The following is a 576,716-nucleotide window of genomic DNA, read 5'->3' as shown; positions in this document are numbered from 1 at the left end:
TGAGTGTGAATTCATACCTAAGTCTCCCTAGCATTCAACACAGTGCCTTAAACATAATAGGTGCATAATAAATATTTGTCCAACTAATGAAATAACTTTAGACTTGCATTGTACCAAACATGCATGATGATTCACAGAATACAAAACATAACATTTGCCCTCAACTACTTCCATTTTGGGGTGAAGATACAGGAAAGCATAGCTGGCAATGTAAAACAGTACCTAATGAGTAGCAGATGTATAACTCAGATAATAACTACTACAAAAGATTTCTGATGAGTGTGAATTCCCTTAGAATTCAGGTAAGCAGAGAATGCCTCCCAAAAGTGAAAATTTAAATATACCTGAAAGGATGAAGATATCTTTTGTGAGCTAGTAAAAGCGAGGAGGCCATTCCATGGTGGTAGGCGGTGGGTGTGAAAAACAGAGCTTGAACAAAACTGGTCTTTGCAAAAGCATTTTGCCAAAGAGAACTATGGCCTTTGAAAGCACATTCTTGCGCTCCTCTTTCACACTCCTTCTCATACAGTATTCTGAGGAGGTGGGGACTTTACAGAAAAGCAGTGGTAGAGGCCTAGGCACTATCATCTCCAAAACAGAACCTCGGGTCTAAGTCTATTTCTTAGAGATAGACTTCACTAGTGCAGTGGACTCTATAGTGTGCTGCCCAGGCTCCCAACTGCCAGGCATATTGGATAGTGATGACTCACTAAAGAGAGCCACCCCACCAGAGCTAACACCCCCTGAGTACAGCTTGCATCCAATGACTGTCAAATGGAGAAGGATATAAAAGCCTGGCCCCCTTGTCTCAAGGCAGGACAACTTTGAAGATTCGTCAAAGCTCTAAAGCTTCCTAACCCATGACCATTTCAACTCCTCCCTCTCTCTGTCCTACTTCTATCCTTCCTCTGTAGATGTTGAGAGCACTCCCCAATAAATTATTTGCATGAAAATCTCTATTTCAGAATTTGTTTCCCGGAGAACCCAACTAACACTACAAGAGAGGAAAAGAACCAACAACAGCAGTGGTGGCAATGAGAAAGGATGGGTCCAGCAGATTTTAACAGTGTCCTTCTTGGGCAATCAGCAGTTAGGCCACTGTAAGCAGGTAAGGAATAACTGGTCAATCACCTTGCTCACCCTGAAGTATTTCATTCCCACTACTGAGTTGGTACCCCACATCCCTGGGAATTTTTCCCACCTACCTTCAAACAAGACCTGCTTTCAAAGCCTCATCTGCATTGGAGCTTAAGTGACTGATAGTATTTTAAAGTCTCACCTAACAGAAATCAATGTTTCCATTCAACCTGGATGCAAGCTAAATCAAGGAATCAGCTTGCCATAGGAGAGTGGTTGGGGAACATCAGGGCTCTTGATGGTAGCTTTGGAATCATAGCAGGTCGACCTGTATGGTGGCAGAGACAAGGCCACGAACTCATCAAACTCCATTTTCTTATCCACCTAGGCTCCATGTTATAGATTTCCCAGCATCCTCTGTGATGCCATCGGGTTGTATGAATAAATCTCGGCCCACACAGTGTGAGTGGAAGTGATGGATGCCCACTGTGAGGCCAGGTCCTTAACTAACCACCACCACCCCCCCCCAAAAGAAAAAAACAGTTCTCCATGCATCCTTTCTTCCTTTTCCTACCACATGGTTGTAAATAATCTAGTCAAATTCTGAGGACAGTAGAGTCATAAAGTGTATGGAACCTGGACTCCTGAATGGCTGAATGTAATATAGCCTTCCACCGCACCATACCAACTGTGCTTGGGTTATGCCACGGAGATTTACGGGTCACCTGTCACTACAGATAGTGTTGCTTACCTTAACACATTAATTCCAGCTCTATTTGAATGCAGCCCTAAGAGCTAGGTTTGTGAGAAGGTTCCTCGATATTTGAGGAAACTTGTCTCAGAACAGTCCCACATATAAAAATGTCCTAGAAAATTCAGGAAAAAGCAAAGACTTCTATGCTGTTATAGGCATAGCTAGTGGAGATAATTTAATCAAAGGCATAACCACTTACACACCAACAAACAATTGGCATCCTGTATTTAGCTATGGAAGATATAAATGGATCGTGTAATTGCATTCACTCATACATATTATACACATCATTGATTGTGTGTTAATGTGTTTAAATTTTGTTTCCAAAACAAAGTACCCTGCCGGCATGCTCTGGGTAAACAGACTCTTAGAGAAAATGATGAACCATGTCCGGGAAAAGAGAAGGAAAATGGACTAAGATTTTCACTTTTAAGTGAAAACTTGGATAAAATGTAAGGCTGGTTGGGTAAATATAGAAATTATACAAGCCAGAAATTTAAGAAATGTGTATTTTAAAAGCCAAGATAAACAAAACATGATGAATATTAACTCACTGTTAACCTGCTTTCTAGATTCCCATATTCCATATTTGGAAGAAAAAATAACCAAGTGAAACAGGATGACTTGCTTTTCTCTTTTAAGTGAATTTTCTGTGTTGAGGGATTTGGCTATGCTTCAGGTCTCTGGAAGGACTATTTTAAAAAAAACCCACTTAGATTGTTATCTTTGAAACCATCTTCACAAAGGGCTCAAATTTGAAGTAGTAAGAAACTTTGGTTTCAAACCTAGAAACGCATCTGATTTCATTTTATTTTAAATTTTATCCTTAAGGAGCACATTACGTATTTTAAGTCACTCTGGAAGGGGGCTTTCAAAAATCTTTCAGTTCACAAGAGTATTCACTAGACTGCAACATTTTCATCCACTTACTAATGTCTGAATACCTCTAACACTCACTGCTGATTCAATACGCTGTGTTTGCGTGCGCGCGTGCACGGGTCATTTTGCTGCATCAGGGGCAGTTTTATGTTTCTTTAAATGTGGGATCACACACTGCTTCAGGGAAAAAATGTATTAGATAAGCTAAAATGAATGGATCTTCAAGCAGCTATACAGACTCAACCTGAACAAATTTGAGGAAACAATTTTATGCTTCTGGTAGTAGAGGTTTGTGCTCGATCAACATGGCGTTTTGATACATTGTATTTCTCTTGATTTCAATCACAAATGCAAAAAATATGACATTTATAATTGTGTTTGCAGCATTGAGTATATTTCTGACTGGAGAGGATTTCTAGTTTAATTAGGTATCAACAAGAACTAAATCCAATGCATATAATTTTACACATCTGTTGATTAGCAACAATGTCCACAGACTGATTTCTGGCTTCATACATTTCAAACTTTATTGTTTTTCCCCACTATCTACATATTTTTGTGCCACATCCCACGGGGCACACTCATACCCCAATACAACCTGTGGTCCTGTGCTTCAAGTCATAACACAGAGTGAATCAGCAGAGTGGACAGAAGGAGACTTCCTGGAAGCCACTGCTACACTAGCACAACTAGTGGTAATATACACAGAAGAGACATAAGAAATATATTCCACCAATAATTATGGGGATGTCAAAGTACATGTCACAGCTGGGAATTTTATACCTGTATTTTTCATTCATGAGTAAGCATGCCGAAAGTCAGCTATGCGTATCCCCAACTCAACTTTCCCTTAGCTAGATCCCCCAAAATTTTGCCCACAGCCTCGCAAACACCATGAAGAGAAGTAAAATGGAGCGGATTTTGGAATGGGAAGAGAAGGCAGTTTTTTAGCCCACTGTAGTTAAATTACATTACTTTTGCAAATTTTACAAAGACATAGAACATGTGAAAAGAGGGGCTCCTCCCAGCATTCTAGAAAGGACCCATCCAGTGGTGGGTCCTCAGGCTTAAGCTTTATCAGCTTCAGGATGTTTCTACTTCTATATATTTCTTTTTTTCCCCTTTGTAAAAACTTTGTATATGGAAACTTTCAAACCTATACAGAAGTCAGGAGAACATATAATAACTCACCATGTGCTCATCACTCAGTTTTAGGAACTATCAACTGAGGACCTTTCTGATTTTCCTCCATACCCTTACCCACTTTTCCCTCTCCTCCTCACCCTGGGTTATTACCCACCTACAATTATTTCTGTGTATACATATATGTTTAAGCTTATATTTCTCGTGAGATTTTATGCCAACTTTATCAATGGCTATAATTAAAGAAATATTTTTGACTTCTGCAAGGAGAATTACCTTTATTTCTACTATTTTTGTAACATGGACTGAGTCTGTTCAACACTACTCATTTTTAACATTTGCAATAAAGACAAGATTTCATTCGACCTTAAACTTACACACTGTTATATGTCAATTATATTGCAATAAACCTAGGAAAAAAAGATTGCATTTGAACTGACAATGACCTTTCCTTAACAACAGAGCTGTGAATGAACTTCTGCTCCAAGAACTCCCACATGTTCCATCTTTCTTATCATTAATAATAGTCATTAATCAATCATCATATATGAATACATACAAATACACACAGAAAGACACATGTAATTTTTCTTTCTATATCACATTCTTGTAGCCTAAACCAAACCAGATTTTTTTGGTCATGCGGAAAAAAAAATCTATAAATAAGGTGTTAAAGGAAAAAATAAGAAAAACACATGAAAAGTCATCTAACATGTTAACAGAGTTAAGGAAATCAATGCCACACCCCATTCCACACATTCCATGGGCAGATTTTCCTATCACATTTTATGCCACAGTTATATATAACTTCACATTAATATATCATAAAGCATACCTAAAATAAAAATACTTCAAAATCTCATTACTAGCATTTTAGTCAAAGTCAAAAGAAGGAATTTAAGTTGGTACCTTTAGTTTCAGAAAAAATGTATAAGATTTTACTATTCTCATTATTTAAAATAAAGGCTGTTGGGATACACCACACCTTGGGGAATTTTCCTTTAGAGCCATAAATGTTCCAGCATGAGACAAATAGTGTATTAGTATATTAGCACATTAAAGAGTGTTGGTACATGCCTTGGCTCTAAACTGGTCTAATATTAAAGAGTTATGATAAATTCCTTCATAATTTGAGAGTTCACCCTGGGCTGGAAGCCAAGGGTTCTGGGATGAACAAGACAAGCACAGTTCCTACCCTCACAGAACTTATGATCTACTGAAAAATACAACTACCTGAGGAGTCACAATCAAGTGTGACACTTGTTATGACAGAGGAATTACAAGGGGCTTCAGGAGGGCAGAGTAAGGGAGGTAAACCCAGGAATGCCCTGGGGAAGTGATGTGTAAGCTGAGACCTGCAGCATCCTTCTTGGTGCAGTTTTATTAAAAGTTTGCGTCTATGCAGAGTGGAACAGAGATTGGAGAAGACAACACGGGGGCAGAGAGAACAGGTAGAAGACCATTGACATCGACATGAACAAGAGAAGACGGCATCCTGAACCAGGGCAATGGCAAGGAAAATGGGCAGAAGTAGACAGATTCATGAGCTACTTCAGAGCTAATATCCATGGAGTTTCGTGATGAGTGAGTATGAGTGGTAAGAAAACAGGGAGAACTGAGTATGTACCTGAGAATGGAAGCTGATGGTTTTTGTTTTGTGAAGTTGGACAAGGAGTTGAGCTCTTTGGCCTCAAGATTTCTATTTCAGTTGATTCTCCAGAGACAGACACAAACATCTCAAATTAGAGCTTGGCCTTGTGATTCATGAAATTTTTAAGAATGTGCATGCGTGGTGTAATTACTGCTATAATTTAACGGGGCTGCTTTGTGCCCTAAAACTGAGAAGCAAGCATACCTTTGTGTGTTCAGAATGTTAATTGAATTACCTCCGACTTTAGTTTATGTTCGTTAAGTACAAACTCTTAAGTCAGGCAAAAGGGATCACAGTTATGTAGTACCATACTTAACTATCCTTTTTATAAGCAAGGATTTTTATACCGAAAATAAACAGAGGCATACAGACATAAACCCATAAATTATGTGGGCAAGTACTTTAAAGGAACATGTATTTGCACAAGGACCAAGAGAGCTTTCCTAAAAGGGACTAGGTCCTGGGAATTCTCTCTAAAAGTGATTTATTTCTGTCAACATTCTTCTTCAATTTAAACATACGCATTCACATATATTTAAATTTCTCCAGACATCTGACTTTAAAGCTTTACTTGTGATGTTCTGAATAAATACCTTTAGCAAAGAGGCAATAAAGTAAGTTAAGGCAGCTTTTCTTTTTGAATCTACCTTTCTTGTACAAATCTTCCTCTAAACACCTAAAGATTATTTGATAATATTTCTTTAGAGATGTTTCTGTATATATATATGTGTGTATAACATATACATAATACATACCATACACACGTATATTACTATTGAAATGTTTCTTATTGCTTTGAATTTTTTTCTTACAGAAGAGTTTTCAGCTTTCTGGCAGCGTAGATTTCAAACTTTATAAATATATTTATATAAGCACTTTCAACAAGCATTTATTAAACATCTACTCTATATAGGTGGATGTGCTGGTGTGGGTCAATGCATGTTATTACCATAAGTCAATTGTCAAAAAAAAAACAACAAATAAGTAATAATGTTTAAAAACATTCACAGCCACAGATAAAAACAGACTTACGCAACAATTTTCTACCTTTCTAGTTTATTAGGGGGCAAGTGAGAATAAAACAAGCTTCTATACAGCTTGGTCCCTGGTGTATTGTAACAGGAATTGTCCACTGTCCGGCCTTGATAGCCCATTCCACATAGAATCCTCACGATCACCTTCAACAAAAGGATACTGCACATGGCCAATGGCACACGTCAAGTTACTTCAATTTCTATTTCCAGTAAAATAATCTTTAGTTCCCAGAAGGAGGTCATTTTGCATTAAATGATGAAACTGCACTTTGGGTTCTGTATCCTCTTAGTGTGTATCATATTAGTACATTCTCCCTAATACAAAAATCTCATCTGTTAGTTTAATGCAAAGCTTTACTTTCCCCTCACTTATAACTTACAGAAAGACATGTTGAACAAGTTAGTTATGTCAATACATGTCTGTTAAGCCCATGAGCTGAATTCCAAAAGGACTGGAGGAATTTTTTTAAATGCTCTGCTTACACTGCTGTTATGTTAACATCGCTGACCCAATTAGAAACATACACGGACAGTTCTGTATTTGCAACAGTCTATATGATTTAAATGACAAGGTACCTTAAAAGGGAGCCAAAATATGTGTTTTGATGTTCCAGAAGTGATTCTCTCTGGCAGACGGAGTGTGATTCTTCAGCTAATCAGAGAGTGATCTCTCTTTAAATCTGGAGTTGGAGGTCCTCAGCATAAGAAAGAGAATGAGCGCAAAAGTTGTCCAGAACACAGTGAATTTCTGTGTCATTCCTTGGGGTACCAAAGAATTCAGCTGGTGTGAAGACGGGTACATCCAAAGAAAAATCACTCCAAGGAGTTGTTGACTTGACCTGGTGACCTTCAGCCGGGTAGCCCACCACACACCCAACAGCTGCCCCCAAGATGACCCTCTGCTAGGTAATGAAACATCATGCACAGACTCTCTTACCTGGTTCCAAGGTTTGTTCCTCAGTTCCTGCTCCATCACTGCCTTTACTGAGCTCCAAACCTTTTGGCTCTACTTCCTGCCTCTCGCTACCTGTCCCATACTTGATCTTTGGACAGATTTAGACGCATGGATATTTGGCACCTTGTCTTAATATGGTTTGAACTCAGTCTCTGGCACCCAGGCCTCTGGCTACCCCTCCATCCAAAGTCTCGTGTCCAGGAGTTCTCTGGTTGGCCAGTGCATCCACTAGACTCAATCCTGCCTAACAAGAGCAAAGCAAACAGTCTGAACCATGTCCTAAAAGTACTGCATCAGTCAACTGGGATAGGCTTAGTGACGCTTATGCAACAAACAGCTCCAAATTCTCCATTGTCTAGAGCAGAGGTTTATATTTGGCTTATTCTACACGTCCATCATGGCCTGGCTATGACTCAGGTCTGAAATACCTTCACTCAGAGGCTCCTCCACTTGGAACATACCTGGTCTCCATGGCTAGAGGAAGAAAGCATGATGCATTGCAAGTGAGCTCTTAAAGACTTGTCCAGAAGCAATACATTCCCAGCCACATTTCATTGGCCAAAGCGAGTCATATAGCCCTGCCTCATGTCAAGGGGGCACAAAGGTACAATCCCATCCAAAGGCAGGAGAACCAAAGATATTGCCGACTAATATTAACTATTACCAAAGGCACCAATTTTGAAGCCACACTTTTCTGATCTCTTTGTTCATGGAATTGGAATATTCACTACAGTGTTGGCTGGTTCTATCTGTTAACTCTTAGTAATCCCTAGAGAAAGTTTGATTTAGGTTTAATTAAGATATAAAAGGGATTTGCTGAGAAGAAGTAAGTCCTAGATAAAAAAAAACTTCCAATGCAAAACTACGAACTGTCATTACTCCCAATATATTAATATCAACAACAGCCAGGGTTTCATTTATCAGGCATTTGCTATATGCCTCTAAGCTCTTTACATATATTAATTCGTTTAATCCTCCAGCAACACCATGATGCAAGTACTCTTTTTATTCCCATTTTATAGACAAGGAAACTTGACACAGTGATGTTTAGTAACATGCTCAAGGTCAACAGCTATCTTAGTTTACTGGATGCTAGTTCAATCTTTAAAATATTAACATAGGGACTTCCCTGGTGGCGCAGTGGTTAGGAATCTGCCTGCCAATACAGGGGACATGGGTTTGATCCCTGGTCCTGGAGGATCCCACATGCCATGAAGCAACTAAGCCCGTGTGCCACAACTGCTGGGCCTGTGCTCTAAAGCCCGCAAACCACAACTACTGAGCCCACGTGCCACAACTACTGAACCCTGCACACTCTAGGGCCTGTGTGCGGCAACTACTGCAGCCCACACGCCTAAAGCCTGAGCTCAGAAACAAGAGAAGCCACCACATTGAGAAGCCCGCGACCACAATGAAGAGTAGCCCCCGCTCGCCACAACTAGAGAAAGCCCGCGCACAGCAACGAAGACCCAACGCAGCCGAAAAAAAAGTATATTAACATAAAAGTGTAATATAGTTTGGCTCTTCTATTGTACTAACTCAAGGGTTTCCACACTGGGTTGCTGTAAGCCTCCTGGCTCATGATTTCTAAAGCAATGTCACTCTTTAGGCTTTAATCCAGAGCCTGGCCAATTTCTGGCACATCACAGGAAAGAATGGAGTAGGGGGGAAAGTGCAGGACTTCTGATTCTGGCTAGAATATACAAAGCCCTAAGAGAGCATCATTCTTACCCCAACCACCAAAATAAGCCTGATAAGCTACGAAATCCAAGTGTTATAAATTCCATCTGAGAGGGTGGTATGCAAAGAACCCGAAATGAACAAACTTCCAGGAAACAATGAGCCCGTCCCAGGTGAGAAGAGAGCCTTTACTGTTCTCACTCAGAGCAGAATGATGAGTGGAGAAGAAATTCATATGGAAAGGATACGGAGAAAGTAGCCAAGATTGCAGTGAAACTTCAATGGTCACATGTGGTCTGGCAGGACAGAGGACAACACCACGGGTTCGTCACAGAGCGAGTCTCTATTGACCCATCAAAGCATCCCCACAGCTTGGCCCCAAGTTTGCAGGGGTATCATGCCAAAGGCTGGGACAGGACAGAAGATGGATTTCCGCATGAGAGGAATAGGGCCTTTCCCAAGTGCAAGGCAGTCATCTCCCATCTCCAAAAGCAGAACTGAGAAAAGTATATCTGCGGCCCTCTGGACTCTGAGGTACCAAAGGCATGGGGCTTGTCAGTTGAGAGAAATCCACCTATGACACCCCTACACGTCAGTAATAAGAAAACAGTAAAAATGGACAAGTTACCAAGGAAATGCAAATTAAACCCAAATTTAAGAGACTGACATCAAATATTGGTGAGGATATAGAGCAACTAGAATCCTCATACATTTCTGGTCAGAGTTTAAAATAGTACAACCACTTTTGAGGATTGTTTGGCAGTTTCTAATGGTTAAACACACATCTGTCCTAAGAACCAGCATTCCACTCCTGGGTAATTACCTAAGATTAATAAAATAATGCACGTCCAAAAAAAGATTTGTTTACCAATGACCAAAGCAGTCTTACTGATGAGCTCAAAACTGGAGACTCCCTACGTGTTCATCAACATGTAAGTAGATAAAAGTTTGTATCTTCACACAATACAATACTACTTGGCAGTCAACAAGATGAATTACTGATACAATCAAAAACATGGATGACTCTCAGAAATATTATGCCGAGTGAAAGAAGCCAAGCACGAGAGTACATGTGTATGCATCCATTCATATGAAGTTCTAGAACAGGCAAAATAATGTCTGGTGATGAAACCCAAGAGAGTAGTTGAATTTACTAGAAAGGGGCACAAGAGAGCTCCTGGGATAATAGAAATGTTCTATTTTTTGGCTTTGGGTGGTTAATACATGCAGTTGTCAAAATTTAATTGAAATGAATTTTTGTGTAATTTACTGTAGCTTAATTATACCTCGTTTTTAAAATGTACAAGGTTAAATATCATCCTTTCAGAATACTAGAATGAGTCAGCTCCAAACTGAGTCCATGATACAAGTGGTAAAAGCCAGGTCCTGTAGGCCACCCAAGGTCCATATAAAACAATCACAGCACTTGTCTTATTCAGAGAATTTAACAGTCGGGTGCGGACACGACGGGACTTGCTACAAAAAAGGCAGAAACCCACAGCTCATGAGAGATCCTGTCCTTTCATCTGTTTCTATCCAGTGTTATCTCATGCTGATTCACCCAAAACCTGCTGGTATGTCACTGCCATAATCTCTCGGTGTCAGCCCTTACAGCACGGGGGATTCCCACTCCAATCACACAGAGTTTATCAACGCACAGCTTGCTAGAGCTCGACCATTAACTGTTTGACTATTTCGTTATTACCATTTCTGATCTTAACTTCTTCAAACAAGCCTGTGCAAACACTTTCCCGTGAGGCTCCTTTGACATGCTCAGAAACAACTACTCCTACAGCGACGGAAAGTGGTATTATGCAGTAGGGTGACTGTAGGTGAGAACACACACATCTTGTCTAAACACTGCCCCACATGGCACTTCTCACACTTTAATGTGCATAGGAATCACCGAGGAATATTGTGAAAATGACGATTCTGATTCAGCGGGTCTGGAGTGAAGCCCAAGATTCTGCATTTCTAACAAGCTCCCAGGTTATGGGGTGTTGCTGGTCCACAGACCCCACTTTGAGTTGTAAGGACCAAGTTTTCTTTTCTCTAGGGTTAAGTTCTCTGTTTCTGGAAGGTGCCTCTCACCCTGTGTGAATTCTCGGTCCAGGCTTCAACATTTGACTGCTTCACGTTCAAACATGCAAGCTAGGCTCCCAGCAGTGGACCAAGGATAGCTTTTGGAATGCAAAATAAACATTCTGGAAATGCATTTTAATTTTCATGTATCAACTCAAAATGAATATCAATACATCTCCTCTGGTGTATTCCCATCATTCATCTGTAGGACTCCCAGTGACCAGCAGCTTCCACAGAGCAGGCAGACCTTCCAGAATTATTTGGGACTAGATAATGGGTCATATGCACAAGCTACACCAACACTTCAGCTCACACTGGTGAGCAGGAGCAGATGCATGACAGCCAAGGAGGCAAGGAGCGATACAGGGCAGTAAGTCCCCCTCTGGGATGCGTCAGGGTCTGCTTCCATAACCAAGTGGGGAAAACAGCTTCTTCCCCAATGACTCTGCTGGGTACACTGTTGCTCCTCAGAGGGATACAAAGGAAAACAGATTGTGCCCCCAAGTGACCTTTTGGTAACAGCATTATAAGAGATGGTAAGATTATAATGACAGTATGATACTTGGCATCCAAGTCTTAAATCTTTCAAAAAATGTTTAAGATGTTATCTCTACCCAAGAATTGGGTCATTGAATCTAAATAATTCAGAATATTCATAAATTCTCCAACCATTTTATTTAAGTATTTGATTTATCATTCAGAACAAAACTTTCTACGTAAAACAAAATACCACTGCTTAATGTAGAATGAGATACAAGAATTACTGCAAATGCTCAGGTTTAATTGGATTAGCGGCATTCGTTCTTGAGTACATGAATACTTTGTCAAAGAAACATAACTAAAATACAAGTGCACACAAAATATGGCAGCAAAAGAAGTCTTCAATCTGCCCACAGTTTTGCTAGCTTAAGAAGATGAGCCTATCATATGTGATGAAAGTTTAGGAGTTCTAAATTTTGCAAAACAAGCTTAAAAATGTATATAAAAAAAAAACCTCTAAATGGAAGCAGCCAGTTAAGTGCTGCCTCTAAGGTTCAGTAATCCACCTATATCCAGAAATCTGTGGATTTATTAAGAAACAAATATTGGAGGAGTTCAGCTAGGATTCCTGGTACTCAGCAAGACAACTACATAAGCATGTACCAACAGTCAACTATTTTATTTTCATTGCTTGCCTTCCCTTCTAAAAGCCTTCCTCTGCCATCCTAGGACATTTTATGGTTCATAAAAGGGTTCAAGGTTGTGGGAGTCTTTATTCCTAAAAGGTAATTCCGCATAACTCAACATTGCAATACTAAAGTACTCACCTAGCACTGGCCCAATATTTTGGTAGCAATTATAAAATGTATATCATCAGTCAAGCCTAGTTTTCCTAAAATGGCTTTAGCTGAAGCATCCGGATTTCTCTCTACACTCAAAATGAGGAGTGATAAAATCTGCCGGTAATCAGATATCTGAGGATAATCAGAGCTAAACTGAATTATTATAGAAAAGCCCTGGGTTCTTCTGCAACATAGTATCATCACCCCCCCACCACCACCCGCACTGCAATCACCACTGTCACCCTCATCACTCCATCATCACAATCCTCATCAGCACTACTGCCACCATCATACACTAGTGATAATAAACTGCAGAAGCCTTATTGGAAATAATTTTAGCAGTAACTATTAAATCTTAAAAATTCATATCCCACTTGAATCCTATAAAAATACATATGCAAAAAAAGCATGGAAAAACTTATAAAAATGTCAGTTCTCATCAATAAAATTCCAAAGTCCCAACAGGATTATTTTTAGGCAAATTGACAGTCTCTAAAATTTACATAGAGACATTGTTTGAAAAAAGGAAAAATTACAAATGCCCTAAGTAATTTCAGAGACAAGTTTATTTAACAAATGTTTATCAAGTGGCTAGTATGTGCCAGGTACTGTTTTAGCCAAAGGGATGACTAAATAAAAACTTGGTATGTTCCTACTACAGAACACTGGGTTCACGTAATAAGAATAAAAGACACCTAATCAACTAATGTGAAAAAATCTACAAGACACATAGTGAAGTTAAAAAAATTATGGTACAATATATGCGGTGTAATGCTATTTGTTTCCTAAAAATCATTTCGATCTGAGCATGTAAAAATATAGTTGCATAGAAAATAATTTAGGAAGATATCTTACAAGGGATGGATGATCACTTCTGGAGAGGAAGGTGGGAATGAGTCGTGGACAATTTGGGCTTTGTGTAGTATTTGAATTTTTACAAGAAGAATGTGTTTATTCCATGCATACCTAAAATTTACCAGGCTACCTGAAAAATACTGATGAAGTATTACTTGTCACAATCTAGTCTAGAATAAACTGTACTTAATAGAATGTTTTCAAATACCCTTGTTGTTGGTCATTTTTCTAGGAATTTGAATTCTGTAGGCTAATGGTAGACAAAGTTTATTTTGTTTCAAGAAAAGGCAGGAAGGCAGGTGGTAAGAGAACATATCAGGATGGTGCTAACCATCCGTTAAACATGGATTCTAATTCCTATTCTAGTACCTGATAAACACATATGTTCTCAGAATGTATACTTTCAGTAACAAGTAACATGATATCTAACAAAAAGTGACTTAAACAATAGGGATTTGTTCACTTACACAACCAGAAATCCAGAAACAGAACACTGCCAAGGAGGACAACTTCAGTAGTTCTCCCTTGGCTTTTACCTCATAGTTGCAACATGGCTGCTGCAGCTCCAACAAAACACCACATCCTTACAAGACAGAAGTCTAATGTAAGAAGGAACGAGGTCTTTTAAATATGCAGGTCTCTATTAGGGAGGATAGGTTTTCACAGCAGTCCCCACAATTTCCCCTTACATTTAAATGGCCAGAACCAGGTCACGTGACTACCTTCAAAAGAACCATTGGGAAAGAGAATGATGTTTGACTTAAGCCCAAACATATTTCATATCCTGAGACTGAGTCCTCCTTCCCTGAGCACATAACTACCCACAGTAATTCTGGGTTCCTCCGTTAACAAAAGAATAAAATAGAAATCACCACTGATTTGTTCACCTGTAAATGGAGCCAAATGACCTATTCTCATAATTGTTTGGTACACTAAATGAGACGGCATACGGTGAGCACTTGGCTTATACTAGCTGCCTGATAAAGGTCAGTTTTCTTCCTTATGCCCCTCCTATCAGTAGTTACAGCATTATTTCCATATGGAGCCTTTTAAAAGATAGACATCAAGAAAACTAGAAGGTGAAGTATCTAGATACAGTTCTCCATTCCTTGCATTTAGGTAGTTGTATGTACATAATATATTTATATTCTGCAACCAGAAATGTCACTACCTGTCTGAGGACTGTTACCTAAAATGCCAAATTAGTTTGTGCAAAGAGACCTGTAGCAGCACAACTAAGGGATAGAAGTCATTAGAGGAGGTATACCATCAGGGAAAGACTTTTTCAATATTAATTTCAAGTTTATCTCTTGAAGAAAAAAGGGATCCATATAGGTGCTAATTGGACTCTATAACCTCATGTGGCAAAAGGCAAGAGGAAGCTACGTCTCTGGGGCCTCCGTTATAAGGGCACTGACCCCAGACTCCCATTCCCCTCTTCACAACTAAGGATGATACATTTACTTTTTCATGAAAAACATTTCCCTGCAAACTTCAAAACTATAACACCCAACATCCTTTACACATGATGATGATTTAGAATTATTCCATTATAGGGCTTCCCTGGTGGCACGGTGGTGAAGAACCCACCTGCCAGTGTAGGGGACAAGGGTTCGAGCCCTGGTCCGGGAAGATCCCACATGCCGCGGAGCAGCTAAGCCCGTGAGCCACAACTACTGAGCCTGTGCTCTTGAGCCCTCGTGCCACAACTACTGAGCCCACACGCTGCAACTACAGAAGCCCATGTGCTCTAGGGCCTGTGCTCTTCAACAAGAGAAGCCACCGTGATGAGAAGCCTGCGCACCGCAATGAAGAGTAGCCCCTGCTTGCTGCAACTAGAGAAAACCTGCGTGCAGCAATGAAGACCCAAGGCGCCCCAAAATAAATATTTCTTTTTTTAAAGTTTCCCTTTCTGTGCACACAACTTTTTTTTTTCTTTTTTTGGCTGTGTCCCATCTTAGTTGCGGCACGCAGGATCTTTGTTGAGGCATGTGGGATATTTTCCTTGTAGCACGCAGCCTTCTCTCTAGTTGTGGCGTGCAGGTCTTCCTTCCTTCCTTCCTTCCTTCCTTCCTTCCTTCCTTCCTTCCTCCCTCCCTCCCTCCCTCCCTTCCTTCCTTCCTTCCTTCCTTCCTTCCTTCCATTGGCTGTGTTGGGTCTTTTTTGCTGTGCGCAGGCTTTCTTTTTAGTTGCAGTGAGTGGGGGTTACTCTCCGTTGTGGTGCGCGGGCTCCTCATTGCTGTGGCTTCTCGTTGCGGAGCACAGGCTCTAGGGGCATGGGCTTCAGTAGTTGCAGCACATGGGCTCAATAGTTGTGGCTCAGGGGCTCTAAAGCACAGGCTCAGTAGTTGTGGCACACGGGCTTAGTTGCTCTGCAGCATGTGGGATCTTCCTGGAGCAGGGATTGAACCTGTGTCCCCTGCATTGGCAGGCAGATTCTCAACCACTGTGCCACCTAGGAAGCCCCAAAATAAATATTTTTAATAAATAAAATTATTCCACTATAAAAATTTGATGACAAATTTGGCATTTTGATTTTAGCCACAGCAGGGAGGGGAAGAGTAAAAGAGCTCAGAGCTGGGCTTCTCTACATCCAAGTAGACAGATTTACCTTTGAGCAGTGGTTCTCAAATTTGAGAGTGTATCTGAATCACCTGGAGGACTAGTTAAATCACAGATTCCTAGGTCCCACCCCCAGTAGGTCTAAGGTGGGCTGCAAGAATCTATTAATCTAACAAGATCCTAAGCGATGCTGATGATACTGTTCAGGACCACTCTTGGAGAGCCACTGCCCCCGAATGATGCAGGCGCCATGAGCATAAGGGATGGTATCAGTCTCTCCCTGAGTCCCCACCTGTGAACTCAGGCTCAACCCCAGACAAACAATGGAGAGCAGAGCTGTGAAATGCATGACATTTTTGAATGATTTCAAATTATTTCCAGGCCGCAGAACTTGAGACTGGAAGACTTCATTTTGGGGTAGAACCCCTTCAAGTAAGCTTTAAAGGAGAAGAAAAAGGCCACCTATCAAAATAAGCCAGCTTCTTACTAACTCACCTGCCAACTTTCCAACAAAGGGAGAACAAAGTGACACTGAAAATCTAAATGCTTTTAAGAGTCTGCAAGTATTTCAAGTAAATTATCTTTCCTTTCTTTGAGGACCTCAAGAATTTAGGGCTTTTTGCATCTTTGCCATCACAGAAATCCAAGATTGGCTTGGGCTGCATCACAAAATCCAAGAGCGTGGCCCAGACACACTGGCTAGATGAGCCTGCTGTCAACTGCGTGGCCAACAAAGACTGAAGAACGGGATTAGAAAAAATTTTTTCTGTCATTTGAGGCAACAGATTTTTCCAAACAATATTTTAATTTGCATACCAAGCCAAATTCCCTCTCGGAGGAGGGATGGAGCACATTCCATTGTGTAAGACAATACTCATTCCCACACGGTGATGTCAGGGCTCAGCGAGCCACACTCTTTGAGATCCTTTTCCTTGCCATTAAGGCTCCTATTATAAAATTTTAACCACTTCAGAATCGAGCAAGATGTGGCAACTCTTTCTGTTAGTGTTTCTGCAAAAGCAAAAGAGACAAGGCTGTCACCAACTGCCTCATGCACAATTATTTAATGACTTTTCCCTCATGGTATGAATAGGATTTCTGAAATCTATCTTCACCTCCCAGAACTTTCTTCTCACAGGAATACTGATTTGGGTAGTTTATTTCTGCCAGCTTTTGACGTTCGGGGAGCAGTCTGATTGTTTGCTAAAATGATAGGAGGCATTTCAGGGCTCTAAGACTAAATCCTGGTAGAAATTTCGAGGTTAATGGGAAACACACCGGGCATTTTGCTAGTTAGGGGAATACTAGGGCACAGAGAAGATTAAGGACAAAATGCTCTCTAACACATAAATGATATAAAATGGCATGAAGAAGTATAGCACAGCAGGGAGATTTTGGCAAGAGCTTGTTCTTATGATTACTTGAAAAAACACCAAGTTAAAAAAAATGCAATATTTTATCTACTAACTATGTATCTTTTTTATCTATCTGTATACATATCCCACAATTTTAAGATTAAAGAAAAAATTGGATTTCCATTTGAACTCTAACCGGGTGCTACTTTTTAACTGTGAAAAGCTTGAAAAACATAGAACTGTGAAGAAAATACAGTATCAACCTGCCTGAAATAACAGTTGTTCACTTTTAGTCAATTTAACAGAGCAAATTTTAAAATGAAAAAAAGGAGTATAGAAAAAATTGAAATCCTCTGGACTTTTTTCCTTGTCCTATTTGCCTCTCACTGTTGAATTTGTCGGGAGCCCTTCCAGTACATTGTTTTGTACTTATATTTTATACACATATATTCCAAAACAATGCTGACTGTAGTCTTGTGTGTTTTCTATTATCTACATAAATGCTATCAATACAGTATGTATGATGCTGAAATTTGATTTTTTTTCAGTTTTATACTTCTGAGTCTATCTATACATATAGATTGAGGTCATTTTTTAACGGTAGCATCGCATTCTTTTCTATAAATACACTACAATTTGTCTTTTAGCCAGCTGATAAAAGCTTCGGATGTTGTCCATTTTTGACAATTACCAACGATGCTGCAAAGAAGAGTCTTCTCTGTGTTTCCAGAGGCTATAATGGAAGAGCTTTGCTTGCAACTTCATCAAGGACAGAGTGTTGGAATGTCTGCACACTTTCAGCCATGCTAGATACCATCAAAATACTCTCCCAAGAGGTGATAGCAATTAGTGTTCCAATCAGAAGCACTGACAGTTTCTGTTTTCCCTCATTCTGGCCAAAACCCCAACTATGTCATTCTTAAGTTATTCCGTTCACCCAAGGATCCCTGATCCACAAGCAAGATGAGTTTTCTGCCCACAGCTGGAATGAGAAGACAGTGGACACCTCTTACCTCTGCCCACCAGCACCCCCTATTTCTAGAAACAGAGCCTCTTTTTTCTACAGAGAACTGCCCTCCCTCCCGGTGGGTTGTTAGTCACAGTCACGAAGGAGCTTCTCCCTAGGTAGAATGATATATCCAGGGGTGGAGACCAGAATATGAACTAGAATTTCTCTTTAGGGGTTAATACAGGCAATGAGAGAATATCTCAAGTTTACTTGAGACTTTAAGTAACTTAAGGAGTAAGGAATAAGCTGTCTTTGTCTGCCTGAGAATAAAGGATCAAAGAGGAAAGAGGAATCAAGATTAGATAGATAGAAATTCCACTCCTAGGTATAGACCCAAAAGAACTGAAAACAGGGACTCGAACAGGTATTTCTACACCAATGTTTGTTTTAGCATTATTCACAATAGCTAAAAGATGGAAATGTATGACCATCAATAGATGAATGGATAAACAAAATATGGTATATCAAACAAGGAATGTTATTCAGCCATAAAAAGAAATAAAGTACTGATACCTGCTATAACCTGGATGAAGCTTGAAAATATGCTATGTAAAATAAGCCAGACACAAAAGGACAAATGTTGTATGGTTTCACACAATATGAAATATCCAGAATAGGTAAAGGCAGAAAGTAGATTAGAGGTTACCAGGGGCAGTGGGGAGAGAGGAATGGGGAGTTACTGCTTCATGATTACAGAGATTGTTTAGGGTACAGAAAAGATTTGAAAACCAGTCGTGTTGATCTTTGTACAACATTGTTAAGGTAGTTAATGCCATTCGATTACACACTTTAAAATGCTTAAGATGGCATATTGTATGTTACATATATTTCATCACAAAAAATTTTTTAAAAACTACAAGACGATTGAGAATGAAAAAAAAAAAGATTAGACATACAGACAGAAAGACACTCCCCAGATCCTGCCATGCCTGAAATCAGGACTATTTTATCTCTTAGTTACATAAATCCATATATTCTATTTTTTTTTCCTTTGTCTAGTTTGAATTGGTTTTCTGTCACTAGGAACTGAAATAATCCTAGACCAGGCATAACAGTATATGGTCAGAAAGGAAAAAAGTATGACCTTCAAATCCACCTAGGTTCTAAACATTTGATTTAAACCTCTGCTATTTGCAGGCAATCATTCCAGTCTTATTATAATTGAGGTTTTTTGTTTGTTTGTTTTGGGGTTTTGTTTTGTTTTTTTGCAGGCTATTAGGGGAGCTGGTAATAGCCTGAATAAACATGACAATTCCATAACTTCACTTCACTGTTTGACACAAGGTCTATCTGAACCCAATTTTTTCCAGATACATTTCTCCTCTGGTTTATGTGCTAAGGAGAAATGAATGACATACTGAAGAGGATGAAAAGGAAAAAAGAGTCACAACAACGAGAAGATGGACATTAAAAAATGATTCTTTACTGCCAAAAAAGAAAAAAGAAATGATGCAAGATCCTAAGACAAAAATAATTCTCACATTGTAAGCAAATCATATTGACCTGGAGGGTGGGCGCTCCCTTTCAGTCACCATCCGTTCTTGGAGGAAGCAGGAGTTCCCTCCTTTTTTGTAAAGGCAGCTAAGGATTCCCGCCTTGATTTCACCTGCTCTTCAGTAAGGAAACTGACAAATCCTCAGTGGCAAAGAAGAATGGGGGAAGGAAAAAGAGAACTCCTTCCTCTTGGTCTATCTCTTCGTTTAATTTGATATTTCTAGCTACAAATAAATTTAGCAACAGACAACATAAATATAGCAAGATAAAAATAATGGAAGATGCACAAAACTAGATACGTAATTTTAGACCTTAATACACTCATGGGAATGATTATACTTTGAATCCAACAGTTTCTCCTTTCTCAGAAATTATACATACAGCAAACCTGGCTAACTTTCCTGTAATCCTGCTCCTAATATGATTTTAAATGAAGCAAAAAAAAAATCCATTTGCAAAGAGATAAGCTATAAGATTAAAAGTATTATTTATTGTAGAATTTCTTAAGGACTTAAATATGAGAGGTGGGCAACAAAATTGTCTAAGATTCTAAAATAAGTAATAAGTGTGATAAAAATCCTAGAAATGCAACAGTCTTCAGAACGAACAAGAAAGGGAGAAGAGGTTTGCTTATGCGGAGTAGGGGAAGGGAAAGCACATCAACAGTAAACTGGCAGGCCCTAGAGACTGCAATAGGCAAAATCCAAGTACCAGTAACAGATCAGATTGCTTTTGTAAGTGTTTTCACCGTGGCCAAGCACTAAAAATGCAAATTCAAAAGAAAATTAGGCAACGTATATGTAGTATCTGCTCAACATGAAAAGAAAACCACAAAGACAGGAAAGGAATACTGCAACGTTATGGAAGGTTTTTCCTTCCATGTTTTGTTTGTTTGTTTGTTTTGCTCTGAAATAGCTCCGTAAGGAAGGAGGGGAGAGTAACCGAACCAGGGAAACTCCTTTAGGAAAACAAACAGGGTTTCCCAACTTCATTTATGCTTCTCTTCATCCAGTTTAGTCTGTTTCTTTCTCCTCTAAACGCTGACGTGGGTGCTTTTTCTGCCTGGTATTCATAAGCAAGACATTTTTGAAATATGTAGCTTCATACCAGCAATGGGGTGGGGTGGGACACCACACAAAGGAGCCTGCCTTCCAAATATCAGCACAAAGAACTGCTTCTTGAAATATGTAACATTTCCAGCTCTGGGAAGGCACTGCTGGCTAAGGAAGCAACACAAACGGACTACAATGTATAGTCCATATCTCATTATAACACAATCAAAAATATGAGCTGCTATTTCCACTTCTGACTCCGTGTGAGTTTTCAGTTGGCTTCACATTCATGGAGGTTCATTTGAATGAATAATGCCACAGTTAGAGGGAAAAAATTTTTTGGCAGAAAGGAGGGCCAAGGAGGGGAGAGGAGGAGTAACTGACATGGCAAGTCATTTGATATCCCCAGTTAAGCTCCAGAATTGGGGTTTTGAGGATACTTCCAAACAAAATCCCAGACATTGGTTTGGAAACTGTTTCTCTAATCTGTTGTCTACTTTTGTGCCATTCCAATGAATGATATCCTCAAATTTTAAGTGTTTTCTTCAAACCAAATTTCCTGTGAATTGGCAACAATTAATTTAATTGGATTGAAGCAATATGATTAATGTTGAGAAGGACGTATTTTCTCTGAATCTTTTTAGAGGAAAATCTATTCTGTTTTGGCCAAAGTATGAACCATAGTTATAAACAATTCATTATCCAGTTCTATGATAAATTTGAGAGCTTACTTAAATACTGACATTTTGTTTGTAATATTAGGCTATAATAATTAAATATACTATAGGGAGTTGGATTCTTTATTAAAAATCCATTTTACTAGCGGTTACCAGTAGAGGGGCAATATAGGGATGGGGACGTGGGACATACAAACTATCGAGTGTAAGATACACTACAAAGATGTATTGTACAACACAGCCAATATAGCCAGTATTTTGCAATGACTGTAAATGGAGTATAACCTTTAAAAATTGTATAAAAATTAACTAAATTAAAAATCCATTTTAATTCAAGGCCAAAGTCTTCATTTCCTTCCTGCAGTTTATCTTCTCATTTGTGCAAATATTTCCTTGCAACCATTCACTGGTTCACTTTTTAGAAGCTGAGAGCTGTAAGAGTGTCGCATACATATATTAATTTATTAAACAGTAACTAGTAACTTTATGTTATCTAATTTAATCCTTGAGACAATGTTTTCATCTCCATTTAATAGATGAGAAAGCAAGTCCCTGAGGTGTTGGATAACTTCACCAAGGCTGCATTTAAACGCAGACCTAACGCCAAAGCCTGTGCAGTTTTCACAATGCTCTGCTAACTCCAACTGAAAGGAGATGGCAATACAGCCATAAAGGGGACTATGTTAACATACCAACTAAATGTTTATAGAGAATAAATAGAGCAAGATATCAGACAAAAGCCTTTTTCCAAAATATTAGTTACAAGAGCTTTAAAAAAGTTCTAGAACTACATCCCCTTAATCCTAAATCATTAGTATTACTCCATTATTTACATTTATATTACTGGAAATTTAATGTTTTTTAAACGATCTTAGTCAACTGCTTGATAGTATTTTCATTACTACAGCATTTACTGTTTAATAAAAATTCAAACTATACACAAACTCAAATTTCTCAATAAAATACTTATATTGGGCTTGAAAACTATTTCCTTCAAGAAACTGGCCACATTCTCATCATCCTTGTGCCTATCTTCCTCTGTACCGCAGAGAGACTTGACAATCTATCACCAGACAAAACTAAGAAAAAGAAGTAACATTCAACCTGAGAATAAATTATCACACCCCTGCCACCACTGTCCAGCAGCCCTACTGCCATCGAGGGGGAGTTACAGGGAGTATTTTAGTCAAGTTATCTAATGTGGCTACATTGTACCACCAACTCATAAAAGCTGAATTAGTTACCTCACCTGTCTTCCCAGTATTTCACAGAGGTGAAAAGTGAAAATGAGATGGACTACACCTGGGAGAGAAGGGAAGGACTTGTATACCAACTTAAGAATCTGGCAAACATCTATTTTTGTTAAATAGGAAGATATGAAAATATGTATAAAGAAACATTTTCTCATGTGATTGAAACATTAACTGTCACTGGAATACAATGGGGTGTCTTTTTACCAAATAACACATATTTGAAACAAGGTTTTCCAATGTTATGGTGATTTACATAATTCTAAGAATGAAGGTCTGTTATGAGTTCCACCACACATACTTCCCCTCACAATAGTCCCAAAGATAATTTGTAGCAACACATAGAATTCACAATAGACAAAATGGAATAAAGTCCAGACACCTTTTCTATGTAGGTCCGAATCCATCCCTCTGTACTTCTGTGTGTATGATTTACACTATCTTAATAGACCTTAAGACTATAAAGTAAAATGATTTCCTATAATGATCATCTAATACCAAGTCATATATATAGAAAATATTCTAACTCTTTCCAAATCCCACAGTTTTGTTAGCAGTTTGCTATGTATCTTTCTTAGGCTCACTGTAATACGTACTTACTTCCTTTTAATTTTCTTCCAAAAATAGGATTATATTACTTCACAATTTGATTTTTCTCATTTGCAATAATCAATGTCCTCCTGCTTAATACATGAAAACACACATTCTATTTTAATAGTTGCATAATGCCTCATAGTATGAATATATAGTAATTTATTCAACTGTTCCTATTTTTTAAATTATTTGTTTTTTGGCCACATCCTGCAGCATGTGGGATCTTAATTCCCCGACTAGGGATTGAACCCGTGCCCCCTGCATTAGAAGTGCAGAGTCTTAACCACTGGACTGCCAGGGAAGTCCCAACTATTCCCATTTTTAAAGGCACCTTGGCTATTTCTAGTTATTTGCTTCTACAAGTGATGCTATAATAAACATCCCTCTGCGTATGTTTATCTATTGCTGGCTTTATTTCTGTAGAACCAAGTCTCCAAACTGGGAGTACTGGGTAAGAGTAGATGTCCATTTTAAAATTAAATAGATATTGCCAAAAATCAATAGCTTTTTATGTTTAGCTTAATGTAGGAACAGATATTCACATACAGAAATATTTATAGATATGTTTGTAAATTAAGCTATGTGAATGCACAGATTTCCTTGCTCTGTCAACTGAGAGGGCCTACTAGCAACAAGTCCACTTAGCACCCAGATCTCGGTTTTTAATACCATTCTCCAGTAAAAGGAACCAGGGAGCCTTGTAGAAATGGCCAAGTCTAGGGCTAGGGCAAGCAATATACAAAATGAGCCTGGAACAATTTGAACAACAAAATGAATAAAGTAGTTTCGGATTATAACCCTAAACAAAAGTAATTATCCCTAAGTCCAAACTGGTAGAAATAAATAATTGAATAAATGAGGGAGACCAGATATATATCTTCCATGCAGAAGAATTCCAAATAATTCGTATAGATCATCTGCCCCCAAGGAGATAGAGGATAATTCCTCATTCTTTAAATATGATCTGGTTATAGTGACTTGTTTCCTAAGAATGTAGTACAGAAAGGGGCAAAAAAAAAAACCCATTAATTTTACAGTGTAGAAACTTAACAAACACTATCTCAGTCAGGTAAGCAAGCTCGGTATCAACAGCGATAAGACATGTTGGCAGTATATACTGTTGATTTGATGAGAATGGAACTTTACCTCTGTGGTCTTCCTCTCAAGAATCCACAAACCCAGTCTAATTTTAAGAAAAACAAATTCCAATAGTGGGGTATCCTACAATATACCAGACCAGGACTCCTCAAAACTGTCAGGGTCATCGAAAACAAGGAAAGTCTGAAGTCTCAGAAACTGTCACATCCAAAGGATGTTAAAGAGACATGACGACTATATGTAGTTAAATGACTAAAACAGTTTCTTTGATAAGATCATGGGACAGAATAAAGACATCAGGTAAAAACTAAGGAAATCTAAATCAACAATGAACTTTCAATCATGTTTCAATACTGGTTCATTGGTTTTGACAAAGGTACCATACTAATGTAAGATGTTAGTAGGGGAAACCAGGTGTGCAATATATGGGACCTCTGTACTATCTCTGCAACGTCTTTGTAAATGAAAAGCTATTCTAAGATAATAGTTTTATTATTTAAAAAAATAGCTCTTAAAATACCAATTAAACTGGAAAGTGAAAGAAAATCATAATAGCAAGAAATACAAAATACTTCAAAACACATTTTTAAGAAAAGATATAGAACCTCCATGAAGAAAACCACAAAATTATATTAAAGTTATTAAAACAAGATCTTCTAAAGGTAGAGAAGTACCAGGGTCCTTTTCTGGAAGACTCAATAAAAAGGACAGTCTATTTGTTTAATACTATTTCCACAAGAATCCAAGGGAACTTTATTTGGATTGTGGGACTTTCTTGGGCAGGGGTGGGCAGGGAGGTGAAGAATCAGATGAAAATGGTTATAAAATTTTATGAAAATAAGAAAATTTTGAAATGTAATAAGGAAGAAAGATTTGCTCAATGTTTTAAAACATATAATAAAGTTACTATGATAAAAGGGTATGGCATGAACATGAGACAAGACAAAGATTCAAATATAAGAATTTAATGTCTGTTAAAGTGATTGTTTCAATTACAGAGGGAAAAATATATGACACATTTGGAAGGGAGAGAAGGAAGGAGAGGAATGGAGCACTGAAAGCAAAACTAAAAAACAGAAGTGCATATGGCATGTTGAAAGGATTCAATGAATTCAAGCAGGAATACAAGGGAGCAGCTGGGGATTAGGGAGAGCAGACAGGAGGTTTGGAGAAGGCCAAAATGCCAGGCTGTCTCTAGGCTTTATCCAACAGTTACAAGATTGCAAAGAAAAAGTTTGAATGAGACAGAGAGTTGGTGGCACAGGGGTGGAAGACTAATATTTATTAAGTACTGACTGTTGTCCAAGGTGTTATTCTCAGAATTGACATAGATCATTAAATCCTCATTGCAACTCTATGAATTTGATATTTTTCAATGAGTTGTTTGCTGTCCTGGTTACCATTCATCCTGTTGTTTTATATTTTGTAGTGATATCTGTAATGTTATTTTGAATTTTTTCTTGCAGTATAAAGCAAAGTACTAAGCATACTATTAGTATTACAAAAAGATTTTCCATATAAGAGAACAAAGTCATGATTATAAAATTAAAGTAGAAAACTAGTGTTGTTAATTTGAGTTGGAAATATGTATTATTATGATGAACTCATAAGTTTTAAAAATATGTAATTTCTGGTTCTGACAAGTAAAATGACCAGTAAAATAAATACCCAAGCCCTTAGATTTTGGCCTCTAATTCCATTCCCCTGTGAAAGGTATCAGAGTTTCTTGGAGAAACGGCCAATTCAAGATCTGGTTCAGTGGCAGGGAAGATACAAGATGAACCTGAGATATTCTGTAGTGCCAGAAATCAAGGAAGATTTCAAGGACAAACAGAATCATTTCAGAAGGACACTGGACCCAGCTTAAAGAGGCTCCGACTAGTCAAAACTATGAAAATCACAGTAACAGCAGTTGAGTATCCACATTTTATAAGTAGTAACTGTAGAAACTCAGGCTGGGGGAAGTGAAATACTTTTTCCAAGAATATCCAGCCAGTAAGAAGTAGAGTCAATGCTGACTGTGAGTTTTCAGGACTCCAAAGTGTTGTTTCTACCATACACCATGCTCCTTGACCAAAGCAATCCTTAACTGAAGAGACAAGTGCAGAAGTAAGGAGAAAAAGAGGAGACAGCCAGGAAGAGGCAGGTAAGGAAACCTGAACTAAATTTTCATTGGAGAGGATTTTCTACTAAGTAGCTCCATGCAACATTATAAAAGGATGACTACGGATACCCAAGTAGTGGCTGGATAAGACGGCATATTAGAGAAACCACTCAAGTCCTTCCAATACTGGTGTCCAAATGTGCCAAGTGCTCCTGCCTCATGGTGACACTTCCCTTTCATGTCCCTGTAATAGTGGTCAAATCTTCACTCATGACACAGAATGTGTTTGAGTCCAGGTATCTGATATGTAGACACCTAAAGACGTGTTGACTATTCCTTCAGTTCACCCTGGTGCCCTTGGGGGCTACAGCCAGTCCTGGAATTCAGTGCCTGCCAGTCTCCTAGCCTTTCGCAGTAGGTTAGAGCAACTCTTCTCACAGCTTTGCCCCCAACAGGGACCTTATCCCTCCTTTAATTTCACAAAGCACTGCTAAGACCAGGCTCTAGAATTTAATCAATTTTTACTGACCACATGAGGCTAACAGGAAAAAAACTGTAATGCAGAAGAGAACATTTAAAGCTAGATGTGAAATAGTGCAGCTCCTGGTACCCAACATGTTACAGAGTAGAGCCCACCTCCCGTCACCCACTCATCCTGGGAGGGTTTTTGACCGTTGTCTCCCCCACACCCAAACTCTCCTGGGATGTAGAGAGAGGAAACGCTAATTAATCCTTGATTATCAGGCTCAGGTTCCCCTCCTGTGAGGGTCCAACTCTGGCCTGCAATGAGGAATTATTATGCACATAGCTTAGAGTTACAGCTTCCCTTTGGCATAACCAAAAAGTTTACTGTGGGCATTTTTCTTCCCACAACTGAAGAGCAATCATCCTCACAGCAGAATCAAGCATCCATCTCTAGCAACAAAATAAACCACAGAAACTTCAACACTAAGATGTCTTGTTCTCCCAAGGCTCAAATATCCGAGGACTAATTTCTTCAATTAAGGTCCAGGGATAAAATTCTGGGACTTTCTTTCATTTAGATTCAGAAGTCTCAGTGAAAGAAAAGCCGTCCCCAAGCACGTGACCTAGGATGAAAAGAGCAGCCTTGATGTGGGGGAGGGGGAGATGAGCAAGGGGAGTAACAAAACAGGGTACCCATTTCCTTCCCAGAGCAAACCCCAAGGAGGAGGTTACTCCCTCACCTCCTTCTACCCATTTTATGATTCAAACAGACCCAAGAGTTTCACTTCATCCTGTATCTCAACTAAGAAGTTGTACTGATGTATTGTGACCTCAGGGTGGTATAGCGTAGAGACATTCAAGGTGGTCAAAGCTTTCACTTGAAAACATCCTCCTCACCTCTCCCCCCAGCCATCATCGGCTGCAGTCCAGCTGCCTGATGCTTGGGAAGGGTAGGAAATGGCCCTCCCATCATCCCTCAATCCCTCTCTTCCCTTCTCCTCTTCTCCCTTCCCCCTCTCTTTCCCCAATTTCATCTGCCAACTGACATCTGAAGCTTTGGACCCCATACAGGACCCAATGGGAGAAGGGAAGATTTGCATACTCCACTCCTGTCACCTGGCTCTGTATCCCTGGGGGCTGACCTCTACAGACTACATGAATCAGCACCCCAGCGGGGAGTCCTACCATAATAGCAGAGAAAGCCAGAAGATTGAGTCTGAAGTAAGAATTCCCCCAGCGCCCTAGCTACTGGGCTCTGTTGGTTGGCCGAAGGTCACAGCCTAGGCAACTGGCCCCGTGACTGAGCTCTCCTTGTCTCTGGGTCCCGGAAACTGCTCTCTCCCCTCCACTCTGCTGGCTGAGGATGTAAACACCATCAACTCTTACTAGCCCCCGGGCACTGTACCCTCCCCTTGAGGCTTCCACACCTTTGTAACTAGACCCTTTAATAAAATCTCTGCAAATGACTCAACATGAATGTGCCATCAGTTTCCTGCTCATACCATGACTCATCCAAGTGGTCAGGAAAGTTGTACCTTAACTCATCCCATTGTGAGGTGGATTTATGTTCTCTGAGATGGCTGCCTTCTTGAGGAACGTACCTACATTCTCGAGAAACCCCTGACTGCAATCCCTGTGACATGACATGGCCTTTCCTCTGACACACTGTTTCCAGTCCCCTCTGAGCTTCTGCCCCCAGCAGCACACACACTTGTCTTGTAATGCTGAGCTACCCTGGCTTGGTATCCATGGCCGCTGAGATGTGCTATCCAGATTCCCATTCAAGGAAAGGCTTGTTGCCCCAGCTGCTGAGAATGCCATGGGCCAAAACTTCAGCTGGCAACTTAGCAGCAGAGGGCTGCCAAAGTCAAGGTCACGTCCTTCCCAGGGTGGCATACACCTGATAACCATCAGTCAAAGCAAAGGTATAAAATCCCTGCCATTTGGTCTAAAGCAGGACCGCTACAATGGGCGATTTTATAGCAGAGTTCCCCGTGGGGATGGCCAAGGCTGACTAGGCCTGCATGGCAGCTCAACTTTACCCTCTGCCCAATCTTGCTTCCTTCCTCGCCCTTTCCCAGGTGTTGAACCCAAGGGCATCCCTATTAGACATGCGCACACTGAACTCCCTTTCATGGTGTGCTCCCTGAAGAAACCAACTCAGAACACTCGGCTACAAGATCCCTGCTCAAACAACCCTCGGCCAATAGTTCCATCACAGACTCCACAGATGGTTTCCAGAATCCATGCAACCTACAGGGAGGGCAGTTTCCTTCCAGATGGAGCCCCTGCCCTCTGTCATAAGCCATCTGGGCTTCCTCAGATGAGTCAGGCACCAGCCCCAGCCCTCTGGGGTCCTTGGACGCAAAGAACAGATCTCATGTGTCTCAGCACAAGTCCCATAGGTGCTCTCCTCACTGTGACAGGGGTTAGGAATAGAAGTTCCCTGCCCTCACTCTTGGGGTAGGGAATGGTGGGACTCTCAGTGCTCCTTCCTCCAAGGAAACCCCCTCACAAATGCATCTTTCTTCTCTATCCTCCTGACTCTCATCTTCCATGCCAGTGAGTCCTCTGTTCAACAGGTTTTCCATACCCTACTTAGAATGACTGTCCTGGCAGTCTCTTGGAACGTGGTGTCCCTTGTCTTCATTCCTCGGCCAAAAATGACCCTGGAAGAGCCCCATTTTAACAACATGGGGCATTATGGAAATGCTTAAATATGGTAAGATTACCTTTTCAAAGAATTCCAGTGGTGGTCTTCCCTGAGGAGGGAAGTGGATGGGCAAAGAAGAAGGACAGAACTGAGACATACTTTTCATTCTCTTGTTTTGGAGGATTTTTGTACCATGTACATGCATGTTAAACCTATTAGACTGAACCTAATGAAACTACCAATATTCGAGAAGTTTTGATCTATAATTTTCTCTTTCTCTTGTTTGTCCGCAACAGTCAACTGCAGGAAACCAGAGGTGAATTACTTGATGTTTCCCCCACCATCCAATTATGGAAACTGCGAAGTGGCCTAAGCTGTCCCTTATCTCTTGCTCTCAAACCTTGACCCTGCTATATAATTTTCCTACTTTTATCTTCTACTCTCTAAGTTTTCTTCTGGAAGCAGAATAGGAATAGAATGCAACCTAAGGAAGACAGTAACATTTCCACTCTGTTCCTACCCTATGTCCAATACTGTTCCCAAGGCCCCAGACAAACAACCCTCTTCCAAGACTCTGCTAAGACACCACCTTCTCCCTCTAGTCTTTTTTGAATTTCTTCTTGTTGCCTATAGCCCAATGAAGAGAGATTGGCCATTCCATGGTGCAGACGCCTACCTAAGGATTTATCACAGTATCAGCCTCACGTGTAGACATATCTGTCTCCTCCATTACACTATTCATTTTTTTAAGAAAAAAGTTCAGGTCTTTATCCCCCAAATGAGAGCAGCGCCAGGATCAGAACAGCAGGTACTCGATAAACGATTACTAAATGAACGAATGACCTCATTATGAAAGCTGGCATGATTTCATAGCATAAATGAACTCAGCAAATACTTTATGCTGTACACTTCTTATTCTGGTTTCAGTGCAATAGTCTGTCTCAATGTGCAACGGGATACAACTGTGAATCATTAGCGTATGCAGACTCAATTACTCAATGGTCCATGTATGATAGATGTCTTGGATACACAGTCCTAGCACACAGAAACACTCTCTTTCTGAAAACATCCCTTGACAAAGAAGGGTAGCCAGTAAGACCCTGGCTCCTACAGACGATAATTCCGTTATGCTTCAGAGCCTCCAAATTTCTATCTTGCTTCTAAGTGATGAGGAATTTCAAGTCTCCAAGGAGGACAAATAACAGGAGAAAACTTTGTCAGGAAACTACAGGCCCCCAGGGTCAGCGTTTAGAAAACACTTATGCAGGTGAGGCTGCTTTCTAGAAGTTTCGACTATATAAATTCCTCTTTGTCAGACTTACCATGGATTAGTCTAAGACAGTTATTATATTTTCTTATTATAAGCATGCACTGTGTCTTGCACCTGGAGCACTTGCCAAATTGTAGATTTATTCCTCTTTCTATACATCTGTGAAAAGAATGTGTGTTCTGTTTCATCAGGGAGTTACTTGAAGTCACAGGTTGCTAATTCCAAATGAATAGAAACAGTGATTAATCTGGGAGATATGAGCTCGCCACTATTCATGTAACAGATGTCCATTATGATGAGTTACACATTTGTTCCATGTTTACACTAAAATACAAAAAGAAGATTCAACTATTTTGTTCAAAAAAAAAAAACAAAAGAAAGAAAGCAAAGAATGAATGGGGGATTGGGGAGGGTAGGGAATTAGAACATACTGGAAAATGTTTATTCAGGTGCCAGGTTACATGCGATCGACGTGTAGTACGTCCACAGGGTGGCAGGTAAAGAGGCAGGGTGAGGAGAGCGAGGGAGAAGCTGGGGTAAATGTTCCTGGCTTTGTGTCAGGGTGTGGATATTAACTCAGTTCATCTCGCTTGGCTGACAGAAGCACTAATGCCAAAACCGGCAATTTCATCAGCATCAGCTACACAGAAGATGGGATTTCAGAGGGAGGCATGAGAAAAGGGAGACTGATGTATGTAATTTTATTCAAATAATTAAAAACAAAGTTGGCAGTCTATCTTCCTGTCAAGAAGAATAAACATCAGACTATGGAGTTGGAAGGCCAAGTGCAAGAGGCTTCCTGCTGCTCCATCTTAACTTTGGTCCAATACAAACTTTAGAGTTGACTCTTCACAAAAAAAATCCACTCAAAGTGATCCTCCTATGTGCTTTTGCAGTTACTCTGTGAGCAGAGCTAACAGAGCAGGAGGACACAAGCCAGGAATAAGTGCGGAGGAGGCGGCCAGACGGAGCCACGCTAGAGCTGTTGGTCTCACAGCCACGAACATGGGCTTTGTGCAACTGAGCTAGTTCTCCAAAATAGGATGAGCCCAAGAGGTTTCCAGAACTTTCCTTTCTCTGATTACTTGCCTCCTGTCCTCACAAGTCCAAGAACTAAAGCAAAGCTTGGCATATAGTAGGAACTAAGTACACACACACACACACACACACTTTTTAAAATGAGCTAACTGAGCATGGGCTGAACTTAATGAATGACATGTACAAATGGATTATATTTATCAATAGATTAATTATCTTACAGATTTGCAGGCTCACTGGATTATAGCAGAGGCCAGTATCACAACCAAAGTTAAATAATCCTCTCTGAATGTTGTAACGTGGCTGTAGTGTGTCCTAAACTCTCTCTCTCCAAAGTTTCTTTTCAATAGCAACACTTCTTAGAGGAGAGGGCAAGCTCCATTTTGTTACTTAATAAAGAGAAAAGATTAGCATGGCCAGTTGGTAGAAAACGAATACTTCCAACAGACTCACTGAGGGTTTTGCTTCTAAAGCATTTTAATCACGATTCCTCTCTATTTCCAGTCACGCAGCAGATCTCTCTTTAATTGCTCCTCACATGTTGAGTTTTAAGATGCGAAATGCTCCACTTTTACATCTCAACCCTTTTATTATTTGAAGATTATGATAGAAGGGAGCAATCCGCCTCGCATGTGTGACACAATTTCAGTTAGAGAGCAGAGGTATCCTTCAGGAAAGTCCTTGTGCTGATGAGACTCCTGGGAACCATGTAAGGCAGCAAGAGCCTATCTGTCTCCCTTGAGCGATACAGGGAGGGACACACTGCAAAGGTAGCCAAGACCATTAAGGAGGAATTCAGCTCAATAAAAAATGACATGTTGCAATGCTAAGTTCGAAGTATTGGTAAGCAGGTACTTGCAGCCACCTAAAAGGTTCTTTCAGGCATCCTCAATCTCTTTGCCAAAAAAAATTAATATTTTTACTTAGTCCAATCCCACCAAGTGAGCTAAGTTGATGAGGACAGGGAAAGAAAGCTTCCATTTTTGAAGGTAGTAGGAGTTAAAAGAATATAGGGGTTGGCAACTTTCTGTACAGAAGGGCCAAAGAGCAAATGTTTTTGGCTTTGTGTGCCACAGGATCTCTGCTGCAGATCCTCAACTCTGCCATCATGGTGAAAGCAATCAGAGTCAAAAAAAAAAAAAAAGGCAGAGCTGTGTTCCAATAAAATTTTTTTAATAAATTTATTTACTTATTTACTGGCTGTGTTGGGTGTTTGTTGCTTCATGTGGGCTTTATCTAGTTGTGGAGAGTGGGGGCTACTCTTCATTGTGAGGCACGGGCTTCTCAGTGAGGTGGCTTCTCTTGTTGTGGAGCACAGGCTCTAGGCATGCAGGCTACAGTAGCTGCAGCACGTGGGCTCAGTGGTTGTGGCTCACAGGCTCTAGAGCGCAGGCTCAGCAGTTGTGGCACATGGGCTTAGTTGCTCTGCAGCATGTGGGATCTTCCCAGACCAGGGATTGAACCCATGCCCCCTGCATTGGCAGGCGGATTCTCAACCACAGCGCTATCAGAAAAGTCCTCCAATAAAACTTTATAAAGGAAGGTGACAGGCTGGATTTAGCTCACAGGCCATAGTTTGCTGACCCCTGGGATAAAACATAGACGTCTCTCCAAAACAGACCTAAGATGCCAATCTTTAGGTCCAATTGAAAATTACAGTTTTTTCATTCCCTGTATTTTTATAACGTGTTCGGCACTACCTATGCTTCTTGTGTGCAACTTCACGATGTTCCAATAGCATGTTCCTTAAATCAGTCATTGAGATGCACTTCTTCTCAAACTATCCACATAAGTTTAGATTTGACCAACAAAATAAAGTCATTCTAAACATCCCAGGAATAAAGAAGTCAATACACGAATTAGGGTTTCTATCAGGGTGGGAATATCTGGGTGAGTGGGGTCAAGCAAGTCAAATTCAAAATGAAAAAAAAAAGAAAAGAAAAAAGAAAAAAACAAGTTACTGCCAAAGAGCATGGAAGCAGACAATGAATCCATCAGCACATCAGAGTAATGTGGGTGGTTATCAAAAACTCTACAGAAATCTGCTCCAATTTGCAAGAATCTATGAGAAACCTCTTAGCAACTGTCTTCATCTGCACCAGCAAAGTGTCTTGGTTCCCCATCACTCCCTAAAAAGCCACTCTGAGTCTCCTGCCTGCCCAACATCCAGCTGCAACCACCCCTGAACATAATAGCTTCTATTTCTTTCAACTGAAAAAAGCATATGTTATTCTCTTTGGCAAACTCTAACTCAAGACCATGGAGGGAAGGGGACTGGAAGGGATGTCATGCCTACCTGGCTTTTCTGTGATGTAGAAGAGATCTTAGAAGGGGAGGAGGTGATACCTACTGTACTTGACAATGGCTGAGCCACCACGTTCCACCCCTTGGTCAATACAGCATCCATACAGTCTCCCTTTTTTTTAACTTCCAAATAAAGTAAACAATGTAACACTTCTGTTCTACTTGATGCACTGATTCCCTACTCACCCCAAACTCACTCAAGCTTTCCCCCAAAGTGAAGCCACCAAGTCCTGTTTATTTTATCCATAAATGTTTGAGGCCTGTCTTTCAGTTCAGTCACAAGAACTCTTTCCTACTGTGCAATTTAAAAATTGAAATATAGGTTTCACTCAGTCCTTATATCATATAACAAAGGAAAGGACACATTTTATTGATATGTACAGATATCAAAACAGGAAGAAAAGGCCTTAATACAATCCTTATTTCTACAACTAGTGACATGACTGCTATTAGTTCTTATACCTGTCTTCTTTTATTACTCACAGGGATCACATACCCCAGAACACTCCAGTGCGCTCATCATGCATTCTCAACACCAAGCTGGGATCTGCCACCCGCCGGTCATCATCAGGTGACCCCTCTCTGAAGCAGTCCAGCCTAGGTCTCTCCAGTTCCTGCGGCCCCCAACAGAGCTCAAGGTCCCACCCACTCTAGTGACCCACTTCTTGGCCACTGCCTGGATCAAGGGAGGTAAACAGATCAGAGTTGGGTGTGCCAAGGAAAGGACCAGAGCCCAGCCATGCTGCCATGTTCCCATATCCGCATACTCCTCCCATCTCTTACCCCCATGTTTTAACCTTTAAACCTGGTCCCTGTTCTTCTCGATGGGTACAAAATTTAACTTCGTCTTCAATTAATATCATCTCTTTCTTTCTCTCTTCCTCTCTCCCCCTCTCCCTTCTCTTTCTCTAAAATCTACTAGATTTTAGACAGAATATCTTCATTCAAATTACACCTAAAAGGCATGTATTAACTCTCTTTGATCTAAGCTGGGTAGCTGAGTTGATTACAGACTGGGGTTCATGGATTTAGATTCTGCATGAACACATTTTGCTTTGTACCAAGAAAAAGCCTATTTCAGGACTTCAAAGTCTAACCTCCCCCAGCCAGCCAGTTCTCAAATGTGTGCTGGTGGTCAAGGGCAAGGAAAATCTGTGTGATGGTTCAGTGCAACCCTACCCCTATCACTAAGAAGCCAATAGAGAAGCTTTCTCCTTAATGACAGGTGTTTCAATGGGCAAAGGATAATGAGGTTTTTCTTTTTTTTAAAAAAAAGGGGAAAATGGTCAAAATGTTAATATCATCTGAATAAGCTTTGCCAATAAAAACCCCTAAAATATCCAGTTAGAATACCATTTTCCAAATCCTCTCTCAATGTCTCTCCCTCCCTCCCCACATGTGTATACACCCACACACACCCACACGCAGGCGCGCATATACACACACACAAAATAAAGAAATATATAAGACAGGTCAAAATGGATTTCAACTAGCATAAGGGTTGGTTAAAGGGTCAGAAGGACCTGGGTTCCAGTTTTGCTCTGCCCTTACCAAGATTCCCTTATCGTGTTATTTAACATCTCTAAGCATCAATTTCTTCATTGGTAAAATGTGGATAATTATAATTTTGTGAAGAAGAGTATCCCCAACTTTGAATGAAATGAAATGGGCTATAGCATGACCTTTTAAAATCCTACTAGGGCACTAACCTGCCTACTGAAGAGTTACTTATCCAGGGAATATACTTGTGTTTGACTTTCTTTTATTTGATTAGAATTCAGATGCTCTGAAGTCACATGTTAACTCACAGATTTTTGTCCAGTGGTAAAGATAACCTCAAAGGTTGTGATTTTATTGCCCTGTAGGGTGTTAACCAGTTTTGAATCTATCCTAGCAATATAATTCCAACACACATTTTTCCCCTCAAAATGTTTATAAATGCCAAATTCTTCAAACTGGTCTTGGCATCATCTTAACCCTCTTCGGGTTCCCATCATTAACAAGTTGAGTAAACTCTTGACATGCATTCATTCCCTATTTGTGTAAGACTCCTGTTTTTAGCTCTTTAAAAATCACACTTTGACAGTACCTATGTCATGAAGTTGTTATGAGAATTAAATAAAATAATGCAAAGTAATTAAGGCCCTGACATTTTAAGCAGTTAATGAATACCAGCTACTATTATTAGCTATAATTAAATGCAGTTCAATGCACAGGAAATAAAAGATGTCGCATACTCCTAACTTCACCCAGAGATACCCATGCAGTTAAAACAAAAATAAAGAGAATATTCATTTAATATTCAGCACCACCTTGATTTCCCTTGGGACTTCTGGACTCCTCTTGAATCTAGCCCAGTGAATTAAGCTTTTGAATTAATAGCCATTTTCATGGATGATGCCAGACTTCGTAATTATTGGGATCTATAACTGTTGGGATCTGTAAGTGTATACAGAATAAAGAATCTACCCCATAAAGAAAACGAATTTCCCCACTTCACATGGCCAATAGTAGATAATACAATTAAAATTGGGATTAAAGTAACAGTTTTTTTCTTCTCCATCCTGCTTTGATAGACCCAATTATTATTCCTCATTTTATTTCCCTCAATTTTAATAGGTTATTCTCTGGCTTCTTCCTCAGAAGTTTTTTATAGCTACGGCCTTCCTATCTTCCTTTGTCTGATTTCAGTAATTGCTGAAAATTACAGTGTTTTCCCACAAAGAAAACTTGTATCCCCAAAAGAAACTAAAGGACAATAAAAGGAGAAGCATGACCAATTCCTCAAACTTCACTATGATTTTGGTTGCCATTTATACTCAAATAATTTTCTCAGATTATAAATCCTCAAAAAGAGAACTCAATCTTAGTTTTTGTTTTCTGGATTTTTTTCTTTTTTTTTTTTTTTTTGGTTATCTGTTTTTTGGAAACTGGCATAGAATTTAAATCAGCCTTGGCTCAAATCAGCTTTGGCTCAAAGGAACCAAATCAATTCAATAATTAAATAAATGTTGAAACAACACTTCAAAAGTAATACGTAACCTTTCCATACAGATGTCTAGAGAAGAATAATAAAGCATCTATAGAAATAAACACAAGTACTGCAGCACACAATTGCCACATAGAAGTACAAGGCAAACAAATGGAACTGGGATTTACTCTGCACTGTACACAAAACCACAAAGAGCCTCGGTCATCAAATACATTTTAAATACCTTCAAACACTGAAAAACAATGCAGAAACCTACTGCACTCATTTAAAAAAACAAACAAAGGAATATAGGGACTTAAATCAAGATTAAACATTCAGCTGTTGTTCAGTTCCAGTGAACCAAAGAAGAGCAAGTTGAATGTGAAAGAAAGCGAAGCAGACAAACAACACGTGTAGTACTCAAGTGCTCTTTCTCTTTGCGGAGCTTACTCATGTGTCTAGGCATGATCAGACAGCATACACACACACACACACGCCTATGTATACTTCAGATACATACTCATGTGTATATGTGTGCCTGTTTCATATATATTCATATTCACACCAATACACATTTCTTAGCCTTTGAAATGAGAGAATATCACTAAGCAAGTGGTTCCTGAGTCACAACCTAGATTTTAACCAGATTGCCCAGTGATTTGTACGTACAAATTCAAGTTTGAGAAGCGCTGCCCTAGATCTGTGCTACCCACTGCGAAAGCTATTAGCCACTTGTCTATTCAACTGACATGTTGTTACTGAATCCAAGCTCGCTATGCTTGCTGCACGACAGGCCGATGAATCGGCAACAAGGTGTTGAGGCAAGGAATACGACTTTATTCAGAAAGCTGGCAGACTGAGAAGATGGCAGACTCATGTCTGTCAAAAAACCATCTTCCCTGGGTTAGAATTCAGGCTTCTTTTATACTAAAAAGGGAAGGGGGTGTTGCTGGTTATTGCAGACTTTCTGGTGCCAGAATCCTTTGTTCTTGCAGCTGTCCACGTAGATCAGATCATGATATTCCTGTAAACCTCCAACAAGGCAAATGTTATTCTCTGTTCTGCAACTTTAATGAATGGAAAAGTGTTATACCTTTAAAGGTCAGAGGTTCAAGAATGGGCTATCCTGTATATTTTAGGCTATAAAGCAACATTCTAAAATTGTAGCAAAAGCAATTGAATACAAAGGTTAATGTAAACCAAACTGATCTAACATGGAGTCCAATTTAGCTCTTCCCTGTAATAATGTGATGAGTGAGACTAACTGCCTTTAATTATTTTTTTGAGGTACACCAAAGTGAATCAGCTGTATTTATACATATATCTCCATATCCCCTCCCTCCCGCGACTCCCTCCCATCCTCCCTATCCTGGCCCTCTAAGTCATCATCCATCATTGAGCTGATCTCCCTGTATTATGCAGCAACTTCCCACTAGCTATCTATTTTACAGTTGGTGGTGTATATATGTCAATGCTACTCTCTCACTTCATCCCAGCTTTCCCTTTGCCCCCACCACCCCATGCCCTCAACTCCATTTTCTACATCTGCATCTTTATTCTTGCCCTGTCACTGGGTTCATTAGTACCATTTCTTCAGATTCCATATATATGAGTTAGCATATGGTATTTTTCTTTTTCTGGATTACTTTGCTTTGTATGACAGACTCTAGGTCTATCCACCTCATTACAAAAAACTCAATTTCTTTCTTTTTTATGGCTGAGTAATATTCCATTGTATATATGTGCCACATTTTCTTTATCCATTCATCTGCTGATGGGCATTTAGGTTGCTTCCACGTCCTGGCTATTGTAAATAGTGCTGCAATGAACATTACAGTATGTGTTTCTTTTTGGATTAGGGTTTTCTCTGGGTATATGCCCAGGAGTGGGATTACTGGATCATATGGGAGTTCTATTTGTAGTTTTTTAAGGAACCTCCAAACTGTTTTCCATAGTAGCTGTACCAACTTACATTCCCACCAACAGTGCAGGAGAGTTCCCTTTTCTCCACACCCTCTCCAACATTTATTGTTTCTAGATGTTTTGATGATGGCCATTCTGACTGCTGTGAGGTGATATCTCATTGTGGCTTTGACTTGCATTTCTCTAATTATTAGTAATGTTGAGCATCTTTTCATGTGTTTGTTAGCCATCTGCCTGTCTTCTTTGGAGAAATGTCTATTTAGATCTTCTGCCCATTTGTGGATTGGGTTATTTGCTTTTTTGGTATTAAGCTGCATGAGCTGCTTATATATTTTGGAGATTAATCCTTTGTCAGTTGCTTCATTGGCAAAGATTTTCTCCCATTCTGAGGGTTGTCTTCTTGTCTTATTTATGTTTCTTTTGCTGTGCAAAAGCTTTTAAGTTTCATCAGGTCCCATTTGTTTATTTTTCATTTTATTTCCATTATTCGAGGAGGTGGGTCAAAAAGGATCTTGTTTTGGTTTATGTCATAGAGTGTTCTGCCTATGTTTCGCTCTAAGAGTTTTATCATGTTTGGCCTTACATTTAGGCCTTTAATCCATTTGGAGTTTATTTTTGTGTATGGTGTTAGGAAGTGTCCTAATTTCATTCTTTTACATGTAACTGTCCAATTTTCCCAGCACCACTTATTGAAGAGGTTGTCTTTTTTCCATTGTATATTCTTGCCTCCTTTGTCAAAGTTAAGGTGCCCATATGTGCCTGGGTTTATCTCTGGGCTCTCTATTGTGTTCCATTGATCTATATTTCTGTTTCTGTGCCAGTACCATACTGTCTTGATCACTGTAGCCTTGTAGTATAGTTTGAAGTCAGGAAGCCTGATTCCACCAACTCCATCTTTCCTTCTCAAGGTTGCTTTGGCTATTTGGGGTCTTTTGCATTTCCATACAAATCGTAAGATTTCTTGTTCTAGTTCTGTGAAAAATGCCGTTGGTAATTAGATAGGGATTGCATTGAATCTAAATTGCTTTGGGTAGTACAGTCATTTTCATAATGTTGATTCTTCCAATCCAAGAACATGGTATGTCTCTCCATTTGTTTGTATCATCTTTGATTTCTTTCATCAGTGTCTTATAGTTTCTGCATACAGGTCTTTTGCCTCCTCAGGCAGGTTTATTCCTAGGTATTTTATCCTTTTTGTTGCAATGGTGAATGGGATTGTTTCCTTAATTTCTCTTTCTGCTCTTTCATAGTTAGTGTATAAGAATGCAAGAGCTTTCTGTGCATTAATTTTGTATCCTGCTACTTAACTAAATTCATTGATTAGTGCTAGCAGTTTTCTGGTAGCATCTTTAGGATTTTCTATGTATAATATCATGTCATCTGCAAAGAGTGATAATTTTACTTCTTTTCCAATTTAGATTCCTTTTACTTCATTTTCTTCTCTGATTGCTGTGGCTAAAACTTCCAAAACTATGTTGAATAACAGTGGTGAAAGTGGGCACCCTTGTCTTGTTTCTGTCCTTGGAAGGAATACTTTCAGTTTTTCCCCATTTAGAATGATGTTGGCTGTTGGTTTCTCATATATGGATTTTATTATGTTGAGGTAACTTCCTTCTATGCCTACTTTCTGGAGAGTTTTTTTTTATCAAAAATGGATGTTGAACTTTGTCAAAAGCTTTTTCTGCATCTATTGAGATGATCATGTGGTTTTTATCCTACAATTTGTTAATATGATGTATCACATTGACTGATTTGTGTATATTGAAGAATCCTTGCATTCCAGGGATAAACCCCACTTGATCATGGTATGTGATCTTTTTAATGTGCTGTTGGACACTGTTTGCTAGTATTTTGTTGAGGATTTTTGCATCTATATTCATCAGTGATATTGGCCTGTAATTTCCTTTTTTGTGTGACATCTCTGTCTGGTTTTGGTATCAGCGTGATGGTGGCCTTGTAGAATGAGTTTGGGAGTGTTCCTCCTTCTGCTATATTTTGGGAGAGTTTGAGAAGGATGGGTGTTAGCTCTTCTCCAAATGTTTGATAGAATTTGCCTGTGAATCCATCTGGCCCTGGGCTTCTGTTTGTTGGGAGATTTTTAATCACAGTCTCAATTTCAGTGCTTGTGACTGATCTGTTCATATTTTCTATTTCTTCCTGGTTCAGTCTTGGAGGATTGTACTTTTCTAAGAATTTATCCATTTCTTCCAGGTTATCCAATTTATTGGCATACAGTTGCTTGTAGTAGTCTCTCATGATCTTTTCTATTTCTGCAGTCAGTTGTTACTCCTCCTTTTTCATTTCTAATTCTGTTGATTTGCATCTTCTCCCTTTTTTTCCTGATGAGTCTGGCTAATGGTTTATCAATTTTGTTTATCTTCTCAAAGAACCAGCTTTTAGTTTCATTGATCTTTGCTAGTGTTTCTTTCATTTCTTTCTCATTTATTTCTGATTTGATTTTTATGATTTCTTTCCTTCTGCTCACTTTGGGGTTTTTTTGTTCTTCTTTCTCTAATTGTTTTAGGTGTAAGGTTAGGTTGTTTATTCGATATTTTTCTTGTTTCTTGAGGTAGGATTGTATCACTATAAACATCCCTCTTAGAACTGCTTTTGACGTGTCACATAGGTTTTGGGTCACCGTGTTTTCATTGTCATTTATTTCTAGGTGTTTTTTCATTTCCTCTTTGATTTCTACAGTGACTTCTTGGTTGTTTAATAGCATATTGTTTAGCCTCCATATGTTTGTATTTTTTGCAGTTTTTTTCCCTGTAATTGATATCTAGTCTCATGGCGTTGTGGTCAGAGAAGATGCTTGATATGATTTCAATTTTCTGGAATTTACTGAAGCTTGATTGGTGACCCAAGATGTGATCTATCCTGGAGAATGTTCCATGTGCACTTGAGAAGAAAATGTATTCTGTAGTTTTTGGATAGAATGTCCTATAAATACCAATTAAGTCAAGATGGTCTAATTTCTCATTTAAAGCTTGTTTCCTTATTTACTTTTTGTTTGGATGATCTGTCCATTGATGTAAGTGGGGTGTTCAAGTCTCCCACTATTATTGCGTTAATGTCGATTTCCCCTTTAATGGCTGTTAGCATTTGCCTTATGTATTGAGGTGCTCCTATGTTGGCTGCATAGATAGTTACAATTGTTATATGTTCTTCTTGGATGGATCCCTTGATCATTATGTAGTGTCCCTCCTTGTCTCTTGTTTTTACTTTAAGGTCTAATTTGTCTGATATGAGTATTGCTACTCCAGCTTTCTTTTGACTTCCATTTGCATGGAATATCTTTTTCCATACCCTTCCTTTCAGTCTGTATGAGTCCCTAGGTCTGAAGTGGATTTCTTGTAGACAGCATATATAAGGGTCTTGTTTTTGTATCCATTCAGCCAGTCTGTGTCTTTTGGTTGGAGCATTTAATCCATTTACATTTAAGGTGATTATTGACATGTGTGTTCCAGTTACCATTTTCTTCATTGTTTTGGGTTTGTATTTGTAGGTGTTTTGCTTTTCTTGTGTTTCCTACTTAGAGAAGTTCCTTTAGCACTTGTTGTAAGGCTGGTTTGGTGGTGCTGAATTCTCTTAACTTTTGCTTGTCTGGAAAGCTTTTGATTTCTCCATTGAATCTGAATGAGATTCTTGCTGGGTAAAGTATTCTTGGCTGTAAGTTGTTCTCTTTCAAGACTTTAATTATCTCCTGCCACTCCCTTCTGGCCTGCAGAGTTTCTGCAGAGAGATCAGCTGTTATCCTTAAGGGTTTTCCCTTATATGTTATTTGTTGCTTTTCTCTTGCTGCTTTTAATATTTTTTCTTTGTGTTTGATTTTCATTAGTTTGATTAATATGTGCCTCATTGTGTTTCTCTTCGGGTTTTTTCTATATGGGACTCTCTGCACCTCTTGGACTTGGTTTACTATTTCCCTTCCCATGTGGGGGAAGTTTTCCACCATAATCTCCTCAGATGTTTTCTCAGACCCTTTCTTTTTTTCTTCTTCTTCTGGGATGCCTATGATTTGAATGTTGGTGTGCTTAATGTTGTCACCAAGGTCTCTGAGGCTGTATTCCATTCTTTTTATTCTTTTTCTTTTTCTTGCTCTGTGGCAGTTATTTCCCCCATTCTATCTTCCAACTCACTTACTCATTCTTCTGCCTCAGTTATTCTGCTGTTTATACCATCTAGAGTATTTTTAGTTTCAGTTATTTTGTTCTTCATTACAGTTTGTTTGCTCTTTAGTTCTTCTAGGTCCTTATTACATGTTTCTTGTGCTTTATTTTGTTTGAGATTTTGGATCATCTTTACTATCATTACTCTGAATTCTTTTCCAGGCAATTTGCCAATTTCTTCATTTATTTGGTCTTGTAGGTTTTTATCTTGCTCCTTTGCCTGCAAGGTGTTTCTTTGTTTTCTCATTTTGCCTAATTTATAGTATTTGCTGTCTCCTTTACCTATTCTGCTTAGTAGAAATTCCTCTTATCTCTGTTCTGTTTGGCTTGAGGTGTCAAGCACTGGAGCTTGCTGGCCTTTGGTTGGATTTGGAGCTTGGTGTTGAGAATGAGAATTCTGGGGGAGCACTTGCTGATTAATATTCCATGGGGTCAGGAGTTCTCTGGTGGTCCAATGTCCTGGACTCCGCTCTGCTGTCTCAGAGGTCCAGGTTTGACCCCCATCCAGGGCACCAAGACCCTGGAAGTAGCATGGCATGGATAAAAAGGAGGTAGAAGGAGAGCAAAGAAAAAAAGGAAGAAAAAAGGGAAGAAGGGGAAAGGACTGATAGATCCCCAAGACTGGTGGTGAAAGCAACTCTAATCAGTCAAAATCACACAAGGATATGTGCACACTTGCACTTTCAAAAACAGAAGAAGAAAAGAAACCAAAGAGAAAGAGAGCAAAGAAAAGAAAGAAGAGAGTACTCATACCAATTACAAGCAAATCCACATGCAAATATATAGAGTAAAGATTTAACTAACAAATACCTAAAATCAGAAATGACAAACATACCAAGAAGTCCTCCAAAACTTCTAGGCAGGGCTCTGCACTTGCTGTGGAGAGGAGTGTGGAGAGCTCAGACTGTGATCTGGTATTAGTTCTGTGCGTATTTGTCCCCACAGTCCCCAGTTGCCCCCATGTCTATAGTCTCTATTGTAGAAACACTTGTCTATTCAGGTGATCCACAGATGCAGGGTCTATCAAGCCTATTGTGGGCATTAAATCTGTTCCTCCTGTGGCTGTTTCTCCTTCTTTGGTCCTTAAGTCCTCTGGAATCAGCTTTGGTTTTGGTCCCTACTTTGCATGTGTGTTGCTCTCAGGAGTCAGTTCCCCACCCAGGCAAGAGGGGGCGAAAGAGGGTGATTGGGGCTCACTTGCAACTTCAGGTTGGGGGGTAGGGAGGGATATGGCAGTCTAACTGAAATCTGTGGGAGTGCTTGTAGCAGCAGAGGTCAGCATGAGCATGAGCTGTGCTGTGCATTCTTCCAGGGAAGTTGGTGCTGATCGGGGACCCTTGGTGTTGGTGGGCTTCACCTGCTGCCAGGAGGGTATGGCCAATGACTTGCCTTACACACAGGACCCTTGGCAGCGGCAGGTGGGCAAGCAGCAGGGCCCAGCGGCATGTGGCGGGGGAGGGGAGCAGAGTAGTGGGCAGGTGGGCGGGCAGTAGCCTGGGCCCGGTGGTGCACAGCAGGGTGGGGCGTGCGGCCTGGCGGGTGGGCTTTTCAATCCAGCAGCCACGGGTCATGCAGCTTCGCAGCCTGTGAGTTCACGGAGAGGGAAGTTGCTCCCAAGCACTCCGAAGCAAAGGCCCCCTGCCTCTCCGTCTGGCCCAGGATTTTCCCCAAACTCCCTCCTACCTTGCTGGCGCACCTGCCCCCCAGGCTGTCCTTATGCAGTCAGTCCCAGCTCTCTCCCTGGTGTCTGTTCTCCGAAGCCCAAGCCTTGGCGCCCAGCCCCCCCTGCCACGGGTGAGCAGATTAGCTTCTCTGGCTGGGAAGTCCTGCCTGACTCCTCCATGCAGGGATCTCTCCACTCTGCCCTTAACACACCTGCCGCTGCTCTCTCTTCTGGGGGCTTCGAGGCTCCCCCAGTCCTTCCCGGCCAGTGAGGGGGCTCCCCAGTGTGTGGGAGCCTTCCCCCCCTCACAGCTCCCTCCCAGAAGGGCCGGTCTCCTCAGGATTCTTTGTCTCTCTTTTTCCCTTCTTTCCTTTGTGTTACCCAATTACGTGGAAATTCTCTTGCCTTTTTGGCAGTCTGAGGTCTCCTGCTGGCATTTGGAAGGTGTTCTCCAGGAGCCACTCCCCAGGTAGAAGTATTTTTGATGCATTTGTGGGGAGGAAGGTGATCTCCACATCGTACTCCTCTGCCATCTTTTTCGAGGTCTCTATTTTATTTATTCAAATGTAAATTTAAAAGCTAATACTTGATTCCATTACTGGAATACTTCTAAATGTGCTGGGAACAACTCAGATATATGAATTTAAATAGAGATTGAGTATTTCTGATGAAAATTTACTCTCAATTGAGAAAGTGCTCTAAGTGTAAAATACACACCAGACTTCAAAGACTTAGCATGAAAAAATGTATACAATATATGTCACTGATAATTTTTTAGAATGATTACAGGTTAAAATTTAAGATATGCTGAGTAAAATTTATTATATTCTTAAAGTTCATGTGCTTCTCTTTTACTTTTTAAAATATGACTACTAGAAAATAACACCTCATGTATTATTTCTACTGGACAGCACTGCTTTATATCCGTGGTTCTCAAACTATAAAATTACTGGTACCTGGTTTCCAACCCCAGAGATTCTGGTGAAATTGGTCTGGGGTGAACCTAGGCATTGGGATTTTTCAACTCTCCCTGGTGATTCTATTGAGCTGCGAAGGTTAAGAACCACCGCCGCAGGTTAATATAGATGCATTAATGCCAACTGATAAATAAGCACTTCCTAAGGACCTTACATCTTTTAAGAGCTCCCATCATTCCTCAGCTCAAAGGTGGAACTGGAGAAGTAGTGCATATTTCTTACCTAAAGGGCAAAAGCGTCCCCACTGATGTTATCAGGGCTGGAGGCTGGGTAATATTATTCTCCTTCAACTTCAGGCATCAAACATACCAAAACAGGTGAAAATCGAGGTTCTCAGTATCTCCAGAAACCCGTCCCCAGCAATTTCAGCAATTCATTTCCATATCCGACACAGTGGATCTCCAAATTCTGTATGTTTAGAATAACCCCTTGCATAGTTTGTTTAAAAGCAGAATTGCTGGGCTCGAGCAAGTCCCAGGAGCTCTGCAGTAGAGTGACAAACCATCCTGGATTGCCCAGACTGTCCGGGTTTGGGTTTTAGCACCACATCCTGGGAACGGGTCAGTTCTGGGCAAACCAGGCCCACGTGATCATCCTACCCCGGCGAAGTGCGTGCTTACCGAGCAGTCCAGGTGACCACCATGGATGCCAAGTGAGCACAGTTTGAGAACCACACCTAGAAACACAGGTTCTCGAATACTTTCTAGTGATGTTCTTTCTGGATTAACCAACCCTCCCTGAGAAAGTGGCCACTGAAGTGACACAAATAGTTCAGCAAATAACTGACTGGAGAAATGTTCTAAGTGAATTAAACATACCAGTAAATTGTTTAAAACTATATGCAAGAACAGCTACAAAAGGGATCACCCTGGTAACCTTGCAGGGAACTATTTCAACATCAAGAATTCAGCAGACAGGAGCTCAGGAGGCAAAGTAAGTGTGTGGCATCAGGTCATATCAACCTTGAGTTTAATCACTGCTTCTGTCGTTTGCTAGCTGTGTGACTTTGGGGAAGTTCCTTGACCTCTCTGTGCCTCAATATCATCTGTAATAATGAAATGACTAATTTATACCAACACTCAAGCTTAGCCATGAGAGTAAAAAAATAATGCACTGCATCAGACAGATCCCAGTTGAGGACCATTCTACAACATACCTGACCAGTCCTCCTTCAAACTGTCAAGGTCTTGAAAAACAAGGAAAGCCTGAGAAAGCCCAAGAGAAGCCCAAGGAGACGGGATGATCCACTGTAATATGGCATCCTGGAAGGGATCCTGGAATAGAAAAAGGACAGTAGGTAAAAACTAACAAAATTCAAATCAAGAATGAAAGTTAGTTAATATTAATGTATCAAAATTGGTTTATTGCTTGTGGCAAATGTACCGTACTCACATAAGATGTTAATCATAGGGCAAACCAAGTGTATGGCAACTCTCTGTATGCCTTTGCAGCTTTTCTGTAGATCTACAATTACTCTAATTTAAAAAGTTTATTACAAAAAATGCCTAGCATAGTAGTGTCCAGGTCAGAAGTACACAGTTAACAATAGTTATTACTATTATTGTGAACTGTATACTACAGATGATACCAAAGAAAAGAACAGCATCTTGATTCAACATTTTCAGCTGAAACTAGGAGCTTGAAAACCTTAGAGATGAGGGTTGAGAGAAGAAAATAGTAGAGGGAAGACGAAGAGGCCAGAAAGACTATTTCGTCTACAGCCAGCCGCAGGCCTGTAACTTCTGTCACGTGACCCTGTTGGGTTTCTCCCTGATGCTGTTCAGAGTCTGTAATTATTTTCCTCACTCTGTTGTCCTCAGTTCTGAGCCCAATCTCCCCTACCTCTCCGCCTGTGCTCACACACACCCTGCTAGCACGTAGGCAGCAAAGGGTGAAGGAAAAACACTATGGACTAGAACCAGAATCCTTTTCATACGTGTTTTCTCCTCCTAGCCTCCTTACCTCTCAAATAATAAAAACACACAGGCGAATAAACACAAACACCAATCCACTGACCAAGTAACCTCGCTTGGTGGGGGTGGGGAAGGCCTCAACATTTGAGTCCAGATTTGCTAGGTTACATTTGCAAATATAGGTGATTGAGCTTAAACAGAAATACTTTAGTATTCGCTTGTACTATATTGTACCTTGTGTTTTCGATTTAATTTAAGCTTCAGAAAAATTTTGTTAGATAAGCAGGGCACATGTTTTTACCTCCATTTGAGTGATGTAAAAAATTTTAAAAGGAAGAAAGGCAGGCAGGGAGGGAAGGAAGAAGGAAGGAGAGACAGAGAGAAGAAAGAAATTTAAGTGACAGCAAGATTCATACAGTTAATTTGTGCATCACTGTTTTAATCTACTGGGGCTGCCCTCACAAAAATATCACAGACGGGGGGCTTAAACAACAGAAATTGACTTTCTTACAGTTCTGGAGGCTGCAAGTCCCAAATCAAGGGGCCATCAGGGTTGGTTTCTGGCAAAAGCTCTCTTCCTGGTGTGCAGATGGCCGCCTTGCTGTGTTCTCACATGGTGGAGGGGGAGAGCTCTGGCGTGTCTTCCCCTTCTGATAAGGACACCAGTCCTATCGAATTAGCACCCCTCTCATATGACCTCACTTAACTTTAGTTACCTCCTTTTCAAAAAACCCTTCTCCAAATACAGTCACACCTGAAGCTAGAGCTTCAGCATAGGAATCTGGGGCGGGGGGAGGTGGAACCCAATTCAGTCCATAAGAGGATGTTCTCTGAGCAGGTGCAGCAGAGTTAAGAGGAGGACAGGGAGGAGCTAACACTCCGAGAACAGGGAAGAACTACCAATTAGACTAGAGGTCAGCTAACTGTGGCCTTTGGGCCACATTCAAAGGCCACCTGTTTCGTCAAAATGTTTTTATTGGTGGGCAGCCACGCCCATTCATCCGCATACTGCCCGCAGCTGCCTTCTGCTACCATGGCCAGTTGAGTCGTTTCTAGACAGAGACTAGGGCTCACAAAGCCCCAAATGCTAACTCTCCTGCCCTTTACAGAAAAAGCGTGCCAACTCCTGCGTTAGACCAATATATGATAGTTTGTTCCATCCACAAGGTGACACCATAGGTTGGCATTCTTGGCCACTCCACTGGGAGCAGAGCCAGTGGGAAGTTGTTGTATAACAAAGGGAGTTCAACTCGAGGATGGAAGATGCCTTAGAGGACTGGGGCGGGGAGGGTGGGGGGGGAGTCAAGGGAGGGAGGGAATATGGGGATATGTGTATAAAAACAGATGATTGAACTTGGTGTACCCCCAAAAAATAATAAATAAATAAATAAAATTTAAAAAAAAAAAAAAAGAAGTGACTTCCAGATTCAGAGCCCGCAGGGAGGGAGCTCGAGAGAAGAACTTGAACATGGGAATAGAACGTTCAGAAGGGTGTCCTTTCCAGGCCACCCCACCGCAGGGCCCAGGGCTTTTCTCTTAGACCTTGGAACTGTGTGTGGATGTCAGCCCGCAGCACAATGGCTTCCGACAACCCTCTCAGTCTTGCAGACTCTTGTCACTCAGGCCCAAATGCCCCGCTGTCTCCAACCATACCCTATCAGTGTTTGCTGCGAGCTATTTTAGGCACTCAGTTTCTTGAAATTTTATTTTGTTTCAGTTTATGTTTTGTGCCGGGGCATGTGTTTTGTATGATTAGGATTTACATAGAAAGCAGATCACTTGAATTAAGGGAGCCTTGCAAATAATTATGGAGACCTTAAGGGGTTTCCAGGGATAATTTCAGCACTGTTAGTCCCAAATGCAATTGTTGGTGCTTTTCATTATTAGACAGTATGTTCCCTTTTCTTTTCAGCATCCGATATTGAACTCATGGTGCTTTCCTTATTGTATTGATTACAACTCGGGTTCCTTTTTATAGAGGCATTTGTCAATAGAAAACAGTTCTTAGATCCTCTTTGAATTAGTGGAGACATTCCCCAAATTATTTACTCAAGAATCCAGAGCCTTTTCATTAGGCCTATGGTAGAATTTAAGGAAGCGAAACTACAACGGGGATTAATTTTACTGTCGGCTAACTGATCTCATTATTATTTGACTTATTTTTTTTTTTGGGGGGTACACCAGGTTCAATCAACTGTTTTTATACACATATCCCCATATTCCCTCCCTTCCTTGACGCCCCCCCCTCGAGTCCCCCCCACCCTCCCTGCCCCAGTCTTCTAAGGCATCTTCCATCCTCGAGTTGGACTCCCTTTGTTATACAACAACTTCCCACTGACTATTTTACAGTTGGTAGTATATATATGTCTGTGCTACTCTCTCGCTTCTTCTCAGTTTCCCCTTCACCCCCCGCCCCCTCCCATGACTTATTGATCTTCCCGTCCATACAGACAAATTATTTGCATGTAGATTCCTGCTGCTTTAGTCTGTCCAGCATCAGTTCCTCTGAGGAACATCCTCTCTCCCATTTCATGTGGTCTTAGGTGGGCTATCAATTATAACACTCTGGGCCCCCACAAATCATATTACCCTGTTCTACCCCTTGACATAGTCATTGATCCAAAAGAAAGTATGTGACCTGATAGGAGCTAATTACCCAGGATGTTAAAGAAGTTGTGACAGAGGCTGTCATACAGAAGGACACAGGGCTCAGAGGGAGAGGCAGAGCCCCCAGATCCAGCCTTTCCTGAAGCTGTACCCACCCCTGGACTTCCTAGGGATGTGAATCAATAGATTCTGTTTTCTGCTTGACTAATTCAAGTTGGGCTTCTCACTCAAAACCGCAGATGTCCTCACTGCTATAACATGCTTCCAGATAGATTTCTGAGTGTCCTCAGAAACATGCATCAGCAACTTCCAGAGGGCACAGGGCGCTGAGCACTGGGATCCATGGGTCCTCATCCAAGCTGTAAACTTGGAACTCCCAGGCCATCCCTCTGCCAGGTTTGAGGGCTTTAGAAACAGAGAACCTATGGGACTCGGGGTGCAACAGTTTCTTGGATATATTTTTGCCTTCTCTTATGCACCAAAGTACAATCTGGACTTGTTTTCTTAAGTTCCACTTCTCCCTGTCCTTTGGCCCTTCTTGGAGTGGAAGTAGAACAAAAATCCTTGTGCTGGTGACACTGATGGTATCAATCTTGAGAAAGAAGAGAAAACCAAGTAGGATCAATGGCTGGACCCCCAACAATGATAATGCTTGATGGAGTAGGATGACCAAAGTCTGGGGCCAAGGTTGGACCCCAATCCGACCAGCGGTCCCAAGCACTGCAGAGGTAACCAGGAAGGAGAAATAAAACCCACAGTCCACCAGCAAGTCATTGCATAATTATCCCTTCAGTGAAGACACGTTTTTCTCCTTTGTTTTCCAGAAGATACCTTTCTAAACCCATCTAAACTCTGCCTCACCAGATCCTTAACTGTCACCTGAATTGTTAGCTATGACTCAGAGCTTCCTGAGATAAGCTCTACAACCTCCCTCTTCCCCCAGGAAAGTTCCTGACTGAGGCCCACCCACATCAGCCAAAACTCTGATCCAAGTGGCAGGGAGATACCTTAATGCCGTTTAAACTATGCACTTACATGTGTTTGCAGGTCATGATAAATAAGCACCCTTCTTTGTTGTCTCATTTCTTTGCAGTTTAACTTGGCTTCCTCTGTTTCAGACTGATAGGAACTAAAGTCAGTTTTTAAGAGGCACAAGGAAGGAAAGCTCTTTGTGTTAAAGGCGGTCGGCCAAGGTGCTAATTCCATCTTTGGTAGGTTTTTCCCAGGACTGTGTTCCTCATCCAGGAATTTCCCTGAGCTTGGTGGTTCGCTAGTCCAAATTCCAGCTTTGAATAAATAAACCAGCTGAAGTGCTCAGTTGCCTCGGGGACTAGCAGAGCAGTTTCTGAACTTCCATCGCCCCCCAGTGGCAATTTCTTAAGTCCTTTTGTTAGTTACTCAGATTTTGGTTATGATTCTTCCCTCTAAAGCTGTTTAAAATTTTTTGTAAAAAATTCTCACACTGAAGATCATGAAATGTGTGTGTGGAGCTGTGTTAGTAATATCGAGTTTATAGTTGCTGGGTCACAGGGTCGTAGATTCATGCAATTGACAAGAATCATGCAATTGACAGATCTCACCAATCAGGACCCCCTTTGGAAAAAAATTCCTACCTGTCATATCTGTAGAGTCCAATATTAAAGTGATTACCCCAAATGAGTTTTTTCTTTAAATTTAGAGGATCTAGCTCTGGGTTTCCATTTTTCTGATTCAACTAAATCACTGTCATTAACTATAACTTTTAAACTCATGTTATCCCTTTATAAACTTTTCCACCATAAAATATTTTGTAACATTGTCTGAGAAGGTGAGAAAATATTTAAAGCCAAAAAATATGAAGGTTTATAAACCATACAGATAACTTTGTAAAAGTCAACATCAAGCCCACACAAATAACTAGAAATTATCACTGTTAGGTTGTCAAAACCTGCAGCAGATTAATACACGAAGTGGCAGAATCAAATAAATAAAAGTTTTAGTGATTTCACACTTTAACCAGATGAAACTCAGAAACAGGCAATAGAGTTGCCCTGGGTCATCAGCTAGAGGTAGTTGAATGATACTGCATAGTCTCCCTGGTCAGTAGGAACTGATGTACAACATTTAATTCATCCCCTTGTCCATTCGCCTCCCCACCCATCAGTCCATCCTCCCACCCATCCATTTAGACAGGTTTAGGAAGACATCCTGTGAAAAACAAAAGGGAAAAAAGTGTTTCTTCACTGCAACAATAATTTTGCAGCCACTTGGTAATGTGCTGTGGGCTTTATTTCTCCTTCCTGATTACCTCCATCCATCCGTCTACACATTAGGTATGTGCCAGACGTTGTGTGAGGTACCAAGGAGAGAAGATGGATAAGATGTAGTACCTGCTTTCATGGTTCTCAAAGCAAAAGAGACTTTTAAGATTTTTTTCAATATGGTCTTTATTCTAAGGCTTCGTTCTTGGAGAAGATAGAAATAACCAGTACCAGATCACTAAATTCAGAAAAGACTCTCAGCGGGTAGCAGCAAGATGGCCTAGAGACCTAGCTGGCCTTGATCGAATGGGGGTAGAGATGAGACCTCATTCAACCACAGCTATTGAATGTTTTCTCTGAAAAACAAAATGTAGGCTATTTGGGATTCCAAAAACACAAATGATTTTGAGGGACAGAGCAGGTATACATATGAAACAACCAAGGGAACACTTTTATAGCATAATAAGCTCACAGCCTCACGTTAAATATAGTCAGTGCTTTTTGGTGGCTGGTATTAAGTATTTCACTTCGTTTTTGAGAAAAGGAGGGAGTGGAATTTAGGAAACTAAGTCCAGACTGAAGAGGCTTATTTTCAACTCAAAAAAGGGAAGGTTCTTGCCTACCGACCCACAATGGAGTTATTACTTCAGCTTATTTTTCAGATAACAGTAAATACTTTTGGTTCACCACCTGCTAGACCCCACACCCACACCCCTTTTAAATTAGAGGCCAGGCTTATAGTCCTTTAAATAATACTGACCTAGTGCTGACCTCCTACCCACCAAGCATTCCTGCCACTCCTAAATCCAGAGTGGAAGTGTGTGTCCTTCAGCTTCCTTCACTCAGATCTTGGCTCCTTTCCGGCCAGAATATTCTCCTCCTCTGACCACCGCTCTCCCCTCACCTTTGGAGGACAAACTTCATCAAATCTCTTTTGCTCAAGTATCCTAAATCCTGGTGGTCTGGGGGCCTCATTATTAGTGTCAAAGATAATCTTTTCTCTCTTTTTTCGTGTCTAGCGTAGTATCTTGCACATAGTAGATGCTCAACAACTTGTTAAAATCAAGGAAAGGGGGAAGAGCACATAGAGAAGGATGGAAGGAAGGAGGAAGGACAGAAGGAAGGGAGTGAGGGAGAAAAGAGAAAAATAAAGAGAGAAAGGAAAGGTAGAGAAAAGAATTCTCTTACAAGGACCTGCTACCTCTCTAATAAACACCATCCACCAATTAAATACCTACTTGTCCTTAATGAATGTCCTAAGCACACTTTTGCACTTTGTTTTTAGTGATGTGACTCTAAACAAATGTAATCTATTGGAGTCAATAGCATAAAGTGATAGTTTTCACAGTGTTTTCCTGTGGTACTTCAGGGACCAGACTGAGCTGTTCTCTGTTAAAATAAAATAATATCCCCCCACCCCGCCCCACACACAATTTTCAGGAAACCTTTAAATTAACAGATATAACATTCTTCAATTTAGCCCTTTTTCTACCACACAATTCCCACCTATATCGTCAAGGGTTCGCAGAGAGCAAAGCATATGAATACACAACAACACAAAATCCAAGGAAGTTCCCGGAAGTGGAATTTCTTTTAAGTATTTAACCACTAGTATAATATGTAACCAATTGTTTCTAGTTCACATGATACAATAAAATATATATTTCATGCTGTTTCTCAAGGAGTAGTAGGCGGTTTTCTTTCTAGCAGTTACTTTTCGGTGTTAGAATTTCCAGCACCTTAGCAGACTCACCTGAGGATAAATACATCTGGACAGGGGAGCCCTTGTAGGGGATCCTCAAACCACATCAGTGCCGCACAATCCTTCCTCACCTCCGGGGGCTCAGTGCTCAGCGCTACAACCCTGCAAAAAACAATGGAATCAAGTTAGAGGCCACCGTGAGCAATTATAAAGGAATTTTAAAAAATAAATCGTGTATTTTCATTGATAATTATTATTGAAATGATCTAGATAAAGCTAGGGGTTAATTATGTTATGATTGTAAATAGTAGAATAGTCACACTCATCTCTTCTACTCACTAAATATATCATAAAGCTGAATTAATTTGGGGTAACTGAAAACTTTAGAAAAATGCTCCTGCTTCCACATGAGAGAAGAGAGATAATCAATTCTCCCTCACGAGGAGGTAGTTTATAGTAATGCTTCTTGAACTATCCTTAGCGAAGGACTAGTTTTTCCTTTTGTTTTGTTTTGTTTTAATTTCTAATCAATTGTCAACTGATATTTTGGTAAAAGCAAAAACCAAAAAATTACTAATGGAATGAGATATAAAGCAAACATACAAAATGTATGCCAAATTTCTTTATTATCAGATTCATGAAACATAGAGTTAGTCTCTTAAACTGCTACAAAAGTTTCTAAATGCTTACTCTCAATCTCTGTACTTCTTTCTGAGATAGGGTACTCGAAAGCCTTGCCATCCAAAGTGTGCTCCTTGGACCAGAAGCACTGGCATCACCAGGGTGCTTGTGACAAATACAAATGCAGACCCTCATACACCATCCAGACCAAGCGAATCAGAATCTGCATTTTAACAGGATCCCTGAGGGATGTGTACACCCAAGAAAGTGTGAGAATCATTGGTCTAAACTAGAAAAATCAAAAGCAATTATACAGATACACAGACATACACATAACTTCAAGACCATAGAATGTTTTATTATCAACTCACCACATTTTGTACAATATTTATTTAATAGATTCACCCTTAAACAAAGTGTAAGCTTTTGTCAGCTTGGCCTGACCTTCCTACCCGCTGGGGCTCAAGATCTGATTCACTTGAGTCTTCAGGTCCTCGGAAGATCAAGTTTCCCTAAGTTATATGGTGCTCCTCAGGAATCTATGTTCCCCTGGTCACCTCTGTCTCTGGACTCCTCTTTCTATCTGTGCTGGCTCAGTTCACATTGACCCAGATGAAAAAATCCACCCCTCTATCATCTTCTATGGAAGCCCATTCACCGAAGCATTTGGTGATTTTGTTAAAACTCAGAATAAAAGAGAAATAGATGGATATTTCATGAACATGATAAAAAAAACTATATTCCAATCTAAAATGTTAACACAATGCTTAAGGGATAAATAACACGACACATTTCCACAAAATTTAGGCATGTCCACAACCACTTCTATTAGTTAATATTTTGCTGAAAAGTCCCAACCCATGCAATTAGCAGGAAAAAAAAAGAAATTATAGGCATTAGAGTTAGAAATGAGGAAGTAAAATTATTATTAGTTGGGATTATATGAAAGAATCCCTGGAAAAACCAAGATAAATAAACAAAAGATAAGACTAATGACCATACATGAATTCAAAACATTGCAAAACATAAGGTGAATGTAGTCAACAGCTTTCATAAATATACCAATAAGTTTGAAGACATAAAAAAGGAAAAGATTTCACTTACATTGCAAAAACAAAGTTTAAATACCAAGGAATAAACTCAAAACTTTAAAATGATTTTAAGAAACACTTTAAAATCATACTGGGGAACACAAAAGAAGACGAACATTTGGGAGGACACTGCATATTCATGTATAGGATGACACATTTTTCTAAAGAATTCTAGGTTTTCTAAATTAATATATAAATTTAACATAATCCCAGTAAAATTACCATCCAGATTAAAAAAAAACTTGACCAGCCAACTCCAAATTTCATTCAGAAATATAAACAAGTAAAAATAGCAAGAAAAACTCTGAGGAAGAAGAATAACGAGAGGAGAAAGATTTGCCAGATGGTTCCAATACTTAAACTAACGTGGTATTGGTGTGTTCATGGACATAATAATGGCTCAGAGTAAAAAGACCAAAAAACAGATCTGAGTGCACATGGGAATTTGTGTGTGTCTTCATAACATGATATCTCAAATCTCTGTATGTGTGTATGGGATATGGGGGAATAGTTTATTGGAAAAACAGTCCCGAGACAATTAAGTAACTGAAAAAAGATTGAGGGGAGATTTGAGCTATACTTTATTCCTTACACCACAATAAATTTCAAATATATCAATGGTTTAAAGTTAAAAGGTGAATTTTTTTTTAATTTGAAAAAAAAACTTAGAAAAATTCATTTAGGACTTAAAAGAAAGTGAGTCTAACCATGCCCCAACGCCCAGAAACCATAAAAGAAAAGTATGTGAAATTAAGGTGCATAAAAATTACTCAAAGCAAAATTCACCACAAACAAAAACAAAAGAAAAATGACAAACTGAGAAAATATTTCTAACTCATTGTTAAGGACTGAATTGTGTGCTTCCCCTCCAAATTCATATGTAGAAGCCCTAACCCCAAATATGACTATATTTGGGGAAAGGATCTTCAGGGAGGTATTAAAGTTAAATGAAGTCATAAGGGCATGGCCCTAATCTGACAGAACTAGTGTCCTCGCAGGAAGAGACACCAGAGAGCTCCCTCTCTGCACATGTGCAAAGAAGAGGCCAAGAAAGCAGCTGTCTACAAGCCAGGAAGACACGCTTCACCAGAAACCAACCCTCACGGCACCTTGATCTTGAACCTCTAGGCTTAAGAACAAAATAAATTCCCCTTGTTTAAGCCCCTCAGTCTGTATTATACTGTTACGGCAGGCCAGGCAGACAAATACACTCGCACTTTAGAAAAAGAGTTAATTTCCTTACTATGTAAATAGTTCCTACAAAATCAGCAATACAAAAAGAGCAATACACTATACTAATGAAGGTGTGAGGAAACAGCCTCTTTCATACATTCCAAGAGGGAAGGGTCAGTTGGTACAACCACCTATTGAGGGTAATTTGGAAATGCCTACCAAAGGTAAAAGCTAATTCCTCTTGACTCAGTCATTTTAATTCCAGGTGTTTATTCCACAGATCTGCTCGCATGTGAGAAATAGCATAAGTACAATATTACTCATTGCAGCATTTTCATAATAGGAAAGTATTAGAAACAATTAAATTTTGTTCACTATTAAGAGACCAGTTACATAAATTATATTAATCTATTCAATGGAACAGTGCACAACTGTTAAATAGAAACAAAAGGGAACACTTTATGTATCGATATGGAAAACCTCCGAGATATTTTAACTGAAAAAAAAACCAAACAAACCAAGGGTGAAAACACTATGTGAAGTATGCTACCATTTGGGGGGAAAACATGAAGGCAGGGAGAGAATAGGTGTTATATTGCATCTAATAGTGTCTGATACACTGGAATAACCCCTGTTTAGCCTTTAAAGGGCAATTCATGGTGATGTTTGCACAACATCGTCAATGTTCTTAATGCCACTAGAATTGTACACTTAAAAACAGTTAAAATGGTTTTTTAAAAAGTCAATTCAGAGGTCAGCTCCTCCAGAGTAAAGACCATGGCTAAATACGTTTTCTTTCTACTCCCACAGTAAGTTTATAACGTTACAAAATGAATGAAACTATCTGAAGATGTGTCTGCCTCACTACCTAGAGTATTGCTGAGGCAGCAGATTGGTGTCCCACCCATCCCATGGCCTCTGAGACTGGCTCCACATCCAACACATGGTAGAAGCTCAGGAAATGTTTTCCCTACAGATTTCAGGCTCAAGACTGCAATGTCAACTTCTGCTAAGTTTCCAGCCTGCTGGCCTGCCCTGCAAACTTAAGACCTGGCAGTCCTCACAATTGTGTGAACCAATTCCTTAAAATAAATGTCTTGATATGTAGCTAGCTAGCTTAGATCCCTTATTGGTTCTGTTTCTTTGGAGAACCCTGATTTGGAGCAAAGAAGCACTCCTCAGATAACCTCATGCATTAGGCTTCCTACTAACATGGCTGCCTCTGCTTCTGATGCAACATCGAGGAAAGTGCAACTGCAGAGGAACTTTGAGCAAATTAGTAGAGAACCCCCAGAGCAGAGGGGCAAGAGTAACATATTTTAGCATTTATGTTAACAATTTATTTCATGCTTTATAATTCACAGTATATTTCTTTGGTTATAAAGCCTTATGTTGCCATTGCTGGAGAGACAGACAGACAGACTGACTGAGAGATACACAGAGATAGAGAGAGAGTGAGAGAGAGAAGAAAAATCCAAACCTTTGCTACATTCCGATTATATCTTTTAAATATTTGTACCAATAGCTCCGCATTTAGAGCCTGTATATCTTTGGTTTTTACTGCCTAAGGAGACTGTGCAATAAAATAATATCACAAACATCTGTACCTAGGATTCAAGAGTTAAAATATGAATTTTAATATACCCCAAAGCATATTTCTTGGAAAACTGTGTCTGATGTGGTGGTGGTAGAGAATGGTTTGTCAGCTTGTCTTTTGTGGCTTTAATTCTTCAATCTCACTTTAGAGTGAATCCAAACCACTTAAGAGAGCCTTCCCCTTCTTCCCCTCCTTCCCCTACAGCCACTCATAACTTACCTTCCCGATTTTTCTTCCATTTTTACTTTTCTTCTCTCCGATTTATTAATTCACAGTGTTTACAATAACAAACAAAACTGCCAAAGAGGCAGAAATATATTCAGGTGGGCTTAGTCAAGCATTCCCTTCTGAGTAGGGAAACCCAACTAGTCCTAAGACTCTTTGGTAAATATGGAATGATAGCAGAGAAAAACAAAAGCCTTGAAGGCTATCACCATCCATGCTTGTGGTTTTACCATCCAGCCACACCAGATGACTTATGTGTCTTTACTTGCAACCAGCTCTCACCTCCCTGAGTTTCAGTTCTGTGCTCTGAACTGCTTCTTGGACTGCACTGCTGCTGGCCATGGTCATCACAACTGCAGTGTATCCAACACGAAACTCATCCTGCCCCTAAACCTACATATTTTGCAAAATCAGCAGCCATTTCTCTTACCCCCTCTCTTCTTACCTTCTTCATCTTAATTTTCTCTTTATACAGAAAGTTGGTACTTTCAGACATAGCCTGCCATGTTGTTGTTCCCCTTTCAAAAGAAAAATTATGTTGGACAGTCCTTGGCTATAGTTTACACTTAAAAGTGAAAGGCAAATCCAATGCCTGCATTGTATTAACATTAACATAACACTATTATTGCTCCACTTCTCTTTGACTTTGGTAATCATAGCAAACCAGATCTATTACCCATTATTTCCACAGAGAGAAAGAATGAAACCTCTCACTCCTCCAGGCAAGACTATCCTGATGTTTCCTGCCTGCGTGGGCGGTAACTCACGGTGCTCTGCACGTGCCTCTCCAGGGCGACACACATGGCACCTGTGGTGACCAGTGGTACCCCCAGCACTCTCAGTCCACCATGTTAAATCTGCCCACCCATAATGGCCCACTTGTGGCAAAAACAGGCCTAATAATCACAATAACATAATAACAATAATAATAGCAACAGTTTACTATTAAACACTAGCTTCCCCCCCCCCTTCAGCTTCAGAATAACTGGGGTGAAAATAGATAACCAACAAAGACCTACTGTATAGCACAGGGAACCATACTCAATGTCTTCTAATAATCCATAAGGGAAAAAATCTCAAAAAGAACAGTTATAGATGGATAGATAGATGAATCACTTTTCTATACACCTGAAACTAACACAACACTGTAAATCAAATATACTTCAATAAAAAAATTTTAATTAAAAAAAAGAATAGGGTGCAAAGAAGGAGAATGAAGTTAAATTGTCCCAATGTAGTTACTTAGTAACTACACACACATACACACTCGTACATGGACAAGTACGTGTATTATCTACACTGTATACTGCCCAAGCTGAGGAGGGAGGAGCCCATGCTCTAGCTGCCAGGCATCAAGGACAACAAGTTTCTGGCCTCTGCTGTGCCTAGAACAGGGTCTCTCAACCTTGGCACTATTGGCATTTGGGCTGGATAATTCTTTGTTGTGAACGCTGTCCTGTATATTTCAAGATGTTTAGCAGCATTCCTGTCTTTGATTCACTAGATGCCAATAGCAATCCCTACCTCCAGTGTGACAACCAAAAATGGCCCCAGACATTGCCAAATGCCTCCTGGATGGGATGGGGGTAACAAAATCCCACCCCGCCCCCACCTGAAAACCAGCGCTAGAGAGGGAAGCAAGGCCCTGCCTCCTGTTAAACCTCATCCATGATGGATTCCCAAACAGAGCAAGAGGCTGGCCATCTCCCTGTCAGCATTCATCAGAGGACAACCGTCAGTTTTCTGAACTGGTCTCAGAGCAGGCCTGTCAGTGCCCTCCAGACCCACTTGGCAGGTATCAAGGAGAGTCAGTCTCAAATAAGTTCAGCTATAAATTAGAGAAAGTTTTTCAAACAGTGATGCCCTGTGTACATCTGGAGATATAGAACTAGGGTTTAGATAAGTTGAGAGTGAACCACAATAAAAGGTAGTTATCTACCATCAGTGAATTAAAATTAATTCAGTTTTTAGAGGTTTATGTTAAGAGACCCTGCTCTCATCAAAAAATAAAACACACACACACACACACACACACACACACACACAAGCTTGGACCTGTTGGCAATAATCTATTCTCTGAAGTTATTACAATAGTATTAAAATATTAAACAGAATGATAACCTCCGGAAATTTAATGTTACTGGCAACAAATCCCTTTGAAGAACAGTGACATTTACTGTATTTCAAAGAGTGAGAGGCATCCCTGGCCCGTGAGATAGACATGATATAGACATGGTCCCTCTGAGTACAGATGTGGTGAGTCCTGGTGAATACGTGCAGACCCCGTGGAACACTGAGCTATAAGGACGCCCACCAGCTATGTCTTAGGAACTTACCTTCACGCATTCAGGCCTTAGCAAACACTGTGAAGGTCATGGGCAGTACTGGCAGGGAGCCAAGTGAAGGTCTCCAGGCATAACTGGAGAGTGGTGAAGAGTAAAGTTGAGAAAAGTACATTTTCCCTGTTGTCAGGTCAATAATTCTTCTTTTTAAAACCCTCCTATTCAAAAAAGAAAAAAGAAAAAAAAACCCTCCTATGGCTTCACATCTCACTTAGAAGAAAATGCAAACTCCACTCCCTGGTGTATGAAACCTAGCATGCTCCAGCCACCACATCCTCTCCTATGTTCTGCCCTCACTCACCCCATGCAGGCCCCTCTGGCCTTCCCCTGTTCATTCCAATCACAGGACACTCTCCTTTGCTGTTCCCATCGTCTGAACCACTCTCTGTCCTGATCTTTACATGGCTGTGTCCTTCTCATCATTCAGGTCTCAGCTAAAATGTTCCCCCTCCCCCTTAGAGAGGTCTTCCTGACAACCACATCTGAGGTTGTATCCAGGGCTCTCAATCTGTACCCTGCACATGGATCTCCTGCAGAGCCTGTTACAGTGCAGACTTGGACACAGTGGTGGGGGGATGGTGTTGAAGCTGTGATTCTGCATTTCTAACAAGCTCCCAGGAGATACAAATCTGCTGCTTCACGCACCACACTTTGAGAAGCAGCATCACCCTTCAATCTCTGTCACACTACTTGTTTTATTTTCTTCATGATGCTTCTCACGCTTTGAAATTATTTGTTTGTGTACTGGATTGTTCATTGGTTGGTTGATCTATGTGTTTACTTAGAAGCTAAATCCCCTAAGAGCATGGACTTTGTCCAGTGTGTTCACCTTTGTGTTTTCAGCACTTAACACAAGACCTGGCACATCACAGATGATCCATACATACTGTTGAATGAATGATGTTGTTCAAAATTCATTAATTCTTTTACCCTTTCAGTGCCTGCTTACTGACTGCTTCAGTGACTGCCCATTGATAAACCAGCAACTAGGCTGTAAGTAACACGACAGTTCTAGTTACTCAAATGCCAGCCCAGGAACACTAGTTTCAGGTCCAAGCTGAGATACAAAGTTTTTACTAGAATATAAATCTGCTGTCACTAAGCACAACTTTAGTTGGGATGATGTATTTTTCATAGCAAGATTTTCTTGATGAAGAAAACAATGCCTTCCTGTCCCTCTGGTCCAAGCTCATCTCATGGCATGCTGGTAATGGTGTGTGAACTAGACTTACTGGGGTGACACATTTTGAGTAGCACTAATATAAGGGATAGAAAGCTTAAAAATGTTTTTTTCTGACTGCAAATAACCATAGGTAAGATAATTTACTTTTAAATACACAATTACAATATTTTTTTCATGTACTACAATAAAGTATTGTATGAGAGACGAGGAATTGACCCCCGTTCCTCCCCATTAGCTATGCCCTCCAAGGCCACCTGCACTCCATCATAACCATGAATTCCCCCACTTTTGCTCTGACAGAGTCATTCCCCTGCTACTTCCACCACACCCTTGCATGTTTCCATGCCCAAGCTCCTTCTCACATGGCCATGCCTCTGCTCTCTCCCTGGCCATACACAGCTCCTCTGGGTCACACTCCTCCTGCCACACCCCTGTTTTCCTTCTTGGCCACACCTCTATCCCATGCAAAGCTAGCTATTCTCTCCTGCTGAGACCCTACCTTCTGGGCCACATCCCCATTCCCGGGCCACACTCTCTTCCCACACTCTGGCCATGCCAGTCCTGAATGGGCCAAACTTTCTGTGTGCCCTCCATCCAGGGGCCTGGAATTCTGGGATAGAACAGAGATTTGTGGGAGATGTTAAGAATTATGGGAAAACAAGGAATTGTGGGAAAGATAGAGAATTGTGGGACAGAGTAGACAATTGCGGAAAATAAGGAAATTCAGGGAATGCAGAGAATTGTGAAAGTAATGGGAACTGTGGAAGGCACTGGGACCTCAAGAGAGAAAAGGAAATTATGAAAAGGGAAAAGTAAACAATTGTGAGAGAGAATAAATAATTGTGGGAGAGAACAGAGTATTAAAGTAGAAGAAACAATTATGATAAATGTAATAAGGAGAGAAGAAAAACTGTGGGAGAAATGGAGAATTGTGGGAAAGAACAGAGACTGTGGGAGATGGGGAATTCAGGAAAAAACAGAGAATTGTGGGAAAACAGAATTATGGGAGACGTGGAATTGTAGGAATGACAGGGAATTGTGGGAGAGAATAAAGGATTGTGGGAGGCCTTTTGGAATTGTGGGGGAAACCTGAGGATTGTGGGAGACAAAGGGAATTGTGGGAAAAAAGGAATTGTGGGAGTGACAGGGAACTGTGGGAGAGAACAGAGCATTGTGGGAGACACAGGGAACTGTGGGAGTGACAGGGCATTGTGGGAGACACATGGAACTGTGGGAGAGAACAGAGAATTGTGGGAGACACATGGAACTGTGGGAGTGACAGGGAACTGTGGGAGAGAACAGAGGATTGTGGGAGACACATGGAACTGTGGGAGTGACAGGGAACTGTGGGAGAGCAGAGAATTGTGGGAGACACATGGAACTGTGGGAGAGAACAGAGAATTGTGGGAGACACATGGAACTGTGGGAGTTACAGGAACTGTCCAAAAGAACAGAGAACTGTGGTAAAGAACAGAGAATTATGGGAGACGTGCAATTGTGGGAAAAAAGAGAATTTTGTGTGAGACAGGGAATTGTGGGAATCATTTCCATTTCTATAAACTAATAATGAACTAGCATCAAGAGAAATTAAGACAATATTCCCATTTACAATTGTAACATAAAGAATAAAATACCTATGTATACATTCACCAGGAAGTTGAAAGACCAGGACATTGAAAACTGGTTGGCCAAAAAGTTCATTCGGATTTTAAAGACATAAAAGAAAACACAAATAAATGGAAGGATAGTCTGTACTCAATGATTGGAAGGATTACTATTGTTAAAATGACCATATTAACCCAAAGCAATCTACACATTCAATACAATCCCGATCAAAATTCCAAAGGCATTTTGGACTTCCCTGGTGGTCCAGTGGTTAAGACTCCACAATTCCACTGCAGGGAGCTCGGGTTTGATCCCTAGTGGAGGAAGTTCTGCATGCCACACAGTATGGCAAAAAAGTAAGAAAAAAATTCCAATGGCATTTTTTCACAGAAATAGAACAAACAATCCTAAAATTTGTGGAACCACTAAAGACCCCAAATAGTGAAAGCAGTCTTGAGGAAAAAAGAACAAAGCTGGAGTTCTTCACACAGTCTGATTTCAAACTATATTACAAAGCTACCAAAATCAAAACAGTATGGTATTGGCATAAAAACAGACAGATAAATCAATGGAACACAATAGTGTCCAGAAATAAATCCATGCATATACCGCCAAATAACCTACAACAAAGCAGCCAAGAATATACAATGGGAAAAGGACAGTCTGTTCAATAAATGGTGTTGGCAAACTGCACCGCTACGTGAAAAAGAATCAAACTGGACCACTATCGTACACTATATGCAAATATTAACTCAAAATGGATTAAAGACTTGAACATAAGACCTGAAACCATAAAACTCCTACTCTAGAAAATTCCTACAAGTTTACAAGGCAGTAAGCTCCTTGACATTAGTCTTAGAGAAGATTTTTTGGATTTGGCAACAAAAGTAAAAACAAACAAGTAAGACTACATCAAACTAAAAAGCTTTTGCACAGCGAAGGAAACTATCAACAAAATGAAAAGGAAACCTACCAAATGGGAGAAAATATTTGTAAATCATATGCCTGATAAGGCATTAATACCCAAAAATATAAAGAACTTATATACCTAACATCCAAAATATATAAAGAACTCACACACCTCAATAGCAAAAAAACAAACAATCCAACTAAAAAAATGGGAAGAGACACTGAATAGATATTTTTCCAAAGAAGACATATAGATAGCCAACAGGTACACAAAAATGTGCTCAAAATCTCTAATCATCAGGGAAATACAAACAAACCCAGATGAGGTATCACTTCACACCTGTTAGAATGACAACTATCAAAACGACAAGAAATAAGGATGAACATTTGGAGACAAGGAAACTCTTGTGCACTGATGGTGGAAATGTAAACTGATGCAGCCACTATAGAAAAAAACATGACAGTTCCTCAAAAAATTAAAAATAGAACTACCATACGATCGAGCAATTCCACTTGTGGTTATTTATCCAAAGGAAATGAAAACGTTAACTTGAAAAGATATATACACCCCCATGTTCATTAAAACATTATTTACAATAGCCAAAACATGGAAGCAAACTAAGTGCCCATCACGGATGAATGAATAAAGAAGATGTGGCATTTGTATACAATGGAATATTATTCAGCATTAAAAAGAATGAAATCCTGCCATCTGTGACAACATGGAAAGACCTTGAGAGCACCATACTGAGTGAAATAAGTCAGACAGAGAAAGACAAATACCATGTGATCTCACTTATAGTGGAATCTAAAAAAAATGAACTCATAGATACAGAGAACGAATTGGTGGTGCCAGAGGCTGGGGATTGAGGGTGGGGTGAAATACGTGAAGGTGATCAAAAGATACAAACTTCCAGTTATAAAATAAATAAGACCTCAGGATATAATATACAGCATGGCAACTATAGTTATAGTACTGTATTGTGTATTTGAAAGTTGCTAATTGAGTAGATCTTAAAAGTTCTCATCACAAGAAAAAATTTTGTAACTAAGTGTGTGATGGATGTTAACTAGACTTACTGTGGTGATCATTTCTCAGTATGTACATATATCAAGTCATTATGTTGTACACCTGAAACTAATATAACATACATCAACTATATATCTCAATTAAGAAACAATTAAAACAACCCCTCCACCACAAAAATTGTGGGAAAGGAATTATGGGAGAAGAAGAGAATTGTGGGAAAAAAACAGAATTGAGAGTGAGACAGGGAATTGAGGAAAGAATAAAGAACTGTAGAAGGCATGGTTCCCCATGGGAAAAAACACAGAAATGTGGGAGACACAGGGAATTATGGGGAAAAAACAGAATTGTGGGGGGAGGGAAATGGGGAAGAAATGGGGGAATTGTGAAAGAGATAAGAATATTATGAGAGAACAGATAATTGTGAGAGAGAATGGAGAATTGTGGAAGAGATGGGGAATTATAGGAGAAATAGAATTATGGGAAAGAAAGGAGAATCGTGCAAGAGAAGAGGAATTGTGAGAGCTCTGAGAACAAAAGCAACACTTTGTAAACATAAGTAATTGCAGGTTTGGGAAGGAGACTCACTTTACCAGGACTAGTCATAAATTCTCTTTGTATCTCTAAAAGAGATTCAATTTTTCCTCTCTGCTAAACCCTGGGTCTGACAGCAGCAGTTCACATCACATTACTATGGACTGGCAAACCCCTATACACTGCCTTGCATATGTGCATGTACACATACTCACACACGCACATACTCACACACACATATACACTCACACACATACACACACACAAATGCACACATGCATATACACGTATACATACAAATAACTACACGTCTTGGAAATTTCATACACGAGCAGGAATAAACCTAATAAAATGGTTGGGAACTTTTTAAAATCTCCTAAAAAATAAAACCAAACAAAAAAATGATAGAAAATGAGAGTAAATATAAGAAAACTAGACTGCCAGCCTAGGAATCCCACATATGAGTAATAGAAGTTCCTTAAAAGAGAAAATGAATAAAGAGGAGGGGAGCACGTTATTAAGAAAATTAATAATATAATACCCCTAACAAGAAGGATATGAGTATCCAGAATGAATGGTCCCTTCAGGTGCCCAGCCAGTGAAAACAAAGAGGTCTATATCAAGGGACATCTTTTCAGGCCACTGGAAGAAAGAAGTTAAAAATATCAAGGAAGAAAAAAAAGAAAGGACATCTGATTTTTCAAAATCAACAATGGAAACTAGAAGACAATGAGGCAATCACTTAACAATTCTGAAAGAAATGTCTCTAAACCTAGAATTATATACCCAAGCTACCAGTCAAGTGGAAGGGTAAAACACAGACATTTTTTTTTTTGATTTTCAAGACCTCACAAACTGATGTGCTCCCAAAACAATGCAAAGAAGAATACACGGTATCCAAGAACCCAAGATCCAACACAGGACAAGAAAATGTTAACAGCCAGTCCCAGGAAGACAATGGGCAGTGGCAAAGGTGATGTGTTTATCCAAAGGGCAGTGGCAAAGGTGAGGACTCAAGGGGAGAAAAAAAGGAAACATATAGAGTAGTTGATATATTTGAATGCATTGAGAGGAGATTTACAGTGCTGACAAGTAATCATTTAAAACTAGACAAAGGGGAAAAGCAAGGCAAGTATTAAATTCTAGCTGAAAAGCTGTACAAGAAAAAATTTTCATCATCGGTCATTACGAATATTTTTAGAGTCATAATAATGTAACTACTAAACCGTGATTCATCCAAAATTGTTTCTAACTATTGGCAGGCGGGGGGATGAGTGTGTTTGTGCGTGCATGTTTGTGTTAGCCTGTTACTTGGAATGTGGAGGGACAACCAAGAAGAAACAATTCAGAGAGCGGAAACTGGGGTCCAAGGTGTCCTGCCACAGTGTTCTCACCCACCTACCACTCTTCCTGTGACACCCAGCGTTAGTAGCTCCTTCTCTATAAAGCACTATTGTCACTTACTCTTTCCTTTCTACCTACTTCCTGCACATCAGCCTCACAATAGTCACATCTTCCTTTTTGGCCAGGAATAGTCTGCACATGCATATATTCAGATGTGAATATGGTTACTTGTTTGCATGCCTGTCTCTTCAATTACCAAAGGTTTTTGCCCTTTTTGTGTCATGTGCCTCTGGAATCTGGTGAAGTCTGTATCTTCTCAGAATAATATTTTTACATGCATAAAACAAAATACAAGAAATTACAAAAGAAACCAATTACAGTCGCTCCTCAGTATCTGCGGGGGCCTGGTTCCAGAACCCACCACGGATCCCCCAATTCAAAGAAGCTCAAGTCCCATAGTCAGCACTCCATATCCGAGGTTCAACCAATCCCAGATTGTGTAGTACTGTAGTATTTATTGGAAAAAAAATCCTGCATATAAGTGGACACATGCAGTTCAAGTCCGTGTTGTTCAAGGGTCTACTATATATTGAAATAGTTATCAACATATTTTTAAAAACAGATTGTGATAGTTAAAGGCCAGGTTCCCCAGGAAATATACACAGATGTAATATAGTTTTTTAAAATTCTGTCTTGATCCAGTTTTGAGGCTCTGGCTAGAGGCTGGTCGGTTCCCCGACTTGAGCATGTAAGCTCACACCCGCAATCACCTCCCTTATTGGGATCTCATACTCTGGGCCACTATACCTGCCCTAATTACCCCAGGGCCAGGTACCAGACAACTGGGGACAGCCCCTATGCTCCAGAGCCTGCTGAAGTTATTCAAATTAGCCAATCCTAAACCTGCTTGCCCTGCCTTGCCCATTCCTTCTCATGGAAGGCATAACAAAGGCTCATGCCCACAGTCCCCCCCTCCCCCTGCCTGGTGATCAACCCCAGTGCCTCCACGTGTGGTGCCCCACAGTGGGATGTGCACTCCGTCTCTTGGGATCTGTGTGTATAATAAACTCTCTCTTTAATGGCAGTCGTTTCCCGATCTGTTGGCCTCACCAAACCTAAATAACAATTACACTGATTAAAAAGGCTGAGACTCCACAAAATTTGTGCATACAAATGTTCTCCTGAACAGCTTCCGGAGAGTGATGGAAAGATGGGCAAAGGGAGAAATTGAACTGTGATGCAGTCACAGTGGAAGCCTCAGCTGATCCTAGGAGCAGCTCTGAAGCTGGGGTGGGCCTTCTGAGTTGTGCCCCCGAGGCTAGGGGCCTGGGCTTAGGTACCCTTGCAGAGACACTCAGAGGCTGCAGCCGGTCCACAGAGAGGGAATGTAATTTTGCCTTAAGCAGTTCTCTTAGGCAGAGGGCAATTCCTGGAAAGAGAATTCACAGATCCACTACGGTGATACAGAAAGACATATGCTTCTTATTAACACTTTAAATAACAAGATAAACTTACTTTAATTTCAAAGTAGTGATGAATGGTATTTTGAGACAGAAATGACCATCATATATGACATTTTTCTCTGTGATTGCTATCAGTGCCACATGTAGCTAATACTACTAGGATTTGTCGCCTGCCTTCCTGGTGGAAAAAAATGCTAAATTTCTGTTAGAGGCAAGTGAAAATACAGACCTTCAAATCCACACACCCAGTTAAGAAGACTTGGGTAGCCGGGACCTTGTTTTGTTCATTGGCTCTCCAGAGTTGGACACAGCTCTGCACACCTACTGATGTTTCTTGAGTCATTACTATAATTAAAACTGACGGGATACAATTTAAAAGCAGAAATTTTAAAACTAACTCTTCCAAAGCAACGCCTCTGCACCTTAAAGCACCTATAGTAAAGAGCCTCGCTCTACCGCGAGGCTCTGACCCAGCCGAAAGTTCTCTCTGCCCGCGCTGGCCAGGAGGGGAGGAGCCAAGGAGGGACCCTCGCACTTATAGGCCGAGGAGGGAGGGGGCGGGGCCTGCTCCTTCATGACTGACGGAAACCCTTCCCTTTCAGCCCGCGCGCCCTCCTCCCACGCGTCCGGAAGTCCCGCCTTCGGAAGAGGAAGTAGCGGCGCGCGCGAGAGCCGGCGGTGACCCGGACAACAGAAGTGACCGAGCGAGGGGAAGGTGGTGGCGGCGGGTCGCTGCCACTCCGCGCCAGAGTTGGCGGTTAGAGGCGGGGGCCGGCAGCCCGGGACCGGAGTCAGGTGCGGAGGGGCGGGCTGGCTGAGGCCGGGGGAGGTCTGAGATCCCGGGACTCGACGGTGGCACGCGCCGGGACCGTACGAGGAAGACTCTGACCGTGCCTTGCCCTCTTCTGTCCTTTCCTTCCTCCAGTCTCTTTTGCTACGCCATACCCTTCCCAGACCCCCAGCCGCTCGCCAAGCCCCGGGGCCGGGGGTCTAGTCTGGATTCAGTGGGCTTCCTCTTTCCCATCGGATCACCACCTAGAACCCCCTTCACCCCCAACCTCGGGCCTACACCCTCTCCCTGTGACACGGTTTCTCAGAGACCTCCTCACCTACCCCCAAAATCCGCACACCCTTAGAAACGCGTCCCCAAAGGTGGCGTAGATTTCACACTAGTATTTCCCAAAGGAGGCGATATGTTAAAGCTCTGTCACGAAGTGGAGGGAGAAGTGGAGTTCCTGCCCAGTACAGTTCCATAAGGATGACAAGGAGGGAAAACTAGGGTTGGCCACATTAAGAATACTAAGGGAGTAGTTGGAGCCCAGACGTCAGCATTAATCTGTCTCTTTGCTTTGGCACGTGTGAATTTAGAATTGCTTGGATTCAACACTGCGATTCCAACCATGGGTTTGTCTGCATCTACCCCTGCTGTTGCAGTTCAGACCTCAAATGCCTCGGATCATCAGACAGCAGCCCCGCCTTCAGGATGCCCAATGCATGAAGGGAAAATGAAAGGTAATCTACCATTGGTCTAGAAAATAAAAACAAAAGAGAATTCTCAAAAGAATTCTGAGCAGGCAGTATAGCATGCTAGTGAGGCTTCTAGGCCTGGGAGTGAGGCGACCTGGGTTCGGTCCTTATGTTGTTACTTACAAGGTATGTGACTGTAGACAGGTTGCTTCTCTAAGTCTCAACCCGTCATCTGTATGATAATGGAGCTAATGCACGAGAGTGTAGGGGTTGTTCCCTACATCAGCCCCCACCCCCAAAGTTTGCTGTTGTCTACTTCAGCGGTTCTTAACCTGGGGAGGCAAGCCCCCTCACCCCGGAGGACACTTGGCAATGCCTGGAGGCATTTTCGCTTGCCATAACTGACAGGAGATGGTGCATCTAATGAGTAGAAGCCAGGAGTTCTGCTAAACATCCTACAGCGCACAGTGCAGCCCCTACAGCAGAGAATCATCTGGCCCCAAATGTCAAGAGTGCCCAGGCCGAGAAACCCTGTCTAGATCTCGCTGTCTTTCTTTATCAAGACAATTTACTCTTCCATCCGTTGGAGTACACTCTATGGAAAAACAAGTCATTGCCTGATGGACTTGCTGTTCATTTTTTAAGTGCAAAGGTGAGAATGGAAGTGCTTCCAATTTTAATTGGTCCACCTTCCGCTTTAGATTGTCTGTGTAAAAGTATGGCCTGAATCCACCTGATGTGTGACTTCTTGTTTCAAGACATGAGGGCAGGAAGCAGTGTAGTGTGCTTATTGAGTGCTGACTCCCTTACATTGTAGCTCTTCATTCCCTTGGTCGGTCAGTCAGCAAGGATTTGCTCCCTGCCCACTCTGTGCCAGGCACTGATGGGTTTTGTGTGTTTGTTTTTGCACTGAGAGAACAGGAGTGTCTAAACCAGACAAAAATCCTTTGCCTAGTGGAGTTTACAGTCTCATCCTCATAATCCTGCACTGTAGGTTTTCCCCCAATTTTATAGTTAAGGAAACTTACAAGTCATATAGCTAGTAAGTGGCAAAGCCACCGAAAATTCTGGGACCTTGGATAAGGACCAGTCTGGTACTCTTCCAGGGTCTCTCCATACAGGAAGAATGGAGGCAGACTTGGATGAAGCAGGTGTGTGCCTGCTCTGAGCATCCCCAGGAAATCACAGAGCCCTGTGTATGGTTTGATTTCATTTGCTGTGTATCCAGGAGAGCTGTCAGATGAGGATGCGTTAGGAAAGAACGTGGGTATCTGTAGGAGATCGAAGGGGCTAGTGGTTATATAATACGAAACGTAAACAGGATTTTCGTCCAACACCCAGCTAGGATCAGTGACCCAGAAAAGATTGGCGCTTGAAATGGTGGTGAGGAGAGGAGGTATAACAAGTCTCCCTCCACCCCTCAGTAGACAGCTGTACAGAGTCCTAGGGAATGAGGGTCTGGGAGGAGAAGCAGAGGAAAGGAAGTGAAAGGAAACTTGTCTTTTTCGTGTAGGGCGCCCAGCATTCAGTGTATTCCTGGCATTAACTGCTGCTGCCAAAGATAAGGGTTCCTTTATGCAAGCAGCTGTCTTCCTGGGCCATAACTCTCCCAATGCCTGCCTCCTCTCCCGAGTCTATACCACCTTCTCGGTCTGCACACTTGCTTCCATCAGCACCCAGGATCCTTGGGCACTGACTACCCTGCCCACCGCTGTTCTCGCAGGTGCAGATCTTTCCTCTTAAGTGGTATCTGCATCCTACGTGGATTATGGAATGTCTTCTTTAATGTGTGCCCTTGCTTGATAAACTTGCTACCTACTGACAGGGAAGAGAACCTCAGCCAAGTGGTAATTTTCTGTGCCTTGTTTTAGTCCTGGAGCAAAGCACAGGCAGAGTGGCATTCTGACTTTGCTCCAGTAGCCTTTTTGAAGGCTCCTCTGCTCATTTTGTATCCCCTGTCCCCAGCCCCTGAGAGAAGGCATCAGTCATGAAAGCCTGGCCTCCTGTGTCCTGCTTGGAATTGGATCTTGCCTGGAATTTGGGAATAGAAAGTCAGGGAGGCCCAGTCACATGTGACCTCGCCCCCACGGAGGTTCCTCTGTAGCAGCTCACAGCAGCTACTTTCCACTTCTTACTAAAAGCCTGGTGTGGACAGTACCTTCTCTTGCAAATCCTGAGACTTTGGGGGTTTATTTTACTAGGGGAAATGACACAATAATTGAGAATGGGTACCTATTTCTCTTTCAAGGGGAAAGTAAATTTATCGAACCTTTTCCTGGCCTTCAGGATGTTCACTAGCGTAACTCCTGGCAGCTGTGAACAGTAGACACCTGGCTTTGCCTGTGCTGGTGATTGCTGGTCAAACATTCAGCTCTTCATGGCCCAGGCTGAGAGACCCAGATGTCCTGCCCTTGTGGTGACACAGTTTTTACCCTTCATCTGTTTTAGGCTGTCCAGTGAGTGCAGAGCCATCGGACCCAACCTGTGGGAGCAAAACGAACTCTGTGCCTATGCACCAAGAACGTGCGTACGAGTACGTGCAGTGTCCTGTCACCGGCGCAATGGCTGAGAATAAGGAGAACCTAGATCCTTCTAACCTGGTAATCCGGGTCTGGCCCCTCTTCCTAAAGTTTTTATGCAGAGATGCTTTTACAGACCCCCAAGACAAACTGCTAGGATCGATTCTTCTGTCCTTTTAAAACAAAGAAGTCTGATATTCCGTCCACGATGAAAATCTAGAACGTGTCACTAAGTGTAGTTTCAGAGAGCGTCTGAGAAAGCAAAGGGCCATCCCGAAGCCCCAGAGCAGACTGGCTGGGAATAAGCTGCGCCAGAGGACACTGCCTTTTGGGATAGAGTTATTGGGTAGGCAAGGAATTCAGTTAGGAGCGCAGCTAGAATTTGGAAAGGTGTTTCTGGTCTGGGGAAACTTTGTAAGCATGCTGCAAGATTGCGGCACCTCTTAAGGCACAACTGGGTGCCAGCCTACACAACAGTGACTGGGGTGGTACAGGGTCATGTGGCAGCCAGCAATGGCATGCCATCGAGAAAGCAGTGGTATTCTGCTGTCTATCTATACACACATACACACACGTATATATATATAGCCCCACCTTCTCTTTCCCAGAAATTTGTAGCAGTGCCCGCCCATCATGGTGTTCGTTTTTATTTTTTAACCCTTGAGGAGAAAGAGACCAAATTTGTAACTACAGTGTGCATTTACCATTTATGACAACTCAGACAACAAGGAAAAACAGCTTCAACGCTCTGACTCTTCAAAACAGCCAAATGACCTGAGAGGTCTGAAACTTTCATGTCGCTGGTTTAATAGGGAACCTGTGCTGTGTTTGTGATGCCTTGCTTTCTAGGAAGCAGTTAATTATATTGCTTGTTTCAACTCTGTATCTTTTAAAAACCCACTTGTTTTATTTAGATGCCGCCACCTAATCAGACACCGGCCCCCGACCAGCCGTTTGCACTATCTACTGTGAGAGAGGAGTCATCTATTCCGAGGGCAGATTCAGACAAAAAGTGGGTTTATCCTTCTGAACAGATGTTCTGGAATGCGATGTTAAGGAAAGGGTGAGTGAGTGAGCATATTACTGAAGATATAAATTTGCTCATGAATCTAACCTCTTTCACATTTAATTCTTAGATGAATCTAGTCTAAGAATTAAATGTGAAAGGGGTTTTTATCCCCCAGGTGTTCAGTAAAGGTTTATAATAATCAACTGATTTTTCAGACTTATCAGAATATAAGTGCAAGGCCAATGTATTAGGATTCTCCAGAGACACAGGACTAACAGGGTGTGTATGTCTTTCTATACGTATAGAGACATTTATGATAAGGAATTGACTCACAGTTATGAAGGCTGAAGAGTCCCACAATCTGCTCGGCAGGCTAGAGACACAGGAGAGCCGACATTTCAGTTCAAGTCCAAAGGCAGAATAAAAACCGATGTCCCTGTTGGAAAGCAGGCAGGCAGGAGGAGTTCCCTCTTACTTGCATGGGCTCAGCCTTTTTGTTCTGTTTCAGCCTTCAGCTATTAGATCTGGGCATTCTCTGCCCATTTAAATGTTAATCTCACCCAGAATAATGTTTGGCCAAATATCTGGGGACTCAGTGGCCCAGTCAAGTTGACATTTAAAATTAACCCATCACGGCCAGTAATAGTTTAAAAAAAAAATGTAACACTACTATATAAAATCCTTAGAAAAAGATAGGGAATCTGTGATACTAATTGAAAAAATGTCACCTTAAAAGTGGATGGATCCTTGATATTTGGGTAAATCTGATTTTTGATGACTCAGTGAAATGAATTCATGGCATTCTCAGTAATATTTGTCAAGTTTTACCAAATGTTCTTTCCTAGGTGGAAATGGAAGGATGAGGATATTAGTCAGAAAGACATGTATAATATCATTAGAATTCACAACCAGAATAATGAGCAGGCTTGGAAGGAGATTTTGAAGTGGGAAGCCCTTCATGCTGCGTAAGTATGTTTGAGATCTTAACAAAACATCCTTTCAGCATCTTCCTAATTTCATAGCCACTTTGTATGAGAAGAAATATAGAAGCATTTTATTCAAACAATGTGCTCTTCTAATAAAACATCTTAGGTAGCAGCCCTGTTCCAGTGACTTGTGTGACAGACCACCCCACTCAGGTGTGTAACATGGTAACTATTTAGTTATGCTCCTGGGTTCGGTGAGTCCCAAGTACAGAAAGGACAGAGCAGAGATGGCTTGTCTCTGCTCCCTGATGCATGGGGCCTCAGCCACCAAGACTCAGTGGTTAGGGCTGGCTTGAGAGCCATGGGCTGGAATCCTTTGAAGGTCCCATTTACTCCTCTGGTAAGTGATGGCAGCGGTCGGCCAGGACACCTGCCCACAGCCTCTAAATGTGGCTGCTTTAGCTACTTCACACCATGGTGGCTAGGTTCCCAGAGCTAGAGTTCCAGAAAGCTCCAGGGAAGCTGCATCTCCTTTGATGACCGCCTGCCCAGATTCAAGGGTGGGGCCGTAGACCCTACCTCTCAACAGGAGGAGAGGCACAGTCCACTGCAAGCAGAGCAAGGGGGATGGGATGTTCTCAAATGCTCTCTGCCCCAAGGGAGCTAGGCAAAACAGTTTTGTTCACTCAGCAGCATTTGTGGAATCCCCATGAGGAGTAAACATCGAGAGGCATCTTCCAGGGAGACTGGCTAAATGCAGTTGCTAGTTAGTGGTGATGGGCCATCAGTCTGTTTAGAGCCCTGGTCCTCATGCTTGGGCTGCATCAGCATCACCTGAGCGCCTGGCCCCACCCTCAGGGTTTCTGATTCACTCCGTCTAGGGTGAGGCCCAAACTTAGCATTTCCAGAATGCTGCCAGTTTGAGGGCTCCACCTGGAGAAGGATAGTGGGCGGGGCATGTCTCCAGAGAGCCAGATTTTATCATGGTTGGTGCCTAATATTTTTAATTCATGGCAAAATGTGATTGATGAATTTCTTGGATAAAATCCACTTAATGATTTTTAAGGTGCTCTGTTTGTTTTTTTCACATTTGGGCTCTGAAGTTCTTTAGTCACTCCCTGGGTGTTGCTGGCTGGGCACGGGGCCTGGGGCGGGCAGATGATGTTACAGCCACGTCTCCCCCCCCAGTTCCCTGGGACGGGCAGGAGGCATCCTCCTGGCTGGCTCGTGACGGGGCCACGAGCATCTGCAGCGACTTGTGCTGAAAGTGTGCTGCTGTTAAAGCCCAATACGTCACACTTCTCTTCCTGAAAGTACGCCTGTATCCCTGCCCCACGTGCAAAGGCCCTGCTGCCTGACTCCTGCCAAGAGCAGTGCAGATATGTGGAGGGAAGGGGAGAGAATGGAAAATTCTTGATCCAGAAGTAAAATAACAGCATTTTGAACGAATAGGGATATTTCTTTGAGTTTTTTCAAAGTTACCTTTCTCTGTAAATGTGATATTATATAAAATGCATACAGAAAAATGTATATTATTGAGAAACTGCAACATCCTATTTTTCAAGGGAAAGCAAATATTTTAATAGACTTCTTCTTTGGGGATTTCTAGAGAGTGTCCTTGTGGTCCATCACTGGTCCGTTTTGGAGGGAAAGCGAAAGAGTATTCACCAAGGGCAAGAATTCGTTCCTGGATGGGGTGAGTGTTGGTGCAGAATGTTCTTTTCTGTTCCTCCGGTCAGGGTCTGCTTTCTCTTGGCACCAAAACCAAAGAGTGGAAGAACTGCAGTGCCGTGTTCCAGGACGTCATCAGCGTTCAACTGTAGACCTGCACTCCCTGAAGGCGGCCGCTGGCGGGCAGATTGCTTAGGGTGACGCAGGTTGCTTCCTCTCTGATCCTCATAGATTGAACTGAATCGTCTTCTGGGTTCTTGCATCTGTCCCCTCTCTCCTCCCACGCTCCATCTCTGTCCACCTGTGCACTTAGCGCTCCCTGTTGTAGTCGGATTCACAGCTCAGACCCACATTTTTATCAGACCTCAGCTGACCTCCTGGGCCGGGGCGTCTTTTCCCACCTTTGACCTTATTCCCTTGTAGCAGATGAGCTGGCCTCTGATCGGGGCTCCTCCAGCTTTCCAACCCCACCTTCCTTCAGCACTGTGGACTGTTCTGATCTCCGAGTCTCACCTCCCATTAGACTTGGCCTCCCCACGCGCTGCCTTTTTGGCTTTCTCACCACCTAAACCTGAGCTGAACCCCTGCCAGCATTATAACCCCCTCCGGCATGTTTCATTCCAGGTATGAGCTGCCTTTTGACAGGCACGACTGGGTTGTCAACCGTTGCGGGACAGAAGTCAGGTACGTCATCGACTACTATGACGGTGGTGAGGTCAACCAGGACTACCAGTTCACCATCCTGGACGTCCGGCCTGCTTTGGATTCACTCTCGGCTGTGTGGGACCGGATGAAGGTCGCCTGGTGGCGCTGGACTTCCTAACCACTGCTTTGTCAGAGATGGGAAAATATAAACTATTTTTTTTCCCGAGCAATACATTAAACTGTTTTCCGCAAACTGAATTGCACTCCTGATGTAACGGGAATGTCAAGGGGGTCATCACATTTTATGTCACTTAGCAAAGGGTACTCTGCACGTGCTCTTCTGAATTCTGTTTTCACCTTGCAGTTGGTAGATGAAGATTTAAAGTTTTCTTCCCATTTAGAGAAGTGGGAAGCATTCCCTTAGTTTTTCCTTTAACTGCAGTATTGCCTGTGCACTTAATCTAGAAAAGTCTGAACAACCTCTGAGAAAGGCCTTTGCTGAAAATATGAAGAGAGCTGCTTTTTTCCCTCCCTGTTTTCTCTTGAATACTGACATGCAGATCTGAAAACCCATGGGATGCTCAGGGCTTTGAGCTGGTCCAGAGTTTTAATTGGAAGTGTTCTGTTATGCATTTTAAAGATACCAGCATTTCTGAAGTCCCTACAATATAGTAGTGAGCCCTGAAGAAAATGCAGTCACACACTGGAAATGCACTCAGCCAAACTGAGGTGTGTCTTAGCTCTCCAAATTCTTGCTTATGTGAATTTTTCAGTCTGCACCTTGATCTAGAATAATTTTAACTCCCCCACGACTTGATGCACGTGCATTGGAGTATGTGTTTTAACTTCTTAAATATTTTCATTTTAATTCCCATTGTTCTGATATGTAACTGCTTCCTGCAAGCAGGCCTTACTGTTCCTGCTATTTGACAACTTAATCCCACTCTTGAGTCCCATTCCTTCCCCTGCCTGAAGCCTTTCTCTACTCAGGACAGTCCCACTCTAAAACACCATTATACTTTGTCCATTGTTAGAATTCACAAGCAGAATATTTTTCCCAGATGTAGAATGGTTGCATCAACTCACTGTCTCCGTTTACGTTTGTTTTTTAAGGGAGTGCTGGTTGCCATTGAAATTCTTGTACCAGCAATCCATACACTGGTTGTTTAATTTATAGCAGCATGTTACAGATGACTGTTGGTTTTTTTTTTTAAGTGTTAATAATATTAACTCCTTTCATTTATCCTGAATATTGTAGTGTTAAATGAGTAGATGGACTTAGCAGTCTGGAGTGATTCATTTGGTATGAATTTCTATGTTGTGTCTGTTTTGTGTGGAGTTTTAAAAATCCAACAACCTTAAACTCTTCTACATTTTAAAATACTTGTGTATTTTCAAAGAAAATAAAGCCACAGGTAAACAGGTTTTGAAAATCTTTTAAGAGTAACTTTACACTTATTTCATCAGATAGAAATAATCTTTACAGGAGTAATGACTATAGTCTTCCTGCTGGGAGTAGCCATCTTCTCATTGTTAATCACATATTTCTAATCCAGTGAGGAAAATGATTACTGTTGGCATGTTTTTTGGTCCTAAGTGCCATTGAGTAAGTATAGGTTAAGGCATTATAAGAAACCAACTGTTGTAGCTGGAAACTGAAAATTGGGCCACAGGCAGGGAATCATCCCTTTTATACAGTTCTAGTACTGATATTTCTTGAGAAAAATCACCTCTAAAGTAAACTGTCAGGTGAACCTGATGACAAGATCACGTTTATACTCCCTTCCTCCACTCGGGGAGAAGACTAGAATCCTGGATATGAGAGCTGCTTGGTGTCTAAATAATACTTGATCGTACCCAAGGATCAGTACTTCTCTGCTCTGATAGGAGATTTCATTTATAACTTGAAAATCATTTTGGATATTCTCTGGGGTTTTAAACTAAGTCTTTTGTCAAAGACTATTCAGAATCAGAGCAAACTACTGCACCTGAGGCGAAGGATGAGCAAACTAGGTGGGGGTTCAAACTGGGATTGCAGGTTAAAATGTAGTAACATTCCTAGTAGTTCCCTAGCTCACGTCCACTCATGAAATGTTCTTAGGTACGCTCTGCATCATATTGGGAATCCAAAAATGCAGAAGGTTCAGCCCCTACCTGCAGGGGACTCATAGCCTTAGGGAGGACAGTCTATAAATGAAATGCTAATTTAAAGACAGCCTTGTGTTGATTCAAGGGTTAAGTACAAGTTCACTTTAATATTTAATACATATTGAATATATAGTTAGCAATTTTTTAATGCGTCACCAGTATGGTTTATCCTCCGCAACTGGAGTGAAGAGATGCACATTTCATGCCTCACCTCTGCAACAGCTAGGGCACTTGCAGTGTGGATCATTTGTGTCACCATAGGCTTGAGGCCGTGTGTGGTGATCAAAAATGCTTTCCTCGAAAAGATACATGCACCCCCCACCATGTTTACTGCAGCATTATTTACAATAACCCAGACAGGGAAACAACCTAAGTGCCCACTGACGGAGGAGTGGATAAAGAAAACGTGACATACTGATATATATGGCTTATTCAGCCATAATAAAGAATAACATCTTGCCATTTGCAACAACGTGGCAGGACCTTTAGAGCGTCATGCTAAGTGGAAGAAGTCAGACACATAAAGACAAATACTGTATGAACTCACGTACATGTGGAATCTGAAAGCCACCACAACCACCCAAAACCCAAGCTCACAGATGGACTAGCGAGATCGGCAGTTGCCAGAGTATGAGTGCTGGGGTGGGCGAAATTTGCGAAGGGGGTCAAAAGGTTCAAATCTCCAGTTATAAAGCAAATTAGTACAAATGTACAGCATGGTGACTATGGTTAATAAAACTGTATTGCATGTTTGAAAGCTGCTAAGAGTAGATATTAAAAGTCACCATCACAAGAAAGGAAAAAAATTTGTATGGTGACCGGTGTTAACTAGCCCTCCTGTGGTGATCATTTTACAACATATACAAATATCGAAACATGTTGTACACCTAAAACTAACATACCGCAATTATACCTCAATTAAAAAAAAGAAAAGAAAAGAAGAATGAGTGTCCTGGAGGCAGAGGGCTGGCTTAGAGCCATGACTCAGCCCTTCCTTCATCTTAGCATCTCTGGGCCTCAGCTTTCTTGGCCATAAAAAGAGTAATAGAACTGACTATTTCTGTTTGTTCACATTGCTATTACAAAACCATCAACTGGGTGGCTTATAAACAGTAGAAATTCATTTCTCACCATTCTGGAGGCCGGAAAGTCCAAGATCAAGACACTGGCAGATTCGGTATCGGGCAGGGAGGGCCGGCTTCCTGGTTCAGAGATGGCGTCTTCTTGTTTTGTTCACGTGAGGGAAGGGCGAGAGAGCTCGCTGGGATCTCTTTTATAGGGCACTTATCCCATTCCTGAGGGCTCTGCCCTCATGACCCAATCACCTCCCAAATCACCTGAAAGCACTCTGAACAGAGCCCGCAGTGGGGAAAGGCTTAATGAATGTCAGCAATCGCCGCCTCATCACCATGGAGGAAAAGGCATGGACAGGAATAAAAGAAGTGCTGAGAGATTATACCCACCCTCTGACTTACTTCTCCCAAGAGGAATCTGTCTAGAGGGGAACAGCAGGGTCTCTTGATTTTTGTTAACTCTAAGGATTAGCAGGCTCTCGGGTGCTTGCTCTAAGTGAGCTCATGTTATTTAAAATCACAAAAAGACAGGTAGCAATCTTTGACCTTTTAAAAAACATGAACACGACACGGTAACATCTGGTTTACTTAATATGCCAGATGCACTTGACAAAAATAAAGATTGTAGTTAGGCTGTTGTGCTTCCTAATCTGAAATGTAGTTCATTGTGCCCTCAGGATCACAAAGGTATCCCCTCCGTGAAAACAATATGCGTCCAGATTCAAAATGGATATTACAAAGTTATGTTTACTGCAAGCAAAACGCACCAAAAATCATTTCAAAAGCAATGTGTTCCTCCTTACTTAAGGTAAAATTTTTAAAATCACATAATTTCTTAGATAGTGTATTAAAGAAACAAGTCTCAGTTATCCATCCCCCGTAACTGAAATAATGCATTTTGTTGCTGCAGTGGAGGGGAAGCCATTGTACCTTAAATAAAATTCCCTGCCATTTGTATGTGGTAAATATCTATTTCATGCTTCTGTGCTCAACCTCTCTTGCTTTGAAGAGAAAGCTGACAGCACTTTCTGCCAAGTATTTAACCTGGATTCACACATCACATAGCAAGTATTCCAATGTTTTTGTGAAATGAGAGCGGGTGCTGGAGTGGACATGAAAGTTTCTAGGTCAAGTGTCTTCTTGGGGAGCCTATACCTATCTGGGGGATGAGCCATGGACATGTGGGGCTGTCTTACATTTATAATTAGCTTTTACTTAATGCTTTAACATATACGTTGTCACGTGTGATGGGGGCCGCAGAAACTACTGAAATTGTGAGGAGACGATTTCACTAACAGTGGAGTTGAGTCCTGATGGATGATTACAGGTTATTATTTTGGAGCTCTGTGCAGCAGCATCCTTTAAACATGTTGCTATTCCATCTACATTTAGGATAAGTTAACATGATGAGTTCCGTGGCCCTTCAATGGCTGGGTATGGAATCTTATCAGGATGTTTTTGGCTGCAAGGAACAGAATCCCTGCTGGGACTCACCACCGTAAGTACAAGACTGGGCATGTGCCTGGTCGATCGCACCTCTCCCGATGACTTTTCCTTCCATACTCAATTTCAACTTCATCTTTAGAGGCGGGTTCCTTTCATCCTCATCAGGTGGCTTCTAGCTGCTGTCTGAGCTTTATGATCCTTGCTTATGGCCAGCAGAGACGAGGCAGGGTGGGAGGGGGAAGTCTCCCACAGCCAACGGAAAATAAGGTTTCTCGTTAATCAGTTTGGGCCAATTTGGCCTTAGGCCTGTGTCCTCACACCCCTCCCCTTTTACATTCCCAGGAGAGTGCCTCGTGCTTAGATTAACCCAGAGGAATCATTTGGAGAAAACTGCAGTGCCCGCGAGAGAATTACATCAATAATTAACTTTAAAATCCCATCCTTAGTACTTTTCCTTTACTCTCTTAGGTCGGCATTTCAAATTTGGAGATGGTGGCTAGTGTAACGGAAGAAGACAGGACTGGGGATCTTCATTATTGTACCGATTCTCTGCATTGGCTACGGGATTTGAACACTCACTTTCGGTCTAGAAGCCTCACTTTTCATAGATTCTCTTAAAGGTTCCTTTCTGACCAGAACTCTAGGTTTTATGTGGCCTATTTCTCTCACGCTCGATGGACTGGGTTATGCCACGTTTCATGCTGAAAGTTTTTAAGCAAAGGGAAAATGATGTGGTTTGAAAACCTACTTCAAACTAGTTTTTACATAAAGTATTGATACATCAGTGGATGCACTCTTAAAAGACTACATTTCGGATGATTCCTGGTTAACCAGTGCTTTCCTTTTCCTCTATAAAATGGTCTGGCTTAGAAACAACCCCAAAGTCCAGCAACTGATGAATGAATAAACATAGTGTCGTCCATCCATACCATGGAATCTTAGCCATAATAAGGAATGAAGTACTGATACCGGCTACCACATGGATGAATCTTGAAAACATTATGCTAAGCAATACGAAGGGCCAAATATTGTATGACTCTCCTTATAGAAATGCTCAGCATAGGTAAATCTATAGCGGCAGAAAGTAGATTAGTGGTTGCCATGGTTGGGGTGAGGAAGAAATGAGGAATGACTGCTAACGGCTGTAGGGTTTTCTTTCAGGGGTGATGAAAATGTTCCAAAATCGATGGTTGTGCCACTCTGTGACTATACTGGAAACCACTGAATTGTACACTTTAAATGCGTGACGTGTCTGGTATATAATTATAGCTCAATAAATCTATTTGAACAAAAGGAAAAAAAATGTGCTGGCTGATCCTTTCAGCTAACAGATCCCCCTCTGCTCCTATTAACTGAGTGGTCAGTCTACCAAGAGTCAGTAACTTAATTATTTTAAATTAAGCAAAAAAAAAATAACAAAAAGAGACGTGATATAAATGCATAAACCAAGTCTGTACCTACTAAGCAATGATTAAGAGGGGTTGAAAGGAGAATCACTGAAAATACTGCCATGAAACTGGAAAGCATTGGGGAAAATTGTAAAAATCCAGAATAATTATTTGCTCACTGTTTCACAGTGGTTTCTTCAATTTGCTGCAAAGAAACTGGAAGAGGGATGTTAGACGGTGGCTGTGGAAGAGCAAAGAAGGGGGACGTGGGCTGCTGATCCTCCCACACCCAGAGAAAGAAACGGCCTCAGCTCCACGTTGGAAGCTTAGCAAACGGTGTCCTTTTATGTGCTTTCAGTTAAGACATAAGGCAAAATCGTTTTATGATTTCCTGTTTCATCTGACTTAAAGTATGATTCCATACTGTTCAGGTAAAGTACTGCATTAGAGCAGCATTTTGGATCTTGCTGTGTTTCCCCACTCCACCTCTCCCCCTTCTGTGGTTTCCCCAGCTAGATGCTCCTCAGAATTTTGTGTCGATCAGAATTCCCCGGGGGCTTGTTAAAATGCAGATTGCTACCTCTAGGGGTCCTGATCCAGTAGGTCCAGCGAGAATTGGCATTCCTAATGCGAGAGGAGATGCTGTTGCTGCTGATCCCAGGACCAGGCTTTGAGCCTCTCATTCCTCCCGCATCCTTCAGACCCTCTGCACTTCCACGCGCCCCATCTTTGCGATGCATTTACAATTGCCACGTATTTACACAGCCGTGAGTCAAAGTTCCAAGCAGGAAATGTGAAAGCGAATGTTACATGGAAATGCCGTTTGTCCTAGGTTGCTTATTTCCAAGTCTTCCTTGAAGTCCTCCTGCTGCCTTCAGTTCTGAATGTTGTAGAATTCCACCCTTGTTTTGTTTTAATAATGAAAACTTTTCCTTTGAAAGTTCATCTTCTCACATCACTTGGGTAGGCGATGGGGTGAAGCTGTGTTCACCCTATTCGTTCGCAAAGGTGCAACAAAGTGCCCCAAACAGAGTGGTTTAAATACCAGAAATGTATTCTCTCCCAGTTCTGGAAGCTACAAGTAAGATCAAAGTGGTGACAGAGCTGTGCCCCCTTTGAAGGTGCTAGAAGGTCAGTTCCAGTCCTCTCTCCCAGGTTCTGGCAGTTCTTGGCTTGCGGCAGCAAAACTCCAGTCTTCACAAGGTTTTCTCCCTGGATACGTGTCTGTCTCTGCGTCCAAACTTCCCCTTTTTATTAGGACATCAGTTCTACTGGATTAGGGCCCACCCTAATGACCTCATCTTAACTTGATCGCCTGCAAAGACCCTCTTTCCAAATAAGGCCACACTCACAGGTACTAGAGCTTAGGACTTCAGCATCTTTTCAGTGGTGGACACAATTCAACCCATGACATTCACGTTTGCAGAATGGCCGTGAAAAACCTCACCAGCTTGTCCCTTTGGCATCTGAGCTCTGCCGTTGCTGAATTGCTTCTTTGCACACTTTGCTCAGCAGTACATTGCAAACCAGCATTGCCTTGCTCCCTAGCAAGTCTTTGCCCTTCTGCCAAGCTCAGCTGTGCTCGTGCCCACAACGGCATCCACCCGTCCAGATGGTAAAAGCGGCTGATGGAAGTCTCTTGGTGGGAGGCCAGGGGGCGGGCAAGGCAACCAGCTTGCCTCCTACAAAGCAGCAGGAAGGAAAAGAGCCAGGCCACTCATCTGCCCTCAGCCTCCCCTCATGACTGACTTTCCCAAGCAGGTTCTGGACCCAGATCCTTGGTCTTTGACCAAGTAAAGTGATTTGAGGACTCTGAACACTAACTTGCCATGTTTGTTTCCTGCACGAATAAGCATGTTTCTAACTCCGTCTCTGATTCATTTTACCCTGTGGAGAAGACCCACTCAGAATCCCAGACTTGGCATAAAGCTGGTTTTAAGCTGAAGACATTTGAGATTCAACAGATGCGGAAAAAAGCCTTCTCGAGCTTCCCTTATCTGACTAAAAGCAACTTCTGGGAAATGAGGCTACCATAAATCCCCTCTCTGGGGGAGTTTTATGGTCCTGATGGAGACAGAGAGACTGATCATACCTGTATAGACAACCATTATTACAAACTTTCTTATCTCCTGTCTGGTCTCCTAAAAACCCCATTTGTTTTTCTTAAATAAACCTATTTGTTTTTCCCTTAGAAGCTGTTTCTCCCCACTCCCTTTTCCCTACTAGGTTATGTCTGTCAACCTTCAACTTTAACCATTTAAGAAGCCAGATACTTCTGTTGGTTCCTGTATGCATATGAAATAAACCCTTTTCTCCTGTTAAAGTGTCTTTTGTTTAACAGGTGATTAAGAGGGTAGGGGCAAAGTTTTGTTTTATTTTTTCTTTCCCTTTCCTACACCTTCTAAGCAAACGTGGGCATCTTGTTCGCATGGAAACAAGAAACAGCTTTGCTCCCCCTGGTGGACAGCAGAAGGTTCAGTCCAAACAGCAGGTCGGCACACTTGGATGGCCCGCCCCTAAATCCTGGTTCTGTCACCTTCGAGCTACGCGACCTTGGGCAACCCATTTGATGTCACTCTGAGTCTTTGTGCCCCCTGGAAAAGGAGGATAGTCATGGGTCCTGTCTACCGCTTGTGTGGGATGAAATAAGTTAATGTGAGAGAAACACTTAGACCCGAGCAGGTGTCGTTAATAAATGTTAGCTTCTCATACCTGCATCTGGCAGCAGAGGGTCCCAGTTTATTTTTTCTAAAGTGATCTCACATGGGACACCAATTACACTGCCAGCTGTTGAATATTTGTCGTATGGCTGCCACAACTCTAGGTATTTTCTCACTTACCCCTCAGAAAAATCCTACAAGTTGGGTGTTATGCTCCGACCACTCTGAGAGAATGGAGAATTAGCGAGTTACAGTAACTGGAACCCAGCTAATGAATGATAAAGCCGGTAGTCAAGCCGTGTTCTCTCTGACCCCGAAGCCCATACTTTGAAACGTCACTGTTTTTTCAGTCATTACATATTTGAGTACCAACCAGGAAGCATGGAAATACACGTTTGCTTCCCACGTTTACTAATAAAGTTTCAATCCTAGGAATGAAAAAGTGATACATTACAAGCCATCTGCCCACTCTCTTTGTCCCCTACAGGTCAGAGCTGCGGCCACGTGTCTTTGTAGGGCATGGTTGGTTAGGAGACAGTGTCTCTGTGCTTGCCATCAGCTTCACCCTAGACCGCCTCTTGCTTTCTTTAAAATCCTTTTTGTTTGGAAAATAAAGTCCTACCTTTGTACTTGCCAGAAGGTTAACGGCCTTGTATTTTTTCTCCACTGCGTGGTAAAGTGCTGGATCATATTTATATGCATACGTCCAGCCAACATTTATCAAGCACCAACTATACGTCCGGTCTCTGCCCAGTCCTCAGGACACAGTCCCCAGCGCCAGGGACAGAGTGGGAATGACCTCCAGCTCAAAGGCCGTAGTCATAATGCACAGCAACGCTTGTTACCATGGTCACGTGCACCAAATGCCGGAATAAGTCGTGATTCAGCGTGCTTGCGGGAGGGGAGGAGCCAAGCTAATTTTACAAGAAAATTAGCATTTGACTGAATAGGAAAAACAAGGAAGAGCCTTCGAAGCCCTTGGAACAGAGGCAGGAAAGCGTATCCTATACGTGGGAATGGGGAGTTCTCTGCACATGGCCGGAGTATGGGGAGAAATGAGATGCAGACGGCAGATCGAGACCAGATTGTGGAGCGTTTTGATGTTATCATGAAGGATGTGGACTTTGTCCTGTAGGCCAGAGGGAAAAGATGGCACCAATGTTTTTTAAGCAGGGATATGCCTACAACAAAACGTGTATTTCTGAGCTATAAAGGCGGTGGTGTGGAGGAAGCGCGCGGGTGGAGATGCAAGGCTGTTGCGGTAACCCAAGGCGGGGCTGAGGGTCCGAACTCAGATGGTGAGGACAAACTGGAGACACGTGTGAGAGTCAACAAGCCTGGGATCCCAGGGAGGCTGCCGGTGAGACTCCCTGGACCGAGAGGTAGGTGGGGGCTGGAGACCACATGGAAGTCGAGGCTGCCGCTGGTTGTTCAGGGCTGCTGAGGCACCGTGGGGCCTACAGTGCAAATGTCAAGCAGGCTATTGGGGACCTAGTGGATATCAAAGCTGCAGATCAGGGTGGCCAGACTCACCAAATAGACGCTCAGTTCAATTAGGATGTCAGATCAACAACGAATCTTTTTTTAATATGTGTGTGTCCCATGCAATACCTGGGGCAACGAATCTTTCGTAAGTATGAGTCTATCCCAGATAGTGCATGGGCTATACTTATAGTACATTAAGACTGGTCATTTAGCTGACATTCCCATTGAACTGGGCTTCCTATAGCTTATCTGCCAATCCTACCTGAGAGGTGCCAAGGTGGAGCACCCTGGATCCCAGGATGTGGTGGGGCTTTTATAACTAAACCTGGGAAGAGCTGGTCACTCAAGGCTGAACAGATGTTGGTCAAATTGAATTGCAAGAATCTTCTGACCCTTCTGTGACTTCCGGGGCCCCTCATTAGGGACTGGTGCTGTGTGTACCGTGGGGAACTGCAGGCCATGCCAGGCCGGGGGTCCACACCCCAGAGACCACTGTCTGCAGCTCCACATCTTCACGACACCATCTGCTGCCTTGACCGTGCCGAAGAATTCCAGCCTTTATCGGAATTTTCCTTTGGTTTGGATTTTTTTCTCGAGAAGAACATTTGCTGCTGATTTAGGCTTGTTTTAAAATTCTGTCCTGTCGAGATGTTGTCCTGTTTTCATCTCTGTGTGACTCTTCCTCAGTCATTTCCTTTCTTCTCAGTTCACTTGGGTCCACCTCCTGCAGTTTGCTTATCAGAGCAACGTACACCACAGGCCTGGACTTGGTCCTGACATCTCCTTAGATTTCATCCCAATGCTGTTTTTCTGCCAAGCAGATGTGTATTAAAATGTGCATAAGAAAAGAAGCAAGCTGGGCTTATTTAGACATTTCTTCAACTTGCCCAAACTCCATTGGTAGAAGAGATTTTTTTTTCTATCAAAACCCACAACAAACGTATGTTAATAGCTACTTAGATCAAGACAAATCCCTATTTGGCCATTTCTGCCCCATTGCCAGAGACACAAAATGGGTGATTGAGTATTCAAAGATGCAGAGGCATCTGCGGCACATCAGAGCTTTTTTCTTGATTGTAGGATCTCTTGGCTCCCAAGAATGAGTGACTTCAACAGCCTGTTAAATGGTTTTGTCCAACTTGAAAGAGTTTGCTTTTTTTCTTGTCAGGTATTATATCATTTACAAGGTGTTAGAAATGACTCCAGTTTTGACTCAGGTCTTTGGGACTTTGTGTGTGTGTGTGTGTGTTTTAAAACAGCTTATTTTCAGACGTAGAGAACAAACGTATGGACACCAAGGGGGAAAAGGGGAGTGTGGGATGAATTGGGAGATTGGGATTGACATATATACATTATTGATACTATGTACAAAATAGATAACTAACGAGAACCTACTGTATAGCTCAGGGAACTATACTCAATGCTCTGTGATGACCTAAATGGGAAGGAAATCCAAAAAAAGAGGGAATAAATGTATACATATAGCTGATTCGCTTTTCTGTACAGTAGAAACTGACACATTATAGGGCAACGATACTCCAATAAAAATTAATTTTAAAAAAACAGCTTATTTTCAATGTGATAAAGGCATCTGAGAAAGAAGCTTTCACTCACTAAGCTAAAGATACAGCCACTGGATTTAAACTATCCAAAGAGAGGGCATACTCAGGCACAGCACACACACACGCACACACAAAACACACACTTTAATTACAGAAAAATATTCTGAGCCATGTTTTCTGGACTATTCCAGACCTGACTATTAATAGGTAGACATACTTTTCATTACCTTTTGTGACACAGACATCAACCTCAGGGCCATTTGATCTGAAAGTTTTAAAAATAGGATTATTAGGGCAAGAACCTGGTGTGTGTGTGTGTAGAGGGGAGGGGGTTCCCATATCAGGCAGTTGAGTCCAGAAAGGAGAGAGAGAACTGGCCAGAGTGGGGTCAAATTCAAAGCCAAGAAAACACAGAGTCAGCGAGAGAAGGGAGAGAAGAGGTGGCACAGGAAAGCAACCTGTGATCCACAGTCAGGCAGCGTTTGCTCTGGTCTTGTTTGCAGCTGTGGGCTGTGTGTGGGCAGCCAGGAAGAGCCAGAGGCTGGCAGATGCATCCTTCCCGAGTCCCCGCCAGTGGCAGTGTCTGAAGATATCCCCATCACTGCCCGATAAGAAACGTCAGAAAGCATTTCTGGACTTCATTATTATTGCTGCCCTGAAGCCAAAAGAGCACCTAAGGCCTACAGTGCAGATGTAATTTACAAGGATCGTGTTGGGCAACACCTGTCCAGCAGGTGGCAAACCTGAGCTCCCATCCTGGAGCAAACCACTTCATCGCCAATTGTTTCAAATGAGTGACAATCAGCCTTCACTTGCCACAAACATCAGTTTCTAACTGCTTCAGTGTCACTGGGTTGTGTTCCCAAGCCACCTGGTATTTTTTACTAGCCCTTTAGCTGTATATGTGTAGTACTGCCATTATTAATTACACTGGGACTTGGGGATAAGGAAGTGTATGTCTGGAATGGGGTGTGAGTTCATTCATTAGATTTAATGCCAGGGAACGAAGCCTTTGCTGAACTTTTTATTCATTATGGCACAAGTAAGAACTTTAAGAAACACCACTGAAAATGTCATCGCCAATATGAAAATTAAGAGTAGCATGTTTTATAAAAAAAATTATTTTTCTATAATACACATTCCCTTATGAAGTGGACAAAAAAAAAACCTCATAAAATACTGAAGCGAATTGCCACCTGCTGGTCAAAAATTGTTTTGCAGTTGAAAAACTTCAAATTTACTACTGAAGAATGGTAGGAACATTTTACATTACACATCAAATTACCAAAGAAAACATTTCCTCAGCCTTTGGCACAATGTAAATACAGAGCTTAATTTTTTTCCAAATATGATTTACTTTACAAAGCACTGCATATATTTTGGTTAATACTGATAATGGGGCAAAAGGAAAAACCATGTTCTGTAATTTGAATACTCTCTTTTGATTCTTAAACACTTTATAGTTGGATTCCAGTTTGTAGTTTTGAAAAATACATAAAAACCGTACATTATAAATATATATTATATATGGTCTATATAAAATTGAATTTGACTTAAAATGGGAAGGACAACTTCTTAATTATTCTTTCTTTGTCAGGCACGGCCTTTCTCTTGTTTCATTAACTGAATTCTTTCTAAACAGATTCTAAAAATATACTCCATAATGTATCAAATTTAATATTTTCCTTAAAACATATTCAATATGAAAAAGCATTCAGTGACTATATGTTTTGTATCTCACTACTATATAAAAATATGGCTTCTCATATTCTGTTTTACTTTGTTTTGTTAGTGTTTTTCTTAGGCATTGAAGGAAGGGCTGCCCCCAGTTAAAAAGCTATGGCAAAAGCACAGAAACCCGCTTGTGCATATTCTAGAACATTCTATAGAATCTCATTACTTAGAATAAGTGATTACAAAAATGTGTTCCTTCTGTTTTCAGTGATTATAACATATAGGATTATCATACATAATCTGTTACAGAATATACAAGAGTCAAAACTGAAGACACATAAATACAATTAAGCTATACCAAAGCGAGAGTTTTATCTTATACAGAGCCAATGTGAATAGCTTTTAGATTGGATATGAGCCTCCTTTTTTGTTCTTGTTTTTTCTGAAGGCTGGCTATGCAATAGAATCTTATTATAAATGGCCAGGGTCCTAGTGCTCTATATCTTTAAGTGAACTGACTTTTCTCTTGTGTTGTTTTTTTAAAAGTGTAAAAGAAGAAAAACAAGTAAGTGCCCAATTGTCCAACACCCACTATTTCCCCTACTGAGTGGAAGAAGGCTGTTTGGGACGTGAGGGCTGAGCACGGGGGACTCATCTCATACCAGCGTTTCCGGGAGGGCATCGGGGTTGTCGGTGGATAAGAGCTCCCAGATCTGCCACCGCTCCCTCTGCCAGTCGAGCCAGCTGGGTTCCCCCAAGGTCTTACTGTTCTGATCGCTGGCGGGACTGGGGTAGGCGCTGCTCACTTTTTGCTGGGCAGCCTGATGCTCTCGCTCGGCTGTTTGGCTTCCCTCTTCCAAAGCTGTTCTGGAGCCTTCTTCGGGCCTCTGAGGCCTCCACAGCGGCGGCTCCGCGGGCTGGTGGGCCGATGCCAAAGCTGGCTTCCCTGGACCAGGATAAGGAGGAGGAGGCCTCTTGTCCTGCCTGGTAGCCTCTGCGGGTCTCTGGTGCAGAGGCTTGGCTCTCCTCTGCAGCCAGGCCGCCTCCGGCTCGCTCTCGGCGAGGTCTTCGGCGCTGCTCAGCGTCCAGCACGGCTCCGGCCTTGGCCTTGGCCTTGGCGCGGGCTGCTCGGGCCTGCCGCCCCCGCCGGCCTGGATGTGGGGCGTGCTGCACACGCGGGCCACGGGGGCGTGCGCCCCGCACTCGGCGATGGTGCTCGTGGTCTGAGTCCTCCGAATGACCTGCGCACTGCTGTCCAGTTCCGTGGGGCTCCCCTGCCACCGGGGCCAGTTTGGGGACAGGTTCCCTTGAGAAAGGGAGCACGGCCCCGGTCGGAGGGAGCTGCTTTCAAAAATGTCTCCGTAGGAACCTGGGAGCCGGAGAGAAGGACGAGAAATGGAATTGGTTTGTAGAATCCCTGTCGGGATGCCCTGTTCTTTCTTTCCTACTGCCAATTTCAAAAGCTGAAAAGACGCAGGACACGCTCAGTGGCTGCTGCCTCAAGTAAAAGTCTTCCTAGCAAGAGACATGACCAAGCAAGGCGTTCCGATTATTGGCACCGGTTCATGTAGCAGCTCCAAAGACACATGCCTGGACTCTGACAGGTTAGGGGTCAAATGCGACTAAATAGTCCTCAGCCCTAATTTATGGTTTAGGAACCCCCCACCCCTGCGTGGTTATGAAAACTTTTCTGAACCTAGAAGGTGAAAGGAACGTTCCCTTCCTGTTCGTGAAACTTGAATCCAGAGGAGACACATTAGAATGTTTCTATTGTGTCAATTAAAGCTGTAGGAATAGATGAATTGAATCCAAAATGCTGCATTTGGTGCTAGAAGATAACGAAGACAGCAGCGCTGTGCATACTTCACACTGCCCCTGTGGGGGAGGCTGGCTCACTGTTCACCAAATCGTCCCCTGTCCTTCCTGGATGACACTTCCCAGCCTCCCTTGCAGTTAGGAGGGCCACATAAATGAGGCCTGGCTAACACATGTGCAGAGATGTGCTGTGAGCCATTTCTGGGCCTGGTCTAATAGAAAAAAAAATGCACTCCTAGTCTTTCCTGCTCACTCCCTTCCTTCAAATTCTAGCCCAGGATGGAGAAATCAGAGACGACTCCGAGGCGTTTGAGGATGGGGGAACCACTGGCTAGGTGGAACTTGAGCCCTCCCACCCCTCATCGCCCTGCACAATCCACACTGGACTGGGCGGTGAGGCAGAAATCAACCTGTGAGAGGTTAAGCCACTGACATTTAGGGGGTGTTTCTTATAGCAGGTAGCCTTCCCTAACGGATACAGCTTTCTTCAGGAAATTGAAAAGAGAGCAAAACAGTGCATTTCACAAGCAAATGAGGAGTTCCTGGGGCCTATGTCCCCAGGCTGCCTTTTTCCAGTGGATTTGCCCTGTCCTCTCATTTCTTTTTAGTAGGCAGGGAAAGAGAACAAGGTCATTTTGGGGAGAGAGGGGCATATAAGCATTTACATAGGGACAGATCAGAGTGGAAACAGCAGAAGGAAAACAGAGCAGAATATCGTGGAATAGTTTATCCGTGGGGGGAAAAGGCAGTAAAGCACTTCATGGGATACAATGAGATGCAGTTAGATAATGGATCAGTACTCATGTACTTAAACTGGATTAGAGGCCATTAAATTAAAAATGTACCATGCCTTAAAAAGGTAATATGGGAGGTATTACAAAACAATGAGAAAGGGAACACATACCTACACACACACACATACTTGGGGGAAACAATAAAACAAAACAATTTATACACTTCATGCTATATATTAACATATATTCCAGATGGATTAAAGAATTAAGGGTTAAAATAATGAAATGCTATGAAAGAGAAAAGTGTATAGATGACTGACTCTCCGATGCTTAAGTAAATGTAAAGATTAATTTTGTGAAATAATTCACGAGAGAGTGATAGACTTACTTATGTAAAACATTAAAGAAATTTCCAGATATCAAAAAAAGGGGGAAAAATGCAAGGGATAATATCAGTGGCAAACAATGTGGACAAAGGGTTAACGTCTTTATTATAGGAAGAGTTGGTAAGAATCAATTTTAAAAACGCTAGCATACATAAATAGCCAATGACATAACCGATAATTAGTGGGGGAAGTTCAGCTGATTAATAGAAACATGAAAAAATACTGGCGAGAAAGAAACGCAAATGAAAATAATAAATACAATTTTGTGTTTCAAAGAAGCCAAAATGCAAACCCAGTGATTTGCAATCCCAGTGAGATTAAAGGCACGCGGACATTACAGTGAAATGGCGCTGCCACCTATGGCTGATGGAGCACAAGCCAGTGCATCTTCTATGGAATGTGAAGTGACTGTACTGCTGAATTCTTGGAAAGGTTCATAATTTTTGACGCGCTTTCGTATTCTTTTATTTTTTTTATTTTTTAATTTTCTTTTTGCTGTGCCACGCGGCTTGCAGGATCTTAGTTCCCCGACCAGGGGTTGAACCCAAGCCCCCAGCAGTGGAAGCTCGGAGTCCTAACCACTGGACCATCAGGAAAATCCACCATGTCACTATTCTGGATTTATAACTGGTTTTCTGAAATTCTGTGAATTTGTTAATAACATACAAAAAAAGTACATAAAAGAGGTCCCTGACATCATAACTTATTACAACATCAATAAAAAAATGGAAACAACTCAGCTGTCCCAGCACTGGGCTATAAACTATGAATATGCATCTGGAATACTACATGGCTCTTAACAACAATAATGGAAAATAACTGGAGAATGGAAGGTAAACAAATCATAGAAAGGTGCTCAGACAGAATGATTGTAACTATCTTCAAAAACGCTTGCAAATGAAATGAAATAAAGTCAAAGATTGATGTACTTTGGTGGAAAGGATAAGTATAGCATTATCCCCTTTTTCTCTGTTTCTAGCATTTTCCAAATAACATTTGACAAACACGTAATATGATGATAGTAAGGCAAAAATTAAAGAAAATTAACTTAAAAAGTAAATGAAATACCAGTTTTAAAAAAATTATCCTTCACCTGTCATTCCTGGGTCTTTGGAGCCACTTTTTAATGTTGAATGCCAAGTTCCCCAGATATTGAAAGCCTCCTCCGCCATATCTAGGGAGAAGTGTATAAAAAAGGTATGTAACTCACAATGAAAGCTGAACAGCAAACAACCAATAAACAAATATTTTTAAAACATCTCTTTTGCTCAAAGTACTGTATTCGAGATTGTGATGGATGCAAGACGGAATACGAGGCAGACCTGCCTTGTACGAGGCTTATTCCATTTGGGATTTACAAGAAGACTCTTTCTCTATGATGGCTGTGGTAGACAGAATAAGGAACCCCCCTCCCCAAAGATGTCTGTGTCATGATCTCCAGAGCCTGTAAAGATGTTATGTATCAAAAGGGACTTTGCAGGTGTGATTAAGTTATGGATTCTGAGATGAGGAGATGATCCTGGGTTATCTGGGTGAGTCTGAGGTAATCACAAGGGTCTTTATAAGACGGAGGCAAGACAGAAGATGCTACGTTGCTGTCTTTAAAGATGGAGGAAGGGGCCAGGAACCAAAGAATGCAGGCAGCCTCTGGAAGCTGGAAAAGGCAAGGAAACAGATTGTTCCCTAGAGTCTCCAGAAGGAGCCCAGCCCTGTGGACCCATGTTAGACTTCTGATGTCCAGAACTGTACGATAATAAATTTGTGTGTTGTTTTAAACCACTAACTTTGGAGTCATTTGTTACAGTAGCAATAGGAAACAAGTAAATTGTAATGGGTGGCAACAGCTCTGACCGCATTAACATAGAGATAGAGGAACAATGGTTATAGCTCCTTTAGCTAGTACTAGCCTCAGGAATATGCCTCTACTGGCATCAACAGTCATTCCTGCAGTAGTTGTTCATACATCCCCTTAGTCTGTCTGTAAATATTTACAGCCTAAGGCGCTATCTTAGGTGTTCCCACCATCCCATTTAATCCTCACTACAATCCTGCGACATGAGGATGATGAGTATTTCTAGAAGCAAATGTCTCCTGGGTGCTTCCTTGTGTCTGCTGTTTGTATGCATGTTCTTATTTAATCCTGAAGAGATGCCTCTAAGTCCATTTTACAGATGAGGCAAGTACTTTCACAGTTTAGAAATAACTTTTATGCCTGATGGGAACATGGGTTACTGTTTTCACTGTAAGTTAAAAAAAAAATTGACACGAACATTTGTAAAATAAAAATAAAGACACTATGATTAAAAACACCAAAAAAAAAAAAGAGCCCTTTCAAATTAAAATATAAATTTGAGATAAAGTAGCAAGAATTTGTACTGTGTCTTCCAGTTATTACTTTAAAAGTGTCCTGCTGAGTCCTGACCCTGAGGAATTACTCTGCAGAGGGAGAGAACAGAACTAAACATTCAGTGGTCAAGTAAATTTGGGAAAAGCTGCAAACCATACCCTCTCTCCTATTGTGGAAATTCAAGGTTCCCACTAGCACTTAAAAGAGTTTGAGAACTTGTACAGTAGAGAGACCGTTAGCTTGGTCAACCCAGCATTTCCCAAATGTATTTGATCACGGAAACCTTATTTTGCCTAAAAATTGCCATCTCTCAATGGAGACCTATTTGGAACGTTTTCTTTATAAAAGTAACAGTGGTGGTTGGGTGACATCTTAGACTAACAAATATGCACCCAGACCCACAGGCCAGGACACGTAAGGTTCCTCACATGCTAGAGGGAAAATGTCAGCTGGGAATATCAGGGGCTGTCCGAGGTTGAGACTGCTTCCCAGCTAGCTGGGTCTGCAGGGACTCAGGTCCAGGGTCGGTGTTTGGCAGGTCCTCAGTCAATGCTCATTGAATTAGAGAAACATGAAATGAGGGAGGGATGGAGAGAAGGTCCAAAGCACTCACACCAGGCCACATGCAATCAGAGTCACTGGTGGAGTTACCTTTCCCAAGCCTTGGTCCAGGAGAACTCTCCCTCGACTTTGAAGATGGCAAGTGGCCCACCCGCACATACTGCTCAGGCCCTTTGTAAAGCTTCTCCGAGCCCCCCGGGGCCACGTCCTCTTGCATAGCCAGCAGGGAGCGCTCAGACAGCACTGGGGAGTTGTTGTCATAAGGGGAGAGGTCTCCGCTGGAGGCCTTGTTGGAATCGGTGGACGAGTGCCTTCCTCCCACGGAAAAGGAAACTTCCGACCTCAGCATGTCAGGGCTTCTGGCACAAGGAGACAATTACAGGTGCGTGAGTATGTTAACAATGAGTGGCCAGCTTCAATCCGACAGTTTCACACAGGACAGGAGGAGAATGCAGGGACACAGGGGCTGAAATAAAAAGAGCTTCTGAGCAAGGTTCCAAAACTCCTGTGTCAATAACGTGAAAGCGTTTCTATGAAATGGCCAGCAGGTGGCAGTAAAACCCAACAGATGTTACAGGAAACGGCAAGGCGAAGTGGAGCGGAGGAGGATGAAACACATGGATCCCTGTCTTCTCCAAGGTGCATCGCTGAAATGCCTGTTGGATCAATCCCTGTTTTCATTTAAGAATTAAAAGCTGATGCTCACTATCTGTTAAGTAGGGAAAACTGTAGATAGCTCTTTTACTTTCCTCAATATCCTGAATTAAAAATAATTCAGATAAAACTATGAAACTTTACATGCAGTTCATTATGGCTTTATGAACACCTTTTCTCCCCTCACCCAAATACTTAGAGTAAGTAAATCCATCCTTCCTGACGACGATGACAACGATGATGATGCTGATGCTGATGCTGGTGGGAATAAATGTTTCATGTATAAAATGGTGGCTAAAAAGATAAATACATGACCATCACCAGAGTCCACTGTACTTAAATACACCTAAAAGGATTCTACAAGGCACTAGCGCTTTTACTAATTGATAGAAAACATACTAATTAGCATATCCATTAAGTTTCAGATGTGCATGAGTTGTCACAGCAACAGAAAGACCAGTGAAAATGTGAGTGGAACAGGAAGATGAGAACATCAGGAACATGACAAGAGTGTTGGAAGTCTTACCTGGGAACATCTGTATTTTCTACCTTCCTCAAAACAGTGGCCCTGACAACATCGTAAAGGGAAATGATCACAGATTGATTAAAAGTTCCCAAAGCTCCTTCTGTTCCCCCGTCCCCCGCCTCCCCCCACTTCACTTCTCTTTACTTGTCTTTGCTTTCTTTTGGTTTAATTTTTCAAAACAAATCCTTTGTGATCTTAAAGAAGGTAAACCCACGCCTGAGCAAGCCTTTCCTAACCAAAGGGTTCTGTACATTCAACACAGAGGAAGGACTCTCTCAGGGGATCTAGCTTCACGAGGGTCTCCAGCTGCTGTGACCTGCTTTCCCTGTCACCAAGGTAGCCAGGGGCCCAAGCACTTTTTGCTGAGGGAATTTCTTACCCACATGGAATAAACAGTCCTTTCCTTGCCTCCTCTTTAAACCGATGACTGATAACCTTATGGGAAAGAGCCAGAGGACAACCACGAGGATGGTTTTCCAGAAACTTTAAGCCTCCAATGAAGGAAGGAAAAATAAAAGGAACTTGCTACTTCTGCTGGAAACTGGGGGAAAAAAAACAAAAATGATTTAACCCCCATGATTTAATTAAAGGGGAAACGCTAAGTCTAATGGAGGGAACATAAAACAAAACAACGGACTCTCGCTGAGGACACTTTACTGAGAAAATGAGAAAATATGAATGTGTTGAACTGGTAGCAACACAGAGCTCAGCTCAGAAGCGGGGTCCTACATTCTGACCAGGGCTCAAAATCAAACTGCTGGGCTAATTTCAGTTGTTTTCCCTGTTTAGTTGACGTTTTTCCATTCATTAGTGAAAATGTTTTATGTCTACTCGGCAAGAATAAGTCATAGTGTTATATCGATAAGAGTGGGCACATAGAGCCTTATTTTATGGCCTGTTTTTAAAGAGAGTCAAGTCAATTCATTTGCCAAAACAAACAAACAAAAAAACTCTTAGGGCTTCGAATGCTTTTTGGCCCCCTTACAATAGGAGGAAAGTTTTGGAAAGGTTGTATTGTAGCTCATAGAGACCACAATAGTGCAGTCTCATATCTTGCTCTTCTGTCTTACAAAACATATAGAAGAGAATATATCGAGCAAAATATTATAAGTTGCAGATTCAGCCAACAGTTACGTGCATAAAGAAAAACACCTCATGAGAGAAATTTCTTGAACATCTCAGTACTAGGACATATGGGTTTCTCCCAAGCAAGCAGGTTATTTTTACCTATTTGGAGGTAAACATTATTTTTCCACGTGGAACCATGGGTCATGTAATAAAGAACATATCTCTCTCTGCAACGACCACGAAAAAGCTCTGAGGAATGGGGGCTCCACTCGAGTTGGTGTATTGGAGCTTGTGTGATACTGGAGCTTGTGTGAAGCCTTTGTGTGTTTCACACCCCAACTTCATCTTACCTTATCACTCTTTCCATTGCTTTCCTTTCCCTGGTCTTTCAAATTACTTACTACGATATTGTTCCACTTAACATATTTCTGCAAGCTGCTTCAATACATTATTTTTAGACTGATGTACAGACAGGGAAATCACGCCCATGTTGCTGGGGTATTGAAAAGGCAGCATGCTTCATGAGAGCATTTAGTTTGGTTAAAACAAAACAAAGGACAATAATACCAATAACAAAAATAACTGAAGCTGTCACACTGTTTTTTCCTCCACATTCATGGCTATGATCGGATCTGACCCAGCAGAGGTGAGAGAGGAGGAGGTGGAGAGCCACTGTCCCTTTCCTCTGTTCTTTGGGCTGACTCTGCAAAACCTCACTCAGCGGTTCTGACGCAGCTGCATCCACGTCACCTGGGAAATACATCACTTGTAGGAAGTGCAAATTCTCAGCCTCCACTGTGGACCTCCTGACAGGACTGGCCATCATATGCGGGGCCCAGGGCAAAATGAACATGCAGGGCTCCAAGATGAAAAATTATTAGAATTTCAAGATGGTGACAGCAGATCATTAAGCCAAATGGGTGCTGCTTCTGCATACAGGGCACAGCCCATGAAACTGGCTTGGCTGATTGAAAGGGCAGGGTTTTAAAAGCCCTCCAGGTAATTTTGATGCTTGGGGAAGTTTGAGAACCTCAGATACCAAACCTACCTGCCCTCCCACACCCCAGAGCTATGACCGTGGGTTGTGGATCTACTACGAGTCAAATCAGGAGGGAAACCACCGAGAGTGGCCAAAATCTCAGCCTTGGCTGGCAGTGGTGTAAATGTGGTGGTTCTGACCTTGAGGAGGCTGGGGCCACGGCTGAGTAGAGGAGAGAGGGTGTGCCCATTCCAGCCAGCTCTGGTCTGCAGGATCCACATAACTGAATGTCCTTTGGTCATGGATCAGAACGTGCTACGGGCAAAGGGAGGCAGGAGGGGCCAACCTGCCTTTCTCTGCTCTTCTGTGTCATTCTCCTAAGTCAGGCCACCAAAGTCACCACAGCCGCAGCCCCGATCAGGGGAGAAACTGGAGGAGGTGGCTAGAGCTAATCCCTGGAGGTAGAGGTGAATGAGGCAGACACAGGCCACAAACCTCCTCAGGGTGGCTGGGGTCACAGCCAGGGACAGGAGCAGATGGAGCCACCTAATGAGAGGTGATACCTCTTTTCCCAGCCAGCGTACTTGGCCATGGAAGTGGATACAGATTGAGTGCACATGGCAAACAGCTTGTGATATATACACTTATGTGAAGTAACCCCTTGGCCTGTGAGACACGCAAAAGTTGATATTTCTACAGAGTCCATTAGGTGGCAGAAATTGTACAAAGCTGCTGCTAACAACTCTCCTTGTTCCTGATCACAAGTCTACAGAGGAGTGAAAGAAATGAGGAGATGACGAAATTACGTCTTTCTAGCAGTACCAGCAGTAGGGGTCGACGCTCCTAAAAAGTATTTGAGAAATACTATTCAAAATTATTAAAAATCAATAGTAAAATGCTTTGTTTTAGGCTTAGAGTTGGTGGCCCTTTTATATGTTTAAAATATTTCCCATTTATCATTTTATTTTCTCAGCAGAGGTCAGTAAGATGGTGGCGCAATTTGCCTAAGGACCCATGCCCAAGAATTGTCTTTTCATATGAGAGCCCACCAATTTAATAAACAAAATAAAACTATCGTATTCACTTCTTAGAACTCTCACTGTAACACTGGCAGCTCAGAGTTATAAAAAATTTTAGTGTCATTCCATTGCTTTATCATTAAATCAATTGGAAACAAATCCAGGACCCTCCCTCTGGAAAATGAGAGCAAGCAGCCAGCACTGTCTTCACTAAGATTTGCCTCTAAGATGATCCAACTCTAGGAAGACTATTTGAAGTCCAGCACTCCAAGTAAAGGCAATAAAATATTCACGTATTTATTTATATAAAATATTTACTCGAATCAGTGATTCATGAGATGAGAAATTGCTTAGAAGCACATAGTGTTCTCTCTTTCTATGTCTTGGAATTTCATGGGTTGAGGCTGGGAATGCTGAGTGGATACACTGCCAGTTGACATGGGTTTGCCTCCATGAATGGAGAGTTTTCCCACGAGACCTGAGAGCCCCGGGCCCATCCACAGCATGCATGGCCAGTCTCAGCCAACCAAACAAGCATGAGATGGACGCGGAGAGCGAATCGCTTTCTCACCCTTAGCTGGTCCCTCCAGGTCAGGGTGTAAACACGCTGGCAGGGTACTGTGGGCAGGCCTGCACTGCAGCCGGAAGCACAGAACTTGTTCTGTGGATAAACGGAAAACTCCGGTTCAATCGCCGGAAGTGGCCAGCCCAGCCCCTCACTGAGCGACCCCAGTGAGAAACATCCTTGGGGATTTCAAACTGGCGTTGGCCTCATGCTTGGCTCAGCCGTGAACGGATAAACCTCAGTCTGTTGGAACTTGAAGCACATAACCATCTTCGACACGATTCATGGTACCGGGAAAGGAATGCACTGCCCCAGTAGCTCTGGATTTATGTGACAAAGGCACCCCGCTCCAAAGAGACATGGATCAGAACTCCCACCAGGAGATAAAGCCAGCACCCTGGACGCTGGAGCTTGCCCAAGGCTTTTCAAATGTTTTGATATTTTCTGCATCCTAGATTTTTGGTGTTAACTTTGATTTTTAAAAAATACTACACTTCAATGTTGTTCATTTTGATGACTGTTTTAGCATACCCTGAAAATCTGCACTTCACTCCCCTCACCCTAGGCCCAGCCCCGCCAGGATACTTCTGTTCTGTTGCAAATGCCTACATTTAACATACCTTGTCCTTTTTGATTCCCTTGGCAGCCCCTATTTCCTTACATCCCTAAATCAAGGAGGGGGGGCATTTTAAGTACCTTTGAAGAAAAGAGCATATAATTCTAATAAATATACCACACGAGCAACTAAAAAACTGAAAGCCTTTCATTGTTAGTAATATAAATCTCTTCTAATCTTCTCTTGACACTCCATTTTGGTTGAAGCCAAAAATGTAAGCAGAAAAGCACAAGAAAAAAATAATGAATCCTCCTGTCACTCCCCCAATTCTGTTGTCACATATAAAGAAGGGAAAAAAACTCAAATCAAAACATTAAATTCCCAAATATCACTAAATGTTTCATCTTTCAAAACAGAAATTATGACGAATATGTTCTTGTTCTTGGTTTGACACTTTTGAAAATTTACTTGTCCACTCCAAATAAAATCTTGTGCAGTTTCCACATGGGGCACAGAAATCTAAAACCTTATTTTAGTATGGGAACTGATGGCAAAGAACAGAAGCTTCAGGAAATAAATCAAAGGGTCGGAAGAGAATAATGAGGGAGCTCGTGCATATCGCTGCACTTATGGTATTCATTTTAGAAGCTACTGTTTGCATATAGTATTTATTTATTTATTTGGCTGTTTTGGGTCTTCATTGCTGCACGCGGGCTTTCTCTAGTTGTGACAAGCAGGGGCTACACTTTGTTTTGGTGCACAGGCTTCTTGTTGCTGTGGCTTCTCTTGTTGCAGAGCACGGGCTCTAGAGTGCAGGCTCAGTAGTTGTGGCGCACAGGCTTAGTTGCTCTGCGGCATGTGGGATCTTCCCGGAGCAGGGCTCAAACCCACATCCCCTGCACTGGCAGGCGAATTCTTAACCACTGGAAGTCCTAGAAGCTACTGTTGCTTCCCACTCTGGTCTTCCTTCAAATCCTTTCCATTCTTACCTTTTATAGCCCTTGTAGCTGAGTTTCCACTAAATAAAGTCTTTGGAACAAGAATTCCATCCATTCCCATTGCACCACAGTTCATCCAGGTTCTCGACCTCATGACCTACAAATGTAATTGGTTCCAGTCCCTTTCGAAATCTACCTGGTCTGGTACAACCTGGTCGTCCCCCCAACTTCAGTGCCTTTCACCCTCACCCCTCTGTCTGTTCCAGAACTATGCCATCATCCTGATGCCAGTTAGATCAGGTGAGCTTAGCCTTTCAAGACAGTGCCACAACTTAACTTGGTGGGTTCTCTCACGCCATATTGCCTTCATAGGTTGCTATCTCATGGATGGCAAGGTAGAATCTAGTGACGCCTAAGTTTTTGGTAAGCAGTTGTAAATGAACAGAATGGTGAAATTCCAAGTAATGTGATAGTAATCACTAACAAATACTAAGCATTTATTTAAAAACCAGATTCTATTCTAATAGCAAAACAGCTCTATAAAGTTAGTTTGACTTTTTATCTCTAGTTCACAGATGAGGAAACTGCGACAGAGAGAGATGAATTTATTTACTCAAGACCACACAGCTAAGGGCAGTGGAACTGGAATTTGTACTCAGGCAATCTGTCTCTGAATCCAAAGCTCATAACCAGCACATTATATCATGTAAGGGTATGTGCTATTGATGGATAATTGACATGCCTGTGGGGCCAGCACTGTCTGGCATTTGGGGTACTGTAATTTGTCACCACTGTAATCTATCATTACCATGGTCTATCATCACTGTAATTCTTCGCTGCTGCTTCTTGATTTAAGCACCACCACTAAGCCTGCCATTTAAGGGCTTCTGCCCTCAGTGCTGGCCAACCTCTTTAGCGTGTCCCCAGCCAGCTGACATATTTACTTTTATGACCAGGCCCTGATTCAAGCTCCCCAAACATCCAGGCCTATTGACAACCTCTCCAGCCTACAAAGTTCTCTGCAAATCCTTGCTCTTCTCAGAAGCTATCCATGAGACTGCAGGAAACATTTCTTTCTATTCTCCAAGCTCCACGTGGATTTATGGTCTGTAGCACTGGTTCCCTTCTTTGTCAACACAGAGACCCCTTTGGAATGTAACAAATCACCCACCTCAAGTCCCCGGGTGACAGTAAATATGTAGTATCTAATGGGGCAGCTCTCAGCTGGCAGTTCTTAGCCTGGCTGCTCGTAAGAATCACATGGGAGCTTTCAAAAACCCCAGTGTCCAGACTGCCCCCCAGAATAAATGAATCCAAATACCTAGGCGGGCCCTCAGGTGACTTGAATGGGCGGCAAGGCTGAGACCCTGGGGTCCGGCACATATCATTTTCACTCTTTAGCAAGTCTGCAAGCTCTTAAAGATGTGAGCTTTTATACATAGGATGGATCAACAACAAGGTCCTACTGTAGAGCACGAGGAACTATATTCACTAGCCTGGGATAAACCATAGTGGGAAAGAATATACATGTATAACTGAGTCACTTTGCTGTACAGCAGACATTAACAAAACATTGTAAATCAACTACACTTCAATTAAGAAAAATACTGAAAAAGAAAAAAGACTATGCCCTGAGATGTTAAGCTTTTGCTACTCAAAGTGCGGATCATGGCCCAGCAGCATCATGGCATCATCTGAGGGCTTGTTGGAAATGAAGTTTCTCAGACTCCCTCCCCTAGACCTACTGACTCAGAAAGAACATTTTAACAAGATCTGGTGATCCAGATGCACAGTGAAGTTTGAGAAGCATGCCTTTACAGCAGGAAGAGACTACTTAGAGCATGAGGGTTAGGGCTTGCAAGCCTCAAAAGGCCATTAAAAATAAATATTTATTTATTAATGTATGTATTTTCACTTCATGGTATAGCATTATCAACCTTCTGGGTTGCTGCTTGACCTGTACCTAGAGGAAAAAACCTAACACTGCCTTCTCCTCCTTACTGAGCAATTCTTTTCCAAGTGTTTTCTGTTCAATAATGCTAGTCTCTGATATCTTCAGCGCTCCTGTGAGCTCACCTTCCTTTCCTTGAAGCCCTGACACTCACCTAAGATCTTGGTGTAGGGTCAGCTTGCCTAGGCCTTACAATCCTTATTCCTACAAGGACAGGGAACAGAAGAGGCTGCACCATTGTATGGTTTGGGATGGGCTCAATATGTACACTTACTGCTTTTCCTAAGAGCAGAGAAAGAAAGTCTCATTTCTTGGCATCTATATGCAAAGAGCATACTTGAAAACCCCATAAAAATAACTTCTATCATCTATTCTTCAAAGTATAATATTCATATATTTTAAAATGCCATATAAAAGCAGAAATTCGGCAAGTCAAAAATCAGTGGTTTTTTTAGGTGTGTGTTTTCTAGCTTTCCCACAGAGAAGTGTTTCAAAGGCAGTTTAATGGGGGATTCACAAACAGAAAGGCCACCATGTCTGTTTTCTTGCACAGGGGAGGGAAATAAGTGAGTTCCTTTAAATTCTGGTGACACAAGATCTACTGTGAAGAAAAGCTCTTTGTTAGTTTAAAGTAGAATCTACACCTTGATGATAGTTAGGAATCTAGGAAATTTTTCAGTGAGCCCAATTCTCTGATATGAAAAGCAAGACCGTGCAATGGCAGCCCATGTATACAATTTGAATACATTTTTATGCCCTCCTGGCTCTTAGGGCTTGAATCCAGGCAGAATGTCTTACTTGAAGCAGAATTTATCTTGATAATGATTGGCACAGAAATGGGTTTTTAAAAGTGCTCTTGAAAGGACGCTCCACTTAAAAATTTTTCCCTGCTCTAAAGGACATGGAGTGAAGCTGAGCTTAGCAGGGTGGTTAACGAAATGACCCAGGAAAGAAGGAGGCCTGAACAATGTGCAATTTCTTTCCACCCAATTTCTCTAAAGAATATGATTTTTAAATATCTGAAAGAGTTTTAAATGATAATTAGTACATCAGATTCGACATCAATATAAAAGAACAATTTAACACGTGTCCATGTTTCTGAGATACCATTGAATAAGACATACCATTACAGTATTTTATGAAGGACTAAGAAAAAAATGCCATGAATTAATTTGACATGTCATTGATTATAAGATTAATCTCTATTTCAGAGATGATAAAACATGGGGGGAAATGTGTCTTAGAATTGTTGAAATTCTGTAGATTAAAAAGCACAGCATAAATGATACTTTCACGAAGGATAACAACGTCTCCTGTGACAAAGTTAAGGTTTGGTGTCATGGTGGCAACATTGCTCCTGGTTCATGATGCAGTATTATCCCCTTACCAGGCTTTGTTAAACGTTCAGCACCCCCATACACTCCACCTCTATAGCAAATGGTTGAGAGAAATCATAAAATATGACTCCTGGGAAAATTCAGTGCTTCTCCTTTCAGGGAAAAAGGATCGCAAACCATAGCCTACAGCAAGGCTTGCATTTTCCTCATTGCAAACATGGGTGCTTGTGGAGACCAGCGTGCATTTTTATCAAAAGGGTGCCAGCTATAAAGAGTGGGAGAGTAAAGAGGGTGAACATCTCTAATTTCAAATTGGTACCTTGGCCTTGGCTGAGGCCTGTCTTGCGGTTTGGTAATGCGTCTGTCCCGCTGGTAAATTACACGTGTAAGATGCATCCAGGCACAGACTTAGGGGCCCCTAAGCACAGTTTCACAGATTCTAGAAGTGAAATCACTGATGCACATCACTGTTAGTTCCTGAGCTTCCTGTCAGTGTGATTTAGTGGGGTTTCTTTTTCCCCAGTAAACACAGTCAAAAGGATCTCAAGGGGCTAGAAAAAGATAAAAATGAAGCAGAAAAATTCCATAAGGCAGTTTCTAATTTCATAAATGGATTGGTAAGACAATTATTTTCTGTTTCAAGGGACTGATCAGATTTGCCAGGAAGTCATCAAAATTCCACTCAAGTCACCCTGTGTGGAGTTATGTAAACTTTTCTAATTCTTTGGAAATGAAAACAGAAATCCACAAGATGGCTTCAGAAGATGGAGAAACTGGCATACTCACGAAGATTGGGAGGCCTTCCTTCTGAGTAAATAGTCCACCACATCGGGATCGGTCTCTAACAGGCTGATCAGCACTTCATTCTGGAGATCCGGGGGAACCTGCAGGGGCCAAATGTTGAGGCGTAACTAAAACCACCCCAGAAACAGGTGGACTATGGGCCTTGGCAACTTGACAATAGCACATAAAAGGGTGCCTTAAAAGTTGTAAGAAAACAGAGTGATCTGTCAGTGAAGACCAAACTTATACCAACCCCTACAGCCAGTTTCATTCTTAGGACAAACTGGATGGTTATCAAATAGTCATCTGCAATAGTCAACTCAATTCCAGTGGGGTGAATTTTCACCCTACTTGCTAATGGAGATAGAGCCTAACCATTTGGATACCTCTGTTGCTCAGATTTGATTTTCTGGGCTTTGAATAAGCAAAATCGGGTGGTTATGAGCAATGGTGTTCATAATTTATTGTCCAAATGGGGACACTTTCTCGAGTTCATATTGAGAACGATGCCAAGACACCAGGCATAAATTAGGGTTGTCTTGGGCAGTTCTGGAACATACTATCAGTTTATTGAGGACAGGCCCTGGAGCCAGAGACTGCTTGCGTTTGAGTCCCAGTTCCACTCGCTGGGTGTGGGACCTTTGGCAAGGTATATAACCTTTCCAGGCCTCAGTGCCCTCAACTGTAAACTACAGATGATAAGAGCACTCACCACAGAGGGCTGCTGTGGTGAGTAAAGGACTTATTACATGCTGAGAACTTGGAACAGCACCTGGCAGATAGTAAACACTCAAAAAAATGCTGACTAGTACGTTTGCACACGTCACTTTGTCATTCAGTGCCTGCCTTCACTCCTTTCTTGCATCCTAGCCTATCAACAATTAAGAGTTTCTCGCTTCATAATTTGATGAGGCATTCACCAGAGTTTTATAGATGAGCTTCATGTGTTTCTCTAAGCCTAATCCTCAGTGCATTAGAAGATGACCTTACAATCCTAAATCACTCATGCAGAACTTTTCTAGGAAGAAAGATTGAACTCGGCTCCAGCAGTTTTCTACTCTGTAGATGTTGGTAGCTCAACCAAAGGAAATTCAAACTGTTGAGGGAAAATACATTTTCAGACTGATTCTCTCACATGTGGGCTCAGAGACAAGACTCTTAAATACTGTGGGGATAAGTCTTCTGAAAACAAGTGGTTGGTGGAAGAATTTGCCTCCTGCCTCTTGCAGAACTCAATTCTTCTTGAGCTCTAAGAAGCTGGAAACAATTTTATGAATAAAAACAGGGATGAGAAAGCAACAAAATGCTTTCCTCCTCTCATAAATCTGTTCTTCCTACTTCATTCTGAATCTTCATTAATGACATTGCCAAACTCTAGTCACACCAGCTCAAAATCTGGGTTGCATTCAAGATTCTCTGAGTCCTTTCCCCTCCATGTTCAGAGCTGAGAGATCTACTTGATTTCATCTCCATGATGCCTGTTACTTCTTCCCTCTCGTTTCCATTCCAACTGCAATGATCCAAGTTTGAGTCTTCATTACGCCTTTGGAGTGATCATCTGGTGGCCATTACAAGCCTTCATTTCCCTCTTCTTATAACAGTCATACCCCAAGTTCCCTCTGGAGAACTAACTGCTCCCCGACCTCGAGGGTGAGGTGTAACTTAGCCTAAGTCAACGATCATTCCACTCCCAGATTACCGTGGTTGCCTGAGTGATGAGGATGTGACTTCATTAGAAGCAATGAAAACCCATGAGAATTTCCCAGAGACTTCGGAGAGACAGAATACCGGGACTGAGGATTGTGCTGACAATTGAAGAAACAATTCCAAGAAATGGAGAGTAAGTAAAGGGGTCTCTTGACATCACTCGAGTCCTAGGTAAAGCTATGCCTGAAGCTGCATTTACTCTTGGATTGTTCAGCTGTGTGAGCCTCCAAATCTCTTAAGCTAGTTTGAACTCTTAGTTGAAAAGAAAGATATGTCCCTGATGAGCCTTTGATACAACAGCTTGCTAACTTGTATACTATCTATTTCCTTCAACACGTACATCAAATTTCTTGTCTGCATGGTTGTCAGAATGTTCTCATCAAGACACTTGATCAAAACCCTTTTTGATCAAAGCCCTCCACTTGCTTGCTTGCCTCAATCTGTATTTCCCATCTTCTCCCCTAGCAGTCATGCTCACACACCCTCGGCTGCAGTACCACTGCACTTCTCACTCTGACCTTTTCCCACCTCATTCCTTTAATTCATTACGTAAATATTTGGTGAATGCTTACTGAGCGCCAGGCACTGGATGCTGGGATTCAGCAAGAAACCAAACAGACAAGGATCCATGGCTCCTTGAAGCAGACAGTGAATATGGGGAGACTGGCATGAAACAAATAAACAGAAAACATAGCATGGATCACACGGGGACAGACAAAGCAGAGAAGGGCAATGAAGGATCCTGGGTGGGGGCATGCTATGTAAATGGGATTGTCCGAGAAACTGACATGGTAGCAGAGAGCTGAAGAGAAAGGAGGAGTTGGAGACAATTATTCCAAGCAGAAGGAAGAAAGAATTAGCAAGATGTTGAGTCAGGAGCAGTGAGAAGGCCAGTGAAGTTGGAACAGAGTGAGAGGAAGAAGGTGAGTGGCAGGAGGTAGGTCAGGTAACCAAGGCCAGATGCTGTGGAGTTTCACTCCATGATAATGACTTCTGTTCTCAATCTAAGAGGGCGGGGAGCCACTGGAAGTTTTGAGCACATGGCTAACATGACTTGTCATCACTCTGGCTGCTGAGTTGCTAGGAGATTGCAGGGAAGCAAGGTGAAGCCGGGAGTGCAGATAGGGGCTATCGATAGATCCAGAAGAGAGATGATGGAGGGCTGACCTCCAGCGTGGTGAGTGGATGAGAACTATTTGGATCCTGGAGACAGTGAAGACAGAGAGGATAGCATTAGCTAACTGACTGGATGGAGAGAGAGAGAGAAGGAAGAGGGAGAAGGAGAGGAAGAAGACGAGAGGATGACTTCAATGGTTGACGCCGAGGCACCAGAAAGGATGGGGTTGCTGTTAACTGATGCAGAGAAGCTACAGGATGAGGAGGAGGCTGGGAGTCAAGATTAGGAGGACTGTAGCTTTGGTACAGGAGCGAGAGGCCTAAGAGACATCCAAATGAAGGAAAGATCTAGCAGGTGATCGGGAAGAAGGATCTGGGGTTCAGGGGGAGTCCTGGGCTGAACATAGAAATGTGGGGGACACATATAGATGGTATTTAAAGCTCTGTGACCAAATGCAATGGCCTGCGAATGAGAATGGAAGAAGAGAAGGGGCAGGACTTTTAGGTCCAGGCTGAGAGCTTCTGTTCTCTTACTTTATTGAATACATTAAATAAATAAAAAGACTGATCTCTTTTACAAACAGCATGACCCAACAGATATGCATGATTACATCAGTTTTTCCAAAAGTAATATTCAAATGGTGCAAATGAGAAGAGATAGAGAACACACTAAAAAAAAATGAACAGCAAAAACTACTATAGGCCAAAAATGTATACAATGAATTTCTTTTAAAAAAAGAAACTTTCATGAGCAAATTAGGAAAACTATTTGTATTTTTGCCCAGGTAGTTTAATTTAAAATTTCCTATGCTTGGACATATAATAAAAATTTTTGCTCCAAGCACCAATCCATTCCCAGTAAGAATAAACACTGGAGGGCATGGCCTTCAGAGTGGTACAAACATCACAGTATTAGTTCTCTGAGAGTATATGGTGTGTCTAATGATAAATTATCAGCTAGGATACATTATTAGAATAGGTTACAGGAAGGATCATTATTTGAAAATAACCTGCCATCAATTTTTGCAGAAATTTTGTAATTTCTGCAATTCAGAGTTTTTACTCATTCAGCCAGGCTTTCTTCCCAACCAATCATAATTACTGAGGTTTATTTTCTGTAGCATATGTGATCTTTACTTGGCAACAAATGCAAATAGAAAGGGTCAGTTTCTTTTTAAAAGACTAGTGATACCCTTTTGGGTTGGAGACACTATTTACAAATAAGTGAAAAAATATGGCTTAAAAATGTGTATCCATGTATTGCAGGAAGGGTATATAATATTTTCTATGTATTATGCAAGACTGACTACAGCATACATAATCCATTATTTCAATTAACTTGTTTACAGCCCATCTTGTTACAAAATGATTTAAGGCAGCTTCCAAAATTCATAGGATAAAAGCACATTTAAAAAAAAAAATAAAGGAATAGTTCAGAAAATTGAAGCCAGTGTGAAAATGAAGGTAGAGAATTTGAAACAATGCCTGGAACTGACTTTTAATATTCATACAACAGTATCCAGTGCTGTTTTCCCAATAATTCCTCTCATCTTTGTCCACATTTGCACATTTCATTTCCTATTATTTAATAACAATTTCAAACTACTGGCTCAGTTCAATTGGATGAGCATTCATTTTCTATTAATTTAGATACTTAATAGAGAAACCAAAGTCAAGGGAATGAGCTGAAGAGAAACAGCAGCTTACAGTAAGTAAGAAGAAATATCCAGGCAGACCACTCACATATGCATTCCTTTTCCATAATTAGGATGCTGTCGAAAGACTATCTGACCAGGAATGATAGCTCCTGAGGTCCAGTTTTGGTTCTGCTGCTTTAATTAATATAAACTTGGACAAAACAACCATCTTCTTTAGGATTCTGTTCCTACCTCTGAAAATCCAGGCATATCCTATCTGTCCTCTTTGCCTTTATGGAGATGTTATGGGGATCAAAAGGGCTAACAAATTTGAAAGTACCCGACCAGTTGCAAAGAACTTTAGAATACAAGATTTTATTGGAAACAGACAAAATAATAAGTTAAACACTTAAAAGAAAAAAATAAAAGCAGATAACTTGGAGATGGTCAATATTTGCTCTGAGATTTCTTTCTTGACAAACAGCCATCAATTTCCACCTCCTATCCTGTGTGCTTGCAAAGAAATATCACTCTCCTCTTTTGCCTAACACTTCTGGTGGGTAACTAAGTTATGCGATTTCCTCTTGATATGTCTCCATTCTTAACTGCCCCTTGATTTCTAGAGTTACAGTATATGACCTCTTGGCCCCTCAATTGCAATGGTCTTGAATCCAGACTCAGCATAGCTTCTCCCTTTTGGCTTTTTCTCCTCTGCCAGCCTTCAGCCTGGTCACATCATCAGAAGACAGGGATTATCTGACTTGACCACCTGGACCTCATAGAGGGTCCTAAGATTGCAGTTCCCTGTCAGCTGGCCTCCTTCATAGCTATGCCAAGATCATATGCACCAATCCTGTCCAAGGTACCCCGAGGGGCATCTTGTAGAAGCTTCTGGAAAAGGTTCTCCTCCATGTTGATAAGAGATGCAGGAGAGAATACCTCTCTCTTTGCGACTGGATGTGATAATGGCTGCAAGAGGTGCTAGAAATGACTGTGGTCTCTTGCAGCTAAAGATGGCGGACCAGAGAGAGCATAAGTGTGAGTGAGCTGATAAAATTGTGCCCCTAGACTTTTTATTATGTGAGATAATAAATCCTGATGTTTGCCACCCCCTTTAGTTGATTGTTCTCCACCTTGCAGTCGAAACTCCTACCTGTGTATCCACAACCTTTCACCCACTCACTGACTCACTCACTCAATTTTAAACTCTTCCAGAACACAGGCTACAGTGGTGCTTTCTATGTAATGGATGCTGAATAAATGTTGTTGGAATGATAATAATAAAAAATAACCCAGGATTATTGGTCTTCATGGTGCACACTGGTTATATTGCCTTTCTCTAGATGCTTCTCTCTACTTAATTTCCTTGCTACTCATTTCTAGAGTTGGAAAATAAATTTCCTTTCCCAACTGAGGATCACCAGAATTTTTCTAACAAGTTCTTAAACTACTGTTCCCATCAATACAGAAACTCTAAAAATGAAAAGTATGACTCAATAATCAAAACTTTTTTCTTTTGGGATTTTGTATATATAGCGAAATGGAAACTAAGGAGTAGGATCGTGAAAAATGCATTACTTTTTTAAATCAACCAATTCTGGACGTTTACATGAAGGAACTAAAGCCATCCCAAAGGGCTTCTTCCCTTACAATCTATTGTTTCAAATCAAAATCTCAACTGGGTTTTAGTCAACTATTTAGTAACTGTAGATATTCTCTAAGGGCACCATTTATGGTTGGGTTTATCTGGAGACTCAACTCCTTAGATTTTCACATGTTCCTTCAAAGGATAATGCTATTTCAAAAATCAAAAGAACTTTGGACTCTCCTGCTTTAGAGAAAAAAATGTAAACACTGCACATATGAAGGAATAAAACTGTCACAATTAAAATCCACCCTATCAAATTAAAAATAAAACTTTGAATGACTGCCTGGCTATAACTGCTATGATGTAGTTTATTCCATAAACCACAGAGAGGGAAAAATGGTTTGAGTTTTCTACATTTACTAAGTCACCGTAACAAACCATTAAGGGCATCTAAAAGAGCCATTCCCAGGACCCAATCCTACCGTACTATACTTGCTGCTAGGTGTTTCACACCAATCCACCACTTGGCACTGAACCAAGAAGGATGCTTTGCATTTAAAACTCTAACACTCCCCAGGAGAAGTAAATGTCACTGGCAGTGATGGTGACATTTTTTTTCTAAGCTAACAAACACTGAAAGAAATCACTTTGGCTGTTTATGAGCAAAAGTTCAAACATGGGCAGACTCAGCCTAGAACTTTTGTGTAGCTCTGGTGTGTAGGATGGCTTAGTATTATGTAAGGAGGTCTCGGTGCATTTAAAGAGTCAGAATGCATTAAGTTCAAGAAATTTTTCTCATGTGTCTGACACGTGCCAGGCAGCATTTTTGGCAATTGGGTCACAGTAGTGAACAAATACAGTTGGAGAGCCCAGGACTCACAGAGCTGTGATAGGGGATGAGTTGAGGAAGATGAAGAGCAAGGAGCACAGTCTTTGCTCCATGGCAACAAGTTAAAGGAAGTGGAAACAGCTCAGGTGTCATACACTTCTGCTGCTCTCCACCTGAGTGTGTCACCAACAGTACATGCACTCTGTCACTGCAGACAGGGACAAGGTGAGCAGCCCCCGGCAGGAACACACACTGGCTCTTGCAGCCATCTGCTGGCCTGGACATCGAGTGGGCTGGTGTTATGATCAGTCCAGAGGGATTAATGCTGTTGAAGATCCTCTTTCCTTCCCATTTTTCAAACTGGCTAAAATATTCTCCCCTGCCCACCCCCGGCCAAATGCATTCCTTATCTGAGACGTCACAGTAAAGCACCTCATCTTTTGTGTGGGGAGGCATCACGCTGTAGAAATTATTCACCAAGTTGCTGCATCACTTGGGCAAACGATCTTGCCTTGCTCCTCATGAAATGGTGGTGCAATTTAGAACACGCCGATGATGTACATAATGACTAGCCTGACCCTTGGCACACAAACAGTGGTTATTTTAAAAACAGTGGTTATGTAAAAAGGGAAATGGAAATCACATATAATTATCTGCATGTGTTGATAGGGGGGTGGTCTCTTGTTTGATGACCTGGATTATTGCTTGACTCCTTTTGACTTGGCATGCGAAAAAAGTTTTAAGAAGATGTAATTTGTGCCGGGAAAGAAGAGAACACAGAGCAAAGCTTGGCTTCTGAGCTTGGAATCCTCTTCACAGCCTCTGACCCTTGCTCCCAGAAGTTCTCATTTGAAATTTCCCACGTGCGCTATGCTGATCCCCAGCTCAGGCTGACCAATCAGCAGGGTGGGAACGCGCTGGAGTTCCCACGTCTCCACTGCGCTCGGCACTTTCCATCAGCCCACAAGGGCGGTGCCTTCTCCTCTTTCCCTCTCTCCAAAAAAGAAGCCCTCATAGTATCAGCCCTGAGACTGAGCTGACTCTTTTCTCCACTCTGCTCTGAAGCTCTTATTAGTTCCAAGAGCCACGATGAATTTTCTCTGGCATTCCTGACATCAATTACAGAAGCCACAACTTTCAGAACAATTAATGTGTTCATGATTGAGTCGGTGAATGCTTTCTGCCTCAGAGATAACACTGAACATTTCTAGATACGCATGATTCTTCTATTTCCAGCGTTCCCAGAGAGAGCATCATTTTATGTTTTCCAATTTCTAGATGGTTATTGATATCAGAAATCGAGGGTTATGATTTGAAGGTTGGGGAATCTAAGGAGTATTGGCACTGAACCAAAAACAAACAAACAACAAAAATGCACTTCTTTCTAGCAATACATTATTGCAGTGTTTTTTTAACAAATAATTACTGAGCACTCATTTTCTGCCAAGTACTTTCTAGGTGCTATAGATATCAGTGAATAAAACAAACAAAAATCCCTGCCTTCATAAAATTCGTATTCTATTAGGTTTCAACAAGCATAATAAATAAATATACAGTGAGTTGAAGGTGATAAGTGCTATAGCTAAACGAAAGGACTAGGAGTATATAAATGTGGGAGCAGGTCACAGTGTTGCACAGCATGGTGGGGGTGGACTTCACTGCAAAGGTGACACCTGGAGGTGCTCTGATAGGGCAGGCACTTGATCAATTTCATATAATAATAGCAGTGATCTCTCTCTCTTTTTTTGAGTGCCTAGCATACAGGAATGGTCTTGTCCTAAGTACCTTAAGATGTCATTTCTAATTCTCAAAATAATCCTGTAAAGCTTCATCTCGTTTGTTTGTTTGTTTGTTTTTTCCAACAAAAAAATGAAGACTTAGGGAAGGTAAGCATAGGACCAAGATCACATAGCAAATACATGGGCTGAGCAGAGATTTGAATTCTGGGAGCAGATTCCAAAGCTCACTGTCTTCCCACCATCTTGGGAGTTTCCCAAGATGTGGTTTTCCCAAGGTGTGGTTAGGAAACTATCAGAATGCCCTGGAGGTGCTCATTAGAAAGTGCACAATTCTGGGCCCCATCTCAGTGCTACTCAGTTTGTTTGATTCTCTGGAGTGCAGCCCAGGAATCTGAATGTCTGACAAAGTTTTCTTGTGACTGCTGCATGTTCAAGCTGGAGAACCATGACGACAATCTCCTGCCTTGGCCTTTTGCTAGAGTGGTCATGATGGCTGTTATTATGACCTCTTTCCAGCTCCAGGATTTCTAACTCAGTGCCTGAAAAGCAAACAACCGGTAAAAAGATTGTCCTAGCCACACTCTCGAACTGTGCGTCAGCCTCTAAATCTGGGTGTCTCTTCTGTATTATGGGACAAAGCCAGGTTCTTTTCTGCCCTTCCCCATTAACTCAGATACTGGCCACTTGGGAGAGGCAGTCTCAACATGAGGAAATGAAGGACACTGTAATGCTCAGAACAAGCTTTGGGTCCCTGCCAGGTCTCTGTGGGTTTTTATATCCCTTCCATCAGTTCTTCTGTGGAATTGCTGCCTCCAGGGTGTATTCTGCCTTCAAGGATAAACTCACAGCCACCTTTTCTAACAGGTCTTCCTTTCTGATGCCAATGGGAAGCGATGCCTTCCTCTCTGAGCTCGTAAACCCTTCCCAGGACTGTGAAACAGCACAATTGCTAACCACCTTTAACCATCAGGTCCTGTCTAGCTTCATTCTTCCTTGTTTGGAATTATTGCGCTAATTCTGAAAGCTTCTTAAAACAAAACAAAACAAAATGAAACCGCTATATACATGATTAAATTTTTGTCCATCCACACAGACCAGCTTTGCCAACCAGCCACCAGCTTTGGTATAACAAGCTAGATACTGAAATGCCAATGTGCCAAAAGAATCTACAAAGTGATGAGATTAATTTTAAAAAGAGGTGAGGGAATATGGGGATATGTGTATAAATACAGCTGATTGACTTTGGTGTACCCCAAAAACTGGTACAAGAGTGTAAAGCAATTATATTCCAATAAACAGCTTTAAAAAATAAAAAATAAATAAAAAATAAAAATAAAAAAGAGGTGAAGCTAGGGCTACAGCACAGAACCATGCAGATTTTAGAACAAGAAGGGATCTTGGTTATTATTTATTCTAACCTAGTCCTTTGATAACTAAAGAAATGGAAATCTAAGAAGATGAGATGGTATAGCTAATGTAGAGTAAAGATAGGACAGTTTTCTGGTTCCAGAGCCAGTGTTCTTTTTACCAATGCAGGCTTGGGATCTTTGTCCTACCTCTCCTCCTACTTCATTGTCCCTTTTCTCAATATATAATTCTCATAATCTGTCTAAGGAGATCACGAATGCTTATGTCAATGGTTAACTTACTCTGAGAAAGGTATCCTTGATTCCTCCATGCCCAAACCTTTTCATAAGTATCAGCAGTAAGGATTAGTAACATGGAAATCATACATCACAGAGCTACCATTGAGTCATTCACTAACTCAATCAATATTTCTTGTGTTTCTACCATGTACCAGGCATAGGGGTACTACGGTAAAGAAAGTAGCTGGAAATGAGCAAAAATTCATCCTGTCAGGGAGGTTACATTCTAATGGGGAAACACAAGCAAAAGAAATTAGTAAGACCCTTATTGGTAATGGTAAGTGCTAAGAAGAAAAGGCAGGGAAAGGGAATAGGAGGTGAGGATGTGTGTGCACGGTGGTGGGGGGAGGGTGCATTTTAGGCAAAGTGGCCAGGGAAGGCCTCGTTGAGAAGTAGAGATCACAACTGGGGAACATAAACATGAGGTACTACCCAAGAGAATCTCGATATCAGTCTCTACAGGGAATGGCAAACAAAGAGCAGACTTGGAAAACGTTGGAAAAGATGGAATATTGATGTTCTTCTGCTATTCTTAATAATCCAGGCCGCAGGAAACGGAAGGAGAGGAAAGGCACAACTAAAATGGCGGCAACTGGACTTTCAAGGGGGCCAGGAAGAGATTTGTTAGTATCTGAAGTGAAAAGAAATGCCCGATGGTTTGGTTTCATATAAAGAACTTTGCTTACAATACAGAATTTAGAGAATGGAATTAAGATTGACAAGAGGTGTTATTTTGTTTTTTAAAAAAATCTAGACAGCATGAAGTAATGCCAAGACTACTTGGCAAGATGATACATGACTTAAACCTTGATGAAAATGTTGAAAAATTCAGACATCTGATTCACCCAAATATGTAATTAATTATGAGGATTTTGGCTGAAGGGTAAAATTCATATAGAGTTCATGAAAATTTCCACTTTTTTTTTTGAGAGCTTACTGCATGCAACACATGGGCAGTGCCTCAGAAACTCAAAGAGGAGCAAGACACCATTCTACCTCAGTGAACTTTTCACTGTGCTAAATCCATTTTCACTTCCTCCTGGGCATTCAGCGGGAATACATTTCTCCACTTCCCTTGCAGTTAAGTATGGCTTATGGCTGAGTTCTGGCCAATGGGATTGGAATGGGCATGATGGATGTCCCTTCTAGGTTTGGCCATAAAATCCTAGGGGATTGAAGAGTCTCAAGATGCAAGGAGCTGGGGTCCCTAAATCACCACCTGGAATGCTGTCCGCTAAACATCTGGTTAAACATTATGTGAATAAGGTATTTATGTTGTGCTGAAGTACTGAGATTTGAGCCAACTTGCATTGCCGAACTAATGCAATCATTAATTAACACTTGCATAGGATTTTACAGTTTGCAGAATGCTGAAAATGATTCTGGGAACCACCCCAGAATAGGTCATATTTTAATTTTTTCCCATTTCACAAAAGCTGAAATTGATGCTTATTGAATAATGAATTACTTGGTCATGATCACAAAGGTGACATAGAGAGGGCAAATATTTGAAACTGCTGGCTCTCAAATGCACAAAAATAACTGATATAAGACAAGGATGGAAATCAATCTAATGCAAGACATTTGATAAATATAGACAAAATATTACGGAAATTCAAAAGAGGGAACTAGCACACTTGGTTGAAGAAGCCACAAAAGGCCTTAGTGGAATAGGTAAGATCTATGGTGAGCGTTTGCAAATTCAAAAGAGAAATGGGAAAAGAACCATGGAGAAAGTTCCTGTAAGTTTTGACATGCAATACGAGCGGTGAATAGACGCAGAAGAGAGTTGGCATTTGTTCTAATGATCCAAGGGAAGTTGGAGCAAGCAGTGCAGTTTTTTGAAGGAAAACAGGAACTGGTAATTCAATACAAATCCAAAAAGTATTTACTGAGTGCCGGCCAGATGGAGGGCCTTCCAAAAGTGTACAAAGAGACGAGATAAGAAGGGCACAGCCTGTGTTTTAAATGCGTCTGTAATCTACTAGGGGAAATAGTCATAAATGACTTCACCACAATGTCGAATAACGTAAACATCAATAGGAACAATAATAGGGTTCAAGGCACAGAGAAATGAAATGGCAAAGTGACACAAGAAGGACACAGGAGAGATAGGTAAGGCTTCATGCAGGGCACAAAATGTCCAGATTGACCTTGAAGGAGGTGCCATTGCTAAGGATGGTTATAAATACAGGAATTCACGAGGGCCACGTATAATTCCAAAAAGAAGAGTTTTATCAATTTTAGGGGCAAGGACCCTGCTACATAAATAATTAAATGATTCCAAAACATGACCTTTATTTAGGGGACAACAAAATGAAATTTATAATTTGGATATGTTTGTTTAAACGTGGAATCACAAACTTACAGTGACATCATAGGTATGTAAATTTTTATTCTTACTGAAACCACCTGGCTTCTAAAAAATGCAGTTAATGACCAGCACTATGGACCAGAAGGTGGTGTGCCTAAGTTTCATTATGCTGTCAAGAGGCAATCAAAAGGCAGTTGACTGAGATGTTCTGCCAAAGAAGGGCCACTTACCATGAACAGGGCTTCATAATTTTCAATCATCTTCTGCACCACAGCAATGATGGCTGTGCTCTCTTCAGCCCGGGCCGAGCTCTGGACCGAGAATTCTTTGTCTGACGACTTCTGTTTGTGCAGCAGGTTGGGTCCAAATATGGTGGCCAAGTTTAGAGATGTCATTTTGTTCCCAGTGACCTATAGAAGCAGAGAATACAAGGAATGTTGTGATTTTTGCTTCTCAAAATGCTGGTGGTTCAATAATCAATAGAATCTTTTTACTTCCTCTTTTTTTCTGCAAGTACTACATCATCTCTGTCAGAATCCGTGAAGAGTGTCACCATTTTCCTTTTGCTTCACATCTTGAATTGAAGCTCAGAGCTCAGTGGTCATCTCAACAGCATACTAAGTAAAATTTTATACCTCTGTTATTTTTGGGAAACTGGTACTATATAAGATTTCTATCCTATCTTGTCTTAAAAAATAGTGATGTCCATCCATCCAATTGACCATCTATCCACCCCTCTGTCTATCCCTTCATCCATCAATCCATCATCTCTCTATTAATGCATCCACTCAGTACCTACCATAGGCTAGGTGTTTTTCATGGATTCTAATTATTCTAAAGTTTTTCCAACAATGATCACAAACCAGTCCTTATGATAAAGGGTTCACATTCTAGAGGAGAAAGAAACATCAATTACAAGCATTGAGTACAAAGTATGAAACTATCAACTCTGGAGGCCCCAGGGATACTCCAAAGAGGTGGCAATATTTGTACAAAACCTTGAAGGAGCATAGAGTTTGCTGGGCTGAAAAGCAGAGGAGCTGGCGCAGGGGGCACCTTCACAGTGGTGACAATACCATATGTGAAGACAGAAACATGTAAAATACATCAAGCGCCCTCAGGAAGCTCAGGGTGGCAGAGGGTCCTGCAGGAAAGGCCAGAAAGGGCCAGGTGAAAGTCATTGCTACCTGTCCCCTGTGGGGCAAAATTGCTCCTGGTTGAGAATCAATGGTCAAGGCCAATTTTTATTTCTCTTTTTGAAATCAGTTGAAAACCTACAAGTGCCCAGAAAAGTATGGGGACCGTGGCTGCTTGGTGAGGATCCTTTGCCTGGAAAGATCTTCACAGCCTTCGAGAGGCAGCTGGATGCACAGCATACAATTCAAACACAGAATCAATTCCTGACTCACAGCTGAAACGAAACCTCCTGAGTCCCGACCTTGTCCTGCGGAGCCATGAGCTGGTGGCTGCCCAGCCCTGCGAAACCTGCACGGCACATGGGGTGCGTTATTTTTAGAAGGTGAGGCTGTTTTCGGGTTTGCTGCCAAGTGAAATGATTTCACGTGGTAAACACTGGGAATTTTCAAGAAAGTGCCCTTTATGTATGACAGTTCAATTACGGTTTTTGTTTCATTTCATTGATATAAAACTTGACAAGTTTTCATCTTATTTTTCTTTTCTCTTCCTGGAAGTTCATGGCTGAGGATAAAATCAAACATGTGCCATTTTCGAATTCACCCCTTTAGAACTCAGAGGCATTTGGAGTGCTTCCCCTTCCCCTCTTAAATGAATATCAGGGTTTTCTCATTTTTTAAAAAAACATGATCAAATGGAAGATTTTGTTTTCTTTGAAAAGAATGTTTAGTACAAGGACAATCCAGAACTGTTTCCGTTCTCCTTCTCCTGTTGCTATTCTGGGAATGCAATACAACCCCTCTGTAAAACTGCACAGAGTCCAGCTGCAGACCACGCTGCTGTGCTCTGTTAACACTTTTTTGTTTTGTTTTGTTTTTACTGTTTTTCTTTTAATTATTTTTTTAAACTGGAAAGGAGACTTGCTCACAGACGGCTACCACCCTTGCCCCCATGTTTCAGCATATCTATCTATCTATCTAACCATCTCACCTATCTAACTCATCTATCTAACCATCTCACCTATCTAACTCCTCTATCTGTCCCTCTCTCTCTCTCTCTCTCTCTCTCATCTATCTCTAAGACTGGGTAATACAATGTGCACTTGGGCTTGGTTCATTATTTGTCAACCAATGTTATGCTTCCAAATGTTATCAGGAAAACATTTCTCTCTACTAAGTAAGCATCCTAGATCATTTCAAAGCCGAATATGAATAGCTCATATTTATTGATATTAAAAGTTTAGCATGTAGGTGGCAGAGAGATAGAGTGGGAGTTTGGGACTAGCAGATGCAAACTATCATATAGAGAACAGATAAACAGCAAAGTCCTACTGTATAACACGAGGAACTATATTCAATATCCTGTGATAAATCATAATGGAAAAGAATATGAAAAAGAATTCATATATATATATATACATATATAACTGAATCACTTTGCTGTACAGCAGAAAGTAACACAACACTGTAAATCAGCTATACTTCGATAAAATTAAACATTTTTAAAAGTTTCACATGTCGAGTCACTGGGCTAGGGGCTTTCCACAGGCTGTTTCAATTGCCTCTCACTATATGCTTATGAAGCTGCTGCTGCTGTCATCCTTATTTTACAGACGAGGGAAGTGGTGCCCAGAGGCGGGCCCCAGGCAGCCCCCAGTCACTCACTCTTGCTGGCAGAGCCGGCATAGCAGGGATGTGGGAAACTGTCTCCAAAGCTGTGTCTGGACCAGGGTGAGGAGAGCAAAGCACTGGTCCTGCTACAGTTCCAAAGCCAAACTCCCACTTCCTAGAGGCATGTACCTCATCAAAGGCCAGTAACCCCAGTCCTGTGTTGGTGGTTCGTAACTTTTTTGCCTCATAGACTCTTTGAAGAACTGGAGGCTAACAATGAGGTATCACCTCACACCAGTCAGAATGGCCATCATCAAAACATCTAGAAACAATAAATGCTGGAGAGGGTGTGGAGAAAAGGGAGCCCTCCTGCACTGTTGGTGGGAATGTAAGATGGTACAGCCACTATGGAAAACAGTTTGGAGGTTCCTTAAAAAACTAAAAATGGAACTACCATATGACCCAGCAATCCCACTACTGGGCATATACCCAGACAAAACCATAATCTAAAAAGAAACATGTACCGTAATGTTCATTGCAGCACTATTTACAATAGCCAGGACATGGAAGCAACCTAAATGCCCATCAAGAGAGGAATGGATAAAGAAGATGTGGCACATATATACAATGGAATATTACTCAGCCATAAAGGAACAAAACTGAACTATAAGTAATGAGGTGGATAGACCTAGAGTCTGTCATACAGAGCGAAGTAAGCCAGAAAGAGAAAAACAAATACCATATGCTAACTCATATATATGGAATCTAAAAAAATGGTACTGATGAACCCACTGACAGGGCAAAAATAAAGATGCAGATGTAGAGAATGGACTTGAGGACACAGGACTGGGCAGGGGGGCAGGAGGGGGTGAAGGGGAGTCTGGGACAAAGTGAAAGAGTAGCACTGACATAGATACACTACCAAATGTAAAATAGATAGCTAGTGGGCAGTTGCTGTATAACAAAGGGAGATCAACTCGATGATGGGTGATGCTTTAGAGGGCCAGGACAGGGAGGGTGGCAGGGAGTCACGGGAGGGAGGAGATACGGGGATATGTGTATAAATATAGCTGATTCACTTTGGTGTACCTCAAAAACTGGTACAAGAGTGTAAAGCAATTATATTCCAATAAAGAGCTTAAAAAAAAAAAACTGGAGGCTAGCTATGGACTCTCGCACCAAAAAAAAAAAAAAAAAAAAAAAAGAGGATACATCCACACCACATATTCCATGCCATGCAGGGGGGTTCTTAGACAACCTGAAAAACCACTGCTCGAGAGGTTTCAATGATGTTCCTGCAATGTTCTTTCTAGAGGAAATGAAATCTTTCTTACATTTGGGAAATTTGCTTTTCCCCAAGGAGCAAAGCAAATAGCAAACTAAAAAAGTGAACCAAAACAAAACAAACACAAGATAGCAAAAACATTCAATAAAATACCACTATTTCCCCCCCAAAGGCACTCACTGACTTGTCAATAATTTTTCTCATGCCCTTCTTTTAGACATCTTTAAGATCCCATTAGTTAGTGATGCACTGAAGTTTAAGCACCTATTAGTAAAGAAATACTACATTCATTTCATAGAGGAGGAAGCTCACACCTTCCCCTACCCCAATTCTGTTTTCCTTCCTCTTCCTCTATTTTATAAAAACAAGGTCACGTAGCAAGGTGCTGGCAGAGCCTGGGTGAGCCTCCAAGCTCCTTGACACTCTGGTTCAGTTTTTTTCCTGTGGCAACCCATAATAATTACCCAACAGATAGGTAACACATCTATAACAAACTAACAAATAGGTAAGAGAAAGTTGAAAAATGCTTTGTTTCTTGACTATATTTTACAATTGGATTTTTGTCTCACTCCAATCTGCCCATTCTGAATTCTCTACCTGCTCATACTAAACCAACTTAAAAAATCATGAACAAAGAGCCTCTCTCTCTTTCCTCTCCCTCCCCTCTTGACTTCTACCAGAAGGGGTTTTCTGCTAATTCCCATCCCTATGCCATGCTTATGTGGTCTGCTTACTCAGTCCCTACATACCCTTTGATATACAGTTTAAATTCAATCTCCTTCGTAAAGCCATTCCTAAATTCTCTGCTCCCTGTTCATCATTTCTTCTCTGAAGTTCCGCAGTGACTCTGCATTGCGTTCTCTAATTCTGTATTTGCCTTGTGTTTTTACTCCCTCTACCTCCTTGATGCCACAGCCTCCCGGAAACAGTAATTAGAAAATTCCTGAACAATGCTCACTGGTTTAGAGGAACACAGAGTAGGTGCTCAGAACATACATGATTCAAATACCAAGGTCATTCTTACATGGAAACGTGTATACTGTGAATTGCTGTTTTCCATATTGCTATGCCTACAAAACCATCCTAACTCATTCTCTTCCTGTCTCTAACCAATCTAAAACACGGATTACATCACCTTCGTCGAATCCTTCCAAAGATTCATCGCTTAAAAGAATCAACCACCTACCCCTGACAAAGGCATTCAGTACTCTGGGAACATAGCCCAATTTCCCCTCAGACCTCATCAGTACTTTCCCACACTTCAGCCTTAACTCTAGTCCAAGATGGCTGTGTGGGCTACTTGTTTTCCTGTAACTTCTAACCATTTCACGGAAGCCATGCTCTCCTCTTATTTCCTCTGTTGCTTTGATTTTTGGTCACTAGTCCTTCATTTTGATTCAAGGTTTAGGTCAAGAGTGTCTAGAAACCCTTGTCATCTCTTGCTTCCCATACAACTTTGCTGTTACCACAATATTTTTATATTCCTTGTGATAAACTAGATTTCTCAATGACTGTGTAGTACCAGTTGAAGAAATTTTATCTCCAAAGTTCAGGTAAGGAAACCCAGGTTTAGGAAGGTTACTAGATTTGTTCAATAACACATGATCAATCAGTTACGAAGCTACCAAGTGTTCCCAACCAGGGGTGATTTTGAGCTCCCCCTCCTTCCTGGGGCAACCTGGCCATGTTTAGAGACACTTCAGCTGTCACAACTGGGCCAGCATCATGGGTGGGGAGAGCTGCTACTGGCGTCAAGTGAGTAGAGGCTAGGGATGCTGCTAAGCATCCCACAATGCACAGGGCAGCCCCCACAACACAGAATTACCTGGTCCCCAGGGTCAATCATATGGAGGCTGGGAAACTGTGAGCTAGATCCCCAGCAGAGTTTTTTTTCTTCTGCTTGCTCTTCTATATTTCTGTTCTCCATAAGTTAGACTGGTTTGGGTTTGAGGCACAGCTGGAACTTTCCTAGTCAAGGGACTGAACTGACCACTAGCCAATATGACATCTCTGTGTTAATTAGAAAAAGGACCCCTTCCTCAAGATATTTTACTGCCACCTGCTTAGGGTATTGTCCTAATATCTCTGCAAATCTGCAATGATTATGGGGGACATGGCGTGTTGCCCAGAGTCATGAATGCACAAATGCACACCTTGGACAACCGGAAGTGAGGCTCCCTGGGGAACACTGGTAAGTTACTTAACCCTCCAGCCCTCAGTTTCCACCTCTGAAACACAGAGACAATGCTCTCTCTCTTGCTCAATGGAGGATTAGCTCTAATATATGTATACAGCTCCGAGCACACAGCCAGCACATGGTAGGAGATACATAAATGGCAGCTAGCATTCCAGCATGCTAAGTTCCACTGGTACCTATCCAAGAACAGTGTCTTCTCTCTGCCATAGGCAATGCGGTCTTGTTCAGCATTTGGATTGAAAGAATGTTCACAGATGATTTTAAAAAGGCATGAGTGAGTTCAACTGGACATTTTGCTTTCTTCAATGCCTTCTTAATCACCTAAGACCCAACTTTCTTCTCACATGGTACTTAAGAAACGTCAGAGAGGCAATTGACATACCTAGGAACCCAGACAGGGCTCTGCCCTAACCCAATGATTAGGCAGATGATTCTACAGCTTCTCTTATATCTATAGTCAATAAAGGCTGACACCCAGACAGGTAATATGACTACTTAACAATTATGAGAATTACGGTAAATCCACTGAAGAGCTGTGTCTGCTGAAATCAGGTGGCAGTGCCACATGATGAAACCTGAAGCCAGCAGAGGTTTCACGAATAGCTGCTATAGAGATAAATGGATAACTCAGGAAAGTTCCATTCTCACACTGGTAGGGAGGATGAGGATAAGAAAGGCAAAATTGCCTTCCTGAAAAACAAATACATATGACCATGGCCTTTGGGAAAGAAATTTGACAAACACAAAAATGAATCCACAACACAGCTGCGTTCTGCTTAACAAGATTTAAAATGAAAGCTCCTGGGCTAAGTAAGTTTGGAATGCATTTGGCTCCTTCTTGTTGATTTACAATGCATGTTAACATATTAAAGGGTCTGAGGTCTCCTGGGGAATCTAAGGTCAAGGAGAAGCATGACTGCATGGTTTCAAAAAAGGAAAACAGGTCTCTTGTTAAGGTGAAGATTAAATAGGTTGCTTGCTAATAGGTCACTTAAAATTGAGGCCAGCATCTCCTTTGTCCAAGGGAGAAACTGGAAAACATCTTGAAGTACATAAGTATGACCAAAGAGAAGCAGAGCCCAAGACCTCAGATGGGGGCCCAAGTCCAACAAGAACATCCCAAAAGGGTGCAGAGGACTGTGCAAAACGTGTCTTTGGCAGTTGACACCATGTGACATTGAGATGCATGGCAATGGTCACTAGATCTGACTTTTTAGTTCTCTCTCCACCCTCCACTGCATTGAGCCAGTCCCTATTTGGGGGGAAGGGTTGAAGGAGTGAAAGGACCCCTAAAAAGGAAGATCCTAGACTTCTAGCCATAGGGCACATGGGTGCTCCAGAATGAATTGGAAGAATGAAGAGGTGACATCCTATTTGGGCTTCAGGTTAAAGAAGCAGATCAAATGAGTTACAAAGACAGCCGTCTCCCCCCACCTCCGTTACTCCATTGTTTTCATGCTTGTAAGCACCTCTGTAGCTCATTGTTCGTCTCCTCTACACAAATGGAAATTCAGGCTCTTGAGTAAAGCATCATTGTGGAAAATGACAGCCTCATTTGGAAGCATCCTTGAAACATACAAGGAGGTTAATGGCCTATGCACTCTTAGGAACTATGCCTCTAGAGGAAAAAAAACCCCAAACCCTGCATTAGTTCTCTGCCTATGTAGACACACAGGCCAGGAAAGGGAGACTTCATTTTCTCCAGGTGAAACATCTGACCAAATTGGTAACTCTCTGCCTCCCCCCACCCCGCCTTTTTTTTTTTAAAAAAGAAATGAAGTATAGTTCATTTACAATATTGTGTTAGTTTCAGCTGTATAGCATAGTGATTCAGTATTTTTACAGATTATACTCCATTATAGGTTATCACAAGATAATGGGTATAATTCCCTGTGCTATATGCTATATCCTTGTTACTTACCTACTTTACATATAGTAGTCTGTATCTGTTAATCCCAGTATCCTAATTCATCCCTCCCCCCTGCCCTCTCCCCTTAGTGAACCACACGTTTGCTCTCCATGTCTGTGAGCCTGTTTCTGTTTTGCAGATATGTCCATTTGTATGATGTTTTAGCTCTCCCTTTTAAAACAGGAAAAAGGAAGCAGCAAAGCATCTGTCGCAGCGGGGGGTGGGGGGAGGGTCGCACCTCTTGCCCGTCTTTGCTGACGTTGTCCTCTGCATGCCTGGCCACGGTGGAGAGGAACTGCAGCAGGCGGTGGAGCGTGTCGCAGTTGCAGGGAGGTAGAAGGTAGATGAGGAGCTGCAAGGTGCCCAGCTGTTCCTCCGGCTCCAACACTAAGCAAGGCAAAAAGAGGCGTTCTAAGTAAGTCAAAGAGGGAAGTCACGCCCTTCAGGCTCAACTGTCTTCAGAAAGGGATTAACAAGGCAAGTTCTTCCTTCATCCACTCTCCCATTGGTTTAGCAATTTAACAGTAAGGCTCTATGAGCGACAGAAAGATAAATTCGACCTGGGGAAATGTAACATCCAGAGAAATCCTTATAATCCAGGTTAGAAAGGTAACTTCCTTTCCCTTACTTTCGTCTCCCTCCTTCCCCAGGTGTAAATCATCACATACTTTATGGGTCAAAGTCTTTCGTGGTTGGTAACTATGTGCTAACAATAACTGAGAATCTGTGAATCTTCTTAAATGTGAGTTTATAACACATTTGAGGCCCTTGTCTGTTGAGCAGTATATAAGAGGTAGACTTTTTGTTGGCAATAACCAAGACACGGCACAATGTCAGTGTCTTCTCTCTCTTTGGTGATGCTATCTCAGCTGCCGCATGGGGGAAGAAGTACATGGAGGCTGACACAGTGCTGGCCTGTTCCTCCTCCCCCTCGCTGTCCCTTTCTCCTCTGCAGGGTCTGTGTCTCTAGCCCGGAAACAGCCACATTTCAAGTCCCGGCACTGGGCAATGCCATCCTGCTTTCCCTAGAATGTTTCCTGCCCCCCTTTCTCACTCTGGGTTCCAGAAACGCAAACTCATTTTTAGGCACAGACTCAATGTGAACTCTATTACTCCAAAGCATCAGTTTATAGCACTTTCTACCATCCAACAGTCGTTCGAAGGCATCCCAAATTTTTCTTGGCTACTTCCATTTGTTTTATTGCAACTTTCTTCTTGATAATTCTCCCCAGGGCAAATCTCAGAAAATTCCCCAAATAGCCCTTTCATTAGAGACCCATAAATAAAGGCAAAAACAAAACAAAACACGCTATTGGGAAACACATGCATAAGGTTTTGATGAGTGAGTGGGGCACCCAGTAACCCAGGAACACAGTCCTGCAAAGGGCTGGATTACGCACACAGAGTATTGATGAAAGCTGTGTACAGCTCCCTGGTAAGAAGGGGGTCCGGCATGTCCCTCAGGAACTCCTTCAACAAGGCAGCCACATCGTGAACACTGTGCTCCTCCTCCAGGGACACATCAACCCCACGGTCAAATTCCTCACGTAACTGGAAAAACAATGGTTCAAGTGGCAGTCTCAGAACACCATACCTCAACGTTCAGTGCCCAGAAAAAGAAGTGCTGTGACACACAGCATCTGGTATTAAGTTTACCCAGACCCCAAGAAGGAGAAGCAAACAACATGTCACCTTGATCTACAGAGTCTATGCAAACCCAGCCATGAATATATATGTATTTGAAATGCATTATTAAATAAAAGTATCTGTAGGTTTACTGTTAATGATGCAAGCAGAAGCGCTTGATAACGACATCCAGAAGGTGGAGAGGAAGAGCTAAGGGGTTAGGTCAACTCTGACTGTGGGAGGGAGGAATTTATCTATTATACAGCAGTTTTGCATGTCAGCAAATTTACCATGTTGGAATTTTGACATTTTCCGGAAGTACTCGACAAGAAAGCAAAGAGATCTTTCTGCAAACAATGAAATTAAAAACCCTGATAGACGATTTGCGACTAAGCCTTGAAAGATGACAGAGTAAATAAAATCTGCCTTAGATTCATCAAAGTAGGCTTATTAACATTTTCCAGGCAGATTCCCTGCCTTCATCATTAAACTCAGTCCTTCAGCGTTTATAACAGTAGGAAAACACAATAGCAAGAAGGGAGTTATAACTCTACACCCTACTTTCATCTCGGACAGCTCAACTTCCCTTAGGTATTGTTCTCTGCTGTTAAAATAATTTTGTGAGTTCATGAATCTGCTCTAGGCAATAAACTTCGGTAAGCGTTCATTTGCTCTGTCACTCATTCATTCATTCATCCAACAAAGATGTACTGCACACTGCCTGTGTAGCCGGCCTTGTTATAGGGCCTCAAAATAGGGTCATGAGTAAAGAACGTGATAAACTGGTAATCCCACCAATGATTAATCAGCTCCTAATACTGTGACAACTGTTCTCCAGAAAAAGTATAGGATGCTAATAAGTGATATAACAAGATCAAATGGTGAGTTAGAGCATATTTAAAACTTAAAATCTAACCACTAATTATATATATATATATATATATATATATATATATATATATATTCTCAAATGTGAGAATCCTTAAGTAAATCTCCATGCAAAGTTTTTCCCTTTGGTGGATCCAAACATAACTGAGGAATAATTTCTGTCACTAGCCACTTCACCACCTGATGAGAATACCCATTACTGTCCCAAATCGCTCATCAATTTCAGGCAACTCATCCTGAGTGTGCATCGGGCAGCCAGGACGAAGAAGCCTTCCATCGGCATCACTCCTAATCGTGATCATCCAAACACACCATGTTTTTTTTTCTGAGTGCGTACATAACACACACACACACTCAGAAAGAATGGATCATGGAAAGAGCTTGGTCTAAACTGTGTGATCCTGAATTAAATTTCTTAATCTCTCTAAGCCTCAGAAGAAGTGGGTGTAAGGGGCTTGTCTCCCAGATGGTGGGTGGACTCAATGAGATAACACTGATGAAAATATTCTGCAATTCTGCACAGGTGAGAAGCCCAAGAAATGCTATTATTATGCTATCTCTCTTCCTGCTAGTCCTATTGTGAAATGTTAAATGTTGTTCAATAGTCTCTTTTGTGACTATTACAAAGAAAACCAACCAACCAACCAAACAGAAAACATACTTCTTTTGAAAACCCCTTTTGTCTTGACAAAAAAAAGACATATGAGGAGGCATTTATTTTAGTTTCAATAATATGAACAAATATCGTTTCTTCAGCTTCATCCAGCTAAAAATTATTTTCATTTGGCTTCATTTTTGAATTGCTGGGTTCCTTACTTCTTTCTGTTGGAACCAACAGAGGGAAAATAACATTTTAATTTTCTTTTAGCCAACAAATGAATTCTTTTCTCAAAGGATGGTTTGCCTTTTATGAGGCTGTCATGAACACAGATACCTGCCTGATTATAGGAATCTATTCCCGAAGCTCTAATATCAAACTTCTTTTGCAAGAACGCTGCAAAGTACAGAAGGAAACTGAGAGGTACAGTCCCCACATGGAAAACAAATTGGGGAATCAATGGTTCCCTGGAAAAGTAATACAAATTATTCATTTCTGAGAAAGCTATAAACAGAGCATTTTAAAAGAAGAGATATTAATAGCATTACTCATATTGCATTTTAGTAAAAACAGGCGCTATATAATTGTTTTCTATTTATTATCACTTACTAATCAGGTACTCTCTGAATCGCCTACATTTACAGTGTCAATAAGATGTTTATAAATTAGTTTTGTTTGGCTGTACATGCTGTGGGCACGTCCAGATGTTTTGCTTTCAGTTGTGCGATCCTAACTCTTTCACAACTTTTCTGAGCTTCAGAGCTGTTGCCTTTTACTTCTTGGGATTCAATTATACTATAATCGGTAGGAGGATACAGAAAAGATATTCAGAAATGAATTTGCATAAGCCTGAACTTTACACGAGGTAATTCAACTAAAAGTCAAGTGAAACGTACAGTATAATCTTCACTTTTCACTTACTTGTCTCACTCTTTTTTTTGAGCTTCCAACTCGGAATATCCCCACTGTCTGGAGGCCTGCAAATAAGCAAACAAAATCATCAGTCCTGTTTTATGGCTTGAAACTGGAGGAAATCAAGATAGATATAAAACAGAATGCCAGCACCACGCTGCAACATGCAGTGCAACAGTAACTTGGCAGTGTGCACTAATGCTTATTTATCCTGCACGAGATTCACCAGGTACCTAGAGGTTAGCCCTGAAAGCACCAGGATCATTTTACGTTAAACGTTTCTGATGAAAAAAATTTCTTGTGGTATTGTGTATTTCCACACTTTCTCCATGTGAAAAAAAATAATGTAACATTTTCTTCATTATTCCAAATAAACATGAATTTTCCATGAATTGCCAGCCCTTTATCAATTTTAAAATAGACATTTCTTGTTTTACTGATCATAATTAAAACATGTACTTATTAAAGAAAATCTATAAGGTGCAGAAAAATGTAAAAAATAATATACTTTTAAAAATACCTGATGCAGAAGTAATGACTTAATATTTTGGTTTATTTCTATTCAGCCTTTTCTCCATGAAAAAGGAAAAAAAATATATGTATATATGGGCGGGGGATGCTGCTGTTTTCACTCAATATTATGCCACAAGAATTTTTATGCCAGTAAAAATTCTGTGTAAATGTCATTTAAAATGGATGCAAAATACTCTGTTGCATGAATGTGCCACAATTCACTTCATAGTCTCCTCTGAATGACAATACAGTTCCCCCCAACACCTATACACTTGTTTGCTACCATAACTAGCCCTATTAGGAACAACTCTGTACCTAGGTCTCAGTTTACATTTCTGATTCTCTTAAGGTCATGTCCTAGAAGTGGGATTATAGGGCCAATGCATAAAAAAGAGTTATCTAGCCTCGAATGTCGTGGTGCCAAGGTTAGGAAACCTTGTTCTAAAAAATTAGGTCTCTTGGACTTCCTAGGTGGCGCAGTGGTAAAGAATCCACCTGCCAATGCAGGGGACACGGGTTCGAGCCCTGCCCTGGGAAGATTCCATATGCCACGGAGCAACTAAGCCCGTGTGCCACACACACACACACACACACACACACAAAATAAAATAAATAAATAAAATTAAAAAAAATAAAAAATAAAAAATTAGGTCTCAAAAGAAACGAATAATCTATCGCAAATTAGAAATTTCAACAATAGTTCCTTAATATTATTAAATATGCAGTCAACCTTCACATAAGGTTCACAAACTGTGATAGGTTGGTGTGCCTTGTAGTCTCTTAATGTGTGTGTTTCTGCCTCTCTGTTTATATGTTTTCCTCGTAATTGGTTTGAAGAAATAACATTGATTTCCCACTGTAGATTTCCCCACTGTCTGGATGTAGATACTCTGTGGTGTCATCTGTATGTTCCTTTCTCCCTTTTTTTTCCTCTAAAGAGACAGAGCCAGAGTTTTCTCTGATTCGGGTTTGAATTTTGGGGCAAGAATACTTGACAAGAGGTATTATGCACTTCTTTTAAGTGGGCACAGAATGTCTGAATGGCTCTCCCTTTCCTATGCAAGCCATTAATCACTGCCACTGATGACCATCGTCTACACTTATGGTTTCATTGGTGGCTCATTTTCTCTTCATTTGGGATAATCAGTTATAAGGGTAATGTCAGATTGTAGCTGCCAATAGCTGTTTTGTAGCCACATGAAGAGAGCTGTTGTGAGAGTCAACAGACCATGAAACATAGTAAAGAGACCAGCAAACACACTCATGCTCTCATGGCATCATTTGCATCCTGAGTCCACCTGTTCCTGAATCTAGATATAATATTCAGATTTCCAGTATGTAAATTTGGGGTATGTGCTTTGCTTAATCTAGTTTTATCTGTGTCCTTCTCTCTGGCCACTGAAAGAGTTCTGACTAGTCCAATATATAATTAAATTGGAAAGAATTTAAATCTTTATAACATTATTTCTTTCCATCCAGAAACAAAGTGGGCATTTTAATTTGTTTCTTAATTCCTTAATATCTCTTGGTAAAGCTTTGCAGTTTTCTCCACAGAAGTTTCTTACTTCTTATTACAGGTATTCTAGGTATACTGTACTTTTGATATTAATATAAATGAATTATTTTATTGGTATAGTACATAACCTATTATTGCTCTTATATAACACATGGATATCTTTTTGTATATTTATTTTATGGTCTTGCCACATTGTGTATTAAGTATAAGACTTTTAAAATTCGTTTTCTAGAGTTTTTCAGTTAGAAAAGAAAATATCCATAAATGTCCCATTTATAACTTTTATCTCTTAAAAGTGTTATCCTGAATTTCCAGAATAATTTGCGAGACTCATGCTGAGAGGCTAGCTATTGCTGATTTGCATAAGCACATCTTGGTGCTTTGCTCTTGGGTGGAATCTTGCTTCAATTCTCAAAAGATTTCTGTTCCTTCCTTGTTTCTGCCATCAATTTGTCTGCCTTATACCTGAGTCCAAGCCCCAGCCTAATTTATTGTTTCTACCTCTCTGGGAGCTTGAACACAGGATAATCAAGGTATTAGAATCAAATACAGAATCACATTTCTTCATCTACAAAATGAGCATAATAAGTATTCACCTCAAAAGTTGTTCAATGATTCAATTAATTAATGCATATAAAGTACTTAGAATTGTATCTGACATCTACTAGTATATAGAGAGATATAGGCCCTGCCGGAACTAAATGAGGCTTTTTGTGCAAAACAGGAAATTTTAATATAATAGTAGGTCTGAGTAATTTTAATTTTGGCTGCATTTATTTTCCTATTGGTCCGATGGTTTCCAAATAGCTGAAATTTCTACATGAGAGAGATATCACATAAGGGTACCTTCTTCCCACGTGGGATTATTCCTTTGCCTGAATTCCTCCAGTCTGTTCAGAAATGCCCATTTCTATGTCATTATTTCCTCAATTATAGTACTTTTCCACTCAGTAAAAGTGACTGTGATTTCAAAAATAACTAGCTAGTGATTGATTGCTATGATTTCCATGTATCAATTGATTATAATCTGTTTTTAATTAATCAACTAATTAACTAATTAATTTAAAATTTTAATTAGCTAACTAATTAACTAATTAATTTTAGGTAGGGCAGATGACAGCCTTCAGACAGCCAATGCCATTCTCTGACATAAGCCTTAGAGTCATTTTCCTCAAAGAAAAGATATAGTCTAGGCATTCAGTAACCTTGACTTGAGACAGTCACTGATAAAAACAGGTGTCCATCAAAAAAGGCATAGATCAGGCAAAGAAATGTGACTTTGCTGTACCCTGTGCCAGAAATGAATGTGATCACCTTTCTCTCCTTTCCATTAGAAGCTGAAATGGAAACTAGACCCAGGGCACCTGAATCTCAGGCTTAGGGAGTTCAAGTAATGAGGGCAGGCATGATAAGCAGGAGGCCCCACCCTAAAATCAGCCTAAATCCTAGAAATAGAAGAGAGTTTGACTCTTTGTTATATTGTCTGTTTTGTATTTGTTTTTGTTTGAAATGTATGCTTCAGGGAAATTAAGGATGCTTAAGGAATTTTGGCCTAAATTAGAGAAAGCATTTGGGTGAAGTAAAAGTGTGGAAGGGTGGTGTACACGAATATATAGATGGAGTTAAGATAACTGTCCAAGACCAATTTTTTTTGTTTTTTTCTCTCTCTCCTCTCTCTCTCCCCTTCTCTCTCTCTCTCTCTCTCTTTGGTTTGGTTTGGTTTGGTTTGTGTGTGTGTGTGTGTGTGTGTGTCCAAGACTAATTTGGGAGAGAATGAAAAGATCTTTCACAAATGTCTATAAAGCTGAAGTGAATCAAACGCTCTGCTACCCATTTCAAAAAGTGGCAAATAAAGTCTTACAGAAGAATTGTTTCTGAAATTTGCTCTTTTTTCATTGGTTTAAAGTGACCAAGATTAGAGTTTGAATTTGAACCTGTCTCTTATTTTTCCAGAGCCATTTGGTCTAAACATCATGGAAACTGAACAGAATCAGGGCCTTGAAAGATCATGTAGGTTTATCTTCTTTCTTTAGGCCCTAAACTGCATTGTAACTATTCCCCTCACCCCCCAAAAAAAGTGAATTGCCCTGTTTTTTAGTAATCTTAAAGGAAATGCTATTTTACAAACTATAATTCACAAAAATTTATTTTCAAAAAGAAAATATAAAGACATGCCAAGTTTTCCTTCAGAAAAGCAGTTACTCAACCTGGCACTGCATTTTTGCACGATTAGAGTAGAATTTTCTCATTTAGAATTCTTTAAAGTGCTTACAGTTCATTCTCTACATTCTTTATAGGGAAAAATTATAATTATAAAAGTATGAGTTGCTTTTTCTACCTCATAGTAAAGTTTAGGCTGAATTTACATATTCATAGTACTGAACTCTTTAGTTGCTGAGCTATTTTGAAAAATAATTCTGTTCAAATAATACTGATTGAACATTTACATTGTGTTATCATGATACTAAATTTTGGGGATTCAAAATGTCTAAGATATTTTTATTGATGTCCAGTTTACCTTCCAAGGAGGAGACAGATAAACACACGAATGTAGACACATACACATACATATACATATTAAAATTTTGTATAAACAAAGTTTCAATACCTTTTAATTATATTAAGTCACCCATATATTATCTAGTGATTCCCATATATAATGAATTGATTAAGAGATCTGGACATATCCTTACTAATTTTTTATAAAGTCCCACTTTTATTAGAAAGAAATAGATGAGAATGTTAACAGTAGTTATGTCTATATGATAGCCTCAGGATTTGCTTTTCTGTTTCTTTTTTTCTTTATTATGATGAGTATATTATTTTTATAGTAAAAATGCAATTACAGTGATGTATGTCAATTATTATAAAATGAATGCTAACATTATAGCAAATTCAGATTGTAGACATGGCAGTTTGATAAGCCAAAAGTCTAAAGTTCAGCAAAAATTTTAAAGAACTATACTTTGTTTTAAAGTCAGCATATTAAGTGGAACTGAGTTGCCTAAAGGGTCACTATGAAGAAATTTTAAGTGGACATCTTTCCACAAAACTGCAAAGAGCAATATAGAAACCTATTGTCCAAAACTATGTATTTTCTGTTCACTTAAGGAATGGTTTTCTAATCTTTTTTTTTTAAGAAGCTGGACTGTTATTTTTTTAAAGGAAGCCTTGAGTAACCTCAATGTATAAAAAAGATAGAAGTGGTCTGCTTTGTTTGAAGGGGTTCCTGAGGATAGACCCAGCCCAACAGACCTTGCCTTCCCCTCAATTCCTTGATCTCCAGAGTCACTTCTGAGGACTGTCTGGGGCTGAATACCATCAGGTTGATTCTTCCCACCCCAAGTCTTGTTTAGCCTGACTGGGGTTAAGCAAACACTCAAATTTGTAAACTTTCTTCGCAAAGGAAATTTCAGCCTAGAGCCTGATCAAATGAACATAGAATTGAAATTGGCTGCTTAAATGAATGATGCTCGAATACATGACTGACTACTGACAGACAAGTCTGCTTACCATGTTTTTCCAGATGTTGACAGCAGCTGTCCACCAGCCTGGGGACCTGTCTGTAAATAGGATTCAGACTGAGTTTCTTATCTCTGGCTTTTTCTTTTTTATTTTGAGCCTCGGCAGGCAAGGAGAGTTGTAATGCTTCTAGCAGTCGAGACTGATTGTCATCAAGATCGGTGATAGAATCCACTGACATTGCACCCTGCAAATTATACACAGACATGAACACAGAGTGCAGATGGAGAAAATAAAAACTGCTTCTTCCCCCAATGCTATCCGATAAATACTTTTGCCCATGACCACCACACACTTTAAATAATACCGTTTAATTGTGATATTTGTATTTTAAAAGAAAAAAACCAAACACCTTTTGAAAAAGTTAGGAAACCTCCACAACATAGGGTAAGGTAATGACAGTTACAATTTCAACAATAAACAACTTTTTCCAAATGGAAGACAAGAGATGGCAAACATACAATTAAAATATTTTGACCCAACCACTTCATTCCTTGAAACAAGAAAAAAAATCACATACTTGATGAATGAGGTAAAGTCAGAGAACTCTTGTGAATAAAAAAAATAATTCAACTATGACTCTAGAAAGTAGTTTTAAAATAGGAGGATTCCATAAATAGTCTTAGTTCAGTTTCCCCCAGAAGTGGCACAATGTACTTTGTTAGGGGAATAGTCTAATTATTATAGGGGAGTGGGGAAATGAGAAAGAGAAGTGAAGGCAGTCAATGAAGGGAGCGCCACCAAGCCTATGACAAGCCTGTGTGCAGCTGGAGCCCAACTGCCCTGGGGACCTGGAAGACCGTGTGGAACATGCACCTCAGAGCTAAGGAATAGCTAAGGAGTGAGGGAGCTGGGGTATTTATACCACAGGTCTCAAGAGTCATTGATTAAGGACAACTTCTGGTAGGGGTAGGGAGATGACATTAATGCCTTGCTACTTGCAGCCTGCCATCTGTATGGGTGGGTGCCTCTGGCCATCAGAGAAAGCCCCCAGCCAAGAGATGAGGTCATGGCAGGTGGAAGGAAGGCTGGCACGCTAGGAATGGTAAAGGCTGAAGGTAAGTGCCCAGAGCACCACTGATGTCTATATGGCCACCCACCCTTTGAGGAAGCATAAAGGAAGAAGTTGGCTGCTGGTGTCCTAGCAAGGCCTGGACAGAGGGGAGGGCATTTGCAAGGCCCATTGCCTAGGCTCTAGATTCTCAGAAAGCTCATATGTGGAATTTTGGTGTCATTGCCATGTAGGCTTATACACACAGTCTGAGAGACTATGCCAGAATTGGAAGAACAATTTCATCATGCAAGTTCAAATATTCCATAATGTTGTCATTTCTTTGGTTTTAAACACAGTGAAGCCCTGAAAACAGTGGTGGGTGGCTCAGGTGCCCCTGAGTCTTGGAGAGGTTCTAAATGTTGCAGGCTGATTGAGAACTACGGATTTTAACTGGGAAGCGTCTGGGGGTTTAACTAGGCCAGTGGTCAATGGCTGGATTTGGGCCTTCAGGTGAGATGAAAAGGAGAAGATCTTCCAGAGACTTAGGAAGTTTCAGAGATGCTTATCACCTGACTCAGCTAATCACCAGCCAATGCGCCTGGAAACTCAGCTTTCCTGGATTGAAATATGAAAATTGAAATGCCAAATAACAGCACAGAGGCTGAAACATAGTACTCACTCAATGAATGGTATCATATTATTACAGTATTGATTTGAAAGAGGACGTGTGTATGCGTGTGCATGCATGTGTTTCTACAGTTATGTTTTGAGGAAAAAAACCAGGTTCCATTGGTAAGAAAAAAATCTCATTGTTTATGAAGACCAGCAGCAAATTCACTTGGCCAGGCATAGTTCTTGGATGAGATGAAGAGATTAACAAAAACACCTGGCCCTGGCCTCAACCCTCACAGTCTCATGGGAGATTCTGGCAACACAAAAGACGATTACACTAGAGCAGGATCAGTGGTGATGTTGTAGAATGTTCCGGATATCACGGGTAACCAAGGAGAGGCACCCAACATCTTTGAAAGGGGTCAGGGAAAGGCTGTGAGGGTGTGTCAGGTGCCTCGGGGCCAGTGCAAATTCTCCCTGAATGGGGTTGTTGACAGATACCTGGACACAAATTGCATTTCCAGTTTTCACATGAGCCAAGACTCAGAGAATAACCTTAGAACCCTTCCGTTGTCCTAACGTTGGTGTCAGAGAGAACACTGGCCAACTCACCCTCCTCCTGGCCCGAGGAGCTGGCTCCGGGGTATTGGGGGATGTTGATTCATTTGGTGTTTCCGAGGTGGAGCTGAGAGATGAGTTACTGCTTGAGAGTTCTTTGTTTTGTCTTTTATTTCCAAATGGGAGGAGGGAAGCCACAAAATCGGATGCGTCCTTCTGCTCGTCCCTCTGCGAGTCCTGCTTGAGTTTATAGGCCCGGTCGTTCGCGATGACTTGGGATAAGGGCATTCCAAATGCTTGTGGGATGAACTCTAGAATCAAAAAACAAACATTTACTTTCAGAGAAAGACTGGACCAGGGAAGACTCTCAGTCATGTTGCAGACCGAAAGGCAGACATTTTCAAATGACTGTTTTGTGAAGAATTGATTCATCCATGAAAATATGGAGATGACTCTTGAGTCTGTCAGAGTGGCCGAAGTTTCTATCTCAATAAAGAAAGCTAGCATGAATAAAGAACATGGATTTCAGAAATCTAAGCCTCAAGTTTTCCTCCACGTATCTCAAGTATGTTTAAAGGAAATAACTTTACAGAGAAAGGTGACATTTTGGGATAGGATGAACATAATACTTCATCCTCATGAGTACACGGTTTTACAACCTGTGAGTCTTTGATTGACATCTCAAGAGCCCCTGAAGCTTACAAGGCCTGAGAAGACTCTGCGTGTATACATTCATTCAACAGGCACTTACTGAATACATACTATGTGCCGTGTCAAGCTATGCAGTGGGGAGTACAAAGCTTACAGAAGGTCCAGTCCTTGCCCTTGAAGGGTTCGGAGTCTGGGGTGGGGTGGGGGAGTGGAGAATCTGATATTTAAATAATTGTAATCGTGTCTATCAGGTGCTATAAGAGAGAGATGCAGAAAGACTGAAATCCAGGTAAGTGGCTACACTTTGAGGTTCCCAGTCGAAGAGCCAGCACGTGAAATGATGACCCAAGAGGCAGAGGAGCAGCTTGGGAAGAAGTCTGTTCTGTTTTCCTTTGTGTTCCTTGTCTCCAATGCTGCCTCCAGTTGCTGGGTTGAGGCTGTCACCCTCAAGATCCATCCTCAAGCCATTCTGCTGGCCACAAGCAGAAGTGGATGCTCACCACCAAATATCTGGTGAAGGGCCCAGGGTATAATCTGTTAAATCCTCTAGGAAGGACAGTTTTGGGGAAGGAGCATAATGCAGAAATCTATGGGTTTATTTGGAGATGTAAACACAGTTGCATTCTGGATCTCTATAGTAAATCCACTTGTATGCACATACACTGTAAGCATGCTGATCCTCAGGGCCAGACATTTCATTGGTAATATTTTAAATTCATGCCAAAAAGCATTAATAATTAAATTAAATGCATTATTTCTTTGAGACTCAAAATTACATCTCCCAGCAGCAGAAAACTGGAGTCTAGCCTCTCCCTTGTTTTTATAACCCTTATGAATAAAACCAGAATAATCAAGGGAAAACAATTCTAAGGTTGAAAAAGCTAACATTAAATCAGGTGGAAAGAGGCTCCAAAAGGTTTTCCTCTTTGATCCACGGCAACATTTTGAACATCACTGGGCTAATAGTCAAGTCTGTATTAAAAGCAGAAATGGCTCTTGAAAAGCCTGAACCTTTGTTCTATCAAAATGTGCAATTCATTTCGAAGTGAAAAATCAAAAGTTCAGCATTTGGGGATTTTCAGAAGATGCTTATCATCCTCTATCAACAAACTAGTCAGCATATGATAATACAAAAAATAATTTAGGCCTTTGTTTTGAGGGATCAATGTGGACAGTGTAGCAAGATCCAATACTCACTACTGATAAAAGGTCATTTCCACTACTCGCAAAATTAGAAACCAAAGGGGACACCTCAGGATTTATTGTGTAAATCAGTGCTATCTTGTCTATGGGAAGAATCAAATAGTCTTCCTTCAAAAACGCTGGGGCAAGTCTAGGAATATGTGTATGACAAGGCTGATAGCTACTTGGAATATATAAAAACTGTTAGTGGATAATGATAGCAGAAAGGACACTGATAAATGTATCAAGTGACCTGTGTCTACTCAAGCAGGCGTACTCACAGCAGGGATTTAATATGATATGAGGACTATTGATTCCTCTCCTTGACATTTTTTCCACATAAAGGAAACCAACCAGACTCGGTTAGAGAATTCTAATATCTTTGGAAAAAAGAAGAAAGATGGTTTCCTTTGGTATCCGCCATTTTTAATACCTACAAGTCTGCTGCTCTACTTGTAAATTGGAATAATGGAATACAAATTAAACAGATGGAATACATGAAGTCATTCTCCCCAAATGACTCTTTTATTTCTTTTCTTTCCATTCAAGAGATGTAGCCACCTATAACAAATTTTTATTTTTCTCTAATAGGCTTTCTTTGCTGGCTGAGTTTATTTATTCTTTCAGTGGTAGTGTTTTGATCAAAACATTTTAGTTTCTCATTGCTTTCTCCCAAGAACTCTCACAAGCTTCAAAAAGGAGACAGATCTCTATGCTCTTAACTTGTGTTGCAGTGTCTAGTCTCTGGAAAATTCTAGGCAGGGTTCCTTGAAAATGATTGCTTCTCAAAATGTGGGTATTGTGAAATTGAGGACTCAGCCCAAGCCTGTTGAGCAAAACTCTCCTTTCTATGTAAATAAAGTGTTGGGCACACATGCATATCTATGGGTTCAAAGCTCTTCTGTCGGGGTGGGGGGGAAAGGGAACCTACAGACTCCGTATTGATAGCGGCTAATAAACTTGATAATGGGTTTTGAAAACCATAAAAATATTACCCAAGACTCAGTGTTCTGGGCCCAGGGACAGTGTGTATCACGTTCTAACCTATAGTATGTGTTTCCTAAGGACACCGCATCCCCTGCTGTCCTCACTGGTGGAGACGGTCTCCACTCCCTCCCCATGACCCTCGGGGCCAGGAGGCCGTATGCTGGTCCATCTGCTCCCTGCTGCAACTTTCAGGTCCTTCCCCTCCTGCTGTGTGGCAGAAACCTGGTACTGCAAGCTCCCCCCGCCCCCGCCGGCCTCACTGCTATATTCTGTCATCACAGTCACAACCCCCGTCTACCATCATCCTGGGTGACGTGGATGTCTACCTAAATGACCCATCTGATTCTCTGTCCTCACATCTCCTTGACTTTCTCCTCTCTTACTTTTTCCTGCATGCCACCTTTTTCACCGACTCCCTCAGTCCCATCCTGGACCGTATCCTCACCAGAAGTGATTTGGCCTCTGGAATCAGACTTCCGTCCTCCACTGTGGTCTCACCCTTCGCCCCAAGTTCATGCTTTACACTGCAGTGTGGCAATCCATTAAAGACATCATTAAGCCACCCCCTCCTTAATTCACTTTGATGGCATCTCAATGTTCTTAGCATGCAGACCAGAAGTTGTGCTGCAGCTCACATAGTCCTGTGTGAGGTGGCCCCTCCTACCCTTCCCTGGAATCACACTCCCCTAGTTTCTCTCATCTCAAGTAACAGCACTCAATACATTTTCTTTGAGAATTTCTATAGAGTGATAACTGATCCTTGATGTGTCTACTGTTATTTAACATGACACAAAATAAAGTTGTATCAACTATTCCTATATAGTGCTACTTCACAACTCACATATATTAACACATTTAGACAGTGAGGAACAATAAAACAAGGCATGAAATAATTTCAGCATAAAGAAAGGTGCTAGACCTGAACGATCAACAGAGTTTATGTTGACAAACATGGTATCATCTGAAAATATCCTGTAGAGATGGAACCTGGCTCCCAGACTTAGGCCACAATAAAACCTATTTCCTTTGTGCTCTGATTAGGAATCACATTAATTGGCACAAAGTAGCTATTTTTAAACCTTTCCCCAGGGCTTCCCTGGTGGTGCAGTGGTTAAGAATCCGCCTGCCAATGCAGGCGACACAGGCTCACTCCCTGGTCTGGGAAGATCCCACATGCCACGGAGCAACTAAGCCCGTGCACCACAACTACTGAGCCTGTGCTCTAGAGCCCATGAGCCACAACTAATGAGCCCACGTGCCACAACTACTGAAGCCTGGGCACCTAGAGCCTGTGCTCCTCAACAAGAGAAGCCACCGCAATGAGAAGCCCACGCACCGCAACGAAGAGTAGCCCGCGCTGGCCAGGACTAAAGCAAGCCCACACATAGCAATGAAGACCCAATGCAGCCAAAAAATAAAAATTAATTAATTAAAAAAAAAAAACTTTCCCCAAAAGTGATTCTTTTTGACACAAGAAAGAAATTTTCTGAAGTTCTGAAAGTTTAAAAAATACTTTTTGGATGCCAAGTAATTTAAGAGAAATGAAGGACTTGGAACTGTTCTGTATGAAAATATGTTTTCTGAACCAGCATCAATCCTGAATTAGTTTCCGTATGGAAATCAAAAGTCATATGGGCACTGCTTAAGTGGCAGGAGGGACACAGAAGTGTCACACGATCTGCTGTATATTATGTTAAGGCAATTAAATAAAACACAGGACATGATTCATTCTGATTGAATCAATTAATATAGCAGCATATCAAACATTTAATGAATCATTCTATTGGCAGAGAAATTCAATTCTAAAAAGCTGCTCCTATTTATTTTTAGATGACCTAACCCAAGAGGTCATTTAGAATTTCCTGTTTTCCTTCTTTTACTCTTGGATTCAAATGATTGTCATTTTTCACATGTGCAGCTGTTATGAACCCCAATGCTAATATTCAAATGGAAGAAAACAGTATGAACTAATCACAATTGTGCGAGACCTGCACGCATCACACCCTGGTTCCCAAGACATCCATGTAATGGATGTGTGGACACACACAGGACTTTATGTTCAGAAAAGATGCCACGTAATTAAGCTTCACTTAAGCCTAGGACATCATCTTTTTAACTATCAAAGCTACACACAAAAAAAAACCTCTTTTGCCATAAATCCTGATATTTCTCTCCTTAGTTGGATGGGTGATTTGTCTTTTCTTTGGAACCACCAGGACCTGCCTTCCTTCTCCCAGCCAGCACCCCTGCGCAACCTTATAGAACACTGCCAAGTTTTCACTGAGCCTATATAATATATAAAAATGATTTGGCCTGAAAAATGTATAATAGTCCAGTGCATATTGGTTGATTACTTCCCCTGGCCCCTCCTGCCCTACCCTTACTTCCTGCTGTTTTCTTATATAAGCAAGCACACATACATCTCCCTCTGTTGAGGGAATTCAAACATCTTCTGCAAAAAATGCTCATTCTGCTTAGTTTAGCCTGAATGGGCACTTCTGAAGAATCACCTCAAGTCTACATTATGAGTGTTCAGATTCTAGTACGGATATCTTCATCCTAGAATAGACAACTTTAAAGATAACACATTACTAATATCAGTCTGAATGATCCCTTAAATAATTCTGTAAACACTGAGAATTTCTCTCATCTAATGAGATAAAGATGGTCCATGGCAGGAATAGAATGAGTAAATACTCTAGTTTAAAAAAGCTACGCTGACCCAGAGAAAACCATAATTTAAAAAACACACATGCACCCCAATGTTCATTGCAGCACTATTTATAGTAGCCAGGTCATGGAAGCAACCGAAATGTCCATCAACAGACGAATGGATAAAGAAGATGTGGTGCATATATACAATGGAATATTAGCCATAAAAAGGAATGAAATTTGGTCATTTGTAGAGACATGCATGGACCTAGAGACTGTCATACAGAGTGAAGTGAGTCAGAAAGAGAAAAATAGCGTATATTAACACATATGCGAAATCTAGAAAAATGGTATAGGTCAACCAGTTTGCAAGGCAGAAACAGAGACACAGATGTAGAGAACAAACATATGGACACCAAGGGGAGGAAGTGAGGAGGGGGTGGTGGGGGGGGGAATGAATTGGGAGATTGAGATTGCCATATATACATGACTAATAAGAAAAAAAATCAAATTGTACACTTTAAATATATGCAGTTTCTTGTATGTAAAAAACAAACAAAAAACAAAGCAACCCCCCAAATTTAGTGCACTTTGAAAGAATTTAATAAATGTTACCAAATTTTTAGCATTTCTTTTGTTTTATTCACATGTAAATTTTTTTTCTAAAATGAACATATGCTACTTGCATCATTCGAAAATAAAAAGCACCTAGTTATTTTCAAAAGCAGGGTATAAAATTGTACATACTATGAAACTATGTAAAAGTATGTAGAGAAAAAACAATAAAAGGAAATATACTTACAAAAATAAAAATAAAAATAGAAAAGCTATGCTGGCTACTAATAGTCATTTAAAAAATAAGGGCAAGAACATATGAACCAATTAAACACAATACAATTTATCAGACAATGATAGGTAGCTGGGCAAGAGTTAATGTCCTTTGCATTCATGATGCCAGCAGTAGATTCTGCTGTGGTAGAATATGCCCTGGTGGGTATACTGGTTAGTATGGACCACAGTTCTCATCTTACAAGGTGCACATTAGTAGTTTATAAGATTACTCATGCTCAGTACCCCTACAGACCAATGGGATCAGATTTTCTGGGGTGGGGGTCTGGGCACTGGAATTTTTAAAGGTTTCACAAATTATTCTACTATGTAGTCAGAGGTAGGGATCACTGACATTTTCATGTCCTTTTCTCCAGTTTGAGGTAAACATTTGAAATGTCTGGAAATATCTTGGTCGGGGGCAGTGCTACTGGCATCTAGTGGTAGAGACCAGGGATGCTATTAAACATCTCAGACAATGTACAGGACAGCCCCCACAACAAAGAATTATCCAATCAAATGTCAATAGTCCCAAAGTTGAGAAATCATGCTCTAAGGGAAGTAAAACATTGGCTTGCCATTCTTTAGAATTCATCTCTTTCTAGTCCAAGAACCAGAGGTCATGACTCTTCAGGCACAGTTCAAGATACGGGTGTAGAGTCTGGGATCGACAATATGTCTAGGTTTTGTCTAATACTTATCACAATGTATCTATTTTTATACCTTGGGTTTCATTGCCTTTCATTCCTTTTCAAGCAGAAATTCGATCATTATACAGAAGAACTCCAAGGTGAGACATATGGCTTTCCTTACTCTACACTCATTCGCTATGTCACATAAAATGGAAATATACTCATGTGACCACACCATTCAGCAGTCATTTCATATGAAACCATAGAAACAAGCCACAAAAAGATGTACTGGGCTAATGGGGCCCAGGTGCCCATTATGCAGGCTCAATGAATATCATTTAAAAATGACCACAGATACCTCTGAAAGAGCAGCTAAACTATCAGTTTCCTAAACAGACATAGAAGGGGACAGTATGAAGAGAGTCAACAATTTCCAAAACACACAGGGCAAAAAAATAAGCATGCTGTGATCTAACATTACAACGCTGAGAATGGCCCATCTTCAGTAACCATGAGGATGAGACTGTTTCTTTCCAGTAGTCATGGTAGGCGAACCCAAACTCTTTCTCATTCAACTAGCCCTGCCTAACTGTCTGGATTTGCCAGACAGCTGGTTAGTGTTAGAGATGCTATCCATGGCTACCCAACCCAGGTTTTCCTTATGCACTGCTGAGTGGCCAGAATCATAATTGGAACCATAAACTTGGCAGAAATCACACTTTACTCAAACCAGTTGAACTCATCAATTCAGTACAGGGCCACTTGAACACAAAAGAGTAGACCCAAACAGCCTATAATGACATTCCATCGTAGAAATTCAGTTTACATAATACAGTTGAACCACGTAAATCAATGCAATTCAAACACCCCACCAAATTCAACCATTATGCTCCATGGAACATGCATTTGCTTTAGTTCATTCTGTCCTTTACCTCTGTCTTTGTTTTTCTCCTTCCCTAGTGAATCCAGTTTCTTTCTCAAAGATTTCTTTCTCTTTTGTCCATCTGTAAATATTAAGAGAATGAAAAGTTGTAAAAACAAGCATATAAGTGACATTTTACATTATCAATAACTACATTTGAGCAAAAGCATGACTTCTCACTTTACTTATAACTTGGCATTTTAAACAGAGTAATGGCCCTGAAAATACATGAAAATCCTTGACTTGGATTGGACACATAACCAGAATCATGGTGTATGCTCTTAAATTTTGTTTCAATCATGGAAAGTACAGGAAACTACCTCCTTCAGAAGTCATTTAGTTTTGACACTTAGATATATTTGCTTTTACTATTACAGGAGCCTCTTCCTATTCTTCATGTTTACGCAAACCAATATCATCTCGAATTAAATCATGAGAGGGGAGCCAACGGTATATATGGCTTTGACATTCATGAGCTAGTAGAGTGTAACTGGATATGGAAATGAATTGGGGTCCATAGAACTCAAACCTAATTATTGCTGCACCATTCACTAATTATGTGACTTTGAACAAGTCTCAGTGTCCTCATCTATAAAATGGGAATCCCGTGGAGTTGTGAGAATTAAATAAAATGATGCATATAAAGTGCTTCATAGGGAGCCTGACACATTCCATAAATTCCGATCTACTTTCTTTTGGGGGGTTTCATAGTATTCCATAGTATGGCTACACCATAATTTAATTAACCATCCCCCCTGCTGATGGATATTTGGGTTGTTTCTAATTTTTTACTAGAATAAGTAAGGCACTTATCCTTTTAGCATCTTGTACTTGCAACAAATGTACTTAACTGGTTAACTCACCAAATAATATAGATACCTCTCATATCAGTAGGCAGCTGCAAATGAATTCCTAGGATGTCATCATAAAATATTGGCAGTCATCATTGCAAGAATGTGTTTTGGAATAATGCAGCTGTCAACTTAATGTGTGGGAAGTGCAAATCGGGAATCCACACCGCTACCAATCAGGAGAAATGCAGCCCATGCTGCACGGAGACTTATGTTTAAAAGAGGGATTAAGAATCTTTTTTTCACAAGATATTCTTAAAAGTGTAGTAAAGAAAGAGATTCAGCCCAATAAAACTTAAAGGCAAGACTCTGATATCAGGGAAAGACAGACTAAGTATTCTTAAACAGAAATCAGTGTTCCTGGGATCCTCATGGGGCTGCAGATGTTCCCAACGCCTCCTCTCTGAATTTTTGGAGGCAAAAGACATCACAATATAATCAACAGACACACTCAACCCCCTCTTCCTTTCAAAAAGCAAAGAAACATTTTTAAAGTGATTCTCCTCCCACAAAATGGAAATAGTTCACAAGAGTCTTCACTCTTGCAGTTGTGAGATTTGTATAGGGGAAAACTATGTAAATCAGTTGTGAGGTGGCAAAGAGCCGTCAATCTCTTTCATCATGTGTATGTTCTTATCTTCAGTGTCTAAAAGATGATCTCACCATAGGGCCTTATATGACTTGCTACATACATACAGACATTAAACATACTAACTGCACAAGATTCTAATCTGTTCTTCAAATAGGACTGACAGGTCTTTTACTTTGTAATACTTTGTTCATCACTAGTTCATATCATCAAATACATTTGACTATAACAACAGCATATTTCTTTAAAAAATTCTATCATCCCTTCATTTTAATAGTTGACCCAGAAGGATAATTAAACCATATATTAAAGCTTAAGGGATTTATTTTTTATAGCTAGTGGACAGATCCTAAATTTCAAACAAGTTGTCAAAGAACCAGAATACATATAGGATAGGAGATGTTTTCTTTTAAGACACAGAACAATTTTTTTAACTTTTTTTAAAATTAGAGCATGTATGATATATGTAGATGTGTATAAATATAAATGTACAGGGTAAGTAATAATAAGGGAGTCAGCTCTCACATAACCAATGGTCAAGTTCAGATGTAGACTATTGCTAGTACCCAAGGAGCCCCTGTATGCCTCCCTCCCTGTCACCCCAGGTAATCACTGGACTGACTTTTGCCGTATCAATTATCTGCTTTCCTTTATAGTTTGACCATCTATCTATGCATTTATAAAGAATACAGTTCTGTTTTTATCACTTTCAAATTCATAGAGATGGAATCATACTGTAGGTCTTCTTTCTTGCTTTATTTATTGCCTTCATTAACACTTCCTAAAATTCAGCCTGTTGAGGCAGGTAGCTGCAGGTGATCGCTATGCGGTGTTTTCTTGAATGAATCTACCACAGTTAATTTACCTACTAAACCACTGATAGAAATTTGAGTTGTTTCTAGCTTGCGACTAGTAGGAACAATGTTTCTGAAAAATTTTGTTTGTCTTCTTATATACAAAAATCTAAGAGAGTGGTTCTTAAAGTGTGGTTGTAGCACCAGTAGCATCAGTATTACATAGGAACTTGTTAGAGACAAATTCTATGGTCCCACCCCAGATCTACTGAATCAGGAACTCTGGGGTGGGGCCTAGCAAGCCCTCCAGGGGGTTACAGTTCACACTAAAGTCTGAGAACCACTGTTCTAGGGTATAAGTGTAATAGAAGCCACACAGCCAGGTCAGTGTGTATGTAATCGTAGGCTTTGGGGAGGTAACGAACTGTTTCCCAAGTAGTTTTGCTAATTTATATCCCCACCAGTATGAGAGTTTACATAGTCCCACAAGGATAATATATATTTCAAACTCTAAAACTCCAAACAATATCTTGAAGCCTCCTTATAGGAAAAATATGATCTTTGTGAATATTGCCCTAGCATAAAAAGTGCTTAGCTATTTATCACAAATACTATACTTTTCACTTAATTAGACAGAGGCAAATGTTATTAATAGACAACTAGACAGAATGATGGATCATGTGCAATAATGTGTAAGGAGGCATTGTTTCAGCCATTTTCTCATTTAAAATCCTCAGGAAAATGACCAGAGCTGTGCAATAAAACTGCTCACTCCTTCTCTTCTCCCTTGTGATCAACCAGTGGCTTGCTGATTGAATCTCCAGTTTTTGAAGAATGTCTTTCCTTCCCATAGAGCATAGGGAATCAATTCAAGAGACTGCCATACTGTGTGCTTACAACCGTACAGAATAGTTTATGTTCAACCAATTCCTCAGATGCCAGTAAGTATGATAAGAGCCATTCTATCTTTTAAAGAAATTCAAGCTTCCTAACTATCCATACTGCACAGCAATGTTTTTATAATGCAAATAGGGATGAGTGTACGCTTCCTAACTGCTCCAGAGCGGGCACTGTCTTACAGGCTACAGTGACCTGGAGAGAAAACTGAGGTCACACGTCCTGATCAAAGGTGTCTTTGAACAAGCACTTGAGGACTGCCCTCCATGTGCCCGCGGGAGACCACATCCTAGATGGGAGAGCCCACAGACACATGACACAATAGCAGACGGCAAGCCAGCAAGCCCTCCACATCGGAGTGACCACAAAGCAAAGGAATCATCGGTATGAAGTGTGTGGTTAATCTGGTCGTCTTGGGGGAGGCCAGTACCAAACATGGTCTCTAGGAGAGTTAAGAACAAGAAAACATGAGCTAGCTCTTCTAGGTCAGGCCTTTCATGGCCTCACTTGCTGTCAGCTAGTGTTCCAGTGTAAGGCTTGTTGGTTTCTCTTGCTAGACGAGAAGCTCTCTGAGGGTAGAACCAGGTCTCCTAGGCTTTTGTCTCCCTCCAAGTAAAGAGCACAGGGCGGGGCAGGCCATGAGGACTTGTCAGCACTGTCCATGGCCAGAAGTCACATGGAGGTTTTGGGTTGGTTCCAAAGAGAACCCAGGACCACTGAAATATTATACTCAACTCCTAATTTTAATCAGGTCAGATCAGATGCAGAGAGTACAGGTTATTAAACAGTATTTTCCATATCAAGTTGATTCTAGAGATAATAGTGATACAAAAATACTGTCCAAGGAAAGACTCATTTTGGGTGATAGATGGAAGAGTAAGGGTTTCTTTTGGGGGAATGGCTATTGCCTGTAAGGGGGCATGAAGGAGCCTCCTGGAGTGCTGGGAATGTTCCCTATCTTGATCTGGTTGTCGGTTACATGATCCATGCATATTAAAAACCCACTGAGTTGTATGGTGGACATTCATATTTATGTACATTACTTTATATATATGTTATTCCTCAATAAAAATAACAAAAGACTTTGTCATTTTTATAGAATGGCACCAACATAAAAATTACATTAACTGAATGGGGCTGAAAACTCAGCAAGAAAGTCCTGCACAAGAAAGTTCTCTCGTGTCTAACTTTGCTAAATATCTGAATGCCCATGATCTCATCCAGCCGCCATGACCTCCCTGTGACACAGGCGTACAGGAGTGATGAAGAGCTAGTGTTTTTTGAGTATGTCCCAGAAGCTTAGTATCCATGACCTTATTACATCCTCACAGCAGTTCTAGAAAGCCCACACCATTGTATTTTGCTATTTTATAGATGAGGTTAGGAGAAGTTAAATAACTTGTTCAAGCTCGGAAGTTGCTAAGTGGTAAGTTCAGAACTTGCACCTAGGACTAGCCAACATCAAACTGGTGCTCTTAACCTCTATCTGTGCTGCAGGGAGGAAAACGTGGTGTCTACTTGAAGAAAGTGACATTAAAGACCAGACATAGGGACCAAGATGCCCAACGTAATACAGAGTTAGAGAGGAATGAGAAACTAACAAATTTGAACTCTAAATGTTCACCAGGATTTGGCATGAGTCATTTTTGCAGATATGATATTATCTAATATACACCAACATACAATCCATTGAGGCAGCCTTTTGATTTATTCATTTTACTGTTGAAAAAATTAAAATCAGAGAACTAAAGCAAATTGTCCCCAAATCACAGGACTGGTAGGTGGTAGAGCCAGAATTCAAACCCAAATTGCAGCTCTTTCCAAAATGCCTAGCTCTGTCTTGAGAGGGGTGGCTAGAAGGAGAGCACAGATAGTTGTGATGAGAAGCTGAAAATCCTTTGTTTAAGGTCACTTTGCCTCTGCATCACGAGAGATGCTTCTGGAGGTGTCTGTAAAATAGTGGATGTTCATTTGTGAGGGTCATTTAGACTCTGCCCTCCCAGAAGCCTGAGCAACGGACAAGAACATGCTAAGGCTTGTTCCTTAGCAAAGCAGTCTCAGGGAATGGGTGTAGACAGCCGAAATTTACAGGTGCACCTGGATATGGGACAGGGCATCAACATTTACGGCCTTTTAAATTCCTTCACTTGCAGAGTTCTGTAAAGATCACATTACTGAAAAGGAGAAGAAATTGCCTGCGCCAAACCACAAAATGAAGTCAAACAGAACTTACTAAGTGCAATTCTGGGGACAAAACCCTCTTCTGATGCTGCCACAGAGCTAGTCCAGTGGGTATGACATGACCATATCCAGCCCCCCACTATTCAGGTGCTGTTAAGCCCACACAGAGATTGACTGATTTAACTGATTGATTTAATTGACGTATAGTTGATTTATAATGTTGTGTAATTTCAAGTGTATAGCAAAGTGATTCAGTTACACGTGTGTGTGTGTGTGTGTGTGTGTACATATGTATAAGTATATTCTTTTTCAGATTCTTTTCTCTTATAGGTTATTACAAAATATTGACTATAGTTCCCTGTGCTCTACAGTAGAACCTTGTTGATTATTTTATATATAGTAGTGTGTATATGTTAATCCCAAGCTCCTAATTTATATCTCCCCCGCTTTCCCCTTTGGTAACCATAAGTTTGTTTTCTATGTCTGTGGGTCTATTTCTGTTTTGTAAATAAGTTCATTTGTATCATTTTTTTAGACTCCACAACAAGTGATATCATATATTTGTCTTTCTCTGTCTGGCTTATTTCACTTACTATGATAATCTCTAAGCCACACAGTGATTTATAAAAAATTGAGCTCTAATGTGAAAACTTGGTAAGTTCACATACATATCTGGATTTCTAACCTCTTGAGAAAGGTGGAAGAGCTGGTAGCACTGGGTCTCACATTCCTCACATTCACCCCAGGCCAGCATAGACACCTAACCCTGGGTCACTGCACACCTAGCAAGCTGTGGAGTCTGCAACTCCATCCTAGCCTAAAAGGAAGGTTCTAGTTTGTTTCAAATCTTCAAAAAAAAAAATTCCTGCTGAGAAAAGTTTGAAGGAATGCTTTCTGGCACCACCTCTCTTGCTTTTCCCAACCACAGCTGCCTCGCTATTTACTTGGACCAGAAAAACAGACTCTCAGAGAACGCAAACCAAAGGAATTCATAGGCAGTGAGGGGAGCTCCGTTACAAAGTGAGGAAAAAATGATATAAAAGAGACATTTGTGTGGCAGAATGGGAAGTGGCCCTTTAGAAACTGCATATAATTTATGCCACAGTTTCTCAGCCTTGGCACTAGTGACATTTGGGGCTGGATAACCCTTTGCTGTGAGGGGCTGTCCTGTGCATGGTGGGATATTTAGCAGCATCCCTGGCTTTAATTTAATAGATGCCAGAGCATCCACCCATTCCCTGTTGTGACAACCAATAATGCCTCTGGACATTGCCAAATGTCCCTCAGGGACAAAATCACTCTGGGTTGAGAGCCACTGGTCTGTGCATCACTCTACCTAGAGAACACCTATGGGCTCAAACCATGTGACATCCAAACTATAAAACATTCACATCTTCCCACCTGTCACAATACTCAATTTATACCCAATCTCAGGTTCTGTTTTGAAGAGAACAATATAAAAATGCTTCTGAATTGTTGAGCCTTTATATACAATGTTGAATTTTGGACACTACAATTCTCTTCAATTTATAAAGAAATATGAGTCTGCCTATAGCTATCTTTATACCAAATTCCTAATTACAAGGAGGGGAATACAGCAAGGAGGGGAAGGGGCGACAACAGATCAAGTCTGTGGCATCTGATGGTGAACAGTTCTGTGAGTGCAGTGTCTTTAGCATTCAGGGAAGACGCAGGAGACTTTTTTTTTTTTTTGAAGAGGACTAATCAGGGTGGGTGAAGAGACCTACTGGCCAGCCCTCCAATGTCTAGAACAAGGATACAGGAGGGAACTGTAGGAAGATAGTTTTGTCAGCAAATGGAACTGTTCAGCAATGGAATGAGCTGCCTCACAAAAAAAGCACTGTGGCTTCTATCTTGGATGCTCTCTGTCTTGCATCCCTCACTCTGGTGGAAACCATGGCATAAGAAACCCTTTGCAAGGGGCCATGTGGTGAGGAACTGGAGTCTCCAGCCAGCAGCCATGTGAGTGAGCTTGGGCACTGATCCTCTGGCCCCATCATTTCTTCAGATGACTGCAGCCCTAGCTCAGGTTGATGGCAACCTCATGAACCAGAACCTGAACCGGAACAACCAGGATAAGATATTCCCAGAAACTGTGTGAGATAAGAAATGTCTGTTATTTTTTAAACAAAGAAAAAAGAAAAAAAAAAGATGCTCAGCTAAATGTATGTAGTATGCTGGATGGGATCCTGGAACAGAAAAAGGATATTAGTGGGGAAACTGGTGAACTCTAAACAAAGTCTGTAGTTTGGTTGAGACTAACATACCAATGTTGGTTTCTTAGTTGTGATAAGTGTACCAAGGTTATAAAAGACGTTATCGTTAGGGGAAACTGGGTGAGGGGCATAAGGGAACTCTATATTATGTTGATAGCTTTTCTGTAAGAGTTTTTGGTAAAATGATTCCAAAATACAAAATTTCTTTGAAAAAAAGCCCTTTCTCCCAGGCACTGGATGTATTCAAGCAAAAGGTGAAGGCTCATTTGTCAGGCATGTGAGAAAGTGGAGGCTTGCACTGCTCACTGAAGTACTTCTGAAACACACAGACTTGGGAGCTGAACTTTATGGCAAGAAGGTGACTCACATGCCAGAGTTTCTGACCTGGCTGAAACTATTGAAATAATCTTCCTTTTCACATCGCCCTGAACTGAAAGAAAACATGTATCTAGGCCAATATAAAGCATCCATTATATCTGCCATTCTGTGTAGCACGTTTTCTGGAAAGGGAGTGGACAGTTGAGAGCTTTGACCAGATTTATTTTTATGGCTCTGGTGATGTTTTCATACGTGGCTGATTAGATTATCTTGAGATACGTCCTATTTCTTGGGTTCTTTAAGTCCCGTTTCTGCTTAAGTTATCCAGACTTTGTACCCATTATTTGCATCCAAGAACACTGCTTAGTACAGAAATCTGTGTATTTTTCATGTTCCGATGCCTGTCCTGATAAACCAAAATATAGTTTTTAAATTATATATATGAAAGTGAGTTACACAATTTGTGGATGTCTTATAAAAGTGTTTACCAAAACTATATTTAATCCTTTACTAAAACTAAAATTTATCCTTTAGTATCATCTACATCCCCTTTTGATGGCTCTCAAGCCATAGATCTCCCCAGAGTAAGGCAAGTAAAAGCCTAAACCCGATATTTTATTTCCAGTTTGGAGCAGATTTGTCAAAGAAGTAATAATATTACTTATGATCCCTGGCACTTGAGGACCTTTCATTGGGCCCACATCCAAATCTACTGTTTTCTAGTAATTAATGTCATCAATGTAAGGTAATTTGGCCAAATAAATCAACATTGGAAAACAGGCCTGAAGAGAGTTGGGTAACCAAAACCCCAGTCAAAATCCTATCCCAGGAAAAGTCAGGCTGGACATTGGAGCCAGTTAATGCCATACTCATGCTCAGTGGAGTGAATTCAAAAGTGCCCCTGCTGCTCGGAGTGGCCTACTCCATATTCAAAGCTCATCCCAAGAAAAGGAAAGGAGAGCAGCCCTGACAGGATGGAGTAGTAGTTGCCAGGAAAGTGGCCACTTCTGCTTCTTGGCAGGAAATGTGGCAACAATCCCAGGATAGGGGAACCTATAGGACCAGTGCATTATGCTGGCCTAAGAGTTAAACTGGGACTAACCCCAGAGATTTAGGACAGGAGCCAAAGCAGGGCTCTCTCTTCCATTCTAAAATAAGTAATCTCTATTGAGGGATGAGCCACGGAACGTGATGAATTCCTTGGCCTGGGAATATTATTTATACTACAGAGGTTATCCATTTAAATGGCATCCTCCCCCATCCTCCATCCACTGCTCCATCTATGCCTCCATCCAACATTGATTAAGGATGTGTTGTAGGTGAGACAGAGCTACGTGTTACGAACCCAGATGAACAAGCCCTATCTCTGCTTTTGAGAAACTCGAAGTTTAATGCTAAAGACAGATACATGGAAACCTCATTAAAACAAAATGAAGAAATGCTTCAGTGGAGACGGTTACTAGGTGGTAGATCAGAAGCAAGAAGGCTGTCCTCAGCTCTTCTTGGGAAGGCTAATGTTCAAGTTCAGTTTTAAAGCATGAAGCTACCCTTCTCAGGGGCCTTTGAATTTTGTTCGAGATTTCTCCCGATAAATCACATGGTGACTGCTTAGTCTAGGAAATCCTTTCTTATCCTAAGCCTCTTAATGTCTTATTCCTAGTAATCCAAACTTTTATCAAGCAAGCATTCTACTGGTGAAAAAAGATGAGAAAATCACAAATTCAGGAGTGGACTGGTAGTTTCTTTAGTGGGAACTAGGGCTCAAGAGAGTGAAAAATAAGAATTCTGGAAGAAAACAATCTATATGGAAAAAGTGGAAAACAATGTATTCAAGCCCAAACTGGCCCTGCCTCTCAGTCAACTTTGAATCTATATATATATATATATTCATATTCATGCTATTTTCAAGAAATCATCCATGCTATAGACTGTTGGTTATTTAATCAGATCTATAGGTCAAAGTTTCCATTTATATATCACCTTATCCTTAGCAGTTTTTCCATTAACCTTGATTGAAATAGAAAGCAGGTAGAAACAGGGTGACTGAGTCATTCTTCTTGGTTTAAATCCCAATGAATCAAACAATGTTTCTTCATCCTTCTAGCACCTTGTGGATTAGATTTTTCAAAATCTGTTTCCAAAGTGTCTATGTTTCTTGGGGAGGGAAATATTTATGGTATTCTTAAGCAACGCAGATGCCTCCCCATAGAGCCTAGGCTCCCCAAAGTACTTGAGAAATGTAGTAATCCCCACAGTTTATATGTTGAAGTGGTGGTGAAATTATCAAAGCTGTGGTCAGAAAATAAGAACATTCTGTGAGTCTCTCACTGTTGTAAAGAGAGTCAGCTCTTGGAGGTCACCATGCTTCCAGCTAAATTAAACACTAAGAAACCTTTCCCATTTTGTGTAAATTATTTGGTAAGGTAATTAGTTCTGAAATTTTTTCTCAAGAGGATAAAAAAAGAACTTGTAGATTCTTGAACCTCAAAACAAGTGTGTTTCTATTACAGAAAATCATTGAGATATTTGATTTGTTGAGCATGCCTCATTCTATCAAAATGTGAGGTAGGGAAGCTGTCTGCATGACTTGGATGCCATGGGTTTAAAGGCTCAACTATGGTTCTTCCTTAGCCAGGCATTCTTTGTAATCACTGCTTACTGTAATAACTGGTCGTGAACAAATTATGCCCTAGAAGGATCTTTTCCTTGCTGTCATTTTTTCCACTTTCAAGTGCTATGAGTTTAAAAAAAAAAAAGGAAAAAAAAAAGCTATAACCTCGTGATCCAAAGGAGCAGCCCTGCTGTTACCTTTTCCCAAACTAGCAGCTAGTCTGTCCTCCCAGGCTCTTGAATTTGCATTTCTTATTGCACATACCTTAAGTTGAAAACAGTATTTTTAACATAGTCTATGGAGGTATTGTATTTGCAGAGACAGAAGTTTCCAAATATCAGAGCAAGAAAAATGGCTTTTGGCAAGTCATTTCCTTAGGTTATATTTATTTCCTGGTGTGTAAAGGAAAGAAAGCAGGTCGGAGAACAAACAGACAGAAAGCACTCATCCCAAAGAAATACCCTGCACTGTTAACTCAAGGAAATTAAATTGCAAGTTAGAGGAGTTTCATCATTACTCATTTTAAAGCCAAAGCTTGCAGGTCAAGTTGAAAAGGTAGAGTCAGACAAGGGCATTGACACATGGCGTGATTTTTGACCTAAGGGGCTAATGTTACCTACCTTCTTTTGACAGATATCATTTCACAATGAATGATTAAGAAGGGAATCAATTATCTTTAAGTCATAGACTTTAAGGCTTGGGAACTCCTCAAAATTTCTGCCAGTTGCTGCCATGAAAACAGCTCTCATAGATTCAGTAACTGGACAGATGGGGCAATTAGATGAAAACTATCTAGAGCCTCATCCTTCCTTTCCCATTCTTGTGTTTGATTATTCTTTGAGCCATTTGAAACAATTCTTTATGATATAGAAATACCATATAAATAAACGTGCTATGGTTGAATTTCTAATCCTTTCCATTTAATTTCTTAACTATTTCCTGAGCAACAAAAGCAAAGCGCTCTGTTAGACACTAATGCAAATCAACATACTAATAGTTTCCTCCCTATTGCTTGTTCGCAATGGCAGAAGATGACATTGCTGTTATATACACCAATAGTTTCTAATCTAAATCCATTATTATCCTACCCCTCCCCCCAAGTTTTTCTTTCCTTATTTTGTTAGGTGCTCACTCTCCACGTGGTCATGCACCCTGGGATGAGTCCTCACCCCAGGCTCAGGAAAGGAAACTTAAGTTAATTCTGGTGGTTTCTTTCTGCTTGCCTTATTGATTTGAGCACTGGCAAGTGTTGCAATTATAGGGATTGAGAAGGGAGGGAAGTCGGCTAGGAGGCAGCAGTGAAAATCCTTCTCTCCTATTAAAAAGATACTTGCTGAAGAGTCACTGCTCTTCTCTGCCTCTTCATGCTGCCATAGAAGCAGTGATGCCGGTGGCTGCTGCAGTCATTTTGTGACAATGAGGGAAGCCAGCCTGAGTCCTGGAACTAGCCTATCTGTTGGCTCTTAGCAAAGTAATATAATCAATTTCTTTGTAATATAAGTCACTTTTGGTTTGGTTTCTGTAATTTGCAGCCAAAGCATCTTAAAGATGGATAATCCAAAACTCCGTTGTGGGATGTGATTTTCCTACTTATGTTTGCACCAGTCTTGTCATGTAATGAACGCTAGGTAGCCCTAAGAAAGACATCCCTAGAAGATTTGAATCTGTGTGTGTTGGGTGGCATCTAAGATAAGATGGAGGTAAGAGGAGGAAGATTAGATTATGAAGAACCATAAATCTGTAAATAAGTAAAGTCCTTAAAGATAAAGACAGCTAAATTCAGTTATCAAACCAGAGAGTAATAAAGCTAATAATCAACCCATATTGGAGGCTGACTTATTATTAAAGTCACCCGTTGGATGCATAACTTATATTCCTATAACCTGCATGATGGCATCAGTTGTTTAAGCAACTCATTAAAATATTGACACTTCTTTCTTGTTTAGCTTCACCAAAGGAATCTATTATTCACTTTGAAAAAAAATATTTGATCACATATAATATAAACACTAAAACATCTGAGAGTTATTAAAAAACACTCAATTATGGAAAAGTAAAACTAAGATAGTGAAGAAACTGAAATGAATAGGATGGTATATGTGATCAACTACATGGATAATTACTGTAAATTACTATATCAAATTAATATTAATCTCTTAAATCAGAGGTCAGCAAGCTTTTTTGGTAAAGGTCAGATAGCAAATATTTTTGGCTTTGTGGGCCATATGGTCTCTGTCAAAACTACTCCACCCTGCTGCTGCAGCACTAAAGTAGCCTTAGACAATACAGAGACAAATGAGTGTGTCTGTGTTCTAATAAAACTTTATTTACAAAAACAGGCAGTGGGCTGGATTTGGCCTTTGAGCTGTAGTTTGCCCTCTCCTATCTTAAGTGAAGATCACCTTAAACTATTTTTCCAGGCCTTTCCACGTATAAAAAACTTTATAAACATCCACTAACTGAATTTTTAAATAATCTTGAGGGCTCAATTTCAAGTTGTCCAGAAAGCTTGATTGGTTTAATTTCAATTATTACTTATTTGCCTTTGTTTTGCCCATGAGGAAACAAAGGAAAAAGCAAAAATGGAAGCTTCTATTCATATTTCAAGGATGGGACATTCTTTGTAATTATCAAGTTTACTTTTGGGCCATGATCCCAACAGAGAGAAAAGTGTAGTCTTGAAATCTTTGAAAGGTGCCAGAATATTTCAGAAACTGCAGTGACAAAAGTTTTGTTCAAGATGCCAGAGCCTTGTGCAATAATAGCTGCTACTACAACAAAGATATATCAATATGTGTAAATGTGACCAGTAGGGACAAGACTTCAGAACGAAAACTATATTGTTTAAGAACATAAAGGAAGCCATTCGTGAATGTGAAGGCATAAAACATATGGCTTAAATAACCACAGACTATTGTACTGGCTTGCCTGCTTGGCACCAGAACAGAATCATACAGCAGCACACACTTGAGAACTTGACGTGGTAAAAGCCCCAGGGTACAGAGGAGAGCATCCAAGAAGAAAATTTCAAAAAAAAAAAAAAAAAAAAAACCAACACCAAAAAACCAAAACAAACCTGCAGGGAAACCTCTCTGTCATTCATAAGTTTTACTGGAATAGGTAGATGAGGCAGCTTCTATCTGTAAGGGTCACCAAAGGTCACTGGGACAGGATGATATCCACTGCTCTATGTTTTAATACAATTGATGTATCTGTGCTTTCTCTATCGATGGACTAAGGACTCCTTGAGGATGTGGACTGCTTTTGACATGACACTGTAACTTTCATCAGAGGCTTCAACCTCTTTAGAACCTAATACTCCACATATCTACCTCCTCCAGGCTGTCTGCCCAGCTTGGTATTATGAGAGAGAGCAGTGAAGTAGCATGGGCCCCTGGATGGCACGCCACTGTTGGGCTCTAAATGGAGAAGGTACTAGATGCTTAGGCCAATTTCCATGCTCCATTTTTGTTCTTTTCTTCTTGATCGCCTCTTCTCCTTTCCATCCGCCTTCCAAGATTGTGTTATTCAAATTGCAGGTCATGACTTATTAATGAATCATGAAAATTTAGTGTGTCATGACAAGTGTATTTTAGAAAATGATATAGAATCAAATAGAAGACAATAGGAGAGAACATTATAGAGAATATCAAAGTGTATCTCAGATAGCAATAAGCACAATTTGGTTCATGTGTTTGCTGAGCTGAGATGTAAAATGTATTTCTCACTATAGATTGTAGGCAAAAAGTTTGAAACCTACTACTCTAAGACAAGTAAGTGTAAATCTGTGGTGCATTCTCAGGCTACGAACCAAAGGGATTACTTCTTTTATATGGAATAGTATTGTAAATGGCTTTGATAGTGACATCAATAGGCAAGAGGGGCCTTGGGAATTTGTTAGGCTTTTTTTCCAACAAAGGAGTAGATTCTGTGGTTGAAGATTACTCTGCTGTTTTTAGGTGCTGTGGGCAGAATCGGACAGAAGCCTTGAGTTGAGGAAAGCGGCGGGGGTGGGGAGGAGTCCTATGGCTACAGTTAAAGTGAGACATAATGATGGAGTGACCTAGGATTGAGGGCAGATACAAGACAAAGTGATGCAGTGATGATGATATGCTGATGATGATGGATGCTTTTTATTGAGAGTATAAAACGCCAGGAGATGTTTTAAGCTCTTCATGGTTATTACTTCGCTCAAACATCTTATCAACCCTGTGAGACCATCAATCAAAGTTGGAAACTGGGCATGGGGTGAAGCAGTAGGGAAGCACTGATGCTTCAAAAGCATTACTAAGGATACTAGGGAAGATAAGAGAAAGGTGACTGATGGTCTTTACAGAAAGAAGAGTGAAGAAAGGAGCTTACTGTTAAAGGTGGCTATGCACATATGCATACATGCATTCACTCATTTCTCAAATTTTGCTGAGGATCACTGGAGTATTGGGCAGTATACCCAGTGTTCCAGATTCAAAGACAAATAAGAAATAGCTGTACCCATGGGAAATCACAATCCTCTGGGAGATCACAGAAATGGTGACTGTGGACACATAAAAGACACAACTAGCTCTACAGCTCACACACTAGAGACGTTTGTTGAGGGCCTCTGAGCCCAGTGGGCTAACATTATTCTTTGGTCATCCTATTTGATGATGTTTGTTTCCTATCAGCATTTCTACCTACACTGAAGTTTGTGGATTTTACCCCAGGTTTCAACTTCATTTTCACTTACACAAAAAGCTTTGATAAACAGGTCTAGCGCTTCATCTCTTCAAATGGACAATGTCAGCAGGGATAACATAGAAATTGGACAGTTGTAGTTGTTGTCCAGGGTTGTTACATATATATACTACCAACTGTAAAACAGAGAGTCAGTGGGAAGTTGTTGTATAACAAAGGGAGTCCAACTCGAGGATGGAAGATGCCTTAGAGGACTGGGGCGGGGAGGGTGGGGGGGACTCGAGGGGGGGGGGAGTCAAGGAAGGCAGGGAATACAGGGATATGTGTATAAAAACAGTTGATTGAACTTGGTGTACCCCCCCAAAAATAATAAATAAATAAAATTTAAAAAAAAATCCAAGCTCAATTTTCTTGTGCACCAGGTTGCCCTTATTTTTTTAAATCAACATTCAAATCACAAACCAAATACAGCTGCAGTGTTAGCCAACCAAGAATATCATTTTTTGATTTCACTGAGTTGTTCCCTTGGGTTTTACACAGCCTGAGGGACAATGGTGAGGGACCACTTTATAAGGACGCCATATAACCGAGCAATTTCGAGGTGTCAGAGTAATCTTTTATTAGATTATTGTCCACATTTTCTTAAACCATCAGCTATTCCTCATTCCATGATACTGCTTTTATTTTTTTTATTTTATTTTTTTATAAATTTCTTTCTTTACTTATTCTATTGGCTGTGTTGGGTCTCCTTTTGCTGCGCGTGGGCTTTCTTTAGTTGCGGCGAGTGGGGTCTACTCTTCGTTATGGTGCACGGGCTCCTCATTGCTGTGGCTTCTCTTGTTGTGGAGCACGGGCTCTAGTTGCGTGGGCTTCAGTAGTTGCAGCACATGGGCTCAATAGTTGTGGCTCACAGGCTCTAAAGCGCAGTCTCAGTAGTTGTGGCACATGGGCTTAGTTGCTCTGTGGCATGTGGGATCTTCCTGGAGCAGGGATCGAACCCGTGTCCCCTGCCTTGGCAGGTGGATTCTTAACCACTGCGCCACCTAGGAAGCCCGATACTGCTTTTAAAACACATAAACAAAGCCTTTCTCAATTGTGATATCAGAAACTAAATGAAGGAAAAAAAAGAGCACTAAAGGAAACTCGAATATGCATTTCTCTCTTATGAAACCACTTAGTTTCCATTGTAGTGAGAGAAAGCCTACATTAACCTGCTTTACAGATTGGGCATAGATCAGTCACTTCCTTTTATTTTACCTTAGACCAGAGGTCAGCAATTTTTTTCATGTAAAGGGCTAGATAGGAAATGTTTTTTTTTTTAAAGATTTATTTTATTATCATTTATTTTATTTTATTTTTGGCTGCATTGAGCCTTCGTTGCTGTGCACGGGCTTTCTCTAGTTGCGGAGAGTGGGCGCTTCTTCATTGTGGTGCACCGGTTTCTCATTGCGGTGGCTTCTCTTGTTGCAGAGCACGGGCTCTAGGTGAGTGGGCTTCAGTAGTTGCAGCATATGGGCTCAGCAGTTGTGTCTTGAGGGCTCTAGAGCACAGGCTCAGTAGTTGTGGTGCACGGGCTTAGTTGCTCCGTGGCATGTGGGATCTTCCCAGCTCAGGGATCGAACCCATGTCCCCTGCATTGGCAGGCGGATTCTTAACCACAGCGCCACCAGGGAAGCCCCAGGAAATATTTGAGACTCCATGAGGCGTACAGACTGTCACAACTATTTAACCCTGCCACTGTTGCTCAAAAGCAGCCACAGACAATATGTAAATGAATAAGCATAGCTGAGTTGCAATCAGATTCTGTTTACAAAAACTGACGGTGAGCTGGGTTTGGCCAGTGGGCCAGTTCACTAACCCCTGCCTTAGAGCATTTGTATTAAAATGCTATCAAAATAATATTAATTGAACCTGATACATAAACAATACTCAGTTGATGTGTTCTGAATAAATGAAAAGTTCATGAAGGCCATTAGGTGTTGCTTAATTTCTCGACCATGGTCTCTGCATTTGTTTCCTGGGTCTGCTGTTAAAGACTGAGCCATTTACAAACTAGAAAGTCTGATCCAAGAGCCTATGCCAAGAGCAGCCCTTGACCAGGTAGACACATTCCATAATTACCTCCATGGGGCAATCTTAAGCTCACAGGGAAAACTCTATTGATATGATCCCTCCCACTGAAAGGCCTCCTGATTTCTACGACTAGGTTCTCTATAGCACCTTCAAAACTCCCTTTTTGAAATAGCTTAAGTTTAGAAGGGGTAACAAATTAAGCACATCAGTTATCGCATAAGGTTTATGTTAATCTTACTAGTTTTTATTTTGTGTGTCTCCTGATTGAATAGATATAGAGGAGGGAGGAGCCACAAGATTGGAGAAACCTAGGTTCCTGCATATCTGTGTGGAGCAGAGTCCACTCTCCCAATCCTCATGGCCAACCTGCATTGGATGGTGCCTGAGTAAGAAAGAAATTTTTTTTTTTTACTAGAAACTCTTTTATTCTTAACAAGTTCAAAGAAATACAAATCATTCTCATCAATATCATCATAACCTTATATCCTCTCAGTTGATGGTCCTTCAAGGGCTGACACCAGGACTCACACACAACAGAGAAAGAGAACTGGCCCAAAAGAAGCCAAAGTTCCCTACAAACCACTCTTTATTGCACCAGCCACACAATCCTGAATTCAATCATTTAACCATTTGCAATGTCCCTTTTGTCAGGCTCTGTGAAAAGAGCTCAGGTAACATCAGCCATTCACAAATATCTTCTCACATGTTCACCTGTGCTACAAAAAATGTGTTTCCTTACAGTGGCCATGTGATAGAATCCTGACCAATGACATGAAGAGAGCCATTCAGGGGAGGATGCTGTTCCTCAAATCAAAAAGAAGCGCTTCATATCAAAACCCCTATGTCCTATGAGATACACAAATTTTCCTTCTTGCTACATGGAACATGGTTTGATGCTTGACTGAGGTTATGAGAGAACAAAACAGTGCAAAATGCCTGCATGTAGACAATGCGAGAAAGAGGAATTGAAAAAAGAAAAGGTACCTTATAAGTTTTCTCAGCCATTTTATCAGCTATGAGCCTCTACCTATGCACTGTGTACATACACCTAATACACATCTTTCCTATGCATATGCATCAGTCTGTTCTTGGTATAACTGAAAACAAACCACTAGCTACAGAAAAAGGCACATTATCATATTTCACTTATACCAATGTTAAAAGTGGGCATAGACTGCTACCCAAATCCACTGTATCAATTACCACAATTGGAAAAAAAAAAAACTCTTTCCATTCCAGGCAAGGTTGGCAAAAAGACAGCATGGGCTACGAAAAAAGTTGGGAACTTCTAGCCTAAGAACTAAATAAACTGTTTGAAAAAGAAATGCTCACTGCCTCTGCCTGATGAATTTCTCCCCCCAACTAACTGATGCTGGTGTCCTTATAAGAAGAGAAGAGAGACACACACTGAGAGTAGAAAGCCACATAGAAACACAGACACAAAGAAGGAAGACAGCCATGCATGCAGAGGCTGAGATTGGAGGGATGCAGCTGCAAGCCAAGGAATGCCAAGGACGGCTGGCAACACCAGAAGCCAGAAGAGGCAAAGGAGGATTCTCCCCTACAGGTTTCAGAGAGAAACTGGACACCCTGATTTCAGATTTCAGGCCTCAGAGCCGTGAGACAATATAGGTCTGGTGTTGCAAGCCACCCACTTTGTAGTACTTTGTTACAGTAGCCCTAGGAAATTAATAGGTGATTTTTTTTAACATTTACTGTTTTTTATCCTAAGTGCAAAAATAGTCACCTATAATCCCTCCATCAAAGGATAGCTACTGTTGACACTGAGTGTCCACCCAGACCATGTGTGTGTGCATGTGTGTAATTTTAAAACTGGGAATATGCCTTGTTCGCATTATTTTATATTCAGATAGTCTTTATTTACCAGATTGACTATCCCATAGATGTCCCATAACTTAATTTCCTACTGATGGACATCTTTAGTGTCTAAGGCATCTACTTAGAAATATGTTCAAGCCATTAACCTATGAGCCAAAAGAAAATAGTAATAGATTTGCTATCCACATTTCCTCATTCAACTTCCCCTTAAGAATATGGATATATATATATGCATGCATGTATGTACAATGGTTTGATACATTTAGATATTTTATGTAGATTCTTTATCATGGGCACCCAGCCTAGGGCAACATGAGGACAGAAAGTTGGAGTGTCCTGGCCAAAGTCACAGGGAGAACCTCCCGGACAGGAATGCAGTCTCGTTTCCAATACTGTTATGCTCAATGCGCTGCTTTTAAGGCACAGGAACTACTTTTAGGATCTTTAATTGATCCACATAAGATGTTTGCTTTTTAAAAATAAGACTGAAGTGCAAGCCATTATCTTATAATAATTTATAATGGAGTATAGCCTGCAAAAATACTGCATCACTATGATGTGGACCTTTACCAGAAATTTATTTATGTTACTAATTTTTTTAACTGAGTATTTTCAATCAAATTTCTACTAGAATATTACTTAGCCATAAAAAGAAACAAAATTGGGACATTTGTAGAGACATGGATGGACCTAGAGACTGTCATACAGAGTGAAGTGAGTCAGAAAGAGAAAAACAAACATCATATACTAACACATATATACAGAATATAGAAAAATGGTACAAATCAACCAGTTTGCAAGGCAGAAATAGAGACACAGATGTAGAGAACAAACATATGGACACCAAGTGGGGAAAGCAGGGAGGGGGGCGGGATTGGGGTGGGATGAATTGGGAGATTGGGATTGCCATATATACATTACTAATAAGAAAAAAAAATCAAATATATGCAGTTTATTGTATGTCAATTGTATCTCAATAAAAGTTCTTAAAAAAAAAAATTCTACCACTAGCAGTTTCACTGCTGGTGAAACTACTTGCCTTCAGATAATTAGTTGTCTTCAGGAAACATGTGTTATCTATCCTTAACGAGACTGATCCATTCTCAGACATCTTAAGAGCAAATACATATTAAATTACACGTATAGGCATTATTCAGCTACTGATGAGTAATCTTGGCAGACTTCACGGAAGTTTGCCAGGTTCTTCAAATCTCCGTAATTGTAAAATATAAAAGTTGTACGTTGTATTCTGTCACTGACATAATAAAAAGCTGTCTTTTAGAAGGGAGGGTTGTATAATTTTTAAAAATAGCATATATTATATATATTCTTTAATTGACCCAAATAAGATGTTTGCTTTTTAAAAATAAGACTGAAGTGCAAGCCATTATTTTATAATAATTTATAATGGAGTATAACCTGCAAAAATACTGCATCACTATGCTGTACACCTGAAACTAATATAATATTGTAAATCAACTATACTTCAACTTAAAAAAATTTTTTAAAGATGGATGCTGCCACAGGTTCATCTTTTGGTTCACTCCTCTCTGACACATTGGCAGCTTTGGGACACGCAGACTGGCTTTTCTCACTTGAGACAGATCTATAATTCTTATTGTGAACACAGATCACTTTAAAATGAGGTGAGCGTCTGTCCCATAGTATCCTGATACAGGAAAATGGGGAGTCACATTAGGTTATAAAGGAAAAAAAGCTATAAAAATGAAGACACTTTAAAAAAAAGATTATGAACTACTTTCATAATAAAAAATAAAATTTCATTTTGTGTCCTTTGACATAAAGCATAATGAGGCAGGCACTAACAGTTCACAGTGATCTAAAAATCACTAAGAATAGTTTTCTACTAGAAATTTTGTTTTTAAGAAGGAAATTTTTATAGTGTTAAGGTAGTAAGTGGTTAGCCTATCTCCACTAATACAAGTATATATCTGTGAAATACATTCCTAGAAGTAGCATTATTGGGCCATTTAAAAGTTAGATGTTGCCAAATTGCCTTGTAAGTTGCTGCAGCAATTTTATTCCTATCAACAGCATGCTTGAGTGTCTGTTTTCCTAGAAAAGTATACTATCTACCTTTTGGAGCCATTCCAATCTAAGAGAAAAAAAAAATCTCCTGTTGTTGAGCTTGCATTTCTTGAATGAATATGAGGGTGAGAGCATTTTTACAAATATTTATAAATCATTTGAATTTCTTTTTCTGTGAGCTGCCTATAATTTGTCTACACTTTAATTATTGTCTCTCATATTAATTTGTAATAAAGTTTTGTATCATAGAGAAGTTAGCCTTTAGTTTGTCAAATGTGTTGTAAATTTCTACTTTATTTATTTACTTATTTACTTGTTTATTTGCCATATAGATGATTCTATTTTTTTTAATGTAGTGAAACAGGTCACTTGTTTTACATTTTCTGTGTAGTACCTTCCTATATGTAAAAATATATTAATATCTTGCTATGCTTTGTTTTGGTGCATTTATAGTTTTCATTTTTTTAAATCTTCAAATCTTTCTTCCACATCAATTTATTTTGATGTAAGGAGTAAGGTCAGAATCCCAATATTTCTCCTCAATGGTTGTCTTATTGTCACAAATACAACAATAATAATGCATCATTTCTCCCTGACAAGAAATGCAATATTTATGTCATAAGTCCTCATTTATTTTAGCTTAATTCTGAACTCTATAGTCTCAGATTGATCTGTCTATTGTGAAGCAGAAAAAAATATTCTTTTAATTGCTTCAGTTTTATGACATTCTAATACATGGATAGGGATAATTCCCATTTGACCACTTTTTCAGATTTTCCCCTGCCTACTAACTCTCATATAATTATTCGCCAAGATGATGTTTAAATCAATTTAGTGATATTACAAGAACAAATACTGTCACTATGTTTTTTGGAATCACATTCAGTTTATAGATAATTTATGACATAATTCACATCTTTATGTTATTGATTCTTTTTATTCGAGAAAAATATTAAGCCTTTTATATTTATTTCTAACTTTTCTTATTCAACTTAGATTCCATGGTCTGAGATTATAATCATTCCCTTGGATACTGTTAGCTTCTTATGGCTGCTGTAACAAATGACCACAAACTTAGTGGTTTAAACAACTCAAATTCATTATCTGACATTTCTGCAGACCAGAAGTCTGAAATGGGTTTCACTAGGCTAAAATCAAGGAGTCAGCAGGGTTGCATTCCTTTCTAGAGGCTCTAGGGAGAATCTGTTTCCTTGCCTCTTTTAGTTCCTAGAGGCCTCCTGCGTTCCTTGGCTCATGGCCCCTTCCTCCATCATCAAAGCCAGCAGCACTGCATCTCTCTGACCATTCCTCTCAAGTCATATCTCTCTCTGACTACAGATGGGAAATTTTCTCTGCTTTTTAGTACGCATGTGATTAGTTTGGACCCTCCCAGAAAATCCAGGATAATCTTGCTGTCTCAAGGACCTCAGTTGATCGATTACATCTACAAAGCTCGCTTTGGCATGTGAGGTAAATATTCAAAGGTTCCAGGCCATCTTTGAGGGGTGCAGTATTCTTCCTACCACAGATATACTCTCAACTGCCATGTCCCTCTCTACCATTATTGAACTCACCTAGAAAATCCTAACTCTACTGAGAGGAGATTTGGATGAACCAGGGCTGGGAAACTCAAAGTAAAAAATGGTGTTTGCTTTAGCAGTGTTTAGCTGCCCAGATGTTTACTTTGCAATTTAAATTCCCAGCTACTAACCTGAGATAGACCTTTTGGGCTGCCCTGCAATCCTGCAACATTCCTGGTCCAACAGCTTCCCTCTTTTCCAGTCCTCCCCTCTTTCCTCAAACCTCCAGGATCTCCTTCCCATCCCCACTCCTAGGAGATGAAATCATTTCCTATTTTGCTGTGAGTGAAGAGGCAATCTGGAGTGAAATTCCACATGCTCTCCCAGCATCTTCTAATCTACCTGTATCTATACCCATGTACCCAATGTCTACCTACGACTAAGGCTCAGAAGGAGGTTAAACTCTCTACCTGTGCTTTAGATCCCACCGCTGCAGTCTGGTCTAGGAAATGACCCCAGTAATTTCCCAACCTGCCAATCTCGAATTCTTCCCTCTCTATGGTGAATCCCAGCAGCTGCTTAATATGTTATATTATTATTCACCTGAGCCCTGGAAGTATCAGTCTCATAGAGGAAGAGGGTCCTCCAAACAGATACCCATAAATAAATTCCTACAGTCATCCTAAAGGGACAAAGAACAAAAATAGAGTATGCTTCCATTTTCACTGTACGCACTAATCTCATTAGGCTTTGTATCATTTCTTTAGGTTCTAGGCCCTGGCAACTATTTATTTTCCTGAGTAAATTATTCATACAGTGAATCTGACCCTGTTTAGAGCCTCCACTTAGGGGTTTACATGGAACCAAGCGGCCACCCTCGGACCAAAGCTGCCATCATAGCACTCAGCACCAGCCATGCATTTGAAGGATCTTGGTAAATATCCAATGTCTATAATCATCTGACCAAAACAATAGTTTCAGAACTCCTTGGTGATGTCTGTTTATTTCCACCCAGCCACACAATTCCTTCTCTCCTTCGTAAGAAATTATTTGTAAATCATTAGCTCCCATTTTGATAGAAAATATCAAAATAATTCCTGTAACCCAAACATCTTCGAACATCTTGATAAAACAAATCTTTCCCTGAATGTGCTAGGACCCACATAATCTCATAAATAAGCAATGGAGACAGAGCTTCTAGCAGATAAGGTTTATAAAATTCTCTGTTTGGTGAAGTTTATTTATTTAGTGTACTCTTTAAAAAGCAAGAACAAAGAGAAACATTAAATTAACTGGATTTAAAAAGAAAGCTACAAAGAATATTTGTTCCTTGATATCTCATCTGATGTGCATCCAATCTGGATAACATAACTTTTTAGAGTCATCATTTCCTTCACTATAAACTGAGTTTGCCAAAAACTTTTCTATTAAAAATTTTTCTTAGGAACTGAAAGAACATCTGTTCTTGTAAAAGGGATACAGGACTCTTGGTCCCCACCTGGGCCACCTTGTGAGTTAATGGGGAGGCGAGGGCAGATCTCATCTCCACCCTAAAGCCAAACCAAGACAAGATGAGGTAGAATGAGACTGTCCTAGGGGGAAGCAGCAACCTGGCCTGATGGTGATTAGCACTAATTTTTCACCAATTGCCAAAGGGATTTTTCTTCTTCCTTGAGCTGAGCGTCTCTGTGTTATATTAGTATGAGAAAATATAACAGAGGTAGGAATTTCTTCCTGTGGTTGTGGTGTCAAGTAGAGTATGATGAGAAAGCCAAAGGAGCCAGGCATCAGTCAGTGAAATGTGCCTGTCCACCAGCCCCTTGGCCTAATCTACCTCTCCCTTCTCTTGAACTCTTTCATGACCTCCAGCAGAGTCCGAGATTCCAGCTTAATGAATAAAAGTGGCACCTCTTGTCACTTCTATCTAACATAGTATTGGAAGTCCTAGCCACAGCCATCACACAAGGGAAAGAAATAAAAGGCATTCAAATTGGAAGGGAAGAGGTAAAACTGTCACTATTTGCAGAGGACATGATACTTTATATAGAAAACCCTAACGTCGCCACAAAAATACTATTAAAACTAATAAACGAATTCAGTAAAGGTGCAAGATACAAGATTAATATACAGAAATCTGTTGCTCTTCTATATGGTAATAACAAACTATCTGAAAGAGAAAGTAAAAACCAATCCCATTTAAAGTCATATTAAAAATTAAACAATACTTAGGAATAAACTTAACCAAGGAGATGAAAGACCTATACTCTGAAAACTGTAAAACACTGATGAAGAAAATCAAAGATGATACAAAGAAATGGAAAAATATCCCATGCTCTTGGATTGGAAGCATTAATATTGCTAAAATGGCCATACTACCCAAAGTAATCTACAGATTTAATGCAATACCCATGACATTTTTCACAGAACTAGAACAAATAATCTTAAAATTTATATGGAACCACAAAAGACCTGGAAATGCCAAAGCAATCTTGAGAGAAAAGAACAAAGTTGGGGTTTCACTCTCCCAGTCTTCAGAATATACTACAAAACTATAGTAATCAAAACAGAGTGGTATTGACACAAAACAAGACACATAGAGAGACGCAAGAAATAAACCCACATACCTCTGGCCAGTTTATCTACAACAAAGGAGGCAAGAATATACAATGAAGAAAAGACAGTCTCTTCAATAAGTGGTGCTGGGAAAACTCAACAGCTACACGGAAAAGAACAAGATTAGAACATTTCCTCACACCATATACAAAAATAAACTCAAAATGAATTAAAGACCTAACTATAAGACCTAAAATCATAAAGTTCATACGCAGAACACTCTTTGACATAAATCATAGTGATATTTTCTTGGATCTGTCTCCTAAGGCAAAAGAAATAAAAGTAAAATAAACAAATGGGGCCTAATTAAACAATTTTTTTGGCACTGTAAAGGAAACCATTGACAAAATGAAAAGACAACCTATGGAACAGGAGAAAAATTTTGCAAATTATATGACCAATAAGTGGTTAATATCCAATATATAAAAACAGCTCATACAACTCAACATCAAAAAACCCAAACAACCCAATTAAAAAATGGGCAGAAGACCTGAACAGACATTTTTCCAAAGAGGAAATGCAGATGGCCAAGAGGCACATGAAAAGATGCTCAACATCACTAATCATCAGGGAAATGCACATGAAATCACAATTAGATATCATCTCATACCTGTAAAATAGTTATCATCAAAAAGTCTACAAATAACAAATGTTGGCAAGGATATGGAGAAAAGGGAACCATCCTACACTGTCAGTGGGAATGTAAATTGGTACAGCCCTGTGGAAAATAGTATGGAGGTTCCTCAGAAAACTAAAAATAGAGGTACCATTTGATCCAGCCATTCCACTTGAGTATATACCTGGAAAAACAAAAACACTAATTCAAATAGGTACATGAACCCCAATGTTCATAGCAGAATTATTTACAATTGTCCAGATATGGAGGCAGCTGAAGTATTCACAACAGATGAGTGGATAAAGAAGATATATATATTTATATATATATAAAGAAGATCTTGTATCCCATTGTATATATACACATATGTATACAATGGAATACTACTCAGCCATAAAAAAAGAATGAAATTCTGCCATTTGAAGCAATGTGGATAGACTTAGAGAACACTAAGTTTAGTGAAATGAGTCAGACAAAGACAAATACTGTATGATATCACTTATATGTAGAATCTAAAAAATAAAACGAATGTATATAACAAAACAGAAACAGACTCACATATATAGAAAACAAACTAGTGGTTACCAGTGTGGATCGGGAAGGGAGAGGGGCAAGATTGGGGTAGGCGATTAAGAGATACAAAGTACTATGTATAAAATAGACAAGCAACAAGGATACATTGTACAGCACAGGGAATTATAGCCATTATCTTGTAATAACTTTTAATGGAGTGTAACCTGTAAAAATACTGCATCACTATGATGTTCACTTGAAACTAATAGAATATTGTAAATCAACTATCCTTCAATTTTTTTTATAAAAAGTGGCCCGAAGAGTCATCATCCAATGAAAATTTCTGTGTTGTCAGTGTTTTTGTGCTACTCTTTCTAGTTAACAAAACTGAGCCTCCTACTACAGAGGTGAATTGCTCAAGTTCACATGTGGGGGTGGGGGTGACCAGACAAGTCCTCATATTCTGGTCTTCAGACTCCCAAGCCAGTGTCCTTTCCATTAGCCACAGCTGAGCCGAGAAAACAGCCCCACCAGGACTGTTGTTGATGGAATGTGAGCACGAGTTCATGTGTATCTTAAGGTTGCTCAACCTCCACACTTGAGCCCTTGGGGCCCGACCATGCTTGCTGTGGGGGACTGTCCAGCGTACTGTAGGATGTTTAACAGCATCCCTGTCTTCTACCCACTAGATGTCAGCTACATCCTTCCTCCAAGCTGTAAAACTGAAAGTGGAGCCAGACATCGCTAAACTTTACCTGGGGATGGGGGAAAACCATCCCTGGTTGAGAACCACATATCTACATGTATGTGTGTATATATGAAACGAGTTATTTTATGAATATTCATGAATATCAACCCCTCAGCTCCCTAATAAAAGAAAACAAAGGAGAAGTTTTGCAGATGCTGAAATCTTCCTAGGCAATCTTCTAGCTTTCAGATGCTTGCTATCGCTCTCCTACTTTCCTTTAAGTTTTAGGCACAGCAGCCAATGTTGCTTTTTATGGCAGGTTTACTCTATTTGTATAACATCACAGCTTTTCACTTTACCTCAAATTACCTTTCTGTTACCCACTAATACACATTAAAAAGTACCTTTATACGGGCGGGGGGTGAAGGGGAAGCTGAGACAAAGCGAGAGAGTAGCACAGACATATATATACTACCAACTGTAAAACAGATAGTCAGTGGGAAGTTGTTGTATAACAAAGGGAGTCCAACTCGAGGATGGAAGATGCCTTAGAGGACTGGGATGGGGAGGGTGGGGGGGACTCGAGGGGGGGGAGTCAAGGAAGGGAGGGAATATGGGGATATGTGTATAAAAACAGATGATTGAACTTGGTGTACCCCCAAAAAATAATTAATAAATAAATAAAATTTAAAAAAAAAAGTACCTTTATAGAAGATGGTAAACATTCAGAAACAGGCTTTACAGATCAAAGAATTTCAAATACATACTTCTCATCTTTACCAGAATCAGGATTTGTGTTTGTAGAAACATCAGACAACCAGGCCTGCATTGGCTCCAGTGTCATAGTGGTGAACCCCAACAGAGACACGTGAGGTGAAAGACTGGATAAAAATGAGTTAACATTGGTATAATCACTGATTCTGGGTTTGCATAAGGTCAAATGACAAGTTTAACAGATTGTTAAAACATTCTTTTCAACTGGTTATTTTGAAATCATATTGAGATGGACATGGTTTTTCTCCTAATCCTTTAAGTTGACCTTCCTGAAACTTCTTTTTAATTGGTTGTGCTGAAGCCACGTAGACCGTTGAGATACACATGGCTTTCTCCTTTAATGCCCCAAGTCGATCTTCCCTTTAAATAAACATATTAGTTGACATGTAAACTGTCCCACTTGAACGCATCTTTCAAAATGGACGCCAATGCCAGCCAGTGACCCAAAAGCTGTAGCTAACTTCCTGTGTTAATGGTGGGGCTGAGGGGAGTCTGCAGCTTGTGGCTCTGGCAGAGCAGATGTTTGCCTTGCAGCATCCCCCATGTAATGGCAAATTGGGCCTTACCTTTGGGAATGGTGATCTGACAGCTCAGGTCACAGTCCTGCTGTAGCTGATAAAAAGCCACTTCCTGTAGCCGGGCTCGTTCCAGCTCTGAGAGGCTCTGGATGGGGACTGACCTCAGCCGCACGCTGCGGCCCGACATACTGTTCCAGGTGAAATCACCCTGCAGACCAAGGGGAAAAACATCAAGGGTCACACAGTAATCTATGACTCACAAACCTCAGCCTCTCTCTCGGTTGGTCATAAAGTCAAGCAAACTTCATTTTTGTGTTCCAAAATTGGCTCTCAATCCTTAAAATCAACACCACTCTTACTTAACTGTGGATTTTCTCAGTCAATTGCAAACATCAAAATCTGGAGTATCTGCTAGGTCACCTGATCCCATAAAATGATGCAAAGAAAACTATGTGGAAAGATGCTTCAAGGGTCCTGCTTCCTCTCTTTTATAGGAACACATGGGAACTTTTTGGTTTTTATTTCTCAGTAACAGGAAAATCTACTGCTAATTGCCATCGTGCACACTAGACATGGAAGGGTAAACGTATATTGATAGCCTACTGTGTATCAGCGACTGTGCCAAGGGCTTTTTAGTTACTTCTTCCAACAACCTTATGAGGCAGTTAGCATTTCTGACCTTATCTTAAATAATAATAAAATAACATTATATAACAATACAATCTAGTATATTTATTACATATGACACAATATATTATTATTTATAATATATACTTATGATACATTATTGTAATATATACTTAGGATACATTATGTTGATATTATAGTAATATATAGTATTTATAAATATAATATAACATAATATAGATGAAATTGAGGCTTAGGGAGGTTAAGTAATTTTTCTCAAACTATAAAACTTACAAGATTTGAAACCAACCAGGACTTGAGCTAAAAACACTTCGGCTTTTAAATTCTATGCTAAATTGTAACCACTGAGTTTCAATTTATAGCAGTCTAATGAGCTATTCTGATCACAGTAAGTATAGAGATATGATCAATAAAAACTACATATATTTATAGAGACATTTGATGCTAGAATATTCCACATCAAAGAATCAAGGCAAAGATTCCCACACACACACCTCTGATTAGACTGAGAATGAATATCTCTGCCCTTGATGCAGACAGTGAGAAAGTGATGACCTAAGAAACAATACCTCACAATCCTCTGAAACCCAATGTCCCCTCACTGAGGAGGAATTCCTGTGAATCACAGATATCAGCCAGGACACAACAGCTTTGAAGAGGTATCTGCAGTTTCCTCAACAATCAAGAAAAGTTCTGGGAGAAGGAATAGTACTGGGCCCCACAGACACTGCCAGGGATTTGTTGTGGATGTGCAGAACATTTAAGGAATCCCAGAAGACTTCACCATCCTCATTATCCACCTTAAAGAAGAGAGACAGAAAGACTGGCCCCACCTTTGTTCCCTACTGGTAGCACATTCCTGCCTAGAAGGTTCACTCCAAAGAGTGAATGGCACTATGTTAGTTCTTTGATATTGTTTTCCTCTTTATCTGGGATTTCATCTATTTATTTATTCATTCATTTAACAAATGGAGATACCATACTCTAGTAGGGGCAGAAAATAAACAAGGGTAAGTAAAGGATATAGTGTGTTAAGTAATGATAACTGCTAAGGAGGGAACAAAAAGCAGGGAAGGGGCCAGCAGTGTGAGTAGAGGACAGGGATTTACAGTATGAGATGGAAGGGCCAGGAAAGACCACACAGGGATGGCCATGTTTGAGCAGGAGTTAAAGGAAATGAGCAATTTTTCTTTGTTAGTCTTCACACATATGAATCTGCATCCAGTGGATAATGATGAGGACGACCAGGGACCCAGGAGGGGCTCAGGGAGCAGGATGTGGGAATGGGTCAGGGTCGAGGAGTGAGTAAATCTAGGCAAAGGGGGTAGGCGGTAGTCACATTTGGTGAACTGAAGAACATTCTTCCAGGCCCAGTGTATTTTGAATTTTTTTTCTTCTTTGTTTGCTATAGCCGGGCTAACCACAAGTTTAGCCAGGAATTGGGGACTTAAATCTTGGGTGTACCCCTCACTCACACCCTTTAAGCCTAAGGCACCACAAGGTACAATATCAGTGAATTCCTTTCCCCTCACCCCAAATGGGAAGTTCCAGATGAGTTGGTGATTTTTAAATATGAAGTTTAGGTATCTAAGGGACCCCACTGCTACTTGAAGTGTCAAAATGGAATTACATATCTATTCTTTAAAAGCATTTAAAAACATGGCCTCTGATGTCTCTAGTATCCGTAGCAGGGGTTGGCTATCTTTTTCTGTAAAAGGCCAGATAAATATTGCAGGACTTGTGGGCCAGGTGGTATCTGTCAAAACTACTCAGATCTGCCTTTGTGGCATGAGAGCAGCCATAGACAGTTCATAAATGAAGAGGTGTGGCTGTGTGCCAATCAAACTTCATTTACAAAAATAAGTGGAAGGCTGGATTTGGACAGTGGGCTGTAGTTTGCCAACTTTTGAACAATAGCTTATGACTGAAATACAATAAATCAATCCCTAGAAGATACATTTTATTTTTATTTACTATGCCCTCCTGCATAATTAATTCAAACAAAACTTAATGAGCACCTTTTACATGCTAAAAACAGTACAGAGGCTCGGGACTATCAAAATGACAACACAGTCCTTGTTTTCAAGGAGTTAAATTTTGGTAGGAAGAACACACTCAATCCATGAAATACAGAGATTATGATACTAGAAGTAAGTACTGAATGCAATGGGATGCCTAAGAGAAAAGGCTTTAACATCTATCTGAGGATCAAGGAAAGCTTTCTAAGAAGGCAGTGTTTCACAGGAGGTGTGAAAGTTGAATAAGAGGGGTAAGGGTTTGCTCTATAGAAATGCAACACTGGAAAAAACAGTGGGTGCCAAGGCAAATGAATTTGAGAGAACAGCCTTGTTTGGGGGAAATCACAAGGCTAGAAGGAAGGAAATGCCAGGAGGTGAAGCCATGCAGAAATCAGGGCCATATCCTGGAGGGCTTTCTCGGCAGCGTTGCAGTTGCAAAGTAGATTGGATTTTATTCAGCAGATGATGGTTAGTCATTAAGAAACCTTGAGTAAGAGAGGAACATGATCTGATTCGCATATGGGAAAGATGACTGGAAACACATTTCTAAAGGAATTGAGGGAGGGCACAAGCCAAAGATGCAGAGATCAGAAGAGATGCTGGGCTAGGTTTGATTCAAATTTGAACAGTCAGGTAGATACTGAGAACCACAAAGATGTTTGGGGACAAATTGCATGTAGTAGAGGGTGGGGAAGAAGTAATCTAGGATGACTTAAACATTTCTGGTTTGAGCAACTGGGAGAATGGTACACTAAATCACCAAGATGAGGAAGAGCAGAAGGGAATTAGGTTTGGTGGGGGGGAGAAGAAAGACGACCAAATTTTGACATTTTAAAACTGATATTTTATCTCAAATAAATAAATAAATAAAACACATTCCCAAATCTAGCAAAATAGAATCAGGCCAGTTCACATCTTTCTTCAGCCTTCATTTTCTTCTCCCAACTAAAACAGTTCCAACGCAATCAAGTAATACATTGTTTTGGAAACTGTTCACAAATGACACTTAGCATAATAAAAAAGTGAAGTGTGATCCTTTAAATTTCTTAGAGACCATTATATATCATAGTCCATGACTCTTAACTTCATAGACTTTTTAACTTCTTTGGTAAATTTGGAATTATTGGCCAAATGAGAGAAAAGATTTGGTCTATTTGTAATGACTTGTATTTATGTAGTTGTTTTCTCCTAAGACTTTAGTTCTTATAGCAGCTGATGGCTCAAGAGAAGGCTACAGCCAAATCCCAGGTAGAGAAAAGAGTGTGGTGCTTTCTTGAAAGCAGGGCAGCTGCATTGATCAGGCTTTGGAAGAATCATTTCACAAAGGAGGTAATACTGTCCCCAGAGCCAATTGGTTCTTAATCCCATCCTTAGCAGAGGGCTGAAAAAACAGTTTTCTTAGGGGAGAAAGGTTATCAAATAATTAACAAAGAGGGACTTCAAAGATATTTCCAAAGCTACCTATTATCACATGTGTGGCATTTAAAAAAATATCATTCATTACATTTTTGATTATGGGTAATGGATCAAGTTGTTTCATAATCCATTTGGCACCACAAACTTGAATAACTGAAGCCTAAAGCGTTCATACAGACCTGGAAAAGTCTGTATGGGCCACTCCAGTTCATTACCCTCCATCCCCTCACCCCTCCACCCTCCACTATCTCATTGTCTTTTCCTACCTGCCAATGAGCAGTCATGAATACATCAAATAATCTGCATCTTCCCCTATGTCCCAATATTCTCATCACTCCCAATCTATATTTCCACCATTGTGAATTTTAATGATTTTTTTTCAGATTAAGTACATGCAATTTCAACATTTTTTTTAAAGTTGGAAATATGTGAGGTCCATTTTTGGTAAATTATAAAATTAACACAATTAACTCACAGGGTAAAATCATATTCATTCACAGTATCTTGGGATAAAGTCAGGAGGTATCAGTGACTGCTCTAAATCACACAGAACAGTGTTCTTCATTTTAATTTTTATCGTTAATGCAATATGGACATGTTGATAATCAAGAGGCCTAATTTCGGAGCCAAGCACACATACAGTCAAGGAAATGTCACAACACAATGGCGGGGAAACTCTGCAAACATGTCTTAAAACTACAGTTGTATTGCTTTCTAAGGCATGATCATTTAGTGTTGGCTCACAATGAGTTATTTGGTCGAATGCATCCACCTTCCTAATTTCAATCCACATCATCTTTTAAAGTTAATTTGTTTAAAGAGCCCTTTCTCAAAACATTCATCCAAGGTTTATCCAAATTATCCCAAGGTTCAAATCAGAGTATTCACAATGAAGTACCTAGAAGTCTAAAATTTAACATTGTAACAGGGAAGAGCCAATTTTGACTGCATGTTGGATCTGTTTCTTTGACTTTAGCTTTTGCTTTTTGTTGCTTTTGTTATTTATAATCATACATAATGGCCTGCCTCAGGAAACCCTGCCCACCTGTGAATGACTGCAAGAAAGAAGGTATTAACACATCCCCTTCCGGAGGCTGGCCTTTCCAGATGTTTGCCCTTTTTACTTTACTTCCTCCCCGCCTCTCCCTCTCTATTTTGCCTTTTTACTTTACTTCCCTCTCTGATTCTATAAAAGAAACTGGTATCCAGACCCAGATAAGATGGTTTTTTGGGGGACCCCTAGTCCACCATCTTCTCAGTCTGCCGGCTTTCCAAATAAAGTCATATTCTTTGCCTCAACACCTTGTCTCCCAATTTATTGGCCTGTTGTGCGGCAAGCAGAGCGAGTTTGGACTCAGTAACAAAATCAGCCTGTTTCTCTCCCACCTCCTCAGCTCTCCATTCAGGTTGCTACAGCTGAGGACGGAGTCCCCAGATGTGGCGCCCATGGGAACCACACAGACCAGTGTTGCAGGGAGTCACTGAGCAAATCCATGAGGTTTCCACATCTCGCCAGTTGCCTCTTTCTAGAATTCCCAGGGGTCACAGTGTTTATGTGCGTAAAATATATTTACCTTGATATTATGAAAACTGTCAAATATGAGCAAAGAAAGAGATTAGACTAATGATCTCACAGAGGTTCTAAGGCAGGTGTCTGCTTTGCAGTCAAGCACCCATATTTGTTTTGGTTTCCTGATTGACTGACCCATGCAGCCAGGAATGAGAATCACTGTGCTCAAGGGTTGATCAGATTCGGGATAGGTTGTGGTTCGTCTGCTGTTCCTAGGAAGTTCAAGAAGTTCACCACCACCAAAGAAAGATGCAAATTTACCAAAAGATGCTACTTTTTGAAACAAAATGTGAGCTTTAAGATACGCAGGAGTAAGCCTGTCCTGCTTTCTTTCATGGAACAGATAGAGTGATGCCACATCCTTAGTCATTCACTCAGCGGCAACAACGAATGACATGAACCTGACACTCAGAGTCTAAAGCCTAGACCCTCGGCCACTTTAACATCCTGGCTGGTGGATACAAAGCTTGAGAGATGCCCTTCAGCCTGCATTTTGTTCTGCAGAGGTAGAGAGAAGTATAGTATGGAGTTACCGGATAGAAGGTGTGGCAGACAGAATAATAAGATGGCCACGTCTTAATTCCTAGAACGTGCAAATATGTTACCTTAACCTGGCAAAAGGAACTTCGTAGATGTGATTAAGTTAAAGGATCCTGAGATAGGGAGGTTAGTCTGGATTATCCAGATGAATCCAACCTAATCACAAGAGTCCTTACCACAGGGAGGCAGAGGCGGCTGTGTGTGTGTGTGTGTGTGTGTGTGTGTGTGTGTGTGTGTGTGTGTGTGTGTATGTGTGTGAGAGAGAGAGAGAGAGAGAGAGAGAGAGAGGTGCAGGGGAGATTGATTTGAAGATACTAGGCTGACAGCCTCCATTTAAAGATGGAAGAAGGAGCCATAAGCCAAGAAATGCAGGCAGCTTCTAAAAGCTGGAAAAGGCACTGCGCAGATTCTCCACTCCCACTGCCCCCCCCCACCCCCCGCCCCGCCCCGCCCCGCCCCGCCCCGAGGCGCCAGAAGGAATGCAGCCTTTGATTTTAGCTGAGTGAGAATGACCACTGGAACTGTAAGACGTTAAATTTCTGATTTTTACGTTTATGGTAATTTGTTACATCAACAATAGGAAACTAACAGAGAAGCAGTAGGAGGGAGCATTAGAAAAGAAGGTTGGTGAGGTCAAGGGGATTGCATTCAGATGAGGATAAGCTCCCAGACACAGAAGAAAATAGGTCCTGACATCCCATCAGATTTTTACTTCCCTCTTTGCTGGTGCTAAACTGCTGCTTCGTACTACAGGTACCACCACCAACGATTTGAGCTGGAGAGGCTCCAAGACTGGAATTCTGAAAGCACTTTCCCCACTAAATAGAATTTTAGAAAGTTATACATAGTAAATATTTCAGGCTTGTGGTTCATATAGTCTTTGTCACAACTACTCAGCTCTGCCAGTGTAGCACAAAGGCAGCCATACACCACATGTAAACAAATGTTTCAATAAAATTTTACTCATAGACACTAAAATTCTAATCTCATATAATTTTCAAGTCACAAAATATTATTCTTTTGATTTTTTTTCAACCATTTAAAAATGTAAAAACTATTCTAGGCATGTAGGTCATACAAAAACAGGCAGCAGGCTGGACTTGCTGTAGTTTGCCAACCCCTGATATAAAGAGACTGGGGTCATTTAGGACCCTACACATACTTATTTAGCATCTACTATGATGTGGCAGAGACCCAGTCCCTAGCACTCTCATGAGGGCAAGAACCTTGTCGGTTTACTGACCCTGGTGTTCCCAGTATCCAAGATAGTACCTGGCAATTAATTCTCACTGAAGAATAAATAATTCACAAATAATAAATATTTGTCAGTCTAGGGACTACATGAATCAGGTACATCATGAGTTCAATAAGAAATTGGAAACTAACCAACTCATGTAATATTGTATCTATGAGGGAGAAGGTCTTCTAGATTTGAATAAGCTGCTAAGAAACAGTCTTTTGAAACAGAGCCTGTTGATGAGCCCCAAAATGCCAGTTTATAAGGGCAGAAAATAAGCATAAAAATATCAGAGCTGAGGAATAATGCATCTATGACACTCACATTCATCCATCTTATGAGCAGGAAGACCCTGTGCCCCTCACCACGTGAGTCACAAAATAATAAACAAGCACCCAGAAGCGTGCCAAAGCCCATCAGCACAGCCTAGGATGTGTTTCTGGCTGTTCCTCAATTCTCAAATGCACACTCCAGGCCAGCATTTTTCTTTGGTGACTGTTTATCTCATAAATGGATGACTCATTTTAAGGCTCTCTGGATCCAGTTTTTGAGTAGTTGTCATAGGACTTTTTCTTTTTTTTTTTTAGATTGAAAGTGGACGATTTCTAATTTGTTTCAATTTCATAAATGTGAGGTTGAAAGTGACCCAATGTTTCTCGATAGACAAAAGACCTTGACGGTTATAAAAATATCCTTTTATTCTGGGGTACTATGGGACAGCATTAATTAAAGGTAACAATATGATACAAAACAATGGTTCCTGGGGGTGATTTTGCCCCCTCAGGGGACACTTGGCGATGTCTGGAAACGTGTTTGGCTATCATGACTCTAGAGTGGGGTTTCCAACTGGCAACCAGTGAGTAGAGGTCAGGGATCTGCTCAACATCCTACAATACACAGGACAGCCCCCGTGCCCACAATAAAGAACTACTTGGCTCCAAATGTGCACAGTGCAGAGACTGAGAAAACCTGCTCTTAGGCCCAAATTAAACACAATCTCCTTAAAATGATGGTGTCAGAAGATAAACAAAACTCATACATGAGTATGAGTATCATCAAAGGCATGCACTACATACTCTCACGCGTGCTCTGCATATGTATATTATACATGTATTATTCCGTATATTATGTAAATAAATAAGCAGAATCATAGAGGTTATTTAGAACTAGCATTAAGAAGCACAAACACCACAAACCAATTTAAAAGAGGCAAACAAAAAAGCCTCAATACAATAGAATCTTGATTAACTGGAGAACAACTCACCAAAAGCATTACCTAAAGAGATTTCCTTCCCACCAGAAGTATATGTCTCCACATTTAGATGAAAGAAACAAAAGGCAAACTGAAAAACCAACCACCTGATGTCTGTGATTGATTCAGAAAGGTTATTCTTTTGAGCTAAATTGCATCTTTACCAACAGACTTGATTTTCCCATGAAATAAAATTGATTGAAATAATTTTGGTTTTGGGCTATAGCACATTGTTTTATTATGTCCTTGAGGCTAGTCTCTAATTGCAGCATCTCTTTAACCTCATCCAACTGTAAACTTTCCAAGGCCCAGTGAGCCAACAAGAAGCGATGCAAGGCTGCTCAAAATATGGCCCGCAGACCTGGGGCAGTGGAATTACCTGGGCAGATAATTCTTGTGAACATGCAGGTTTCTGGGCTCTAAGGCAGATTTAGAGAACTAGGGTCACAAGGAATGGGACCCAAGTACCTTCATCATAAACCAGCATCCTCAGGTGCTTCTTACCTTTGTACAATAAAGATTGAGGCTCACTGGTATGGTAGTAAAGACTTGGATTCAAATAGATATGAGCTCTTTGGCAAGATTCAGAACTTCTCCAAGCCTCAGTTTTCTCATTAATAAGATGGAGCAAAGAACAAGACTTAACTCCCAGGTTTATAGTGATGGTCTGAGACAATGCAAGCGAATTTCTTGCCGAGTGCTTACTAGCGCCCAGCGAGCCCTGGATATGCGGTAATTACAGTTAGAATTAATTTTATTCATCATCCCTCTAAATGTGCGTCCCTTTTTTAAACCTGGCAGTTTTGGTGACACCAAAACCTTTTTTAAAAATGTGTATTGAATTCATGAATAAATGGTCCCACTATGTGTAAGATGCCTTTTCTAGGTGTTTATAAGCCAGCCAGCTGGATCGTGGTTCCACATAGGTAAGAAGTGGAAGAAAAAACCAGATCAGTAAGTTAAAGTCTGAAAATTGGCATGCCATTTAGATAAACCATGCCAGGATCTGACTTTCTTTTGTTTCCTACTGTGGCCAGCTGTCATTTATTAATAATTAATAATCGCTGAAGCATGGCATAAGTTTAAATACCAGGCTCACAACCAACATTTCTGAAAAGGGCTGCCTAGTTCTTCATAATTCCAAAATAAACACATCTCCAATGACAAGGAACTCCCTTCCTCATTAGCTTCCGGGCAAAGCTGAGGGTATTTGCATAGCTGTCACACCCCTGTTTGGACTCTTTAAAAAGATTATTCCTTTATGAACTCAACAAAATAAAATTTGCTAATTCTTCTCTTGATTCTTCGAGCACTCCTTCTCCACAGGTCTTTAGGAAGATTTAATACTTCTATATCGTACATAATTTCTGTTTTACTTACCTATTCTGGTCCTTTTTTAAAGCAGAAATTTTAGAGAATTCTGAACATTTGGTTGGTATAGCAGTCCCTTTTTACCTTTTGCCATAGTATATTCGCTATTGATTGCTACATAAGGGGTGCCAAAATATGTTAGAGTAGCATGAGGGAAAAATGCACCTCACTCATTCAACAAATATTTAATGAGCACCTTCTATAGGCCAGGCACTGTTCTAGGCACTGTGGATTCAAATATCAAATAGTGATATTTGAACTAACTCTTATGGAGGTGAGGTAATGGGCCAGGCAGATTTCAGGAGATGAGCGTCCCAGGCAGGGGTGAGTTGACACGGGGGCAGCTTGGGGCAGTGGCTAAAAACAAAGGTTGGCAAGCTAGGCTGCCTGGGCTTGAATCCCAGTTCTGCCACTTCCCAGCCATGTGGCTTTTAGCAAGCTTATTTTCTCTCCCCATGCTTTGTTTTCCTAATCTATGAAATGGGGATGATGACAAGCCAGGGCTGGCAAACTACTGCGTGTGAGCCAAATCCCGTCTCCTGATTGTTTTTGTAAATAAAGTTTTATTGGCACACAGCCACAACCACTTCTTTAGGTATTGTCTATGACTACATTGTTTTACACTACAATGGCGGAGTTGAGGGGTTGTAACAGAGACTGTCTGGTCTGCAAAGGTGAACATATTTACTCTCTGGCTCTATAGAAAAAGTGTGCTGACCCCTGTACTAGACTAAAAGTAAAGGCACATCAATGATTAGGATTTGTCTTTGGAATCAACATTTTCCTCCTTTCCTAAGATTTTGCTTCTCTGGGCAACATCCCAAAGAACCTGTAAGGAGATCACACAACACAGTAAGACGTGGGGATATTGTAAAGTACGTAAAAGCTAGGGTGAAATAAAAGCGGTTATCTGCAAATGGCCTATTTATCTGGATTATTGATAAACCAAAGTAGAAATGAACATTGTCAAACCCAGTGCTGTGCTACCACCACTCAAAAAAGCAAAAAACAAACTAAAAAACACCAAATGTCACTCGTCACGTACATCTTGCTTCCAGTGGAAAGAACCTTTCAAATGGTTGGCATAGAGAAGATACAGCCACATATTCGAAGTTCCCAAAGGCAAAAACGTCAGACTAAAAGGCCAATTTCATTTCTGTGTATCTCTAGCTGAATTGTGGACTTGTCTACCAGCCACCAATTTAATTTTGAGTTTTAATCTTCACTTGACTCTCGGATGGGGAAGAGGTAAAAGAGCCTGCACAGATCCCAAGAGTGTGGAAAATGGAAATACTTGCAAGAATTAGAAACTTCTCAATGACAGCTCTAGCAGTTGATAGTTTTGCTTGCCTTTCTATAATTAAATTTAGTTCACTGAAATTAGAATGACAGACCTCCAGAGATGACTGGCCCTTGGAGATATGACTAACTACAGTGCTAGCTACTGTTCTAAGTCCTTTATTTATATTAACTCATGTAATTCTTACAACAACTCCAGGGACATCATCATCGCCATATTTTAGATGAGAAAACCTTAAGTAACTTGTCAGGATCACACACCTAGTAAATGGCAGAATTAGAATTTGAAGCCTGGCTGCAGGTTCCAGAATCTAGACCCTAACTACCATATGTATTTTACCACTTCTCCTGATAAATCAATCCAACCCCTACCTTTACAAAGGAGCAAAGCAACGTCCAAAGAAGGTAGGTGACTCCTGCAGTAGCAGAGGGGGTTCTGGGTGGTAAGGGTCACATTCTGCCTTTTTCCACCACTGAGTCTTTTCATTCTGAGACATACCCTTAAAATAGGGTAAACCAGACTATTTAAAAAATCCAGAAGTTTTTTTCCTCTTTTATAAAGCAGAGCACATTCGATTTATAATTAGCCTTATCTAATATCTGAGCTGTTCTCCAAAGCCCATATTTATCATAGCCACAGCAAGTAAAATGTTGCCCCAAGTTCAAGAAGTCTAGAAGGGAAGATAAGCCACTTTACACTTTCAGACCTGAATAACAGCCTGTGATGAATCTTTGGAGAAATCAGCCCAGTTCCGTTTCATCACGGCACGCTCTTTCCTGGTCCAGTTTGCTGATTTCAAGCTGCTCCGACATTATCAATCAATCTAAAAATAATGTTCTCATAAATCTCTATTGGCATAGACAGTACTCAGCTGTCACACATATCAGACGCTGATCAATAGACTTTTCTTCCCAAATCACAAGACAAATGTGGAAGAATCACAACATATTATCACAGTAATCTGGAAAAGAAACAGAAGTATAGATATTTATATTGCTTACCCATGAATTATATTCAGCTGTCTCTTTGCTGTCCTCTCTAATTTCACTGAACTAAGCTTGGAGTAGGAACTTGAGTCTGCTTAAAAAAAATTATTTTTTTGGTGAAAAACGCATCCTGAAATGGCAGATTGCAGCGAGTGTCTGAGAAATGGCCCAGCTGGCATAGCTGTGACTTCCACGATACCTTTTGTTGCCAGAGACCTCCGCTACCATGAGTCTTGGGACCAAAAAAATGCAATCTTTTCATCGGACCATTGAGAAGTTCCTGTCCCTTCAGAACGGAGGCAGGCTGTGTCGCTGAGTGAGTGTGTGAGAGAGTGTGTGTGTGTGTACGTGTGTGTGTGTGTGTGTGTGTGTGTGTGAAAGGCAGTGTTAAGGGGGAGGGACAAAAAGAATGCAGAGAAATTGAAACTGGATTTCCTGCTTTTTATTTTAATAAGACTATTTTGAAGAGAGATTCTGGAGTTAGAAAAGGATCCCTCTAAGAAAAAATTCCCTTTTCCATAGCGATCTACAAATGGTAATTGGATTGTAACTGTGCAAACTGTCCTTATTAGGAATCAACCAAAGAATGACAGAAGCCTGGGGTAAAACCCCTGAGAGCATGATAAAGCACATAGGGTGCTTTCTTTGTTTAGGAGAAATTCTCACTTCTTAAATCCTTAAATTACATTTTTAAAACACTGCCTTCTTTATTTATCTAACACTAGAAAACACCATTAAAAAACAAAAAGGTTTCATTCTCCCTTATACTGAAGCACAACACATGCTCTGAATTTTACGCTCTTTGTGGAACAATAGACCTTGAGAAGTTGTTCATTTCCTGAACAGGGGGTGTGGAGGTCAGAGTGGGTGTAACCACGTGGCCATGTTTAAGAGGGTGCAGGTTGGGGGTGGGAGGTGGCGGGGAGGTAGCCATGAGGAGCAGAGAGAAAAGGAAAGATTTAAAACATATCCTGATCACTAATTACCTTGATCTCCATGTATCCCACATGGCACTGAACCAAAAAATAATTCAAAAAGACATCTTTGTTTTCCAGTCAATGCGAAGTTATAGTTCTCTTGTGGTCTCAAGTGAATTCCAACAAAAGAATCACTGTGATTATAATTGACAAACTGAGAAATGACTTCATGGAAGACCTTACTGACTCAAAATTTAGGGACTCGGTACATTTTTTACTAGAATTCTGTGAGGTTAATCATCGCTTGATGTAAGCCACACACAGCTTCTGTTGCTGCTGGTATTTATTTAGTAAGAGGAAAGAATTTAAAAACAATAAAATACGTCAGATGGTTTTCTTTCCTAGAACAATTACACTTAAAGAGAAATTCAGAGCAAAAATTTACCTGTTAGGGTATATACCTTCACCTCCACTACCCTCAAAAATCAGATGTTGAAAAGAGTCATCATTCCAGCAGATAATGAATATGGTTCATGTAATCTGGACACTCATTTATGGAATTTAGACCCTCAATTACAGTTACTTAATGTAATATTTCACATGAAATTGATATTCATTTGTCATTGTTAGGCAAGTAATCTTTGAGTTTATGAATAAATGAAAGCAACATGCACTTCCCACTGAGTCCTTATTAAGTGTCAGACATTGTTCTAAGCATTTTATGGGCATTGACTCATTTAACCAATAAAATAATTATAAAAAGTAGGTTACGTTTTTATCTCCATATGACAGATGAAAAAACAGAAGCTCAAGAGGTTAAGTAACTTGCCCCCAAATTCACAGCTCATAAGTAATGCAGCTGTGATCCCAACCATTTTGAGGCTTTACTATGAAATTAACTGGAAGCCAAAGCCAGAGTCCACAAGCACCAGTAGCTGGAACCATGTCATAGTGTCCAATAAGAAATAGACACAGGGGACTTCCTAGGTGGCGCAGTGGTTAAGAATCCGCCTGCCAATGCAGGGGACACGGGTTTGAGCCCTGCCCTGGGAAGATTCCACATGCCATGGAACAACTAAGCCCGCACACCACAACTATTGAGCCTGTGCTCTAGAGCCCATGAGCCACAACTATTGAGCCCATGTGCCACAACTATTGAAGCCCACACACCTAGAGCTCATGCTCCACAACAAGGGAAGCCACTATAGTGAGGAGCCCACACACCACAATGAAGAGTAGCCCCCACTCACAGCAACTAGAGAAAGCCCGTGTGCAGCAACGAAGACCCAACACAGCCAATAAATAAATAAAATAAATAAATTTATGAAAAAAAAAAGAAATAGACACAGGAATTTAATAAGTACAATTACCTAAGACTGGAATGGCCTGTGCATTTGATGGAGACATACACTGTCAGGTCAATGAATATTTCATGAGAAAGTGAGAGCTTCTTTAAGTGAATAATCTCAAATAATCTCAAGAGACAATGTCTTGTGAAATTCCTAGTTTGTTTTAAGAGTGGAACCAAGACAGAGGAAATGCAGAAATAATGAAGAAGCTGTGTATCTTTGGCATTCTTTGGGAAAATGTATTCAAGCCAGAAAAACAAAGGGTGACAATAAGGAATCTTCTTTAAGATTCAAATACTCTTTTAAGTTGAACCAGTAAGAGGCCCAAAAGTCATCCAAACGGCCTTTGAAATAAGTATCAGGAAGCAATTAAAGGGTCCAATCCGTGGAAGAGTTTTGCTAACCAGAAAAAATGCCAGGATCACGGTGATCTTTTACCCATTTAACTCTTGATTAGCCAAGGATACCAAGCAACAATTTACAGCCTTAGAATCTATGCCATGAAGCATTCACTCTACCTTCTGATTATTATTGCTTATATCACTGGGGACATTTTGCACATTCAGGGCAAAATATTATAGAACTACTGTGTCAAACTTTTGAGGTGAACACATTTCTGATGATATCACGCTTTTGCTTAAAACCTTTTGATGTCTCCTCTTTAGCTCCTGGACAAAGTCCAAATTCCTTAGCATGGCATCCACTGCCATGTGTGCTGATTTAAACAGGATAAAATCAAATGGTCACTGCAAAACACCAAATAATAATAATAATAATAATAATAATAATAATAATAATAATAATAATAGAAAATACTGAACATGTGTTAGGTGATATGCACTGTACATATGGTACACATTCACTCCCTTCCACAATTCCATTTTACAGAGGTGGTGATGGAGGCATAGAAACAGAGGAAAAGACTGACTGGCTGCACACAGACTGTCTTCTTCATGGGCTCTCAGCGAGACTATGCTTCCCAGTCTCCTCTGCAGGGAGTAGACGTCATATGGTTAAACTCTAAGCATCGGCCTGTGGTAGGAAGTGACAGGCTTCATTTCTAGCCCTGGTCCGTAAAAACCTGGAGACAACACCTCTTAAAGCCACATGTGGCAGTCCCAGGCATGGACCACACCTCTCAATATTTATGCCCTAGTGTCCCCTGCTCTTCAATCCTGACTGGCTCTGTGATCTGCTTTACCCAATCAAATGTGGCAGAAATGATGGTGAGATAATTTTGGACCTAAGACTTAAGAAGGCCTGGCAATTCTCACTTTTGCATTCTCAGGACCCTTGAACCACCACCTCATACCTGTGGCTACTGTACTGGAGAGACCACGTGGAGAGGCCACATGGAGAGTGAGAAGAGCTTAGCCGTCCCAGTGTCTCAGCTAAATCCAGCTCCCAGACAACCTCCCAATTGAATGAAGCCTTATGAGTGACCACTGTCAAGGCCAGCAGAAGTGTCCAGCTGAACCCAGGTCAGATTGCAGAACTATCAGCAAATAAAACAGTGGTTGTTTTAAGCCATCGAGGTTGGGGTGGTTTGTTATGAGGCAGCGAGTAACCAAATCAACATCTTCTTGTGTTGATGATAGTGGAGCCACAGGAAAAAACAGCCTGCGTCCTTGAATCCTTGTTCGGAACACAGCTGTCCCACCAGACAGAGACACTATGACAATATGAGTAACAAACTGTTTGGTGAGATTTGGGGATGTATGTGATATAGCAGCCAGTCTCACCTTCCTTAACTTCTTTTGTACACACAGATCACAATTCTAAACAGTTTCAGTCTGGAGTCCTACCCCTGGAACCTCTTGTGTACTTTTCCCCACTGAACCACACGGTAGGTCATTCCTTCACTTTCTACATTTTCACGTGGAAAGAGAGTAGCTGATCAACTGGATGATAAAATAAAAACTATTCTTTATAAGTAATTTTGCAGAACATGTAGAAAGTCTTTTATGAACAAGAGGATAAATATACGTTTAATGACATCCTCCAGGTTTTAAATAATATACAGTCAATATTTAGAAATAGATGATGCTTTTATCTTTCAGAATTATGACTTAATCTGATAAAATGGCATAGTGAAATTTCATCAAGATCACATTTATTACTGATAAACCTTTTGTTGGTCCAGTTATCCTCTTTTGACTGGTACCAAAGAATTGGTACTTGAGGTGTTAATTTTTTTCTGATTGTACATAAAAAATGTGAAAAAATTGTTAAGGACATTCCAATCCTTCTATTACCATACAGAGTACAGTGAAAATCTGATCTTTTAGTTTAATTATCAGACTCTACTTCTGAATTGTTCAGAACTTTCAGAGGTGAGGTGACAAGTAAAAGCATAGAAGGACGATTCTGTATTCTCTTGTGGCTGTCATTTGCTTCCCTAACCATAGCTATCTGTCTTCTCCCCACCCCCAGCACTTGACCTTGGTCTAATTTCTAGTACCCTCCTGCTACTACTATAACCCACTTGCAGAGAGAGGAACTTTTAGATCCTACAGATATAAATATCTACCATCAAAGCCAAGTATTAGAGAATATCTAATATTTAGTTGATGCCTACTGAATACTTGCTATACTCTAGGAGGCAGGTACTAGGACTGTTCTCATTTTGCAGACAAGAAAATAACTTGCCTGAATTCATACAACCAGGGAGTAAGAAGTTCAAACCCAGTCAGACTGTTTCCAAATACAACGGGTTTACCCCTTAGGCTATATCACAGTATGCCAGTGACATTTTCTTCAGTGAGTCCCTTGGAAGACATGTGTGTAAAGTAAGTATGACACAGAGCACCCACCAAGGACTGGAAGGCCTCTCTGTAACTGGGAGAAATCTGGTAAAGGCACGGAGGGTGGCTGAGTGCCCAAAGCCTTTATGAAACAGAGGCACAGAAATGTGCACAAATGGAGAGGCAGGGCAGCAGGAGGAAACAAACAGAAAGCTGATAGGGCAATTACCTCCGGGAGTAAGGCAGGGGGGACTGGTTTTTGTTTGAAAGAAAGAGAATAGGCATTTTAGAAAACCTCCCAAGTGTCATATCCTTTACAAGTAGGAATACGCATGCTAGGTTTTTGGGTAGAGGTGTGACACAATGAAAGGGGTGCTTTAGGAAAGATGAATGACGCAGAGTGGTGCAGAACAGACGGGAAGGGGAGAGGAAGTAAACATTGAGGTCTACAGCGTGAGTGGTAAAGGGAGGTTCCGTGCATGGCATCAGCAGACAAAAAGGGACTTCAGGCAGCAATAAAGCAAGCAGTGCATAGGGATGCTTTCTTTACGAGAGCCCCTCAGTTTGTCCAATAAATCTGGATCCCCAAAGAGTCAGATTCAATATTATACTTGGAGAAATACCTTCAGGGGAATAGTGAGATGTTCGCATCTCATTTTATGTGTTGGGGAGGGTAGACCTAGAGAAGATCATTCTCTCCTGGTTCTCATACAGATATATGGGTGTGACGTCACTGGTTTCAGTATGATGCAGAGGATGGCCCTCTTGTGTAGACTGCTCCTTCTACCCACATCGCCAGGAAAGCTGAGTTATAAGGATGGATGCTGCAGGTTTCACCCAACAAGGACACTCAGATGAGAGGACACTCATTATGGGTAAGATGACATGTAAACTCTCTGAAGATCAGGTAATTTATTCAGACATGAGCAGATTCACTGCTCATTAAACAAGAAATGGATTTTAGAACAAGATTATCTAAAAGATACAGGGATGCTGAAGAAATGTTACCCCAAACTAGAGAACTCAATCCCAAATTAGATATTTACAAATAAGCAGGAAGTAAAGCAAACCTTAAGGAAAGATGAATATCATATTTAGAAGATGGAAAAACCTACACTCAAAACTCTTAGGCAAAACAAAATAGGTGACAGTAACAAAAAACACCAAAGTGAATTCCTTTCCACTTTCTCATTTCAACGCTACATTTGACAACATTTTGTTTCATCCATTGCATTTAACAATTTGCAAAAGTCTCCTCTCAGTGAGGTTCCTCTCTAATAGGAAAGGAAAACAACTTCCTAAAACTTACATTAGACTCAATCCACTTATTATCTTAATGGATTAATTTTGAGTATCACCAAATACATAAACATCAATCACCTCTAATCTACTGCCCAAGATGTGAGCTGTTGATGATAAACCTTTCCACGTCAGTTTAAGACAGTTTATCTTGTTAAACTCCTTCAATAGGTAGTTCAAAATCAGCATGAATTGTTGTAATACTTTGACCTAAGTGGGAAAAAGCAACTTACACATTTTCAGTTGAAGGTTGGTAGTTAATTCACCTAATTCTTTACTCGTATAGCAAATGAGCAAGCAAGCTGTTTTAAATAAAAGTATATGCCTCTACATTACTAGACTGCAGAAAAAAGTCTAGTTTTAATAACATTCGTGGAATATTTGCTTCCAAAGCAAAATCAGTTCAGATGCAGGTGGTGATAAATTTTAGAACAAATTCTGCAAGGACCAGCTGTTCTTTAACCTGGCTGCACATTAGAATTACTTGGTGCATACCTCAATTTAAAAAAAGATCCAAAATATAAAAGCAGCTCATGCAGCTTAATACCAAAAAAGCAAATAACCCAATCCACAAATGGGCGCAAGACCTAAATAGACATTTCTCCAAAGAAGACATACAGATGGCCAACAAATACATGAAAAGATGCTCAACATCACTCATCATTAGAGAAATGTAAGTCAAAGCCACAATGAGGTATCACCTCACACCAGTCAGAATGGCCATCATCAAAAAATCCAGAAACAATAAATGTTGGAGAGGGTGTGGAGAAAAGGGAACTCTCCTGTGCTGTTGGTGGGAATGTAAGTTGGTACAGCCACTATGGAAAACAGTTTGGGGGTTCCTTAAAAAACTAAAAATAGAACTACCATATGATCCAGTAATCCCACTCCTGGGCATATACCCAGAGAAAACCATAATCCAAAAAGAAACATGTACCAGAATGTTCATTTCAGCACTATTTACAATAGCCAGGACATGGAAGCAACCTAAATGCCCATCAACAAATGAATGGATAAAGATGATGTGGCACATATATACAATGGAATATTACTCAGCTATAAAAAAGAATGAAATGGAGCTATACATAATGAGGTGGATAGACCTAGAGTCTGTCATACAGAGCGAAGTAAGCCAGAAAGAGAAAAACAAATATTGTATGCTAACTCATATATATATGGAATCTTAAAAAAAAAATGGTACTGATGAACCCAGTGACAGGACAAGAATAAGGATGCAGATGCAGAGAATGGACTGGAGGACACGGGGTTGGGGGGGTGGGGGGTGAAGGGGTAGCTGGGACGAAGTGAGAGAGTAGCATAGACATATATATACTACCAACTGTAAACTAGATAGCTAGTGGGAAGTTGCTGTATAACAAAGGGAGATCAACTCGATGACGTTTGATGCCTTAGAGGGGTGGAATAGGGAGGGTGGGGGGGAGTCTCAGGAGGGAGGGGATATGGGGATATGTGTATAAATACAGCTTATTCCCTTTGGTGTACCTCATAAGCTGGTACAAGAGTATAAAGCAATTATATTCCAATAAAGAGCTTAAAAAAAAAAAAAGAAAAGAATTACTTGTTCAGTTTTCCAAAATATTTATGCCCATGACCCTCTCCAGACCAGAGAGGTCCAGTACACCTTTCTGTGATTATGGAAATTTTTGTACAGTCTGATATGCTGGCCACTGGCCACCCATGCTACTGAGCACTTAGATGGGGCTAGCGAAACAGAGTCATTGAATTTTTAATTGTATTTAATCTTTATTGATTTAAATGTAAGCAGCCACTGTGGCCAGTGGTTATTGTATTGGACAGTGCAGGTATAGATCAAACCATTGACTCTTTAGGGTTAGGGCTTAGGCACTGGTAGGTTTACAAAGCTCTCCAGGGGATTCTAATGTGCAGTCCAGGATGAGAACCATTGTCACGGCCTGGGATTAAGGAAATCATCAGGAGTCGCAAATTCCTTGCACTTTTTCCATAAGGCATTACTTTTCTCCCAATTCCACTAAGCATGCGCCATGCACCTTCGCCTCTCTTGCTCCTGTCTCCACTCCTCCCTTCTCACAGCTCACCACCCACCCACGTGAAAGGTGCACTGGCTATCTATTTCTTTATTTACTGACCCTGCCAGATTTCTCTGGCACCAAGGGTAGATTCTGATCCTTTTCCCTTCTCTTTTAGGGGCAGCAGATATAAAACCTAATAATGCTATCGACTCAGAATTAAATCCTCCAATTTGTACACCCATAATTTAAATTGTTTTTCACTTGCACAGGCTTGATCCAGATACCACTTTCTACAATTTCTGCCATGGACGTGATGGGGAATATTTCTAACGGTAGCGCAGTTAAGCGACCAGTCTTTGGGACGGTGTGATAAGCAGGTCTCATCTGCTCATTTGTAGCTGTTTCCTTCAGATGGGATGTAATGTTATAACACAGTGGCTGCAGTGCGGGTTCTGTGGTCCTACCACCTGGCTTTGAATTCCAGCTCAGCCCACAACTAGCCATGTGAGTATCTAACCATTCTAAGCCTCAGTTACCTGCTCTGTAAAGTGGAGATAAAAAGAGTCCTGTGGGAGATCTAGAGAACAAACTAGCAGTTACTAGTGTGGAGAGGGGATGGGGGAGGGGCAAAACAGGGGTAGGGGAGTAAGCGGTACAAACTATTAGGTATAAAATAAGCTACAAGGATATATTATACAACACGAGGAATACAGCCAATATTTTATAATAACTATAGATGGAGTATAACTTTCAAAATTGTGAATCACTATATTGTACACCTGTAACTTATATAATATTGTACAGCAACTATACTTTAATTAAAAAAAAAAAGTCCTGTGGGGAGCATGGAGCAATGTGTGTAATATGGATGATGAATGAGACGTGCTATACATACACTCTCTTAGACCCACATTTTGACCCACACCCCCAACACACACAATTTTGTGGTGAGTAAAGCAAATAGCAGGATAAACTTTTGGGAGGAAGTCATGGAATTCATAAAAGGGTGTTCCAAGCAATGATTAATTAATGTGGCAATATGAAGACAATTTGGAAAATGGTTACAAGGAAAATAATATGATACTGTGATTCTTAGAAAATACTGAACTTATTTATTCTAATGAGCCTTCATTTTGATTGATTTCCATACCACCAGTTAATATTAATGGGGCAAGGAAGTGTGTGCTAATAAACATAGATAAACACTTTATTCATAAAAATGGTAAGACTCAGAATTCCAGAGTTTGGTGATAGCCCAAAAATCATACTGTACAATCTCCAGGCACAGGATCACTCTGTCCGCCTTTTGGTAATCTCAACTGTTGTAGCGTAACAACATGTTCCAATATTATTTTCAATTCTAGACACTACTGATTTATTTTCTACACTGAGTTTCTACACTGCCTTCTTCCTTGTTAAATATCCTTTTATGGGTAGAAAAAAATTTTAATGTAAGAAAATCTAAAAATACAATCCATTAGCACCATGAGAGTTTGTAGTCAACACAACTATCAGTGGTAAGGATTGCTTGTCAGTGACTCAGAGCACTGATAAGAGAAGCTGGGAGCTAGGCTCCATCCCCAGGGGATTCAGATAGGTGAGAATAACTAACACTTCTTGTGGATGTCAATATGTACCTATCATTATTCCTAGCCAAAATTATCTACTCCCTGCTTTAATCTTTAAACAATTTGACAAGGTAAGGTATATTAATATGCACTCATTTCACAGATAAAGAAAGAAATCAAGCACTAGGAGATTAACTTGTCCAAGGAAACAGATTGTAAGTGTCAGAGCTAGGATTCAAAGGCATGGGCCTTAACCCCAGAGTTTGGGGTCTTAAGCACCACCCCACACTACTTCCCTGTGAGTACCAAACCTTTCTCTCAAGGTATGGCATGGTATGACTCAAAAAGTGCATCAGAATGACTGTGTAAGGTGACTCTAGGCTCATCTCAAATCCTCTCTCATTTAGTTTTCTTACAGAATAAAATTTCGAAGTTTCTAAATTATCCGCTATCAATAATAAATTACTTCTAACATCGACTGATGCATGACTTGACCTTGAGGTGGCAGCTATTGATCTAGAGCACAGGTGGATAGACTACAGCCCTGGACATATCCAGCCCCTGCTAGTTTTTGTAAACTAGATCCCAGCCAAGGCCCACTCGTTTTCACCTTGTCTATGGCCGTGTCCTGATACAATGGCAGAGTTGAGTGGTTGCACCGATGCCTATGATATTTACGACCTGGCCCTTCACAGAAGAAGTTCATTGATCCCATTCTGGACCCACCGAAAAGAAATCATCAGACATGTAGCACAGGAAATGCCAGAGTTTCAAAGGAACCACATCTTTTTACAACTACCATTGCAACATGTACGTATGTATGAGCAGATGAGTCTATAGAGATTGCTGAATAGCATATTTTTCCTTTATGTTTCTTTGGAGGGGTCAAACAACCTAGATGCTTGAGATATGTAGGGAATAACTTGTGATGTCTCACTGCGTAGGGAAGAGGAAGATTGCAAATGTTTAAAAGTCAGATATTTCCCCAGAAAACTCTAACGTCATAGGATACCTCCCTCTTTTGTAACCATCACACTCAGCACCCTACCCTTCACATTTCAGCTATTTGTTTTGACTTATTTAAACACTGGAAATCTATTTGATTCTTTATATTTGAGCCTTTTCACTCTCGCTAGATTGTACATAGACACAGCACTTAGAAGAAATAGCACTGACATTTTGTGCTTTTGCATACTTGTTGGTTGAAAGAAAGCTTTGGGGAAAGTACACTTCCAAGTCTACACTGAAAACCACTTGTGCCCATTAGCGTGAAAACATCAAGACCAGCAGGTAATATTTATATTTAGGACATTTGTTCCAAAGTAGCTAAAATCACTTCCAGTAAAAATGAAAAACATTTCACTTCCTGGCTTTTACTATTAAGTGTCAAAACATGTAAAAGGGGCAACCGAACAGACAGAAGCTAATTTGCAGGATGACACAAAATGCCAGGTATGACATAAAAACAAACCATCTGCACTTATTGGCACAGAGCTGATTTTTTAGTTGCCATTTTTCAGACTTTGTTTTTCCCCAGAAATGTTTTTTCTTTAAAATACTATGTTTAAAATGATAAATTAAAAAGCATTTCACAGACCTGGCTAAATACTTTTGCTGTGATATAAGGAAAATAATGCTTCCTTTGAGCAATGAAACATACAGAAAATGAAGCTTAAAAAAATAAATTATAGCAAAATATCACTGGGGCTTGGAGAATTATAACTAATGGGTACATTTTTAATAGACTTGATTTCTTAGAGCAGTTTCAGTTTCCCAGCAAACTTGAGTAGAAGGTTCAGGGATCTCCCGTGTACCTCCTGCCCCTACTCATGCATAGCCTCTTCCATGACGCACACCCCCACCAGAGTGGCACATTTGTTATAATGGATAAACCTACACTGATAGATCATAATCTTCTGAAGTCCATAGTTTACATTAGAGTTCACACTTGGTGTTGTATGTTCTACTGGTCTGGACAAATGTGTAACGACATGTATTCACAATTACAGTATCACACAAAGTAGTTTCACAGCCCTAAAAATCCTCCGTGTTCTACCTATTTATCTCTCTCTTCTCCCAACCCCTGGCAACCAATGATCTTTTCATTGTCTCCATAGTTTTGTCTTTTCCAGAATGTCATCTAGTTGGAACCATGCAGTACATGGTCTTTCCAGGTTAGCTTCTTTAATATGCATTGAAGTTTCCTTCATGTCTCTTCACAGCTTGATAGACCATTTCTCTTTAGCGCTAATAATCTATTGTCTGGATGTACCAGAGTTTATTTATTCATTCACTGGCTGAAGGACATCTTGGTTGCTTCCAAGGCTTGGCGATTATGAAGAAACATTCTTGTGCAGGCTTCCATGTGGCTAGAAGTTTTCAACTCCTTTGGGTAAGTACCAAGGAGGGTGATTGCTGGATTGTATAGTAAGAGTACAATTAGTTTTACAGAAACTGCCAAACTGTCTTCCAAAGTGGCTGTACTATTTTGTATTCTCACCAACAATGTATGAGAGTTCTTATTGCTCCACATCCTTACCAGCGCTTGGTGCTGTCAGTATTATAGTAGGTGTGTAGTGGTATCTCTTTGTTGTTTTAACTTCTGTATCCCTGATCACATATTATGTGGAGCATCTTTTCATGTGCTTATTCGCCATCTGTATATCTTCTTTGGTAGAGTGTCTGTTACGGTCTTTGGCTATTTTTAATAGGGTTGTTTGTTTTCTTACTGTTGAGTCTTAAGAGATGTTTGTATATTTTAAACATCAATCTTTTATCAAATGTGTCTTTTGCAAATATTTTCTCCCAGTCTGTGACTTGCTTTCTCATTCTCTTGACATTGTCTTTCACTGAGCAGAAAATTTTAATTTTAATGAAGTCCAGCTTATCAATTATTTATTTCATGGATCATGCTTCTGGTGCTATATCGCCATACCCAAGGTCATATGCGTTTTCTCCTGTGTTACCTTCTAGGAGATTTATAGTTTTGCATTTTACATTTAGGTCTGTGATCCACCTTGAGTTAATTTTTGTGAAGAGTGTAAGGTCTGTGTCTAGAGTCAATTTTTTGTTTGCGGATGTCCAGTTGTTCCAGCACCATTTGTTGAAGAGACTACCTTTGCTCCATTGTATGGCCTTTGCTCTTGTGGCAAAGATCAGTTGACTGTATTTTTGTAGGTCTATTTCTGGGCTCTCTATTCTGTTCCATTGATCTATTTGTCTGTTCTCTTGCCAATACCACACTGTCTTGATGACTGTCATTTTATACTAAGTCTTGAAGTCAGGTAGTGTCAGTCCTCCAACTTTGTTCTTCTGGCTCTTTTGCCTCCTCATATAAACTTTAGAATTAGTTTGCCAATGTCCACAAAAACCTTGCTGGGATTTTGATTGGGATTCCCTTGAATCTATAGATAAAGTTGAGAAGAACTGACATCTTTACACTACTGAGTCTTCCTATCCATGAACATGTGCTATCTCTCCATTTATTTAGTTCTTTCTTGTTTTTATTCATCAAAGTTTTGAAGTTTCCCTCAGATAGATGGTATACAAATTTGGTTACATTCACACCTAAGTATTTCATTTTTGGGGGTGCTAACATAAATGGTATTGTGGTATTAGTTTCAAATTCTACTTGTGTACTGCTAGTATATAGGAAAGCAATTTTGTATAACCTTGTGTCCTACAACCCTGCTATAATTACTTATTAGTTCCAGGTTTTTTGTTGATTATTTTAGATCTTCTACATAGATGATCACATCACCTGTGAACCTGGTAGAGATTTAGGAGGTAAAACTTACAAAAGTGTGTGGGCCTCCTGATGACTGGGTTTCCCTGGGGTTTTTAACTCTCAGAGTTGTCTGCACTGAGTCTCCAGCAATTCATCAATTACAGTTCTGGTCTCCCCACCCCAGCACTGGTTCCCTTGGAGACTGCTGCTCCAATAAGTTGTGATTCTCTGTATTCACCTGTTGGTCTCTCCAATTTTTGGAGGCATCAGTGTGCTCTGTGACCTCCCTTCTCTAATGGATCTACACAGAGTTGTTATTTTTTCAGTTTCTTCAGACTTGTACTTGTTAGGTGGACTGGTGTCTTCCATGCTTCTTACATGCCAGGCCAGATATCCAAAGTTCTGATGAAATTTTTTAAAGATAAAATTTATACACCACAGAACTTACCATTTTATAGTATATGATTCAGTGTTCTTTTTAGTATGTTCACAGATATATGCAACCTTTACCATTATCTAATTCCAGAATATTTTAATCACCCCCAGAGGAAACTCTATATCCATTAACAGTCACTCTCCATTCCCCTCTCACCTCCGGCCCTGACCACCACTAATCTACTTTATGTCTCTATAGATTTGCCTATCTTTGACTTTTCATATAAGTGGAATTATACAAAATGTGGCCTTCTGTTTCTGGTTTCTTTCTCTAAAGCATGTTTTCTGGGTTCATCCATATTGTAGCACACATTTGTACTTCATTCCTTCTTATGGTTGAATAACATTCACTGTATGCATATACTAAGTTTTGTTTAACCATTCATCAATTGATGGATATTCGGGTTGTTTCTACTTTTTGGCCATTTTGAATAGAGCTGCTGTGAATTTTCATGTATAAGTTTTCATGTGAACATGTTTTCAGTCCTCTTGAGTATATGCCTAGGAGTGGAACTACCGGGTCATATGATAACACTACAAATAGCCAAACAAAGGCAACAACAAAAACTTAAACAACATGAGTTCAAACACCAAGATTTTAAAATATTTTTAGTGCAAAACTAATTTTCTACTTCATTCCTTTCATAAGAGATAAAATATCAAGTACAAGCAAACCTAGACAATGCTTCCACTTCATAAAGATTGGTTTTGGAGCTTTTACCAAGCAGTGAGAAGGAATACAATTCTTCAGTTTCTTTTCTCTTCACATGATCATGAGCAGCTTGAAAAATTTAAACATTTGGAGTGTTCATTTTTTTTTAGAAACTGAGCCAGGTAATGGCTCTACCAAAAAGAGCAAGTAAACTCTTTTAATCCCTTTATGTTCATATTTTAATTCCAGTGACTAAATGTTGATATCTAGCCTGGCAATTTTACATGTTAAAATAAAGTACAGTTCAGAGCCTAGTTCCTTTCAAGGAGATATTCTTGTCTATATAAGGAGAGAAGCTAAAAACAAAATGCTGCACAGAACAGTTCAGTAGCCTCGTTTTAACTACTCTTGTGTTCTTTGATTTTACCGCTCTTTAGGTGAGGAAAAGCCAGAAGAGCTTAATACCTCTTGCAAGATAGTCATTCCACACTGCAACACTTAATAGGGTCAGAAGCAAATAAACGAGAAAGATAATCACCCGAGCGTCTTTCTGGCTCTACAGAACAGTCCCTCACAGCCTCCACTGTTGAAAAATGGAGAAGCCACTGAGACAGATAATGTGGTTGGCAGAATAATGGCCCCCTCAAAGATGTTCACACCCACATCCTCGAAACCTGGGAATACAGTTGACCCTTGAACAACACGAGTTTGAACTGCATGGGTCCACTTATATGCAGATTTTTTTCCCCAACGGTAAATATTACAGTATTATGCGTTCTGAGGTTGGCTGAATTTGCAGACATGGAAGCGTATATGCAGAGGAACCCCATTTACTAAGGGCCACTGTAAGTTACATGCTAAATTTCAACTGTGCTGATGGGGGAGGGTATTGACTCCTCTAATGACACCCCCTCTTTCATTGTTCAAGGTTCAACTATATGTTGCCTTACATGGCAAAAGGGACTTTGCTGATGTAATTAAATTAATGAGTTTGAGATGTGGAGAGTCCCCTGGATTACCCATGTGGGCCCAAATATATATGGGCCCTTGAAATAGGAGCACCTTTTCCAGCAAAGTTCCGAGTGAGAGGGAGATATGACTATGGAAAATTGGTCAGAGAGATGCAACATTTCTGGCTTTGAAGTTGGAGACAGGGTGCCATGAGCCTAGGAATGTGGGTGGCTCCTAAAAGCTAGAAAAGGCAAAGAAATGGATTCTTTCCTAGAGCCCTCAGAAGGAATGCAGCCTTGCTGACACTTTGATTTTGGTCCAGTGAGACCTGTGTCAGGTTTCTAACCTACAGAGCTCTAAGATAACGTGTATTGTTTTAAGCCATTGAGTTTGTGGTAATTTGACACAGCAGCAATAGAAAATGAACACAGAGGGAATCAGAAAATTTTTATGCCTACAAGGGACTCATAAACTATTTAATGCAGGATTTCCCAAACTGTTCCATGATCAAGTAAGTATGAGAAAGCTGCTCATGTGAGCCCCACCTTAAAGAGTCACAATAACTATAAGGAAGATTTGAGAAGTCCTGCGGAGAGAACATTGTAACTCAGAATATCTTCTGAATACGTTTGCTATAACCTCACCTCCTTTTCTTTTTTTCTTTTCAGAACATGTCTTCACACCCCTCGGATTCCTCAGAACATAGCTGGAAAAGCCCACCTCTCAGTTGAGAACCTGAGGTCCAAAGGGAAGAAATGACTCGCCAAGATGGCACTTTGGCAACACAAAGTCACAGTCCTGGCCTCACACTCCTCATCTAGAACCCTGCCCAGAGTGCCACTCTGTCTCACTGACAAGAAGATAATGTTTCCCAGCACCCAAGTTTATCTAAGTTAGACCTCTAGTGGGAGAAGAGACTATGAGGCGAGAATCACCCCCCAAAAGCCCACAACTGATAAAATTCTCTACTCAATAACATCAAAAACAATACAGCTGCTTTAGCACTGAACTGATTTCATTGTTTAAAATAAGTGTTCAACAAACTACTGAAAACTTACTAATTTCATATTAATAAGAAGAATGTGATAAAATATATATTTCCCCATGGTGATTGAGCATGTTCCTAAAAACACTTAATTCTGCTGCCGAAGTCCATTTTCCACAAATTCTGTTTTCCATAAATGCTAATTTGAGAAGGAACAGAGGTACCGCTGCTGTTTTCCTTCGTAGCACTTGATGCTTTCTCCACATTTCCCATTGCCTGTTCCAAGAGCACTGTCCTTTGATGTTTTTCAGATACACATTATCCACATCCTTTTCCAGAAAGTGAATACTTTTTTCCACCACCTCGGTTTTTAAATAATAATAATAGTAATAATAATAAAGATTACAATTAACAAAGCTAACAACTTGGAATACTTATTTTGTGCCAAAGACTGCGCTACATACTTCACATGAAGAATCTCATTTAATCTTTACAACAACCGATGAAGGTTAAGTATTACTGTTAATATCTCTATGTTACAGATGAGCCAACGGAGGCACAGAGAATTTGGGTACTCTGCCCAAGGCCACACAACAGCAAGTGGTGAAGCCAGAATCTGAGCATAATCTGATTTAGAGCCAGGGTCCTCTGTAAGCAGTAGCCCAGTGGTCCTCAACTAGGGGGTAATTCTACCTTCCAGGGGACATGCGGCAATACTTGGAGGCATTTTTGGTTGTCACAGCTGAGGGGTGGAGTGCTACTTGCATCTAGTGGGCAGAGGCCAGGGATGCTGCTAAACATCCTACAGTGCCCAGGATGGCCCCCAAACAAAGAATGATCCCACTCTAGGTGTCAAGAGCTCCAAAGTTAGGAAACACTCCCCAAGTCAAATGCCTCTCAAGGAGAGGGCATTTTGAATGGACCAATTGTTGGTAAGATATGTGCTTCTCATTTCCAGGTTAGAATCTCTATCTGGGAAATGAAGTTATCTCAACCGGGGGTGGAGAGCTCTTAGAGCCATGGGGTCCGTTTGGTGCATCTGCTCATAGCATCTGTTTACTCAATAGTTTCAGCTGGTACTTTCACACTATGCCCTGACATCCTGGAACTCTAGGTCATTTTAATTTTTGTCCTTCAGTGGACACATGGGAGAGGCAGTAGCCCACTAGGGAGTGTCTGAGAAGGCCCCCAAACAAGATTTTGGTTTTCATTAGCTTTGCCTATAAGACAGAGGACACCACAGCAGTGTCTGTGTCACAGATAATGGCAACAGCAAAGGAACACAGACACAGTTGGTTGTTTGGGATGTAGTTAAAATATTTTTAGAGAGAAGTTCTGCACATCTACTCAGAATATAACTGTGCCTACCATTTGACCTAGCAATTCTATTTCTAAGAATGTATTTTATAGAAATACAGAATGTGCAAGAGATATTCACAAAGATATTCACCTCAATGCCACCTCTGATAGCAAAAAAAAAAATCAACATAAAAATAATCGAAACGCATGTCTATGTTTACCAAAACACGTGTGCAAGAATGGTCAAAGTGGCATTATTTGCAACAGCCAAAGACTGCAAACTATGCAAATGTTCATCAAGGTAGAACGGGGAAACTGTGGTATATCCGCACAATGGAGTATTGCGTGGCAATGAGAATGGATAAACCAACTCCAACCACCTACGACACTATGGATGCATTTCACAGACTTCATGTTGCACGAAAGGAGTCTGACAAAAAAGAGAACGTATGGTATGAAACCATTAATGCAAAGTATAAAAATAGACAAGTCCGTGCTGTGAAAAGGCAAGTTAGGAGTTACCGTCGGGGAGAAGTGACTGGGAGGGAGTTCAAGGGGGGCCCAGGGTGCTGGTCATGTTGTTTCCTCACCTGGCATAGGTGTGTTCACTTTCTGGGAATGTTAAATTGTAAGCTTATGTATGATAGGTGCACTTTTCTATGTGTGCATTCTATTCTATACACACACACACACATACATATATAAACACCAACAACCTATGTATCCATCAGTGGGTGACTAGCTACATAAGCTACAAAGTGTGATGTCTACTCAATGGAATTCTATGCAGCCATTAAGAAAAAAGAAGTAGCTCTCTCTGTTTAAACTTGGAAAGATGTCCACTGTATATAATGGTAAGCAAGGAAGTTGCAGAACAGCATGATGTCTATTATAATTTTTACAGGAAGTATATGTGAGCGTAAGCACAGAAAAGCAGAAACAATATCCTCAAATGGTTAATAGCAACTATTTCTTGAGGAGGGGATTTTAACATTCTGCCTAATGCATTTCAATATTGTTTGAGTTTATTTACCAACATGTATTATTTTTGTACTCAGAGAAAAAGGACATAGAGAAAATTAAGATGAACAAAATATGCTTTACATTTGAGATCATTATTATTTCATCACTCAGGAAGATGCAGGGTTTTGCTAGATGAAGGAAGTGATAATGGAATAAACCTAGAGTCTTGCCTGCAGGGTTGCTAATTGAACCCAGTGAGGGTGGTCATGTTGGTTTGTTACTGGCAATCATAACAACTGATTCAAATTAACACTTGTTTGCTGGGCTGCTCCACATTCAAATCTAGTTGTGGTGTGGCCACCGCAAACAGAATTCTTGGCCACACAAAGAATGTGTCTACAAAATGGCAAAACAATTGGATTTGTTTGCGTAAATAAAGAAAACCATATATTCAGAGGAAGGAAAAATCAAAACAGCTACACCCAAAGTGACCTACTCAGATGGGTGGTTCATGAAATGCACTCATTCATTGAATCAACATTTTAGCAGCCTCCTGTGGACTCTGTGAGAGATTCTGTTTGAAATTAAATACTCGTGGGTAAACCAAGAAACCACAAACAACACTTTTTTTTGCCCATCATCAGCAAATGTTTTCAAGTGCTCGCCGTGGGTCTGCCATCATGCTACAACTCATTGGGTCCGATACTGCTATTTTATAATCAATTGCAAACGCCACTGTGTTGAGTGTACTTAATTCCACCAATGGCACTGAATGGAACTTTACTTAAAAGAAAAAACCCACTGATTTGGGCAAAGTTGATAGAACTACAACTTTTCATAAACTGTAAATGTCTAAGAGACACGTATAGCAGTTCATAAAGTGGAATAGATTGTGTCCCATGGAATTCAACCCTGGTTGCACATTATATTCAACTGAAACAGAATTTCTAGAGGTTGCACCTGGTCATCAATATTTGTAAAAGCTCCCCAGTCGATTCAAAAATACAATGAATTAGAGCCATTGCTGAGACCAATTAAATCAGAAGCTAGGTGGAACAGGACCCAGACATGAGTCTTATTTAAAAGCTACCCAAGTGGCTCTAAAGTGTACTCTGCATTGAGATCAATTTCTTCTAAATTTATATTATAAAAGAAGTCAGCGGTGGCCCTTCAAGAAGCATTTTGTAAAGGGACTGGATATTACTTAGTTTCAGCTTGTGCAGTTTTATGAGAAAATTGATCATAAGGTGATATTCTACCATGTTATGGTTTCAGATGTTTCAGCTACTATGTATATATTAGCTTCCAGTTGGTTAAGTGCTTACTAGGCTTAAACACTACTCCATGTGCTTGATTTAGATCATCTCATTTAATCCCCATAACAATTCTATAAAGAACTGTGTAGGAACAGAGCTTTCCAGATGAACCACCACACAGACAGTTGGGGTTTTTTTTTTTTTCTGCAGAAGTTTTGCTTTTACTCAATTTAATAGCTGATCTGTTAGACCCAGATTCTTTCAGATTCTCTACCTATTCTACTTCTTAATGGATGGGGTGGGAGAATAAGTCAAGGAAAATTCTTATAAACATGTGCACTTAAAATTTTGAAGATATCTTTGGATTTTTTTTAATAAATTTTAAAATAATTTTAAGTCAGCATGAGTTTAAGGCATTCTGTAATATCCCTGATATAAACAAGAGTTAAAAGCAACATTCTGGACTTGCTATAGTCCATGGGAAATAAGAAAATTCTCGTCTTGTACTCACAGAGAAGCCGCTGTGCAACAGCAACCTACTTGTAAACACAATTCGAGTTTACTAACTTTAGTCTGATAGCACTGCCAATACACAGGGCATCAAATCCTAGACAGTCAAGTTTACACAGGCTAAGGCAGTTTGCGAAAACACTTCCTTAAAATTGAGAGCAGGAAATGGGCCAGTTACTACCTCCATAATTTTAAGATTCCCACTCTGAGCAAGGCAGATCTTGAGAACAAGAACAAACGACAGACACGATTTCCTTCAGCCCATGCATTTGTAAACGGGTTACCAGGGAGGAAGAGGGCCTCCTCCACTCGCACATTTATGAACAGAAAAGAGGTCACCCTTCTAAACTGACTTTCTGAAATGTCCATATTTCGGAAGCCTGCGTGCTTCCTCCCATTCCTTAGACTAAGTTAGATTCATAGGATATGATTAAACTGTGATTGCCCGCTTGTTTCCATTAGCCACAGTATAAATCAAATCTCATGCTTCTTTTTGCTGCTCCAGGGGTGCTTATAGTCTGCAGTATAATTTTAAAGCTGGGTGAAGCAAAACTCACTGAGAACCATTAATACCCTTTTACGGTTGTAGCAGAGAACATGTCAAATCCAAATGGATATACTTTTTGAATGACTGGCACCATGGTTCCAATCCTTCATAATGAAGGTGAAGATCACTGGCACATACCATTTGATTTTATTTTTTAAATAACAATTTCAACTTTTTTTAATACACCGAAAAGTGGGTCGTTTTTCCCACCAGATGTTTTTGGAACAATAATTTTATCTAAGTAACTAATGTGCTCCTTTCCCCTATTTATCTCTTCACTATTTTCTAAAAGGAATCATAGAATTTTAGAACTCAGGGTTCATCATTCAGATCTTCAAGGACCCCGAAACAGTGGTTTTCCCACCACAGATGCTGGGTCCAGGCACCCAGCCTACTTCCTACACTTCTACACCCAGCTCAATTCTTAGGTAAGTGTAGATTTGCGGTTCTCAACTGGGGGCAATATTGCTCCCCCTCTCCCCCAGGGAACATACGGCCATGTCTAGAGACATTTTTGGTTGTCACAACTGGGGGAGGAGGTGTCACTGGCATCTAGAAGGTAGAGGCCAGGGATGCTGCAAACGTCCTAAAGTGCACAGGACAGCACACATAACAAAGAATTATCTGGTCCAAATGCTAAGGATGCTGACACTGGGAAACCCTGCTTAGAGGTTCTCAGAGACCTATTTTCCAACCACATATTGTATGATTCCATTTATATGAAATGTCCAGAATAGACAAACCCATAGAGACAGAAAGAAGATCGATGGGTATCTAGGGCTTGGGCAAAGGGAAACAGGGAGCAGCTGCTAGTGAGAATGGGATTTCTTCGCAGGTGATGAAAATGTTCTGGAACTAGATTGTGATGATGGTTACAAACTTTGTAAAGATACGAAAAAAATATACTAAAGCCCACTCAATTGTACACTCTAAACGGGTGAACTTTATGATATGTAAATGAAGAGCAATAAGGTTATTAAAATTCTCTTTATAGACCTTTCATTAAGTAGTTTTTATTTTTAAGCAAGAGCATTTTCGAATAGCTCTAGGTTTGGTTGGAGGGTATTCTGTGGCAACACTTTTTAAATGCAACCCTATATTTTATAGGAAAGGCATTCAATATTTTTATTTTTTAAATTAATCTACGTCCAGCTGTTCCCATAATGTTATTATTTTCTTCCATAATGTTATTATTTAGCCTGGAGCCCTGAGATTCATTGCATTCATCTGTGAGCTAACAGGTCATGAGTGCCTGGGATAGGGCAAGGACCCAGGGTCTGGCCTCTGCTCTGGCTCTCACTGTGATGTAAAGATGGCCAAGTCATCTGGCCACTTGCTGCTTCAACTTCCTCATCCCTGAAGTTTCTTGTTAGAAACCCAAGAAAGCAAGGAAGGTGACAGCAAATGCTCAGTGCTTCACCACTGCTGGAATGTACACAATGCACATTTCTTGCCCTGATATCCAGAGTCTTTCTCATCCCACCAGCTACCTGTATCGCTATTTTTCTATCTAAAACCTCTGCTCCTGCCCAGCTGGTCTCTTTCTGAATATCCAAACACGCTCTGCATTTTTCCATTTCTGTTCTTTCCAATGACAAAGCCCTATGATGGAATAGCCTCTACATCTATCCAAATCCTTTGCATCCCCAAAGCCCAGACATCATTCTACCTTTTCCCAAAGCCTCTGGTTCATGGTGAACAATAGCAGTTATTTTAGGTAAGGAATTGTACATTTAATTGCTAAGAGCATGGAAGCACTATAAGATGTCACCTCTGGGACCTCATCTCGTACTACAGCCGGCAGCACTGGCTTCTCCCTCATTCCGAGCATGCCTCCTTGTTGGTGCCTTTGTGCTGGTCCTTACCCTAGAGATGCTCAGGTTTTGTTTAAAACTGACCACCCTATTGAAACTTGCAATTCAGCACCTCTAATGCCCCTTAGCCAGCTCTATCTTTTCCTTTTCCTTAGCCCTTCTCACCTTTTAACTTATCATGTATTTACCATATCTAGTGTGCATAGTTGCTCTCTGAGAGATTGTGAACAGGGATCTCTTTTACTCAGTGATACACTCCATGAATGTAGAACATGCCCAGCATGTGGAAAGCAATCAATAATTATTTAAACATGTAAAATGCTAGAACATCGGATGGCACTTAATAAGCTTTAGTTTCATCATCATAGCTGTCCTCATCATGAGCTGTATCATCATGGGGCAACTCTGGTACTATTACTCCATACCACTACACTGTGTCCAACTTTTCCTGTTTCTATATTTTATATAATGTATAAAGATGGTAAGCTTCTTGAGGGTAGAGACCAACGACATGTATATATTTTTGGTACGTCTTTTTTAGATTGAGATATAATTCACCTGCCATAAAATTCACCTCTAAAATTTCCAGTTGAGTGGCTTTTAGTATAGTCACACGGTTGTGCAACTATCACCACTAATCTAATTCCAGAACATTTCCATCATCCCCTGCAAAAAATCCCAAGCCCATTAGCAGTCACTCCCTATTTCTCTCTGCCCCACCTCCTAGCAACCATGAATTTCATTTCTGTCTCTATGGATTTGCCTATTCTAGGCATTTCTGAAACGGAATCATACGATAGATGGTCTTTTGTGTCTTAGCATAATGTTCTCAAGGTTCATCCATGCTGTAGGGTGTGCCAGTACTTCATTCCTTTTTATGGCTGAATAATATTGCATTGTATGGATATCATGCCATATATTTATATATGTGTGCTATGCTTTGAATATGACTGATACTCAACAAATATTTTATCCCAATGATTTAAAAATTCTGGAGATGTATGGAATGCTACTGAGAAGAGACTTGGCACATGACTACGCTTCTCCTAAGAGCACAATGATGATGGAAATGATGCACTAGGTAATATTTAAAACAGGAGATTTTATGATTCTCAAGCTACACTGAAAATGTCATCTACAATTAGAACAAACTTGCCCTCACTCCATAGAATTCTGTGACAGGTGACTGCATCTCTTTAATTTCATTTCAAGTAAAAATTCCTATGATAAAGTGGGTGTGAGCAGAATTAAATTAACTTCCAGTATTCCTGCTAATTTATTTATTTCCTCAGAGTTATATCAACTTCAGATCTAGTTAACACTCCAGACAGACTGTTCATGATGTGACTTTTTAAATAGAGGTTTGGAAATAGTTCTCAGCTACTACCACTGAATTTTATATAATTTAGGGATGTGACGGAGAAAATGCCAGCTGAAAAGCTGCTCAGGGCACTGTCCATGTTCAAAGGGCCATGAGCTAAAACAATAACTGCAATGAATACCAGGAACGACAACACAGCCAGAACTGGGGACATCGCCTCTACTTATGTCTTACCATATATTTCTTGTTCCCTGTAGAATTAGTAAATCATATTAAAATAGTATTCAGACATTTTACACTTATGCCCCTGTGGGTAATTCCTTAAGAGATGAAGATGAAAGGCATGCGACTAAACTGTAACAATATAAGAGTTTTTTGTACAGAACAACAGAAGAAATTCTGCATATCAAATATGTGAGAATGATCATTTCCAACCTTTTGGGTGGTGAACTATTTCTTTTGTTTCTTTAAATTTGCTCTCTTTCCTCCTTGAGCAATTACTAAAATTGTCACTCTTAATATTGGAAATCATGCTTAGGAAAAGTGAAAAGTATGCTGAAGACATTACTAGCTTCCCCTTAATGGTGTTTCCCCATTTTCCAGGCAGTAAGGTAAGTGTGCAAGAGTCAAGAACATTTGCTCGGGGTTCAAGAGCCCAACCACGATTCTGACCTATGCTGTCCTTTGCCAATGACAAGTTCTCTCCACCACAGCATATTGCTTCTGTTTGAAAACTACCAATCTGTGTATGTGTACATTGAATCCCATTAGGAAAGGGCAACTTACTTTGGTGTATTATATTTTGCTCAAGAAGCAGAAATAAAAAACGCTTGTTCTTACATTATTGTGTTACCTCTGTTAACACAGACGTAACATTTTCACTCCCGACAGTTACCAGTTAATTATAACCCAAACAACATACTATCCATCTGCATATAATTTCCCTTATTGAAAATTGCTCCACCACATACTTAGCAAATGCTTACAGACCTTTCAAATTACAAGCTGTATGAACTCTCTCTGTGCATGTTTATATTATTCAGATATTTTTTACTAGTGATTTAAAAGGGATCCTATCACTTTTTAAAAATCATTTGATTTTTGTGTTCAGCTTTTTTTCCCCCTGAGAATGAACATTAAATAAACCTAAGGCCTATGGAAGATCCAGCACTATCACTCATCACTTTCGCTGAACATGACTGAGAAATATTACATCCTAAACTTCTTGTATCTCCCTTGCATTTGTTCCATTCACCAATTATGTAAAAGAAATAAAGTCTTGGTTTCCCAGAGGCTTTCAGGAATGAGTCCCTTAGATAACTGCTGTTAATATTTTGGTGAATATATCCACAAATGGAGAAAGGGAGAGAGAGGGAGGGAGGGAGGGAAACAGAAAAGAGAAGGAGGGGAAGGAGAAGGAGAAAGAGGAGGAGGAGGAGGAGAATCGTTTTAGAGCAAGAGGACTGTAAAAATCTATTTTTTCCATTTAACTGTGTATCACAAGCATCTTTCTATGTCAACAAATACAGATTGATACTCTTTATATGTGCCATAGTTGATTTGAACCCGTCCCCTATTGGTAGACATTTTGTTTTAGATGTCAGTTCATAACACTTCTATCTACTTTATACCGTCCTTGGAAACAGCAGGCACTGCCTATAATCTAATCTTTCCCTGATGACTCAGTGTGTATGTATCCGTTAATATACAATTACTGCAGAAGCAGAAAGTACAGGACATCAGGCTGAAAGACTGAAGTGGTCCTATACACAATTAACATGCCGCTTCCCAATCCAGCCAAAGAACTATTGGAATACTCTAGAGGGCCCGCCTTTCCGATAGGGCCCAAGTCTTTTGGTGTCACTACTCTCCCTCTCCTCCCTCCTTACCCCTTTCCCCTTCACAAACACAGGCAGAGGCCGAGCATGTTAGTCTCCTGAAGCTGAGAAGAATGCTTTGTTCCAACACCCACTCGGGGCATTCTCCACCTCAACTCAGAGTGAAGAATTCTTCTAGAATCTGTGAGCAGTTTGAGAATTGGGTCACTGTCCTATTCATCTTTGTATTGCAGTGCCAATGACTGTGCCAGGCATGTACTAAGTGCTCCATAATGGCTGCTGAAGCTGTCATGGTTTTAGCCTTTGAGGGATGTGTTCAGAGCTTATGACTGTAGGACCATCTCCCTTTACTGCATAGCTGTTTTATTTCCTATTGCCTCAGTGTTTCCTTTTTTCTTTTCGGGACTCTTGTGGCTTGCTGAGCCTGTTACCACCTTTGATCACCACCTTGAACACCATCACAGTGCATTTCCCTCTTCTTATATGTGCCTCTCTTCTTTCTGGTTCCTTACCTCTGCTACTACTTTTCTTATGCTTTTTATTCCAATTCTACTCACTTATTATTTTTTAAGCTCTTTATTGGAATATAATTGCTTAACACTCTTGTACCAGCTACTCACTTATTAAATGTTGTTAGCCAGTAGAAGAGTCCTCTCTTTTCCCCATAGCTTCAAACGACTAGCCATAAAACACAGTTAATTCCAGCGTATTCTGCAATATGTACTGATGGTTTGCAATCAATAAAGTATGTGAATGTGGGTGAGAGAGGGGTTTTTTTTTTTTTGGTTATTATTCTTTTCAAATTACACCTCGGGCTGAAGCCTAAGAAGCTAATAATAATAATAATAAAACTTTATTATTTTGATATTAAGCAAATAAACTCAGTCCCAAATAAGGAAAAAAATAAATTATATCTATTATTGTACATTTGCTTGTAATATATTACAATTTGAACTAACAGATCAGAGCCAAATGTAATAAGGATGTTACGATAATAGATTCTAAACCTTTTACAGCATCTCCCTTTTTAGTTCCTTATCAGAGGCTATTTGCATGAAAGTCCAAAGGAGCAATTGACAGCAATACTGAGTTATCTGTCTTAGCTGTTTAAAAGGCCCATCTAAATCACTGCAACATTTCTTTGTCTATGGAGTCTCCACATAGATCAAGGACATTTTTAACATTTTCATTATGTCATGGATAACTTCTCTATATTTTCACCAATTAATTGACACATTTATCCAGCACCTACTTTGTAAAACAGATTTTTCTAGGTACCAAAGGGCTCCCAAGGGAGTATAAGACACAATATCTGACTTCTAAAGGTTGCAAAGGGAAGTCAGTGTGTTTATCAGAATCAATCAGTGGTGGTGTCCTTGAGTTCTAAAGAGGGTACAATTCCACACCAGCAAAACAAACAAAACAACCATCTTGGAGAATGATATTTTCTTCTAAGTAAGTGTCTACAGAGGAAACATTTAAAAGCTGACTTTGTTTCCAGCTACTTAAGAAAACCTACTCCTCACATTGTTCCAGAATACTAGACAGTTGTAGGCCTGCTTTAAAAGAAAATTCAAAAGTTGAGCTCCTATAGATGATAAGAAAGGTTCCTGGAACTCATAACACATATTCAAAGATCACCCACATACCTTGACCACTGCTGAAAACCAGGAAGTTGAGCAAAGGGGGAAAACCCCAAAACAAAACATCCTCCCAGCATTTGAAAACCAAGGCCACAAGACAGAAATTTTTGAGCTTTTCTCACAAGTAAGCCTCCCAGGCCACCTCTGCTTAGAGCATCCCTTCACTTACAATCCACACATACTTCTAACAGGTTTGAGCACATGATTTTCCAGCACACTGTAAATCAGAAGCAGCAGATTAGAAGGGGAGAAGTTGCTAGCATAAGCAATGTGAGAACAGCAAAATGTGATGAGTTGTAAGTCAAGAAAAAGAAAAACTACTACAAAAAATGGACAAAAGTTTATTAAAAAATTTTAAAGCACCACATAAAAATTTTCTATTCGTATGGCATTTGTTCCTGTTGAGTGCCTACTTTTTGTCTGAGGCCAGGCATTGCAAGAGGTGAAGACATTTAAAACATGCTTCCTCTCAGAGCTCAAGGGTGCTTTGGCTCTTGACTACTATAGCTTCTCTTTATTAAAAGTAGCTGATTGGGACAAAGTGACGAGGTGTAATAGCAGTTGGTTAGATTCTAGCTGCCAGGGATTAACCCATGCTTTCCTCATCTCTGACCACTGGCAGGCAGGGACCATCTGGTTCTTGATTTATGCCAAAATCCCAGCCTGAGGTCCTTCCACATGAATTGCATGTCTTGCAGCTCTGCTTGATCCTATAGGAATCAGGAGGGAGTCAGAACAGCTGTTTCTGGGCCAGAAGGTGCCTGAATGTATTATTTTTATAACCCTTTCTTGGACATTCCTTCTTCCTATTAAGCAAGAATTGGAACCTATAATTCATAAGGGCATTTATTCACTGATCATTTTGGAGAAAAGCTTTTAGAAACAGCAATAAAATCATGCATGTATAAGTAACACAAATGGTCTTAGGTTCATAAGTATTCAATATATGTATTTGAAATGAATGCATACATGAAGAAAGACACATCCTGGACTCATTCTGTCCCAGATATTCCAGAGATATTGCCCTAAAAGGAAAATATTTTATTCTTGCGATCCATTTTTAAAATAGTGATTTAAAAAAAAAAAAGAAAATATTTGATGTCAACGAGTAAGAAAAACAATAACACAGGGGCTTCCCTGGTGGCACAGTGGTTAAGAATCCGCCTGCCAATGCAGGGGACGTGGGTTCGATCTCTGGTCCAGGAAGATCCCACATGCCGCGAAGCAACTAAGCCCGTGCACCACAACTACTGAGCCTGCGCTCTAGAGCCCATGAGCCACAACTACTGAGCCCATGAGCCGTGACTACTGAAACCTGTGTGCCTAGAGCCTGTGCTCCACAAGAGAAGCCACCACACTGAGAAGCACGCACACCACATCAAAGAGTACAAACAAAGAGTAGCCCCTGCTGTCTGCAACTAGAGAAAGCCAGCATGCAGCAAAGAAGACCCAATGCAGCCAAAAATAAAATTAAATAAATTAAAAAATTTATATAAAAAAAGAAAAACGATAACACAGATACTTTGGAAGTATCATAGCCTCTACATAACAAAACAAGTAATCAATCTAGTAAATTCTGTTTTATAAAGTCAACTTATTCATAAATGAAACAACTGCTTATAGGAAAAAATTTTCAATTGAATTTTTTCCCCTAAAACATTGACTAACTTTTAAATTGCATATGTGGGACCTAAATTAGTGGAAGAGATTTCAAGCATAGAGATCCATATTTTAGTACTGTGTGACTCGGGATACACAGTAGGGGAAAATAAATAGAAAGAACCACATCATTTCTATTGCACTTGCCATCACACTGAACAACTGCCTATGGTGAAGTGGCAATGACTCACTATCCAATGGAGAAATGCCATAAGAAAGGATCACTTTGTTGATCCTTATGGCCAAATATATGACTCCTCTCACTGTCAAAAGGTGAGGCAAAGTAATGAATTTTGTAAAACTACAAGACCACTATTAGTTCACCAATGACTTGTCCTTAATCTTTTCAGGCACTTCAATATACGTAGTTTAATAAAATGGGGGAAAAAATTGCAAAAGCATATGATATGATCTACATTTTCCTTCCTCTCCCTCCTACTCTCCCTTACCTCCTTGCTGCATACCCTCCACCTCTTCTCCCTCCAAGTAAGCTGATAGCAATTCTCCTAAAATCCATTTTGCAACTTTCTTCGAAAGGAATCCTTTTTGCCTTTGATATACAATAAACATACCCATAAACAAATGCAAACTATGAACGCAATTGGATTTTAGAACCACATTCTATGTTCCCTTTCATTCATACACTTTTCTTGTTATAACCTTCCACTTTCTTTGTTGTAATTTCTCTCTCTCTCTCTCTGATTGAAAAGTCTACCTTACTTTCTGCACGATGGTTATTAATTCCCTACTAATTCATCCCCAAAGATCATCCTAGAATTTTATTTGTTAGCATTTTTTAAACATTAACCATGTGCCAAGTGATGGGGTTGGGGAAGGTGAGAACTTTCCAAATCCCCTGGAGATGTCTCTCATTTAGTTTTCACTCTAATGCTCTTAGGTAGGTTCTATAATAATCCTCATTTTACTGATGAGAAAACTGAGGCTCAGATAGGCTTAGTACCTTGTCAATAGTCCCTCAACCCTCTGTGAAGCTGGATTCAGGACCCACATAAGTCTAACCTCCAGCTCTTACTAATACTACATTGCATTTCATGGATATTTTCTCCTTGAATTTAATTCAGCCAACGTGGAGCATCAATATAAAAATATATGTACATGAACAAACTTTAAAAATATTACTTAAGTAGTCAAAAAGTTTCAGCTACAGTGCCAGTGGTATCTGGGTATATAATGAGTATTTCCTTTACTAATCTAATATTGATAGACTACTCAACAGCTACCTCTTATCATTGGTCACAAATTCTGCTTTTTAATTGATCATACTTTAGAATAAAATAAGAAATCCATATGCTTTACTAAGGTAGAAGAGTAAAAGAATTTAATAGCTAGATTGGAGGTCCTCTTAGAGAAAGCAGGGCTTTGCTTATTGTTCAGGCAAAGCAGAGGCTGCTGAGAACATGGAGATAAGACAACTAAAGGGACAATTAGGAGACTCTGAAAAAAAAAGAGAGAGTAGAATTCAGATTTGCTTATAAGAGAATGTGGGGTTGGGCCAGAAGGATGCGGGCTAAGAAGGGCCATCACACTGAGAGAGGCTGAGTTGCTATGTGTGGTAGGGGAGCCAGGGCAATGCTTCCTGTGATACACATTTGTTTGCAGAAATCAAAATACATTTTTAAGTGTGTGGTGTGGTATGTGATATGTTCTTTGCCTTGTCCTTCAGATCATGAGTAAAAGTTTGGTTGCTGTGATAACCTTGAGTACATGGGTGCTTGGATTGCAGATGGGTGGCAGGATGGGGCCAAGGAAAAGGGACTTTATCCTCTCTTTCAGTGGACACCAGAATGGTGATAAAGGAATAGTCACAGGGAACACAGAAAATACCTTCAATGCAAGTAGAAAATAGAGCAGTGGTGATCCTGAAATTATAATCCCTCAGAGAATTACTGGCAAGAGCTTTGGTGTTTTACCAGAATGGGGATTTGAATCAATTTATCATGATCTGAGGGTTGAGTAACCCTAAGCAACATTTTGATTACACTATAGAAACTCAACCACCTAACATTTTTTTGGTAAAGAACAATGTTATGTTTGTTAGAACCAGGGAACAGACAATGACATAGCCGCTTCTTAATAGTAAATCTGAATATATCAGCATGTGCAGTCAACTAATTTGCTGACTTAAAAACAGCCTGATGAAATTTTTTGCCCGTTAAACCTATTATTGCCTATAATGAAAGACTCTATATGCACTAATCACAACATACAGCCTTACATTTGATCACAGCTTCTAAAAGTCATGATGCAGGGATTTTTAGTTATACTCAACACATTTTCCCTTCAGAAACCTGATTGGTTGTTCTAGATGCTATGAATGGTATAAAATGAGCTCTCAGTTGGAGGAAATCTAAAGGATCAAGCACCTCGGAGTTTCAGACAGAAACCTACTCTGAGTACGTGTATTCAAAGGTAAGTGGATTTCTTTCATAATTTGGTATCCTTTCTATCATATTTATTTCGTTTTCTGTATTTCATGTTCAAAAGATGCGAATGTGTCCTGCATTTCTAATACTTTATGCTGTCAATATTCAGTTACTTCTTCAGTTGGACCGTAATTAAATTAGACTCTGATTACTTGAATTATATTACTTTCTAATGCAACAAAATGTTTGTCTATATTTCTTTAAATTTTAGGCCCAGAATACCAAAACACTTTTCAGGGCCAAATTTCACAGCAAAATATTTATTTTAATTACTCATCAATTAAGGTAAAAATAATTTTTCACAGGCTGTGATCCATTACTTTGAAAAACATTTCATTTAATTCCATCAAATAGAACCATCAACTAAACGGTTTTCCTCATTAATTCAAACTTTAAAAAACAGATTTAGAAGGTAAAAATGTCAGTGTACTTCTCATAGCCAGCATTATTACATTTGATATTCACTTCCTATGCAAAATTTAAGGCCTTTCTTCTGACAGTTCTCAAAGTTAGTCAATAATTTGCACCACAAAGCAATGTATTTTAGGATGGCTTGTTATGCTTCATGTTCCAAGGGTCTTATTTGTGGCATAATTACAATGCAGTGTCAAACAAAAGGAAGATGTCATTAACTAAATATGGAATCTTTTAAATAAAAGTCATTCCAAATTCACGGAATAATCACAGAATATTAGCACTGTCCTCTCCCTTTCGTTCAACCACATCTTTTGCTCCACATCTGGAGCTCACGGTTGTTACCTGAGTGTCTTGCCTGAAGTCCTACTGAACACCTGAAAATAAATTCCACTCCTTCCTTATTCTATTTCTCAGATGATTGGTCTTTGTTTTTAGCAGTAGCAGTGCTCAGGTGGACGGTACCAAAAAACATTTCTGTGCCTCCTGGTTCTAAATGTATCAAATACTATCCACCTTGATGATCTCCTCAGCTTTTAGAGCCAACTCTACTCTTTTAATCATTAATTATGACTACATTTAGCTTCTAGGACTCTACAGGCTATCTAGGTATAGGAAAATGGCATGCAAAGTCATGTAATGAGAGATTATGTCCCTACAACTTGTTCGGCTCTCGACCTAAACGCAAAGCATCTTTATTGCCACTGTAATTCCAGAAACAATAAAATGGGCTGAGAACTGGAAATCATATAGGAATGAAGTAATCTCACAAGGAATGGTCCCATCCTTTTTACTAGCAACAGACTAATACGTATTATGTAGGTTTTATGAAGCATTAATTATGCCCATATTTGAGAAGATATAAGAAAAGTGGGTGTTGACTTATATTTCAGGGCCATTAAGAAATGGGGACCTGGATTTTGTTTGCCTGCCTCCTGGGAGCAGCCTTCTCTATGCCCGTGAGTAAAAACACCCCCTTCATAAGTCAATGTCCAATTTCACAAGCTTGCAAATAAATGTCTGCCCTACAGTTGGTAAACATTAGGGTTCAAAATAGTACAAGATCAGATTTCCTCACATGTCTCTGTGTTTAAGAAACACTTTGAAGAACTTGTTATTAAAAAAATGGATTCCCAGATGCCTCTGCCAAAGATTCCAATTCAGTACAGCTGGGGTGGGGCCCAGGACTCTGCATTTTAACAAGCACCCTAGGAGACTCTACTGGAACCATTAGCTTGTAAATATCATCACCCGTCTCTAGATGGAGGAAACTTTTGGAAGGGACCCTTGAAAGGCCTCCAGAGGAAGTATTTAATCAGCCTTAGGCAAATATTACAAAAAATGTCAGTTTTCTCTAAAACCCAATTTCTCACAAGTGTCCAAATATTTTCCTGCTCTCCCAACTCCATTGCTGTTGTCCTTCAGAAGGTAAGATTTTGTGTTAGGAATTCCTTTCTTGAACCATCTCCCTGTTCTGAGAGGCCTCATCCTTTTGGGTGCACCTGTTAAGGACAAGACTTCCCTGTGGTGGTCTGGAATCCAACCTATGCTCAATACATATGGATATATTTTACATTCAGATGTACCAAGGACCAGGAATTCTGACCAATTCTCTCTAAACACAGGTGCATAAGAGGTTAGGTCACATGCAGGCAAAGCAGGATCCATTTGCTTTTCAGTGGCCTAAAGAGCAGTTGATACAACCAGAAGCCAGCAAAGCTTGAATATCTGCCTCCTCTCTTCCTCTCTCACCCACAAGACCAAGATTCTGTGCTCTGCCTTCCTGAAACCCTGCATTGTGGCAATTCCTAGCCCCCTTAAGGCCCCTGCATTACAAATTCAGCCCCCTTTCCACTCCTCAATTCGACACCCCTGTTATCTGAGGGCTTAAATCAAGAAGATAAAGACAATTAACTAAAACTAAAATAATTCACACTCAGATGAGAGGAGTAAACCCTCTTATGAAATATGAGCATTTCAAGAGAATTAAGCCTTAATCATCTCGTTGCCTGAGGGGGATGATCTACAATCATTCTCTCTCCTCTCCCTTCCCCCACTCCAGGGCCAACCAGAATTCCACAATGCAGGCATCAATCACTTGGCCTCCACTTTTGACAAGACAGTCCTGGTTTAGATAATTATTCAGGTTGTTTTTTATTTTGAGCTTTAAAACTTTTCTGCCATAGAAACACTGATGGAATAATAAAAAGATGACAGAATAATAAAAGGAATTGGCGAAAATTTCATAAATCAACTCTTTCATTTTCCATGGGATTTATAATGTTTCCAGTTTACCGCACCCATCTTGTTTTCACATTCATTGATAATTCACACAGAGTTGTTTCTTTTGTTGTTGTTGATGTATTATTTACTTTGCATGCCAATTATGAGTAATCTCTTTGGTACTTAAGCACTTATCCACATCCTGATCTATAAGGGAAAGACTGTGAGACAATTCTCTTCTTGTTGGTATTTTGTAATTGTGTAAGAGAAACATATCCTTCTTCCCAACATGGAGTGAGTTTTGAGAAATGGAATATTTCCTGCTATATCAGTAAACAAAGGATGTCGCAATCATCAGGATTGCAGCCACCGCCATGGTGAGCTGTTGAGCCCTGAGGGAAGTCAGGAAGGAAAGAATACCTGCCATCTAGCAGCTATCAGACTGTAGCCACCCCTGCAGTGAGCCCTGAGAAACTCAGGATCTGAAAACACAGGATACTGGCCCCAGATAGCTGAGGTGCATACCAAAGAAAGGATTTCAGTGAGCCCAGACTCTTACATCTTCCCATACATAGAAAAGCGCTAAATTACTTGAGATATCTGGTTTTCTTTAACAATAATCTTTTGACATTCAGACTACCTGCCCTTTGTTGCAAAACTCCTATATATCCTGGCTCCCCCCTCACCTCCTCAGAGCAGTTTTTCTCAGGGTTACTTGAGATGCTGCCTCCTGGGCTTGGAAGTCCTAAAAATTCCCGCAGAATAAAACATAACTCTCAGCTTTTAGGTTGTGAATATTTTTTTTAGTTGACAGTTTGATCTAGAAATGAAACGATGGGTGGGATAGAGTAGGATTAACTGACCACAGGGATGGAGGGGTGTCTGAAGGTCACTGGAAGATAAATGTGTGCTGGTTTCTGCTCCCAGGTCATTTAGTTGTTCTGGACCTCTTTAAAATAAGAGGGCTCCTCTCCCACACAGCGTACATGTTCAAAGTAAAAGTAGACCTCAAATATATTCTGCGCTATATAGATTTTTAAAAAGTAGCTTCAGTCTCTCTTAATGTGAAAATTGCATATTGACTTAATTTCTTCCTCTCTCTCTCTCTCTCCCCTTCTTCCTCTCCCTCTCCCTCCTCCTCTCCCTCATTCTTTTTATTCTCCTTTCCCCCTCCCTATAAAAGCTACCACCTCATCCTGGGCACCCTGGTTATATCAACTTCAGCTATGAGGTAATTTTTCTCTTTACTAATTTTGACCATTGTTTGAGTTAACAATGCCCTGGGCCCTGTAAAGAATAGTGTGTTGATTCTTCATTCAAGATGTTTCTCAGTCCCACTTTTTCAGTTCTCACTACCAGCTTCCTGGTTTAAGCCCTGATGGGTCACCTCAAGCCTGCATTGCCCCAGAACACTCCTACCTGGCCTCTCTGACTCAATTTCTCCTCCTTATATGGCTATAAAATTTATCCATCATGAACTACCACTCAGGGGGACTGCATAGTAGGGCAGAAATGAACTCTGGCTGAACAGCTTTGTTCTATCCCAGCCTGTAAAACATGGGGAATCAGGTAAGATGTTATATTTAAGATCCTTTCCAGCTGGAAAACTCCTGATTCTAAGATGTTCTCACTGTATGTATCTCCCTCATTTGTCTTTACTGAAATATTAGTGACCAAGTGGTCTGTGAGACATTCTGCAGAGCAATGGAAACTATGAGATTTCTGGAAACTGGGTTTGAGGCTCTCCTCAACCCCATACTAACCATGTGACCTTGGGCAAATCATTTTCTTTCTCTAGAGCTTTGGTTTCCTCATCTGGAGAAGGGAAATAAGAATAATAACCCACACTTCAAAATATTGTTTGGGGAGCAAAATAATTAAGCAACACAAAAGGTGCTTTGTTAAGTATAACTTGAACAAAGTTAAGAACTGTTTGTTGTATTGATATCAAATGCTGTACTACTGTATGAAGGATTCCCCGGAAATGAGGTGAACCAAATATATACTGTTTAGAAAGAAAGGAAACTCTTACTTCTTTCATAGGTTCAAATGACAATCCATGAGTTTGTTTACTCACACAAACTGAGGAAGAGTGTTCATACAAATTTGAGGCAAGATTTTCTGTTAAACCTTAAATGGTTGACATATTTGACCTGAAAACCTGTATTTCTAGGATGAAGGACAGTGTTTCTGCCTCCTTTATTTTTTACATTGTGACATCAAATCCGAAAAGGATATAATTAAGGTTATATCACATTAATTTTCCATTTTGTTTTTCTCTTGCAAAGAAGAGCAGGAGATGGGGAATTAAACAGACTTACTACTTTTGTAACTTCAGTCAAGCTCATGAACCTCTTTAACTCTCCATGATTTCGTTTGTAAAAGTGAGGGTGATGAAACTTGCCTCAGAGTATGTGAGAAAACATGAAAAATGTGTGTGATGAATATAAGGTAGAGCCTTACACACAGGAAGCACCTGACAAATGTTTATCTTATTCTTTCTTCCATAGAACTCATATTTGCAGGTTATCAGTATTGACAGGACTGCATTAGTGAGTCTGTTTCATGTAACTAAATTAAAACAAATATATTCTAATGTTTCTTTCTCTTAAGGTGCTTACCCCTCTGAAGTGGTACCAGAACATAATAAGACACCCGGTATGTAGATTTTTGTTGTTGCTGTTCTTTATTCCCTTAAAGTATTAAGCATGCATTTCAATTCCCTTTTAAATGAGGTAACATATCTATGCCACATATAGACACTAATGGGAAATCTAGTTTGTAAGAGGTCATACCTGTATACACAGTTAGAAATTCTTGCACAGGAAAAAATGAATAAATATTAATATTGTCATAATGACAAAGAAAACATTGCTACTTCTCCAGTTGAAAGTCAATGGAGCTGATGGTAAACCTGACTCTTTGTTTCTCACCAGTACACTTCCTATGGTTACGAACCCATGGGTGGATGGCTGCACCACCAAATCATTCCCGTGGTGTCCCAGCAGACTCCCCAGAATCACGCCCTGCAGCCTCATCACCACATCCCCATGGTGCCAGCTCAGCAGCCCGTGGTCCCCCAGCAACCAATGATGCCAATTCCTGGCCAACACTCCATGACTCCAACCCAACACCACCAGCCAAACTTCCCTCTGCCCGCCCAGCAGCCTTTCCAGCCCCAGCCCATCCAGCCGCAGCCTCACCCTCACCAGCCCCTGCAGCCCCTGCAGCCCCTGCAGCCCCTGCAGCCCCATCCACCCATGCACCCCATGCAGCCCTTGCCGCCACAGCCACCTCTGCCTCCGATGTTCCCCATGCAGCCTCTGCCCCCCATGCTTCCTGACCTGCCTCTGGAAGCTTGGCCAGCAACAGACAAGACCAAGCGGGAGGAAGTGGTGAGTATACCTTGAAGTCACTACAACACCTATGAAAATGGTTAAGGGAAACTGGCCCCCAGAGTTCTAAATTCTCACACAATCCAAGGCCTAGAGGATGATTCTATTAGTCCAAGCATGCGTTGTGAGTTTATATTATAAATGAGTTTATCTACATGGCTTAGTAATTAAGACCATAGCTTCCATGGTGGGTTTAAATTCTATAATTACTTTGAATTCCTACCAGAATATATATTACTGAAACCTGTTAATTTTAAGGACAACACTATAAGGGAATATTAGGTCTCCTTATCTTTCAAAGGTATGACCAGCAAGAATAGGCTGGAATTGCACTGGAGATTTTTTTTTAAAGGGCTATTTTTGACAGTGAGGGTTCAAATATTTGAACAAGTAGGTGGGAAATCTCTTTAAAAACAGAAAGGAAAATTACTTGTCTAAAGTGGCTTTTAATCTAACTTGGAAGAAGCTAAACTAGACAGTGCTGGGATTCTATAGATTAAGCTTTTAGCGAGAAGTCTTCACAGTTAAGTACAAAATATCCTTTCATTACAGAAAGCTCTTCCAAATGAGTGGGAAATAGTCAATAAAATAAGTGCCCCTTATCCATATACATAAATCCTTACTTCTGTGTTTATGAGATTATATAAATCTACTCTATGTATGAATTCAAATGTAATTCCAAGTTACAAATGCTACTGATGATTTTCTACTGAGAAAGTGAAGAGTGAGGTAAAAATGACGTGATGGGGAGCCAGGATACCTGGGTTCCAGTTCCAGCTTTGCACCCAAAGAGGAGATGGTATTGCACAAGTCACTTCAAATTTATGGGTGTCTTCCCTTCTTTAAGTTGAGAGAAAGCAACTAAATCAGATAATTTTCAAGCCTCTGTCCAAGAACAAATACCATAGTTTTCCAATAAAATTATAATGTTTGCTATATATGGTTTCAAAATTATGGGCATGTTTGTGGAGAATACAAAGCATATTTGAAAACTGATTGTATCCCAAATAAGCTGGTGCCTATAGTCGGTTATTCTAGTCGAAGGTACATGTTCCCTCTGTATATAGAAAATGCATTTATTTATCTCTTTATTAGTAGTTAAGGCCATGAACTTTATAAATCTTGCCAGAGTTGTTTCTGGAAAGGTGACTTTGGGTAGGCAGTTTGAACTCTTTAAAACTCCCATGTAAAATGAGAGTATAAATAGTGACAGCTTCGTAGACTTCTGGAAAATAAAATGATGAGTACAGAGCCAGGCGTGCAGAAAGTACTCAACATAAGGCAGCAATTGTTATTTCATTATTAAATAATAGTTTTAAATGTTCTGAAGGCAGGGGCCTCCATCCTGGACACCTCATATCTAATGACAAAGAGATAACAAAGAAAGTTAGAAAATTATAGAGTTCAACTTCAATGGTTGTAATATTGTTCTGGCAAAACCAAAGCCATATGTGTTACTGTAAATGATACTCACTAGGAATATTTGTAAATTGTTTTATTTGCTCCTTTTGCTATTTTTTTCCAGGATTAAAAGTTCAGAAAATGAGAAGAGAACTGAAGAAGATACTTCAGTTGCTTTCAGAATGACACAAGAACACAACGATTTGTTCCTACCATCACTTAGTAAATTCTGTAACTAAAAATAAGTACCAATAGCAAACAATAAAATGTCTTAAAAATCATTCATGTCTTTGTGTTGAATTAAAATTTCATGTCACTTGAAAGAAGATATTATGAATGGCTCTTCTTGAATGAGATAGGAACTGCTCATTTACACGTACAAACTGACCATTCTGCAGGCAAACGAGGACTATATTTCTTTTTTTTAAATTTAATTTAATTTAATATTTTTAGGCTCTTTATTGGAATGTAATTGCTTTACACTCTTGTACCAGTTTTTGAGGTACACCAAAGTCAATCAGCTGTATTTATACACATGTCCCCATATTTCCTCCCTCCCTCGACTCCCCCCCCCACCCTCCCCGTCCCGGCCCTTTAAGGCATCGCCCATCATCGAGTTGACCTCCCTTTGTTATACAGCAACTAGGACTACATTTCTTTTTAGAGAATATTTAAATTACACCATCTCAAATCTTTTAAAAAACAAGTTTATACAGTAGTAATAGCTGATAGAGTGAAAAATTATGAACACGTATAGTCACTGAACCTGAATCAAATGAAGGGAGGTTTATATGAAGAATTCTTTACATTAAAAAAGATAAGCTTTTGAGAAATGTTTATATTACAAAACAAATTAAAACTTGGAACGCTGGCTTTATACTTCACACCACATTAGTAACCAAAATCTGGTCTTTTGATCTCATTCAACTGAAAGCGATTTTTTAATGAAATTATGTGGTACATATGATAATGTCCTGAATTTTAAATTATTGAGGTAGTTTTCCTAAGAAAACTTTTATTAAATGGAGCTTCAAATAAAGAATCACGGTGATTTTATATACAAGTCACTTCATAATCTTTAAGATGATAAATTCTACTGTATAGTCTTCAAAATGCTAACAGATGCATAAAAGAGACTCAATATAAGTTTTCTTTCCCACTTATATTTATATTCCAACCCTTTTTTCCTCCTACACCCAAACGGAATTGTAAACAGTCTTTTCAGGGTTTATATTACACAGTTTTACCCACAGTAACTTTATTCCAATACCTTCATGATTAAGGCCCCTTAATCATTTTCTGGGATGAATAAACATAACTTTACTGGGAGGGTGTTGATATTCAAACAAATAACTTGACTGTAAAGAATTTATGTTCAATAAAAAATTAAGGAAGCTTGTAATCAACTGCCATAGGCCAATTCTAATCAATTTAGTAAATATTTACTAATCACCCTTTAGGGCAAGGCACTATTCCACATCCTGATAAACATGGTTAAGTCCTCATCCTTAAGGAATCTAGAATCTACCAAAGGGATAAAATTAGCTCACAAATAATGATAAGAGAATGCCTAATATATTAACACTATGACAGAAGTATAGTCAAAATGCCCTGGCAAATATGGCAGACATTAGCTAGGTGTCCAACAGCTTTCTTCACCACTCCTTCCTTGTTGGCAGTGCACAGGCTCTAGAGCACAGGCTTGATAGTTGGGGTGCATGGGCTTAGTTGCTCTGCGGCATGTGGGATCTTCGAACCTGTGTCCCCTGCCTTGGCAGGCGGATTCTTAACCACTGTGCCACGAGGGAAGTCCCTCAAATCACTTTTTGAATTACAGGGGGAAAGTCAGGCTTTGGACTCTGAAGACTACTAACTATGGAATGAGATGTACTGCATAAGTTAATTTTGTAAGAAACTGAAATTTGTGTATTAAATGCCCAAACATGTATTTTAACATAATCATCTCCATCATGGTCTTCTATAATGGACATGCATATTAACCACAACATAGTATCTGTTTGATGGCTTAGAATGAGACTTAAGGACACCCATCAGTGAAGTGTGTTATCTTGGAAATTCAGAGGTAATAATGCTCTTATACCTGTTTTAAATTGCCCTATATTGCTTTGTCGTTCTAACCATTCCTTTCTGCTCCTGGCAATTCCTTCTTCTTTTTGTTAACGTATATTTACATCTTCTAATATGTAGCTTACTTTGTATACATACTCTTCCTAACAAAATAAAGTACATTGACCTTTGGATTGTTATTCTGGAAGTTCCGCAGTCACTTTGAGACTATTTTATTTCCTGATTGCCTAATTGCGGCAGATGGCTGCAACCAACAAAATACATGTAGAACGTGTGTGGCTATCACTACGTAGCATAACAAAGCTGATATAAATTGAATAAAAAGAGCATTTCTAATATATTGAAGCCCAGGCTTAGTTAGCCGCCCAATGTTGTATGTTTTCCAATCAAATGTGGAAGAAAATCACTAGGTACTAATAACCAAGACTCAAAGTATAGGCTGAAATAAATAGCAACACCGATCACAAATGCACTAATAAACCCAAACTTATACATAAAGCCTTCTTAAATCCGTAAAAAAGCAAAAGTATATTATTTACAAAGCTGTGCTATGTCTTTGAAATTAAGCTAAAAGATACAGATGAAGTTGAGTAGACCACCTCAAGGAAATTCTCCTCTTACCATAACCACTCCCATGTCAGTAATACATTTGAAATCTGCTCTGCTGTCATTCACTCCTTGTTGGTGAGGGCTTCGATATGCATAGTTTTTTTCCAGGGTGCAAATACATGTCTAGGAATTACCCCTAGAGAGTCATCAAAATGCATGGAAAGATATGTTCAAAGATGTTGATTACAGCATTAGGTACACCAGTGAGAAACTGGACCTCACTTAAATTTTCCTGTATGTATCTGAAGGAATTCTCTGATAAAAGTATGCTTTAGAAGAAAATTTACAGTGGAGAAAATGTGATAAAGTAAATTTAAGACTAAGACTATATATCATAGATGAATATTATACATGACCATAACATGTAAATAATTTAAACACACATACATAAATGTGCATAGAAAAAAACACTAGGAGGAAGATACACCTGTTTGTATGAAGATCCAATTTTTCTACAAAAGATATAAATTACTTCTGTAATCAGGAACAAATTTAATTTTTTTGTTTTCCCTTTCTTCTGCTTTAATCCAGACACACCTCCTTCCTCCAGTTTCCTCTGATGTGAGTTTTGGATCTTGGTGGGCCCCCTTCAGGTAAACTTCAAGTAGAAATCAATTCATATGTACTTGATTTTTCAGAGAAATATTTGGACCAAAGAAGGGTGAAAGGAAAGGGGCAACTGGTTTTAGCAGGAATGGAAACAAACAATACAATCAAACAACAAAGAAGACAGGAGCATTATAAAGTTAAGGAAAAAGAATTAGAAACAATAAAATAAAATAGAAATGACCATCAAGGCAGCTCCTGCTGAAATTCTATCGAAGATTAAGGGGATTCAAAGAGCAGGCAGGTCAAAGAGAAAATTCAATGTCTAAGCCCTAAACACTTAAAGAGGGGGCTTGTGGTGACTTTTCAAATTAAATGTGTTCTCTCTTGATTCAAATAATACCTGCACTATTGTTGACTTAAAATTACTTAATTATCTAATTTTACTTTTGGGATTCAACTGGCTATAATGTACATTCTTCTCTCCTATGGTTAATTACATTGGGTCTGAATCATCTGAAGAGCTCAGCCTCAATCAATAACAACTCCAATTAACCAGAAAATGCACACAGTTCACTTATTAGAAAGGGCAAAGGAAAATGCAATCTAACAAGCTAATTTCCAGGCTTGTATTTTCTTTTTCATTTTTTTAAATTTATTTATTGGCTGAGTCGGGTCTTCGTTGCTGCGTGCAGGCTTTCTCCAGTTGTGGTGTGCGGGCTTCTCAGTGCAGTGGCTTCTCTTGTTGCGGAGCACAGGCTCTAGGCATGTGGGCTTCAGTAGTTGCCGCACACAGGCTCAGTAATTGTGGCACACAGGCTTAGTTGCTCCACGGCATGTGGGAACTTCCCAGACCTGGAATCGAACCCATGTCCCCTGCACTGGCAGGCGGATTCTTAACTACTGTGCCACCAGGGAAGTCCTCCATGCTGTATTTTCATAACCACCTACCTCTTTTTTTTTTTTTAGGTGAAGTTTGGTTTTATTAAATTGAAAACAATGTGAAAGAAAACTCAAGATTGGAATCCTCCTTAAATTAATGAGTAATGCTGATTACTCATTGCCAGATATATGGCTTTTGGATGATGAACTTTTTGGAAGGCAAGAGCCTTTTAACTTGGTTGTGCAGCAGCAAAATTAGAAAAAAGTGTAAGATATGTTATTATAATATAAAAAATGTATTGTTAGCATGCATTGAGGATGGGAATCAAAAGATTACTTGGAGGTAATCTTCACTTAGAGGCAGTAATAGTTGTCACATTTTCCAAATCAAAATTTAGGTATGCAGGGTGATAATATAATGGAATATTTAAATTCAGAGACAGACACTGACTGGCAAGTATGCTCTCCACACCTGCACTGTTTAGTATGGATCCTCAATGCGGCTACTCAAATTTTTTTAAATTAAAATGAAATAAAATTTAAAATTCAGTTCCTCAGTCATACTAGACACATTTTAAGTGCTAAAAGGCCACATGGGGCCAGTGGCTACCATACTGGACAGCACAGGTACAGAACATTTCTATCACCACCGAGAGTTTTACTAGATGGTGCTGCTCTATACACTGCTTCCTGAGTTAGAAAAGCAACTCCTATGAATTCAAAGATTTTAAACAAAAGATGAAACAAAACAGATTTGCTGGTTAAAACTGAACATCTCAACTCTCCATTTCAAGTCATTTCCCAAACATTCCAAGAATCAAGATATTGTATGGGAATTTCCTAAGAAATGTATAAGCAACCTTCTCTTCCTCAGGTCAAATCACTCCAAAATGCTTTTCCCTCTAGTTTTCTTTTAAAATGGACAAATCCAGAGTTCAACTAAATTAATTTTTCTGCTTGTAAGAGAAACAATTTCAGTTCCAAAGAAATGGTCATTTATTTTCAGACCTCTACCAACCACATCCACACTGGAGGTAGAAGGCGGGGGCTGCCCTTGACCTAGGGCTTCACTGGAAAGAGGCCAAAGTGTAAGCTGATGGAAAGATAAAAGAAAAAAATAACAAACTTTTGTCCATCCCTGAGGGTGGCTGATTGCCTGTAAGCACTGGAAAATATTTACATTCTTTTTTATTTTGTGGTCCAAAGCAACAGTGCAACGTAGGACAAATGAGTGCGTGTACACACACACACACACACGCACACGCACGCATACATGCCCACTGAGTTTACCTGCAGTGAAAGCACATATGTAGAGACATATACCATTTGAGCCACTTGAAATTTTAAATAAAACTTCTCTCCATTCTAATCATTTAGAGACTATATGGTTATTGTCTTCTTCACCACCAAGGCACACTATATATACTTCTTTCAATACAAAATTCTATAAAGAGAAAAAGGTCAAGTTGCTCATCTTATTTATAAGCAATGTCAACTTGACCACTTCCTCTCCCAGCTCAACACAAAATGAAAACACAGATTTTTCCCCTAAATCTGAAGTTTGCCCCTTAGTAGTAAACACTTGCTGAAAAGACTGAGTTTAAGGCCAAGACTTTAAGAAGAATACAAAATAGCAAGTGTATTAATTTTTTAAAAAAAGAGATCTGACTGTGAATGCCTTAACATGCGAATCACAAGAGAAAAATGATTTCAACCAATTTCCCAAATTTCCAGAACACAGTGGCCTCTAGTTGTGTTCCATATTGCTTTAATAAAATAGCTGTCAGCCTGTTTGTTGTTTAATTCTTGTTAATCAGAATTTTTGCTTGCTGTTTTGTGATTTGGCTTCTAATTCCTTTTGCCCCCATTTGGTCTAGAGCCGTATCAGCAGGGGTCATTGGCTGAAATTTACTTATCAACAACACTTCCCTACTGGGAAGAATTCATCTTGGCTTCATTTGAAACACCTGACTCTTCTAGACGATCATACTTGAGGTAATACTTGAGGAATAAGATAGGGCTGGGAGTGGTGAGGCGAGAAGAGGTTGAGGTGAGAGGAGAGAAATGGTCATTTAGGTCCCCAAATATTTGCCTCAATAAATCACGCCTGAATCGTCCATCAAAACAAACAAACAAACAAAACAAACAAAAAAGCCCCTCAAGTTCAGTGAAGCCCCCTTACAAATAACATGCTTTATGGTCAACGAAAAATAGCCCAGGGTCGTTAAGTATCTTCCTCGAAACAGCCGAATCTTATTTTTCTCTCCAAAGTTTTCCATGCTTCAAATTTGTCTGTGGAATGTGGGGGCTCTGGGGGTCAGTGACATGTCCACACAAGGGCAAAGATGGCTTCCCAGTGGGCTGTGCAGGCTCAGCAACCAGGCTGTCTGAGTTCACAATCATGACCTTTGCCTATCTGCTGTGGAAACTTGGACAAGTTTCTTAGCCTCTCTGTGCCTCACTTTCTTCATCTGTAAATCATACTAACATCCATCTCTGAGTCCTTTCATGTCAATGAGCTCCAAGTTCAATAAATGTTGGCTAGCACTCATATTCAGAAAGGGAGCCTTCTCCTAGCTCTGTAGACCCACAAAGGGAACACTACACAGTTGGCAGCAGGGATGATGCAGAATTTGGAAATAACATGGAAGTGTCCTACACCAAAGCCTCCAAAGGCAGACACATTCGCCATGTATCAATGTGCCATCCCTGACATAGAGCCGCCTGAACTCCGTCCTTCCTGGTTGCTACACTGCATGATCCTTGCCTTCTCCTATCTGACATCCCTGGAGGCTGTTCCTCGCCACCCCCCAAGGTCACTCTAAAGGGTAGTAGCAGAGGAAGTCCACCAGGAGGGTGGCATGGGCTGCACAAGGCTCATTGGAGGCCGAAGCATTAGACCTCCTCCCTCTGAATGTCTTCCTTTCACCTGCTTTCTAAGGCCTGGCCCCCGTGTATAGTGACTTCCAACTCCGAACTTTCCCTTGCCACTCTGGCATTGGTCACAGCTCAGCTCATTCCACTTTGGGGATTTCTTTACCAAACTTTTTCTCTAGAGCAGGGTTCTTAGCCAGGTAGCTGTGCCTTCTAGGGGACGTTTGGCAATGTCTGGAGTCACAGTGGGGGTGTGTGGATGGGGGCTGAAGTGGTACTATCAGCATCTAGCAGGGAGAGACCGGGGTGCTGCTGATCATCCTCCAATGCACAAGACAGACCCCACAACAAAGAATGATTCAGACTTGAAGGTCAACACTGCTCAAGCTGAGAAGCCCTACTCTGAAAACAATGCCAACGTTGAATCATACTGTGTGTTCAGAACTTAAAATACAGAAAGAATGAGACTCTGAACAAATATACGAGTCTGTGTGCATTTTTAAAACATCATTGGGAAAGAAAAACCAAAAGCTCACATCTTAAAATTAGTAAACTTGATATAGGATCTCATACAAAGGGCTTTTCACTTCCTGTACCAACTGCATCAGAAAAATCTAAAGAGCTTGCGGAGTGACCAAGCCATTAAAGAAAATTTGTAAGATGAAGAGACGGTCACTCTAGGATTAAATCAACTGATGTCTCTAAGTCAAAGCCACTCTGCGGAAATTAGAATAGTTACTTGCGTCTTCTGAAGTTACATAAAAGTGATTGTGTTACCTGAGTAATAAAGAGGAGAAAAATAAGCAGACCATTACTCATGAGAGTAACTACTGAATTAGAACTCACTGAGTTTGTCTGGATAGAGTCCTGTTTGGCGATTTGCTTGAATTTGGCAAGAATAATAAGAAGCAAGTAGTTGTGTCCACAGAGTGGGCAGGGAATTAAGATACCTTAATTCTCACGATTTTCAGAACCATCACTCTCCAAATATTTCATGATGTAATAAAGTTTTGGTTACAAAATTATTACCAAGAAACCTCTGACAATCATGGAGAATATATAGCAGTGTGCGTTAAGTAGAGGAGACTAACTTTGATTGAGGGCAGATCTCAGGCAATCTATAAAATTTGATGGGCCCAAGACACAGAACATCCTATCTGTCCAAATACCAAAATCAAGACACTCTTCCAAGTGCGATTAATCCCCCTTCCCTGTCCCCGTACACCACACATCAGGAGAATGGCCATAAATGAGCTTCAGCTCATGCCTCCTCACCTACAGACTGTTTCTTGTTGGCCCACATGGGCTGGCGTGCTCAGGCCTCAAGGTTTCCCTGGATAGGGTGGGCATGCTGCTATTTCAAACAACTGCTTGTTTCTACTTTGGTCTCCCCACTAGCTGGTAAACCTCTTGAGGAAGATTTAGAAAAATACCTGGAGACTGGTAGGTGTGCTTACTATTTGCTCAAGGAATTTTCATTAGCATTAAAAAGCCACCACGCTGTCACATAAAAGTAAAGATAATACAACACTGAACATTTACTGGGCTCTTGTTCTATTCTAGGCACTGTTCTAAGCACATGACGTGTATCAGCTCATTTACTTTTCACAACCTTTATAGAGGAAAAGTTATCTCTGTCCCCAGTTTACAGATGAGGAGTTGTCTAAACTTTAAACTTGAAAAAGAAATGAGGTATTTCTTAAAACACACACATCTTGTCCCATGTTTGATGAGTGCCATTTAAAAGGTAAACTGATTTGTCAACTGCCTCTAGGATCCTGACTCAAACAACCTGTATCTATTGCTAACAGCAAATATAAATTCAACTTGATCAGAGTCATAAAGCTCGTCTCATTTTGTCACTTAATTTTTCCTGCCCATGTGACCTCCCAAGGATGTGATAAGGAGCTAAATGTAAAGAAAGCTAAAGAACTCCCAACCCAGTAACTCCTCTGCAGTTGTGGTAAGCCACCACAGATGGGGAGGAAAGCTCTGCAAATATGGGCAAGTATCACCACACCAGGGCAGCGTTGCCATGGCAACCAGCAGACACCCAACCATCCCAGCTGTGGGTGTGAACCTGAGCATGAACAGCCCTCACTCCTTCCTTGGTTCCAAAAGACGGATTGAAAATAAACAAACACAAGTCTAGTCCTTAAAGGAACAGCAAGGTGCTGTCTTTTATTGATTCGTTCAGAGAAAGCTACAGTGGGAACTGATGATATCTTAGAAACTTCAGGCCTTGCCCTACATTATCTTCCTTCCCAGGGAGCGCACTGAACTCATACTCAACACATATGGAAAGGCCATTTGAAGTGACGTTCTGAAGTTCACCAAGAATGATCAGAATAGGAAGGCTGCTGATATGTTCTTATCATGACACTGAATCAGAACTGACTGGCTGGCATACTTTCTTTACTCATCATTTGATATCCAGATGAAAATACATGAAAAGGTTCAAATATCTCAATAGCATCCTGCATTGAAGTGTCCACAAATGCTAGCTATCGAGGTGGTAGTCCAAACGGGTTCTTTCCACAGGGTCTTGACTAGAGAAGGAAACATCTGCGAATTTGTACAGCTGATGCAATAACACACTTGGGCTCGGAAGATTTACAAAGTCCACTTTTCACCCCGTGACAAGGAATTTGGGCTCAACCTGGTTTCCACAAATAATTTGTTCTTAATCTGAAAATAGGCACAAGTGAGCAACTTTAAAATCTTTTTTTTTAAGACAGTGATGGATTTCTTAAAGTATTTACTGAACATTGCTTAAATGTACAATTCCTATCAGCGAGATTTCTGAAGAGAGTTGGAAAACGAAAGAGGATTTGCTGCCCTTGTGGATTCTATTGCCACAGGTAGGAAAAAACTGTTCCTGATGAACAGTGACAGGTACCCAGGAACCTGCAATCACTGCAGCCTGAGTTTTCTCTTATTGTTGCTAACACTGTAAATAATCAGAATCGCTATATTAAGTCTTTGCCCTCTTTCAAAATGGAATCATTGATTGTAAATAATGGGGATTTAAGAGCAATAAATTTTCTTCAAAAGTAACCTGGTTTTGAACAAATTAATATATATTTAAATCGCTTTATATGGATAGTGGCAGTGTGCACATGATAGCGAGAGGAAGAAATCTGCAAGTGAATTGAAGCAGCATGGTCACATAGTTTAAGGTAAGAGACTGCCGATCTGTAGGAAAGCCTGTGACTTCACCTTCTTGGTCTTAAAAACATTCACCAAACAAGCTAATGTTTCATATACCGTCTGTTCCTTTAGGAAGGATTCAAAGAAACCTTTACTTGTAGCTACATAAAACCAGCAAGTATCTAAGCTCTGTGAACAGTTTGCTAATATTCTAGATTAATACTAAGAAAAGATGAATTTTGAGGTCTTTCTATGAAATCATAAAAAGCTGGAATAAAAAAATAAGGTTTGTACCAGAGACTGCAAGCAGTAAAACCAATGCTTTCTGATTTTCTCCATCAGTCATCTGCCTTTGCTGCATGGAAGAGTCGGACCACATTCTGTGGTTTCACATCAGTATCTGTATTGCTTGTAGATGTCATAGAATCTTGATCCTCCATCATACTGAGGGGAAGGGCAAGATTTGCCCTTGTCCCAAATTTTCGTCATTATAGCAAAAACCCAGAGCCAAAGAGAAGTTCAAAAGCAATGATGTTTAGTCTCAGTTCTGTCATGGACTAGCCAGGTGACCCTGCCATAACCTGACCCACTCCTACACTCAGTTTCTTTATCTGTCTCAGAAAAATATTGCAATAGAAGGCCACTAAGACCCATGCAACCGCAATAATATAAGCCAATGGCACTGCTAAAGTCAAATTGCATCAATTTTTAAATACTGAGAAAACAGCCAAAAGGAAAGGTGCAGAAGAAATGGCAGGTCCTTACCGAGATCTGCTTTAAGCTTTCAATAAAAATACGAGTGTCTTGGCAATGATATGTAGCACTCTAGTCAGCCTGGCTCGAAGGCTCTGAACCCTCTCCTAAAGCAACAGGCAGAGACATCTTAAGTGTCATTTGAACCATCTGAACTTTGAAGTTGAAGGAGACTCGGGTGCTGGAACAAGCTGAGTGAGTCCCTCCAAAGTGATTGCTTCTCTCCCTCTTTCCCACTTGTGTCTACCTTCCCCCGATACAGCTCCAGGATTGCTACCCCATGAAGTCGTCCACATCTTATTGGCTTGGGTCCTGCCTTGCTTCAAGCAGGAGGCACAAACACACAGAGCCTGAAATGTACACACTGTATCTTCTTACCTCTCCAGGGTCCTTACACCTCAGCAGTAGCAGCGGCTCCAGGCAGAATTGACCTCCCATCCTCCCCACGCAGAACCCCTGGCCAGTGTGGGAACAGAGAAGGAGGCTGGAGACAGGGATATTGCTCAGAGAGCTAGAGAAGCCGGGCAGGCAGGCTCCCTGGCTGGAATGTGCAGCTAGAGGCCCTGGGAGGGAGAAGGCCTAGGGTCACTGTGATCCTCTGAGTCAGACACCCTGGGGAACTCTCAGCTCTGAAAGGCCTCCTTTGGCACATGAGGCGGAGAGGCACTGAGAACTTACGAGGGGGAAAATTCTGAACGTTACAAAACTGAGGTAAATGGTTATACGGATGTATACCAGTTTCAAGTAAATGGTAGATATGCAATATGAATGCCGGAGGGAACGCATTTCAATTAAATGCGAACTCATATATCTGATAAGGGGCTTGTATCCAGAATATATAAAGAAATCTTACAACCCAATAATAAACAAAAACAAAACAACTAACCCAACTTTTAAATGGGTAAAGGCTCTGAATACACATTTCTCTGAAGGAAATATACAAATGGCCAATACGCACATGAAAAGATGCTCGACATCATTAGCCATCCGGGCAATACAAACCAAAACCACAATGAGACACTACATTACACCCACTACGATGGATAAAAAGAAGTGTAGGCAAGGATGTGGAGAAATTGGAACTCTCAGCCAATGCTGGTCAGAATGTAAAATGCTTTGGAAAACAGTTTTCAGTTTCTTAAAATGTTAAATGTAGAGTTATCATAGGATCCAACAATTCTCCTCCTAGTTATACGCCCAAGAGAACTGAAAATATTTGTCCACACGAAAACCTGTACACAAAATTGTTCACAGTAGCATTACTCAGAATAGCCCCAAAGTGGAAACAACCCAAATGTCCATCAATCAATGAATAAGTACACAAAATGTGGCATATCCATACAATGGAATTAGTCATAAAAAGGAAGAACTGATACATGCTACAGTGTGGATGAAAACATTATGCTGAGTGAAAGAAGCCAGACACAAAAGACTACACATTGTATGATTTCACTTCCATGAAATATTCAGAACAGGCAAATCCATAGAGTGGGAAAAGATTAGTGGTTGTCAGGGGCTGAGGCAGATGGGAGGATTGGGGGCAGTAATGATTGAGGGGCACAGGGTTTCTTTTGGAGGTGATGAAACTTAAAATTGATTGTGGTGATGGTTGCACAACTCTGACTATACCATTAAATTACACTCTTTAAATGAGTGAATTGTATGGTATGTGAATTATACCTCAATAAAGCCGTTTCATTAAAAAATGAAATGCTAGCTCTTATTGCCTTGCCACAACCCTTCCCCAATTACCCTGGGCTCTTCTGAGCTCGCCATCACTCCTGCAGATTCACCTATGTGGCTTGGCAGGGGCCATGGTGCGAGAGGGCTTCCACCAAGCATGGAGCTGCCACTACTGGCCCTTGGCAAATCGGGACCCTTCTCCTCAGCTTCATTTCTAGGCCACTGTTGATAAGAATTCTGCTCCAGCTTCATGGTTCGGCCCCTCTCTGCCCTGACTGCTTCATTCCAGGGCGGTGCCTTCCTTCCCAGCACACCCGTGCTTCCCATTTGTGAGAGTCCTTTCGAACTTACAGTTGCCCCTGTATCCCATGTAGCTGCCCTCTCCAAATAGATGACATGGGACTTAAGCACAGGGGTCTCTGACAGCTCAGTAACTTACAGCTGAAATTCAGTAAGAAATTGTTACCCTTCACCTTTTTTTTTTTTTTGAAGGAAAAGGAGCTATTTTTTGGAATATTTAAAAAATATGAGTGGGGCTTCCTAGGTGGCACAGTGGTTAAGAATCTGCCTGCCAATGCAGGGGACACGGGTTCGATCCCTGCTCCAGGAAGATCCCACGTGCCGCGGAGCAACTAAGCCTGTGCACCACAACTATTGAGGCTATGCTTTAGAGCCCGTGAGCCACAACTATTGAGCCCATGTGCCACAACTACTGAAGCCCACATGCCTAGAGCCCGTGCTCTGCAACAAGAGAAGCCACGGCAATGAGGAGCCCATGCACCACAACCGAGAGGAGCCCCCACTCACCGCAACTAAAAGAAAGCCCGCGCACAGCAAAAAAGACCGAACACAGCCAATTAAATAAATAAATAAATAAATAAATGAGTATTGCCTGTAGACACGGTTGTGCATTTTTACAATTATAAGTAAACATGAAATTAGCAGGTGACGCCAATGAAGCAAGCAATTCAATGAAGTGGTCACTGGGTAAAAGAAACCCAGTATTCCTACCTAAGCATTCATGAAGAGCATGCCATTAGAGTTATTGACACATTGTAATTATGGATACTCATTGTTATTTGTTGGTTTCTACATCCTTTATCTTTCCAAACTATTCTCACGCACAATGTAACAATACCCATGAACACTGTTTTCTTAATAACTAGTTCCACCCTGTCCCACACTCAAGATTTGGTTTGAATCAGTGCATTCTGATATTAGGACTAAAGTTTAAGAAAAAGGTGCACTAGTGGCCCCAATTAGCCACCATGCAGTGTCTGGAATTTATCACATTTTGGACCAACATGTAATTTTTGCCTATTCTGGATTTATCTGAAAAATTTTCAACCATTAAAAGTCCTTAAAATTATTCATTTTTATGCAAATCAAAACTACAATGAGGTGCCACCTCACACTGGTCAGAATGGCCATCATTAGAAAGTCTACAAATAATAAATGCTGGAGAGGAACTGAAGAAAACGGTAGCCTCCTACACTGTTGGTGGGAATGTAACTTGGTGCAGCCACTATAGAAAACAGTACGGAGGTTCCTCAAAAAACTAAAAATAGAGTTGCCATATGATCCTGCAATCCCACTCCCTGGCACATATATGGAGAAAACCATAATTTGAAAAGATAATGCACCCCAATGTTCACTGCAGCACTATTTACAATAGCCAAGATGTGGAAGCAACCCAAATGTCCATTGACAAATGGATAAAGAAGATGTGATACATATATGCAATGGAATACTACTCAGTCATAAAAAAGAATGAAATCATGCCATTTGCAACATGGATGGACCTAGATATTGTCATACTAAATGAAGTAAGACAAAGAGAAAGACAAATGCCATACAATATCACTTATATGTGGAATCTAAAATATGACAGAAATGAACTTACCTTTGAAACAGAAACAGACTCACAGATACAGTATACAGACTTGTGGTTGCCAAGGGGGAGGGATGGATTGAGAGTCTGGGGTTGGTAGATGCAAACTATTATATACAGGATGGATAAACAACAAGGTCCTACTGTACAGTGCAAGGAACTATCTTCAATATCCTGTGATAAATCATAATAGAAAAGAATATGGAAAAGAATGTATATATATGCATGTATATATGTATAACTGAATCATTTTGCTGTACAGTAGAAATTAACACATTGTAATCAGCTGTACTTCAATAAAATAATTTTTTTTCAAAAATTATTCATTTTTCCAAGTTGGTACCATTGCCCTCTGAAGGACATCGGTGGAAGGAGGAGGCTTTCCCATCTGAGGATAAGCAAGGTTGCAAATAAATGTTCCTCACAGCCCCCACCTGTGTTCATTCTGTGCCGCTCATGCAGGCTTTCTCTCAAACACACTTGAGTGCTGTGGGTAACAGATCTCAAGTAATAAAACTCAGAGGCACATGCTATGTTGCTTTTTAAGGGAAAAAAAGTGGGGGAAAATCAAAGGGTTTAACAATTTTATTCACTGGCTTATATTCAGCGACTCTGAAAATTTGGCCACTGCTCAGGTTTGTGAATTTCTATGGAAAATGAACTGTGTTTGGCAAGCTTGATGAAATATGAAGCTGATAAAAAAAATGTTTCATGCTTTCTCAAGACCTTATGCCACTAACTGTGTGGGATTGGAAAAACTGTTCAAATGTCAATTTAAACACTGTAAATAAATGATTTTCTATACCCATATGAATTAATATAATTCTGTTGATTTCAGACCATAACTTGATCTACAGTTTCTTTGAGTTTTAACTAGGAAATGTTTCATGGAGAACATGAACTTCAGATTAGACAAGTTGAGCTCAGTAGAGTTCTATTCAGAATCAGAAATGTTAAGGCAATGCATTATTTTACACTACGGAGAACTGACTGAAAATTCAATTGACACAAAGTTTGTTAGGAAGCAGGTCCTGAACTCAAAAAAAAGGAGTAGGCCAAAAGAAATAAAACATTATTGTAACAGCCCAAAACATTATATAAAAGAACACTGTGGTGAATTCCATTGCAAAGTTCATGACTCGTGAATGTTATCTCCAAACCAGTCATCTCTGAGTTTTATAGAGTCAACTATCCAACTGCCTTCTTGACCCTTCCATCTGGTATCTCAGGGTCATCTCAAACTTCATTTATCCAATGCTGAACTCTTGACTTTCCTTTCTGGCAAATGTCTTTGTACCTAAGCCTCCTACATCTTAAGAGGTGTTTATAAAGCATTTATCTCAGTGCCTGGCATGCAGACCTGCTCAATAAAGGCTGATGACGACGATATTGATGATTTTTATGCACCCAATTAGTTGAGCCAGAAACAAAATGGTTTTTCTTAATTCTTTTCTTTACTTCACATTCCACATTTAATCCATTCCCAGGTTTTGTCAACTCCGCCTCCAAAAAAAATCAGGAATCTGACCTCCTTTCTCCAACCCTGCTTTCACCACCCCACCTCCCGCCTCCATATCTCTCCTAAACAAACTTAACAGCCTTCTAACCAACCTAACCATGTCCACTCTTGCCCTCGCCCAACTAACTGTCCAGAGGCGAAACCAGAACGATCTCCTCAAATACAAATCTTTATTACCAAAGCACATATAGTGCTTATCATGTATTTACTAAATATGTTAAACATCCTTTTGAAGTAGGTACTATTATTACTTCCATTTTATAGGTAAGGGCTTGAGCAAAGAGAGGTTGGAATATGTCCAAGATCACTATGCCTCTACAGGGCAAAGCCAGAATTCATACTCAAGAAGTCTAAGACCAGAGCTGTGTTCAACTGCTACACAAAATACCATGCCATACCCAAGCTTTAAAAATAACACAGCAAGCAAAGACTGTCAATTCACTTCACTTAAAAAAGTCCATCTGCACAGGACTTCCCTGTGCAAAACCGTCTGGGCTGACTTCCTCAGCCTTCGCCAACACGCCTCTCTCTTTCCTTGTGCCCTCCTGACACTCATAAACAAGACATGCTGGGTGCTGCACAGGGTTTCTGCCCGCGCTGTTACTAGTGCCTGACCTGTTCTTCCCGGGAATTTTCATAGGGCTGGCTCCTCCTTCGTTCTTTAATCCCACTCCCTCAGTAAAGCCTTCCCTGACCTTCCCAATCTGCAATCAATGTTCCCTGGCTTCTCGATCTCAGCATTTCATTGGTTTTCTTCTCAGCACTTATCTGAGTTTGTAATTGCTTTCATATGCTTGTCCACTTGTCTATTGAGTGTCTCTTCCACTAGTCTGGAGGCTTCATCATGATACTATTGTTTACGGCTGTATTTCCACCATCTAGCATACTGCCTTGCACATGGTGGGTGCTGAGAAAATCTGATAACTGTTTGGATGAAGACAAGAATGCTTGGTGATAGGAAACATCCACTTAGACCTTCGGCTCTCCAAATGTGATTGGAATCACCTGGAGATGGTTTTAATCAAAGGTAGAGTCCCAGGATTCTGTTTTTTTAAGCACTTACTTTTGAGGCCTATCACCTAACTTTGTAAATAAGTGTTATAATTTTGATTTTGACATGATTTCACAATGAGTAACACACAGAATTCTTGTTTGGCTGTTATCTTTAAGTAATCATGTATTTTCAGGGATACTTGCTAAGAGAAAAATGTACATTATAAATCGCTTTCGTGTGTGATAAGATTGTTAAAAGTACTGTCAATGAAATTGACACTATGTTTTTAGACATATAGCTAAGAATTTACATAATTACCTTGGGAGCCAATAATTTCCTTTTCAGCTTGGAGACACTTGTGTGGGGTCATGGAAAGCTCGTGGTTCTCGGCCCCTTAATCAGATAATGGTGTATAATGGACAAAGTGGACCAGCTGGAGTCCAGCTTCGACTCAACCACAACAGGACCCCTGCCCAGGAATCTGCATTTTAAGAAAATTTTCCAGGAAATTCCTATGCAAATAAAATTTGAAAGCTATTTTTTCTCTTTATCTAGACTTACGTGTATTGTTTTAGAAAAATATACAACAGAAATCAGTGTCCGCTCTTTAAATTTGTGGTTTAATTCTGAGAAATCCAAGATAATGTTTCACATAAAGGAAAAACATACACTATTAATTGATGTTAAGCTCACTAAATGTCCAGAAATGCAGATTATCAATCACCTTTTTGGTAAAATTAATCATCTTTGTTAAATATCTTTTGCTAGCCTCCATGTACACATGGGATAAAAGGGACAGGCATTTCTCACCTTGGAGGGGAAGGATGAACCATTTGCCCAGATGGAAAGAATAGGAAGGTAAGTGCCTTAGCCCACAATTTGACTATGTTTTAGGCTATAAGTGGATAACGTTAAGAAAATAAAAATCGAAAGCAGGAAGAGGTTTCCTGGCTTGCTCAAGAGATAAAGGCAGCTGTTTTTTCTCTTTTAGGGAAAGATACCTAAATTCCAGAATATGACAGAAGATCTTAACAACAAAAACAAAACAAGAAGACATCCAACCCTGTTTTTGATGTCAAGTAAATAAATGTGGTAATAAACCACACCCTTGTCCAAAAAGCAAAGGGAAGCTTTGGTGAGGATCTCACCAGATCTTGCTTTGTCTCTTCTCACCCACAGGTTTTCCCAGTCTTCCTTGACACCTCCAGGGCATTCAGCATTAGTGCTTCACAGATGCTGGAGATGCTTTCCTGCCTGGTCTGCTGTGACATCCCTCTCTTCACATGGCCCTCTCCTGCTCAAAACCCTTCCACTGTTCTTCAGTCAATTGAGATCTTTTGGCACAAGACCCCAGGCTTTCCAGTACCTGACCCTAATCCATTCCTCCAAATCCTTCTCTTGCCCTTCTTCCCAGCAAACCCTGCACTCCAGCTCAACAGAACTGCTCACTCTCATACTTTTCTGATTCTGTCTTTGCTTCTGTCATTTGCCTTCTCCAGAGTTCCCTTTACCCTCTTATTTCACATTAAATATCCCATCTGTTATTACATCTTGTTTGTATCTTCTGTGCACTGGGTTCCATCCCCTTTTGCTTACTCAAGAGCATCACTCCAGCCATCCTCTTATACATCATTAATTTTCTTTTCTCAACTGGATGAGTCCCATTAAAGTAGAAGTAAGCATTAAAACATACTGCTATAACTCCCACCATACAAAAGTTCTTGGTCACACTTCCCTTTTTAGGCACTACCTCATTTCTCTCCTTCTTTTTACAGAAAAAAAAAACCCTTCAAAGAAGTGTTCATATAGCCTGCCTTCCATTTCCTGTCCTCCCAGTCTTTCTTGAACCCACTTCAATCAGGCTTTTGCCCCCACCATCCATCAACACCGCTCTTACTGAGGTTACCAGTAACCTTGACATTGCTCAATCCTCTGGCCAGTCCTCAGTCTTCATGTTACTTGATCCACCAGCAGAAAATCCCATAGCAGTATCCAAACCAGAGCTCTTTTTAGAAGTCCAAGTGGGCACTATTGATGTGTTCTAATTGATAATTATGCACTACCTAGAATTATACTTAGCAAACAGACTTACTGTCATCTACTCATCAGAAGCATCACACCTTCCTATCACAGCCCATTGTCCCCTCCCTTTAAAACACTTTCTTCTCCTGGCTTTTCAGATGCCACACTCTCCTGGGTGTCCTTCTACCCCACTAGCCACTGATCCTTAGTCTCCTGCACTGTTTCCTCCTCACCTCCATAAATGTAACATAATGTTGGAATTTCCCATAGTTCTGTCTTTAGACCTCCTTTATTTTTCATCTGCAATTACTCCACTGGTGATTTCAACAAATCTTAAAGCTTTAAATGACATCTATACACTAATCGTCCCCTAATTTATGTCTCCAACCAGGACCTTTTTTCCTGAATTCCTTGAGTTCTTCAACTTCCTCCCAACCCACTCCTCTATGGTTTTCCCCAACTAAGCCGATGGCAAGTTCATCCTTTCAGTGACTCAGGCCAAAACCCTGACTCCCTATCACCTCTGACTCCACATCATACTCCACAGCCAATCCATTAGTGAACCCCACCGTCACTATGTTCAAAACATGCCCGAATCTGACCTTTTCTCATCACTTCCACTGTTCCATTCCGGTCCAAGCTAAAACCATCTCTCACTTCGATAAATAATAAAAATTTCTAAATGACTCAGTGTAGAAAATGGTTCGTAAACCCTCCCTAAAATACTCATTTCTCCTCATTGAAGATAATTTTCCTTGAGAAAATCTTCAGATTATCAGTGAGTCACTTCCAGTCTTATCTTTTTTCTAGAAAGGTATTAATGCAGATGACGCAGAAAAAAAAACAGAGGCACAGAAAAGCTCTCCCAAATCCCACAGTCAGGACTTGGATTGCTACAGAGTGGTTTATTCTTTAGCAGTTCACAGGATTCTTAATGATGCTTGAATTACCCTTCGTTGCTCAGAACGAAATAGTACCATTCCATGACATGTATTTATTCTTCATGTGGACAGTGTGTAGAATGGGCATTCCCATGCATTTCGGGGCTTAATGACCTGATCTTGGTAATATCACCCTTCCTGCCCATGATTGATCCTGGAACCCAGACCAAAAGCCATCAGCCTGCCTTCCAACCAGAGGTACATGAAGGAAAGATGTCTGGAGGCTTCTGCAAAAAGTTTCCTTGACCATAAGAAAGTGACACAAGAAAAAGGAAACCTTTTCTTCCTCTATGCTAGGGTTTCTCAATCTACTTTAATGTATTTCAAACGTTCCTTTAAAAAAAAATGGTATTGGGGCTTCCTAGGTGGTGCAGTGGTTGAGAATCTGCCGGCCAATGCAGGGGACACGGGTTCGATCCCTGCTCCAGGAAGATCTCACATGTCGTGGAGCAACTAAGGCTGTGTGCCACAACTACTGAGCCTGCGCTTTAGAGCCTGTGAGCCACAACTATTGAGCTCATGTGCTGCAACTACTGAAGCCCACACGCCTAGGGCCTGTGCTCCGCAACGAGAAGCCACGGCAATGAGGAGCCCGCGTACCACAACGAAGAGTAGCCCCCACTCACCGCAACTAAAAAAAAAAGAAAGGCCGCGCACAGCAAAAAAAAAAAAAAGACCCAACACAGCCAATAAAATAAATAAATAAATAAATAAATAAACAAACAAACAAACTAACTAACTTAAAAAAATGGTACTGATGAACCCACTGACAGGGCAAGAATAAGAATGCAGATGCAGAGAATGGACTGGAGGACATGGGGTTGGGGGGGCGGGGGTGAAGGGGAAGCTGGGACGAAGTAAGAAAGTAGCATAGACATATATACACTCTCAACTGTAAAATAGATAGCTAGTGGGAAGTTACTGTATAACAAAAGGAGATCAACTCGATGATGGGTGATGCCTTAGAGGGCCAGGACAGGGAGAGCGGGAGGGATTCACGGGAGGGAGGGGATATGGGGATATATGTATAAATACAGCTGATTCACTTTGGTGTACCTCAAAAGCTGGTACAAGAGTGTAAAGCAATTATATTCCAATAAAGAGCTTAAAAAAAATCATCTCCACATCTCAGAATTAAAAAAAAAATAGTTCCTTTTAGCAGACGTTTAAATTGTTCCTAATTCATCTCCATTGTAAATAGTGCTTCATATGAATGGCTGGCTGAAAACAAGTTATACATGCTCAAAGATAAAAATGTAAACAAAACAAAACAAAATTCTGCAAAATGGACCAAGATTTAGGATATCATTGGTTTCAGAATTCTGCTACCATTCACCTGTACATCCAATCACAGAAAGCAGCCTCAAAGAGGACAAAGGGGAGAAAAGAGCAAATCAGCTTTGCAGCAAAGGAAACTACCCCTGCAACAGATGTGATAGGGCAAACACTAAATGAACCTAATGGAGAAACATTCAACAACTGAATCCCCAGCAGTTTCTCAGTTTATAAGTCATAGAGTCATTACCTAGAAAAACAACCAGGCTGTCCTCAATCATATACTTACTAAAAATAAACAAATTTGCTCCTCCACAAAAATCCTGTGATGGCAATTCCAAATATCTGTATTTACATATATATCCATATATCTGTATTTATATCTATGTCTATATTTGTATTAATTCTGTATTGATACCTATACCTATGTCTGTATCTATATACATACCTGTAACTGTACCCGTATACCCATCCATCCATCCATCTATATATCAGTGGCTCTCAGACTTGAATGTACATCAGAACCCTCTGGAGGGCTTCTTGTTAAAACAAAGATTCCTCTATCCCATCCCCAGTTTCTGATTCAGCATGTCTTTGACACAGTCTAAGAATTTGCATTTCTAATAAGTTCCCAGGTGATGCAATGCTGCTGGTGTGAAGCCTACACTTTGAGAAGGGCTGCCTATACTTGTACCTCTAACTTTATCTCTATCTCATTACCAATCTATATTTTAGTGAGCATACATTTATCCCCACATACATACTTTAACTTTCATTATCATCAACTGTCAATATAAACCATAGTGGTACATACTATACAGGACAGATATTATGGTGCTGTCAAATTGTCTCCACTTAATAAAAAATTATAAGATATAAAAATTATTACCATGTACCTTCCTCCACCTAGGAGAATAACTGTGGTACATTTCTTGCTTTTACTTGGTTTTCACTGCCTTTGGCTTTTAACTTGATGTATTTACATCTCAACGATTCAGATTTATTTTCCAAACAGTGAGATGAAACAGGGACGACTCAAAGGCAGCTTCATTTTGAAATTGGCCAAGCTCTTGTAAACAAGCTCTTGATGGAGCAATTTATAATTCTCTAAACAGTTGGGGGGAAAATATCACACGGAAAAGCAGATGTTATTCTCCTAACTTCCTTTTTTTTATAGGTCTACAATTATTGTCTGCAGTACTGAACCAACCATATTACTTCAAGTAAATTTCGGCTTTGCTCAATGTCAACCATGTTAGCCATACTCAAGCTGTGGTTCAAAGAACAAAGCTTCTCAGAGACAGTTCTGTGGCCTGCTTCCTCATGTTAGTTTGACAGCACTTGATTTAGGGGTTGTGTTGGCTCATATTTGCAGCATGCAATGGGAACACAGTTCCCCAGATGCCAACCTTAACCTAAATAAAAAGCTAGGCCTGCATCTCTTCAGGGTCAAGTTAAAGAATACGGGCTGTGCTGTCTCAGACCTCAGCGGATACCAATTAGTGGGAGACAAGACATATACACAAGGAAATGTAATCGGTAATTTTAATGGGTAAACAGTTGCAGGATTGAAAAAGAAAGTCACTTTGAGCTGGTGCAGTTGGGAAAAATTTCATATTCTATTTGTTCAAATCTTTGAGAAACAAACATTATTTCTCCAGAAAGCAAAATGCCGACATTGAAAAGGGAGACATTTTTACAGATGAGGTCAAAGCAGAAACTGTCTGGAGCGAGGAGTTAATGTGTGACAAGAGAGGAAATAATCCCAAGAATGATGAATTTCACTACTGAAATGATTATAAATTACGGGCCACCTGCAACCTATCTCGAATGTCTTTTATGGTGGGAGAACAGGATAGATGGAAGGGTGGGGAAAAAAACTTGTGCCCTAATGGAAAAAAGGAAAATGTCTGTTTTGACCTGTTCAGAGAAAACCTCTCTTTCCACCTTAATGTACCTGTAGATGGATAGATGTGTGTGCATGTACACATTCAGACTTTACGGAATAATTCCAATTTATATATGATTCTCTTGTCCCCATTAAGCATTCAAAATGCCCCTAATCGCAAACATTTCAGCAAATAGCCACTGAATCAATGATACAGTCAGCAACACTGAAGTAAAATTGCCACTAAAAAACAAACAAAAACAAACAAACAAAAAAAACCCCAAAAAACTATGCCAAAAAAGAAAGAACTCATAGGCCATAATAATACAAAAATCTGCATTTTAACATCTACAGCTGTTTATGTCTTAGGTGCTGTTTTGTTGTGTTAACGACATGCCCAATATAAAAAGATAACATTGCAAATTGTGAACAGAATTTAGTGGAAGCATTAAAGTAGGAGAAATGGTGACTGTCAGAGTTTTCAGATGCAACAATTGGCCTGTAGTTCCAATTTGTTTAAAAATTTGTTAGATTAGGCACAAATTTAGTTGCTTTTTAAAATGTTACTTTGAAGTAAAAGTTAGTATAAAAGATCAGATAAGTGAACATTTTCCAAAATGAATATCTTTTCTAAAGAAATATTATATATAAAGAAGAGTGAGATAAATGCTACTCAGGAGTAACTTCTCAATAAAATGAATGAATGCATGAATAAAAGAACACATTTAAAAAAATCTGTTGGTTCTCAGATCTTAGCTCCCAGAACCTCAACAGATATCATGCACACACACACACAGAGACACACACACACAAACACACATTTTCAAATTGAATGTAATCCTATCAAAAAACAAAATTTTGCCGAAAGAAGTTATAACTGCCCATCACACCAAAAAATGCACAGTTTAGCTATAGCCATTATAGCAGGTTCCACATTGTTCAAATCCAGCTTTTAAAAGCACAATAACACACAAAGTAGTTATCAGAGAAGTTTGCATCAGAGATTCAAAAACATTTGTCACAGGAATAGACTAAAACTTTTTACTCCCATTATTGATATAAACTGACCATAAATATCAAAGCTGCCAGTATCTTAGTGAAAAATCTTCATGAAAGAATTGCAGTTAAAATGACAGTTCTGGAAAATGAGACAAGGGACCAACTAAGGCATTATCTTTTCTTTGTAATACGTGAGTAAGACAGCTGGCATCCTCATCGAAACATTAATGTCAACTTTAGAGTTGCAAAATGTCCCAGGTCTGAGGAACGTCTCAAGAAATTGTTGGAGAATAAAGAAAATATTTTAGTGAATCATGTATAGTACCAGAGTTTCTCAACCTTGGTATTCTTGACATTTGGGGCCGGGTCATTCTTGGTCATGGGGGGCTATCCTGTGCATTGAAGGATGTTTAGGTCTCTACCCACTACATGCTGGGAGCAAACCACCCACTCCCAATTGTGACAACAAAAACGTCTCCAGACACTGGCAAAAGTGTCTTGGGGTTGGGGTGAGGGAATTCTCCCAGTTAAAAGCACTGACAGCACACATTTACATAAACTTGTTTGATCAATTGCAGTAAATATTGTAAAACTGTCCAAAAATTTATATTCACGCAGAACTCGTTCTGTGAATTTTGCCAAAGTGTTGTATACAAATTTTCATATTTAATCACAACAGATTGACAAATCTGGAGGGATTGCTTCTTAGGCATAAACATTATTAAAATCCACTAAAATACTTCTGATGATCTTATGAAAATTTCCAAGGATTCTCATCTAGAATTTGTGATCTGGGGCTTAAACCAAAATATTATCATTGTTTTGCATAATGCTCTCTCCAAACTGGAAGCACAGATTGTGTTATCATTGGAAGCTGCATGGGAATGACGTTGCTCATATTATACTTTAGATGAAGGAAAACAGTCTGTTTCTCCTATTTGAACAGAATCTCCGAGTAATATTAGATTACTCTGAGGATGGTACACCCTGAAATTCTAAAGATTTTTATATTAGTTATCACATATATCTTAGATAAATATTGATAGTTTGTATCAATCACTCAGGAATCAACTGGCAAAAAACCCTCCCTGGGGAGATTATTTCAGAAATATTCAATTGCAATAACCATTTAAGTGAGATTTCGCCCTTAAAATTTATCTTGGTAGAACCTGCTAGTAAAATGAACAAAGAAAAAGTATATGCAGGTCAAAGGTGGTTGATTCTACTTACAGTTTTTTAATCTGAGAAATTAATTTTCCAAATAAGGAAAATAGGCAACTTTTCTTGGGAATATTTATTTTAAAACATGTGAATACATTGTCTAATAATAATAAATCTGGAGATTAAAATGCTTATCAACAACCATTAAAATTATGATATATTTTATTCACTGACAATGCAGAAGAATTATTCAAATTTGACAAGAAATGTTGGGAAATTTTAAGAATAATTATAGAGCAAGTCAATTGGGGACAACATGCCTACATCAATAATAAAACATGAAATGTGAAAGCTACTACTATTTTTCTAAATTGTTTATTTTTCTCATTTCTTTTTATAATTTCCTAATGAAGATGATTCATTTATCACTAAATGTAATCATATTGTATCACCAAAAGACATTTCATATAATTAAATGCATGTCAGAAAAAATACCTTAGTCTGTGCATATAAATTATTGGTTCAGAAAACACTGTCACTATGTTATTCACATTCCCACGCAAACACCTCAAACTTAAATTTTGATTCTGTAATTATAAAGACTGAAATTATAAGGATCTAAAATAGATCTCAAAAAAATAAAATAAAATAGACCTCATTTGAAAACAGAAAACTTTGCAGATCAAACTTTAAAAAAAAAAAAAAGAGTTCTGTTTCTCTTGCTAGATTAATAGTTCTCAACTAGGGTGACTTTCCACCTTATAGGACATTTGGGGTTATATGGAGGCATTTTTGGTTGTCTCAACTGGGGGAGACACTACTGGTATCTAGTGGGTAGAGACCCAGGGATGCTGCTAAACACCCTACAATGCATAGGACAGCCCTTCATAAAAAAAATAATCTGGTCCCAAAGTTAATAGTGCTGAGGCTGAGAAACCTTGCTCTAGATAAAAGAATTTCCTGGTTTAACTTGTGCAACAAAGCAAGAAGCACCCAATTCAACTGTGATGAGAATCCCTTTTTGGAGAACATGTGATTACCAAACACATTTTTCTTCTTCCACGGAAGGCAGAATTTTCACTATCCTTTCTTGCTATTGTTGGCATCTTATGGAGCAGAAAACAAAATGGAAGATTGAAGGGACAGTAGAAACAGCCTCAAATGAGCAATCCTTGCACTGTTGTTCTCTAATTGAATATATCTTATTTGAGTAGAAAGTACATACTTTGATACCGAGTCAAAGCAATGCCTTCACTGCAAAACGGGAATCACTTGACATGATAAAAAAAAAAAAAACACACACACCATAAAAATTAATACAGCTAAAGCTTAAGCAGTGAGTTTGAATAACTATCTTTCTCCCCACCCTGATGTCAGCCGTAAGTGATATTCCGTATTGCTTAGGTGCCACTATTAAAATCAAACTTTTAACAGCCCTAAGTAAACATCTTCATTTTCCAAAGACCTAAGTGATGGCAGAGTAATATGAGTGCTTACAGCTGCGAATGCCTCATCGTGAACTAAACACTTGTTAAACTTTGGCTAAAATCTCTCTTCAGTAGCTTATAGTGTCTTTTCCAAATAAAATCATTTTTTAAAACTAATTCACTAAATAATGCCATGGTAAGTCCTTTAATTAAGTCATGCATAGATGATGCAGATAATCCATCGATTACACAATAAATGCACATTAAGTTAAAACAATTTATGTTCCTACAGATAAATGACTTTACAATTTGACATGAGGGGCTGGCACTAGCACTGTGTCAATTATTCATGTTTTACCCCACCCAAAGGAGAGAAAAATAGAAAACTGCATGCTATGAAGGAAAAAAATACTTCTTGTGTGTTTACTTTTCCTGGGTGTCTATGATATCCTTCAGATTATGGGTCATCAACATTTCAGGAGACAGGTGTCAAGTTTCTGAATGGGTTAGGAGTGAGAAGCTGAGGTAAGCAAAGGGCATCCGGCATTCACTCCTACTAAGAAAGAGTCTTGCTCACACAATCCATTGCAAAGACTTGGGGGAGAAAAGTTCCTCTTGAATTGAAAATAGTTCAGGACAAAATATGTCTGTCATTTACCCTTCAGTATGAATTGCTTTAATCAGATTCTTTTGTTCTAAAGCCAAACTGAGTTCAGCCCTTTTAAGACTGGGAGAGACTTGATCTTGCTGGATGTTTTGCAAAGAACCAAATAATTTTGGAAAGGTAAACACCTCTGGGAAGGGCACACCAAGTAAGCACCATAATCCAGAGGTATTATTACTATTGGTGAGTATAGAGACATTTGGACACCAAAAGAAAAGCGAGAAACATCACTTCACCGAAACATAGATATTGTGGGTTCATTTAGTGACTACTTACCAAGCCCTCTACTAGGCTCCAGGAATGCAGGTGCTGGGGTAAAAAGACAGGTTAATCAACAAGGTCCTACTGCCTAGCACAGGGAACTATATTCAATATCCTGGGATAAACCATAATGGAAAAGAATATGAAAAAGAATGTATATACGTGTATAACTGAGTCACTTTGCTGTACAAGAGAGATTAACACAACATTGTAAATCAAACATACTTCAATTCAAAAAAAGACAGGAATAGTTGAGACTGAGCCTAACTTCACATTGCTTCCTAGGAATTTTGACTCAAACACAACCTGCTTCTGTGTAATATCTTACGCTAAAAAGGAAAACAGACTGTGTTTGTCAAAACAAAAAGGCCATTTATAACAGGCTTGGTGACCACGGAAGTCACCCCAAATCTTTGGTTAGTCTACTCCATTAGAAGGCACTTGACAGGGAAGGCCAAGAGCATGAATGCAGGCATTGCTTTTTTAGTCAGCGCCTGGCTTGCTTCTGCAGGCATGCTTTAACATGGCACCCATTCAAACCTGCAGTGGTAGTTTATAGTGAATCCCTGGCGTTACAAGAAAATCACTTTTGTGTTGTGAATGCTGTTGTTTTGCTATTAGATTGGTGATAATGTTCTCATTTTACTGAAGGAAGAATAATAAGGTGTCTAAAGTCCTTTCCGAACTTTGTACATTCATCCCCAAATATCTGAGTAATATTATTCTGTGTGGTAGTATAGCTACGGTGCAGGAATGTACCCAGTGATTTAGTGGACCAGCATTAATGGCCTGGATTGGGTGGGGAGCAGTACAAAATCTTTTCAGTACAACTTATCTCCAAGTCTAAAGCTATTTTCGTGTCCTGAAGTTGCCAAAAGGCACCTGAGGCTTTTGTGTACAAAAATTCTCCTGTCAATTTAATTTTCACCCCATTCAACCCAGAGAATATTAACTCACAGCTAGATTGTTCTTCAGACCAAATAACTGAATGTTCTAATCAAATTCTTTCAGGACTATAAAATAGCGATTTCTGCGAAAGGCAATTGATTTGATATTCATAGAGGCATGATGGGGACTCATTAAAACAGGAGAGTGTTAAAAAGGAGCTTTTCCTCTAAATGGCAGCTCTAGCATCTTTGTAATTCAACTAATCCCATCACACCTACACAAGAACAGATTCCTCACTTTAATAATGACCTTCACGAAGGCTGACAAAACTGGGCACTGTTGACGCCACGGTTATGAGCTCATTATGTGCAGCTCCTGGAGCTGGTGCTGGAAGAGTGATTCATTCATTCTCCTTGTGATGGTAAAGGTTTTCCGGGTCAACATTGGAGTAGTCATTTTTTTCAATACTTCAACTGAGTAATTAAATGGTCTAACTAGCTAACCCTTCTTTCTTTTATCTATCTCATCTCTTTCCAACAACTTGTTCCAGAACTGCATCTGTGTTAAACTATATTCTCAGGCAGATTCTGGTCATCGTTTTATAACCACCACCACCACCACCACCACAGCAACAACAAAAGGTGACAACCCTTTAGCACTTACTACAGGCCAGCTACTGTTCTCAGCATGGTTCTAAGCCCAGGGTGCGCCACCATGCTGCCTGAAAGTTCTAAGGAAACCCACCAAATTTCTCAAGGGTTAACAAGATACACACGTGTCTCAGAATTCCAGAAAGCACAGTGACTACCATTTTGGCACCTGTGAATAGGGTGGCCTAATGTTGAAAAACAAATAAGCATAATCCTTCGTGCATTCCACCAATATTCATTGAGGGCTTCCTGAGTGCCAGGCTCCAGATGTGCTCACTCGCGCAGTCATCACAACACCGCCAGTGTTCCCACTGTCCAGGAATAAAGGTGGACAAACTTGCCCGGAGACCCACAGCTAGTGAGTGGCAGCATCAAAAGGAAGAGAACAGATTTGGTTAATCATCCAAGTCACTTGGCGAATGGTGTCACCATTCATCTCTGCGCCCAGATTCCTTCAGGATCCGCCCATTCCTGCTCTCCCTTATTAGCTCTACAAAACTGGCCAATTCTCCTGAGTGGCTTCTCTGACCTCTTCCTCATTCCTCTGCATTCCCACATCATTGCCTTGGCCCAGGCCCACATAGGCTTCTGGTTTGTTTGTTTGTTTGCTGTTTGTTTTTTAATTGAGGTGAAATCCACACAAAATCAAATTAGCCATTTTAAAGTGTACTCCTCAATGGCATTTAGTACATTCACAATTGTATGCGACCACCACCTCTATCTAGTTCCAAAACAGTTTTATCATCCCAAGAGGAAAGCCAGTAGTATCATTAAGTAGTCTCTCCTCATTCTCCCTCCCTCCAACCCCTGGAAACCACTAATGTATTTTCTGTCTCTATGGATTTGCCTATTCTGCATGTTTCCTATAAATGAAACTGCACAACGTGACCTAATGTTTTCAGGGTTCACCCATGTTGTAGCGTGAATCAGTGCTTCATTCCCTTTTATGGCCAAACAGTATTCCATTGTATAGATAGACCACATTTTGTTTACTCATTCATCTGTTGATGGCATTCGGGCTGCTTTCGCTGTCTGGTTATTGTGAATAGAGCTGCAATGAACATTCACGTACAAGATTTTTTTTGAATACCTGTTTCAATTCTTTTGAAACATATATCTAGAAGTAGAATTGCTTTCTTTGAGCATCTACCTAGGAGTAGGATTGCTGGGTCATGTGGTAATTCTAGGTTTAACTTTTTGATGAGCCCCTCATAGGCTTTTGAATGGACTCGTGATAGGACAGCCTCCCCTTCTCTAATCCCTCCTGCTCACTGCCAGCAGAAGTCTACGGATGCCATTTCATGGTATATAAACTTCCAATAGTCCTCCAATATGTAAAAGGACAACTGACAACCCCTCAGGGCTTTGGAAAGCCTCATGGGCTGGTCCCAACATGCTGTTCTCATCCTGCCTCTCAGTGTACACACCATTTTCCTTAGACTTTCTCTCCCTTCCCCCCTTTCCTCCCCTCTGCACCACTGACCTAGTCTCCAATCCTTGAGCATACACTCTTTTTCAAGAATGTGTCCCTAATAAGACTAGCAAGATGAAATTTCTTCCCAAGTATGAACACTGCCTCTCCTGGAGACCCAAATGCCATCTCTTTCAAGCCAGCTTCAATGATCCTCCCTTCCTTTCCCCAACTGGAGGCAATCATTGCTTTATCTGCTCTCCCCTAGGCATTTTATCTGGGCTTTTCATTCTAAAAACTTGTGTACAAGTCTTCTCTCCTGCATAGCATGTAAATCCCATGAGAGCCAAAATCACATTGTGCTTACATTGCCCATCATAATGCTTTGAACACAGTTGGCATTTAAAGGATGTTTGATGAAGGACTGAATGAAGGAATAAAGCCCAATGAGGGAATGAATAGAGCCACCATATGAGATGTAAGCATCTCCTTTGCTTCCTCAATCATGCCTGACTTAGGACTCTAGCTGAACATGAATTAACGGCTTGATCATAGAGACCGGTATCTGGAGGCAGATCCCAAAAGAAAAGCATACTTGACTAGTTGTGTGACTTTGGGCAAATGACTTAATCTTGCTGTGCCTCAGCCTCCTCATCTTCAAAATGCAATAAGCTAGGTTTGCTTCGAGTATTAAAATGAACTAATGTTTCTGACGCTCTTATAGTGCCTGGCACATGGTCAGTATTTTAGAAGAGTTTGTTAAATAAAATAAGTAAAAGAAATGAGCCAACTGCTCACACTCTAAATGAGTGAAACTGCTTAAGACGGGTAGGATGAACACAGGGCTCTCTCTGCAAGCTGCAAAGTAAAGGCAGTTAGGCCCACGAACCAAACTCTCCACGTGAGTTCAAATGCTATATGGCTGGTGTTGAGGTACTATGTCTTATTCTTTCACTTCATTAGTTTTGGAGGTCTGAAGCCATCATAGGGAAATACTCTTGGTCTAATCGCAGTATTCCACCTCACCCAGTGTTGTCATGGGAAGATAACTGATAACCATTTGTTGATTGGACTTCCCTGGGCAAGTAAAGTGATTACCCATCACCGACTATGGCTGACTTTAAAATCAACTGTGAAGCTATGTATAAACAGCTAACAAAAATTCAGCATATTGCTAAATGAATGAGAGCAAAGTACTTAAGTACAAGACTTTTTCCAAATGACGCATTTACTTCTCATTCTCACCTATTCATTTCAGTTCCTTTAACAGATTTTAAAGGTTTAGCTAAGTGTTCTCACAAGAATGAGACGCATCGTTCACACTCGGTGACCCTCTTTCTGTTACCCCTATTTTCAACAGGCTTCTCTTAGATCTATCCCCTAGAAGTAGGCCTTCTCATTTTGAATAAACTCACATTATCCAGGTTTTTTGGTAGTTTGCATTTTACAGAGCCTCCCAACGACATCCAGTTTACTCCTCTATTTAGAGTGCTGATGAATTTTAGAGATGTATTCATGTGTTCACTTTCATTTGCAAATTTTTAGGATGCAAATCACACAAAGCAAACTAAAATGTTATAAAGAGTACCTGTATTCCCTTGTCGACAGTGCAGAGAGCCTACCCACTGATATACGTGTGGTTTGGCTCACTGCTGATTTCAGAGGGCTTCTCCATCCCCAGGTCTAGTGGCGTGAATAGATCAAGGAGCTTTTCCTCCAACACTAATATGCAGGGTATGACCCAATTTCAATGGTTTTGAGAAAACGCATTTTTTTAATTAAACTTTTTATTTTGAGATAATTGTAGATTCGCGTTCAGCTGGAAGAAATAATACAGAGAGCCTTTTTGTACCCTTCACCCAGCCTTCCCCAGTGGTACATCTTGCATACAATGTCACAACCAGGAAACTGACATTGATACCATACAACCACTCTATTCAAATTTCATCAGTTTTCCATGCACTCATCGGTGTGTGTGAAGGGCTATGTGTATTTAATTCTATGCAATTTTATCACGTGTAGATGTATGTGACTACCACGACAGTCAAGACACAGAATATTCCATCGCCACAAGGATCTCTCATGCTACTCCTTTATAGTTACTCTCACTTCCCTCTCAATCTACCACTTTTTAAAATCTGGCAACCTCTAATCTGTTTTCCATTTCTGTAATTTTGCCATTTCAAGCACGTTACATAGATGAGATGGTACAGCATGTAGCTTTTTTTTTTTGGAACAGGCTTTATTCACTCAGCATAAGGCCCCTGGGATCCACCCAAGTTGCTGAGTGTATCAGTAGCTCATTTGTTTTTATTGTGGAATTGTATTCTAGGGTATGATCCAATATCACAGTGTGTTTAACCAGAAATGCATTTTTGATTCAATGCAATCTTATTAACTGCACCAGTGCTACAGAATGTAATATGACTTGATGGGGGACTTACATAAACTATCTTGTTTTTTATTATAAGACCTCCACTGTGAAGTGAAAAATGAAGCCAATTTTCTGTATATTTTAAATTAAAGCTTGCCCAGGTGTTTTAGTCAGCTGTTTTAGCCTGGACTATTTTATCTCTAAATTATCCATATAATGATCTCAAAAAATTCTACGTAATTTAGCATGCAGAGATTGCCTCTGTGTGAAGTGGGTGGTATATTTTTCAATCAGATATTATTTTTCTGCTAACACTACACCATTTCTACTAGTTCTTAAAGTTACTAGTGATCATAATTATTGAGATTTAGTCTTCTGGCCATTTTCTCCTTCAGAATTTACAGGGAGCCTATGAAAGTTCAAACACACTTTATTTTTGGCAAAGGACCCTCATGCTTTGTCTGCATTTTACTGCTTCCTTTGCACCTGGGAGCAGCTATTTTAGGACTGTCTAGACAATCACCCCAGCTTTTTCCTTTCTTTCCACATAATCACTGAGCAAGGAGGGTAATAAATAGATGATGCTGGCACTGTCTCATCGAATATATTATACAAATAGAGTCAGGAACAAGAGTGCCTTTCGTCTGGCTCACAAAATTGAGAGGCTTTAATCTGTGGTCCCAGACTTCTACCAACTGATCAATCTTTAAACCAGCAAGGTCTCCCACCATTCATACATCTGCATTGTAGTCTCAGGATTATACTTTTTTGGTTGAACTGTATGAAATGGTTCATTTTTTACTATTTTGGATCTATAAAAATGGCAATTGCAAATGATTCAACTCAAGAGATTTAGGAAGGAATCCGGCGATGGTCTGGTTTCATTTCCCTTCTTCAGTTCCCAGGAGACGCTCACCCCCGACTCTAGTGATGACCCAGAATGCACAGTTTCTGCAGGCCACTCTTGCCATTACAGGAAACAGTGGAACCAAGTACAATCCCTGGACATTCTCCACATGCTTGTTCTACTTAATTCCTCTGAGTTCGTAAGTAAGATCCCAGGAAGATAGCACAGAGTGAGTCTATTTCACCTCTTATAGTCCTTTCTTTCAAGAGGTGACAGACAGCTTTCAAGCTCTCACAGGACTCCTAGAGCCCACTGTCACCAGGCTCCTTAATGGGTCCTCAGAATGCTTCCTGATGTCTGATCCTCCAGGGAATCTTCCTACTGGTAATCTCTGATGATCACAGTATTTCTTTTTGGAGAAAAAAAAAACATGCACCAGGATGGAGATAGATAGGCAGATATAGATATAGACACCTAACAATAATTTGCTTCCATATGTTTTATTATTAGTGTATTTATTTTTCAATAAGATACAGACATGTTATTTTTGTGCAAACACTATACCATTTCTACTGTCACTTTCAAGTGCTTTCTCCACCCTTACCTCTCTTTTTCCCACTTTCTCCACTGCTGATATGTGTACCTGAATTAGCTTGGGGGTCTAAAGTCAAAAGCATTTCTCCTGAATACATATTGGAATGTCAGAAACAAGAGTAGCCCAAGAAGGTGGAGCCAAGAGTCCAGGATTTTCGCTTTGATGCCACTCATGGTGGAGAACTTTAGTTGTGCCAGGCACTGGGGTAAACGCAGTGGTGGTGGTGAGGATACAAAGTTGACAAATAGTCTCGACTCAAGCAGATTACAATTCTGGAGAGGAATAAAATTATAACACCAAGCGGGGCAAACACAGCATAGAACCATGTCAGAAGACACGGATTCCAACTCTAGCAGCTGCCATTTACTAGCTGTGAGATTGGGGCAAGTTGCTTGACCTCTCCTATTTCCTCCCTTGAAAATCAGTTAATAATAAGAACTCTGATCTTATTTTTGCTTTCACTTGATATTTAATAAGATACTTAATGAGAATTTTATATCATGTGTAAAGTGCATTTGGTAAATTTAAAACAATCTACCAATGCAAGTCATTACTTTTAATGAGGATTCATTGCGTGCATATACTACCCCATTTCACCCTCAACAATCTCAATCTTAGAATGAATTATTACTTTCCTCCTTTCAGATGGGCAGATTAGGCTAAAAGAAGTAGATCAACCTCACCACTGCCACAGGACTCTTTCCAGCAGGACAATAAATGAAGTCCCAAGCTGAAGGCAAATTTCTCTAGAGTCGTCAGCAATTTTTAACTTTTCAATTGCCAGTATCCTCTCACTTTCAATTTTTCACTTCCCAGTCATTCTTTAACACAACTCAGTCTGCTTTCTACTCCCACTATTCAGAAAAAAACTGGTTTGGTCAAGATCAACAATGATGTCATGTTGTAAAGTTCAAGGGGGACTGTTCTGCCTTCATTCTACTTGACCCCTCAGCACCATCAGCGGACCACTGACCTGGCCATTTTGAATCCACTTCCTCTCTCCGCTTTTGCTTATGTGCACCACTTTCCTGACTTCTTCCTTCACTAGCCACTTGCTCACTAGCTTCTTTGCTGCTGCTCTTGCTTCTTTGGAGCTCTAAATGATGACAGGCCTCACGGCTCTGTTCTAGGCTAACATCTCTTAAGTCAAACCTTCTCAAGACATGCCCAGGATCTGCGAACCTCCTGAATCAGATTCACCAGAAACTAGCTCCATAAAGGAAGGAAACGTTTCACATTAATTACTGAATTTCCAGCACCTGGAAGAGTCCCAGGCATACCTCAGTGCTCAATAAATATTTGTGGAGGAAATGGATGGCCTGAAGTGTTTGTGGAAATGCATGCTCCTGGGATCTACTCTTGGACTCCTAAATTGGAATCACAGTATATCTGAAATCTGAGAACCCAAATCAAAACCTCTGGTCTTCTGTCACATGACGTTTCATCCATGCTCTTTCTTCTACCCAATACCCTCTCCCCACTACTCATTCTCCAGTGCTCTGGGAGGCCTTTCCCAAATCCACCTCTACTCAGACTAAGTCAAATATCCCTATTATGCCCTCTCACAGGACCCACTCCTCTGTGGAACTTACTGTCACTCTAATTTTACACATGCGTGTGAGACTATTTAATGAAGTCCCCTCTCTCATGCCAGCCTGCCTGAGATTATGTAGGTTCCTCTTTACCATCATATCCCCTTTTCCTCATCTGAGTTTCACCCATAGTGGGCCTTCAATAAATATCAGTGAATAAATTCATATCTGTTATATGGATTAATATAATATTAATGTTAACATATAAACATCATATTAACAATAAATATATAGAATATATTTAAACTGTATATTAATGATATAATAAATAATTAATACTTAAATGATGACACAAATATCTCTCTCCAGCTCCAAGCTCTCTGAATTCTAAATATGTGTGTGTGTGTGTGTGTATCCTTACAGGGGCTTCACATCTCCGTGTGGATGTCTAATGGGTTTCTCTATTTCAAACTGTCCAAAACCCAAAGTTTTTATTCCTTCCCCCACAACCTTGTTTCTCTCTCAATGTTTCCTTCATGTCAGTAACTGGCATCACCCGCCCAGCTGTTCAAGGAAGAACTTGGAAGTCGCTTTTGATCCCACCTTTTCTTCCACCAGCCCCTTATGCCATATCCAGTGAAACATCTAGTCCCGTTTCTTCTACCTCTAAAATACATTTCAAACCCATTCCTTCATCATCTCCACAACTGCTGCCCAACCCTAACCCTCCATCAACAGTCAACCGGATGGCTGCCATGCCCCAGTACCCACCCTGTCGCCATTCTCACTCTGCAATAACAAACTATCTACACGGAATTCAAAACGTCAATCACATCATCCCCAGTTACAGACTTATCCCGATGGTGTCCTGCTGCAAGGGAACGAAGTAGATACACCTTCGCTAGGCCCTGCCTATCTGTCCACAGCACCTCATGCCATTGCTCCCTTCTCTCACTTGACTCCCGACCCCCGTTTTGCATATAATGTTCCTTCTGCCTGGAATGACTGCCCATGTGTCCCCACCCCTTGCTCATTTCAAATAGCTGGCTCCTTCTTACCCTTCAGTCCTCAGATTCAATGCCAGCTTCTCACAGCAGCCGTCTCATACTCTATCTAAAATTAGGTTCCGTCTTCTGATACTTGTTACCATAGGAATCTGCTTTCTACACAGCACTTACCACAATTTGGAATTATGGATTTACTTTTGTTCACTATCTTGTTTCTGCATGGAAAGCTCCATGTTAGTCTCATTCACCATTTCATCTTCCAGCACCTCAAACAGAGCCCAGCACATGGCAGACTCTCAATAAATGGTTGCTGTATGAATGAATGGAGAAGAAAACAGTCAAAACAGAACAGCTCCAACGGATTTGTGGATGACAGGTCCTGAGGGTGCAGGGAGGGGTTGACTATGAAGAGACAGCATGAGGGAATTTGGGGGGAGGAGTGACAGAACTCCTCTGGGTCCCTATTGTGGTGGTGGTTACACAACTTTATCTTCTTGTCAAAACTCAGAACTGTACCCCCCAAAGATGAATTTTACTGTATGTATTGAATACATTAAATATAAATGAATCATATTATATGTTTCTGAAACCTAAGTCAAGCCAGAATAAACCTAAGAACCCAAGCTTCACAGTTTTGGGGCTCTTCTGTGGGGTCCATTAACTTCACATACGCATGGTCAAGTAATGACTCCAAGCACACTTCTCCAGTTCTCATTTATCAGTTTAAAGAAAGGAAATCAGAAACAGAATAAAGATGTGGAGAATAAACAATACAAGACAAGACACAGTGGTAAAATAATATTAAAAAGAATCACGTGATAAAATGTCAGCAGTTATTTGGGACATCGGACTCTGTTTGCATTGGCTCACCCCAGGGGCGCCTCCCACATATACACCCACGGTTGACCTCTGCTTTGTGTAAGGGATCGTGACTAAACTTCACTTATTACGCTGGCACAATCTATCCCTTCCCTGGAGGGCTGTTACACACAGGGAATTGCAGTTTCACAGCCGAACAATGCTTCTTCCTCAAAATATACCACAGTCGACTTTCATTAGAACAAAGTTATATGGGCTGATACATTGCTGTCTTTTGCCAAATTATTACTCATCACTGTATATTCACCCAACATAAGCCACTGACAAACCCCATTCAACCGGGGGAAAGCAGGATGCAGAGATATTAATAGATTTTTTAGACATGAGTTGCATTCTCTAAAGTAAGCACATGACATACAAATTTCATCTTGTGACCTTCCCGCACCCATCCCCACTATTGACTTTTATCCATTAGAACATGTTGATGGATATACCATTTTGACATGAACTATCTGGACATCTGACTGATTTAGGGAAAGGGAAATGGTGAGTTAATTTCCTCTTTTATCAAGCTGAATCACTGAGCTGGCTCTGTTGCTATGCACGCGTAAGTCAATGCCATAGCAACTTCTTGGTTTGCTCTTAAACATTGCAGCAGAACGATGCTATTGGGTACATTTTTTTCAATTCTCGGATTTTATTTTTTTTCTTGGAAGTTTAAATTTTATGTTATATTTTACAGTACAGGGTTATTTAGTTATCCTTTGGAAGTCTTATCATTGCTGACTGCCATATATATCATCAATACCAGTACAACAGAAATGCTTACTTCTTGGAAAATTCTCCCAGAGTTTCCCTTTATTTTTCTCAATCCCTTGTTCATAATTAAAAGTTTGTACTTTGGACAGTAGAGACTGGATCCCCTTTAGGATTTTCTTTGTGAGGATCCTGAATTTAAATGGGACTGAAATATATGATACGAAATTCATAAAATATAGAAATGCATGAACTTCTCACAAACCCATTTAAATAAATTCAGTGAAAGCCCAGTTATCCCCTGGTATGTACTAGGCAGTGCGTCAGGTTCTAGACAGAGACAACAAAATCTTCACTATCAAGAGGTTCAGAAAATATCTGAGGCAGACATAAGAGCATATTCTAGTTTCTGTGAGCTCTTGCTGTAGAAAATAAGGGACTCTGCTACTTTTGGGGTTTAGGGTTTCCACCTACAAAATATGTTGTAATATCTAACTTAAGGCTAGTTTAGGAAAATCACAAGCCACACCACCTAAATCACTGCTGTCTTTAAAGTGTCATTGGCTGATGAACTGGAAGAATAAGTGACTTGTTCCTGAAATACCTGAAATAGGTTTCAGATTTAACGCTAAGGTTATTTAACCGCCTATGTCAATATTCCAATTCGTTAAGGAATTAAGATTTGTTATTTTATAGATAGGCAATAAATTTCTCTGAAATTTTAGATATCCATCTAAAAATTTTAGATATCCCTTCTACAATCATATGTTAATGTATCCAAAACTAGGAAAATTTTTTTCAAATCATTTTTGATTTAAGCATCTACTTATAATTTGAAGAATGTGCATCACGTACCTTAGAAAACATAAACTTTCTCTCTGCCCAAATGCATTTTAAAATGTCTCAGGGAATTGTCATCTTTTCATTTCTGATCAGGTGGAGAGCTGTACATTCATAACATTAGACTTGTTCTTGACACCAAGCTTACGATAGCTAGCTCCTGCTGTTCTTACAAGTGGTGCGCCAAAGGTTTAATTCCGTAGGTCTGTCCTGATTCTAATCATCGGACTAGAAGGTCCCTGTACTTATTAATGGATTATATTTTTGAGTTACGTGTATACTATGATAAATAGTGTTTGCATTTTTAGGAATATTAACTTGTTGCTTTACTAGATAGTCCTGAGGTTAACATGCATTTGAAAAGCTATTATAGAAATACACTTTACATCCGTAACTCTCAGTGTGTTCCCGGGCCAGAAGCTTCTGTCTCAGCTGGAAACTTGTTAGAAATTTAGAAATGCAAGTGCTTGAACCCAACACCAGACTTATGAAATCAGACACTCTGGAGGTGGGGCCCAGCAGTCTGTTTTAACAAGCCCTTCAGGGGATTTCAATGCGTGTTCAGTTCTGAGAACCACTGCTTTACATAATTCACATTTTTTATTTGGGATCACACATATACTTAAGTTGAGAAATAGCTTTTTTCCTCTTTTTGAGGTTGTATCATTTTTTTGTCTACTTGCTTGTTTTATGTTACTTTTGATATTCTGAGAAAAGTAGGATTTCTGCCTATCCTAGTGTGATTATAACACAAGATCACCTAGTTCCTGAAAAAAATTAAAAATCATTGTAAACATTTTCGCTTCAAAAAGCAATCTACTTTAAAAATTCATTATTAGAGCAATAATGAGAGGATGACTAATTTGAGTAACCTAGCAACTTGGGACTGAAGAAAGAACAACGGCTTCGAGTCAAAGAAACTTTGGTCTAGCACTTACAGGTTAATAAGTAGGGATTTCTCAACCTCAGCACTACTGACATAGTGGCATTTGGGGCCAGATAGTTTTATGTTGAGAGGCGGGGCTGCAGGATGTTCTGGCAGCATCCCTGGTCTCTCTACTCACTAGAAGCCTGTAGCACTCTCAACCAAGTTGTGTCAATCAAAAGTGTCTCATTGGCAAATGTACCCCCAAGGCGGGGGATAAATAGCTCCCATTTGAGAACCACAGGGTTAAATAACTTGGACCAGTTCCACAAGTCCAGCAGAAATTCAACCTTGGCTGCACAGAAGAATCAATTAAAAATACTAATGCCTTTGGTCCATTCCAGCCTAGTTGTATCCAATCTCTGTGGGTAGGCTCAAGGATCCACAGGTTCTTTTTCAAAGCTCACCTAGCGGTGCTAGGATGCAGCCAAGACCTATAAGCACTGCACTGACATCACTGTGTCTTAATTTCCTTACCTAGATGAATGTAATACTATCTGTTCTAACCACCACATAGGACGTTCCAAAGATTGAATGAGAGAATGTTTGTGAAAGCACTTGTTCTATCTACAAAGCATTAACTGTGTTAAGGGCAGTAGAGAAAAATAATGCGTTTGAAAAAGTTGCCATGGAAATGAAAAGCTGTATTCAGCCCTTGATTATGAATTAGGATGATTCATAGTCACTGTCTCTTAGATACACATCTCATTTACAATAGGGAAGAGATATGGGGAAGTCGCAAAGTCCCTCTTGGAAGTAAACTCATAGCATTATTTAGTCCTGGATGGACAGAACACTGTATCGAATCACATCAAATTGGTCACACTGTGTACCAATGATAATGTACACATCTAAGGTCAAATCACCAATCTTTCCATCCTCTTGACTCTTAAGAACTCATTTTAATAAGCTGGAAAAATGCAGATCCACCTGAAAATAAATTGCCTCCTTAAAAATTGTTAGAATGTGGAAAAATGATATACATTAAAAGTCTGGTAAAGAAGTCAGCAGTGTCCATATGTGTTCTTTCTTTAAAAAAAAGATTAAAATATCTAAAGCAAACAGTACCAAATGTTAACAGTTATTAAATCTGAGTGACAGATTTTTGTTGAAATTTTTTCTGTACTTTATGTTTGAAATATTTGATTAAAACTAAAAGAGGATGATATAATTAGTTTGAGCAAAGCACCAGAGAATACTCTAAAGGAAAATAAAGAAGAAAACATGTTTTAGTTGGTGTCAGGTGACCAAGGAGACCCCAAAAGGATGGTGAAACCAGCTATAGGCAAAGGGACTCCATCTCATAGTGCCTGGCTCAGTTTACACTGCTGGCATATATGCACATAGGGGATGCCAGGGCTTTGACATTCAAGATCAGTTTTGAACTTGCCCCACATGAAAGGAAATCTTATTAGCTTATTTTTGTCAATGTTCTACCAGGTTTTAAACTAATCAACCTATTATGAAATATCTGGTTCTACCCTCCTGTACTCCTCTCTAATACTTCTAGAAGCTAGTACGGTAGCAACTGTGACATTTTACATAAGACAGTGAAAGGACAGCCTTTAAGGCACATCTTTTAAAAGAACCAATTCATGGGACTTTCCTGGTCGTCCAGTGGTTAGGACTCTGAGCTTCCACTGTGGGGGGCATGGGTTGGATCCCTGGTCAGGGAACTGAGATCCCACAAACTGTGTGGTGTGGCAAAAAGCAAAAAAAAAAAGAAAAAAGAAAAAAGAAAAAAAGAACAGTTCATTTGAAGTCCTACCATACATATGTGGGGGCTTGATCAGATAAGGAAGTAAAATTATTTTTCTCCTGGAATAGGAGTTGGCAAACTGCAGCCCAAGGGCCAAATCCAGTTTGTTGTCTGTTTCTGTAAATACATTACTAATTTAATACAGCTTGGTCTGTTCCTTTACATATTGTCTCTGGATGCTCTCAGTTATAATTTCAGAGTTGAGTAGTTGCAACAAAACCTGTGTGGTTCCAAAGCCTAAAATATTTACCATCTGACCCTTTACAAAAAACTTTCCTACCTCCTGTCTTAAAATGTTAACATATAAAATTTTCCTACAGATAAAAATAAGTGATTGGACAAAATAAAACATTTTATAATGATTTTTTATCTTGTAGTCATGTAATAATATATAGTTATACTATATTTTTCTCTTAATACCAATAAACCAATTACAAAGATTAAAGTATTAATTACCACCTTTTCTCTTTTCAAAAACTGATGTGGTCTACCAAAAAACTTAACAGAGGAATGTGTGATGATTAATTATTTAACAGGTTGTTAAAATATCACTGTTCGTCTCTCAAACTGGCCCTTTCCTAGAGTAAAACTATTTTTCTTGTAGAGCTATTTTCAGTTTAATAACTGCATTATAGGTAAAAATACTTATGGAAATGTATTGACTAAGAATTCTTCCCTTTTGAAAGAAACAAAAAAAGTCATATTTGTATGCTAGAGAGAAATATAAAGTAACAATTCCTTTCAGTCCTTTAAAAATAATTACCGTAATAGAGACTAAAGATGACATTTATGTATCAACATAAGTAATAGCCTATTTTTAGTTTGTTTCACATGCCTGGACTTTCCAATGTTTGGGGAAATTTTAAGAAAAGGAGATACTTTTGTAGCTACATAAAATTATATCATTCCCAGAAGCCTCATAAACTGAAAATGAGACCTTAATGATATTCTCAAAATGACCTCAAAATAGGAACATAGTAAGTAATAAAACAAAGAGACTGCAGAACTATGGTTGCCAAGGCAACCATAATCATAATTCCTTTGAACTTTAGTGAAGAATCCACTGCAGTTCAATCTAAGTTCATGTTTCCTTAGGAAGCTTATATAAATTCAAAGTCCTTATTATCTACAGCAGTATCATTCTAATCAAGCAGGTGATGACACAGATGTAGAACAGGAACTGAAACGCCCATGGCATTCTCTTTATGGAAGAAAGATGGGAAAACGACACTTGCTAGCATATGCAATGGCCAAGAGAATGTTTCTTTCCATTCCATTCCATTCAACCCACACTTGAGGCAGTATGCTGGCTACTGTCATGTATGGAAATGTGAGTCCCATCCATAGATAATGAAATAAACATTGATTAAATGAGCTACAATACCCTTGTAGGTCCCCATAGCCTTAGAGAACTAAGAAACTACAGAATGGCTGGTATGCACAATCCACAGATTACCATTTGAAGACCTTTCCCTAAAGGTGAATATTTATGACCATCAGTTTGCCTTCATAATGAAGAGAAGAAAATCTTTTGCATACAATTTTGAGGAAGCTATTACTACTCATTGTATCTCATCTGATGCTGTCTTTAGGACTGAAGAGGATGTTGTTTACCCTAGGAGATGGTCAGTATCTGGGAGGCTGGGATGGTCAGTATCATAGGTTGCCTCAATGAATCCTAAACAATCTCTGCTCACATTTTCAAACAGAGACATTCTCCGGTCTGAAAGTTTGTAAAGATGGCTGGGTGTTTCAAAGTCTAAAGGCATTTTCCCATGGAAACAACGATATACATAGTTGTTTTGGTTCCCAGGCCAGCTGATATGGTCTCATCTAACCCATAACACACTAGATATACAGAGTGGGAAATATAAATATAAATGGGAACACCATTCTTCTCAGACCCTGGAAAAGAGAGAAGACTGTCCATCATGGAATACAGGAATGAACACCGCGTTGGGAACAGAGTTGGGGACTGAGGTCCCTGTATGTGCATCTAGGGCAGAGACCATGTCCTGTGAGTAGTGCTGTATCTCCTGCATCCATCTCAGTAGCCTGGTCCATCTGACAAACTCCATCCATAACTTGCTGGATAATAAAATAATGAGCACCCTTGCCATGTGATTCTGGGCTAGTCGTTTCAACATTTCTGAGATTTGGTCTCCTTACCTGTAAATTAGATGTTTGGGAAGAGTAGCCCAGGCACAATGCTTGTCTTGTTCTCTATTCATATATGCCCTCTAAGATTCATGGGCAACCCATTTTACCCCTGTTTTTTGTTTGTTTGTTTGTTTTTGGTACTGTAGGGATAACAGCAGTTTCCACAAGGGGCAGATGGGAAGATGTATCACAATGATGGAGACACAGTTAGGATAAGCATTTTACCACTGGTGGAGATTGGAGTATTATGGTTTTGGAAAGGAAACCACTGAAAAAATAGACACCTACCAGCATTTTTCACTGAACCAATAATGCTATAACAAACACTCCCCAAATACACCCTTGCAGTGAAGTCCTTTTTTAATAACTCCCATCCCATCTTTCTGGCATCTGCTTTCATTGATTTTTTTCTTTATTTCTTTATTTTTGTTTGTTTGTTTCTAGGACACTTATCACCATCTCACTTACTTTGTTTTCTGCTATTTATTGGCTATCCCCTGACACACTACAATGAAAGTAACAGCATGGCTGGGATGTATCTGCTTTGTTCAGAGCTGTGTCTCCAAAGCCTAGAATAGTCTCTGCTCATAGTAGACATTCGATACATAGTTATTGAGTGAATACATGGATGAATCACTGAATGAGAGAAAGGAGTGTACTCTTCTTTAGATATAAATAAAGAAATTAGTAATTTCAAAGTATGGATTTTCCAAAGAAGAAAAGGAGGTATTAATTGAAGACAAATTTTGGAATATTATTAAATCTAGTAGGGGAAGAATAATCATTTTTGTCAGAAAAACTAAGGTAAGGAGACCCAATACCCTAAACTACTACCCATTAAATTCTGTAACCAGAGCGATTGCTTAGATAAAGATGCTCTTGACATATCACCTATAGAGTGAGATTGTGGATTTGGTTCCAGACCACCACAATAAAACAAATATTGCAATAAAGCAAGTCATATGAATTTATTGGTTTCCCAGTATGTATAAAAGTTGTGTTTACACTATATAATGTAGTCTATTGTGTGCAATACCATTATGTCTAAAAATATACATATCTTTATTAAAAAATATTGCTAAAAAATGCTAACCATCACTTGAGCCTTCAGCAGGTCATAGTAGTAACATCAAAGATCACCAATCACAGGCCACCAACTCAAATATAATAATAATGTAACATTTGAAATATTATGAGAATTACCAAAATGTGACACAGAGACACAAAGTGAGCAAATGGTGTCAGAAAAAATGGTGCAGATAGACTTGCTTGACTCACGACTGCCATAACCTTCAATTTGTAAAAATGTGTTATCTGTAAAGCATGATAAAGTGGAGCACAATAAGATGAGTTATGCCTGTAAACATGTATAAAAAAGGAATGCTGCTTGGATTTTAGGCTATACTGAAGCCTGGGAGCCAACCTAGTACAGTGGAGAACAGCTCAAGTCAGGAGACACCAGACCTTCAGGATGAATGGGTGCACATTTGAATTCTTGCTCTGCCTCCTAATGCCTATTGACTATGAGCAGTTAGAGAACCTCCCATGTTTTAGTTTTGTCATTTTAAAAACTGGAACACGATCCATGCCTTGCAAAACTGTGGTGAGGGTGAAATGAAACGCTGTAAGTAAACCCAGGAAATAGAGGGCCTTTAACAGGTGCCAGACATTCTCACTGTTGTTTACCATCACACTCCTAGCTCTGCCCTCACTAGCAGCAGCCTCACTCAGGTCCCTTAATCCCTCTGGTCTCCAGTGCCCTTTCTTACAAAATGAACAATTGGGTCAGAATGACTGCAAATAGATCTGCCACTCTGAAAATCCGGTACAGTCATTTTTACTTCCCCAAGTATGTAATTGTGGGGCTGAGTGAAATAGACATTTTAGAGATCATCTAGACTGATCTTGAGAAGCTTATTAAGTATCATGAATTGTCTGCATTATAATTCTATACTCATAACCTTAAAGTATAATTTTTCCTTAAAAAACCCTTCTGGAAGAAAAGCTTTCCATGTCTCAGCAACTCCAACTCCAGATAGTTTTTCGATGTTTGGGAGGCGCTGAAAGGGCCCAATATTATAAAGATGAATGTTAATTGGGTGCTGAAATCTTCCTTTTGCATTTATGACTGTGTCGCAAAACAGAATCCTAGAAAAAGGAAGTATAGTTCAGAAATACCGAGAGACCTCCTAAGAATGCAGCAGGATTTCAGTTGATGTACACCTTAAATTTGCTACGCATTTACAAGTTCCCACATCGATAATGCCCCAAACAGGATGAATTTGACAACTGGTGAATCGTAAAAAAAGGAAGAAAATCAAGTTACTAGACAAATTATTTTCCCATTGGGTCATATGCACCCCATAGGACAACTTTGATGCAGTAGTTACAGAGATATTTACTTAGGATGAGCAGAAAATAATTCCCTCACTGCCATCTAGCCTTTAAAAATCCTTAAAAATTTTTTATATTCAAAGAGCTCCCAAGGGAGAAAAATCTTTTAGGTATATAACTTCTGTTTAAAAAAAAGGCTGAAATATTTCCAAATTCACTAGTGAAAAAAAACTCCCTTGAGTACAAACACAGTTTTTGAAATCTTAAAGCATCTCTTGTTTTGAACAACACACCTTTGGGTCAATTTCAAGTTACAAAACTTTGGGTCATATTCAAATTACACCTACACACACCCCACACACCACACCACACCACCCACTTCTCTCATTTCCTCCTACAACCAGAAAACGGAATGTTTTACTGCAATCGTACACACCCTTTCTATTTGCATAAAAATAATGCCTTTAACCCATTAAAGAAGCACAAGAACATAATCAGGGCTGGAATTAGTCAAAACGAATAATACGTTTTTAAAATAAAAATAAACCTTAAATTCTAATGTAATTTTACCTGGATAAACAGCTATATGCTAAAATGAACATCTGTATCACACAGTTAAATACAGGTGACCTAGAAATGCCCAACTTACAAATATCCTGTACATGGGAACAGTCAACCCAAGCGATGGGACCAGGACCAGGGCAGGCTCTCCCCAGACTTGAACGTGGGAGAAGAATTCCCCTAGGATTCACCTTGGTCTCTTCCTGCTGGACACCGACGGCAGCGGTGATCAGAGAAGGGGGAAATGGGTAGCCATGATTCTCATGCCACCACAGTAATCCCTTCCCACCATGCTCACCAAGGGATCCATTTCCTATAAATGTTACAAAGAGTGCCTTGGTTCCCAGGCCAGTCCATCAGAAGTCTGCTGGACCCAAAGTGCAGCTGAAACTGTGCTATTAATACTAGGCTGACTTCCCATTTGGAAGCCAACTCCAGCCCTGACAGTGCTCGTCAGCTCTGTTATGGTTAAATGGATTTGTAGGCGGTCCTGGGAGCCTGCCAGTTAGAACATCCTTTCTGTGGGAAAATTCCTGCCGAGGTCCAAACAACTCACTGAAAAACACAGTTGTAGACCACAGGTTGGGAGACCCTTAGGCATTGACAAATCAATCCTCACCTTCTCCTTCTGGAAATGCTTGAGTGATCATTATAGTAAGCCCCTGCACAAATAAACATACGGTAGGCCCAACACTCAGCACATGACCTATTCTATGGCAACGAGTGGCTATTTTTGCTGTCATCATTAATATGAGAACAGATCTACCCCTAGACACACACACACACACACATACACACACACATTACATACATGCACACATAGACACACTGTACCATACAGTGCTCCATGCAAATATGTTTTCATCTATACAGAAATGTCTTTGTCTTTTCTTGGAGAAAAGGTGAACCATAATCTAGGCTTGAGCTCTGTACTCTAAATGTTGTTCTCTTGCTCTGGGGATTGATTTGTACTTGTTCATCCACATTCTCAACTGGCTCTCCCAAGCCCAAAAGACAACTGTGGGACAACAAGTCCAAGTATGGAGATGCTCAGCCATGGGACAGGAAGTAAAAGAATCATAATCAAGATTAGACCTGGGACCTAAGTAACATCCTGTTCAAATCAACTGAGAAACTCACTATTACATAACAGTCCTCTTAAATTAGTGAAACTTACGCATGCAAAGGATACTGCTCTCACCAATGGCAAAGAGAATTTGGTACACGTTGATGAATTACAATTTCAAATAGTTTCCACACACACATAGAGCTAACAAGGCACCAGAGGAGATGTTGTATGATTACACTAGCAGATCGTAATCTGCTAGGAGACGAAGGATATTCATAGCCTAGGCGCCTTAAAAACACACACTGTTAACCAGTCCAAATGAAGCAACGGTCATGCTGAAGCAGGTACATCCTGTATACCCTCAGCTTATCCAGCAAAGGAAGCCAAGGCCTTTATTATTTACTTAAAGACAGCACAGGAACCGCTGGAGACCAGAGTAGTGCTTGAAAGAGCAGAGGGTCTTCTAAATCTGACATCTTCTTAAGTCACTTGATCAGAGTCATTAATCAAAGGGCAAGGACAAAGACAAGGACCAAGCTCACTATAGTGACTTGTTTTCCAGGGAGCGGACCAGAAGAGAGATTTCAGCATACCTGAATAAGCTCCCTTAATTCTCCAGTACAGAGCGATAAATGACACTTCAGCTTTGGTGTTATATCTTTCTTACTTAACTATCCAAAGAATAAAATATCTTTCTTACTTAACTATCCAAAGAATAAAATATCCTAGCACCCATGGAGAACATGAAATGAAATAAGAGCAGATTTAGGTTTATTTCTTAAAATAAATGCCCGAGAATGATCTTTCAAGTTGGCATATAAAATACCAATATATATATGTATACTTTACACTATGTATACATACTATGTTTACCCAGATTGATGTACTGTTTATATGTATATAGACTATCTTTTTCATACAATATGGATGTTAATCCACCTTGAAAAATGCCTTCCAAGTGTATTAATGAGTTCAAGCATCCATCTGTGGGTAGCTAATTATTGACAGAAATTACTGCCTAACTAACATGTTTTCAAACTGAAGGTAAGTTACAAGTATGCACATCTGCTTCAGTTGTGAAAAATGTGATCCTTTGCACCATTGCACAAGTTTCAACAACAATCTGCCCTCGAGGGTAGCCACAGCTCCTTGGGCTATTCAGTCTGATCAATACACAGCGGTAAGCCCCAGAAAAAAAGGGTTCTCTTAAGGCATTTGGAAAGACAGCAAGAAAGAATTTCCCCATCCAAGTTAGGTCAACCTGCACGGTGCTGTGAAGACAGAAGAAGGTATTAGTTCCACACAGTGTTTCTCCCAGGCAAAAGTATTTTTAAAATAAAAACAGTGGGGGGAAAAGTTCTAATTTCAAGTCACCTTGAGAACGAAACTCCTTCTTTTCAGGGAATTTAACCCATCTTGACCAGTGCTTAGAAGTCTTTAGTGTTGATGTATTTGCTGGGGTGTCCTAGTTTGACCAGAAGCCATCTGTCTCAGGCAATAGTAATGCTTACACTATACTAAAAAAAATTATATATATATCTATAGATGGCAGATATGTCAACCTGGGCTAAGTTGTCCCAAGGACCACATCTCTTTCTCGATAGTTGATCACACCCAGTTTAGGATGATTTTGAATATGTGACAAGTGGCCCCCTCATCCCAAGTTTCCATTCCCTCTTCCCTAATTGCTCCACTTCCTTCAGTCACTTTCTGGTCACCCTCCTTGACCTCATCATGGGGGAGGGCGCACACTCTCCAATGAAGGGCCTAGGATTTCTCACGAGACAGTCATCTTTTGTGGCTGCATCAGGTAAACTGTTCATGCAAAGAGATACTCAGAATACCTGAAAGGACAGAGCACCTACCATTTTTATTGTTGTTGTCAAGCTAACAAAACAGGTTGGATCTGTGGTGTCAACTGGCTAATACATGGTTATATATATATGGGAGAATTTGGTTTTTCATAAAACCTGATAGTGATATGGTGGAGCGGTAGGTAACCTTCACCATCTCACACTTCCTCAGTGGTTTCTATTATCTACCAAAGAGAATCTAATAGTTGTGAATGTCCAAACTGGTTAGGGTCAGTGTACAACACCTAGCCCACAAGATTGTTCTGATGATTAAATGAGATAATAATTGTAAAGCATTTAAGACAGAGCTTGTCATCTAGAAAGAGCCACCACTACCACCACCACCACTGCCACCATCATCATCATTTCTTGTGAAATGATGACTATAAATTATAAAATTTTAGTTAAGAAAGGAATGTGCTCTATGGTAGAGTAAACTCAAAGGTAAACACAGTAATACACAGTTCTTTTATGTACAGGGATGCCCCAATAGTGTATTAGCCTTAATATGTTTTCCCCATAGACCATCAACCCACTTTTCTCTCATTTCCATGGAGCCTGACCCCAAAAGGTTTAGGCAAATGACCAATTTCAGTGAAGTACTGGACAAATTTTTCTGCAAACTTACCAGATATAAAATGTAGCAGAAATGGTTACACATTCAGATAGACTTAAGAACTATGAGTAGCAGGTGCTAATTAACAAAGAGGCTAAAGCTGTAATACAATTGCAGGCACTTGGCCCCACCTGTCTCAACATCGTCATCAAAAACATACAGAAAGGTATAAGTTATGCTTATCAAATTTGTAGGTGACACTAAGCTAGGAAGAACAGACAAGAGGAGAGAGAATTAGAGTTTTAAAATATAGTTTAAACTTACATATAATAATTTAATTAGATCAAAAGTTTAGAATGAGACTAAAACAGATTCAAAAAATTAGAGAGAAGTTTGCTTTTAAATTGTAACAAAATTAATGCAAGATAGAGAAGCAATGTGAAGAAGAGGTAGAGTTCTTAGATTGTCTACTATGCTCAAATGTGACAAAAGTGCTAAAGTCTGACAAAAGTGCTAAACCAGGTAATGGAAACTTGGGCAGCATGAAGAGAACTTTAGAATCCAACTTGATAAAAATGATAATGCAATGGACTCCACTCAGGTCAAAGCACTCGTGGAACATCAAACTCTGTTCTGGAGGCCACACCTTTGAAAGACACTGACCCATCCAGCAAGCCCTGAAGGGAGCAGTGTGAATGGGGAAGGGAAGGTTCTGGATACATCATCATTTAATAAACCTTTGAAGTCCACAAAAAGAATCGAGGCTGTTTAGTCTGGAGTGGCAGAGACTGTGGGTATGAGAAATGCTGACTTAAAACATCTGAGTGGCTACCAGGTAGAGGCAGCAGTAGATCTGGCCTATCCTTCAAGAGCGCAGATTTGAAATGACTGAATGGGAATTCCAGGGAGTAGGCCTGGGCCTCTCCCAAGGAGACTCTCTAAAAAAAACATTTACCCAAGGATAAGTGGCTTAGGGGGAAAAGGACTCAACACTCAGAGGTTTATGCAGATAACCTTTTGGTCATCCATTCCCACTGTGAAGAAAAAGGACTCCTGCTTTGGGTGAGAGGCCAAATATGTGACCTCTGAGGTCCCAACACTGTGATTCAATTCTCCTACATTGTTTCAATGAGATATATGAAGAAGAGGCAGGGGTTCATTAAGGGATTAGGGGATGCTTAGAAATGGGGTAGAAGTTTATTGATGGCTTTGGGTGGCTGAGGTGTGTAGCAGGTGGTATAGTCTCCATGATAAATAGATTCATGCTAACTAATTTAAAAAGGCCTGAACCAAACTTTAGAATTTTGTTTAAGGCTGGTCCCATGCTGAAGACAATTGAGTAGAAGATAGTTTTGCCAGCATTCTATGGGCTAATCCATGCCCTCTGAAAAATATAATGATGCTTTAGGTTTTTTCAAGTTCCCTACAACACCTTAGGTACTAGGCATGTGGCAGGTGTTCACCAATCACTTCCTACCTGGTTAACTTTCCACTTTTTCTCCAGGGTATTCAGGTTAAAGAATGAGGAATAATTTGCTAACAGTAGAAACTCTAGTTTGGCAGAGTGGCTATTTGCTTCACTGCTTTTGCTAGGGTATATGACTCTAACCTTATTGGAAGTATTTTGACATCAGAATGATAAAAATGGTTTTGGTTGTTTTGTGGCAAAATATCATAGTGTCCACATGGGTTTTTTTTAATTAAATACTTCCGTCACTGCTAATTTTTTTGTCTTTTGAAAAATATTGTTATACTTTTCTATGTCTGGTGGAACATTGAATTTTGCTAGACAGTGCTTCCATACTGTAATGATTTAATATAATTATTTGATATAATATTCTAAGATATGTAGCATATATTTTAATATGTGTACATTTTGATATCTAATAAAACTTTCTAGAAGATATATATCCATCTAATCACTACATTGCTAAATTATACCAAAACAAATTGAGAATTTATCACATATTTAAATAACATAAAATATCCACTTTGCCTTGACCCAGAAATGAGGAAAATGATGCTACAGCATTAAACAAGTTTAGAACATTAGTTCAGGGCATGTTTGCTAGAGGAAGTATATCTCCAAATATCCCTTTCGCCTCTTCGTTGCTATGTTGATAATGCACTTAGTACTAACTGAGACTGCACCTCTGATTAATCAGTTTTCACCCATTACTGCTGGGGAATGTCATCACAACTATATTACCTGCCAGTAGATGATAGTTCAGGTCACCTGAGAATGCCACTGCTTTCACTCCTGTTGTCTCTATTTCACTGTGGATTTTAATTGCAATGGTGTTGTGCAAACTGCACTGAATTGGGAAGTCATTTTCTTTTAGTCACCTTTTATAATTAATATCAAAATGACAGATACATACACAATGCATCATTCTTTACAGACACTAGTTCATCATTGGACTTAATCACTCCCAGAGCACTGGGGATGGATGAAATCCAAGGGGCTCTGATTCACAGGATTCCTGGCTTTTCTCCCATTCAGTTGGTGGGAAATTCTCTTTTCAAGTTAGATGAGGGATAGAGTTAGAGATGTTTGCACCCTACACCCTCATGATTTGGCTTATGTCTTTATTGGTTTCCAAATCTGATATGTCTTTTGGTCAGTTGATCAGACTTCTGATTCTATCCATTGCGTTCAAATAGCTGTAGTATTTTTTCTCCTGTCTTCCCCCAAAGTTGCAGCATTTTCAGGTATGGGGTCTCTCTGGCTAGCTGCAGAGAACTGCCTGAATGATACACAGCATCTCTCCTCTGTGCTAATAAGTCACTTAAAGCTCAGGGATTACCTTGGGCATCCTACAAGTCATGACCAGCAATGCCCTAGGGACACAGTGATTTTCTTAACAAATACCTGCTATGTGGACAGAAGAGCTAGAAATACCAACTGGGTCTGATTTTTCTCAAACTTAGGTCTTTACTATGACTTTTTAAAAAATTAAGATATAATTCACATATCATAAAATTCACCAGTTTAAAGTGTGCAATCCAATGGGTTTCAGTATATTCATAGACTTGTACAACCATCACCACAATCAGTTTTAGAACATTTTCATCACCCCAAAAAGAAACCCATACCCAATAACACTTACTCCCCATTCCAATCTCCCCCAGTCCCTGGCAACCATGAATTTGCTTTCTTTCTCTATGGATTTGCCTATTCTGGGTATTTCATATAAATGCAATCAGACAGTACAGGCCTTTTGTGTCTGGATTCTTTACTTAGGATAATGTTTTCAAGTTTCATTCATGTTGTAGCATTTATCATTCTTTTTTGTGGCTGAATAACATTCTCTTATTTGCATATATCACATTTGCTTATCCATTCATCAGTTGATGGACATTTGGATTCTTTCCACTTTTTGGCTATTTTAAATAATGCTGCTATCAATGTTCATATACATGTTTCTGTATGGAAATAGGTTTTTATTTCTCCTAGGAAGACATCCAGGAGTGGAATTTCTAGGTCATATGATAATTCTATTCTTAACTATATCTTAATTGTTTTCCTCACATAGCCATGAATAATCTCAATTCTTCTGTAAATTCTTCTATAATTTAGTAACTCTATTGCCTTTTTATGACAAAAATCAGTTTTGGATATTTCAGTCTACTTTATCATCATAAAGGTCATCCATTCATGCCTAGTAACAGTTTAATACAAAGTCCTGCAGAAAGTCAAAATTAAATCTTAGGTATTTATCTTCCTAAAAATAAATTCATCTTAATTTACAAAAATTCTGTATATAGCAGAATGGGTAAATTTTCTATTGATTAATAATACAAATGGACCAACCTGAATTAGTGATGTCAGAAAAAACTTTTTATATGAAACCTTTTTTAAATATATTCAGGAACACATAATCACTCAGAATAAAAGAAGAAACAACTAGAAAATAAGAGTAACTTATAATTAACAAATTAACTCTGCAAATGTCTCTTAAAGGAAGGTTAAAGGTAACCAAATGGTCTTGCTCAAAAGTATTGTCAATCAAACCTCCAAATCTCATTTAACCTTTATTAATAAAAGGTTTGTTCAAAACATGTATCAGTACCAAACTTCCTAGCACCATATTTCAATACATTCAAAATTCCTAACCACCTTAGTATAAGCATTATTGAACACTGTAATTGTGCGCTGTGTTGCTTCACACTTTAAAAAAATATTCCTTCCCTTGTCTTCTAAGAAGATGCTTCTCCAAGGATCTTATAGACTTCAGATTTGCCTTCCTTCTCCTGTCTCCTTCAGCATTAGTAAAATCATTTCATAAAATCCACTGGGATTGAAGACCATTACCTTTGAATCTTATACAAATACCATCCACAAACACAAAATGCTTTTTCTACCTTTTTAGTTGGCTAAGAGAAATATACAAATACATTCCCTCTGATACTTCTCTTTGAAGGCCCTCTTAAAAACAAGAAGAAAACTATATAAAATAAACTTGAGGTACAAGATTTTCGAGCAGTGTCATTCCTACTGGTTTTGCTTTCTTGAGATGGCTACTGAGTTCTACAAATTGCTAATGAGGCCACCACCCTTAAAATCCTATGCCTTATCCCCAAATGGATGTTGAGTATGTTAAGGGAAGTGAAACTTCTAGGGTCAGCAGCAGGATGGTGTTGACAAGGAAATCCACACGCATGGTGCAATGTTGGTTATTTTTCAAACTGGCTCCAAACTTTAAAAAGCCCACAAACACACATTAGGGTTGCCTTCCTTCCACCATTCAAAACAATCCCAGTTCACCTCAGTCCTCACTTTGCCCAGTTCCCATTCTAGGAATACATGCTACTTCGATATTTACCTCAGGCAAACAACATTAGCAAGGCAAATTTTTCTCACATTACTACTTAGCCAAGTACATAACTCTCAGGTGGTCTGCTCTGCCTGATATTTTTCCACGTGCATGTAACATTTACATATATGTATATAATTCTCACCAATGCAGAGGTAGCTGCTGTTTGTATCTTAGTAACAGGGAATTAGATAACGTAATAGATGTATGAATTTCCCTTACAATATCAGTGACATACAAATTCCAGATATGTATGAATTTCTTTTATAGTATCACTGACAAATTGTGAACTAGACTCAGCTGGTAAAGATAAGTCCACTGAACTTGCTTTTAGACAACTTGAGTTAGAATTTCTCTTCTACCATAATTAGCCATGACCTTGGGAAAGGTACTTAACGTGGTTAGCAGCCTCTGTTAGTTGCTGATCCAACAGTCATTGCCCCTTCCCTCCTCTTTCCTAACAGAGGTCTGATGTTGTTTGGCTATTCAACCTTCCCCCCATGTGACAAAGGGTAGATGACCCACCCTGGGTTCCAATGACAGATCCTCATTATTTTTAGTCAGTTGCAGTTATACCATTCCACTTGCCAGGATTGTTTTGAGAAGGGACATGGAGATCAGATTAAGTTCAGATGCATAACAATTAGAAAAAGAGCAAGAAATAAAAATAACAGTGGCCTTAAATAAGATGCAAGTATAATTTTCTCTGGGGGAAAAGAAGTCAGGTGTTAGGCAGCCTGGGGCACTGCAATGGCATCTGGCTGAGGCTCCCATGAGCTTCTTGACTGTCATTTTGCTGTGTTGCCTCAGGTCCAGCATGGCTGCTTGAGCTCTGGACAGTCTATTTGTACTTCAGCCAACAGGAAGCCCTGATTTGTGGGGACTCAGTCACATGGCCACAATTAGCTTATGGGAGGCAGTGAAAGGTAGGCAGAGAGAAGGGGCAGCAACCGGCAGGCATTGCCCCAGCATGTGACCCAATTTCAGCCAATGAGATATGCAGAAGTCTGCTGCTAAGAAGGAGACAGGGAAGAGGGGGCCTCTTCCTCCAGTCACTGTCACTGTCATTGTGATGACTGGAACTGATGCAGCCATCTCACTACTAGCCTGAGAGTAAAGCCAACACACAGAGCAGGACAGAGCCTGCAGGGAGAAAGACCTGCCACTCTAATATTCTCTACAAGGATCCCACGCCACTCTGGATTTCTTATTTTGTTAGATTGCAATTTCCAAATTCGAAGACAGTTATTTCTCCCTCTTGGTCTATGTTTTCACAAGCTAAAAATTCTAGAGCTATAAAAGGCCAACCAATATAAAATAAAAGACCAAAATAATAGTGATTGTTTTAATCACTAGTATCAAAATACACCTTGGTTACTTGCTTGTTTTATTTTAAAATGAATGCAGAAAACCATATTGTATTCATTTACTCGGGTATTCAAATATTTCCTAAAAAACGTAACAGTTTTGAAATCTTGGCTTCACCATTTCTGGCACGGTGATCGGATCAAGTGATTTAGTCTCTGAGAGCCACAGTTTCCTTATATGTTTTTTAAAAAGGGACAATACCACCTCTTTTTAGGAGCATGCGAAGGTCAGACATATACATAAATGACATAATGTCAGATATATAGTAGGTGCTCAATAACTGGCAACTATTATATATCATGGGTAGCCACTGAGAACACAAAGATAAAATGAGTAGATCTGGTTCAAAGTTGCATGCCTTCCTTCTTTCCCTCCTTCTTTCATTAATTTATACATACATATATATTACACCTGGTTCCAGAAGGCACTGAAAGCAGCCAGAAGGCAAATATAAAAATTATAGCAATGTTTTAAATTGGAGAATAAAGTGTATATACCAAGGAACTATGAGTAGTCAAAGAAAGCAGAAAGCAGGAGGCAGTAGATGACACAAATGAGCAGAAACCATGAGGGAAAGAGAAGAAGAGTCAAGATATTAGAGACTAGAGAGAAGAAATGGATGAAAAAGAGAGGATTGAGGGAGGGAGGGACGAAGGGAGGGAGAGACAGAGAGAGACTGAAATAGTGAGTGAGTGAAGTTGAGTCTACTTGTTCACCATCGCTAAATGTAAATGTCTGCCATCGTTAAAGACTCAAATTTTACACAGTGATGAGTTCCTTCTGAGTCCTGCCTGGCGTGGTGTTCCAGTTCTCCCAAGGGCTAAGATGTTTTTCTCCTCTTACATTCCTTCTCTTGTAACTTTACAAGGAATTTTTACTATCTGAAATAACCAAGCATGTCTCTGTTCTCTGAAACACATGAGATCCTGAAATAAAGCAAATGGTAGCAGAATCCATGGAATTAATAACAGGGTGTACTGTATAGTACAGGGAACTCTACTCAATACTCCGTAATGACCTATATGGGAATAGAGTCTAAAAAAGAGTGGATATAAGTATATGTATCACTTATTCACTTTGCTGTACACCTGAAGCTAACACAACATTGTAAATCAACTGTACTCCAATAAAAATTAATTTAAAAATACAGGGTGAAGGGAATGAGTGTACAGTGAGAAGTGAAGAGGGCTGAGACGGAAAGGTGTTTAAGAACAGATGAAGGAAAAGATGCCTACAAAGGAGATCATATGTATTACTGCCTCGGAAGGTAGGAGGAGAAATAAAGGAGTTGTGGAAAATGGAGGAAAAGAGCTTTCCAGGGAGAAACAGAGTTGGATTCAAAGGCCACAGAGCTTAAATGCAATAAGGACTCATCTTCCTAAATTGGCAATGAGGTTGTCTGTAACCTTGGAAAAAGGAGATTCAAGAGAGTGATGGAGTGAAAGCCAGCTGGCAGAGGGTTGAAGAGTGAATAGAGATGAGTATGTGAAGTAGCTTTGACTATAAACTACCTTTATGCAAGGTTTAACTATAAAAAAAGAGAAGAGGTGGCTTTCAGGAGAGGTTTGTTCAAGGTAAGGTCTTGATATGAGGAGATAATTAAGTGTGCAGAGGAGAAGCTGAAACTAGAGGAGCATGAGATGATACTATTTGGAGTGGACCCTGAGGAAGCACGATTGCATAGGATTCAGATAGGAAGACATATATCTTTACCTCTGAGATGCAAAGAAATGGGGCCTGTGCTGCTTATTTGAATTTCATTTGTGATAGATCTTTTACCACAGAACAATTTGACTCAGTACTTTCATAAAGAACTATCTATAACAAAGGAATATTTCAAGCTTTAAATTAGCTTGTTTTAAGCTTATGAAGTATGATATATAAACAATATGGCTGTCTATAATTTGCCAATTACTGTTATTTACTCTGGATCATAAGCCCATTTCATAAGAGCACTGATGGGGCTGGGTTTCCGGAAGTGATGAATCTTATAGTTGTGTCTGGCCAGTGAATCACCCAGGAAGTTTGAGAGACCAGGATGTTGTTACCTCCAGATCTTGAAGCTTTCAGGCTTCCACCCTATCGGGCAGGCACATCTGCTTCTCCAAATGAAGGAAACAAAACAAGAATAGAAGAGACAGTTGGCAAAGCCACAAGGTCAATCTTTGCCCTCTCCTTCCTGATTTCCTGTACTGATCTGGGACTATCTACGTGAGCTGCCTTGGAGCAATTCTGCACTCTGAGAAAAGAACCAAAATAGGAACGACAAATAGTGTTTTCCTCTTTCAGCATCTCTGAAATGCCATTTGATTCATTTACTCATCCCACAAATTCTAATTGATTTCCTACTATGTGCTAGATTCTGGAAAGGTACTCTGTTCTAGGTGCTGGAAAGGTGTGGTGTTCATAAAACAAATTTCCTATGTAGTATACATGTCATGTGTCTTGCATGAGGACTAATTATTAATAAGAATTCTTGTATAACACAGGCAACTATACTCAGTATCTTGTAATAACCTATAATGGAAAAGACTCTGAAAATAACCTATAATGGAAAAGACTCTGAATCACTTTGCTGTATACTTGAAACATGACATTGTAAATTAGCTACACTTCAATAAAAAAAATAAGTAAAAAAATGTGGTGTTTCTGGAGGAGAAGAAAAAAAGGATCCTTATGGTTTATCTAAACGGATGCATCTGTAAATCTCACTAAGCATATTGCACTACTGTTTACAAAAGATGAGGTTGCTGTTTATTTTTCAGCATGGAAGATGCACACGTTGTACTTTTCATTTATGAGGTACAGCTCAGGGCGGACAAACCCTTAGGATAAATACTCCATTCTGAAACCCACAAAAGATAATGAACTCCAAAGCTTACACGCGCTCAAATTTTCATCATGGCCCATTTAGCCCATGGTTCCATATCTGTCAGAAGATCCAGGTGACACATTAGAGAGGGCAAGTTTCTTTTCTTATCATCTAAAACAGCATTCTTATCTCTCCTCCAACACTAAATTCCTAACCTGCCTTATTATCACATTTGGATTCATCTTCCATTAATTTGTTTAAAATTGTTTCAAAATTTCTGAATTAAAAAACTTTAGACTATATCACTTCTTAAGATACAGATTGAAAAAAGAACAAAGATGCTGTCAATTTATGACTCCCATAAGGTTAACTCTTATTCTAAAATCATGTTTCCTAATATTGCTGTTGTCAAGCTTAAAGGGTACAGTATTATCTATTCTGTTAAGTTCTATGGTATTATGCCCTCCTCTGTAACCCCATAGCCTATAAAAATATCTGACAAAGGAGGAGAGGGTTTAACAAATATTTGTGGAATAAAATAATTTAATAAACAAGCAACTGTCACTCTTTTAAAATTTGTAGCCTTGAAACTTCCCATCTTCCTACCTTCACTTTTCACAGAATAGAGAATCAATATTTTCATGGATTCTCACCATACAAGACTTAGGTGGTATAACTGAGGTGGCCACACGTCCCAGTTTGCATAGGGCTGTTTCAGTTTATGCCTAAGCTCCCAGTGTCATTATTGCTAGTGACCCTTCCCCTTTCATAAGTGTCCTGGTTTGAATGAAACTGTATCCACTATTCCCCTGGGCTCCCTTGAGCCCCTCTATAATGTTCTAAATGTGGATTTCAGGAACAGATGAAACCTTTCTTGTACATTGCAGTGGTTTCTGTTTGTTTTGTTTCTCAGTCCCCTTCCTGATGATAAAGTGTTTCTATGGGTCTTCAGGCTATTCAGTAGGGATTGTCTACGAAAAGTCTAAGTCAGCACTTTTCAAATTTTAAAGCGCAATGTATCACCTGGGGCTGTTGTGAAAATTTGGGTTCTATTCAGCAAGTCTGTGATGGGAACAGAAATTTTGCATTTTTAACTGGCTCCCAGGTGATACTGATACTGCTGCTCTGACGGCCACGCTTTGAGTGATTTTGAGTGGCAAGGGTCTGCAAGTATCCTAATTTAACCACAACTTAGAGACCAGCCATTATGATACAGTATCAGTTAGTGTTTACGAGTGTGCCCTTCCTAAGTCATAGCACTGAAGTCAAATCTTGCCTCTGTCAATTACTACCGATGTGATCTTGATCCCTCTAAGCCTCAATTTTCTTATATGTAAGATAAAAAGAATAATATCTATCTCAGGGGAATGGTGTGAGGATGAAATGAGATAATAAATGTAAGATGATCCTGTCCTTACCCTCTGTAAATGTTAAAAAATGGTGGTAGGTGAAACTGTTGTCATCATAATCATCAAAGTGCAATTTCCCTTCTTCCCCATTCCACTCTATCCAGCACTTCCCTGCCATTTCCTCCATTGTATCCAAAGCTTAACAATAGAAGGTATTTGTTAAGGTAAACATCAGAGGGTAATGAGTACAGTCATACTGTGAATGGTTCCTTAAAAATGGACATTTGGGTATGCTAAGTTATCAACTTGTCAGTACCTGCAGGAGTTACAGTCAGAGTTTGGACAGATCCCCAGGAAAGCAAGAACAAACATTGAGGGGAAAGTTGGTGATAAACTCCAGTTCATTGGCACTGGGCAGATTCAATTCTCTGCTCTGTGGCTGCTTCCCCTAGTTTGCATGTGTCAACAGTGGTAGCCATGAGCAACCTGACTGGAACACTATTCTAAAACCCAGTATTACCAGCAAAAGAAACAGTGAATATTAGAACAATAGGGGGGTTGAACAAACGGACTCTTGAAACTAGGTCTTGGTTTAAACTTTGTCCCCTCTTTTTCCTAATTGGGTATCAGGAGGCAAAATTCCAAGTATTTCAGTTTCACTTTCTTTCCCTTGGCCTTTCAAAAGTCACAGAACCGGAATCTTTGTTGCGATTATCATAAAGTGATAGGATTGAAATAGCATTTTTTAAACAATAACTCGCCATTTAAATCCATGGGGTCACAATCATTGTTGTAGTCATCAAAACTATTATCCTCTTCCTCAACTTTAAGGTTGTCTCCAGCTATAAACATTTCTCTTTCCTCTGAAGTCAGTCCTAATGTAGGATCAATGTTCCTTCTCAGGTAGCGTCAACAATGGAAGGGGAAAAGTGAGATCAGAAAGTTGGATAATTCTCTCACTAGAAAATCTATCTCTATTTTGTCATTGTAAAACTGGATGTTGAGTTTGAAGTCACAATGTGCTGTATTTTCACCTCCTACAATTCAAAGCTCACTGTAGACTATGCTTTCCTATCGATTCATTCATTGACTTATTTATTTAACACCTGACTTGAGCACAGTGCCTATGGCATGAAGAACATAAGAAAAGGGCTCGCCCACTGAGAGCTCACAGAACTCCAGGGCATGTTTCCTCAGGCCCATCACTATCTACAGGCTAATCATGCTCCATCCTGAGATAACTATCTTGGCACCTTGATGACATTTTCAAAGGAAACCTAAAATAGAAAATATGCTCATAATAAAGATTGGGCCAACTATCAGAATGACTGAAAAAGAGGACATATTTAATAGCATAAATAGAATTAACATATTTTTGTCGCCAGGGTTGCACTTGGCACTGACAGATCTAATTTGGTGCATACATCTCAAAAATTCCTTAAGAAGGTCTCCATGAGACAGAGATATCTCCAGCACATTTCCATTATCTTAATGGAGGGATGGCTGTTTCCTAAAGAATGGGCAGCAAGGAATTTCCTAGGTGGCGCAGTGGGCAAGAATCCACCTGCCAATGCAGGGGACGCAGGTTCGATCCCTGCCCCAGGAAGATGCCACATGCCAAGGAGCAACTAAGCCCGTGCGCCACAACTATCAAGCCTGTGCTCTAGAGCCCGTGAGCCACAACTACTGAGCCCATGTGCCGCAACTACTGAAGCCCACGTGCCTAGAGCCCGTGCTCTGCAACAAGGGAGGCCACCACAATGAGAAGCCCGCGCACCACAAGGAAGAGTAGCCCCCGCTCACTGCAACTAGAAAAAGCCCGTGTGCAGCAACGAAGACCCAACACAGACAATTAAATAAATTAATAAATAAATTAATTAATTAATTAAAAAAAAGAATGGGCAGCATCAAATTTAAGATGTTCACTCGAGTGTTTCTCTCATCAGATTGGTTCTACAGGCGCACAGCTGTTTATCCTCTACACTAGCCGCTGGCAAACTATGACCCATCAATCAAAGTCGGCCCACTGCTTGTTATTATAAATAAAGTTTTATTGGGACCAGCCATACACATTCATTTATGTATTTTCTAGGGCTGTTTTTGTGTTAAAATGGCAGCGTTGTAACAGAGGCCATAAGGTCAGAAAAACCTAAAATATTTACTATCGGGCCCTAACTAAAATATTATGTACTTTATAAGAAAAAATTAAACTTGCCCTGACAAATAATGCATTTAATTTGAAGAATTCATAAACATCTTTAATAATTAAAATAATTATAATCCTTAATAGAGACATTAAAAGCTAGTACAAAGCAGTTTTTACTAAAAATTTCTCTACCAATATCCCTTTGGTATATAGTTAATCACTAACAAATGAACCAAATATTATTGATGAGAAAGATAATGCCTAGTTTTACATGTTGGAGTTCAAGTGGGAAAAGACAGGTAATAAAATAAATATTCAATATCTTTGATTTCTGCAAGTATATCATAAAGTAAATACTAGTACTTGCAATTATCCTCATACCTACATAATAATTTGGAACAGACGACTTCATCCAAAAGACTCCTCTGTAACATAGGAAATGTCCCAGTATTATCTTAATTTAGATTTAATGTACCTCATTATATATTTTTAAACAATGCTAATGTATAATTATTTGCAGACCTAGAGCCAATAAGGAAAAATTATACTTAAATGGAGAAAAGAGTTATCTTTGTGCTCTGCTTTTAAGACATGAATACTTACATCTGATAAAACAAAAAGGGAAACAAGACCATCTGCCATAAATAATTTGCAACTTACGTCCAAGCTACTTTTGAAATGTCCCTTCTCTCTCTTTCCAAAGACCCTCAAGTATCTGCTATAGCTTTATTTTCACAATATCTAGATGTCATTAAAATCAGATGGGAAATTCAACAAAAGTCTATTTTTCTGGGTAAATGAAGTACATAATTAATATCTATATTTATTTATTACCACTTTTGCTACCTCTTGCCAATATGTACAACTAGACATTATTTTTCTTACTGTAAATACTTTCTGATTAATGAATCAGTGATTAACTACACACTATATATAACTATATAAGTGGGTAGTGATAAAGAATAATTTTACTTTTTAAAATCCTCATGTTTAGAGTATTAATCTCATATTCCTCATTTCATGTGCATCTTAAATAATAGTTAAGAAATTATTAATAACTTAATTAGAGCAATGATTTACAATTCTAATTGCACTGAAAAGCTAAGGAAAGACTTTAGAAATTCAAAAGCCGAGACAGCTATTTTTGCTTTATTCCTCTCTTCTTTATCAGGTGCAAAAATATTACTCAAGAAATGCTTACCATATGGAGATATTGAAATCAAAATTATTCATACAGATTCCTAAACATGAAACTAAAGGTTCTAATATGCTGAATTTTTATATGAATGCTTTCTAATTTTTTTACTTCCATATATTTTTTTACTTCTACTGATGGGTAGAGTGCTAAATCTCTACCCATCAGTATTGACCTTTTAAAGCACTTGTGCTGGCCAATTCTCAATCCCAGGATACAAGAATGTTAGTAGGTGAGAAACCAGCCCAACAAATCCTGCTTGGTAAGTAAAATAAAAAGTAAAATGTAAAACAAGAGATCATGTTTTCTCCACTTTGGGGGAAAAAGCCCCCCACATCACTAGCCCTCTCAAGGTTATAATAAAGACAGTGTTGAAAAAAAAGAAAGAAAAGAATAAAGCAAGAAAGAAAAGAAAATGGTAGCAACACTTGCCCATATTTCTAAAGCGCAAGGGTTAACATTTGACCAGAAAACTTCCTAACTTTTGAAAATCAAATCCTTGTCTCTAGGTTTGGAAAATAGAAAGTCTGCATTTCAAGCATATAAATAACATAACAGAACTGTGTCATCACTATGAAAAGCTTTTTACAAAAAAAAAATTGACATTCTGAAGGGCATACTTTGGGATGAAATTTTTTTAAGAACTTTGAGATACAGTTAATATACAATAAACTGCATATATTTAGAGTGTACAATTTGGTATTTTTTTCTTATTAGTAATGTATATATGGCAATCCCAATCTCCCAATTCATTCCCCCTCAACCCTCCCCGCTTTCCCCACTTGTTGTCCATATGTTTGTTCTCTACATCTGTGTCTCTATTTCTGCCAGTTGATTTGTACCATTTTTCTATATTTTTGAGGATGAAATTTAAGCAAAGGGCATAGATACAGCTTAACCAGCTTTTCTCAATTGGGCTTCACTGGAATGGGATGACTGAACAGTTGTGAAAGCCATAGTAACATGGGCACAGGTGGTGTTGGTGAGGTAAATTTGATTTGTGATTTATTTCCTTTGCAGTGGGACTCTGAATGATGAAAAATAAAACAGAGTGCTTGTAACCGAACTTTTCTTTCCTCTAGGAAATGCAACCAGGATTAAGTTGACTGGCATTCGACAGAAAGAGCAGCACCCTCCCTTCTGATTAATATTCCAGTGTCCAAGCTATTTCTTGTTATTAATTGAGACCAAGAAATTATCTGCCTTTCAGCTATATAACATAAAATACCAGAATCAAGGCCAATAACCCATGGAAATTATCCAAAGATACAAACACAAGCTTGAGGAGACATCTCTTACAGCTTGGCCTGCTGAGGCCAAGGGCTGGGGTTTCAAGAGAAGCCCTTCCTCTAGGAATCACCACAGTCTAGGCACCCTCTCCGTGGCACCAGGCATGGAGTGAGCCCAAGACAGAGCAGCTGTAAAATCCAAAACTGGATCCAGGAGGACTGCAGCTTACTTGGCCAGGAACTTGAGAGCCACCATTTAGATCTTAAGAAAGCCTGTCTCTAGGGTAGAGATTCGGTCTTTATGGACCTTGGGGCATTTCAAACAACAGGGGCTTGGTGGCTATAAGGGAAAACCTCTCAGAAAGATGATTCACCAGGACAGAGCAAATATAAAACACTTCCAGCATCACAAACACTGATATTGGACAATGCCGTATATCAAGATGCTGTAAAAATTCAAGGTGTTAGCTTTTAAATTTTTCCTCTTCAAAATTTATGTGCAATGATTTCTTCTGTCAATTCCCCAGAAGTGGGCAATCTAATACCATCTTTGGAGTTACAGTTTCAATGGCTAATCATATATCTGCTTAGTCAAATTGGAAAACCAAATAACCTTGAAAGAGTATGGCTTCCCCGGAATGTGCTAATTTCTAGTTACTATGGCTATGTGTAAGAATTTAAACTAAAACCTGCTCTTCACATTAACACACAAAAAGGGCTTTGTCTGACTATCTAAACTGACTTCCCACACAGGAACCTAAGTGATAGCAAGATGTTACAACGGTTGACTCATCCTTTAAATATCAGCTCCTCCATTATGTCATATCTCAGATGAAATATCACCTTCTGAGAAAGCTTCCCTTCCCATCCTGCCAACTCCTATCCATCATTCTGTCCTCTTATTTATTACCATCTGGCACATTATGTATTTATTGACTTGTTGTCAATCTCCCTATTCTGTGTAATCTCTAAAAAGGATGTCTTGAACTGTTTATTCACTGATGTATCCATCAAGTCTAGAATAACACTTTTGTTCATTTTGTATATGCTCAGTAAATACTTGTAGAATGAATTTATGAATGGAATCTCCTGAAAATGGATATAGAATTTTATGCATGAGCATTTCTATGGAGAGAAAATGTATAACTTAGATTTTATTCTGTATGGATTAGGCCGTGGTCTAAAAAGACTAAGAACCCCAGTTACATACATATAATGCCATCACGTTATCAGTAACATTATTATAAACAATGTCCACAAATGAAAACTCTGCAGCTGATCAAATGCTCACTTTACTAGAATTATACAAAATAAACAAACATAAATTGAGAAAGCGATGATGTAGAATGTTTATATTTTAAACGCTTGTCGTTGTTGTTGTCAAATGAGTAAAATTTACACCAAAGAGAATTTAATCCATACTAAATATTTAAGTCACTCCAAATTCTATTCTGACCCTTCTTATTGAACACATGGATATATTTACATATGTGTAATCAATGACTATGTATCTTTTGCCTGTCAAGGTCTCCCTAAGAGATTTTAGCAGGAGCTCCAGAGGGTCAAGATTGGACGCAGAACCTGGGGCCGTCTAAGGCAGACCTATACAAGCCTCGGTGGTAATTCTCAGCACCAATGGCTTCTCCCTGCTATGTCTGCTTCCCCACCTATCTTGTCTGCTAAAATATAAATGGCACAGTCAGGGCTGAAGGAGCCACAAAAGTGAAACAATGTGTGTGGACGGAGATAAGAATTCTCTATGAGAGCAAGGGTTAGGAGGGGAAGTTGAAGAAGGACAGAGAAAGATTGGGTCAATGATATACAAAAAATAGACACCAAATGGCCTTGAAGAAAAGTGATAAGAAAATTAAATTAGAGAGAAAAGAACAGGAAGATAAAACAAGTTCAAAACAGCCATAAATAGCTAAATGGATAAGAAATACAAACAAAATGATAAAGGGGAGGGGAAAAGAATTGTAATAATAAAGGAAAAAAGAAATACACAGCAAAGGAAAAAGAGAATGTAAAAAAGGGATAAATAGTGATACATCAAGAAAAGAGAAATACACACACACACACATATGCACAGAAGGAAGAAAATAAAGAGATGGTCATGAGCACATACTCGCAGACCTGGTGGAGGATGGTGGGGAACGCAGTACCAGAAACTCATCTGTTGACTAATATGATGTGGCAGGCACAGTAACAGCCTTCCAAAGAGGTCCACACACTAACCCCTGGAACCTGGTAAAAGGGACTTTGCAGATGTGATTAAGTGTATGGACCTTGAGATGGAGACATTACCCTGGATTATCCAGGTGGCCCTAATTTAATCCCACAGGTCTTTAAAAGCTAGAACCTTTCCCAGTCCGGGTCTGTCAGAGAGAGAGATGTGATGATGGAAGGAAGCCACAAAGGCACAAAGAGATGCAGCATTGCTACTTTGCTGACTGTGAATCCCCAATTCACGTTGTCTTCTCCCACTCCCTGCCTTGCCTCCAACCTTGATCTTTGCCTCAGATGAAGCTCCAACCCCCAGCACTAAAATCACATTAAGACCGTCTTCATTGAAGAGTGAAAACAAGGAAACAAGTGTTACGAATACCAGAAATGTTAAACACACACACACACACACACACACACACAAAGAGGTGATCAGAGAATTAAAAGTATGTTGAAGCATGCCTTTTGTTTTTAAGTTTCCTGAAAGCGAGCATAAAAAGGAACCAAAGGCCTTCCTTCTTATCTTGGCTTTGTCACTTACTAGATGGTGTGATCTTAGTATATCCTTGAATCTCTCTTCTATAAAGCAATGCTAATAATGCTTGTTTGCTCTCCCCATCCCACAAGCCAGGAATAGTTAATATGACTGTTATATAATAGAGTCTATAAACTCTACAGCCCTGTGCAAAAGTAAAATCTTGCTACTAATCATTGGTTCTAGATCATTCACTGTCCTATTGCCTTAAATGATAATATTCAGAGACACTGTACCTTTGCTATAGATCAGTAAGTATGGATAAAATTTTAGCATTCCTTTTTCCTGCCTTCTAAACTGTACACAAATGAGTCGCTGATCTCTAGTGACTTACTCGAGGATTGAGGGGAGAATGTGTGCTTGAAAAAAAGTGATTCCGGTTAGTAAAACAACAAAACATCCGTCTATTTTTCTCATAAATTTTCCACGGATTATCTTTCTTAAAACATGTCCCAGCTGAGTACAAGTGGCCTCTGACCCAGTGTTCATGGTATGCTCCATTTTATGTGTTGTAGAGCCTTTGAACATGTAAGACACTGAAAAGCTCATGGGGCAGTCCTGTTTTATGCCATGATACCCCCGACCCAATGTATTGTTTTTACACTGGAGTGATGACCTACACAGACAAGAGCCCTTAAGATTATTCCCTGTTTTTCTTACTCTGTCACTTGGGTTCCCCAGCATTTTCTCTTAGTCACTGATCAGTTTGGCAAAGAAAAAGTTAAAGTATCCCAGACTCCGGAGTCTATGAGAATTCTTCAAAAATGACAAGGAGGAATCTGCAAACAAATTAGCTTCTGGAGGAGCATTCAATTCTATGAACTCTCACCAGAAATAAAAATATGTGCCATGAGATTTAACAAATAAAATGCTTTAACAACAAATAGCAATATGTATTCCTTCGGGCTCGTGAAAAAATTATGACAGAAATGCCTCCCCTTATTTGCTTGTCTGTCGTGCAGGGGCTTGAACTATTCAGAAGAGAATCTTAAATCCAGAAGTAAGCCTAAAGCTTTCTAACGAACTTTCCTCTCAAGATAGGGAATACGGGGATATGTGTATAAAAACAGATGATTGAACTTGGTGTACCCCCAAAAAAATAATAAATAAAAAAAAAAAAAAAAAAAAAAAAGATAGGGAAGCTCTGAGACTCCCTCTGGCCAGAGTTGATGAGCTTCATACTGTGTTTCTAAGGTTACTTAATGAGCATGGTTCTCTGGTTTCCTGTGGCAGCCTTAAACGCTGCCCTCAGAGCCAAGCAGAGGAGTCTGTGAGATGGACTGGAGGACAGTGATGGATAATGGGAAAGAGGAAAACCAGTTAGAGTAGCTGGACTGTCCCAAAGCCATTTGGGACTCTGCACCAGACATTCCTATGCAGCTCGAGGCTCTCTGGAGACCTTCCCATTACAGTAGTTTGCTCAGTAACAGCCACAGTGGAGAAGCAAACACATAGGGAAAAGAGACACATCTTCAAAGGCCTCTGTGTTCAGAAATGGCCTGTTGCAGTTCCTCGCTCTTTGTGCTCACACAGAGCAAACTCTATCACTCAGGCGGCTACTCTGTGATGCGCGGCTCATGCACCCGTCTCACGCTCCGAACATGGGCCTCTCAAAGGCCGGAAGTGGGTGGTTTAGTCATGGCTCTGCCCAGCTCTGGCTGTAGGGTACATGTGCAATGCTACTTCTCAAAATGACACTTTGCACACTTTCAGGTTTTTACGCTAATAATTTTGAGGAAAACAGAAGTCGATACATACAGGGTAAAACTTCCTTTATCTGGAAAACTCTTGCATCTGTTTCCCAGCCTTCTTTAGCAGTGCCTGATCATTCTAGATTAAATTCATCAGTGATGCTGCTATCCCAAATCCTCAGGTTGCAACATGGTTTGGCCTTTTTCCCCCCCACTTAGCAAAGTTACAGCAACCTTGCAGAGATGATACAAATGGCTTAATGAATTGTTTTACCCTTTATTCACTTGTTAAATCCTTTATTCAATAAGGATTTATCCTTATTGAACTTCTACATATATATTAGCCTATGGGTTCAATGATTTATACTTTTGACCACTTAACAACAAGATAAAATATTTACAGTAAATATTCTGCCACCAAAATAATATAACCATAACTAAGATACATCAGTTCGATTCCTTCCCATTAGGAAATCATTGATGCTGAAGACACATGCTCTAGTGCTGGTTCCTGAACTTGGCTGTTTTAAAAAATATGGTTTCACTCAATGCTCTGTAATGGCCTATATGGGAAAAGAATATAAAAAAGAGTTCAGAATCTATAAATAACTGATTCACTTTGTTGTACACCTGAAACTAACACAACATTGTAAATCAACTCTACTCCAATAAAAAATTTTAAAAATATATGGTTTCTGAGCATCCCAGCTGCTCAATCTGGATCCCAGTAGTAGGGGATCAGGGAATTTGTCTACCACCCTGGATGATTTGAATGGAGGCAACCTTCACAGAATACTTTAGGAGAATACTCATTTTTTTTTTCTAACCATGATATAGATGGCGAAGGAAAAAATAGACAAGTTAGAAAACCTCTAGGTTTTAGAAAAAGTTTAACCTTCTGAAATCAAAGGAGTCAATCAATATAATGACTCTACATTAGAGGATACTGTTTTTTTCACATTTTAAGTAAATGTTATTTTTTAGGTTCCAGCAGTGTTGTTTAAGGAATGAGGCAGAGAATGGTGTGGCACTGCGGCACAAACTACCTGAACATGTATGTTTTGTCTGACATTTTTACTCTTTACAATGCATTCTTGCCTGTAATGTATCTCCCCCCCCCAAATCACATAAAATACCAAGTAATGAGCAATTTTTTGAAGAGAGACCCAGATCAAAATAATTATTCCACTGGCTCTCCGAAAAACAATTCATGATTCAAAAACTGCACGTACAAGAGGGGAAGATCTGTTTGGGGGCTGTCAGTAAATCAGAAACTCAATGTAATTTGCAATTTAACACTTTGTGGTTCTTATCCTCTTCCAAAGGGTTTTACTCAATTCAATTGTAAGTCTAATTTTAGATAACCAAACCCCAAACCAAACCAGTGCCTAGGTTGACATTTTTTTAACCTGGACTGAGTCTCCAACACTTCCCTCCTTAGGTCGAGAAAACAGGAAAAAAAGAGCCCCCTAGACTTTCAGCTGGGCATGGTTCCTGGGTTTGTAACTGTGCTGATTTCCCCATGAGTCACACTTGTTCCTAGCAAATGCCAGACTTTCCCCTTTTGGATGCCTGAAGAGAAACTTCTATTCCACAATGGAACACTGGAAAGTGATGAGGAAACCATACCACTGTGTCCGGCTCAATGCGACACGGAATGGCCTGGTGTTTTAGAGCAGAGCTTGTCCCACTGGAGTGTTCAAGAAGGATCTAGAAGGAAAACACATATTCCTGGTCCCCACCTCCAGAGTTTCCTGTTCACTAGTTCTGGGATGGGACCCATGATTCTCCATTTCTAACAAGCTTTTAAGTGATGCAGATGCTGCTGGTCCGTGAGCCACACTTTGAGTAGCACTAGTTTAAGGCAAGTTTTCTCCACCTCAGCACTATCGACATGTGGAGCCAGATAATTCTGTGCTGCCAGGGCCATTGTGTGCATTGTAGGATGCTTAGCAGCATTCCTGGTCTCTACCCACTAGATGCCCGTAGCTCCTCCCCAGGTGTGACAACAAAAATTGTCTCCAGACACTGCCAGATGGCCTCAGGGGGCCAAACTGTCCCCACTGAGAACCACTGGCTTAGAGGATGAGTTCTGAATAAAAAAAGATCTGAGTTGGGGGTGGGGGAGGGATAGAGTAGGATTTGGGGATTAGCAGATGTAAACTACTATACATAGAATCGGTAAACAGGGTCCTACTGCAGAGCACAGGGAACTATATTCAATATCCTGTGATAAACCATAATGGAAAAGAATATAAAAAAAGAACATATATATGTATAACTGAATCACTTTGCTGTACAGCAGAAATTAACACAACAGTATAAATCAACTGTACTTCAATTAAAAAAAAAAAGATCTGAGTTGAAGTCTGGCTGAACCATTTTACCACCCATGTGATTCAGGGTAGCAGTGTCCAAATTGTTAAATCAAGAGTGGGACTGTCCTTCTCCCACTGAGCTGTTGTAAGGACTGATTGAACCAGGATGTATGTGATCATGGAGCATGGGGCCTGGCTCCCAAGCTGGGTTCAATAAGGGGTAGTGAGTATGCTTTTTAAAAAGACAGTCTTTGTATGAGCCAACATTCTCCAAACTCTGTTTATCACAGAAGGGTAAATTTCTGTCTACCGAGTTAGAGAAATTAGTGTTCAGAGGCAATAACAATAAAATAAGCCCAACATCTATTTCTATAGTCACGAAGCTTGAAATCTAGTTCTGTGACTAATATGCTGAGCATACTGTTGTGATCCTGAAATAATCTTGATTTAAGACATAGTTGTGTTTCTCAAGTCATCTCTAAAGCAAAATGTTATGCCCATTTGTCAAATCTCTTTCATCTCAATGACCTTAAAAGATAAAAATCAGTTATTGTCCAAAGAGCAAAAACAACCAAAGGGATTGAGACAAAAATTTCACAAGAAACTGGCTAAAAGGGTAAAGCAACATTTACGTATCTCATAACCTGTCAACACTCTTCTACAAGGAACTCTATTGTTAGTTTTTCTCTTTTGCCACCAGGAGGAGTACAGAACTTTCTCACACAGTCACAAGCATTTGTCAGATATGCATTACAGAGGCTGGCGGAGTTGAATAAAGCTTTTAGTTACTTCCTAACAGGATAAAAATATCTCCTGGCATGAATTCAGCAGAGAAGGCTGTACGAACCACTTCTGTATATAAGGTTCTCTTAAGCTTTTCTATTCCAAACATCGCAGCAACAGCTATTTTTGATCCTGGGAGGCAAGAGATGATAAAGTTAACTGTCTCCTGGTGCTTTTTCTTTCTTTATATGTAAGATAAAGAATTAAGAATAAGACAAGTAAAAAATAATGTTACATAAGAGAAAGTTCTGCAATTTAGAGATAAGAAAAGTGTATGGCCAGTGACCAGTAATTTATTATGGGGAAGAGGGTAGAAAGAGGTGTACTGAAAGAACGTGGACAGAAACGGCCACGTGGCTCCCTTTAGCATCCCTGGACCAAGTATTAAGATGATGTCATTCACATCCCTACCCAGTTCTTTCCATGTTTTATCTATTCCATCAGCACGTAGTGGACACGTTATCAATATCTTGGTAATTCTGTGAGCAAAATTTCTTAAAAGGCTTTTATTTTTATAGTGTGTTTTAATATCCTGGTACAGTAATTGATATGGTTTTTCAATGAATAATGAAGTCCTCCAGATAGAACAATGAACATTTAAGCAGAGGAACCAAAATGGTTTTAGATAATCCCTACGTTCATAGAATAATTTGAAATAGTTTTGAATGTCTCTGCTTGCAAAAGGTAAGATAGTGAGACTGATGATAGTGATGGTGATGGTGGTGGTCATGTTGGCTGTGGTAGTGACGGTGGTAATAATAAAGAAGATGATGACGGTGGTGAAGGTGATGGAGATTTTAGCTCCATTTCATGAAAGCCTACCACCATAGGACAGATACCGCGCTAAGCAATTAACATCAGTAGCTAATAAAAACTTCTCCCAACCCTAGGAGGAAAGTATGGAGCTGTCTTCATTTACTTGTTTTAAAGCTAGGGCAGCCAGATCATTCTCAAAAACCTTTCAATGCCCCCAAACACAAAGATAAATAAGCAAACAGATAGATATGAAGGTTTTTGTTAACTAAATACTAAATTAATGATTATTATACAAAGAATGTTTTATGTTCAGACAAAATTCCATAAAGCTGTATTTGTGAAGGCTGGCTCTTCACTGGTGAGTTACTGGCCCATTTTCATTGATGTCCATATAAAATAAGGCAGGAATATGCATATCGTATGGATCCTGCACAGAATTTTTTTCCTACTACAATACACTCTTCATAATTTTCTCTACAATTGTGACATTTTTACAATGAGCATGTGCTATACATACAAACAAAACCAATACAGCTTTGTCATCTTAGAACAATCAAAAGATGTAGCTTCCAAGGATATTCTCAGAATAATCACTTGTATTTATGAGTCTGAAACATGGATGTGTATATTTTTAAACTGTTTCCTAAGTCACTAGAGTCGCTGAGTTTTTACCAAAACAAGTCAAAGTACAAATGAAACTAACAAAAAATACTAATGAAAACACACCTGTAATAAAAGTCAAACACAATCAATCCAAAGAAGCTTACACTTATATCAAATTTCACTTGGATTTATTTGCTAGGAATTTACCTAAATGGAGAGGTGGGTGTGGCATCTGTAGTCATATCATTAGCAAAAATAATTATTATTTTGTGTCTGGATATGTAAACTCTACATTATTTATTAGATTTTCTATTTCCTCTTGGCTAAAATCACTTTGGGGCTTGAGCCAAAGCCACCCCTAAGTAAAAGACATGAGTCAGATTAGCATTTACCAGAACATTCCAAAATCAATAAAGCATGTATTTTTAAGAGCCTTTTTTTGCTGGCTATCTTTAGGTCAGCGAAGGAAGGAGTTCTAAAAACCAGGACTGGGAGTTCCACAAGTAAACAGCCTATTTCATGGTTCCCTGTGGAGAAAAATCTGGAAACTCTCAAGGGGATTTTATTGCTGATCTAAAGTGACTTGACGAAACTCAGAATGTCAAATGAGGGAAATCCTTTGGATAGTAAGGGTTTGCCTACTGTCTTCTCAGAATGAATTCTCAAATTAAGACTTATTCTAGATTTACTGCAGAGCACAGGGGATTATGTTCAATATCTTATAATAAACTATAATGGAAAAGAACCAAAAAAATAATATATATATAACACAACATTGTAAATGCATTATACTTCAATTTTAAAAAAGACATTCTAAGATCAAGAGAAGAAGACTGCAAAAGGGCTTTCCTGGATATTACCTCTTTCTTCCTTTACCGTCTCTACAAAACAATCCAGGGTGAGTATGAAACTCACTAAAAACAACATTTATGTGGTTTTATTATTGATTCTTGTTTGTGGTCCCTGCCATTAGGGGCTGTGCTGTTCTGATCCCAAAATTTCTGACCCATATCCTGAATGTGTAACTTCAGACACAAATGATCAGCCAATACGATGTCTAAGAGGGTAGTTCTGCTCATTCAACTCCACCTCTCTTAAAATGGTAACAAAATAGCTACTTCCTCTCATTTCAGAGGCAGGTCCACTTTCCACTTTGTGTATAAAGCTCAGTTGGCTATGGCTTATGAAGAAACAGGCTGAGGAGTGATGAAACTTGAAAAAGTATGAGCACTGGAGAAGAGAGAAATTATCAAACTATAAAAGGAAATAGAGTTTGGGCCTGGAAAAGAGAACAGGGTGTTTCCCCTTGCCTCTGAGCATAAATTAGAAAATTCACAGAGCCTATTCACATATTTTTCTGATTAAAACATAGTTGAAATTTGAAAAGATAGTGAATAAAAGAGCAAAGGAATTTCAATGCTTGAAAAAAGTGCAAGGGATATTGTAATATCAGCTTGTAGAAAAAAAAGATACAATACAGATTAAAAAAAATTATAGGACTGCCAATGAGATGCAAAAAACCATATGAGAGAATTCAACTGCAGAGATGGCCATGGGTCCAAGATTTAGCTGCTATCAGTACTTTTGTAAAACCACTTGATGTGCACTCCTACAGCCAAGATTTTGTGTTGAAAACTTTCCCCACTCCAAAGAACCAGGGATCCTTGGTGAGTAATCGAATCCATGACATGAAGGAGGAAAAATCAGGATGGATCTGTTATACTTTGTTGTTACCAGGAAACATGAATGCTTTCAAGGATGGTGCTAAATGGACAAATGAGGCAGCTTAAAAGAGTTCTCACTGATGAGAGTATAACAATTTAAGCATCAAAACAAAAAAACAATAATTTTGTGAAAAGCCATGAGAACACATCAATACTCAAAAACAACAAATAACATGATATGCTCAAAAAAAGTGTACATTATTTCCCCCAGGACTATTTACTGGAAATGCTATACATTGATGAACCCACAACATGCTTATCAAACTCAAGATATGCTGAATTCCATCAGCGCAAAGTGAGCAGTGAGATGTTGCACAAGGTGTCTGCAACTGGGTTGAGAGTACAGAACAGTGGTTCTCAACCCTGGCTACACATGAAAATCACTTGGAGAGATTTTAAAAAACATCAGTACCTGGGTGCTACCCTCAGGCCAATTCAATCAGGATCTCTGGAGGTGGGGCTTGGGCCCTTGGAAAAGTTTCCCAGACCATTCTAGAGAGGCCAGAGACCTACTGGTCTAGAATCTGGGATGACCAACCATCCTGGACTTTCCTAGTTTTAGCACTGAAAGTCCTATGTCCCAGAAAACCCCTCAGTCCTGGGCAAACAAGGATGATAGGTCACTCTCAATGAAAATCCGATAAGAAAATACTGATCTGAAGTAAAATTCTTGGATAGAGGTGACCATGATTGGCCAGATTTCAAGAAAAGGTTGAGGCTTAGAAAATACTACTGCTATATAAATGGCTGTACCAACAAAGGCCCACGGAGGTTGAAGTACCAGGTTGGCAAACTCTAGTTCTTGGTGTCTTGGTCCAAAAATCACTGACTGAAAATGCAGAATTTGTAACTTTGAAGCCACATTCTCAACCAATAACTCTGTATCCACAATCTCTGTTTTCCTCATTTGGGTCAATAACCTTGAAAGTCTGAAAAGTATACTAACACAAATTCTAAGACTATAGTTAATGCTACCAATAACACTGGTACCGGTACTACTAATAATGGTAACTCTATTAGCAGCAGTAATGTGAATACTAATGGCGGTACTAGAACTAACACAGACACAAGCACTAGTACTGGTGTTAAAACTGACACTGATATTAATACTAATGCTAAGCATTAATGCTACTGGCAATGCTCTAATAGTAGTACTACTAATACTAGTACTAGTGCTGATATTAGTACTAATATAAAGCACTACTATTAGTACTAGTATTAACGCTAATAATAATGCAAATAATAACACTAGTGCTAGTACCAGTATTATGCTAATGCTAGCACCAATGTAGCACTAATATTAGCATTAATAATAATAACAATTAGCAGTAATAACACTAATACTGGTGCTAGTACTTATACTAGCACTAATACCAGTACTACTTATATTAGCACTAATACCAGTACTGCTATTAGCTATATTAGTATACTTGTGCTAGTATTAATTTAACTTTAACATTAATTTTAATGCTATTGCTAATGTTGGTACTAGTACCAATACTAATATAGGCACTAGTACTAATACTAATAAAATACATGGGGCTAATAAAGAAATTAATAAAACTTCATACAAATACTATTGAGCTGGGTATGATAACTTCTGGAGTCAATACATTAGGATATGCACATTTCATTTGTTCTGTGAGGTCTTTGAATTGTTTGGGCAAATCTGATATATTAAACATGATTTTAATTAAAATACTTAGGGTTTAATGACAAATTTATAATCACTGCTCAGATATTTAAGAAAAATCTGATGTATTAAATCTGGAAATTTCAACCTTGTAAGGATTATTTAGGTGCTCACTGAAATTTTAAGGGTTAGATTTGAAAATCTGACTGGCTGGTATTTAAAGAATCAACAGAAATGTTGGTTTTTCTATTCACATTAATGCAAACCTGCTGAGATTTGTAAATTGAGCTTAAAGGCTTTAAAATGGTGTTTTGAAAAGTACACTTTGATATGGATATGCTGGGTCTCACAAGAAGCGAGAGTCAATGTTAATATCCTCATACCCGTGCACACGCAAACAAAAGCCCAGGCTTTGAAAATCACAAGTCGGGTGATGTTTCTGGAACGGGTGTGGTGTTGTGGTCTCAGAAGGGACAAGAAAGCAAAGACAATTTCTGGAAAATTAGAAGAGGGAAAAGGACAGAGCAGGCACAATGAATCCATCCTTACATTTGAATGAAAAGGCCAAAGGGGGCCCACACATTTATTGTGTTGTGGGAGCCTCCACTGCTAAATCACTGGGATGAATCCAAGGGGCCTTTTTTGCTGTGATTCAGGTATTAGAATTGAGAGCATGTGGTATAAGTTTTAGCAACGAGGCAATTTATGAATTATTTTGGAAGAACTATCTGAAGAAACGAGATGAAAGCTGCTTGTGGGGCTTAGCAGAAATACTCTCAAACACGCCAAGGATAAAGACTGTTTCGATATTATTTAGAAGTTCAATAGAGACAGCAGGGTTTAAGGAGAGGCTGGCTCCCAGGTTACAAGGCAGGTGAGCCCATCTTGCGGGAAGGGGAGAGGTGAATCCAGACGTGACGAGATGCCTGAGGCCTGGGTTGGCTTCCCTGGCCCAGAGCCACCAGCCATAATAGGAACCTGGGAGCCCTGCAGACATGAGGTGTCACATTTAAATGCTCAGGTGGGGCAAACAGGGACATAAGAGCATACATTTTAAATAACTAATGCACAAACCAAACACACGGGTCTCAAGTTAAAAATAACAGGCAGGTGAGGATCCAAAATGCAAAGGGATCAGAGTCAAATGAAACATACTCTCCCAGCATCTTGAAACACACTTAATTCGCAAAATGTGAGCATGTCGTTTAAGGATGGAAAAATGAATAAAAGGGAACACAAAGAAAAGAAAGAAAATTAAGCTGTAAGGAGCAAAAATAGAGGCAAGTAATAATGGGAAACATACATGGGAACTGGGGATAATGATCTGCTGGCAAAAGAAGAAATACCCGTTTTAAAACAATAAAAGTTTTTCAGGTGGAATGAGGTTAACAGCTGAAACGAAGGCAGCGGTCAAAAGAAGGTCATGGATTAAGTGGACTAGACTGAGCCAGCAGTTTCCTTGCAAGTCCTGGTCTGAGTAAAGGAAAAACACTGGGGGAAAAAATCATTTGGTTAAAAAAATAATAGTAAAGGATAGGCAAGAGAGTTTGGCCAGCACTTTTCAGACAGGAAGAGAGCAGGCCACAGGTAAATGTGGGGGAGTGATGGATGAAGAATAAGTTCAGTGAGGCTATATCTCCTTACATCAGAAGATGTCAACCCTGGCTGCACTCTGAAATTACCTGGGCAGCTTGAAAAAATACCTATGCCCCACCCTCGACAAGTGAGTTGGCATCTCTGAGGGCTGGGGCCCAAGCATGACATTTCTATAGCTCCCACATGACTCCAGTGAGCAGCCAGGGTGAAGACTCACTGCTTTGCATGTCCAGAGTGAAAGCGTGAGGTCCCCTGTCTTGAGATTAGCAGGCCAAAACAGCCACTTGCACCTGAAGCGCTCCACTAATTGCGGCCAAAGTCACTGCCTGATTTTAACTTGGCAGATAAATTACTTGATTTTCCACTTGACTTAAAGAGCTTTAAAATTCAGAAAGAAGAAAGTTTTCTCAACCAATTATTGTAAATATTTGTAACCATCTCTAAATAGAAATCCAATGTACCAATGCTTTTCACACTGATAACAATTCACCCAGCCACAAAATAGAAACTAGCAACACTGAGAAATAAAGTTTTATTTAGATCATAAAATATCTATAGATTCTTTTTTTAAAGTGAAGTATAGTTGATTTACAATGTTGCATTAGTTTCTGGTGTACAGCAAACTGATTCAGTTTTACATATATATGCATATTATTTTGCAATGTGGTTTATTACATGATACTGAATACAGTTCCCTGTGCTATACAGTAGGATGCTGTTTATCTATTTTATATATAGTAGTGTGTATCTGCTAATCCCAAACTCCTAATTTATCCCTCCCCCATCCCCTTTCCCCTTTGATAACCAAAAGTTTGTTTTCTATGTCTATGAATCTGTTTCTGTTTTTGTAAACAAGTTCATTTGTGTCACATTTTACATTCCATATATCAGTGATATCATATATTTGCCTTTTTCTGACTTACTTCACTTAGTATGATAATTAATAGGTCCATGTTGCTGCAAATGGCATTATTTCATCCTTTTTTATGGCTGAGTAATATTCCATTGCATATATGTACCACATCTTCTTTATCCATTCATCTGTCGATAGACATTTAGGTTGCTTCCATGTTTTGGCTATTGTAAACAGTGCTGCTGTGAACACTGGGGTGTGTGTATCTTTTTGAAGTAAGGTTTTCTCTGGGTATATGCCCAGGAGCAGTATTGCTGGATCATATGGCAACTCTATTTTTAGTTTTTAAAGAAACCTAGATTCTTTTTCTTTCATCTCTGCCCTACATTAGTGGTTCTCAACTAGGGGCAATTTTGTCCCCTTGGGGCACATTTGGCAATGTCTCAGATATTTTTTGATTGTCATAACTGGGGACATGCTACTGGCATCTAGTGAGTAGAGTCCAGGGATGCTGCTAAACAGCCTAAAATGCACAGGACAGTGCCAACGGCAACAAAGAATGATCCGGACCAAAATGTCAATGGTGCCAAGGCTGAGAAACCTTGCTCTAAACAATAAAGTTAATGTTTCCACAAATAATAACTAATATTCTCTGCTTTCCAATCTCAACACAAATAAAACAAGTTTCAACATGCACAAATTATATGCCAAATTAAAGAAAAATTTAAAAAGCCTCCCATAGAACATTAAACCAGAATAAAATTATTCTGTGGGTTTGCCACAATGATAGAGGGAGGACTGGAGAATCAGTGTGCTGAAATGAAAACTGGGTTTCAAATTGAATTTGATTGTTGGAGTTGAGTTTACATTCAGACAAACTGAAAGTCCTTTAAATGAAGACTTCTACAGAGCATGCTTTACCATCAATATTTAACAAATGGTGCCTGAAATAATATATCCATGTTGAATATTACATTTTAAACTCCCCACATCATATATCTATAGAAAAAAAATAAAGTTTTTAAAAGCCATACACTTAAATTTATTTCTACCAAACCACTTAGTAATTTTACTCATTTTATAGAAATCAAAACAAATGTGAGATAGCAAGATGATTTTCAGGATTGCAAAGCAAGTAGACAGTGAGAAATAATATGACTCCAAACATGGAAAGTGGGTGTGATTAGAGCTGGAGAAAGAGCCTTACCTGGCTTAAAGAGAACGAAAACTAATCAGTCATCTCCAGTCCCTGATCTATGACAGCAGCCATTTCAAAATGCGAACTAGAAGACTATTTTAGAGGAAGATTTATAAATTATTAAGATTATTTGTAATATGTCAGAAAACAATGAAACGACTCGAAATTCTAACAGGCAATTTAAATAACTGATGAAACCAAGTACTTGATAGTTATCGGTTATTAAGGGACTATGAGTGGGAAAGACCAAGCCACTGGTTGTCAAACTTGGCTGTACGGTCTACTCTGATCAATTGAAGATTGACGGCGCTTTTTAAAATGATGCCCAGGCTCCTCCCTAGACCAAATGAATCAGAATCTCCAAGGGCAGAGATTCTCCTGGCCTTTGGTATGGTATTGTACAGTACATCCCAAACTTCAATGTGTAATTAGATTATCTAAGGATCTTACTAAAATGTAGATTCTGATTGAGTGAGTCTAGATGTGCCTGGGGTTTTGCATTTCTTGATACCAACAGTGCTGGTCTAAGGGCCACACTTTGGATAGGGAAGTGCCAAAAGCTTCTTGGATGATTCTGATTTGCAGCCAGCATTAAGAACCATCGACAGTTGAGCCCCTAGCTTTGGGTTAGGTGCTATGTGGGCACAGAAATGCAATAGAAAGTAAAAAGCAGCATTCCTCACATAAGGAATTATTGTATCCTAAATCAGACCTTTCACTGTCATGCAATCCACACCTCTTTATCTTAGCTTCCAATGTGGACCAAAACAATCCCGGTTACTCCTTTGGAAGGGCAGCCCAATACATGCTGATCTTACATCAACACAGGCAACATTCCACAAACTTAGCACTTGGGGTTCCCTCTTTTGGAATGTTCTGATTTCAGCAGAGTTCTGCGTGGCAGGCTTCTTCTCATCATTCACATCTTCTCCCAAGGTATTACTCTCAACCCCACCCCATCACTCTCATTTTCTTATCCCGGTTTTTTCTTCAGGTATTGATTATTGATTAACTAATCAATAACAGTAAGTGATGAATGAGCTCAAAGAAACCCACAGCGATTCCAAGCCCTGCTGAAACATGAAGGTATCCTGACTATTCATCAGTAGAGGAGTGTTCAGGGAGAGAAATCCTAAAGGAGTAAAATGTAATAAATGATCTTAGAAATCAAACTGGCTCATATTTGGGGGGACTCTTTACATTTATATAATAATCTTTCATCAATTATCTCATTCAATGCTTAGGAAAAACTTATGAAGTAGGATGGGGATTACCCCCCATTCTCAAGATGGGAAAACTGAGTTTTTGAGACGCCACAGAGCATAAACATGACAGAAATAGGAATAAAGACAGACCCAAGTGTAAGGTCCCTCAACTTCGCCTAGATGCCTTCTTTATTTTTTCAAAATGCTCCTAAGAACCAATCCTAAGAATGTTCATACATTTGAAATCAATATTCAGAGAGTAAATTTAGCCCACTACCATCCAGAATGGGAAAGTAAGGGCCACAAGCCCGGCCCCACTGATGTGTTCATCACAAGCCTTCACCTTACTTTCTCCCTGTGACTGCTGATGGGGGCCCTGTCCATTGCCTGAGTGGAAAGCACTAAGAATTGTCTGAAAAAGACACTGCCAAATTCAGGAAGTAGTCAGGTCAGTTCCCTTGTATTACTCATGATTCATAAAGCAACCACTGATTTTTTTATTTAAGAGAAATGGAATTTTAAATTTTCATTTATTCCAAAGTTTATAAAACTTGAGTAACAGCAATCTAAGAGATCATGTAATGATTACATATCTATCAGAAAACAATTTAAGTTTTTGAAATCTTGACTTTTTCCTACTCAAAAAATAATGTTAGTTTTAAAAAAATAAGGAAGCAAAGAAAAGTAAAAGCCAAAAAACACCAGAAATTTACTGTGGAAAGAGGAAATCCCCTATAGTCCCACCCCCTAAAGAAAGTCATTGTAAATAATAATGATATAAGTAATGATATAGCTCTATAAGATAAATAAATTACCAGGCCCTAATGTACAGCATGTTGACTACAGTTAGCAATACTGTATTGTATACTGGAAACTTGCTAAGAGAGATCTTAAAACTTATTGTGGTGATCATTTCACAATGTATATGTGTATCAAATCATCACACTGTACACGTTAAACTTACACAATGTTATTACGTCAAATATACCTCAATAAAGCTGGAAAAAAATTAAAACATGTAAAAAATAATACAGCTAATATATATTGAGTATATAATATAGGTCACATACCATATTATTGATTCTTTTTTATTTTCAATGTATATACTGAAATGTATGCATACACATTATAGCCAATTTATAAAACATTGATCATATTATATGACCTATTCTGTTTTGTTGTGATACCCTACCAAATGGTGGTAGATGACAGAATCCTCACCCTCATCATCATAGCAGCCAACATTTAGTAAATGTTCTCACAACAATTCTCTGAGGTACAGTCTAGTATTATTTCACGATCTAGTTTAGAAAATTGAGTCTTGGAGAGACTGAGTAGCTTATTTAAGGTCAAACAGCTTTGAGTGGTAGACCTAGGATTTCAGCTGAGAGCTGTCTGAGTCCAGAGCCTGAATTCTAATTCATGGTATTTTTACTTCATTTGTTTTTAAGCTAAGAAAAATGTATTTTTAATATTGATGAACATCAACTCAAAAAACCTTCTTTAAAACTGCTAGAATATCTTTGCAATTGAGTGATAATTCCAGAAAGTGTACTTTGTAATAATTGAACTCAAATACCAAGCTCATGTAGACCTTCAGAAATAGCATATAAACTTTCTTAGCAGGTGGAGTAAACAGTTGATCCAGAGGTGCCAAATGGTATGGGGATAGATGCTGAAAATGGAGATCTTTTACAATGCACTGGGGTTACCTTTCCATTCTAAATGGAAATTTGAGGTAAAATGAATGTGTACTCACAGATTATAGTAGGTGAGCATTATTTCTCCTGCATAAACTTCACGCATCCTCTGAATCTTTGCCTAAAAGTGTGCATTTATGTGCCATATCATGGATGAACCTTGAAAACATGAAACTGAGTGAATGAAGCGAGTCACAAAAAGGTCACATATTATATGAGTCCATTTATTTGAAATATCCATAAAAGGCAAACCTATTGAGATAGAAAGTAGGTTAGCGATTGCCAGGGTCTGGGGTGGGAAGAGGGCAGGAGTAATCACGTTGGGGTGATGGAAACGTTCTAAAGTAGATTGCAGGGATATCTGCACAACTGTGTACATTCATTAAAAGTCACTGAATTGTACACTTAAACTGGGTGAAGTTAGTGATATGTAACTAATATGTCAATAAAATTATTTTAAAAGTATGCATTAATAAGAGAATCAAAAAGTACTTACTTGCAAAGGAGGGGTTGAAATCAATCTTATACACTCAAACCTAAAACAAATTCTTCAACATTATATGTTTTTCCTTTCTAGGGCATTCTATTAGAAAAATCAAAGTATGATAAATGAGAACACCACCCTTTTTTTTTTTACTACTTACTCAGGATTCACAGCAATCTGACCAAGCACTCATCTGTGGTTAATATAGAAACATCCCACTGATCTAGACACCAGACTTCTACGAAATTTAACTTTCTAAAATCAGAAGCAGAAGAGACATCTGAACAACTATCAGGATTGCCTACATAATGTATGGGGCCCTGAGCAAAATGAAAATGCAGGATCTCTTGCTCAAAAAGTATTCCGAATTTCAAGACGGTGACTGCAGAGCATTTAACCACACATGAGGCCCTTCTGAGCATGAGGCCGAGTGACTGCGCAGGTCTAATGCCCATAAAGCCACTCCTGGCAACCACACTAGTTGTCATAAAAGCTCTGGGCCAAGGCTATGCACTTTATTCTATTATAGAACTCCACAAACTCTCATTGTTTTTCTTTTATATGCATACCTATTGCACTTGGTTCTCTAAGTCATGGGCGGTGGGCAATCAGAGTCAACAAACGAGAAATGAGTGAAACCTTTCAGAAGGAAGAAGCCTCCTTCTGATGAGAAACATGAAGAAAGAGACCCTGAAAAGCAGACGCAGGTATATGAGTTATTACAATGAGGCCAAGAAAGAGTAACTTTTTCCATCACACCCTCTATTTGTAAAGGTTGACATATAACACATTTCACAGAATATTTATCCAAAAAAGTGAGGACTGAATGGGGCAATAGTGTGCTGGTGAAATGCTTAACAATTGGCTCTGGGGGAAAGCCCTGATTTGCAGCCTTTGTCAATTTCCACCGTGTAAATACTCCCATTAGGGTACACTTCAAGGTATTAAGGTGGGGAAACAGAACACGGAGCTGGAAAGAGGTGCACACAATTGGTTTTCCATCCGGTGCAAAGCAGCTCCAGCACACTGCTAAATGGGGGAAACATCAGGTGCTACAGAGCGTGAAAATACAAGACAGGCCCAAGGCTCAGAAGGAGAAATAAAATTCAGTTCTGTTTCCTAATAAAACGTTTTGTTCTAAGGGTTAGCAAAGACAGAAGGTAACTGTTGCTATTTACTAAAATGGGATTTTAATTCCAGTGGATAATCAAAAACTGACTATATAACTATTCCCCTTGTCATTTTGCTTCCCCAAATAATTATCTCCAAATGATTTCACAGTTAAAGATTGTATGCTTAAAGACAATCAATTGTGAAAAGAGCTGAAAATTATGCCAGTGATACGTTTTATTTAAAAAAAATAGTAATATTTGTTTTTAAAAAGGAGGGCATAGCCAAGTAAAAATATTTCCTCTTTTCTATTCTAATGGTTTAACCTATGAATCATCCTGTAGGAGTATTATCATACCAGAGACATGGAACTCTTACTCTTTATAGCAAAAGCATAAGACTTCATTATCAGTTTTAGTGTTAGTTTAGTTTTAGCTTCCAATAGAAAAGAGAATAAATGGGATGCTGAAATGTAAACATTTCAAATCACAATAGGCTATGTTGAGAATCACTAACCCACTCTACAGCTCCCACCTCAGGAGAATTTTAGAACCTCTTAAAAGTCAAGGAATCAACTAAATTCTGGCTATGGGCATGACATCACACAAGACACTTCCCAGATGGTGTCTACGGTGGCAGCCATCTTGCTCACCCAGCATGCCCTGCATTTCTCCAACCCCTCTCAATTGTCCTTTTACTTAGAGGCATCAAAGAGAGGTCCGGGGTGACTGTCTCTCTTGTAGTAGCTGTTCCCTCCTCCAAAGGGAGCAGGGGTTAAAGTTATCTGATAAATAAGTCAGTCCACTTATTTTTTCACAAATATATACTGAGTGCTTATTATAACCGGGCACTGTTCTGGGACTCATAATTTTCTCATTCTTAGTAGGTACTGGTCCAAATTCAGAGACAACACTTGGAAGGCAAGGTACTACACTGTGTACCTAGCAGTCCATTTAAAAATAAGTTCTGGGGACGTCCCTGGTGGCACAGTGATTAAGAATCCTCCTGCCAATGCAGGGGACACGGGTTCATTCCCTGGTCTGGGAAGATCCCACATGCTGCAGAGCAACTAAGTTGTGTGCCACAACTACTGAGCCTGCGAGCTAGAGCCCGCGAGCCACAACTACTGAGCCCACACACCACAACTACTGAAGCCCGCACACCTAGAGCCTGTGCTCTGCAACAAGAGAAGCCACCACACTGAGAAGCCCACGCACCGCAATGAAGAGTAGCCCCTGCTCGCTGCAGCTAGAGAAAACCCGGGCGCAGCAACCAAGACCCAATGCAACCTATAAATAAATAAATTAATTAATTTTAAAAAAGTTCTGGAATGAATGCCAAGATGAGAAACACTGACATATTAAAGAAGCCTATACAACTGTGATTATATTCATTACATCTGTTTAACATAAGCTCTATTTAAAAAAAAAAAACTCAGAGCCTATATGGAAATTATTAGTTTTAACGCAGTGTCTTCTCTGCCTTTATAACTTACTGTTATGAGCACACGTGATGTCCTACTTAATTTGACATCCTTTAGGCATGGAAGATTTGATAATACACATTATTTTGGCCCACTAAAATACACACACACACACACCCTAAATGATTAGATGAGGCGGAGCTACTGCCAGTAGGAGCTGCTCATAAATGGGGCCCATCTTTGGGAAGCCACTGCGCAATAGATAAGTACAGATTTGTCATTCCTGAGAATAGCTGATATCAAAAGCCACTGCCATGAGATGTCCCCTGCATGTAAGAACCATGACAAGAAAAGCTGCCTCCAGAGCAGAAGAGTTAGTGTCAGCTTGCCCAACTGTACACATGTCCAAGGTCTTTGGATCTCTCTTCCATGATCCATCCTTGGTGTCTGCAGAAAGATAGGCATTGTTGATCTCTCAATATACTCCTCACCAAGAAGAAAGAATAATAACTCCCAAGAATACTAGTAACATTGCAGTTCCTGAAAGTTTGAGAAGGGAAGGACAGGGATAGAGAACCCATATAATTATCTAGGCCATGGAGGCACATGGGAAAGGGTAGCCTGCAAAGGATTAAGCATGTGCTTGTGTGTAGAATATACACATATACATGCATATGTGTATAACACACAATATTAATAAATGTAATATGAAATATAACATATGGTCTATAATGTAATATGTTACAATGTATGATATATTGTATCTCACAAACTTAATTTCAATGCTGTTGTAGGCTGCATGCAAAAACCTGCAGTCAGTTGCCCTCTGAAACCTGGAAAAATGTCAGGCCCAACAGAATCCCTGCCTTCATTCAACTCAATGATTGCGTTCCTTGAGAAACAGACTAGAGTAAGCACTCTAGTGACAAATTGCACAGAAATTATACTAATTACTTGCGTGACCTCAGGCAAGTTACTGAAACTCTCAGTTTCCTCATCTATAAAATGGGGACAATAACTATGTGTTCTCTAGGGTTTTTATCAAGATTAAAGAGGTTAGTATTTGTGAAAACCCTAAACCAGTGCTTGGTAAATAGTAAGTGCTTTGTTAAGTGCTTATAAAATCTTGAACCCATGGGAGAATCTTATTGTTCTCATATGTTCACAGAATCAATAAGAATTTCACTCATCTATATCTAATATGAACACATAATTTGCTCTTAGTTTCTTAGTTTTTCTTTAGCATTAAAAAAACCTCTTTTCAAAGTCCGAACAAATCACAGAAAAATTAAGTCACTTTTAAAATTGATGTGATTTATCAGTACCACAGTGACAAGACAAGAATAAGGATGCAGATGCAGAGAATGGACTGGAGGACACAGGTGGGGGGGGCTGGGGGTGAAGGGGAAACTGGGACAAAGTGAGAGAGTAGCATAGACATATTTACACCACCAACTGTAAAATAGATAGCTAGTGGGAAGTTGCTGTACAACAAAGGGAGACCAACTCGATGATGGGTGATGCCTTAGAGGGCCGGGACAGGGAGGGTGGGAGGGAGTCGTGGGAGGGAGGGGATATGGGGATATATGTATAAATACAGCTGATTCACTTTGGTGTACCTCAAAACTGGTACAAGAGTGTAAAGCAATTATATTCCAATAAAGAGCTTCAAAAATAAAATAAAATTGATGTGATTTACAAACTAGAATAAAAGTGCCATTCTCTGTCCTTGAATATATCATGTGACCAATATCTTCTTCCTAAATGCAAGCAAATTCCTTATGCACCTGCTTTGGCATTGCTGATGCTGACATTTTTATATTATGTAATTAAGAAATAAAATGAAAACAATTTGATACTATTGTTAAATCACTAAAAGGCACACTATAAGATGTAGTTTAATAATCATATTCTTATATTTGGATAATTGTACCTTCATGTGGCATAACAAGTCTTTCATTTCAACAGTCTGTAGTTTGATTCTTTTCATTTTTCTTGACATGGTTTAGGGATTCCAAATATCTTAATTTCACTTGACCACTGACTGGTAGTTGAAGAAAGACAAACAAGAAACCAGACTGACTGCAGGTGAAAGCAACATATGCACAATTTATTTTTGAGTCCAGAGGAATTAAACTTTTAGAAGGTTCTTTTTCTTTCTTTAGCCTAGAATCTCAGGCAGCTTTTATACTTACAAATCAACAGATTAACATTCTTGATGATTCACTGTTTCAAAATAACTCACATTGTACTTCCAAAGTTACTGCTAGAAATATTGCTGGCATTTATTTTCTTAAGCATATTTGCTAAGTGGTACTGAAACACAAAAGCCCAAGAGAAAAATCAGACCTTCTACATTTGGACAAAAGGAGGACACACACAGAGATCTGTTCTTTCTCTAAAATAGGGTGGATTAAATAGCAGGCTTGAGTGGTGTTTGTAAGTATGACATTGTGGGAGGGAGACAATCAGTATGAATTCTGAGAAGCAAAGGCTGTTCCTTGAATGTGTGGTCATTACCGCACCTGTCACTCAGAAGTGGGCAGCTGTGATTGCATGTGCCTCCTTCACTAAACAGAGCTTTTTCATAGTCATAGCCTTAGCACTTAGTAGTTCCTGGCACACAGTAGGAAATTAAGAAACATTTGCTGGGATAAAGACTGAACAAATGGATCGCTGTCTTAAGAAGCTTGTAGTCGAATTTGGGAAGTGAGATAAACATGTGTGAGGTAATTCGTCCTGAAGACAAACAATGACATCAACAGACTTGTGCAGCTGAAAATGTCAAAGGGATGTGGAGAACTCAGAACCCTAACATGCTGCTGGTGGGAATGTAAAATGGCGCAGCCACTTTGGAAAACAGTCTGGCAGTTTCTTAAATGGATAAACATAGTTACTACTGTATGAGCCAGCAATTCCACTCCTAGGTATATTTCATCTCAAGAGAAATGAAAACATATGTCTATACAAAACCTTGCACACGAATGCTTGTAGAAGCATTATACATAATAGCCAAAGAGTGGAAAAACCCAAATGTCCATCAACTGATGAATGGATAACTAAAAATGTGGTATATCCATACGACGGAAGGTTATTCAGCCATAAATAGAAATGAAGTTCTGATACATGATACAATATGGATAAATCTTAAAAACATCATGCTAAGAGAAAAAAAGGTAAATATATTTTGTATGTTGCCATTTATATGAAATATCTAGAAAAGGTAAATCTATGGAGGCAGAAAGTAGGTTAGTGGTTGTCAGGGATGGGGCTGGGAGCATTGAAGGGAAATGGCAGGGAGTTGACTGCAAATGGATGCAGCATTTCTTTTTTGAGGTGATGAGAAAATGTTCTCAAACATGTGATGATGGATGTACAACTCTGTGAATGTACTAAAACCCACCGAATAGCACACTTTAAAATGGTGAATTTAATGGTATGTGAATTCCATCTCTATTTTTTTAAAGATGCCAAAGAGACATGGGTATAGGAATTCAGTAGAGAGAGAAATATTAATAAAGTTTAGAAGAGCTTCAGAGACTTCCAGGAGAATGTGAGAGCTGAGCTACAGTCTTCAGGAATGCATTGGATTTAGGTGGGAGGAGGGAAGGTATTTTGGATGAATGGAAGAAGATGACAAAGTGAGGCTAGTCATTGCTCCAATCACGAAAAGAAAGGCCAACATATGTTGCAATAGGATTGTCGGTGAACCTGTGCTTTCCCCTGCTAAAAAGTACACCTGCCTCTGCTTCAGGTGGAATTCACAGCTAATTAACAGGTGGCCAAAATGCAAACCATATAAGCCTCTATATTCACTCCATGCTTACTATTTTGCTTCAAGACACTAATTTTTAGATTTCTACATTAGACTCAATGTTTAACAGTAGCCTAGCTTGACCTTTCCCTGTATAATGATACTTGTCCTCTGACTGTGCAGTATTCTATTTCTTTCCCAATATCTGAGGGTCTGAATTTCAAGAAAGGGGATGTCTATGTCCCCCAGTGGGACAGTGATAGCAGCTCCTAGTCATGTGAATAGATTTGGAAACCCCTTGCGCTGTTTGTTTTGATAAGTTTTCAATAGTTTACTATTCGACATTAGAGGTCATGCCTCCACTTGGAATCAGCTCCATTCAGGAGACTGTATCATGGTGTTGCACAGCAGAATGCTATTTAAAAATAACATTCTCAGCACATTCATCAACATTCCAAAAATACTCTGCTTGGCTCTGATGGCAGGATCTGAGAACAAGCTGGTCATGATGACCACAAACTCTGGGAGGGAGTCTTCCTAAAACACAGCTCGGTGGGGCAAAAGAGAGAAAGCATGGGATTCTTGGGGTCAGAAGGACATCTAAGGGAAGCTAATCCAGCCTCCCAACCAATACACAAATTCCCTCTGACAACCCTTACAGGGTTCACCTGTAGGTATCACCTTGACTTTAACACTCACAGTTTTATGTCCAGCTAGCTCATGACTGGACAGTTTTTACCTAGATGACCCTAATAGCCTAGCCAAAACCTTGAATGAAGAGAGACTATATAAACTCTAGAAAAATACGTAATGCCTAGAGTAGGTTCCTCAATCTCACACTATTGCCATTTAGGGCTGGATAATTCTTTGTGGTGGAAGCCGTCCTGCGCAATGTAGATATTTAGCAGCATCACTGGTTTTGATCCATTGCGCGCCAGCAGCACACCACCCCCACCCCACTAGTGAAAACCAAAAATGTCTCCAGACATTTCCAAATGTCCCCGGGGCGGTGGGGGGGGGGCAAAACTGCTTGGGTGAGAATCAATGGTCTAGACTGCAAATGACATTGGGGGGAGTAGATTAGGTATGTATTATTAATACTCCACGAATTTTGACACTCTACATTTTTAAAGTGGTTTTTCAGGGTATTTCTCTATAAGCCGGCATAGTATGCAATGTTGATGCCCTCTCAGACCACAACCGGCAACTGTTTCTATGAAAACTGCCCTGGCTGCAAAAAAGGCAAAGTAATCAACATTTACCTGCACGTGGTGGAATTATCATGGGTTTTGTTTCATCTGTACACATGAACATTGAGACTATGGGTAGTCATGATGAATAAGATGACAATAAACAGGCAACCCTGTCTACTTCAAAATTTCAAAAAAAAAGTTTTCAATCAGTTCTTGAGAAACTCAATAAACAGTTTCTCTTAAAACTATATGGTAAAAGATTAACATCCATTTTGATTCCAACTCCTCTGAATGTTTTCCAAACATTAAAGACTGTGAGTCATGCTTCGAGCCCATGTCTAGTTTAAGCAAAGCTTTATATAGCAGATGAATTAACAAAACAGAAGAGTGCTCTCTCCATTTTACATGAGGAAATGCATCATACAACTTGGGCTTTATCACACAGGAGTTGCCTCTCTTTTAGGATGACTTTGTCTATAACTGCGCTTGTATCAAGAGGTCTAGCAACTACTGGCTCTTTCTGTGAGTATCAGCTCCAAGATGCTGCCCTGGCAATGGAGCCACACTCACACTGTAAGAAATCCTGAAACTGGAAGCAAAAAGAGTCTTGCACCTAAACGCTGGATCTAAATGTTTCACACATGAGCGATGTTTGAACTATCTATTCCACTTTTGCCTGCCACTTCCCTTCTTCCCAGGACCCTATTACATAAAGGCTTAGGTGTTCTAGGGAATAATTGGGCGTCAATTGTGGCAGGGTGTGGGAGGATGCCTAGGTTACCTCCAGTATTACACACTCTATTTAGGAGGTGGGCAATTCCTATTTATATAACCCCTGATGAAGATACACCCCAGCAATTTGGGAGGGGGGATTGCCAAAACAAGTAGGTAATTTCACTTGAACACCTTGTACTAAATGCAAATCTGATTACTGCCTTCATCTTCTTAGAAAGGAACATGTATCACTGCAAACAATAGTTTGCGTTGGCTTCTCAGTGTGGGAAAGCCGGGGGGCTGAAATTCAAAGCCGAGTGGAACACCAGCAGAGAAGAGCAGCTGGATTCTACCATGCAACAAGAAAACATGACTCCGCCCCCACCCTACCTACCGAGGTACTAGATGCTGACTACTTCAGTGGGAGAACAGAAATGCAGTCCTGGGGTGCCCAGAGCTGGGCTACAGGCATGGGGGAGAGTGAAGAATCGCACTAATTGATATGAAAACATCCGTGGCAGAGAAGTGAATCAAATCTGTTGTCTTCTGGCTTCTAATTCAGTCCTCTAAAGCCTTACTGTCAAATACAGCAGCCACTAGCCTTTGTGGCTATTGTTTGAAATGTGGCCAGTCGGAATTAAAATGTTGTGTAAGTACAAAATACACGCCATATTCCAAAGACTTGAAAGAAAAAAAAAATATATATATATATACACACATATCTCCTTACTGATTTTTCTATTGACTGCATATCAAAATGGTAATACTTCAGATGTGTTAGGTAAAACAAAATACATTACTGTTTCTTTCTACCTTTTCTAGAAAACTTATTTAAACATGAAAATTTTAAATTACTTATGTGGTTTGAATTACATTTCTATTGGACAGTGCTTGTCTGAACACTGAATGTTACTTTAAGGCATGATTTCTATTGAACTCAGAGATGCTTTCCTAGGAAAGTGTTGCTTGACTGAGCTTGTCTATCTATTGCAAAATGTTAACTTCAAACATCCTTGAAAACTAAAATTTCATTCACTGCCTTCTTGGCAAAATCTGTTGGATAAACAAATCTGCTGTTTTGAGACATGAAAGCGATGGTTAACAATTGTAAGTAAATTTTCTTCCTTTGCAGACATACTTAAACCATGTTAAAGCAGAGATGAAACGGGCTCTAACATTGAATTCGACCCATAATTAGGTGCTAATGTTGAATATCCTGCAATGTTTCAAAAAGACACATAGATGGAGAAAGGCCAGCCCTGCACAAGGCAGGAGAGAAGAAAATGTTGAATCTATGAATGTGAATATGTTACAGATATCTGAGTTCCACTACTCTGTGCTTTCTAGGTCCTACTTGCTCTTCAGCATCTCCTCTCCATCTTCACCACCACCACCTGGCCAATTCACAGGGTCAGAGGCAAACTCATCTTCATTTCTCTGATGAGGCTCTCCACTCTTTGCATCTCCCATTGCTAAGCTGTCTTGTCCCCCACCGACGGAAACCATCCTAACCTTTGGCTCTAGAAACTGCCATAGTCACAAGGAGTCTTCAGGTTGGAGACAAAGTCATCCTCGCAGCAAAGCCTTAAAATTTAACCCCACATAGCCCACCTGAGCAAGAGTCCAAAGATGAATGCGAGACTCATTGAGTCAAGACTTCCAATCTATTCAAGTCAATCTTCAGTCCTTTTAATGCAACATATAAATTAAAATATAAAAATAATCCTTTTCCTTTGAATTTGTTCAATTTGTCTGAAACTATTCCATGTAGCTAGAACTCAATGAAAGTAACAGCACCTGCCAACAGGAACCAAATTTCTTTTCAGTTCATAAGTTTTATACCCCTGAAAGCCTCTTCTTAAGAAATATTGTATTTGTGGGTGGTTATAGATTTTTTCTAATCTAGAACTCAGAGAAAATGTGGTCCAAGGATCCTGTTGTGGGTAACCTCAGGAAGGAAAAATGTCTCCAAAAATATTTTTAAAAAAGAGTAGGTCGCAGCTCTTAAGGCCCAGTACAGCAAATCCTCAAGGACCCTGGATCATCTGGGAATGAGTCATTCTAGATAAGCACACATCCTGGATAGCCCCGAGTTTATGCTCTAACCATCTTATTGTAAGAGCTTTTATTTTTCTAATGGAGACATTTCCTTGTCTTTTTAAACCATTGAAACAGTCTTAGAGACAGAATTATAGGTGAAAATGTACATCAAATAAGGAGCTGAGTGAATCTGTCATAGTACAACCACATGAAGTGACTGTGTCCCCAGCCATCCACAGTGACAATTATTGTGACTGATATCTTTTCAACGTGGAGATCAGTGTCCTTAGGCCAGGTGTGAGATGCTGCTGGCTGCCTCTCCTGCTAATGTTAGAGCAGTTCTTGGTTCTACCTCTTCATTGCCTTCTCTCTTTTCCACTGTCAACAGTATGGGAAAATTGCTATCCCACAGTTGATATTCACCTCTACCACCAAGTGGCCATGGACGCCCACCTCGGAGTCCCAGGTGACCAGAATATTGCCACCATGCAATCTCTACCACCCTTCTCCTCTTTGCTTCCCCTTCTTTGTCTAAAATTGCTTTTTCACACTTATTAGTTCTCAAGACGAGCTTCTCATGCATCTATTGCATGTCTCTTTCCTTCTATAAGACAAAATCCATGAAGGATGACACCACTGGGTAAAAGCACCTGCTCTCTGGATCCTAACTCTGCTTCTCAGTGTAACAGGGAAGAGCTAAATCTGACTACATGTTGGATCTGTTTCTTTTACTTCAACCTTTGCTTCCCATTGCCTTTGTTCACTGAAAAGATACTGTCTATACATAATGGCCTGCCCTCAGGGAACCCTGCCCCTCTGCCTGAATGTTAAACCAAAGTGCCTTCCTTTGTTCAGGGAAACATCCTGACCCTGTCCACCTGTGGATGGCTGCAAGCAAGAAGAAATTAACGCATCCCCTCCATGAGGCTGAACGTTCCAGGGGACATTTGCAAAACTTATGGCCTTTTTACTTTACTTCCTCATCTCCTCCCCCTCTCTGTGCTATAAAAGAAACTGGCATCCAAACCCAGATAAGATGGTTAGTTTTGAGACTTCAGCCTGCCATCCTCTAGGTCTGCCGGCTGTCCAAATAAAGTCGTATTCCTTTCCTCATCTCTGATTCATTGGCCTGTTGTGCACTTGGACTCGGTAACATCAGGATAATTTCTTTTCGATTTCTCCCTTTCTCTCTTTCCCTTTCTTCCTTCCTTTCTGTCTTCCTTCCTCCCTTCCTCCCTTCCTTCCTTCCTTCCTTCCTTCCTTCCTTCCTTCCTTCCTTCCTTTCTTTCTTTCTTTCTTTCTTTCTTTCTTTCTTTCTTTCTTTCTTTCTTTCTTTCTCTTTCTTTCTTCCTTCCTTCCTTCCGTCCTTCCTTCCTTCCTTTCTTTCATCATTAGTCATTTTTGCAGGCTGGTATCCTAAAAACTAAGGGTTTACTATATGATTTTATATAATCACAGGGAAAAACTCAACTAATTTTAGAATTTGAATGGATATGGTCTAGCAAGGATATTGGAAATTCTTGGTTCCTACACTACATCCTGAATTGCTATAAAATCAATTTCTAGTCAAATAATCAATTTCTGCTTCAGTTTTATTAATGATTATAATTAAGTCAATAGCAAAAGAGTAAAGGGTATCATTTCCCCTTGGGAAGATGAAAACCTGCTTAACATGACGGAGTCTGAACATGGTCTTTGGAATCAGTTAACATAAGTTCAAAACCTAGCTCCACCATTTAATATCTTTGTGACTTTGGGAAAGTTACTTAGCCTCTGCAAACCTGTTTCCTCATCTATAAAACAGGATAAATAAACCCCACTGGAGAGTTGTTCTTAGGAGTACAAAGTACACATATAAGGCATAGAGTAAAATGTTTGATATAGGGTAGGTATTGCTGGGAAACATCTTTTTCCCATTTTTATCCTCTGGCAACAGAAGACTAAACTGAGCCTCAGCAAGAAAGAGCAATCCTTGAACAACTGAGAGCAGGCAAGAATGTGTTTTCCAAGATATTGATCTTTCTTCCTTTTTAGAAGTTCATGGTACTGTTTGGCCTAGGGCTTTCTGACTGAGCTTACTGTAAACACACAACACACACACACACACACACACACACACAATGCAAACACATACAAACACCCCCCCACACACACACACATACCATCACCACAACTACCACACCAGTTAAACAGATTATGCTACATTTGCCTACAAATGTCCACATAAAATGCATCTTACTTTCCTGTGGTTGGCAGTCATGATTGCTCCCAGCATGTTGGCCCTGATTAATGTGTGGGATATGTGGGTTTGGGGCATTAAAATATACCCAAGTCTTCAGTGAAAGGCCAGACTATGCTCACGTAAACAGTCCTTGCTCATTCTGTTTCTGTTTCCCACGACATAAAATAAACTAGCTGTCACATATATATTGTAAGTAAACTAAGAAGTTTCTTAAGTACATATATGGCAAACCAACTCATAAATAGATAACCAAGGAGCTTTTGTTTAATAAGTAAGTGTGCTTAGACAATTACCTTACAGTGGAATACATCATTCAAGTCTAGCATTGGTTGGCTTTATTTTTTTATAACTACCTTATTAAGATAAAATTCACATACTATATAATTCATGCATTTAAAATGTTCAATAGTCTTTAGTATATTCATGGACTTTTGTAACCATTACTGCAACTAATTCTAGAACATTTTTATCACCTTGAAAAGAAACCTCATAACTATTAGCAGCCACTCCACATCGTCCCCCACACAGTCCTAGGGAACCACCAACCTACTTTCTGTGTCTATAGATTTGCCTATTCTGCACATTTCAAAATAAATGGAATCATACAAAATGTGACTTTTTGTGTCTGGCTTCTTTCACATAGCATGCTTTCGAGGTTCATCCATGCTGTAGCATGTATCAGTACTTCATTCTTTTTATTGCTGACTAATATTCCATTATATGGGTATACCACCTTTTATTTACTCATTCATCAGTTAATGGACATTTGAGTTGTTTCTACTTTTTGGCCGTTATGAATAATGTTACTATGAACATTCATATACAAGTGTGTATGTGGACAGATTTCATTTCTCTTGGGTATATAGCTAAAAGTGGAATTGCTGAGTCATAATAATTTTATATTTAATTTTTTGAGGAACTGCCAGACTGTTTTCCAAAGTGGCTGCACTATTTTACGTTCCCACCAGCAGTGTATGAGGGTTCCAACTTTCCCATCTTCTTACCAACACTTGTTATTATGTCATTTTGACTATTACTATCCTAGAAGGTGTAAGTGGTACATCCCTGTGGTTTTGATTTGCACTTCTCTGATGGCTGATGATTTTGAGCATGTCTTCATGTCCTTATTGGCCAACTGTATGTATGTTACATATGCTTATTGGCCATTTGGAGGTAAATCGGGTAGAGGCATATGATGGAATTCAACAAAATCATGAAGGAATCAGATATAGGAATGATATCCTATAGTTCTTTTCTTTTTTAATTTCTGCTAGCACAATGAATGTCCTAAGGAATTTGTGAGTAACTTTAATCTTGAGACTGGAATTTGTGAGCTAATCATAAATCACTTAACCAAAACATGATGAAATGCTTTTCAACAAAACAGTGGAGGAAGCAGTAAGATTAAGAACTAAAGAAAACAAATGACTTCAATAACATAACTGTAAAAAAAATCTATGAAAATAGAGCTATAAGTCACCCATCCATTGGTCAAAGCTTTTATCAAACATTAAGACCCCAATCTGGTAACCTGTCAAGCAGAGTCTACTGGAAGTGATGTGTGTAAGTGTGGGGGGGTGGGAGGAATCAGATGATTAATAGCAAAAATAGCAACCAACTTCTCAATGCACACTATCTGACAAGCATTGTTGTAAACAGTGAGGCAAGCATTGTACAAGTTTCACGTACAGTATCTGTTACCCTTGCCACAACTCTGCAAGTTTTTTTTTTATTGTTTCCCTTGGCAGTGGTTTGCTTATTTCTTACTGAGCAGGGCAACAAAATTCTTTCCATGCCCACATTCACCTCTTGCTGAAGTTAGCAGCAACTGGGTGCTCCTTGAGCACAAAATTCCATCCAGGTACTATAAACCCACCCTTACCCATAGCTGATTGGTCCAGGGGTGGTGACTGATCCAACAGTCACCAAATCAGTAGGGACCTATGAAGTGGCATGCTGAGATAGTTCTCAGAGCACAGATGCCACTGCCCAAACTGAACTAATGAGATTCTCTGTGTTACTAGTTAGCTGAGAGAGGTAGTAAATGCTGTTCAGTGAGTGCTGAAGCAGAAGGAGTTAGGAACAGTCAGAAGCAGATTTTAAAGTAGTAGAATCCCACAATGGTCATCCATGAATTCTTCCTATCGGGGCTGACGAGATATCCAGGGCTGGAAATCCTATGGGCATCCTGTCAATAAGGACCTCCTATCTTGAGCATCCAAAAGGCTGTAACACAATTTCATCATGTCTTTCTTTAATGGATGAGGAAATTGATCACCACACACACACACACACACACACACACACACACACACACCCCATCACATTGTTTAACATTTTTCAATAGCTTCTTCTTGCTCCTAGGCTACAATCCAATATCCTTGCTCTGTGGCCTACAAGACCCTGTCATTCTTCTTGTCCACCCCCATCCATTTCTCCAAATGTTTTCTATGCCCATGCCCCCTCACTCACTCTGAACTTTCTTCGTTAGGTCACTTGAACCTGCTGTTCCTCTTTGTTCCTCAGGATCTTTGCACAAACTAGTTCTTCTTTCTGGAGTGCTTTCTTCCTCTCTTCACCAACCTAAAACCTCTTCAGCGTGGGTATCTTGCCATAAACATTACTTTTCCAGGCATAAAAGACACAATAGGTGCCACAGCCTGGTAGATCTGGTTCCACAGCCCTCGGAAAAGTGGAAGGGGGGTCTCTGAATGGCACCCCATGATTCACTGGATATCTATGTCAAGTGTTCACTCAGGAGCACGAGCAGGGACCTGTGGCCACACACCCTCTGGCCTTCTCAGAGTCTTGCTGGAGGCACTCAGAGTCCAAGTGTCAGGGCTAGAGAGCTGTTGAGCTGGAGGACCCCTGCCACATCCTTCCAGGTGAACTGCAAACGTAGCGCTGGGCCTCCATACTGCGGAGACGCACAGTCCTAGGCGAGGAGAGGAGAAGGGACCCTTTTGTGTGCACTTCACTTCTTGTAATGGATACTGCTGAAATGTGCAGACTGCAGTGGAGCTTTTTTTTAAAAGGATAGTGGGAGTTTTTTGTTTTGTTTTGTTTTTGTTTTTAATTTTTAGTTTATATTGGAGTATAGTGGATTAACAATGATGTGTTAGTTACAGGTGTACAGCAAAGTGATTCAGTTACACCCAGAGAAGTATCCATTCTTTTTCAAATTTTTTTCCCATTTAGGTTATTACAGAATATTGAGCTGAGTTCTCTGTGCTATACAGTAGGTCTAAAGGATACTGTTTTAAATACATAGGTGATTTTGTGATTTTTGAAAAGAGCACTACAGAAAATAGTGTTGTAAAGCAAATAACCACCTTCTAACGTGCCTTTGTTTAAAATGGAAATTATAACAAAACTGAGATAGCAATTCACTCAGAAAGCTGAATTTCTTAGAAGTCTGGTGTCTAGTTCGGTGGGATGTTTCTGTGCTAACCACAAATGTATGCTTGGTCAGATTTCTGTGAACCCTGAGTAAGTAGTAAAAAATGGTGTTTTGTCTCATTTATTACATTTTGATTTTTCTAAGTGGGTGGTCTAGAAGGGAAAAAGATATAAGTTTGCTAATGTATTTCAAGTTTCGTTGTGTAAGATTGATTGCAATCCTTCATTTGCAAATAAATACTTTCTGATTCTTATTAAGGCCTACTCTTTAAAAACAACTTTGAGATGTTCTTTGCATATCATAAAATTCACCTATAAATTTACCAAATTGTGGAACCATCACCACAATCCAGTTTTAGCACATTTCAATGACCCTAATAACATCCTTGGTGCCTGTGAGCACCCCCAGCCTTGGTTCCCCTCTCCCACCCCCAGCCTCAAGCAACTACTTTCTGTCTCTAGAGATTTGTGGAAGGCACTATATCTTCACACACACACATGAAATATAAATCAAAAATACATCTCTCCTTTAACAAAATCCTACTTCTACACCAAGATTTTAGTGTCTGTGATGTTTAAAACTTTTTAGGAAAAAATCAAAGGTTGCAAAGAAACCTCTGAAAAACAGTCCTACAAACAACATGTTTTTCCACTATAAAATACTATTTTAAAGCTTCTGACACCCAACCAACAGACAGCATTTTTCCATCATGCAATATTTTCCTCATTAAAGTCAAAAGTGTCCATTTTACTCTCTTCCAGTACCCCTACCCCCACCCCCCAATCAAACTCTTAACAGGTTAAACGAGTTTATAGCACGTATTCTTAACCTTATTTGCAGACAAAACCCTATAGAGGTTTAGTCTCCTCCAAATTTGGATCACAAGCTGAAGCAAGCAAATGAAACTTCCCCAAATGACATCCTGTTCCATAGCTTTTTAAGGGCTATGATAAAGTTTCTAGACTCTCTTCACAGATATTCTGGAAATTCATCAGACGTCAAAAAAGCCACTAACTTCCTTAGCAACCCGGTAATATTGTGAGCATTCCCCAGTTAATTACAGATCTGTTATTTTAAGGAACAATCATTAATTGAGATCTTTTAATTTAATTAACAAGGGGATATTATACAGCTTCCACAAAATAACCGTGTGCCCCTGAGCAACCAATGAAAAAAATTCTTATCATGGTGAGTTAGACGTTGCCTCCGCCATGTATACCTACACCGTAGTTCTCAAAAAAAATATTGTTCCCAATTTGCCTTTTTTCTATTAAAGAATTGACCACTGGTCAACATGACAAATGTATGAAATTGAGTCATTTCCGCATAACCCTCCAGCCCAGCACAACTGTGAAAGTAGATAAATCACGTTTCATTTGTGTTTATACGACCCAATTTACTGCTCTAAAACACAACACCCTTGTTCAGGCCAATCCACAACTTCTGATAGCAGCCTTCGCAGGCCCCAGGTTTGCAGTTTCTGAGTCTAGGACACTGGCTCTCACAAGGGTGCTGACCTGGTTTCTATTTTCAACTGGAATTTCCTCCTCTGGGGTGACAGGATCCTCACCCTTAGGGGCATTTGCCTGGTTCTCTGTTCAGTGCCCCACCTTGCCCCTTGCTCTGGAACTGAAGGGAATTCCAGGCTCACCTCCTGCAGAGTCCAGTAAGAAGACTCATGGACATTACACTTCACCTATGGTGGGAACCAGGTTTTGTGAGCCTTCCAAGTGCCTCTTAGGAGACACCAAGGTAATATTTACTCAGGAAGTTGCTGAGATCTAAGACAAGACCTGCAGGAAATGATAGCAGGAGGCCAGGTTGTAGGGCTAAAGCTGTAAAGACATCTCCATTCAAAGGGTCACAAGAATGCGGAAGAGTCAGCCAACAGAAACATCACAAAGCGTAAGAAAGCCACGTCCCATGGCAAAACACAGGCTGCGCTGGCAGAACCAACAGCTCTCTCACCGCCCAGCTCTTGTGGCTGAGCACTCAGCAAGCTATAGAGAGTTTAAAGAAAAGGGCAGTGGTGTTTTTAGGGTCAGCCCTTGGAGGCCCTTTACATTCTTTCCTCTGAGGGAGTTCTGGATACACTAATGTAAAAATCTTAAATGCAAAACAAGAACCAGCACTTTAAACCAACGAGTAAATGACATTTTTCAGAGTTCAACCCTCCACTTTGCACTGGTAAGAATAGCAATGCTCACGAAAATTATTCTGCCTAGAATATTTACAAAATAAGCTACAAAAAATACAATTTTTAATTTAAAAATTGCAAAGGGTTTGTCTCCTGGAGACTTAGAGAAGGAGAAAAGGAGGACAGGTTTCAGACACTATAAGCTACATGTGGATGCATCTGACTTTTTATTCAAGAGGAAGCCTGAGAGTAGAAACTAGATATTATTCTTTTCTGAAATTTTCCTTTAGCACTGGACATACACCCAGTTCTCCACACATACTGGTGAATAAATGAATGTTCAATGATATTTCACCCTTATCTGAACATACTCAACTTTCTTCTCCACACTAACCATGTGTGTCCCCTTTCTGTTGCCCTCATTCTTATTTTGCAGTAGACCTAGCTACAGCATCTGTGGTCATTTGAGACATAGCTTTAGACCAGAAACTCGCAAACTTTTTGGGTAAAGAGCCAGATAGTAAATATTTTAGAGTTTGAATGCTATATAGTCTGTCGCAGCTACTCAACTCTGTGGTTGTAATATTTAAGCAGCCATAATTGATATGTAAATGAATGGGCACAGATATTTCCATGGACACTAAAATTTCTATTGCATATAATGTTCACACGTGATGAACTAGTCTTCTTTCAATTTTTTTCTACTGCTTAAAAATGTAATATTTATCTATTCTTAGCTTGCGGGCTGTAAAAAAAAAGCAGGCAATGGTCCAGATTTGGCCATAGTCTGCTGACTCCTGATTTAGACAACTAAGTGCAATAGGGTAGGTGCTCTACTAGGTATGCGCACCTACAGAGCAAACTGAAAAACAAAACAGGATTTGGTAACTGTCCAGTCAGTTGATTCGACAGAGGAAGACAGGGCAGAGGTTTTTAAACTTCAGAGAGGATATTTTGTGTGTGTGCATTATTTTTAATTTAGCTTATCCATTTACATGTCAAAATTGATGAAACTCATCAGCTAATTTCCAAATGTTGGCTCTGATTTGTTTGAACTGAAGGATTAATATATGTTTCTCCTGATTGTAAATGACCTCATCCACAATTTCATTAGATGGTTTTAAAACAGGAGCTAAATTTATAAATCTTCCTAAAGTGACACGAGTAAGTTAAAGCAAATTAAAAAATCTTCTGGGAGGTGATTTTGAATGTTTTCCTTTTGATATACTGAGGAACCAGAGTTGCTAAGCCCAAGAAAACAGGGGAAGACTGTGACGATTCTGCTGAAATGTTAATATATTCAGTCAATTTCTATAATATTCCCTTGATGTCTATTCAGTCTATATTCAATCAATGTGGATTTGTGGGGACTGGTATTAGCAGGACAGATCCATTATCCTGCCTTTGTTGTTTAATTAGGTCATAAGGAAATATATATTGACATTCATGACAGAAAGGACTCATTAACCAAATAGGAAAAAAATTGAGATAGGTTTGCACTTTCTTAAAAATGTCAGCATTTTCAGAATTTGATTACATACTGTGGTAAAGTAAATGATTTGCCCTATTTCTTCACCCGTTACTGCACTCACACCCTTGCCACGGCCCCATCATGGAGGAAGCGGATTTCCCTACACAGTGACGTTAGGCTGGGACGTGACTCGCTTTGGCCAATAGCAGGTTGGTAGAGATGCGAGTGTGCCAGGGTCAGCCTATGCATTAAGCATTCTTAGTCGATTCCACTTGTCATATTGTGCCTCTGTACTTCACCAGATAAATACTGCCCCACCAACCTAGGCTCTAGAATAAACACGTGTGGAACAGAAATGACCAAGGAGCCAAGTCTCGTAGGACTGGCAGCTTCACCTCTGGTCAAACAGCTGAGCTCTGCCCAGATAAGTCAACTCCAGCAGACCCACAGATCCATGAGAATAAGTGATGGTTGTTTTAAGCTACTAAATTTCAAAGTAGTTTTTTATGCACCATTAGGGTGGCAACAGCTAACTGACAGAAACACAATTCTACGTTTTAAACAACACAGCTATAAAGTAAAGCATCATTTTGTGTGTCTGTGTGCACACGTGCATGCATGCCAGGAGTTCTATATTCCATTCCTTTTTAATGATATCCAAAATTAAAAAGTGTCCCCCCAGTGCAGAAGTCTCATGGAAGGCCCCATGGTTCTTCACACCCAGGTTCTCCCTAGACTCCCTACAATGGGTGATATGAAGTACCTGCATGGTAATGATGGTATTCCCTTCCTACCTAATTAAAAGCAATAGGTGGTCTAAGAATGTCTAGGTTTTAAAAAACATTCTCCCTTTCTAATAAAGATCAAGGCAAACCATATAGTAAAACTGAGTAATAGTTGAAGTATCCAATAAGAGTGTGCCCATGTTTGCAGAATCAGACACCATCAGCTCTTTTTACACCTTTTTTTTAAATAGTGGGAACCAAATAAATGCAGGAAGTCTTTATAGCTGTGTCCCGATGATAAGGTTTCACTCTGCAGCCATCCTGAATAAAAACAGCTATTAGGGTTTTTTTTGAACCAGTTAATCTTGATAAGGTTCAAACGTTTCCCCAAGAGAGGTCTATGAACTGCCACTCCCTTCGAAATGAATGAATAAAAATGCATGTGTACCATCAACGCCAGGGTTTACATAACCCTTGTGCTGCCCAGAGCACAAGTGGGTCGTGGCTACCGCAAATACTTGTGAGACTTGTGTTTATCCTTGTTCGTAAATACTTTTGGAGGGCAGAGTGCCAGCTCTCGTGTACCTTTTCCAGGTGGCTGCAAGTTCAACCATGCGATTGTCATTCCTGAAATGGATGTTCCATTAGAACAGCCATGCAAAGAGGGAGCGTGGAACATTCATGCAGGAACTAAATTCTGTGCTGTTTCAATCAAAAGCACTTTGCTAGAGAAAACACAAGAGTTGGAATTACAAAATTACCACAACGCTCAGCTAAAAATACCGAACAGGATGTTCTTTATTTGTAGTTGTGTATGTTACTAACAACAAGAACACCAAAATCCTCTCTGATCTCATGATCAATTCACCTTAACTTTCTCCTATTAGGTCTCTGGACGTTTTTGACATAAATGATCAGTGGAGACGGGAATGTTCCCGTTGTGCCGGAAGGACAGAGGAAGTAATTTAAAAGGTGTCATGTTATGGAGAACAGGTCAGTGGTTGCCCAGATTAGAGATGGAGGTGGGAGGTAATGTGGGCGTGACTACAAAGTGGGAGCAGGAGGGGGCTTTTTGTGGTGATGGAACAGTCCTGTATCTTGAATGTGTTGGCAGATATGCCAGTCTAGACACGTGACAGAACTGCCTGGATCTCTCTCTGCCTCTCCCCGCCACCCAACCCCATCCTTCCCTCCTTCCCTCACACGTACAGAAAGGAATGTGTGTAAAAAACCAGTGAAACATGAACAAGGTCTGTAGTGAAGTTAACAGTGAAGTTAACAGTATTATACCAACGTCAATTTCCTGGTTTTGATATTGTACTATAATTATGTAAGATGCTATCATTGAGGGAAGCTGAATAAAGGGTACAAGGAATCCCTTGGTACTACTTTTGCAACTTCCTGTGGGTCCAGAATATATAGAAAATGAAAAGCTTTTAAGAGTGTCACCTCAAAGGTAACATCTCAAGGCAATGCCGTTTTAATAGTCAGCCACTATGCAGTGGTTCAAGCACTGAGACTTGGCAGTCAAACTGACAAGCATTTGAGTCCCAGTTACACTACTTACTAGCTGTGTCCTTGAAAGAGATCTAAACTCAGTGCCTTGGTTTCCTCATCTTGTAAATGGGAATGATAATAGGACCTATCTTCACAGGGTTCTTTTAAGGATTAAATGAGATCTTCCCTGGCGGTCCAGTGGTTAAGACCCTGAGCTCCCAATGCAGAGATCCTGGGTTCAATCCCTGGTCAGGGAACTAGATCCCACATGCTGCAACTAAGATCCCGCATGTTGTAGCTGAAGATCTTGCATGCCACTACTAAGACCCAGCACAGCCAAAGAAGTAAATATTTTTTTAAAAATTATTAAATGAGATAATATATGTAATATGTCTAGGGTTCATGGAAAGCATTCAATAAACATTGGCTATTATTATTATTGACTGTAAGTCAGCCTAAATATTTCTAAGAGCTCTAAGTTATTAATTAATTTTGCTGACATTCAAGTACATACTAAGTGTCAGGCACGTGCTTCATGTGACCAGGGATATAGAGTCCAGACATGGGCCCTGGTTCTGGCCTCCACCTCTTTGGATTTTCCAGTTCTTTAATGAATATGGTCTTTAAAGACGCAATTACATGCAAGATGGATGTTATGAAAGTGGATGCACAGGGGCCTCGAGGAGAAACTAACTTAAGAATGAGAGTCCCTTTCTGCAGTCAAGGTTGAAAAGGGAGTTTTCTCTCTGCTAAGCTAACTGGAGTACAGGGTCATTCAACTGCAGTCCTCAGCTGCAACCACTCCTCTACCAACAGATATAAATGAATATAAAGCACAGGTTAGCCCACTGGTGTTGAAGTATAACTTTAAGGGTTAAAACTCTTTACCCACCAACCAGAAAAAGAGCTAAACCAATTCCTCCTTTATCATTGTTTGGAAAATAAATTACGTTAGACTATCCTATGGAGCTTAGAGGAAAAGAAATTTATTATAGTTTGAATTTGTATTAATAAATTTAGATGAAAGTATTTATGAATTAGGCATGGAGTTTTTTGATATTAAATTAATTACAATATCTATGTAAATATATACTGTATAATATGTGAAGAGTGATGTGAATATTCTTAAAGACATGCACATCATATATAGATGGAGTTGGCATGACCCATTACTAGTTTAAACATTGTAATAAAGATAACCCACAGGGGAGAGGAAAGAGACATTCTAAGCAATTTGGGAGTCTTCTATATACTAAGGAATTTAGGGTCTTTCAAAAAGTAATTAAACCCCAAACAAGACTGAATATGCATATGATGAATTTTCTGTTTGCCAACTCTCCCCCACTTCTGCCAAAACAAAACAAAAATTCCTGCCCTTCTCTGTGTTGGCCTGTGCCCTCTGAGACTGATCTCATGGATTTGTTGGGTTTGGTACTAGAAGGAGATGAGTGAGCAGGAATACCAACAGGTCAGAGTATCTCCCTATCACCCCACTCCATCCCCACTTCTCTATATTTTGCCCTTGCTGCAGTCCTCACTGGTACATTTCCAGGGTCCCTGCCAGTGAGGTAGGCAGTCACCAGGTTCTGGTAACACAGGACCCTATCTCTGCCCCCGTGGTAACAGCTTCCCTGCTGCTAATTGCTCTGCGCCTCATTACCCCTTGTTGATTCTCGTAAACCTGTTGACACATCCGTGATAGTCCATTCCTTAAAGTTGGGCCTTTTTGAGTGTCCCATCTGTTTCCTGCCACATCCTGATGGATACAACACCCTTCTCTGTGAGTCAGTAGCTAAGGTGGGAGAACACCTCATCTTTTGAGACTGAAGTTAAGACTGCGTTTTATATTTTGCTTAGACCATCAAAATGACATCATAATGGGACTGTTACAGATCACGTGCATAAAGACTTACAAAAATAATACTATGCATGACCATTTTCAAATTCCCCCAGCAAACTTGACATTCCATTTTCTTACTCAACGATTATTACCCTGTGGATCGAATGAAAACGACACCACCAAGTCAGGAATCCAAAGCGATGTCCAAGAGTCCTGTCCATGATGGGTTGCATCCACCTGGCACAGGAGAGCTCAACAAATACACAGCCAAGGCACTCCACACACTGGTGACATGTTTTTAGCCTCTTTATTTCACTTGGACAGACATCTTTCTTTACCAGAGATTTCACTCAGCTACAGAAAGGGGTCATTCAAAAAATATTTTTAAAGTTGATTCATCTGAACATCTTTTGATGTTTCCATGGCAACATTTCCCCAAAAGCCATAACTCCAAATTCTTCTGAAAACTTCATCTCAGAAGTCTAATATATTTGGCACTCCAAACACTCAAATTTTACTATAAAAATTTAACTTAGAAGAGTTCTAAGAATGTGTCAAGCAACCAAAGAAATGAGGAGAAAATCCTGACTGGTTTTCATTTCAAAGTGTCATGACATCTTTCAAAAAAAGAGCCTTTAGTAACACCAATCATATTTGAGTGAGCCAAGTAGTCTTATACTTTGTGTATGACTTATCCAAACTGAGATATATCCCACAGCCACATCCAAGCAGTCACCATAAAGACAGAGAAAGCAGTACCATATAAGGATGGATGGCAGTCCTTATTGTTTCATTTGACCTATCTTTCAGTTTTTTTAAGTATTCAGAAAGTATTTAATAATAAAATAAATCAGAACAGTCGATCTTTTGAAAATAAGTTTAGAACTAGAAAATCTGAGAAGGTACATTAAAAGATACTAAATTAACTGTATTCGTTTGTAAATGTTGGTGATCTTAGTCCAAAATTTTGCCAGCACCTAAGACCTTTAAGTCTATTTACTCCCCATCATTTTGGAGCTTACAATCTAAAACTGGCCATGCTAATTAACATTCACTGACGTGATCAGGACTTGAGAAAGGGCCCCACGATCTTTGTCAATGGCAGATAGACCACCAACACACATGCCACCCTGGGTTGATTGGGGGATTTCTTTTTTGAAGTTGACATTTGTTCATTTATTCATACTTCATCGTGCAAACCCCACTCCTATTTCAAGGCAATATATCATTATATAGAATTAGTGGCCAATAGTTCACATCTCCCACTATGAAATCCCTAATGGGAGATCTTCCCTCTCCCTTTTAAAACTAACATGAAATCATGTGACCTGTTCCAGCCAATCAGATGCTCCCATATAAGACCTTGCTACTTCAAGAAGTAATATCGAGGTGCAAGGATTGTTAGGCCATCATCAAAAAAACTAGAAACAATAAATGCTGGAGAGGGTGTGGAGAAAAGGAAACCCTCCTGCACTGTTGGTGGGAATGTAAGCTGGTACAGCCACTATGGAAAACAGTTTGGAGGTTCCTTAAAAAACTAAAAATGGAACTACCATATGACCCAGCAATCCCACTACTGGGCATATACCCGGAGAAAACCATAATCCAAAAATAAACATGTACCATAATGTTCACTGCAGCACTATTTACAATAGCCAGGACATGGAAGCAACCTAAATACCCGTCAACAGATGAATGGCTAAAGAAGATGTGGCACATATATACAATGGAATATTACTCAACCATAAAAAAAGAATGAAATTGAGTTATTTGTAATGAGGTGGATAGACCTAGAATTGGTCATACAGAGCAAAGTAAGTCAGAAATAGAAAAACAAATACTGTATGCTAACTCATGTATATGGAATCTAAGAAAAAAATGGTATTGATGAACCCAGTGACAGGGCAAGAATAAAGATGCAGATGTAAAAAAAAAAAAGATGCAGATGTAGAGAACGGACTTGAGGACACAGGGTGGGGGTGGGGCAAAGGGGAAGCTGGGACAAAGTGAGAGAGTAGCATTGACATATATACACTACCAAATGTAAAATAGATAGCTCATGGGAAGTTTCTGCATAACATAAGGAGATAAACTCAATGATGGGTGATGACTTAGAGGGCCAGGATAGGGAGAGTGGGAGGGAGTCGCGGGAGGGTGAGGATATGTGTATAAATACAGCTGATTCATTTTGGTGTACCTCAAAAATTGGCACAGCAGTGTAAAGCAATTATATTCCAATAAAGAGCTAAAAAAAACCCATTTAAGTCTGAGTACATATGATAGGGTAACGAAGATCATAGCAAATTTATATAATTTTTAAAATTTGAAAACAAATTAAGCACTTATTATTTTAAATCCAATGCCTTTGAATCCAGTTTGCCTCCTTAGCAATAGCAATGGGCAAAGACTCAAACCTGGCTGATCTTATCCCTCTGTCCTGCTGGGTGGGCGAGAGGCCCACACTGGACCAATAAGGTGTGTCTTGATTAGGAGATTTTTAACCAGGATGGAATTGAGAGAGAAGAGCTGGGAGAAGCTAACTTCTTCCTCCTTCCTTTTGTTTTTCTTTCAGTGCCTTTGCATTTCCCCCAAAGCTGGACAGTCCACATCACACCCTTAACGAGTGACTGCTAGACAGAAGTGGGCTCTAGCTCCTTACTCACACAGTCACAGATCCAACATCCAAGCACACAGGCTTTCTGAGAATCCCGCACATCCTAGTTGGGAGATTATGATTCCTAATTTTAGAGGTGGGACTGACAGACTTAATAAACTGGTATTCCAGCTATATCGGAATAGAGGTAGGAATTGAGACAAGACCGTTAGACATTAATAAATCAAGAAGTCAGCTAAAGTCTGACACAAGAGAGAAGACCGGAAACGTTTAAAAAACCAGATCCAAGATTACAAAGGGCATCAGAGTTGAGGAGTAAAGAAGCAAAAAGCCCAAGGCAGTGAGGCTTCTGGAAGGGCCTCCATCACCCTTCCCAGAGTAATCCCCCCCCCCCCACAGTGTGAAACATGATGTTCATAACCATGACTCACATCTAGAACAGGTAACTCACATTTTCTCCAACCGTTAAATAGCAGGGAAACAAGTATAATTCATTTTAGAGAGCACTACACAAAATGAATCTCAAAAACAGCAAAGATTTTGATGTCTACAGAGATATATCTAAGGCAAGGTTTCTTCATCTCAGCACTATTGACATTTGGTCTGGACAATTCTTTGTTAGGTTGTGCTGTGCGCTATAGGATGTTGAGCAGCATCTCAGGTCTCTACCTACTAGACGGCAGGAGCAACCCTTGCCAGTTGTGACAACCAACAATGCCTCCAGACATTTCCCAGTGTTTCCTGGTTGAGAGCCACTGGCTTAGATTACCTAGAAATGGATGCTGAGGGACATATTGCCAGACCATGCTATGTAGAGGAAGCATTCCTATGCCTCTTGTATCCTTAGTGGGTTCAGCTGAAATGAATACTAGGTTACAAAACAAAAGACCTCTCTGAAAACTTGTACTCCATGACCTCAGGGTCACCTCAGGCAAAGCAGTGGATTGAACTCTCTGGATCCACTGTGCTGCCGAATCCTAGACTTTGTAGAGGCTTCTTGAACAGTAAGTGGTCCACCATGGAAATTAATTGGTGGTTTCCAAATGGCTGATATCAGAATCACTGATTCCTAGTCTAGGCCTTGGAGATTCTCATTTAATGAGAATTGGGTGAAACCCTGAAGTCAATATGTTTTGTAGTCCTCAGCTGATGACAAGTGAAGGTTTGAACCCGCTGGTATAATTTAGGTAAAAACACCAGGCAGCCAGATTCATTTCCTCACAGAGATTTACTGTGTGCCCACCCTATACCAGGGCCCATTCTAGGCAGTGCGGCTATCTTGGGTAAAGAATGATTAGGTCCCTGCCCTGAATAAGTTTACACACCAGTAGGGAGAGTCAAACAATATATAATACCAAGTAGTGGAGCAAACAACAAAGGCAGCATCTAGTGTGATATGATCAATGGTAACTGATGTGATCAGAAGCACTTCGGCGAGAGCAGTTGGGGAAGGTGACTTTTTCCCTGCAACTTGTAGGATATAAAAAAAGCCACGCAAAGGACAGCCGAGGCAGAAGAGACAGAAGAAACAAAGGTCTGGGGCAGAAAAGAGCTGGTCACATTTGAGGAACAGAAAATACACTCATGTGGCTGGGCAGTGGTAAGCTGAGGGAGGGTGTTAGGAAGCAGGGGAAATTATGTAGGAGGACTTGGAAGGCCAAGGTCAGGGGTGAAGGTATTAGTCTAAATGTAATGGAAACCAACCAGAGAGCTTTAAGCACTGAAATGTCACAACTTCATTTTCTTTTTAAAAGATCTCAACTGGTCCCAGGACTGAAATATAGAGTTATCATGTTGTCTTATTGAGGACAATGGATGCTGCTGGTTTGGATTTAGGTGGCAGCAGTGCAGATGGAAGAAGAGGATGAATTTGGGGAGTGCTGTGAAACAGACTTGGCAGGGCTGGCTCAGAAATTCAATGTGGGGAATGCAGCAAAGGGAGGACTCCGGGATGACCCCTAAGTGTCTGGCTCAGGCACCTCACAAAGTCACCAACCATTTACTGAGACGGAAAAGGCCAAGAGTGATACAGGTGAGGGATAAGTGAGGAATCAAAACCCCAGTGAAGAGTGCATATGACTGGACAATAATATCACAACCAAGCTGGGACTCAAGTGTATTTGGTCCAGGGTTATCACAATGTGGGGAACAAGAAAAGTAGATAATGCAAGTTTATGATCAGAAAGGACTAGGCAAAGGGTAGTATTTGTTTTCTTATGATTAACAGGTATCCCTGCTATGCAACATCCAACAGGAATCCGATTGTTTATCAACTAGCAGTGGTGCTTAAGAAGTGTTTTGAAGGATGGGAGATGTGGTTTCCTAAGACGATGAGAGTTCCAGACCAAAGAGGCCACATTCAGGAAAAACTGAGTGCAGAAAAAAAGAATGTGTGTTGGGAGGTGGGGGTGAGGGGTGGAAAAGGTACCCACGATTAGTAGAGGTGTAAATTAAGGTGATTCAATAATCTCCCGCTTATTTGTAATCTGCAAAATTTTGGCTTTTGTGAGAAGACAAATGACTAGCAAACAGTATTACAAAAGTGAATTCCGGGACTTCCCTGGTGGCGCAGTGGTTAAGAATCCACCTGCCAGTGCAGGGGACACGGGTTCAATCCCTAGTCTGGGAAGATCCCACATGCTACAGAGCAAATAAGCCCGGGTGCCACAACTACTGAGCCTGCACTCTAGAGCCCAAGAGCCACAACTACTGAGGCCCACGTGCCTAGAGCCCATGCCCCCTGCTCACCACAACTAGAGAGAAAGCCCATGTGCAGCAAAGAAGACCTAATGCAGCCAAAAAAAAAAAAAAAGGTGAATTCCAAGCCATGCAGCAGATCAGTACAAGTTCCGCTGAATTTCCTAAGATGTCTACACTGGCAGAGCTGATGGATGATAACTGATTCATATCAGGTCAGCCCTGCAACAGTGCCCAGTTCTGAGTGTCTCAGGAATTACCAAAGAATATCCTGTAATCAGCACCACTGAATTATTAAGTGGACTTAATGACTTTAAAGTCTTTCCAAATCAAATGGTCATAGAAAGCAAATTTGTAAACTTTCATATTAAGACCTCAACTGATTTGGGTGAAGAAAGGCTCCCTGTCAGGGTAAGCAGCTTAGCCCTACAGTGGGTTCTTTAGGGAGAAGGAACCTTAAGCAGAGCAAGGAAATAGCATTCAATGACGAGGCTGTGGTCAGGAGCACAGATGGTGGGGCAATGGCACCAAACAGGAAGTGACGTCAGCAACAGAGAAGCTCAGAAGTAGACCAGTCCGAGGGATGAAAATGGCTGCATCTTGACAGCTGGACTCCACAGGGAGCAGTCCCAAGAAAGAGTCTAAGCCCCCTGCTTTTTGCCACACCTTCATAAACAGAACACATATCACCCATCCATAGATTTATCTTTGCCAGCGGCAACATGAAATCTTATTGTTTCCCTTTCACAAAAAGGGAGTGAAAATAATTGTGTGCCTCCAGGGAGAGGTTGGAAATAATAGTATTCATAAGCTGTTCCAAAATGCCTCTGATAATTTGTTCTAAAACTAACACTCAGTGCTGTAATTCTACTGAAGAAGTCGCCACACTTAATTGCATGGCTTGTCATGAAATTAGACACTTGTCACATGATCTTGGTAGACAATCAAGGTTTGTAATAGTTCGTGGTTAACGGAAGAAAGCATATGAGGACTGTTGGGAAAGGCAGGTTAAGGTAATCTTTAACCCAGGCCAAGTGACCTGACTTTTGGGGGTCAACAAAAGTAGGAGAACATTGTTAAAGCCATGATCATTGAAATTGGGGTGACTCATTATTCTACCCCCAGCACTTGTGCTGCGTTTGAGGCTCTCTCTGAACTTCTGTGTTGGTCTCTCTCTGAAGTTCTACATGTTCGAGTAGTGTATGTGTATATATATATATACACATACACATATATATATTATACTCAGAACATTTACTGTGTCTTCTCTTTCTCGATCTTATTACACAACAAATGTCACATCTTCTTAAAAACATACATGAAAGTCAGACCAGAGGGTCTCAAGTGGGAGCAATTTTGCCCCCCAGGGGACATTTGGCACAGTCTGGAAATATATTGGTTATCACAACCGGGGGTGGGGTGGGGCTATGGTACTGGTATCTAGTGGGTAAAGGTCAAGGATCCTGCTAAACATCCCACGGTGCACAGGACAGCACCCCCAACAAAGAACTATCCTGCTCAAAATGTTCATTTTGCTGAGGCTTAGAAACCCTGAGAAAGACATAAAGAGATGGCATTGAACTTAATGGATATTTAAATTTGGGGTTTTGTCTATACCAGTCCAATTAAAGAGCTATCTGGCCGTGTAATTCAACAATACGGGTGGTCACGTTAAGTCACTGAAGGTGCGATATTGAATTGCTGGTTTATTACGGTGACAAAAGAGGAAAGGCAGGGTAATTTGGCTCATCTCACTCAATTCTCTAAACAAGTCAGGTGAGCTCTGTGGGATCAGGGTATTGGGATAAAACTCCCCATTTTGTCACCAACTACATCTGTGCCACCTTGAACGCCATGGCTCTAAGCTTGAATTTCTTCAGCCAAGAAATAGAAAACCTGTCTAACCCACCAGCTGGACTTGCAGCTGAAATTGATACAGACTGTGTCCAAACACTTCGCAACTTGTAGAAGACAGTAATAACGAGAAACTGCAGTTTCTCTATAAGTGCTGCCAGGCAATCATTGATTTGTGCATGTCACCCTTAACCCTCATACCCTAGCACCTCTGTAGCCCATCCAAATGCAGTCTGGCTGGTTCAGAGTCCTAAGCATCTCTCAAATATGCTGACTGCTCTCAACCTGCAGCCTGGCTCGAGTGTAGCTCATCTCCTCTCATCTCACCCTGGCCCAAATGCCAGGATGCACTCTGACTCCTCCCCACCCTTGACTCCATCCTGGGACCAGAGCAGGATTTTCAAAATGCAAATCTGACCAAGTCACCAAAAGGCGTCAAGGAGGACACCCAGCTGGGAGGATGGAGTCACCATAAGCTCCATGGGAAATGTGGGAAAACCGTGGGAGGAAAGGTTGGGAGGAAAACATTAGCTGCATTTTTGTTGTGATGATAAAACAAGAAGACAGTTGTGCTATACTTTGGGAAAGTGTTAAGTGATTTTATAAATGCAGGATGCTCTTATCTACTTAAGTGTTTGTATTTCTCTCTTTGTGACCATTAGGACCGTTTAAAAAGATGAGTGAAGAGTTCATAGTAACTCAACATTTTCACTATTTAATCGTCTTTGGGAAAATGACCAAATAGCTGGCACACAACAGGCACTCAACAAATGTTTGATTAACGAATAAAATGTGAGCCACTGATTTCTTATATGCAGTCTTACCTTGGACAAATGAAAAAAGCACTGAAGGAAGAGTATTACATAGTTGGCCCTGGATTATACTTCAGAGGAGGCGAGAGGTACTGAGGACACATGGAGAATAATTCTTTTCTAGAAGATAGAGACACAAAAAGCCCCCAGGACTCCAGGACAATACACAGTGGGGCAAAACCAAGTTGAGTGAAATAAGTGGAATATTTACGCTAAATGGCAAAACAAGCTCTTGGAATTACCTAAACCACTGTGGGGGAAGCTGACTAAGAGTGCAGCATTAGAATAGATCTTAAGCCATAGAGGGTTATGTTAATATGAAAAACAATGGGTCACACTTAATAAAGAACATTCTTTCGAGTTGTGACTGATACAGTGCTGCTGAATGCTGCTGTTTTATCATCCTAAAGTATGCATAGGAAACTTCAGAGGACCCGGGTGACTTCTTCCAACCAGAGAGCCAACACATTCCCTCTGGAATCTTCCTTTTAAGAGTCAAATCAGAAAATATGTATGTGGTGATCTGTGCTAGAATAAAGGGCTATTTCATCGGCATACCTTCAGAGTGCAAGAGGAGACATTAACATCAGCTTGACTCTAAGCTTACACTTTTAGGAGAATGAGACAGCTGATTGAAAATAATTTTTAAATTGTTTTGTGATGCATTGGATGTATTTGCATAATTGAGGCAATAATCATTCATAGAATGAATGAACTGTTTTTTTAAGGAGCCAGTTCTCACCTTTCCTCCCTCACCTTGTAAATGAGATTGACACTTCAGATTACAAATCAAAGGGCACCAGAACATAGTTCAAATTTTGAAAAAGGTAGTGGGGTGAGATGCTGTTTAAACACAATGAGCACAGACTCTAGATCCTTCGGTGCAAAGAGACCTCTGCCGAAAATGGGTTATCCTTAATATCGCTTTAAAAGGCAAATCGCTGAGCCGCCTGTGTCTCAAAAAGAACGAGCATTAGTAACTTACTAGTGTCTCACTGGGCATTTCAAGGCAAGTAAATCCTGGCAAAACTAGAGAAAGAGCCGTCATAGGTTCCTAGAACGTGCGCCTGAGAAGGAACCTTAACGATTTTCTAACTCGGGCCCTCTTTTTTTCCAGCGCAGCAAAGTGAAACCGCCCAAGTTTGCAGTGAGTCCAAAGCGTCCCCCTCCCCCGCCCCCAGCTGATCCCGGACCCCGCTCTGCGGCCCGGGAACCAGTTGGGGCAGCTCGGGGACCTCCGCACCTACCACCCCTGTCCACCCCAACTCCTTCCTTGAAAGCTTTCCTTTTGTTTAATGTGGAGAGTGCATTTTGGAGGACACGAATTCCAGACAGATAACTGTCTCTGCCTTATTATAAACATTGATGATTCTTGTCTTAAGTTTCTGCCTGCTTCTCTCCAATTTTGAAAGTTGGCACCCAGCATGTCCAATCTCGATAGTGAAAATCATGTCAAGGAAAACTCAGTAAAGTAGCAGATGCCAGAACAACTGCAATGCCCTGCGTCAACACGACACGTCTTACAAACAGAAATGTTCAAAGACTGTGGTAAACTAACAAGGATGCCTGCCGGCTTCCTGGAGGCGGCACTCAGAATCTTTAGAAGTAGTACTCATTCCTCAGAAACATCTTTATTTTCATTCTACTTTTCTTCCTTAAGTCTTTTTCTTAAAAATAAATTGGATTTGGTCGGTCAGTCATTAACCTTGAAACCTTGACTCCTTTAAAGGAGGCAAACCCCACGAGCTTTTTGTCTGCTGTGTCCTGCGGTCCCCAGCGCCCCGCAGTGCCTGGCACACAGTAGGCCCCCAATAAATGTGGAATATTTGAGTCAACAGGAAGAAGAGAGGCCACCGACACAAGACCCTCTGCCACCTTCTTATATGAATCAGATAATGTGCAATATTGTGTCCCGCTACAAACTCCCAGGGAGATGCACGCCACCTTTCCAAGGAGCAAACCGGCCGCACCCCAACGCGCCCTGCAGCATTTCTCCGGAGGGTCCACTGGCCACACGCTGCCATCACGAAGCGGCCCTGCCTCCCGTCCAGTTGTGTGTCGATTCCTGCAGGGTATCTGACCGAAGGTTGAGTGGGAGAAACTGGGCCCAGCCCCGGGAGCCCCATTTCTCAGCCCTGGCCAGCGAGGTGGCGGCAGGGTCCGGCCCCCGGCCCCAAACGCAGTGACCACTATGCGGGCAAAGGAGCACGGGCTCCGAGGGCGAGGGGTCCCCTCCTAAGGGGCACCCGAGTTTCTGAGCAGGTGACACTCGGGGAGACGCCCGCGGCTCTCCCCACCCCCCCCGCACATACACACCGAGGACATTTGGGGAACCACGGATCCTTTCAACCCCGCGCTGTCCCCTCCCAGGCCGGCCAAGTGGCGCCCCCTGTCGCCTCTGCGCGCGCCGGGACACTCACCGCATAGTGCAGTCGCGGTTTCTCGCGGTACACCGGGTCCCCCATGTCGCCACCGGACAGGAGTGGCGGGCTCCCGGGCGCAGCCTGGGGTCGTGGCGCCTCTCCGGGGTCCCTCTATTTTACCGCCATCCTGGGGCAGCTCCCGGACTCGAGCCCTGCTGCCTGCCCCGAGCGCGGTGCAAAGCGTCCCGGGCACCAGCGTCCCGCCGCAGAGCCGGCGGGGACAGAGAGGAGGCGACGGCGAAGGGGAAGGAGGAGGAGGAGGAGGAGGAGGGAGAGGCCGAGTCAGATTCGATGGGCGGGCGTTTAATTCCTTCCGCTCCTGGCGGGCTCCAGTCGCGCCCGCCGCCGCCAGCTGTTGGGGGCTACAGCGACCCAGCGCGCCCACGACAGGTGTCAGGGCGGCCGGCGCTCCTAACTCCTGCCACCCCGCCCCTGCCCAGGCCCGTGGGATGCGGGATGCCAGGGCTGGGGCTGCTAAAGCCTTCAACACCAGCGAGAGGGCGAGCTTGGGTTTCCCAGAAATAGAGACTTTGACTAACTTTGAAGGAGGTGTGGGCCTGACGCCGAAAGACGATTCGGAACCGGCCTGGCGAGGGTGGAGTTTCAGTCTTTGGTCTTTTGGAAAGCCTTCCTCTGGGAGAATGTCAGTGGCGGGAACCGTAGGAGAGGGGCCCAGGAACGCTGGCTGGGCGAACTTCTGAGGAGGGGAGGCCGGCCTGGAGGCTTGCGGGGCCGGGCCACTGTGGGCAAACTAAGTCCCAGAGGCCTTGCAGGACCTGGGCATGTCTAGGGAACCCAGCTGGAAGGGGGAGCCCTGGAAAAATCTGCCCGAACTCTGCTGGAACTGAGGGCTCTCGTGGATGCCAGGCTGGATCTGAGTTGGAGGCGGGGGGAGGGCAGGGTGCTCAGAGCCCTCCTTTCTATGTCTTAGCAAATCGGAAAACAACACAGCAAGGATTTGGAAATAGAAGAAACGTACACTACTTACAAATGCTGCCAGATAAATCAAATCATTTCAGCACACACTGGAGATTCACACCACTACCTAAAACTGGCCTCTGCTCTGCAGTCCCTTCGTGGAAGCCTACACTTTAAAACATCCTTAGGAGCACCAAGGTCCCTCCTCAGGCCTGGTATTCTGTGATTTACCTGTAGCCTCTCACAAGTGCATCCAGATAAAGGTAGGGTCTGGGGCTAAAGTAGAGACTCCAGACCCTGTGAAATCAATCAATCCAAGCCCAAGAGGGGTGGCTATCAAGTGCAAGATGGATTTGTGGGTGGCTTGTGTCAATTCTTAAGGGTCCCACTATACTGGACTCCCTGGGTGGCCCTTCATCTTTTGGGGGGTGGGCTAGGAAAATAAGATGTGGCCCCTGTGTTTGAGTCCTTACAGTTTGGTTGGGCGAAGCACCCACTGGCACAGAATACTTTAAAACAATTAGCAGCATAGTTGCAAACAGCAGTGAGAATGTGAAGCCAGGGATGCAGGTATCCTAAAGAATCTACTACTAGTATGACAGTTCATCTGCCTGGAAAATTGTGAGATTATGTCTGCTAAAGCTGATCATATGCCTGCCCTGTGACCTAGCAATTCCACTCCTAGATATATAGAGAAATGGGTGCCAACGGCCTTCTCATGTACAGGAATGTTTATAATATCTTTAAGCAGAATCGCCAAAATGGAAACAATCCAAATGTCCATCAGCTGGTGCATGCTGAACCAACCCTGGTCCCTCCATACAAGGGAATACATACTGCTCAGCAATGAAAGGAAAATGCTACCGACAGACACAACAACACGATTATTCTCACAAATGCTGTGTCCAGAGAAAGAAATCAGGCTCAAAAGAGGACATACTGTATGATTCCATCTATTTATTCTGGAGTTGAAATTCACATGTTGAACTGAAATAGACAAATATGATCTATGGTGATAGAAGCCAGAATCATAATTACCAAGATGGGGAAGTGGTACTGACTGGGAAGGGGATACAAAGGAACGTTTTGGGGTTCTGGAAATGTTCTGTATCCTGATCCATATTACAGCTACCCAAGTACACCCATATGTAAAAATTCACTGAGTGGTACAATTCAGATTTGTGCAATTTACACCCTTCACTATGTGTCTTTTATTCTTCAATAACATAAAAACAAAAATAAATTTAAACTCAACCCTCTGCCAAAACCAGAACTTCCAGCCAGAGTGCTACCTGTCTTAAGAGAAAGTCAGTTTCACCGTTTGCCCAAGCCGTCTTCTCCCTGCAGCCCGCCTTGCTCAGATCATCTTTCTGTCTACAAAGTGGGAGAATAGAGCGAACCCACTCACCTTGGAGGCCCTCCCTACTCCCTGACACATGCAGGCAGAGCTGGAAAAACAACATACTAAAGTCCCCTCTCCACTTTCACTCTGCTCTGCTGCTAAAAGCAACCCTTAGAGCTATGTCATCAAAGACCCTCAGAATCAGGCAAAGATCCAGCACAAGCTTTGCCACAGGCAATCTTAAGAGAATGCAGCTGAACAGTCAAAGGGGGGCATGCATACACAAATATCCCATTTCAGGTCCTCTGCTTCCTGGTGCTCTATTTAGAAAGAGGAACTCTCCAGCCTGAGGACTTCTTCCTCGGTCATACCTGCCATTAAGCCCTCAAAGCTAAAAATCCCTTTCCCTACAAAAAGTATTTCTTTTATATATATATATAAACAATATAAGGTGGGTGCCTGCATTTAAAAAAACCTTAAACATAATCCTTTGATTATTACCCTTGAGTGTGTTATCTCCATGTTAAAATTGGGTCATCTTAGATTCTGGTTTGTTTGTATTCTGCCTTTGAAAAATTTATTAAGTCACTAAACAGCATTATTGTAAGCCAAAGATAATCCATCATTCCCAAACTGTGTACTTATACTTTAGGAATGACTTCTGCCTGTTAGCAAATTTCTCACTAAATTGCCATTGCTAAGTTGGAGCTAAATTTTCAAGTGCAATAGGGTTGTTTTTTCTGTTTTTTGAAAGGTTTGAGGAGATAGGACAAAGCATTGAAGAAAAGAAATCATCAGTCCATGCTGCAAGACTCTTCAATTCACCTCTGAGTGAGTCATACACCTCTTCAGTTCTCAGTCTATTTGTTCAAGACTTAACAAGGGATCTAGAAGATTGTGCAGAACTCTAAGAGGTCTGTTAATTCTTGAACAATTTGATCATATGATATCGCTTATATGTGGAGTCAAAGAAATGATACAAATGAAATTATTTACAAAACAGAAACAGACTCACAGACATAGAAAACAAACTTAGGGTTACCAAAAGGGAAGGGAGAAGGGATAAATTAGGAATTGGGGATTAATAGATACATACTACTATATATAAAAGAGATAAACAACAAGGTCCTACTGTATAGCCCAGAGAACTATATTTGATATCTTGTAATAACCTATAATATAAAAGAATCTGAAAAAGAATATATATATGTATAACTGAATCACTTTGCTGTACATCTGAAACACTGTAAATCAACTATTCTTCAATAAAAAATCTGAATTTGAATTCCACACATTAATTTTATTTGAATCTATTTCAAGGTATATTTTAAACACCACTCTAATAAAAATTTCTTTTTTGCACATCTCTACTTCCAAGTATTCTTCCCAGGTTATTTAACTATTCACTAAGTTACTTATTCAATAAATGCTTTTAAGTGCATACAATTTGCAGGTATTTTTCTAAGTCATTTAAACTATGCATTAAATGGCAGGTGGTTTTGAAATTCAGGTTTGATCTTTTGGGGTGATGGAGGGAGATAAAGAGAGCACACAAAACCTCCCATCAGAAAAGGTTGAAGTTCATATCATTCACTGGCTAGGTTAAGAGCCTGCTTGGCTAATGTTCTGTTTGGGTTAGTCATTTTTTTAAAAATAAATTTCTCTGATGTTTATAATTTCCCCCAGAGAGGACTCAAAAATAATATCTAGGAGTTTCTCTACTAGCATAACTTTTAAGAGAAAATATGTCACACTAACAGTGGCATTTCCATGACTTCCTGTCCCCAAATATTACAGCATTTCCAGTACTGAAGGCTGCCCTTGCTGACAGGGCATTTAAATTAAAATCCCTGTTTGCATTTACTTTGCCGGCCTATAAGCTGAGTTAATATTTTCCACATTTCATGCCAACCCACAGGTGATTACATTTTTTTAAGGAAAACTTCACCTAAATCCATGGAAGTAAATTCAGCTTCAATGTGTAGGAGAAGCTAAAGGCCCATGTGAGAACTAAAACGCACTTAGATAGAGGATGATGCCCTTCTTGCACACCCAGCCCCGTTAGAGCAGCTTGTTGACAGAGTTGCTATGGGACGCTCTTGGATGGGGAACCTCTTCCCCTAAACCCACCTCCTATACTCTTCCATCCTACTATCCTGTCAGCCCACCTCCAAGAGTACCTTTAAATTTCTGAAACAGAAAAATTGATAAAATACAACATGCAGCTAAATGAATTATTGTAAAACATACACCCATCGAACCATCACCGAGGTCAAGGAATAGAATATTGCTAGTGTCCTTCGGCTGCATTATAACACCCTTCCCCCGACCCAAACCCAGGGGCAGACATTGCCCTGTCTTTTATGCACTTGACTTATTTGCTCCCCTTTTATAGCGGGGTTTCTCAATCTCAGCACTATTGACACTTGGGGACCAATAATTCTCCCCCAGCCTCAGCTTTATTGAGCTAAAATTGACATATAGCATTGTGTAAGTTTAAGGTGTATGATGTGATAATTTGATACACATGCATATTGTGAAATGACTATCATAATAAGAGTAGTTAACACCTCCATCACTTCACATAGTAAACATTTTTTTGTGTGATGAGAACATTTAAAATCTACCCTCTTAGCAACTTTCAAGTGAACAATACAGTACTATTAACTATAGTCACCATGCTGCACATTAGATCTCTTAGAATTTACTTATTTCATAACTGCAAGTTTCTACCCTTTGACCAACATCTCCTCATTCCACCACTGCCAGTCCCTGTATCTAGCAATCTATTCTCTATTTCTGAGTTGAGCTTTCTTAGATTCCACAAGTAAGTGAGATCATACAGTATTTGTCTTTCTCTGTCTGACTTATTTCACATAGCATAATTCCTTCAAGGTCTATTCATGTTGTCTCAAATGGTAGGAATTTTTATGGCTGATTAATGTTCCACTGTACATATATACACCACATTTTCTTTATCCATTCATCTGTAGATGGACACTTAGGTTGTTTCCATATCTTGGCTATTGTGAATACTGCTGCAGTGAACATGGGAATGCCGATATCTCTTGTATATGCTGATTTCAATTCTTTCAGATATATACCCAGAAATGGGATTGCTGGCTCATGTGATAGTTCTATTTTTAATTCTAAATTTTTTGAGAACCCTCCATACTGTTTTCTATAATGGCTGTACCAATTTACATTCCCACCAACAGCGTACAAGTGTTCTCTTTTCTCCACATTCTTGCCAATACTTGTTCTCTCTTGTCTTTTTGATAATAGCTATCCTAACAGGTGTAAGGTGATAGCTCATTATGGTTTTTATTTGCATTTCCCTGGTGATTAGTGATGTTGAGCACCTTTCCAAATACCTGTCGGCCATCTGTATGTCTTTTTTGGAAAAATGTCGATTCAAGTCCTTTGCCCATTTTTTAAACAGATAATTTGGTTTTTTGTTGTTGATTTCCTTATATATTTTGGATGTTATGGTTTGCAAATATTTTCTCCCATCCTTAGATTGCCTTTTCATTTTGTTGATTGTTTCTTTTGCTGTGCAGAAGCTTTTTCGTTTTATGAAGTCCCAATAGTTTATTTTTTTGCTGTTGCTTGTGATGTCAGTGTTATACCAATAATTCTTTGCTCTGGAGGCTGTCCTATGTATCATAGGATGTTTAGCAGCACCTCTGGCATCTACCCACTAGATGCAAGTATTACCTCCTTCCCCCAATTGTGACAACCAAAAGCATCTCTAGACATTGACAAATGTCCCCTGGGAGCAGGGAGGCAAGGTCACCCCTGTTTGAGAACCACTGCTTTTTAGGAAGTTATGTACCTACAAATCTTAGAGCTTAGTGTTGCCTGCTTTCTAACTTTATATAAATGGATTCATAAGTATGTTTTTATTACATCTGGCTTCTTTTACTCAACATTATGTTTCTAACTTTCTTCCATGTTATCATATGTAGCTGTAGTTTGTTCATTCCCATTGCTGTCTAGTATTCCGTTGTATGTGTTTACCAATATTTATCTTTTCAACTGCTGGTGGACATTTGTGTCCTTTCCAGTTTGGGATTACTGAAAACCACACTGCTTGAGCATCATTATACACATCTCCTTGTGCACATGTGCATGCATTTGTATAGGGTGCAAACCTGGAAACAGAATTGCTGGGTCATAGGCATGCATATATTCAACTTTACTGGACAATGCCGAACAGTTTTCCAAACTGATTGTACCAATTAGAATCTTTATTTACACTACAGTATAAATAGACTGAACACAGTTTATATAAAGGCTGGATATAGTTTAGAATTGTCTCTCTTCTGGGTTTTTTCATGGGGCTACAAAGATAAAATTCAGGAAATCAAACTCCAGGATCAGGAAGGAGAGATGCGGAAGCAGCTTAAGGTCCTCCTTGTCCAAAATTTTGTAAGTGAAGAAAGACCTACCAGCCCTGCTAGGGTCATAGCATTGGAAACACCATTGCGAGTCCATCCACATGTATGGGTAAGAGCAATGGATACACCAGTTATGCTTCTGAGGGAGGACATATTTTTAGGCAGAAGTTCAGCATACAGTGTTGGGGGAGGGGCGAATCTCAGCAAACAAACTGTAAACATAAGTGCCACTTAAGGAATTACCATTTTGCTCTACAGCCATAATTCCCCCCAACTCCCTTCCTTTTCACCTTAACAGGGATACAGGGATGGGATGCATCCAAGGAAGAATGAAGCGTCCCATTTCTTTCTCCAGGTATATTAGAGAGAGATAACCCCCAGCCTGAAGACAGACCTGGTCCAATGACCAGTGAATGAGGAACTCCTGGGGGTCCCAAGAATGGTGCCTGGTGCTGTAGTGACATAGGACCTAGAAGAGAGTATCACCTAGATCTCTTCTCCTCAGCCTTGATCGCTACTATAAAGAATATCAAGAAGTTATACATCAATAACTAGAACTGAGAATCCAATGATCTATGGATGCAGGGAAAGAAGGTGAGGGAGGAAGGGTGAGAATAAAGTGACCATTACAATAGATTCAGCTTAGTATCACTGGTTTGTCCTTTTCTTGCCATTTTGATATTTTCACTGAAGAACTGCTACTCAGTGCATTGGAGCCAAGGAGAGGGCCCTAAAAAAGTATCCACAGAGAGATGTTTCTAAAATAAAATTTCTATTTCAGGCTCGTTAGGCAAAAAGCAGAAACTGTATTCCCTTTAGTTATGATTTCCCAAAAAACAGTTGGAGAATCAAGAAACTACTTTTCGTCATATCCATAATCTAATGTTAGTCTATTGCCTCCACCCAACTAATTACAGCCTCCTTTCCACTGCATGGTGTTGCAAGCGTGTAAAGCCTGTGCAACACTCATGATGCCACCAATGCTGCAGGTGCTAAAATGATTATTTGTAATGATAACGATTCCACTAATTTTTGAGCACCTATGTCACTGGCCCTTTGTTCAACTAGATGCTTTGCAAACAGCAAATCTGGATCCTCAGAATAATTGTGTGAGGAAAGTATAATTATCTCCATTTTATTCACAAGGGTAATTCACTTGTTTTGCACATCTGGTAAATGGAGTTGAGATGTAAATGAAGTTGGGTCCAAATCTCTTTGCAGGCCTTTCCAGTATGTTTCAAAGTAGAGACTCTTTCATCAGATTGCTGTGGTGCCTTCTTATGAAAGGGGGAGGCAGACACTGCCAGTGCCCCATCCATATCTCCTAGGCCAGTGATTCTCAATGGGGAAAATTTTTCCCCCAAGAGGACACCTTGCAATGTCTGGACATATTTTTTATTGTCACAACTGTGTGTGGGGGTGCTACTTGTATCTAGTGGGTAGAAGCAAGGGATGTTGCTAAACATCCCATAATGCACAGGACAGCATCTCCCACAACAAAGAACTATCCTGCCTAAAACGTCGAGTACAGAGGTTGAGAAACAAACCCTTCACAGACAAAAGAAATTCACCCTTTAATAATTTTCCCTTAGTAGTACAGCTCACACCAACGACATATTTTCTTTTAGTGGAGTGGGTCTTGTGCCAACAAAGAAATCAAGGAGAAATTTCCCCAGAGCAGAAGAGTAGGGCTGAACTTTGGAACTTACACGTAAGTGGGTTTCCACCCAACACAGCATGTCAAAAGGCTAACAGAGAATGCAAAAAAATGGCCATTTGTGTGATCAACACTGGCAGCTGTGGAGTCATTTGGAGCACTTGACTAGTCACCCAAGGAAACCACTGCTATATCCTCAAAAACCCCCAGGTTTTGGAGGCTCAGCAGTATTATGAATGATGACACCTGACATTACTCTATTGCCTGGAGCATTCCAAACAATTTCACATGTAACAGCCCCCCCCAAATTAATCTATTTTGTGATTATGATTTCCATTTTGTATGGGGAGCAGAACATATAAGGCAAAAGTTAAGAATCTGTTGTCAGGAGTGTAATAAAATAAGGAGAATGAAACAGTGTTCTTCGCTTGCCAAGTCACGTAACCTATCTGTATCCCATTAATCCACCAAACAGAGAGTGTGGGCCAGAGTTCCAGACCCCCAAGGAATGCTTGGCACATAAAGGTCAAACATCAACAGTTTAGCAGTGCCTTGTTTGCCTTGCTGTGCAATGGAACCAAGCCTAATTTCTCGATTCTTTTTCTTTGGGACTATGTTCTATGAAAGTGGTTCTCAATCAGGAGCAATGTTGTCTGCCAGAGGACATCTGGCAGTGTCTGGAGACACACTAGGGTATGTGCTATTGGTGCTTAGTAGGTAGTGGCCAGGGATGCTGCTACACATTCCACAGGGAGCAAGCAATCCCTACCCTCCAACACACACATACAGAACAAAGAATGATCTGGCCCCAAATGTCAATACTGCCAAGGTTGAGAAACCCTACCTTACAGATAAAATTGTTCTTCTGGTCAAAATAATCCTAACATATCAGAATCTAAGAATCAGACTAGGACTTCTGCTTATTTCAACTTTGGTTGCCACCTTTCTTCACATTCATACACACGACACATATGGAAAGCTATTATCTAGAGAGATTATGAGACTTCTTTTCAGAAGAAGACAGGACAAGAGGAAAAGGGATCAGAAAGAAATAGCTAAGCAGTGTTTCTGAAAATATGGTCTTCGGGAACACATGCATCGGAATCACTTGGGGTGGGATTTAAAAAAAAAAAAAGTTTGTGAAGACCTCCTCCAAACACTTTGAATCAGAATCTCTTAGAACACCACCTCAGGAATGACATTTTTGGCAAGATCCCTTGATTGTTATCATGTACAACACAGTTTGAGAACTAACGATACCGTGCAAGTAAGATGCAGAAAGTGATGCTTAGAAAGGCTGAGTGACTTGTTCAAGGTCATGCACCTAGCATGAGGCAATGTCAGAATCCACCCAGAGCTCTGGATTTAATGTTAAAAGAAGGTGGAAGGGCTTCCTAGGTGGCACAGTGGTTAAGAATCCGCCTGCCAATGCAGAGGTCACGGGTTCGATCCCAGCTCCAGGAAGATCCCACATGCCGCGGAGCAACTAAGCCCGTGTGCCAAAAAAAAAAAAAAAAAAAAAAAAAAGAAGGTGGAAAATATCCCTAAATGTTTGACTAACAAGCAAGAATCAGATTCATTTGTAATTACTAAAGAAGAAATGAACATAACATTTGGCCCAGTTCATCACAACCCAGAGCCTGCTAAGTGACTTGTTACATTTTCCTGTGGTTTTGTCAAGTTTTCTCTCCATTGTCTTCGTGACTAAGAGTAAAAAGAATGCTACACTTGATTTCTTGCAAAGCTCTTAGGGATAACTGATCTTCGTTAAATTTTATTTTTCAAGAGCGTGGAACTCGTTTTCTCATATTAACATGTCAAAAAAATGACAAATGTGTATAAATTACACAAATTATTAGTTCTTTTAGATATTCCAAAGGGAAAATCCCTTCAGAGTCTATTGAAAAAGGCTTCCTACCTAGAAATAATTATTTGTCTCCCATCTTGGCAAAACAAAGTTGTCAGCCACTAGTTCCCTATGATTGATGGAGCAGCCTGAGATTTGGAACAAAAGAGAGCTGTTTTGTACATCATAACAGACACTATGACAACTTCAAGGCTATCAGTTTGCATTTCTGTGAAGGCTCATTTTTACAGGGGACTGATCGAAAGAACAAAGAAAATTCAGTCTGTGAAAGCTGAAGAAGAACGTGAAGACAATGATAAACGATTTAAAGGGATGTTGTGTAAGAAAGGAAAGCCTGGTCAGTTTTCTCCAGAAGGCTGGACAAGGATCAAGAGTGGAAATTATGAAGACTCAGATTTTGGCTCAGCGTAAGAAAGAACTTTCTATATTTGACTTGGCAATTCCACTCCTAGGTATATAACAAAGAGAAGTGAAAACATATGTCCACACAAAAACTTGTACACTTATGTTCATAGCAGTATTATTTATAACAGCCAAAGGTGGAAACAACTCAAATGTTCATCACCTGATGAATGGATAAATAAAACGTGATCTATCCATACACTGGAAGATTATTTGGCCATAAAAAGGAATGAAATATTGTTATATGCTAAAATATGGATGGACCTTGAAAACATTATGCTAAGTGAAAGAAGCCAGTCACAAAAGACCACATATTATATGGTTCCATTTACACAAAATGTCCAGAATAGGAAAATCCAGAGACCAAAAGTAGATCCATGGTTGTGTAGGGCTGGGGAGATGAGGGATTGGGAAGTTGAGGAGGTGATAGCTAAAGGGTACAAGGTTTCTTTTGGGGGTGATGACAATGTTCTAAAATTAATTGTGGGGATGGTTGCACCACTGAATTATTCACTTTAAATGGATAAATTGTATGAAATGCGAATTCTATCTCCATAAAACTATGAAAGACAGAGACAGACACAGAGAGAGAGAGAGAGAGAGAGAAGGGAGGAAAGGAAAGGAAAGGAAAGGAAAGGAAAGGAAAGGAAAGGAAAGGAAAGGAAAGGAAAGGAAAGGAAAGAAGGAAGGTCTTTATACTAAAGTGAGTAATGCAAGAGAAGGAAGGCAGCTATCCTGGGAAGTGGTGATGTATTCTTCCTGGCAATATTTAAGATGAGCATAAGCTAGAGAGGCTGCACTGTGTAAGCAGTTTCCCTATAGGAACTGCAACTCTAAAATGTCATAGTTAATGTTTTAGCCCTTCCCTGTTTCCCTGACTACAACATGTGTGGTTCAAGGCTAAAGGCTAATTCATTCAGTCCATTCTTTCATTCATTCTTTCAATGCCAACTGAAGGCCTTGTGCTATTTCTCTCACTCGTAATAATACAGCTGCTTCTTGCCTTAGGTAGAGTTCCTCAGAAACAGACACTAAAATAAGGATTCATGGGCAAGGGATTTATTAAGGACATCTTCCCAGGAAAAACTAGTAAGAGGGAAGCATAACAGGGTAGGAAAGGGGAGGAAGCCAAGTAATGGTGTGATTTCTGGCAGAGTCTCAGTCTCAACCTGATCCTGAGGGGAGCTCTGGAGTTGTCCCACCTCAAGCCAAAGGAGCTGAACTTAAATATCTTCACAGCCACCAGTCATGGGCTATAGGATGCCCCAGGGTGATGTAAACTCCCAGGCACTTCCTGTTCTTTGTGGGTACAGGGAAACTGCTTGAGAACCCCAAGGGAAGAAGTTCATAGATGCTGGTCATTAGAAGCAAACCACACAGAAGCTGGGGGATGGAACAGACACACAGAACTGGTAAAAGAGCTGAGATATTCTGGGCAGAGTACCAACAGCAAGCGTCCACTGCACTTTTTGGTTGAAAACTTTTTAAGCTCTAAAGGCTGTTTATGACTGTTTCTATGTCCAGATATCCTGAGCAGGGTAGCAGCTTGCAGCCCCCAAATGTATTTCCAGCAACGTTAAGTATGAATTGATCTTCCAAGACTTTACACTCCAGCTTATCCCCTTCCTTGCTGATAAGTGCTTTCTCTGGCATCTTTGCCCACATTAGACCTATTTCTTTCATATGCTGAAAGTCTTCTGAAGTGGTTAATCTGCCCACAAGCACTACAGGGAATTTCTCAGCAGCTTTAGCATCTCCAATTGTCATTTAGCCACAGACTTAAACTTTGGGTAGATTCCAAAAGCTGCAAACCCATGGGACCATCCACCACAACTAGGTTACTTTACTTACTGGATTTATTTCCTTCCCTTGGATTATCATAAATAGGTCTAACATGGAAACAACCTAAAAGTCCATTGACAGATGAATGGATAAAGAGGATGTAGGTGGTACACACACACACAATGGAATATTACTCAGCCATAAAAAAGAATGAAATAATGCCATTTGCAGCAACATGGATTGACTTAGAGATTATCACACTAAGTGAAGTAAGCCAGAAAGAGAACAAATACAACATGATATCACTTACATGTGGAATCTAAAATATGACACAAATGAACCCATCTACAAAACAGAAAGAGACTCACAGACACAGAGAACAGACTTGTGGTTGCCAAGCGGAAGGGAGGGCGGGAGAAGGATGGAGTGGGAGGTTGGGGTTAGCAGATGTAAGCTATTATATAGAGAATGGATAAACAGCAAGGTCCTACTGTAGAGCACAGGGAACTATATTCAATATCCTGTGATAAACCATAATGGAAAAGAATATGAAAAAGAATGTGTGTGTGTGTGTGTGTGTGTGCACACGCGCGCGCGCACACACACGTGCTTAGCGGTTAGAACCGTGCTGGGCGTGTATAAGCTCTATATCAATGTTTGCTACTATCACATAGGTACAGAACTCTCAGGTTGCATAATGAAGTCTTTGTCCTCAAAACTATTCTTCCTGCCAAAGGACTTGCAACAATTTTTCTGACCTATTTGGATTTTGAAAAATTGTTTCTATCTTGCCTTCCTTTCTGCTACTTCTTACTAGCATTTTCCTCTCTCATTTCCTCTGAGGTTATCATACAAGATGAGGTTAATGGCAAAACTCCTCAGCACCATACAGAAGTACTGTAAATATTAGGTAAACCGAAAAAGAAGGAGCTAAAAAAAAAAAAAAAAGAATGGAAATAAAGAGAGCTCCCAGAACCTCTTAAGGCATATTTTGATGGTGAGGATAGAGCCAGAGGGCTTTACTCCAGAGTATCATTTTGTTTGTATCTATGCAAGTGCACAAGTTGAAATTCCATAAATAGAGGAGCTTCTGTACCACTCTCTATTGCTAATATTTTTTCCTCTGAAGTTTGTCCCCAGGATTTCAGTTCATGATGAGCGCTTAATATATGCATGACAACTTATGTTAGAAAGTGCTACAGGGGCACAAAGCATTCTAGCAGGGACACAAAGCATTCAAGAAAAATCCAGGAAAATACCAAAAGTGAAAAACCATCACTCAAATAACTTACAAAAAAACCTGAAAAAGAAAGCATGTTGCACTTCAACATTTTTTCATTTTGTTTTGTTTGTTCTAAAAGAACAAACGAAGGGAGATGTTTGTTTCAGATCTGGCACAGGAGTAAGAATTGTTTTTACATTTCTAAATGGTTGAAAGAAAAATCAACAGAGTAGTATTTCATGACATGCAAATAATGTGAAATTCACATTTCGGCACCCATAAATAAAGTCTTACTGGAGCAGAGTCACGTCCATTCACGTATGTATTTGTCTATGGCTGCTTTCAACAGCCTAATATATCTGGCCTTTTACAGAAAATGTTCACTGACCCCCGATTTAGAAAACTAAAATAGCGCTTTATTTCGTTTGATTTTTTTTCTACTTCTGGTTTTCATCTTCTCCCTCATGGAGTCTTCTTATAAGTCCAAAGGAAAAAATATATCTTCCATATATTAATTTCTATTAACATCTCAATTATTTTGTTTCATTTATAGCCTTGAAGCAGACAGACAACTTGCCTAAGATAAACCAGCCTGTTTAGGGCAGGCAGTCTTCCAAACTGGATTCTGGTTTTTTTTTCTACATATCTAAGCTTTTAGAGACACACCTATGTTAATCTAGAAGTCTCAGGTAAATGTATGTGGGATTCATTTGGTCTGTAGAAGGCAGCCCCACCCCCATTTATTCTAGAGCAATATAAATCATAACCAAAAGCAAACATTCCCTTGTGTTTGTATTCACTAGTCTCAAATCATTTCTCAAAGTATTTCCCACTCACTCATTGTTGTTTTCTAAGTCTCATCAAAAGGAAAGCTTTCCCTGTGTCCTCACCTTGCAAGCATAAACCTGCTTTTGGACATGTGCTGTTCCTTGGTAACTTTCATTCCAAATCTGAATGGAGTCTGCACACATCTACACTGGATTCAATTACACACCTCACCATGTGCTCTGAGACCAGAAAAGCAGAAGATTCTAGAACGTCCATATCTATATTTGGCCCTTACAGTCCAACGATTTTGTCCTATCTTAAAAACCTTATGTCATTCTGAGGAAGCAAACTTGAATCGTTATTTATTTTTATGGCATTAACTTTTCAACAGGCTGTGACTTCTAAGTCATGTCATACTGTTCAGACAAATGTGTATATATAAAATTTTCAGACTGGTTGAGATTCTGGAAGGTATTCAGAAGTCCAACCCATTTTCTACAACTAGCATGATGCATGGAGCATCCTCTTTGCATTCTGAACATCCCCAAATGCAGCCATCCACCTTCCTGGCTTCTTGCTAGGGGAGACACCCGTTGAAATGCTAGGTCACACATTGAATATGAGTCCTCTGCTTTCAAGGGGTAAACTCCCTCCACCTGTAACGCCCTTTTTTCTCCATCACATCCATCAGTTCCCCCCACACACACACCTTCCGTTTCTTCTTTGCCTCTATAACTCCCACTAGCCTCTCTAGATTTCCTGGATCTTATAGACCCACCTCACCACCTTGCAATAGGAGGCTCTGCTAGCCTTCTGGTCATACCTCTATTACAGTGACCATCTTTTCTGTTTCCTCCTGAAACACTGTTCTCAACGAAGACAGGGACTGTCATAGTCATATTTTTACCCCCACAGCCTTGGTCCCATGCCTGCTACACAGCAACTGCTGGAGAAACATTTGTTGAATACTGTTATTAAATATGATTCCAGGAGATGAGAACAATCAGCATTTGGTAGTTATAGCACCAGCAAGTCTAGAATCACTACAATGGCAGTGATTGCTGCTTGGAGTAACTTGGTGATTTAGCCAACAGAATCGTTTCCTTGGACCAGTCTTGACTCCCACGCCCAGATGTTGAATGCTGCAAATGGCTTGCAATTATCATCAAGACAGTATGACGTGGTACTGAAAAGTAAAACCTTTTAAAATCATAATTCTGGCCCTCAAGAAAGAATAAACCACTTCTCCAGAAAAGGAAAGTCCACAAGAAATCACAGGGATGTTGTCCAATCTCAGGGCCGCCATTTTAGGTTATAGAATAAATACATTCAAGGGCTTCCCTCAAGGAAATTCAACATGACCAAGAGGTGAACGTGGCTCACAGTACAGGGGAGTTTCCCAAAAGCACAGCAATCTGTGTAGGGTCTAGGAGGTTGGACTCTTTACTTTGGTTTCTCATGAAACAAGCGGAATCCACTCAAAATCCCATGAAAAGGCTGAGCTTTGATAACTATGAGTCCCATCTTCGCACATTCACCCTTGTTCAACTCTGTTATCAGGAACTGAGACTTAGCTTCTTCCTGGTTCAAAACTGAGGGACCACTGAGGGGCAGTGTAATTTGCTTCTCCTAAGACGAGGCTCTCCAAATGCTCTGGTCCACAAAGCAAGGCGCCCCACTTAACTTCTAATCACAAGAGCTTGGCAACAACACCCTTGTTCCAACACCCCAGACCCCTAACTCCACTCTCCTCCTAGGACTGCTAAGAAGAGAAGAGAAGAAACATGAAGTTATTTCCTTAATAAGGAACCCCCTTGGAAGCAGCAGTAACCCAAACATTGGGACCAAAGCAGTTGGGTGGGTGACACTTTCCCTTGTAACAGCCAGATCTAATTTCCACAAAAGTGCAAGTCATGCAATTCTTCTGGGGTTTCTCCTAAACTGATAATTGGGTTTTTTTTTTTTTCAAAAAATTATTCTTTGAGGTGCTATACTAGACCTGGGAAGCTGCATCAAGATAATCTAAATCTTCAGAGAGTCTTACAAGCAGTTGGCTCCAGTTCCTTCTCATCACTTGTCAGGTGTTTTTCTTTTCTTTCCTTTGGGGGATAGTAATTTTTTAAATGTCGTGAATATCTACACATATGTATTCAAATATATATACATACATATGTGATTATATATATTTATACACATACATAGTCTCAAGTCTCTGTAAGATACATAAAAATGATGTCTTTTTAAATTAAAGATTTTGGGTGGGGAGGACTCGAGGGGGGGGAGTCAAGGAAGGGAGGGAATACAGGGATATGTGTATAAAAACAGATGATTGAACCTGGTGTACCCCCCAAAAAATAAAAAAAATAAAAAAATAAAAAAAAAAATTAAGAATTTCAAAAAAAAAATTAAAGATTTTGGATAATTAGGAGACATGAAAAGAAGTGCATCTTATGTATGTACTGGAACTTTTAGATTGAATATCTAGCTTTATTTATAATTATGCAATTATTTAAATAACATATACAAATAGTCAATTCTTTAGTTTACAGCAGTGCCTTTTTTTAGAAAAAATTATGGTTATCAATTACTCTAATGCTTCAATTATTACATCTCTTTCATTCATTTTTAGCATTTAATATTTTCCTTTCTTTTATAGCTTCTCACTTGCATCCATGGAAGGGAAAAAATTTAACTCAATGTATCAGACAGAAGTTTGGGTAATTCTTTAAAAAGACTTGATTATTTCTTCTGAACTTCTCCTTTGAAACCTGCCTCAATTCCTGGCTTTGGAGGAATAATACTTTAATCCTTTTTAAAATCTAAAATTGATGTTTTGGGGAAGTGCACACATCTTAAGCAGCTTGCCACACAAGACTGGGCAGCCCGCCAAGATTCAAGAGTGCAACTGAGGCAGACAAAATAGCATACAAACAGCTCCCTCAGTCTCCAGCACCTCTTTACAGCTTCCCAAGGTTAAGACTACACAGAAATGGGGGGAAAACCCTCCTTCCAAAATGCCTTCTTAGGGTCCATAAATTCTACATTCAGCTGACCTTGTAGGCTTCACTTTCTCCTTTGGCCAGAAAAGCCCAGGGGTACGGGGTCTGCTCAGTGAGTTAATCCACTGCAGCTTAGATACAACCTTCTTATCCTCGCCAGGGGCTGCTTGGAGCTGAGACCACCTAGGTGGCCACACTGTCAGTGGGCATGTAGTCGAACGCAGAAAGCTGGAAACACAAAATGTGTTCCATTTGTTACTGAGACTAGAATGCAAACATAGCTTCAAACAAAGGGCCAGCCCTGTTGTGTAGCCTCCCGTGGCTGTCTTAGAACGAACACATCACTGTAGGAAACATTTTTAACAGAAAGTTGGCTGAGAGCACCACTGCAAGGTTTCCATCATTAAAGAGATATGGATTCTTTTTCTTTTCTTTTTTTTGAGGGGGGCCTCCTTATTGAAGTACAATACATATACAAGCTGAACAGTACTGAATTCGTAAGTGCACAATTCAGTTCACTTTGCCAAATTGAACATCCCTGTATAATGACTACCCAGAACAAGAAAAACCCTCTCCCAATCTTTACCCAGTAAAAGTAACCACCCTCCTGACCACCATCATAGATTTTGTTTGCCTTTTTCTGAACTTTGGATCAACAGACTCCTGCAATGGACAGTCTTTTTTTCATCTGGTGTCTTTCAGCACTATGACATGTCATAGCATGCAATACCTCATCTTCATTGCTGAGGAGTATTCCATTGTATAAATAAAACACGACTGTTTTCCTTTTCTACTGTCGAGACATTTTACCAGCCTGGGGTTATTAATGAATAATGCCGATATGAACATTCTAGAACACGGTTTTTGGTGAATATGGGTAGGCATTTCTATTGGGTATATACCTGGGAGTAGAATGGCTCCATTACAGGGAGTACATATATTCTGCTTTAGTAGATACTGCTCAATAGTTTCCCAAAGTATCTGTACCAACGTACATTGCTACAAGCAACATATGAGAATTCCAGTTGTCCCATATTAATGGGAAACTTGATATTGTCAGTTCTCTTTCTCTTCCTTAATTAGAGCCATTCTGATGGGCATTCAGTGGTACTGCACTGTGGTTTTAATTAACATCTCCCTGATGACTAATGAGTTGGACCACTTTTCATATGTGTATTGGTCTTTGGAGATTCCTTTTGTAAAGTGTGTGTTCCAGTCGTTTGCCCATTTTTCCATTCAGTTGTCTGCCTAGAATTGGGGTTGGCAATGTATTCATGTAAAGAGACAGATGGAAAATATTTTTGGCTTTGCAGGCCAGACAGTCTCTGTCATAACTCCTCAACTCTGCTGTGACAGTGCAAAAGCAATCACAGACCATACATAAATGAATGGGTGTGGCTGAATCCCAATAAAACTTTCTTTACCAAAATAGTCAGTGGGCTGAATTTAGGCCACAGGCCATGGTTTGTTCACCTCCGGTTTAGAAGATCTACGTGGTTTTGATTTTTAAATATTAGCAAAGGTTGAATTGTATACCAAAGCTTACTAATTGTCTATCCAATATCCATTCTTCTATTATTTATTGGTACCATAACAATGCGGGAGATGCCATAATACCTGGCTCAAAAAATTAAAGATATCAGCAACCAAGTGTTGAGTGGAAGGCTTCTAGGAAATTGTTAAAGGGAAGCTGTCTCAGCAAGGATGATCCTCTGAGTTCACCTCTTCCTTATTCTTTCCGTCTGAGATGTGGGCATGATGGCTGGATATATAGCAGCCATTTTGTGATCATGAGACAATCTAGAATAGGAAGGCTGGCACTAAGAATAGCAAAACAGAGAGAACTTGAGACACTAATGACATTGTTGAACTGCTATACTAGCCCAATTCTTTCATTTGTTTTATGTGTGAGGAAACACCACCTACCTTTTCTAAAACACTTATTTCACTTCTGTTTCTAACAGCCAAGTGTAATTCTTAATGGATAAAAAAAGCTCCCATTTTGTTTGGTTATATTTTTATTCCTACTAACTCCTTACTGAAAATTTAACCTTCAGCTTTATTGTTTAGCTATTTCATCCATTGTCACTGAACACCTAGCACATGCTCTTTTATCTTTTTGTGCTTTCTCTCTCACTGTTTCTGTCCTGTTTCCTCTCCTTGGTCATGTACTTGTTCATGGAGAGGAAACATCCCATATTTCTCTGTGCCTACAGTACTTCAAAGTAAGTTCATCATGTGTAGTCAGTGCTCCAAAAAATAGTTCTTTGTGATGAGAATGTTTATGCTAAAGATAATGAAAAAATGATTAGGCAAAATGATAGCATATTTTTGGTCAGAAAGTTAAAGAATGGTGACTTTGGGGTCTGTAGACAAAGTGCAGGGCTGGATAGCCTCTTAATAAGCATACAGTTCTATAATACTAATTCTTTAAATTTAGGCAACTCAAAGTTACACTATTTTGGGCATTGTTTAGTCTTCTGGCACACCAACATGAGATTGATTTCTTATATTCTGAGTGCATTTAAGCTGAGATTCAAGTGAATCTCTTCTAATATAGGGTGCTCTCTTACAAGGCAGAGTAGAGGGGCTCACATTTCCTGGTTGCTGTCCCTTGCAGTTGTATAGAGCCAGGCTTACACCCTCCTAAAACACTATATCCTAAGACAGTATACTACATAACTTGTAAGTATGAAATAGACTTTCCAAGGCATAATCTAATTCAATAATTTTAAAGCAGCCACTTCTATCACATTCTCTACAGTCAGTTTCCCTTAGTTTACAAGGGGCTATTATTTTGAGCTAAAGACCAGTTTTGGAGGTGAGCGTTTCAATGGAAGGCTACTGGACTGGTTCACAGGGAAATGTAGCACGGTTGCCAACTCATATTTCACAGCCAAGATGGAAGAGTAACAAGACCCAGGAAATACCTGAAAAATCTACTGAAATCCATTGGAGATAAAGACACAACCTTCATTAAAGTGTTAGAGACAATAAGCATTACAATATTGATGCCAAGTGTACCCAGGGAGGAAAAAACATCACAATGTGAAGTCAAGGAGATTGGGACAAGGAATTGTTAGTAGGTGAAGCCACCTGGTCCCATATTTTTCCCCATCAGGGATCTGTAACTTTGGCCCTCCAGACCCAGAGGGTTTTGTCGGGGTTAAAGAGAAGATACAGGTTCTAGGAGGATGACAAAAGAAGAAGAGTGTGGGGGAAAAGGGAGATGTCCAACATCTTACATAGATTCCATAAATTTTTATTACTTTAAAAATCAAATCTCAGCTGGCACTGAGTTACAGATAACCAAATTAATGCTGACCTTTGGAATGGAGTGTTCTCACATAATCATCTTGCCTTCACTATGGGCTGAAAATCTTGTCTTCATATTTTCAGGTGGGAGGCTGATTCTGATTACAGGTTAGAGTGCATATTACTACCTGGAAATTTTCTGTGTGTATTTTTTTAGCAAAGGTACATGTCAGGGACCACACAATCCAAATGTCCACTCAAGGCTTAAACAAGCAGTTTGTTCTACATGTGACAGGATTTATTGAGGAATAAAAAAATGTTTTTCCTTATTCTTAAGACCAAAGGAATGATTGCTTTTCAAACCACCTCTGATTTCTTCAATTCCCTTCTATTGTAGCCCAGTCTGCTCTAAACTTACTCTCTTCTGTCTGAAGTATTGCACAGCACTTTTCCAAGCAGGAAGCCTGACCCCAGTAATAGTGTGATTGTAAAAGCCAGTATAAAAGCCATTATAAAATCAGTAGCAATTCTCTCTTTACTTAGAACTATAAACTGTCTCTATTAAGAAAATTCTTTTAAAAGCACTGTTCTTTTCCCTATTGTTTGAGCTCACTTTGCCTAGTTGGTCAAAAACTGAAGTCATTAGGAGTTAAGGCTCAAGACTTGAGTATGCAGTCCATACAGGCATGAAATAGTTAAACTTCCAGGCTCCAAAACAGGACAGGAAGGAGTCAAAGACTTCCACAGAGGAAAAGAGCCTCTTGAGATTGCAGGAGCCCTTAAAACTCATGCCCATGAGAGTCTGGACACTCTTTAGGGTGATGCTACTTAATAATCACATCTGGGCAACAGACAAAAACCCGATTATTCCAGACAAATCTAGATGTGTGGACACCCTACACATGTTGCCCCTTCCTTCTACCACTCAATGCAAAGCTGAGATCAAATTTGCAGAAAGAAGCCCAGAATGGCATTGGCATGTAGCCAATGTTTTTTAGAACATTGGTTAAATGATACGAAACCAAGGGCTGTGCGATATCAAATTAGAGCAGTGTTATTCAACCAGGGCCATTCTGCTTCCCAGGGGACACTGGGCCATGTCTGGAGACATTCTGGTTGTGATAACAGGGAGGGGATAGTGTGGGAGAGGTGGAGGGGTGCTCCTGGCATCTAGTGGGTAGAGGCCAGAAATACTGCTAAACATCTTACGTTGCCCAGGAGAGCCCCCACAACAAAGAATCATCCAGCCCTACATATCAAGGGTTGCAGAGGTGAAGAAACCCTGAATTACAGTGAGCGGAAGCTAGAGCAATACCTAGGATGGGGCATGCCCATTTCAAAGCACACTGGCATGAGATTTAAAACACATGCACTACCTGCTATGCCCAATGAATGTGCGGAAGGGAGATCCTGTCACAAACTGAGCAGAGTTAACCTTTCATCACAGCATGTTAAGGGTTCACCAGCTGTTTCATGCAGAGGGATTAACAAATTGAGTGTCAGACTCTTGTTATTGTATACATTCAAGTAACATTTTGAAATAAACTGTAAATCTAATTTATTCCATCCAGAGGTTAATCATTCTTAATGAATTCTTTTTGTTTCTACTCTACAATCTGGGATTAAAGGATCCCTTCAGATATTATTCCCTGAAGTTGCCCTAACTGACCACTCTGATGAGAATTTCCATGTTCAGAGTGAGAAAAGCAGATCATTCTTTCTGCTATCTTCTTTCACAGTGAGTCCTGAATAAGGCCCATTCCATCTGGGCATGTTCCAAATGAACAATTCAATAAATTCAGTTTTGCTTTAAAAAGAAAAAAGCCATAACCAAAAATGCTACTTGGTACCCATTTTTCAATGGGAATAGGACAAACATGGATGGAAGCAGTTTTTTTCCCTCTTAATTGCTTTCCACTTCTTTTTTTGATGCCCTCTTAAGATAAATTCTCCATGTGACTCACACTGAAAAGAAAAAATTTTCTTTCAGCCAGAAGAGCCGTTGGCAGAGAGCTGACATTCCATTCCTTTCCTGTCCTACCAACGTACACACATTTAACTCCAAAGAATGACTGATCAAAACCAGCCCTTCAGGGCCCTGACTGAAACATCAAACCACCTCAGAGAGTGGTAACCTCAGTAGTAAATATTTAATAAGCCTTAATACTAAGTATGTAAATACATTCAGGTGACAATGAAACCAGAAAACTCCGATTGACGTTTTAAGGAATATTTATTTGTGAAGAAGTATCCTCCTACTTCACTATGTCTGCTAAATCACAAGAGGAACATTAAGTCTTGACATCTTGTCAGAGATATTTTTGGTCAAGTTATATTTTACTAGCAACAAAAGTTGCTTATTAATGAACAGCCTTTAAAACCTGGGAACTGATTTTCAGTCCACAACACTGAATTTCCATGAGGAAATATTTTAGAATACAGGCATCAGTTCAGCAAACACAGAATTACACTGTTTGGCTTGTGCCTATGGATTACACAATTGAAGGGAATGGCACTGCAGTGTCAGATACTCGCATTTCTTCAAGACCAGGGAGGACATGCTTGAGTGTTGAAGGAAGCAAGTTAAGATGACAAACCTGATGACTGTCTACAACAGACTATCATGACCTATTAGGTTTCCATAAACCCATCCATAGTTAGCACCTTCCATGTGTCATCATCATTTACAAGTTATTTCCTTTCTATAATTGAAAAGTCAAACCAATTAAAATCTCAACTTGAGGAGACTTTCCCACAAAATTACACAACCTACTGGAGTCTTTTAGTAACTTAGATCAGGAGTCAGCAAACTACAGCCTGTGGGTCAAATTCAGTCAATTTTTTTTGTAAATAAAGTTTTATTGCAACACAGCCACAATTTGTTCATATATTGTCTGTCTGCTTTTAGCCTAAAAAGGCAAGGTCAAGTTTTTGTGGCAAAGACCTGGCATGAAAAGCCAATAATAGTTATTCTGTGGCCCCTTACAGAAACAGTTTACTAACTTCTGCCTTAGATCTCTGGCTTCTTCAAGTGGACACTTTCACAGAGGGTATTTGTATATATAATTAATAATCTTCAAGAAAGAATGTTATCTATAGACATAGCAAAAAAAAAAAAAAACCATGCAAACAATCACAAGTGAAAAACACACGGTTCTAGCAAGAAAGATGTTTCTAAAGGATGTTGACTTTGCATAGCATTCACTTGGAGCAATGCAATTTGCATAAATAATTTGTGATTGACATAAAGATTTTGGCTGATATGTACATTTCCTGATGCAAGAGTGAGGGGTTTTGACTTACTGTGGTGTGTATTTTTAAATAATGGAGATATATCTACTCCATAGAATATAACTGTGCTAAAATGTTCCAAGGTCACCGTGAGATAGCTCTTACATTAAGGAAACTGGCAATAACTGAGACACACTTCCAAGGAAAAAGGAGTACAAGAGGATTGAAAACATATTTCTCCACACATATGCCTTCCACCTTGATTGCAATGGCTTTCCCTTCCAAGCAAATCCAGCCACCCTCTCTCATGCCTCTGCCCTAACTGTACTACTTCGGAAACTTAAACTCAAGTATTCCAGTCTTTGAGCAGCACCTCCAGTCCTTCCTCCTCTCTTGATTTTCTTCCAGATAATCAGCCCCCCTCTCAACTTCAGATAAGGACTCACCTTCCTTATCTAACCTGGATCCCGAGATCAGTTGCAGAAATTCTTCTTGCCCTTCTTTTGTCATCTTACTGTGATTCAGCAAAGTCCACTCCGGATCAAACAGACCACACCCCCTCCTTCAAGTTGGATATTAAGTACATTGGGAAAAAACTGCACTAATGTGCAGACTGCATTATGCTAAGTGAGATAAGTCAGACAGTGAAAGACAAGTACCGTATGATCTCACTTATATGTGGAATCTAAAAAACCAAAACAAAAATCAAGCTGATACAGAAAACAGATTGGTGGTTGCCAGAGGTAGACGGTAAGGGTGGGAGTGGGAGGAATGGGTGAAGGGAGTCAAAAGCTACAAACTTTCAGTTATAAAAATACAGGCATATCTCATTTTATTCCACTTCACAGATATTGCATTTTTTTTACAAATTGAAGGCTTGTGACAGCACTTTTAGATGCACTTGGAAACTAAAAGATTTACATGACTCCTTTATTGCAATATTTGCTTTACTGCAGTAGTCTGGAACCAAACCCGCCATGTCTCTGAGGTATACCTGTAAACAAGTTGTAGGGATGTAATGTACAGCATGGCAAATATAGTTAATAATATTTGCATATTTGCAATTGCATATTTGTATTACATATTTGAAAGTCGCTAAGAGAGTGAATCTGAAGAGTTCTCATAAGAAAAAATTTTATAATTATGTATGGTGATGGATAACTAGACTTGTGGTGATCATTTCAAAATACATACAAATGTTGAATCATTACGTTGTACACCTTAAACCAATATAATGTGGTATGTCAACTATAGCTCAATAAAAAAATGTGCAGGCTGGACAAAAGCCCACGGTTTTTATCTCAGAGGGGTCCAGAGCACTTCGTGGCCATCAGTCTACTATGTTGATCTCTTCTCTAGTCCCTTCAGCTCTTAGCCTACAGTCCACTTCCCTTCTCAAGCTCTTAACCGAACTTGCACCACTTGAAGTTCCCTCTTCTCTCACTGAGAAAACAGCACGATTACTGAGAACTCTTCTTCCCTTAAAAGATACTAATGTCTGGGTCTCATATAACTGGTCTGGGAGCCAGCCTGGGCATCAGGATTCTTAAAGGCTCCCCAGGCCATAGAGCCATGGCTGGGAACCACCGACCTAGACTGGATTCCTCCACAAAGAACGTGTTCATCCTGGCCTTCTCTCCTGAGCTCTAGGTGATCTACCAAAAAGCTCCCCAGAGATCCCCTCAGGCATTTCATATTTACCATGTGACATACCAAACTTTATCCACACCCCTCTCCCACCATACAGTGTGTTTCACTGAGAAGCCTCACCTTTACTTAATTTTCCAAGCCAGGGGCCAATGATGCATCCAGAATTGTACACACAGTGCTTTGGTTTGGGGTGGGAGACTGGGAGCAAGCTATTTTGACTTGGTTTCTATGCTTGTCTGGGGAGGTTGGGAACAGAATGCGTTTAAAAATTATGAGAAGCCAGATGTTCTACTAGCCTTTCCTTGCCACTGCCAGATGAGACGCCACCCCACCACCCCAACCCAACAAGGCACTAAGGCCAGTTGGCACTACATCAGAGATCTCTGTCGAGTCCATTACTTTTTTTTATCACCACCAATAAATGGTCTCTTCCTCAGTCTCCCTGGCTTCAGCCTCCCTCCCTCACCTTCCCAAGTCCCAATCCATATATGCCCTTCTCCACTTCCAGAAATATCTTCCTCAGCTGCTAGATGGACCTGTCACATCCCATTAGCTATGGGATCCAAACATCTGGGCAGCCACCGTGCATCGCTTGTGAGTTCTTGGAAGACACCATGCTGTTCTGTTTCCACGTCTGTGTCTCGCTCTTCTCTTCGCCGAGGTATATTCTCACTAGGCTTTTATGACTGAGCTCCAAAGTCAGACCTCCTCTGACACCCACACGCCCACATACCCCTCCCTCCTTGGGCTATTCCTGCCCCTGTACATGCTTTCTCTCGGATGAAAATTCATCACTTATTCTCCGCATGTGCTTTCCCACCCTCACCGAATTCTCGTGAAAGCAGGGACCACAGCTTCCTGATTTCTCTATCTGCATCCTGGAGCTCAGGGTCTGGCACACCGCGGGAGATGTGGTCATAAAGCCTTCGTGAATTGATACGAGAAAGTCCAAGGCTTCAGAAGGATTCCAGGACGATTTGTATCTGACTGACATCAGTGACCACAAATGCCTTGGGCAGATATGCAAGTAGACACTCGTGGACGGACATGTCTGGAAAGCCTTGGCTCAGAAAAAAATGACAGGCTGTAAACTCCCACAGTGCCGCTGGGAAACACTTGAAGACACTTACACAGGTGTGATATTATTTCCCTGTGACAGGTGAGGTATTCACCCTGACAGCAATGGCTGATGAGTGAGCACATTCCAGAGCTGTGTACACACAGTTGTCATCAGAGTGGTCCCCAGATACCAACAAGGCAGTTTGTTCTTACCCCTTTAAGGGAGGTTTTCCAGAATATTAAGAAGTAGGCTGACGTGTAGTTGATATTTACACAGAGCCTGACAAGTGATTTATACTTGAAACCTCCTTTCTAGAGCAAAGAACAAGTTTTTGTGTGTGTGCATGTATATGTGTGCGTGTGTGTGCATGTTTGGGTGTGTACGTGGTTTTTTAATTGAGGTATAATTGCCGTACAATATTATATAATTTTCAGGTGTACAACATAGTGATTCATAATTTTTAAAGGTTATACTCCATTTATAGTTATTATAAAATACTGGCTATATTCCCTGTGCTGTACAATACATCCTTGTAGCTTATTTTATACCTAATAGTTTGTACCTCTTAACAGTCTGTACCCCCTATCCTGCCCCTCTCCTTTTCCTTTCCCCACTGGTAATCACTAGTTTGTTCTCCACATCTGTGAGTCTATTTCTGTTCTGTCATATTCACTAGCTGTGTTTTCTTTTGCTATCTCCTGCGCGTTTGATCCCAAGTTGATGAGAAGGGTGATTAATGAAATTCTCTGGAAAACAGCTTGCTGCCCTTGCAGCCACTTCAACACATGGTGTTCAAACAAAGTACAACAAACGTGTCATTTCCATGTGCTCTGCTACCTATGTGAAATTCTAAACAAGTAATACAGTGCAAGGTAAAGGGAATTTATTTATGGAATTGAGCACCTGAGCCTCTCGGGCTTCTGAGTCATGCAAGTTTCGAGACGAACTCTTCACTGTGAGACTCTCAAGAGGCTGCCACTAGTAATGCACATTCTTCCAAGGTGGAGCATCTCTGACCACCCCCTGAGGAGTCCAGAAAATGCACCCTGAAGAAATCCATTTCCTGGCATCACATTCATAGACTGACTATTCTTGCATCCTGAATGCTAGCCATTCCAAAACCATGAAATTTATGGTCTAAAGTAGGGCTTCCCAGCCTTGGCACTATGGACACTTGTGGTCGGACAAGTCTATGTGGTGGGGGCCTGTCCTGTGCACTGCAGGATGTTTAACAGCATCTCTGGCTTCTACCCACTAAACGCCATTAGTACAACACCTCCCCAGTGTGACAACCAAAAATGACTCTAGTCATTGCCAAATGTCTCCTGGGATGGCAAAATCACCTGACCCCACCTCCCCACTGAGAGCCACCAAAGGCTGGGGAATCATCCAGAAGGCTGTAAGTAGAGACCCCAGGCGAGAGACTCAAGCATCCTCACTCATGAATCCAGCGGTGCAGCACAGCTCACCCAGCAGTGATCAGCCCTCCTGTACTCTACACACATCCAAAGTTTTCCTAAGGCCAGTGTCACACAGAGCCTCAGGGAAGAGTTATCAACCATAGTTGCCCCTTCCAAAAGTCCATTCCGATACCTTTAGTAGATGCAGAGATATAATATAGCTGTTAAATGCAGGGACAAACACCAAGACATTGTCTTTACTGCTTTCTCAATTTTTTTTTCTTAATCACTCCAAGAGAAAATGTTATCATTACCGTCTATGCTGGAATCAAAAAGCAGGAGAACTACTTGTTGCCATAGCAGCGGAGCCAAGGCGCATTTCCCGTAACCCTTTGAGTTCACAGTGCAGGCTTCCAGTGCTATCGGACTTGATTTTCTAATCGCTTTAATACAGGAATCAGTACACTCAGGCACTGCAATTCAAGAAATAAAACTTCAGTTAAAAGTGACGATGAGCATTCAAATATGTGGTTCTTCAGCCTTGTGCACTGCTGGCGGGAATGCAAATTAGTGCAGCCACTATGGAGAACAGTAGGGAGGCGCCTCAAAAAACTAAACACAGAGCTACCATACGATCCAGCAATCCCACTCCTGGGCATATATCTGGAAAAGACAAAAATACTGATTTGAAAAGATAAACACATCCCAGTGTTCACAGCAGCACTATTTGCAATAGCCAAGACATGGAGCCAACCCAAGTGCCCATCAACAGATGATTGGATTAAGATGTGAGATATATATATCTATATATATATATATATACACATATATATATGAATATTACACAGCCATACAAAAGAATGAGATAATGCCATTTGCAGCAATGTGGACAGACCTAGAGAAATCTATGCTTAGTGAAATAAGTTAGAGAAAAACAAATATTAGATGTTATCGCTTACATGTGAAATCTGAAAAATAATACAAATGAATGTGTATGCAAAACAGAAATAGACTCACAGACTTAGAAAACAAACTCGTGGTTAACAAAGGGGAGAGGGGAGGGGGAGGGACAATTTAGGAGTATGGGATTAACAGATACAAACTACTATATATAAAATAGACAAGCAACAAGGATATACTGTATAGCACAAGGAATTATACCTATTATCTTGTAACAATCTATAATGTAACATAATCTGCAAAAATAATGAATCACTATGCTATACATCTAAAACTAACACAATATTGTAAACCAACTACACTTCAATAAAAAAATATGTGGTTCCTCTAGCTGAAAGGGGGCTCTATATTTGGAGATCAGCTCAAGGGGAAGCACCAACTCTGGAGGCTCTTTGTAGAGTTATCTTTTTTTGAAGGATTTATTTTATTATTTATTTATTATTTACTTATTCTTTGTCTGCACTGGGTCTTCATTGCTGCGCATGGGCCTTCTCTAGTGGCGAATGGGGGCCACTCTTCGTTGCAGTGCATGGACTCTAGACACGTGGGCTTCAGTAGTTGCGGCATGTAGGCTCAGTAGTTGTGACACCCGGGCTTAGCTGCTCCAAGGCATGTGGGATCTTCCTGGCCCAGGGATTGAACCCATGTACCCTGCATTGGCAGGCGGATTCTTAACCACTGAGCCACCAGGGAAGCCCTCTTTGTAGATTTATGACTTCAATTCTGAATGAAGGCAGAATCTAGGAAGCCAAGTAAATGTTCTAAAGAGAAAAATTCCGGTGACTCTAAACCACACTAGTTTGTACTCTCAGCTCAGCTTTCGTTTGGTACCTCTGTCTATAATGCCTCCTTCATCCTGAACAGGGGTCACCTCCCTGAGTCCCCAGGCTAAGACGATGCCCCTTCTCCATGACCTCATAGCACCTGTTCATAGTCCACCCCAATGTAGGGACATTCTTTTTTTCATTGCTGTGCGCAGGCTTTCTCTAGTTGCAGAGAGCAGGGTCCACTCTTTTTTTTTTTTTTTTTTTTTGCAATAAACTGCATATACTTAAAGTGTAAAATTTGATTTTTTTTCTTATTAGTAATGTATATATGGCAATCCCAATCTCCCAGTTCATTCGAGCAGGGTCTACTCTTCATTGCGGTACATGGGCTTCTCATTGCAGTGGATTCTCTTGTTGTGGAGAATGGGCTCTAGGCGCATGGACTTCAGTAGTTGTGGCACACGAGCTCAATAGTTGTGGCTCGCGGGGGCTGAAAGGGGGCTCTATATTTGGAGATCAGCTCAAGGGGAAGCACCAACTCTGGAGGCTCTAGAGCACAGGCTCAGTAGTTGTGGTTCACGGACTTAGTTGCTCCCTGGCATGTGGGATTTTCCCGGATCAGGGCTCGAACCTGTGTCCCCTGCACTGGCAGGCAGATTCTTAACCACTGTGCCACCAGGGAAGTCTGGGGCATCCTTTTACATATCTGAATTCACTGCTAGACTGGCAACTCCTCGAAGGCAGAGATGATATCTTCCCTGGCGTTTAATAAAGGTTTAATAAATGTCTGCTGAACTGAAGGGTCTCTTTTGTTTGACACTTAAGAAAAGATGAAAATCAAAGAATAACAAAAGAAACTCATACGAGAATTTAGAAAAACAAGAAAAAGAACAGTTATGAACCACACCCCGTCCCCAACTCAGACTTCTGGCAGGAGATTTTGGATAGTAGAGATGTAATCTGAAATTCTAAATTTTCCATTGACTGGGTTTAGAGTACCTATGCTATTCATTCATCCTTCCGTTCATTCAAGGATTATCAACTGAATGTCTTCAATGTCCTAGGCACCCAGCGGGTGAGAATAATAATGTTTTATTTTTACATAAAGTTTTACAGTGCATGTAACAGTTTCATCCACATAATCGAATCAAAGGAATATCCAGAAACTCCTTGAATTATTGTGTTTCCTAAGATCATAAAAAGTGAGAGATCTACCTCTCCTGACTAAGGCTATGCTTACTGTTCTTTTTACAGTTATTTACACTCAGAATAATACCTCTGAAGAATCTTATGCTTCTCAATAAGCAAATCATGAAAATTCCCAATCTTCAACATTTCAACATTCAGTTCACACAAGATCATGCTAGCTAATCAGAGTGTTACTCTAAGGAGATTTGTCACAGAAGCAGCAATTTGCACACAAGAATCTTTCTCTTTGGCAAAGTCCCCCGGGCTTTGTCCAAAAGCAGGAAGCTCACTTAGTTTTTAAGATAAATAGCAAAGGAAAGCTAAGCAGAAGCTAAATGTATTCTACATTTTTTCTTAGCCTTGCAAAGTTGTCAAAGCCAAGTTTTCCAAAACTACTCCTCACCACTATACTCTGAAAGGTTCACCTAGAGGCACCTTTACATGGGCATTTATAAAAGCTCCTATCCAAGATAAGGTAATGCTAGTGTGGGTTTTGAAAACCCAGAAATAATTAGATATACTTGGGTTACTCAGAACCAAGAAATGGGCAAGCTACAATTTCATTTGGGATGTCTTAAATGTTTTTGCTGCACTTTTATCAATATGTGGGAGAGGCTAAGTACTTTTTTTTCAAAGTTTTAAGAGTGTTCTTAGGTATTCCCTTCCCCAGCACGCTGAAGACCTTCTGGCTTGTCCAGCTTCAGTATGTGCCTGCCCTGGCTTCCAAGGGAAATTCAGTGTCACAAAAGTGATTATTGAGCATCTGAGCACTTGAAAGTGGCATGGATCTGGTTATGTGCTTGAGGGTGGTGGATCAAAAGGGAAAGAACACTAAGCAGTATTTCTGGACATTGAATATTTGTTTATTTCTAAGAAGTTCAAGTAAATTACTTGAGTTATCTCAAAATTACTTCCGGTTATACCAACAGTATTCTTTTTACTCTTCCAAAACTGAGCCACATGTGAGGTACATGACATATCCCTAGCCCTCTGAAGGTATGTTATTGCTCAGGAAGGCTCATAAAAGCCTGCCAATCCACATTCTTATTTTAATATTTCCAAAAGAAGATTAAGCAAATTAGCATGTAAAGCATATGGGTCAACTCTCATTTTTGATAATTGTTCCATTTTAATGTGCTTTAATTATATATTAATCACTTCCTGAGCCATTTCCTGTGATTTTGCCCTTCAGGTGTGATTCACTGTCTTTCCTTGGTTTTGTCTCATGCTGTCCCAGAATCTGGAAAAAGGGTCAGTCTCAGAGGCGAGCTGTTTCTTGAAGGTTCAAGAAATGAGTGGGCTTTCATGGAACCTTCCATGATGAACCTCTTTTTTATAAAAATCACACTTCTGAAATATAAGCTCTAAAATACTTTCCTTGAAGCATTCAGAGTACAGAAAAAGAGAGAGGATGCCTAATTTTGCAGCCCCTGAATTAAAACTAAGGGGATCTTTTTTTTAAAAAAGGAAGTAACTGCCTGAATTAGAGGGATTTATTTTTCTTAAGGAGCCTTTCCAACAATCTGGCATTTGAATTCACTGGAGTATTTCCTATAGTAAGTTTCCATATGCGGCTGCCTTGGCAAGAATCAAGGAGTGTGGTTTTCAGGTCTTGGAGTTGATTAGGCTTTGTTATGCTGTGTTCTGTTTACTGATTGCACAGCCCATCCAGTCCAGCCTTATTGTGAGTCACAGCTGCAAGTCAATTTCCACCTCCATGTGAAACAGATGGTTCAACTGGGGAACTTAAGAAGTCCTTGGTCCACACAGGGCACTTTGGATAGCATTTGGTATGGGAGGGACTTCATGACACAGGACACATATTATGCAAAATATTTTTTATTCAGTATATACACCTCAGTCAGTTTGGCCTCATGATTGAAGTTACTGTAGACTATGGGCCAGTATTGTACTAACGTGGAATAGGAGCTATCAATATTTGGCTTTACAACAAATCACATTTTTTTCAGCGCAACTTGGGGAGATGCCAGATCTTTATTGTAAACATGGAAACCAACACTTAATCGTTCATGAGTCTTCCTGGACTCTATTTCCTCATTATTCAATGGGCAGATTCTAATATATCTTCTTGACATTGGAGAGTAAACGTATTCTCCAAGGCAGTGGAAGAAATTCCTATATTTACCAAATGGAAATTCCTCCATTTGCTTTCCAGGCCTCTTTTGAAAATAACCACAGGAAGAAATGGGATATACTTTTTCAGAATCCAAACTCTAAAGTACTTTTGCAGATTCTGCAGAGTGAAGACAAAAGAAGAAATTGTGACCTTCCACCTGGAATAATGGTTAGGATGATATAAACATGGCTAGACTCGCTGGTGACATCTTTGACATTCTCCAAAGCATTATGAGAGGCAGAACAGTTAATGATACCAGTCCCTACCACTTATGAAGTGACCATCTGAAACTGGAGCAGCCCGATGTTGCCATGGTTGTGTAAATGCAGCCAAGGACTTCATTAGCCCAGTAGTACTGGGGCAAAAGTGAAATGTTAAAGTTTTAAACTAAACATAGCAATGATATTAAACCTTGCAAACTGGGAAAAAAAAGAAAAAGGGTTTGTAAGTCCCTATGGTCAATAAATCAAGACTTGGCCAATTCATTATATTGTGATGTTTACGTGGTAACTGAAATTATTTTCCTCTTTTTCACCTACCTTCACTATCTGTGACTTCTCTCTGATCGTAATTTTCATCTCCTTTTCATGGTGAGTGATTTCAGAAGGGATCATATTATACTAAAATAAGAGGACTGGAGACTAGATCATTCCACTTCAGTTACTTGATAGCTATGGCAGATCACTTAAAACCTTTGGGTATATTTCTTCATTTCTAAGGTGAGGATAATAAATATTTGCTCGGGGAGAATCAGATGGCACAATATGTGTGAAAGTGTTTGAAAATTCTAGCTTGTTGAATAATCTGCAGATGATATAACCGCCTAGATAGGTAACTCAAGAGACTCCACAGATAAACTATTAAAATTAACAGGTGGCTGCAATAATTTTCATATTCAATACATAAAAACAAATCACATTTTGATAAATTTGCAGCCAGCAGTTATAAACTGTAATATTAAAAACTGTGCCATTTATAACTGCAAAATAATATATAATGTACTCAAGAAAAAACTATCAGAATATGCAAGACCTTTATGTAGAAAATTACACGTTTTAGTTATTGAAAGCCACTAAAGAAGTCCAAAGTAAATGGAGAGAAATATCACATAAAGACAAACTATGAGTAAATACGTCAATTTTCCCCAAATTTTAAAATAGGTCTCATGGAATTCGAAGTAGAATCCCAACTGACTATTTTTTTAATGGAAGTTGATAAGAAAAAGACTCAAGAATGGCTGAGATTTTCTTTAAGGGAAAAAAAAACAGGTAGAGTGACCCGCCCTATCAAATGTCATTAAGAGAATGTGGCAAGGGTGACAGAGTAGACAAAGAAAACTTTGAAACATAACAGAATTTAGCTATAGACTCACATATTTATGGAATTTTGATATATGGCAGACCTGGTGTCTTGGAACGGAGAATTTCAATTACCCTGTCCATACGACCAGAGGCAGGGCTGGGGGTGGGGTAAACCCATTGATGTTCCCTGGGACCCAGCCAAAGATGAACCTTCTTTGCCTACCACAGAACATGAAAGCACTCCTTGAAAATGGGAACAACATAAAACCTTCATTACAAAAGACAATCTTGGTAATCTTCTAATATGTTCAACATAATTTAGAAAAAAGAATAATTATGATGTTCACTAAATAGTGAATCTATTCAGTACAAAACTAGAAGAGATGTCTTACCTAGGAAAAATGAAATATGTAACGAGTATTCAATAGACAGTATGTGTTCACATGTTCAGAGATTCCCCCCAATATTATTTTTGCTGTTGTTGTTATCCTTAAAAAAGGACTAGCACCACTTAGAGGGACACACTGCTCAGCTATGAGGCTCAATCAAACACACAGAATAAAACAGAAATTTAGCACTGTCAGGTTAACACCACTATCAATAGAGAGAAGCATAACACAGAGTAGTCATAGTTTGAACCCTGTCCATATCCCCTAGATCCACCTTGAAGATCTTCAAGAACTGTGAATGGTCTGAGATTTTACCCTACTTGCAAGCTAACAAGTCTTTCTGCCACAGTTTCATGGGTGCTGGCAGAAGACATGAGACATGTGAGTCAGAGACTCACAGCGTGGAGATGTCATAGATAGTTTATTCCTCACAGCAACAGTAGTAGCCAGAGTATTGGCAATGGCCCCAGTTCCTCTTTCCACCAAGTCTCACAAGGTGACCTAAAGAGATTTAGCTGACACCTGCACACGTAATGGACTGCATTACAGGAGAGGAACCCTGAGCTTAGGGAACATAAATTCTTATAATGGGCAGTAAGCCTGCCTGAACTTTGTCCCAGAGGGAGACATTATCTTTATTATGCTGGACCACAAACAGACCTGCCCTTCCCTCTAGAAGGAGACATGGCCTTACTCTCTCAAGGATGTTCACTGTACAAATATGTTTGAAAAGATATTCCAAAACAAAGGTGTTTTGCCCCTACTCACAAGATGTATGAAATACGAGAGACACATAGAGATTAGTCTTTCCACAGTGGTCACCTGCAGACAGTTTCCTACATTAGACGGCTTCCTGTGTCTGTGTCATGTCAGTCTCTGGCCATGGGAGTGTGCTGGATCACTTGCACAGGCAGACTGGAAGAGCAAAGTGGCTAGCTCAGAGAAGATTCCTGACGATCACATACATACCCCCCTACACCCACCCCTCGCTTCATCAGGCCCCACTGGGACATTTCTGAGGTGTGTTCTATATAGTTTCTCAGCAGAACTGAGTTCCAAGTTCCCACATTAGTGGTCAGCTCATTAACATATTATTTATTGGCTTTTCCCCTTTCCCTGTATCACGGCCCTACTCCCTCACTGTGCTCCTGGTATCACCTTCCAAATAAACTACCTGCACTCAATTCCTGGTCTCACCGTCTGGTTTTGGAAAATCCATACCAAGACAAATAAAGCAAAGAGATAAACGCAGGCTGAGCTGTCAGTGTTCACAGCTGACATCTTTACTTTGTGATATGTAGACTTAAAACATCTCTGTGTGAAAACAAATTTTTTCCAGTAACAGGATGGTCCCTGATTCACAGAGTTACTATGATGACTGAAATCTTGATTCTCCTGAGGTCCCAGTTGTAGTAAAGCAAGATAATCCTAAGTTTGATGCAGTCCAACCTTCTGCAATAGATTTACTGAAGACTTTGGCAAGGATGCAGGCCAGGGAATGAGTTCATCCCTCAGAAAAATGCCTCTGCCTCTTGCCACTCCAGTATTTTGAAATGTGTCAGAGCAGGGATAAGGAATTGGCTTGGCATAAGTGAGTGTATCTAAAACCCAATATGTGTAAACATACAAATTGCTTGTGGATTCCTAGAGCTGGGCCATAATTCCTGACTCATCACATCTGCCCTAGGGCTCCTCCATATGGCACACTATGGCTAAAAGAGTATACTTTGGAGTTGTACCAACTAAATTATGTATCTTTTGGCAAGCTACTACACCTCTCTAGTATTTGTTTTCTTCGTCTATTAAATGGTGGTAACATCTACATCTCATGGTTTTGCTGTGAGAATTATATGCAATAATATATATAAAACTCATACTACAGGTATCCATTTCATTCATTCAGCAAGTATTTACTGAATGTTGTTTATGTGTTAAGCATTGGTCTAAAAGGCTGGAATACATCAGCAAACAAAGTAGACAAAGACTCCTGTCCTGGGGAGCTTATATTCTAGCAAAGAGAGATAGACAATAAATAAGAAATATAGGGATATCCCTGGTGGTGCAGTGGTTAAGAATCCACCTGCCAATGCAGGGGACACAGGTTCGATCCCTGGTCTGGGAAGATCCCACATGCCACGGAGCAACTAAGCCCAAGCGCCACAACTACTGAGCCGGCACTCTAGAGCCTGCGAACCACAACTACTGAAGCCTGCGTGCCCAAAGCCCATGCTCTGCAATAAGAGAAGCCACCACAATGAGAAGCCCACGCACCACGATGAAGAGTGGCCCCCAATCGCCACAGCTAGAGAAAGCCTGCGTGCAGCAATGAAGACCCAACACAGCCAATAAATAAATAAATAAATAAATAAATTTATTAAAAAAGAAATATAGCACACAGTTATTTAGAATATTAGATGGTGGTAAATGCTAGGGAAAAATTAAAAGTTCAGCAGGGCATGGAGAGGGTATGGAGAAAAGGGAACTCTCCTACACTGTTGGTGGGAATGTAAAACCACTATGGAGAATGGTATGGAGGTGCAATTAAAAACTAAAAATAGAGTTACCACATGACCCAGCAATTCCACTCCTGGGTGTATGTCCAGAGAGAACTCTAACTCAAAAACATGTATGCACCCTAATGTTCATAGCAGCACTATTTACATTAGCCAAGACATGGAAGCAAACTAACTGTCCATCAACAGAAGAATGGATAAAGAAGATGTGGGGGGTGTGTGTGTGTGTGTGTGTGTATACATATTCATATATTTATATTTCTATATATATACACAGTGAAATACTACTCAGCCATAAAAGAGAAGGAAATAATGCCATTTGCAGCAACATGGATGGACATAGAGATTATCATACTAAGTGAAGTAAGTCAGAAACAGAAAGACAAACATCATACGATATCATTTCTATGTGGAATTTAAAAAGTGATACAAATGAACTTATTTACAAAACAGATACAGCCTCACAGACATAGAAAACAAATTTACAGTTACCAAAGGGGAAAGGGGGAGAGGGATGAATTAGGAGTTTGGGATTAGCAAATATAAACCAGTATATATAAAATAGATAAACAACATGGTCCTCCTGTAGAGCACAGGGAATTGTATTCAATATCTTGTGATAACCTATAATGAAAAAGAATATGAAAAATAATATATATGTATGTATAACAATCACTTTGCTGTACACCTGAAACTAACACAACAGTATAAATCAACTATACTTCAATTTAAAAAAAAGCAGGACAGGGAAGCATCAGGAGGGAGGACACAGGGTGGGGCAGTTTGCAGCATCAGATAAGGTGGTCAGGGTTCTCAACGAGAGGTTGAGATTAGAGAAAATAGCAGGAGGAGAGGAGGAAATTAGAGCGCTGATATTTGGGGAAAGGGAGCTCTAGGCAGAGGCATAAATATACATTAATGTACATTAAGTATCTTCCATTAGCCATCTCTATAAGTGGCTCTTTAATTGAAGTAAGCAATACAGACAATAAAAGAAACATGGTAAACACTGATTTAGTACTCATTATGTGCCAAGCACTATTTCTGCTTCTAATATATTAACTAAGTTGGTTCTCACAGCAACTCTTTGATACAGTGACTATCTTTGAGAGAGGTACTGTCCTATTTTGAGATAATAAAACTGAGGCAGAGAGAAATTAGTAAATTGTTCAAGGTCACACAGCATATAAGTGGTCTAGGGAGAAATCACAGTATTCTGACTCAACTGTTGAGCGCTCAACTGCTACACACCATACTGCCTTTCTTTAATGAATAGTTAAACGGGTGCTGGACAGGTTTCCTGGGGTAGGAATTAGGGGTGTGGAGAGAAGTCCAAGTGGCAAAGAGGTATGAGGGGCTTCTGGGGAGTAATGGAAATGTTTTGCTATTTTTTTTGTGTGTGGTGGTTGTTTCACAACAATCATCAAAACTTATCAAATATTACACCTAAAACAGATGCAGTTTATTACACATAAATTATTTCTCAATGAAATTGATTAAAAAATTAGTTTTGCATATCTTGAAATCACCAATTCCATTCACCCTAGTTACCCTACAGAACATTTCTCTTTATTTAACCATGTTTCTAATGCGTGGGCTAAAAGCAATTTATATGTTTTCTCCTAACTCCCTTATTTTTCTTTGAGGTAAAACTTGTATAGACTATTAAATTTGACTTTCTCCACAGTAGCCAATGAATCTGACTGACAAAAAGATGTATAACGGTTTCTCTTTGTTAACTGATTGTGGTAGGTACAATTCTAAAACGGTCTGCAAGATTTCCACCACCTGGTAAATATACCCTGTATAACTCCCTCCCCTTGAGTGTGGGCAGGACCTGGGAATATGACGGGGAATATAAGGTAACGCTTGATTAGGTTACCTTATATGGCAAAGATGATGTTACTCTCATGACTACATGATATTATATAAGACTCCGCAGTAGCTGACTGGAGAAATTCTCTCCCTTGCTGGTCTTGAAGAAGTGAGCTGCCATGTTCGCAAAGGGCCTGTGAGAGGGCCATGTGGCATGGGACTTCTCGGGGCTTCTAGGAGCTGAGAGCAGTCCCTGGCTGACAGCCAGCAAGAGGGACCTTAGTTCTGCAATGACAAGGAACTAGATTCTTCCAACATGAGTGTGGAAGAGGATTCTGAGCTCAAGATGATACCTTCTTTGCAGGCTTATCTGATCCTAAGTAGAGGATCCAGTTAGGTGTATCTGGACTCCTGAGCCACAGAAACTTTCGAGTATGTAATACAGTATTATTAGCTATAGTCACCATGCTGTACATGACATCCTCAAATACCACATATGGGCCAGGCAATCAACAAATTATTTAAATTTGTTCTCATGATAATATTGACTCTAGGTATTACCATCACCATGTTATAGATAAGGAAACAGATCTAGAGAGGTAAAGCCATTTGCCTTAAGTTCATCCAATCACCATGGAGAGAAGAAGAATTTGAACATGTATGTTCAGATTAGTGCTCATCCTACATTCTATGACTAGAGGTAATAAACTGTTACAGCATCCAGATTGAATCTTCCTGCCCTTAAATCACTCACTTTGTTATAAATGTTTATATATCTGTATTTCACCCAGCAATTCTACTTCTAGGTATCTCTATGATAAATGAAGACATATGTACTCCCAAATATTGGCACAATGTTCACAGCAGCATTGTTCACGACAGTCCAAAAAAAAAAAAAAAGAAACAATTCAAAAGTCCATCAACTAGTTACTGGATAAACAAAGTGTGACATATACATACAAAAGAATTCTACTCAGCCATAAGAAGGAATGAAGTACTGATACATGCTACAAAACAATAAACCTCAAAACTTATGGGAAGTGGGAGGAGAAGCCAGACAAAAAATATCATGTGTTGTATGATTCCATTTATACAGAGTGTCCAAAATAGACAAATCTTTAAGAGGCAAAGTAGATTAGTGATTGCCAAGGGCTGGGACGAGGAAAGGGGAGTGACTGCTAACGAGCATGGGGGATGTTACTGGTGTGATAGAAATGTTCCCAAATTGAATTATACTGATAGCTGCACAATTCTGTCAATTTACTAAAAATAACTGAATTGTAAACTTACAAGTGAATTTCACAGTATATATGTTATACCCTAATAAAGCTGTTTTTAAAAAGAGTGAGAGAGAGAGAAAGAGAATATGTCTGTGTTGCCTCTTAGACTATTAACTATGAATGCAGCAGGTATCTGTCTTTTTCACTTCTATACCCCAAGTGCCTAGCACATTTGCTGGGCACAGAGAAGAAACTCAAAGAAGCTCTGCCTACTGAATGGCTAAATGAATGAGCTGTTTGTACTGACAGATTGCCTCACTGAATTTTCTTCCCCAGATCTCCACAAGGTAAAGATTTCTTCGTAACCATCACAACCAGGCTTTGGAAACATATCTCAGTGATGATGAAACAAACAAATTTTCTTGCATGCAGGACAGATCAGCATAATGTTATCAAGGAAACCACATTCCTATCTTGGAGGCTAAGGATGGAGCTGAAAGGTGTGACTGGAGTTTAGACTTCCTGCAGGCAGAAAATCTTCCCTGCTGCAGGCTCTAGTGGCTGAGAAGCAGGGGCCAATGTCAAGGAGAAGAAGATCAGACCTGACCCGAAACTGGTCAGATAGGATGCCCTGCAGACCGCCCATACCCCAGAGTAAGAGGAAGGCTGGAGGAGGGACAATGGCATCTCTGGAAGTAAAAATATTTTCTTTTGCCCAGTTGCCAACTTGCAGGGAAGGAAATTAAAGCAAAGCTGCTTTCCCAATTTAGGGCAAGGATATTTTCCATATTTTTGTAGAAATGTTTTATTTATGAGACACAAAACGAACCAGGGCAAACAGAAAGCAACAGTATCTGCTGGCCTTTTAGCACACAGTGGGCTGCACATTTCCTTCTTGTGCTTTTAAAAACGGTTTAAAAAAAGAAAGTCCAGCTTGTGAAATCACACACATCTAATTCTCTCTGAGATTTAAGGCCAAGAGATGTGACCTGAGCTGAGTCACAGTTGAGTCAAAGGGAACTGCCTCATCTCTGCTCCACCCACAGCAGTGTCCTCTCCATAAAAAAATGCCAAACTGTGTTTGTCCCAGATTAAGATTAAACCTTGAGATGATGTGGGAAAACGACCTTTTGTTTTATTTGTATGATGTATAATGGTGTCCTTGTGTTTCCTCCTTCCCAACCCTCTGAAAACACGTTCTGACTTGACTTTTGCCCTAGTCAAGGAACAACACAATAGGATTATAGCCATTTTGTCATTTTAATGACTCAATCAAGAAGGAAAACATCACCGCCATGCTGTGTTTGAAAAGTCACTCCAAACTGACTCATTGAATTTTTATGAGATTTAGGATGACATTCTGATCTCCCAAATCGTAGAAAGCAACCATTTCTTCCCCCAAGTCAACCATAACAGCTGTGCTAGGATGGGACTCTTAGAGGGGTGGGATAGGGAGGGTGGGAAGGGGAGGGAGGGGATATGGGGATATATGTATACATACAGCTGATTCACTTTGTTGTACAGCAGAAACTGGCACAATAGTGTAAAGCAATTATACTCCAATAAAGAGCTTTAAAAAATTTACAATTTTGTGTGGCAAAGACTCCACAATATATTTTCTCCCAACTTCCTAACTAAAATCCTATGGTGACACAACAGAAGATAAAACACACAACACCAGTAAGTGTTGGACCCATGCCGGCGTCTTGCTGAACTCGCACAGGTGTTTCTACTAGCTGCACGGTTGATTAAAACGCTTTTTTTAAACATAGTGGTGAGGCCCTTGGAAGGATGCAGGAACATACTTCTCTCTCTCCTCTGCTGTCTGCCCAATGGTTGAGAAATTCATGGTCTATCGCAGCCTGAAATCTGGGCAGATACATTACTCGTCAGTGGCATGGGTAGATTTCTCTCTTCCTGCATTCAATTCAGGACTGCAGCACCCACAAGAACCTGAGCAGAGTGGAGGGTGGTGTTGGGTGAGTGGAGAGACAGGTAGGAGTCACATAGCATACAAACAAATTTGCCTGGCATTCGGCTATGGGTGCTCTCGAAAAGACATGGGAAAGGCATATGGGGAGGGATGAGGGAGGGAAAGAGTGAAGAGAGGCCATGAGAAATCACACTCTTCATTTAAATATTGATTCCACACTACTCTTCATTCAATGAGTGTGTCCCTCCAGGAGTACACATAACTTAGAAAATGTTGCTGCTTCAAAGTCAGAACAACTGACTTTGTTCCACCTCTGTCTGTCACTGCAAGCCTCCCAAGGAAGGAGCAGCTCACCAGGCTGAGATGGATTTAGTGTTCAAAGTCACCCATTTAAAAATATAACATAGCCCCCAACTGGATGCCAGCTAATCAGACAGTGCTTAACCAAAGAACCTGAGATGAGCTCCACTGTCAGAAAATAAACTAGTAGAGTGGATAGAAGCAGAAGAGACAGAAAATTCCATGTGAGTCAGGAAGAGCAGGGCTGGTTGTAAGTAGATTAGACATTGGACTCTGGGCAAGGACCTGAACTTATCAAACTGCTGACCAGTCACGGATCTGAGAAAGGATGTGTCCCATGGGGCAGAGTGTGCTCTCAGGTGGTTTAGCTGTAAGAGGCCTTTATTAATTTATATAGAAGGGACTGTTGGTTGTTCACCCTTGCCTGCTTCCTTGGTTAGAGAGCCCCACTGTCCTTTGGGGAGGGTAATGTGTTCAGCCAAAATATTTTTATTTTCCAGCTTCTCTCACTGCAAAGTCACTAGGTGTGTACCAGTGAAACATGAGCAGCAGTGTGAGCTGATTTGTGGGAAGGCTTATAGCCAGGCCGTTCATTCATTCACCCGTGATTCATTTATTCATGCATCCACTCAGAAAACCTATTGACCGCTTACTCTGATCCAGTCACTGGGCAAGGAGCTGAGAAAGAAGTCTGAGACATGGCCCTTACCCCAGAGTCTAGTGGGAAAGGCAAATAAAAGTAAGGCAATCATGGTACAATATGATGGGGTTTACCTACCATGGGGGTGAGTACTGGGTGCTGTGCAGACAAAGAAGAAGAAGAACGTGGACACAGGCAGGAATCAGAGAAGGTTCATTTGAGTTGGTGACAAAAGGTGAATGAGCACTAACAAGCTGAAGCAGGAGGGGAACACTCCCAGCAGGAGGAGTGGCATATCTGATGGCCTTTGGTGTACTTCAGCAAGTTCAGTGTTTTCAGTGGGTCCTTAATTCTTCAGCCCCCAAGATCAGCATGGGAATTAGAAGTTTTGCAATTGAGAGACTCTCAGAAGGAATAAACTTTTGGAACAAATGGTCACCTTCAATTAATGAATAATAGAAGAGGACAGAGATTCAATCCTTTTTAAAAATCATCTACTCATGTTGCTACACACACATATCCAGCCTGGCACTTGTAACTGCTGCACCATGTTTCCTAGTCCCCCAGTGATGAACACTTGATTGCCTGTAACTCCCCACTGCCAAAAACGCTCTGATGAACATCTCTTGTGTTGCCCTTTATGGACCTGTGTAAGAATTTCTCTGGGATACACACACACACACACACACACACACACACACACACTCAGGAGCAGAAATGCTGGGTCATAGGGTAAGGTACTTGAATTTGATAAAGTATTACAAGATCGGCTCCCAGAATGGCTGCACCAGTCTATACCCTGACAGTGCATGAGAGTCCCAGATCCCCATGTCCTCACCAACACATGGCATTTTTCAGCTTTCTAACTTTTGCCAATATGTTGAATTTAAAGTGATGTCTCGTTGTTTTAAACTGCATTTCTCTAACAACAAATGAGCTTGAGGATCTCATCATATACTTATAATAATAATCTCCCTTCCCTTCCCTTCCCTTCTCTTCCCTTCCTTTCCTCTCTCTCTACCTCTCCTTCTCCCTCTCCTTCTCCCTATCTCTTCTTGTATGTTTGCTTGTTTCCTCCTCCAGGAACTGACAATTCTTATCCTTGCCTGATTCTTCTGATTTTTCTGTTGGTCTTCCTGATCCTAGCATTGCTGCTAAAACCTGAGTTGAGGCAAAGCACTCCTAGAGACTCTTAGCCACCTGGGAGTCAGCAAAGGGAAGTGAGGGGCAATCCTACAGAATGATAAGGACTTTGTAGCCAGACTGCCCTGATTCGATTCCTACTTCTCCTTATAGGTGAGTGACCCTGGACAAGTTACTTAACCCCTCAGTGCCTCAGTTTTCCTATGTGTAACCTACCTCATAGGGTCCTTGTGAAGATCAAATGCATGTATATACAGAAAATGTTTAAAATAGTGCCTGGCGTGTAGGAACTATATACAAATGTTAGCTATTATTATTAAGCTACTGTCTACCTCCTACGTAGCCATGCTGCTTGCCCCTAAAAAATATATTCTTGTACCAGCAGGCAGTAGAAACAAAGCAGAGAGAAAACACCTCTCAGCCTGGGGTCAGAGTTCTCCATTCGTACTCATATGTGTAAGTCCTGCCACGTTCTTGGGCTCTGGACCTGCCTTCTCCTACCTGGTAAGGCTCTTTAAAGAATCTTCCCAGAAATCTACCAATACTGCCACTTCCCACTCTGCCTGTGATGTGTCCCCATAATGCTACCACAGTAGCAGTAGCAGTCATCTTAGACCATGAAGGGCCTTTAAGGAGAAAGACAGGTCCTGGGAAGACGAAGGGAGAGACTGAAGGAACATGAGTCCCAGGTAAATGTAGATCCACCATCCCGGCCTCCTTTAAATAGAAACAAAACAAAACAAAACAAAACAAAACAAAAAACAAAAAAAACCCTCCTATCTTTATGAGCTACTGTTACTTTGAGTTTTCCGATATATTCAGCTAAATCTCGTATTCACTTATACACTGTTTAAATGTGAAATTAATTCCACCTTGACATATAAAAAGCATGCCCTCTTTGTGGCTGAAGACAGTGGAAGTTCACAGTGGATCTTTCCCCCAAAGATGAATATTTACAAAGTTACTGCTTTACCTTCAGATAAGCATGAATTATTTACGTTATTTTGAAAGAAATTACTGTGCATTCAGTTCAAATATTTCTTGCTGAGCTTTTTTTGTTTAGCATTTTAAGACCATGTGATTAATTTTACCGACGTCTAAAGCACATAGACGTGAAAACTGAAACTAAATCACAGATAAACAAGGAGTACACATAACAATATATTAAAAGGCAAAGAGACAGATGTCCTAACACCCAAACAATTATTCATAAACTACAATTAGAGGGGAAAAGGCACAGGATGTTCCTACCTGTTTATAAAAACTAACAAACCTCAGCCAAAACCTCCTTCTTCTTATCTCCAGTAATTGTCAAGCAAGTCCAACTGCAAAGCTAAAAATTTGCCAAGCCTTTCTTTCACAAGTTTACTTCTCTCTGTATACTCTGTTCATTTTCTCCAATATTTCATTGGAAGTTCCTTAGACCTACCTTTAGATAAATTGCCTCTTTTTATGTAACCACAATGGGCCTCACATACGAAGCAAAATCAACACTTATGAACAATTTACCTTCCACTTTTTTCCACCAAATTAAGTAACTGGTCACAAAGGGTTGCTTCATTCTGTAGATGCTAAAAAGAGGCATGGCTGGTGAGCTGCCTTCCCCACCTTCCCCTTGCCTATTCACGGCAAAATCAAAAATGCCTTCGAAGCCTAGAACAAGCCTCCAACTGCACCACTTTAATTGGTCACCTGCCATCTTCTTTCAAATTTCTCAATCCTGTTTGCCCATTCACCACACATCACACTCCATTACTCACTGATCCTTCTAACTACCCAAGCCACTACATATTTTATAAAATCAGGCAGTCTTATTGCTCCCCCCTTTTCTGCAGAACTTGGCTCTCTTCCCCTTTATCTCTTTAAATAGAAGAATAATCACACTCAGCAATTGAGTCAGCTGTTACTGTGTTTACATGGGCCTTGCATGCAAATCTAATTTTGCCCTCTCAATACTTGTACGAGGTAAGAACCATAGGAGATAAGGAAATTTAAGCCCAGAGAAGTTAACTTGCTAAAGTTCCCAAGACATTCCCACTTTATGCTCCAACCTTCCTCTGTCTAGAGTACCACTGTCCAATAGAAATATGATGCAAGCGACAAAGTAATTCGAAATATTTCAGTAGCTAGATTTGAAAAGTAAAAATAGATAGGTGAAATTGATTATAATGATATGTTTTATCTAACCCAAATATCCCAAATAGTATCATTTCAACAAGTGATCAACGTAAAAATAATTATTAATAAGATATTTTACATAGTTAGAGCATATCTCAATTTGGACAATAAATTTTCATTAGAAATACTTGATCTGGATTTAGATTTCATAAAATATACAGTTGAGAAAGTCGACTCACATACCCAAGTTGTCCCAAACATATTTAAAAGTTTTCTGAACACTGAACATAGCATCAATTTTTTTAGTAAAGTTTAAATTTAACTTCATTATAATTACATAAAATTAAAATCAGTTTCTCAGTCGCACTACCCACATGTCAAGTGCTCAACAGCCACATGGAGTCAGTGGCTGCCATGTTGGGAAGCACAGCTCTAATCTAGGAATGTGTCCTTACAGACAACTCAACTATATACTCCCATCTGAGCTCATGCAGTGAGTATGTCTCCTCTTCCTCCAAAAGAAAACCTCATCACTGCCCACCCTCCAAGGCTCAGCTCAGATCCTCCTCCTAAAGGGAGACTTTCCTGATCCTCTGAAAAGGAATCCAAAAATCCACTCCTCCTCCGAACTTGCAGAACCCTTTCTCTGGGCCTCCTGAATGGCAACCATCATATCTCTCTTTGCATAATAGATGTTTCCTTTTATTCCTATCTCTTGTACTACTATCTTTGGTCTAACTCAAAATTGTGTAAAAAAACAGCTCCCCAAAAATATTTTTTGCCTGAATCACCCAAAATGATTGTGGAGGAAATATTAAAAAGAAACAAGTTTAAATCTTTGAAATGAACATATTTATCCTCACAAACAAAACCAGAAGAAGAAAACAATTTTAGCAACAAATTACAATCTCCTTGGTGTCCTTACATAAGTTGAGAAAGAATATGGATAAAAGGAATATTAGTGTATCTCAGTTTTTGTAAGTTTTAAAACAGACACATTGGTCTCAAAAACCAAGGGGCATTTTAGACATACATATTTATATTTACAGCAAAGCAGAATAAATATTTACATATTTACAGTAAAGCAGAATAAATATCCAGACAACTTTCCACAGAAAACATCTAGGAATGCTGGATAACATATTTAAAATCTATTAAAGGTATGCATGAGTAGACAAGAAAATAAGAAACACCTAAGTCTCAAAATAACCAGAGAGGACATTGTAGCTCTACAGCCACCGTTTGCCTGGAAGGCATTTGTTGAACCTGGTGAACCTAAAGTCTAGTTTTCCTGGCCTCGGGGATTCAGGGGATGAAATGCAAATTCCAGGGTCTGCCCAAGGTGGCAAGTTGAATATGACATTTCTTCCCATAAAACTGGAACTCCAACAGTATATATCCTTGTGGCAAGGGGAAACGCCCCTCTCTCCAACCATAAAACAGGAAAATTTCCCACCTCAAACCTGGCCAGTGGAAACAGCTCCAGGGTATATCATCAGGAGAATGGGTACACTGTAGAATACATGTAGAAGGAAATGTGACAGAGCAACAAGAAACAATAGACTACAGATGAATGCAACACCGTGGATGAACTCACAAATATGATGATAAGCAAGGAACCAGACACGAAAGGATACACAGAGTATGATTCCACTTAAATAAAGTACAAAATTGGGGAAAGCTAATCTATGGAGCTAGAGGTCAGAATATGAGTTACCCTTGAGGAGGGTGGGTTAGAGACCATGATTAGCTATCAATCTTCAGCGGCACTGTATATTGAAACTTGAGGGCATGATGTCCACCTGTAGTTTTATTCATATATGTGTGTGTAATTATATATACAATATATATTACTTATAACTATATATCAATTGTTTTAAATGTATTTATATATTTATATATAATTATATATTATATATACACTTAGTTATATATAATTACATATTTTAGTTATTTATAATTATATATTGTAGTTATATATAATTACACATTACATATATATTTAGTTATAAAGATTTTATGTGTTTAGTTATATAATAATTATATATACACTTAATTTATGCTTATATCCTCTCCATAGAATGCTGATATAGCCTCCTAACTAGTCTTTTGCAGACTTCTAGCAATTCCAGTCCACTAAAACACAGCCCGAAATTCTGAGTGAGTGACCTCTTTATACCCCAGGAACTAGGGTCCAAGAGTGGCAAGATGTAAAGTATTAGGTCTGCACACCAGTTGCACATAGAGTACACACACAGGGAAGGGAATGATGGCAGAATGAAAGTCTCAGCAGTCATCTGCCCATTTGCTCTCAGTGGGAATCAGTTCCCAGAAGGCAATGGAACACCTCCTGTGCATCAAAAGAGCGAGGAGAGAGAGATGGGTGCACCTCTCCTAACTGATGGGATTCTGTTTCATAGAGGAGCCAGTGCCTGTGTTGTAGAAACAGGAGAAAGCAGCCCCAGATCCAGGATGCCTTCTTTGATGTGATGACTAGGACACTAGTGCAGAAGGCAGGGTGCGCCTGACTGGAAGTGTGTAGCTCACACTGTAGATCTTTCTGGGCGTGCAGCTACCTGGCTAGCTCAGCTAAGCAAATACAAGCAGACATCATGCCCTCAAATTTCAAAATACAATGCTGCTGAAGGTTGATAAATAAATGATGGAGCTAAACCAATTTCCAGCTGTGTATTTCCCAGATACTTTCAAAATCCCAGCTTCCCAAGAGCTTTCATAGTTCACTTCCTCTTAGGTATTTTTGTGATTTCATCAGAAACGACTGGCTGATAGGCTCCCTTGTGAAAGTGCCCCATTTGGACAAGTTAAATGAGTAAACCTGGTTAAAAAAATATATTCACCAAGAGCCTCTGGGCATAAGGTACAATTTCCAAGAGCCCAAGCATTCTTGGCTACTAGTAAGTTTTATTGGAAGGCACTCAAAACAAACACTCCATTTGCCTGATCTTCAGCAAAGAAAATATCAGCCTGTGTGAGCTAACGTGGATATTATTTTAGAATTAGCTTCACTACCATTTCAGGGTAGCTAATACCATTGTCCTCACCTCAAAGTCTTTTGATCAGAGATTTAAAAAGTGGACAAGCTACAAAGCTTGTGACTTTGAGTGTGGTTCTAGAAAAACTCACGTAGGAGTAGATTTGGCCTGATCATGCGTAAGACTTTCCCTTAACCTACTAGGTGTAGGGATCATGGCGGAAGTTGAAATATTGGTAAGAACAGCAAGGGTGTGCAACCGGGTTTTGCACTGCAAAGGGCCCCACGATTCATTTAACACTCTGCTGTTGCCATCTTGAAATTTCTAATGACTTGAACAAGCGGCTCAGCATTTTTATTATGCATTGGGCCTCCCAAATTATGTGACAGTCCTGGAAATGGCATTGTGGCTTTACTTCCACCCCCTTCCTAGACATCTTTCTTTCTTGTTATTTCATATACAATATTCTCTATTCACACTAAATTAAAAATTTACTTTTAAGCAGTTGGGTCTCTTTGAAGGGTATATCTCACCGGAAGGATGAAAAAGAGGATCAAAGAACAGTAATGTGAAAAGATAACATCAGAGGGGATGGAAATTGGTTTGGGATGTATGGGAATACTCTGTACAATTTTTGCAACTTTTCTGTAAATCTAAACTCATTCCAAAATAAAAAGGCCAGCTCATCACAAATTTACAAAGTAAAATAAGTGGTTTAAAAAAGACAATTGTAAAATCATAAGAAACAAAAACAAAAAACAAGCCTCTCACACCTGAAAATTAAAATAAAAAAGAAAGAACAACATTATTCTAAGAAATTATTGTTTCAAAGAAAAATCTTTACTGGAAATTATAAACTTGACAATATAATGCTAATGTTATCTTTAGAACCATTAAAAGATTTAATTTAAATGTTTAGCTATAGCAAAACTATGTTTAAACATCAATAGATTATTAAACCAGCAACAATAGCAAAAATGAAAATCCCTTTTGCAATTGCCATAAGAACTATAAAAGCGCTGACTCAATTTTGTAAGAAATTTGCATTAATATATACATGTCTGCTAATGGACTATAAAATTTCATGAAAAGATACTAAAGAAGACCTGAATAAATGAAGAACCATACTCTATTTTTGGACAGAAAGATTTAATTTTGTAAAACTATCACTTTCCCAAATTAATATATAAAAATAAATTCTTTTAGTAATAGGGAAAAAAAGAACATAAAGAAAACTCTTTCTATCCCCTTAAGGGGTGGGGGTGAAGGAAAGGATCCTGGAGGGAAGGCCAAGGTCTAAACCCTGAGCCCAAGGACACAGAGTCTGCCTAAGTCTGGGACTGAACTAGGTCAACAGTGGTTTAATACACTTAGAATCACATTTAGTTGAGTGTCTCTTGTGTGCGCGTGCCCTAAGAAAGGTGTTACAATCTGCAGTAGGAAGAATATTCCCTGTCCTCGTCTCCAAGAAATGTGCACTTGAGAGGGAGATAGAAGTTGACCGTGGCTACAGAGGTAAGGCAGAGGGAGAGTGCAAAGCTGAGAAGGCAACCTCAGGCCAAGGTGAGTGGGAGAAGAACTTTTTCTTTTCTACACATGGGAAAGGAAAAAGGACATGGAAGCAAACGTTTAGGGCAAGGGGCACATGGCAACAGTAAGAGCTCCTGTGAATTGAGGGCTTGCTACTTAGCAAGTGTGCTGTTCAGTGCCTTAGAAGCATTTTCCTCATTCAGTCAGTACAATAACTCTAATACGTCAGGCACCTTTATGATCCTTATTTTACACATGAGGCAATCAAAGCCTGGAGCAGTGAAGCAATGTTCCCAGGCTCAAAAAGCTAGTAAAGGTCAGATGCACAGGTTGAAGCTATTCATTCATTCATTCTTTTATCAACCAATGATTTTTTGAGCACCAGTCATGGCCTGGGCATTGTTCTGGGGACTAGAGAAAGAGGAATGAATAAAACACAAGCCAGAACAGGTCTTTGCTGTCTCGGGATGTACATTTAAAGAGGAGGTCAAACATGGACAGAGAATAGAAAAGCAACAAATATATCAGAGTTTCTCAACCTCGGGACTACCTTGGCACTACTGACATTTGGGGGCAGATAAATCTTCATTTGGGGGCTGTCCTATGCATTGTAGGATGTTTAGCAGCATATCTGGCCTCTACTCACTAGATGCAGAGGCACCCCACCCCCACTCCCAAGTGATGACAACACAAAATGTCTCCAGACACTGCCAAATGTACCTGGGGACGAAACTGGCCCAGGTTGAAAACCACTGAAATAAATGAACTTAATAATTTCAGGCTGTGATAAGAGACAAACAAAATAAAATTGGGTTATGGATGGAGAGTGATAGGGAAGTACCACTTTAGACTGAAGGATTACAGAAGGTAACTGCAAGGAGTAGAGGCCAAGAAACAGACAAAGACAAATTGGGCGGGGGAGCGCTCCAAGCAGTGGAGAGTTCCAGAGAACCAGAGAGTTCTGGGTGCTAAAAGAACGTAAAGAAAGCAGAGCGGCTAAAGCACAATAACATAGGATGGGTGGGCAGGGACCAGATCATACAGTGACTTGTGGTTTATGTTTTAAAAAGATAACTTAGTTCCTCTGTGGAGAGCAGTTTGGATGGCAGAAGAAGAGGGAATTGATTATCTAGGAGAGAGATGATTGGGGCTGGAATAGGGCTTCAGTGCAGGAAATGGGCAGATACTGGACAGATCTGGCACACAGCTGTAGGGCTCAGAGGCCTGGCCGACAGAGTCGGTGTGAACAACAAATTCCCTTCCCTTTTGGGTGTCTGCCAAGGTGGGCCCCATTTTCCGTATTCCTGGAAACCTACCCCTGTTTCCAACTAGGCCAGACTTGCCGCATTTCTGTTTGCTTGGACTCAGTCTCTGGTTCTTCGTCCCTCTCTGTGCCTTCATCTTCTAGTAGGTTGCCCTGGATCCCTGCCTAAGTCAGCTCCATGTTCAGAGGCCTCATCTTCTCTTAGTGTCCCTGCCTTTCCCTCACATCTACTTTCCCTCCAAACCCTGCCAGAATTCTAACTCTCTTGGGAGCTAAAGCTGAACATTCTGTTTCTATGAATATAGAAACACATGAACTATCTCCATTACGAATTCCAGAGAAGGGCCTAGGGGGTGTCTCAGAGTCATCTTATGAACAAAAGACACGGGAGATGTAGGAGGTCAGAAATGTAACAAAGAGAAATGACTTTCAGCTTAACGGTACAACGCAGCAGCCAAAGAGTGATAGTTAAAGTGATTTTTCTACTGCATATGCTTGTAGTGGGTTGAACTGTGTTCCCCCAAAAGATATGTTCAAGTCCTAACCCCCAGTATCGGTAAACATGACCTTATTTGGAAATAGGGTCTTTGTAGATGTAATTAGTTAAGATAATCACATTGGATTAGAGTGGACCCTAAATCCAGTGATTAGTATCCTTATAAAAGGAGGAGAGAACGCATACAGACGCAGACATACACAGCGAAGAAGGCCATGTGGAGTGATGCAGCTAGAAGCCAAGGAACACCAAGGAAGCTGGGAGCCACCAGAAGCTAGGAAGAGGCAAAGAAGGATCCCCCCTAGAGCCTTCAGTGGGAATATGTGGCAATGTGGCTCTGTGAACACCTTGATTTTGGTCTTCTATCTCCCAAACAGAAGAATGAATTTCTGTTTTTTCACACCACCCTAGTTGCGGTCATTTGTTTTGGCAACCCTAGGAAATGAATACAACACTTCAAGTGCTTATTTGGACGATCTGGGCTAAAAGGTACATTGTATCTACATGTGAATTTTCTGCTAAAAAGCTGGAACACAAAGTATTTGAAAGCTGAAGATCAATAAGATGGAGAATTCCTGCATTTGACCTAAGTTCGGTTGGTATTTTACACATGTGCCCTGATTAAACTGTTTTCATGATACTCCCTTTAGCTATACAACTGCTCCACTAGACCCAGGCTCCTGGGGTCCAGGGCTCTCCTGCTCGGTTCTTTGTACACTGGTGTTCAATGCATACCCTCAAGGCCCTGACACTGGAGTACTGTGGGTGAAGGTGCCTCAGTAAAGGTTGATCAAGACTTTGCACATTCTGATTACTCTTTCCCACAAGCCATTAAGCTTGATATAGGCCCGCATGACTCCAAAAAGATGTGGGCAAAGTCTTCTAAAAGTGTCACCCTCACACCACATCTGAGACAGCCTTGGCAAAATGCCAGGGAGTACAGCCCGGTTTCATCCCCAGGTCCATCTACAGCCTTGCTTATTGGTGCACCTTTGGATCTGCGTACCTCCTTCCCTAGATCTGGTAAGTGTTTCTTGCTTACATCTACTTCCATTTCCAGCCAAAGGGAGTTTAAATGGAGATATGAATCTCCCCAAATTATAAATGACCCAAGGCATTGTAGCTCCAATGATAGAATACTAGGCAGTAAGAGAAATGTTTTGGATGGTAGCACTTCTCTGTCATGCTTTCAATTCATAGGCAGGGGACTAGCTGCCCCTTTTCTTAGTCATACAGAAGAATAAAGACATGAAATCAAGGGAACAAATTAAAACTATAAAAGCAGCAAACAGATGTCAATTTAAAACATTTTATAGCATGATACAAAAGTTCTCATTGTAACACATTCACTCCCAGTTATCATTTACCTCAATGCTTCTCCTGCCCTCACACTCTATATTCTTCTAGAGTCAAAATTTTAAATATATAAATTTTTTACTGGAATACATGTGCAATGTAAGAACTTTAGAAACACAAGCAAGCACAAAATCCTGAGGTAAGAATGTAGGCATTTATGTGTGTGCACACAGATCAAAAGGTAATCAGTCCATAAGCTCAGTTTTATAATTTGTCTTTCACTTAAAAATGTATATGAACATCTTCTATGGCACTGAATATTCTATAGCACCATCTTCAATGGTTAAACAGTGTTCCGTAATAGTGGTATATGATAATGTAAACAAGCCACTATTATAGACTATTTCCATTCTTCCTTAGCCCTTATTGTTTTTTTTAAAGGCGTGATAACGCATGCTTGAAGCTAAATTGTGGCAAACATCTAGGATTAGTTCCACATAATAAATTTCTGAATCTGAAATTGTGAGGTCTCAGGAATTAACATTTTTAAGACTTGTGATTCCTATTGCAGACTTACCCCCTTTTGCACACCAAAAGACTACATGCATTTGTACCTCCATCAGCATAACTGTTTCTTTCCCTACCCAATCACCAACATTATGTAGTATACATTTTTTATCTTTTTCAAATTTACCCATTGAAAAATGGTGACAAGTCATTTGAACGTTATGCAAATTAAAGAAAAAACCCATATATAGCTTTTTCAAAATAAAGAATCATAGATCTAATTGTAAAAGCCCAAACTTAAAAGCTTCTAGAAGAATAGAAGCTTCTAGAAAATATTTCTGACTTTGGAATAGGCCAACTATTCCTAGTACAGAAAATCTGATAAATTTGTCTTCACCAAATTAAAAAAAATTTTTTTTGCTCATAAATAGACACCATTGCTTAAGTGAAAAGGACACGTCACAGACCAGGAAAAATGTTTACAAAACATATATCTAACAAAAGACTTGTATTCAGATATATATTTTTAAAAGCTTCTGCAAATAAATAATGAAAAGAAACAATCCAATAATGAGTGGAAAATATATAAACAGGAAATTCTCAAAATGAAATACTCAAATGGTCAATAAACATATGAAAGGGAATTAAACAAGGAAATTCACAGTAAGACCATAGTGAAATTCAATAAGAGGTCCTAGACAGTGCTACAAGACAAGCAAAGGAAACATGTTGGAAACAAAGAAGAAAGACTAAATTTATTCCCAGAAAACATAATCATGTATTAATTACACAGGAAGGAAATCCAGAAATCTACTCCAAAAAGCTACTAGAATTATAAGTGGATTTAGCAAAATCTCAGGATGCAAGGTCAATATACAAAAACAGTGGTAGTTCTATTTGCTAAGTGAAGAATTGGAAAATGAAATTAGGAAAACAATATAGCTTAGAATTTAATCAAAATTTTATCCAAAATTCATTAAGCACTCAGGAATAAATGTACCAAAATATATGCACAACCTAAAAACTCAAATTTTAAAATATTACTGAGAAAAGAAATAAGGCATGAATAAATTGTTTAGTTCAATGCAATCCCAATCAAAAATCTAGTATCAGTTCTTGCAGAAATTGACAAACTTATTATAAAATTTTATAGAATTGCGAAGAGCCAAGATTAGCTAGTACATTTGAACAGAACAAGTTAGAGGGCTTATATTATCTGATTTAAAGATTTACTATAAAGCTACAGTAATCAAGATAGGGTGATACTGCATAAAGAAAGGCACACAGAACAAAAGATCAGAATAGAGAATCCTCAAACACAAACACACATAATGCCATCAATTGATTTTCAACGAAAGTGTCAAAAAGTAATTCAATGGTCAAGAATAGAATTTCAATGGATGGTGCTGGAGAAATGTTTTTTAAAAAATGAAACTGGCCCACTTCATGCTATATAGCTATATATCTACACATATATATGTATAGATATATAGAACATAGACCTAAATGTAAATGTTAAAGCTATAAAACATTTTAAAGAAAATACAGAAGAAAATCTGCAGTCTTGTGGTAGGCAGATTTCTTAGGATACAAAAAGTAATGAGCATAGATGAAAATATTAAAAATTGGACTCCATCAAAATTAAATACCCTTGCTCTTTGAAAGATATTATTAAGAAATAAAAAAGCAAGACAGACTAGGAGAAAATATCCACAATACTTATATCTGATAAATAACTTGCTCTCAGAATATACAAAGAGTTCTTACAACTAAAAATAAGATAACAAACTATCCAATTTTTAAAAACTGGCAAAATATTTGGAAACTTTACAAAAGAAGATACATGAATGACTGATAAGCACATGATAAGATATTTATCTTCATTAGTCATCAGAGAAATGCAAATTAAACCACGAGGGTATCACTATAAGCCTACTAGAACTGAAACATATTGTATGATCACAGTATTGAACAACAAATGTTGGCAAGAATGTAGTACAGCTGGAACTCTCATACCTTGCTGATGGGAATGTAAAATGTGACAGTCCTTTAGAGAACTGTATGGTAGCTTCTTACAGAATTAAACGTACACCATATGACATGGTCAATTTACTTCTTAACATTTACTTAAGAGAAATGAAAACATGTGTCCCCCCACCAAATTGTACACAATGTTTAAAGTAGCTATATTCATAATCGCTAGAAACTGGAAACAACCCAAATGTTCATCAACAGATGAATAGGTATAACATATTATGATACATTCACACAATGGAATATAACTCAATAATAAAAAGAAACTATCAATATCCACAAGAATATGCATGAATCTCAAAAATATGCTGAGCAAAAGAAGCTAGATTAAAAAGTGCACATACCATATGATTCTTATTGCAAGAAATTCTAGAACAAGCAAAATTAATCTATAGGGTCAGAAAGTAGATCAGTGATTGCCTGGTATGAGGGGAGAAGGCACTGACTGGGAAGGGCCATGAAGGGACTCTGTGGTGATGGAAATATTTGATATCTTGATTGTTTGGGTGGTTATATGAAGATATATATGTATCAATAAAGTTAATTTTATAAAAACATAATGAGATACAATTACACACCCACCAGTATGACTAAAATTACAAAGACCGACAAGATCAAGTGCTGACAAGGATATGAAGCAATTGGAACTCTTGTACATTGATGGAAAACTTTTTTGACAATTGAAGTTAAATAAACATCTTTTCTATGAGCTGGAAACTCTACTCTTAGCTTTATACCCAAGAGAAATTATTACATATGTCCACAAAAAGATATGTATAAGAATGTGCACAGGAGCTTTATTTGCAATAGCCAAAGACTAGAAATTACCCAAATATCCATCAACAGAAGAGAGAAACAAATCATGGTGTGTTCATACAGTGGAAAATTACTCAGCAATAAAGGAACAAACTAACAATGCTCACAACAACATGAACAAATCTCAAAAAGCATGTGTTAAATGAAAGACACATAAGAGCACATACAGTATGATTTTACTTATATACATTGCAAAAGCAGGCAATGCTGATCTATTTGGATATAAATCAGAATGGTGATTGCCTCTGGGCGGAGGAACTAACTGGAAGAGAACAGAAGGAATCTTTCTGGGGTGATGGAGATGTTTTGTATTTCAATCTGGGCAATGGGTATGTATGTTTCTCAAAATTCATCAAGCTGCATACTCGAACTTTGGTGTATTTTACTGCTGTAAATTACACCTTGACAAGGTATAAGAAAACAAATTAAATCCAAAGCTAGGAAGATTTGGGAAGTTGAGAGTTCTTCAGAACTTGTGTTCACTTGTACTTATTTTCTTGGAGATTCCAAAGATACTACTTATCAAGAATATCCTTCACAAAGAACAAAATTCCTCCTAGGGCAAAGTGACACAGCTCTAGTCCTCTGGGGTCCCAAAGAAACAAAAACAGGAGCCTGCTGAGATGTGGAAGACCCAAATCTTTGAACTCACAAAAGAAGGAATTCTAAATTGGGAACCCAAACATTTTCTGTTTCCTAGCAAAAACACTCATGCATGCAAAAGCTTCAGGCAAGCAACAAGGCTATTGAAACAACGATCTGGTCATCACAGATATCTTAAAATGCATTCAGAATCAACTTCAGTGTCCACTTTAAACAAATGCAGCTTTCTCCCAGAGTTACTCATAACAACCCATGCACTCTGCGGTCACAGTTAATCTGACTTGCAGGATCCTGAGCTTGAGGGCCATGTGTGTCAGAAGATTCCTCATACGCCTTTGGACAAGCAGAGCTTGTGCGTGACTGGACAATCAGCAAAGGCCTTCCCAAACAAGGGCAACATCACAGTCCAGCTCCTCGCACCACAGCTCCAAATATTCAGCCAAAGAGATTTAATATTGGAGACCCCTCATTGCACACTCATTTCAGACAGTAGCAGCCCTCAGATCAACAGGTCATGGTGTAAGTTCAGCTGCTCAGGAAGCATCTGCAGATGTGTAATTCTGATTATAGGCTGGTACCATATGGCAGATGTAACCAACAAATTCTCAAACTTGGAAGAACTCTTACGCAGGGCCAGCTTCATGCGGGTAAAACCTGTGCACAGGGCTCCAAACTCAGAAGGGCTCTGAACATGGGTGAATGCTCAGCTGTTGCCATCTTGAGATTCTAATAATTTTTTCAAAAGCAGCCTCGCATTTTTATTTTGTACTTGGCCCACTGCAATTTAACTCCAAAATGGGTCACAGACCTAAATGTAAGAACTAAAACTGGAATTCTTAGAAGAAAACATAAGAGTAAATCTTCATAACCTTGGGTTAGGCAAAGCCTTCTTAGATACGACACCAGAAGCACAAGGAACAAAAGAAAAAATAGATTAAATGAACTTCAATAAAATTTAAAACTCTTGTTCTCAAAAGACATCAAGAAAATGAAAAGATAAACCAAAGAATGGGATAAAAATATTTGTACATCATGTATCTGATAAAGAATCTTGCAATGCTATAATAAAAAGACAACCCAATTTCAAAATGTGGAAAGGATATAATAGACATTTGCATAAAGAAGATATACAAATGGTCAATAAGCATGTGAAAAGATTCTCAGTGTCACTAGCCATCAGGTAAATACAAATCAAAACCACAATGAGATACCACATCACCCCTACTAGGAGGGCTGTAATCAAAAAGACAGGTAATAACGTGTTGGCAAGAAAGTAGGCAAATTGGAACACTCATACACTGCTAGTGGGGATGTCACATGATGCAGTCGCTTTGGAAAATGGTTTGGTAGTTTCTCAAAATGTTAAACATAGAGTTATCATATGATTCAGTAATAGCACTCCTAGGTATCTATTCAAGAGCAGTGAAAACATATATCCACATACAAACTTGTACACGAATGTCCATACCAGCATTATTCATAATAGCAGAAAAGTGAAAACGACACAAATGTCCATCAATTGATACATGGATGAGTAAGTTGTGGTATACGTAACAGAATATTATTTGGCAATAAAAAGAAAAAGTACTGATGCATGACACTACATGAATGAAACTTGAAAAGGATCCAAAAACAAAAAAAAAATCACACATTGTATGATTCCACTGAAACATAATGTCCAGAATAAACAAGTCCATAGAGACAGAAGTAGATTACTAGTTGCCTAGGACTAGAGGTAGCAGTAGTAGAAATGGGGAGTAACAGCTAATGGGTATGGGGTTTTTTTTGGTGTGATGAAAATGTTCTAATTGACTGTGGTGAAGGTTGCGTAATTCTATGAATATGCTGAAAACCATTTAACTGTACACTTTAAATGGGTGAATTTTATGATGTGTGAATTATGTCTCAATAAAGCTGTTTTTTTTTAAGTAATGCTTAAGTAGTCATTAAAGTTTTAGCACGTTAGCTGCTTTTTTCCTTCCAGTCTTTTTTAGTCGAATGAACCAAGATTCCCAGAAGGAACACAGCAATACATACACTATAACCCAAGCCCAAGCTCCCCTGGGCCACTAAAGGAATAGACATGAGTTATGTCAGTCACTTGGATGGCATGGGATTCCCATGATGCTGCCTCCGGCATCTTTGTCCTCAGCTGTAGTTCCCTTAGCCACCGCAAGCTCACCGCTGTCCTTTCTAACACAGGGTTAGCAAGTCTAAGGGAGATGACAAGCAAAAATTTTTTTCTTATTTTTTGATTTGCTTTACTCAAACAACTCAAAATTCAGCTGCTTCTTTAGGCCATGGTAGTATTAACAAACAAAATCTTTTAGAAAAGTCATCCGAAGTATGTGCAACATATTAAAGGCTAATTGCATCTGATCTTTAAAAGTACAAACTACTGGAGTGTTATTATTTACAGAGGATTTTTTCCCCTATTATTTTCATGAGTATACTGATTGGAGGCTTTCAGAACAGGAGCTAGTGTGAAATGCTGGAGAATTCCTCCCCCAGGATCCTCTGTGACTGTATTACTCAATTATTCCATTCCCATGAGCTTCTCTTAGGGACAGTAATTTCTTTCTCACACACATGCACATCCACACACAACTGCATCAGGCCTTAAAAACCCAAGTCCATTATGATGAGCTGGGGGAAGGTCACAAAAGCTGAAGAAGGAAAGGACAGGGGACTATGGAAGGTAGCAGCAATGCCAGTGTTGTGATGGAAACAGTCTAAGTGACAGGGCTGTGGTGAGTGGAGTAGAAACTAATCAGGCAGCAAGGCTGGGATTCCGTGGTGAAAGGATAATCTGAGTGCACCAGCAGTCAGTAAGGGCGGGCGTTTTTGTGGTGGGGTCCCTGGAGAAAGAATGTATCCAAGTACAACTGCCAGATAAAATATGAGACATCCACTTAAAGTTGTATTTCAGATAACACATACTTTTATAGTATAAATATATCCCCAATATTGCACAGGATACATTTACAGTATAAAGTTGTTTGTTGTTTTCTGATATTCAAATTTGTTTGCTAAATCTGGCAACTCTAATTGCAAGGGAAGAAAAAAGCCTCAGCTCAGGCAATGGCAGGTAAGTGTGAGTGGGTGAGGAGATTCTGAATACAGCCACAGTACTCTTCCTTGCACACAGAAGAGATGAGACACAAATACCAAATTAACTCACATAATAAAGAATAAAAGAATTATGGCACTAAATCTGACAAATTCACATGAAGTCCATAGAGTTCCACCACTTGGAGGACATTTCCCCCAGGACAGCAGGTGAAAACCTGGAAGCCAGAGTTCCAGGAGGCCAGTGTTTTAAACCAGTGGGTTCTCAACTGAGGGCAATTTTAAGGAGGTCTGGGGGACATCTGTCATATTGGGGTGGGGTGGGGTGGTACCTGCAGAGCCAACATCTCTCTGTTCATGTGTAAGGGCCCTGGAGGTTCCCTAATGAGTTGGGGGGATGTGCAGGGGGCTGACAAGGGGGTGTCCTGAGATGCTGACCTCCCAGCACTCACCTTTCTGTTGGAGCCACCCTCTCATGCCCAGATTGTTCTAGTTTGCTTGGCAACCACCGACCAATGCCCACCCACTATCTGGTCCTGGGGGTGCAGGCTTGATGCAGGTTTGGACTTTCAGGGGCCCTGTGGCAGATGCCCTTGGTGTTCTGATCATACCCCCTCCAATCCTTTCCCCAGTGTTGTGCTGAGTAGCTCTGGAATGCTGTTATTCCAAACAGCCAGTCTTGTGTTTCATAGCTGGAGGACCACACTCGAGTTTCCACAAGCATCTTTGCCTGCACACATGGAGAGCACAAAGTGCCTGGAAATTATATTCCCTCCCCACAGGGTTGGGGGGCACAACCCTGAGGGGAGAGCAGTGCTGAGTGGGAGCTGCACTGTTCCCTGTGCTCCTCCGCGGGGTTGAGCTAAAGTTACTCTCCAGAGGGGACTTTATGGAGCCTTGAACCCTTGTGGAGCCTCCTTCCATTCTTTATCCCATTTCCCTTATTGCTTTTTCCTGAGAGTATTTCCTGAACAGTCCCTTTCGCATTAATCTTAGTTTCAGAGTTCACAAGTGGGGAACACAACCAAAGGCAGAACTCATCCACTGTCCCCAACAGATCTGAGGGATGGACAAGCGACCAAAATGGGCTGTGGCTGACATTGGCCATCACCTGACCAACAACCATCTGCACACACACACTCCCTCCTGCCCTGCCCAGAGAATCTGCAATGTGTTCAGGTTGAAAGCCCAAAACCACTGATATCAGGGAAAGCTGTCCCTTTCCTTAGCCTCAGAGGCTGAGCCATGACTGCTCCAAACCACTCATGGTAACCCCATCATTCCATGCCACTGGCTGGTCTCAGACGGACATGTGACCCACTTTTGGCCAATGGGATACAAAGAGAAGTCTCCAGACATTTTAGAGAGTAGAGATCTACTCCCCAAAATAAGACTGTCGTCAAAATAAGGACCTCTTTACTATCCTTCCTTCCTCCCTATGACTCAGACATGCAGAAGTGATGCCTGGAGCAGCAACAATCATCTGCAACTATGAGCGCAAACTCAAAAGATTCTCAATACACTGCCCAGCTCCTGATTTCACTAAGTCACTAAATCAACCCAAGAGCACCCTACCTTCAGATTTCTAGATCTGTGACATAATCAAATATTTTCTTTTTGCTTAAACCACTGCTGATTACTCTTTTGCTTGCCAATGAAAATATCCCAAGACAAAGCCAAACTATAGTCCTCCTATGAAATTGGTCAAGAAACTGGATGTCATAATGGAGAGGGTTCCACTTTCTTTGGGGCCATGAGTTATAAGGATGGATGTTTCTGTTGGCCAGTGATCATCTTCCATGACTATAAGGAGAAAGACATCTGTAACAGGAGAAAACAAACAGTCAGGGAAGGAAAAAGAACTAAGACACTGCACCTACAATAAAGTTAATTCTTATAGTGACACTGGCTCCAACTCCCTTATCTGTAAATTGGGAATGATAATTCCTACCATGCAGAACTGCTATGAGAATAATTTGATTCCACGTCCCTTAAATTTAAAAACCTTGGATAATGAGGTATTCCAGCCTTATCTGCAAAGAAGCTTAATGCTGTTATTTGATAGTGTTTGGGTTGCATCCTAGAAGTCGGGTGTGCCTGAGCTTGAAAACTGGCTTCCCTTGAAAAAGACTTTGGCACCTGATCCAATTTTGCCTTGGTCTGTGCAGCAGCCATGTTCAGAGATGGCAAAAACTGGGGTGAGTTAGGGAGGGAGGAAAAGAAAGAGATGATGGGGAGGTGAGGGGGAGAAAAGGAAGAAGAGGGAAGGAAGGAAGGGAGCGAAGAAGGAGGGAGGGGGAAAAAGGAGGGTAAAAAAGTTTTATAACGGATTGGAATTCCAAAAAGCTTTACGGAAGTTTCATTCATCAAGGATCTGTTGAGCCCATTCCATTAAAAAAAAAAAAAAAAGCTAAAATTTTACTGACTGCTTCCTGTCATAGAAACCCTCTTCAGCATTTGATTTTCAATATTACATTTAACACTCAAAAAGAAAAAACTATTAAATAGGGGCTTTTATTATTCCTATTTTACATTTGAGAAAACAGCAGCTCAGAAAGGTCGTATAAATCGTCCAAAGTCACACAACTAAGTGGCTCAGGAATTCAGCCCAGGTGTGCTTAAGCCCATAGTTTTGCTCTTCTACTAAAGGCCAGTTACTAAAAATGAAAAGACACATAACACATCACTCAGAGTGTCATGAGCTAGCCAGTGTAATTACCTCAATTCTGTACACTTGAGACTCTTATAAATAAAATAAAACAAAATGAAACTCAACATCTCTCCATCTGGAAGTTTACAGCCCATGGTGGAGAAAGAATGTAAATACATAATTTCATTGCATGATAATTGTTCTATACTCACTGAGCTGTTGAAAGTTTCATAGAGAAAATGTTCTTCATTACAGGATGAGTAAGGATTTATCAAGGAGCAGTCTTAGAAGAAAAGGGTAGGAAAGAAATAAATCTTTCAAAGGGCATGCAAGGCAAAAGGTGTTTTGAGAGAGGTGAGCAGTTGAATGCATTAGAAGTAAAATTGTACGAAATGCCATTTAACTTCCAAAAATATTCTGACCCTACATAACGTTAGTCTCCCTTCTCAGTCCCCGAAGCAGTTCTTAGTTAAGAAATAATCATTATTTTTAAAGGCCCAGCTCTTCTACACACATAAGTAAAATAAACTTTGAAATGACACAGTATTTTGCAATTTTTTAGGCAATTTTTAGGGGAATTTGTTATAATGCTAAATGAGAATATAATTTTTAAATTGCAATTCACACACATTATTCATTTTCCTTGTGATGACTTGGGGTGGGGGCATCGAGCATAGCTATTACATCTCCCCAGTTGGCAGGTTCAAGAGGAAAGGATTTTCCCACAAGAACTTACCTAGCTGGTGAAAGGATGAGAATGTGACTCCTGACACCCCCCCACACCCCGTTGGTGCATCGGGATGCCTTACTGCTCCCCCTTTCCAACTCATTATTCATACCATTCGCAGAAGTGGTCCTCAATTACTTCTTTTCGTGTGTAGAAGCAACTTTACTGAGCACATGTCTTATTTGATAACAATTTGATTCTGAGACAGAAGTAGCTGTTGATTTTGATTGATTTTGATCTCTGTATATCGAAATGTCCACTAGGCATACTAGTAAGCCTGCACATGGGATGGAAGCAGGAGAAGCCTGGGAGGCATGAAATGTGAGCCCAACACAAACATGCGAGCCACCTCCTAATAAGAAAAAATGATGTTTTAGCTATTCTCTTGCAAGTAAAAAAAAGCTGGGTTGTAGTGACCTGAAAATAAACTTGTCCAAACATCATGCTAGGTCAAGTAGGAAACCCCAGACAATTGCTAGGTTACCATGGGTGAATTCTACATCAAAATTCAAAAGAGTTCAAGGGATAAAAGAAAAGAAAAATTTAAGGGTGTTAGGATTTATTTTCAGGGGGGGAACAAGCTTAAGTTTTCATGTATTCATTGCTCACTCACTCACTCATTCATTCAATGTATGTTTGAGTGCCTATTTCAGGGCCGGCACTCTTCTAGGTCTTGGTAACATGCAGGTGACTGAAGCAGATCAAGAGGGGAAAATCGACAAAAAGAAAGTAAATCAACTATAATTTCACATGATGAAAAGAACATGAAGAGCTTCCTTCCCTCTTTCCTTCCTTTCTTTCTAAATATTCCAATCTAAGAGCCATAAGGTGGACCATGCAGGGTAGCTATCTGCACAGGGTAAGGTAGGGGTGGCAACCCAGTAAAGTGTATCAGAGCTCAAGTAAGCTGAACAGGGCATTTGCCCAACGTGGCCTGCTGCTGGAGGTTAGAGCTCAAGTGGCATGAGGAAGGCATCCACACAGGGAGGTAACAGTGCTGGCCTGGTATGGGTATCTAGAGCCGGAAAGGGATGAATAGGGTGTTCATGTGCCATGGCAGAAGTGGCAGGGCAAGCGGCTTGCAATTGGGGTTTGGGGGACTAAGGCAGCAAGAGACAGACCAGTGTGGGCTGTCGGAGGCCAACAGAAGTGAGAAAGGCATCTATGTAGAGGTATAGGGGTTGGTGGTGACAATGGGAGATTGAAGACATATAGGGGAGACTGATCCACTATGTTTATACAGATGCTGGGAGGACCAAATTCCTCACTGTCAGAGAAGTAGAAGAAAGGAGAGAACTAGAATTATCCATGTGGTATTGGATTGCAATTGTGAACTCAGGGTTTTCAATATATAAAAATAGATATAGAAATAAATATATATGTAGATATAATTAGATATATGTATATGTATATATAGATACATGCATATATTCTCGTAGATCTCTCTACTGAAGAGGTCTAGGAATTACGACACAATAGAAATGACTACACTTTGTGTCGAGATCTTGGTTTCTAAGTACCATTTTATGCTACACAGAACCAGTGGCTAAGTCAAGTGCTAGAGCAGGAAAGTACAAGATGATCCTGGAATATCTTGTTGGGGACATACTGGAAAGACAAAGAAAGCATTTTGAAGGGGTCCCACTTTAGGTTTGCCAGATTCAGCCAATAAAAAATGAGAATGCCCAGTTAAATTTGAATTTCAGATAAACTGAATAATTTATGTCCATACAATATTAAGTATGTCTATGCAATATTTCAGACATACTGAAAAATTATTCATTGTTTATCTGAAATTCAAATTTAGCTGAGTGTCCTGTATCTTAGCTGGCAACTCTATCCCACTGCTAAATGTGTGACTCTTTGAGCATTAAAATAAGTGAGAGTAATGGATTATAACCCACTGAATAAAACAGGAATCCATGAGTCCACAGTGATGTAGATAAGGAAACAGGAAGAGTAGAAAGCTCTTCCTTATGGTGGAATGCCAAATAATATTTGCAGAAGGAGTGATGGAAACAGAAAGTTATCACGTGGCAATTATCACAGTAATATTTAAGCCAAGAAACATCAATGGATGCTGAAACTAGTGGGTAAAAGTGTGATGAGGAATGAGATATTCACACCTCCTCAAATGTGATATTTCTGACAAAAACAAATAACCTGAACCTAATTATGAGGAACCATCAGACAAACACAAATTTAGGGATATTCTACAAAACAACTGGCCTGTACTCTTCAAAAGTATCAAGGTCTTGCAAGTCAAAAAAGACTGAGGAATTGTTCCAGATTGAAAGAGACTAAAAAGACATGACAAATCCAACTCATGATCTTGGACTGAATCTTTTTGATACAAAGGAGATTACTGGGACAGTTGTTAAAATTTGCATGAGGCCCGGGGAATAAATGGAAGTGATTTATCAATGTTAATTTCCTGATTTTGATTATTGTGGTCATTTCTTAGAGGAATTGTACACTAAAGTACTAGGAGTGAAAGGGCATCATGTTGGCAACTTACTCTCAAATGGTTTAGGGAAAAGTTCTTTGTACTGTACATCATTACACCCTTTTTTGTAAATTTGTATTTATTTAAAGTAAAATTAAAAAAAAAATCACCACCATTAAAAGTAACAAAATGGAGCAAAGCTTTATTTTTTTAAATAGTAAGGCAGTTTGTCACATAGACCTATCAACAGTGTATATTTCTTTTTTTAAGCTCTTTATTGGAATATAATTGCTTTACACTCTTGTACCAGCTTATGAGGTACACCAAAGGGAATCAGCTGTATTTATACATATATCCCCATGTCCCCGCCCTCCTGCGACTCCCTCCCACCCTCCCCATCCCGGCCCTCTAAGTCATCAGCCATCATTGAGTTGATCTCCCTTTGTTATACAGCAACTTCCCACTAGAACAGTGTATATTTCTTACACCTCCTTTTCAGCTCAGTCTAATGCTAAGCATTTTATCAGGTGCACAGTATACGACACATTTCTTGTGGGCAGTGATCTTACAATCTACAGAGGATCTAAGGCTTACATAGGGTAAGAGAAAACTATTAAATTTGTACAATTTTTGAGAAGTGCTAAATGAATCACACACCTAACACAGGCAAAACTGCGTAAAGTCTTTGAGCGAGTGTTTGCTGTCAGCCTGCCTGGGGAAAGGGGAAGATGGATTTCTATTAAAGAGCATAGGTAAAGAGAGAGAGAAAAAAGAATTTGGAACCAGATAGGAAAGAGCCTTTCATGCTCAAACAATAGCAATCCAACAAAGGCTCCAAAGGGGAGGAGATCTAATTAGCTTCTGGATCCCAATTAGGAGATGACTATATCAATCCAGGTATATGATAACAAGAGAGTCAACCAACTAGGGTGAGTATTGGCAGGAGGAACAGGTTGGAAAGAATGGGGGCTACTGAAATTTTAAATGAAAAAGAAACAAACTTGGTCTTCTTTATTCTAGAGCACAGGTGGGCAACTGTTTTCTATAAAAAGTCAGATAGCAAATATTTCCAGCTAGCAAATATTTTCAGCTTTGTAAGTCAGTCTCTGTAGCACCTGCCCTACTGTGCCATTGTAGTGCAAAAGCAACCCTAGGCTGTACTTAAACAGGTAGGACTGTGCTCCAGTAAAGCTTTACGTACAATAACAGGCATGTGGATCATGTGGCTCACAGATCATAGTTTGCCAACCCCTGGTTGAGAGAAGTCCAAGATAAGTCTCTGGTTTTGACTTCAGGTAACTTGAAGAATGATCACACCACGGAGATGAGTAGAAAAGTTAGAAGGAGGAGGTACTCAACGTAACAGCATCAGTTTGATTTTACCCATGTTGTGTTTGAACACTAAAAGGAGGACTAAATAGAACACTAAAAGGAACACTGAATGGGGTCAAGGGATCAGTGACTTGACCATAGAGAAGAGAAGATCATGGAGACAGGCAGAGGGATGCATTTTGTGGAGGTGTTGGAAATGCAAGGTAAAAGGTAAACAGGAAGCAGGTGAGAACTCAGATAATGTGTGGACCAGACAGGTGGAGGTTTGAAACCAGGCACCAGACAGGCATCAGAGGAGCACTGAAGATTAAATGGAAACAAGGCAGTGAGTTAAACCATAAAAGCAATGTGGCAGACACACCCTCAGATGACCCCTAAGACGTCACACCCTTTTATAATCCATTCTCCTTGTGTATGGGCAGAAGCTGGGACTTACTTTGAACCAACTGAATATGACAAAGGTGATGGGATGCTACCCCCATGATCATGTTCCACTATATAAAACTCCACCTTAGCAGACTGGAGCAGCAGACACTCCCTCGCTGGCTTTGAAGAAGTAAGCTGCCATGTTAGCAGGCCTGTGAGAGAGCTTGTGAAAGAGCCACGTGAAAAAGAATGTGGCTGGACTCCAGAAGCTGAGTGTCATCCCTTGCCAACCACCAGCAAGAAAACCAGGAACTTGGTCCTACAACCACAAGGAACTAAATTCTGCCATGTGAGTTGGATGAGGACTGAGCCCCAGAAAGAAATGCAGCTCGGCTGACACCTTGACTGCAGCCTTGTGAGACCCTGAGCAGAGGACCCAGTTAAGCCGTGCCTGGACTTCTGACCCAGGGAGACAACTAATACATGTGTGTTGTGGTAAGCCTCTAAATTTGCGGTAATTTGTTATGCAGCAATAGGAAACTAATACAGATGATTTGGAACAAGTTGTCCCAGATGGTAGCAGTGTTTCAGATGGCAATTGATATCCAGGTCTGCTTCTGTTTGACAGTTTATGACTATTCATAGTCTTTGGAAGACCCAAATGTAGAAATGCCTATTCCAAGCTTTTTACCTTTTCTTCTTTCTTCTCAAATGATTGGTAGAGGTGGAAGGAAACCATATTAAAATTGTTTTGCTTAAGCACGGATTGGACTTTATCATCAAAACTCATGCATAGAATATCAACATTGAGATATGAGACAAAAACCCTATGAATTTTTCAAAAAGAATATTTAATGTTAAAACTGTAATGCCAAAGAAGAACAGTGAAGGTCAGGGATGAAGCAGTCAAGGTCAGAAATGAAATGGGCATCATGTTATTCTTTAGCCATCCTCGCCTCTTCTGAGGTATGTCAACAGTGTAAAAGCAAACCAGCAACAGACATCACAGGAATTTAGACTTGTCTCCAGGTCTTGGAAAATAGGATACAATGTGCTGTGTATCATCTTAATTACCCTTGTTACTTAACAGCGCAATAATAAACAGAACAAATGAACAATTCTTTAATATGCAATTTTGGAGAATTACAAAGCAAACGTTCTATATCAGAATGCAAATTTCTATACTAAAAAAGAATGACTGAAGAAGAGAAAACCTAACCAGTCACTCAAAAAGCAGTAATAAGTATTGGCCAGATCCTATACAGTTGGACTGAAGGGCTCAAAAGAGCCCCTTCATGGGGAAGAAATTACACACTTGCCTCATGAGAATCAAAAATACACAATCCATGCATTCAAGTTAATATAGTTCTTTTAAAAAGAGGCATCTTTATATGTATTAGCATGACAGTGTTCAAGGTAAAGGACAGTTTTTACATAATGTGATCCTATTTCTATTGAGAGAGAGACAGAGAGAAACAAAGTGCCCAGCTGCACTTGGATTCCTGGCCCCCTCTGCAGTTAAGTATGGCCATGCAACTAGGTTCTTGCCCAAGCCTGTCCTTTAAGTTAGGTCCTGTGCCTTCTTCATGCTGCATTTCACTCTTTCTCAGTAGGTGGAATGGTGACTACTAGAGTGACCTGGAGAACCATGTGTTGAAGATGGCAAAGACACAGTCATCCTGGGTCCCCAAATGATTGTCTAGAGCAGGGCTGCCCACCAACCTGGACTACACACGTCAGGCCTTGACGTGAAGGAAAAATAAATCTCATTATTCTTTAAGCCACTGAATTACGGCAGTCTCATTACAGCTTAGTCGACCCTAACTTACATATGCATTATAATATAAAAAGTATATCACGCAAGAAATATCTGTATATGCATTGAAAATGTTTGCAAAAATAGTCAACAAACTGTTAACAGTAGTTATTTCTGGTGAATCAACATGGTGATGAGGGATGGGAATTATTGGGTGGATTAAAGATGTGAATTCTCTGGTCTAGAGCCCATTCCAAAAGCTCAGACTCAGTCATGGGAATCAGGCTTAGCCAGTCCGATGCTCCCAGCCAGCACTTTGAATCTGTAGAAAGTGACATAGGATCACAGGGCAATGAGAGATTATTCATGGGGACAAAAGCAGCACTGAGTGCAGCAGGAGTGGTGGCAAGTGTCCACAGATGCAGCTTTCTTACCTGACTCTTCCTTGGTGTGACCCTGTCTGTGCTCTCAACTACCAATGGTTTGGGATATGAAGAAGAGAGTCAGAATCCTGAGGGTGGTGGCAGGGAGTTCAGCTGTGGGATCCAGATGTAATAGCAAGAACTGCTCAAGACAGACATGAGACAAAGCTGTGGGGAAATGTCAAGACGTGGGCTCTACATTCAAATATAAAAAATATTTGATAGAAATTCACTGACCAAATAAGGCTGTATAAAATTTCCCATATAAAACTAGATGCCATTTCTTAAATTAAATCAAGATTTCTCAACCTTGGCAGTATGGATCTTTGGGGTTGGATCAGTTTTTGTTGCAGGGATGGTGGCCTCCTGGGTACTGCAGAGTATTTATCAGCATCCCTGGGATCTAGATGCCAGTAGCACACCCTCCTACCCCATTCTAACAACGCAAAATGTCTCCAGACATTGTCAAATGTCGTCTGGGGGGCAAATCCTCCCCTCCCACCAGGTTGAGAACCACTGCATTAAGTGAACTAATAAAAACCATTGCTTTCCCTCTAGCGTGTTTTCTTTTAAAATGCCACAAAATGGTCAGACCATTTGGGACATAACTGAGCACTGGCTCAGTCAATTAATATGTCTGGACATGCTTTAAAAACCTGTGGCCCACACCACGCTGAGCATTACAGTAATTAAGGGAGATTATAGAAGCAGGATTCAGAAGGTCATCGCAAATGGGCCTAATAAATATGACTCCATTCGAAAAGGATAAATAGAGCTTAGTCAGAGTCCAGACCACCAACAGCAAATTATAGGACAGACAGAGACATGATTTAGCTTCTGCAAGTGTGAAAAGAAGTTCTGCAAGAGCAAACGGCAATGTGACAACCAAAAGGAGTGGTACTACAAAAGGAGTGGAGTCATTTTATGCAAACTCCTGGGGGTCAGCTAAGTTGGCTGGGCAAGTTGGCTGGTCTTAGGTTCACCTGTGGGAGGTGGTCACCAGGATTTGAGGGACTTGCAAGGAGGTCTGGAAGGTGTTGGTCACAGGCTCCAGCTCTGATTACAGAGGAGATTTTTTTGTAACAAACCCACTTTCGTGTACTTATCTGGAGCCTTTTGCTGAAGAGGCAGGAGCTGAGGGTAGATCAAAGGCTCCTACTACCATCTATACTTTTCTTTTAATGATTATCTTTGCATGTCTAAATAAGTGACTTAGAAGATTGGAAGTTAATGGTCCATCAAAGAACCATTTTTGTGTGAAATAGTAAAAAACAGACAAATATTTACAGATAAGAAATCTGAGAATAAGAATTTTATATCTAGCTTAATAATTTATTTAGGAAACACTGGGATAAAAACAATCATAACAATAGGGAACTTTGGGCAGCTTCAGAACCTATGTTTGCATTTGTTTTACAATAATATTTGAGCCAAGTAAAACTACAATGACATCACAGCACACTATATAAATAAATGTGTCAAGCAAGGAGACCAGAGAAAAGAAGCAGAGAATTCAGCCATTATGTGAAACAGGACTACTGACACATGTCCCTGAAAAAGCCTGACCCTTAGTAACTGGTGCCTATGGTAGACATTTATTGCCTCCTCAACAGCAAGTGCTCAACTCTTGCCCTCCACATGCTTTCCTTGCTGGCAGAGACTTGTCTCCTGCTAAAGGCAAAAATGCCACATACACCTACTTTCCCAGACTCCTTTGAAATATAAATATGGGCACATGACCCAGCACTGAGAAGTGAGACCTGAGAGGATGGCTGCCAGGAAAGTCTGACTTCCTAAGAAAGTCTTTCTTTCAAAATAATAAAGGTATAAGTGCCCTCTTTCATTTACTGAGTGTCCTGAGGAGTCCATGTGGCAAAGAACCGAGGATGGCCTCTGGTCAACTGCCAGTGAGAAACTGAGGCCCTCAGTTAAACATCCCTTGAGGAGCTAAATTCTGCCAACACCCAGTGTGAGCTTATAAATGGATCCTTCTCCAGGTGCGCCTTCAGATAAGACCCCAGCTCAGGCTGCCATCTTGACTGCAGCCTTGTAAAAGGATGCAGCTAAGCTATGTCTGGACTCCTGACCCACAGAAACTGTGAGATAATGAATATGTATTGTTTCAAGCCACTAACTTAGTGGGAATTTGCTATATAGTAATAGATAACTAATATAATGCCTAGGAGAGATTAAAAATGTCCTTACTGTTTAAGCAACTTTCAGTCATATATTCTGTCATGTGCAGCCAAAAGCAGCCTGGATGATACACAGGGAGATTTCTTGTGCAGATCCTGTCCTTTTGTACTTATAATATTTCATTATCATAGTAACAAGCTCTGCTTATTATAAGATTTATTATGTTATATCTGCTATTATAAGATTCGTAAGAAAGCTACTGTGCTAACTATATTCAGACAAATGAGTGAGATTCACGGAATTACCACGTGCTCTTCATTAGCGCTGACATTTGAGAATGATTCATTCTGGTTAAATGCATTCTGATTATCTTAAACTAGCAAAAAATATTATACGTATTAATACCATTGTTACATCATTCTTACATAAACAGACATCCACACTTGTGTTATTGAAACCAAAGCACATAAATGGAACCAAGTCCTGTGGGGGTGTCAAGGTAAAAAAAAAATTTGTAAGACCCAATTTAAGACCTTGTCTATACTCTCCCTGCCTCAAGATCTTAGGCTACTCATTTCACTTCTTGGAACTCTATTTCATCATAACCATAGTGTAGTAACACTCATTCCACAGAGTAAACGAAAAAAAGTAAACCAAAGTTTGATTATAATGAAGTATTTGTGGGGGGAGGAGAAATTTTTTAAAGGTAATATATTGTCCCAGTTCTCAAAGAGTATTTTGTTTTGTTGAAACAAAAAATAGACACACATAGAAAAAGTGACCCCAGTTATTTCTGGCCATGTTTTGTAGCCATTTGGTAAAACAGCATTTTCTGGAAGCATTCTGAAATGAATATACTTCACTGCATTTGGTCAGGGTCTCTAGCAACTTCTGATAAAGATTTTAAGAACCAGGGGTCTCAACTGAGTTCTATGTTGGAATGCACTTGTTCCTATCCATGTCCCAGTAACTGAAATAACATCTTGGAACGAGATATTTCTGTTGTCGTAATATATTCCGGCTGTGTCTACAGGATGCCAAAACAAGTGAAAACTAAAATGTTCAGGCAAAGCAGGTACTTGGCACTTTAAGAATTGGTTGTTTTATTGACTTAATCTTTTCTCCCCCTAATGCATTGAGTCAAGCTGACTTCTGTGTGTAGACATAACCTTAGTGTTTATACTTGAATTCGGAGTCATTCATCTTTGGTCAGTCATGCGTTTGATCTGAAGATATTTGTGAAGTTTACATTTATAAAATGTTTCCTTAAGTTCATCAAGCAGAGTTTTTCTTCCTTCTAAACATATCATAGGATTCTTTTTCTATTAATTCACTTATCTTCAAAATAGTAGTCCTGTGCTTCTCCACTACTTTCCTTTCTTAAACAAAATGGCGTGTCCTCCTTCTCAATATCCCTCCGGGGACCTTCCAAGATTCAGAGATCATCTGACTACTTCCCCGCCCCCCCCCCGCCCAAGTACTTCTTCTCCTGAGAGCAAAGTTTCCCTTTCCAGGTGTTTATAAAATGACCCATTTTCTCACATCTCCTTGCTACCCTGGGCTCCAGGATCCCTGACCTCTGGTTCCCAGTGTCAATGTTGTTGTTTTTCCTCCATCTCATTCTTACTGCCTGAAGGGACTCTGATCCCAGCCTCTCCCAGGCACCGGTGGATGCAAACGGGAAGAGGAAGGAGCCGCATGGAGGTCTGCCCCTGGACAAAGGCCATCTTTACATCCTGAGGCATCTGGCTTTGCCAAGCATGACTTCAGCTGGAAACAATCTGGAAGCAGAAAGATTTACCGAGTTATATTCTGCAGTTTATGTGTGCGCGCACCAGCTTCCTCCTCAAAGACTGATTCAGACCTAGGCTGTTGTGGGTTGTTTTGTTTAGTCACTTTTAATTTTCTCATTAGAAGAGTAACAGTATTTCCCAACAAAGTCTTTAGCATAGGAGGATATCTGAAGAAGGGAGAAAAATCGCTTTATCAAATGTAAAAACTTCCTGTAGGTGATTATATAAAATGAAAGGGCATTAAGAGTCACCTGGTCCACCTTTTCTTCTTTTTATCCAAATAAATATTCATTGGGCCCTTTCTTTCATTGAAAGGTACTTTCAAAGACTCTCTGTCGTCACTGCCATGGTCTACCTGCCTCATCTGTGGGGGCTCCCTCTCTGTCTGTGCGTCCATCACCACCTAACTGACTAGCCTACTACACTGTACCCCACAGAGAATAAAATATCTTTTTCCTAAGAACATTTCAAAAACTTTTCATTAAACCCCACAACTTAAGATTTGGAAGCAAAAATAACCTTTTTTTTTTTTTTTCAAAATATATATGTATACTAAGCCTCAGCAATTCCAATTTCTAGGTATATATGCACGGCAGTATATAAATGTGTTCACTAAAAAAAAACAGGTACAAGAAGACACATAAAAGCACAACTTATAATAGTCAAAAACTAGAAGTAAGTCAAATGTTCATGCATAGTAGAGTGGACAAATAAACTGTGGTATATTCATACAATGGAATACTACACAGAAAGGAAAATAAATGACTTACAACTACAGATGAAAACCTGGATGAATCTCACAAAAACAATGTTAAAGCCAGAAATAAAATAACATGTAATATGAGATTACATTTATATAAAGTGCAAAGCACATCTATATGGTTAGAAGTTGGGATAATGGTTACTTTGGGGGGCAGATAATTACTGGAAGAGGGGGTGTTAGGGGTTTCTGGGGTTCTATTTCTGGTGATGCTCTATTTCTTGATCAAGTGCTGCTTACATGTGTGGGTCCACTTTGTGAAAATAGTGCCAAGGATGCAGTACGATTTATATACTTTTCTGCATGTATTTTATACATTAATAAAATGTTTAGAAGTATACTCTGTCAAGGCTACTTCAGTAACCTACACAGTTCAAACCTCACTTCCTCGCGGAACCTTCCCCTGCATCCCTGGGACAGAACTCATCACTTGCTTCTGTGAGCTCTTATGGCACACTGCACATTCCTCTACTATGTGTACGAATTCACGATTATTTATAAATCTTCTTGCCAGGGAAGAAGACTAGACTCATTGCTGCTTGGGGACAGGGAGCACATTTTAATCACATTTGTGTGCCCAAACACTATCACACTGCATGATCCAAAGCAGACCAGAAATAAAAGCTACTGAATGAGCTCAAGCAAGCGCTTTGGATGCTCACAGACAATTTCATCATGAATTGATGACTCTTTAGCCCTTGCTAAAAACTCATTCAAATTACTTGATAACCCAGAGAGAGCATCCCAGAGTCTGATGGAAATGTCACCCATCTCTCTCTCAGGTCTTCAGAGACTCTACCCCTGATCTGTTAGTTCACAAGCAAAGACAATACCCAGATCATATTTGTTCAGTTCCTCAAAGAAACACCTTTAATTTCACCAGATCTAATGTCATACCCCCTGTTATTTTCTGCTAAAGAGCTGAGACCAGAAATATCCATTTGTGCGTGCAAACACACACACACACACACACACACACACACAGTCCGTGTCTTTGGCAAAACCACAGTTGAAAACATGTCTATTTTATTACACAATGTCCCATACGTAAAACCCTACAAGATATACTTCCCTTTGAATTCACTGAAGGGAGAGGGAAGGTGGTCTTTACTGATTAACTTTTATACTAAAGATTGCTTTTAGAAACCCAAGAACTATGTTTTTTCCTCCCTTCCCCCCTTTTTTTCATTTGTCAGGAAATTCGAAACTCAATCAAATGTTTAGACCAAATGACTAAGTCACTTCAGGACCACGGTGACATCTATGTTTCTGCTCCTTTTATTTTGTTTCAGTTATACTTTTATTTGTAATTGCTCTTCGTTTATTATGTTTAATTTAAGCCTCCTTGGAAATCAGGTATACATCTTAAATCAGGAATTCTCAATCTCAGTACTACTCACATTTTGGGATAAGATAATTCATTGTTGTGGGGTTGCCCTGTGCGTTATGTTAAGCAGCATTCCTGACCTCTACCCACCAGATGACAATAGCACCACCACCCCAGTTGTGACAACCAAAAATGTCTCCCCCAGTTAAGAATCACTGTCAAATATTTAAATATTCGAGAACTCTTTTAAGTCCTTGTATCTAAACTTGCTTATCAAGTGGCTATTAAACAAGATGCAGTCCAAAGTACTGATTAAAACCCAACTACATCTTTCACTCCCATTAAGTGCTGTACAAGTAGGTCTTCAGCCAAATGAGGAAAACACACATTCACTGCTTACTTAGCCAGGAGACATAAGGCTGAGGAGAGATTCAATAAAGGCCAATGAATGGAGGATGGTGGTTTCATGCCTTTTCTGGAGGTAAATATATAGTGAAAATAATGAATGGAAGTGGTTAACAGTTACAAAGTTAAAAAATGAATGGAAGTGGTTAACAGTCACAGACAATGTGGCATTTCATATGCCACATTGGGAAAGCCCTAATGGGAAGAGTAAACTCAAAAGTTAGTGGGTGCTTTTTTTTTTTCAATTTTTTTTTTAATTTTACAATAAACTGCATATATTTAGAGTGTACAATTTGGTATCCCAATCTCCCAATTCTTTCCCGCCCCCAACCCTCCCCGCTGTCCCCACTTGGTGTCCATATGTTTGTTCTCTACATCTGTGTCTCTATTTCTGCCTTGCAAACCGGTTGATTTGTTCCATTTTTCTATAGTCCGCATATATGTGTTAATATACGATATTTGTTTTTCTCTTTCTGACTCACTTCACTCTGTATGACAGTCTCTAGGTCCATCCATGTCTCTACAAATGTCCCAGTCTGATTGCTTTTTACAGCTGAGTAATATTCCACTGTATGTATGTACCACATCTTCTTTATCCATTCATCTGTTGATGGACATTTAGGTTGCTTCCATGTCCTGGCTATTGTAAATAGTGCTGCAATGAACATTGGAGTGCATGTGTCTTTTTGAATTATGGTGTTCTCTGGGTATATGCCCAGTAGTGGGATTGCTGGGTCATGTGGTAGTTCTATTTTTAGTTTTGCAAGGTACCTCCATACTGTTCTCCATACTGGCTCTATCAATTTACATTCCCACAAGCAGTGCAGGAGCATTCCCTTTTCTCCACACCCTCTCCAGCATTTACTGTTTGTAGATTTTCTGATGATGCCCATTCTAACGGGTGTGAGGTGATACCTCATTGTCGTTTCGATTTGCATTTCTCTAATAATTAGTGATGTTAAGCAGCTTTTCATGTGCCTCTTGGCCATCCATATGTCTTCTTTGGAAATGCCTATTTAGGTCTTCTGCCCATTTTTTGATTGGGTTGTTTGTTTTTTTGATATTGAGCTGGATAAACTGCTTATATATTTTGGAGATTAATCCTTTGTCTGTTGATTCGTTTGCAAATATTTTTTTCCCATTCTGAGGGTTGTCTTTTCGTCTTGCTTATAGTTTCCTTTGCTGTGCAGAAGCTTTGAAGTTTCATTAGGTCCCACTTATTTATTTTTGTTTTTATTTCCATTACTCTAGGGGGTGGATCAAAAAAGATCTTGCTATTATTTACGTCGAAAAGTGTTCTTCCTATGTTTTCCTCTAGCAGTTTTATAGTGTCTGGCCTTACATTTAGGTCTTTAATCCATTTGGAGTTTATTTTTGTGTATGGTGTTAGGAAGTGTTCTAATTTCATTCTTTTCCATGTAGCTGTCCAGTTTTCCCAGCACCACTTATTGAAGAGGCTGCCTTTTCTCCATTGTATATCCTTGCCTCCTTTGTCATAGATTAGTTGACCACAGTTTATCTCTGGGCTTTCTATTCTGTTCCATTGATCTATATTTCTGTTTTTGTGCCAGGACCATACTGTCTTGATCACTGTAGCCTTGTAATATAGCCTGAAGTCAGGAAGCCTGATTCCACCAACTCCGTCTTTCTTTCTCAAGATTGCTTTGGCTATTCGGGGTCTTTTGCGTTTCCATACAAATCGTTAAATTTCTTGTTCTAGTTCTGTGAAACATGCCATTGGTAATTTGATGGGGATTGCATTGAATCTGTAAATTGCTTTCAGTAATATAGTCATTTTCACAATGTTGATTCTTCCAATCCAAGAACATGGTATGTCCCTCCATCTGTTTGTGTCGTCTTTGATTTCTTTCATGAGTGTCTCATAGTTTTCTGAATACAGGTCTTTTACCTCCTTGGTTAGGTTTATTCCTAGGTATTTTATTCTTTTTGTTGCAATGGTGAATGGGATTGTTTCCTTAATTTCTCTTCCTGATCTTTCATTGTTAGTGTATAGAAATGCAAGAGATTTCTGTGTGTTAATTTTGTATCCTGCAACTTTACCAAATTCATTGATTAGCTCAAGTAGTTTTCTGGTGGCATCTTTAGGATTTTCTATGTATACTATCATGTCATCTGCAAACAGTGACAGTTTTACTTCTTCTTTTCCAATTTGGATTCCTTTGATTTCTTTTTCTTCTCTGATTGCTGTAGCAAGGACTTCCAAAACTATGTTGAATAGTAGTGGCAAGAGTGGACATCCTTGTCTTGTTCCTGATCTTAGAGGGAATGCTTCCAGTTTTTCACCATTGAGAAGGATGTTTGCTGTGGGTTTGTCATATATGGCCTTTATTATGTTGAGGTAGGGTCCCTCTATGCCCATCTTCTGGAGAATTTTTATCATAAATGGGTGCTGAATTTTGTCAAAAGCTTTTTCTGCATCTATTGAGATGATCATGTGGTTTTTATCCTTCAGTTTGTTAATATGGTGTATCAGATTGATTGATTTGCATATATTGAAGAATCCTTGCATTCCAGGGATAAACCCCGCTTGATCATGATGTATGATCCTTTTAATGTGTTGTTGGATTCTGTTGGCTAGTATTTTGTTGAGGATTTTTGCATCTAAATTCATCAGTGATATTGGTCTGTAGTTTTCTTTTTTTGTAGTATCTTTGTCTGGTTTTGGTATCAGGGTGATGGTGGCCTCATAAAATGAGTTTGGGAGTGTTCCTTCCTCTGCAATGTTTTGGAAGAGTTTGAGAAGGATGGGTGTTAGCTCATCTCTAAATGCTTGATAAAATCCACCTGTGAATCCATCTGGTCCTGGACTTTTGTTTGTTGGGAGATTTTTAATCACAGTTTCAATTTCATTACTTGTGATTGGTCTGTTCATATTTTCTGTGTTTTCCTGATTCAGTCTTGGAAGGTTATACCTTTCTAAGAATCTGTCCATTTCATCCAAGTTGTCCATTTTATTGGCATATAGTTGCTTGTAGTAATCTCTTATGGTGCTTTTTATTTCTGTGGTGTCCATTGTAACTTCTCCTATTTAATTTCTAATTTCATTGATTTGAGTCCTCTCCCTCTTTTTCTTTTATTTTTTTTATTGGAATATAATTGCTTTACACTCTTGTACCAGTTTTTGAGGTACACCAAGGTCAATCATCTGCATTCTCTTTTTCTTGATGAGTCTTGCTAGAGGTTTATCAATTTTATTTATCTCCTCAAAGAACCAGCTTTTAGTTTTACTGATTTTTGCTATTGTTTTCTTAGTTTCTATTACATTTATTTCTGCCCTAATCTTTATGATTTCTCTCCGTCTACTCACTTTGGGTTTTGTTTGCTCTTCTTTCTCTAGTTTCTTGAGGTGTAAGGTTAGATTGTTTATTTGGGATGTTTCTTGTTTCTTGAGGTAGGATTGTATTGCTATAAACTTCCCTCTTAGAACTGCCTTTGCTGCATCCCATAGGTTTTGGATCATTGTGTTTTCATTGCCATTTGTCTCTAGGTATTTTTTGATTTCCTCTTTGATTTCTTCAGTGATCTCTTGGTTATTTAGTAGTGTATTGTTTAGCCTCCATGTGTTTGTGTTTTTTACAGTTTTTTTCCCGTAATTGATTTCTAATCTCATAGCATTGTGGTCGGAAAAGATGCTTGATACAATTTCAATTTTCTTGAATTTACCAACGCTTGATGTATGACCCAAAATGTGATCTATCCTGGAGAATGTTCCATGTGCACTGGAGAAGAATGTGTAATCTGCTGTTTTTGGATGTAATGTCCTATAGATATCTATTAAATCAAGCTGATTTATTGTGTCATTTAAAGCTTGTGTTTCCTTATTAATTTTCTGTGTGGATGATCTGTCCATTGGTTCAAGTGGGGTGTTAAAGTCCCCCACTATGATTGTGTTACTGTCGATTTCCTCTTTCATAGTTGTTAGCATTTGCCTTATGTATTGAGGGGCTCCTATATTGGGTGCATATATATTTATAATTGTTATCTCTTCTTCTTGGATGGATCCCTCGATCTTTATGTAGTGTCCTTTCTTGTCTCTTGTAACATGTTTTATTTTAAAGTCTATTTTATCTGATATGAGTATCGCTACTCCAGCTTTCTTTTGATTTTCATTTGCATGGAATAACTTTTTCCATCCCTTTACTTTCAGTCTGTATGTGTCCCTAGGTCTGAAGTGGGTCTCTTGTAGACAGCATATATTTGGGTCTTGTTTTTGCATCCATTCCACCAGTCTGTGTCTTTTGGTTGGGGCATTTAGTCCATTTACATTCAAGGTAATTATCAATATGTATGTTCCTACTACCATTTTCTGAATTGTTTTGTTTTTGTTTTTGTAGGTCCTTTTCTTCTCTTATGTTTCCTGCTTAGAGAAGTTCCTTTAGCATTTGTTGTAGGGCTGGTTTGGTGGTGCTGAATTCTCTTAACTGTTGCTTGTCTGTAAAGCTTTTGATTTCTCTGTCGAATCTGAATGAGATCTTTGCTGGGTAGAGTATTCTTGGTTGTAGGCTCTTCCCTTTCATCACTTGAAATATATCATGCGACTGCCTTCTGGCTTGCAGAATTTCTGCTGAGAAATCAGCTGTTAACCTTATGGGAGATCCCTTGTGTGTTATTTGTCATTTTTCCCTTGTTGCTTTTATTTTATTTATTTATTTATTTACTTACTTACTTTACTGGCTGTGTTGGGTCTTTTTTGCTGTGCATGGGCTTTCTTTAGTTGCGGTGAGTGGGGGCTACTCTTTGTTGTGGTGTGCAGGCTCCTCATTGCCATGGCTTCTCTTGTTGTGGAGCACGGGCTCTAGGCACGTGGGCTTCAGTAGTTGCAGCACATGGGCTCAATAGTTGTGGCTCACGGGCTCTAAAGCACAGGCTCAATAGTTGTGGCGCACACGCTTAGTTGCTCCACTGCATGTGGGATCTTCCTGGAGCAGGGATCAATCCCGTGTCCCCTGCATTGGCAGGCAGATTCTTAACCACTGCACCACCTAGGAAGCCCCTCCCTTGTTGCTTTTAATAACTTTTCTCTGTCTTTAATTTTTGTCCATTTGACTACTATATGTCTTGGCGTGTTTCTCCTTTGGTTTATCCTGCCTGGGACTCTCTGCACTTCCTGCACTTGGGTAGCTATTTCCTTTCCCATGTTAGGGAAGTTCTCAACTATAATCTCTTCCAGTATTTTCTCGGGTCCTTTCTCTTTTTCTGGGACCCCTATAATGTGAATGTTGGTGTGTTTAACATTGTCCCAGAGGTCTCTTAGGCTGTCTTCAGTTCTTTTCATTCTTTTTTCTTTATTCTTTTCTGCATCAGTGATTATCACCATTCTGTCTTCCAGGTCACTTATTCGCCCTTCTGCCTCCGTTAATCTGCTATTGGTTCCTTCTAGTGTATTCTTCATTTCCATTATTGTGTTGCATATCTCTGTTTGTTTGTTCTTTAATTCTTCTAAGTCTTTGGTAAACTTTTCTTGCAACTTCTCGATCTTTGCATCCAGTCATATTTTTTCAAAGTCCTGGATCATCTTCACCATCATTATTCTGAATTCTTTTTCTGGAAGAGTGCCTATCTCCTCTTCATTCAGTTGTTTTTCTGGAGTTTTATCTTGTCCCTTCATCTGGTACAGTCTTTTGCCTTTTCATTTTCTCTGTCTTTCTGTGGCTGTGATTTTCAGTTCCACAAGATGAAATACTGCTGATACTGCTTGATTCTGCTGTCTGCCCTCTTGTGGAGGAAGCTGTCTAGGAGGCTCATGGGTGCTTCCTGATGGGAGGGACTGATGGTGGGTTGGGCTGGGTGGGCGGAGCTCAGTAAAACTTTAATCTGATTTGGTGGGTGGAGCTCAGTGACACTTTAATCTGCTTGTCTGCCAATGGGTGGGGCTGTGTTCCCACCCTGGTGGTCGTTTGGCCTGAGGTGACCCAGCGCTGGAGCTTACAGGCTCTTTGGTGGGTCTAATGGTGGACTCTGGGAGGGCTCATGCCAATGAGCACTTCTCAGAACCCCTGCCGCCAGTGCCCCTGTCTCCTCCGTGAGCCACAGCTGCCCCCTACCTCTGCAGGCAACCTTCCAACACCAGCAGGTAGGTCTGGTTCAGTCTCCTATGGGGTCACTGCTCCTTCCCCCTGGGTCCTGGTGAGCACACATTTTTGTGTGCCCTCCAAGAGTGGAGTCTCCATTCCCCCCCAGTCCTGTGGAGGTCCTGCAATCAAATTCCGCTGGCTTTCAAAGTCTGATTCTCTGGGGATTTCTCCTCCCGTTGCTGGACCCCCAGGTTAGGAAGCCTGCCATGGGGCTCAGACTTCTGCAGTATAACTGTTCTCCAGCTTGTGAGTCACCCACCCAGCATTTATGGGATTTGATTTTAATGCAATTGCACCCCTCCTACCATCTCATTGCGGCTTCTCCTTTGTCTCTGGATGTGGGGTGTTTTTTTTTTGGTGAGTTCCACTGTCTTTCTGTCAATGATTGTTCAGCAGTTAGTTGTAATTCCAGTGCTCTTGCAAGAGGGAGTGAGCGCTCGTCCTCCTACTCCGCCATCTTGATTCTTCTCTGCTCAATGTTATTTAACAACCAGGTGGTCCAGTGGATAAGACTCCATGCTTCCAAGGCAGGGGGCACAGGTTTCATCCCTAGTTGGAGAACTGTCGCCAACACCTTACCCTACCACAGATGCTAGCGGACCAGCCGTGCCACTACCTAGGCGTCGAGTGGGCACTGAAGACACTGACTGCGCATGTGCGGAAACTGGTCGCACTCGCAGTATCTCTGACAAGCGAAGAGTTGCCTCGGAGTTTCCATCCGGGTCTGGGAGTGGGTGCTCTTTTTTATACTTCTCCCTAGTCCTAGTAAATTAAGACACTTGGAAGAAGGTTGGATTTTTTTTTCAAAGTAGAAAATGACTGATAGATCTGGATGGCTTTTATTCAACAAAGATGGAAGCTTCCCTGAAATTTCCCCCCCACCCAAAGAACAACATATGAGGGAAGGACTAATGGAGGTGACAAGCCACTCAATAAGAACACTACCCACCAGTGTAGTGCATTCCACCTACGAGCTCTCATTTCACTCTCTGAAGTAACCTGGACAAGTTAGGATGCATTACCCTCATTTTATACTTGGGTAAGTCAAAGATATAAATGGCACAGAGTCATGAACTTGAGAATACAGAATAACTTGAGTGGGGATTACATTAATTCTATGCAACCTACAAAACCCCAATCCATGCCTCTTCCTCCCACAATTGTCAGCCGGATTGCCCCCAGCCATCAGTCAGAAGTATCCAGTTCTCTTTAGCCTGTGTCTTTCACTTTTTATTAGCGTTATCTACGTGTAAGCTTTTTCTCCCCACTCCAGTACAATCTATCTTACTCATCTTTGTTTTCACCACTTTTTTATCAAGCAGAGCCTTGTAGGGCTCAAAAATACTTGTTTAATTGAGCCTCATCTATTAATACACTCCTGAATTCCTACTGGTTATTCAGCAGTGAAAGCTGAGTATAAAAAGTCTCATTCTAAAAGGGAGAGGAGTTCCTGAGAAATATCTGGCAGTCTATGACTCAGTGATCTGCTACAAAGGAACACGAATGTTTATGATCAGGGAGGGGGAGCTGACAACTGCTCTTTACAGGGTGAATTCCTTGCTTACACTCTCCTAAAAGTGATCTTAGGGTGACACATAGGATGTAGAGGGAGCAGAGCTTTTAAGCAGTTACTAGAGGGTACAATCAAGCGTGAAAGATTCTACATCTCACTGTACATATCTTTGAAACCAGGGATATCCGTTGTTGATAGAGATATTTATCTCTTGGGCCTCTACTATGTCTGTGGTATGGAAATTTGCATTTGTGTCTTTAAAAAGAACAGCATAATTATTCCTAACATGCATTTTCACTTATATGAATTCTCAATCCTTCACAGTGCCCACGAGTTAGTGATTTTAATCCCCATTTTTATAGCTGAGAAACTGAGTCTCACAAAGGTTGAGGACCTTCCTAAAGTCACTCAGATACTTAATGACAGAGCAGCCCATCTGATTCTCAGTCTAGGGCAGTGGGTCTCAACCAGGAGTGACCATGCCCTTCAGGGGACATGTGACAATATCTGGAGACAGTTTTGGTTGCCACAACTGGTGTGTGTGTGTGTGTGTGTGTGTGTGTGTGTGTGTGTGTGAGGGGTTGGTGCTTCTGGCATCTAGCTGGTAGAGGGCAGGGGTGCTGTGAAACATCCTACAGTGCACAAGGAAGGCCCACATCAAGGTGTGCCTCCGCATGTCAATAGCACTGATGTCGAGCAACCTTGGTCTGGATCACTTGACACCTCTCTCTCTCTCTCACACACACACACACACACACACATACACACTCATAATCTGGGTGCAGCATTGACATCTGTACCATCACTACACCACTGCAACCACAGCCTGTAGAGTCACCTGGAAGACCCATGTGTCCAGAGTAAGTCTTGAGGCTGCATGATGCCCCAGCCAACACTGGCCACCATATGAAGCAGGGAGTATGGAATAAACAGGGATATTAACCAATAATTCTCTTACAGGTCCTCAGGTCAAATTCTTTCACCCTATGGTAGTGGCCACCATTTTCCCAGTCCTCAAATCTTTGAATATGTAGCATCAGGTTAGGAATATTTTTCTACCAAGAGCAGCTATAAAGGTATCATTAGACAAATTTCAACGATTTAAAAATTATTCCCCCACCCGTATGCCCAATGCTCAGAACTGAAACAATCTTGGTATAATACCTCAAGCTTCTGGGTACCAATATCTCTTTACATTTTCTCTCATTTTCATTTTTCTTACCTCTCAAAATATTTAGGATCATTTATTCTTTGCCTCCCACTTAAGCAAAACCTTTTGTTTTAAACCATAACCAATGAGACCTAACAGCATTGTCCAATGTGATTTTAGGATCACAAAAGATCTTTCTTTTCCAATCTTGGAATAAGCCACTATACAGATCTAGTCCAACTATTTCTAGACAGATGAAGAAACAGGCCCCAGGGAGGGGAGGTGACTTGCTGGCTCAAGGGCAACCAGTGGCAAAGTTACCGCTGAGACTCAGACATCTATGCTACCCATTCTCTATCCCTTCCTTGCCTCTGTCATGGTCTCACCATTCCTGTCTTTGTGGGAGAAATAGCAAGGTCTTCACAGAATCCCCCAATCCCACATAAACGTTACCACATAAACTCCAAGTGTTCCCTCCCCCTTTATTTTTTCTAATTTTGTGTGTATGAATGAATACATTTCATGGCTCTCTGTGCTTACTTTTATTCTATTTATCAAACACTGAGATCATGCACATTGTGTGTAATATACTGCTCTAGACGTTTCACAAATATTAATTCATTTAATCTGCATAGCAACTTTATGAGGTAGATGTAATTATTTCCCCCTTTTTACAGACCAAGCATAGAGAGTTTGGGCAACTTGCCAACTCACACAGCCAGTGGGAAGGAGAGCAAGGATCTAACTACCCTATGCTCTGGCTCCAGGGTTTCTGCTTTCAACCACCATGCTACTTTCTTGAAGGTTTAACTACTAAACATATCAGAATAAGTCTTACCATAGTTGTAGCTATATATATTATCTAGATCAAAAGGGAGCGTATACTTTCTTTTGGATTTGTTCTGTGTGACATACCCAGTATTATGTTCATGAAGGTGTTCATAAATATCTTCATGTAATTAACTATGAAAATGTAAAGTTAGGGGAATGTCCCCAGTCTTCTGTGTGTGCACACAGAGAGAATGAGAGAGAGAGAGCAAGGTCTCTGATGTTTCTTTTTATAAGGACACTAATCCTATTGCATCAGGCCCCACCCTTATGACCTCATTTAACCTTAATTACTTCCTTACTCTAAATACAGTCACACTGAGAGTCAGAGTTTCAACACATGAATTTTGGGGAGACATACATTTACCATAAGAAGCTCCTCAAAGACTCATGTCATCTTACCAGCTAAAGAAAATAAAATTTGAGATTATGGTACCCAGTCTCAAATAAAATTTGAGACCAGGAAGGGTTGGGCATAGAAAAGAAGGGATGTACCCAGGGGATCAAGAATAATGTTTTTTGGTCCAATATACGGCCTATATCCAGATGATAAAAATAACTTCTTGGAATTTTCATCTCAAATGCTGTACAGAATTCCAGTTTTTTTGTGGCAGTTTTTATTTCAAATGCTACACAGAATTCCAATTTTTTGTGGCACCTCGGAATTACATAATTTCCAAGATAGGAGTGACATTTATTTTCAGATAAAAACACTGAGGTCCTGCAAAGCTAAGTGACCCTCCCAGCCTGGCAGGTGGATTGTGCTCATTCTCAATCCTCCTTGATGTTTTGTTGCAGGGAGGTGATTGTTCACTAATTTATTATTTTTAAAATTTAGGGTGCATGCTAAAAAAAAAAGTGGTGTTGTTTGAGAAATGTTCTATTCAGGAATTTAAAGTCATAAGTCTAAAATCCAGATGGTTATCAGAAAAGAAATCCAGAAGGTAAGAAAGGTTAGAAAAACATAAGACACTTTGTCCTGTATTAAAAGTTGCATCAACAAATGGTGAACTGGAAGGAATGTGGCTAAAGGAAAAAAAAAAAAAAAAACTATGTGAAACAGCCCTCGGTCAATGACATGGGTACAGCCATTGCAGGAAAGGGTCCAGTGGTTTCATAGACCCTACTTCCAGAAATAAACTCCTCTCACTTCCCGGTGTGCAGAACAAGAGGACCTCTTGGGTAACAGGGAACCTTAAGATGTTAGACAAAGGCTATTCATAGACAGCAGTTGATGGTTTGAAATCGTCTCACAGAAAATATTTGGTTGACCTTTAGTGTATCAGATTAGGCCGTGGAATGCCCAGTCAAAAATGTGTAATGTGTACTTTCCAGTAAAAGAGATATCAAATGAGGGCAAAATTATAAATGGCATTTTCCTGCAAATGACTAAGAGTAATTGTCACAGGAAGCTATTCTCTCTGGAAAGAATTAAGATGGATTATTTATTCCTTTCTTTTCTGTCTCAAATAAAGTTGGAGGAAAAATAAGACAGTGATCATTACACTTTTCAATAAAGGAAAAGGAATGTGACTGGTAGATCACATTAATAGCCCCATTTCTTCACAGTTTCCTGAATTCACACTGTATGGAGTTGCTCTCACTAAAGAGTGTATTTTCCTGCCTGTTGATTCCAAATTCCACCACATGACTTGTTCTGACCAATAGAATATTAACCTGCATGAGGCAACTAACACACCTGGGTGACCAGGCTTGCTCTCTTATGCCATGGCCATGGCCATGAAAAGAGCCTTGCTCAGGAACTGCTGCCACTGAGCCTGAGCCCCCAAATGAACACACAAATGAGAACATTATCCTTCACCTGGTGAGAAGACAAGACCAGCTGGATCCAGAGCCTGAAGCAAAGTCACTGGGCACAAGCTTCCATCTGCCCACTGCGCTCCCACCCATGCTACTCCATGCACCAACCTGAAGACTAACAAGTGGTGATGTTGGTCCTTTTAGGCCAGGAGGCTATAAACTATGGCCTGCAGACCAAAATCCAGCTGCCACCTAACTCATCCACCAGCCAGCTATTTATGGATTTTAGATTTTTAAAGGGTAGAAAAAAAACACCATAGAAAGACTTTGTGACACATAAAAATTATAGGAAATTCAAATTGCAGTGTCCATAAATAAAGTTTGATTGGAACACAGCCACTCCCATTCATTTATGTATTGCCTAGGGCTGCTTTAGTACTACAATGGCAGAGGTGGACAGCTGTGATAGAGATCATATGGCCCACAAAGCTGAAAATACTTACTACCTGGCCCTTTTCAGAAAAAGTTTTTCAACCTTGCTTGGAGCCACTGAGTTTTAAAGTGGCTTGCTATGTAGCAATATATAAGCGATTCCCCTCCCCAAACAATAAACCAGTAAACAATTAGCAGTAATTTTATCACAGGAAATGAACATATTTAAAATAACACAAAAGTAGCAGAACCAGAGGATCTTCTGCATTGGGCTATACAAGCCTAATATTGTCAGGGATTCTTAAGTAAACCGATTATTTTTCCTGAACTTCTGTGGATTACCTTGTGTTGAAATGCAGTTACTAAAACAGTAGGAAGACCATGCAAAGCTTGCAACTTCAGAAGAAACTGGCACTTACCTCCTTACCTTGCATTAGACTTGACACTGGGCCAGAAAAGAGACCGAAATAAGTGGATGAGAGTTCCTTCCCTAACACCAGGGAGGATAAGGGCCAGGCCTTATATGTCCCCTACATCACCCTCAGTGCCTTGCACATTTCAAGACAAACAGTGGGCACTTTATAAATGTGTTGATTGGAGACATATCTTTGAAGACAACATGGTTTTACAGAAAGTACATGGGATTGAGAGTCAATAGGCCTGTCTTCTATGCTCGATCCTGCAAATAAGCGGTAAGAGTAACTGGACTCATTATTATTTCGGTCCACCACAGAACATCCTAACCAGCCCACCCTGCTGTTAGGTTACAGATGTGTAGCGGTGGGAAGACTTCAGTCCAGCCAGATGGGACCTGGGGTAGCCAGGGCCCCCAAGGCTAGTCCCCCCAACCACAAGCAGCCTTATCCTTTTACTCTAAAGTGCCACAAAATTACAATTAGTTTCTCTACATATCATGACATGAAAATGGTTAGGATACACCCCAGGCAGGCTGAGCCAGGATTTAACATATAAGGAGATTAGCATAGTCTGAAAGATACTTATTTTTAAAGCACAGGGAATACACTAGAATTTTAATTAATTTTTCACAAATCAAATAATAAAAATGGCCTTGAAATTATTCTAAGAATCTCATTTATTATCCTGGAGATCAGGATGCTCAAAAGTGAACAAATCAAGGTTCGTGTTCCCTCTTTCCATGCTATGTAGTAAGCTCCTTCTACAATGTGACTGATTGATTTTATTTGATGGTGCTAATTAACAGACTCTCCATATCCACACACTTTGAAATGTGACTTTGCAACTACTGCCATCAAGAGTTGAGTCTATTTCCCCACCCTTGAATATGAGCTGGTCTTGTATGTTGTTTTGGCTAATAGGTAGAAGTGATGAGACCAGTTTTAAGCCTAAACCTTAAGAGGTCTTGAATGCATTCACTCTTTCTCATAGATCCTTGCCCATGCCATGAGAAAAGATCAGGGCAGTCTGATGGAAACCATACATAAAGGAGTCCAGTTTTCTCACCATGACAACCCTAGACTAGCCAACTTCTAAACATAGGAGAGAGGTAGCCAAGATCAGCAAAGCCACCTCCAGGACCCATAGGTGACTGCATATGCACGAGACAGCCCAGGCAAGACCAGAAGGACCTCTCAGCTCACTCATAGGTATGTGACCAATGGTAAATGTTTATTTTTGGAAACCACTGAGGTTTGGGGTGGTTAATTATGTGTCAAATAGCTAACCAATACACAGATATATTAGCATTGGGTTTCTTCCCATTCTAATAAAAGGGAAAATTATTCTTTTCCTTATTTCTAATATTGAAACATACACTGATCCATGCATTCAACAAAATATTATTAATCATCTGTTCTGTGCCATGTTCTGAACTGGGTGCCAGGGATATAACAGTGAAATTCGCTCAACTGATAATTGTCGCCAAACTACATCTTCAATGCCGTACTCTTATCTAACATTTTAGGGTCTGGTTCTATTAGAACATTTTACCATTACTGAAAACTCATCATGTTCTACATCTTAAATCATCATTCTCTCCTTGAAGAGACCCCAGTAAAAAACAAACCACCACCACCACCAACAAAGGCTTTATTCCCACCTTCTTTACTTCTACACTTCCATTCATTCATGCACGAAATGTGGATGGTGAGCTATGCCCAAGTGAGTCGAGACTTCAAAGAGGAATAAGCCTCAAGACCACCTTTAAGGAGACCCAGTTCTTCTTCTTGGGCACAGAGCTAAACCACACTTCTTAGCCATCTTGCATTTAGGTGGGGCCATATGACTAGTTCTTACCAAAGGGATGTGAGTGGAATATATGGGTCACTTCTGGTCCTAGGTACATAAGAGCATGTGTGACTTCTCAACAAACACACTCTCCTACCCCTTCCATGATTACCTACCTTGGTGCCTACATATAAAAGATAATGGCTTTACACAATTGGAAGGTGCCTGGATCCCTGAGTGTCTAGTTGAAGGAGAACTCCCAGGATTGCCACCTGACCTAAACCACTTACTCTGGTCCTTTCATGAGCATGATAGATATTTGTTAAGTCACTAAGGTGTAGGGTTATTTCTTACAGCAATTAGCCTATATCAGGGTTACCAACCCCAGCACTACTGACATTTTGGGCTAGAAAGTTCATTGTTGTGGAGAACTGTCCACAACATCATAGGATGTTTAGTAGCACCCCTGGCCTCTACCACTAGAAACCAGTAGAGCCACCCCCTCCACTAGTTGTGACAACCAACAGTGTCTCCAGACATTACAAATGTCCCCTGGGGTGACCAAATTGCCTCCATGTGATACTTACTGTCTTATACTGCCGAACATACCCCATTTCTGATCTCTTCGGTGTGCACAGGCTTCTCTCTTCTAGGATATCAGTTCTCCATTCTTATCATCAGAAACCTAAAGTCCTCTGCGTGATTTTTGATATCTTCTTAATTTGATCTACTCTTATTTTCCAAAGTTCTTTTTTCTCCCCTAGATTCCATTCATCCGTGATGGACACTTAGGTTATTTCTACACCTTGGCTATTGTAAATAATGTTGCAATGAATGTGGGAGTACAGATATCTCTTGGAGGTACCTGTTTCATTTCCTTTGGATATATTCCCAGAAGTGGGAATTGCTGGATATGGTAGTGCTATTTTTAATTTCTTGAGGAACCTCCATAATGTTTTCCACCAAAGTTCTTGATAATTACCACCCAATTCATCAACTGAGTCTCTGCAATACTGCCCTCTTATCCTTTGTGTATGCATTGCACACACTCACCACACACATTTCCACCTCTGTGTATCTTACTATCCATTCCCACAAGACTTTCACTCCCACCCTGACTGCTTCTCACTCTGTAAATTCCTGTAGCCATACAGGTATCTAACATGGGGTGAACGATGGGTTTCATCTCACAGGCAAACTATAATTAATTGACAGTGGCTGCTTGAAGCATGGCGCTGAGAAGGCAAAGGTATTACACAGGCTCAGTAGCAGGATGTTGTGATCAATTAGCAATATCTACCATGGACCTGAAATAGAATGGTAGTATCCATGCCACCCTATATATATTGTCACATATTGCTCTCTGTTGGCTTTTCTTAGTCCTATTATAATTTGCTAAAAGGCAGGACCAATGTTTCACACAAGAGGAAAAACTCTCTCAGGTTCTCAGACAATAAAATATTATTTCATAGATCAGTAAGGGCACAGAGAACTTTCTGAAATCATTCCTAAGCCTTTTACTAACACATTTATCAAGAAGGAAAAGTTGCATTCTGATGCAGTGATCCCCTAGGCTCCATGTTAATCACACTGTCAACTTAGGGAGCTATATTTTAATTTCTTCAAGCTGTCAGTTTGAGTAGCAGCTATATAATATATACTTAGTGGGGCATAAAAATACACCTCTTCCTTTTTTGATAACCAAAGCTCTCTTTCAATAGTCTTGGCCAAATTTCTGAAGTAAGGTAAAAAAAACTTTAGGCCATGGAAATTTATACCTCTTAAAATATTTTTGGACATCTGCCTGCTAAATGTTTCACTTTAATTTTTCTTTTAAAACATATTTTGTATTAAAAGAACAAAATGTGCCATTGTCGTGGGCACAAAATCATCTCATTGTTTGTTAAAAAGTGATTCATACAAATTAGTAATGGAAGAAATCTGTCCCCTTCCAGGAGCAGTAAACAATTTATTTGCTCAAAAAATTCTCTAAAATTTATTTGAGCTTTATCTCAAAACTTCATGTGATTCATGAAATTTTACTGGTATTTCTAAAACAACAAATGAAAACTAAATTATTGAGACGGAGTCAAAAGTCCCCATAAGCCTCTGCATTGCCAGACCACCCTCAAACATGAAATCTCCAGAAGTGGGAATTGCTGGATATGGTAGTGCTATTTTTAATTTCTTGAGGAACCTCCATAATGTTTTCCACCAATGGAAACTAATATTTTTCCTGTTGAAGTGGACTTTCTGTGAGTAGACACAGACCATCCAGGTTACCTGTAAATCTTATGTGGCTATTTCTAACTCTATTTCTGAGGAACTCTGAACTCTCCCTGCACTCACATCTTCACTTAAAAAACAGCTATTGAGCACTTACTGTGTCTCAGATCTAATACTCGCTGGTTGAGATGCTATCCTGTGGATGCTACATCTCTTATATCCACCTGCTTCTTTCTCATTCCCACTGCCATCGACCTGGCCCGGCATCTCTTGACTTCTACCCATACGTCTACTTCCCTGTGTTAGAAAGTCTAAATAAGATTTGACTGTTTCTCCCCAATGACAAAAGTATAACCAGCAAATTGTGGGAGCAGGGCTTACTGAAAGGCAGGATCTGGTTCATCAGAAGAAATAATAACCAGGGTACTCAAGGAGAAAACAAGCATGGCAGTACAATGAGTAGAGTTCAGATTTTAGTATCAGACAGCCTGGGTTCATAACTGGGCTCTGACACTTACTAGTTGAATACTTTGGGGAAATTATTTAACCTCCCATGACTCAGTTTCCTGAAATGTGAAATGGAGATAACAACAAGATGTACCCCATTAGGCAACTGAGAGAATTAAATAACTAAAGGCCAAAAGGCATACAAATTCAGAAAACATATGAGTATTCAACAACTAAGGATATTATCACTCCATTTTTATGATAAAGGAAGTGGTGCAGTTACCTATCAGGGCAGAGAGTGCTAACTAGTTAGCGATACATTCTCCCCTTCTTTCTGGGTAAATAATTAGTCCATACTTCTCAACCTGCCTTGCAGTTAGGACGAGCCATTGACTGATTTCTAGCCAATGGAATATATAAGAGGAAGATCTGTGTGTTATTGTCAGATTTGGCCCATATAAACCTCTCACATACTCCTCCATACCATTTCCCTGTTCCAGCCAGCTGCAATGGAGGGACCCTGGTGTGGTCTAGAAAACAATATACTGGAAATGAGAAAAGCATCATCAGATGGCATCTTACATGGAGAAGAGCTGGGTCTATCCCCTTTGACTCCCTCAACTCCATCCCAGTCTAACTCGAAGCACCCTAAACTGTTATGGAAGCAAAAATAAATCAGTCTCTATTGTTTTGAGCCATTAGATGCTTTGGTCTATTTGTTAGCTTATTCTGGCCCAGGATTTCTCAACCTTGGCACCAATGACATTTGAAACTGGATAAATTTTGGTTGTGGGGGTTGTCCTGTGCACTGTAGGATGTTTAAAAGCATCCCTAATACTAGGTGCCACTAGCACTCTCCCTCCCCAGCTGTAGCAGACAAAAATGTCTCCAAATATTGTAAAATGTCCCCTGGGAAACAAAAAATCACCCTTAAAGACCACTCTTCTAGCCTATCCTTACCATATACCTATCTTCAGAGGTATTCAACATACTGCTAGCCATGGCCTCTTTCCAGGGGTGGTTGAGCAGGAAGGCTTGAGATGTTGAAGCCTGTCCATGATCTAGCATCCTTTCAATTCTTCAATGTATACTGGGACTTTTCTTGGTGAAAGAGATCATACACATTTACTGGTGGATGAATTCTTAGAGATAATTCAGTCCCTAAGGAAAATAAGACCTGGAGATGTTATAGGACTTCCCAAGGTCATGCAGAAATCAGGGCTCCCAACTCGCAGTTTCATTTCGCTTTTACTACCTGACACTGCCTGGCATGAGACTGAGTGGATACATTGTTCTGTTTTATTATTACAGAATGTTTTCACCAAATAAAAGCATCTAATTTATCTTTCATAGTTTAGTTCAAGGAAAATGTCCAAAAAAGATGCTAGCAGGGAGGCACTGAAGGACACCAGTTACTTATTATGTACTATATTTTAAAAATCTGACAATTCTTTATTTACAATGACCAAAATTTACAGAGGAAAAAAATTTACGCAAGAATAATTGGCGTCAGGCTCTATTTACATATGTTGTTAGTAACTACATGGGCCTCTCTGTGGAGAATTGATATTAAGCAGGCTCACCAACCTCCTAACTCTCAAAAGGCTAGACTCATTCTCAAGGCACTGAGTATCAGACAAAGAAACTGAAGCTAATCTTTTCTAGTATTGGTACCTATGGCAGAGTTTGAAAATATAAAAAAACTTTCTTAATCCACACTTGAACCTTGGGTTCTCCCAGAAGCAGAGCGTGAGATCAGAATGCATGCAAGTAGTTTAATTGAGAGGAGGTCCCACGAAGCATTTGGAGAGGCAGGGAGAAGTGAGACAGGAAAGGGAAGGTGGCCAATTCAGAGTGCATTAATGAGCAGCTGACTACTGTGGGCCACTGGGGTCAATCCTGCTGGGCCCCCATGGGAGACTGTGGAAGGCTTGACTGAATCTTCCCATCCAAGAGGCAAGGAAGGTCGTGTTAAGGGTTTCTTCCTGGGTGGAACTTCCTGCCTTTTCCAGATTCCCTTGCTATGGCTGAACACAAGAAGTAGAGGGGGTGGCAGAGAAAGCCTTCTAGTAAAGAGTTTCATGTGTTTGCAGTCTAAAGCCTCCAGGTGGATGTGGGCAGGGCACCAGAAGCACTTGCTATGGTCCAGGAAAAAATCATGGACCCTCCACTCCCCGGCCCCTTGCATTTCTCCCCAACTCCAGTAGTTTCTTTTCCTTCAAGCTCATTTCTGCATTCAGGGAAAGGAAGCTCATTCATTCTGGGTCTATCTTTAAGATTTAATTGCTCTAGTTTAAAGATTCCCAACCAGTGGGACATAGACGCTTGGAAGTGAGAGTGAGGAGAGCCTCGAATTATATAAAGTAATCCTCAAAACTATTTTCTCACCAAACATCATTTGGACAATAAATAAGTGATTTCAAGATATATATATATATATATAACTGTTTTTCATATGTCATTTGCTGCTACTGGGATAATCATATATGAATCCATTTTAAAGCACAACTTACTTTGCTAATTTTTGTCATTATGTGGGTTTTTTTAGACAAAAAATTAAACTACCACAATTTGAGCCATGAGAAATTAAAATGAGGGAGGAAGATCCTCCATAATTGAAGAGTTTAGAAACCATTGATTTTGTGGTGGGAGAGTACTAAAGAAGAATTACTCCCGATGATGCTTTGCTGATATGAAGGGCATGGTGTGTGTGTGTGTGTGTGTGTGTGTGTGTGTGTGTTTCTTTTAGTCCATCTGCTTCCAAAGTATTATTAAAGGCCACTTGGACTACACCAAAGTTTTTAAAAGTTCAGGGCAAAGTTAAATGTGAGCTTGGATCCTAGCTCTACGACTCAGTAGCTGTTTGACCTCAGACAAGTGACTTAACTTCTTCAAGCCTGAATTTCCATATCTGTAAAATAAGTTTTTTAATGCTATGTCTTTCTTCTATGAGTGTTATGAAATTTAAATGAGATATACATATAAAACTCTCAATTCACAACCTGGTAGATAGTAAGTACTCAATGCCTGATAGTTATCTTAGCTTAACCACTTTCTTCTGATGCATCTTTTTATCTGTTCCCATCTTTTTATCAATAACACTAGATAAATTTGAATTTCAGAAAATCAAGGAATATTTTTAGTATAAGTATGTCCAAAATAATGCATGGTTCTAGATGGGCTGGGGGCAATATTCTTTTTAGAATTCCTAGAATTCACAACCTTGTTGTCCACTGTGGTCTTTTCAAACCACTGCATGAAGCATACTTATGCTAAATATCAAATATTGCATGGAATATAGTTATACTAAAAAATATTCACTGTTTTACTGAAATTCAAGTTGAACTGGGTGTCCTAGATTTTTATTTGCTAAATCTGGCAATGCTACATTACATGAATATGCCTGAACACAGAGGCATAAAAGCCTTAAGGATTTGTGGATACGAGTTTCAGTTCAGTTTTACAATTTCTATTAAAAATTTTAAGAAGCATGGCTGGATTTCTTTCAGGAGACTTAGTCTAAAGATTCATATTCTTATATGAGAAATCACTGCAGAACCAGGACCCTGAATTCTGAATCTCTGTTTGAGAAGAGATGGCCTCTTGTGCTATTTATTCTAGTAAGATAGTGTTTATGGTGCCTTTCTATGACACATTTATATAAAATATTTGCTAACCTTTCAACACAGGGTGAGTTGAAACACTGCTAGTGAGATCTAGCTTATCTAGGGCACATCTTCCCATTCCATTCAGGCACACATCTGAGTTAGTCCAGGCATGACGTAGGCTCCACCGCTCCTCACATTTCACTGCCTGCGTTTTACTAGCCGGGTTGCCTAGAATGGTCCACAGAGTTTCCAAATACAGGAAACTACATAAGAGGTTGCCTGTCCTTTTAATCTATAGAATGTTATCAATGCACATTCTTTGCATGCTTTGAAAAGACCACAATGGACAATGAAGTTGTGAATTCTAGGGCTTCTAAAGAACATACTGGCCCAGCCCACCTAGAACTGAACCAGCTACAGCAAGATCTTCATGCAACAAGACCCAGATCCTGGTCACTAATGGCTTTGTCCCAGGGTCAAGTACACCAGGTTTCCTGAAGGCTCTATTAATCTTCTGAGTTCTCACCAGGTCTCCAAGGCATATATAAACAAACAAACAAAGTAACCTGAAACTCTTAGCCTTTCCTGTACCCATGTATGAGGTTAATGGTTTAAATTCTCAAAACATTACTAAAACCAACACAGTACTGAATGAGAAATAATGTTCAAATCAGCATAACTATCAGTACAGTGGTTGGCATTCTAGACTTTCTATAGGAAAATATTATCCCTAAAAGAAGTCTGGCTGGCACAGACCAAGAAACACCAGTGATTTTCATGGCACCCCGTCTTCCCACCATACCTTTACTACTTTTACTTTTCTCCATCCCTTACTCTAAAGAATATCTTTCGAGTTTTTAGCATAATGTCTAGAACATAGTAAGTGCCTGATAAAAATCAGCTCTCAGCACTATCAGCAGGTACTGCCACCTGCCTGAAGCTTGAGTCTAGTGGACTCCAAGCTAAATCTTCAGTGTCTCTGATAGTTCAGACTTTGTGAGACTAAAGACAGTCCGCAAATTACACTGTAGGGCAATGTTCCTCAAACGACCTGTACTGAAAGGTCAGAGCTTGGTGTATTTTGTTTTTTCAACCCATTGCAGACGCATACTTTTGGAAAATGTAATAAAAATAAAACAAATTACATATAAAATTATGCTGTCACATTTCTATGAAAGTTTCTAAATATGTGTCCTCTCATTTGATTTGCTTATTTCATTGCAGACCTGCAAGGACTGAGCAAGGACCAGCGCTGGTCCAGGGACCACACTTTAAGTAGACAGATCTAATGGTCATTGCATATACACTTCACTACTGAAAAAAAAAAAAGAGACTCTCACTGGAAGAATATTATTGTTTTAATCAATGAGTTGACATGTATTTCTTTTATTAATAAGAGAAGAATAACTGTAATAAGCCAAGGTAACATGTTGGGTTTGAAACTTTATCTAATAATATTTTCCCTGGTAGATTAAATTTCAATTATATATAGCATTGAGGCTAATGTTAAAATCTGTATTTTCCTGAGCACACAGACCGTCAACAGGTAGAGGTCTGCTCGGGGAATGTGACTTATTTTGTTTAAAAAAATATTGTGAATAATACAACATACATACAGTGTATAATACTCCTCAAAGGAGAAAAACCGTAGAAAAGCTAGAAAGAGTGTGGATTTGTTACTATTTCCCCTGCATATAGCACACTTATGTTTACAAGCCCATTTCAGCAAGCCATGCTGCAATACTGTTTGGAATACCTTTCCCACTCCCAACTACCAGGTAAAATTCTGCTTATCTTGGTCGATCCAGATCAAGAGTTACCTCTTCAGTGCTTTCTCAACATTCATTCGTTCATTCGTCATCCATCCATTCATGCATCCAACAAAGGCGTATAGCCAGGCACTGTTTTAGGTGCTGGAGATACAGCAGTGAACAAGCCATTGTTCCTATTTTCTTGGAGCTTATGTTTTAGTGAGGAAAAAGGAGAGAAAAACAAATTAAATATATTCATAATAAAGTATCTGGTAAGTGAAGTTTTATGAAGAAACTAAACCACAGACTCAACTTCCTTCCCTCATCAGAGCACAGAAAGTGATTTGAGAGACTATTTTCTCAATTTTTCTAAAAATGATGCATAACTATTATCATTCTAGACTCATAAGGGAGAAGTTAATTCAGTACACACAATGGATGACTTAGGGAATGAGGTCTTGATTCTCGCTTTCACTGAGAGAGAGTGAAAGAGAGAGTGAGATGCTATTTCAGATAATGTGCACAGAGGAGCCTCTCTAAGGATTGTACAGGTGAGAAGAGATCTAAAAATCAACCCCTAAGAGTGAGTCATGTGGATAACTAAGGGAAGAGCACTCCAGGCAAGGAACAGAAAGTCCAAATCCCCAAAGAAGTAGGGAATTTGTTGAGTTGAACAGCTGGGAGACCTGTATGCTTGGAGTGGAGTGCATGAAGGGCAGAGTAGTGGGAGATGAGGACAACATAGCAGGGCTAGAAAGCAGACAGGTGCTCACACCAAGCCTCATCAGCCTATCATTTTGTTTGCAGCCCAGTTATAGCACTGCCATCCTATTTCTATTCAGTTAGCAAAGCACTGTTTGAAGGCGGAGTCCATATGATCCTCATCTTAGGATTTTGGCACCCAGAACCACAACATATTAAGCCTTAAATGCATTGATTGAATAAGTGAAGAGATGAATGAATAAATGAATACAAGACTTTCACAGACATCACTCCACTCATTATTTGCCACACTTTGACAAGGCAGGTCTGGTATTATTACATCTATTTTACAGACAAAGAACTCTTCTAGGATGTTCATCAACTTGCCTGCAGACACAGAATTGCTGAGATCTAGGGCAAAGATGTTCCAAAATCAGATTTGTTTGTTTGACTTCTGGTTTAGTATTCTTTGTATGCTTCAAGCTTCTAATTATGGTCAATAGAATAAACAGTTGATGTAAACTTAAAAAAAAATCTCGTGTATCACAACACTTTCTGAAAATGGTAGATGCAAACTTGAAATTTAATTTGTTAGGTGGTTTTCAGTGTGGGGACTGGCTGCCCTCTCCTGGCAAGGTGAAAAATAACATGAAATACAAATCAGCATTCTCTGGATAGGCCAAGATGTGCCATCCTACCCTGCACTACTCCCCATCACTCAGTTTCCTTTCTTTCCTGGATATAGTTTTTATTCATACCTGTCAAGTGCACTTAATGACAGGGGCTACTTTTTTGTGCTATGAGATTTATTTTAAAACCTGAACTGGTTCAGATATTTAATTCCCATTTGTCATTTTTGCTTTAAAACTTGTTAGAATCCAGTTACAAATATTAGCCATTACAAATATTTGGTATTTATAATATCATAAGTGTGTTCCTGAACATATTCACTTTAAGAGCTTTAGTCTTTAAGCCCAATACATATAAAGGGATTATGAAGAACATGGCTAAGAAATGGCATCAACTAGTAAAGAAAGAAAGAATGAATGAATGAATGAAATTGTATTTTTAAAGTAACAGGGTGAACTGTATTAGAAATTGTGGCTACACTGTTATGTGTTCACCAAAACCTACTCCCTCTCCGCCCTGGCTGTGGTCATATGACTGAGTTCTGGCCAATGATGGAAGCAGAAGGGATGGTGCACCACTTCCAGGCTGGCCCAGAAAAATCTCCCATTTAAGACCCTTCTCCAACCTCTGACTGGAAGTAAAGGATTCCTCAGCCCTGGGGCAGGGGGCAGCAAACTACAGCAGCCCTCTGGTTCTGTACTGCCAAGGAGCTAAAAATGGTTTTTACAGCTTTCTGGTTGAAAAAAATTTAAAAAGAAGAATATTTCATAAAAAGTATATGAAATTCAAATCTCAGTGTCCATAAAATTTTATTGGCACACAGCCATGTTCATTCATTTACATATTGTCTACTGCTGCTTTCACACTCCAACAATTGCGACAGAGACACTACAGTCCACAAAGTCTAAAATACCTTCACAGGAAAAGTTTTCTGCTTGCCGCCCTCCTTTAGGGCTGCGCTACAAGATGGGAGGAGCCCGGGTCCCTGAGTCACTGCAAGGAAGGCTGCTCACCAAATATCCTCATTGGACGGTGACATAACAGAGAAAGAAACCTGCACATTGTTATTTCACTCAGATTTCAGAGTTCATCCTTTTCAGGACATAGGCTTGTTCCAACTAATACAAAGGGGTTTTTTTGTAATGCCTAGGGCAGGGGCAGGGGCAGGGGCAGATAGATGAATGAGACTACATCAGGTAAACTAAATAAAGGAGATGTAAGAATGCATATGTTTAAGAAGATACCATTTTGTGCTTTATATTCACAGGCCTTAAGTCATGCTGGGGTTACCAAGGTGAAGAGAACAAATTTTCAGTACAGGTAACATATTTTAAAATATATTGAGGGCTTCCCTGGTGGCGCAGTGGTTAAAACTCCGCCTGCCAATGCAGGCCACACGGGTTCAATCCCTGGTCTGGGAAGATCCCACATGCCGCAGAGCAACTAAGCCCGTGCGCCACAACTACTGAGGCCCACGCGCCTAGAGCCTCTCCTCTGCAGCAAGAAAAGCCACTGCGATGAGAAGCCTGTGCGCCACAACGAAGAGTAGCCCCCACTCGCTGCAACTAAAGAAAGCCTGCACACAGCAAGGAAGACCCAACGCAGCCAAAAATAAACAAATAAATAAATAAATTTAGAAATATATATATATAGTACAATACATCACCTCATTTCCCACTAGGTGGCGCTTAAGAGCCTTTACACTTTCAAAACTAATCTATTTCAGGGTCATCACAAGGTTTTCAACTTAACTGATAGCTGGTATCTAGCAAAGCCTACTGAGCATTCACTGTTATTGCTGGAGATACAGAAAAAGATATAAATCAGAGCTCTTTCCATCAAGTATTGATCATTTGTAGATTTAAAGTAAAATAAATCTGAAGATTTAAAGTTAAAAATATTTAAAGTAAAACATAAGTCATCCTAACCCCCAAGTTAAAGTCTTCTCACTTCAACACACTTGTTCCTGGTTTGATAATTATTTAAATCTTGCGAATGTGTTTTTACCCAAATGGTTATGGATCCCACTTTACATGAGCAAAATACTGCCCCCCAAAATCTTTGTTTATAGGAGAGAGAGCCGTCATTAACCCTGTCCTTGAGATACATTTCTATCAATGACAGTCACTAATGTAATACTGTGAAGCTACATTTTTTCCTCTGAAGCTATTTTATACATATATATAAATTTATTTATTTATTGGCTGCATTGGGTCTTCGTTGCTGCGCACGGGCTTTCTCTAGTTGTGGTGCATGGGCTTCTCGTTGCAGTGGCTTCTCTTGTTGCGGAGCAGAGGCTCTAGGCACGTCGGCTTCAGTCATTGTGGCACTCGGGGTCAATAGTTGTGGCTCGCGAGCTCTAGAGTGCAGGCTCAGTAGTTGTGGCACATGGGCTTAGTTGCTCTGCAGCATGTGGGATCTCGACCAGGGATTGAACCCGTGTCCCCTGCATTGGCAGGCAGGTTCTTAACCACTGTGCCACCAGCAAAGTCCCTGAAGCTATTTTTTGATTCTCACCACACTTAGCCCAAAATACATTGTGCAGCCTTAAATTCATTGAATCCGAATCATAGTTTCTAGCTCATGACAAAGAATGTGGACTGTATCTGAAGGGTAATTAAATAAATATTGAAATGTTTGGTGTTTGGGAAAAGATCACTGTGGCATGAAGAGAACTGGAGGACTGAAGTGGTCAATACTAGAAACCAGTTAGGTGGCCTTGACTAGGGTAGTGGACCTCCCAGTAGACAGAAAGAAATGGGGTCTGGAGACTTGAACTCTATCTAAGCGGTTACAGTCCTCGTCTCTATGGTGGATAAAGCTCATGCACTGGAGTTAAATGGTTAAGATTCAAATCTGACTCCCCCCTTCCTAAGTGCAATAGCTCAGCCCAGTTGCTTGAGTCCTATGAACCGCAGGCAATTTGATCAGCAAAATGGAGATACTATCCACCTCACTCGTGCTCTCATGGGGATTAAATAAAATAACACCCATAGAAGGTGCTCAATGTGCTGCCCGGCAATTCACAGATGTGCAGCAAAGAATGTTATTATGGGTGTCGCTGTCTCCACTCTAGAGAAAACCTTTACACCCTCACACCTATGTTGAAACTGTAGCCCCTGTTGGGTCTCCCAGCACCCTATAGTGATGGTGTAGAGAAGGGTTTCTCAGCCTTGACACTAATGACATTTGAGGTTGCATCATTCTTTGTTGTAGGAGGTGGTCCAGAATCTTGGAGTTCTTAGGATTTAGTGAGATAATTTAAGCAAAATATTTTTGCATTGTCTAAACTAGGGTCTCTCAAACTCGGCACTGTTGACATTCAGAACTGGATAATTCTCTGTTGTGGGGCTGCCTCTGATTGTACTTGTAGGATGTTTAGCAGCATCCCTGGCTTCTATCCACTAGATGCCAGCAATACCCCTTCCCCTCCGGCTGTGACAACCAAAAATGTCTCCAGACATTGCCAGATGTCCCATGGAGGGCAAGAATCACCCCCAGTTGAGAATCACTGGTATAGGACACGGTATAGAACAGCCCTGTTCAATAGAAATATAACGCAAACCACAACTGAGAGCCACTATGTAATTTAAAATTTTCTAGTAGTCATATTAAAAAAAAGTAAAAAGAAACAGATGAAATTAATCTTAAATTATATTCTTCTTAACCCAATATAGCCAAGATATTACCATTTTAACACATAATAAAAACATAATCTACAAAGAAATTATCAATGATATATTTTATATTTCTTTCACATTAGTCTTTGAAATCCAGTGCACCTACTTAACACTTACAGTATATCTCCATTTGGACTCACCACTTTTTTTTTCTTTTGGCTGTGCCACATGGCATGCGGGATCTTAGTTCCCTGACCAGGGATCAAACCCATGCCCACTGCAGTGGAAGTGCAGAGTCTTAATCACTGGACAGCCAGGGAAGTCCTGGACTTACCACTTTTTAAGTGCTCAATAGCTATGTGTGGTTAGGGGCTACAGTACTGGACAGTGCAGGTACAGGATCTTACAGTGTGTACTTCTATATACTGATATCCTGTTATTTTCTCCCCCCCCCATTTCCCCTTCATATCCCTCAATCTTATTAGTTTTACATTTTTAACCACATACTGGAGATGTTCCTACAAGTATCACATGGCTCCTTCCTTATTGCAATGAAGTGTGATAGAAATTGTAAATAAATGGCCCCTCTCTTTAGTTCCTCCATCATCTGGCCACTGCTCCCTTTGTTGGCCTAAAACACAACTTTAACTTTGCCACTCTCCTTCCCGTGTACCTCTGATGTGCTGCCCCCCGCCCCCACCCTCCATTGCCCATAGAGGTCTTTATCACTTCATCATGTCCCTCTGCTCGCTGACCAACATTGCTTTGTAGAATCATTCCCACTTACATGAGGCTCAAGGTAGCCATACTGTCTTCTGTAGTAAATTGCTTAAATCTTCTGAGGAATGGGTCAGTAAGCTTTAATGTGATGTTCTGCAAAGAGTGTGGACTCAACCAATATCTACCAATGAGCACTGGATCCTTACATGAGGCTATTTGGTTTACTTATGCTCAAAATAATGAGCATTCTTGCTGAAACCAGCAGGCCACAGTGGGCCTTTTCTCTTCACTGGCCAACAGCTTTGATATATTATAAAAGGAAGCTTTTAGGGCATGTGCCCTTCTTCAGCTCACCATTTTGTTTCCCCACATTCCAGAAACATCCACCTTCTCTCATCTCCGTGCCCATCTGTGTTGAAGCAGGCACTGATTCTGGGGCTTCATTCCAGGCACTCATTAACAGAAGTCTGGCTCACATCTGACAGTGAGTATGGTGCAAAGATGTCCCTGATTAATGTCCTAGAGGGGATGGATCTGTGATATGGTCAAATCAAACAACAGCAAAAACATTCAACCTCCCACTGCTGTTCCGCAGATCTCCTTTGGGTTAGAATTTTTAACTCTGTTGCTATGGCTCTTGCAAACTAGCTTCATACTTTTGCTAAATTATGTGTCTTCGTGACCATCAAGTTGATGAAATTCGTTCATTTATTCATTATGCAAGTAATTTTGTCAGTATTCTTTTGAGGCCCTGTTTCAGCTGGTTTTCCTTTGCTTAGCCAACCTCAATAATCCCACAACATAACATACAACAAGGCTGGTGGGCCAGAGCCTGGTGAGTGAGCCGAGCCAACTAACCAGCTTATAGGGTGGAGCAGACGCAGTCAGTGCCTGCCCCTCCCCCATCCTCTAAGCATTCACTGTTCAGTACATGTCAATGGCATCCTACTGCACACATATGTAGCCATCTGCCTCAGGACTTTCTCTTGGTCAGAGAACATAGGGCAGGCCAGAAGTGCTGGGGAGTTCATGTCCCTGGATGTAGCCCTGAGCCAATGGTATATGGGAGTTGGAGGATAAATATCCCAGCTTCCTTGCCCTTAGGTGGGATAATTCTGATACATGTTCTACACTGGCTCCCAGGTTCCTTAATGGGACTGTAGTCCACTGGCTAAAGTGGATATTTGATAGTACACTCTTTATTGGATTTCTTCCTTCTCTACCTCATCTGCTTCTTCTCTACTCCTCCAGTCATATTCTCCAAATACCCCCTTGAACTTGAATCCTAGACTCAGATCCAGCTTCTTGGAGAACCTCACCCAAATCATGCTAACTTTCATTAAGAGAGAGACATTTTGTTTATTGTGAACAATGACCATTAATAGCAGATAAAATCTTAATGAAAATTGAAAAATAATTCAGCTTATGGTATGAAAACATGCACAAGAAAACATATTTCTGGACCAAAATGTGACTAGGAGAAAGCAAAGGGCCTGTACAATTATTTTTATATTTGATTCTGATATTTGAATTTTATCTACCAAGGATAAACAGTGTGTTTTAATTCTCCCAAATAATAGCATAAAAGTTAGAAATGTTTCTGTGGAAGAGACTCCAAATTTCTAGACCTAAATACTTCAGTAAAATCCAATGACTTGTTTTTGTCTTAAGGTGATAGAATGCACTATCACAATCACAAATATTTCAGACATGAATTCTCTTTTCATACATGATGGAAACTTGGAGCTGTCCTCCAATACTTGTTCTCTTCTACCATAGTAATAGAGGATTCAACGTAAGCTGGCATATACCCAGCTAAAATAATTGTCATGTTACCCAGCCTCCTTTACAGTTAGGAATGGCCACGTAACTAAATTCTGGAAAATGGGATGTAAGCAGAAATGTCCTGTTGCAACAACAGAGGATAGTGTTAAAAGACAGTCCTTCTCAGCTGTGGTAATTTGCTACCCAGGGGACATTTGGAAATGTCTTGATACATTTCTGATTGTCACAACTGGAGGTTGATACTGGCATCAAATGCGCAGAGACCAGGGCGGCTGGTAAACATCCTACAATGCACAGGACAGCCCCCACAACAAAGAATGATCCTGCTCAAAACGTCAATAGTGCTGAGATGTTGAAACTCTGAATTAGACACTGGATTTGAAACAAGAACTCAGAAACAACTGCTTCTGGTTTTCTCAAGCTCTGCACAGAATCCAAGTGTCTTTTGCTTCCCTCATATCTACAGAGCAATAAGAGATGATGCTGGCTCATGCTATTAGCCGTGGTATTTGAAGTATTCGGAGTCCTGATTTTTTGTTTAACCTGATTCATGTTCTCTGTCATTCACTAAAGCAGGGGTTCCCATAACTTTCTGGTCTCAGGACCCCTTTAAGCTCCTACAAAGTACTGAGGGCTCCAAATGCCTGCATTGATGTGGTTTTTGTGTACTGCTATTTATTGAATTAGTAATTAAAACTGAAAAAGTTTTAGAACATAACCATATATTCCACTAGCTGACAGCCTAATGACATAATCAATCCTCACACACCATGTGACCTTGGGAAAATTCTACTGTAGATTCCTGAGAGAATGAGAGTTAAAAACACATAAATAATGTCTTCATATTATAATGAAAATAATTTTGACCTCAAAGAACTCCTGAGACTCAGAAACCCTCAAAGATTCCTCAGACCATACTTTGAGAACCATGACTAAATAACCCACTTTAAAGACAAAGATATAAATAAACATTCTAATATCCTTTGTGACAGAAAGGGGCTTTTCTCCTTGTAAATACATACTCATAATTTCTAAAAGGTACAGAGAATTTTCTCATAGCTCTCTAAAGCCCAAAGTATATACAAATAAAAGAGACAAAAATTAATTATAACGATAACAGTGATTTTCAAAATGTTTAATATTGAATACATACATTGAACTGGCTCACTGGTCTTGCAGATCACTTGAAAAGAATCAGTCATTCTAAATTTCTTCTAATCTGAGACATCTAGAACTATCAGAAGATCATGGTTTCATGTTTAAAGAGTCCAAACCCAATTAAATCTGGTAACAAAAAGGGACTCTGAGATCTTGAATTATATTTCTCTTTGCTTTTCCTAGCCCTTTGCAGTTGACTACTTCCCAATAAAATTTACCTCTAAGAGAAGAAGAGCAACACAATCTATTCCCCCCTAAAAAAATCAATTGCTCAGAGAGGAGACCCAGAATGGCTTTTTAAATGAAGTTTGTGGGAGAACTCAATATTTTTGTAAGTTTTTTCTCTACTTGATAAAGAATTAACTCCTCGAACATGTGGAATAGTAATCAATGACTGAATTTCTTATAGACACAGCTATGTATATAATCTCAATGGTAAGACATCAGTAAATAAAAAACTGGCTTTTCAAAAAAAAGTTCCTAATTTTAAAAATATTAACGTAATTAATTTTTAAACAATCATTTTCTCCATTTCTTAATACTCTGGACACTCAATTTTTAGCATAGATTCCTAGAACCTAATCCAGCTGCTCTGTGTAAATAAAGATCATGATTTCTGAAACTTGGCACTATTGAGATTTGAAGCCAGATAATTCTTTGCTGTGAGGGCTATCCTATACATTGTGGTATATTTAGTAAGATCCCTGGCCTCCACCCACCAGATGCCAGCAGCACTCCCTGAGTTGTGACAACCAAAAATGTCTCCAAACATTGCAAAATCATCCTCAGTGGAGAACCACTGATACAGGTCCACCAATTTACCATTCAACTGTATAAGAAATGAGTCATTGAGACAATTAACTTACTCATAACAAGCAAATGTAGAAGACGTGAAACTATTACTCTGTACTTTCTTGGCAAGATCCACATAAGAGCTTTGTTTCATTTCTATAAATTCAACTTAAAACTATTCCATTGATTCCAAGAAAGTTAATTTATCTGTGATTGTGTGGAGCTGCTACCCTACTGAACAGATGACCCCTTAGCCACCCATATGGACATAAACTCAGACACTTGGGGGTAAACATTTTCTTCCCATCCTCTCAGGAAATGTTTCCCAGAGACCCAGACCACAACTCCCACTTCTGAACTAGCCTAAGTGATCTAACATAGGGAAACACCCTCATTCAATTAATGTTAGCAGAGTGCCTAATCACTGAGTGTTTAGGTGCTGAGGATACAAAAAGGAGTGTGACTTTATCCCTACTCTGGAAAAAAACACAGACCTATAATCACAGTGTCCATATCTTCATGCTTCCCCTAAACTCTGTTCCCAGCCACCAGCCCTGAATTTAGTCTATAAGAAGATCTTTTAAACTTCTGTAAGATGAAAATCAATAAGCTTAAGGGAGATAATTAGTCAGGGTAGACCAGTTAGCTCTACGCTTATTGGTTATCTAGGGACAAAAAAAGAAAGTCAACAAGTGCAATATTTAAAAGAATTCATTTAGAAAAATCACCATGAGAATCAATACTATATATAGCCTTAGAGAAAAGCTGGTAGGAAAAGGAAGGGGCTGTCTGCTACAAGAAATCGTAAATTTCCTTCTACCATTTCACGCAATTCTAGAATCTTCTTTTCAATAATCATGATAAATGGTCTCCTTTAGGAAGTTGGGGGAGTTCCACAAGCTAAGTTACCCATTTGACAGATAACTGTCTTTCCTCAGCCGAATGACCAGCCCAGCTCAAGAGAAATCTTAGATCCCACTCAGAGGCCTCTAAACGTGACCAGCTCCCACCCAGCAGCCACCAGTGGCTCTCATTGTTGGAAATGGCTAATTGACATCAAGATGGCCCTGAGAGAATACACAGAAAAATCAGTAAAGACTGTTTCTTTAAACAAGGCACAGTGCTCCTTCATATAAGGAAGGGACAAAGCAATCACATGGTGCTGGAAGCAGTTCATAAGCCGTACTGTGTAAGCAAAGCGATGGTTCTATGGACTACAATTTATGAACAGTATGCAAGTAGTCTGTTACACTCACACAAACCAGGCCGGTGGGGAGCCAAATGGCTGCTGTGGACCAGCCATGGCATAAGAATGGCATTTTGTGGCACAGCTGCGAGTGGCTTGAAAACTGTCCAGCAGTGCTCATCTCCTGTGTGCCTGTATGGAGCTCCATGGGCCCACGACTGTTTTTATTTTATTTCCATTTTTATTATTTTTTATCATGCGATTTATTATTTTTTATTAAAAAATTTTATATTATATTGGAGTATAGTTGATTAACAATGTTGTGTTCATTTTAGTGTACAGCAAAGTGATTCAGTTATACATATACATAAAACTATTCTTTTTCAAATTCTTTTCCCATTTAGGTTATTACAGACTATTGAGCAGTGTTCCCTGTGCTATACAGTAGGTCCTTGTTGGTTATCTATTTTAAATATAGTGGTGGGCACACAACTGTTTTTAAACATAGGTTTTATTATTATTCATGTATGGTGAGGCCAACAGATCGGGAGTCAATTGCCACTGAAAAGACAGCTTGTTACTCACAGTTCCCAAGAGTAGGGGGCACACCATGCCACACAGGGCCACACAGGGAAATACTAGGGTTGGACAGGAGGCAGAGAGAACAAGGGGATAACATGGGCAAGAGGCTTTATTGTGGTTTCCAAGGGAAGGAATAGGCGAGGCACTGTGAGAAGGCTTAGAATTGGCTAGTGTTAATACTTTAAGAAGACTCAGGGATGCAGGGGCTGTCTCTAGTGTTTGGTGCCTGCCCTGGGGTGATTAGGGCAGTGAGGTAGTGACCTGGAGCACAAGAGCCCTGTAAAGGAGGTGGATGGGGTATGAGCTCTGGATTGGCTAGTTTGCATATGAAAGGCATGCTTGCAGGTGAGTTGTTGACTATCACTAGGAGTTGACTATCCCTTGAAGGCGCATTTCCCTCCAGAGTCAGCAAGGCTCCAGAGGACGAACCACCAGAAACACAGAAAATAAAAAGGCATCATTAACAGCACTTCACCACTCTATCACAGGATTAACAATTTAGAGGTCTCCCCATGAAACTACCCAACCATTATTTTACAGCTCCCCAAAGGGAGAAGACAGCTCTACTCAAATAAATTCTATTCCTGTCAGCTCATTCTCCAGAAGCCAGTCCTCATGCCAATCGAATCAGAGGAAGGGGAATGGGGGAGACAGGAGGGGAGAGGTGTAAAAAACCTTCTATGGTTTATGGACAGATCATGCCCATGCCCCCACCCCCAGCCCCCTAGTTCAAGCAATCTACCCAACTTCAAGTCTCAGTTTAGGGCTTGACCTTCAGAAAGGTGTGATGGAGAGGCACGAGAGCTGACTTCATTTTCTGAAAATGGGTTTGCTTTCTCTCATTTTCACTCCAAATATACACTATCTGTCACATCTGAGACCTGCAATTAAGGCTGATGTGGAAAGACTTTCTTTGAGGTTGAAGAGTCTTTGAGTCTAAGATGCAAAGTTAGAAAGTTCTCTAGGCTTGCTGGAGGGCAAACTCAAGGATCAACTGGCACATATCAATCTTTTTAGCAACTACCTTATTTACCATAAGTCAACACATTAGGATATGAGGTAGAAAGGGTCTCTTTCAGGTAGTAAAGAAAATATGTATTGGGGGTAATAAAAAAGAATAACTTTTACTACCAGGGGTTTCAAGTGAGAGATGAAGCAATGACTTGAAGAAATGGAGCTGGTAGAGTTTACACAAGGATGATTCATTTGAGATACTAACAGAACTTCAGGGAGGAAGGAAATGCATACAGAAGACCCTCAGGGCTCTTAAAGGGACTTGTGAATGCCCCCAACCAATGCAGCTTCTCAGTTCAAATGTCCTTAGTGGCTTGATTCATTTCAAGGTTCCTTCTCTTCAGAGTCTTTGAATGGCTAACAATTACTTTGCTTTATCAAAAAAAAAGGGGGTGGGTGGGTGGGAAGAATATTTCATATATTTCTAGAGCAACAGCTCTCAACCTGTGGCAATTTTTCTCTACAGAGAACATCTGGCAATGTCTTGAGACATTTTTGATTGTCACAACTAGAGGTGAAGGGAGGGGATGGTGGGCACTACTGGCTTCTAGTGGGTAGAGACCAGGGATGCTGCCCAACAACCTATAGTGCACAGGACGGCCCCACAACAAAGAGTGATCCAGCTCCAAATGTCAATAGTGCCAAATTTAAGATACCCTCGTTTAGAAGATGCAAAAGTATTTTGCTCAAATTACCTCATTAAATCTAACAACTCTAAGAAGTAAGTATTATCCTCCCCCCCCCTTTGCTGCTCACATGAGGATGGGTGCTTGTCAATGTCAAAAGTGGGTGACAAAGCTGAGTCTACCCCAACACTGCCTAACTCCAAAGACAGTACCCTTGAACAGTGTGCTATATGCATGGTCCAGAAACCCTATAAGTAAGTGTGTGTGTGTGTGTGTGTGTGTGTGTGTGTGTGTGTACAAAGAGGAAGGGGAAAGTTTAAATTCTAGTCCTAATTTTTAAATTTGCTTCAGTTTAAAAATCTTTGCTGAAGTCAAAATTCCCTAAGGAACAGAGCAATGCAGTCAAGGCCATATACTCATAGATGGATTACCAATTTTCAAAGAATAAGAATAAAGGGAAATTGCCTTAATGCTAAACCCATATTCAGCGTAATTCAATCTTTGATGATTTAGAAGCCTCCTTCAGCCTTAGGGCTTCCACCAACGCTTTCCTTGCATCTAGGCTGGTTTAAATACTTTGAGGCATTTGGCTTTATTATGAAGCACACAAAGTGATACATAAAACATGTGAAAGGTACACTGCTCATGCAACAGATAGTGCTTAGTAAGAGGGGAAGAGAAAGAATAAGTTAAATGATAAAAAAGTGAGTATATGACTACAGGATATATATCAACAGCAGGTGTCTATAAGTCTAATTAATGTTTATTTAGGAGAACACACAATGTTTGAATGCTTAAAATCAATGTATGGGGAAAGTTCCACCGGCCAAACTTTAGCCAAAAGTCAGGGATTTACTATATATGGGACAAAGTGGAAAATGTTTAAAGTATGCCAAAAACCTGAGAGGCCTTAAGAATATGACCAAAGTTCTAACCAGCCCTAGAGGCTGGGTTATGCCTGTCATTTTGAAACTGACTTCAAGGCCACTTCATTTTGAGGTTGAAAAATCTGGCACCCAGAACAAGTGTCTTTTTAAGTTTTCATTATATTTGTTGGTACCCTGTTTGGAATAGGGTTCACTCCATCATCCATCTTGTTTACTTGTTTCAAGCAAGGGTCAGTATCATATTGTCAGGTCTCTGGTGGAACTTAATTTCACATTGACATCTTGGTCATTTGAATAGTGTGATTTCTGTCTTGTGAATAAACTGATTCTCCATCAGCCTTTCTGAACCCAGCCTGTTCCTATGCAGTGGTAAGAAGATCAAACCTTTCAGCAAATAGAAGAAAGATAAATATTTCATGCTAGACTTACATAATGCAAGTTTTCCAATAAGGCTGAAGCTATTTGGCAGAAATTAAAACATTATGTTAAACAAAAAAACAAGCAAATCTTTGAAGAAATGATCTCATCACCCTGAAACTTCCTACCAAAAATATGTAAATAGCTCATGATTACATTTACTGTTCAGCTGGACATCAATCCATCATATTGTGGAATAGACAATCTCTCAGGTTTAACTCATTTCAGATGGTAGCAAGCTGTGTGATCCGGAGCAAATGCTTTTCCTTCTCTGATTTTCTCATTCATAAAATGAAGGAGGAGGGGAGTGCTCTACATGATACAGGAAGTTATTCTTAGCAACTACAAACAGCCCATGATTCTATTATATAATTCTCAGTAATAAGAAAAATCCTATGTGGCAAACCAATGTTTAATTCTCCAAACTATAACACCTTTCAACAATGCTGACTTCAAGTAGATATTGTGCTTCTTATTTGTAAATATTAGACTTAGTAATATCCCTGTTAGTTTCAATTACTCTTAAATTTAAAATACTAAAATTCAAGTAGCTATATACAAGGGTGAGTCAAAAATTATCCGCACTCTGGATGTAGAATTTATTTTAATTAACTTTTAGAAAAGATAAATACATCATTTTTCAACATAATCTCCTGGCTTTTCAATACACTTTGTCCATCTGTCAACAAGTTTTCGTATTTCCTCATTAAAAAATGTTTTAGACTGAGCTGCGAGCCACAAATGCACTGCTGTCTTCACTTCATCAGAAGTGAATCTTCGTCCTCGTAGGGCTGCTTTCAGGGGAGCAAACAAGTGAAAGTCCGATGGAGCAAGATCAAGACTATAGGGAGGATGCTTTAACACCTCAAAACGAAGTTTTTGCAGAGTATCAACAGTGTGGGCAGAAGTGTGCACACACCCTCAGACCACAAACAATGAATCACTACACGCTGCTCTTCTTTCGTGCAAATCACAAGTGGAGCATCCATTTTTGCTCGCACCCCAATCACAAATGAACTGATGTAACACGTTCACACCTGCACAACAGTGACTGGGGAGACAGTAGCCTTGAATGGAAGGCACTGATAAGATAGCACGGCCAAGAGAAATTTTAATATAACTGGAGTGCAGATAATTTTTGACTCACCCTTGTAGTTTATTTCCTTCAAACTTTTGCACAGTAGGAGCTAATTCTCTCAGATAAAACTATCAGACTTTTTTAAAAACAGATTTGGGTTTCAAAATGGCCCATCAAACATGACTTCTAGACTACAAAACAGTGTACAAGCCAACATTTAGAAACTTAAGCATGTGGGTCAAATGGACACCTTGACTCTATCCTTCATTTCTAGCTGAGATTTGTTGAAAATTATACCTTAAACCTTAGTCTCAATATCTCTCAAACAGGAATAAAAGTTGCTCTGAACACTGCATGAGCTGATGTTAGCTCAGGTAAAACCTCAAATTGCAGTCAGGAAATTTTAATAATTTTATTATTCAAAGAGTATCTTACCATCAATAGCATATTCACTTCCAGTTTAAAAAACTGAAGTGGAACAAAGTAATGATGCATCACGTTTTTGTGAAAAGATGTCAGAATTCTCAATTTAGGAAGGTAAACATGGGTGACACCCATCTGGATGTGCAACAATGGAGCCACTGTGATTTGTCCTGCAGCCAACCTTCTGTTTTTATTTCTCTTAGAAGTCCTGCCTTCAAAATAAAGAAAAATATGAAACATGAGCCTTCTTCTACTGGGAAAATTAAGAAATGAACTATGATTTAAGGATTATTTTATTGTCTTCTGTGGGATTCCTGCTTTATATATTGTTTTTGCTTTTTATGCTGGGACATTATCTTATTTATATTTATGTCCTTAATGCCTGGCATATATTGGGTTTACAATAAAAGATTACTAATTGTACGTAAATGTCTTTCTCCATCCAATAAGCCCTTTAAAATGATCATGGTGTGAAGAATTTAATTATAGTAGCCAGAATCTTTCAAATACGTATCTTTAAAACACTATAAAACATAATAACATGAGGATTAAGAAAGTATTCATCCTAAACTCACAACTGTTTTTTCCCAAGTTCCATCAGAGAGTGGTTTAGTGTTCAGAGGGTTACAAAGCAAGTGGTAATGATGCACATTTGGAAACCACTTTCAACTAATTCTATTAGACTTAAGTAACTTCCTTCTCCCATGGCCTTTTTCTCTTCTTTGAAGGACCATGTGTTGCTGGTTGTTTTCTTCACACTTGCTTTTCCAGTCTCCACGGATGGTCTCAGGTGGCTGCCTGCTTATTTGTTAATCACTTCCTGGCAGCTTCCAAACTCCTCTGACAGAAATTGAAGAAATCTGAACCTCCACCACCCCTTCTTTTTTCCAGGTCTACCTTCAATGTTTTTTCCCGGCTCAAACCCCAAGACAAATCTGAGATGGAGAGGATGATCGTCCATAGAAAGTTATGCATATAGAATCAATTTCTGGTTCTATTTCTCTGATAAAACAGTGCCAGGAAACATGACAAGTCTTTGTAAATGAAAGGGGGAGGGGGACAACCTACTAAGTGGGACACAGTAATACACTGGCTTCATTCGTTTGTAAACTGGGGTTGAACTCCAGAGTAAACACCCAAGACATTTTTTGAAAAGCAAGGGTTACAAGAAAATCTGAAATGTATCAGCCTCACATTTTTTGGAGTCATTTGGGCAGCAGAATCTTTGGCCTGTCCAGAAAACCTAAAAATAGCTTTTGGCTTGACATGATGGCATCTAGGTAGTGACTTTCCAATAGAATATGTCACAACAGTTACACTGCAGCATGAAAATGGATGTCTGAATTCCCAAGTGAAGAATGCACCTATACTTTTGGTGGTCTTCGCTCTGAGGCAAGCCCATCTTCCATGGCAGCAGAAGGAACAGGGGCATTACAAAGCTGTTCCAGAAAGAAAACTTTGTCTCTTACAGACCACCACTTCTCAAATTTTAGTGTGCATAGGAATCACCTGGGGATCTTGTGATTCTGCAGGTCCAGGTTGGGGCCTGAGATTCTGCATTACCGATGAGCTCTTAGGTGGAGTTGATGCTGCTGGTCCATGGCCCACCCTTGGGGGGAAAATAACGGAGTATTTCTAAGTGGGATTTATTTTCCAGTCCCTTCTCTTTGTTTAACCAATTGGTCCACTGAGCAATCTGAGCTTACAGAAGTAGAAATGGAGACACTAAAAAGTTCAGGTGAGTGGGCATCACAGGGGACCTCTAATAGACTTTCTCCTTGTGCTTCTTTTTTTATCAGGGAGAGAGCTCCCCAGCACCATGCCCTTATATCTTATTGGCTGGAACTGGGTCACAGGGCCATTCTTAAGCCACAAAGGAGGCTGAAAAAGACAGCATCTGGTGTTTCCAGACACTTTTGGGGGGAGCAGACTCTGCCATTAGGAAGAAGAGGGAAAGGAATGGCTGCTGGTCTCCACTCCAATTAAATGTGTGCAGTGGGCTCCAATGCACACTCCTGGGATCCATCCCTGTTAAATACAGCCCTTGAAACTACATTTTAAGGACGAACCTGTTCAATTTCACAAACTGTTATGCAAAGAAAGGTGGAGAACCACTGACCCAAGCAGTCCTCCTAAAACTGCCCACCATGCAATACCCTGTATCTGGTCCTAAGAGAAGGGAAGGGAGTGATAAATGGGTCTCTAGGAACCTGAGCAGATTTGAGAGTTAAAGCAGTAGGTTAACCACTTTCCAGGGCCTCACAGATTCTGGACTCACTTAGCACTAGTTCTCACCAGCTGTTTCTCAGAGTCACCTGGGGAGCCGTAAAACAAAACAAACAAACAAACAAACAAAAAAAACCAAAAACTGATGCTTGGGTGCCAACCCCAGATATTTTAGTTTAATTTGTCTGGGATACAGCTTGGACAGTGAAATTTTTTAAAGTTCCTGGATAAATCTAATATGCAGCCAAGGTTGAGAGCCACTGCACTGGAACTGTGCTTCTCGATTTGTAATGTGCACTCAAATCACCTGGGGAATCTAGTTAAAATGCAGATTCTAACCCAGTAGGCCTGGGCTGGGGCCCGAGTTTCTGTGTTTCTCAGAAGCTGCTGAGGATGCTGCTGCAACTGGTCCACAGACCGCACTTTGTCTGGCAAGGTGCTAGAACAGAGGTACTCAAGTGGGATCCGTGGACCACTGCACTCTGAAAACTACTCACTGCCATTCCATGCCAAGTGGAGAACTTGAGAATACTCATTTAGAAACCTTTAGTCAACATTGCTGAGACACTAAAGAGCCTTAATTTTGCATTTTACAAAAGTAAAACAGATTGGAACAAAACACCTGGTCCTTGCACAGAAAATCTGTAAAGTGCCAGCCTACAGCATGACCTCCTCCACCAACATGTAAACTTGAGGAATGTCATCTTATTAACCACTGAATGCCCAGTACCTGACCACAAAGGGTACTTGGTAAATTAATAAAATGCTGGCCTTCTGGTTGTGGTTATGAATATTTTCCAAAATAAGGTAGGCCTAAGTTTATGTGGACTTCAGTGTGCAGAGAAAAAGGCTAAAAAGTTGTGGGCAGGTCGAAATTTAATTTGGTTTTTAAACATTTGCTGAGAGCCTCTACAGCATACTTTGGAGACACAAAGATGGGCAAAACATAGTCCTGGATCTCAGAAAGCTCAATTTCTCACCCTACGACTCAAAGGGTAGACCAGTAGCATCACTGGTTGTTAGAAACGCAGAACCTTACCTGGCTCCAGACCTGCTGAATCAAAGTCTGCATTTGAACAAGGCAATTACTGTATACATTAAAACTGGAGACTTGTTGCTCTAAATAGGTGGTTCTCAACCTTGGCTGAACATTAGAATCACTTAGGGACTTTTTAAAATTTTTGCTGCACCCCAGACCAACTACCTCTGGGAGTGAGATCCAGCCATCAGTAGATTGTAAACTTCCCCCAAGTGGTTTCAGTGTGCAGCCAGGGCCGAGAACCACTGGTTTGGAGCTCTAGCAGGTATATGAAGGTGAAATGTCAGGCTGAAGAATTTGCACTCATCGAATGAGCAATGGAGGGAAGGGACTTGAATTTTGAGGAGTAAACTGAATTTTCAGAATTATACATTAGAAAGATGATTCAAATAATTGCACCTTAGTCAAACCAGACAAGGTAGAGATGAGCCATGGAAAAAGCTGTCTAGGAGGCAATCACAACACTTATCTCAAGATGACAATACGTTCTCTTGTTAAATTCCCCAATTTGTAGAGAAACTAAAGGAGCCTATTCTGTCTGCTGGTGGGTTGACTTGTTGCCAGTGGTGACATGTCAAAGAGCTGGCTTGGGTGGTCCATCCAACAACTTGATTTGAATCAGGGAGAGCCAGTAGAGCATATCTAAGACAAATTCTTCAGGGGAGGGTGAGAACTTCAGAGAACAGATACAAATGGCCAAAAGCAGGAGAGAGATACAAGATTCAGGAGCTGGAGGAGTGGTTAGAACAAGGAAGAAGGGACTGATACAAAAGTCACAGACAATCTTAGGGTATCTTGATTTTGTATTATGTACAGGTGGGTTTGTGAAATGGAATGTGGGCCTGGATGAACAGTACGAGGTCAGAATGGAAACTATAAACTAAAGTCTGTTAATCATCAAAATTTCAATTATGTATATTCTAATGGAGGAATCAGAGTCAGCATCTCACAATGTCATTTACAGGCTAATTCTCAGTAAAGTAGGAAATTCCTTTTTTTTTTTTTAATTTGTTATAGCCTTTCATCCTAATCAGGTGAAGTTTTACTGCATTTAGAGAGTCAAAGTTAAAGACCTGATCAAGAAGAAAATGGGTTCCTTTTACTAAACCCAGAGTTTAAGTTTTCAGAAGATGAGTGTTAATGGCTTGTACTAAAATATGTTGGAGTTCTTACCCCCAGGACCTCAGAATGTGACCTTATTTAGAAATAGGGTCTTTACAGAGGTAATCCAGTTAAAATAAGGTAATTAGGGTGGGTCCTAATCCAATATGACTGGTGTCCTTGTGAAATGGGGAGATTTGGACACAGAGACAAATTCACATAGAGAGAACACTATGCAAAGATGAAGCAGAGATAAGGCTGACGCATATGCAGGCCGAGAGAAACTGAAGATTGCCAGCAAACTACCAGAAGCTAGGAGATACACATGGCTCAGGCTTTCCCACACAGCCCTCAGAAAGAACCAAACCTGTTAATACCTTCACCTCAGACTTCTCGCCTCCAGAACTGTGGGAGAATAAATTTCTGTTGGTTTAGCCACCCAGTTTGTCCTACTTTGTTAAAGCAGCCAGAGCAAGAAAATGCAATGAGGTATAAGAGAAGATAATATAAATACAAGCGAAACCCGGGGAAGTTTATTTGATGTAAAATTAAGACAACGCTACTAATGAAAATGACAACTATTTGCTGAGAATACGTTTTGTGAGGAAGGATGTGAGAAAGGATGTTTTCAAAGCTTTATTTGTGATAACTCAGGCTTGAGCGAGTAGAAAATCCAATCTTGAACAAACAAATACTTGCTTAGAACTTTTTAAAAGAAGAGCTATGACAGAACAAGATTCTCAAGAAATACGGAAAACAGTCCTTTCTGATTAGAAATACAGAGTATTTTTATCCTTGAGGCAATTTACCACTAGATTTGCTAAAGCAGATCACAGATTCCAAAAAGCCAACGGGGGAGGGAATAGAGGGAGTCAGGAAAGGAGGAAAGAGCCAAATGGATGAATAAGGGAAGGAAGAAGAACAGAGAATATCAACATGTGTTGCACAACCAGTTCTTGAAAAATGTGTCAGCAAATACCAGGCCAGCTTCAGTTGGCAAGTAACTGGCCAAGCTCCTTTGGGTAAAGGAGGCAGTGATACCGAGTTCAACGTGAATATCAACATGGGTTTAACTATTTCAGAAAGCCATTTCTAGGGCACTGAGTTTGTGAAAATGTACTATATTCAAAAGCTACTAAAAATGCTAAAAACCATGGCAAAAATCTAAGTATAATGGCCTAAATGTAATCACTCAGAAGTTCCTTTTAAGAATCATTCTATCTTTAGAAGTTAGGAATTTAGGCTTTTTTTTTTAAATAGAGAACTTGTATTTCATCAAAAACAGAAAAATAATACTCTCTTTTATAACCTTCTTGGTAGCTGGTCTTTGATGAGGTGGTATGAATAATACAATACAGGGCTGGGGTGGGGGGTGGGGGTGAAGGGGAGGCTGGGACGAAGTGAGAGAGTAGCATAGATATAGCTAGACTACCAAATGTAAAATAGACAGCTAGTGGGAAGCTGCTGCATAACATAGGGAGATCAACTTGATGATGGGTGATGCTTTAGAAGGCCAGGACAGGGAGGGTGGGAGGGAGTCACGGGAGGGAGGGGATATGGGGATATATGTATAAATACAGCTGATTCACTTTGGCTTACCTCAAAAACTGGTACAAGAGTGTAAAGCAATTATATTCCAATAAAGAGCTTAAAAAAATACAAAATTAAGCCTGAGTCCACCGTATTTATTTGAGAGTACAGTGACAAATGCTTTTATATAATCTCCCTCTCCCATAGATAGCTACAGAGAAAAAAATGTAAGATGACATGTCAAAAACACAGGAAAGAAAACAAGGAGATTGGAAAATGTGGTGAAGCAGAGCGAAGACAAAGGGCAATCCCCATAAGCAGGGCCTTTTGGACAACCTATCGATGAATAAGAATTTACTGAACAACTACTCTGTCAATGATTCTGCCCTGGGCTCCACTGGGGACAACAGAAATTTCTGATGGGATCTCTGTCCAGAAGGGGCTCATACAATCAAGAGGGTGATAAGAAGGACAAACCTAGGAAGGTATCTAAAAATACAAGCCTGTTTGTGAAACATGTCTTCTGATGGTATGAACAATTCATTAATTCATTTCAAATTCACTTACCAATACTTACAGACCCATGCCTATGTGCCATGCACTACTCTAGGTTCTGGGGAAATAACTCTAAAGAAACAAAGCAGCTGCCTTCATGTAGTTTATATTCAGTGGAGGCACGATGGGAGAGAAAAGGCAGGCAATAAATAAATACATAAATAATGCATAACATGTAAGTGTTACAAAGAAAAGTAAAGCCAGATATCTTAGTCAGTTTGGGCTGCTATACAAATACCATAGACTGGGTGGCTTAAACCATAAACATTCATTTCTCACAGTTCTGGAGGCTAAGATGTCAAGATCAAGATGCCAACAGATTCAGCATCTGGTGAGAGCCCTCTTCCTGATTTATGGACAGCTGTCTTCTGGCTGTATCCCCACATATTGGAGAGAGAGATCACCTCTCTCACATCTTTTCTTATGAAAACACTATCCTACTCATGAGTGCTCCACCCCCATGACCTAATCACCTCCCAAAGGCCCTGCCTCCAAATATCATCACATTGGGAATTGGGGCTTCATATGAATTTAAGGGGGACACATGCAGTCCACAGTACCAAATAAAGGGACATGGGAAGGAGGCAGAAGTGATGCTTTTTTATACATAGTGGTCAGGGGAAACCTCTCTGAGGAGGGGATATTTGAGCAGAAAGTTGAGGAAGTAAAGGAGTGAGCTACATTGATATTTGGGGGAAAAGCATTCCAGGCAGATGGGAGAGTTTGTGCAGAGACCCTAAGATGGGAACACATATGGATATTTGGAGAAAAGCAAAGAAGCCAGTGTGTCTACAGAGTGATAAGAGTACAGTTCAGAGGGACACGAGAGGAGCATCAGACTGCACATACCAAGGCAAGAGATATGGGTGTTAACGCTGAAGAAATGGAAGTCCATTGGAGGGTGCTGGACATGAAGGGTAGCATGCTCTGTGTTACCTTGTAAGAGAGAAACTGTTCATTCCATCCTTCAACAAACTTTTTGAAATCTCTACTCTGTGCCAAATACAGTCCCTGCCCCATTATTACTGGTACCATATATGCTTATCAGGAGATCACCAGCAGCAGGAGCACTATCAACACTACTATCATTAACTCCATCATCACCATCAGCACTATCAACAGCACTGGCATCACCATCCTCCTCCTCCTCCTCCTCCTCCTCCTCTTTCTCCTCCCTTCTCCTGTGCTCAGTATGCTTTTCTGAGTAACGGGTTAAGATCCAACACCTTTCTTTCCAGGAGAGTGGGGCACATGGAGTCAGAATTCGTGGTACATCGGACCTCCATGTAGCTCCCAGAGCAGCTAGGCCACATGCCAGTGCATATTGGCCAACCTATGCCATACCACAGCAAGGCTGCTATCTAACTGGCCAACACTCAATTGGGCAACTTCCTGCAACAGACCCATTCTTTGTAGATGACAGAGTTTCTCAAAAAGTCCCACACCACCACCCAAAACATATTGTTTCTTATTTGGGGTTCCTCATGAAGGTAGGGCTTTTTGAGGACTAAAGCAAGGGAATTTCTCCAGAATAGGACATCAGTTAACATGAGGATAACAAACTATAGCTAATTGCACTATTGTGTAATTCTAAGGTTGCCCTTATTTTTATGAATTTAATTTTAGAACCTGAATTTCTTCTCCAAGAAATGACTCTGCTTTCAGAGTCTTTAGTGCTTCTAGAATATCCTGCTTATTGCTTCCTATATTATACTATATTTACATGACTGTCACCCTACTAGGTCCTAAAATTCCCAAAGATAGCTACCATGTCTTATCCACATCTGTGCCCTAATAACTTGCTCAGGGTCTGGCACATAGTAGGTGCCCATCAAATCTTCATCAAAATAAGTTGTTTTTCTTGCTTCTCCCCCTACAACAACAATCACATTTTCTACCCTAGGACACTGTTACTGAAAGGAACAAAGATCCTGTGATTAAAAGGAAACAAAGTTATTGCAAACCAAGCTATGCTAATTGAAAAGGAGGAGAAAAAGGAGCAGGAGGAGAAGATGGTGCTAGATGTTTTGCTCCTTCCAAGAAATTAATACCTGTTATTCAGTTGACAGTTTCCTCTATAAATCCTATCACCCATGTAAAAGTCCTTTCTGGAAGCAGATCAAAAGTTTTGAAATTATGCTGTCAGAGATAGTATGACAGCTATGAATAGAATGCAGTATGACTGCTAGATTACTTATGATGGGAAAGATAGCAGCCCCAATCCTGCAACAGAAATAAAACTCTAAGAGCTTGCAGGGGTCACAAATGGTACCAGTAGACTGCAAGTTTTACACCCAGAGCCACATCAATCTCTTGAATTTTAGCAGTTTCTTCTTTATTTTTACTGAAATGCAAAAAAGTATACAGAAAAAAACACAAACAAAAAAATTTCATGAAAAGAAATGAATAGAGATATTACAAGAGCCAAAGCATGAACAACATCCTTTCAGGAATAATCCTTTAAAAATGGGAAGGAGACTGACTTTTTCCAAAGATGAGCCTTGCGATTCATCTCAGTGGTAATTCTCATGGAAAAACCCGTAAGTACGAGGAACTTCACCCAAAATCCGTCCCCATGGTAGGTAACATCAAGTCATCCTTAATTAGAAAAATGTCATGGGTACCACAATATAAACTGGGAATTTGGGATCAAATCACAAGAAAGCAGGTTTCTAACCTCTAACCTGTTCATCAAACCCAGGGTTGCTTTTGAGCAAATCTTAAGTTCCAACTTATCACTCAAGGCTAACATGGTCTCCAATGACTTGTATGGATGAGAAATGACCCAGACTGGGAGCAGCCTCGCTACATCACTCTAGACAGAAATGGCTTGTTGACCCACCACAATGCACACTCATGTCACCAAGTTAAAGAAAGCTGGAATGGGACTATCACCAGGAATTACTGGGATGGAGCTACCATTCCCAAGCTTGTATGTTCCATGTTATTTTCTGTCAAAATTCAAACTCAAGCAATCTGCCTGGGGAATAATGAAGCCTGACCATCAGGACACTTTAGAGGGGGCCGCGGCGTGACCTCGAGGCATTATTTATCATTGGTGTTTGCTTATTTTCCCCCCAAAGGCTGTGGTTTATCCACAACATCTGGGCTTCATCGTTGACTGGAAAGCTTATGAGGGCCCTCGTGCCGAGTGAGGCAATGGAAACAGAAAATGATGTCGGAGGATTGTCAACAGGCCTTTGGACATTGCCAAATGGCATGTTCTTTTCCAAGGAACATTCAGGATGCAAATAAAAATCAAATAACACTTCTTCTTGGCAAAAGAATGGCCTTAATTTGCTTTTGTTTTCTTCTCTCTTGCTTTTAACTTGAACTGGGCTGCAGAGGGTTATGAAGACTTTATCAACTCTACTTGCTCTCCTAAGATAAAGAGTTTTAACTACACTTTGAAAAGAACTGTTACTTCCAAGAAGATGCCCTCCTTGACCATGGAGAATTCTAGAGTAAAATCATGTAAACTCCCTCCACCTCCAGGTTAACTATTTCGGGGATTTACTGGGACCTGTCATTTTGCCTCTGGCAACTTGTCTGCTCTGGCTGTATCTACTTTTCAGCTGAAGAAACAAATCCTTATCCTCTCTTCCTTTGAAGAGTTCAGAGGTGGCAACAGCTCCTCCAAAACATCAGAGTCCTTCATGTTCCAGCAATGTCAAGCTCATGATTCCCTGACTGGGTAGTGGTAGTATGGCAGAGGAGACAATACTTTCACCTCACTCTTGCATTACCATGTCCTTGGTCCTTTTCTTTCTCTGTCATCTCTTTTTCCATTACTTCAGGCTATTTAGGGCGGTTCAAGGCCTCAGCACATTTGTGCATGCTAAGTGTACACTCTACCTACCTGGAATGCCTTCCTCTTCCTTCTTTGACCTACTCCTACTCATCCGGCAAAACTTAGCTCAAGCTTCACCTTCCTGTATTGGGAAGACTTCACTGTCTTTCAGGATTATATGATGGCTCTTCCCATAGCAGTCCCTTCACACTTCTGTCACTTAATATAACACTGATTTATTTATCTGTGTCAACCATCAAGTGCCAAGCTTTTTGGAACAGGAAATCAATCTTATTTGCCTTTGTATTCCCAGGCTTGAACGTAACAGGTGTTCAAAATTGTCTGCTCAATAAACGAGGAGTTCACTGTGTTGAAAAGACAAATCAACCAAACACCATGCTTGTTCTTCAAAAGCTAAGAAACAAGCATATTTCAAGGTGTCAGTCCTAAAAAAATAGTAGTCCCTTGCAACTTTAGAACAGACACAGCCAAATTCTCAGGTGAGAAAAGAATAGTACAATCTAAAAGAGGGTTTGGCAAACCTTTTCTATAAAGGGCCAGATAGGAAATTTTTTTGGCTGTGTGAGTTCTACAGCCTCTGATTCAACTACTCAGGTTACAACGTGAAGGAAGCCACAGACAATACACAATAAATGGGTGTGGCTGTGTTCCAATAAAACTTTAGATTTCCAAAAACAAGCAGCAGGTTGGATTTGGCCTGCGGGACTTAACCTGCCGATCCCTGATCTACAACCTCAAATAATTCCAAAGTATCAAATTTAGTGTCTAACGAAAAAGGACGTACTATCACATGATATCTAGGATCCTTCACAAAAGTTAGAATGAGAGAAAAGTCATGAAAGACATTCAGATGAGGAAATTATGGGGATAATACTCAATTTCAAGAAGACACACTCATCACCCGAAAAAAAATGACTTTAATGACCATAAACTATGTCACTGGACCCAGTTCTGCAGGTGATTCTGAGTTTACTGGTGAGACTGAGGGCCCCTAGGGCAGGAAGAGAGAGAAGTAATGCTAGGAGAAGCAAGATCAATCCTTTGTCCATTATATAATTTTCTCATTCCTGTTTACTGCACTTAAAAAGAAGTCAAATCACCACCTTAAAAAGATTTTTTTTAAACACCAAAATGTAGAATGCTGTTAAAGTCATACATTTTCCATTTAACTTCTTTTTTTGATACCAATATGTCCAGTTCGAGTCTTTCATTGTTTAGCATTCTTATTGCTAATAACAAATTTCCAGACAACCCATCAATGAATCAACAAATATCTAATAAACACTTGCTGCAGGATAGTCACAGTGCTAGGTGCTATGACAGTGCTTCTCAAAAGAGTCTGATCATCCAGAGCAGGGGCCGAATCTGGCCTGCTGCCTGTTTTTGTAAATAAAATTTTACTGAAACCCAGACATACCCATTCATTTACATATAGTCTATGGCTGCTCCCATGATACAAGAGCATGGCTGAGTAGGTGTGACAGAGACTGCATGGCCTGAAAAGCCTAAAATGCTTACTATTTGGCCCTTGGAGAAAGTGTCAACCCTTGATCCAAAGCAAAGGACCCAAAACAACATAAATGCCCACTGGTAGGAAACAGGTCAAATACAATAAAGGACCTGGAGAGATATGAAACTATATCTATCTCCAAAGAATGTGAAGTGTAAGAAATTGTGTACAAATAGTGTATTACAATTTGTGTACATGTATTTGTGTATGTGTGGGGGTGGGGGAAGAGAAAGAGACATGTATGCTCACAAATGTATATACCATCACAAGAAGAATGTAAACATATGCAAGAAAATGGAAGGTGATGGATGTTAACTAGACTTATCATGGCGATCATTTCACAATGCATACAAATATTAAATTATTACGTTGTACACATGAAACTAATATAATGTTCTACGTCAATTATATGGCAATTTGATTTTAATTTAATTAAAAGAAACTGGTATCAGTTGTTGTCTCTGGGTAAGTAAAATGGTAGACTCAGGATTGAGATGGGAGGGAGACCTTTAAAAGGCACATACTGTTTTGGACCATCTCAATTATTTTAACCATAAAAACATATGATCTGTTCAACATTGATAAGTATATAACAATGAAATAATATTTATAAAAATTGATACGTTAAATCAAATCAAGGCTGGCTATTACTCCAAAAGAAATAAAGTTATGTTTGGCCATCCCAAATTTCCTACCAGCTCCTAACAAAAAAGAAGTGAAATATCTTCCTATTTTGCCACTCTAATACCAACAGTGACCTTCCCTCTGGCTCCCACCTTTGAAATGCAATGTCACTCAAGGTTCACTGGCTATTTTGAGTATAAGTAAATCTAATTACTCAAGACTTTTGCAAACTCACGCCACCCAGAAAAAGTTAATGCCTTCATGTTAATTTGATTCACTTTCTATTTTTGGAACTTTATTACTCTGAACACAAGCCAACTGTCATATTTCTAATTTAATTGCCTAACTGTGAAGTTTCTATGCCATCTGTATTGGATGAATTTCTGCTTTGGGGAGAAAACACACAACAAGTAAAAGTTATTTAAAAAAATGAATGACCGTTGAGCACCTGGGATAAATGCATCCTTATGGCTACATATTAATATCATTTTTTGAAGGGATTGAGCTGAAAAGACAAGGAAGAGAGAAAAAAATGCTCTTTCTATCAGAAAACTCATAAGGAAACAAAAAAAAACACATGAAACGAATATATTATTTGAAATAAGTAATTTCAATATTAAAATTCCTTGAAGACTTAATTACCGACTGTAATTAAGCAAGCCAAGAGTTGGAATATCCTCTTATTTTAAAAGTCACAAGAGAACCCAATTTAATAATAATAAAGATGTTCAGGTATATAAGTAAGATGGGTCATTGAGCAGGCATTATGGAAATGTGTCTTGAAGAAAACTGAGCATTGGTTGTTCTTCCCAGCTAATTTTCAGTTTTATGAAATCCCACAAGATGTATATAATCAGAAGCACATTAACAAAGAAGAGTAAGCATCTCTCTCTCTTACATGTATGCACAAATAATCAGAAAGATACTCCCATGAGCCAGAACAATTATGCATTTACACAAAGACTGCAAACATACTTTGCACATATTTCTCATTTGTAATAATTAGGAACTTGATTACAGTTACCAGTCCCTAATTTCATGCCACAACTTAAGTCTAAAAGCAATTGGCATAAATTCACCTTTATGTTTACACATTAAATCAAGGTGAAGTTAAACTCTGGAACAAATACTGATATTTTTGGCTCCTCCTACAACTGAAAAATAATACCCTTTGATAAGTTATTGTTGGTTAGCTTAGGATGATTTCCTGGAGGCCTTATTTTCCGTAATGTGTCTCTTAGCATTCTTAGTTTTTTTTTTTTTTTTGGCACACGGGCTTAGTTGCTCCGCGGCATGTGGGATCTTCCTGGAGCTGGGATCAAACCCGTGACCTCTGCATTGGCAGGCGGATTCTTAACCACTGCGCCACCTAGGAAGCCCACATTCTTAGTTTTGACTTATCATCTTTACACTAGTTTAAAGGTCTAAAACATCATGTTTTAAAACTCACAGTCAGATGCACTCCCCAAACCTACTCTCTTATAATACATTTTGTTTACATGTTATCTTATCATTGTCAACAGAAAAATCATATGAAGTCTAAAAGGTGTTTTTAATCCAAGAAAAAAAAATAAAATGATAGATAGCAAGAAGAGACAATAAACCAGTGTTTAGTGCAACTAAGGGACATCTCCAATATACAGAGAGAGGAAAAAAATACAGCCTCCAATTAATTAACTGTATCTACTTTGGAAAATAGTCAAATGTTAATACTTTCATTATTAAGTTATTATGCCTTTCTGTTTGCTTGCCAATCATTATCAAACAAAATTTATATATATATATATATGTCTGTGAAGTACCTCGCAATCAGAATTTTTAAAAATCTTCAGAATAATATTAACTATAATTCTAATACAAATTTTCTATAAGAAATAGAGACGTGTTAGATATCAAGGTATTAACAATATTTGAAATTAATGTTTCATTGGATTAAATCAGGATTCTCTAGATGCCTTTTATTTGGCTTATACAAAAAAACTATTTTTACAGAGTTCTGGTTTTATAATGTGCTCTCAAGAAAAAAACATATCATAGTTTGATATTTATTATTAATTTATCTAGAGTAAAATTCCTTCATAAAACCTAATCACGAATATACAGAGACTATTTTAAATTGTGATGGATAGAAAACCAATCACTAGCATTCTATGAGGAATAAAGCAGACTGTATCACTTGTAACATGCAGTAACATTTTTAAATGGCATTAGGTCAATTTCATGGATGCTTCAGCCTTCCAGTCTTGTACCCAGGCCAAAAGCACAGCTTCTGGAATCAAATGTTGTGAATCAGATGACAAGTAGAATATACCACTAAAAACAGCCCCAACAGTGATTCTAGCACTCCTGGCCAGGTGCCATGCCCTGTAGGACTGGTTGGGTGGAGCAGGTGTCTGGAAATGACCCTCTGGCCAATTCTCATTGCCTCCTGGAGACTTTTTCCAAGGCCTGTCTCTGGATGAGCAGACTTATCCAAAACTCTGACCTCGGCATACAAGAGTAGAAGAGACACCCAGCCAGTCGATTAAAGTGCACAACATATTTTACCAGAAAGTAAGGAAATCTCAGAGTACAACTATACTATGCATAGTAAAGACATAGGTACAAAGTTGCCCAATTTTCCTGGTAGCTCTGCTTGAATCATAAGTCCCAGTATATTCCTATTTCACATCAAAAACTATTACAACTGGACTTCCCTGGTGGTGCAGTGGTTAAGAATCCGCCTGTCAATGCAGGAGACATGGGTTTGAGCCCTGGTCTGGGATGATCCCACATGCTGTGGAGCAACTAAGCTCGTGTGCCACAGCTTCTGAGCCTGCACTCTAGAGCCAGTGAGCTACAACTACTGAGCCCATGTGCCACAACTGCTGAAGCCCACATGCCTAGAGCCCAAGCTCCACAACAAGAGAAGCCACTGCAATGAGAAGCCTGCACATCGCAATGAAGAGTAGCCCCTGCTCGCTACAACTAGAGAAAGTCCATGAGCAGCAATGAAGACCCAACGCAGCCTAAATAAATAAAATAAAATAAAATAAAGTAAAATAAAAAACTATTACAACTATTGTAGAATCTTAATTTTGAGGGCCACCATGTCTCCAGTTGGTTTCTCCTTTTTCTATTGGCCTGTCCCAGATAATAAATATTTTCCTTAGCACCTTCAATTCTGGAGAAACAGCATCCTCTTCTTTGAATGTCCCAGGCTCACAAACCAGCTTCAGAAAATTTCTAGAGACAGGATATGGCTTAAACTATCAGTAAGCTACTCAGTACCATGTTCTTTCTTTTATGCTGTTTCTTGTATCTCAGGGGCTAGAAGTCTGGGAGCTACATTTTCTAGATTCCCTGCCATCACAGTTCAGAGTGAGGTCACACAAATGAGACACACTCACAAGGCAGAAGAGAAGCTAAAGCCCAGTACCTCCATAAATATTATACAAAGCGTTACACCAAACAAAGGAAGTAGCAAGCAGGTGTGTAGGCTTTGGCAGATGCCAAATGGAGGTGTTGCCAGGTGCTTCCGGGTACAGCAGGTAGCTGAGATTATCAGTGGTGCTTTCTTAAAGGTACTATCTTCCTAATTTCTAGAATGCTAGCTGCAGTCCTTTTCAATTCTTTAGTAAGCCTCTAACTCTTGTATTAAATCACTTTCTTTTTGAAATATCTAAGGGTTCTCTGTTTTCCTACCTGAATCCTGGTTAGTACAGAATGACTTAGTCATAACTGGGCTTCATTGTTCGGGGAAGGGCAAAGCAAGTTAACTGGGTTCCATAGGAGCAACTATAGTGAGCAACAGGCAAAGGTTCGAGAAATTCGATTGAGCTGAACATCAGGGACGACAACTGTCGGTGGGGACTCTGACTCAGAGCTGGATATTAGCGGCAAGAGTTGAATTAGTGGAAGGAACAGAGTCTACTAGCTTTGGACCTGACCTCAAGATCCAATGTTGGTATTTTAAATAGTGATGCACTTCCTCTTCACCCCAATTACAAATTTAATGCAAGCAAGACTGTGAGTGAGCCAACACAGTAGTGCCTGTGGTCTCCTAGCTGGTAACGCAGAAAAGATGGACTACAGCTTTAATGATGCTGAGAAGCCACTGGAGACCGAAGGCAATAGTGAGGTGAGAAAAGCACCTGGGAAAATGCAGCTTTAGTCTCTGACTCACTAGCGTTAATTTTATCAAAGTGTGCTAGCATAGAGTGCTTGCTTCTCTCCCCTCCAGGAGAACATGGCCAATTAAAAATCTAAAAGGAGACAAGATCTAGGGCCATTGCTGAGGTCTCTATCCTTTCACCCCCAAACTCCCCACATCCTACAGCTTTGCTAATATACTTCATGCTTCCCTTAGAGATTACATTCTCCGCTTTGTGTCTTTGCAGAGTGCTGATTACATTAATGAAAGTTTTATGTTAATTCAGGACTAGATAAAGTGCTAAACAGAAACTTGCTTAAACTCTGTGGAACTTGGTTTCCTCTTTCATTAAACTGTGATGATAATCCTATTATTCAGGGTATGTGTGAGGATTAAATGAAACATTATATGTATAAGAGCTTTAGAATGCAAATTATTATCAGTAAAAATTCATTGCAATCATATCCATACAAAAATATCTATGAAATACCTCCATGAGCATTATGCAAAGCCCTGCACTAAACAAAGGAAGTTAAGGCCTTTAGAACAGAAAAAGATTGCAAAGCATAAGAAAAGCCAAAATTAAAAACAAAACAAAACTGTTTTTGTTTCTTTAAAAATAATATCATCAGCCAAACTGTTTGACTTTCAAAGTCATGGCTTAGAGCATGCTCAAACAATTTCTAAAATGTGGAAACATTTGTGGAACTTGTGGGAAAACACAATTCCCAAAAGCTTTACTCAGAACAAACCCACAAGAAATAACAACGTCCACATCATCAGAGATGTACACATCGGTGCACACCCGTCCCCAGTGCAGTCTGGCCCACCCAGAATGTAGGCCTTAGAGCACTTGGTGACAACACTGATCAACAGCATTTCATGGGCAAATCTCTGCGAATTAGCTCAAGATTTCTCTAAACATATTGAATTGCCATGTTTGGAACACAGAGTCTCGGTTTAGGTTCCCCTGCAAGTGGACCTGAGACAGGGATTTGAGTGTAAATCATTTATTTGGGAGGTAAGTCAGAGAAGGGAAAGAAATCAACAGAGGTATGTTATCAAACCAGTTACTTCTGTGGGCACTGGTGCTCAATCCTACTGGGGAATGCTGGGAGACAGTGTAGAACACTCCTCAGAGTTGTTCCAGTTGAGGGACTAGGACACTGGAGCAACTATCCACCAACCCCCCATCCATCACTGATTGAAGGGGGCTTTCATAGCCATTAACTCCCCAGAACTTTCCATTGTCAGAAAAAAAGCCCTCATGTGCAGATTTTCAGGTGTTCCCAATAAGCAGCCTTCAGGTGTAGAGTGAATGCTGAGGGGGCAACAAAGAATTACCGGGACCCAAATGTCAACAGTGTCACAGTTGAGAAATCCTGTTTTAGACAATGAGAACACTAAAAGGTTAACTTGTAAAGCAAAAGAGGCATGGTACTTTGTAAAGGATGTCCCAAGTGGCTAGTTTAGGTGTTGAAAGAAGGTAGCAAGGCTAGAAGGATTTCAAAAGGTTTTGTTAATTAGAAATTCTTCTTCTCTTACATTTTAATAACACATGAAATCCTCGTAAGGTGACCAAAATCAAAGCTCTGACTCTGGCACCACTTGTAACACTATTGTACCACTGAGCATTTCTATTGCTGACTTCCACAGAAGTTGGGATGGAGGGATGTCTGCAACATGGTGGCCTCTCCCAACCACATCCTCCATCCTAATTGAGGTCTGGGTAGCACCACATTTTCTTTAGCATATGGTGCTTATAAAGTCTTGGGGGTTCCTCCTGATATCTCTGTCCTTCATACGCCTTCATTCAAATGTCTGCTTAAACCATCCAGGGGTCTCAACAGGCACTTCTGTTGGTTGCCACAAGTCTTCATCCCATGACATTTATTTCTCTCACATTTAAAAAGTTGGCTTAACAGTAAAGCTTAGGAATGTGGTGAAAATGCAGAAAAGAAAAGCCCTGAATAAAATGCAGAGCAAAAAACTAAAAATAAATTTCTTGTTTACAGCAAGCTTAAGTCTGGAATAAAAATAAAATGAAACATATGTTAGAGACCTTCCAATAATGGGTCTTGGATTAGGAGGGAAAAGGAGATGGGCAAGGTGAGAGGAGGGCTCATGAGTTTTGACATGAAATTTATACCCATTTAAGTTATTGGCAGAATAAGAACCAAGTGGACAAACTCTAAATTACAGGAATAGCAGCAAAGATATATCCTCCTCTTTTATTTCTGAGTCCCCAAGAGACCAAAAAATTACTGTCTTACACTTACTAATCTGCAGTTGAGATTTTAGAAGTAAATGCAAGCTAAAAATGAGATCATAGGCATAAGTTTTTCTGCTCATATGCTAAATGAACATGATTTATTTTATATGTTATTGATATGAAACTGTAAATACTGGATAATATGTTTCATACATAGTTGCCATCTGGGCTAAAGACGGGTGATGGCAACATGATGATGATAATGACAGTGATGGTTAGCAACTGAGTGCTTACAGTGAGTGCCTCAGGAACTATGATAAACATGTGGCATGGTTTCAGGCTCTCAATGCAATTGTAAGATACTATTATTATCCCCATTTTACAGTGTAGAAACTGAGGCTTAGGGTTTCTGAGTGAATAAATGCTGGCTCTTGGAATTTACCCAGATCTGTCTATGTAGCCCACACTCGTACCATCTCTCTAGTGGTGGTGGCATTTTGAAAAGAGCCAGTATTATTTTGATGCACAGTTTTAAAACATTGAATCTATGATTTTAATTGTAAGAATTATTTAAATTATATGCCTCTAGGTTAGGAATTGGGCTTGGGCTATCCTTCTAGGACATTCTCTTTGGGTATTTACACCACTCATTTCTGTAGAGGGGTGGCCTGGTAGATGGAAAAGGCATAGACTTTAATGGTAGATAGACTGAGTTCCAAGTCCTTGCCTCCCAACTCTCTAGCGGGGCAAATTCAGGCAACTTAGTTACTATGGGAGGCAGAATTCTAAAGATGGCTCCTCAAGATTTCCATCCCATGGTTAATCTAGACACTACTAATCTAGATACTACTAAGAAGGGATTTTGTAGATGTAATTAAAGTCCCAAGTCGACCTCAAGATATGGAGATTATCTGGATTGGCCTCCTCTAATTACATGAGTCCTTTAAAAGGCAGAAGAAGTCAGAGAGACTGGAAACATGAGAAGGATTTGACATGCAATTTCTGGCTTTGAAGATGGAAGGACCACAGGCCAAGAAACGCTGATGGCCTCTCAAAGCTGAGAAAGGCCCCCAGGCAACAGTGAGCAAGACAACAGAGATCTCCGTCTTACAACCACAAGAAATAATTCTGCCAACAACCTAAGTAAGCTCAGAAATGATTCTCCCCCAAGAGCCCCCAGTACAGAAAACAACCACAAGTTTGCACTAATTTGTCACACAGCAATATAAAACTAATATAGTTACCCTCTCTGAGTTTGTTTTCTCAATAATCAAATAGAGGTAACTATGCATACCCTGCAGACTTACCAGGAGGATTAAAATGAGAATGTACTTAACATGCTTGGAGTGTACCTGACATAGAGTAGGCAGTCAGTAAATGTCACTAACGACTCTAGAAGTCAAGGTTGAGGGGCAATCACACTTTAACATGGACAAGACATGAAATCACATAAAACCACAAGTATAAATTTCAATTCAACTATGACAAAGGAGAAATCAAATAAAAATGAACACGCACTCTACAAAGCTTATAGAGAAAGCTACTAACTTATGAAATAAATTCCAAGAGCTGATTTTAGGCCAGTTGTTTGGAAGTGGGTAGGCAATTCCCCAAAAGAACAGTGTTAATACCTGGTGATTAGGGCTCAGGTACATTAAATCCCTTTAACTTATTAGGTACCTAAATGTATTCAGGAGAACCCAATCACAATGGGTAACAAGGTTTCTTTGAGGAAAACAATCCTTCTCATTTATGCCACACTTTTTACTCTAAAAGGAACTTCCATCTATTTTGCATTGTAACCCACATAGCAACATTTTGAGGAAAGCATGGAAAGGCAGAGATGGCAAGCTGATGACTAAGAATTTGTGCTAAGCCAGGGGTCCACACGTCCCCAACCCACCCCCACCTTGCAGCTAAGATGAGGCCATATGATCGAGCTCTGGTCAGTGGAATGGAGGCAGGGCTGATGCGTGTCACCTCCAGGTCAGGCTCATGGGATCTGTCATTCTCTCATGCCATTCCATGGAGCACATAGGTTGAACATGGAAGTACCACAAGGTGAAAGAAGCCTGAGTCCTTGAATGCCTGCGTGGAAGTCTGCCCTTCAGATGCCTGATTCAATTCCAATGCCAACCAAAAGATAAACTTTTGTTATGTTAAGCCACAGAGATGTTCAGGTTGTTTGTCCTAGCAGTTAGTTTTTTGTTACAGCAATTAGCCTGCCTAGTAGAGATATATGAACTTTACCGTGAGGTGCTGCTGTAACCAAGACATAATACTATAGTATGTAGAATTGGCTTAGCCAGCAGGTAACAGGCAGAGGTAAAAAACGTCAGTGGTTGGAAAAACAAACGACATGTTATGCAGCAGTGAAACATTTACTAAAACTTTCACCTGTGATGACCTGGAAGGCCGAGCACACACCTTTAGAATTAAAGTGTTAGCACATGTTGGATATTTTTGACTGCTATTTTTTGCAAGAAAGGGGAGGGGGGCTGGGAGAGAATGTGAATTATGCCCTTGGAAATGAAAGGAACAGGATTTCAGAATTTGAGCCTGAAAGATTAGAGAAGCTTACTCTTCTAGATGCCCAAGTATATGAAACAGAGAAAGGCGTGGATCATTAGTGTGTGCTGGCATCCATTGGCCAACTAGTTTTGGAGGTTCCCATCACTATTCGCACTTAACAGATGCAGTTCAAAGCAGTTACAGTTTTGCCTGAGATCACATGACTTTATGAAGTGACAGATCTAGAATTTCAACTCATAGCTTGTGCATCTGACTTTAACTTTCAATACGTTTCACAGCCAAAATGTTGCAGTGGATTATAAGCTCTTAAATGTGTTGATGGTTCAGGAGCTAAACAACAGTGAATTTCCTTGGGAACAAAATAAACTTTCCACGCTTTTTACGGGAACTAGAAGGTGAAATCAGTGCTTCAGTTTCCCTAAAATGGGATCCCTGCATTGTTTTCACTTAGAACTCCTTGTTCTCCTTTTTTTTTTCCCTACTGACAAAATGAGATTGGCCTCTTTGGGGGAGATACTGTCATTTTATTGAAAATTAGATGAGAATTTGCTTTTTTGTTGGCAGTGACTATGGCATATATGTATATATGCTACTGCTCTGATCAATGTTCACAGTGGGTGCTTAATAAATACTTATGGTTATGTGACTATTGAGAGAAAAAGCACTAAACAGGCACATGCTAGAATTATTTGTGGCTGTTTCCACCGTTAGAGTGTAAGCTCCTTGCAGGGAATAGCTGAGTTCATTTCATCTTTATGACTAACCTTAGAGCAACATCTAGCAGAGAACAATACACAATAACCAAATGCCTACTGAACAACTGAAAAGCATTGATATTTTAAGTGAAATAGAAATAAGCATACAATATGAGATTGGAGAGTGTCTTAATTTGAGTTACCCCAGAAGTAGAGGCTGAAGCAAAGATCCATCATGGGCAAATAGTTTACTTAGAAGGGTCATTAGTTTCATATTGCAACTGTGACCAGTTTCGTGGTTCAAAACATTACAAATTTATTATCTTATAATTCTGGAGGTCAGAGTACCAAAGGATCTCACTGGGCTAAAATCAAGGTGTTGGCAGGGCTGTATTCATTTTGGAGGGTCTAACAGAGAATCCATTTCTTGCCTTTTCCAGCTTCTGGAAGTCACCTGCATTTCTTGCTTTGTGACCCCTTTCTCTGTCTTCAAAGTCAGCAGCATAGCATCTTCAAAACTCTATTTGTCATCATCTCTCATTTTCTGAATCTGAATGCCTCCCCTTTTCACCCATAAGGACCCTAGTGATTATATTGGGCCCACCTAGATAATTCAGCCTAATCTCTCAGCTCAAATCCTTAATTTAATCCACATGTGCAAAGTCCCTTTGCCCTTCAAGGTAGCACAGTGACAGGTTTTGAGATTAAGACACAGGCATCACTTAGGGGCCATTATTCTGCTACCACAGGAGGTAACACCAGAAAGCACTGTAGGGGAGTGAAGAAGTGAGACAGGGAAGGGAAAGAAGCCAATAAAACACGAGTTCACAAGGCAGACACCACCAAGGACAAGCGAGGCTCAGTCCTGCAGGGAGACTCTATAACACAGGGCAGATAAACTTCAGACTTATCTCAGAAAACAGGTGATTGCCTACCAGCTGGCCATCTGTCACCATGTGAGGGCTGCTCCCATAGTCACTGACACTTCTGGTTTGCCCTGTGATGGCAGTGCTCTCCCATGATCAGAAAGAAAGCATTAGGAAGAGAACTGCAGGTGTTCTCCTCAGGCACTTGCCGTCAGGAGCAAGTAACTTCTGGAATCATCTTATTTGACCATATCCCTTTTCAGAAAAGCAGAGGCCCAGAATGGTGGAGAGATTATCCAAGGTCACATGACCAAAGAAGTGCACTGATGGTGGCTTCCATTTAGTTAGATCTCAGGCTACTATGTATCAGGCGCTGTATCCAGGGCTTGACCTGTGCTTACACATTTAATCTTCATAGTAACACTTTGACCTGAGTATTTAATCTTCATAGTAACACTTTGACGTGAGTATTAATACTGTCCTAACAACCTTGGCCAAGATCACACACCTAGAAGTAGCCTTAGATGTAATGAGTGGCTGTTTGGTGGAACGGAAGTCTATGTAGCATGGGTTGGCAAACTACAGGTCACAGGCCAAATCTAGCCTTCCCCCCATTTTTGTGCAGCTCATGAGCAAAACACGAAATGCATTATTCTAATTGTAGTCTTAACCAGCCTAAAATATAGCAGGATTATCACCTCCTTAATTCTAGATGCTATACTTTTGTTAATGTAATCCAATAAAATTTTTATTCTTTTGGAAATTGCCTCAACCAGTTAGCGTCTATGGCAAACTTATTCTCAGTTGAAACACATAAACATACTTTTAAGTTGTATTCCCTCTATCCAGGTTGTTTTTCTGCATTTACCTTTAAGAATTTTTATGTATCCTTGTTATAATTCATAATATGTTATATAATATCCTTGTTAGATTCAGCCCATTAATCAGGCAACCCAAATCTTTATCTCTAGCACTCAACCTCTCTTCTCAGCTTTACAGAGACCTACAAGGCACCTTGTTTTGAACGGCTCCCCAGCTCTTAAAAATCAACACAGCCAAAATAGAAGTCATCATCTTTCTGCCCACACTGCATTTCCTCCTTTACGGTCTACAGCTTATGACTGTCTCAAGGACCACATGATGATCATCTTCTCAAGGGAGCACTATGTTCTAACGTCTGGCACGCTCTCTAGCATGTATGAGGGTACTCACTAAATTTTGAAGGAAAAAAAGAAAGAAAGGATGGAGAGGAGGGAGGAGGAGGAAGGGAAGGAGAATGGGGCATTTTTACACTTTTAAAGGAAGAGTTAAAGGACTAGAGGTTCATTATGAAAAAGATATAAAGGCAGCACTGCTGTGCTCAGGGCAGAGAAGGCCCTGGGGTCTCAGCAGCCAGGCATGGGCATCACTGCCTCAGTCTCCAGTCTCCTAAGGCCAGCTGGCAAATAAGAATGTGGAGATTCCACCATCTGAATAATGAGATAGTCCTTCACAAATGGAGGGTTACCACTTCCATGCTGACTGTGCACATGGAGGATCTCTTTTGCTTTCATGATTGAAGATGCCGTCTGTATTCGAGGGACTTTCCTTAAAGAAACATTTGGACAACCATGCGCCCACTTGGGAAAAGTAAACAATTTCAAGGACTGATTACGGAGCATCTCTACTTGCCTTCTAAACTAAGAAATAAAGAGGAGGTTACCAATCCTTAGCCTCACAGTACTATCTGTATAGTAATACTATGGTGTCACTGTAGTATAACATTATAAATGAAAACTTTATTATTTAAGTTAAATTTAAAAATTATAATCATATTACTTCAGAGTAAATGTTTTCCAATTTCATCGATGTGTGTACAATAAATGTTAATTATTAAAAGGTCCCAGAAATAAGATTTTGATTAAGGAACTCTATAAATGAACCCACCTTCCACAGTCCCTCTCACCTAAGGACATGGCAAATTCCCAAAGGCCCACCTATCTGGGGGCAGAGATCTTCGGCCTGCCCAACTTCCCTCAACCTACAATCCAGAAAATGCCCAGTGCTTCCAGCTGCCTAAAAGGTATCTCTAGACAAATTATTATGATTCTTTGCATCTTACAGGTTTAGCTGTATTTTCAGAGAGAAATCTCAAATTCCGAAGGAGATTACTTCATCTGGGCAAATATTTTACTGTAAAAGGTACGAGACTCAGCACTTGTGAAAGTCTCATTCAAAACTGTGTCAGGAGACAAAATCTCCCCCGCGGAGAGAGAGAGAAGATGTTGACAAGTCCATTATGTGCTCTAACTATGTATGTGCATTCCCAGAGAAACCATTTCTGGCCTCATATTTTCCATTTTAATGTCTCAACAGCAGAACAGAAAGCACCTCCAAATTATACCATCAGCCACTGCAACTAGCCTTAACTACTGCTATGATTCATTACAAGCCAGAAACATCCCCTCAGAAGTGAAATAATATGTCCTGTAGGGTAAGTAGGAATCTATAAGGGTGATGGCTACCAAAAAAAGCAACTCATCTGAACAAACCCCTAGCGTTCACAATTAACCTCATTAAATTGCATTTTTCATTTCCAGCTTCTTTTCTGAACTTGTGTTTCCTACAGCTCTTTCATGCTGTGGAGGAAATTAAGCCCCTGGTAATAATATCTTTATTTTATACTCAAGTGGGCTCCATGGACAGCAGAACTACCTGGGAGCTAATGGGAAATGTAGACTCTCAGGCCCCACATGGGACCTAGTGAAGCAGAATCTGCATTTTAACCAGGGCCCCAAGAGACCTATGTACACAGATGAGTGAGCAGCAGTGATCTACCAGAGTAAGAGCTCAATAAAACTGACCAATTGTTGCAACTCAATAATTGAAAATACAAGTCAATTAAAAAAAAACAGATCTGAATAGACATCTCCCCAAGGAAGATATATAAATCGCCAATAAGCACACAAAAAGATGCTTAATGTCATTAATCATTAGGGAAGTACAAGTCAAAGCCACGATGAGATACTACTTCACACCCACTAGGATGGCTATAACAAAACAGATAATAATAAGTGTTGGTGAGGATGTGGAGAAATTGGAACTTTCATACACTGCTGGGGGGAACGTAAAATGATACAGCCACTGTAAAAAGTAGTCTGACAGTTCCTGATATGGAATATGAACCAACTTCACTCTCAGGTACATACCCAGGAGAACTGAAAACATATGTCCACACAAAAACTTGTACACAAACATTCACTGCAGCATTATTCCCAATAGCCAAAATGTAGAAACAACCCAAATGTCCATGAAGGGGTGAATTGATAAAATGTGTTACATCCACGCAGCAGAATATTATCCAGTCATAAAAAAGAATGAAGTACTGATACTTGCTACAACATGGATAAAGCATGAAAATATTACAGGACATGAAAGTAGCCAGTCACAAAACACCAAATATTATATGATTCAATTTATATGAAATGTCCAGAATAGGCAAAACTACAGAGACAGAAAGTAGATTCGTGGTTACCTAGGACTAGTTAGGTGGATGGGATGTGTGTGGAGGGAGGTTGAGAGCTAAAAGGTATGAGGTTTCTTTTTGAAGTGATCAAAGTGTTCTAAAATTGATTGTGATGATGACTGCATATATCTGTGAATACTGTGAGCATACTAAAAACTACTGAATTGGTTCTTTTTAAACAAAACAAAACAAAACAAAACAAAACAATGAATTCCCCTGCCTCCAAACTTCCACATACAACATGCTGCCTAGCTGGAGATATGATGACCCACTGAGTAGAACAAAGAGAACTGATAACAAATGCTTTTGTGTTAAATGACACATCACAGACTGAGCACTTCCTGTGTGTAGGCTCCTATGTTGGCCCTGCACAGGGATTTTCCCTTGAAAATTCTCCCCATAGCCCTGAGAGTTAACTACTATTACCATCACCATTTTACATATAAGAAAACTGAGGTGTTGGAAACATACCCAAGGTCAACTTGGTGGTGAGCAGTGGTGAAGCTCAAATCTGAACCAAGCAAGTCAGTCTGGGAACAGAGCCTGCACACAATCTCAATCTCTTAATCAACCTCTCACTCTCTCTCCCCCCACCCCCTCCCTTTCTCATTCTGTCTCTCATCACCCTAAAGACAATTTGGCTAAGTGTTACCTGTCCTAGTCCACACATAGGTGGTAGAAGAGCCTTGTTGGGAGCAATGAGAGGTGGGGGCTATCCCTTGCCACTCAGAGCTCATCTTCCCCAGGCCCCCTTGCTTACTGATTATAGGTTGCCAATTTTTAATGATTTTCCTCTTTGTATCACTAGACAGATTGTTATTCCAATAATCAGCTTCAACCTCATTTTTCTGAATTTTCCAAAATGTAAAGTATTTTGGAAAAATCAGCCAGCCCTTTTTTTTCTTGGAAAAACACTTAGTCAAATAAAACTGCATATTTTCAGAAATGCCTCAAATAAGTAAAGGACTAGTCAAATTCCACATGGAATATGTTTCCATGAGTCACATATATGAAAAAATTTCTCACGTGTGATCATAAGATACTGGTATCTGTAACAAAACTCCTACCAAATTAACAACACTGATTTGATTACTTAAAATCACAGCTAACACATATATAATACTCACCATGCTCTGAGTACTACTTTAAGTGTTTTATATTTACTCATTTATTATTCACAATAACCCATAAGGTACTTTATTTTATTTTTTATACATCTTTATTGGAGTATAATTGCTTTACAATGTTGTGTTAGTTTCTACTGTACAACAAAGTGAATCGGCCATATTTATACATATATCCCCATATCCCCTCCCTCTTGAGCCTCCCTCCCACCCTCCCCATCCCACCCCTCTAGGTCATCACAAAGCATCAAGCTAATCTCCCTGTGCTATGCAGCAGCTTCCCACTAGCTATTTTACAATTGGTAGTGTATGTATGTCAATGCTACTCTCTCACTACATCCCATCCTACCTTTCCCCCCTGCTCTGTGTCCTCAAGTCAGTTCTCTATTTCTGTGTCTTTATTCCTACCGTGTCACTAGGTTCATCAGTACCATTTTTTTTTAGATTCCGTATATATGAGTTAGCATACAGTATTTGTTTTTCTCTTTCTGACTTACTTCACTCTGTATAACAGACTCTAGATCTGTCCACCTCATGACAAATAACTCAATTTGGTTCCTTTCTATGGCTGAATAGTATTCCATTGTATATATGTACCACATCTTCTTTATCCATTCATCTGTTGATGGGCATTTAGGTTGCTTCCGTGTCCTGGCTATTGTAAATAGTGCTGCAATAAACATTATGGTACATGTTTCTTTTGGGACTATGGTTTTCTCCAGATGTATACCCAGGAGGGGGATTGCTGGATCATATGGCAACTCTATTTTTAGTTTTTTGAGGAACCTCCATACTGTTCTCCATAGTGGCTGCACCAATTTACATTCCTACCAACAGTGTAGGAGAGTTTTTTTCTCCCCACTCTTTCCAGCACAAATTCTTATCTGGAATCCTTTTTGCTTTGACATGCATGTATTCTTCATGTGGATCACCAAACACATTGATTTAAAATGTATGTAATTTCATGCCTTTACATTACATCTGCAATCATTATAATCATAACATTTTGGAGCTGTACGCACAAAGGTTTTGACAGCAAAATGGTCTGAGTGTACAAGAGATCCAGGTGGGCTCTTGCTTGATAAATGAAGTTGTTTATATTCCTTGAAACAGTAAGCCAATTCACAACATTCCCTCACACAGCGGCCTGTGGGCATACCGTCCTCTTTGGGGGGTATGACATAATGCTGGCCAGGAAGACATCACTGGGGCCTGCTACTCTCTAAGGGGCTGATAAACACTCCAGAGGATGAGGATAAATGCCCAAGGGATGGAATCTGCTTTTGGCTCTGAAGCTGGTCACATTGGCCAAATATCAATTACTTGGCAAACTAGACCTGAATAGCCAAAGTGAGTAATTCAGCATCTTTCTTTTATGGGGTTTTAGTGGCTGACATGCTCCCATTCAATGATGATTATTCATCAATCACCACAATGAACAGATTTTTATTTTTGTAAAATTCTTATATAGATCTGGCACACTTTTTTTGATACTAAAGCCTTTACTGTAATAAACCAAATATATTTACAATTTATACAAATGTTTAATCTTCAACAAAAATTCAAAACAACATTTCACAAGATGCAAAACCTGGAAACAAGTTCACTGAAGACACCACTGCTCTACCAAGGACAGGCAGGAGGGGAACCGCAAGGAACAGAGAGGTAATCTCAGCAGATCTCACAGAAAGAAAATTATTAATTTTATTCCTCAGTACTTTGTAGATTTATGTTTGTTTGTTTGTCTGTCTGTTGTTTTCCTTATCTAGATGAAATTTATCTTTCCGTCATGTTTTCAATTTGGTTATTGATGGCATACAGGAAATCTATTAATTTATATGCTGTTCTTAAAACCAGTAATCTTATTGCTTTCTTGGTATCACTTTTAATAAACTTTAAATTCATAGGGTTGTATTTGTAGGCAGGAAATTATTTCTTGCCAAAAATAACAGTTTGGCATAGTCCTCTTCCACATTTAAGGCTCCTTTTTGTCTTCTCGTCTTGTACTGATGAAGACTTTTGGTACAGTGTTGCATATGGGCATAAAGATGCCATGCTCCTGGAAACAATGGGACCACTTATAACTTCCTAATGTTAAACCAGAATGATTTCTAGCAAGTTCTGGTAGATACCCTTGATGAATATAAAGCAGTTTCTTTCTATCTTGATTTATTAATAGTTATATTTTTCTTTTAATCTGGGAAGTCTCTGAAATTTTGTAAAATATATTTTAGCATCTGTTGAGATGACAATGTTATTTTTCTCATCCTTTAATATAAATACATGGAGAATTCCATTAATAGCTGTCCTAATGTTGAACCTCCTTGGATTCCTGGGTTAAAGCCTATTTGATTGTGATTTATTTTTATGAGTTTTTTATTTACTTAGCTTTGTAATCATTCTCCATTAAAAAATACTTATTGGCTGAGTATATAAAAATATCTAATGAACCATGAAGTTGTTTGAAATTATTAGCAGGGAATACAAATAGACTAGTTGGCTATACTGTTCATTTTTTTTCTGAATAATTCCATTCCATGCAGACATGAGCAGTAGAATTTGATCGTAAAAGAGGAATGACTTCTTGGCTATGTAGACCGTGTTTTCCCTGGTAATTCATTGATGTCTAACATTGAGTAGCCTGTATGGCTTATTTTATATGTTTAAACAACCTGTTCAAGCTCACTTAAGTTGCAACAAGCATCACTTACTGACAAAACTCTTTTCTGAGCTTGCGGAAATGATTATAACCATGAAATTTACTTGATTTAAATGTGTTGCATTAATCTCTGCCCAGTAATCTCTAATTGCAGAAGCTATAGCTTTTTCTTCTATTACTTGCCAAGAGTAGTTAGGAAGGTGCAGCTCATAATATCAACTTTCTGGTTTCACACCCAAGCTGTGCTATTAACTGGCTGTGAATACCTAAGTTCTTCAGTTTCATCATTTTAAAAATGGGACTATTTAAAGTACCTTATAAACCCACGCACATATGATCACCTTATCTTCGACAAATGAGGCAAGAATATACAATGGAGAAAAGACAGCCTCTTTAATAAGTGGTGCTAGGAAAACCGGACAACTACATGTAAAAGAATGAAATTAGAACACTTCCTAACACCATACACAAAAATAAACTCAAAATGGATTAAAGACCTAAATATAAGGCCAGACACCATAAAACTCTTAGAGGAAAACATAGGCAAAACACTCTATGACATAAATCACAGCAAGATCCTTTTCAACCCCCCTCCTAAAGTGATGGAAATAAAAACAAAAATAAACAAATTGGACCTAATGAAACAAAAGCTTTTGCACAGCAAAGGAAACCATAAACAAGATGAAAAAACAACCCTCAGAATGGGAGAAAATATTTGCAAATGAAGCAACTGACAAAGGATTAATCTCCAAAACATACAAGCAGCTCATGCAGCTCAATATCAAAAAAACAAACAACCCAATCCAAAAATGGGTGGAAGACCTAAATAGACATTTCTCCAAAGAAGACATACAGATGGCCAAGAGGCACATGAAAAGATGCTCAGCATCAGTAATCATTAGAGAAATGCAAGTCAAAGGCACAATGAGGTATCACCTTACACCGGTCAGAATGGCCATCATCAAAAAATTTAGAAACAAAAAATGCTGGAGAGGTTGTGGAGAAAAAGGAACCCTCCTGCACTGTTGGTGGGAATGTAAATTGATACAGCCACTATGGAAAACAGTATGGAGATTCCTTACAAAATTAAAAAATAGAACTACCATATGACCCAGCAATCCCACTACTGGGCATATACCCTGAGAAAACCATAATTCAAAAAGACACATGTACCACAGCGGTTTGGGGGGGTGGGGGTGGCAAAGGGGAAGCTGGGACGAAGTGAGAGAGTAGCATTGACATATATACACTACCAACTGTAAAATAGATAGCTAGTGGGAAGCTGCTGCATAACACAGGGAGATTAACTCGATGATTGGTGATGACCTAGAGGGGTTGGATAGGGAGGGTGGGAAGGAGTCGGGGGAGGGAGGGGATATGGGGATATATGTATAAATACAGCTGATTCACTTTGTTATACAGCAGAAACTGGCAGAACAGTGTAAAGCAATTATACTCCAATAAAGATCTGAAAAAAAAATAGGTAAACGAAAAGGATCTACTATATAGCACAGGAAACTATTCTCAAAATCTTGGAATAATCTATAATGGAAAAAATGGAAAAGAATCTGAAAAAGAATGAATATATATGTATGTATAACTAAATCACTTTGCTATACACTTTAACACAAAATTGTAAGTTAACCATACTTCAGTTTTTTTAAATAAAGGGGAAAAAATAATTTGTAAGATAATTATAGGCCTAGAGGGTAAGCTGAAAGAAGACCCTACATCAAGAACAGTTAAAGAGTTCTAAGAACTACAGCCAGTAATAAAGAATACTGAGGTAGGCATAGAAGGATGGGAGATAGGAATGTATCAATAGTTATACGCATAAATAATTGCATGGTTCTGAGCCATCAGTTCCCAATAATTTAAAACAGGAAACAAATCTGGGATGTTTGCTCTTCAAGAAAAGATTCCCATGGGTTCAGTCCTGTGAAGAGATCTGCGAGGAATAACTACAGTAGGGCACATATGCTATTGAGGGGCTAGAAAAGTGAGTCTTTCAGCAGAAATGAATTTCCTGAAAACACTAACTCCTTAATATGCTGCAAGATGGAGAACACTGTAAAAATCTATGGGCCACAGGATTCTTCACCCCCATCAAAAGAGCATAGAAGAGTTAGCTTTATTTAATATAATAAATTCTTATAGTACCATGATTTCAATGGCATGATGTTTTTAACCCATCTCCCTGATTTCCAAAGTGACATGTGTTCATTGTAGAAAGAATTAACATTTTTTGTTGTTAAAAACAGTAGTGTGGTGTGGATACCAAGGGGGAAAGGGGTGGGGTGGGAGGAATTGGGAGACTGGGATTGACACATATACACAATTGATACTATGTATAAAATAGGCAACTGATGGGAACATACTGTATAGGGCAGGGAACTCTACCTAATGCACTGTGGTAACCTAAATGGGAGAGAAGTTCAAAAAGGAGGGGATATCTGTAAGTATATGGCTGATACATTTTGTTGTACAGTAGAGGCTAACACAACATTGTAAAGCAACCACACTCCAATAAAAATTAATTTAAAAAAAACAGGTGTGATTTTTACAGGTGTGTTTTTCCATTTATGGAATTGCCCTTGAGATGTTCAGAGTTTGAGGTAGACATCCATTACCCCAGGTAATGGACATTCTTAAGGAATGCTGGACATTTTTTATTATTATTATAATTATTTACTGTTATTTATTTTTCCTACAGGTTTACTGAGATATAACTGAATTGACATACAACACTGTATAAGTTTATGGTGTACAGCATAATGGTTTGATTTACATACGAGGGTGAGTCAAAAATTACCCGCACTCCGGTTATATTAAAACTTCTGTTGGCCGCACTGTCTTATCAGCACTTTCCGTTCAAGACTACTGTCTCCCCAGTCAGTGCTGTACAGGTGTGAACGTGTTACATCAGTTCATTTGTAACTGCGGTTACAACTGCGAGCAAAAATGGAAGCCCAACTTGTGATTTGCATGAAAGAAGAACAGCGTGCTGTGATTCGTTTTTTGTGGTCTGAGGGTGTACCTGGTGCCTCTATTTATCAAAGGTTTTGTGCACAGTATGGAGAAAGTGTTTTGTCACAAAGTGTGTATGAATGGATAGAGAAGTTCAAGGAAGGTCGCACAAGTGCTAGCCACCAAGAAGGAGCCAGATTCACTTCTGATGAAGTGAAGACAGCGGTGGAATGTTGGACATCCTTAAAGGAATCTGAGAGGGCCTCATTTCTGGGGTGATCTAACATTTTGAAGATTATGGGATTGGTTTATTACCTTAGGCGAATTTTCTACACTGAGTCACCATTTCCTGATCTATAAATGTATATAATCATCACTGTCTATGATTATTGTGAGCTTAAGAGGGTTCAGGAGCTTTGCAAAAATGATTTGCCAGTTAGTTCCGCAAAAACTTAAACACAGAGTTACCATATGACCTAGCAGTTCCACTCCTAGATATATACCCAAGAGAAGTGAAAGCAAATGTCCACACAAAAAACATACACACTAATGTTCACAGTAGCATTGTTCTTAATGGCCAAAAACGTGGAAACAACCCAATCGTCTGTCAAATGATGAATCAATCAACAAAATGTCGTATATCCATACAATGGAAGATTATTCAGCATCAAAAGGAAATGAAGTGCCAGCACATGCTACAACATAGTTGAATCTTGAAAACATTAGGCTAAATGAAAGAAGTTGGTCACAAAACACCACATATTACATGATTCTGTTTATATGAAATGTCCAGAATAGGCAAATCCATACAGACAGCAAGTAGGTTGGTGGTTTCCTAGGGCTGGGGAGGACAGGAGGAATGAGGAGTGACTGCTAAAGGACACAGTGGTTCTTTCTGGGGTGATGCAAATGTTTCAAAATTAGATAGTTATGACAGTTACAAAATTCTGTGAATATAGTAAAACCCACTGATTTGTACACCTTAAAAGGGTGAATTTGGGGCATGTTAATTATGTCTTAATAAAGCTGTTACTAAAAAATAATCCTGTATTCTGTTGTTTATCTGTAATCCTATTGTCAATATCTGTATGTAGGATAAGAAGATATATTCATCTGCTGCACTAAAATTTATATTGGTTTGTTTTACCACACTTTTAAATAATGAAGAACTTTTATAACCGTTTTTGCAGCTTCTCACACAAGGATATCAGGCAGAAGACTGCATAGAAAGCGGGGCATACCATGTTTCTAGGAGTTTGTGAATAGATTAAAATATCAAAAGCCTGGGAAAAAACAGTCACTTGGAGAGTCTGCCTCTGAAAAGTACTTTAGCAAGCTCGTCTTGTTTTCTATAAAAACAGGGACCTTTTCTGAGTGAAGGAAAGAAAGTATTTAGTTACTATCTGCTAAAATGCTGAGTCTGAAAAAAATTATCTAATGAGGAACCTGATAGGCTGGTTTGGACGGGAAAGGTTGATACCTGAGAGTGACAACATCCAGACCAGCCCAATCACATGGTGATGTCTCATCAAGAAACTTGCAGAAGAAAATTTACCTCATAGCAAAAACTTTTGCCCTCACTTCCCAAGTCCCCCTTGATCTGTGTGAACTGTTAATTTATCTCTAGCTTATGAGAACCCAGGACATCAGCCTGAAACTCAGCGATGAGACACATTCAAAACCTTCCCACGAAAATCTAAAAAAGAAATTAGCTGCTGTTGAGAAGGAAAAAAATACAAGACTAATCAGGCATGCTTTTAAGAATTAGCCTTATTTTGGAAGAAATAGAGGAGTTGATAGAGAAAAAAGAATCAGAGGGAGGGTGAAGACAGATAAAAGAAGAGAAAACACAAATTATACTGGCTTTCTGTGTTCTGAGATTTCTATGGCCGTGGATGGGGATCTGATACTTTTAAAATACACTGCAATGATAATAAGGAGGTTTTAAAAAATCCATTCAGATTTGAGAAAAATTTAGATCACACCTCTACAGAGTCTCCCAGAGGTCAATTACTATATTATAATTCTTTACAAGGATGTGGAGAAACTAGAACCCTCATACACTGATGGACTGTAAAATAGTCCAGTTGCTTTATAAAACATTTGGGCAGTTCCTCAAAAACTTAAACACAGAGTTACCATATGACCCAACACTCTTAGGTATATATCCAAAAGATTTGATAACATATGGCTGAAGACTCAAAGGCCAATGTACACAACAGCCTTATTCCTAACAGTCCAAAAAGTGGAAACAACTAAAATGTTCACCAACTGATGAATGGATAAACAAAAGGTAGTATATCCATATAATGAAATATTATCTGGCAATAAAGAGGAATGAAGAACTGATACATGCTACAACATGGCTGAACCTCAAAAACATTATGCTAAATTAAGGCAGACACAAGAGACCACTTATTTTATGATACCATTTATATGAAATATCCATAATGGGCAAACCCATGGATACTGAAAGTAGAATGGTGGCTGCCAAGGGGGTGGAGGAAAATGAGGATTAATGTCATTTAAATGGGTATGACAGATCATCTTGGGGTAATGGAAATGTTCTAATACTAATTTGTGGCGATGGACAATTTAGCAAATTTACTAAAAGCTCATTGAAATATATACGTGAAAGGGAGAACTATATGAGACACAAAATACACCTCAATAAAATTTTTTTTATTCATAGAAAAAGGCTGACAGTGTCTTGGGATGGGAGAATGGTATGTGATTTCTTTCTCGTTCTTTTTTTTACACCTTTAATGATTTGCAAATTTTTTACATGAGCAAATTCTTATATTAGATTCTCCAAAGTAGACCTGAGAGGAAGAATTGTGTGAAAGTGATTCATAAGAAGTATTCCCAGGATGAATGAGAAGGAAATTGGGTAAGTGAGACCAGAAAGTAAAGATGCCAAGGAAAGATGTGGTATCAGGCAAAGATCCTAGGAAAGTTAACTATGGCTCAATCCATAGGAGTGGAGGAAGCTGGGGAGATAAGTGTGGGTCCCACATTCCTCATCTGACCAGGAAGCTGGAATATTTGTAACAAGACACACACCCACACATATGTATAGCACCACAACAACCAATCAGTCACTGGCTGTCCCCGCCATGCCCCACCCACCTGCCAGGAGGAATTCCCAGGAACTTGTGGTTCTTTGTGTGCCAGCTAAGTAGTGGGACCCAGCCTAGGGCTGCTCCTCCATAAAAGAGATACAGGTGCTGGCTGTTGGCTGTGAAAGCCCCCAGGAGCTGGTGTGCACAATAATTGGAATAAGGATGCCAAAGAATACAGATGAAGCCCTGGCAACATGCAACAAGCAAGTTTTAATTGTACGGAGAGATAAAACCCTCAAAACTATTCACAGTATATAATATATACAGAAATATAGCATATGAATGATATAACCCAGATGCATATAATAATAAAGGTTCGACAGTATCTCTGACACATTCTATAACATTTAGAGAAGAGTCAAAAAAGATGCGGTTGCTGCTTTCTTTGAAGAAGAGAGAATTGAGGTCCAAAATGGCACAGAAAGCAAGGAGTCATTAGCTTAAGGGAAACTCAGTGGAGGGGGATGCACTTTGGGAGAACCATGGCTTGAAGAGCCTCTCATAAATCTGTGGTTAGACAAAAGATGGTCCTCAATGGCAATAAGCATCCTGTTAGAACATATCTGTACCTTTAATGCTTTTCAGATCCCAGAAGTGATGTCACTAAGTATTGGATTGGCCAAAAATTTTGTTCAGGTTTTTTGTTCGAAAGAACTTTTTGGCCAACCCAATACAAACGTTTGGCATGCACAATAATTTTACTGTTTGGGATCTAAGGAATTATATTTAATATATATCTTTGGCTAGTAGTTTTCTAGTAGTTTATTTCCTTAGGATCTGCAATGAATGACTAGACGGTTGATAACATCTGGCAACTCTGTGGATACCTTGCACTAATCTGGAAACAGAACTGCCTGGAGAAAATGTCAAAATAAAAATTCCCACATCCATCCATGCTTTCTTCACATTATCGCCCAGGAATATCATGCCACTAGAATATTTGTCCTCTAACCCTCTAAAGTCGATTGCTCCTGCAAAACCTCCTGTTCCCATAATTATTACAGAAGAAGTAGAAATGTGACCTTTGGCTCTCATAGAGTGGCCTGTAAAATTATCCAAAGCTGGACAGGGAAAAAAAAAAAAACTAGTGAGAAGAAAACTGAAAAGTCTACATACTATAGGATTCCAACTATATGACATTCTGGAAAAGGCAAAACTACGGAGAGAGTGCAAGGATCGGTTGTTGCTAGGGTTTAAGGAGGCTGGGGAGGGAGGGATGAACAGGCAGAACACAGATGATTTTGAGGGCAGTGAAACTTCTCTGTATAATACTATAATGCTGGATACATGTCATTATACATTTGTCAAAACCTATAGAATATACAACACCAAGACTTAACTACAATGTAAACTATAGACTTTAGGTGATGATGATGTGTCAGTGTAATTGTAACAAATGTACCACTTTGGCACAGGATTTTGATAGTGGGGGAGGCTGTGGGGGGGCAGGGGTACATAGGAAATCTCTGTACCTTCTCCTCAATTTTGTTGTGAACCTAAAACTGCCCTTATAAGTAGTCTATATTTTCTAAAGCAATGAACAACAAAAAATGGTCCTCTCAGCTCTCAGCAGCCATGAATTCACTATGTTCCATTTACCTGGAGCCTTGGCCAGGGCCAGCTAGGTAATTGGCAGGGCCCAGAAATGAAAATACAGGGCCCCTTGTTCAAAAATTATTAAGAATTCCAAGATGGCCTTAAAACAACAGAGCCTTAAACCAAGCGTGGACCCCTCTGAACACTGGGTTCTATGTTACTGCACAGGTCACATTAATGAACTGGCTCTGGCCTTAGGCTATGGTTGCCATTCTCCTGCTTAAAACACTTAAGAACCCCCTGTAAACAATGAGGAAGATGTCCGAAATCCTTAACCAGTTCCACATGCCCTTCGGGATTGTACCACCCCCCTTCAGCTTCATTTCTCACAGCCCCACCTTACCCTCCATGTTCTAGTCACCTAGAGCTCCCTTTAATGTCTTGTATTTTTCACACTCTCTTAGCCTCAGGGCCTTTGCATATATTTCCCTTACCTGGACTTTAACTCCCCAATTTTTCATCACTATAACTGTTATTGATCCTGCAGATCTCAGTTAAGCCGATAAGTGATAGCTAAGTAAATCAATGTTCATATTATAGATCATATAATATTTAAAAAATTTAAAACTATTTAAAAATACCATTTTAAACACTACTTAATTTAGGAAAGAAATATATCTTTTAATACAAGAAATAACCTTGGAATTTTTTGTATATGTAAACCTACATTTTCACAAAGCAGTTTTACATAAAATAAGGCAGCCTGGTCGTTTTCAATACAGTTTGTCATATTGCCAATTGTTGCAGAAACACAAGTTTCTGAATACTTGCTTTTGTTTACAAAATAGAAAACAAAGCCTGCAATGATGTTGTCTTCTGGATGAATACAATTTCCTGCTGATTTCTACATTCTCTTAGCAATGAAAGATCAAAACAAAGCTTAGACTACTCCTCCAAAACTATCACTTTTATTACATGGTCATTTTGGTCAAATTTGTCCAAAATTATATAAATTAGCACCCAAGCACTTAGAGAATAAGGTCTGGCCCCTCTAGGCTCGGAATTTGGAGGATGTTCAAATTTGCCTCTACATTTTCTGGTCTCCTGACCTACACCTATCTTCAACCCTGGGTAATCTAGTTCTTGAGACATTCTTTAAGGTTTCACACCACATTGTATTTGATCATGTTATTTTCCTGGCTGGTCAGTGTCTTGATATCTCTTCTCTGCCCACATGATCCAAGCATTTAATAAATCACTTTTTCTCAAAACTAATTGTGTGGTACTTTCCATAAAACAGAGTGGCTATGAACTCATATTCTGATGTGTAGCTAAGGTGATCAACCCATCCTGGTTTGCATGGGACTTTCTCAATTTACCACTGAAAAATTCCACATCTCAGAGTCCTCCCCCTCATTCCCCAAGACTGGGCAAACAGGGATGATCGGTCATCCTGTAAACTTTGAGGTAAATTATGAGCTTATCTTGCTTTTCACAGACTTAACACAGGGCTTCAAGCATAATGTTTACTCAGAAATATTTTTCATTAATTTCAATTGCATGCATTTGTGTCACTGTTTTTTAAGCAGCCATTTTCATATGTGATTTTCTGTGAATTCATCATAAGGTCCAAGTACTGTTATAATTAGACAAAATGGTCTGTCAGTTCCTGGCAACCTAGACTTGAAGAGAAAAAGAAAAGTTTGGAGCCAAAATGTTAATAGCTTTTAAAAATATGGCAGAGCTAGGCAAATCCATGTTAACTTAGTCTACAGCTTGTGACCACCAAGAAATACTTGAGTAGGACTGAAGTTTATGGCCAATTAATATAGCAAATTAACATCTGTTCTACCACCTTTAATCTTGGTGGTAATGGTAGGGTATTGAATCTGCCTTTTTTTGTTTTCAAATATATTACATTAAACATTACTTTGAATCCCCATGGGGGAAGCAAGCATCATTCTGTAAGCTGTAAGGAATTATGGAGTTTATCACTGTTAATATAAAAAGCAAGCCAAAGTCAACATTTTTAATCAAAAACTGACATCAGGTCAGGGCTTGAACTTGGCTCTTGAGAAAAGCAAGCAATCAAGACTAAGCAATCATGTTCCAGGCAGAGAGAAGAACGTGTGTAAAGACTTAAAAGTGAGAGACCACAAAGTGTATTTAAAGAGCTGAAGAGTTTATTTTGTCTGAGACAGAATTTGAGAAGAGGAAGACAGTGATAGACTAGTGATGAAGAAGTACAGAGGTGGATTCAGATCCCCAAGGGTCTCACAAACAAGGTCATAGAGTTTAGACTTGATTCAAAGAGCAATGGAGAGACATCAAAGCATAGGGAAGTGGATGTCAGATTTTCATTTTCTGACAAACCACTCGAATAACAAAAGGAGAGAGTACACTGCTGATGAGTCAAGTTGGAGGCAAAGAGTCCAGTCCTGAGGCTGTCACAAACCATGGTGTGACTGAATATAGGGCAGTGAGGGTGGAGAGAGGGAGACTGGAGAGACATTTATGAAGTAGAAGACATATCACTTGGCAACTGATTGGATGCGCACAAGGTAGAGAAAATGGCAACGTTCAAGAGTCTGACTTCAGTGATCAGTGGACTTGGTGCTCTTCAAAGGTATGGGGACTCTGGAGGAGGGTTCAGTGGGGGTGGGGGAGATGATGAAGTCAGCTGCTTTATACAGGTTCCTCAACCAACAAAAACTTAAAAGGAACACTAATTTATAGTGCCATGTTTATAATCCAAATGGATACTGCCATTTAAGAAACACAGCCCCACTACTGAACACAGTTTCAAAACAACTGTTTCCATTTGTGCAAAATAAAGAATGTAGAAAGTAAATGGAATAGAGGTGTCAATTTGTAATAAGTCGAGGCTTTCAGTGATAAAATGCCCTGTGGCCCAGAGCAGCTTTTTCTTTTTTCTGTAAACTTTTTCATAAGTAGATAGCCAAGATACCATGCCACACTCTCAAAAACGATTTGACGAACACAGACCAGGGTGCTGCCCATGCATGAATTCTTGAGAATCTAAGGAAAGCCAAAGGAAAATAGTATCCAGAAGAATAATCGTAATTTTGACTACATAATCCCAGCGCATATCTGGATGATAACACAACAGCTCAATGAGATTGTCAACGAACTAGATGTTCTCAATGTTTAATATGGGGGCAAAATAGTCTTGCACTCTATTTCAAGACTCTAGGTCTAGAAACAAACAGTAAAACCTCTGTGTTGCAGCAATATAACAAAATCTTGTACAAAATTTAAACCTGTAGAGCAGATGTTGATGCTTCACCCTTGACCTTGACCTTCAACTCTGCCTGTTGAAGGCTGCCTACCAGGAACACCTGTAAATCCCTGCCTCAGGGCTTTTTTCTGGCTGAAGGAGCAAGACTTCCTCAAGCAGGACAAGCTGGAAATACCAGAAAGTTAATGCCCCTGGAAGTAGCCCTTACTGACAACAAATGAAGTGTTGGGGGGCAAATACATCAATCTTTTGGGCCCCCAGTTGGGATAGCTCTGAGGGGTGTTCTACAGTCTCCCAAAGTCTTCTGGCAGGATTGAGCCCAGTTATGGGTAGTGGGCAAGCATTTGAGTGCATGTAGTTTATTTTGGAGGTGTTCCCAGGAAACTAGTAGAGGAGTATGAAGTGAGATAGGAAAGGGAAGGTATTCAGTAATGCAGATCAGCAATGTGGACAACTTGGGTTTGATTCCACTGGGGACTTCTGGGAGACAGTGTAGAATATGCCTCAGAGTTATCCCAACAAAGCTAAGGAAGTTGGTGTGTGTATGTACTAACACCCACTGGTCATTAGGCTAAGGGTTGATCCTGGCAGATGTGGACTGCTTGGCTCTTCCAGTCTGCACCATGCAGAGGCCAGGCAGACTGCAGTATCCAAAGAGGCAGACAGCATGTGCTGGCAGATGGAAGGCAACAGATCACAGTAAACAGGAATGGGAAATGCTCAGGGGCACTCACAGCATCTGCTACAGAGAAGCAGAAACCCCACAGAATATGAGGGACTGATGGAGGTAAGTTCTGAAGAACAAGTAGGAACTAGTAGGGTTTGGGCGAGGACTATGGGAGGAAAAGGCAGTAGGTGGGAGGAGGGTCCATCTGAAGGAGTCCCATTAGGTGGGAGGCTGTTGGACCTATCCAAAAGAGAATTGGTGTAGGCTTGATGCCAGGAAGAGAAAGTAGAGCTGGAGAGAGATGGAATCAAGAGGACGTGATGAATAATGTGAGGGTAAAGAATCCTGAAAAGAAGGTCAGTCTTAGACGTCTGTCTCAAGAGACCAGATGGCTGTACTATTCATTATGCCATGGACACAGAGGGACAGATCATTTATGCTCTGCTGTAAGCATCATAATTTAATTTTTCTTAAATGTTGAGTTTGAGACCTCTGGAGAATCCAAGTAGATATACTCTGTGGATGTTACTGGTCAGGAACTCAGAAGCAATTTATGCTGAAGGTAGAGACTTGATATCATCACAACATATGAAATAAAATTAATTCCACAAAGATGTTTTAAGATATCTACTATGTGCTAGGTACTGTGTTAGTCTCTAAAGATATGGAGAGGTGAATATGAAGGAAGAAGTCCCTTCCTCTTTGGAGCTTTCAGTACAGAACAGTTTTCATCAACCATAAATGTTGGCAGAAACCACAGCCAACCATGTTGGCTGATAAGATGTCCAGGGAGAGTGTCAACATTAAGAACAGAAGAACTCTGCACAATTCCAATATTGGAGGAATAACCACAGAATGAAAGCATTTAAGAGAAACCAAGAACATATGTCCAGTGGAGTAGAAAAAATACAAAGATGATAAAGACTGAAAAGAATCTACAATAATCACGTGGTTTTGTTAGTCACAGTGGTACTGTGTGTATTGGGTTGGCTGGGGTGGGGAGAGGTTGCTGAGCAAACATGTAAATGCAGTGAGTCCAAAAGGTGATTATAGATGAGAAAAAGAACTGGAGATATTTATATCATCAATGTGGACATCGTAGATATTTCCTATTACTAGATATTTTGCTATAACATTAAAATATAATTGATACATTTTTAAAAAGTCTCAGCTTGAATCCTTCATAAATATTTCTAACTTGCTCCTTAGATAGTGACATATTACAATAAGAAAAGCAATACCTCACATTAGTAAGGTGCTTTAAAGTTTATCAAACAAAATGTATGTCTGGGTATCTGCCAGGATTCTTGGTTGCAAGCAACAGAAATCTGACTCCGACTTTTAAAAGAGAGACTATGTCGCAATATATTGGAAGAATATCACTCTTTTCTGGGGAGTCAAGCTTGAAAAATGCACAGAAATGAAGGGAGGCCAAGTAACAAAAGTGCCTATCCTGGATCCCAGACACTACCACAGTGCCTGTGCAATGTCACTGCCACAGGACCCAGTGCCCCCCCCCCCCCAACCATCCTGCCACTCATCTCCAGGCCTCTTTGTCTCTGCATCACTCACTCAAGGGAATAGCCCAGGCAGAAGAATCTGATTAGTTGAGTCCAGCTCACATGCCCTTTCTATGCCTACATGGGGGTGGGAGAGGAAATATCTGTCCCTTTAGCCTCCACAGAGGAAGGTGCGAATCTGATTTACATCACAACTCACATAATGGGTATTGCCCAAATCTAGGAAAGGGACACTGATGTGGCATAGCCCAGTGTCTACAATCTTCAGGTTTGCTTATCTGTCAGCTCCATGCTCAATCCCTACACTCATCTTCTTTCAGCTTTACTAAGCTTCTATGTGATGAATTATCACTGTCCCCATTTAACATTGGAGGAGTCAGAGAATCCGAGCTGTGAGGCGCAAACATTAGCACCAGGATTCAAATGTGAGTCTTCTAGATCTAAATAGACATTTCTCCAAAGGAGACATACAGATGGCCAAAAAGCACATGAAAAGATGCTCAACATTGCTAATTATTAGAGAAACGCAAGTCAAAACTACAATAAGGTATCACCTCACACCAGTCAGAATGGCCATCATCAAAAAGTATACAAACAATAAATGCTGGAGAGGGTGTGGAGAAAAGGAAACGCTCTTGCACTGTTGGTGGGAATGTAAATTGGTACAACCACTATGGAGAACAGTATGAAGGCTCCTTAAAAAACTAAAAACAGAACTACCATATGATCCAGCAATCCCACTCCTGGGTATTTATCCAGAAAAAAACAAAAACTGATTCAAAAAGACAAATGCACACCAATGCTCATTACAGCACTATTTACAATAGCCAAGACATGGAAACAACCTGAATGTGCATCAACAGAGGAATGGATAAAGAAGATGTGGTACATATATACAATTGATCACCACTCAGCCATAAAAAGGAATGAAATAATTCCATTTGCAGCAACATGGATGGACCTAGAGATGATCATTCTAGGTGAAGTAAGTCAGACAAAGACAAGTATCATGAGATGTCACTTTTATGTGGAATCTAAAAAAAAATTATACAAAAGAACTTATTTATAAAAGAGAAGCAGATTCATAGACTTTGAGAAGAAACATTATCAAAGGGGAAAGGTGGGGGAGAGGGATAAATTAGGAGTTTGCTATTAACATATACACACTATATAAAACAGATAACCAACAAGGATCTACTGTATAGCACAGGGAACTCTACTCTGTAATAACCCATATGGGAAAAGAAATGAAGAAGAATGGATATATGTATATGTATAACTGAATCACTTTGCTGTACACCTGAAACTAATACAACATTGTAAATCAACTATACTCCAATATAAAATAAAAATTAAATTTAAAAAATATGAGTCTTCTAACATCAAGTTGCAAAACTTCCCACTTGGTAGGGTTAGTTCAATTCACCTATTTATGGACTCATACTTTGCCCAGATAATCAGAATGTATATAAGAATAAAGAGCAATGTGTATTAAAAATTCCCAATGACTGAGAGCCATTGAACTGGCATACCAGACTTTATGATTATTACCAAGTCATAAAGATTGTCATTATGCACATTCATTGTAGAATTGATTGGGGCTCTGTGCTCAAGAAATGACCAAGAATATGATCTTGGGTCTGAAATATGGAGTGGAGTTCCTGCTCTATAATTTAACACCAAAGTTATCCAGTCCTTGCCACTGGTAGTGGCTCTCAAGCAGCATGGAGACCCTGTGCAGAAACTGTAAAATTCCTAAATCAGTTCTCAGGTACCTTAATCCCCTAAGAGCGTATTTTTTATACTGAGAAACAGCAAATGCTATTCAGATGAAGAAGATCTATAGATGTGAATATTCTGGTCCTGTTTTTTTAATTGACCAAACATCGATATGGAAGTCTTTTTGTTTCTCACACAAAACAAGGTACCAAGGAATGCTCTGGAATGTGTCTTACCCTCAACCAATTGCTGCTTTGGCTTACAAATACATGGGAGGGGTGTGTGTGTGAGTGCAATGTTTATACACCTTGTTTGTGTATATGTGTGTGTGTTGGGGGCTACTTCAAAGACATCAGACTTGAAACATCAAAGAGCCAGTGGTTTCTGCAACTCTAATATTAGATGTTGTTTTGTTTATTAACAGGACATTTTTTTGCCTTATTCATGTAGTGGGGAAAGAGGGATTACATATCTGAGTATAATTTACCAAGAAAAATAATGTAATTTATATTTAAAGAAGAAAACAAAACTGTGGGTAGAAGACTTAGGTTTATGCATAAAGAACAAAACCATCTTAAAGGTGTACTTTTCTAGTCTGTATATATACTGTCTTAGTCCATTCTGGCTGCTATAACAAAAATACCACAAATTGGGTGGCTTATAAACAGCAAGCATATTTCTCACAGACTAAGAAGCCCAAGGTCAAAGCACCAACAGATTTGGTGTCTTGTGAAGGCTTGCTTCCTGAGAAGCAGATGGCTGTCTTTTTTGCAATAACCAGGGATCTTTCTGGGGTCTCTTTTATAAGGGCACTAATCCTATTCATCTGCCCTCATGACCTAATCACCACCCAAAGGCTACACCTTCCACTATAACTACCTTGGGGGTTAGGATTTCAACATAAGGAATTTGCTAAGGGAACATAAACATTTAGTCCATCACACATATGCCTTATCATATTCCTATGATTTAACAAAATGAAAGACTATGATAAATCAAAATGAAAATGAAAAATATTCACAATTTTCAATGGATGAAGCAATTAAAAATACTAACCTAAATCACTGAGTTGCAGCTATATATTCAGCAGTGACCAGCCCATCCAATCTCCATAACAATGTTAACGAGACGGGCTTCTATCCTGGAAAGTAGCACTGAGGTTATCTAAGCCCATCCCGTTGGTAGTGGCTCTCAAGCAGCCTTTAAACCCTGAGCAGAAGTTGTGAAATTCTAAAATCAGTTCTCAAGCAATTTAAACCATTGATAAAAATTTCTTTTAGCTTAGGAAACAAATGCAATTCAGATTAAGAGGACCTACGCCAGTGAACATTTGATGTGAACACTGTCCTCTTTTGACTAATACTCATAGGTTGAAGAGACTTGCTTAAGAGTACAATGTTCATTTCCTTTATTGTGTAATATCTCCTTATTCCCCAATATGAGATTAAAATCAAGAAAAAAAAATGTTTTCCTTGAATGCTTTTTCAACTTCTTACTTTGGATCAACTACTCTGGCTGTCAACCAAAGCTCTTTTATGTTAAGAGAACTCTAACCAAGTGGGATTAGTGTGATCATTTCCCAAACTTCACAGAGTGACAGTAGGAATGAGAAATCCAGGGGTTTTCAGCTACCACTCTTGACACCTGAAACCCCCAACCAGTGCCCCCTCCCCACAAATGGACAGTGGAGGACCCTAGTATCAAGTAAGGACCCTTAGATCCCAGGGTGCTGTTCAGCCCCTACGTGGGGTTGATAGGCCTATAGAGTTCTGAGGGTGAGCAAGGACCCTGAAGTGGCTCTCACACCAACAGCTGCCATGGACATGAAGCTCAATCTCCAGAAACCTCTGCGTTATCAACCCTTTGAGACTAGCCGTAACATTTTTATTCTAAGTCTAAGATAGCATCTTGGCCCTTCAAGTAAATGATGCCTTTCTACAACCCCTGCCCAGGCACATAGCTTAACCAGGCTACTTCCTCACTGATAACACTCAGTTCCTGGTGACCCATCCTAGTCAGACTTCAGACTGTGAATCCCCAAACATTTACCACTAACTTCTCCACCTTTCACTCATGCCAATATCTTTCTGTGTCACTTTGTGACTAATGGCTGCCTCCAAGACTAAGCTGTAAACTCCATGATAACAGGGATCCTGACTGGTTTGCTTATCACTGTATCCCCCTCAGTGCCTAGCACATAGTAGGGGCTAATTTAATGCTTCTTAATGAATCACAGGACCTGAAATATTCCTTATCTTTCCTGACTTGCTCAGGTATCACTTCCTGCATAAAGATTTCCCAGCCTATGCCAACCCAAATGACTTTCTCCTTTATCCCTTTTTTATGCCACATGCAGCACCACACCAAAATACATGAAAGTACAACAGGGAAAAACAGGGCTTTGGGGGCTCAGAGGCACTCAGAGGATGAACCAAGGAAAAACAATAAGTTCAGAAGAGGAAAAGGATGAAACAGGAGAAAGATGATAACCTTGGTTAAGATGAATTAAGCAGAAGAATGTGAAACCATGGGTCAAAAAATAATGATATGTATTAGTCACTGATAGCTGCAATAATATTACATAACAAACAACCCCCAAACTCTGTAGCTCACACAAATAAGCATTTTCTTGCTCACATATCTTAGGTGGCTCTGTTGCAGGGTACAGTCAGCTGGGTTTGGCCCTAGGCTTCAGGTTGGATCTAGATCTGTTCTATGAAGCCCAGGCTAAAAGGGTAATGGCTACCTGGGGCATACTCGAATCACAATATTAGGAGACCAGAGGCCAAGCTTAACCATGCAATCATATGTAAGACTTGTACTTACATCACATCCACTAAGCTTCCATTGGTTAAAGCAAGTCATATAGCCGAGCTCAACAACAATGGGATGTGAAAATGTACTCAACCCACTCTAGTACATGGCAAGATCACACTGCACGAAGGGAATGGAGAATTGAGAACACAAGCTATCACACTGTACAAAGAGCCCATCGCTATAACCCAAAAGAACAAAAACACTCAAGCACTCAAAACACATGCTGATGAGGAATAATTGTGGGGAAGGCAGAAATGAATGACTTATTCACTGAGTTCACCAACAGTGGGAAACTTCTGCTTAAATCACAAAGCAGCTCCAAGGCTATGTTCTACAGTCATTCAGAAATTTCCAGTGTTCACATGAAGTCTACACGATCCATGCAAGATACAGATGTTATTTATTGTGTGACTAGGCTCAAACCTAGGTTATTTGGAGCCTCCCCCCAAGTTCTCCGTCTTCAACAAATAGCACCATTTGTGGTGGCTTTAGGGTTATGTTCCCTGGAAAAAGACTCTAAGCCAGGGAGCTGCATGCAAAAGGTTTATTAGAGAATCCTCCAGAGGAATAAACCTATGAGGAAATAAGGAGGGAAGGACCAGGCAGAAGGAGGAGTTGACCTGCAATGCAGTTGCAATGGAGGCCTCAGGTGACCAGACAAGGAGCTTGAGCTAGGATGGCCCTTCAGAAGCAAGGAGGGCAGGCTTTCAAATCCCTAAATCAGTCAGTCAATGGCTGTGGATTGCCCTCTCAGAGGGAGTGTAACCTTGGGAAAGTCAGTTCTATGGAGCAGAGGACAAGTCCAGTGAAAGGCACAGCTGTGCGCCTTCAGCAGGTACCATTCCCAGCAGCTTGAGTTGAGTGAGTTGTCCCTGAAGAGGGGCCTGAACAGAGCACCATAGTATCCACTACAGCTGGTGTCCACCAATCTGCTTAGGAATCTATGCTAAGTAACTGAGGGAGGAGAGAAGAGTTAGTGATTGTACATGAGGGAGAGGAGAAGGGAGGAGGAGAACGGGGGGAATAGTCTCCATTTGGTCCCTAGGACTGGGTTTGAGTTCTGTGGTTAAAGCCCTTAAATTTCCATGAGAGATTCCACATCCGAGCATCAGATCAAAATGACAAATGCTGACGCAGAGCTAGGGATCTGTCTGTTCTTCCCCACTTCTGCCATGGAAACCAGTTGCATGCCTGGAGAGTACAGGGTCTGGCCTTTGTTTGTGTTGATCTAGATAATGGATAGGAAGGTGAAGTGAATGAAGTCCAGAGAAGATAGAATGATCTATATGACAGCCAGGTGCAACCCCAGTCCAGGGAGAAAAGAATAGTCAGAAAGGAACTGGGCGGGGGAAGGGGGGCAGTGCTGTGAAAGAGACAAGATCCTGAGTAGGCTGAATAGGAAGAGGGAAAGGAAGAGAGGGGAATGAAAAGAGGAAAGTGAAGAAAAACAAATTATGCTGTGATGAGCAGGATTTAGGGATTTTTAGGTCACTGAAGATTTTGTGTGCCATGGAATTAATTTTTCACTTTAATTCTTTAAAGAATAACAAATTTTTTTAAAGTGCAACTTAATTCTTTGACTGCAACAAAGATTTAAGTTGCTTTTCTACTTTTGGAGGTTGTTGCATTTGTGTTTATTTGAATGTGACACCCAGTTGGACTGGACAGGAAGTGGTTCAGCTTTGTCTAAGTTATATAAATGAAGTGAGAGAACTAATAAAAATGGGCAAGAATGGAGGTGCAACACAGTGGATGTCCTTGTGGTGGTTCTCAAAGAGTTGTCTTGCATTTCATGAAGCTCCTTGCTGTGTAATTGACTTTTGAGAACGCCAAGAAGGGGTTGCAGCTTCCACTTGTTCATACTGTGTGCATGCTTTATGATCTCTTTGAGGGCAAGGGTTGTCCATGTAGATTCAAGGTGATTAGCAGACTTTGGAGAGCACAGGATTAATGAATGAAACCAGAGACAATGAATGGATGGATCCTGGTGGGGTCATATCATCAAGCTAAAGTGAGAATGAAACCAATTACCAGGATCTCCCTTAATGTCCAGGAACATTAGGGGAAAGTGCAGTGGGAGCATCTTTTCAATGTGAAAGATACCACCAATTTCTCAAATTGCTTTTTGACCTCTTGAGGCTCGGTTTTACCTTTTAAAATCTTAAAATCTCCACCTGAGCCCAAATAAGTTTAGTCGTTGTTTAATTTAGGTGCCACTTTCACTTTTGAATGAAACGTGTCTATCAGTACTAATTTAATAACTTAAATATGTAAGAAAGACGCTTAGCAAAATATAAATGTCGCTCAAAATATAGTGATTAAAAATATCACATAGCGAAATCACCTCATTCCATGCTTAATTCTCTTCAATCTGTTTCTTATTTCCTTTGTTCTTCTTATTTCCCATAATAAGATGCTCAAATACTTCTCTCTCAGTAAGCATTTTTTTTTCAGCAAGTATTAATTTGACTAAGTGGGATTTTCTTCTTAGAGTTGCTAATTCATGAACTATATTCATAATTCCTATAATTTTTGTGTATTACATTTAGAACACTGGAAGCATCTTCACTGTGATCTTTAAACACTTAGCTGCCACTTACAGACGACTAAAATTTTAATCTGTATAAATTTGTTCCCAGCAGACTATTTTTTTTTTTGGCCCCTTTGCATTCTGACAATGTACAATTCTCACCTCTTTCTGCATTCAGTGCTGCTTTATAAAAAGCCTTATTTCTATTATCATAGTTTCCAAGATCTTAAGTGATAATAACAACAGAAGTCTAAAGAGATGGCAGACACTGGCTATGTACAATTTACAGAGCTCATTTATAGGAGCATTTTCTGACCAGAGTTTTCTGAAAAAGTCAGATCTGGAAATGAGTGGATACAAAAGGAGTGGAACGGATATAAAAGGAGTATCACTGGTGGTGATTACAGCACAATAGTTGGTTCCACACTCTGTTTAAATAAAAGCAAGCAGAAAGATATTCCCACCATTATTTGGTGTTCAGAGACAGGTCAGGTGATGTTTGAGTTGCCCAAAGGAAAAATCCATGAAGCTAACAAAATTAGAATTAAAGGCAAAGTAACTGACAATTTGAGGTTATGTTCAGGGTTTTTAAATCTCCATCTTCCTATGTAAATATATATTTTAAAAATACCTATGAAAGAATGTAATCTAGTTCTTATTGCTGGCTGCTTGGTTACTGTTAAATTAGGTATGAAAGTATACTTGTCACAATGACTTTATATTCTACTTTAAATTTACGTTTAATTGTAGTCCCAAAGCTGGGCTAATAAATAACTTCTAATCTTCTGGCTTCTTTCAACAAAGGTTTGAGTGAACCAGTACAAAAACTTAACAGCACAACTGGCACTACAGGCTACAATAAAAAATAAGGGAAAAGAATCACCTTTTGGTTCTTCTTATGGTATTTACTTCAAAAACACTAATTCAATAATTAAATCTGCAATCTGTATGAAATTATACTTTGTGTATAAAACAGACTATTATTTAAAGATGTTTTGTCCTCCTTGAGGGAAAAAAATAGATAAGCCTGGTTTTCATTAATCTCCCATTTACTACCATTTCATAAATAAATTTCAATTTTACGAAGTGATATTTTACAGCTAAAACTCTAGAGAAAGTAATGGACTTATGCAAAAGTGACAGGACTGTGTGAGCAGAATGACTGAAATGACTCTTCCTACAAATATAAAGAAATGTAAGTAGCAGAACAATAATATAAATGAGAAAGTAATGATGCTGGTACATTTCAGTGTTCAAAATATAAAGAGATGTTATTTTTCTTTTCTATAAAATTGAATTACAAAATATATTAAATATGAAAACATGGCTATGGTACACTGGAAACTGATGAGCTAGGAAACCATGACCACCAAAGCTGCCACCACCATCATCAACATTACCATCATCATAAACACCCAGGAGAAGCATGGGGTTCCTAGGAGAAGGGACCCAGTCTTCACAGCTAGACTAGTCTGGCTGTGAGACATTACGATTTCCTATGCTTTCAGCTATGTGGTTTTTGCTCACCCAGGTCACAGCTGGATACCTATGTGGCATCATGAATGGTAAATTTCATCATAATTAAGAAAGAAACTCCTGGCCTTTAAATTTATTTATTTTTTATTTTTTTATTTTTTATTGGCTGCATTGGGTCTTCGTTGCTGCATGCAGGCTTTCTGTAGTTGTGGAGAGCACGGGCTACTCTTTGTTGCGGTGCATGGGCTTCTCATTGCAGTGGCTTCTCTTATTGCAGAGCATGGGCTCTAGGCATACAGGCTTCAGTAGTTGTGGGGCATGGGCTCATTAGTTGTGGCTTGTGGGCTCTAGAGCACAGGCTCAGTAGTTCTGGTGCACGGGCTTAGTTGCTCCGCAGCATGTGGGATCTTCCCAGACCGGGGATCAAACCCATGTCCCCTGCATTGGCAGGTAGATTCTTAACCACTGTGCTACCAGGCAAGCCCAGGAATTCCTGGCCTTTAATAGTAGTCATGGTAGTGGCTGGAATACAGAATGTTCTGCGACCAGAAAGACCTGGGTTGCAAACCCGGCTTCACTGTTTATAGCCAGTGGGCCTAGAGCAAGTTCCCCAATTTCTCCCAAACCTTAGTTTTTGCATTTACAAACTTGTTATCTTAATTTGAGTTCCACCAAAAGAAGACTCTGGAGAAAAATGGGGATGCAGAGAGTATATATGGGAGGTGATCTCAAGAAGCCCAAGGGAGGGACTGGGGAGAGTAAGGTAGAAAAGGCAGAAAAGCCAATGAAAGGTGCATCAACAAGAGGGTTCCTGCTATAGACAGGTGGGGCTCAATCTGAGACACTCTGAAAAACCACAAGGAACACATCTGAGAATCGCCCACTACAAAGGGGAAGACTGTAGCATTTTTCTACTTACTTCTATCCACCATTGATTGAGGGATTCCCTGTGGAGTGTCAGCTCCCCCTTGGCATGTCCAGGTTGCCTCCACATGCAACAAAGCAAGCTCATGGGATGCTAAAGGAAGTCCCCCAGCAGATTTCAAGAAGGAGGAAAAAGAGAGAAAGAGATGACAAAGATGACAGTGGCAGGCCTTTGCAACGAGAACCCATTAGCATGCCACAAACTGTAGCTGTGTATAACATCAGATGGTTACAGAGGACATAGGGAAGGGCACAACTGCACCAGCTATACTCAGGACAACACAAGTTATCTTTCCAGCACACCGTGAGGATCAGCAACAGGAATGTAAAGTGCTTGCTTCATAACAGGGACTCACGAAATGGGAGCAACAGTGGCAAAGATGCCCTACAAGAGGAGGATGGGCACTACCAAACTGAAAAACCTGCCAGTAACTTGTCTGGCCAAATCCAGAGCTCCTCCTCACCTCTAGGTGGGTGCCTCCAGGTATGTACAGGTGAGCTGCTCTGCATAGGCTGCCTGCACTGTTGATAAATTGCTGGTGTGGTTTTAGAGGAAGGTTTTGTCGAGTTTGCAGAGCAATAAGATAGACTTGGCCTGTGTCACTGAGTTGCCACATTCAAGTGCGCATGATGCCTTCCATGGGCCTGAGACACTTTTGCCTTCACGAGCCCCTTCCTTCACAAAAAATATAGAACACATATTTCATGACCACATTGGTATAAAACAAGTATATTAATATCATACATTAAGGCATTTTCCTGGACCTAAAAGTACATTTTTTTTCTTTTGAGTAAAAGAAATTAAAACATTCTGTGGGACGCTGAAATACTATGGGCCCTATGCACGGTGCCTGCTGTGCCTAATGAATCAGTTGACTTACATATATTATCTCATTTAATTCTTACAAAAACCAGGCAAAGATTATTTCTTATCCCCATTTTTCAGATGAGGAACTGAGGCTAGAAAAGGTGAAATGACCCATCCAAATTCACACGACCAATGGTAGACGCCAGGATTCTTAAACACATTCTGAATTCCTCCAGCAGTCATATGGAATAAAGGCCCATTATAATGATTCTTGCTGCATTTGCCGAAATCTGAAAGGTTGCATATACGTGTAAATATATCCACACAGAAACATACATGATACACGCTCACACAGAAATATCCCTTTAATTTTTTAACAGCTTTATTGAGGTATAACTCACATATGATATAATGCACACATTTAAAGTATACAATTCAGTGGTTTTTAGTATATTCACAGAGTCATGCCACCATCATCACACTCAATTTAAGAACATTTCATCAACCCAGAAAGAAACCCCATACTCATTAGCAGTTACACCCATTCTCTCATGCACCTCTCCCCAGCCCCTGGCAATCACTAATCTAGTTTCTGGGTTATTTTTAAATATTTGCTTATTTATTTATTGGCTGCGTTCGGTCTTCATTGCTGTGCACGGGCTCTTCTCTAGTTGTGGCTAGCGGGGCTACTCTTCATTGCGGTGTGGAGGCTTCTCAGTGCGGTGGCTTCTCCTGTTGTGGAGCATGGGCTCTAGGCACGCAGGCTTCAGTAGCTGTGGCACGTGGGCTCAACAGCTGTGGCTCACAGGCTCTAGAGCGCAGGCTCAGTAGTTGTGGCACATGGGCTTAGTTGCTCCGTGGCATGTGGGATCTTCCCGGACCTGGGCTCGAACCCCTGTCCCCTGCATTGGCAGGTAGATTCTTAACCAATGCGCCACAAGAGAAGTCCATTATCTAGTTTCTAGATCTACAGATTTGCCTATTCGGGACATTTCATAGAAATGCAGTCACATAATATGTCATCTTTTGTGTCTGGCTTCTTTCACTTAGCATCATGTTTTCAAGGTTCATCCATGTCACAGCATCCATCAGTTCTTCACTGGTTTTTATTGCCATATAATATTCCATTTCATGGATGTATCACAATTTATTTATCCATTTAGTAGTCAATGGATATCTGATTCCCAGACCTTATTAATCTTATTACTGGAAATTTGTACACTTTGACCAACATCTCCCCATTTCCCCCACTCTCAGCCCCTAGTAACCACCACTCAACTCTGCTTCTAATCCTTCTGCATTCTCACTCATTTCCCTTTGCATCCATAGTAGGTATTTATAAGAATTCTGGTTTAAGAATTATGAAGTCTGCAACCAAAATTTAAACTCATATCAAGTTATTATTCCTTGGTTATATACCAATCAAGCCTACCAGCTATAGGCTTAAAACAAGGAAAGAACACTGTTTAAACACTAAAGTTTCTGTTATTCAAAATGCCCATAATTTCCAGAAATTGAATGGTTTATCCTAGGTGAAAAAAATCAGTGATCACTGCCGATAAGCAGACACCTTCAGAAGCCAACAATTCATTATTATTTTCTCTGGGACCTACCATCTGCTTGTCTATGCACTCCACTCCCACTTCAGGAGTTGGCCTCCTGCAGCCATATTTGTTTGGTTACAGCTGACCAGACTGGAGCATTCACTCCACCTAAGCAAGGCCAATCATATTCTTGCATCTGGAAATAGGGAGTGCAAGGCTAAAGGGCTCTTATCAGGTTCTGTGGAGGAGCAGGGCCCATTTGATACAACCTCTGACAGTAGGCTACCTTTTCGCCACCATGGGTAACCAAGAATCTGAGAAGGATGGTGAACAGAGAAAAATGAATAAAGCAGATGTTAGAGGTGAGAGTATCCAGAATAATACATGTATAATTCTAATTTTAGGTTCCACCCTTTACCTGAGATCTGGCTATATCTCTGCTCTTGGGATCCACAGGTACCCCTATGTACTTTTACAAAATGTCCTTTAGCTAGTTCAGTTAGCTTAGGTTAAAAGCAACCAAAATCCTAACACATAAAGTTATTAGAAGCCCTAAAAGAGCTTCTAGCTTCTTATAGTAGATAATAAAGGACACATTTGAGGATTCTCGACACTTCTTTTTGTTTTAATTAATTAATTAATTTACTTATTTATTTATTGGCTGTGTTGGGTCTTCATTGCTGCACACGGGCTTTCTCTAGTTGCTGCGAGTGGCGACTATTCTTCTTTGCAGTGCCCGGGCTCCTCATTGCCGTGGTTTCTCTTGTTGCGGAGCATGGGCTCTAGGTGCATGGGCTTCAGTAGTTGCGGCACATGGGCTCAACAGTTGTGGCTCACGGGCTCTAAAGCATAGGCTCAATAGTTGTGGTGCATGGGCTTAGTTGCTCTGCGACATGTAGGATCTTCCTGGAGCAGGGATCGAACCTGTGTCCCCTGCCTGCATTGGCAGGTGGATTCTTAACCACTGTGCCACCTAGGAAGCCCCTCCCTACACTTCTTAATTGGCCTTTCATGACCTATAATTAAACTAAAAGGCTTTTGAGCATCAATCCCAGCATATTGATACTTCTGGCACTATACTTTGTGGCCAGGTTGCCATTCTTTGGAAAAGAGGAAATAGAATAACACTTTGAGGAAGAGTCTATGGTTGCTGGTGTATGATAGCTCTGGGCTAAATTCTGCCTGCCATCCACCTCTATCCCCCACTCCCAGGTTTCTGAGAGAGCTCCAGGCATGAAGAATAGCAAAAGAGAAAATAAGATTGTACTTTATTTTTAGTTGGACCTTTTTCTAATAACCCAAGATGAAGCCAGGAGTACCTGGCAAGAAACTGGAAGGGTTTTGGTCTCAAGGCCATCACATCCCTTCACCCATGGCTCATGTACCGTGGGCACACATGGTCCATTTGAAGGCAGGAAACTTTGCTGGCAGCACCCACTTCCCTGTATGTCAAATTCGGCAAGCAGAACCTTTTACATGGCCCACATAGCCAACTCCACCCCAACCCCTACCTCAAGGACGTGTTGGGCAAGGTACACAAGCAGAACTTCACAGCGCCTGTACTTCTCAGAATCTCCAATTCCAGTCTCTTCCCTCAAGGGCTGATAAGGGGGTTGTTTTCAGGGCAGTCCCTGAAACAAAATTACTGCTAAGGCCTTTATGAATCAGGGAAACCAAGAACAAGAACACAATTCATAAGTGACGGCTTTAGTGCCTGCATTCTCAATGGGACGACATCATCACCAAGGGGGTAAAAACTGATTTTTGAAGGAGAAGAAAACTTACTCTTTATTACGTATAAAGTACAGATATACATACACTACATAAATAAATCAACAGTGCATCTGTACTATTGAAATTTCATGGGGGGGAGGTCAATTAGAGAAAAAAAATGTCTAAAAAAGGCTCCTACTGAATCACTATGCTGTACACCTGAAATTAATATGATATTGTAAATCACTTATACTTCAATAAAAAAATCTTTTTTAATTTTAAAGCCTCCTTAGAAAAAAAGGTTGAGAGACATTGGAGCCTACAGTGGATGCTGTGGTTCCGTTTCCAGGCTCCCTTGCCCTGGTCCACCCATTCCCAGCTCTGTGTGCACTGACTGCTAAAAACTTCCAGTTGACTCCTCCTGAGAACTGCCCTTTCCAGAAGGGAACTCACCTTTCCCAGGGAGACTATGCTCCCACCTTCTCCTTTTCTATTTCCTTCCTCCATACTATGCTCCATTCCTGTGAATGTTGATCTGGTCCATGCACTTTTTCATCCTGCACCCTTCTCAGACCTTTCCCCAATTCACTGTTTGTTTTGCAAACTCAACCTTCTCTTTATATTCCCCTGACTCTTTTCTAAGCACTTCTGAATACTCTTCAATAGTTCGATGCCTTTACTCCTACTATTCTTGTAAGTACTCTGAGAGGTAGAACCTTGACTCATTCGCCTTCCTAATCCCAGGACCTAGCACTGCTCCTGCAGGAACAGATGTTCAATAACTGCCAGACCAATCAAAGTAATTTACAAAACATCTTTGCAAGTTCTTTGGGCAGGTTGCACCCTGCAAGTACTTAGAAAGCCACAAAGCAACTCCTAGTTATTTCAAAGATGGCCTTCCACTAAAAAGACCCAGTTCTACTTATGTTTGCACTTCCACCAGTACCAATAGCCAAGAAAAAAAATACCATATCTATATATGGTATTTTCAAGCTATAATCCAATTGTCATAAATAGAACATTTTTTAAATAAGTCAAATATTATGAGACAGTGTATCAGTACTGAAATAGCTATACTTAAATTCAAGTGCTAAACGTAGATAAAATATAAACAATGCTGACTTCTTCTTGCAGAGTATCTATAGTTTACACACTTGTTTTATCTATACTATCTCTTTTGAGGCTCAGGCAGCCTAAATAACATTTTACTCATTTTAAAAAGAATGAAAATATTTTAACAGGTTCAAGAGGCGCCCTCAAGGTTGCAGAGTAATGTATGGAGAACAGGATTCAAACCCAAGCCTTCTATGCCTACCTAGTCCAGCAGTTATTAAGGAGAGGCAGGGAAGTTTTGCCCCCAAGGGGACTTTTGGCAATATCTGGAGATATTTTCTGGTTGTCACAACTGGGGAAGAGGTGCTATTGGCATCTAGTGGGAGAGATCAGGAATGTTGCGCTACATCCTACTATTTAGAGGACGGCCCTCCATAACCAAGAATTAATTACCTGGCCAAGAATGGCAATAGTGCTGAGGTTGAGAAACTCTGGTCTGGTCTAATGTGTTATCCTTAATAATATATTCCTTTGAGTGGACAACCTGGCTCTTAAATGAGTAGGAAACTATAAAAGCTTTGGCCACAGAGCTGCTGACACCTTAGTTTTAGCCCATTGATACCCATTTCAGATATCTGACTTCCAGAACTGTAAGATAATAACTGTGTGCTGTCTTAAGCCAGTAAGTCTGTGGTAATTTATTACAGCACCATAGGAAACTAATATAGCATTACACACACACATAAATGGGTTATGTTGCACATTAGCTTTCCTTCAAAATTGAAGATTCTACCAAAACATATGACTCCATTTTAATAAGCAGAAATCTACACAATTATGACTAAGCATACTCACTGATAGCTGATGTATTCTGGGGGTTTATACCATCTCCACATTTATAATATCATGCAATCTCTAAAACACTTTACCCAATGAATTATTGTTAATTGTAGTGGGCCCATGCATGGTTAATTGATGTGCACAACATACATGGTGCCACAAGTAGAAATCACTAAAGAGAAAAAGAAGAGGAAGCGAAGAAATAAAAAAAGATTGTCCTATATAACATACTTTCTTCATACACAATATTATGTCCTATGGATAAATAAATAGATGGCCATTACCCAACCCATGCTCTTGAAATTCCTACATAAAAGCAAATGGCTATGAGTGAACTACAATTACGTATACAAAGAAGAAGACATTTCATCTACATACCTAAGTGGAAGTACAAGTATTGTCATTGTTATTCCCTCTACTTTTCTATAATATTTAAACTCATGTGATTATCAGGCAAACAAAGATTTTCAAAATGCAGACCATGCCTATTCACAATCCTCTGTATTTGAGTGCATAGCTGGAGAGTTAATCCTTTGGATAATATCACTTTTCAAGGAAGGTGGGCTTTAGTAAAGAATTTTTTTAAATAGGAGGGATTAATAATACACTAATCTCCTTAGTAACTGAAGCTAATTTATGAGAACTATAAACTTTAATCTATTTCCAACTTTAAAAGCAGAGAACATAAGTCAACCAGAAAAGTATTTATGGCTAGTGACCAAAATTAAAATTGATTCTCTTTTGGGCAGAAGTAGCAAGAGCTCTGGATTAGGGGGAATACGTAGGATCTAGTCCCTGTTCCGGAACCAAGATACTATGAAGCTTTAAGCAAATTCCTTGGGCTCTCAAATCTTGGTTTTCTCCTCTATGATATCGAAATGTTGTGTGTCTCTAAGGTTCTTTACAGCTCAAAAACAATGCACGCTTAAACAATAATGCAGGATTGTCTTATTAACTTCATTTTGTTAACATATAAAAGCACAATTTATAAAGACATTTAAACCTGAAGTTGTATCCACGACAATGCATGTCTGGTGACTCAACGAAAAAGAGCAGCATGATTTGTCCTACAGTTTATTCAGTCTTTAGGGATTTGATGTCTTCACTCAGCTTGCAGTGAAAATGCTGACATGGATTACTGCCCTCTAATAAAAATAATTTTCATTATGTTTGGCTAGAAATCTGTGTGTAGTGAAGGATAGGGTCCAAACAACAGATTGGCGTATCAGCTTCAGCAACTTTGCCTCCTCCCTTCCTCCTAGCAGTCCCCTCCCCCACTCTCCTATACTTGTCCAACATCAAAACCAAGGCTTAACTATAAATAGGTGCTGGAATTGACTTAACTAACTTTAACATGGAGGGACAGGGCCTGAGTAGGTTCCAACTTGGCTACAGCTTGTTTCATTCCTGAAGATTTTCCAGCAAGGTCTAAATCTCCTTTTGCCCTCTTCTCCCTCACAGTCTTCAATGTCCTTCTGCATTATAACTACAGGCAGCACTTTCCTTTACTCTACTCCTTACTTTGTAGGACAAAGTCCTCATTTTCTTGATTTGCGACATGCAATGCCTGTGCTCGGTCCCAAAGAGATAGTGCAGGAAGTCATAGAGAGACGTCTGTACAAGCCATTAAAACATGTCTAGAGGTTACAGTCAGTCTGATCAATACTCCAAATACAGGATTTGGCTAAAAATTAAGCAGCTTTATAGGGGCTTCTGTTGTAACTACCAAAAAAAAAAAAAAGAAAGAAAGAAAGACAAAAAATCATAATCAAGCTGGGGCAGGAAGGTAATAATAATAAGAAAAATCTACAGGAATTGAAGTAGCAAGGAAAAAAACTCAAGCTCAATGAAAAAATCTCAAACGTTTTTTGGTAAAACTTTCTTCTATGACTTCTGGGTAAGAAAGAGTTTAAGTTTATGCTGTAACATGTCCCCTCTGTTCCATATATGTAGTTATGATAAGTGAAATATAAAAGGAAAACACAAAAAGACAACAGCAAAATACAAACTAAGATATACATCCTCAGGAACCAGTAGCAGTGACTGTAAAGTCACAGCCTACTGGATGCTGGGCCCTTAAGAGGGCAGTGGGAGGCAGAAATTTCTTTTACAGTGGGGGATTTAAAGTCCTCAGTTTAATACAAAACAATGAACCTGGGCTTTAGGCATAAAGCTGGACAGGATTTGGAACACTGCTTGTTAAAGGAAGTTAAATCAATTATCGCCAATGGATTCTAGGATTTACATGTTATACCACTGGTTATCAAGGAGGATATTACTTTATTCCCCAAAGAACATTTGTCAACATCTGGAAACATTCTTGGTTGTCATAACTAGAGAGAAAGCAGTGCTTCTAATGAGTATCTAGTGGGTAGACATCAAGGATGCTGGTAAACATCCTACAATGCACAAGACAGTCCCTCATAACAGAGAATCATGTGGACCAAAATTTCAACAGTTTTCCTATTGAGAAACCCTGGGTTACATGAAGCTGAAGACCTATGGAAGCAGGAGGCATCAACACAGTCTGCCTAGACCAAGATCTGAACCAAGCTGCTACTGGCTTGGAGACCGGCTCTGCACTTTTTTTTTTTTTTTTTTTTTGGCTGTGTTGGGTCTTTGTTGCTGCACGTGGGTTTTCTTTAGTTGTGGTGAGCAGAGGCTACTATTTGTTGTGGTGTGCAGGCTTCTCAGTGTGGTGGCTTCTCTTGTTGCAGAGCATGGGCTCTAGGCACGCAGGCTTCAGTAGTTGCAGCACGTTGGCTCATTAGTTGTGGCTCACTGGCTCTAGAGTGCAGGCTCAGTAGTTGTGGCACATGGGCTTAGTTGCTCCGTGGCATGTGGGATCTTCCTGGACCAGGGCTCAAACCCATGTCCCCTGCATTGAGGGATTCTTAACCACTGAGCCACCAGACAAGTCCCTCTGCATTATTTCTAATTTCACTACGGGATAGGAGCTCCAAATCATCATACTAAATGTGGTTCTGTCCTGGGGGCCCAGGTAGAAGTCAACTGAAAAATGCCAGACACAAAGAGATGCCCATAAAAGAGAGACAGAGTAAAAAGAATGAAGGTATAAGAACAAATGAGCAAGAGAGAGCCAGAAAAAAACAAAAAATTTCACTCAAAATTAGCCCATGAACCAAAATTATAAAACATATGAAGAAATATAACACTGAAAAAGACAGCCAATAATATAAATATTCAGAATATGAGTTCACTCTGATGAAATTAATTTTATAAAATAGCTCGACAAATACTTTATTTAAAAGAAGTATGTTCAAAATGTTCAGTAAAATAATAGATGAAATCACATCTGCAAAAATAGAAGAAATTATGACAAAATCAGGCAGAAAGGAGGAAGAACAGGTAAATATAAAAAGAAATCAACTTCAAAGCAAGATCCTTTTTGACCCACCTCCTAGAATCATGGAAATAACATCAAGAATAAACAAATGGGACCTCATGAAACTTAAAAGCTTTTGCACAGCAAAAGAAACCATAAACAAGACTAGAAGGCAACCCTCAGAATGGGAAAAAATAGCTGCCTATGAAACAACGGACAAAGGATTAACCTCCAAAATATACAAGCAGCTCATGCAGCTTCATACCAAAAAAGAAAATAACCCAATCCACAAATGGGCAGAAGACCTAAATAGACATTTCTCCAAAGAAGACATATAGATAGCCAACAAACACATGAAAAGATGCTCAACATCACTCATCATCAGAGAAATGCAAGTCAAAGCCACAATGCGGTATCACCTCACACCGATCAGAATGGCCATCATCATAAAATCTGGAAACCACAAATGTTGGAGAGGGTGTGGAGAAAAGGGAACTCTCCTGCACTGTTGGTGGGAATGTAAGTTGGTACAGCCACTATGGAAAACAGTTTGGAGGTTCCTTAAAAAACTACAAATAGAACTACCATATGATCCAGTAATCCCACTCCTGAGCATATACCCAAAGAAAACCATAATCCCAAAAGAAACATGTACCATAGTGTTCACTGCAGCACTATTTACAATAGCCAGGACATGGAAGCAACCGAAATGCCCATCAACAAATGAACGGATAAAGAAGATGTAGCATATATACACAATGGAATATTACTCAGCTATAAAAAGGGATGAGATGGAACTATATGTCATGAGGTGGATAGACCTAGAGTCTGTCATACAGGGTGAAGTAAGTCAGAAAGAGAAAGACAAATATTGTATGCTAACTCACATATACGGAATCTAAAATGGTACTGACGAACTCAGTGACAAGAACAAGGACACAGATGCAGAGAATGGACTGGAGAACTCGAGGTTTGGGAGGGGCGGGGGGTGAAGGGGAAGCTGAGACGAAGCGAGAGAGTAGCACAGACATATATATACTACCAACTGTAAAATAGATAGCCAGTGGGAAGTTGTTGTATAACAAAGGGAGTTCAACTCGAGGATGGAAGATGCCTTAGCGGACTGGGACGGGGAGGGTGGGGGGGACTTGAGGGAGTGTGGGGGGGAGTCGAGGGAGGGAGGGAATACGGGGATATGTGTATAAAAACAGATGATTGAACTTGGTGTACCCCCCCCAAAAAATAATTTAAAAAAAGACATTAAAAAAAAAAGAAATCAACTAATACTTAAAAAATATATAGTTTTTAAAATTAAAAATTCAAAGAATGGGATAATCTTTAGACCTGAAATAGCTTAAAAGTAAATTAGTAAATTACATTTTGGTAGCATGTAATTTACCCAGAAGCCAGAAGAAGGAAAAAAAAATTTAAACTTGTGAAAGACCATTTAAGAATCAGGGAAGATGGTTTGAGAGTCTCCAACTTTAGAGGCTTATTAGAGATTTAGAACCTCTTATTAGAGATTCCAAAAAGAAGGCTGGATCAACTAAAGAGCAGTATCTGTACATAAATATACAAAAGTTTTCTTTCCATTATCAAAGAAAAATGAAAATCCTCAGTTGGAAGTACTCTCTAAGTATTCAGCAGCATAAATATAAATAAATCCCACACCTGGACATATTTTAGTAAAACTGAAAAATATGACTTTCAAAGCCAGTAGAGACAAATGATAGCTTAACCTAAAAAGAAGTGACTATCAAACTCAAAGCAGATTTCTTATCTGCATCAAAAGTTACTGGAGGGCCCTGGAATGACACTTTTGAAGCGATGAGGAAAGATAATTGTTAATACAGAATTTTATTCCCAGATAAACTACCATGCAACATTGAGGGCAAAATAATTATAAAACATAAAACATTAGGAGTGTTTAACACTCACAGGCAGTCACTAAAGGAACTAATAATGGATTTATTCCAGCAAGAAGAAATGTGAATTCAGAGGAGAGGCATGGGGAAAAGAAAACAAAGCGTTTGTGTTTCTTGTCAATGAAAAACAAGTGACATTGCTGTGGTGGTTAAGCTGTACCCCTTTCAAAAATGCCAAATACCCTTGAGGTTCAGTAATCTTAATATTTCATCTCATACTCCCTACTTTAATGTACTGCTTTTAATTTCACTAAAGGAGAAAATTCTATTTTCAAGTACAGAAACCAAAAAATTTTTGGCAAGAACATGCTTAAAGAAATTTTAAATGACCAGAATAAATCAATTATAAATAGACACAATGTACCAAAGAAGCAAAAATATTCTTTAAAAAACAGTTACCAAACATCAGGGTTGGGGGGAAGAAGGTAAAGAAAATAGAACCATCAAAAAATTGAGAATGGGGAGAAATGTTGCATCCTGGACCCTGCTCTGTCACAAAAGCAAGATCACGTTAACTGCTTAATCTACAAAATAAGAGATTGAGAGACATCAACATCCTTGATCCTTGACAAAGGAGTTGTCGATCTAGAAGATCATTAAGGCATCTTTTTGCTCTATTACTTAACAAAAATTATATAGCAGCCACAAGTAAAAAATCTTAGCCTTGTAACATATATGAATTAAAATCTTAACTGTTCCAAGAAAATATTTTGTATTTTTTCCATGGCTCTCTGCCAAGTTTTTCAAAGTAGATATTCAATATAGACAATAGAACCAAAGCATAGAATTCATCAACAGTCCAGATAAAATCTTAATATTTATTAGCCACAGAAACATGTTCTATGCTACCTTTGACATTTGTTGATAAAATTGCAAAGGAGTCACTAAACCTGGAACTACATAATTTCTAATAACTCCTAAAGTTTTATACTAATTGTATGCCAAATATATCAAAGGTGCCTAACCTATGATATATTCTCAATACATTTTCAAGAATAAATAAAAGAAAATTACAGGAAAAAATAGACTATAAAAGAAAAGTAGAAATTGATGAAATAGAAAACAAGATATAATGAAAGATATGTAAAACCAAAAGTTAATTTTTTACTAAAAGAACTAATAAAATGGAAAATCTTAAATAAGATATACCAGACGAAAATACACATCTACACAATATTAATAATACAAATGTTAATAATTAATAATAAAAATATTAATAAGTAATAATACAAATACAGTAAAGCTTTTAAATCATGAAAGAATAATATGAACATCATGAAAGACATTTTAAAATGTGGGTAAAAGGGATAATTTTAAAGAAATGTATAAATTATGAAAATTGCTCAAGAAAAAACAAAAATCAGAACAAATAACCATTAAAGAAATGTAATTGGCAATTAGAAGTATGCCCTTGAAAATGACAATCAGGACCAAATGGTTTTGTATTTTTATTCAAACAACTTCAGAAAATGGGAAAAATTACCCAATTCTCTGAATGAAGCTAGAATGGTTTTTACACCAATTTGATAGCGACTGTATGAAACCTAACTGACAATGAACATAGATGCCGAAGTCTGAAAGAAAATATAGCAGAATTTTTAAATTCTAGCATGTATGTCTAATAATGCAAGGATGGTTCAAAATTTTTAAAAACCTAAAAATATAATATACCACATTAATATATTAAAGATGACATATTAACACGAGATGCAGATATTTAATATATTTAATATATTTATTAAATATAACTTATTAATATAATTATATAATATATAATTACATAAGAATATAATTATAATGTATAATATAATGTATAATAATATATTTATTAAATATAATAAATATATATAATATATACTTAATATATTAAATATCTGCATCTTGTATTCAGGAAAAATCCATGAAATTCATCACTCATCCATTATTCTAAAAACTCTTAGCAAATAAGAATTAAAAGAGACCTTCTTAACCTGATAAGCATAATAAAAAAAAAACCCAGGACAGGGCTTCCCTGGTAGCACAATGGTTAAGAATCTGCCTGCCAATGCAGGGGACACGGGTTCCAGCCCTGCTCTGGGAAGATCCCACATGCCGCGGAGCAACTAAGCCCATGCGCCACAACTACTGAGCCTGTGCTCTAGAGCCAGTGAGCCACAACTAATGAGCCAATGTGCTGCAACTACTGAAGCCTGCGTGCCTAGAGCCTGTGCTCCGCAACAAGAGAAGCCACCACAATGAGAAGCCTGCGCACCACAAGGAAGAGTAGCCCCCACTTGCCACAACTAGAGAAAGCCCGTGCACAGTAACGAAGACCCAACACAGCCAATAAATAAAAATAAATAAATAAATTTATTTATTTATTTAAAAAAAAGGACAAAATGTTAGATCACCACTGTCACTCCAACCTTTTCTGAATGCCATAGTCAATATAAACAAAAACAACAAAACAAAAATAAAAGTTAAGAGGTATAAGAATTAGAAAGGAAGAGATAAAACATCACACATTGGTGATATGATGATCTTTCATAGAAAAACCTGAAGAATTCATAGACAAACTATTAGGACAAATAGGAGAATTCAGTAAGGTTGCTGAATGAAGCTCAACACACAATAATCAATGGCCTTATCATATACCAGTAATAACCAAATTAGGAAGAAAATACAGCATACAAAGTATCAGTGATAACTATAAGGTTCCTAGGAATACATGTAATAAAATTAGCATAAGGCATGTTTAGAAAATTTTTAAATATTGCTAAGAATAGAGAATATCACTTTAGTAAATGAAGAAGTATACCATTTCATGATAAGAAGACAATATCATATATAAGTCAATTTTCCTAAATTAACATATAAATTCACAGTAATTCCAAACAAAATTTCAACATGATTGTTCAGGACTTAAATAAACTTATCATAAAATTTATATAAAAGAAAGGTTTAAGAATACTCAAGAAACTTTTGAAGAATACCCTGTTCATCAATAGGAAAAGAGATAAAGGAATTGCTCTTATACTTATAAAGTAGAATACTACATGAGAGTTAATGTGAATAATTAGAATTATGATGAGCAAAGGAAACATGTTGTGGAATGACACCTATAAAATTATACCACTTATAAAGTTATTTTAAACATGCAAAAATGCTGAGTTTAGTCATAAATACATAAGTATACAGGTCACAATATATTGTCTTCATTATCATGTTTCTCCCAGCTGTAACAAACAACAGTGGTAGCTACAGTGTAATTAGGTCAAAGTGGTTAGGAACACAAAGCTCGCTTCAAACTGTGGGCTCTGCTTCAAATCTTCAAATGATTTCATGACTTTGAGTATATTATCTAATATCTGGACCTCAGTTTCCTCATGTGTAAAGGGAAGGTTAACAGAATTTACACAAGATTAATGTGAGGACAAAATGTAATTACTGATCTAACTCACTCAGTACATCGTCTGATAAGTAATATCCCTCATTAAATGATGATTGTTAACACTACTGTAGAAACTATTTCCCCTGTGGAGTTCAGAGACTGGCATTTGCAACCTCCAAGCCTTTGGGTAGCATGCACCATTTAGGACAAAGCTACTATTTCTATAAAATTCAAATTCTAAAGATTACTTTTCCAGTCAACTCACTATCTTTTGTTTCTATTTTTAGACTCATAGGTAAACTTTCATTAACAATGTGATATAAAAGTGTACTGAATGTCACCGTAAATTTGAGAAAAAAATGAAAACAAAGATGAGCCATTTTCTTTGCAATAAATCACTTCGCTATCCAATTGTTCATTAAGCCACAACTTTTCAAAAGGACTGGCTTGTGTAATATTTGAGATTTTAGAGGAAAACAAAATGTACTAGGTGGATTCGACTGACACCTAAAATGTTTGACATAGGGGGAAATATTTATGATTTTGCTGTCATGGCTAAGCTTCTGAAACAGAAATCACAAAATTATTTCACAGACTATTTGAAAGCTACAGCAAAAATTATACTACTGTTACAATGGAAAAGTGACTGTCCCCTAACATCATCTTCTGATTTAGTAAAGATGCAAGTGAAATCTGTAAAAAAGGAATTGCATTATTGTCTACTATTGAGGATTTAAAGGACTTCTTATTGAAAGTCTTATGAGTCTCTTTTTACAAAAGCTTCCTTTTAAAATAGCTATATTCTTTGTATATTTTGCATCTGTGCAAACAGCAGCAAGACTATTACTCTACAGCAAGCTGATTATCAGAGCATAAAGAAATTCTCACCATACACAACCTTAAGTACCACTGTGAACTGGAATAATGATAACCGCTTCCTTCAAAGCTCTCCTGAAATTGCCAACAAAAATATGCTACATCAAAGCAAGCGGGCAATGAACAGATGAGCTCCTCTTCCCTAATATGGAGCCTTTTCAACAAAATGGATATAAAGACATTCTGGCAAAACTAGAATTGTTTTTTTCCCTGTTTAAATATTTCAGATGTGTATAAATATTTTCTGTTTTGCTATCAGCAGAAAATAATTATGTGTACTAATCATTCCATAGCTCCCAGCCATGGCTAATTTTGGTCATTTGCCTACAATGAGCGTTTAACTATTATTATTGTCATGAGATCATTTCAAATGCTTCAGACACTACAGTGTGTGTGTGTGAGTGCGCACACATGAATGCGTACAAGTTGGAGAGTGGGCCTCGCAGGTCTTATATCTTTATACATCTATACAAAAGTAGTCAGTTCATCCCAAAAGAGCTAGGAAAGGAGGGAACTTGCCTACTTTCCTCTATCTCTATCTCCTTCTCTGCCATTACCTTTAATGATTTCAGCATCAGTGCAGCCCATAACCTCACAGTTCCTCAACTTCCTCTGGTCCAAATACAGAGTTTTTACTCCCAGGTCACCTCACCTTGGGTATCTGCCATCTTTTGGAAGTGCTTAACCTACAAATGTTCTCTGACTACAAACTTCTATTCTTCTGTTTAACATATGTCCTTCATCTTTCTAAACCTCTTTATTGCCATTTTTCATTCATTCATTCATTCCACAAATATTTATTATTTATGCCAAGCACTGAACTTGGAGCTGGGGGTACAATAATGAATAAAACCAACATAGTCACTGAACTAATAAGGCATTTATGAATATATATATATACATACACACATATATATATACATATATATCCTCTTTAGGACACTGAATTCTGGGGAAAAAATGCTACAAGTCACTCCTAACTCCCAAAGGCAGTATTTCATTATTAAAGCACATACTCCCACAAATTGGAAGGCAAAGTCATTCTTTCTGTGCCCAGGAATAAGCTACTCCCCAAGGCACCAAGTGGCAGCAGGATGCTGGGTTGAGGTTCCTCTTCACACACCCTTAAGAGTTCCCTGCCAAATCTGACCTCATGTTTCAGCCACAAACACACAGCTAATAATAGCTTCTGCTCTTAACCTACAAAATACAATTCTTAAAGGCAGTTTTTGAGAACCAGCCAAACGTCTGAAAGGAAAATTTACAGAGCCTAACCAGTAACTACTACCAAAACAAAACTTCTCCCAGCAGCCACATGGCACTTCCAAGTTTCATCAGCAAAGTTCTTTGAAAAGAATCTGAGGCTCCCCCAACCACTGTGTATGTCTATTCAGCCTAGAGGTCAAGTCTTTTAATTACCCCCTGCTAGCTTCTGTTCACTCAAAACAAGTAATAGGTGAATATCTTTTGGGATAGGATCAAGAAAAATGTATAACCAAATATATATGTGATGGTTAGTAGAATTTGCCACAGGTTTGGTAGCTCTGAGGGAAATACTTATGTCAAGTGCTACACTTTGTTTTTGTTTTTGTTTTTGTTTTAAAGCTCATGTCTGGTATATTTTTCATCGTCCAATTAAAACTTAAATTATAACATCTTCATTCCACTATTCAGTCTATTTATAAAAGCAAAATATCCAAGAAATCCAATTCAAGTGACTTCGGAAAGAGCAGATTGTGAACTATGCACACATCAAACTCCACATGTGATGGGGATGCCTGGGCCCTAGAGATCTGTGGACAAATAAAACTCATCCTCCATGTGGTTCTGGCAGATGAAAAAGGACTATAACCTCTATGAGGATAAGGACCATGTCTCTTCTGTTCACCGCTGTATGCCTAGTGCAGTTAGTATGATGATTGGCATGGACTAGGTACGCAACAAACATTTGATGTTTGAATTAATGGTGAATGAGAGAGGATGGATGGATGCATGCATGCATGCATAGGTATTGTTCTCTATTTGGATGGTGGAAGAAGAGTTAGGGGTAGAAAAAAATGAGTTGGGGAAAGATTTCTGACCCATATTAATGACATTCTTCCTTTGGCAATAAGACAAAACAGTCTGGGCAAAGCTTTGATATTAGGTGAATTAAGGTGTAGACTCTGGAGCGACCTTTGATTAGTTATGCAGTGTTAAACAAGTAACATCACCTTTTGGGGCCCATTTCCTCATCACTAAAATTAATAAGTAAAAGTTATTAGAGTTGTTGAGAGGATTAAATGAAATAACAATGAAAGAGCCTACTGAACTACCTGGTACTGTGTCTTTAAAATGCTGGAAAAAGATTGAAGAGAGTGATGATGACCTCTGTGATAAAGGACATGTCACTCACATACAGGGAACAGAGATAATACTTCAGATAATTCTGGCCACTGGAAAACTATGATCACTTTAAATATGCATAGATAAAACATCTTATGCTGTGTCTGTGTTGTAACATTATGTCGTTAAGTAAAATGCTCATCAAGTTAAACTGTAATCATCTCTTCCCTAAAAAGGTAAAATTAATTTTATTTTCACATTGCATGATTGCCCATGTTGTGTGTGTTCTAGTTCTGTTTTAAAGGATCACAAAGTATGGGCAAATGGAGGCACAAAAGTCTAGAACAGGAGTCAGCAAACATTTTCTGTAAATGATCAAATAGTAATTATTTTAAGCTTTCAGGGCTATACAGTCTCTGTCACAACCACTCGATTCTGGTGTTATAGCATAAAAGCACCCAGAGAAAATACATAAATAAATGGATGTGTCTGTTCCAATAAAACTTCATTTATGGACACTGAAATCTGAATTTCATGTAATTTTCATGTGTCACAAAATATTCTTCTGGGTTGTGAAAAAAAAAAGTTGCGTGAAAGGCTGAATCTGGCCCACAGATCATAGTTTACTGATTACTGGTCTAGAGCAAGCAGTTACCTTAATACCTGACTGAAGTCCTCTAATGAATCAGGAGTATTTACTTTAAATATGAGGTTGATATTCTCCTGATGATCCAATGTTAAAGGTTAAAATAATTAATATTTAGCTAGAAATGAAGCACTATTTTCAAGCTACTCAATTAATGAAGTTTGGGAATACTTAAAATATGCAAACATTTGCTACTAGACACAGATTAGCTAACATCTACATTTTCTAGCAAAGACATCAAGTTAAGAAAATAAAAGTAAGAGAAAACAATTTTATTCTGGCTTGCTTAATGAATTGTTGAAGTATGTTTTAGGGTGATAACAATTAGAAAGGCATATTTCATTTCCTAATATAATACATAGTGATTTCCTATCCTGCTGTTAGAAAACCTTTGGGATTATTATTTCTGCAATTTATTAAAACCTGCCTTTGGGGGCAGAGAATTGCAATGCCCCGATCACAGGTTAACTATTATCATTTGCAAAGCTCCAATTTGATTTGAACAATAACCCGCTAAATTAGAGACTTGGAATTATTTATCTTCATTTTCCCTTAGAAAATCGTGTTTTTAATTGACCTAAATCTAACTCCCACAGATTCTGCATAAATGATCACAGTATAAAGAACTAAATATAATTTCTCTACGTCTGTTTGATACATTAAGACTCAGCAGGAACTGCAGCTCAATTGTCAAGTTAAAAACTCTTCCAGTTCTCACAAACACATGGAAGCAGCATTTATGTGGATACAATTCATTCTCTTGATATACTGTTGCTATGGACCAAATGTTTGTGCCCCCCCCCCCAAAATTCATATGGCGAAGCCAAAACCGCCAGTGTGATGGTAACTGTAAGTGGGGCATTTAGGGAAGTCCTTAGGTTTAGATGAGGTGATGAGCGTGGGGCCCCCATAATGGGGTTAGTATACTTATAAAAACAGGAAAAGACCAGAGCTTTCTTTCTCCACCACATGAAGACATAGGGAGAAGGCAGCCATCTGCAAGCCAAGAAGAGAGTTCTCACCAGGAACCAAATCTGCCTGCACCTTGATCTTGGACTTCCCAGCCTCCAGAACTGTGAGAACTAAGTGTGTGTTGTTCAGTTACCTAGTCTATGGTATTTTGTTGTAGTAGCCCAAGCTAAGACAATTGCATTGCTAGGCATAGTTTAAAACATGCTTTCGTTAGCTGTGCTGCCCTCAGCAAGTTGCTCATTGCATGTTTTCAGTAAAATGAGGATTATAGTGGTACTTGACTTGGAGTTGTCATAAGGATCAAAAAAGTTAACATTCATAAAGCACATAAGGAACACTACAAATGTTCACTTACAAACTTCCTCATATTTACATATTTATTTGTACATCTGGTGGTTTAAGCTATATACACAGCCAATTATTTTCATTTAAATGTTGCGTAAGCTTTTTAACCAACTAATAGTCATGTGAAAATATAATGAGATAAATAAAAATTAAAATAACAAAGTGACACTATTTCTTAGGTTGGCTAATTTTTTAAAACTATTTGGTGCTGCCAAGTGAAATATTCTGGAAAGGCCTAACCTTTCCAGAAAGTAATTCTGCAATATTCCTAAATCCTTAACATTATTCATACTCTTTGAATCACTGATTCCTCTTTTAGCAATGCTTCTTAGTGAAATAATAAGATGTGGAGTCAAAGATGGATATGTGAAGATATCTACCATAGCATTATTTATAGTCAACTACTCAACAAGAATTTCCTCTCCCCTCACTTTGGGCACTGCAATGTCATCAGTGCTTCAAGGAGACACAGTCTTTGTACTGAAGAAGGTTACATTCTAAATGGCAAGAGAGAGCAAATACACCCTAAATAACAACACATAATTCTTTCCTTGAGGTACATAAGACATTCTAATTTCTGACTTGCTTGAACCACTGATGTCTCAATCATTCAGGTAAAGGAAGGCCAAAGTACTCTAAAGATTCCTCTTGGAAGAGAGTTGATCTGGGCCTTCCAAAGTGGGTAGCACTTGAATGCACATGGAAGGGAGAAGAACAAGACATTCCAGGTGAGGTTTTACCAGTACAAGTTTATGTTATGCTTGTTACTCTGGTGTAATTATTAATAGTGCCCCTTTTCACATTCCGAAGTGTCCCAATTTTTACAATAAATTATATGAACACCCTATGAGAAAATACCCTAAGTAGAGGGCATTCATGTTCACTAAATTGAGTCAATCAGCTCAACAGATAATAATTTTTACCAGCACCAGTAAGAGAACATTTCTTCATTCAGACTATTTGTTCATTTATTCAACATGAATTTGACGTAAAAGGGTAATTTGCTTTAATTTTTTACTGTCAGTGCAGAATAAGAGCCAATCAGAGGAATGGACTGTAAATGAGAGTGTCTTTTTTTTTTTTTGCATAGTTTTTTCCCCTTTCTTTTTCCTTCTGTACAGCTATCAGGATACTAGAGGAGATATCAGAAATTCCTAGCGCTTCATGGTAACAGGTATATCTAGAGTTTGTAGATCGAACAAAGGCTTAAGGAAGAAGATTATGTAGATTTTCCAGGATTCTCCAGGACAGGGATTGAAATAAGGTTCCCCCCCACCCCAGGTTTCTCCTTAGAACTAGAGTTTAAGGCTCACAGAATTAAATCACTTGCTGGTCTGAAATCAACTGAGATTTGGGGAGGGGGCTGCCATCTCCATGCTCATCAAATCAGACCCAAGTTGGGCATCATCATTTCTCCACAAAATGTGAAACTGGAAGTACTAAATCATATGAATGGCTGGCACCAGATAAAAGCCACAATCATTCAGCATTCTTGTCATCATAAGAAAATCAGAGCTTGCTACAGTGAGTTCACTGGTAACTGTGGAATATGAAATCCAAATTTTGGTCAGGCCAAATTTAACAATAACTTCAGTCAGCTAAATATGTTACAGAAAATTTTAAGCCATGATTGATTTGATAAAAATATATGCATAATTTCACTTTTTGCAAAGTGAAATTAAAAGGCTCTATAATACCAAATTTGAACTACCTTCTAATAAAAAATGTTCAAGGTAGTGACTTATTAATAAACTTATAAGCTGTAAATTTAAGCAGAAAAATTTGACCCAAAGGGGAAAAAATAATCAATTAACCAATATGCAATCAACAGTCAGCAAGACAGAGATTTTTCTGAAGAAGAAAAGTCACTTTTAAAAAGTCCTACTGAGACGAAGCGAGAGAGTAGCACAGACATATATATACTACCAACTGTAAAACAGTTAGTGGGAAGTTGACGTATAACAAAGGGAATCCAACTCGAGGATGGAAGATGCCTTAGAGGACTGGGGCGGGGAGGGTGGGGGGGACTCGAGGGGGGGGGAGTCAAGGAAGGGAGGAAATACGGGGATATGTGTATAAAAACAGATGATTGAACCTGGTGTACCCCCAAAAAAAATAATAAAATAAATAAATAAATAAAAATAAAAAGTCCTTATTGCATAGCATTCATTACTCAGTACATGAGTTTTATCATGGTCTGATTGTGCTGACAGCACACCTCCAACATAAGAGCTGAAACAGTCAAGTTAATGTTTAGGTCAGAAAATTCCATTAAATATGACAAAAGGCAACAATGATAATATCTGATATGAAATCCTACCATCATCCAAGATTCTGCTGGGATCACAGAAATCAATTTTAAGAATTCCGACCTTTAAAAAAATTATTCTAAAATTTGCTTTCACTTTTATTCCATCTGGATTATTCCTGGAATAATGTATGGGAGCAAAAATAATTAGCCCATTATTTGAACTCCTATTTGAGAGAAAAGCCTATTACACTAATAGAGAAAAAAGACAAAACTAAGTCTAGATAATAAGGAGTTTTAACTCAAATGTCTATATGCAAAAGGCTCAAAAAGTCACTTCGCTGAGTTTAAATGTTTCTGTTTCCTTAGTTCTTTCCAAACCTAATTAAATTTTTCTGTAATTGCTTTTACCCTTTCTTATGAAGTATTAGCTATAATAAATGCAAATTTTGATAATGCTTTTATTGGCATTTTTTAATCTTCCTAATTACCAGTGACTGTATGAATTAAATTAAAATGATTCTTTTGAGACTTTCTGAAGTTAGTTTTTGAGTAGTTTCATCAATGTTCAGGTAATAAATAGTGATTAATTTCTCCTTACAGAGAAAGAGAAATAACAATGTTCAATGATATAAATAAGGTTGTTTTCCTGTCAAAATAATATGGCCAGAGCTATAAGAACAATTTTCAATGAAATCAGGAAAAACCTATTCTTAATTCCCATAAGGAAGTAAACCAGAGGATTAGGCAGATAGGGACAGCTATTAGCGCAAGTTTTTCATACAGTGGTGGGACAGCTATTGAAAACAAAATACAAGCAAGTACCATGAGAAAAAACAAAGCAGGGAGGAGAGCCTGTTTTAGGCAACTGGTATCTAAGACTATCTACAACACAAAATAAATTCTGAATGATGTTTACAGTTGGACTAAAGAAAATGGTAAAGTCAAAAAAGAGCAAGCATAACACTGAAAAATACAGACAGAAGCAATGCAAATTCAGTGGTCTGAGGCAGGTCTGCCAGAACTAAATCTTTGAAAGTTGTCGGCAAGTTGGCATGCATTGAAAACTGAAGCTTGAAATAATGTTCTGGCTCTGGGTGCAAATAACCAAATTTCAGGCATTTAAATGAGTTGTCTACATGACCAGACAACTAATTTGACTGAACTCTTTAGATATTTTTAGTGATTACTGTCATCTAAAATTCATTCTATACCCTCCATTAAAATCTCCACTTGTTTTCAGTTGTAACAGTAACTCTTCCTGGTAGCCATCCAGTGAATAAGGAGTCAGCTGGCAGACAGAAAACAGGGCCAAATTACTACTCCCCCGATATTAAATTCAAGTTTTAATTCCTAACTCCAAAGAAGAAAATATTCACTTTCAACAGATGAAAGAAAAATCATATGTAGCCCCAGACTAACTAAAAGACTGACGTTTTTAAATTGAAAATGTTATTAGCTAGTAAGAAAGAAAGGTTGAAGCACTAATTTGGTATACTAGAATGAATACGATCTAATGGATAACAAACACTATTTTTAGACAAATGTTAGGCTGCAGAGGAATGCCACACTTGTAAATGGGAAAGTTAATAATTTAGCTAATCTGAAAATTAGAGGTTTCAGGAAGCATGAATTGAAAGTCTCATCTGAAGGGATTTCTGACTGCCAAAAATCAGGAATGGAAACCTAGAGTTGAAGAAATGTGAAAGGGTAAAAGCCTGACAAGGCGGCAGGAGTGGAAGGGAGCAGAAACATCAGACTGAAACGAAAAAGGGACATTGGTACAGACTATAAAACTAATATAAATTATTTTTAAGATCTTCTTTCTCAATTAGACAAGTGTACCATGCTGTGGCTTAGAAATAAATTTTCACAGGATTCGATTTCTGTCATATATTTTAGAGTGTGTGTGTCAGAGCGAGAGCAAGAGAGAGAAAAGGGAGGGGGGGATAGAGAGATCATCACCAACCTGCTGCACCACCAACTCCCAAATTCCATGGAGCTTTCAAAGTAGATGTGAACCATAATTAACATCTTTAAAACCTCCGTTTAAGTTTAAGCCAATTTATATTAAAATTTTAAGTGATTTTTAATAAACAAGAAGGTCATCCCTACAGCTATGATTTTATGCTAGAAAAAAGTACACGTTTGGATGACTGCTGATGTTAACAGAGGAATGAATCCTGTCGCCACTATCTTATTCAATGTGTTCTCTTACAGTAATATTTTTGATAAGTTTCTGATCCCATAATTTTAAAATCCAATAAAATGTACAGGAGACAAGAGCAACACCCTGGGAAAGCGAACGTGCACATTCCACTCTAATTCATCTTCACTGCTCTCTCATCAAGCTAAAGTTGTTGATTCCACATCCATTGCTCAAGAAAACATAAACCTGTCATCTGCATTATCTTCTAGGTTTGTGCCTATATTTTGCTTCCCATCTGAACATAACAAAACCTAAAAAGACTAATCTTTTCATTTAATTGAAGAAGGAAACTTCTACACTGGAATTGGCTGTTCATCCTAACTTTGCTTTTGTTTGCTTCATGATGTTTTTAAAATTGAACACGTAAATGCAAACATAGTGAAGAACAGTGCTGTCTTTGCCTCAAAGGACTTTCTATTGTAAAGCATGTGATGAGGCAAACAAGGAAACATCAGGAAAATAACAGGTTTGCTTGGGTGCTTAAATACTAGCTTTCTTTTCTGCTTTATCCTCTGAGACTCCAATCATAATCTCACACGTGCAGTGACTGCTTCTTCCTTGGAGCTGTTGTTTAGGCTGCTTCTCTCTCTCAGCTATTCTTATTTCTTCCCCAACTTCAAATGCCTGGAAGAGTCTCTACTTCACATATTGACAGTCTGTCTTCTTCCAGAGCCAGCTCAAGGTCTCCCCACTTCTAGGAGGTCTTCATTGATCACTCCTAATCATTCCAAATTCTCCCTTCTCTCAATTTAGATGGAATTATCAGGTATTCCAATACAGTTTTACTTCAGTTTAATACTTCTACACTATTCTCTAACTTTTCCTGTGTCCTATCCAACTAGAATGGTAAGCTGTATGAAGGCTGAGGCAGTGTTTTTACATCACAAGATTTTGGACAGTGACAGAGACATGGATGTTGACAAATGTTTGCTAGCAGATGGACTGATGGATCAATTCTTTTCTTGGCTGGTAAGTTGAAGAAGGTAGAGGGAAAAGACTTGTCCTTGGGATAAGCAGTGACCTAATGATCTAATTTCACAAAGGATCGAGGCATAACCATCACATTATGCCTAGGGAAGAACAGGCCGAAAGCAGCCCCTTGCTTTCACAGTCACCACATCCTTCAAATTTGCAGCACCCCTGAGGTAATAGCGAGGACAAGGACTTGCTGAAACTATATTCTACAGGGAGAGGGGATAGGAAAACCTATTCCCTTGCATGGAAAAAGGCGACATTTGTGGTTCCGACATGATTGCCCAGATGGGAGAAAAATTCTTCCAAAGCTGTTTATCTTATTCTTCGGCAACAGCAGCACCGTGGCCTGGGAATTGGCACACCGACAATTACCGCAAAGCTGCGGCATTTAAAAAGGAGGAGAACCTTTTAGCTATTATATGCTGAATGGTCACTTTCAGCCTTAAGATGGTCACACCACATGTGACATCTTAGTAGAGTAGCGGATTTTGGTCTTACAGACATTGAACAACTTCCGAGAAAAATAAAAATTCCAAAAGCATGCATTTAAATTACGTGAATAAACTGATGTGTACATTATAAATATTTCCACAACCTGTCTTTGGAGCATTTCAGCAAAACATGCATTCTGCATGCCTGAATAGACTCCATAGTTAGAACAAGGCAATATTCTCCTTGTTCAAATAAATGCTCTTAGGCTGAAGAATTTTAACAGCCTACAGCGAGAAAGCCTAGAAACTGCTTAAGCAAATTCTAAGCATGCCCACATGGTTTCTGCTCAGCTGCAGGTAATTATCAATCATATCGTTCTGGCAAAAGCGTCACAACATCACCTGCTTTCTCATCTTTTTTTCTCATTACACTTTTCTCCCTATAGAAAAATACCATTAAAATACCATTAGCAAACATCCAGATCTTTCCCACATTTCTTGACAGGCCAATAGACAGTTTATAACTTTACCCTTTCTTTTACTCAGTTTCAGTCCATGGGCATGGAGCCATTTCATCTTTTCCAATTCACCATGTATGCATGGTAATAACAAGTATATGCAATATACCATACATTCAATATTAAATATAAGATTTCATTTCTCGTATATGTAGTACATCTTGGAAACAAGCAGCACAATTTGCACAAACACTTCAAATACTCAAAGATGCCAAGCACCTATTCCAACTTTGATCCTGTTGCTCAAAAGCATCCGTAGAGCTGCTTTTTGGACACTCTCCTCAGATGTTTACACATAACATGCCTTATAGTCACACCTTGGTTAGGCAAAAAACTTACATTTCCAGCAATATCCACTGTCATATTTTCCAAATGAGCCTAAGCAGCGAATTTTTTAAAACCTTAGTGTACCCAGAAACGCCACTCCTAGGTATATCCACACACAAAGACTTGTAAAGAGAATCCATTGCAGCATTATTCACAATAGCCAAAAAGTGGAAACAACTCAAATGTCCATCAGCTGATGAATGGATAAACAAAATGTGCTCTATCCATACAATGGAATATTATTTAGCAACAAAACAAAATGAAGTTCTGATACAGGCTACAACATGGGTGAACCTTGAAAAAATTATGCTAAGTATTGAATAAAATAGATGGCTAGTGGGAAGCTACTACAGAGCACAGGGAGATCAGCTTGATGCTTTGTGAAGACCTAAAGGGGTGGGATAGGGAGGTTGGGAGGGAGGCTTAAGAGGGAGAGGATATATGTACACATGTGGCTCTTTCATTTTGTTGTACAGCAGAAACTGACACAATACTGTAAAGCAATTATACTACAATAAAGATTAAAAAAGAAAAAAGCCAGAGACGAAATGCTACATGTTGTATGATTGTATTTATATGAAATGCCCAGAATAGGCAAATTCAGAGACAGAAAGAGAAAGCAGATTAGTGGTTGCCAGAGGCTGGGGGCAAGGAGGAATGGCACATGACTGCTTAATGAACACAGAATTTCTTCTTGGGGTGATGAAAACATTCTAAAATCAATGGTTGCACAATTCTGTGCCTGGACTAGAAACCACTGAATTCTACACTTTAAATGGGTGAACTACATCATGTGCGAATTACATCTCAATAAAGTTTCTTCAAAAAAATTAAAGGGAATAATGGCTGTAACTGAAATCTCCTTAATAAAGAGGTTCCCCTGTCATATTTTCCTACTTTCGTTTTTGTGAAGAACGCATCTGAGATTTTCCAGAAAGCACTGAGAAAGAAAAGCAGTTTTCTTAGCTATTGCCTTAACCACGGATCCACCATCCAGCCATCCACCTACAGTCAAACAGAACAGTCCAAAGCAGAGTTCCTTCTCCCACATGACTCCAGTCTCCCAAACTTAAGAGCTAAGAGGAAAATGTCTCCCCTTCTACTTTCTTACTTCTTGACAGGTATTGTGAAAAATAAGTACAAAAAGTCTTAAGGTTTGGTTTAAAACCAGAGGTTCCCATCCAAAAATAGTGCATTTAACATTTTACACCAAAAAAAAAAAAAAATTCTAAACAACTTTACCCCCTGGAGGGCTACTATTTACAGTTCTTGCTATTTGGGAGAAATATTAGCACCTTCCTCAGAGATAGAAGTAACCACCCTCTTTTATGCTCCCAACACATTTTTGTTTTTGAACTTTTATTGAGATACAGTTAACAGACAATAAACAGCATATATTTAGAGTGTACAATTTGGTATCCCAATCTCCCAATTCATTCCCCCCCCCAACCCTCCCCGCTTTCCCCACTTGGTGTCCATGTGTTTGTTCTTTACATCTGTGTCTTTACTTTTTTTTTTTTGGCACACGGGCTTAGTTGCTCCGTGGCATGTGGGATCTTCCTGGAGCTGGGATCGAACCCATGACCTCTGCATTGGCAGGTGGATTCTTAACCACTGCACCACCTAGGAAGCCTCCATCTGTGTCTTTATTTCTGCCTTCCATTTCCTCTTTCATAGTTGTTAGCATTTGCCTTATGTATTGAGGTGCTCCTATACTGGGTGCATAGATATTTATAATTGTTATCTCCTCTTCTTGGATGGATCCCTTGATCTTTATGTAATGTCCTTTCTTGTCTCTTGTAACATTTTTTAAAGTATATTTTATCTGATATGAGTATCACTACTCCAGCTTTCTTTTCATTTCCATTTGCATGGAATATCTTTTTCCATCCCCTCACTTTCTGTCTGTATGTGTCCCTAGGTCTGAAGTGGGTCTCTTGGAGACAGCATACATATGGATCTTGTTTTTGTATCCATTCAGCCAGTCTGTGTCTTTTGGTTGGGGCATTTAGTCCATTTCCATTCAAGGTCATTATCGATATGTATGTTCCTACTACCATTTTCTGAATTGTTTTGTTTTTGTTTTTGTAGGTCCTTTTCTTCTCTTATGTTTCTCACTTAGAGAAGTTCCTTCAGCATTTGTTGTAGGGCTGGTTTGGTGGTGCCGAACTCTCTTAGCTGTTGCTTGTCTGTAAAGCTTTTGATTTCTCCATCGAATCTGAATGAGATCCTTGCTGGGTAGAGTGTTCTTGGTTGTAGGTTCTTCCTTTTCATCACTTGAAATATATCATGCCACTCCCTTCTGGCTTGCAGAATTTCTGCTGAGAAATCAGCTGTTAACCTTATGGGAGTTCCCTTGTATGTTATTGGTCATTTTTCCCTTCTTGCTTTTAATAACATTTCTCTGTCTTTCATTTTTGTCAATTTGATTACTATATGTCTTCCCGTGTTTCTCCTTGGGTTGATCCTGCCTGGGACTCTCTGCGCTTCCTGGACTTGGGCAGCTATTTCCTTTCCCATGTTAGGGAATTTTTCAACTATAATCTCTTCCAGTATTTTCTCAGGTCCTCTCTCTCTCTTCTCCTTCTGGGACCCCTATAATGCGAATGTTGCTGCGTTTAACATTGCCCCAGAGGTCTCTTAGGTTGTCTTCAGTTTTCATTCTTTTTTCCTTATTCTTTTCCACATCAGTGATTTTCACCATTCTGTCTTCCAGGTCACTTATTCGCCCTTCTGCCTCAGTTAATCTGCTATTGCTTCCTTCTAGTGTATTTTTCATTTAAGTTATTATGTTGCATATCTCTGTTTGTTTGCTCTTTAATTCTTCTAGGTCTTTGGTAAACTTTTCAATCTTTGCATCCAGTCTTTTTTCAAAGTCCTGGATCATCTTCACCATCATTATTATGAATTCTTTTTCTGTAAGGGTGCCTATCTCCTCTTCATTTAGTTGTTTCTCTGGGTTTTTATCCTGTCCCTTCATCTGGTATAAAGTCCTCTGCTTTTTCATTTTCTCTATCTTTCTGTGGCTGTGGTTTTCAGTTCCACAAGACAAAATACTGCTGATACTGCTTGATACTGCTGTCTGCCCTCTTGTGGAGGAAGCTATCTAGGAGGCTCATGCGTGCTTCCTGATGGGAGGGACTGATCCCCAACACACTTTTAAAACAGGCACATATTACTATATTTAAAATAGATTTAAAAAACAAGGACCTACTGTATAGCACAGGGAACTATATTCAATGTCTTATAATAACGTATAATGGGAAACTGAAAAAGAATGTATGTGTGTATGACTGAATCACTTTGCTGTATACCTGAAACTAACACATTATAAATCAACTATACTTCAATTAAAAAAGTTTTTACAACTCTTGTTTAATTTATACAAGTAATACCTGTTTATTTGTGAAGAACTGAAAATACAAAAATGCAAAAAGAAGATTTCAATTCATCCAGAGAGATTATAATTTAATATTTTGATGTATTCCCTTCTGAATTCTTTTTATACACACTCACTTCAAAATTCCAAGTCACTTATATATAAAGTACATTGATTACTGATTTGGGCCATTGCAATATGGCAGAAATTTCCATTAATAGGTGGAGTCTATGCCCCATTCTTTGAATCTCGTCTGGCCTTGTGGCTTGAATAATAGTAGACAGCAGAAGCGATGGTATACAGTTTCCAGGCTATGCCTCAAGAGGCTTTGGAGCATCTTCTCCCTCTCTTACAACCTTGCATCCACCATGAGTACAAGCTTGGGCTAGCCTGCTGGAGAATGAGAGACTGCATGGACCCAAGATGAATTATCTTTTGCCAGTATGCTACATGATCACATATGCATGAGCAGCCCAGCAGAGATCAGCCAAGTTCTGCCCATATCAACAAAACTACTCCACCAACCTACAGAAGCATGTACAAAAATAATTATTCACTGCTGTACAAAGCCAAATTTTGTGGTCATTTGTTACACAGTTTTATTCTAGCCATAGATAACTGATGCAGTATATAATTCTTGTCTAAGTTCTTAGAAGCTGACTCCAGCTAATCAGAAAGGGAGTTGAGAGGATATTGGGTCACTAAGGATCATGGAGAGGCTCAGAACCAAGTTTTCCAGAACAATTTCCAAGATCACATCATAGAGCTGATGTAATAATTAAACTGCATTTGACCCACCTCAAACTCCAGATGCTATAATTTATATTGCCTCCAAAATCTCAACTTTGCTGCAACCACACTGTCACCAGACAGATACTACTTTCACCAGAAACTCAACCTTTCTGAAACTGCTGCCACCAAAAGCTAGAAGCTTCTGGTTCCACTGTTGCTAGAAAATGGATGCTTTCATTATGCTCTTACCTAGAGAAACTTAGGAGCATTTTCTCTTACAAAAATTAAATCTACCTGATTAAAAAACAGGCAAAGGACTTGCACAGATACTTCACCGAAGTGGATATAAGAAGGGCCAATAAGCACATGGAAAAGATGTTAAACATTATTAGCTGTTATGGAAATGAAAATCAAAGCCATGATGAGATACCACAGCACCCCTATTAGAATGGATAAAAATGGAAACCACCAGCAATACCAAGTGCTGACAAGGATGCAGAAAAACTGGAACTCTCACACATTGCTGGTAGGAATGCAAAGTGGTACAACCACTCTGCTAGACAGCCTGGCAGTTTCTTATAAAGTTAAACATATATTCACCATGTGATCCGGCAATCCCCCTCCCAGAATTTATCCTGGAGAAATGAAAACTCACGTTCACATAGAAACCTCTACACAGATGTTTATAGTAGCTCTGGTCATAATCATCCAAAACTGGAAATCACCCAAATACCATTTAATAGGTCAATAAACTACAGTACATCTGTACCATGAAATTACTCCTCAGCAATAAAAAGGAACAGACTATTGATAATGGGTGATGACTATAGGTAGTCTATATGACATGATATTTTGTCTTGATGGCAAGATTGGAAATTAAATGATGATATTAGTGCTTAAGGAAGAAGAAAGTATAAACTAAAATGAGAAAAATCTGTCATTCAGGAAGTTAGTTAGAAGGCCCAGCATGAGAGATGAGGGTCAGTGCCAGAATGGACAGAGAGAAAAAGATAAATACGATGACTGTGTACAAAGAAGTATAAGTCTTCCCTCACATGGGGCCATATGAATACAGAATATAAAAGAGGAGGAACAGTCAAAAATACTTTCAAGGTTCTAAGGCTGCAACAATGGTTATCATGGAAGAAAACAGGAAAGTTTAGAGAAAAAGCTGGTTGTGATATGCTTATTCATTTATTTTCTCTTCAGGGAGAAAAGATCATTAATTATTTTGAACATTAGAGTTTGAAGTGAGGTGGAACCTACAAGGAGAACCATCCTGTAGGGAAATGGAAATATAGGACTAGGATTCAACTGAGGAGGGAAATAATAATTTGCATCTCTAAAGGATAGAAGTGACCTCCTAGAATCATGGAAATAAAATCAAGAATAAACGAATGGGACCTCATGAAACTTAAAAGCTTTTGCACAGCAAAAGAAACCATAAACAAGACTAAAAGGCAACCCTCAGAATGGGAAAAAATAATTGCCTATGAAACAACGGACAAAGGATTAACCTCCAAAATATACAAGCAGCTCATGCAGCTTCATACCAAAAAAGCAAATAACCCAATCCACAAATGGGCAGAAGACCTAAATAGACATTTCTCCAAAGAAGACATACAGATGGCCAACAAACACATGAAAAGATGCTCAACATCACTCATCATCAGAGAAATGCAAGTTAAAGCCACAATGAGGTATCACCTCACACCAATCAGAATGGCCATCATCACAAAGTCTGGAAACCACAAATGTTGGAGAGGGTGTGGAGAAAAGGGAACTCTCCTGCACTGTTGGTGGGACTGTAAGTTGGTACAGCCACTATGGAAAACAATTTGGAGGTTCCTTAAAAAACTACAAATAGAACTACCATATGATCCAGTAATCCCACTTCTGGGCATATACCCAAAGAAAACCATAATCCCAAAAGAAACTTGTACCATCATGTTTATTGCAGCACTATTTACAATAGCCAGGACATGGAAGCAACCGAAATGCCCATCAACAAATGAATGGATACAGAAGATGTGGCATATATATACAATGGAATATTACTCAGCTATAAAAAGGGATGAGATGGAGCTATATGTAATGAGGTGGATAGAACTACAATCTGTCATACAGAGTGAAGTAAGTCAGAAAGAGAAGGACAAATATTGTATGCTAACTCACATATATGGAATCTAAAAATGGTGCTGATGAACTCAGTGACAAGAACAAGGATGCAGATACAGAGAATGGACTGGAGAACTCGAGGTATGGGAGGGGGCGGGGGGTGAAGGGGAAACTGAGACGAAGCGAGAGAGTAGCACAGACATATATATACTACCAACTGTAAAACAGTCAGTGGGAAGTAGTTGTATAACAAAGGGAGCCCAACTCGAGGATGGAAGATGCCTTAGAGGACTGGGGCAGGGAGGGTGGGGGGGACTCGAGGTGGGGGAGTCAAGGAAGGGAGGGAATTCGGGAATATGTGTATAAAAACAGATGATTGAACCTGGTGTACCCCCCAAAAAAAAATAAAAAAATAAAAAATAAAAAAATAAAGGATAGAAGTGATAGCTGAAACTGACACAGTATTAGCCAAGTGAACAAAATTGTGAGAAAACCCATTTCTTCCATTTGACTAAAATTATATTTGACAAACATGAATATGCAATTTAATCTACAAATTTCCACCATGAAAGCACATTACAAACATCTGTTTTAGTACTGATCAGTTTTAAAAGAAACCTTATGTTAGATTTACCTTCTAAAAGATACTTAGTCAATATCACAGGAAATAATGACATCAACTTTTGTTAACCAAGAGAACTATTTTAAGTTAAAATCAAGCTCACAGGTAACAAGATCAGTATATTCAAGGAATGCAGTATAAACCAGGCATATTCTGCTTTTCTTTGCAAAGCACCTCCCAAATCCATACTTTGCTCTCTGGAGATATTAACGTAATTGCTGAGGATGTTGGCCAATGGTATTTTTTCCAATGGTATTTATTATAAAACAATCTTGGCAAGTGAAAGAAAACAGCACACACTGCTAATATTTTGGTAGAATTATGTGTTTATTCTAGCACTGTTAACAAGAGAGAAGTAAGCACTGAACAAGTACAGAGGAATGCTGCTGATGTAAATGAATATTTATTCAAAGCTCAGCTCTTCCAACCCCCTCTGATAGGGAAATGACAAAGAGCATTCTGATCTTGGATTTATCCCAACCTCATATGCCAACAAATGCAGCACCCAAAGAAATGCTTGTTGATGGCCCACGGTGGCAATAAAGGCAGACAAAGCAGTACCCTATGAGAGAGTTTCTCATATGATGGAGAAGAAGGGTGGGAAAATCCAAATTACAGAGAGAGAATATGGCTGAAGGGCCAATCAACTCAGCTGGTTGCAAGTGCCGTCTGTCACTGTTACGAAGTGGCTTTCTTCAGCCCCTTAGCCACAGTCTATACCCTTAGTATTGCATCTGCTCAACAAGCATATGGCCATGCTACCGCACAGGCAGGACAGGAGGATGTGGCTGATTGGGTGAAAAGTATCACCATTAATAGATACATCATATTTTACTAATGTAGATAAACAGTGACCCTTGGTGTTCAAATGATGTTGCATGTATTCTTCCCATCACCCCATTCTAATCATGAGAAAACATCAGACAAACCAAAATTGAGGAAAGGTCTACAAAATACCTGGCTGGTACTTTTCAAATGTGGAAAGGTCACAAAAGACTGCTTGGAAGAAACTAAGAAGCCATGCTAACTAAATGCCATGTGGGATCCTGGATGGGATCTTGGAATTGGAACTGAAAAAGAACATTAATATAAAAAACGGTGAAATCCACTCTACTATATATAAAATAGATAAGCAACAAGGACCTAGTGCATATATATCACAGGGAACTCTACTCAATACTCTGTAATAACCTATATGGGAAAAAGAATTTGAAAAAGAATGACTATATGTATATGTATAACTGAATCACTCTGCTGTACACCTGAAACTAACACAACATTGTAAATCAACTATACTCCAATAAAATTTTTTAAAAAATAAAAAAATGTTTAAGTACCTACACTGATGATATTTTAGTAGGTACTGCCCAATTACTCTATGAAGTTTGATACCAACTGATAAGATGTTTATTTTTCTGTCAAGCTGCTAACTTTGAGAACTGATCATTTTGCCTTTGCCACTTTTATTGGTGAAAAATATGAACCTATTAGACTGACATATACATACTACTATATATAAAAGATGACTAGTAAGAACCTACTGTATATTACAGGGATATGTGTATAAAAACAGATGATTGAACTTGGTGTACCCCCCAAAAAATAATAAATAAATAAATTTTAAAAATAAATAAATAAAAAAGAAAAAACAAAACAAACAAACAAACAAAAAGAACCTACTGTATAGCATAGGGAACTCTATTTGGTGCTCTGTAATGACCAATATGGGAATGGGGTCTGGAAGAGAGTGGATATGTGTATGTACGGCTGATTCAATTTGCTGTACAGCAGAAACTAACACAACATTGTAAGTCAACTCTACTCCAATTAAAAAATTAATTAAAATTTAAAAAATATGAATCCATTAACATTTCAACTGCATTTCTTTGACCAAATAAATGTGAAATAATTTTAGTTAACAAAAAAATGGTGAAACCCAAGTAAGTTCTGTATTTCTCTCAAAAGTCTCTCAGTTAAAGGCATTTCCAAGATTACTTTGGTAACAAACCTGTCACCAAGGTTTATTTCTTAGTTTTCATAAATGTGCCATGTTTATATAAGACATTAACATTAGAGAAAGCTGGGTGAAGGGTGTATGGGAACCCTCTGTACTATCTGTGCTACTCTTCCATAAATCTAAAATTATTTCAGGAATTCCCTGGTTGTCCAGTGGTTAGAACTCAGTACTTTGACTGCCAGGGCCCGGGTTCCATCCCTGGTGGGGGAACTAAGATCCTGCAAGCCATGTGGCACAGCCAAAAAGAAATTACTTCAAAATTAAAAGTTAAACCTAAATGTCCATCAATAGATGAATGGATAAAGAAGATGTGGTACATATATACAATGGAATGTTACTCAGCTGTAAAAAGGAACGAAATTGGGACATTTATAGAGACATGGATGGACCTAGAGACTGTCATACAGAGTGAAGTGAGAAAGAGAAAAACAAATATCATATATTAACACATATACGCGGAATATAGAAAAATGGTACAAATCAACTGGTTTGCAAGGCAGAAATAGAGAAACAAATGTAGAGAACAAACATATGGACACCAAGTGGGGAAAGCGGGGGGAGGGGGGGTTGGGGGGAATGAACTGGGAGATTGGGATTGCCATATATATATTACTAATAAAAAAAAAATACCAAATTGTACACTTTAAATTTATGCAGTTTATTGTATGTCAATTGTATCTCAATAAAAGTTCTTAAAAAAATTACAAGTTAAAAAGATAGTATGTATTTATTGTTTGTCCTGTTCTTTCGATTTTAGTGGCTGCTTGGGTATGAAATTAACACATATGCAAAACAATTTCAGAATTTATGACCTACCTTCCAACCATATCATACAACTTTTAGTTTCTTAACTACATCCTGCTTACTAATTCTTCCATGCCTTTGATCATTCTGTTTCTTCTACTTGCCTTCCTCCCCATCCTTGCTGACCAGACACGTTCCTTATTTTAAGACTGACTTCAAATGTCATCTCCTCTGGCTTCCTCAGGCAGAGTTTGACTTTCCCTCTTATCCATTCTTAGAACCTCATCTACAAACCTCTGTTTTATGTCATGTGATAAGGTACTGAATGTACCCTATATGAAGTGATGGTTATAAGCAAGAGCTCTAAAAACAGGCTATTTGGATTCAAATCCTGGCCCAATCTCTTACCAGCCGTGCAACTTTGAGCAAATTACTTAATTCTGTGTCCAAACTTCCTTGTCTAGATAACTGAGCTAATATTATAACAATAACAACTCATGGAGTTGATATGAGAACTAAATGAAGTCATGCAAATAAAGTAATTCTAAGAGAGTGTGACTCAAGTAAGTGCTCAATAATTGTTAGCCATTATTATGGTTATTATATGTCTCCCTAGATTGAGGAACTTCGGAACAAGGACCACATGTTATTTTCTTTCCTGGGTGGAATTCTCAGGGCTAGATTTAAATCCTACCTTTGCCATTTATTGGCTTTGGACTTCCTCAGATTATTTTGAGGATTTAGTGATCCACTGCTTTTTAAAGCATGTAGTAGTATAATTAGCTCAAGGCAAGCATTCAAAAATATTAGCTGTTACAATTATCATCTTGCTAAACCCAGAGTTCGACACTTAAGGTATGCTGAATTCTCTGATGAATGAATGAGTGAATTAATTGGTAAGAATGATTGATAATACTCCAGTAGCTGATATCAATTATCATTATCAACTAATGATATCAAAAATTAAATTTCTTCATTTGCCACCCCATGCCTCTAAGCTTTAGAAAGCCAGTCCTAATCCAAGATACTTGTTTGTGTTGCTCTGTGTTTTATTAACATCCAGTCATCTGGAAGGATCTCCATGGAGTAGACTGAAAAGTTCTAAGAGCATGTAGCTTTGCAAAATAATTCAATAGCCAGTGGGGGTTATGTGAGCTGCAATTATTGCCAGCTGAAGAATATGTGGAAATTCCCTAAAAGTGGCAGATAAATCAATGTAATAACTCTCACCTAATGAACAACTACTATAGGATTGGATGTATAGTCTTAACTTCTGTGCCCCAACTCTGCATAAGAAAGGGCTTATTTTGCCATTTACTCATGGGTGTATGCATGTGAAATTTGACAGGAAACAAACAGCACTCTGTTTGATACAATTTAAACTACTGTACACAAATCTTAAAACCTAAAATGTAGAGAAAAAACTACACTGTATCATAGTTGCCTGGAGTACTGCATATTTTCCTTAGAGTTTATAAAGCCTAAAATTGTGTCTTGAACAACAGTTATTTACATTTACCATAGTATTGTTGCCTTTTTTTCCTCTGAAAGCATTATAATATCTATGTTCATCTGCCTATGACAGCATCTTAGAATGAAGCAGATGGAGTAATAAATAATAGACACCCCTGCATGATACCTCATAGCCCATGAGTCCTAAGTGCATTCACCAATTGATTTCACAACCTCCTACAAAGTGAATACAATTATATTCCCTTTAGAGGTGAAGAAACTGAAATTCACACCTTATAAGTAGTGGCTCTGGGATTTGACCCCAGGCTTACACATCTCCAAAGTCTATGATCATACTGTCCTTCAGTTATGCTTTCGGTTAGCTGAGATTATGGGTAACTAATTCTAAATGCTGCTCCCCATGAGCCTGTGCTAAAATTTTTGAATTCAGCTAGAACTGTGCTGGGAAGTTCTGTTCAGGCTCACACTGACCTTTGCGCTGCTAGTGATCTATCCCTAGTGAACACTTGGTCATGTGTAAGAGGTTAAAAGGTAGTTAAAAACCTGGAAAGAATTTCAACCAATGGAGGATGGAAACCAACAGAGACATTCTCCAGCTCCCCATATTTTACCTCATGACAGATTAAAGAAGGTCACAAATGATTTTTGTTTCTCCCTTCAACAGGTGGAATCTATTTCCGTTGTCCTTGAATCTGGGCTGGCTCTGTGACTCATGCTTACCAAATACCATGAGATTACCATGCAGTGAGGAAGCCCAAGCTATCCTCTTAGAGAAAGGGGCCACATGGAGGATGACCAATGCACGAGGCATATAAGTGAAGACAGCCTGAACTTTCCAGGCATCGCAGACACCAGCTAAAAGCAGCCAAATGAGTGAGCCCAGCTGATGCCATGTGGAGCAGAACCAGCTGAGTCCTGATCTAATTCCTGACCCACAGAATCATGCCAGTAAAGTTTGAGGGTTGTTTGGTATACAGCAATAGATAACGGAAACACAGGTAGATGATACTGAGAGGCATTCTATGTGTTTCCCAATGATCCTGGTGGAACCTTGGTCGTTCCTGTGTTCACAGATGTGAATTTTATGACAAATTTATAATGACATTTCATTCTTTCTTCTTCATTCCTGTTTCCCGGGATCACCTCCCAAATAAACTGCACTCACCCAAACTAAGACACAGAGCTTGTGCCCTTCCTACAACTTTTTTTCATGAAATTTTAAAAGCTTTTATTTTCAAAAACATAATTTATCCATATTGTTCCAATTACATATGGCAACATCCAACCAATCATTTTTACTTCTAAAGCAAGATGTTACCATGAAGTTAAAAGTTGTATGTACAGACATACAGTCAGAAAAATTACACTAATAAGACTGTGGTCTAAAACTCTGCAGAAGTCATTCTAAATAAAACGAAAAAATTAACTTTCTGCACTGTAAAAATATTGCATGGAAACATTTAATTAATGACTCAAAGGGAATCTTTGTAGGTATGCTAAGTTAATTTTCTTCTTGACCACTCAACTTTCTTATTCAGTGAACTTTAAAAAAAATAACTTTACTTTTTAAGAATGGTTTTAGATTCAAATGAACATTTACATAAGCTGTATCTTCCATATCTTTATATAAATTAGAAATGATACCTTATGGGGACAATAAAATACACAGCATGATTTTAGACATTTCCTATAAAAGGAATATTTCTAGATGAGAAAAGACAAACTAGACAATCGTGACCCATTGACTCTTCTGCACCTAGCTCCCATCCTTCTCTGATGGGGAGAACCAAAACTCCAAATAATATTGCAAAGAGAAATAAAGTATTTCACTTTCTAAAAAACTTGTAACTCTGAATAATCCATTTCAATGAAAAGATATCTGATCGTTTGCATAACACTTTACTGATCTTTAAAAGTGCACTCTCAGTTATACAGGAAAAAAGTAATTTACTTCCAACTTAATCATAAATTACAAGATTAAAACATTGCCATTACAGCAGAATGACAATATATTTGCTGAGTTCATGACTCAGAGCTTCTGAAGTTAGTCTGGGACTCATATCACAGTCCTTGACCTTCAAGCCTGCTTACCATCTCCATATCGCCTTTCACGTTTATTTTCTTTGCATTTTGACAAACACATTCTGACAACACCATTTTTTGACAATATATTACCATTAGAAGCCAGATTCAACATGTCTCTTTGGGGGCTTGCTGAAAGACCCAGAGCCATCCTCTGTGATATGATATGAAAACTGCACCTGTCTTTGAGCTCTCTTATAAATCATCAAAGGAAGAAACCTGACTCATTGGGTCGGCAGCAAGAACCTAGAGACAGAAAGTTCTTATCCTGGATTTCTCTAAGTAGTTTGTAAGATAACTTCGGGTCAATAGTTTAACTTTTGTTTAAACTATTCTTCAATTCTGGTTTGATATAGTCACAATTTTTCTCTGGCAAAGAGAAAATATGATCAAACTTTGTGTTGATGCTCAGAATGAAAGCTATGCTAACCCATACTTCCTTACGAACAACAATAATACAATATTGGTGATTATGTGTATGACAGGAGGGGCAGAATCCATTTGTAGTATAAATGTCCCAGGGAGACTTTTTTTGAACATACTTCCGGGAAGAATTTCCACATCCATTATAATCTAAAGGCAGAACTATGAAGGTCTCCATTGTGGGGGGCAGGTGTGGGGTGCTGGGCATAAACTGGGGATGTCATAGATAGGATTCAAGTATCGCAGGGATGGGCTTCCCCAGTGGTGCAGTCGTTAAGAATCTGCCTGCCAATGCAGGGGACACGGGTTCGAGCCCCCGTCCGGGAAGATCCCACATGCCATGGAGCAACTAAGTCCATGTGCCACAACTACTGAGCCCACACACCATACCTACTGAAGCCCACACATCTAGAACCTGTGCTCCGCAATGAGAAGCCACCTCAATAAGAAGCCCAAGCACTGCAATGAAGAGTAGCCCCCACTCTCTGCAACTAAAGAAAGCCCACACGCAGCAACAAAGACCCAACGCAGTCAATAAATAATTAATTAATTAATTAATTAATTTAAAAAAAAGTATCGCAGGGATGCCTGGACTAAGTAGAAGACCTCTAAGGACTTTTCCATCCCATTATTCTGTTTTGTTCACAGAAGGCTGAAGTCAGTTTAGAAAGGTTAATGGGAATTATGGTTAGATTTTGAGCATAAAAAGCATCTGATCTCTAGAATAAAGATGCAGATGTACAGAACGGACTTGAGGACACGGGGTGAGGGGCGAAGGGGAAGCTGGGACAAAGTGAGAGAGTAGCATTGACATATATAGACTACCAAATGTAAAATAGATAGCTAGTGGGAAGCTGCTGCATAACACAGGGAGATCAACTCGATGATGGGTGATGACTCAGAGGGCTGGGATAGGGAGGGTGGGAAGGAGTCCTGGGAGGGAGGGGATATGGGGATATATGTATAAATACAGCTGATTCACTTTGTTGTACAGCAAAAACTGGCACAACAGTGTAAAGCAATTATATTCCAATAAAGAGCTTAAAAAAAAAAGCATCTGAGTGTAGATGGTATTGTTTCAATTTAGTGATGCTGCCCTGTTACCCTGAAAAGATGTTGATGAGATTAGCCATGAACAACAGTTAGCTTGATCTCACATGACAGTGGCAGTATGAGGAAGTGAGAAGAACAAGAGGCTTGAAGTGAGAAAGCACACTGCCATTTGCCAGCTAGAGAACCAGGACTGGACTGGGAGCTATCCTGTTTCCAACATGCTAAGTATTCTCCAAACAAAAAGTGTCTGATGCAATGAAGTTACTGTGACTAGTGTGTGGGAATGAAGGTTACCCCCCAGCTTGTTGGCATGTCTTGTGTTACACCAAATCCACAATGCAAGTCTGGCAAATTCCTGTGTTCCAAGTCACTAGTCCAAATGCCTGGGGTGACAGCCTGCTATTGCTCCAATGCCTATCATGCAAAGTACACCTTACTTAAGAGCCTGCAAAATAAATTTTCAATTGCCTTCTGCTGTTGTCCAAGTCAGCCAGATCTATTCATTCACTTGATCACCAAAGCCCTCTTTGAGTGCCTTGGTGGAAAGACCAAGGTTCCTGGCACACACAGTAGGTGCAGAATAAATATTTTCAACTACTACTTTAATTCAAGTCCTACCTTTGTTGCTTCCTAGCTGTGTGACCTGGACATGTCTTCCATTTTACTTAACCTTACTCTGCTTAGCATCTTTTATTACTTCCCATGTGCTGGGCACTTTCCAAGTAATCAGGTCATGAGGTCCTCACAAAAACTCTTTGAGGTAGGCACTTTAATGATCCCCATTTGACAGATAAGGAAACTAAGGCAGAAAGATGCTTTGTGATTTGTTCAAGGTCACAGAGCAGAGCCTGGATTTGAATCCAAGTGGTCTGGATCAGAATCCAGCTCTAACTCATTCACTTCATTTCTTCTCCAATTAAGTCTGGCTGCCTCTTAATCAGAATCTCAGCATCCTTATCTGCAAAATGAAGGGTGATACTATCACCCTGCAGAGCTGTAATAACAAAAAGCTGCTGCTCATTCTACAAACACTAATTGTTATTTCGCTTATCATTATTGTCATGGCCTATCAGCGGAAATAAGTGGGCAAGGAATCAAGTGAAAGTTCCAATAGGAGCAGAATGCTACTTTGCTCAAAAGCCAGAAAACCTGATGGCCCATTCAGGACCAGATTATTAACTATAGTAGAGGCCTTGTTATAATAAACCCAGAGTCAGTGTAGCTACTGTCACCTAAGGTCTTTCGCCTTCCCCATCCACTTTTGGGTCTCAGAGTACCAGCTTGCCTAACTGTTTCTCAATCCCTGAGAGATGAATTTATTGGCAATACAAGCTAAGAATTGATCTGAGGCTTATTCACACTTCAGCTCCTGTAGGTAGTATTAATTCATCTGTTTCCATTAGTGTCCAGGTATACAGAAGAAAAACATGTTATTTTCCTTGAGCCATGGGCCACCCAACTCAATGCATTTCCAATTTCTTCACAGACATTCTAAGCTCAGCTTACTCCTCTTGGGTCCATCAGCACATGACTTGATGGGTAGTTTCTCAAGTTGCTTTTAGTTCTAATGGCTCCTGAAAATCTTTGGCTATTTAATAGCTCTGATGTGATATGGCTAGGCAATTTTTCAAAATTGTAAGTACTTTTAAAAGTCTCTGCCTATTCTGGAAAACAATCTTTTTAATAGCTTCTCTGCACTTGCTTCCAAAGCATAATAATCAGAACACAGAATTTCCACGGTAACCAATCTCAGAAAATCCCAGGCTGGCTGTTGTCTCCTCCACTGAATCTGCCAGAGTTGTTACTACCTCCTTGTTGCATCTTTAAGGATAGCATTTAATATACAGTAGGCCTGGGCCTACAACATAACTCTGCTCATCTACATTTATGTTTATGTTTTACTGAAAAGATGATATAGCAACAAAATTGATATATTTTCCAAATGTCATAAAGTGTTCTTTTTTTAATTGGTATTAAAATTCACATACCATAAAATTCACTCTTTTCAAGTGTACAATTCAGAGGTTTTTAGTATACTCCCCAGGCTGTGCAGCCATCACCTCTATCTAGTTCCAGAACATTTTCATCCCCCCAAAAAGAAACCAGGTATCCATTAGCAGTCACTTCTCATCACTCCCTACTGCCAGCCTCTGGCAACCACGAATCTATTCTCTGTCTCTATAAATCTGCCTAACCTGGACATTTCATATGAATAGAATCATACAGTATATGGCCCTTTGTAACAAGCTTCTTTCACTTAGCGTAATGTTTTCAAGGTTTATCCATGTTGCAGCATGTATTAGTACTTCAGTCCTTCTTTTTGCTGAATAATCTTGCATTGCATAGATACACCATGTTTTGTTTACCCATTCATCTGTTGATAGACATTTGGTTGTTTCCAGCATTTTGGCCATTATGAATAACGCTGCTATGAACATTCACTTATGAGTCTTCATGTATACATGTATATTCAGTTCTCTTGGGTAGATACCTAAAGGTGGAATTGCTGGGTAACATGGTCAAATGTTTAACTTTTTGAGAAACTGCCAAACTATTTTTCAAAGCTGCTGCACCATTTTATATTCTCATCAGCAATGTATGAGAGTTTCAATTTCTCCACATCCTTGTCAACACTTGTTATTATCTGTCTTTTTTATTATAGCCATATATATGGCTACGGTATAGCCACATGAAGTGGTATCTCATTGTGGTTTTGATTTGTATTTCCCTAATAGCTAATGAAAACATCATTCGTTACTAGCTAACACAATAACTAATTACATTTTTTCACACATTACAGTCCACTTTTTGCCATATTGTAACACAGTTGCAGTTATGGTCTTGGTTGCTTTATCATAAGCAATGGCCCAGAGGGGACGCAGTAAAATTTAGACCAAGACATCATGCCCCAAAGGTGTATCTCCAGGATTTGGAAAACTGCTGTCAGAACACAGATTCCCTCAGTCATTGAATGGATTCTGATATGAAACTCTTTCCCCTATGTGGACACCAGATTAGAAAAATCAGAATCTAGCTATGGAAAGCTGAGCTCACATTTGTGTAAATCATGAATACGTCATGACATGTATGATAGTCAAGACATTTCTTTGGAAGTGACATCTGGTTGAATCATAAAGTATGACGGAGTTTTCTCAGATAAGTATGGAGCCAGGTGATCAAAAGCTGAATGAGGAGAGAAACTTTATATCAAATTATAAAATCCTGAGCTGTATTATGAAGCTCAAAACCCAGCCAGACTTATTCTTTGCCATCTTCCTACTCCTATAGGTGTTTCCAGTTGGATTTCTCCAAGTTCTTGAAGCATACTATGCCCCTCTTAACTACAGGCCATTCTTTCTACCACCTCCCTTCTTTTTGTTTGCCAAAAGCCTCCTTACCCACTGGTTTCAGTTGAGACATCCCAGACCTCCTTAGTTCTTGTATCAGCTTCTTATGGCCTCTGTAACAAATTATCACAAATACCATAGCTTAAAACAACACTCACTTATTCTCTTATAGTTCTGAGCATCAGAAGCCTCACTGCGCTAGTATCAAGATGTTGGCAGAGCTGCTGTCCTTCTGTAGATTCTAGGGGAAAATCTGCTTCCTTGCCTTTTCTAGCTTCTAGAGGCTGCCCCATTCCTTGGGTCAAGGCTCCTTCCTTCATTTTCAAAGCCAGCAGTGGAGCATCTTCAAAAATCATTTTGTGTGTGTGTCTCTGTCTGTCCGTCTGTTTGTCTCTCTTTCTACAGCTGTCTCTCTCTCTCTCTCTCTCTCTCTCTCTCTCTCTCTCTCTGTGTGTGTGTGTGTGTGTGAGTGTGTGTGTGTGTGTGTGTTTCTGGCTGATTCTGTCCTCGTATCTTCTTCTCTAACTCTGAACTACCTGCCTCCTTCTTATAAGGACCCTTGTGATTACATTAGACTCACCCAGATAATCCAGGATCATCTCCCCGTCTCAAAATCCTTAACTTAATCACATCTGCAAAGTCTCTTTTGCCATATAAGGTAACATATCCATGGGTTCTGGGAATCAGGACACGGACATCCTTGGATGGGGGGAGGGGGGCATTATTCTGTCTACCACAGTCCTCCTGTCATAATGCCACAGCATTCTGAGGAAGTGCAGGGATTTATTTACTGGAAAGTGTTGCTTTCACAAAAGGGTAAGCACCTTGTGGGGCCATGCTTGTTTACCCTGCATACGTTCCCCAGTGTCTAGTGCATAGCCGGCACTTCATAAATGTTCGATGACAACCTGGCTGAGTGGCCAGTTTGGTTTTGTTGGACGAGAATTCCTAGGGAAAGGGGAGGAGGTCAGCTAAGATTATAGTGTAAAAGACTTTGAAATGACTGGCTAAGAAGTTTGGATTTCATTTTGTACACACCAAGTCTCAGCAAAGGTTTTTACTCAGGGAGTTAACAAGATTACAACTGCATCTTTGGAGTAGAAAGCCCATAAGCCAGATGGGAAGAGGGGAAAACCGAAGACAGGGCGACCAAGCAGGAGGCCACGGCAAATGAGGACCCAAACTAGGCAGTGGCAATGAGAAGGAACAGCTGGGGAGAGATGTAAGAACTTGGATACATTCCTCTTCAAATCCTTTCTAGAATGGAGCAAATGAGAAGTAAACACAACAGAATTTGATAACTTATTGGAGACGACAGGAGGAAAAAAAAAAAGAGGGAGAAAACTGAAGACATTTCTGGCCTGGTAAAACAGCTGGCCTGAGAATGGTGATGCCAACCAAAAATAAGGAATATGGGAAATGAAATGTGCTCAGAGGAAAGGGGGATTGATTTGTTCTGCTTCAGACATGTAGACTAAGAGGAGTCCGGTGGCATCGTGAGCAAAAGTCTTGCAAGAAATCAGAAATAGATGTTAGGAGCTCAAACACACAAAGTCATGAGTGTCCCCAAGAGGGATGATGGCTGAAGTCACAAAAGTGAATGAGATCATCAAGGGAGAATGAGCTGAAGGAAAAACACAGACTGTAGGGATACATGGACAACAAGCACAGAAAGAGAAAACCAGGAAGAGACATTACAGACCGAGAAGCAGGCAATAGGGAGGGAACTGAGACTCTTCTGTGAGTGGTGGGGGGGGGGGGGGGGGCGGGGGAGGGTGCAGAACAGTGCTGTCAGTTCCGCCCAGAAGTCCAGCCAAAGGAGGTCTAAGAAAGTCTTGGGATTTGGGCACCTTTGGGAAATTGTTTCATTAAGTAATGGGGATAGAAAAAGGATTGCCAAGGTTCTAGACGTTCATGGTTGTTTGCTTTTGCCAGAATTTTGGAGTTCATATTGAGAGTCAAGGAGGATTTCAGGGTGATTCTGCAGTCAACGCACTGTCTGAGTTTGAGCTTAACCCTTTCAGTCCCTGTCTTTAATTGTAAAGTAAGGAGGCTGCAACTAGATGCTACCCAAGGTCCTTTCAGAGTCTAAAATTTGCTCTTGCCAAGCCTCAAATCCCCAAATTCTGGTGGAAGCTCAATTCAGTCTGAGAACTTGTCTTCATATTACTCTCTAAGTTAAAAATTACCTTAGAAACAAGACGAATTCTAGCAGAGAAATACTCCAAGAGAAAGTACATGAAAACTGAATATTTTCCTGTTATAAATTCTTAGGGCATTATGCTAATTTCAGACATAATTCCTTGTAAAATGCCCTATGTCAATTTCCTGTTTGAAGCTGTCTTACTCTAATGACTTCCTCTTTGGTGAATGGGTGAGCCTCTATTTTTAATCACAATATCCCTCTCTGCCCATGTTTTAAATTTTAATTCCAGTTTCTGTTATTACATATTTACAATTCAATTCTTCCTTATAGATATATTTAGACACCCCATTATTTTTTTCCTATCCTCAATACTTTTTAAAAAGGCAGTTTTTTTCCAATTCAAAGCCTTGGTCGACATATACTAGGAAAAAAGAAGAAATGACAGAGTAAAGCCAGAAACATGAGAGAAAATGGTACAGCAAAGCAAAACCCAGAATTCAGTTTCTTGTATAAAGTAGTATATTATATAGGGTTTCTCAACCTCTGTACTATTGAAAATTTGAGCAGGAGAGTTATTTGTTGTGGCAGTCTGTCCTGTGCACTGTAGAATGATTAGCAGTATCCCTGGCCTCTACTCATCAGATGCCAGTAGCACACACACCCTGCCTCAGCTCTGGCAATCAAAATGCCAACAGGTATTGCCAAATGTGCCCAGGCTGCAAACTCACCCCTTGGTTGAAAACCAATGGTCTATAAAGACCAACCTATTCGAAGTAGTTCAATAGTGCAAGAAAACAATTTGCTAAAGTGGAAAAATAAGAAATATAGAACTATTATGTTTCTATGCCAACTCCCATTTGTTTGTAGGATGCTTGACATGGTTTCCCCATGCCTACCTCCTCTGAGTATCTGTCCTCCCGGTTGTTTCACTCTACTGATGCATGGTCCCCGCAGACACTAGAGTGATCTCTTTAAAACACATATCCAATCTTGTTACACACTCATGCCTAAAAATCATCAATTTACCCCATTCTCCACCACAGGGATTCTCAGCCTGGGCACTCTTGACATTAAGGGCCAGATAATTCTTTGTTGTGGACGCTGTCCTGTGCATTGTAGAGTGCTTAGAGAATCCCTGGATTCTCCCCCACTAGATGCCACTAGCACCGCTCCTGTTAGTAGGCAGAATAATGTCCCACCAAAGATATCCAGGTCCTAATCTCTGGAAACTGTGAATATGTTAGCTTACATGCCAAGAGGGAATTAAGGCTGCAGATAGAATTAAAGGTTGCTAATAAACTGACCTTAAAACAATAAGAGTATCTTGGATTATTCAGGTGAGTCCTATGCAATCACAAGCATCCTTAAGATAGTCTGAGGAAGAAATGACTGGAAGAAGGGTCAAAGAGATGCAACATGGCTGGCACTGAAGACAGAGTAAGGCAGACACTGGAAAAGCAAAGGAAACAGACCCTAGAGCCTTCAAAAGGAACATAGCCCTGCCAATACCTTGACTTTAGCCCAAGGAGACATATTTCAGACTTCTGATCTCCACAAGTATAAGATAATAAATGTGTTGCTCTAACCCATACATTTGGGGTAATTTGTTACAGCACAAAATGAAGCTAATACATCACCACCCCCAGTTGCGACAACCAAAACTGTCTTCGGACATTGCTAAACGTCCCCTGGGAACAAGTTGTCTCCAGGTTGAGAACCACTGCTCTACAAAACAGAGTCTAAACTTCTGAGTCATGCACCATGGCACTCTTCATAATTAATGCTACCCAACCTGTTGAATACTATTATCCAACACACAGTGAGATACAGCCTGTGCTCCAGGCACACCAGACTTCTAACTTCAAAAACGTTCTATCAATACATCCTTTCACTTTCCTGCAGATTTGATGTCAAGAGGTGCCTTGGAGGGTAGGCAATGTGCTTTGGCCTTCCTACCATTTTTATCCAAGCCCATAGTTAGTTATTATGCCCCCAAATATGTGTCTAATTTCTGGTTTCATTAGGTTGTTATATAAAAAGCCATGTGGTTGCTACATATATTAAACTTCACATATCTTAACCTACTCCTCCAAACAAATTATTGCACTTAAGCCCCTCTAAGTCCTCTTTGTTGGAAACTCTGACATCACAAACACCTCTGGGCCTTTGCAGGCCTACCCCTTTCTATTTCATCAAGGAAACGCTTCCCTTCTTCTTCTTTTAAGTGGCAGTCTCCCTTGAAGATGAAGTTCAATTGTTCTCTGCACAGTGAAGCCTTCCAAGACTCCCAAAGCACGGTGAGTCTCTCATTACACTGACCCTTCTGCAATGCAGCTATTGGTTGATTCATCCCTCCTCCTCCTTAGACTGTGAGCTCTTTAAGGGGTGACACCATATTTTAGCCTTTCTGCATTCCTGGCCTCTACCCATAGAGAAATGGGTACATAGAGAAATGCTTCTCTACATAGAGGAATGCTTGTGCTCAAGAAGTTCTTGTGGCATAAATGAAGAAAAGAAGTCATGGATAGAGAGAAATCATTTTAGTTATGATTTACTGAGGCTGGCAAACTCTGTCAGTTATGAGCATAATCCCAGCTCTGATCCAAAAGAATTAGGAGAACCCCAAGGTTATGACTCTGATCATTAACAAGTTACTCCCTTGTTTATGATCAGAATCAAGGACAGAACCTGGCTGCTAAGAACAAAGCCGAGAAGTGTGCATCAACAGTGTCACCATGTACCATTTATCCCTTTGTCTTCTCCCTTTTTCTGCTCAATAGATATTCTATCCAGCATATCTATGAATCAGATTTTGTTAAAGCAATCCTAAAACACATAGTAAGGAAATACTGAGTTGTAGCTGACTTTGTCTAACACCTCCTGGTTTCAGGCCGTAAAATTGTCATTTGTGAGCTCTGAGTGAGCACAAGGCACAGAACTACAGACAGAGGCTTGGGAGCAGGAGCCGCTGTATGAACAATTTAGTCTAAAACCAGAGAATCCGCTGAAAGAACTAAGTGGAAGTGGATGTGATCCATTACTGGCTACACCTGAATGAAGGTGAATTCTCAGGTTTGCCTATGGAAGAGAAACTGAGAAGCTGAATAAACAATATGAGACCCGTGGAATCTGCAGGCAAGACTCAAGAGGGATTCACATGGTTTTGGAATCAGAAGAAGGCCCCAAGGAAACGTTCTGCTAGCTGAAAGCACTTCTGTGGGCCGTCAAGATGGTCATCATGGTGGAGGGGGCTACATGCAACTCACTGGTGTAGTAGTTCTCAACTGGGGCAATTTTGATCCTCAGAGGACATTCAGCAGTGTCTGCAGACACTTCTCATCGTCACACCGGTGGGAAGGGATGCTATTCACATCTAGTGGGTAGAGGCCCAGGATGCTGCTGAACATACTACAAGGCACAGGACAGTGCCCAAAGCAAAGACTCATTCAGCCACAACTGTCTATAGTGCAGAGGCAGAGAAACCCCAAGCCAGAGCAACCAGGAAAAGCAAAAGAATCAAGTCTGAAAGATCCAAATCTTCCCTCCAGGGCCCATAAGTAAACTTGCAAGGTGTTCATTTGCTAGACTTTTTTTTTTTTTCATTTGCTGGACTTTTGACATCATTAGTTAAAGATTCTCTTTTAGGACAAAGGACCTAGCTTGCTTGCAATTGAGAAGGACAAGCAGTGCTCAATAGGATGAATTTCCTTGGGTTTTGAGAGGGTTCCAGGGCATTAAACCTTTAAAAGGTAATCCAGGCCATTAAATTCCAGACCCTAGGGTGAATTCAGGATATCTGGGACTCCATTCAACAAAGCCAGCCTTGGACCTTCATGCCAGGATGCCATCCAGTCATTCCATGTGTGCCTCATGAATAAAGGGATTTTACACACACACACACACACACATTTTATGAGAAAATATTGTTCTTTTGCTAGATGGCTATGTACTTAGTTTTAAACAAGTACATAGTTTTCACTTCTTCTGCAAAGAGGTGAAAGTCATGGTAGGTGAGCTTGCAGACTGCCTAACACTGCACAGAACAGTTTGAAGCCACTCAGTATTGCATAAGTTCAGATACCTGTCCATTGATTATGAGATTTTAATGGGTAAGAAGAAAATTTCTAAACAGTTGTGATCATCTACAGTAGACTGCCCTTTGGTCATAACAGCAACAGACAGCATGTGTATACTATATTCCAAGTATGTACAGTTGCTAAGAAAAGCAGAGACATTCTTAGTGATGTAATTGGTTTAAACATGAAAGTCAGTGGCTATCCAATCCAAGAACTTGGCTTGCTTTTGCATTTCTTTCTCTTTCTCTCAACTCCTACAGATTAATCTAACAACATGTGCTTCTGATATAGAGTAGGAATCCAGGCCCTTCTAAAGACCAACAGAAATTCAACATTTAGATTCTTGACCCTCTTTCTAATGCTGCGTTCCCTGATTTGGAGAGAATCTCTTGCTCTCCTACTTGACTTTTCTCTCTACTGCCTATCTTCCTCAAGAAAATGGGCAGAACAGTCAGCAATGTTTGTTACTTTTTGTAAACCATGCTCCCCATGCAACAGCAGCAGTTACTTTCACACAGTAACTGATATTTTACTAATATGTGATGTGAATATTCTTGATAAATACTGCTGATTTTTCTAAGGTGACTAATAAAAGCCAAAATTTCACAGTTATCTCATGTTAACAGAGCAAGGTATGATGTTGGATGCTATTTTCCAACTGTTTTTCTTGGTTGTGTTTCCTTTATTTAGTCTAAATCTCCAGCAAATACATCGTATTTCATTTCATTTCTGTAATTCTAACTGTACTTTAAAATATTTAATTACAATGGATGGAATTTCCCCTTATGGAAACAGATCCAAGGCAAATCTATAGAGTTTGTGGACTGAAAGAGATTAGGAATTGTTCATTTTTTTTTATTCTCTAAAAGCATGCAGCTTTCCAAGTACCCATCAACCACAGTTTCCCATTAGCTCTGTTCTCCATTCTTTTTAACCAGAGAGCAAACATTTTTAAAGGTACCAAATAGCTCCCTCTGAGTTCCCTGCTTACTAATGATTCCTGATTCATGTATATTTCACTAACTACTAGTTGCCCTTAGTGGAATTTGGGCATATTTCCATGATCTTTCATAGCCTTAAGCAGAGATTTTTTTTCTCCAGGATTAATCTAGTACTCAGTACCATAGATCTCTGAAATTAGACCTTTAGGGAGAAGAAAAGATCAAAACTAGAGAATTCTAGTAGTTACTCCCCCAAACACACAGACCTACACACACATATCAACAACACCCTCAAGAATAATGTTCCTGAATTCTCTGTAAAACAAGCAGATGGCAGAAATATTTTAAAATATATTTCCTCCAATCCTGACAAACAGCTTGGAAATAGATCATCTGAGTTCCAAAAATATCAACATTGGGTGAAGGGATAAGATGACCCTTTGAAATCACCTGCAGCACAAAAAGGAAAGCATCTCTTCCTCTCTTCCTCCAGCTCCTACCACCGCTCCAAAGTGGAGCCAAGAAGTCCTAACAAGACACATGTGGGTGGCCACTAGGGACGTCCCATTTCCAGACACCATTTAACCAGCCAAAAAGGAACAGCCACACCAGGAAAACCTCTCAGTGGGTCCCTGGCTCTGTAAATGAGAAGGAATTAAAGAGCTGCCCAGGTGTCCAGCCTTGGGCCATGAGGACACGCGGCACTGTACCCTACCTCGGACTTCCACACGACATAGGGTTGGCCGTGGCTGTCGGGTGGGGACTGGAACTTTCTTTGCTGGAGCCACCTCCTGGGAGAAGCGAAGATGCCGTTGGGGCCTCCCCCGGAGGAGCAGAGGATGGCGCTGCGGCCACTGCCCGGCCCAGCTAGGACCGAAGGCAGGTCCCATACCATGCTCTTCTTGAGGCCGCTGCGACCCAGAGGGACCTCATAGTCAAAGTGGAAGCTGCCGGAAGGCGACTTCTCCTGCGGGGTGCTGGGTGTGGAGAAAGACGAGCAGAGGGGTCTAGGGGGCGGGAGTCGGTTGGCCCGAGGAGGTGGGCCCCGGGGACAGAACGCCGAGCGAGGGCCGAGACCCTCGGCCAGGGCCAACGGGGAGCAGAGGCGGCCCCCGGTGGCTCCCCGCGAGCCGCCGTCTGCGCCTGCCTCGCCCCCGCAGCCGCCGATCAGAGCCGGGTCCAGGCTGCGGGTCTGGCGAAGCTTCCTTTTGGAGAAGCCCTTGGCCGAGGCCGCGCTGCCCGAGGCTGGCGAGGAGCAGGAGAAGACACTGTGAAGTAGGCTCTGCGCGGACATCTCGGCGGGGCTGTGCCTGAGGGCCACCCTCTTTCAGCTCTCGGAACTGCTAGCGATTTGGGGCCAAAAAGCAAGGGGGCTCCGGCGAGGCTGCCAGACAGGGTCGGCCCGAGGCTCGCCGAGGCCGGTGGAGGGCAGTTCCCGGCTCACGCACCACCAGCGCGCTCCAAGTGCCCCGGCGGGGGCAGAAGCAGAAGATTCATCCCAGCCTTCTAGGAAAAGGGGTGGGGAGGGAGGGCTTCTTCGGTCGCTAGAACCTTCCCCCAGAACCTAAGTCACGAAGAGGATAAAGAAGAGAAGGAGGAAGGCCAGGCGCTCGCTGGGTTCCCAGCTCCGGCGGCCAGCGCCACTCCCCCTTCCCAGCTGAGGCAGGAGACGCCGCGCTCCCGCTCTCTGGCTCTGGACAGCCTCGAAGACTCCGGCAAGCTCCTCCTCGCGCCCTGAGGACGGTCCCGAGGGCTGGGGAGGAGGCCTCCTGGGCGTGCGCCCAGGGCGCGTCCCTCGCGCTCCCCGCGCAGTGAGAGGGACTTCCTCCCGCGCTGGGGCTGGGCACCGGGAGCTGCGCCCCCGGGCACAGTCGCCGTATCCGGGCCCCTGAAGCTACGCGTCTGGCCGCCACTTGGCTGCTGTGCCCACTCCTCTGACTGGCTAGGCGCAAGAGTGTCTCCAAGCTCCAGGTTCCCCCGAGGTGCCACTGTCGCTACAAAGTGGGGACATGGAGCGCGCAGCGCCCAGGGCCTTCCAAGGGCTGAGCGGCTACAGTGGGAGAGAATTCCTGGCTGCGCTCAGGTTGCTAAGGGGAGAACGCCAGGGTCGGCTGTCCATGACCCGCCGGAGAGGGGCTCTTGATGTTCTCAGCCCAGCCTCGGGCCCAGGGCAGGCGCGGAGATGTCCCCGCACGCTCGCGCTAGAGGCAGCGGGAAGGGGGCGGCTCGGACGGGTAGGGCGGGAGGGAAGCCAGGTCCGGAGCTGGGGCGGAGCCAGGAGCAGGAGAAAGCAGAACGTGGAGTTTTCCAGGCGCAGAGAGAGCACCGCTCACCACTGATACCGGGTCTCCTGGGGAGAAAGCCCTGAGGACGGAAGTGCGGACCTTCTCCCCCGTCTCCCCTCCCCCAGATCGAAGGGGGCGCCAGCTCCACTCACGTTTCTGGAAAGGAAGGGAAGTGTCAGATTGCACCCCACCCACTGGTGTCAGATGGATAGCCCAAGAAGGTTGCTCTGAAGTTGGACTTAAACCTCCTGCCTTCCTTTTCTCCCCACTGCTGTTTTTGTTTTTAAAAAGGAAGGGTAGAGATTCAGTTCAAATGCAGTGGCTGCCGATGAATGGGCTGGAGATGGGACCTACTAAGAAAAGTGGGGGGAGGGGTCCTCGCCGTGTAAGGGTCGGTCAGTAACCGTACTTGTGGAGGAGGGGTGAGTGAGGCCGAGCAAGGGGCAGGCGCCGGGCGCAGCGTCAGCCCAAAGGCTGCGGAGATTGGCGCTCACAAAGCGATCGGTCTCCCGGTTCGGCTGTGGGACGCCTTTGGGCGCAGCGGCCACATTCCTGCCAAGCTGGGAAACGCTGGCGAAGTCAATGTTCCCTGCTTGAAAACAAGTCTGGGAGCACCTTCCCCCGCTACTGTCCCACTCCTAGAATCTATAAAGTGCGAAGTCTCGCCCGCTTCTCTGAGGGCTTTTTGAGGTAACATTTAAGTTTTGCAACGTATCACAACCATCTCAGCAGGGGAGCAGAGAGAATATTGGAAATGCCTGCGTACTTTATTTAACTGTGTTCGTGTATCCTCATTTACCACTTCTGGGTGAAGAGAATTTTACACAAATGTAGAGGTTACTTTCCTTTGCCATTACTTTTATTAAAGCAAAAAAAAAAAAAAAACTTACGATGAACTTAAAAATACAAACATTCGCCTTGTGTATAACATCAGAATTGTCCAACTTTGATTTTGGAAGGCTTGTTGTATTCCCTATAAAATTTTCAGGGGGGGAATTTAATGTCTTTCTCTTCTTAAAAAGTATGTTCGACGGTCCTAGGTATTTGACTGTCTAGGGGGGGTCACGTCACGAAATCTAATTAACAAAAGAATTCGATGCCTCCACAAAGGGCTTCATTCGGACCCCAGGATCTCTGACGTAACCGTTTTTGTAAATGCAGCGGGACCCACTGCGCTGAGAGTTCCCTCCTGTCACTTTATGACCTATCTGCTGCCACAAGACAAAATGAGATACAAATTTCCCATCATCCTCACTGCCACCCATCTCTTCTCACCCTGAGACGTAAGTACTCTTTTCAGTGGCTGATGATTAGATGTTCTGTGGAGAGACACACAGCCTTTAAAAAAATTGCTTACTTCCCTGCCTGACTACACCCACCAAATTACATTTGGGGGCTTGTTGTCATTTGCTTTCTTCCCTCCTCAAACAAGTCACAGTAGGAGTAAATGAGGACGGGTCTTGCCTGCCTTTTCCTTAGTTAACAATATTGTGTAACTTGTCACTAGCAAAGAAAACACTAAATGTCTCTACCATTTGGATACCAGTGCATGGAACTGATTATGCTTCATTGGATTCTGGCAGGTTAGCAGAGTCACACTTCACAGGACCACTTACAACTCAGGTGGCTGAGCAAATGTAATTTATAATTCACGTATGTTCTATTTCTCTAAGCCCAAAAGATGACCATGGAGTTGAAAATGCCACCCTGCCACAATGATGTAGGGCTAATAAGAATACCCTTGAGGCACGAAGTCATACATGCGTGGTCATGGATGTTGAGAAGCCAATGAGCAGAGGGACTCTTCTATTGGCACTTAAGGCTTAGAGCAGACACATCATCTTGTTTCCAATGGGTCCTGACTCTCCATTAGCCTGGAGCTTGCCTCAGCATAGGGAACAATGAATAAATTGTTTTAAATATCCATAAAATTAAGCTCTGGCTCCTTTTTAAAAACCCCGTGTAAGTATATATGCTTTTAAAACATATGGGGAAAATGTAATGGCACTTCTGGAAAGAAAGATTTTGTAAGAAAATTATTTGGAGTTTTTAAATGATATTTTTAAAACTATTGTGATTTCCAGTCTGACTGCTATTAGGCTTATTTTGCAGTCATTGCGGTATATGGCTTATTCATTCATTCCTAGTTAGCGCATCCTATTTTACTGTTGTTTGTTATATAATCCCTTTGCTTATACAGACCCAACTCACATTGGCCTTTCTGATTGACTGCCATTTTATGTCAGACTTGATTAAGGAAGATCTGGGTTTCATTTACCAATTTCAAAAATGACTGGTTTTGTTACACTGATCCCCAGAATCTTTCTTACAATTCATCAGCCTGCTTCAAAAGCAATATAACTGGTAGTCTAGAAATAAATGGTTTTGAATAGATATATTTTAAAAATCAGTGAGATTTTTAAATCTAAGACTTTGCTCCTTTATTAGGGCATTCGATGTTGAAAAGCAGTGTCCATATTTGGTTTTGGTTTTGTTTTTTCCTCAGAGCCAAAGTTAATCAAAGCCTAAGGATACCTTTTATTAAAGGACAGAACAGTGTGTTCACTATTCATTCCCCGTTATAATTATCCTAGAAATGCAGGATAAAAACTATATCTCTTCCATCTGGTCATGGCACAAGAATATTCTAATGAAAGTTCTAGAGACCTTGGTCTGACATCAGGGTATCCTCTTATCAAGGATCCTCGAAAATTCATCAATGTTCTTTCTATTCCCTTGAGACACTGTTCTACAAACACATATGTCTTACTACCAAAGAATATATCCTATTAAACCTAAATTTCCCTTTTCTTAGCTTTATCCCTTGAAATTTTTCTTATCTCCAGCCAAAATTCCTGTTTCCCCCTTGTGTCGAGACCCTCAAGCTATCTGTAGATTTCTATCATGCCCCTCGGGTCTGACTTTGTGGTTTGGCTACACTATAAAGTTCATATTTTGCTTTAAAACCATTATTGTAGATGATCTCCTCTGGACTCCCTCCAGTTGCTTATTTCTTTTCAGTCCTGTGGTCCAATATTCCAGGTTAGGACATCCTACTTTACCCTTGTTTGTTATATAATCCCATTGCTTATATAGTCCCAAATCGCACTGAACTTCCTGATTGACTGCCATATAATATTTCAGACTTCTATCTGATTGGCTCCCAAGTCTTAGGCAGCATCACTAATTTTTGTTTCATCCTGCCCATGTCTCTCAAACTAATTGTGATCCCTCTGATATCATTTCTACATTCTTAGTGGTATCTGGGGTAAACAGTTCACAGCATCTCACTCTCCCATAGAAGTCAAAAGTTCTCCCTCCAAGCTCCTGAAACATGAAAAGGAAGACATGATTTTAATCTGTGTGATGTGGAATATATGAGAAATGGGTGGAGAACTTTCACAGGACTTAAGAATTCTAACTACATTAGCCATTCTGCCCCGTGCCTAAACTACTTCTTGATTGTAAGCTAGGGATTTTTTTGCAGCTGAACCAAGAATGTTTCTTTAAATTCCTATTCTAGGATCTCCCTGAACAAATATAATAGCCAAGAACTTAAACTACAAATGATGGATGTCAGTGGAGGTATATCTCAAGTCACAGGATAATCCTATATGAGTAAGATTAGCAAAAACTCACTTTGTTAAACACCAACCCAGCACTAAGGAACAGCGATCATTTTCCAGAGATGGAAATGTTGTCACAGTTATTCTCTAGATGGTGAATATAATGACTTGCAAGATAAAAGGGTATTTGAAAGATTGAGTACTTTGTGATTTGAAAAGACTAAGATATGTTTGACTCTCTACCTTAGAGAACAATTTAATATTATAATACCAAAAAAGATATCCAGAAAAAAAAATTCATGCCAACACTAAAGGGAAAAAGCACCAAACATATCGATACCATTTGGTAACTCGAATTTAGTGTTGTATTCAAGATTATCTACTCAAACAGCTTGGTCCTAACCCTTTAATCAATTGTTATTATAACAATATAAGAACAACTAACACGTTGGAACTTCCTATATGGCAGGCACTGGGCTGAAATTATGCATGCACTACCCAAATCAACAGATACACACACACACACACACACACACACACACACACACAAACACACACAGAGCTATAATACTCAACCTCCAGTTCTACAGAAGAAGAAAACCAAGACCTAGAAGCATCTAACCCCCCAGTTAAGCGATAGAGCTAGTATTCAGTTCCATATGATCCAACCTTGACTTCTAACTCTTGCAGGACTAGAATTGCAGATTAAGAAGCCAATTAAGGGACTTCCCTGGTGGCGCAGTGGTTAAGAATCGGGCTGCCAATGCAGGGGACAAGGGTTCGATCCCTGGTCTGGGAAGATCCCACATGCCACGGAGCAACTAAGCCCATGTTGTGCCACAACTACTGACCCTGCACTCTAGAGCCCGCGAACCACAACTACTGAGGCCGCGTGCCTAAAGCCCATGCTCCACAACAAGAGAAGCCACCACACTTAGAAGCCTGTGCACCACAACAAAGAGTAGCCCCTGCTCACCACAACTAGAGAAAGCCCGCATGCAGCAACCAAGACCCAACGCAGCCAATAAATAAATAAATAAAATAAAAGAACTTTTTTTTTTTAAAAAAAGGAAGCCGTTCAATTTGGAAGTGCTTTGGGACCACTTCTGCGTAGATTTCAATTTGTTGATTTCTTATCTAGCTGTGTGACCTTGAGCATATCACTTCACAACTCTCATCCTCACTTCCCAGTCTGCAAAGTCATGTTCACTTCAGAAGGCTGTCGAGATGACTAAAGGACCTAATATATGCAGCATGCTTAGCACAGAGCCTCCTGGAGAGAACAAGCACAGTGATAGGAGTTATTACTATAATCTATACAAAATCAATAATTTTTTATTTACTTTATGAATCCAGCTACACCGAATGACCATCCCTGATGCAAGTTCACCTTGTCTTACACCCAAAAAGACCTATTCAAACCTTTCTAATTTGCTAATGAATCCTTTGTTTAAAACCATTTGAAAAAGGCTTATGGTTGACCCAGTGAATAGTCTAGCTGGGATTTTCACCACCCTACCCAAGCTTTAGTGGTGCTGTCAATACCAAGTAAATAATACCAATATGGTCTTTCAAGGCAGGGCAATTTTTTGAGTCAAGTGAAAGACAGTTTGGGGTTCTCTATATTCAGAGCAAGGTGTAGAACATTTTTTGTGCTCTATTACATTTATATACCAAAAGGTCAGTTTTTTGACTCAATATTTTGGATCAATTTCACATTGCCCAGAATTGGAACCATGAACCCAGTTGAGCTTTTCATCCTCATCTAGTTAACATCAAGATCTGTGACAATTTCTTCTGACACTATATTCAGAAACCTAAATGACTATTCTGATTCATATCTCTCACTTTCCCCAACTTTGTGTGCATAATTCCACCATCCCTTAACAATTATGACCTTTAAAAAAAAGCAAAATGAATGAAGAGGAAAAAATTCCTGTTTCTGTGTTAGCACCTACAATGAACACACAAAAAGCCACTTGCAGCACCATTCATTCTCATTTTCTGTGCAAATACTACCAATGACTTCTATGTTTTCTAGTGTTTCATCTTTATCTTCTCAACTTTAAAGAGCAGTTTTGTACACATACATTGTTCTACCCTATTACTTTAATTCTCCAGCTGGAGTACAGTATTTCTAAATATCAACTCTTCTGTTTTCAGGATACCTGTTAGTGAGGCAGGTAGAAAGCAAGGTTGTATAAAAATCTTAAGCCAGGACTTCCCTGGTGGCGCAGTGGTTAAGAATCCTCCTACCAATGCAGGGGACACAGGTTTGAGCCCTAGCCGGGAAGATCCCACATGCTGCAGAGCAACTAAGCCCGTGCGCCACAACTACTGAGCCTGCGCTCTAGAGCCCGTGAGCCACAACTGTTGAGCCCATGTGCCAGAACTACTGAAGCCCATGTGCCTAGAGCCTGTGCTCCGCAACAAAAGGAGCCACCACAATGGGAAGCCTGCACACTGCAATGAAGAGTAGCCCCCGCTTGCCGCAACTAGAGAAAGCCTGCATGTAGCAACACAGACCCAATGCAACCAATAAATAAATAAATAAATTTATTAAGAAAAAAATCTTAAGCCAAGTTGCATTTTAGATGTGCATAGCAGAGTTCCAGGGACCAAAGCACGAAACAAACAATTGTTGTTTTCCTGCAGCCAGCATTTGAAACAATCTTCCAACACCAAATCCAAAATGTGTGACCATCATCACTTTTGTTTTTGGTTTTGAAACTTGATCTCAAGAGACCTTTAACAATAATACAAGTTAGTCGACAATCAAATTTAATTTCAGTTTATAAACATTTTTGAACATGCATTGTGTGCCAATGGCACTCCTTTGTTAGTTTTACTTTCTTCTGTCTTTGTTGGTGAAGGTGCACTTGGAGTCTCAAAGTAAGTTAATTTTTTCTGAACCTGGTATACGGTTCATCAACAGATGAATGGATAAAGAAGATGTGGCACATATATACAATGGAATATTACTCAGCTACAAAAAGGAATGAAATGGAGCTATATGTAATGAGGTGGATAGACCTAGAGTCTGTCATACAGAGCGAAGTAAGCCAGAAAGAGAAAAACAAATACTGTATGCTAACTCATATATACAGAATCTAAAAAAAAAAAAAGGCCCTGATGAACAGGGCAAGAATAAGGATGCAGATGCAGAGAATGGACTGGAGGACACGGGGTTGGGGGGGTGGGAGGGTGAAGGGGAAGCTGGGACGAAGTGAGAGAGTAACACAGACATATATATACTACCAACTGTAAAATAGATAGCTAGTGGGAAGTTGCTGTATAACAAAGGGAGATCAACTGGATGATGGGTGATGTCTTAGAGGGCCAGGACAGGGAGGGTGGGAGGGAGTCAGGGGAGGGAGGGGATATGGGGATATATGTATAAATACAGCTGATTCACTTTGGTGTACTTCAAAAGCTGGTACAAGAAAAAGAAAAAAAACCTTCCCGTAGCATATGTTTTAGAACTACTTTTGAGGATGAAGAATTATATAATAATGTAAGCAATTTTTAATATTTTGTTAATTACTCTAAAATTTTCAGTCTAAACATTTTTCAATATTTCTGATTTTTAAAGTAAATAAACGATATGGATTGTTTCCTCTGAAAATTTTATATTTTTCCCCAGAATCTTCACTTCTCTATATTGAATGGAAATGGCAAACCTATTTGCCCAATACGTTTTTCTAGTGACAAGATGGGATGGGGTATAGAAGGGAAAGGAGAAAAGAAAAACAATTGGTACGGTGTCTGAGGTATATATATTTTTCTCATCTACTTTACTGAGAAATAATCCACATACAATAAACTGTACCAGTGAGCTCTGACAGCTGTCTAACTATGAAGCCACCACCACAAACAAGATACAGAACATTCCCATCACCTCCTGGGTATGCTTTTATTAACATTCCAGGAACATTAACCACTAGATTTTGCACTGTATAATGGTTGAATTGTGCCTTCAGTCAGTATAGAAAGGGAAGGAGAATTACATAGAGAGCAGGGCTTTTTACCTCTTGTACTGAGTTGAATTGTATCCATCCCGAAAGGTATGTCCAAGTCTTAGCTGCTGTAACCTGTGAATGTGACCTTATTTGGAAATAGGGTCCTTGAAGATATAATCAGGTTAAGATTAGGTTAGACTGGATTAGGGTGAGTCCTAAATTCAAAGACTGGTGCCTTTATGAGAGAAAGGAGAGGGCAATTTGGACACACACACACACACACACACACACACACACACACACGGGAAAAGGCCATGTGAAAATGGAGGCAGACATTGGAGTGATAAGTCTATAGATCACGGAACACCAAGGATTACCAGCAACCACCAGAAGCTAGGAGAGAGGCATGAAACAGATTCTCCCTTACAGCCTCCAGAAGGAATCAATCTTCTTGACACCTTGATTTCGGACTTCTGGCCTCCTTAACTGTGAGAGGATAAATTTCTGTTGTTTTAAACCACCCAGTTTGTAGAAATTTGTTACACTTCTTAAGCATAGTATGTCACAGTTTGGTTCTCATTCTTTCTAACAATTTAATAAAACCCAGAGCCAAGAATTCATTGAGCAAAAAGAAATCCCAAAGATTTTAAAAACAGGGCAAGAGAACAGCTGATGAATGCTTTTCATTGTTTCATTTTAAGAGAAAGGAGAAGAGTAACCAACGTTGCTAGGTGCTAAGCGTGGTGACATCATTGTCATAGCAGCAGCTGATCTGCAGCTGGGTCCCCCACATGGTTCTAGCCCTCCTTCAAGATGGAGTTCACTTTGCCTCCTCAGGAAACTTCTGCCCTTTCGTGGTTTGTTTCATGAAAGGTACTTGGGGCTTGGTTTTGTAATTGATCAGCAACACACAGAAGTGTATTAGGGGCTCAATGCAGAAAGAGGCACTGAATCCCAGAGGCTTGTGATGCTTTAGGGTACCTTTTTGGTGTTTAATTCACTCTGCATTAAAGGGGCTGAGTGCACACCTGAGACACAAATGAGTTCAAATGCCAGAATAGACCCAAGAGAAATACCTTTAAAAGGATGGATGGGAGCTGATCAAACTCGTCAACAGGCATGCAGAACCAAATCCTGGTAAGGTTTGCTCTAGAGAGAACCTCCAGGGATCTAGTTGAAAAAAGAGAGCTGCTCAGGTCCATAGCTGGATGCCCTTCATTTGCCTCCTGTACGATTTATTGGGAATTCCTCAGGTATTTTTCACA

At 39.9% G+C, this 576,716-nt stretch overlaps 3 protein-coding genes across 7 annotated transcripts; 2 read left to right on the top strand and 1 right to left on the bottom strand.

The window, feature by feature from the left end:
- Positions 1–70,294: 70,294 nt before the first annotated feature.
- Positions 70,295–79,297, top strand: LOC130842634 (holocytochrome c-type synthase). Of its 3 annotated transcripts, none has more exons than XM_057719319.1 (7): positions 70,295–70,431; positions 71,005–71,148; positions 73,552–73,703; positions 74,537–74,685; positions 75,477–75,596; positions 77,297–77,425; positions 77,853–79,297. In XM_057719319.1, the coding sequence occupies exons 2-7, from the start codon at positions 71,037–71,039 to the stop codon at positions 78,049–78,051; spliced, it is 861 nt and encodes a 286-aa protein (XP_057575302.1). In that variant the 5' UTR covers positions 70,295–70,431; positions 71,005–71,036; the 3' UTR covers positions 78,052–79,297. The 3 variants fall into 3 exon arrangements, with proteins under 3 accessions (XP_057575302.1, XP_057575303.1, XP_057575304.1); XM_057719320.1 differs by lacking the exon at positions 77,297–77,425 and adding an exon at positions 77,167–77,253; XM_057719321.1 differs by having other exon boundaries at positions 77,297–77,434; positions 77,853–77,987.
- Positions 79,298–90,645: 11,348 nt separating this feature from the next.
- Positions 90,646–567,057, bottom strand: ARHGAP6 (Rho GTPase activating protein 6). 3 transcript variants are annotated; one of them, XM_057718706.1, is made up of 13 exons: positions 566,357–567,057; positions 176,236–176,395; positions 147,843–147,914; positions 140,033–140,289; positions 137,806–138,001; positions 132,273–132,328; positions 129,640–129,790; positions 128,478–128,626; positions 120,335–120,514; positions 107,532–107,629; positions 97,243–97,511; positions 95,338–95,418; positions 90,646–92,678 (listed from the first exon to the last, which is right to left on the bottom strand). In XM_057718706.1, exons 1-13 carry the CDS (start codon positions 566,933–566,935, stop codon positions 91,966–91,968), a joined length of 2,961 nt encoding a protein of 986 aa, XP_057574689.1. In that variant the 5' UTR covers positions 566,936–567,057; the 3' UTR covers positions 90,646–91,965. The 3 variants fall into 3 exon arrangements, with proteins under 3 accessions (XP_057574689.1, XP_057574690.1, XP_057574691.1); XM_057718707.1 differs by having other exon boundaries at positions 97,243–97,508; XM_057718708.1 differs by lacking the exon at positions 566,357–567,057 and adding an exon at positions 346,616–346,777.
- On the top strand, positions 221,778–345,534 carry AMELX (amelogenin X-linked). The gene is made up of 5 exons (XM_057718847.1): positions 221,778–221,831; positions 224,279–224,326; positions 225,709–225,753; positions 226,032–226,490; positions 345,313–345,534. The coding sequence occupies exons 1-5, from the start codon at positions 221,778–221,780 to the stop codon at positions 345,532–345,534; spliced, it is 828 nt and encodes a 275-aa protein (XP_057574830.1).
- Positions 567,058–576,716: the final 9,659 nt, after the last annotated feature.

This window comes from Hippopotamus amphibius, chromosome X (genome assembly GCF_030028045.1).
Source record: "Hippopotamus amphibius kiboko isolate mHipAmp2 chromosome X, mHipAmp2.hap2, whole genome shotgun sequence".
Lineage (NCBI taxonomy): Eukaryota > Metazoa > Chordata > Mammalia > Artiodactyla > Hippopotamidae > Hippopotamus > Hippopotamus amphibius.
The sequence above is the reverse complement of the archived record's forward strand: the minus strand, read 5'-3'. Positions and strand labels throughout refer to the sequence as shown.

Coding starts and splice junctions, on each gene's coding strand:
- LOC130842634 (XM_057719319.1), top strand. CDS start 71,037: ATGGGTTTGTCTGCATCTACCCCTGCTGTTGCAGTTCAGACCTCAAAT. Junction 71,149..73,551: donor GCATGAAGGGAAAATGAAAG/GTAATCTACCAT, acceptor CATCTGTTTTAG/GCTGTCCAGTGAGTGCAGAG. Junction 73,704..74,536: donor ACCTAGATCCTTCTAACCTG/GTAATCCGGGTC, acceptor TGTTTTATTTAG/ATGCCGCCACCTAATCAGAC.
- AMELX (XM_057718847.1), top strand. CDS start 221,778: ATGGGGACCTGGATTTTGTTTGCCTGCCTCCTGGGAGCAGCCTTCTCT. Junction 224,327..225,708: donor ATATCAACTTCAGCTATGAG/GTAATTTTTCTC, acceptor CTTTCTCTTAAG/GTGCTTACCCCTCTGAAGTG. Junction 225,754..226,031: donor AGAACATAATAAGACACCCG/GTATGTAGATTT, acceptor GTTTCTCACCAG/TACACTTCCTATGGTTACGA.
- ARHGAP6 (XM_057718706.1), bottom strand. CDS start 566,935: ATGTCCGCGCAGAGCCTACTTCACAGTGTCTTCTCCTGCTCCTCGCCA. Junction 140,290..147,842: donor GGAGAAAAACAAAGACAGAG/GTAAAGGACAGA, acceptor TTTTGATTCTAG/AGTTCATCCCACAAGCATTT. Junction 128,627..129,639: donor AGCTTTCATCAATACTCTGT/GTGCGTAATCCA, acceptor TGCCTTGCTTAG/TGTTGGAGCCGGAGGAACAG.